The sequence below is a fragment of the Phoxinus phoxinus genome (genome assembly GCF_949152265.1).
Source record: "Phoxinus phoxinus genome assembly, chromosome: 20".
Taxonomy (NCBI): Eukaryota; Metazoa; Chordata; class Actinopteri; order Cypriniformes; family Leuciscidae; genus Phoxinus; species Phoxinus phoxinus.
The window spans coordinates 16,866,479-17,373,978 of record NC_136895.1 but is presented as its reverse complement, the minus strand read 5'-3'; the positions used below and the strand labels follow the sequence as shown (position 1 = coordinate 17,373,978).

The 507,500-nt window shown below is 38.6% G+C and overlaps 17 protein-coding genes and 1 long non-coding RNA gene across 63 annotated transcripts in view; 10 read left to right on the top strand and 8 right to left on the bottom strand.

The window, feature by feature from the left end:
- Positions 1-52,540, bottom strand: part of patj (PATJ crumbs cell polarity complex component) — a 106,124-nt gene extending 53,584 nt beyond the window's left edge. The window contains exons 1-30 of the mRNA XM_079593543.1: positions 52,437-52,540; positions 51,712-51,882; positions 51,204-51,258; positions 50,936-51,114; positions 47,735-47,908; positions 47,338-47,477; positions 46,244-46,424; positions 39,332-39,460; positions 35,456-35,692; positions 33,350-33,452; positions 33,155-33,243; positions 32,746-32,887; positions 31,469-31,600; positions 27,728-27,807; positions 27,304-27,360; positions 26,120-26,254; positions 24,969-25,145; positions 24,086-24,154; positions 23,532-23,747; positions 17,417-17,626; positions 17,005-17,112; positions 14,394-14,681; positions 14,097-14,169; positions 13,919-14,015; positions 12,575-12,652; positions 12,399-12,470; positions 11,182-11,359; positions 10,582-10,692; positions 8,902-8,961; positions 4,949-5,084 (exon numbers count right to left, since the gene is read on the bottom strand). Coding sequence (XP_079449669.1) covers positions 4,949-5,084; positions 8,902-8,961; positions 10,582-10,692; positions 11,182-11,359; positions 12,399-12,470; positions 12,575-12,652; positions 13,919-14,015; positions 14,097-14,169; positions 14,394-14,681; positions 17,005-17,112; positions 17,417-17,626; positions 23,532-23,747; positions 24,086-24,154; positions 24,969-25,145; positions 26,120-26,254; positions 27,304-27,360; positions 27,728-27,807; positions 31,469-31,600; positions 32,746-32,887; positions 33,155-33,243; positions 33,350-33,452; positions 35,456-35,692; positions 39,332-39,460; positions 46,244-46,424; positions 47,338-47,477; positions 47,735-47,908; positions 50,936-51,114; positions 51,204-51,225 — 3,673 coding nt within the window. The 5' untranslated portion in view covers positions 51,226-51,258; positions 51,712-51,882; positions 52,437-52,540. The remainder of the gene's footprint in view (positions 1-4,948; positions 5,085-8,901; positions 8,962-10,581; positions 10,693-11,181; positions 11,360-12,398; positions 12,471-12,574; positions 12,653-13,918; positions 14,016-14,096; positions 14,170-14,393; positions 14,682-17,004; positions 17,113-17,416; positions 17,627-23,531; positions 23,748-24,085; positions 24,155-24,968; positions 25,146-26,119; positions 26,255-27,303; positions 27,361-27,727; positions 27,808-31,468; positions 31,601-32,745; positions 32,888-33,154; positions 33,244-33,349; positions 33,453-35,455; positions 35,693-39,331; positions 39,461-46,243; positions 46,425-47,337; positions 47,478-47,734; positions 47,909-50,935; positions 51,115-51,203; positions 51,259-51,711; positions 51,883-52,436) is intronic.
- On the top strand, positions 52,477-64,847 carry tm2d1 (TM2 domain containing 1). The gene is made up of 7 exons (XM_079593544.1): positions 52,477-52,639; positions 53,194-53,267; positions 54,863-54,971; positions 55,075-55,166; positions 58,807-58,880; positions 62,993-63,112; positions 64,459-64,847. Exons 1-6 carry the CDS (start codon positions 52,506-52,508, stop codon positions 63,101-63,103), a joined length of 594 nt encoding a protein of 197 aa, XP_079449670.1. The 5' UTR covers positions 52,477-52,505; the 3' UTR covers positions 63,104-63,112; positions 64,459-64,847.
- Positions 64,848-94,499: 29,652 nt separating this feature from the next.
- Positions 94,500-246,145, bottom strand: nfia (nuclear factor I/A). Of its 8 annotated transcripts, XM_079592157.1 has the most exons (14): positions 245,993-246,145; positions 241,666-241,795; positions 240,580-240,681; positions 202,692-203,220; positions 139,511-139,576; positions 133,951-134,025; positions 127,511-127,628; positions 125,457-125,584; positions 123,819-123,869; positions 116,398-116,526; positions 109,073-109,251; positions 107,855-108,020; positions 106,525-106,616; positions 94,500-95,704 (listed from the first exon to the last, which is right to left on the bottom strand). In XM_079592157.1, exons 1-14 carry the CDS (start codon positions 246,091-246,093, stop codon positions 95,690-95,692), a joined length of 1,881 nt encoding a protein of 626 aa, XP_079448283.1. In that variant the 5' UTR covers positions 246,094-246,145; the 3' UTR covers positions 94,500-95,689. The 8 variants fall into 8 exon arrangements, with proteins under 8 accessions (XP_079448283.1, XP_079448285.1, XP_079448284.1 ...); XM_079592159.1 differs by lacking the exon at positions 116,398-116,526; XM_079592158.1 differs by lacking the exon at positions 123,819-123,869.
- A 708-nt stretch (positions 246,146-246,853) lies between these two features.
- Positions 246,854-293,302, top strand: frem1b (Fras1 related extracellular matrix 1b). 2 transcript variants are annotated; one of them, XM_079592155.1, is made up of 42 exons: positions 246,854-247,095; positions 260,999-261,201; positions 262,191-262,531; positions 265,550-265,802; positions 266,028-266,185; positions 269,319-269,477; positions 269,580-269,683; positions 270,880-271,189; positions 271,265-271,359; positions 271,510-271,790; positions 272,362-272,561; positions 272,642-272,965; positions 273,610-273,718; positions 273,793-273,924; positions 275,820-276,164; positions 276,262-276,404; positions 276,492-276,688; positions 276,799-276,889; positions 276,983-277,150; positions 277,416-277,624; positions 277,747-277,840; positions 277,928-278,180; positions 279,304-279,498; positions 280,800-280,985; positions 281,457-281,653; positions 281,739-281,964; positions 282,476-282,620; positions 283,119-283,260; positions 283,782-283,977; positions 284,755-285,019; positions 286,349-286,763; positions 288,818-289,019; positions 289,096-289,240; positions 290,206-290,335; positions 290,407-290,479; positions 290,558-290,707; positions 290,801-291,063; positions 291,169-291,216; positions 292,136-292,315; positions 292,493-292,608; positions 292,702-292,787; positions 292,870-293,302. In XM_079592155.1, the coding sequence occupies exons 8-42, from the start codon at positions 270,956-270,958 to the stop codon at positions 293,064-293,066; spliced, it is 6,432 nt and encodes a 2,143-aa protein (XP_079448281.1). In that variant the 5' UTR covers positions 246,854-247,095; positions 260,999-261,201; positions 262,191-262,531; positions 265,550-265,802; positions 266,028-266,185; positions 269,319-269,477; positions 269,580-269,683; positions 270,880-270,955; the 3' UTR covers positions 293,067-293,302. The 2 variants fall into 2 exon arrangements, with proteins under 2 accessions (XP_079448281.1, XP_079448282.1); XM_079592156.1 differs by lacking the exons at positions 246,854-247,095; positions 260,999-261,201; positions 262,191-262,531; ... (2 more) ...; positions 269,319-269,477; positions 269,580-269,683 and adding an exon at positions 269,926-270,043.
- Positions 293,303-293,642: 340 nt separating this feature from the next.
- atpaf1 (ATP synthase mitochondrial F1 complex assembly factor 1) lies at positions 293,643-298,049 on the top strand. Its single transcript, XM_079593682.1, has 9 exons — positions 293,643-293,933; positions 294,022-294,130; positions 294,360-294,407; positions 294,497-294,559; positions 294,683-294,733; positions 294,927-294,974; positions 296,513-296,608; positions 296,686-296,793; positions 296,879-298,049. Exons 1-9 carry the CDS (start codon positions 293,725-293,727, stop codon positions 297,053-297,055), a joined length of 909 nt encoding a protein of 302 aa, XP_079449808.1. The 5' UTR covers positions 293,643-293,724; the 3' UTR covers positions 297,056-298,049.
- Positions 298,050-298,235: 186 nt separating this feature from the next.
- Positions 298,236-304,416, top strand: rab3b (RAB3B, member RAS oncogene family). Its single transcript, XM_079593683.1, has 5 exons — positions 298,236-298,441; positions 299,123-299,347; positions 300,668-300,786; positions 300,873-300,997; positions 302,291-304,416. Exons 2-5 carry the CDS (start codon positions 299,123-299,125, stop codon positions 302,473-302,475), a joined length of 654 nt encoding a protein of 217 aa, XP_079449809.1. The 5' UTR covers positions 298,236-298,441; the 3' UTR covers positions 302,476-304,416.
- Positions 304,417-304,956: 540 nt separating this feature from the next.
- On the top strand, positions 304,957-319,088 carry nrd1b (nardilysin b (N-arginine dibasic convertase)). 5 transcript variants are annotated; one of them, XR_013795366.1, is made up of 32 exons: positions 304,957-305,063; positions 305,255-305,424; positions 306,110-306,296; positions 306,779-306,860; positions 307,306-307,459; positions 307,547-307,620; positions 307,710-307,805; positions 307,894-308,016; positions 308,109-308,166; positions 308,263-308,336; positions 310,572-310,641; positions 310,789-310,866; positions 310,965-311,085; positions 311,165-311,223; positions 311,440-311,494; positions 311,590-311,694; positions 311,776-311,899; positions 313,374-313,460; positions 313,542-313,661; positions 313,745-313,796; positions 313,888-314,038; positions 314,138-314,265; positions 314,342-314,504; positions 315,476-315,507; positions 316,018-316,156; positions 316,246-316,293; positions 316,382-316,434; positions 316,520-316,603; positions 316,697-316,904; positions 317,369-317,458; positions 317,608-318,338; positions 318,383-319,088. XR_013795366.1 is itself a non-coding variant. In XM_079593139.1 (31 exons), the coding sequence occupies exons 2-31, from the start codon at positions 305,270-305,272 to the stop codon at positions 317,830-317,832; spliced, it is 3,195 nt and encodes a 1,064-aa protein (XP_079449265.1). In that variant the 5' UTR covers positions 304,957-305,063; positions 305,255-305,269; the 3' UTR covers positions 317,833-318,455. The 5 variants fall into 5 exon arrangements, 2 of the variants coding, with proteins under 2 accessions (XP_079449265.1, XP_079449266.1); XR_013795367.1 differs by having other exon boundaries at positions 306,110-306,318; positions 306,728-306,860; XR_013795368.1 differs by having other exon boundaries at positions 305,041-305,063; positions 305,201-305,424.
- A 14-nt stretch (positions 319,089-319,102) lies between these two features.
- On the top strand, positions 319,103-327,688 carry axdnd1 (axonemal dynein light chain domain containing 1). Its single transcript, XM_079593141.1, has 25 exons — positions 319,103-319,422; positions 319,919-320,088; positions 320,430-320,533; positions 320,626-320,728; positions 320,811-320,896; positions 320,985-321,041; positions 321,226-321,334; positions 322,039-322,160; positions 322,242-322,382; positions 322,468-322,572; positions 322,689-322,809; positions 322,929-323,030; positions 323,106-323,272; positions 323,355-323,409; positions 323,504-323,738; positions 323,823-324,039; positions 324,234-324,327; positions 324,765-324,964; positions 325,052-325,136; positions 325,234-325,335; positions 325,424-325,567; positions 325,679-325,792; positions 325,873-325,964; positions 326,044-326,174; positions 327,476-327,688. Exons 1-25 carry the CDS (start codon positions 319,323-319,325, stop codon positions 327,604-327,606), a joined length of 3,087 nt encoding a protein of 1,028 aa, XP_079449267.1. The 5' UTR covers positions 319,103-319,322; the 3' UTR covers positions 327,607-327,688.
- Positions 327,689-327,727: 39 nt separating this feature from the next.
- On the bottom strand, positions 327,728-330,463 carry nphs2 (NPHS2 stomatin family member, podocin). 2 transcript variants are annotated; one of them, XM_079593164.1, is made up of 8 exons: positions 330,018-330,463; positions 329,842-329,945; positions 329,654-329,726; positions 329,103-329,185; positions 328,508-328,711; positions 328,378-328,433; positions 328,218-328,296; positions 327,728-328,127 (listed from the first exon to the last, which is right to left on the bottom strand). In XM_079593164.1, exons 1-8 carry the CDS (start codon positions 330,322-330,324, stop codon positions 327,861-327,863), a joined length of 1,173 nt encoding a protein of 390 aa, XP_079449290.1. In that variant the 5' UTR covers positions 330,325-330,463; the 3' UTR covers positions 327,728-327,860. The 2 variants fall into 2 exon arrangements, with proteins under 2 accessions (XP_079449290.1, XP_079449289.1); XM_079593163.1 differs by having other exon boundaries at positions 329,842-330,463.
- A 1,130-nt stretch (positions 330,464-331,593) lies between these two features.
- tdrd5 (tudor domain containing 5) lies at positions 331,594-344,175 on the top strand. 21 transcript variants are annotated; one of them, XM_079593158.1, is made up of 17 exons: positions 331,594-331,736; positions 332,840-333,076; positions 335,217-335,648; positions 335,731-335,888; positions 335,988-336,071; positions 336,152-336,208; positions 336,498-336,666; positions 336,778-336,956; positions 337,848-338,062; positions 338,146-338,355; positions 338,459-338,525; positions 339,100-339,297; positions 339,395-339,532; positions 341,130-341,243; positions 341,311-341,451; positions 343,205-343,349; positions 343,630-344,175. In XM_079593158.1, exons 1-17 carry the CDS (start codon positions 331,733-331,735, stop codon positions 343,818-343,820), a joined length of 2,739 nt encoding a protein of 912 aa, XP_079449284.1. In that variant the 5' UTR covers positions 331,594-331,732; the 3' UTR covers positions 343,821-344,175. The 21 variants fall into 21 exon arrangements, with proteins under 21 accessions (XP_079449284.1, XP_079449278.1, XP_079449272.1 ...); XM_079593152.1 differs by having other exon boundaries at positions 331,655-331,736; positions 341,344-341,451; positions 343,691-344,175; XM_079593146.1 differs by having other exon boundaries at positions 331,655-331,736; positions 341,344-341,451.
- Positions 344,176-347,258: 3,083 nt separating this feature from the next.
- fam163ab (family with sequence similarity 163 member Ab) lies at positions 347,259-358,310 on the top strand. 3 transcript variants are annotated; one of them, XM_079593279.1, is made up of 3 exons: positions 347,259-347,366; positions 355,343-355,457; positions 356,483-357,332. In XM_079593279.1, exons 2-3 carry the CDS (start codon positions 355,365-355,367, stop codon positions 356,840-356,842), a joined length of 453 nt encoding a protein of 150 aa, XP_079449405.1. In that variant the 5' UTR covers positions 347,259-347,366; positions 355,343-355,364; the 3' UTR covers positions 356,843-357,332. The 3 variants fall into 3 exon arrangements, with proteins under 3 accessions (XP_079449405.1, XP_079449403.1, XP_079449404.1); XM_079593277.1 differs by lacking the exon at positions 347,259-347,366 and adding an exon at positions 347,512-347,708 and having other exon boundaries at positions 356,483-358,310; XM_079593278.1 differs by lacking the exon at positions 347,259-347,366 and having other exon boundaries at positions 355,240-355,457.
- A 470-nt stretch (positions 358,311-358,780) lies between these two features.
- On the top strand, positions 358,781-440,051 carry rabgap1l (RAB GTPase activating protein 1-like). Of its 4 annotated transcripts, none has more exons than XM_079593270.1 (26): positions 358,781-358,891; positions 363,226-363,409; positions 363,517-363,673; positions 364,213-364,423; positions 365,958-366,132; positions 366,222-366,382; positions 366,588-366,698; positions 369,512-369,578; positions 370,442-370,544; positions 372,395-372,561; positions 375,642-375,759; positions 380,082-380,175; positions 380,313-380,463; positions 410,367-410,480; positions 411,585-411,659; positions 412,554-412,679; positions 414,644-414,787; positions 420,533-420,574; positions 426,035-426,163; positions 433,690-433,782; positions 436,300-436,410; positions 436,488-436,592; positions 436,669-436,752; positions 436,994-437,065; positions 437,140-437,337; positions 438,596-440,051. In XM_079593270.1, the coding sequence occupies exons 2-26, from the start codon at positions 363,272-363,274 to the stop codon at positions 438,728-438,730; spliced, it is 3,081 nt and encodes a 1,026-aa protein (XP_079449396.1). In that variant the 5' UTR covers positions 358,781-358,891; positions 363,226-363,271; the 3' UTR covers positions 438,731-440,051. The 4 variants fall into 4 exon arrangements, with proteins under 4 accessions (XP_079449396.1, XP_079449397.1, XP_079449398.1 ...); XM_079593271.1 differs by having other exon boundaries at positions 358,787-358,891; positions 364,216-364,423; XM_079593272.1 differs by lacking the exons at positions 436,300-436,410; positions 436,488-436,592; positions 436,669-436,752; ... (1 more) ...; positions 437,140-437,337; positions 438,596-440,051 and adding an exon at positions 433,872-434,385 and having other exon boundaries at positions 358,787-358,891.
- gpr52 (G protein-coupled receptor 52) lies at positions 387,148-391,663 on the top strand. Its single transcript, XM_079593276.1, has one exon. It carries the CDS (start codon positions 388,700-388,702, stop codon positions 389,810-389,812), a length of 1,113 nt encoding a protein of 370 aa, XP_079449402.1. The 5' UTR covers positions 387,148-388,699; the 3' UTR covers positions 389,813-391,663.
- Positions 427,335-428,664, bottom strand: LOC306988342. Its single transcript, XR_013795379.1, has 3 exons — positions 428,517-428,664; positions 427,949-428,384; positions 427,335-427,478 (listed from the first exon to the last, which is right to left on the bottom strand). It is a non-coding gene; the product is annotated as an uncharacterized lncRNA (long non-coding RNA).
- Positions 440,052-440,182: 131 nt separating the features above from the next.
- LOC306988338 (interferon-induced protein 44-like) lies at positions 440,183-447,115 on the bottom strand. 2 transcript variants are annotated; one of them, XM_079593274.1, is made up of 8 exons: positions 446,936-447,115; positions 444,778-445,289; positions 444,609-444,663; positions 442,865-443,060; positions 442,603-442,755; positions 442,347-442,518; positions 442,148-442,248; positions 440,183-442,070 (listed from the first exon to the last, which is right to left on the bottom strand). In XM_079593274.1, the coding sequence occupies exons 2-8, from the start codon at positions 445,286-445,288 to the stop codon at positions 441,873-441,875; spliced, it is 1,386 nt and encodes a 461-aa protein (XP_079449400.1). In that variant the 5' UTR covers position 445,289; positions 446,936-447,115; the 3' UTR covers positions 440,183-441,872. The 2 variants fall into 2 exon arrangements, with proteins under 2 accessions (XP_079449400.1, XP_079449401.1); XM_079593275.1 differs by having other exon boundaries at positions 446,941-447,113.
- Positions 447,116-450,515: 3,400 nt separating this feature from the next.
- On the bottom strand, positions 450,516-456,885 carry LOC306988332 (interferon-induced protein 44-like). Of its 5 annotated transcripts, none has more exons than XM_079593259.1 (10): positions 456,095-456,885; positions 455,187-455,287; positions 454,989-455,029; positions 453,523-454,034; positions 453,337-453,391; positions 452,189-452,384; positions 451,955-452,107; positions 451,706-451,877; positions 451,507-451,607; positions 450,516-451,429 (listed from the first exon to the last, which is right to left on the bottom strand). In XM_079593259.1, the coding sequence occupies exons 3-10, from the start codon at positions 455,009-455,011 to the stop codon at positions 451,244-451,246; spliced, it is 1,398 nt and encodes a 465-aa protein (XP_079449385.1). In that variant the 5' UTR covers positions 455,012-455,029; positions 455,187-455,287; positions 456,095-456,885; the 3' UTR covers positions 450,516-451,243. The 5 variants fall into 5 exon arrangements, with proteins under 5 accessions (XP_079449385.1, XP_079449384.1, XP_079449386.1 ...); XM_079593258.1 differs by lacking the exon at positions 456,095-456,885 and adding an exon at positions 455,409-455,452; XM_079593260.1 differs by lacking the exon at positions 455,187-455,287 and having other exon boundaries at positions 456,095-456,175.
- A 78-nt stretch (positions 456,886-456,963) lies between these two features.
- Positions 456,964-460,846, bottom strand: LOC306988334 (interferon-induced protein 44-like). Of its 2 annotated transcripts, XM_079593264.1 has the most exons (9): positions 460,651-460,770; positions 459,660-459,957; positions 459,447-459,576; positions 459,243-459,297; positions 458,981-459,176; positions 458,736-458,888; positions 458,478-458,649; positions 457,972-458,072; positions 456,964-457,894 (listed from the first exon to the last, which is right to left on the bottom strand). In XM_079593264.1, the coding sequence occupies exons 2-9, from the start codon at positions 459,714-459,716 to the stop codon at positions 457,709-457,711; spliced, it is 1,050 nt and encodes a 349-aa protein (XP_079449390.1). In that variant the 5' UTR covers positions 459,717-459,957; positions 460,651-460,770; the 3' UTR covers positions 456,964-457,708. The 2 variants fall into 2 exon arrangements, with proteins under 2 accessions (XP_079449390.1, XP_079449389.1); XM_079593263.1 differs by having other exon boundaries at positions 459,447-459,957; positions 460,651-460,846.
- A 1,179-nt stretch (positions 460,847-462,025) lies between these two features.
- Positions 462,026-507,500, bottom strand: part of LOC306988333 (interferon-induced protein 44-like) — a 47,739-nt gene continuing 2,264 nt past the window's right edge. The window contains exons 1-8 of one of the 2 annotated variants that reach the window (XM_079593261.1): positions 467,097-467,257; positions 463,774-464,302; positions 463,588-463,651; positions 463,309-463,504; positions 463,047-463,199; positions 462,788-462,959; positions 462,606-462,697; positions 462,143-462,528 (exon numbers count right to left, since the gene is read on the bottom strand). In XM_079593261.1, coding sequence (XP_079449387.1) covers positions 462,343-462,528; positions 462,606-462,697; positions 462,788-462,959; positions 463,047-463,199; positions 463,309-463,504; positions 463,588-463,651; positions 463,774-464,302 — 1,392 coding nt within the window. In that variant the 5' untranslated portion in view covers positions 467,097-467,257 and the 3' untranslated portion in view covers positions 462,143-462,342. Of the gene's footprint in view, positions 462,529-462,605; positions 462,698-462,787; positions 462,960-463,046; positions 463,200-463,308; positions 463,505-463,587; positions 463,652-463,773; positions 464,303-467,096; positions 467,258-507,500 lie in introns of those variants that run through there. The other variant, XM_079593262.1, reaches the window with a different exon arrangement.

Sequence of the window (507,500 nt, the reverse complement as noted above, 5' to 3'; positions counted from 1 at the left end):
TTTTTTGTTAATATTGTCATGACACCTCTTTTGTGTCACGACAGAGATGATTTAAGAAGGTTTTTTAAATGTCAAGAATGATAGTAAATACAAGACAAAAATAACACAACTAGACTTATTTTGTCTTCATTATTGTTGATGAAACATAACCCGGATGAACAATATCAAAGATGAGAAGTGAAAAAAAGATTAACACTGCTTTCAATAACACTATCTTTTAGCACTTTTGTTTTAAATAAAATATCATAAAAAACACCTGCTATCTATATAAACAACAAGGGTGAGAGAGGAAAAAAAAGATTCACTGGCATTAAATGGAGAGTTAGTCTGTTGTATTTTCCTTTGAGCACTGATGGTGAATCTTTCACCCAGTCACTTTTAAAGGAGATGGTATCTCATGAGGTATCTTGGGAGATCATGTCTGCCAAGTTAGAAAGACGCCCTGCAGACACCTCCTGTTTTTCAGCCCAGTAAACGATGTGGACGTGGTCTCACCGTGCCAGAATTTGACAATCAGCACACCGTCTGGTCCACAGTGGAGCTCATTTTGGCTAAGAACTATCTTTTTGCGATATACTAAAATATCAACTTTTACCAATGACCTACTACTACTAAATGCCTCGAAAAATGCAATATGTATTAGATGGCACATGGATGCGAATCACCAATTGTGATGCATCAAGTCCAGATGATGGATGTAGACTAAAGGATCCCAGACCACAAAACAAAACCATTCCTTCAGGGCAACTGTTTAAAGTGATATTGCCAAAGATGGATCTGAACAGAAAATGGGCCTTTTGGCTTCATTGTGGGGTTTCCATTGACCATCTTGCGAGTCTCTTATAATTCATCAGGCTGACTGATGCTCTGAACTGAGATAAATAGCTGCTTCAAGGTCCCTGTTTCAACCTCAAACAATAGACAGCTTTCTCCCCTGCCTTCGCCACAGATTCGAACAGATGGCGGCATTCATTCATTCTTGAACACGTATAAATCTGATGCAGACGCGGCGCTACGTCCAGCATACAACATGCCAGAATATCGTAATTGCATACAGAGATTCTTAGGAGAGCAAATATGAGTTAAGCAATAACCGTTTGGTAATAGTGTGCAATTTAAAATACAAAATGAATGCGCATCAGCAAATCCTGACATAAAAGGTCGTCTTATCGCACGTCCTACATTGCAAGGCAAACGCCCTGTAATCCTATTGCGACAAGTTTTAGGCAAAGTTTTAGATTGTGTTTATTCAACATTCAATAAATCCGACACGATATTACGCTTATCTTAATCCGCGAGCAGACGTTTTCTAATGTCGAGGGATTACGCAAACTGCTGACTAGGTTGTCCTCAACGCGCTGGAGTGGAAAAAGAAAAAACCCCTCAAACTTAAGCAGTTCAGCATGTTGAGGCCTTCAGCAAAGCTCAAGTATTGACTTCCATCAAAAATTCTTTGATTGGACTGACAGAAGCAAGTGCTTTAGATGAGGAACCCTTAAGTAATTTATCACTGACAGATGGGAAGGTAGACAAACATGTGCGCACATCAAAATCACCACACCAGAAGACAAGCTTCACAGGCAGAATGGTTCATGCCACAGATAGAAAGAAGTTATTGAGCTGATCCAAAGTGACTAGAGCCATGAGAGACGTTTATGATCTACAATATTGTCTGAATCGTGGAAAAATAATGAGCAAGTAGCAGCTTAAGAAGTAGTACTTTGTCAAAAAATCCTTGCTAGCTAAATGATAGCTGGTTACATACAAGAAGCTGAGACAACAACAACAAAAACATAAGTGTCTAATTCAAGAGCTCATATTTTAAAGACTTTTAGAAATTTAAAATGACATTATAAGAACAACTGAATTAAAGATGCAGTATTTTGCATAAAATGCAGAAGCTAAACGCTAATAGAAGCTATCAGAAGCTAAATGCTAGTAGTCACAGTGGTTGCCTGCAGCTTTTATGCATGTTCCATCACTTTGCCGTCCGAACTGTGGAGATTGTGGGAAATGAGATGAAACTAGCAAATAGCTGCTTAAGGAGGAGGACTTAACGTTAACCTTTTTGGCTAAATGGTAGCTAGTTATAACCTACACAAAAGTTGGACAGAACAACAAAAACAAAGTGACTAATTCAAGATCCAAGTTCATATGTTAGAGCCTCAGGTTGTTGACTTTCACTTTAAAATCACTATAAGAACAATTGAACTGAAGAACAGAGAAGCTAAATGCTAAAAGGAGCTAAATGCTACACAGCCACAGTGTATGTCTGCAGCTTTGTATGCATTATCCATCACATTGTTGTCTGAATTGTGGAGAATGTGGGAAATGATGAGCTGAAACTAGCAAGCAACAGCTTGAGAAGTAGATTTAGCCAAACTTTTCATTTAGCCTGGCTGACTAAATGGAAGCTGCACACAATAACAAAAGCAAGTGTCTAATTCAAAAGGTTATGTTCCAAGTTCATATTTCATTTCCTCAAGAAGTTGACTTAAATTTAAAAATCACTTTACGAACAATTTCCATGAACTGTAGGAAGATGCAATGTTGCACAAATGGAGAAGCTAAATGCTAACAGAAGCTAATGCTACACTGTCGCATTAGATGTAAACTAGCTATTAGCTAATTTTCTGGTGCAATTACTTTTAATTGTGCATTGTCCCTGTAAAAATAAACAATAAAATGAAATGAATGAAATGTCACAGTATATGCCTGCAGCTTTTTATCACTTTCGTGGCAAAAATATATTAATTTTAAATTTCCTAATACACAAATCCCACTTGTTTTTCATGCTAATCTGTAATTTTTAACATTGACACTTTTACAACACAATGTGAAACGCATCCAAATAGCTAAGAACGATTCAGTATTTATAGCAAGATGCAAAAATACTTGGCAAACTACATCCTGTATGGATTTAATTAGCAATTCTATTTTCCGTTCTATGATTCCGTTATCCGTGAAGGTCGGCAACCCTACCCTAAGTTAACGTGTCTAACTCATGGACACAATACTGAAGGGTCATGTACAGTATTTCTCCTTGTAAGGTTCAAACCCACCTTGTTTCAGTTTCCAATCTTCCAACCACTACACCACTTCAACTGGACCTATCCTCCTCGGCATCTCCTAAACACAGCACACCTCGACACAGACTCAATTTCACACTACAAGATTTTACAAGAAGGGCTCGCCGGATGGCATCTGGGAACACAGCCAGTCAAAGGACCGGTGGCGGACAAGAATGAAAAAGAGATTTTGAGACGCCGATATTGAGGACCATCAAACTGGAAAGAGATTAGAGCGGCGGTGTGACGCTGAGAAAGTCTGCCAGCTCAGTCTCAGGGAATGAGATCTGCTACTGGAATGTTGTGATGAGAACGCCTCATGATGGCTACAGTTTTTTTGAAAAGATAATGTTTCTGCATGCCACATCCTAAGACACTGGCAATGTTCGGAGCAATATATTGAGCAAAATGCGCAATGATGAATGGTTCAAACTGAATATAGTAGCCACATGACCTAGCCATGGTGTAGGTTTAATTCAGCAGGTGCAGCCCAGTTATCATAATGGAAATAAATTTATCCTTGTCATCTATAATACATTGCATTGTGGGATACAGTATCCAGTGAAGTGCTCTGGTTGTATAATGCACAATACATAATTTGTTTTGTAATTAATTGTATGACTGTATAACGTGTAGGGCTGTCAATTGATTTAAAAAAATATAGTAATAAAATTAAAAATAATAAACGCAGCAATTACAGGGGGGTTCACGCACCATTGGTGCTTGGGCCCAAATTACATACGTTTATTAAATAAAATTAATTGATATTTAAAATCACAAATGATGACATTTGTGAATGTGGGCAATTTGAGCAAATATTTGTTTATTATGAATAATTGTATTCAATCCACTATGTATTTATTAAACTATTTATTCTTATTTATTACTATTAATAATGAAAATAATTTAAGAAATATTTATTTAATTAAATTCAATATCCATTTAATTAACCATTATATATATTTTATTTTAATATATTTAATAATAAATATACTATTACTAATAATAATAAAATAATAATTTTGAATAAATAAGCATACTAACATAACATTCAATTTTGTTTGACTGTATTCCATGAATACACATATCTGAACATATTTTCTTTGTAATTGATAGGGCTGTCAATTTAAGCAAATATTTATTTATTATTAATAAAAAGTATTCAATCTAATATGTATTTATTTAATAAACTATTATTTATTTGTATGTATTGCTATTATTAATAATGAACAATTTAAGAAAATATAAATGTATTAACTATTTTATTCAATATCTATTTATTTAACCATTATATTTTTATTTTTAAATAATTATTAGTTTTATTATGCAACTAAGCACATATAGATCAATATCAAACGTTTCGGCAATCAGCCTTCTTCAGTGAATCATCATCTACTACTACTACTACTAAAAAATTATAATAATTTTGATATAATTAAGTATACTAAAATAAATACAAAACCGACAGCCGTAATGCACACTGTATTCCATGAATACACATATCTGAACAACATATTTTCTTTGTAATTCATACGGCTGTCACTTTAAGGAAATATTTATTAATATCCATAATTTTATTCAATTAAATATCTATCTTATTTATTATCTAATTATTCAAGCATTTTTTTACTCTTATTTAAAGTTATTATTAATAATTATCACTTATTAATAATAATAATTATGACAATGATAATTACCGGTACAAAATTAATAAAATAACAGTCCCAATATTAGGTTAATAAGGTATTCCATGCATACAGAAACTCTACTTTTTCTCTAGCATATATATGGAGAGTTAGTAGACTAGTATGGTAGTACGCAATTTCGAACACAGCCATTGAGTTCAGTCGCATTTATTGGTGTGATCAGCAGACTCTCACCTTTAGCCTGCTCTTCATCCTCTCTCTCTTCCTCCTCCTCCTCTTCCTCCTGCTCCTCCTCCTGCACTAGGCTGGGGGGTCTGTAGGGCGGGGGGAGGCGCATGGGCGGAGGGACGCCGGTCTGTCCTGATTTCTGCTTGAAGAGAAAAGCAAAGAGACTGTGTGTGAGAGAGAGTAATGCAACAGACTGTGGAAAGGACACAGGCTAACAAATAAACTGTGACAGATGAAAATGAATGAATGATGCTGGGAAAACTCTGGACGGAGAAAGATGCACTGATTTATAGGTATGGTTTACCAAACACAGAAAAAAAATCCTGAAATCCAGTTCACAAAACCCATCTAATGATTCGTTCACAAATCTTAAATAAGGACTTCAGTTTGGGTCCGTTTCTCCCACAAAGCTACTTCAGAAGACTTTAAATATAGTGCATAAGCCACATGGATCCCTTTAATGCTATTTCTATGAAGCTTTCCTGCTCAATTTTAGTTGAACTATTCCTCAAAAGGCAGAGAAAACCAACTTAGAAACCCCAACAAAGCATGAATAAGAGAGCCAGACGATAAGAGCATGAGGAAAGCTGTAAATGGCAGGGAGTAGAAATTAGGCAACGGGCTATTACAAGAAGTAATCTCATAAAACTGCTATTGTCAGAGAAAAGCCTCAGGAGATGGACATGGGAATAATATGTGGAAAGCCACCGATGAAGTTATCATCAACATCTCAATACGAGGCACTTCAACTAACACTAACATAGATTCTTAAAGGATTAGTTCACTTTTAAAATGAAAATTCTGTCATCATATACTCACCCTTAAGTTGTTTCAAACCTGTATGAATTTCTTTCCTCTGCTGAACACAAAGGAAGATATTTAGAAGAATGTCGGTAACCAGACAGTTTTTGGTTCCCAATGACTGCCATAGTAGGAAAAAAATATACTATGGCAGTCATTGGGAACCAAAAACTGCCTGGTTACCGACATTCTTCTAAATATCTTCCTTTGTGTTCAGCAGAGGAAAGAAATTCATACAGGTTTGAAACAACTTAAGGGTGAGTATATGATGACAGAATTTTCATTTTAAAAGTGAACTAATCCTTTAACAAACGATTTACGGATTGTGGTTCTAATGGACCCCCAAGATTTGAAGGGTTTTGTTATTGTTAAAGCAGTCGCTATGGGATTTGTAGGGTGTTCAGAGAGAAACATGTCTCGATGCGATTTCAAGAACGTTCCGAATGTTTTTTTAGCATTTTTAGCATTTCTTTATGCGATTTATAGGATGTTCTGGGTCATTTTTAGCATGTCAATGCGATTTCAAGAACGTTCTGAGTGTTTTTTTTTAGCATTTTTTAATACGTCTCTATGAGATTAATAGGATGTTCTGAGTCATTTTTAGCATGTCAATGTGATTTCAAGCACGTTTTGAGTGGTTTTTAGCATTTTTAGCATTTCTCGATGAGATTTATAGGATGTTCTGAGTCATTTTTAGCATGTCTCGATGCGGTTTCTAGTATGTTCTGAGTGGTTTTTAGCACGTCACCAATTTCTATTTTTTTTTTTAGCATGTTGCTATGCGATTTCTAGGATGTTCGGAGTCATTTATAGCACTTCTATTAGGTACATCAATTAACATTAATATCCATAATCGATTGTTGTTTACATTACCAATCAATTAATCGATAAATCGTTTAACCTCTTAAATCCGAAGCTAAGTTATGTTACTTAACCACTTGCTTAACCGACACACAAAACGTAGAAGGTTTGCTTTACCATAAATATAGGGAATATGACCATCACTTAACAAGTGGACTAGGTCAAGCGCAACCCATGACATCTTGAGAGGTGGAGCTGGACGTCATTTGGCTCTGCAGTGAGCATCACTTGCAAAAATTGGGCTGTGTGCGGACATCCGTCGACCCTCCTGATATACAAAATGTTGTACATACAGTACATGCAAAATAATAACACACGTACCAGTGACAACAGAGTCTAATCAAGGCTAACCATCTCTCAATAGAGCTGCAGCTATAGCTCACATAAGCCGCCTCTAACAGATCTATTAGCATTAATCAGCTATTAACGGCGCTTGCAGAAGGACGCCATAATGTTTCACTGCTCCTGAGAGCCACGCTTACTGCTGATTAATACCTAATGAATGATGGAAGAATGATATCGTGGGAGAAAGACCGCTAATGTGTACAAGAGCTGTGAATACAGGTATTAGCAACCGAGGCTAATTTTGCTATGTTGGCAAAACACTATTTTGCGCACAATATATGGGAAAATCTTTGTTTATAACATACTATTAAAGGTAATTCTTCTATTTATTCTGTAGCAGTTCCTTTTTGCCCTTTTCAAATCTAAATTTACATTTTCTTATGGAAAATAGCTTTAGAAACAGAAAGCAGCGCGAGTTTTCCTTCAGATATGAGCTGAAAAGTTAATTAAATTTGCAGGGTGTAATTAGAGGGCCCCATATTCTGATTGTGGTGAATAATCACGTAGCCTCGGGAGCCGAATGCAACTAATGGATGAAGGAGCAATTAGGCAAATTACTGTAATTTCAAATTAATTGCTAGAAAAAACAGTTTTAATCAAAACACGGCGACTCCAGAGGTATCTAGAAGATTTCAAATAGGGATTCTTCTGCAGGTCTCCCGGGAAGAGACACCATTTCTCAGAAACATGGGCTTGCTTGCTTGTGCATATTTGTCCTCTTTTCTTCCATTATTTCTCTTGATTCTGGGATGTGGCGAGGGTTATAGCAGATTGTGATGGGTTGTGCTTTGATGTGAGTGGAAACCAGCCTTAGACATTTACATTAGTGGACACAAAGACATCTTGAAACAGACACATAATAAATACAGCATTCAGCTTCTTTGCACAGAGAGTGTGATCATTACAGGGCAGCTGGGACGTAATTACGGATCATTACGGACAATGCAGTTCCAGTGAGAATCATATTGCAGTGAATGCTGCCGATTTGAGCTATGTTCGTATATAAAATCTGAGTCTGAGAACACACTAAAAGGCCCTTGGCTTTTAGTCTTTAGATAAGTATTTTCAATATTCAAGAAAAAAAGAAAAAAAAAAGTACAGCTTTGCCATCACAGAACTAAATTATATTTTTATATCTATTGAAATAGAAAGCAGATATTTAAAATTGTAATAATATTTCACAGTATTACTTTTTTTTTTAAAGTATTTTTATTAAATAAATGCATACATAAAAATAGAATGTATGTATACAGTATAAATATATATATACGTGTGTGTGTGTGCAGTATACATATATATATATATATATATATATATATATATATATATATATATATATATATATATATATATATATATATATATATATATATATGTATGTATTTAATGTTGTGCCTTAAGGTTGATTAGACAGCTGACAATAGTCAGGATAATGCAATTGATTTTTTTTTGTAATGTACAGTAGTAGGTAGTTTTATTTTAATAGGCTATTATATTCATAGGAGTAAGTGACTCTATAACATTTATAAATTTGTATCCTGCTTAAGCATTACCTGTCCAGTCTTGGATAATTTGTCTTTCATTTGTCCCTCAATGTTCTGTTGTTTTGTCATAGCTTATTTTATTTTTTGATTTAAAAAAAAAGAAGAGTAAATTATAATTATCTTTTTTTTTAATCATCATTATCGTGGTTCTGTTTGTTGCGTGAAAAAAAAAAAAACGAAAAAATTTGTAAAAAATAAATAAATACATAAATAATAGGACTAACAAGATTAATTGCATTCATTTTTATCTCGTCACCTCATAATTTTTTAATAATTACATGCACAAAATGTACAGCACTATTTGGAAAATCTGTCAGTAGCATATGTATTTCCGTGCAGGATTTGTTGAAAAGGTGAAAGAGCCACAACTCAGAGGTGAGCTTGTGCAGAGCGCAGGTTTGTACTCACCTGGGTGGCTTTCCTCTTAGCCTTATGCTGTCTAATGCTGGAGGCGGTCACTGAAGCAGGCTGCGAACACACACACACACGAAGAAAGTCAACCTCACGGATAACAAACACGGACACATCAGCTCAAGAGATTTGTGCGTTCCCAGTTTGGGGCTGAGAGAGAACAAAATCAATTATCTCAGACAGAGGAAGACATCATTCACTGACATCCCGTTAGTGTCGCTATTACTGTTGAAATCATCCAATCAGGAGGGATTAGCACATGGCATGGGAACAGCACCACAATGTCCTGTGCTTGTATGGTTGCTAAGGCTGAAGTGCCCAACCTGCAGGGCATTCCAACTAAGGTCATACAAATCATGAAGTTGTACTGTAAGAAACAACAGCTCTGCTCGAGCCTCAGGGTCAACACACACAGGTTCAGGAAGAGCTTCTTCCCTCAAACCGCACAGATCCTCAATAAGGATGCTGCTAGAGGCCCATACGCTGCTCTCTGACCACAATATTGTGATATAAAAAAATCACCCAGTAGGTCTTTAGTAATACACATGTTCCCCCTCACATTTCAACCGCACTTCCTATATCATATTACTTACTATTATTTAAATATTATTTAGAATTAACACATAAACATGTTGGCCAGGCCGGGTAATTTATGAATTTATTAATACATAAATATTACAATCTCTAAATGTTAGTTATATTAATTATAACATCAAATATATACACAATTAGATAGAATATAATTACTACATGTATAACATACATTTTATATTAGAAATATTACATATTTATATATAATTATTACAATATCTTCATATTATTATTTTGATATTTAGAACTCTATTTACACTATTTAGAAAAGTTTAGTTTCACTAATTTGAGTACTTCTATTTATTATAATTATTACATGCATTATTTATAAATGAAAATTGTATTACAATATCTAAATATTACTGTAATATCTGACTGTTATACATTATTATAATATAAACTATAATATAATTATATTGTGCATTATTTCCTGTTATCTCTGCTCTTTCGTTGTTAATAAAAATGGAACCTTGTGTCAAAAAAGCTGCCCCAAAATAATTATAATAATAGAATCATATACATTTGAATACGCATGTTATTACATTTCATATTAAAATGTATATAATTCTATTATATTTTGGGGCAGCTTTTTTGACGAAAGGTTCCATATTTATTAACAACGAAAGAGCAGAGATAACAGGAAATAATGCACATCTGCATGAAGACACAATAGTGATGAGCAGTAATGTGTGTGTGGCCACAACTACAACATTTATTTGTGTTTTCATTGTGCCTTTTTCCCCTTATGCAAAGTAAAGGACACATACGTTACAAAACATGGATGACACAGAAAAAAAGTTTACTTCAAAACAGAGGCACATTATGGAAAAATACAGGGGACTAAAAGCAATCGAAAGAGTGCTAGACCTTTAACAGCAGAGCTGCGGGAGAAAGTGGCCCAAGAGTGCGGCGGCGCTTACCAGTGACTTCAGTAGCGACTGAGTGGAATTATTATTGTTGAACTGGAAATGAATTGGCCCCATTTTCAAAAATGAGAGCACTCAGGCATGAACAGGGGGGGGTCATATCTGAGGTGCACAGTGGCAGGAGAAGATGATGGCATTTGAAATGAAAAGGCAGGTTTACCCGTGGAGTGGAGCACAGGCTCTGAACGACGAAGACTACGGGAGTGGACGCCGCTTTGATAGCCTGTACTGCCTCCTCATGGCTGGCGTTCTGCAAATCCACTCCAGAAACCTATTTATCACACAGGATGACGGAAGGACAAAGGGAGGAGGAGAGATAAGAGAGGATTTTAAAGGGGACATGCATTTGAAAACAGGATTATTTCGCAAAAAAACAGGTTACGATGTCAGAACCATGTGCACATTAACATAAGCCCGCCCACATTTACACATCAACATGTTCATCTTGGAGTGTCAAGATGCTGAAATCTGAATGAAAGTGAATTAAGCCAGTCATTTTTATATGCAAAGACATTAGCCAATAATAAAAGAGGTCATTTATATATTGTCTTAAAGGTATAGTAGCAAAAACAGTAAAACTTTATTGGTGCAGGAATTCTTTATAAGGAGATTCAGGGATGAATAAAACACTACAAAACAAAGAATATGGCCCCTTTAAATTGGTTAGGAAGCAGAAAAGACCATAATATTAATGGGCGTAGTTGTGTACTAATAATCAACAGCAAATGCGTCTGAACATGTATGTGTGTGTCTCTCAGACCTGTAAGATCTTGTCTCCTGTTTTAAGGGCACCCGTGCGTCCAGCTGGGCTTTCTGGCAGCACCTGTTTAATGAAAATGCCCTTCAGCTCCTCTCCATTCTTCAGCCTCTTTATAACGGTGCGTCCGCCCACTATGCTGATACCCAGAGACTCCTGCGTCTCTAGCCACACCTCCACTCTGAGACAAAAAAGTGTGTTTGAAAGACTCTTCTGCTCACCACGGCTGCATTTATTTGATCCAAAGTTCAGTTAAGAAAGTAAGTGTAAAATATTATTACATGTTAAAAAGAACTGTTTTCTATTTGAACATATTTTAAAATGTAGTTTATTCCTGTGATGCAAAGCTGGATTTTTAGCATCATTACTCCAGTGATCCTTCTGATATCTGGATTTAATGCTCAAGAAACATTTCTAATTATTATCAATGTTGAAAACAGTTTTGCAGTGGAACCATTTTTTCCAGGATACTTTGATGAATAAAAAGTGTGATATAGTTTGTAAAATGATAAATGTCTTTACTTTTGACTGGTAGTGTATATATTTAATGATATACTATAGTATACAATAACATAATATAATGTACTTCTTATAAATGAGGCTTGTTAGATTTATTATCTCTGATACAAAAATATTAAATCATCACTTCCTGTCTCTATTACAGTCAACTGAGCTATGTAAACAGAGATATATATTATAGAGTATAGAAGGTGGTTGTCAAAAACAACATTTATCATAATAATAGTATTTGCTTATCTCTCTTTCTTATATATATATATATATATATATATATATATATATATATATATATATATATATATATGTGTGTGTGTGTGTGTGTGTGTGTGTGTGTGTGTGTGTGTATAGAATAAAAATAAAATAATAGAATGTTTGTTACTTGATCTTTATGCATGTTAGATATCTTGCATTTTCTGTTAAGCTGCTTTGAAACTATGTGAAAAGCGCTATACAAATAAATGTGGATTGAATTAAATAATACATTTTATATTTTGGATATATTATTCAAATATATATACTTCTTAACTTTAAATGTATTGTAAATATACAAATTTGTTTTCTTTTAGGAAGGTGTCAATTATTTGTCAGTGCTTTTTCAAAGAAAGACACTTCATTTTCTGTTTAAATTTTTGTTACTTCCACCTTTCTATTGAAATCTCTAGAACCACACACACAGCTTCAGTGTTTTTAGTGTGTTTTACCTGCGTGGGGGACCCCAGTGACTGAACGCAGGCGTCTCCTCACCTTCTCCCTCCTCTCTTTCTGGCAGATCACTGCGGACAATAGATTCACTGTGCAGTTATAATAACCAAAATTCTTAAATTACCATCAAATTCTCAGTATTAATGATCAGTAATGCTGAAAAGTTAACTGCTACCTGTGGCCTCCTCTGATTGGACCGGCAGCGCCCTGGTTTCTTCTCTTTCTGCTGCGAGAGGAAGTCCGCTGCACAGATCTGCAGAGCAAGACAGTAAGTTATAGATGCATAACAGTCACAGAATCATAATAGACTGAATCAAACTCATCAAGTTCATGTAAAATTTATGTAAGATTCGACTTTAATAATCTCAGATCTGTCTTGACAGTTCACAAAAAGCAAGTGACACTATTTTAAAAAATATTTAACCTGATTGAACAGCATGAATTAAACAAATGAACGTCAGTGTAATAGCAGGAAAGCATAAAATATTTTTTTGAATTGGATTAATAACAAATAAAGAATTCAGTCATCCTACAGGCGTGTTTGACTTAAAATCTCTGATACAAAAAATTAAATCAACGCATCACTTCCTGTCTCTATTAAGGTCAACTGAGCTACATACTGTAACAAAGCTAGAATGTTAACAACAATAATGATAGTATAAAATTATTATTTTTAGTAATGATTAATGATGTTGCGTAATATGTTGGTACTATTTTTTTTATCTTTTAAATTTACAAATGAATAATATAATAAAAAATTTTAGTCTAAACATCAATACTGTGAGCATAGTAAATAAATACAATAATGAATTGGCTATTCATTTAAAAAAACATCTTGTACGTGTACACACACACACACACACACACACACACACACACACAATTAACAGCTGGCCGAGTCTCAGCTGCGTTTCACACCAATTTGACACCATTCATCGTGTAGCTCAAAACGGCATTTTATATCCGTTTCTCACTTTTCTTTAATTTCTCTACCACACCTGGGTTATAGCGCAGAGATAGCTCAATTATAAAAATGAGTTAATTGTGATAATCTAAGATAAACATGATCATTTTCTAATACTTGTACCATATCAAAAAGCATAAATCTCTAATTTCTGATTAACACCACACATTTTAGTACTCTCAAAGTACTCTTAAACACTCAAATTAATTTGAGTATCTTATTTTTACATCTTTAAAAATGTAGTCTTTAACTGTCCTATGAATTAAAGCTGCACATTTGTCCAGCAGGTGGCGTTATGGCTCTATTAGAAAACATGGTAATTATAATTACACACAAGGAATCAATCTTTATGAACACAGCTACTATAAATACGTATTTAATGACTTTAAGGTGTGTATTAGCTAGTAGAGATATGTTTTTAAAATGTTATTACCTGCTATCTGCATCTGTAGTCTCAAAAATAAACCAATGACAACATGGTCATTTTGTTTGTAAACAGAAGTTAGTTAGGTGATGGATATAGTTGGGTGTGCATTATTACAGCTGGAGACTTACTCAGTGTCAGTGTCGGTCAAGGTAAGTTCTGAGCCTTCGTTTCTGGAGTCAGAGTCTGCCTCGCTGTCCGCTGCCTCCAACCATGACGCAGGCTGACCTGAGAACAGACGTGTAAATATCAAACTGTCCTGAACTGTACTTATTTAAAATAAACCTTGTTTTAAAGACACACACTCACTGATGGGATTTTGTGAGGGCTGCAGCTGAATCTTCTCAAAGCTTGTGCAAAGATCATCGTTCACCTCAGGGAACTGTGGCAGCAACAACACAAGAGTTTCAATCATGTATTCTTGTGGGATTTGATCTTACATAAAAATATAAGAAATAAAGAAAATCTAATGCTGTGAACTTGATCCAGGTCATTTCAGCCCCCAGTGTTACAGTTATGAAAATGAAAAATGTAAGCCAAAAGGTGTTTGGACACTTTGTATGGTTTAAAACCTATAAAATCATCTTTGGTATCGTTATGCATCACCTGTTCTTGCGAATCAGCTTGAGCATTGAACTGGTAGAGGCTGGATGTCGCTGGTTTTTCCCAGGAACGAGTCTTCTCGCTGAGGTATGAAGGCAGGCTAGCACTCCCTTGATCCTTCATGGTGTCCATCTCCTGCTCTTCATCATCTTCATCCACAGCCATCTCTCGCTCCAGGCCGGGCAGGAGGTCAACAGTGGTGAGGGGAGAGGCATAGCGGGGCTCGGCGTCAAGGATCAGCTCCGGCTCCTCGTCCAGGTCGTCAGATAAGACAGAGTCATTTCCAAAGTCCTACACACAAAGAACATGACTTTCAATTTAAAAGGCCATCTGTTTTTCACACAAAGCTAAGAAAACACAAAGAGCGTCGTATGAACCACTTTTATGGTGCATTTTTCGAGCATTATTAGACAGAAGCAGTGTAAATATTCTGCTAAACATCTGCTTTTGTGATCCACAAAAGGACGACAGGGTTTGGAACGACATGAGGGTGAGTGAATGATGACAGGATTTTAATTTTTGGGTGCACTATAGCTTTTACCACCAATTTTTGTGGGATTTGAACCAACAACCTTCTGGTGACCAATATTTATATTAATAGTGGTAAAAAAAAAAAAAATCTTTAGTCAAAACATTTATTATACAGTTTTACTATACTCAGTCTGACTTTGTAGTGGTTTCTGGGAGGGTCATTTTTGGGTAAAAAAAAATCCCTGTAACAGCACCGTGATAATAGTAGTTTATAAACCGATTTTTGTGGGATTTGAACTTGCAACCTTCTTCCGACCAACCAAAATCTTGAACCACAAGGGCATATTGATCAATTAAAAGCAGAAATGTTCATATTTATATTGCTTAAAAACATAATCTTTAGTCAAAACAAGACCCAAAAGGTTTACTACAAATTCTTGTGGGATTTGAACCTACAACCTTCTGCCAACCAACCTAAATCTTGAACCACAAGGCCATATCAACCAAATACAATTTAAAAAGCTCATATTTACATCGAATTGCTTAAAAAAAGTAATCTGTAGTCAAAACAAGGTCCAAGAGGTTTACTACAAATTCTTATGGGATTTAAACGTACAACCTCCTACCTACCAACCTAAATCTTGAACCACAAGGCCAGATCAATCAAATACAAGCTAAAATGTTAATATCAATAGTGCTCAAAAACATAATCTTTAGTCAAAACAAGGCCCAAGAGTTTCACCAAACTCAGTTCAAACCTATCCGACTTGGTTTCAGTTTCTGAGTTGATTCCCCCATACCGAAACTCATGATAGCGAAACCCTATGCTACTTTATACCCCTTTTAACATTCTTCCCCCCCTAAATCATCTGCTAACAGAAACGTCTGATGTTGGAGGGGGCGTGTAAGGTAGAGACATCTCACCTCCTGTCTGTCTGCCGCATACAAAGCAGCTCTTTCTATCCCTGCAACAGGGTGCCGGAGCTTGTCCTCCTCTCCCTCTTCCCCACACTTACGGATCATAAGAGCTGAAAGCGCACTTTTCCCCCGCGACGCTCCAACAAGCCGACTCAGCTCCTTTCTCACTCGCCCCCCCCCCACCCTTGCGGAGAGCAGAACCAATTTGCCATGAAAAATGTGCAGAGTCTAAAATCTTAATGGCGCAATTAGTCTCGTTTTGAGTAGATTTACGGCAGCACTTGACTCGGCCGCCTCAATTACATCTTTGCTAAAATTCAAGGATAATACGGAACATTTCAAAGGCCCATAGAGGGGGTCATGCATCACCTCCAAAAAGATCCCTCTCAGGAGGCTCGCTCATTTGTTCCTCTTTTTCCTCGCGCTCTTTTTCTTCAATGCATGCTCTCTTTGTTAAATCACAACTGTAGTTGGGTTTCCTTCCTACATATTGATGGATATGAGCTTGTTTACAGATGATTAGAGCAGGGGTCTTAAACTTTTTTCATGCCAGGGACCAACAACAAAACATTTAGTCTAACTTTATTTTATTAACTTCATTAACTTATTACTTGCATTTTTGTTTAAAATATTTTACAATTTTTTTTATTTTTTTTCGGATCAATCTATATTTGGCGAATCTGCATTACAATAAATATGAATATGTTATTTTTTGTTTTTAAAGTTTCTATGCATTTAAGACTGGGATTTTTATAAGGTCTATTATATATGTGAATACAGGATTATACAAGTAGATTCTTATGCTCACCAGGGCTGCATTTTTTTAATTAAAAATACAATAAAAACAGTAATATTGTGCAATATTATACTATTTTAATATATTTTAAAATGCTATATATTCAGCAAAGCTGAATTTTCAACATAATTACTCCAATCTTCAGTGTCACATGATCCCTCAGAAACCAATCTAATATGCTGATTTGCTGCTCAAGAAACATTTCCTATAATTATCATATTCCTTATTATTATCAATGTAGAAAACAGTTGTTTTTCATAATATTTTTGTGGAAACTGTCAGCAATCTTCTGATGATTTGATCAAAAAAACAGCATTTATTCGAAATATAAATCATTACAGACACTTTCAATCAATTTAATGAATCCTTGCTGAAAAAAAATTATTAACTACTTGCAAAATAATTCAAGTAAAGGCATATTCCGAATACCTCTGGCATAGATGGGAGAGTGTGGCTGACAACCTGCTTTGCCACTGGTTCCTCATCGGCGCTCTCTACAGGCCAAGAGGACTGCTGCCCACTACCTCCATCCTCTGTCTGTATAGTTCATAGAAACAAAAGAACACAAAAAATCAATACAAAATAAATAGACATATAACACATAGCCTTCTGCCACTAGTAGGAGTTAGCTATCTAGCTACAAGCCAAACAAGCTTGTTTGGCAGGCTGCATCAAGAAAAAATATAAGTGGATAATTGTGAGAAAGTTTAAAATAAGAAAGTCATATTGTGGTGGAAACGGACACTGTAATGATCCTCAATCCAGAGTAAAACTTGAAATACCCACCCAAATAAAAACCTCTAGCACTGAATGTTAATATTATGGGGCCATAATTACATACCGCCAGGGGTTTCCTGATTCCAAGGTAGACTATCCCAGGTGGAGCAGACTTAAGAACCTCTACAGCCTGGGCCAGAGAGCATGCGTCTAGATAGGTGTCATTGACGAAAACCAGCTGGTCACCCGGGAAAAGCCCGCCGTGATTGTCAGCTACCCCTCCAGGAACCACAGAGCGGATGACGATCACAGAGCGTGCAACATCCAAAGGGTCCTGCAGAGGGCAATGCAGACCATAGCAAACACACAAACAGAAAAAACATGAGCAGAGTGGAGCAATAGTGACCGTGATTTAACCTATACGTCACAATCAAAAAGCAGATCATGACGACTGCCTTTTGAAGTTTCATTTATTTGTTTAAATCTTAACACAAACATTTCAAACTGAACCAATGTAAGTAGAGAATAGAAGATTGCAAACAAGCAGCCTTCATTCCGGTGGTCATTCAAGTTAGGCAGTACCTTATGAACTAATTTGAAATGACTTCATAACAGAAATGACTCGGGGATCCATGCATTAAAATCTACTTACAAAAGAGCATGACAAACTTGCTGGAAGGCTATATGAGGCCAACTTCTCACTCCAACAACCCAAGTGCCACAGTATCAATCACGTCTCTGGGGAGCTCTGCCATAAAACTGCAATTCAACCGATTTGATGTCTCCAACAATATATTTCATGACCCATATGGGCAGCTTTTATGTGGCGTATGACAATATAAAAGTGATTAACAAGTAGTTATTTGAGAGTAAAAACTGAAGCGGGAGCACAGTCATTAGTAATCTCATCTATCTGCCCATGAACATTTACGACCAACCATGTCAAAAGACCGGCCGAACACCCAAATCATTTCAATTTTTCCGATTTTAACATGAATCTGTTCTGCAGTTGACCCCATCTTCGGACAGGGCCACAAAAGACAGGTTCAGATCACAAAGATCACTCAGACCAAGGAGATAACATATTACTGACAAGGATTTTTAACAATGAACTTCAGTGGAGCCCCCGGGCGAAACTGCGGACAGCGGACCAGGAAACTTCACCCAGCCCAAACATAAAAAGTGGGTCAGCAAGCCCAGCAATTACTGCCTCCTGATTACCCAGTGAGCCACTGCTGTACGGTAAGCAGACGAGAAGAGAAAAGCAATTTCAGAGCGAGAGGAACTGAGGCCTGCTAGAAGGGAAAGAATGAGGAAAAAAAAAAAAGACAGGAAAAAGTTGGAGAGAGGATTTGGAGTTCCACTCCAGCTGGCGCTTTAGGAGGACACAGGCTGCATTGTCCGGCTTGCCGGGTTCCAGCCAAGCATGCTTTGCTTTCCAAGCCCTGCTCTCATCCCACATGGCCAGTGATGTCAGTAGAGCAGCTTTTATATGGAAAAAAAAAAGCCAAGAGGAACGAGCCAGCACAGGGGGCTCCTAATACGACAATACGTCACCTTGCTACGGAATAAAGACAGTGATCATATGAATGTTTGCATGAGAGATGGAAAGAAAGAGCAAGGTTGCTCCATTTCTCATTCGTATTTCCATCCGAGTGTTCATATGATTTAGATGGTGTACAGTACATGGCTCATTGGGAGAGTAGCTGTCTTCCATGCTACAGGTGTGAGGAACATCGCAGCATCCAAAGAAATCAAAAATCCCAGAAGTTCCTGGCTGGTGTTGCACATTACAACATTTCCACACAACTATCGGCAGCTAAAAATAGCCAGTCAGAATTGGATTAAATGAGTTTATGGCAACGCTAACAGTTCCATCATGATGTTTTCCTGTGGTCTACATAACCTTAATAATGGTCGAAACTCTCCGCTAGCTAACAGATGGGCATTAGCATTGGCTGCCCGGAATGGATCTCCCATATTTCTTGCTGGCTTAGGTTTACTACCGTCTCCTCCAAGCGTTCCCTTGGCTGGCGCTGCTTGTCGAACGGGTTGAAATTCTTCAGTGTGGTGTCAGGCGGACAGTAAATCTGCTGTTTTGCAGGAATCAACGGCAGGCCAAGTCATCTGTTTCGCTCCTGCGCTCTGACTCACCTTCAATCTTGCTGAACAAAATACCAGGAACTCCAGGACGTCGGTCTCCTGCTTTTTCTCTTTTAATCTTTTTTTTTGGTTGTTCTGACCATTTGAGAGGAATTTGGTTGTTGCGTTGAGAGGAGAAAGGATGCCACTTCCACGGACAAGCAAATTGCACAATCACATCAATTCCTCTAAATTATCCCACTAGAATAGTCTGCTTAAGTATGTTTGCATCGCTTCATGTTGCTTTTGTTAAAAAAAAAAAAAAAAAAACTTTGGTTAGGTATAAGGCCATTTTAAATGACTCGCATCAATGTTTTCCAATGTAAATAATTCTACAAAGTGAAGAGTTAAGCTACAGCATTACCTCAGGTTGCATGGCAAACAAAGGTCAAACACTGTAACATGAGGCTCCAAGTTCAGACAATTTAATCTTTTTGCTGTTCCGATTCACAATATACCATGACATTCAAAGGAAAAAGAAATGCATGGCAAAATGTTCCCACTTTATTTGTTTTGACATTTGTTCACTAACCGTTTTCTCGCTACTAGCTATGACGATAATATTGGGGGGTGCATTGAAGTCTTGACTCTAGTTATGTAAAAAGAGTCACACAAGGAGGAGGAACAATGCATCAGCCGTTGTTTATTATAAAACTTACAGCTGTGGGCAGCTGTTTGACTTAGGAACAGGTGGCATAGACGGTGCAGAAATGACAATGGCAGTAAATCCAAACAAATCTCCCTTGGATCTGCTACAAATCGGATTTTAATATTGGAAGACACCGTTGAGAAACAACATGATGTTACATACATTTTTCATGGCTGAAAATCATAATGCATATTCTTCTTTAACATATTAACATTTAGGATGGTGTCTGCAGTCGATTTGGTAGCTTATTTTCCTGCGAGGGTAATAAAATAGCCCTTGGTCAGTTTCTGCAGCTTCGGGCCACAGAATAAATAAACAACGATAAATAAATAATACCACAACGGGATGATTTATGACTCTCCTTTAAAACATTCACTGGATGAGACTAAATGCTGTATTGATGTGCAGGTTAGGCTCTTTGAACCATCGAAAATGATTCAAAAATGCATTCTCTCAGATCTCTTCTCCTTGGACAGCATGAATTATTGGAGCCAAGCATTCACAACCTACGTAACAAATAAACTTGTTTTGCACAAAGAGAGTTTACAGCCCACTTGCAAAATGGCATTTGCAGACGCAAGACCCTTCTGAGAACATTTTGCAGATCAAATTCTGCATGTTCTTCATGCTACTATTTTGCACTACAAGTTTATTTTTGTGAACAGACATTTTCCTTTTTGAAGCTGGTGTAAGGCCGACATGCTGCCCAAACAGAGGGTTATGTTAAGCTACATTTAGCTTAACATAAGCTACATCTACCCTGAACCCTTTGCAGAAGAGCTGCTCAATCATTCTTCAGTTCAGCCTGGCAGCACCATGACTTCATACACAAATTCAATTGTTAGTCAGAACTTTTAGTAATGACTTTTAAACGGCCATGTTATAATCCCGCTTAAAACAAAACCGTCACAGCTCAATTCTTCAGATCAGTTGACTTTCAAGACTCTTCAGATCTAGATGACCTCCATTAATCTCCATTACCAGGATGGCTAGGACGACCAAGGGGGTCCTTCTCATGTTGCCATGCAGTGCTTCTTACTTCGAGATCCCCTTCTTGTCAGGGCAAAAAACCGAGCCATGACTCCAAATGGTTTTGTCGTCGCCACTTCACGTCACTCACGCAGTCAGGGGTGTCATTTAGGGAAGAAAAACTCCCTGGTTTCCAGCTGTCAGTGTGACCGTGGGCTCCCATTAATCTAGCTGCGGTTACAAGGTCTCCTTGCTTTGGGGGTAATATTAGCTGTTGAGATGAGAAGAGTAGAAAGAGGGCGGTAGAAAGAGGGGGAGACTGAAGGTTCTCGAAGGCTCCAAGCATGTCTGCAGGTCTCGACGTGGCCTTATCAACTTAGGCCTCTTACTAGAGAGAGCGGCAAAATCAATTTCCCCCTTTGCAGACTGGAGAGGCCCAGGCTCGTCTGCCGCGGGAAACAGAAAAGAACTCAAGACGAAAGGTTGAGAGATTCTTCCTCCATTAGAAGGCCGTAGAAGACCATACCCATCATTGCATTGTGGGAGTTCTGCTTTAGTATTTCTGGCAATTCCTTACAGCTCATACATTTATGGACATTTTAACACTTCTTTCACAACTCTGCAAGTGCCTACACCCCCTCCTCCTCTGAATCAATTCCCACCCATCATGCATGAGGCCCTCGGGTTGAAAAGCGTTCGTTTCGGTGCAGATAAGCAAACATACAGGGCTAGGTGGAGGGGGCTCAGCTGGTGCAGAGCACGAAGACGGTGAGTTCGACCGAGGGGAAGCTGCACAGGTCAATATGGCTTCCAATAAACCCCAGGGTGCACCAGCAACTCCTCCAGAAGATCTGCAAAGTAAGCTTTAGCGCTTCAGCCTCTTCATGACAATGATCTATGATTCAAGTTGCGGGACTGTGAATTTCTTCTCTTCTTGCCTTGGTGGGGATGAGATCATCTCAAATTCAGACCATCGATGCGGTATCGATGCAATTCGTTTGTACTCGTTCATGCTGCAAAAAAAAAAAAAAAAAAAAAAACCTGCGTAGCCTCATACAATCTCGTAATGGCGATAAAAAAGAAAACAAAGGACTTTGAGTCAGCAAAACCCTTTTTTTTTCTAGCTCAGAGCCTATGGACACTGTCCCTAGTTCCCTCCTCCCTCCTCCATCTTCATTCCTTCATTTACCAGAGAGATGAAGAGAAAGGAAGAATTTAAAGGATCACTGCTCAGGTTATCGCCATTAAGCAGCAATGTAATTCTGTCCATGTCGCCACGGCCCCCATCATTCACGGCAGCCTCTGACTAGGAAAGAAGCATACCTTACCATTAAAACATGATCCCCGTTCACTTTCGCCATGATGCGGCAGCCATTTATTATAGTCCTGATGAAGTTGCAAAAGAATGGGCATGCTTTTCTCCTGCCAATACCATTTCCCTGCATGAAATCAATTGGAACCCATGGCTGGATAATATAAAACACGAGGCGTCCCACAGGAGCGGTGGAGAGCAGGTCTGCGGGAGAGGTTCTGCATTCTAAGTGGCCTCATTACATGATCACTTCTGATTCAGGATCAACGTGCAGTTATGTACTAACCCTGATTAGAGGGCTAATGAAGGAAGGAGGAAAGCAGCTTTACGTACTAAGTGAGCAGAGCAAAGGGTTTGACGGTTGGCACGAGGCCAGATAAACAGCGGCCCTAGTCAGAAAGGTTTCACTGCTTTCTTTTGTTCAGTGTCCAAAGACTTGTGACATCAGTGCAAGTTTTCCTGTGATCACACTTTAGTAAAGTCAAGGGGGATTCATTGAGTCCGGTCTCCTTTTTCCCCCTGCTTAAAGGAAAGCTGATTTTTTCTTTACTTGGCATTTTACAGAAAATATGGATCAATGGTACTGTTTTTGAACAAAATGTAACATTTTATGGTCTGATATTTGTTATTTATTACAGTTTTCTCAAGGCAGCAGTATTCATTAAACATTATGGCCAGGGTGTTTTATAAACTGCAGACGTATACAACTTCTGCCATTAATTTAGTCTAAACTACTTAACATAAGGTTTCCAAGTAATCAAGAGGTTTCTAAGATATTTTCAGCCTTAATATGTAATCCATTTTTGTTGCTTTTTGCAAATGTTAGAGTTAGTTTAAAAATCTCACTTTTACTTAATTCTTCATGATCCGTTACCTTCTATCAATATGTTAAACATTTAAAATGTAACGGATCATAAAAACATTATCATAATATTTGTAAATTGAGTTGTGATTGAACCTCTTTCTTATATCTGTTTGCATACTGAATTGTGATTAGTCTAGTATTTACTGCATATATTTATTAATTTATAGCCGACTTTACAGTGCATGGTAACCGTGTCGATTCCTACATGCAGTTGACATAAAACAAGACTGAAAGATATTTAATGATAAATATATGGGAGGATGGGGAGGGGGGAAGGAAAAAGAAATGAGGTAATTCCCCACCTGATAGTCTAGTATGCTGAAGCCAAGACCTCGCTCTCCTTTCTCTAGTTCCAGCACCTGCACATTCGGAGACCATAGAGCCATTTCCCCTTCATCCTCTTCCTCTTCTTCTTTTTCTTCATCATCCTTCTCCTCATCCATCTGCTCTCTCTCAGGGCCGCTTGGAGGCTCTTCTTCATCGTCAACCTCTTGCTCCATTGCAAATGCCTGACGGTTCTGAAAAGAAAAGCACAAATCATGTTGAGCTAGCAGGGGTTCTCAATTGGTGGGTCGTGACCCCAAAATGGGTTGCAGGTCTGTTCTGATGAGATCAATTAATCAATCAAATGCTCAAATCAAACAAACTATACAAAACAAGTTGATCATGTTATAAAAAAAATGTATTATATTTTTAACCTAGTTTGATGTAAAAAAAAATATTTTTACTTTTGTATGATAAACAATTTTGGTGCCACATGATATCCAATGTAAATTCTAGATCCTGAAGCAAAAATAATATAGAACTACTGAGCTAAAATAGAGTACTAATGTTTTATTAAAGGATATGGACAAACCTGTAACTCTTCCCTTAGGCTGTTGCGTAGACTTGTATCTTTGGCCAACATGGAGAGGTTATTCTCAATCTGTAAAATTAATACAAAATGAGCAAGCATATATTTTGCAGTTCTATTTAAAGGGGTGGTTGAATATGATTTCACTTTTCTAACTTTAGTTAGTGTTTAATGTTGCTGTTTGAGCATAAACAACATCTGCAAAGTTACAACGCTCAAAGTTCAAAACAAAGGGAGATATTTTATTTTAAAGAAATTGCTTTTTAAGGACTACAACAAACTGCTGGTAGGGACTACACTATATTCCTCCCGGGTTAGTGACATCATGAACCCTAAAATTTACATAAACACCGGAACACGATTTATAGATTGTCAAGACAGAATATGCTAATCAATGACTAGAAGATAACTACACATAAGCTACATGAATTCACCAACTAACCATTTAAAAAATGTTGTCTACATGTTGTCACTTCTTCTTGAGTCTCTCCATCTTTCTGACTTCGGTTTGAACATAAAAGGCTAAAAGTTTTTTAAATTTTCAGTGCATGTCTGTGTGAGGTAAAAGGACACAAGCTGTTGTAGCTCCGCCCCCTGTGCGGGGATCAGCAGCTCATTTGCATTTAAAGGGACACAAAAAGGTGCGTTTTTGCTCAGTGACAACTTTAACATGCTATATAAAAATATCTGTGGGGTATTTTGAGCTAAAACTTCACATAAACACTCTGGGACATCAAAGACTTATTTTACATCTTGTGAAAAGGGCATTATACCACCCCTTTAAAATATTGGCCAATTCCGAGTAACTTCTCAAAGTAAATTTTTACTCGTATTTGGCAGTTGTTGAGTGTTCATTTTGGACCCTGTGCATGTATGCTTCTGTTACCTGCTCCTGTAGGCTGGCTGAGGGGCTGGATGAGTGCCACTCTTCAGATTCAGGGTGGTATTCGCTGCCCTCTTCAACGAGACGTCTGCAGCAAACCAAAGTAAAGGGAGTAGGAACCTCTCTGAGGAACGCAACAGCCTCTCGCCTAGACTTCCCATACAACTGCACGCCATTCACCTGCAAATACAATACACATTTTATTGGGAGAAAATTAACTTGCAAACAAAAAGAATATGTAACACTACACGGTTTCCCAGATCAGTCAGTAGGGGTACTAAAAATTTGGTCACTTATAAACTAAATTCATTTGTGTGATACAGAAATAGTCTCAGTGACATCCACTGGTCATCTTTGATTGGCATTTCATGGAGTGGGCAAGCCTGGAGCTGCTATGGCGAGTGGGAGCGGCACTGTGCCATCTGCCCAAACCAAGGGGAAGCCATAGGCTCCACACATGCTTTCACACACACACACACACACACACACACACACACACACACACACACACACACACACACACACACACACACACACACACACACACACACACACACACACACACACACACACACACACACACACACACACACACACACACACACACACACACACCTAGCAAGACCAAGAGAAGTATATTAGGATACTGGTTACACTGAAATTTGGGATTTTCATAAAAGGTTCCTCAACAAAGGCATTAGCCCCAGGATGGAGCCACATCTTATAAGCCACTTCCCTTGCAGCCCTGCAAATCTCCCCTACTTTAACCATCCATCCGGCCTTCGGCCGCCAGACCAGGTGGGAGGGGGAAGTTTAGAGGGAAGGGGGCAGGAAGCAAGGCCAGTGGGGAGGTTAGGGCAGGGGACAGTCATGCAGATGGCCTCGGTCAGACTCAGGAGCCCTCCTGCCAGAACATCTATGAGCCAGCAGCAGCAGCAGCAGCAAGCCTTCCTGGAGGCTTGGTGCTGGCAGGATGCAAAGGTCAGTGTTATTAAGGCAACTGAGAAGAGGCTCACCAAAGCCAGCCAAAAGCAAAACTGCAGGCTGGCCAAACACTGGGAGCCCACCTAACCATAATGCCAAACAGAGAGGGTGCAGGGAGGACCCACGTCGCCAGTGTAGATGCTGGGTAATGCGCTTTAATATTACTTTACCTCCAGAAGTTCATCCTCTGGACGAAGTAGCCCATGTTTTGCCACAGGGCCCTCAGGAGCCACTGTAGAAATGTAGTGGTGTCCATCAAAAGAGTCTAGTTCCACGCCCAAGCGCATTGTGTGTATTGGGAGAAGCTGTAGAAAAATCATTTCACAATTACGCAAACGTTGCGGGTCACTACGGAGTGTGGTGTAGATTAAATATATATCTTGATATTTCCATTTTCAAAAAGGGCTTGAAATTGTAATTTTTCTTCATTAAAGGGTTAGTTCACCCAAAAAACGAAAATTCTGTCATTAATTACTCACTCCCATGTCATTCCAAACCCGGTTCGTCTTCGGAGCACAAATTAAGATATTTTTGATGAAATCTGAGAGCTTTCTGTCCCTCCATTGACAGCAACGTCATTGCAACTTTCAAGGCCCAGAAAGGTGGTAAAAACATTGTTAAAATAGCTACAGTAGTTCAACCTTAATGTTATGAAACAATGAGAATACTTTTTGTGAGCAAAAAAACCCTAAAATAATTACTTTATTCAACAATCTCAAAAAAGTATTCTCATCACTTGATAATATTAAGGTTGAACTACTGTAGTCACATGGACTATTTTAACAATGTTTTTACCACCTTTCTGAGCCTTGCTGTCGATGGAGGGACAGAAAGCTCTACGATTTCATCGAAAATATCTTCATTTGTGTTCTGAAGATGAACGATAGTCTTACGGGTTTGGAATTAATGACAGAATTTTCATTTTTGGGTTAACTAACCCTTTTAAAGGAATCATCATTACAGCCAAACAGCCATGGTTGTATAGCTGAATTTACCTACGTATATTTTTACTACAACATAAAATATTAAAAGCAAAGTGAGGGCTTCAACAGACCTTTTTGTGTGATCATGCATACAAATTGTTCAGAGTTATGAAAAGATCCATTGAAACAAATTGATTAATGGAAATGAATTGAACTTAACTCGTGAGGAGCTAAAAAAAAAAAAAAAAACCCCATCTAATACCGTAATGCTCTCATGCTTGCAAGTCATGAGACAAAGAAGGATTGCGTGCGACTAACTTGCCTCCATCTCCACTATATATTATGAATATTTGATAGATCGCCCAGCCCTACTATAGTGCTGAATGACCAAATGAATGAATCATAAATTGTGACTGCTATTTCCACGTTACCTTGGAGTACTTCTGTAGCTCAATATCATCTTCTATGACAGGGTCAAGCTGTACAACCTGTAAAAAATAAAATAGAATGCATATAAAACATTAGTATAACAAAATATATATATATATACACAACCTCAAAACAAAACACCAAAAAATCCTACAAACAAAACAACTCCATAGTGGTAACCTGTTGCGGTCAACACACTCCCTTTATGGTAAATAAACCCAAACAACAGTATGTCAGCACATGAACTCAAATCCAGTAGGAGTCAACTGAGGCAATCTACGGCCAGATTTAGCTGGTCGATCGAACATCTCTTATCACAGCATGCGTAAGTGCCGGCAGTTCTTGCTGATGTGCAGTTTGCTTCATGTTTAATTGAGAGCCGCACTTAGCATCTGTTAACATTACTTCCCCTTCGTTTTTGCTTACCATAACATCGTAATGCGGACCAAGCGCCTGCTCCCATTTAGCGCGAAGCTCCATCTCCGTCAGCGGGGCCGGCTCTTGCACTACAACACACACAATAATGAGAGCAGCGTTTAAAGTCAATTACCGCCATTTGGGTGCCCACTGTCCGTGACAGAGTGAGTGGAAACGTATGACATTAATGTCAGGTGCCGCATTCTAGCATGGGATTGATGTCAGGTTGACGAATGAATATAATCAGAGGGCTGAGAGTGCGCCGAGGGCAAGAGTTGAGAGAGGAGTCAGCAGTGATACTGCAGAAAACGACAACGGGACGCCAGGGAACAATATCAGCTGAAAGCCCAAAGGGCAATGGAGGCAAGTAAATGGGTGGAACAGCTTTTATGAGCACTTGTGACCCTTAACTATGATATGGGGTGAGTGTAGTGTGGGATTTCAGAGAAAAATGTGCTCTGGGTAAGAAAACAAAGATGTTACTAAGCTGTAACTTTACCAGGTACTTGCAATGAATCAGGTACAATTTGGTGTCCCACTTTATAAAAAAAAATACAAATAGATAATAGACACAAATTCCATTTTTTTATTTATTTTTTAGACCTATTATATGTTGATAAAACTTAGTTAACATGAAAAGTAGCAAGTTTCAAAAGCATTAATTGTCAGTATACCACCTTAAAATGTTGATTTTGGCCTGTTTTTAATCTTTTTAGTTGTATGCTACAAATTAAAAGCATACATCATAATGATATTCACTAACTGATATTCATTTCATCATAGTAAAAAGAATACTTTAAAATGATTACATTTTATTTACCAAAAACATAATATTTAGCTGTAATTTAAACAATGAAAAAAAAAAAAATACATACCGTATACACTATCGTGCAAATGTTTTGGGTCAGTAAGATTTATTAATGTTTTTGAAAGTCTCTTATGCTCACCAAGGCCGCACTTATTAGATCGAAAACAGTAAAAACGGTAATAATGTGAAATATATTTTTGTAGTCACGGTATTCTATCTGAATATATTTTTTAAATTGTAATTTATTCTGTGATGGCAAATCTACACTTTCAGCGTCATTAATCCAGTCTTCAGTGTCACATGATCCTTCAGAAATCATTCTAATATGTTGATTTGGTGCTCAAGAAACATTTCTTGTTACCATTAATGTTGAAAATAGTTTTTGCTGCTTTTTAGGATTCTTTAAAGGGAAGTAATACAAAAAAAAACAGCGTTTACAAATCTTTCGTAAATATTAAAATTTATTTACGGTCACTTTTGACCAATTTGATGCACCCTTGCTGAATAATAATATAAATTTCTTGTTGAAATTTTTTTTTTACCGACCCCAAATATTTTATTAAAAACAAAAAATGGAAAGCCTTGTATAAAATGTATGAAAAATAAGCTCCTTTTACTGACCACATGTACAAAAAGCAAAAAAAAAAAAAAAAATTCCCCTGTTGTGGACTGGTATTCTAAAGCATGTTACATTAAAAAGTAAAGTCAGTGAGTGAGTGAGAGCAATGGATGCAGACCTGATTAAATTAGCATTTCTAACGCCTCACTTGCAACACCATTCATCACAAATGTTTGAGTACATTAATACAGCAATGCATCGCCTCTACACGTGGGACGTCAAACCCCAGCCAACATCTGCAGCCCAGGTGCGGCACAATGGAAAATATGGAGAACAGGGGAAATGTTGATCACGCCAATGGCTTGTTATGTTTATGTATCAGGAAAAACTCTGCTGACACCGAGAAAGAATGTCCACCGCCTATCCAAACGTCACTCAACATTCAACAGAGGGCATCACATGGGAAAAGTTACTACAGACCCACAAAAGTTGAGTAAATGAGGTTTTACATAGTACTTCCTATGGCTTTTAACTGCTGTGGGCATTTCTGGAGCAAATGTGGACTATAATTATACCAACATGGACCGATTGTCAATCGTCTCTGTGATTGAGTGTTCTCGCTGTCAACTTTCGAATGATTTTAATGGGTCGAAACTGCTGGTGTGACAGAACTTGGAAAAAGTGCAGAAAACCCGGCAGCAACTAGTCCGTGTTGTCCACATTTTTTTTTAATAGTAGGGCTGAAACACATCTGTTTCCAGAGATTTTCAACTTTAGAGGACACAAAAGAAACACGTTTAATGGCACTTCCAGGGTAGTTATCTTTAAAATCGAAGGGTGAAATTTAGCGAAACCTCTCAGTTCGCTCTTATCAAATGACACATCAATGTACCAAAACAGTCAAGCACTATCCATAAAGAAAATATTTAAACATCTACACGCTCACATGGCAGTACAATTTCTAAGACCACAGGGGAAAAAAAGTTGGAGGTGAAAGCATGATTAAAGCGGTGTGTGTTTTGACTTGAGGGCGGCTATCATTTTACACGTGCTATGATTCCAGCTTTGGGAAATGAGTCCCTGACAACCAATCATTGTTATCCCGGGCATACATTGGCCCAGTGCAACAGAACGCTTTATTTAGGAGTTTGGCAGGTACCGGGTCTTGTCCGGATTAATTAGGGCAGAATGTAACTAGAGCTCCGGGCTGCTTCGGCCTCAGCCAAGGCCTGCTCTTCCGCTTCCAGTACACCTATCGCCATATTTATATCTGCCGACTAGAAAGGCTGAAACAATGCCTGCTAAGCTCAGTGTAGAAGCTGTCCTAAATCTGACCCCTATCAGCAGGGGAGCGCAACCGGACCAGATTCTTCAGTCTAAAGCCCAAAGTATACTTAGTTTTTTAGAATACAGCGTACGTGACGTAAAATCCTAGTGGTGTGAACTCTTATATAGAGTTATAGTGAGCACATAACTTTTTTGGTCTGGTTCTCAAGGGAGCACCTGGAGTTGCTGCTGGGTACTCACACTTTACACACTTATCCTACAAGCTGTCGTCATCAATTTCTTCCTGTCTGCTCTCCTTACTATCTTTTTTTCTCTCAAATATGGTAGATGAGGATGTTTTTTAAAAATGTTTCTATTAACATTAATGACACCAGACAAAAGCAGGAATATTATGCTGCTGTCACTTTAAGACCAAATGCACGGACTAAATTTATTGACACACATCCGGTTTCTTTCCCAACTGTTCACTTTTGACATAACCGAGAGACATAATCATAGGGTCTCTCTCTCTCTCTCTCTCTCTCTCTCACAGATAACAGCTTCCAGATTTTCGCCTCTTCTTCTGCGTTTAAAAGCTTTGAATGTGTATAATTGGCAAGACAAAACACATCCAAATGATACACTTTCACTCTATGATGGTTAAATTTAGCAGTTAATCCGCGAATCATGCGTGCCGAACCGCGGGGCCTGGTCCGTACGGATCAACTGCGATCCGTTGCACACCTAATTATTAATGAACACACTTATCGTCATGATTGCTATCTTACCAGAGATGGAGAAAAATCCTACTCCAGTATGTAAAGATGTCCGTGTCCCTGTTTTTGGTGAGCATTGTTTATTTTTACCACGCATGCGCAGCAGTTATGTGCAGCCCTGGTTATTGTTTTCTTTATAGTTATTGTTCTTGGTGTGAACAGGCCTTTAATTAGTGCATGAGCACCCAACATTTCAGTGTAAACCACTAAGCCAATCAAAACAAAGTTAAGGATGCTTTTATGAGAGCGAAACAACTGCTGTCAGGCTGGTCTTATATCGTTTGCCGTCTGCGAGACCGCCCAATATTGTTAAGCACCTGTATGTGTGTGATCGGACTCACTTTTGTCCTGCAGCTGTTGTTTGAACCCACTCAGAGCAGGGTCCATCGACTCCACCACAGAGCCCCTCTGATCCGCACGCGCCTTGATCTCAGACGACCTCTTCAGAGACACACGCGACGACTCTCTCTGGACTGTGTGCGCACAGACATGCAAGTATATAAACATGTACATTTAATTGTGAATCACAATTGTAACCAGACTATTACAGCAATTTATAAAAATTCTAATATATATATAGAATATATCAAATTGTAGAGTCAATCCAAGACTACTGAAGATCATAAAACAGTCAGATTTGACACAGCTAAAGCAATAATGTTAGGTAGGCCTAAAGTTTTATTTTTACAGTAATAAAAGCTCTTTGATGGAAACTTAAACACTCTCACACATGTCAACAGCATGTCTGTCCTGAGCACCACGGGCAGATTTTTCCTGTATCGTGTTCATGAGACGAGCTCCCGTATAACTATTTTACAGGCGTTTACCACACAGGCCTGTGGTTTTCCTGATTAAATATTGTGCAAAATAACCTGTGGAAGATATTTGGACCCGTGGTGCTGTAAGAGTCAAGTAGGCATGCCATTTAAAGAGCTCAATACTTTTTGTAATTTATGAGTGTGTGTGAGAGTGTGTTTGACAGCCCAGTAATAACAAATATTATTTATTTTCCTTACTTAAAAGGAATTAAATGAATAATTTATAAAATAGAAATAAAAAAACATTTATTTTTTATATTTCATATTCTAAATCTCTAAATTAATATTTTATTTTATTTAATATAAAATTGAATATTCATTTTTATTTGTACATTTTTAAAGAACATGAAGGGAAAGTTTTATTATTATTGAATTTATGCAGATTTAAATAAAAATTTCCTATTTTGATGAAATTTGAAAGCCCAATAATTTAACATATTCAGTTTCTTAAAAATTAACGGAATGCATTAAAGTGAAAATTTAATATTTAATATACATATTTGTGTTTGAATTAGCTGTTTTGATGCAATTAGAAAGTCCAATAACTTTACATATTATTTATTTTCTTAAAAATTAACAGAACGTGTTAAAATTTAAATGTAAATATTTTTATATAAAAATTTAAATACAATATAAATATTAGTTTGAACTTCCAGTTTTGATGCAGTTTGAAAGGCCAAAATTTCACATATAATTTGTTTTCTTCAATAAATCACACGTGTTACAATTAAATGTCAAATTTGATCAAATAATGAACTGTATGTACAGATCTGATCCAAATTCCAAACATGTCACTTTACCTTTATCTAGCGATTTCTCTACGCCCGTTCTCTTGGGTGAGATGATCTTCCTAATGAGGGTAAGGTGTACGATATCACCGGTCCGCTTCATTAACTCCAGGACTTCCTGGTTGGTGAATCCCTGAAGGTTCACGCCATCCAACTGTGCACACAGACACAAAGACAATCAAGAAGTCATTGTAGGCCCGGGCTCTCCAATTCGCCTCAACGGGACTGATTAGCCTAGCGTGAGGCTGGGGAGAGCATGACAGCTGACCGCGTCCACGCTCAAACCCGCTCTTATTAAACTGTGAATCGATGCAAGATGAAAGAGACGTCTCGCTTAGTTGGCGTCCTGTTCTGTCAGAGCGCTCGTACGGACACAGGGCTAATTAAGGTAGAGCTCATTAAAAAGTGATTAAGAACCCACTGCTATTATCCTGTCGTGGACATGGATTTTCCCGGTCTGCTCAGCGGCGCTGCCTGGAACCACGTTCTTCACGAAGACCCCCACCGCATCTGACATGCAACAGAGACGAGAGATGTGAGTAAATAATAATTAACAGCAAACTGATTAGTAGTTGGGTTTCTGGGGAGAAAAAACAAGGCAAAATATGTTTCTTACCCTCAGTGGTCAAAGCGTTGTATCCGATTATAGAGATCCCAAGGCTCTGGCCCTCCTTCTTTTTTAACGCAACTTCGTGGATTTCGTAGCCCTCCAAATTCGGCTGCATAAATAACAGATCAGATACTCAATTGCCCTTCAGAGAGTTCCAAAACTTTGGAAGGAAGCCACTGTAGTGCCAGTGCCGAAAACTACACATGCTGCAACATTAAATGACCTTAGGCCGATAGCATTAACATCCCTTATAATGAAATGCTTTGAGAAACTAGTAAAAGAAGAATTAATAGACAAAACTAAGGATTTGTTAGACCCTCTTCAGTTCGCATATAGAACAAAGCGAGGTGTTGAAGATGCAACAGCAACTCTACTAAATATGGTATTGCAGCACCTGGAGGGTAGTAAGACCCATGCAAAGCTCTTATTTATTGACTTCTCATCCGCTTTTAATTCTTTACAACCTCATATTTTAGCAGATAAGTTAATTACTAATTTTAGTCTTGATCTTAATTTGGTAGGTTGGGTCTTAGATTTTTTAACTGAACGAACTCAGAGAGTGAGAGTAAATGGTAGTCTTTCAGCCCCCCGGACAACATCTACAGGTTCTCCTCAGGGATGTGTTTTGTCTCCCTTATTGTACATTTTATATACAAATGATTGTCTAAGCAAACATAAAAATAGGTACTTTTTAAAATTTGCAGACGACACAGTTATTGTAAGTCTTCTAGAAGAAAATGAAACGTGCCATGGTCCAGTGGTTGATGATTTCGTGAAGTGGTGTGATGATGCCTGTTTGCAGATTAATGTATCCAAGACAAAAGACATGCGTATTGATTTTAGAATACAAACACATCCCTCCCAAGACACATTTGTTAAGAACAATAAGGTTGAATGTGTGGATAGTTATAAATATCTCGGAACAATTATTGATACAAAACTGAGGTTTGATTTGAACACAGAGGCCCTGTGTAAAAAGGGACAGCAGCGCCTTTACTGTCTTAGAAAATTAAGATCATTTAACATAGATAAAACTCTGATGGAATTATTCTATAAGTCTTATATAGAGTCAGTGTTGTCCTTTTCCATTATCTGCTGGTTTGGAAATCTTAGTGTGAAATACAAAAATGCACTAAAAACATTAGTTAAAAACAGTGGGAAGATTATAGGTAAAGAGCAAAGAAGCTTGACAGATCTGTTTAACAGAAATGTTTTGAGTCGAGTCCATTCTGTGATTTCAGACAGTGGACACTTTCTATACCCAGAGTTTTCTATGTTGCCCTCAGGTCGTCGCTATAGATTACCAAAGATTAAAAATAATCGATACAAATACTCTTTTGTTCCGAGTGCAATTAGACTATTAAATAAGTCTTAATAGGTATTTTTAAGGTTTTTTATTTTTAATTTTTTGTAATACGTGTTATTTATTACCATAATGTATTGTATGTGTCAGTTTCTTTGTCTGTTTACCTGTGCTCGCAACCAAATTGCCCAAAAGGGATCTTAATAAAGCTTGACTTGAATCTATCTAATGGGATTCTATCTATCCATAAATCCATCAGTTGTCTTTTTTTTTGCACTGTAACATTATTTTCATTAAAAAAAAGCATGTTGTCCTTCAATTTCTCACTGCAGTAATACATCTGGATATTTTACTTGAATATTATTTCAATGATTATTTTACTGAATATTCTACATCTCTTAGATTCTCATATCTCTTAATGATGATTTTTATTATTATAGTACGTTTTCTTTTTAATACATTTTGTAAAAAAAAAGTACATGCGGTAAAACTAATTTAATAAAATGTAATTTAAATACCTGTATATTTATTATGAAATATTTATATCTTATTTGCATTCCAGCAATAAGAATGTAGGTGAAAAGGTGCTTAACTGCAAAAAAAAAATTTGTGATAAAAAAATAAATAAAAAAAAGATTTCAAAACATTATTTTTACTTTTTAAATATATTGGTTATGGGGTAAAATATGATAGTTTTGTGAGAGATTAAAATATTTAGTATAAAGATTGGTATTATGTGACATTGCACGGTAAAGCTAACAATCAATCAACCATTCACTGAATCCTTTTAAAGCTGGTGTATTCTGTACCGTTTTGCTGCCCCTGCGGGATGGCACGGGAGGTGGAGGTGGCAGAGAGGTGATGGGAGCCGTGGCAGGGGCAGGTGGAGGTGGAGGCTGGGCTTCCTCCAGCGGGTCTCGTGCGATCAGCATCCGCACACGACTACCGCAGGACTGCAGCACCTGAACCACCTGCTCACTGGCCAGACCCCGAGTGTGCGTCTCACCGATCCGCAGGATGTAGTCACCTGTTCTCAGCCTCCCGTCCTGGAAGTGAATGAGAGAAAAGAGGAGGAAGTTGAAGCCATCCATCCAAAAAACATAAAATAACTGGGTGCACCCCCTCCCCAAATTACTATCATGTAAAAAAAAAACAATATTGTAAAGCATCCAGATTGTAATTCCCATTATCGCAAATCCCAAAACACCCAAGAACTACACCTCAGACTCTACAAGCCTCAGTTAGCATGTTAAATGTTAAAGTTCATGGCAGTACAATTAGAAAAAGACTATGGTATGTTTGGAAGGGTTGCCAGGAGAAAGCTTCTTCTCTTTAAAAAGAACATGGCAGCACGGCTTAGATTTGCAATGTTGCATCTGAACAAACCTCAAGACTTATGAAACAATGTTCTTTGAACAGATGAGACCAAAGTGGAGATATTTGGCCATAATGCTCAGTGCCACACAGCATAAACACAGCATTTCAGCACAAACACCTCATACCAACTGTCCATCACGCTGATGTAGGGTTGATGATTTCTGGCTTGTTTTGCAGCCACAGGACCCGGGCACCTTGCAGTCATTGAGTGGACCATGAACTCCTCTGTATACCAAAGTATTCTAGAGTTAAATGTGAGGCCATCTGTCTGACAGCTAAAGCTTGGCCGATATTGGGCCATGAAACAGGACAATGATCCCAAGCACACCAGCAAATCTATAACAGAATGGCTGAAAAAGAAAAGAATCAAGGTTTCACTGGCCCAATCAAAGTCCAGACCTCAACCTGACTGAAATGCGGTGGCGGGACTTAAGACAGCTGTGCATGAACAGATTCCAACAAAACTCAACGAACTGAAGCAACGTTGTAAGGAAGAGCGGGCCAAAATTCCTCCACAACGATGTGAGAAACTGATAAAAGTCATACAGAAAATTATCACTTGCTGCTAAAGATGGTTCTACAAGCATTTGAATCATAGGGTGTACTTAGTTTGTCACAAATGGCTTCTCCATTTTGGCATTATTTTTGTTAAATAAATAATAACACGGTGTAATATGTCATGTGTTGTTCTTCACCTTATTTTAAGACCTGCTAAAGACCAGATGATTTTTTATGATGTCCTAATACTGAATCTAAAACCATAGAATTCAACAAGGGTGTACTTTCTATTTCACATGACTGTATATTGTTACAAATTATAATATAAAATTAAATGTCTATATTTAAATTTGATTAAAATGTAATTATATTAAACTAAATTGTATCTAAATGTTTAATAATATAATATGTTTAACAAAGTAATATTTACAGTTCTAACTGTATATTGAATTTTTCTATTGTTAAAATGTGTTTATATTTACATTTTATTCATTCACTTCTACATTAATATTTTTATATTGTTAAACACACACACACACACACACACACACACATAATTATATAGCTACCATTATTATGACACATGTTTGTTTATATTTATACAATTTGTTAGGTACCACCACAGACATAAACCCATTTTACCAGTTAACAATTGCAGCCCATATTATAAGTCATTTTCACTGTCCCCAAAGTATAATTTACCTCCCAAACGCAGGCCTGAGCCAAATCTCACATTTACAACCTAATTTGTTTCCATCATCCACAGGTGCAGGAGCCAAAAGTCTAACATCCACAATAACCGTGTCACTCTTACGTGGCCTTTCCTAACGGCCCTTTCCGGTCCGCTTGAGCTGTGAGACGTATTCTTCTTTCTAGGACTCTGGCAGACGGGCCAAATGAACGGCGAGAGGAAGGGGAGGACTAAAGAGTGATTACACAAAGCGCGGAGAGGAGAACAGCCGTCTTTGTGAAGCGCGAGACATGAAAGGCGTTTGATACATCAACTTGTTCAGGGAAAATCTCGGCAGCTTGTTCCTGCCACTGTGCTGGGGACAGCGGGGGTGCATTGAAGCCCACCGCAGCCATTAAAGGTTGAAATGGGAAACGCCAGGGATAACAAAGCCCTGATTTTGACAGCTTTTTTGGAGCATAAGATCCACTGATGTGTGAAATGCAAGCAATGTGCCTTTTGAACAAGAAGGGGTTTGTTGCCTGAGCTGTGGACACTGGGTGGGAGAGAAGAGGAGGTGTGTGTGTATATGTGTGTGTGAGAGTGTGTGTGTGTGTGTGTGTGTGTGTGTGAGGGGTCTAAACCAGGACAGGTTGTTTTCCAGTCTCTGTCCCTCCTGGCTAAGCAGTGAAGAGAGTAAAGCTGACATCAGTAGGTGTGTATTGAACAATCTGCTTTTCAAGTTCCCACGTCAAAGCCTTTCCAGAAGAAACGGACAGAAAAGAAGTCTTCTAAATGGAATTACTGCAAACACATACTGTACGCATCCTACCTTAAAAAGTTTCACTTTTGTATTGTGTAACTGTTCCCCTAATGTTGACATTTAGTTAAACATTTATAACATACCACACTGACACTGACAAAGAAAAGACGATAAAAGAAAATACACTCAGTTCGGGGTTGGACCCTCTTTTGTCTTCAGGACTGCCCTAATTCTTCATGGCATGCTGGAAAAATATTGGCACAATAGCATCACACAGTTGCTGACGATTTGTCAGCTGCACATCCATGATGTGAATCTCCCGTTCCACCACATCCCAAAGATGCTCTATTGGATTGAGATCTGGCGACTGTGGAGGCCATTTGAGTATGGTCATAGTCCCTTTCAAGAAAGGTCTGTTCACTCAGCGGCCATATTTGCAACGCCTTCGGGAAGCTATTTTGGCATCCGAGACCAAGTCCTATCTATTTGAATGGGGAATCCTGAAATCTCAAAAACTGCTTGCCGAATTCACAATTAAATAACATTTCTAATCAGCAACAAAATCTGACATGAACTTGAACTGTCCCTAAAATTTTATTTTTTAAGCTCAAATAGCATAAAAAAAACTTATATCAGCAATTGGCTCTTTTACTTAGAAGGCAGGATATTTTCCACAATATTACAAGTTGCAGTTTCTCCCATTAATGAACATTTCCAAAAGAGTTGTTTCGCCGAAAACTGATTCGCACTGATTCAGTCAATTTTGTTAACGAATCATTCACCATGATTTATTCAAAACACATCTAAAAGATAACAATTTAGTAAAATCCATGAACAAATTGTTCAGAGAGAATTTTTGTCTTTTTTAACCAATTTAAAACCAATTCATGTTGCTCTGCACAATTAGTTCATGAATCAAATTAGAGTCAAAAGAATGAGTTCAGTAATGAGTCTGTAAGTTGTTGGCTCAGTCCGGTTTTGTAAATTAGTTCACCTGATTCATTAAAAATATTTGACTCGATTAATTCACAAATCAGAAATTGCTATTCTAAAAAAGAACATTCTTAATAGTTAGTAATCAACATGATTTATTCATGATCAAAAGAGGGTTCAATGAGTCAGTGAGAGCCATTCAGTTTGATGTAAGAAGAAATTGCTCAAATCAATATAAATCATTTCTAAGATCTGAGAGGAAAAAAATTAACAGTGCAATGAGTCAATCAGTTTTGTGAATCAGTTCACCTAATACATAAAAAAAACTCTGAATCTGTAACTACTGAATCATAAATATTAACACAACTTAATGGTTCAGAAATTACCCATAATTTCACCCCAAAATGCACAATGAATAAACGCGTAGGACGCGCAAAGACAAACCTTATGGGCCACACTGTCTGGCACCACGGTCCTGACCACCATTCCGGTTCCCTTGGCTCCAACAATACCAAATCCCAGGCCGGTTCCATCGTTCACCAGCTCGATCTCCTCCACGTGTCCCCACTGATCCTGCAAAAGACACACACAGGGGACAGTTTTCAATCCATTGTCTTGTCTGACACATTTAGAGGTCAGTGAGCATCAGTCATAATTTACTTTGAGCCACAAAACCGTCTACTTAAAGAATAAAGATCCATTCAATCACCTTTGATTGTCCAAATATGGAGCGATTGACGACCCAAGACCTGTGACTACATCCTGCGGCGGAGTCGTAATAGGGCACAAAATGCTAATGAACGTGTTAACGGTGTGATCCTGCAGTGGCTGATCAATGTCAGGGTCAGGAAAGCCCACGAGAGTCTTTGTGATCTCACGTCAGCCGTGCTCCTAATCACCCAAGTCTCCTTGGGCTCATATAAAGGACCTGCAATCAGTACATTTCTGTTCTCTTATTACCAGGCCGTTATCTGCCGTCTGACTACCTCTGCAATTTTCTCACAATCTAATGAAACCCCTCCTCTGCCGTTCGCCCAGTCGCTCTTTCGAAACAAATCTTTAGACTAGCGCTCATCCCGCGGTGAAGAGAAAAAAAACCCATTTCAGAGATAAGTCCCTTTCTGACTTTTTAGAGACTTGAACTCACTCTGGTTGAAATTCGGCTCTTTTAAGTTCAGTGGAGAATGGTTTGGAAATAGGTGAACAAATAAACAAGTTTGACCGAATTTGCTTTCTTTATACACATTAGTTCAGGGGAAAAAAATTGTTCAGGGCAATTTCCTAGTAAGTCTCCTGCAGGAGTAAAACAGCACATTTTAATATGTTCCAAGTCAAGGATATTTGTAAAGCTTTGTTTATATAGCGCTTTTAACAATATAGATTGTTTCAAAGCAGCTTTACAGTGATTATAGGAAATTAAAGTAACCGAGATTGTTTTGGCTTTACAGCAGCTCTAGAATAATGTTATTGTCCAGCTAAAGTTAATTTTGATTGATTAACTTCCGTTGCAAAGATCATTAGTTATTAACTTAGGTGCCGCTTACACGACACCGTTCTACAACAAACACTCAACGCGGTCCAGCCCGCTCATCGAGAAAGCAAACCTTGAAACAGGTTCCCAGGTGCAAGCTTTGAAAACTGTAGAAAAACGCTATCTCCGCGCAAACCTCAACAACGCGAATCCGCGAAAATGCTGATGGCGTGCACATGCACACTCTGTGTTTAGTCTATACTAGGCATGTGCGTTTGAATATGTGCGCAGGAGTGTAGTCTTTCTTTTCAAATTGACCTCAACAAATTACTTGTCTGGCCTTAAAAATTCATAATACAGAATTGTTGTCACTTCCGCGTATCCATGTGAACTGGAATCATTTTGACAACGTTTTATCTGTACAGAGGTGAAGGGAAGGGAAGGAGAGAGACTAGTTGACACTTTCAGGACTGCGTTGTTGTCGTGTCCAGGCGCATGTTCTTCATCAGGCCTGAATCCGGCAGACTGCAGTAAACCTCGGTATAAACAGAGAGACTAATAGACGTGAAGGACTATAATGTGTAACGTGCTCGCTCAAGTACTGGGGAGCTAAACCATTTAGTGCTTTGTAAGTAATCAGCGATATTTAAAAATGTATACAATGTTTAATAGGGAGCCAATGCAGTGTTGACAGAACGGGGCTAATATGGTCATACTTCCTGGTTCTGGTAAGAACTCGAGCAGCTGCGTTTTAGACCAGCTGTAGTTTGTTTATTAAGCGTGCAGGGCAACCACCCATAAGAGCATTACAATAATCTAGCCTTAATGTCATGTAGGGCTGTTGGAACGAATTCCGAAATTCGAATATAATTCGAATATTAAAAAAATCAATACTATTCGAATGCTGAAGTTACTATTCGAATATTGCTTCTTTTTTTTTTTTTTTTTTTTATTATATGATATTTTTCCTTTCTCGCCAACTTGGCTCACACAGGCATGTGAAAATGAAATGCTTTTGTTTCGTCTGATAAACAATTAAAAAATTTAATCGTAACACAATTGTGCGCGTTATCCACGCTGCATCGTCATAACAATACTGTCAATAATGGCGGCGAGCAATGTCTCCATGGAAACGGAGATCACCACTCCTGACAATTTGAGAAGCGATGTGTGGAAGGTGTTTGGATTTCAAATCATAAATGAGAAAATTAAATCACAAATAAAGTCTGAATGAAATATCACTCCTCAACTTGCAACCTTACTGTGCGTTCACACCGGACGCGAATAGCGCGTCAAATTCGCGCCTGCCGCGTCTAGTTATACACTTGACCACTTTTGTGTCCATTCGCGCCTGACGCGCTATTCGCGTCCGGTGTGAACGCACCATTAGGGCACATCTGACAACGCTACACCATGACAAGCTATAGGCGATCTGTTCAAGGAACTGCTGCTAAAACAGGCAAGAATTACTTATTTTCTTCTCTTCATCACGGGGCTTACCAGCTGTCTGCTGTCCTAGCCGCGCAACAATCACTGACAGAGTTGTGAAACTCTGACACAACAACAGACAACTGATCAGTGGAAAAATGTCCATTCAAGTTGCCAAATTAAAGTCATTCATTTTGTGCCGCTGTTTTATTGTTAATAAAAAAAACGCGATCACCCGTTTCTAAATGTTTATTGTAATGTTAGCTGTCCCTCTAGTGGACAGAACATGTAACAACAACCAAATGCTATAGTGGCATTGACGATCCATAATGAGCCTGTGTAATGTCGCAAATATTAATAATAGGATGAATTTGAGCATTTAATATTCGAATATTATTCGAATATTAAATAAAATAAGGAATGGAATTCGAATAGTATTATAGAGGAAGATTGACAGCCCTAATGTCATGAACGCATGAACTAATTGTTCCACATTTGTCATTGAAAGCATATCTTGTAATTTAGATATATTTTTAAGATGGAAGAATGCGGTTTTACAGATAATAGAAACGTGACTTTCAAATGAAAGATTGGTATCAAAGAGCACACCCAGGTTCCTAAGCGACGACGAACTGATTCCACACTGATGACCCAAACATAAGAAATACAGCTAAAACAAACAGCCGTATTTCCTTCAGGCAGAAGCTTACGTAACATCTATATGTTAGCTGTACGATCAATGAAGTTGAAAATGGGTATGCACTTTTTTGGGGCAAATCGTATGTTTTCAACCCTTTCTGACCAATGAATGTCCTTCTTCAACTTAAAAGGTTAGTTCACCCAGAAATTAATTCTGTCATCATTTACTCACCCTTACATTGTTCCAACCCTGTATGAAACCAGACAGTTGACGGTACTTCCACAGTAGGGAAAAACAAAAACTATGGAAGTCAATGGCTACCGTCAACTGTCTGGTTACCAGCATTCTTCAAAATATCTTCTTTTGTGTTCAACAGAAGAAAAAACTCATACAAGTTTGGAACAACTTGAGGGTGAGTAAATGATGACAGAATTTTAATTTTTGGGTGAACTATCCCTTTAAATTATACTACTTTGAGTTAACTAGTCCCTAGAACAGACCAGACAATCATATAGTAAATCTATTGCAGAATTAAAACAGCAAATTTGAATATGTTCCCCACTGATGTCCCAAACATAAGAAATACAGCTACATTTCTTTTCACAAACAGCCGTATTTCCTTCAGGCCAAAGCTTACATAAACATCTATACGTTAGAACCTACAATGAGAAAGCCGGAAAACATCTCCTTTGGGAAAAGGCTTGGATGTTATTCCTCCAGGAGTGGGAATCCCAGAGCAGTGTATCACAAGTCTTGCGCCTCCAAGAAACTTTCCAATGGAGTAAAATTAGGATTCAAGATATTTTCAAGGCCTTCGGATGTCTGTGTCTACAGTGAGATAGAAGGGTAGGGGAAGTGAGGAAAAATATACCCCTGCTTCATTTGCTCCCGCTCTCCTCCATTTAAGGAACGGAGCAGTGGTCTCTTGGGGTCTGAGCAATCTTAAACAGATAAATATTTTCTCAGCTTTAAACGATAAGAGAATAGATTGAAATGGAAAGGAAGGTGGGGGTCTGTTTGAGTACGGGGTTAGCGAGAGGACATAATGCATGCTTTCGGAGTGACGTCTTCATTGCTAAGCTTTTAAGCCGACATATGATGATTGACATTAGCAATACCCAAGTTTCAGATTGACAGGTATTTAAACGTAGTAACAAAACACACGTTTGGAGTTGTACTTAACCAGGGTTTAAATTTTACATGATCGAAAAGAGTGAATCTCCTGAAAATGTTCAGGTCACCTAATTTTTTAAAATATATATATATATAATATACTGAATTTAAACAGTACTGTGTAAAAGTTTTAGGCAAGTTAGTATTTTCACAGAATTTTTTTTTAAGCCAGTTACTTTATAACTGTATATATATATACTATATATATAAAAAAATATTAGAATTGTGAATTATTGTGATTTAATGATTCACTGTTTTCATAAGCTGTAAGCCATAATCATCAAAGTTATAACAAATAAAAGGCTTGAAATATCTCACTTTGCATGTAATGAGTCTATATAATATATTAGTTTCACCTTTTAATTTGAATTACTGATAAATGAACTTTTGCACGATATTCAAATTTTTATATATATATATATATATTTTAAAAATATTTTTATTTATATATAAATAACAAAAATCATAAATATATCTTATTTAAATAGTATATAACAAAACTGAAATAAAACAATTAGTTTTAAACAGCATCAATTTAAACGTGGGAAAACTTAGAACAATTCTACAAATATGTATTAATTAGGACTGACAGTTGATTCAAAATCTTAAATGATTAACATAAGACTGTATGAGAATTGTGAATAATACTATGAATATGTATAAATTATATGAATACATTTGGAGTGACAATCAATTCAAAATCTTTACATGATCACAATTATATATATATATATATATATATATATATATATATATATATATATATATATATATGTGTGTGTGTGTGTGTGTGTGTAATATAAATATATGTAAAATGTAAAATAATATATACATGCATACATTTAATTATTATTATTATGAAAAAATAGAGGTTTGTTTCCTTTAAGAAAAAAATAAATAAAAAATTCAGCACCAAAATCACCAATATCACATCTAGGCAATGTTTCCTATACCCTCCATTGCCTTCTGCCTTTACGGTGTCGAGTCATGTTTGTGATAAAGCCTATTTTATTTTTATCGCAACAAACAGCAAACAGACACTCAATCTGACTTATAAACAAGTTCAGCGACACAGACTACTTGTCGACATCTGGTGACAGATGAAAACCAGACTTTTGCTCCATTAAACACAATCCCGAGTGAAACAGCACATGAATTAAACCAAAGTCTGGTTTCGATATGCAGAACATGGCCTTGAATTAAGGATATTAAACATTTCAAATTGAAAAAATAAGCATCGACAGAGCAGAAATACACAACCTGGCATGCGACGCAAAGACCAAATCAAAACTAATGTGATTTTTCCAGCAAGAGGAACTCGCTTTGTGTGCATTCGCCGTTAATTTGAGAAGTTTGAGGTACTTAATTAAAGCAGACGAGAGGGAAGCGTTGTGTTTATTGTTGAAGGCTTAGGTTAATGCAGTTCATCTACTGGCTGTTGGTCTTCTCCAGTCTCATTTTCTCCTCTTCCCAGTTTATTCCTTTCAATGATAGAAAGGTCTTTTCGGATGAACCCGAGAAAGTTTATGCAGTTCGTTATTCTTCTGTCTTTGGTTTAGAGACGCTCTGGTTATAACAGGATGTTTTAAGGGCTTTATTTTCCTGAGGATCACATTGTAATAATGGGAACAGGACAAATAAATGGGCTCTTAGCTTAGGCCGAATTTCTGTTTATACCTCAGGCAGGTTAAATCATAATGCTTAACCAATTTGTTATACATTCTGTCGCTGGATTTGATAATCTGTATATGTTAGTGCAACTGGTCGAAATTAAACCATCACCAATATAAACTAAGCTCAGTTTGTTCGGCCTCAGGAAATATTGGGCTTCTTAAATAGGTGACATGAAAACAATGCTAAAGCCAAAAATGATATCTGCACCTCATGAATGCTTTTGAAAATGTGTCTGAAATCTAACCAAAAGAAACTAAATTATTTACTGCTAGTACTTAAAGTATGTTTCTAAGTAAAAGTAGCAAATATAATAACTTAAAGGATAAACTCTCCCAATATTGTTTTTATTTAGTCTCCCTTTTCAAGTCCAAATGCTGTAGATTTTCCAATTCAATGATAGTTTGAAGTGATCACAGGCCACAATTTGAAGTTTTCTAATTAAATATGGTGACAGTTTGACACCATGGTCTTAAGTCATGATAGAACCAATGGCATTTGGTGAGGACATACATCAAGTGTCATAGATGCCATATTCGATTAGAAATTTGTGGAAGCTAATTTCAAAGTAGCTTCCACAACCGCTGAAGAACTATGAAACATACTAGTCAGTGTTTCCCCTACCATTGTTTTGAGGGGGACCCCCCGCCCCCCGAAAAAAAAGACAAAAAAAAGACACGTGAGCTCCATGTAGTAACTTTAGCGCCTATGATTTTCGTGATGCAGAAAACGCGGACGGAATCACGGAGCCCAGTCATAAAAACGGAATTTATAGTTTCATGATTTCAATTAATTAGACATGCTTTTTGATAACTAAAAATTTTACACCACGTATCCATAACGCCCTCTTCGCAACACTAGTAGTTTCGGGGTACTAGTAGTTTTTCACCCCCTCTGAAAAAGTCCCAAGGGAAACACTGCTATAGTTACATATGTGGACATCACAATGCGGTAACACTGAAAACAGCCGTACCGTCTGAACGGGTCCAGATGTGGAGAGAGGGGGTTTGGCCGCAGCGTCTCGGGCCACCACCAGCTCCACTCGGTCTCTCTGTTGCTGGAGGAGAGCGATGGCCTGCTGCTGCGTCACGCTCTGATCCAGAGGAATCCCGTTAATCGCAAGAATCTGATCGTTCTCCTGCAATCTTCCATCCCTGGAGATAACAATTATCACAGTTTAACTTGCCAGTCAAAATACCAGTAATAATAAAACACCACACAATTACTACTTTATTTATTATTTTACATTAACCAATTTATCCAGTAAATAAATAAATATTTTAAAATATTTACATGATGATTATTATTATTAATATAATTGATATTCGTATTATCATCTCCATATTCTAACCATATTTGTATTATTATCTATTATCTTAATTCATTTTAATTAATAAATAAACATCAATAAGGAGAACTGTTTTATTATTTTGTATATTTTTTATATATTATTTTCATCCATTATCCAACTCATCCCGTAAAATAATAAGTATATTATTCTTATTATTTATTAACCCTTTTAAAAAGTTATGATGATGATGATTATTATTATTATAACAACGATTATTATTATTACTATCATCTCCATATTATTACCCATACTGTGATTATTTTCTATTCATTTATTTTATTTGATAAATAAAACAAAAACATCTAAAAGGAGCATTATGTTTGTTTGTTTTTCATCCATTATCCAACTCATCCCGCAAAATAAAAAGAATATTATTATTTTATCCATTATCCAACTAGTCCAGTCAACCAATCAATTAACCAATCAATCCATCTCATCCAAATTAAAATAAGTAAATAAATACATGTATTGTTATCATGCTGATTCATAATTAGGCACAATTTATATTTTATTTGTTTTAAAAAAAGTAATACAAATTTGGAGATTTGGCAGATTTTAGGAAGCATAAGGAAGAATAAAACGATGAGCCTCAGAATACAACATCAAAACATCATTGCAATTGCAAAAAGGAGGAGCCGAAAAAAGAAAATGATCTAAAACAACATAAAAGATATTTGAAGAAAATATGATATATGAATAAAGCAGAGAGGTCTCACCTGTCTGCGACACTCCCTGGCTGCACCTGTCTGACGAACACACCATGGCTGCCCACCCCCTCTGGTCTCAGGCCCACCACACTGAAACCCAGACCTCCAGATAACGGCTTCTGCAGGCTGATGAGCTCCGTCCTGCGGCCCTGCTTTAAAGAGCCCAGAGGCGAAATTAATACAGATGAGAATGCACCATCCATACTAACTGGCGGAAGAAGTAGGTCATCTCATCTGGGGACTTTTTCACCTACTGTTTTTCAAATACTATGTATTCGCACATACTACTGTTTTTCACATACTATATAATAGGGAAGTAGTTGATTTTAGAAGCAGTGCATTTTCAACAAAAACAATGTTTATGCAGAGAAAAATGACACAAAAGATATCCCTGCTGCATGTCCACCTTTGCTGCTGCATGCATCCATCTCTGAAGCTGCTCAGAAGATGCGTTAGTTGAAGCCGTTCCATTGGACACCACGGATCCCAGGCTACTGGACGGACGGCTGGCACTGACGATCAGCTGCCCCTTTCTGGAGAAACTGAACTCACTGCATGTGTCCGGAGGCAAGCTGTTTAACTGCAAAGCAGAGCGGACAGTCAGTTCCAAAGATATATGGAAAAGAAATCGCAGAAATATATATAACAATAATAATTCCACAACTACAACTGTTATTGTTATTCATTAAGTGTTATTATTGGCCATTATTATTAATAATAATACAAATCAAATTTGAAAATGTGTTCTTTAAAAAAATATATATATTTTAATTGTTCCCATTAACGATGGTTTGTTTGAAATATATTTGATATTTCCTATGCGCACAAGGCAGCATAGGAAACCCAGGCTAACCTCTACTAATACTACTGGTAATAAAATAATAATGCAAATATAGTTATGTAGACAAATATAAATATTGCCCATTTATGAATTTGTTTCAAAACATCCATTTAGCGGAGAGGCCCTTAGAAAGAAAGAAAGAAAGAAAGAAAGAAAGAAAGAAAGAAAGAAAGAAAGAAAGAAAGAAAGAAAGGAAGGAAGGAAGGAAAGAAGAAGAAAAAAAGAAAGAAAGAAAAAAAGAAAGAAAGAAAGAAAGAAAGAAAAGAAGAAGAAAAAAAGAAAGAAAAAAAGAAAGAAAGAAAGAAAGAAGAAAAAAAAGAAAAAAAGAAAAAAAGAAAGAAAGAAAAAAAGAAAGAAAGAAGAAAAAAAAGAAAGAAAGAAAAAAGAAAGAAAGAAAATAAAATGTTTTATTATTATAGATATATATTTCAAACAAATTAATAAACAGGCACCATTAAATTACTATTAATATTAATATTAATAATCATTATTTGTATTAATGGATGAGCTGTAATAAATACTAAAATGTTTCATATATACATACATATATATATATATATATTACTGTTCATGCCAAAGATAACAACCCGCAGAGGAGCAACCATGTCCTACAGGCAGAGGAAAGGAAGGAAAAAATAAAAGGTGGAAAAATCAATAGATTCCTCTGCAGTATTCGCTAGTCCCCAACAGGTAATGTATTAATGACCTTTAGACTCTTACTGTGGGAACTTATCAGTCTTGTGCTTATTTAGTCCGGGCTGACAGAGCAGGTTCCAGCCTATTTCATCGATACATCTCCGACAAGGCAGTTACTCAAACTGAGACAGTGGATATTAAGGCTTGATAGAAACTCCGACTGTTGCCCGCCTCCACATACTTGATAGGTTTTTCACCTGACGCATTCATAGGCGCACGTCTGACCTTCCCAGCACTTACAATATGAAGGCGAGCTTCCGTTATTGCCATTATCTTAATTTGGTGTTCGGATTGTTTATTGTAAAGAGGTTTCTTGTGTCAATAAAAACTCAGACTGAATACAAATAGGGACGAGGGACTTTCAGCAAGCTGAGTATGCGGTAAAGAAACACATGGTCACCGGCCTGCACTCTGGGATGGATGCAAAATAAGCATTTAAAAGTAGTTTGAGTCTAACTAAATAATGGGATTTTAGCCTGATTTGGCATCGTGAATACACATTAATACAATAATTTGATCTGATCTTGGAAAATCGTTACAATTTTGATAAACTGAAACATAAGGACTGCATATCACTTTCATCAATAATACTGATGCGCAAAATGAAGAACAAAGACGCAGCAGCTCATTTCCATAATTGACCAAGAGCAGCGGTAAATAGCGTAGGGTCACAAACAAGCAGAGCTGTTTATAATCAGGCGAATGTGATCTACTAACAACACAGACACAGCCAATTTAAAAATAATGTGGCTCGGCAGACGATATGTTCTGAAAACATCTTGTCGCAAGTCCTTTGCTTTATTGAAGTTTCGCAGACAGACGACAACATTGTCACAACGATCACAGTTCACACGGATCCACGAAAACAACTGAGATGCTGTATTCTGCTGCCAGGCCAGTAGTTGGCAATGTCACTAAATAAAGAAACACATGCGCCTATAGCCTGAACACGTAATACACAATTCACGTTTTTGTAGTTTTCACAGAGACGACAACAGTATCGTTTTCAAAAAACGTCACTGAAACACATTTTTAAAAGTTTGTCATGTAAATGAATGGTCAAAACTCGTAAAAAGTTTTCAGTTTTCAAGTTGGAAACGGAGTCGTGTAAAAAACTAAATGAACGCGAGTGGAGAAAATCCGTCCTCTGCGGTGCCTTCTACAGAAACTATCAAAGCATGTCAAGCGCAAAATTAGCGAAGAAATTCTTTTTTGGCGTTAAATAATGGTGCAAATACCCGTAAATAAGACTATCGCAAACCTTAGTAAATCACGTTGCGTCTTGCGTGATTTATTTACATACTCTCCTCCCATCAATTTTGCGTCTGAAAGGTAAACTCTTATGTCCTCATCTCATATATGAAACGCCTGTGATTCACAACAACCTGCTAATGCACTCACATTCGCAAAGTAGCCTTGTTGACAAGTTTGGGTGAGGGCAAAACGCACACGATGTAGTACCTTCAATGCCCTGTAGATGGCGCTTGTTTTGTAATAAACTGCTGCAGAAAAAGTGAAGTGCCATGCAAAATGGACCTAATCGCATTACTCAATTACAAATTGGAGTAAAGAGTACATATACTTATTCAAAAATGTAGTCAAACAGAGAGTTGCTAATATCTTTGATACTCAGTAAAACTACAAAGTAGTCAAAAAGATACTTATGTACAGTTACGAATTCCATTTAGACCCAGTCTCAATTGGTACACTTCATGTGCACTTGCACACTTGTAGGGTGTCCCATTTGTCAATTTAGGTTTCAGAAGGGTGCTCACATGTGCCCTCGATGCACACTTTTGCAAAGCCTGCGAGCTACGGAGTAGACTTCTACCCGACCGCCAAAGCAACATTACGTTACGAAAGTGCGGACTCAGAGGAAGATCACAAGGGCTTAGGGCTCCATTTGGGACAGGGCCTTACTCAAATTGTTTACACCACTGAAATCTTGCCAATAGTTCTTTTAAACGGCAAATATACAGACACAAATATACAAGTAGTTTGTGGCCTTGGAGCTCACAGTAGGAGTGTCTTTGAAGGTTTATTCGCCAATGTATGTTGTGCAAGTCTGACCTGGTCTTTCAGCTGTTTAACGGAGTGTTGCAGGGTGAGGATGTGGCCGAACAGAGGGCTCTGCAGGGCTTCCTTCAGCGTGCCGAGCCTGTCGCTGTGGGTCCACTCTTCTCTCTGCACCAGCTTGGACTGCAGCCTTTCCAAGGCCTGGAGGACCTGCTGCCGCTCGGAAGCAGACACTGAGAACACACGGTCAAGATATTAACCATGCAAAGAAGGATCGAACACAGAACATGCTTGCGTAGATGCAAATTACAATTACTGATACCTGTCGGTAAGTTCTCATACATTGTCGCTCTCTTGATAATTCAGTGCAGATTGATCTGTGAAAGTGGATGAAAATGGATATTTGTACATTTTTGAGCTTTCAGTTTCAATTATCAAATTTGTTATGTAGACAAATATATATTTATATTAGTGCAGTCAAATCTATTAATAACAAGTAATCACATCTAACAAAGATATACTGTATATGAATTTTAATTTTATTTTAAATATTGATATTCATATTTTTCACTTTCTATAACAGTGGGAACCCTAGAATGGTTCTCATTCAAAATGTATGCTGATATCATGTTTATTTTCATATGATCAAAGATCAATCAAGGCATCTTATTACTCTAAGACTCTATAACATATAACAATATCCCTACTATCAGACAGCAGTTTCTGTTCAGACAGCAGTTTCTGTTCAGACAGCAGTTTCTGTTCAGACAGCAGTTTCTGTTCACATGAGCAGCCATCAAAGCAAAAGTGAGAGCATTTATCTTACTTACCTACAATGTCCATATACTGGATACTGCATACACTTGCTCTTGAGGTTCACCTAAATCTCTGCCGACTTAGACTCTCTCATAAAACACAATCCAGCATTTCAAGTGTTGTTTAGGGCTGTTTTGTCTGTAACGTTACGTATGTGTTTAACGTTACACCTGCGCGAGCCTCACCTGAAACCAGGAAGTGCGTGATCATTCAAGTTTCAGTGAACTTTATTTAAGTAAAACACAAGATAACAACGAAACCATTATGTAACTGATGGGTAAAGATGTGTTTATATGTCTACTTTCTAATTAAAGCATTATTTATATTGTGTCATATAATATAAATTGTATAAACGGAATCAAACAGGTGCATACGCGTAAAACACCGAGTCATCACTGAAATCAGTGCTGAAAACTTCATGACAATGTAAATAATACGTTAAAGAGTCATTATATCAATCGAAAAGTGCTTTGTTTTAAAATATTAACCATAACTTGACAAGAATGGCATACAACATAGTACACAAACATACTCCTGCTTCCCAATACAAACCCCCCTTATTGTGACACAGGCTAGCGCAGTTAGCCGGTTATAAAGTTGATTATTAGCATTGAACACCGTGAATAAGTTTAACCGATACTTGGTTTTGCGTGAAAACTTGCTATACCGACCAATCCGGCTTTACTAAGTATATGTATAAAGTTAAAGGCGTTAAATAAAAGATTTCTTAGAGACTTACGTGCTATGTGCGCGGCGAATCTTGTGCACTGTTTCTTTAAGAGCCACAGCAGTCACGTGACCGTTCAACATGGCGTTACACTGGAAGAGTTTGATGCGCTTTCGTTCATCAACACGGCCGCTGATCATCTTCACCTTCTGCCTGACTGTCATCCACAGCCTGGGGAGTGATGTGGACAACTGTGATAAACTGCAGTTGGGACAATATCCTTTCAAAATCCCGTTAATATATTGGGATCGTTGAATTAGTAGCCTGCTAGCTAGCATTGTGGCTGCAATTGATGGTTGTTCATAACATACATGTGCTCATTTTACATTTAAGTCATTATTTTACAGAATTAGGGTACAATTTTCACGATTTGGTGTTTAGATCTGTGATTTAATAGTGTATAGAGTGATATAGATCGTTGTATATGACCTACATAGCATATCTGTTTGCTCTGTTTAGACCTTTTGAATATTTCAGATGTGTTTTTATTGTACATGCGTAAATTACTTACATTCTGTGTCTAAAGTTATATGTTAAACGGACATAATAATGACCGACATGATCGTTCTCGCCCTGTCTATGATGGCTCATGTCACTCATATTCGATCATTGCTGTTTTCCTGTTTATTATTGTGAAGCTGCTTTAAAATAATCTGTATTGTGTAGAGCACTATAGACAAAGGTGACTTGAATTGGCTATTGGAAATCAGCATCACTAATGTTGCTTTTAGATTTAAATACCATTTGATTCCACCTTAACAGTGCTTAGGTATCTGTGTAAAGAACCCAAAATAGATGATGCAACTCAAGAGCCAGAAAACTGCAAAGACCGGTTGGCCTGGGGTGGGTCTGCTTTTATGTTTCACTATTTAAAATGCTTCTACGTTCTTCGACAAATAATAATGAAATATTTATTATGCATAATTTATTGTAATATATACATAATATAATGCATTGATGTTTTATATATATATATATTATATATAACCGAAGTAATATTATGTATATATATTACAATAAATTATGTATAGACTCCATAGCCAGCATTTTGTGAAAATCTGATTAAAAAAACAAAATACAAACAATTTTCATACACATAAAAATAAATAGACTTCACTAATTCATGTTCGACAGTCTAAATGATACCGGTACAAAATAATCTTTGAACCTGTTCCGTTTATAACAGAAAGTTCTGTACCTTCTTCCAGACGGTTGGGGTAGAGTACATGAAATGGGTCACTTAAAATCCTTTTAGCCTAATTTAGAACAATTTATAGTATCTTTGATTCTACAGAAAGATCACCATACCAAGTGGACAAACCATATCTGATCACACTTTCTACAGATATGATAAAAAGGGAACATAATTTTCCTATCAACTCCATAAAACCACAATTATAACCACAATATATATATATATATAACAGTGTAGAGTATAAATATAGTTAGTATGTAAACAAAGTATTAAAAAATGTGTACAAATATTTATTATTCATAATTTATTGAAGCATACATAATATACTGCATATAACAGTGTAGTGTAGAGTATAATATAATGTATAAAGATAATATATAAACAATGTATCATACACATTTGATTTTAATATTTTTAATATATTATATGTAATAATGTTATGTGTTAATATATATTTGATAAATAATATATTATGATTATTATATAATTACATAACACAATATATATTGTATTACAAAAAGTGTATAATATTTTATATATATTAATTTGTATACATTTTATAAATAATATATTAAAATTATATAATTGTATAAAATCATGTATTATAAATAACTTATAATATTAAATTATATACAGTATATATATATATATATATATATATTTAATTTGAATAATGTATAATATATTATACTATATATAGTATTATTATAATAAAAAATAAATGGCTCTATCATTAGCTAAGTTTCCATCCACTTGTCAATCGAATTATCTGAAGTTCGGTAAAAAAAAACTCATGCGAATAAAGCTGGTGAAAGTGTGTTTCCATCCAACGGCTTTAAAGCGAATAAAAACCTGTGCGTAATGACGTCACATGCTGTTTTGCGATCAAATTGGTATTTCAAATTGATTTGAAACATTTTAAGGTGTTTCCATTCATTTTCGCTCTGAATCGCACAACATTAAAACCAACATTTGCGAACAAAGTTTTGCTAGACAAAATGGATTCATTATTTATTTGGCAAATAACGTTTCCATCAGCGTTTATCGCATAAGCCGTATATCGATCAAGATAAAATCTGATGAGACCGAACGTATTTCATTTGAGTCGATATCGTGATTCGATATCACTTAATTCGGATAAAAACGTGTGTATGGAAACATAGCTATTGGCAGAATATGCCTGATACCAGTTATGACTTGTGATGTATTAAATGGGGAATCTAAGGTCGTGTTGTCATTGCAGTGGAATGCCTTCCTGCTCCAAACGTCAGCTGTCGGCTGTCAAATGGAACACAGTTCAAATTCAGCGGTGAAGAGGTTGGGTTCAACAAAAGCGTCCCATGTCGAAATGTGTAAGTCAGACTTTACCTTCATGACATGGCCTTACATTAGGTATGCATTAAAATTTTTGTGTGTAAATAATCTGTTAATATGTATTGTTTTGTCTTACATTAGGAGTGGTTACTCATACAAAGTGGCTGTTGCTCTGTCACTCTTTCTGGGATGGATTGGGGCGGATCGGTTCTACTTGGGATACCCGGCCTTAGGTAAGAAACTACCGTCTTTACTGTTGGCTGAATCGAACTAGGCTAAATGTGTGGGTCACTAGGCTATGGTTCCAACATTGAATTTTTATCTCTTTGGCTGTGTGCCGTTGCCCCGAAATCACCTCTTTCTGGCACCCAGTAACTCATGAAAATAGGAGTGTGCAGCAGAGCTTATATTTTGTATCTGTTCTGTATCAGTAACAATCTCAAAATGATTTACATCTGTATTGTTTATGAATAATATCATGCTTTCCCCTGGCTCACCTGTTATCCAGCAAACAGGAGGAGTGACTGTCAGCCCAATGTTTTTTCTATTATTCTGCAGTTATTCGTTTTGAAGCCATTATAAAAATATGCAAATATCTTGTGCGAGTGCTGCGCTGTAACACAAGAGACCTTCAGAACAGACAGAATCAGTCCTGGATGTTCTGCCGTTGACATCATCTCTTGCCTTCTTTCCAAGGACACACCTTTTCGCCAGATGTTCTCTGAGTGAGAATCACACGGACTGATTTTCTTGCACCGATCTTGATCTTTTTCTTGCACTAAGATTGATTTGAAGAGGCAGATATAGACATGGTCAGCACTGACATGGAAATCTGATTTGATACCAATAATAATAGGAAGATGGTATTTATATCCAGTCGCCAATATGATTACAGATTAGTGGTCGACTATTATGTGTTTTTAAAGGCCGATCCTGGTAATGAAATCTATAGACTAGGGTGGCAGATATAATCTTGAATTATACTTGTTGTTTAATGATACCAAATAAGATGTAGACAAAATTACAGACTTTAAGTTAGCACTTATTTTACAAAATATTTCTTCAGATTTTAATCCGTTTCAATGTTATTTAAGGATTATTCATACAGTATACTATTATAGTTTTTATTAATATTTTGAATTAGCTTTTATATTTTCATTTTTCATTTGAATTTTAGTTCACTTTTTTGTGATTTTGTCATTTTTTTATTAGTATTTGTGTAGCATTTTTATTTTAGTAGTATCTTTATTTTATTTTAGTTAGTAATTTGTGACCCTGGACACAAAACCAGTCATAAGTCGCACGAGTATATTTGTGGCATTAGCCAACAAAACATTGGTAGGGTCAAAATGCAAAAAAAAAATCATTAGGATATTAGGTAAAGATCATGATTTATGAAGATATTTTGTACTACCTTAAATATATAAAAAAATATATTTTTGTGAGTGGATGCAGCACAATCACCAACATAAATGGACAACTTTATAGGCGATTTTTTCAATATTTAGATTTTTTTGCACCCTCAGATTCCAGATTTTCAAATAATTGTATCTCGGCCAAATATTGTCCTATCCTAACAAACCATACATCAATGGAAAGCTTATGTGTTAAACTGAATGTAAAGCTCAAATAAATAAATAAAACCATAAGACTGTTTTGTGGTCCAGGGTCACATTTTAGTACTTATTTCAGTTAGTCGCCAAGGCAACATATCTCATTTTTGTTTATATATATATTCTATTTTATTTCAGTTAACAAAAACGTTTTAATAGTTTTAGTTAACGATTACAACACTGATCTGTTTGGTACACTTAGCAGGACACAGTTATATTATTAAAAATCAATTAGAATTTTACTACAGTGCAATAAATAATTACTACATTTATGAGATTCAGTTTACGGGAAAAAAAACCTAAAGCATCTGGTAATAAATTTAAGGAGAATTTTAGGGGGGAAATGTGATTAATTGTAATGAAATTAATGTCTAAATGCAAAAAAAAAGTGGTTTATATCTTTAAGCAATATAAAAAAGCAATAAAAAAGGCTTATGAATTTAGGAAGACATAGCTTGTTTCCGCCACTGAATATAAAAGATAATTGTGACTTTATTTTAATAACTTTTTTTTTTTCTTGCAATTGTGAGTTTATATCAGAATTGCATGAAGTTATAAAGTTGTGAGTTAATAAAGTCAGAATTGCAAGATTCTGAGGGGAAAAAAGTCTTTATTTTTCCTCGGAATTGGACTTTATAGCTCACAATTGCGAGTTTATATCTCAAAATTCTCAGAAAAGATGTCAGAATTGTGGGTTTATATCTCGCAATTATGACTTTTTTTCTAGTTAATTTCTCGCAATTATGAGAGAGAAAAAAAGTCAGAATTGTGAAATAAAAATGCAATTATCTTTAAAAAAAAAATGATTTAATAGCGGAAACAAGCTTCCATAGACATGTGACCTGGATTTTAACCAATTTTGTGGGAGTCCCTCCATCACACATGGATTAGGCCACAAAATGTTTGTTTAAAGTTTTGATTTTCATCAAAGACTGGTGGTTAAAGTGTTTTTGGGCTTTCTGTCAAAGAAGACCTTCCCCTTTGACCATAAGATAAACCATCCCCAACATATCTATGCCTACTTTGAAAATAAACTCCTGAGACAAAAATCACCACTGACGTTAATGAAAGAGGTTTGGGTCGCTTTTAAGAAAAGGTACATGCTGTTCACAACATTATTGGTCCTTGCATGTTCTGCTTTTCAGAACATGAACATGTGAACCATCAATGACCCTTTTTTGAGCACCGTGCTCTTTCTTTTTTTGGACCAACTGTTTTAACAAAACAAATCTGCATGTGACAGCTAATTAACTAAAACAGTTCTCTTTGCCATCAGATCTCATGGTGTTGGTCTATCTATCCCATGGTGCAATTATTGTCATCGCATGCAGATGAGTTCAAGTCGCACATCTAAATCCCAAGGTTAGGCAGGATACAGCGGGAAGCTCCATCTTTCTGCCTTTCTCCACGTTTTAAGGACTTCCTGATCAATTAAGCACCTGCGTTAGGACAAAAGGCCCAGGGCTTTTGAAGGTCCCCCTTGTTCCTGGCTTCTTTGTGCGAGGAACGCAGGAGTTTGTGAAAGGCAGACTCACACCGCGCTGGAGTCAGTTGTATAGTCTTGTTCATTGAGAGCGTAATAGCCCAGCAGCTCTGGGGTCAGTCCAGACCAGGTGTTGCTCAAAGGAAGCCCTGGACTTGTTGAGAAGACATTCTGCAGGTGGCTTTTTTGATAGCCGTCCTGGAATCAACATGCCTAAACCCCTCAATGACCAATTATAAGTAATATTAGGGATGATTAGCAGCAATTATGTTTGAATCACAGGATGGAAGGTTTTTTTTAATTGACTGCAGATCTCATGGGCTCCTGATGGTGTTTCAAATGATCACTCAATGGACATCCAAAGAACTACTTAAATTTAAACCAAAATTGTTTATTTTGTGGCAATTATGTGTGGGCATTATACATTTTAATTTGGCTCATGAATATTCATTGACAGTCCTACCTATTTACTGGAAGGCAGGTAAGTCTTTAATGCACAAAATGCAGTTCTATGAATTGTCTGATTATTATAATTTGACTGTACAGCGTTGCACAGTGGCTTAAAACCTTCAAAAACAGCCTGCACTAATGCAAGAATGAAAAAAATAAAAATAATTCATAGGTGCACGTTAAATAGCTTTGCCCTCAAAATAGTTTTTCTTTGTGGTCATACAGAGAAGCCAGAGAGAAAGTGTTTTTGGACACAAAGTGGTTATGATGGGAAGCTTTTCAGTATGTTCTTGGTTAACGTGTGGATCACTCTTTGTTTATTCCCAGGCCTGCTGAAATTCTGCACTGTGGGGTTCTGTGGAATTGGAAGCTTAGTGGACTTCATGTTGATATCCATGCAGGTAAGAGACTTTAATTTCCAGGTTTTGGCCCATTTATACTTGTTTACTTTTCCTTCTGTATTGTTTTTGGTTGATTCATTTTATTTATTTTATTTTTGGTTACTTATACCTAATTTAATAGTTATCAGGGTTTTTGTTTTTATTGGCTGTATTTTGCTTTCACTGTGGGCAGAAAAAAAGTATTTAAGGTTTGTAAATGTTGCGTCAGATCTAGTTGGTTCTAACAAAAACTGTCAAGACATGTAAGGTTTATATTTGAAAAAACAAAGTTTATTATTTATATATAATTTATTTTGAATAGCATTATATTTGTCTTAAAGCAACCCTCTACAGACATTGGCTAGTAATTTAAGGCTATTAATCAAGAATACAAATGAAAACGATTCTACGATAATATAAAATATACATTTCAAATACTATTAAAGTCAAGTAAACAATCTTTAAGAAAATTAGATCAAATAATCAAACTACAAGCAATAGCACAAATAAACACAATAGAACAAAGATACAAATTAAATAGTTTTTTTTAGGGTTTTCAGGTAGACCTAACAGTAGTTAGATACAGATTAGGCAGATTATGTACAGAAATTGAATAAAGCAATCAAATGTAAAATAACACTGCATATTCACTGTATAAATATAGATATATAGTATCTTTGTAAAATAATCCGTATATATAGAATCCTTATTAAAGTTATTCAGTCTTTTTGCAGTGAGTCTGTTGTCTGATTAACATTAAAAACAAAGACAGCAGCAGGAATATTATGATGCGGTCACTTTTAAAACATTATGCACAGATCCAATATGCTGATACTGTACGCATTCATTTTTTTTCTTAACAGTTTACGTTCACTTAAGGCGTAACCAACTATGTTTACTAGGATACTCCCCAAGATGGGCATTTTGACATAATATTGTGTGAAATTGACCCTTCGCTAAGCCCAGCCCTCCTTAGTTACTGTTGCTACGCCTGACAAGCTTTCGCTCCTGACACGTCTTTTACAGTATGTATGCACCGGTGTCAGACATTCCCAAGGAGATAATTAGTAATTTTTGGTGAACAGGTGAAATATCTGACCGCAGTATGCATTCAAGGGATATATCCACGACATAATGTGCAACCGATTAGAGAATAATTTAATCAAAATTGAAGCTAAAACCTATAGTCCCAGCGCAAGCAGCAGCTGCCTCATACGCTGACCATTCAAATGGTAAACACACAAATTGAGGAACAGCTATGTTCATGCACAGCAGGGTAAGTGAAATGTGAAAATAAATTATAATCTAATAATTATAAATCAAACAACTTATCCATAAATATTGTGGAATAACGCTAACACCGGGAGAGCCGCGATCGGATTGGGGTAAAGTAGGCCGTCGATTAACAAAATGCTGAAATATATTGTAAAGTATATCAGTGAGCCTCCGTCTTGCCTTTAATCGTCTTATTTTACGTTCAAATAAATGTGCATTAAGAACAAAGAACCATCATTATTTCCAAGCAATAGGTGTTTTTGTTAATCCTGTCAACATTTAGTTGTGAATGGGGCGTCCCACACTGCTTGATCCATGCCCGGCATTTCTCCCCTTGGCTTTTAGGTTTCGGAAAGGGAAAAAATTCCACCCCACCGTCCAAAATTTTTGAATACCGGGTATCAGATTTGCACAATTCATACGCACAATGCTTCGGCATGTTTCCCTCGCTTGAAAGCTTGCCAGACCTCCCGCGCCTAGTTACGGTTTCTAAGCCACGATTGGCCTGTGGCAGTTTTCAGGTGTGGCTTAGCGAAGGGTCAATTGTCTGTTTGAGCGCAAGAAGACGTAAAAGGGAGCTCAATTCTGTATTCACGTCACGTGCTGTCAGATGCGGCTGTCTGGGCGTGTGCTTTGGATGTCAAGTTTGCGCACACAAAACTTCTTACACAGCGTGTGCGAGTTATCTTTTGCGTCTTTTTCTGCTTGAATGTTTAAATTGGCAAGGCTTAAAAGCGTCTGCTAAATGACTGCTACCTTACATTTAGCATATTAGAGCAGTAACCAGGGAAGGCACTTTACCCACAACCCTGTAAATGAGCTGCAGAGACTCAGCACGGACTTGTACTTGAATGCTTGTGTTTGTATTCAGTGGCACCTGTGTCTCTCCTCCGGTGGCTCCAGCACTGTGAAAGGAGCTAATGAGAGCCTCGTTTGTTTTCGCCTCCTCCTCCTCATGTCCCAAGCCGCACACTCCCACAGGACTCCCCTAACCTCCATTAAAGGCCCCCTACACCTGACAGGAGAAAAAAGACGCTCCATTTGTCATCTTGTTAGGCCTAACCTCACCCTCTCCACTCTCATTAGGCCTCAAAGGCCTGAATGAAGCTATACAAGAGAGATGTTTGCTCACCGCTGCCACTTCCACATGCCACCAATGACAGATATTTATGGCAAGCTCTTATGCGTGTTGAAGGATGGCTCCAGGAATAATTATTACACGTACTTTAGAAATCCTCCGGCTGCTGCGTCATATGTTAGAAATGTTTGTGTCCCCTGCTGCTAGTGAAAATAAAAAAAAATTGTGCCTGGACTACTAAACGCTGGGGGAACAATGACTTGATGTTTTCCAACATGTTTCAACAGGACAGGACAGCGTGTTACGATACCTTATGCGAAGTTCATCTGAAGAATGCGATATCTATCAAGACTTGTTGTCATTTGTAAGCTTTAAAAGTTCTGGCCTTTCAATCTCTTGCAAATTTACTGACTTCCATAAACACTGTGTGCCTCAAGTCCTCTGTACCTAGTTTGATTATTCGTAGTCGAATGCAGCGCTTTGCTTTAAAACAATACCTGTCCATTCATTGACAATTTCATGCTCCTGCTGGTTTATCATGACTCCTTCAGTTGTTTTGCGTTCCTCAGAAACGCCCGCTCTTTCCTAGCCGCAGTGGATAAATAAACCCAGCCTTTATTTTTTTAAATGGCCGTGGCGGCTTTGATTAACAGGGCCACTGCAGTGTTTATTGTTCTCTTAATGTCTTATTGAAGGCCCTGGGAGAGCAATGCTTTTAAGAAGTGCCTCTGGCAGCCAAAGCTGTCACGCGCTAACATTCTCAATTAGCTGTCGACTGTCGTGCCTCTTCGTTTTTAAATTGTGACACTTTTGATAAAGAGTATCCCCTTCCCTCGGGACCCCATTTGCGTTCACTTCTCCTTTCTAAAACCCCATATTTTATACACCAAACTACCTTCACTAAGAGCTGTGTCGTTCGGGAAATGCATCTTTGAGAACTAATAAATAAACACCTGGGACATGTTACTGTAATTTATATTCATCAATATTCCTTCCTGCGAGTCGTGCCACAATTCGGCCTATATTGATGCAATATAACGGCACTGTGAAACTCAAGGTTTTAGAGTGGAGGAATCAATCGAGTTTGATGGATCGAATGTTAATGGTATGAGAGAAGATGAACGTGTGTATTCAAGAAACTCTAGTCGACTACCACACCGATCTAGACAACTCTCGACCGATACCATTGCGAGAGGAAATGGCTTGTATTGGGCCACTGCCAGATGAGCACTAATCTTGATATGGTAGAACACAGTGTCTGTGTTTGGTGGGGCTTTTCTCCCTCCACCAGATGTGTGTTCTCATTATCATCCCGTCCCAGAGTGGAGCGGAGCAGAGCCGGCATAGCCAGGTGTTGGGCACGCACGCCTGCAGGAAGCCATTACACTGTCTTTGTACGTCAGTCCAAGCATGTTGCTCGTATAGAAGCTGATCTCAGAACTGGCACGGGCCCCAGTTTGGGCTCTAGGCTCATTGCTGAAACTCTGATCTGGGGACTGTCCTTCGGGACACTCCTCCTCACTAGGACTCAGAAAGCAACCTCAATTACAGCACTGCCTGGGGTTAAACTTAAATTGCTTCCAATTCGGCATTACTGTCTTATAATTCAATTGCATGAGCATGAGCCATCTGAGGAGGACGATAGACCCAACCAGCCCACCTGGTATTCATCATTGTGTAATGTGGAATCATGTAATTGTCTGGTGAAAGATTACATTGTTATGTATGTCTCCCTACGCTGCTCTGACATTCGAGACTCATTTTGTTTGCTCTGGCATAGATTGTGGGTCCATCAGACGGGTCGGATTACATCGTGGACTACTACGGGGCACGCCTCACCCGTCTTTCGATAACAAATGAGACCTACAGAAGAACGCAGCTCTCTCCGTGAAGACACCAGGTGAGGATCTATTTGTCAAAGCTGTAAAAACGTATCTATCCAGGGTTGGACAGGAGGGTTATGAACTTTGTCATACAGCAGTGTCGAGAGAACAGAACAAGGGGCGTACGGGTAAGTGGCATATTTTGAAAGTTCTTCAAAAGATTTCTTAATGCGCTGAGTCAAGGTCAATGGTCATCTCAAGTGACCTCCTGAGGTATCAAAGCAAACTGGCAGACCAAGGACACCTTCAGCTTGATCTAAGCCCACGTCCACCACCCCTCACTCTCTTGTTCCCCAGAAGGGGCTCCCTGCTCTAGGGAGAGAGCGATTAAATGTCAAACGTGCCGAGAGTACGTTGGGAAAACACGGCGAGGTCGTGAGATTGCACTTATTATGGCTGGCACCAGGGCTGCATCTGTTAGAATTTTGTCCTGGTACCCCACACACACGCTCTTGCAGACATCCATGTATCCAAAAGAAAATAGTGGCCGCGTTCTAGACGATTACTTATATCAGTGTCTTTCCCCTATCTGTTTCTGTTTCCTGCCATTTCGGTTCTCTGGTTAACATTAGCTGCAGCAGGGGTAATGGCGGTGACAGGGGTGTTATGTGGAATGGGACCCATGTGGAGACCATTACTTGCTCTCCTGTGTTTACATTGTTCCAGCATAAGCCTCCGAAGATGCAAGGTCTCAGTCCCACATCATTCATTTGCCACATCTCCAAGTCTTTCTCTTTCGGACAGTTTCACGAAGCAAGTCTAGACTGAATGCAGAGGCATTTTCAGTGGAGAACTGTCAGGCCTTACAATTATCAGGCCAGAGAGAGTCAAATGCAGTCCTTGTACACTGAAAAAAAAAAAAATTAAGCTTGTCACTGGGGCAGTACACTTAAAGTACCTTATCTGCCCCTAAAAGGTGCAAAATTAGTACCTTACAGTAGTAATACGAATCATTTAAGTACTACTATGAATTTTTCAGTTGCACAAAAAAGGTACAATGATGTCCCATCAAGGGTAATACCTCAGTGTTGTACCCCTAAAGGTACTTTTTTTTTCTGAAAATCTACAGGGCATGAAAACCTCATATAAATGTCCTAGAACCAACAACTTAATCCTTTTTGTTTTTCTATGTTTCAACCTTATAAATAGTTTCCCATGTTTACATCAGCTCTGGAATGAATCCAGAAACCCAAATGATGTTCTTCCTCGTATAGGAAAAATGATACTGATCCATTTCAGCATTGGAAACGTTCCCTGCCACATGTGTCGTCTTCAGTGTGGGAAGAGACTGATTTATCTTCTGCTTGTGTTGTCCTGGACCTGCTCCCAAACAGAACTAACTCTTTCCATTCTGCTGTTTCAGGTGGATCCCAATGAGATGACCCACCAAATGTACAGGATCGTATTATGTAAATGCCATCTTTTCTTTGGATATGCCTTTGCCGTTTCCAAACACAAAGACACATGGATATGCCAAACTACGCTCTGGGAAAGACTAGTCCGTGCAAATATGGCTCATGTATGTGCTGAGCCGCGTTGGTCCCACTGCTCCAAGCTCTGCTCGGAACCTTGCTCTATCACTCTCTCTCTCCCATCAATCATCAATCTTCCTTTGAGTCATGCTGCAGGAATGTAGTCCATCATTTGTTTCTTTTCATTCCGTGCCCACACTAGCTTCACATCGTTGGACATTGTGTGATGTTTTGATGTTATTTAAACACTGTAAATAAAGTTTTAATATCACTTTCTGTGCATATTTTGTACTTTGCATTGTTAGTAGAGATGCGCAACTTATCGGTTTCCATATTGGAACCGGCCAATATTAGCGGATATTATTTTGTCTTAATTGGCCGATATAAAAACACACTTTATTTATATATGTATTTATTTATTTTAGTGTTAGCCATCATATTTGTATTGGCCATAATATTAAAAAATAATATCTGTATCAGTAAAAATTATTTCTGATTGTTAGGTATCATACAATATTGGGTGGTTACACTTTTCAGTTGTCTTGTAAAAGTGGCCCGTCGTTATCCCTTCTGATCTTCAAACAATCTGTGTCGGACCAATGTCAAGTGCTCCTTCAATTTCACTCGAGTGCGTCTGCTTGTCTGCCCTGCCACAGTCCGTCACATTGCCATTAATACAGACTCCTGTAGAGGCTCTTCATCACACTGAAGTGATTGCGGAGCAGGCCCGACTACGCCAATGTGTGTGCGCGCACGTGCGTATGAGCATGCTTCCTTATGAGCTGCAGTGTCCTTGCTACAACACGTACGACTCTGCTTGGATATGTAAAAACATATTTAGCCCGTTCCCCAGCCTCCGGGATGACGGGTGACCAGTGCTGCTTTGGGACTCTGCCCAAGCTCTCCTGAGCCTGATTTAGGCATCTCTATAAATCTCCATGAAACAATAGTCTGGACAGCAAGGTTTCGCTTGGTTTTAAGATGTTCAGTTGCTTTGAAAAGCAATTGCATGGTTCGATTTGAGGTATCATTCATGTGCGTAGCTCTAACAGTTTGAGTTAAGCCCTGAAGTTTGCTACTTGGGGTTAGGGATTTGAACTAATCCTTGACCTTAAGAATGTGCAATAATAATAATGCACCGATAATTTGTTTAGATTAAGTATAGCATGACATATGGCTGTCAATGTTGTTAAATGTCTCCCTGAAAAGGAGAATAAGATAACTTTGATCCCAGACTTTTTAATATAAAAGAAAAAAGGGATTACTGTGCAAGATGTTTTCCTAACCCCCTCTGTCCCTTTCTTTTACCTCTTTTCTCTTCTCCTCTTGAGGTCTTTTCTTGTTCTCCAGCAGTGCAGGGCTTATCAATAGACCAGCCGGATAAGAGACCAGAGATTTATAGTGCACTTCCCACAAGAGAGAGCAGCAGCTCTGGGACTGCACCCTCCCTCAGTGCGGAGGAGGCCATTCCTCATCCGGCCCTGGTGTTTTATAGGTGCACCCTCCATCTCTCCCTCTCCCGCTTTAGGGCCCTTTGAGATGGAGAAAAATCAAGAGGAGGAAACAGTTTGGGGGAGGCGTGGGGTGCTCCCTTTCATTTACCCTTCCAAAAACAACAAACTCCCAAAGGAGGGGTCAAATAATCCTGCATTGCAGACCACATTGATTCCTTATGCAGCTGCATCAGGTGGGAAATGGGTCCAGAATCACTTACTCCATCAGTAATTTCCTATATGGTGCGTGTCGCTATAAGGATGGAATGAATATGAGTGAGTGAATTTGGTGGCTGATGTAAATGTGCACTGGAAAGTGTTATATATATGTACATTGCTTTGGAAAATAAGGTGATAACCGAATAAACAAAATTATAGTTTATTCTGTCAAATCATTTTGGTTTACAGTAATAATTCCTCAGGAAATTTGTCAAGAAAGATGAACACTTAGGTCCCATTTGTCCCAAATGGCCACTGCTCGATCGTGAAGTCCATGAGACCCTAGGGTGGTCCTGGGCCTGTCCAAATACCCACACTTGCGGTTTTGTCCACTTGAGAGCGCATGCACGTGCGCAAGACTGTCCCAGGTCTTAAAAGCACCAAAGCTCAGTGCCCTTAACGCACACTAAGCATATCCCACACTAAGCATGTCCCATCATGCATCGTGTTCAGAACCTCACGTTTTACTCGCTTAGTAAAACAAAGTGTTGCACATTTTATTGGTGCAAAGATGAGTGTATATTCTGTACATTTGCAACTGCTTTTCATCACTTAATTAGATGCACCACAATTACTAAATAGTGTTGTCTGCAACATAGGGACTACTGAACAGATGGAAGTTTATTTTAAAATGCAAAGTATTGAAAATCAAAATGAAACTCTGTAAACACTTACATTTTTACAACACTATAAAGTTCTACACACACTTTGCAGTCTTCACGCCCACTTAAACACTTCTGAAAAAAAAATACAGTAAATACGTCAATGTAAGTAGACACGTGTGGGTATTTGGACATACCCCCTATTGTCATTATAGGTTTCAGAAGGGTGCTTGTGAGCGCCCCGTTTGCGGCTGATATTCACCGCCCGAACATGAAGCGAGCTCTGCAGCAGACTGCTAGTGAAAGTGAAAAAAGTGGGCAGCCATTTTGCTGTGGCGTCCGGGGAGCAATTGGGGGTTCGGTGCCTTTGCATCTCAGTCATTTCCTACCAGTATTGAGAATCGAACCCGCAACTTTCTGGTTTTCTGGTTTCTGGGTCTGACTCTCTAACCATTAGGCCAAAGTAAAAAAAGTGTAAAGTCCAGGGGTCAGAAAGTAAAAGTCCTGCCATATGTTTATTCCACCCATGAACTCAGCCAGCTGATTTCACCAAATAGTCATATCTCCTGGCTGAAAAACTGTGCTAATTAGCAAATCCAGGTGATTGGAACAAAATATTGAGGAGGACTTTTACTTTCTGAACCTGGACTTTACGCCTCTGCCGAAAACACTATATACACAACTTCAGACATGAGTAAAGTGTTTTTATGAGTGTTGGGCAGATTTGCTTCACATGGATGTCCTTGAAATGTCAATTTCCTTCTGTCCACCTAAAGCGTCTGATATGCAAGACAAGACTAAGCAGTGCTAACAGGAAACAGCTGAGATCATAGGGCCTGTAACGTTTTGTATTAGCCTAATGGTAGGTTGTGAGGTCATTTGACGGCCCCAAAAGGTTTCTAGACACTTTAGCCAAACTTAAGTTAAAAATGACACTGGTTAAATTTAATAATATTCAGACATTTTTAAGTGTGACTTCAGTGTCCAAATATGTTTTGGGGCCACAAGACTTGAGGTTGTGTGTTTGACATGATAAGAAGTGGACAGGTCCACAGCTGCGAAATCCCACAGTGAGAGCAACATCTCTGCTTCCTTCCCAGAATTGATTTCAACAGTCATGAAATTTCTCTCTCTCTCTCTCTCTCTCTCTCTCTCTCTCTCTCTCTCTCTCTCTCTCTCTCTCTCTCTCGTGTTTCTAAAAGTGCGGTGCATTGAAGTGCAGATGCAGTGCAGAAGCGTTCATACACTCGTGATATTGACAAGCATTTCTGGTTGACACTGTGCCAAACAAGCTGTCCTTGTCACTCACGACAGCCTGTAAAGAAAATGATGAACCAGTTCCTTCTGTAACGGAGCTCTGTTACACCGCCAATTTCTGGGCTCCTTGATAAATGCTTTCTGATCAAAGCTTTGCATGTGTTAATACTGAAGTCAAAGCCTGTTTCTGACTCAGAGTTTTTTTTTTTTTTAAACTTTAATTGTTAAAAACTTATTTTTTTAATTGCAACTTTAAATCTCATAAGTACCGGTACACTAAATGTGTGTCATTGCTATTTTTTCCATCACCAATGCGACTTTTTATCTGAAGTTTTCTTTCAAAATTGCAACGGTTTCTATCAGTTGCTACTTTTTCTTGTAGTTTCTATTTTATTTCTCATAATTGCAACTTTATTTCTCAATTGCTACTTTTCTAACAATTTTGACTTTGCGACCCAAAAATAGCAACTACTATATTTCTTTATTTCTCAAAATTGTAACTTCTTCCTCACAACTTTGACTTTATTCTCATAATTGTGAATTTATCTCACATTTGTCACTTTGTCTCAATTCTGACTTCACTTATTTTAAACTTTATCTCAAAATTACAACTATTTATCTCAATTGACACTTTTCCTCATAATTTTGACTTTATTTCTCATAAATGCAACTTAATTGCAACTTTATATCCCAAAATTGCAGCTACTGTAGGCTACTTCTTGTAACTGCTACTTTACTAGTTTCTACAAAATTTCTCGTAATTGTTAATTTATACCTCAAATTTGTGACTTTATATTCCCAATGTGATTTCATTTCTTACTTTAAACTTTATCTCAAAATGAAATGTTTTATTTTTTTTGCTCTAAAGGCGGGAACAGGAATCCATGAAGAAAATGAAAAACATGAGGTGAAATTTCTCATGAGAGCAAAAGCAATCAGTTAAAATGAGTTTCTTCTTCAACGGTGTCAAATTGCGCTCATGACCTCTTGCGTTACGGCGACATCTGCCTCATTTGGACGGCGTGATGGTGTCAAAACAGTCTCAAAACATTGTTTGTTGCTCTTTATTTTACAGTATGTACACTTTCGATGTACTTATAGTGTACTTACCCACAAAAATACAGAGTAATGTAGGGTTTAGGGTTAGTACCTAGTTATTACCAGTTAGTACTATAATAAGTACATAGTATGCTCACGTGAAACAGGACTGTAAAAAAAAGTGCTACCACATTGTTTATTGTGCAAAAACAAGTGCAGGTCACACACACTAACTGGTCGGATTCTCAATCGTCACGGTTTATGAAGTGTGTGTGTTTGTGTGACCTTCAATCCAAGCGTAGTCTTGTAAGCTAATCTGCTTGTGTGTGTGTTTGGGTTAGCCTGCTTGAAACAAATCGAGTACCGTGCCGAGGCTCTCGACGCAGTCTATGACTCAGCAGAAATGCACTCAGTCATCGTCTCCCGTCACCCGCGCAGCCCCACTGCAATGAAGCTGTGGACGCAGCACGTCGACGGGGAAGATTCATGGCGCTGGAGTATCGCGCCGTCTCACCTCAGAGTCAAACACCCCGGCGGCACGGGCAGAGCTCATCCTTGCTGACGGAGACGCCACGGCAGAATAGAGAAATCTTTGTTCGCCAGCTGTCCCTGATTTTGCAAACATTTTATACACCTCCCCCCACCTTTACCCTTTTCTTCTAAAGTACATCCTGTTTTTTTGCAAAGTTCTTGGCTGGGAGATCCCGCGCAAACTGGCCCGGCGCTCACTATAGCTTTTCAGGGTCACGCGTCATGTGTGTTTAATCAAAATTCAATTACTGTGCCGCACCACGCTCCAAAACCCCACAGCCCAGGTTATGAAGTATGATGAAACAGGCCCCGGCCCTAATTGGTTCAGTATGAAGCCAATATCTCCCTAGCATGTTATGATAAATAGCTTCCTGTGCTGGAGGTATGCGAGTCCAGCGTCTCCTTCTTTCTCGTTTTCTATCTTTCCACACGTTTCTAAAATCACTCTGATCAGTCCGGTGGGATGCAGGTCAAGGTCGTGGTGATTTTGGAGCCAGGCGTGTTGTGAGCGCTGTAGCGGTGCTGTCATGTCTCATTGCTGCTAGATTTACATTCAGATTGCTTTTGAGTTTAAGTCATGATCTGATTGTATTAGGTTTCTATGCGTATGAAAAAGTACTAAAAGTAGTTTTTTTTGGGGCACAGAACCAAGGTAGTACTATAGTTCCTTACAAAAAAGAACCAAAAATGTCATAGTATCATAGTATAACCATCTGGTACCATTGCTGAATGGCAATATTACTTTTTCTGTAACTTCTACATAACATTGATATTAAGAACCATTATTAATAATTGAGCACCAATCATAATTGATAATAATTGAGCAGCAATTGTGAATAATTTTCATAGAGACATCAGTAGCTGTATTAATATCAGTGATACTGGCCTTCATTCATAAAAAGATGCCATTAAAGTATTTAAAATATACCATCTTTATGTTGTTTCTACACTAATTTGGAGATTAACTGTGAAATTATTACATTATAAAATATATTCAAAACGTATAAAAACTTAATTGTTTTAATCACAGAATTTTATTTTGGATTAATCTAGTTAATTTTTTTAAAATCAATTGACAGCACTATACACACACACACACACACACACACACATATATATATATATATACCATGGTACCAGCAGTATTTTTTGTAAGACTTATCAGCTTCTAACATTTATTTCAAACTAAACTGTGATGCGAATGCAATCTGATATTTAGAGTAATCTACTTACCCAAGATGAATATCCCGAGACCTCATCCAGACTACATTGGTCATCCCAAAAGTCAATATGAAATCAAAAACGACCCTATTTGTTTTCTTAATTCAGTTCCTGGTCTTATTGTGTATGATTCATCAGTGCACGTTATTCTAGAGAGAAAAATGTTTGCCTTTGTGATCTTTTATCAAAGTGTAATCAATGTCATGTGACTAATCTCTCTATGTCCGCAGGAAAAAGCCGTCATGACAATGCTGATTGGCTGATGGCACCACAAGAACACACAATATAAGTCCATAAAGTCTTGCCTTACAGTATATATTTTTCTCCTGAATATACTGTTACACTCAGATTATGACAGTTAAATGGTTTCATGTAGGCTTTAAAACCTTTGAAACGACTAAAAGTTGACACATTTTTTTAATTGAAAAACACTCATGTTGTCGTCACGAACGCGTGTTAGTGAAAGTGATGCCCACTCACTATGATATTGGCAGAGGAAGACCTTCTTTCACAAGCACACCCACCTCCACCATCCCAGCATGCCCACCTAGGTTACATGAGCCCATGAAATTACAGTTGTGTCGCTTGGAACCGAAAGTGTCAAGAGGAATTAATGATAAGGTGACAGGCTTCATGAAATGGTGTTTGAGAAATAAATAAATATGGAGGCCAGACCTTTCCAACCCCCCTCCTCTAATCCTTTATTTTAATTTTCACGTTTGGTGCTGGCGTGTCACCCGATAAGCCTGTCCAATATTCTCACGCTGGCTCAGCCCAGCCGTGAGTTTCTCAGCTGATGCTCGGCTTCCCTGCCAGGATGGACGGGCACCGGCTGGCATTTGGAGAGCTTGTGTGTTCCAGAAGGTTTGAGTGTGTGTGTGTGTGTGTGTGTGTATTTGATTTGACATTTTTTATCTTAAAAATATATCAAAAATGGGTTAAAATGACCTAAAACTGATAAATGCTTGAAGTATTGTTCACTGTTAGTGTGTTAACTAATGTAGTTAACTAATGTTAAAAAATTCAACCTTATTGTAAAGTGTTACCAATTTATTAAACGATTTCTTAGTGGAAAAAAAAGGGTTAGCTTTTATATATATATATATATATATATATTCTATTATATATATATATTTTTTTTGTGTGCTTTTGTTAATTTACTGCAACCTGACAAATATTGTTTATTACCGGTATATATCATAATAAAGTATTTACATAATTTTGCTAATATTTTAAATCTTCAGTTAAATAAAATATGCAATATTTTTTTTATTATAATTTGTATAATTATCATATTACTATTTTTTTATATTTAAATAAAATATTATACAACAATTAGAACACTAAACATAAAAATAAAGGGTTTGTGTGAGGGAATAGTATAAATATTCAATGTCTTCTTTTGACTGGAGCACATTACAAATGTCATAGAAATTCCCCTAGCATCATGCCGGCATCTTTTACATGTGCAAAAAAAATGTAAATATCTACTCATTTTATGTGTAAAACTGTGTTATATGGTGACACCGCAGCTCACTGCTGTCATTGTGGTGATATGTCATGTGAACTGCCTGTATCTTGGCTGTACAGTCTCAGAATAATGTCTGAGCATAATCAGCCATAACCGTAATGGCTCAGCACGAGGACTCCGTACACGCACACAGAGAAAGCCCACATGTAAGACCCTGACTCAACTCAACGACGAAAGAGTCTTATCGGGCTGTTGGATGTAATCCGCTCCGTGTCTGCCAATCCACTTAAAACAGGGCAGTCTGCATGAAATGAACAGGACCTGTTCAGCAACACCTCTTCCTCTCGCTGCCCAGCCAGTCAGTGAGTTTCCATGCAGGTTTCAAGTTTGTGAGTTTGTATGTGTGGTAATCGCTCTCATATATCCGTCCTCATGGATGCAACTCACACTGAGGCCAGTGAGTCACTATCCTGGATCATTTCAAACACTAATGGTTTGTGCATTACAGCATTTGGCATCCATCTGATGAAATGCAATGAAGAGACAAGAAACAATGAATAAGGCTGAAGAGATGTGAATGGCTCCTGTTAACAAGATAAATGCTCAAATGTGTCCCGGGGATCACAGTAGGCTCACTGCGAAGATCGCTTGGCCGGTGAAGAGGCGCTAAACACAGGTTTGTGCGCGTCCAACAAAGCTATCAGGAAACAGTTGGAGACCACTCATAAACCAGTTCACTCTTATTATAGCATCAGAATCATTTCATGAGATTTGTTGATGAGAAAAGCAGTTTTTTCTACTATTTTCTGAATAGTTCTTGTGTAAAAGATGCCTTGCTATACTTGCCCAAGTCAAAAGAGCCCACAAATGTATCTCTATGATATTTTGGCCTCTAAATATGGCTCAGTTTCTATCTTTCAAAGTAAATCTTGGGAATTTTCATCAGTTTGATTGTCTGCCAGTCGAAAAATCGTGTGTCTAAATGCTTAGAAAAGGATAAAAGAAAAGAAAATAATGTTTTGAGCCATCATTCATCATATATAAAATATGATCAATAAGTTATGACAACATGTTTTTACATTGCTTTAACTGATCAAAATAAGTTAAGCAATTAAAAAATTTTTTATCTTATACACGATTCAACTAAGTCTGTTTAATGTAATTTAAGTTGAAATGACTTAAACATCCAAGTTGATTGTACTTAAAAATTTAAGGCAGCAACTTTTTTACAGTGATATATATATATATTTTTCATTTAATTACATGTAATTTGTCGTAACAGAATGCTTTATCGACCCTCTTTAGATAATTTATATCTTTATATAATATCTAATTTATTATATTTTCATGTATTTGCATCATTTTTTTTATTGCTATAACAGCATTGTCACAAGATGCTTGAGCAGGCTGAAGTACTGCTATTCACTTGACCTATAGGAGGCGGTGTTTCTACACTTTGTCAAAAGTAAGAGGTCTCTTGGCCGCAGTCCTGCTTTGTTCCAGCGTCCCGTCGTATGTCACCTAAAAAGGATTTATGGAGGAAGACAAGTCCAATATGAGACACCCCATATAACAACATCCTCCATTTGAACAATTAAGGGTACAATGGCAAAAGCCTACGGACTAAAAAGGATGCACTTGGTATACGACAACCACGCTCACACACGCTGCCACTATCTCTAACTGGAATGATACTCCACAAAAGCGGCGAACACTGACTCTATTGACTGCTCATCGGTGGCGTAACTCAATCGGGCTAAGAATGCAAACGGGTGGTGGGATGGGGGCGAGATATGGAGAGACGGGTAGGGCTCTCATTTGTCAGGCCACAGTGCATCAGTGGAGCGTGAACGGCACACACAAACCATGAGGGCTCAGCCCCGACACCATGCACCCGCTGTCAGGGTGCCGTCACAGTCCTGGCCCCAGGCATGGGGGAGGGTTAAGAGCCAAGGCCACTGGGAGAGTTAATGATGCCTGACCGGAGGGACACGCGCGCGCGCGCACACACACACACACACACACCTGCTTGGTGTCCTCCACCGCTGTGCGTCGCTCCCTCAGATAGGAAGATCCTGTTCGGGATACTGCTGATGTGGACTGTGCTGAGTTTTGGGATTTTGCTGCAATGTCTCAGGTTTTGTTCACTGAGAGGGATCCGTGAGACTGCAAAAAAAAAAAAAAAAAGAGAGGACAGGAAGTTTAGCAGACAGCTAAAATCACCTAAATTTCGTTAAGTGACAGAAAGCAAAACTTGCTGATTTTGGAATTGCATGCATACTATTCCTGCCATTGAAAGATATAAGAGTAGTAAGCTACACTGTAAAAAAATATCTATAAGTTATGACAACATATGTTTTGACTTTTGACATTGTTTTAACTCGTCAAAATAACTTTTTTATGAGTTATTCAAGATTCAAATAATTTTTTAAGTCAGTTTATGGTAAATGGACTATTTATATAGCGCTTTTAACAGACCCATGGCCACCAAAGCGCTTTACATATTGCCTCACATTCACCCATTCATTCACTCACTCATACACCGACAGCGGTGTCAGCCATGCAAGGTGCCATCCAGCTCATCGGGAGCAGCTGGGGTTAGGTGTCTTGCTCATGGACACCTCGACACTTGGTCAGGTGGAACCGGGGATAGAACCACCAACCTGCCGGTTTGTAGACAAACTACAGTACATAAACCACTGAGCCACTGCCGCCCAAAGTTTAATGTAATTTAAGTCGAAATGACAAACATCCAAGTTGATTGCACTTAATTAAGGCAGCAACTGTTTTTTACAAGCTTTTTAATCTCACAATTCTGACTTTTTTTGCAAGATAAAGATGCAGTTACCTTTTTTTTATTCCGTGATGGAAAATACCTTCCATTAAATAATACAAAAAGGTAAAGAATAAAGCCTCTTTCATGTTAGCGGTGCGGCTGCAGTGCAATTATCTGTAAACTTATGAACACAATATTTTTAATTATACTGGCTTTTGTGAAATAACATACAAAAATGAAGTGAACTGCTAACCCTTTGTTTTAAAAAAGACATCATTCAGGCTCGATGCAAGTGGATGCAGGCTCGATCATGGGGCCGGTTGCATAAACTGCTAAGAAAGACTAGTCTTAGAAGTTAGTCATCACATTTTTTTCTTTAAGACTGTAACTTTTTTAAGGTAGTTAATGCGGTCTATATCACTGAAGCAAGCTATCTGTTAGCATCCCCATTCATCTCAATAGGAGTTGCTTGGCTATATCTAACATCCATATTATACACAACTAGCCTACTTCTGAATGGACAAATATGTTTTTCACGGCTGTTTAGTTACATTACCAACTAGCAGGGGCGAACAGAGTCATGCTAACATGTCAAACCTTGACTTTTTGTTCTACATAGACAGGTTTATTTTCTCAGAAGATTGCATATATATCTCAGATAGCAGGCATATTTTGTGTGTTATCCTTTAATCTAGCTCAAGATATAGTGTATGAGAGTAGACAGAGAGATGTCTCTGCTCTTCTGCTGTGTTTACAGTGGACTGGATTCAGGTTGGATCCAGGCTGACCGCAGCAGGGATCCCTTCTCACCAAAGTCGACATAATTACCGGCCAGCTGGGTTGGGGTTTTAAAAGCATGCGTAAATATACAGCGCTTCAGAGAAATTGACGTTGTGTGGGTCATCCACCTATAAATCAAGGAAAACACACATACACAAACCGTCAGATGTACGCTGGACTGAGGCTGGTTCGAGTTTTTTGAGGGATTCTGTTGTGTTCAGTTGTCCATCGTTAGCATGAAACATGTCGAAACGCATTTAGCACAGGCAACGCAGTTCAATTATAGTGAAAGAATGTCTATGGCTGAATTGTTTTTAAAAGTAAATACTAACGTATCCTGCAAGCAAATGCAGTTGAACATGTTTTTAAAATTGGCATTAAACTAAATTTGTGCTAGTTTTTTCTTCCCTATTTTGATGTATAAGTAAACGGCTTCTCGAACAAGAAAATAAATGTAGGGCGGAACTTGATTTTGTCCTTTGAGAATTTATTGGATGGTTGGATCATTGGGGTTTTTCTATTGGTCGATCTCATGTGAGTGACAGGATGTCCCGCCTTCGTGCCAGTAAACACGTCATCAGAGAAGAGATGCCGTTGCAACAGGGTAACTTCTTCTGATTAAACATTACATGGGAACATCAATTTAAAAGAAATTATGATGTGCATGAATAGCCTATATCATTTAGAATAAATACTACAATATTCCATACATTATGACTTGACTTTAAACTGTGGTCACCGATGTTTGGTGAATTTTGCAGTCGAAATCTGGTCATTTCAATAGGAATTCATGCAATCGGGATGAAATATTTCCCCATGCTTATTTCACAAAGTTGGTCATGCGTTTAACCAGCAGAAAGTTGGTCACTTCTGTGTGAGCTGTGCTTTACACATCTCTACACTATTGACAATAAACAAAGGACCATTTTTACCTGTGAAATTTCACCACAATTTTGTTCAAATGACTGCACATTTAATCATTGCTGTGTTGATTCATAACACAGATGCTAAAACATGCCAACAAACGTGGACGGAAATCACCACATGGATTACCATCACCAATGGGTTTACATAAGGACACTTTGAAGGGACTTTTCAGCATGTCGACTTACAGATGTATTTTGTTACGTGCCAAAAGTAAGCATGAGACAGAATAATAATCACTGAAAGGTTCCAGCCAAGGTCAGGCCTCAAATATAAACTTCACGCAAATAACCGACCACATTATTCACCAAACGCACAGCACATGGAGAGCTGAGTGAGATCATGTTTCCCCGAAGTCCGTTCGCTGGGCCTCAGCACCTGCCAGCATTCACACTTTCCCCTTTCTCGCCATCCCAGCCCCATTAAGCAATGGGAAGCCATTGATTGTCGCCCCGGTTCTAAAACACTGGTGGCAATTAAAGGGTCTCGTGCTGCGTCCGTGCCTTAGGCAACTCATTGCCATTCAGTGTCCAGCAGGACCATCAGACCCCGGTGTGACCAATACTTCTCTCCTCCTGACCAACTCTTTGATTAATGCTAATTTCTCAGTGGACGGCAGGGCTGTAATCCCGCTCGCTAATTACCCGCTCGTTATGGGGCCAGGCGTGGTTTGGGCCCTCCATCACCCTGGGCTTTGTTACCTCCGCTTTAGCTGTGGCCAGGGGAGGTGTGGATGCCTCCATGCCTATTCATGTATCACATTAGAGGGCTGGACTCGATATGGACTCCTCTGAGGGGTATTATTCAAGTAATGTGTGATACATTGACCAGAAACTGGGTAATTTATCCAATGAGAGACTTAGAAATCCAAAAGCCAGCCATTTGGCAAAGGACTATGGGCCTGTGTGATATTCCGCTAGTCATTATTATATTAAATAAAGTACCGCAACATGAATAGCAGATATATAAAAAAAAATATATGTAATATCGATTTGAGGTTGAAGTGTTATCTGAGAAGAAAATAAAAGTTTGATTCTGCTAAACATTCTTTGACATGCATTCTTCTGGACATCATACCAAAATGCTTTGGCATAGGCCTAGTTTTCTTCCTCTATTCGTTCAGCAAAACTCTTTTTAGGGTGAATAAAAACATACAGCGCAAGCAGCGTAGCGTGATTCCAAACAAATGACTCTAATGAGCCAGTTCTCGAATGACTCTAATGAATTGTTTCTTTAGTGTTGAATTAACAACAAACTCTGAACTGATTATTTTTGCAATGAATCAAAAACATACAGCGCGACCAGTGTAGCGTTATTCCAGAACGAATGAGACTATTCTTTTGTGCATTCACTCAACAACAGTGCAAACAGTTTAATCCAATTCTTGAACGACTCTAATGAGCATTCTTGAATGATTCTAATGAATCGGTTATTTTGTGTTGAATTAAAAACAAACTCTGAACTGGTTCTTTTTGCAATTAATCAAAAATGTACAGCGTGACCAGTGTAGCGTTATTTCAGAACGAATGAGTCTAATATTTTTGCATTCAATCGACAACAAACAGTGCAAACAGTTTAAAATTCTTGAACGACTCTAATGAATTGTTTTTTTTGTGTGTTGAATTAACAACAAACTCTGAAATTGTTCTTTTTGCAATAAATCAAGAACATACAGCGCGACCAGTTTAGCGTTATTCCAAGACGAATGAGTCTATTCTTTTTGCAATCATCCAACAACAAACAGTCCAAACAGTTTAATCCAATTCTCGAACGACTCTAATGAATCAAAAACATACAGCGTAAAACAGTGCAGTTCAAACTTGAATGAATGATTTGAATAAGCCAGTTCTATTTAAAAAATCAAGAACATGCAGCACAACCAATTAAAAATAAAGATTTTAAAGACCAAAAGGCTTTTTTTTTCTTAATGTGAAGAACAAAGAACGTTTTGTAAAAATAAATAAATCATTAATTATCGTTTATCATTGATGCCAATTAGGAATGTTTTTATTTAAAAGCAGTTTAGTGCGATTCCCAAACAAATTACTCTAATGAGCCAGTTCTTCTTAGTGAATCAAACACCTACAACTAACTGTGAGATTCAAAATCAGTCACTGACTTTTATTCATTTAGTCAGTAGAGTATTTTGTAAAAATTAATCAATAAAATATGTTACCTCGTAGCGTAAGTTAATTCAGTTATTGTGCACTTTTCGGTTGAGGGTTTACTGCTTTTGACTTGAATACGAGAGAGTTGGAGAGACTGTAATGGCAGAAGCACTGATTTATATTAGGATTTGGCCAGACCGCTGACCCGATGTTATGCCAGACAGCACATCTAATTCTTCCAATTGACAGAACTGACACGGACCGAAGACACTGACGTTGAGAGTTAAAAAAAAAAAAAAGAGACACAGCAAAAATCCAAAATCAAAAACAGTCAAACCAAGCGACGGCAAAGCAGAGAAGGAGTAGACAAAACAGAGGAAATCGTGGACAAGAGAGGCCTGAAGTGGCTACAAGCTGTTCCACTGATCTCCACATGAATGTCCCTTTTTTTAAAAACCCTGGTCTGCAATTTCCAGTTTAATAGCAGTGCCTGAGGCGATAATATGATAATAGGCTTGCTATCACCCAGGGCGAACTTTTCTCTGCCACGGAGAGGCCTGCCCCGTCCTGCCGGGAGCCCTTTGATTAACGAGCCACGGTAATCCCGGACACGCAGTACGGACTTGGGACAGGAGCTTTCATTTGTGTGCTGAACACAAAAGGCACAGGTGTAATTGTTGCTTTGCCGCCAATGATAAATACTTTTTAGACACCACATCCCACACGACTGAAATTAACTTAACCATCTTATATAATGGCATAGTGAAATTTAAACAAACAAATTAAGAAAAATAAGCTTGGACTGCCTTTGACTCCCTTCGAATTAGCTTTTTTTGCCAAATCTCAAACTCCCCCTTTTCCTGATGTATTTATTTAAACTTCAGAACTGTGAGAAAAATGTACTTGTTTGAACATGTTTGGGTCGCTATTGCTATAAACAGTTCATCCAGTCCTGAGGTGACATCTGTTTTGGATTTCAGGATGACGACACACTGGAGTTCACGCGGATGGTTTGTGGAAACGCAAACATCAAGTGTCCCTCTTTTCTGATTACATGTGCAATCAGAACTTCGGTTATCACATGTTCTATCAGAACATCCAAGGAATGAGTATTTGTGTCGTCAATAGGCTACTAAACTGAGACCAGATTTTTAATGCCACACCCAAAGAGATAGACTAGGCTATTATTGTGTGTTGGAATTTATTTTAAAGTATTAAAAGTACATTGACTTCCGAGATTTTACATGACATAATTGTGCACTTTAATGATATGAAAATAAATGATCATTTCTTTTAACCAGCTAAGCAACAAAATATTTTGTTGACCTGAGGCAGATAGTCCCGCCCATACTGCAATCTCATTGGTCCTGTTAAACATATTCTGACTGGCTGTGACTGTTTTCGCTTTTTCACAAACAAAATAAGTCGCTGGATCTGTTACATCATGCCCGGTTAGGATGAAAAAAAAAAACTACTATGGAACAAGACTAAATTAATTTATATTAAAAATATGTTTTCTAAAAACACATAGCCCACTACGTTATGCTAATTTTGCTTCTTAATGTAACTATTTAAAAGTAATGAGTTACAATTGCATTACTCCCTAAAGAAAACTTGTAATGGGATATATTGTGCTATTGTGTTACTTTTCTCCAGGGCTGTGCTCACTTGTTGGTCTTTTAATTTGTTGTTGGTCTTAACAAAAAAAGCAAAAGTATTATTTTTGGCAAATGAAAAGGCACTTTCTCACCGAAAGTGACATGAATAAGGCTCAGGCTGAAGGAACACACAAACCTTTCAACTGTGCTGTCATTCTGGATCGCAGAAGAATAGGGCGCAGGAGAAGAAAGTTCTTCAGAAATGAAAAAAAAGAAACATATTTGATGTTTATCTAAAGTCATTTTTGCTTTTTAATATGGTTGAATTGGAGGTCAGCAGCAAAGACATTGGTTAATAAAGTGAGATTAAATACATTAAGTATATTTTTGTTATTTAGCATTTCATTATTGCAGGTTTGCGTAATATTTCGAGTTTTCATTTCACTGTTTTTATTCATTTTGAAGAATACCAAATCTGTTTTTGAGCAAGTGAGATGAGTAAATGCATATCACATTAGTCTAGAACTACAATAAGCATCATTTTCACACACAAAGCCTCAGCACTTACTCGCAATTTCTCTTATTCTCTCAACATGGAGACAAGAGAGCTGTCAGTCAATACATGCGAGAAAAAAGTCAAACAAAAAAAGTAACTCAGATATTTTTTGTTAATTTAAAGTAGTGCAATACTTAACTCGTACTTGAAAAAAGTAATCTGATTACTTTACCCACTTATAAAAAAATAACGCAATTGACGCAGCACTTTTTTTGCCTCGTTTTAATGACTTCCTGTTGCGGCTGCTATTGTGCGTGTGCCGAACCAAGTCACCCTGTCATGATGGAGAAGGACAAGCATAGAGTTTCAGGAGGAATGTTTGCATTTAAAAAGTTGCCTGATGGCGCGTTTGACAATAAGATCCTGTGTACAATTAGCAAATCTGAATTCAAATACCATAGAAGCTGGATGCACCGAATTTTCGGCCGCTGAAAATTATCGGCCAAAAATGGCATTTTCGGTTTTTGGCTGAAAGAAAAAAAAGGCTGAAAAATATAAGCCGAAAATATGCCGCCCCGCCCCTCCGTGTTTGGCGATCAGGTTTCACGAGCGGGTCTTTTACGCTCCGTTTGTGCACCGCGTTCTGTTGGGTTCAGGTCTGGAGACTGGCTAGCCCACTCCAGGACCTTGAGATGCTTCTTCCGGAGCCACTCCTTAGTTGCCCTGGCTGTGTGTTTTGGGTCGTTGTCATGCTGTAAGACCCAGCTACGACCAATCTTCAATGCTCTTACTGAGGGAAGGAGGTTGTTGGCCAAGATCTCGCGATACATGGCCCCATCCATCCTCCCCTCAATACGGTGCAGTCGTCCTGTCCCCTTTGCAGAAAAGCATCCCCAAAGAATGACGTTTCCACCTCCATGCTTCATGGTTGGGATGGTGTTCTTGTGGTTGTACTCATCCTTCTTCTTCCTCCAAACACGGCGAGTGGAGTTTAGACCAAAAAGCTCTATTTTTGTCTCATCAGACCACATGACCTTCTCCCATTCCTCCTCTGGATCATCCAGATGGTCATTGGCAAACTTCAGACGGGCCTGGACATGCGCTGGCTTGAACAGGGGGACCTTGCGTGCGCTGCAGGATTTTAATCCATGACAGCGTAGTGTGTTACTAATGGTTTTCTTTGAGACTGTGGTCCCAGCTCTCTTTAGGTCATTGACCAGGTCCTGCCGTGTAATTCTGGGCTGATCCCTCACCTTTTCTCATGATCATTGATGCCCCACGAGGTGAGATCTTGCATGGTGCCCCAGACCGATGGAGATTGGCCGTCATCTTGAACTTCTTCCATTTTCTAATAATTGCGCCGAACAGTTGTTGCCTTCTCACCAAGCTGCTTGCCTATTGTCCTGTAGCCCATCCTAGCCTTGTGCAGGTCTACAATTTTATCCCTGATGTCCTTACACAGCTCTCTGGTCTTGGCCATTGTGGAGAGGTTGGAGTCTGTTTGATTGAGTGTGTGGACAGGTGTCTTTTATACAGGTAACAAGTTCAAACAGGTGCAGTTAATACAGGTAATGAGTAGAGAACAGGAGGGCTTCTTAAAGAAAAACGAACAGGTCTGTGAGAGCCGGAATTCTTACTGGTTGGTAGGTGATCAAATACTTATGTCATGCAATAAAATGCAAATTAATTATTTAAAAATAATACAATGTGATTTTCTGGATTTTTGTTTTAGATTCCGTCTCTCACAGTTGAAGTGTACCTATGATAAAAATGACAGACCTCTGCTTTGGAAGTAGGAAAACCTGCAAAATCGGCAGTGTATCAAATACGTGTTCTCCCCACTGTATATATATATACATAATAAAATATTCATTTCTTACAAAATATCTGCAAACAGTAAGTGTCGGCACTCATCATCCCTCAGATTCCTTAAGAATATAGTGCCATAAAAGTCAAAATTATATGACTGTATGATTTCGCATTGTTGCAAAATGATATGTTTTTGACCTGTTCCATCACATTTTGTTCATTGTTGCTATAAATGCTATAATCAGTGTTTTTCCCCCTACCAGTGTGCTCACTGAAAACATTGCTGCTTGTTCATGATTGTTACGGATGTAGTTTCAGCTTAGCATGGGGCAGTAGATTGTTATTTTTTTCAGAATTCCTCTTTTACGTTGCGTTCAGTTCCTTCACTGCATTAATGTGTGTGAAGCGGTCCTGCTCGGAGGCCGCAGTCAACCATGTCAACAACACCGTTCCTAAAGTCATTTTGCACGGGATTACCTAGAACTTTCTAAAGACTTGCTCTAATTCATGTGCATCTTCACTAAGCTCTTCGCCCAGTATGTGGTCGACGAATGTGAGTGAAATTAATTATCTTTTTTCACTGAATGGCTTCTAAATCCCAGATTAGCCCCTCTAAGTCAGTGTTCAATTTATGATCTATGGTTTTAATGAGGCGCTGGGCTGCACACACCCTGCAAAATATGAGAGGAGGAGAGCGGAAAGGAAACATAGTAAATTCATTCATAAAGTTAATATATACAATATTCATTTTTATTTTGTAAAAAAATTATAATAATTCATCATTGCAAAAAGTTTTTAAATAAAAAAAATGTGTCATTAATTTAATAACTAATTAACATTTATACAATTATTAATTAAGAATATAATTTCGGTTTATTGCAGGGTTTTTTTAACCTTCGTAAACTCATGGACTCCATGCTAGATTTTATCATTAATACTTTACATTACTAATTACATAATGCTTAACAAATTCTAACTAGGTCTAATATATAATATTTATATTATATAAAATTTATATCATAATCCCTTTTATCTCCAAGCTACACAAAGGGGTGGTGTTTTTCGGTCATGATTGAATCAATGCTTTTGGATGAATCGGTTGAGTGAATGATTCAATTACTCATTCATAAAGACTGACACTTGTATCTTTTCTGATTGAATCAATGTTTTTGAACAAATTGTTTGATTAATGATTCGAATAATCACTCCTAACAAAGCCAATGTGATTGTTCCTCACTAAATTAGTATTTTGAACAAATAATTTGATGAATGATTCAATGACTCACTGATAAAGACAGAAACTGGTTTCATTTCTAAATGAATGTTTTGAACGAATCGGTTGAATTAATGATTCTTTGAGTCATGTTCATTACCACAGTATGCACCTCACTGACACAGCTGCCATTTCAACAATATCTTTTAAAAATTCATTAGTTAGGTAGGGTCGGCTCTGGCTTGTTTTATTGCATTATAGCCATGCAGTGTTGTAATGTAACGGAGTACAAATACTTCGTTACTGTACTTAAGTAGAAATTTCACGTATCTGTACTTTACTTCGCTATTTAAATTTATGTCAACTTTTACTTTTACTTCACTACATTTCCTAGATAAAATGTATACTTTTACTCCGCTACATTTCCACTAAGCATCTTCGTTACTCGTTACTACAAAATAAAATCAAAAGAAATGTGGGTTTGAGGTTTGGCGAATCACTGCTCCTAGATTACATGACGCACGCTCTATTTCAGCGTAAAGCTTGTTTGTTGCCATGGAGGAGGATGCACAACTGAACCCGTGGAAGCGCGAGCCGCGGCCGCGCGCGAATCCCAAACGCGACGCTTTACGAGATAAGATGCAAGTGGCTAAACTAAACCGCTGATTTACGATAGAAGTTTTAAACGACCGACATAAATAATCAGTTTGCAAAGCTCATCTTCGGTAAGGGGAGATTTACAGGTAAAGATAAAGAGACTGAGGGAAGAAGAACGAGAGATGGAGATGAGAAAGGAGAGCAGGTAGAGCAATAGCCTTTTGCATACTGTGCCCAGAATGAGAATAACTTTATTACAATGGATTCCTATTTAACACAGATATACATATGTTTTTTGCCAATGACAGTGGAAAAATAATATGCCCCCGAACCCCCTAGTAAGATTACTTTTGGGACCTCTGTATTTATAAAACCCTGTGTACGGCTATTGCACTGAATATAAAATTATATTTTTGAAAAATACAATGAATTATAAGGCTGTACAGAACAGTGCACTATTGCAGACTGATTTTTTCTTAGTAGAGCAGCTAACTTAAAGTAGGCCTACATGCAGTGCGAGATAAACGATAACACAAGTACAGTAGGCTACAGGCTACAAAACACAAACAACAGCAGGTTGTACCAGTTAATAGTATGCCTAGTATAAGAAATCCACAATAAAGTTCACAATCAAAGTTAACCGCTTGCTTTAAAAAAAAAAAAAAAACTTTTTACTTTTACTTAAAATACTTAAGTACATTAAATATCAGAAAATTACTTTTCATACTTAAGTACAGTATAAATCAGATACTTTAAGACTTTTACTTAAGTAATATTCTAAAAGGTAACTTTTACTTCTACCAAAGTCTTTTTCTAGTACCATACTTGTACTATTACTCAGGTATTGCTTTCTAGTACTTTATACAACACTGTAGCCATGCAATCATTTAGATGATGCACATTCTCTTATCAATTTCATTTTCAGTTGGGCGCACAATGTCATCATTAGCTGACCTGCATTCGTTTGAGGAAAACAAGTTTGCTAGAACGGTATTTACAGTTCATAAGTGTGTGTTGATGTAATTTATAGTATGACATAGTAGCTAGTATACAGTATTTCATAGTTCATCACATCATGGTAAAACATCATAAAAAAAAAAGTCAGTGATACTGATACATTCACTTAGTTGAGGCGTCTGTCTGGCCTGTCAAAGTGTAATTCAAGTATGCATGCTAGAAAGTGATTACGTACATGTGTGTGTTCACCTGAGGTGTTCATGTAGCAGTGACTTTCTCACCGAAAGTCTTGACCTCCTAACCTTTGGCCCCTTGGGAGATTAGGTGTGTGCGCGTCTCGCACGGCGGGCAGGACGAATGCAGACGGGCCGATCCCGGCGAGGAAACCCGAAGCCCCGTGTTGCTTGTGCATTATTCACGGGGCCTCTTGCGGTTTCGTCTCGGGATTGTCTCTCGCCCTGTAACCCAATCCTTCGCTTGCACCGTTCCCCTGAGGGAATCCAAGTTCACTGTCACACCACTTCTCAGGGAAAGCGAGAGAGAGGTAGAGGAACGGTCAGCAGCTCTGCTGAGGTGTGAGTCTGCCGGGGTAAACCTGCATTGATCAAGGCGCTCGTGACCGCAAACCAAAGTCACGTCAGTCATGCGTCAGCTGTAAAAGAGCGGGAAACTCTCCTCAGGTGCCATATATTTCGTTCTCACATAGGCTACAGTGTGTTTTTAAAACAGATACAGTGCTTGATATTAGTGGTGTTTGCTAATGATATTATCATCACTATTATTAAACTTTTTGGATAACTTATAATAATCCATTTGTAGCCTACAGACATGAATGAAACCATGCGACTCGTTGAGAAGTAGCCTATTACATTTCTGGCTTGCAATGGATAATGAACCAGGAAAGAAAAGCCCTACACCTACTTTGAAGGAGAGATCTGAGCCATGTAGAATAGCATTATTTTTTATCAGATAGGAAGCAAAACTTTTTTTTTTTTTTTTTTTTTTGCCATATCCACTTAAAAATAATTTTTACAAGCCTGATTTGAAACACATTTGTATATGCACTGCAGTGTGTGTGTTTTTTGCAATATTTATTATTTTAGTCAGTTTTATATGAATATGTCCTTTAAAATTAATGAATATTTCATCGTCATTCATTTTAGCCAGTTAAATGGCATAGAATATTAGTTGATAGGCTAGCCTACTAATATTGTAGTTGCAAAATGACAAAAATGTGTTTCATTTGAACCTTTTTGACTCAAATCTGTATTTTATGTTTATTATAAAACCATAATTAAATGCAGTTTAAAAAAATACTAATGTTTTTGACATAAAGCCTACATAAAAGCCTACATAAAATTAATTTTTAAATATTTGAGTATTATTAATTTTATTTATTTGCTAATGTTTTTATTAGTAGCCTATTTAATATTAGTTTTTATTTTACATTTTCCACGTTCATTTACATTTTAATAATTTTGTTATGTGCTTTTGTCATTTTTATTAGTTTTTCTATAAGGCTTTATTTTTTATTTCAGTTTTAGTTTTAATTATAGTACTTCAACCTAAAATAAGTTAGTGGCAAAGGCAACATTTTTAATTTTATTTCAGCGATCGATTTTATTTTTGTCAATCACTAAAAAAATATAGTTTTAGTTAACATTAACAACACTAATAATAATAAATGATATATTAATATAGTAATCAAAATAAATACTGTAAAAAAAGATTTAATCTAATTTAAATTAGATTTTTTTTACCTTTATACCTTTATATGTGTATAGTAATGACCACTAATAGATAACAACATAGTGACAGTTTGTTTTGCACCACACCCATTTGCAAGAGTTCATTTGTGCTGAATGCTCTCAGTATAAACGTTTACATCACTTCCTCGTTAAAACCTCGGGTAATCTGTTGATGTTATTGAGGCATTTATTTCCACACATTCTCGAGGTATCGATGAGCTCCTGTGCTGAGTGTGCTTTCATTCCACTTCCTCGAGCCGTAACCAACTCTCGGAGAGCAGGCCACGGGGCACTTCAACATCAAACGAGGCATGAACACGAGACACCGGCATCTGAGAGAGAACGCCGGCAGTGCGGCCCAGGCCTCCATCTGCGCTCAGACAGCTGGCATCAGCAAACTAACCACAAAGTGCCTGGATTACACACAACATCTCTTAAAGCCTCCCAACACACTGCACACTTTGTACTCATCAAACCATCCACATCAGTAACTCATTCTGGAAACCTCGTATAAGGCGGTTTTGACGACGATGGGTTGGAACCTGTGAAGAAATGAAGCCAGACATGGAGGTGTACAGCATTAGCGTCTTTTATTTCAGTTTTTTTTTTCTTCTCTCATTTGTCGTTGCATAGGAAATGCACATCTTGCTTTTAGTAATTGAGTCGATGGAGGTGGACACTAATGGCTCCAAGAGAAAGAGGCATGGCACTACACACAGAAAACAAGGAGAAAAGTTCAGAGAAAGAACCAGAAAGCAAACAAAATTATTCACAGCTCAAATACAGAAGCTCCATGGAACTAGTTAATGGAGCTGGTACCAATACAACGTGAATTTTTCTTCAGGAAATGTATTAGAGGCACAAGGTTTTATTATTTTTTTACATTTTACTTTAGATTATATCTAAAACGTAGTACGTATACGGTGATTCTGCGGGGTGAGATGGAGCTGTATGAGATATACCAACATTCTCATGGCAGTTTGTAACTAATTTACGCTTTGGCGAATTTGGTGGGTAATTCATGTGTTATTCGTACGTTTTTGTACGATATGCTTACTTCCCACTGGCGTTTAGGTTTAGTTGTGGACCTTCTTAATTGTTCCAAAAATTTTTACATTTTCATACGAAACAAATCATGCGTTTTGTATGAATCAAATCGTATGAATTGATACAACATCGCCACTTCGTAAAGTAGTCACTTTTTTTCTCATGAGGTCGGGTTGGGTATACGAATGATGATGATGATGGACATGGAGATTTGGAGTGGTGGAGCTGGTTGAAGGGATCTGGTAACATCACATCAGTGATTTATGCGTAATCTTTCACGATAACCACCGGGATTGTCTTCTTTACGATTAGGGCCGCAGTGCTGGTTAATTTTGAACAGAATCCGACACGTTCAGAAGCGTTAGTCTTCGGACTATACACACACACAGCACATCCGTTTCCAAAAATGTGGTTCTACAATTCAAAAAGACCTTAAGATATTTGATAATCAATACCAACAAAGAGAAAACACTTTAATCGTTCATAACCATTATTGGCAACTAGAAGACCTCATGTCCTATGGGTTGGATTTGATGGCCCTGGATGTTGTAGATACACAAACTATGCTCACATTTTGTGTTATTTTCAAATCTCAACACTCCCTGAAGTTTGAACCCTACCCTTTAGTTTTCTTCAAGTCTAATGTCTAAGGATCTTCCTAAACTCAATCGGTTCCCGGTAACGGTTCTCGAGCGTGAATTCTTCTGCTGACATACTTGGACAGTTTCTGCACAACTTATTCAGCTCAATACGCAAACCAGGAGTTCTCAACTCTGGCCCTCGAGATCCACTTTCCTGGAGAGTTTTGCTCCAACGCTCATCAAACAAGCGAATCAAGGTCTTCACGATTACTGGAAAGTTGCAGGCAGTTGAGTTTAATCATGGTTGGAGGTGAACTCTCCACGAAAGTGGATCTTGAGGGCCAAAGTGAGTTAGACTGTCAAATGCGTGGTTCTTTACAGCTCAACCACACAATAAAAAGTGATCAGTTGACTTAACTTAAAAAAAGAGAGGAAACTTGTTGCCTTAAAGTTATTAAGTAAATAAAACCATGCGTAATTGAAAAAAATAAGTTTGTGGAATTCTCAAGTTTACATAACTGAATTTTTTCAATTACAATTTAAGTTTACTTAATTTTTTAAGGCAATGGGTTTCCTCACTTTTTTTTTTTAAAGTTAAGTCAACTGATCACTTTTTACAGTGCAGTATAGTCCGATTCCCAAAAGAATGACTGCTCTGATTGTTGAACGAATGACTCTTCGAGTAGATCGAAATCATACATCTCAACGTCAGTGTAGTCCAATTCCCTAAAGAATTCGTCAAATGAAACGGTTATTTTTTTGTGAACCAAAAACATCACAAATAGTGTAGGCTACTCTGATTCGCGAACAAACGATTCAATGAATGAAACATACAGCTTTTACAACTGTGATAATTAAATCGGTAGTTGCTGACTGATTGTTCACGAGATTGTTGTTAAAGATACACATGCATGTTGTCTAAAATTTTATAAAAAAACTAAATTAATGTTTTACCTAATTTTTATTTAGTATTGTTGTGTAGTATGAATGGCAAATATTTTTTACTAAAAGAATCATTAAAGGAACCATTAAGTAGTCGAGATCATTCAATTCTTAACGATTCTCATCCCCACCCAAGAGTCTTTCGTTTTTAACTCCAGAACTTGAGAGACGTTGGGAATTGCACCAACAGCAAGTATCGATTGTCGAGTGTGGGAACCCCAGGAAACACAGACCTTCATGATTGTTGTTGGAGATAATGGATACACTGAGTGCTACAGCAGGACATGGTCCTGGAAAACCTAGAATTTAGGTGGACGCCATATTTTAGTAGGTGCACATCACTTCCTTGACTCCCATTATGCAATAATACTAGAGGACGAACTGGTTTGGAACACGTAAACGGAAGGAAGTTTTGAGAAGACGACTGGTAGCAGAGCTGGGTTAGATCATCGAGTCATGTTTATATCAGTTGGTTATGGAGGCGCATGCAGTTTATAGTGTGTGGTTACTGAACAGCTATAATCAGAAAAGGCTACTGGTGTCGAGAAAACTGAAATGATTACAAACTGTTAACTGGTTTGATATTCAGAGAGCGATATAATAGTTTTTCACAGGCACTACATTTGATCTTTTTAAATACATCAGGTAAAATGCTGGTTTGCTTTAAGTTTCATTATTCCGTTGATTTCGATACAAGTTTTTAAAAAAAGAGGAAGGCAAAGGTGCAAGTACCAGACTCTGATTAGATTAGCGTGTCGTCAGTGCATAGTTCTCATGCGGATTACACTGCTATGCTATCAGAAAGCAGGCTCGTTTCCAGTTAGCCTCCACTTTAGCGAGATTTAGCACCTTGTGATGATACCGTTTGGTGCATGATGGGGTTAAATACATGGTATGATGAAGCTGACAACATGTTTATGTCATCCCAGGCCCTTTAAGGTCCTCATCGGGCCCCGTTCTGCCGACCATTTTTGATTTAATAGGGCCAATCGAACCCCAGAGTGAAATGTGGGTTTGCTAAGAGTTTAAGCATAATAAAAAAGTAGCAGTCTACCTGTAGTCAAACCTGTAGTTTTCCAGAGCAGTGAATGGGCGTAGACTTGATTTAGTTGTGTTTTTGGCTTTTTACATTTTAAAATGTCTCATGATTGAATATTACCCTGATATAAAGCCGTATTCCCGCCTTAAACCATCCAATTCTTTGTTCCCACTTCAAACGAACAAATGAAAGTTAGCGATGCAATGCCCACAAAAATGGGGACATAAAAATGATAAAGGCCTGCGGGACCTTTATTCAACCCTGTTTCAGGACTAGCATTGATGTCATTGAATGGAAAATGTTAACATACCACTAAAAGGGCCATTGATTGTGGAAATGTGGAACGTTTTGTTCATCGCATTGAGTTTCAAAATATTCAGATTAATGATCATGACTATTATTTTACATAATGTGTTTAAACAAAACGTAACAGTATAACCTAAACCAAGTTGAAAAGTGATAAAATGGGATGGAAAATTGTTTGACTCTGAACCTCGTCCATTTATCGTGAACAAAAGTCAAAGTTCTTCTTTTTTTGAGGAATCGTATGTCTTTTTTGTGTGTTTTAAACAACCATCAAGCGATCTTAGTGCGAGTTATGGTCAATGAGAGGGCCAATGTAAAATCGAGCGAGGAATGGCTTTATCGACGCCCCGTTGTGACCAACCTTCCCGTCATGTAACGCCGCTCGAGTGTCTTTGTGTGTGTGTATGTGCGTGCGCTGGTGGGCGGTGGAAGAAAGATGAAGAAGTTGAAAAGAAAAAAGAATCATGTTGCATATCAAGCGGTTTATTTTCCTGCATGGAATGGTGAACACAAAAAGATGCCTAGATGCATTTATAATAGGGGCATCCTTTGGCTGTCTATGTCATTGTCTTCTGCCTAAAACTAATTTTAAAATGCATAAAAACGCTCTCTTCTTACCAACATCCTCAGAATTATCTAGATTTAGCTTCATCAACACTGATGCAACAAATAACCTTCAAAACATACAGCATACTTGTAACATCCATTTACAATGGGGTTTTCACCTCGGCATCCTACACTTTTCAAGTATAGGAGTACTTCTATACCATCGAAAGAAGAAATAAGTCCTTAAATACATACAAAAAGGAAAGCAAAAAGAAAAAAAATAGGAAACAGGAAGTTTTCAACTTAAATCCAGTTCCCCAGACAAACAAAACCAGTTCTATTTATGTGGCCTTAATACAAACAATCAGAAAATTCACAACACTAGTTTTTCCTCATTTAATCAATGTTACAAAAGTCCTGCATTATAAAATAGGGCAGCTTTAAAATCAGTGTAATTAATAAAACTATACAATATACAAACATCAAATCTCCCATACTCAGGTGCGTCCGCCCTAACTCTCGTATCTAATCGATTCGGTTTGTTCGCTTCTCCAACGCTGTACCAAAAAACTAAATTACACACACAACACGAGAACAAAACAGACTGCCCAAACTATTGCTTGAAATTCTTTTTCTCTTTTTTTTTCTTTCTTTAAAAAGGGTGCAATTTTGTCATTATCTTACACACACAGCCAATCTTGCTGATTAGATGCCAGGCTGCTCTAAACAAGGTTTTTGTGACAAAAAAATAATAATATCCGTGCAATCATGTTTCCCTTCGCTCTTTTAAGCCCTGGAAGCTTCTTCTTTTTTTGTAATTTTTTCTGTATTTTTTCTCAATTATCACAATTCTCATTATTTTATATTTAGTGCAGACGATTAAGAAAGTAATGCCCAACTCATTTCTAAAAAGTAGGCAAGAACAATGACAAAAAAAATAAAATAAAAAATTTCACGCTAAAAGAAACAAAAAAAAACAACAACTCACACAAGTGTAACTACTTAACCATCACATCAGATGCCTGGGAAACTCATTCCCATCATTTTCTTTTCTTAAATGATATATGCAATAGAAAATAAACAGGTAAACAATTAATATAACATGGAACTTCGTCAAAATGTACATAAAAACTGGGCATATTTTTTTTTTGTCCTGGACGTGTGTTTGTGTGTTTGTGATGGAAAGGAAGTTTCCTCCTTTTTAAGGCTTGATTATGACCGAAAAAAAGGAAAACGTTTATGAAGTGAGGCTGATCAATGGCGTTTTCTCGTGTCACGGGTATGAAAAGCACACTGACCTGTCAAGTGCTCAATTTGGTGGTAAAAAAAAAGAAAGAAAACAAAAAGAAAAAATGACTGAGTGCAAGCAAGTATTGCATATTCTTTTCCTCATTATTCATCGCTGGGAATGAAAAAACAAAACAGGAAGACTGAAAAGAAAAAGTAGTCGTCGTTTAGAAATTGCAGCAACATCCATAAATATCAATACACTAGTGTTAAATCAGAGAAAAATGGTTCGACGACATCAAAACCTGTTGGTGAATGACTGACTTTCGACTGATCGGAGTGAAAACGATGGGATTTTCGAAGCATTGGACGACCGATAGTGGCGAAATGTAGTTGAATGGAGAGTAATACTGTGTATCATCATTAGCAAACGCCGCTATTAGCGCTAATTTCACTCTCTCCAGGTTACTACACGTGGAAGGTGGGGTGAAAATGTGAAAAAATAGTCTCCACATTACAGCTTGTGCAATAACTCAGAACTAGACCATCGCTCAAGGCACATCGATGTGGAATTGTTCGTGCAGTTTGAAAAGACAATGAAGTGCGTACGTCGCTCTTGAGACATGAAAATGATTGTTCTGACGGGAATAAAGGAGGAAGGGAGACGACAAGCTGAGAAGAGTCAGAGAGATGTTTAGCTGGTTGATTGTGAGAACAGCAGTAAAAATGCCCTTTTTTAAGGGACCAAACAAATAGTTGATCGGCAAGTGCCCGATGTTGGGATTACAATATTTTTCACACTACTTTAACTCTACGTAATCTAAGTAAAAATTTGTCACTAACACTAGAACATGCAGATTATTATTATTATTATTATTTTAAACTTTACTGAGCTTTGATCGACGGTGGATGAGACTGTAAGTGTGTGTGTGTTTATATATATATATATATATATATATATATATATATATATATATTTCGTACAGGAAACGAACAAAAACTCAAAAACAACAAAATCGCATGCGAGGGAAGCTGGATGCATTTTTTGATCTTCACATTTTTGCGCAACACCTTCTGAAGTGTTTGCGAGGAAGTTAGTTCAGTATTTCGCCCCTTGCTTTATACGTGTTTCGTTGCGTTCGTGATTTCGCAAACTGCTAATTTTCTGCGTACGTTATGCGCTTGGATAAATTAATACAATTGCTGTAGCGTTTTGGAAACGAACTAGCAGGAATCCTAAAAAACAGTGATATTTCTTAAAGGGACATTTGTTCTATAATGCTAAGAAAAGATGAACAAACAAACACATAAAAAACAACTAAAGAAAAATCAATTACAGCTCCCCTTATTTCTCACAAGGCTATTTGTTCTATTTTTCCTCTTTACGTGTTTTTTTATTTTTTTTTACCCCGATATTTTAGAGTCCTGGAGGTGTGAACGGACTAGGAAGAAAAATATATATATTTATATATATATACTTTTCAACAATCGCTTCAACGATCTATCTTACAAAGATATTTAACAATCCAACATCTACCCAACAAAATTGCACTTTCCTCAATTCAGTTTTCACTGTTAACCTTTTCTTGAAGTTTATGGAAGATCAAACCTTCACTCGGCCCTTGGTGTGCGACAGACCTTCCTCTGGGGTTTAGTAGAAAGAATCGCAATGATTTTTGTACGAAAAACACAAAATATGAACATGCCTCCAAGTGGGGAGATCTCCCATTAGTATACTGTAAAATGACCTGATATCAAACATCACTGTTCATGACTTCTTCATCGCCTGCCCCAAAATGACACCAAAAAAAAAAACAGAAAAAAATGGGAGCGAGGGGTTCGGTTGAGTCCTTGAAAGGGTTCTTGATCTGACATGGTGTTGATGGTGGTGGTGGTGATGATGGTGGAAGGGGGAGGAAATGGTCCTGGTCAGAAGACGCAATGGAGATTTTAGCTGGTGGTATATCTGACCCAGGCGAAACCTCCAACGTTCACGATACGAAACCGGATTGATCCGTCAAAACACGAGTGATTGAAAGGCAGAGCTCCGACCTCCAGGTGGTTGTGGGTTCGCGACCCTTGGCCGCAGACTGTGTTTGATTCGAAACGCCTCAGACTTCTCTTTAAGACCACAGGCACAGATGCGGGAAGCTCTTTGATTGTGTCATGTTACGTTTTCCTCGTCTATCTGTGAGGGTAAACCGAAAAATACAAAACAAAACAAAACAAACATAAAAAAAAAAAAAACGTGCACGTTTCCGAGAAAACAAAGCTCTTGTTTTTTTTTTCGAGCTCCACCCTCAGAAGAGCTGGACAGCTACTATATATGAATATAGGCATGTAAACCATACATATGGAAGAATACATATGGACTATATAGATATATAGTAAGTGGGTGTAAGCGCGTTGAGTCGGTTCCTCTTGTTCCAGGGCTTGGCGGGGTTCTGCTGGAGCCATGCTGTGGGTCTGTCCAGTACTGGGGCAGCAAGTGGCTTCTCTCTGTTCAGACTGGTGTACATGTTTGCGGGTCGTACTCAGGGGAGACAGAGGGGGTGGTCGTGTGACCTCGGGAGCGGCCGGTCCGTGTCGGGAGTCTTTAGCCCAGGTACCACTGCAACGAGACCGAGAGGAACAACATTGGTGAGGTTTGGTGTGCAAGTTAACCATTCAATGATTTCAATGAACAAGCAGTACCATCAACGCAGAGTGAACTATACAATGACTTCCAATGGTGTTAACTGGCTAATTTCATTCCTTTTTGGGCTGCAATCTGACCTTTTTTTATTACACTATCATTCAAAAGATATCCATTTCAAATAAATGTCTATTCATCAAAATCAGTTTCCACAAAAACATTAAGCAGCACAACAAATCAGCATATTAGAATGATTTCTGAAAGATCATGTGACAATGATGCTGAAAACTCAGCTTTGCATCACAGGAATAGACAACAGTTACTTTAGATTGTAATAATATTTCACAATATTACTGTTTAAACTGTATTTTAACAAGTAAATGCAGCCTTGATGAGCAAAAGAAAAGAAAAGCTTTCTTTCAAAGGCATACAAATGACCCCAAACTTTAAACGCCACTGTGTATTTTATTATTTTGATTAAAATGTAAAAAGCAATTATATTTAAACAAAAATTAAATAATGTTAATGTTTAGCATTTACATTTTTATAATTTTCTTAAGTTAAATAAAGTTCATTTGTGACATACTTTGTGATTTGTAAAGCAATAATGAACAGAAAATGTTACTAAAATGCTGTTTGATAATAAATAGACTAATATAGTTTTTATATATATCTTATTTACTTTCTTAATCCATGTTCCTGGTTTTTCTGTGCAGGATTCACCAGTGCATGTTAATTTAAAACTATTGTATTATAATCAAGTTGTATTTGCAACACCTCCCTTCCAGCCACCTCTCATATACAGTAAAGATCAATTTTCATGATTCTATCCATTCTCAATGGATACAATAGATCCTCGACCTACATTTTCTCTCATTACACACTTTCAAAATGACAGCACACCACAGAAGTAAAATCAGTTGTGAATGCAGTTGTTGTAATGTTGACTAAGATCCCCCAAACCTTTTGTTTTGACTTTCTTTGGCGGGTTTAATGCTTTTTTTAACCTGTAATTCACACCCTGAACATCCGTACCTGTAATACACTGCCAAAAAGAAAATCAGAAAAAGCTTGTTCTTTTCTTATGGGATCGCTTATGTCTCGTGTATCAGGTCTTAAGATGGTGCTTGACTCTGTGAGGGCTCAGCTCAACAACATTTTCTTTTCCTGTTCCTGTCCATCTCTGAATGCCTTTGCAGCACTTTCCGCCACGCGGCGTCTGTCTGTAGACTGGAGTGGTGAGGTTAGCGAGCTGCACCCTGTAATCCTTCAGTGAAATGGGCTTATTGATTGCTGTGCTCCATTGTTCACGTTTCCAGCAAGTGAGCAAGTGTCGTTCGGTGCTCGCCCACTTTTTCACTCCGTTCTCCCCTCCCCTTTCCAACTTCCCTCCTCCCACCAAGTTCAAGTTCATCCTGGTGTTACATCATGTCTGGTTGCCAGGGACAACCAGACAGCCGTATACGTGACTATCATTAGCAAGGCCGGGCCTCGCGCCTCCTTATCCCTCTTTCTTTCTCCCCCTCTCTGATCCCTCTTTCCCTACTCCGTCTTCCTATTCTCTTTCTGGCCGGCGTTCTGTCCGAGCGATCCGCCCCATCCGGCCTCTGCTGCAAATACACACGCTATTGATTCAGTGTTTGCAGTGATTCACATGCTCCCCCCACTGCTCAACTCATAATGCTTACACACTGTCCGCCAATCACCAGCCTTGAGTAATTAAGCCCACTGAGTTCTCAGCCAATCAGAGAGAAGCACTCAAGGACTGCCTTCTAATTACAAAACAAGGCTGCACATCACTGCCCTGCACACAAGACTCAGTTTCTTGTTTTCTGTTATTATTGCTTAACCAACTAATTACAAACTTTTTGTTTCAGACATTATATATATATATATATATATATATATATATATATATATATATATATATGATGGACATACATCACACTGAAGGTGTAATATGTCAATATTTAATTACCGTAAGCATTTTTAAATAATGCTCTTTTAATGCATTATATAAATAGACTTCAAATAAAGTGCATTTATATTTTTGTCTAATACTCAACACTAAAAGCATAAGAAAATATTTCATTATTTTAACTGATGTGCAGTGTGAATATTTAAACAATGCATCATATAAACAGTGTATTTTTAATTTTTGTCATATTATACCTAACACTGAAAAGTGGATATTTTGTTATGTAAAATCATATACTACATAAGATAAAGGTATATGTAAGTATTATTTATTTAATATACGTTTTGAATATTTTATTAATGCATTATACAAACAGACTTCACATAAAGTGTCATTTTTTGGTCTATGGAGTGTATTTAATTTAATATTATATAATATTTACATACCATACTTCCAAATACAGTTTATATATAGTCTGCAAACATATATAGTGCTTTATTAAAACATTCAAAAGACATCAATAAAGATATTAAAATATGCATAAACCTGCATATTCTGTTTTTATAGGTGCATAATATAATATCTATATATTAAAACTGGCTGTTTTTGAACAGATATAACAGATAATAATGTGCAATTTAAATACATTAATATTGCATTATATATACGGTCTAGGCTTTATTGAAAGCTTCAGCAGGCTAATGCGGTAAATGATCCAAAGTAGTTAAGAACAATGAAATGATTTGCGAGATTGAGTGGATTCTATCAGGTTGGAAATGTCCCAGACATCGGCGTGGAAGGCTCAGGCTTACGGCTCGTTTAAATTCTATTGCTCACCGCAAGCGCAGCGGAGAAACTGGAAGGTTAGTTTTTAATCAATAGAAGTTGCTGAGTCTGGACTTCTGCGCTCCGGTGCAGTGCAGCTTCCTTGTGTCTTTGTCTATCGGCTCGACCGCTCTGAAACTTTCCCTCCCCCTCCCTCCCTCCCTCCCCTGTCCTGAGAAGACTTTTGGAGACGGCGTTCTGCAAAGAGAGCAGGAGCGTGTAAGCTTCTCTCCGATACTCCCCGTAACTCTGTGGACAGTGGGCTTATGTTACCACACAGAGGGGTGTGCTGACAGCTAGGATTTAGTCTGCAGATACCCAGCACAGACAGACAGACAATATAGAGTGTAAAATTACAACCTGTCATTCTCACGTTTGCAACATGGGTGGTCTTTCATAACCAGAACAAACGCAACTAAATCAAGAGACAAAACTATGTGCATATCATTTAAAAACTATATTTTGACATGATATGATACAGGTTATTTGACTGGTTAAGCGACCAGTTACCAATAAGCAAAAAAAAACGTAAGACAATTTTAGTAGTAGATTAGTATTACTACAAACAATAACCAATTATGTATAAAAGTGCAAACATCTGTAAAAAACGAAACTCTAGTGCAAAACTTGCCCGAAGCACAAACGGTGTGGGATGAGCTATGGGTTTTTTCAATTCCCAATCCCTAAGTATAATCAATAATAATGATGATTCTTGTCTTAGCAAGCACCACTAATGAATCTTTTCATTAGCTCTCTGCTCAAAAAAAGTTCTCAAAAGTCCTTTGCGGTGATGTGGAACGCTGTGCCAGAAGAATTAAAGTGGTTTCACACACACACATCCATATCCGTTTTATAGACTCTCAACTAATGGATGGTTAGATTTAATTAGGGGTGACGGAACTTAGACTGGTGTAAAAACATACGCGGAATAAAACATCAAGTGTAAAAAAAGGATCGCTTCCTAACAACAATGATGCATTGTGGGATAGCTTATCTTGAACCAGGAAGACCATGTGAGCATTGAGACAGAGCACAACAGCAATCCCAGATCTCAGTATCTCTTCCTTATCTCTTAGGGGACCAAATCGGGAAAAAAGCGAGAGCGGGAGTGAAAAAAGCATGATTCAGCGTAAAAGTGAATGAAACGGTGGTATAAGGGAGAGCCAGACACCTGAGGGGCAAACATGAAATGCGACTGACGACACCTCGGTCTGGTAAAACAACCACACAAACATCATCTCCGATTGGCCTCTTAATGGAGCGTTTCTTGTTCCTAAAGGTTCTGTTTGGATGGAGCTTCAAGCCGCCCACACAGAGTCAACGGGTCTATGTGTTCGCTTTGGCAGAAGGGATATGTACGGGATTAAGTCATTTCCATGCAACTACAATGACGTACTGGCCTGCGGTTAGCATTAGCTATAGAGCCACAAAGGGTTGTTGTGGGGTTTTGAGATGTCCCTTTCCCAAATGAATTGTACTTTTGAACCGTCTCTTTTTAACGATTCAATTAAGAGCTTGTGAGTCAATTAACCTCACTTAAACACAAGAGTATCGGAAACTGCCGTGAATCGCAAGTGTGTAATAGTGACGCATGGATGTCGGCGATGCTCCATTCATTTTTGCAGCTAAAAATTGGTAAAATTTTGAAAACGCAATACACTAAAGTAGGAATTGTAATGCAACATTTAAGACCATTTATATATTTAATTTGGACAAAAATGGTAATTTTTTTTATATATTTTAATATAATACAAGCATTTATATAAAAAAAAAACTTTTAATAACACACACGCAAAGTATAATATTTGTATAAAATATGTTTAAATAAAAAAATATTCTACTTATATTAGAAATAATATTAATATATAAATAATAACAACACAATATGTAATTATATATTGTATATACTATGTGTGACAGATATCACACTGCAGTTTTGCTTGGCTAATGTACTAATTAATAGATAATGTATATTTTTTTATACATGTATAATAACGTTCATTCAGTTTTTCATTAATTACAAATCAGAACACAATATGAACGCAAAGTTGTGCATGAATAACTGTATATATATATATATATATATATATATTAGTACTTGTACATTATTGAAATATCATTTTTAAATGTATAGATATATTTTTAAATAGAATTTGTGAATTATATATATATATTTGATTTCATGAAGTTAATGTATTAGTTAATGTATTGAACTAAGATTAATACATGCTCTAGAAGTATTGTTCATTCTTAGTTCATGTTAACTAAAGTAGATAACTAATGTTAACAAATGGAACCTTATTGTAAAGTGTTACCAAAAAATGATATCATTTTTTGAACCAGCTCATTGAAGCAAACCGCTGCAACATGCTTATTCGCCAAAATGAATTGGACCTCTGAGCGCTATTGGGGTTGGTTTTAAAGGATGTACGTCAGCGGTTGTAATTGACGGATAGATAGCTGTAGTCAACCCATCAATAGCCTTAGTGTCCTGTTTGAAAGCCCTCAAGGTGAAAGCTGTATTAATGTAATGAAAGAGAGGGGGGCGGAGGGGAAGGAACATCATGCAAATAACACACATTGCAGCACATCTGCCAGAGCGATATAAGGTAAGACATGCAGAAAGGAAAAGGAAGGAGAAAGGAAATGAAATGCAACGGTAACGGTTAATAGACTTAGAGACAGACTGCAGCTGAGTTAAAGGGATAGTTCACTGAAAAACTCGGCCTCGTGTCATTCCAAACATGTATGACTTATTTTATATTCGATGCAACACAAAAGACAAGAAATTGGGAGCGAAGCTTTCACGCTTTAAAAAGGAACCCTAAAAGTATCATAAAAGTGATATGTAAGTCTTGTGCTAACTTTGTTCAAGAAACTCATAATTGCGAACCAATCATTCTTTTGAATCAGACCTTTTCATTGAATCAGGTAATTCAGTTCACAAAAACTCTGAATGTTTTGTGAATAAATCATTCTTTTGAATCGAATCGTTTCATTGAACAAACATTTGATTCACTTCACAAACAACTCTGAATGACTTGTGAACAAATTCTCTTGAAACATGAATTTTGGTAGGTTTCTCAAACAAAGTTTGCTTATGATTTCTGAAGACTCGGAATATATCACGTGAGTCATATGGCTCACTTTTATGGTTCTTTTTATTGAATCTGTTGATTCCATTCACTACTGATCCGTTCACAGCTCACTGGAGGTGAAGATTTTCAGTGAATAACAACTTGATTCCTTAAACAAAAGTAATGTTCAGCTTCAGAACACTTGATACAGTATATAGCAGATACGTCATATTTTTTCAAGTTTGAAAGCCTCATGCATTAATGCGCAACCAGCACATTCTCCAAAATGTCTCCTTTAAGTCATACAGGTTTGGAACGACGTGACAGAATTTTTACATTTGGGCAAACTATCCCTTTAAGACCAAAAAGGAGTTAAAAAGTTGGGAAAGGATCGAGAAAGTTGGGCGTAAGAGATTAAGGAAGAAGGATCAGAAGAGATAGAGCGACAGAAACGGGGTGCTGGGAATCTTGGTCTGGTCCTTTAACTGGCTGTCAATGGCAGGAGTAATCTCATCAGGTCGGAGGAGTGCTGAGTCAGCAGCCGCGCTAAAGTGCCTGAGGATGAGTGTCATCTCAGAGGAATTCAGCCTCATGTAATGCAAACCAGCCCGGGCCTGGAGAGCAGTGCTTATAAAAGCCATCTCAAACCCAAACCGCCCAGCCACGTATTACAGCTCCCCACGGGACCCCGCAGACATTTACTACATTATTTATTTACATTTTGCCATCAGACGCTACGGGGAAAAAAAAGAAGAAAACGGAGAGCGGCAGTCCATTAGACGACCCCAAACAAACAGCTCCCACCTGAGGGGGATATAAACATATTCATGTTGTTTATTATTAGAGCGTGGCAGCGGCGATGTTCGCAGGTGTGAGGGAAACGGTCGCTCTTCTCTTTCCCTCTCCAGATTTGTGGAAGCCCGTATGCGTTCCGACAGAAACAGGATCCTGTGATTTTCTGGGGTGTGACACGGAGCATAGAGTTGAAATCAATCTTGGGTAATTAATTTGTGTGTCCGGCAGTCTGGCGCTCTGCCCTCTCCTGGCTTCGGGAAGAAACGCACTGTGAAAATTTGTTTAAACGGCACTATTAAGGAGGCGTCGCTTTCCCTGCAGCCTTTTTCAGGTTTCTTTGTCTCCGGAATGAACGTTGATTATGAATTCGAGTAATAATCGTTAGGCGTGTTTTGCGGGGACATCTCCGCAGATGCTTAACTACGGCAAATTGACGTGGAGGACAAGAGTCAATTACTGATGTTATCTCTCCCGCATGCTAACGTTTATAGGAAGCGAATAAAAGCCAAGGGTGCCGGCGTTCTCATCCCAGCCTCTATGGGGCCGATTTACTGCCTGCGTTTGAGTGTGTGTGTGTGTGTGTGAGTCACACTGCAGTGCCTATCTGCGCTCCCCATCACACTCAGTTCCTCCCAGCACGTTCTGATTAAAAACGCTGTTTATGAATCATTGCTTTATCTGCACCGCTTCGGGACCGGGGTCAGGCTGCAGTCCCCGCACGCGTCACAATTAAACACAGATTACGGGCCTGTGCACGTTTTTGTTTGCAATTTTTATGTGATTTATTGATCATAATTGATTAATTGTTGGTTTCGTCAAGCATGCATGCAGATCTGCCTTCAAATATTATCCTTAACTAAAACCATACAAAAAAATGAAATAAAAATATAAACAAAGCAAAACTGCAGTGTGATTTCGGTCCAACCCAATAAAATTATTGTATACATTATATAACTATATACAAATTATGCATATGCATTATTTACTATATGTTGTATATTATGTGTATGATAATTGTATATTATATTTTTTTATAAATACACAATATATAACTATTATATATATATATATATATATATATATATATACATATAATTCATAATATTTTCAATTATTATAGTTACATAACATTATAATATCACCTAGGGAGGATAATAAATAATTTTTATTACATTTATTAAATAATTAATACATAAAAAGGCAGCATGATTCCTGCCAAAATGTATATAATCTATAATGTTATTATATTATATGTAATGTTATGTTATTATATATTTAGATAATCAAGCAAAACTGCAGACACATGTATGCCTATAATAATCATGCATGGATAATAACCTATATTATACAAATGTTTTGGAAACTAAAAAGTGGCCCCTCAGTTTGAACAGGCGTGACGCTTCTGGTCCCAAATCCTCGTCCGTATATCTCCGCATGTGCTGCCAACCTTTCCATCTGAGAGGGCAAGCGCCAACAGCTCCCATGGCAGCAAACCCCTGAGGGCGCTGCCACCCTCCCACCACCCTTCTCTTTCATTCCCGTCCCCTCCTCCCATGGCAGACCCCTCCATCATACTGTCCCGTCTCTCGCTCTCTGCCTGGTTACCATGGCCGGGCCGCTAGGAATGTTTACAGTTAGGGTCACATCATTCTTGTCTGCCCGTCACTTTCGTTCTCTTTTATACCCCACCCCCCGAAACACGCCGGCCACCGCGGGTAACTTTTGTCCTCCCCGCCCCAGGGTGGTCCGTACCAGCTTATGAGGCCAATGAAATGGTGCGACCGAACCCTGCCGTGGGGTCACAGGCTCGTCAATATGGCCAGTCTGAGACTCATACAGTGCTTTAATATAAACTCACAGTCCAATCACTGTCTGGCTAGACAGAGCCTCAAAGAGTTCACTGACACAGTGGGTGATGGCACTCGGGAGACGTCGCTCGCAGCTGATCTGAGTGTTTCATTGCCCTCGTTTCTATAGGATGACAGAAAGTGGCTTGCAAAAATCCTCATATGGTCTCCATTTCAACTTCAGTCTTGTAGTAAAATGAGAATGTTGCTGTTTTAAATACGTATAATGAATTAAGCAAAGAAGCACAGCTTTACACCTGCCCGCAACAATTAAGGTGTGCAATTATTTGTTCGCTTGCAGTTTTACGATGTTAAAAATGAATCGGCTTGAACATCAAACAAGACAAAAGAGGACTGAAACAAAAGAGTTTGTCTGAGAGAGTGTATTACACACAAACATAGCAATGACCAACATAAAAATCTAAACTCCAGCTTACAAAAATAAATAAAACGAAACTGCAACTATAATGCTCCTTACAAAAACGAAAATTGTTTTTGCCTTCATTTTGAACACATTCAGATTATATAAATGTATTTCTTGCTTGTAATAAATAAATGTACGGATACCAGTACAGAACCTTAGATGTCACCTGAGCAGGGGAGGGAGAGAGGAAAAGGTGATCGAGAGAAGGACAGAGAGAGAGAGAGAGAGAGAGAGAGAGAGAGAGAGAGAGAGAGAGAGAGAGAGAGAGAGAGAGAGAGAGAGAGAGAGAAGGGGTGGCAGAGGCGGGCAGGAGTAATAAATAAATACAAACAATAAATAATAACAACCCCCCGCTCCCCTCCCAGCCGGCCTGACAAACACCTGCCTCCATTCTACTGGGGGATGCGTGTCTTGCGGCCTGCGACACAGTCAATAAATCGATGGGAGGCTGCAGGCCTCCGGACATATCTCACACACACACACACACACACGCACGCACGCACGCACGCACGCACGCACACACACACACACACACACACACACACACACACACACACACACACACACACACACACACACACACACACACACACACACACACACACACACACACACACACACACACACACACACACACACACACACACACACACACACACACACACACACACACACACACACACACACACACACACACACACACACACACACACACACACACACACACACACACACACACACACACACACAATCTCTCTCTCTGATCCAATCCAGTCTTGAGTGCTTCTCTGAGCGTGGTCTCATCTCTGCTCTCTGTCTGTGTGTGTGTGTGTGTGTGTGTGTGTGTGTGTATTATAGCTGCGTTTACAGAGGTAACTGATGCTCTTTTTTCAGTTTGCATGAGTGCAGGTGGCAGTGTAGGCTGCATTTGTCATTGTAGATATGTGTGTGTGACGATTAAGGTTACAGGCGGCATTTCAGTCACATTAGCATTTACATGACTGGAAAAAACAAACACAAGTTCATTTACATTAACAGGGCGATCCTGATGTCCGTTTATGAATATATGAATAGCAGTGGTTTACTGATATGGGTTTTAAATGCCTAATGCACAAACTGATAACTACAGACTAGCATACTATCTATTGTTTTATCATTTGATACAAAAAAAAATTATGTGAAAAGATTTTTTTTTTTTATGTGTAAAATAAATTTTATATCTAATGCAATAACACTTTTCATGTACAGTTTAAGTGACCAAATATTTTTTTTACTTGAAACTCAAACGTTTAAACAACATTTACTCAACATTTAACAGATTAATACACTGACTTAGGTATAAGCATGAGGAGAGCCTAAACTACTAGCTTTTTCCCTTTTACTAGTTGCTAAGTCAGCTCTGTATTATAAACGTTCTTTTGCTCAAGTAAATGTTGAGTAAACGTTGCGTAAATGTTTAATTGCGGATCCTGACAACCTCAAAACAGCCAAACGTCGTAACAATCACGTGAAATATTAATATAATAATATTATTGGTTGATATACTGTATAAATGTTGAGTAAACTGTGTAAATGTTAATTGAAATTGAACAGTTTGTTTTATCAGTTATTGGCTGATCCTGACAACTTCAAAATAGCCAAATGTTGTAACTGCCATGTCAAATTATAAATTGTAACTAATCTGTAGCATGCAGGCGACTGTACGTGTGCAAGGGGTATAAATCAAGGTTGCGGTCACTGTGCTATTGAACCCGAGTCTGAACATGCCACACAATAAATCAGCTATGAGCTCTCACAGTGAGCGAGGGAGTTATATGAGCTGGCATAACTGCTGAAAGCCTATTATGACAGACAACAAGCATTCTTGATGGACTTTCAGGGACTCGGTGGATCTGGGCATATGTACTCACCTGAGGCTGCTGAGGGATATTTACAAAGCTGGGGTCTCTGGGGCCCACGCTGACAAAGCGCTGAGCGGGAGACGTGCTCGGTGTGGAGTAGGCTGTGGTGAGAATTAAACACACACACACACACACAAAATGAATATCAATATTGTATCGGGAGCAGTGCAGCTGTTGAGAGGAAGGCTTGATACGGACACTGCGCATGTTTGATGGGAAATTCTATTCATTACATTTAAAAAAAAACACACTGTAGATAAGCATATCTGAGATCTGAGACACTTCCTCCTGGTTTCAAAGACAAGGCTTAAGCCTAGTCCCAGACTAAAATGCATGTTTGAGCTGTTTTAACTGAAAGCAACTGAGACACTTTCCCCCGGTTTCAGGGTGTTCACACTTGTAGTTCGCTTCGCTTGGTTCGTTTGGTCCGGACCAAAAACAAAACAAAAAAACATTTAGTCCAGGTCCGCTTAGCGTTCAGATTGGCATTTTTATCACCGAACCTAAAGACATAGATATACATTCACAACCTGATTGGTCGGTTTTTATTACATATATTTTGTGACACAACTTACCTTACATCCAAAACAATGCTATGTGCTGGGCTAAATGCGCTCGATGTATGTGCGTAGCGTAGCCTGCATATGATGGTATTTTGACCAGCTGAGAACCCGTGTTCACGTGTTCATGACGGGTAACATCACGATTATGACGAGAAAAAAAACTATATGCGTGAGCATTCTGTCCTTTTTAGGGTCTCATCTTCCTGTTTTTGGTTTGTTTACATGTCTTTGGTCCGTGTTGCGTTCATATTTCATTCAATTTGCAACAGAGTTCGTTTGGAACTCTTTTCAGCGGTCTCGGTCCGCTTGTTTGGTGCGCACCAGGGTTCAGATGGCAGCGTTCACACTTATTCAAATGAACCGAACCGCACAATCAGAGCAATCGCACCAGGGTTTGTTTTAATCGAACCAAACATGCCAAGTGTGAACACACCCTCACAGACAAGGCTTAAGCTAGTCTCAGACTAAAATGCATGTTTGAGCTGGTTTAACTGAAAGCAACTTGCACTGGTATATCTTAAAATATGTCAGTGTCATTGTTTTGTCTCAAGATTCACACAAGTAATGATTTTTTTAAGGCCTAATCCTGGCTTAATCTAAGCCCTGTCTGTGAAACCAGGCTTTTATGTTTGGAATTGAATATTAGGTATGTGTGAGTCAGAGCTTGTTGTTTTGGGATTGTTTAAAATTGATTATATTTAGTTATTTAAACATTTACAATAGATAGATAGATATGTAAATAATAATATTAGATATAAAGGAGGTCGAGTACTCACTTGGCGAGGTGGGGGAGTTGCCCCCTCCCTCAGTGGAGGTCGAGGGAGGTTTGGAGTCTGACACGGGCAGGGGCACAGGGCGTGCCATCGGGGGAGGCGGAGGAGGCGGCAGCATGGGGGTGGGCAGGAACGGGTTGTGCACCTTCCCTTGACTGCTCCCGTTGGGCTGGATAGAAACAGGACATGAAAAACATGAAAACGCACCCCGAGTATCAACTTCCGGACACGTATGACCAGCAGGCACAACAGAAGCATCTCACACGTGCGCGTCAGAAGAATGTGCTCAGCAATTTTTTTGCTGCTCCCAGTCATAAAAATAATTCTGCTGCTGTGCGCACTTCACCGTTCATAATCTATGACCCAAACTGCACGCTGTCTCTCCCCAATCAGGGCCACGTCAGTCTGCCCAGAGCCGGGTCACTCTATCGAACCGGAAAGGGATTTATTAGCTCCACAACCTGCTGAAAACTAAGGCATGGAGAAGGTGGACCTTCCGTATCATGTTTATAATGACATGTAACTTTTAGTTTAAATGGCTAGATGATTTCTATTTGTGTTATGATTGTTTCAAATATATAGTATATGCATGTTGATTTATAACATTAATATTTATTCATAAAGTTATATATATATATATATATATATATATATATATATATATATATATATATATATATATATAGGGTGCATTTATGGACAAATTCAGATTTAGTTCAGGCAAACATTAACTGTAAAGGAAGTACTCAAGGGGGCGCTACAGTTAGCTTCAAATTCTTTGCATTTAGACTAATAGTTTTATTATTACAGTAGCTAGGGCAAAACGTCACCATTTTAACTAACTTTAGCTACTTTGTTCAACTAGGTACTGCCTGCCATGCCAGTAATTGACCTAAAAAAAAAACTAACCATAGAAGAAGACAGTTTATGCAAATGTCTGCTATAGTGCCCCTTGTGGCAATGTTGACAATGTGACACTTATTTTCAAAACATAATGAAATTAATTTATTTTGGATGTGTAGCAAGAAGCATACATAGTTGCATAGTAGAGTATGTTTAAGGTCTAAATCTCTTCAAACTTTTGTCACTGTACTGGCACTGAACAACGGTGCAAGTCACTACGAACAAGACAATGACAGACTAGCCAACTAGTTTACAGGGATACAAAACATGACATGAAATTAGTGGGAGTGTATGTATGTAGAAAATGCGCCTTCTTACATTAAGGAAGCCCACCTGTCCAGCTTGCTGACCACTGTCAGGGCAGACAAGTTGGACAAACTCCTTGAGCGTCTCCTGGGGGTGGTAGCGGATGGCGTGGTGGGAGAAGTACGAGCCGGGCTGCTGGATGATTGGCGACGTCGGGAAATGAAGACTTGACGGCGTGGCGTGAGGACTCGCTGGAAAAGAGACAGAGAGAGGAGCTCGGTCAGAAAAGGATAGAGGGAGAGGAAGGTTGGAGAAGAGGAGCTCCATGAGGAAAGGATGTGGACATTGTGGTGAGTTTGTGCTTGGTTGGATTGCTCATGCAGATGGGGACATACACACAAAGGTGGCGTGTTTTTGTGTGGGCTTGCTTCCCACATTCATGAGGTAACGTCGAGCGACTTTAGTAAGCGTAGATGCTATATTTGATTTAGCATAAAAGAACATGAAGCTAGAAAGTGTTGAATATCTACTTACCCCATGTCTCCAAACCAGTATGACTTTCTTCCACAGAAGACAAAAGAAGATATTTTGAAACTGTTTTGTCTATATAATTAAAGTCAATGGGGTCCAAATCAACAATATTGGAAAAATGTTGACTTTCATTGTAAGGATGAAAAAATATCTTTTGGGTTCTTTGGAAAGTAAGTCATACAACGACATTAGGATGAGTAAATAATGGGCCGTTCACATTTCTGGAGTTCTCGGGAGCGGAGGTGCTCATTGTTGGTATAGTGTTGAATGGAAACTACAATACATATAATTTTTGAAAAAAGAAAAAAGCATTTCTATGATTTAAAATATTGATAGATTACGTTGGTCAGAAGAGGGAAAGATGTCAAATTTGCCACCACTCCCTCACACTCATCCAGCAACGTTAACAATTTTCTGTAATTTCGTGGCAAGGTAATAAAACAAAAAGTAAAACATTACAAATAACATAACATTTAAAAAATATATAAAATATAAAAACTTTGCTAGATAACCATAGAAACACGTCATCACAGTCTGTAAAAAGGGTCCTTGACCGAATTTTCATTTTTGGATTCCTCTAAAAACGTATTACACCTGGCTGTACTTTAATCCCTTACGGCCTTGTTGTTGTTCACATCAAATTAAAGTGGTATCTACCCTGACTCAAAAGGTTTGACAGCACACACTCGCACACAATGCATGCACCTGTTCGTAACAATGGGAAAGCACCGCAATAACCAGCTGTTCAGTCAACAACACTTGAAAAACGCACAGAGCGCGGTACTTGACACCAAAGGGCGCCAGATCCTCATTCTGTGATTCCTTTTTGCATCATTACGACCGATGCAACTAATAAAATGTCTCAGAGACGTATCGTTCCTCGGCTCTCTCGCACCTTTCTGGCAGGCCTTCGGAGCGCTCTGGGACTGACAGTCCTTTAATGGATCGAACCTTATCAAGTATTTAATTGTAACGGCACAATCTAATTAGGCGGCTCTTAATAGAGGTAATATTCAGTTATTGGTTATTAGTATAATGCCTGGGATGTGCGGCAGCTCGGGGTCTTTAAGCCTGTGATGTATCGCAGCAGAGTTAATAAGACTCCGCACTCACCCTCTCCAATCTCTCGCTCTCTTTCAGGAGAGATGGTAAGCTGATACTACATAAACATTGTTAAAACCACAGCCCCCTGCTGCAGTAATTCACTTAGCTCTGGCCTTGATTTATGGCTCTGTCAATAGAGGGTGACTGGAAACTCTGGACGCTGGGGCTGCGATGTAGCCATTGTATTTACAGTAATAATGGAATGGACGACTCTCTTCTGCCCTTCTTTTGGTGTCGTTCTCCGTCTTACCTTTCCAGATGCCGTCTTTTCATGGCCTGGCTCTTTCTGTTGGGGGTAGGACGCAAACTTTTATGAAGGAGATGCGAAGACACGTTCGCTGTCTCTTTACCGTCTCTGGCGTATTGGATTAGCCCGAGGCGCTGCCGCAGCGACCGACCCCCTCTGAGACACACCCTTTACAAGGCTGAGTCAGGATTTGAGTGGACGACACTCTTGTACTTAGCACAAATGCTAACAAACACACACATTCAGCCCCAGTATACACAAAACTGCTAGTCACGTTGCATAGCCCAGTGATAATCTCGTCAACGCAATTGCAGACAAAATGCCCTTAAGATTTTACTTTGTCGACGATAACAAAGACAAGATGAAAAAAAGAGCAAACTAATTTGGATAACTGTGTGTGTGTGTGTATACACACACACTTTAGAATATTTGGTTTCGTTATCGTCAACAATTTTTTTATTTTTGTTGACTAGAATCGGAGTAAAACACTAAAAGTAATGAAAATGAAATGACAAAGTATTCTTTTCAAATATATTATTCATAAAAAGATGATCAATAAAACAAAAATGTAGAAATTATCACACCAAATGTAACCGGAGCAGGACATGGAAACCAACCGTCCCAGAGACTGCATTAAACGGCCTTTTCCATGAAATTCGCAAGTACTATCTGCAATCCAAGAGCTGACTTAATGAAACACTTGAGCAGCATATGGTTTCTGCTCCGTTATTCTAAGAAGTGGATCCAACTGGCATCGCGGCATCTATCTGGAGGCAACATGTTGAGACTGGACCGCTTTCGTGACGTTTCTCCTCGCCAAACAAAACCATTTTTTCAAACGTCGTCAATCACTCGCCCTCACGAGGATAAACGCGTACCTGTTCAGGCTCTAAATCATCACGGGGTCGGTTCTCTAGAGCCAAACGAACTGTAGATCAGTGTTACAGTTTTGGTAACCAGCTTGCGTCAGCTACAGCGAAACCTACCATGTTAATTATGCAAATTGGCACAGTCAATTAGTGCGGAGAAAAAAAACTCTTTTTTTTTCTTCTTCACTCGCTGACAGAATCTAAGTGTTGTGGAACGATAGCCAATTACTTAAATGGCTTGCTCCCATGTCATGTTCCTATTCATTTAATGGTGGTTATTTGGACGGAAAATTGCAAGTAAACAAAGTTTGACCGTGTCTCGAGTTGTCAAGGCTGCTGGACGACATAATTCACTTTCAAGGCTGTCAACTCTTCCGTCTTCAGCGTTCCCCGTTGCACTAAAATGGAGACACCGTCTCCTGTGCCTTACTATTCATGTAGCGCATGTGGAAAACCCCACTGATGTGCAGAAAGAGGCTTGATGAATTAAAAAGGGGTGGTGATGAGACTAATACCAGAACACAAGCGTGAGAAAGAGAATAGCCATGTCTTAACTACAGACACCAGGAGATCATGGGAGCCCCAGGAGAAGAGTCTGATCCTTAGAAATGACTTTGTGCTTTATAAACCAGCGGGTTGTTCTAGCAAGCGTGGCGCCATGGCATTAAATGGTGTTAATGGGTAAAGAGAACCTGGGGTGTAACTCAAGTTAAAACTTAGCTTAGTTGTGGCTAAATGTTTGAGAGTTGCACCATCAAACTTAGTTGAAGCCGTACCCTATGTGTAAACTATAAATGTACAGAAGCCTCCAATCATGAATAATGGTTGAAAAAAATAGTAGACTAACCAAATTAAATCAGTGAGATCTTTAGATGTGTATGATGACATTTACACTCATTTACATTTTATGAGAGAGAATATTATGAGAATAACTGACTTGAACGCTCTTCAGCACGAAACTGTTACTTATGCATTTCAAGTTTCAAAACAAACAAACAAATAAATATAAAGTAGTATTTATTTTATAATTGATAATTTTATTATAGATATGTTTTATTTTATAGTATTTTGTTTCACTATATATTATTCTTTTTTTTAGTTTTTTTAATTATTATTCATTATCAATAATGCATTAATAATACATTTTATTTTAATACCCATTTATTTATTAAAATTATTAATCTATATGTATTCATTTATTTAAATATGACATGAATATTTATATTTATGTAAATATTTACATATTTAAATTTACTAATTATTTTATTATTATTATTTATTTATACAATTTAATTTTACAGTTAACAGTTATGTGAGAAAAAAAATGAAATAAAAATGAATCCAACCGCATCAGTATAAAAATCACAAATTTGGATTTTTTAAAATTATATATTTCTATTATTTATGTATTTATATATTTTTATTATGTATTTATTAATAAATAATAAAATGTGTTTTAAGTACTACTTATATTATTTTTTTTATTATGTATTTATTTGTATTGATACATATTTTGCCTATTTATTAAATTAAATGTATATTCATATTTCCATATTTATATACTTATTTAAATACAGTAATTATTTTATTTCAATTACATGTATTGTTACTGTCAGTTATGTGAGGCAAACAACAACAACAAAAAATTAATTACAACAAGATAAAATTGACATGCACAGCTTTTCAACATAATTTTGGATGCTTCTTATTATATGCAACCAAATTAAGAACAACAATTAGTAGTCACTAATCTCCAAGTTTGAACTTATAAACTCGTTGCAGGTGCAAGTTTGAAGGAAAACAGTACCTGTTTGCCTTATTTCTATCACTGTGTGTTTTCACTGCTGACAAAAGAGGCATAGGCCCGGCAACAGAGGTAGTGGGTGGCCCTAAAAGTTAATCTGAGGGGGGTCCAGCGGACACATACCTCCCAAAGCAAATATGGAAATGATAATGATGAGCTGAAAAGGAGGCAGTCTCCAGCAGCTGGTTGAGCGCGGTTCCTCAGTTGCCATTGTGCCGCCACCCGCGTGTAATAGAAAAGGCTCTGGATTAGTTCCACTTTGCAAATCGTGTTGGTTCACTGATCTTTTTTTCTCGCTTTTCTCAACCTTTTTTCATCGCCGGCCCATTGCTGCCAACTTTCATTGAATGGTGGATTATCAAAATAATAACTAAGGTGATAATAAAAGGCTTTATTTATGCAATAGGCAACAGGTTCCCACTTCACCCAGTTTGAATAACACCGAAAAGGAAGAAAGAGCAAGTGTTGCGTAGTCGCATGGTCAATTGAAAGGGAGGACAGATTTAGGCGGTTTTAAATATTCTTTAATGGTTTTAGAAAAAGAAGTTTTCCGGCCGCCCCGCCTAACCGCATAAACCGGGTTTGACTAACGTCTTGAAAGAGAGGGAGGCACTTTAAATCAATCATAGATTCATGGATTTAGCTTTTAAGAAGTCCTCTTAAAGGGGCGACAAGCCTCGCCGCATATGCATATTAAATCGCGATCTATTTTGCGCCTCACGTCCATGTGGACATAAAATATTCACATGACAGCGATACCACTTCCAAGTGTGATTTAATACTAATAGCCTCACAAATTAAGTTGTGGTTAATACTTCAACAAGTAATTCATGCTGGAAACTGGCCCTTTGGCTCAGTTCTGTGAGCCGTTTGGCTTTATATCCAGCAAAAATAAGAATATTAATGATAGAGAAAAGCAAAAACTGGTAAATTTACACACAAAGCCTGACTTTTGCATCGAGGTCATTGAATACTGTACAAAACAAAGCGCTTTGAAAACTACAAACCAGCCAACAAACCAGAACAATTCAACAATCTTGACTTTATTTTTCTTACTTTAACTCACAACCACGCAAAGACGGCAATGCGTAGCCGCTTTTGGTTTTGATTAAAAACCGTCCTTATCTATGACAAAACCATTCACAGCCAGTGACAATACAGTTGTGATAACCTGATCCAGGCCACGCTCTGATAAAGCCTCGTTCACTGAGAAAACCAACCCGTGTGTAAGTTACACTCAAAGATCCGGTTAAGTGTTTACATTAAACGCATGTAAATCAAGCAGCCGGACGAGGTGATACACACTGTGAGTTGCACTCGCAAAGTGACCGCACTCACGTCCTTAGCGGATTTGTCAACAACTGTCCGATTTTAACAAGCTACATATATAACTCTCCCTCACTTTTACTCACACTGCCTCAAGCCCAGTTCACACTGACAGCAAAATTAATGGCAAGAAAACACGCCTCCTAAAAAAAACAAGAAAACAAACAAAAAAAATCCCAAACTTCTTTTTTTAGTGAATCAAAAACATACAGGACAACTAGCGTAGTAGAGTGCGGATCGGGCCGACTTTTTCAGTCCGAGCCCGGCCCGCGTCCGACAGAGCAGTAACCGAACCCGACCCGAGCCCGACAGGCACAAAGATATTTATGTTCGAGCCCGACCCGAGCCCGACAGTTAAAATCCCATTTTTTTCTCATACTAATGACAATTGTACGTTTGTTTGTGTGGAAAGCCCGCTTTTATTAAGCAACTGTAGGAAGGCAAATCGGAAATGTCAACAGGACAAGCGCATCAGCGCGCGGAGCAACAAGCGCTCTTAACACCTGGCGCGCGCACATTATGCACGCGTTTCGTTGTCACGGCTACATAAACAAATGTCCGCACACAGGAAGACGAACGGTAATATTTTACATGTATTTTAATCACAAAAACGAACGTTTGCATCAAGTGAAAGCATCAGGCACATCGGCTACCTACATAAGCTGTTTTAAATTTAAAATGTTCAATGCCTTATCGCGCTGATGTGACCGAGCCCGACCCGAACCCGAACATCATTTCTAAATATCTGTCCGAACCCGGCCCGGCCCGTCGGGTACCGGCGGGTCCCGTCGGGCTCGGGTCGGGTATCCATCCTCTATAGCGTAGTACGATGCATGAACATCACTTATTAGACGATTATTTTAAGTGAATCAAAACATTAACATCAAGTTATCATTACTTTTACATATATTGATAAAATAACAGTTTCACACAAGGAATGCAATTGAAAGTTTACTTCAGTTGCTTCACTGAATTTTTTTTGGCTGCGTTGATTATAAGATTCCTAAAAAGTATTAATTGAACTGCTTATTTTGTGTCTTGTTGCTAATTATTTATTGTAATGTAACAATTTAGAAGGATTGCTGTATAATTTACAGCATTAGCTGGTCGATATTGTAACCATAATATATTCAAATTAATCGGAATTGAATCCGAATCAAACTGAATGGAGAGTTTGCGAATTGGAATTGAATAAAAACATCCTGGTCCATATCACCATCGTGTCGCAAATTTGCATGAAGTTAAACTGTACACAAATTGGTTGAATCTCCAACTTTCATTGAAATGAAAAATGACGTCCAGATGCTTCGATACAACAAATCTCTGTCAGTGTGAACGCCCCAACTCCGTTCAGACTCTGAAGTTCCTGCTCGTTCAGTCTGATCTTACAAGGGGACACTGTGGGGTGTGAAGGAAACGGGGATTTGAAGGATTGTGGGGGTCCTGCTGGCTGGGATTAGGGGCTTGGGGAAGAAGAGTGGTGCAGTTTGAGGAGGGTGGGGTGTTGGGACCTCACCTCTGGGTCCTGTAATGACAGGTCGATGATGGTGTGTGAATGCCGTTCGGGGGGAAGCGGTCTGCGAAGGCACATGGCTGATGAAACCAGACTTCTCTGACTTCTTTAATGTGGTAGGCGATGGCATCCCTGGCAAGAATGATTGATAAGTGCAGTTTAATAACGCAAGGTCATGGAGATACAGGCTGGCGCAAAGGAAAGAAAGTGGATAGGAGGGGTGGGGTGGTTTTTTTGGGTGAGTGGATGGGATCAAGACAGCAGGGGAGACTGAGAGGCCCAGCGGGGTGTGGCACAGGATACACTACATGGGGCCGAACTGTGAATCTGTCCCAGTACAACGCAAGGTCACGTGAATATATGTAGCGTCTTGATGTATTGACTTTAAAATGTTTAACTGACATGACCATTAGGCATGACCTTGTGACCTTTCTCACAATAAACATATGAGTATGGAGCCCCTAAAGGGACATGGTGATGGGGAGAATATTATAATATAATTGTATTATAATGTGTTGTCTCTCAAAACTTTTGTATTCTTTTGCAAAACGTTTGCGTTTCCCTGAGAAAATGTTGCATTCCCCAAGAAACTTTACATCTGCTCACAAAACGTTTATATTCCCCAAGAAACTTTTTGTTTGCTCACAAAACGTTTGTGTTCCCGATAAACTTTCAGTTTGCACACAAACCTTTTCCATTCCCTGATAAACTCTGTTTGCTCACAAAACTTTTGCGTTCCAGATAAACGTAACATTTGCTCACAAAACTTTTGCGTTCCAGATAAACTTAACGTTTGCTCACAAAACTTTTGCGTTCCAGATAAACTTAACGTTTGCTCACAAAACTTTTGCGTTCCAGATAAACGTAATGTTTGCTCACAAAACTTTTGCGTTCCAGATAAACGTAATGTTTGCTCACAAAACTTTTGCGTTCCAGATAAACTTAAAGGGATAGTTCACTTTAAAATTAAAATTCTGTCATCATTTACTCACCCTCAAGTTGTTTCAAACCTGTATTAATTTATTTCTTCTGCTGAACACAAAGAAAGATATTTTGAAGAATGTCAGTAACCAAACAGTAGTCTGTACCCATTGACTTCCATAGTATTTTTTTTTCCTACTATGGAAGTCAATGGGTACAGACTACTGTTTGGCTACTGACATTCTTCAAAATATCTTTCTTTGTGTTCAGCAAAAGAAATAAATTAATACAGGTTTGAAACAACTTGAGGGTGAGTAAATGATGACAGAATTTTAATTTTAAAGTGAACTATCCCTTTAACGTTTGCTCACAAAACTTTTGCGTTCCAGATAAACGTAACGTTTGCTCACAAAACTTTTGCGTTCCAGATAAACGTAACGTTTGCTCACAAAACTTTTGCGTTCCAGATAAACGTAACGTTTGCTCACAAAACTTTTGCGTTCCAGATAAACGTAACGTTTGCTAACAAAACTTTTGCGTTCCAGATAAACTTAACGTTTGCTCACAAAACGGTTTGCGTTCCCCAAAAAACTTTACGTTTCCTCACAAAACTTTTGCGTTCATCAAGAAACTTTGCATTTGATCGCCACCCCCCCCCCCCTCATATTCGCCTAAGAAACCTTGCGTTTAGTTAAACTTTTAACTAAAGTTTTTAACTTTTACAACTTTTTGTTAAACACAAAACTTTTGTGTTCCCCTGAGAAACTTTGCATTTACTTGCAAAACTTTTGCATTCCCCCAAACTTTGCGCTCGCTCACAAATCTATTGTGTTTCTTACTAATAATAATATTCCCATACTAATAATAAAAAACATATTTCAATGCTTCTGTAAGTGAATGAAAAGTTTCTAAGGGGAACGCAAATACTTTTGCGAGAGAACACAAAGTTTTTCAGTAGAATGCAATTCTTTTGCATTAAAAAAAATGTTTTCCACCTATCTTCTTTTTTTATCACCATGTGCCCTTAGGGCCTGCGTAGTTGGCCGTAGCTTTGAACCCATAATATTTCTTTAAAGGTATATTTTTTCCCATCTCCCAATTACTAAACAGTTGGGTCAAATCAGTACCGATGAGGTATTCCTGATATACAATGACTGTGAGGTTAGTTGTTAATGGTAAAAATGGTGCCTGAAAATGCAAAATCAAAAGGCCGTATTTACAGTATCTTATGCTTTTTACCCATGGGCTAGCGGGATGAAATGACGTAGCGATGAGTGAAACAGGATGTGGTGGAGGAAAAGAAAGAGAAAGCTGAACAGACACGGAGGGAAAAGGAGTTAAGGATGCAAAGCACACAGCATTCACATTCACAGTCTGGCAGGCAGCCTTGCTTTGGCAGGGGTTAATGCGAGCAACAGTTCAGACGCACAGGCTAACATGAGCTAACTGAGAATGACTGAAGTCTGTTAGTGCATGCTCAGCCACGTTAGTTCAACTCCTCCCTCCGGCATTAGCGCTCCCATACTGCCTCACTCTACCTCTCGCTTTGGGGTAAAAATAGACAGACGTGGGGGAAACCCATGGCCGATTAGCCACTTGAGGATAGAAATGCAAATTGATAAGAATGAACTGCAAATAGAAGGGGCAATTAGGAGGCACCGCTGGCCCATTTGTCACCCAGTCAAAGTGTTTAGTCCATTCTTCTGGACTGGGACAGGATATAAGCGCTGGTCTTATGTCTTATTTTTCCCAGAGAGCAGTCCACTCACACACCCACCATCCCCCAGAGGAACAAGTTCATCCAGACGCTAGCAAATGACTTTAACTAGTGCAATTCAATCATGTGGGGTTTAAGTTGTATTAATGGTTTTAGCTGGCCCCCACTCTCCTCGCGCTGTCCACATGTTCTCGTTATATCACAGCACTGGTGTACGGGACGCCCCCACAGACAACCCAATACAGAGACCTGTTGTGAGCCAATTATGGTTAAATTAGTCTATCTAGAGTGATTTTACATCTAATATACCGTGTGTTTATGCAGTGTATTTGATGCCGCAAAGAGGCAGGCTACAGGCATTTACATCTTTAAAAGTTTTAAGAACGGCATTTCTTTCTAGAATTGCAAAAATTCGAATTGTTACGGTCAAATGTTTAGCGAGTGGTTCAAATTTGTAATCTTCAGTGCTGATTCACTTGCTAGTAGTGGCCACAAGATTTACACTTTCTAAATGAAAAATATATAAAAAAAAAAAAAAAAAAAAAAAAAAAAGATTTGTGGGAGAGACGTTCAAAACCAATTATTATTAATATCAATACTATATTTTTATTTAGCATGTTCTGTTATGCAATTTTATTATTACTGTTATTAATATGAACAATAATAACAAATATGAAACCTGTAAAATATTGCATCACAGATTATCCTAAATATTAATGTTAAAATTAATTATAAATAATAATAATAATAAATAGTAAAAATGTATTTTAAGGCAATATTAACGTTAATATCAATAAATATTATTAATATGAATAACATAAATTATAAACACACAGCTCAAGGTGTATTGCCGCGATATGTTGTCGTTTTCTGATTTTTGACTTGTTTTTAGAAATGGGGAGGTAAACTGTGCATGTGCAAGTGTTTTGGTGCATATCTGTGTGCATGTAAGTGATTAGAAGTCATCCTTGGTTTCTCCAGCCCTCGCAGACTCCTTCCCCTTTCAGGCGCAAGAAAGAGAGAGAACACAAGATGGAAAGAAAGAAAGCATCTCTTCCCAGCATCAATGATACGTTAGTGATGGGCTTAAACCCCTTTGAAACTTAAATGGGTCACTTGAGTTCATGGAAAGGTCATCTAAGGGGTCAATGAAACCAGGAAGAGATGATCGCTACTTGAATACGAATATGGTAAAAGATTTAAAGGAAGCACGTTTAGCACAGATTACCAATATTTTCCAGTCTTCATTCATCAAACACATACAAAATTCCCCATTCAGCTGTTCTCATTTTCTCCTCACACTCACACGTTCAGTGCAGAATGCTTCAAAAGATCAATTTCAATGAGTACGCTGACAGCGGTGGAAGACAGAGCGGAGTGGAAACGTACAGTGTCATTGGGACAAACTCTTCAGGTGTTTGTGAAGCCCAATGTAACCAAAACACTACTCACCCGAGACCATGACACAGACGAAAGAGACGTTGATAGAATACAGAAAGTTGTGGAAAAGGGAATGGAGCGAGGGATAAAAGGATGAGAATCACACATATATACAAGCACACACTTTCACAGGCCCCTGCAGAGAATCAGAAGAACATTAGCTATAGCTAATGCTATTTCTTAAGTACATCAACACTTTGGACATCTTATTTACTGACTAATCTATATTTCGCTATCCAAAGTCGCTTTGATTTCCTGTTAATCAATTTGCGTGTTCACACAGCAGTTGAAGCGAACATTTCAAGTTTAGCACCAAATTCGACTTCATTAGCAGTTAGCTTGTTGTGCGAGAATCCTATTTTGTTAGCATTGCTTTTGATGACATGTTGATGGCCTACTGCTGCATCTGTCATTGTAATGTCACTGGCATTATACTCTACTTTTCTGTGGGGTGGGGTTTTGGGAATTAATGTGGTTTGGTGTAAGTTTGAGATGTTTAATGCTGAATTCAGCATCATCAGCAGGTAGCTTGTCGCGCAATAACTCTATTTTGTTAGCACTGCTTCTGACAACTTTGAGATGACGTGTTGCTGGCCACCTGTTTTGGAAAAAGGAACATGTCGGATTCATGTTTTCATGAACAACTCAACGTTTCAATTACGATAATAGCCGGTTTGTTGCTGGTCTACCAAATCTAACTAGCCTGACCAGCATGGTTTAGCAGGTCAAAACAAGGTCCATCAGCTACAGGACCAACTGATGGCCACATTTGGATCAGGTACACAGCATGCAGGAAGCTGTGTTCTTCGATTGAGCTCTGGCAAAGTCCTTAAGGGGATATTTTGGTGCCTGTAGAGTGGGGAAGTCCAAAGAGAAAACAGAATGAAACCTGTGGGTTGGCGGACAGTTCTCTTTTGATTGTGTGTGTGTAAGTGTCTGTGCTTGCGGTGGACTGGGCCTGATGTCTCGGAGTGAGTAATGAACACTTGAAAAGGTTCTGTCAGTTGGAATCAAAGCCCAGCTGTAGTCAGCACTTTCCCTTCCGAGGCGTTATTACACGCTGGTACCGGTCCTGGCCCGATTCTCCTCTTCCCTGGCTTTCTCCCTTCCTCACGGCTGACAAATTGACAGAACCCAGACGGGCGAGGAGGCAATTCTGTATTGAGTGCGTCTCTCTGCTGCTCTCGTCCTGTAGCGCTCGCCGTCCCCTCCGGCACATCAATCAGCGCTGGCCCAAACTAGTCTCAACACACGCGATATAATAATGTAATATCGTTTTTAAATAATGTAATAAGTTTAATTAAAAATTTCTTTATTTTTTAAATGTACATACAACATGTTATGTAAATATGTAATATCTAATAAATGTTTAATAAATATATATTTAATTAAATGTGATAAACTAAAATTTAAATACACAAAGATGAAAATTTGTGAAAAATGTTTAAATTAAATATATATAGATCAATATTAAATATCTAGCTACATTAAAAATATATACAGATCTTTAAATATTAATTTAATATACAGATACAGACGGGAGCATTTGAAAGCAGTGTCTATCAGCGGATACCTAATATATCCGCCGATAGATGTCTGCTTTCAAATGCTCCCGTGTGTATCTGTATATTAAATTAATATTTAATATCTATATATTTTTTAATGTAGCTCAGTGAAGAGCGTCAAAGACGTCTATTTACGACATGTTTTTGAAGCGCTGATCATTGTAGCCAATCACAGACTTATATGTTGAGTGTGTGAACACAATGGCCAATCAGAGACATATATATTGAGTATGTGAACACAATGGCCAATCAGAGGTGTTTAAGAATCTGTTCAACAGCGTTCAAAATGCTAGAGGGAAGTGCTGGTATCGTCACATTTTTTAAATTTCAGTATAACACTAATATATATATATATAGTTTTTAATTTGAATTAAATACACATTTTATACTACTTTGATCATTTTATAATTAAACATTGTATTATTCAATTATTTATTGGATGTTAAATGTTAATATAATTTAGAAATTTTTAGTTTTTGAGTAGGTGGCAAGGACTATGACTGCGCTGACACAAGAAGAATGACAGGTAGACGTCACCCCGTGGTCCCTACACCGCCCTATCACCTGACACCCGCTACCTGAGCAATGACAAACATGCTGCTGCCGCGGACATACTTTCGAAAGGCTGGCTAATTTTAAACACATAGCGAAGGTCTCCGCTATCAAATAAAGATAGGAGAGGCCCGCACACACATACATAAACACAAACACACAACCAACACACTCGGTGTAAATTCATGGAAAGGAATACAAATCAAACAGATGGCAGGCATAACAAGAGCTCGAGATGTCACAGTCTTTTTGATGTTCGACACCACGGCTGAAAAATGGATGCAAGCGGCTGATTGGACGAGAAATGTGATCCTGTCATGGACGAGCGAGTGATCCGGAGGTCAAATCACACTCACTTTTTCTCTCACCCTCTTAGTTTACTCACACATTCCCTCTCACATTCGAGCAAACACACATTGGAACAGACTCTCACTTGCTTGGTGCCGAAGCAACTGTGAAGTCAGACACAGCTCTAAATCAATAGCACCCCTCCATATTTCCCATTTGCATCGTCTTTAGGGATGTGTCAGAAATGTGGACTAGTCAACTGAACGTCCAATAACCAAGTACCGGTAGTCGGTTAGGGAGGTTGACTTGAGCGAGTTAATCTAGATTTGTCTCTTATACTCTTTAGCTTAAATATACAGTGTAACTGGTTTAATGAGGATGGATTTAGAGAGACAACTTTTCAGAAAAGCTGTCTTTTAATTTATTATATAAAAAATAGACTCCCGCCCGACTAGTTTTGAAAACATACTTTTGCACATCCCTAATATAATTATCACAACTTCTTCAGACATCGCGTCCTCAAAAACACAAAGACACGTCACTTTAGCGCAAACGTTTCCAGATGCACCATTTATGGATGTGGATGACATCATGCACAAATACAAATCATAGGTATATCATGAGGCAGGGGGTGCATGTCATTTCAGGGGGACAAAAACATTCTTCAGATTTTTTGTTCTTTTTTTTTTGCGGGTAGATGTGGCTGTGAGGGGGAAAGCTGTTGTGTGTGTGTGTGTGTGTGTGTGTGTGTGTGTGTGTGTGTGTGTGTGTGTGTGTGGGGGGGGGGGGTCATCTGAATAGAACAACACCAAAAAAAAAAAAAAGGTACGAAACAACAACCACGACGACGACAAAACTAGACGGCACAATGGACGAGCTCCTTTTTTTGGTGGGGAGGGAAGGTGAGGTGTGGAAGGGTGACAACATTGATGTAGTTTTACCTTGTCTTGAGATGAACGAACTAGCTAGCGAGCCACGCAGTTTATATCCAGCTTTGAAAGACAAGGAAGGAGGAGAAAGAAACAAGGAGGGACAAAAGAACAAAAAAAGGCAGGGTGAATAAGAGGTGTAGAAGCAAATGTGCAATACCTTAGCAGTTCAACCATTCATGTCAGATATGATGTGTCCAGAACCTGCCAGACAGCCACACACACCCACACACACCCACACACACACACGACTTTGTCTTGTGGTTTCCTTCTCTGGATCTTCCTGACTTCCTTCAATGTCTGACTGTATTCTTAGACAAAATACGACTACAGAGCAACTAAACCCAAAGAATTCACAATGTTTTATTACAATAGTGTTCTCATTATAATGTTATGTAATATGACAGTCCCAATCATCCTTATTAATGTCGTGAATTGATGTTTGAGCTGCGTGTGCAGAAGCTAAAGATGAGCTTAATTATTATTAATATAAAAATGTAAAGAAGTTTTAAATCAGTAAGAAGTGAAATATATTTATGTATACTTAAAATATATACATATATTATTAATATAAAATATAATAAATAATAAGTAGTATAAAATATAATAATATTATCTTATATTAATATCATATTTTATATAATTTATTATGAATTTCATTTTTGCAATAATATATTTATTAAAAACAAAAATATTCTATACTATATAATTTCATACTATGCTGTAATTTGAAAAAATTCTGGGGCTGCGTGTGAGTCCTCAGTTTAATTCAGTGTATATAACTAACTAACAAATGACCTTTTGACCCAGAGAATCACAAGTCATCACTGTCGTTGTGTTCGGCTCGAGAACTGGTACTGCAAAAGTACCACAATAATCAATAAATGAATCATTAATGAACTCGTCTCGAATCTTTACGTGGAATTGGAATCAGAATGATTCAATTTCTTGAATGATTCTCTTAATAACGATCATGCCCTCTAATACCCTGCTTTAGCTCTGTTCTGACCTGGCTATAATATGTGACGCATGTTTTCGCTCTATCTCCGTCCACTATGCGGTGTCTATTTCTAATATGGAGGGAGAGCGAGACTTGATTGAAGACGCTTTGGAGCAGGACAGATTTACAGTCCTCTGCTCTGTGGCAATGAGTTCACAGGACACACGCACGTGGTCCGAGATGAATCAGCACTCAACATTCAAACCCACACACATACGCTGTCTTACGGGACCCTTCATACATTGTTAGCATTATTAGTAGACACATGGGTATGAAGTTAAATGAGTCTGCATCTACAAGCCATCTATGGTTAACTTCTGAGATGGACTGAGGGGGGGGCAGACGCTGTAAATCTTTAAAAAAGAAAAACAAATGAGCTGCCATTTGAGTTTTAGTGTGCCATCTCCTAAATGTCATACCCAGAGAGACGGATCAGAGATGCTGAAACCCCTCCCCCCCCAAAAAAAGAAGAAGAAGAACAGAAATAATCCCCACACAGCTGTTGCCGTCCCACAACCAGCACACCCCACAGGATGCACAAACACACACAGATCGCTCGCTCGCTCTCCACCCGCAACCCCACAGTGTGAGAGTGTGAATATGTGTGTGTGTGTGTGTGTGTGAGGCTGGCTTTCAGGGTGGATGGTTACCTGGCTCCACTTCATGCCAGCTGCTGGCTTGGCTGCCGCTGCCAGGCGAGCGTCCCTGACCTGGGTAGTAGGACTCCTCTCCCGGACTGTCCACCTCATCCTCCATGCATTTGATACGCTTTGCAGAACTGTGCGACAAAAAAAGAGACAAGACAAGAGAGTTTCACATTTCATTCTGATATAGGCAACATTAAAAAGCATTCAGAAAGAATTAAATGTCTCAATGTGATGTATTTCAGGGCCGGGGCTTGATTTCACCCATGTGAGTGGATAATTAAGTGTTATGATATTATTTATTAATATGGTTTTTATCTCGCCCACATTATGCTGTAAATAATACAGCTTTTATTAAAAATATCAATATGTTAAAATGTTTTTTTAAATAAATAAAATTATTTAAAAAAATTGTAAATAAATTAACACGTCAATAAATATAATCTATAAATAAAAATATAAAATAAGCAAAATAAATAAAGCAGGCAAAATAGAAATATTTTTATACAAAATAAAATGGATTTTTAATGTATTAATTAATTAATTAATTGACACGAATGCATTTCAATATTGTAATATTTCATGAAATGTATATTGTCATATATATCTATTACTTATATTAATTTGAAAATTATATAAATATTAATTATCAATATGATCTATTAATACATATATTTATTAATTTGGAACAGTCTTCAAAATAAATGAAAATCATGAAATATGTCAAATAAAAAAATATAAAAAATTGTATATGAATATGGTATGAAATATTAAATCAAATACATTAAAAATTCAATGATTTATCTATAAAGATATTTTCATAAATTCACATGTCTATATACACAGCTCTGTTTACAGTAGAAAGGTTATTTGAGGTGAAGAAAGCTATTATATTTCAATAAAAGATTGAATTTAGTTTAGAATAGATATAATTAATATAGAATATATTTATTCAGGCCAAGAAAATGGACAGCAGAGACATATATGCAAGCTTAATTCACACACACACACACACACACACACACACACACACACACACACACACACACACACACACACACACACACACACACACACACACACACACACACACACACACACACACACACACACACACACACACACACACACACACACACACACACACACACAGAGAGAGAGAGAAGTGAGGAATCACTGGAGGCTGGTGGTCATGTGTGTGTGTGAGTTATCTGCTGTAAGTTGAGCTCTGACATTTATTTGTTAATGTAAGGCCTACTGGTGTTTTTCACTCATAATCGCTTAATTAGTTTCTAGCATGCAGCCACACACAGGGTCCTTATTCCAGATGTTTGCTTTGGCAGGCCTGGCTGAAGAGGCCACTGAAGCATGTGGGCAGACGCACACACACACACACACACACACACACACACAGATGCATGTGAGCGTGCACACATGGGCTCAAAAGCCTGCAAGTTAGTGCTCTAAACTACATTTTTGTGCATCAAAGGCACTTATGATGCCCAAAAACACTGTAACGTCCACTTACTGACGAGTGCATTCTATCATTTTCAACAAATGTACTTCATGGAAATGGCTAAAATGAACGTACACATAATGATTGTTGTGTTTTCAAATGTGCATGTTACATATTAGCACAAATGTTTTTGTACGTTTGTGTTGATTTTAGCTATGCTGCGTTATGTTAAAGTGACAGCGAAATTTGCCCATAAGTGAAATCACAGTGACCGTCTATACGCTGCGTTTCAGCTGTGCACACACACGTGTCCAAACACAACACGCATCTGTCTACACATCCCGTGTGCAGGGGTGCCACGTAGTACGGTTTTACATTGGGGACCAGTGTCTGTGTGTGTGTGTGTGCATGACTGGCCTGTAGGCTGAGCGGGTGGTGGGGGGGAGAAGGTTCCAGGTGGACACACATATGCTGGAAGCTTGTGTAGCTCAGACTCCTGCAGCCTCTTCGAACGCTCAGCCAACACATCAATCTCTGCCTCGGCTGATTAATTAAGACTCAGAGTGAAGGAGAGAGAGTGTGTGCGTGTCTTTTGAGTGTGTACCTGCTAGAAGAAGTGCTGGGTAGGGGGCGCCTCATGGCCCCAGGGCTCATACTGTAGTAGGAAGAGCTGTCCAAGTCTGCCAACGAGAAGTTAGGCCCCGTCCCTGCTGCAATAGGCGCTGCCACACACAAAAAAAGAGAACAAAAGTCAATAACTGTGAACAAAAATAATCTGAGGCATCAGCTTTTGATACTTTTCATCTTCATTTCCACGTCAGAAGTAAAAAATAGTCCTTTTTGGAGCAAGTTGGTTCACTCAGCAGCCATCTTGGCTGTATGAAAAGCTTTAATTTTAATATTTGTTAAATAGAACGATAGATAGAACGATCGATAGATAGATAGATAAGCAGAAAGACAGAACAATATAAAGACAGATAAAACCATAGATAGACAGATATAGACAGACAGACACAACGATAGAACAATATATATATATTTTAAAGAATGTTAACACACCTTTACTCGCATTATTTAACTAGTACTAGTTACAAAACTTTCCTCCCAGAACAAGTCGCCACAAGCTGCAGATATCCCGTGCCCCTTTCTGTAGGTCATCGGTGAGCAGCGCTCTATCAAACGCCTTTGTCATACAGTACATAAAGCCGTGATGCCTCTTTATATTCATGGTGACTGAGACCACTATTTTTTGATGAGGACAGCACGAATGTGTAAGAGAGCAGCCCTGGTCCTGCATACCTAATAGGCCGGGCCCAGGCGTAGAGAGAGAGATGTATGTATATGTGTGTGTGTGGGGGGGGGGGACGGAGTCGGGCGGACGACAGCGTGGAAGACTGTGATAGACACGGTAATGGGCTGCCTAATTAACATTGGAAGAGGACACAGCTAAAGGGGCAAGTTGGACCAAGGGAGGGAGAGAGAGCCGGTGCACTAGCCAACAAGCTAAAAGTTGGATACGTAGGAAGTGAGAAAGGAAGTGCTATAATTTCTGAGTCATCTCTTTATGTTAACTTTTTTTTTTTTTTGGAGGGGGGGTGGGCGGTCCTTTGCTCTAATAGAAGTGGTGGCTCAGATTATTTATGATGAGCAGTAAAGCCGGCTACATTTGCATGGCTAATAGTAGGATGTGAAGTAATTTGTGTGAGAGCTAACCTGGGCACTGGGCTGCAGTAACTCAGCCGGCCCTCAACGCACACACACATACACACAAACGCGCCCTCGCGCCGAGAGCGGCCGGCCCTGCTGCTGCAGTTTGGGTAGAAAAATGACCACACTGCAGTCTGTCTGACTGGAATGGAAATCAATCATAAAGGTAATCCGCAGTCTCTACCTCTTAAAGGCTTTATCAAGTGCTTTCGCTTGGAGGATTCCAAATGAAGCCTGTGGCTATCAGGCCGGCATTGATCTCTCTCTCTTCTCTGCTTTCCCTTCTGTTCTCTCTCTCTCTGATCTTTACTGCTTTACCTTTCAAGTTGCTGGGCGCAAAGTACATTAGCAAAATGTTTCAATCTATTCTATTTACTTAGTGCAGAGGAATGGCATTGCAGTGTGTGGCTTTACTTAGCTATGCATTGGGGACAACAATAAATGAATAATCGGCCACACACGTTAGCTAAACCTGACAAAAACTCTCTTGGTGTCCACAAAGGTACAAATGATCAATGAGGATTTAAGAAAAATCATGTAAAAAAAAAAAAACTTTGTTAGATGACAGTGAAAAAATCTAAATCTAAAAATATTTTTAATTACATTTTTTTTTTACATTTTCAATATCCAACAATATGATGAAATTAAATATCTCCAATATTTACAAATATGTTGCAGATATATCATGCACACCTACTTAAACATGTAGTAAGATTTATAGATAACAAGGTAAACATATAGTAAAAGAGAATCAGGCAAAAAGGTTTCAGACCAAAGGCCGGCAAACTACAGGAAGTTTGTTGTCGGGACAGCAAAGTGACCGAGTCTGCTGGACGTGGCAGAGGTTTTTTAGTGTAGTCTCTTGTCTCAAGAGTTGAAAATCCCTCTTAACATACACACAACAAACAGACATACTCCTCCCCTCCACCCAAACACTGGCCGCTAAAGCATCTACAAAAGCTGGGGAGGCTATTCATTTGAAAAGAGCAGGGGGAGGAGGAAGAGAAAGAGAGAGAAAAAAAATCGGCTTTTGTTCAGGCCGGATTTTCAAATTGAAGCATTTGACAACAAAGGCAGTAGCAATCAACTTCAAAAACCCTGGACGTCTGTTCACCCCGTCTTGCCTCCGCCTTACTCCTCATTGCTTTATTGAGCGAGAGGACTGTAGCGTGATGGGATCTCATCTAGAGCTGGTCTGAAGTTTGTGAGCTTTGACAGGTCTTCAGTGGGGTTTTCTGCTGGATCAGCTCCTGTGTGGATATAGACCTACAGCATAGGTTCAGAGTTCTCAGTCTGGAGAAGAACCTTACACGTCCACCGTATAGTTTACCATCAAATCAAATGAGGAAAGAAAGCAGCAGGAAGCTCGCTGTTGGAGTCTGCAGGTCGGTGTCCAGTTGAGGGAGGTTAAGAAGTAGAAGAGAATGTAGTCCTGGACTCAGCATATTACTACTCCTGTTAAAAACACTCTGAAGAACAGGACTAATAATAAGCAGGTTGCTAGATTGACACCTGCAAAGAGTAATCTATGTGCTATGACCATTGTGCACTACATATCACTTAAATGGATTGTTCATAGTTCTTTCATCAATGATCATCTTTATCCTTATCCATCTTTATTAATGTGAAAATGTAGGACAACTCGCGGCAAGCTAGCGTTTATAAGATTCAATCCCTGTGTGTGTATTTCACTGCAGATGGCACTGCCCACTGGCAGGCTTTGGCCCAGTGTTGGCACAGTGCTGACAAGACTGGTGGGCGTATCCCCACCGGTGCTGCTCGGCAGTGTCTTTGCCGCGGCGGCCCCTCTCCTACTCCATAATTCATCCGCTCCCCCTGTTCGGTCATATGGCTTAATGGTGCGTGCCAGCGCCCGGCCTTCGCCCAGGGATTTCCAGGTGTCCCTGCCCCTGGACCACACTGCCTTGTTGCTTGCCAACATTTCTGCGAGGCTCTTGCAGGCACACTAATAACAATAACCTCATCCTAATCCTGTGTCATCTCCTGTCTCTTTCTGTAGCCCTCGCAATCTCCTCTAGAGAGGCTCTGAGTGGGCGGCAGCAACAGTAAAATTGGCTAACATACAAGTCCTCTTGCTCACCTGAGCTTGACGGTGTGCCAAGCTGTGAAGTGACAGTGTCTGACTTCATACAGAGGCCAGCTGTAGAGAAAAAACAAACTAGGTAATAGAGGCTCTTTCTGGGAACGTTTAAGAACACAGACACTGTAAGATTCAAGAAGGTAGAAGGGAATAGCTGATGAAGGAGGAGCAGGGGGAGGGAGGAGGATATGGAAAGTTGGACCCAATCTCCGAAATTACCCCAGCTTGGTATCGACTGGCCAATTATGTGGAGTTCCATTTACAAAAAACGTAGCTGTAGCGGCTAACTTTATGGAGACTTTCATTTCGCTCTCCCTACTCCCGACCGCCCCTCCTTCTCTCTCGTTCCCTTCCTCTCCTTTTTTGTGTGGTGCTTTAATAGGATATTGATCGACAGAAGCAGATTCGATTGGGCTGCCACTGAATTGTGTAATGGGTGCACAAAGCCAAGGTCATAGTGTATAGTCAGGGAAGAGCTAAGGCAGCCCGTTGTCCATTCAATATCACGACCTTTCATCTTCCGAACGGGCACGAGCCTGCACTCAACCCCTTCCCCGTTCGCTTAAATAAATCTGCCAGACGTTCCCACACAGAAGCCGCGACGGAACTCCTCTGGGCAATTCATACGCCACTTCAGTACACCTCTTCTACCCATCTTCCAATCTGGTGCACTTACCCTCTTCACTTCAATCAACAGCATCATCTCTGTGCCTTCCACAAGAAGCGACCAAAGTCATGAGTGTGCATGCATACAGCACTTTAATTCACAGCCACTCCATCGGGAGCAATCCTGTTAGAGGACTTATGCTAACTGTGGGCTTTGCTGACTGCTGAACTTTTTAGATGGTATTGCCCATTAAAGAAGGAAAGAGGTTGATGCAGGAGGGTGAGACAGTCAACTCTCCCGCCATTCCGCAGAGGGTGGAGTTTTTAAGAATTTCAAGAGGTTGGCCCACAGAAACTTGAATTGGAATTATAATAGAAATGACAGGAAGGGGATTTACAGAATTGAATGAAATTCAAAAAAGGAGATACATTGTGGGAAATTAATATCTATCTATCTATCTATCTATCTATCTATCTATCTATCTATCTATCTATCTATCTATCTATCTATCTATCTATCTATCTATCTATCTATCTATCTATCTATCTATCTATCTATCTCTTTATCTATCTATCTATCTATCTATCTATCTATCCATAAGATTTTAAACGTTTTTTTATTTTTTATTTCAAACAAGCGAACATTCAAGTTTGTGTTGACAACTTTTGTGGTGCATTTCTCAGAATGCATTACCCTGTGTTAAATTTTTTTGAATGGCACTTTACTAAATTCTTTCTGTGGGGCTCAAGAGTAATATGCTCTTTAAGCCAACATTGGCAACCCCCTGCCGACTAAAAGCCACTGGACTGTGTAGAGGAGAGGTGAATAAAGAGAAATGGGGGAAAAAGAGAGCAGAACCCTTTGATTTGAATTGAACATCCAGCATATGCCACCCAGCATTTGCTTTTCTTCTCGGTGTGTCACAGATGTTAGGATAAAAGCCAATCTCTCTGCAGAGCTGGATCAATTATGCATATTCCTTAATCTTGTTACCATCATACTCCAGGAGTTCTGATGCAGCACAGTACTGGCTGAGTTTTAATATCTGTCTTCCTCTCTCTCCTGATACCCTTCATCATTTTCCACATCCTTTTGCACCACCTCACACATGCATGCTGGACTCACGTTGACCCCTGCATTTCCTTCCGCCCGTCTGCTGTCACGCCGCCAGAATGTGGTGGCACCCAAATGTTTGTTCTCTCCAGACGCTGTCTTTGCGTTGGCAGGCACTTTGAGGGTTTTTGAAGGCAGACTGCGAGGTGAGACCACGGTGGGCTCTTTGCCCGGGCCCCATGACACCCTCTTCTTCTCTCCTTCGCCCGGGATTAGGTCACGAAGGAGTGTGATCAATGCACCTTTGATCAGAAGGCTCCAGCGAGTGCTGACAGGCGCTTTGGATCGGCTATTGTTAGCGGGTATCGACAGGCACGTATGGATCGCGCTGCGCTCTGTCACTCTCCACCGTGGACGTCTGCAATTTTTAAAGGTCACGTTTTCTACTCTCTTCCCATCCTCTCTCCTTGCTCCCTGCCTCCTCGGGAAAGCCAGCTTTCCTTCTTCTGCATTCTGTCTTAATCGCTCTATCAATCTGGGAATGACTTGATTGTTTTCTCAGGTTGTGAAAATACTAACCTTTTTGCTTTCTTCACTTTACTAAAATATTTAGCATCCGACAAACTGCATCCTCATAACTGTAGTTTATTTACGGATAACAAAATATGAGCTTTAAAAGAGACATTTAAAAAAGGCTGCACAAAAGAAAAACTTAGTTTGTACTTTAGAGAGTCCAAGTACTGTTGAACCGCACTGCATTGAAGCACTTTCAGCTGACTGCTGCATTTCGCTGGTGTTTCGATTTCTAATGAGTGGAGGGACAGTGGATTCAGCCCATTGTTCAGAAAACAGCATTGAGAAACTGGAGAAGCTTTCCTCCAGCACACTGGTTAATCACCAGCCTCATCCTACCTTTGTGCTGAATTTAAGGTGTTTGAACAAGGGTGCTTCAGATGTTGTGGTTTTAATCTGCGGCTGGCCTCATGTACAGGTGAAACAGAACCTCACATCCCTAAAAAAATTCCAAGCTAAAGGTTGTAACCCTTACACAAAATTTCTAATGAACTAAACTTACTTGACATGTTTAAAAGTTCTATATGAAAACTCAATCAACTGATTTTAATGCTGAAAGTGAAATTACAACTGACATTTAAGGAGTTTTTTTTTTGCAATTAAAATACCAGGAAATCTTGATGTATATTATACATGTATACATGTGGTTCATGTCGCACCACAAGAAAAATTTTATTTTTCCAAAATGATTGTAATTCAGAATTTAAAAACGTTAATCATAAAAGGGATGTATTTAAGTCATTCTATTTACTGCATTTTTATGGATTTTTTTTAACTTCACTGACCCATATTTTGTCTTTTTAAACTTTAAATAGGTCAAATAAAACAAATCCACCTTTGCGAAGACAAAATACACTCGTATTAAAGATATTGTATGAAAACATAGTTTGCAACGTTGCTTTAGTAAATTTATCTTGTTTTAAGGACTTTCAGACATTTTAACTGAAAAATAAGACACAAATAAGATTTTTTTTCAGTGGACAGGGAGTTATGGAGATCTTACTCTGTGAGACTCGCACGAGCTCGGAGACGGTGAAGACACCTGATGTGACGAAACTGTCCTGGAAGCCAAGGTGCCCTAGGAGACAACATGAAAGAGAAGGAAAAACTGTTATTGGAATGAACAGTCTTAAGACAGTCTTATTGTCAGTCACACACACACACACACACACACACACACACACACACACACACACACACACACACACACACACACACACACGCAGTCCCAGTAGGGAAAGGGAATAGGGAGTAGGGAGTGTTTAGAGTGACACTGAGGGTAGAGCACATCTGGATCTGGTCCCATGAGTGTCTCAGTAGAGTGGGGCAGAGGCACGGTGCGATGCAGCACACACACATAAACGGGGAGACGCATAGGATGCCCAAGAAATTACCATTATATGATCTTATATGCGTTTACGTATGATATGTGGTTGTTTCGCAGTCAAACACATTCTTTGTGCGGCTGACAGAAGTTCTTTCAGCAGACAGACCACAATTACTGTGTTCATTGTGCTGACTACGACTGAGCCAGGACCTGCCACACATCCTGCGGGCTGCTGCTCTTCTGGAGGAACCCCTATCAGCCTCAGATTCAACCACAGACAACCAGATGACCCTGAATTTCCTACCATTCAACACCACAGAATCAAAACATGCAGTCAAGTGTGGACTGCATATCCATAATGACCTGCTCTCACATACTGTCAAAAACTGCTGATATGGCAAGGTTAATCATCACAAGTTAGACATAATCTTACAATGCTCTTCATACAGTATTCACTAGATTAGAACTAACTAGATTGCAAAAGAAATGCAGTAGTTGCAAGAGCGAGAACTGTAGGATAAGATTTTAATGTGCAAATTTACCCCCCCCCCCCAAAAAAAAAATACAGGATATATGTATATATAGATATAGTATAACTATATAAGTCGCCCCTGACTATAAGTCAAAAAATGTAAAATAGCGATAAATAAAGTGAAAAGAATTACAAAAATTACAAACAAGTATTTTAGTTTCCCTCACTCACTCAGAACAGAACAGGAATGAAAAATTTAAGTATACAGAAATTACAGTGGTATTCATTATAAACAACATTTATTATAAACATGGGAAATGCATTCTACTAATAAACTTGGCCTAACATACCTCTCTCATTCAGCACAAACACGTTTGCTTGATGTTAATTGCATTATATAAGTCGTTTTAGAATAGTCGCACCACATTTGAGATGATAATCAAATGCGACTTACATCTTATATTCCAGAATATATGTATATATATATATGACACCAACAAGAACTCTGCATAGGATCAAACTCAATGCTGAGTCACATTATGTAAATGAATGCAAAACATAAGAATCTTAAAAGTTTTATTATATACGAGACATCTCCAGATTCTTTCTCCTGTAAAAATAAAAATAAAATATATGTATAGAGTGGGGTGACGAGACGAAACTTGAGTGGAAGTGATGTTAGCTATTAAACAACTTCCTCTGCTCGGTGGCTGGCGAGCTATAAAACCAACAATAGAAATGAGTTTAGTCTTGACTGGCTGGATGAGGAGACATATAGCATGTGGACGGGCAGAATAATAAATAATAAAAACAGAGAAAGAGAGAGAGAGAGAGAGAGAGAGAGAGAGAGAGAGAGAGAGAGAGAGAGAGGGAGGGGTAATATCTACGCCTCATTGCAAGAGAAAGTGCTGACATGAGCTAAAAGACTGCAGACCCGGAGAGCATTCCTGCACAGATGCCCCTGAGATTGAGAAGAAGTGAGATAGAGTTTGTTCAGGGAGGTATCAGAAGGAGAGGAGACGTATGTTAGAGGGCATGTGGCAGGAAGTCAAGGTAGATTACAAAACGACAAAGCGACGAGGACAGTGGGCTACGGGGTCGAGAGCGAGAAAGGCAAAAAGTTTCCACACAGCTGTACATACTGTGAAACAATAATAATACAGGGCAGAAGTGAGGCGCACCATTACTTGGAAAACGGAGGGATGACGCAATGGAGCTGAGGAGGGAGAGAGAGTGGACGAACGAAGGAGCCTTCGTCACTAGAATTCCAGTATAGGGAGCATATGCACCCGGAGTTCACTGAGGGCATTTCCATGAGTGCCTCATATAGGGAGGCAGGGGCGAGGGAAGGGGCAGGGCTTCTATATCTCAACACGGATAATCACTCCCAGCTGTGTCCACTTTAGCGGCGCACACACACATGTAGGGAGGGGCCAGGGTTCGCCTTTCACAGCAGCGCCGAGACCTCAACGAGCCTCCAGTGCAGCAACAAGAGCGCCGAGTGGAACTACACTGGGCCACAAGAGAAGCAAACCTATACTGTATCAGGGTAACTGACAAAAACAAACTTTTTTGTATTCAACATCAAGATTTTAGGTGATTTGGTCGCTATCCCACAACAGTTTAATGAACTTTTAGTTTATTTTACGGTTCGCGACCCATTTTACTTCTGAAAAAAGGGCGGTGAAGCAAGACTTGATCGCGAGTTAATTTCTAAACTGCCATTTGCTTGCCATTATCTAATTGAACGCATGGCCTTGGTGATGTCATCAGTGATGGAAAGTTTTTGAGAAAGAGGCGGGGCTTATTTAATTTTGATTAAGAATTACGAAAAGTGTTTTTTCTGAGAACAAACTGCACTGATCAGGAATGTGATTAAGAAATCAAGAATGAGTAAAATATAAAAAGGGGCGGGGCTTGATTTTTATAAGTATAAAGATTTGATTGGATAGAGAAAAGTGCTCATTACATTTCAGAATGGAGCCAGATGTGGATGCGAGTTAGATAAAACAATGTATTAATTGCATTTTGTTTACATGACCTAATAGCACGGATGGCCTTGATGTCGTTTTACGTCACTCTTTTCTCCAGAGCTGCTTTATAGCTAAATTTAACACATTTCATAATTGCTAAAGTTTTCACAGTTATTGAACCGAATTGAATCAACACAAAGCTGATTTCACCTAAATAATGCCTGCTTACTGTTGTCTTTTTGAGCTGCTTTACAGCAGAATTGAATTCTGTTTGCTTCATTGAAACAATCTGTATTGTATAACGTGCTATAGAAATAAAGGTGACTTGACATGACTTGGAGCATGTTATTTTTTTTATAAAGAATTAAAAAGAATGTTTTTTCTCAGAATAATAGGCACTGATCAGGAATGTGTATTAAGAGATCACAAAACGAGTAAAACAGGATATTCTGGCGTGAAGTGATTATATAGTGAAAAGTGTGCATTACATACTGTACCAAATGAACCCAGGCGTGAATGCGTGTATACATTATCTAATAGCACACATGGTCTTGATGATGTCGTCAGAGACAGAAAGTCATTTTAGAGGTAGATCAAGATATGTGAGGGTCCCTCAATTATGAATAAAAATGTGGATATTTCATCTAAAATACTTTAGATGAAGTATCTACTGCTTGACATTTATCAACTATCCATAAACAGGCCCTGTGAGAGGCAGTGAACAATTGAACTGTTTTTACGGTTTGTTTGTTTTTTAAAATCAAATGTCTCTCTCACACATTCTCTTCCATTTTCTTGAGCTGTCTGTAATGGATTTCTCACCTCCCCTCTCTCTCCTGGGCTTGTAAAGGAGAGGATATCCTCTGGCCTTATCTAATAGTCTGCGGATTGTGCAACGGTTGCCCCGTCCCAGAAAGACAGCAGCAACGCTTTGTGAAAGTGCACGTAGCATGGAGCACAAGGGTCAAGGTTTACCAGCAAAAACAAACCATGGAAAAAAATGTTGGTCATGTTTTCCTGCATCGGGGAGAAGAGGGAGAGAGAATTGAGGGAGAAATAGAGGTGGTGACAGGGAAAGTTGGAAGTGTGTGACGGCTTTAGGCTACGGCTGATGGTGTTTAACAGGCACTGAAAGGAGTTAGTGGATAGTTCACTGAAAAATAAAAATTTGTCATAATTTACTCACCCACATGTCGTTTCAAACCCGTATAACTCTCTTTTTTTTTGGGAACTGAAAATATGATTTTCCATTCTTCAGTAGTTCTCACAAAAAGCTTTCATTTGGCTTCAGGGGAATTTTTTTAAACAAAAGTATATACACATACACAAAATGAATATAATATACTACTGTGTATGAATATAAAATCTAATTCCTTAATTTGATTAAATTATATAATTTATTAAAATATTTTTGACATAGGTTTGGAAAATCATGGGTGTGAATAAATGATGAAGATGATGATATTTGGTCAACTATCCCTTTAAGTGAAAAAAAAGTTAAGAGTTTTTTTACTACAGTTTGGATACTTTTTGGATATCACTTTTGTAAATTAAATTAAAAACAGTTCTCAGATTGTATAGGATGACAGGAATTCTGGATCGAGACGGCCTATACTGCTTCGGATCAAAACTGGAAATAATCCGAAGATCACGGACGACAGAAACAGATACCAGATGGAGCGAGTTTGTACAGGAGAGAAAATATGAAAAAAAGACATTAGCGGAGTGATTATGTGCAGCCTATATCGGCACAACGGGGTGATCTTCAGTTCAACAATGAGAGAGAGAGAGATGAAAAGATAATATCAGCTACATGCAGGATGAGAGAGATGAACACGCTCATCTGTCTGTATCCTCTAATCTGAGTAAACAGGGCAATGTTGGTGTCACACACAAGGGCGTGGAAATAATAGCTCAAGCTTCATGGCGCACATCTGCGATAATCTTTAAGTTTGGAGGAAAATGTGCCTTATAATACAGTATTATGGGACACACACACAGGAGATACAGGGGGGTTGTGGGAGGATAAAGCGGGACTTTTCAACATCATTCTCTGTTTAAACTCAAGCAAACAGGCAACTGTTTCCATTCAATCATCGTGTTTATGTTTTCTCAAACTGTAAATCAGTCGACACAGACTTTCTCATTGTCCGCTAATAATTTGTAAACACACACAAAATCAGCGGAATTGCTGCTCTGTGTTTGTTTTAAAAGAGGCCGTTTAGAACAATTCTCTGCCTGCACTGGAAAGACGCCACTTTTCGCACAAGTTTACGCGAACACAATTCTCTTAAGAGTAATCGCCCACCACTGGCTTTCACAAACAGACTCACGCTGATCTACTCAGAGGAGAGAGCGGGTCTTGGGGTTTTAAACTAGTTCCCACTATAGCTCATCTGGCTAACAAGAACTATGAGGAAAACGGGATATTCAATGAGGAAAAGGGGGAGGGGCTTGATTTGATCAGCCAGGAATTGATTGGATAGTGAAAAGTGCTTGTTACATACCATAATTATGCCAGATGTGAATGCAAGTTAGCTAAAATAATGGCTGAATTGCTATTTGTTTACATGACCTAATAGCACACATGGCCTTGGTGATGTCATCAGAGACACAAAGTCGTTTAAGAGGTGTTATTTAATTTTGATTAAGAATGTTTTTTCTCAGAATAATATGTACTGATCAGGAATGCGTATTAAGTTAGGCCATGGTTCCGTTAACCTGGATATCATTCGGGATATGCGCATGCATTTTTCTGGATATGTTGGAAAACGTGAGCAGATACACTCACCGTTTTCTGGCTGGTCCTTTATGTCGCCATCGCTGGGCTGGTTCGGACTTTCAGACTGCCCTGTTTCTGTAGGGAGACACACAAAGAGAGAGAGAGAGAGTCAGAAAGTGATACTTTTGTTTCACGACCACTTTGAGATCATGCACTTGACAGTCTCTTGAAATCGTGTTTCCAGAATCTCAAGACTTTTATAGTAAACGTCTAGTCCAGAGTACCAAGGAATCACCGATGGCTGTGCTGACCGTGCAGTCTGGCTGCCAAGCGCACACTGGCCGTGCAGGTGAAACCCTACACAGATGTGTGTATGCAGGAGGCCACCGTGTTGCCGGTTCAATAGAGCTGACTGCTGCCACAATAGGCCGACAGACAACTGCACACGTCGCAAAAATACTTTGTCTTTCTAGGCGTTAAACGACAGTGTTAACATGTTAATTAATGAGATTCGTTGCAACATAAAAACTATAATGTGGTAAATAAATAATATTTATATGCGCTATGGTAAATAATAAAGTGATTAAAAAAACTGGATTGAAACTGATCGAACATTAAACTAATTAATTATGATTATATTAATCAATTGACAGACCTAACTATAAGTTTTAGCCTACATTTATTAGCATTCAGACACAAAGGGAAGTTATCGGAAATAAAAAGGTCTGACTGTACTCTAGCCAATGTCCTTTTGGCACGCGGCTCGGTAGGTCAGACCGACAGTGGGGCCTGGGCTGTGAATTCACACTGAGTGTGCTATTTGCAGCCGAGGCACTTATGGAAATAAGTCTAGAGAGAGAAAGCCTTCAGACCTGGGTGTACTGCATAAAAAAGGCCCTATAAATTTGATGGGCTCCGATTTCTCCCAAGAAAGCTCTTTAACGGTGCCATTAGCTGCGATAGCAATGCTTCGTGCCTAGACAGTAAGGGAACTTTTGCAAAGATTCACCCCGTTCACTTTAACTCTTCTACGACAGCCAAAAACGGCAAAGAAACACCCTTTAAGATGATTTAGACGATGGGGTGAGTATTGATTTTGCACTGGAGATAAAATAGTCATGCTGGGAGAAATATTACCTATGTCACGCTAGTGACCAACCAAAACAAAATGGATGGCAAATCTGAATTATTACTTTTCTCACTTCATTTTTCGGTAATGAATGGATCATGGTAAAGGAACTTCGAACATCACTTTAGAGTACAAATGTAACTAAAATTGGTGTAAAAAATTTCTTGGATATCCAGATTTTCAGTTAATGATAAATCATGGAAAAGTAACTTTCGATAAAAGAAGATAAAGCAAAACCCAGACCCTAACCACCACCACAAAAAAGAAGTTTGTCCAGCCCCTTCATCTGCTCCTAGACAAAGTAAACAATTTAGGGCCTTGTTTGCATTCAGCTCAGCGCTGCCGTCTGCATCAACAGTTTAAAACAAAGGCAATCTGAAGAGTGGGCCGAAACAACGCAGCAACACCCCCCGCCCCAGCAACAGCCCAGAGATATGTGAAAGCGCAACGAAGGGGGCCGGGAAACCGGGTGCCGGGTGGGTGAGAGTGTGCGGGGACTTTCACACACTCTCCCAGTTGCCCTCAGTGGACCAAGTGCTCTCTCACACAGCGCCCATTGCTAATTAAATATGCAAATGAGGCGTGAGACCCAGACTCTGTGTGTCACATCTGCATTTACCCCCTGTCGAGGGCCCTCGGAGAGCGAGGGGTGACACAAAAAAACCCTCCCGCTTGAAATAAACAACAAAAAAAAGACACTAAACAACAAACAACTAAATACCGTGCACAAACAGGCCCATTCATCAGGCCTAAATCCTCTATACAAGAGCATAACAAGCCACTCTATGGGCCGCCGACTGAAAGACAGAGGAGGGATGGTTCCTGCCTATCTCTAATTTTGTTCTCACACCATCAAAAAGATGGGAACGCCGCTCGGTGTGGGAGAAGAAAAGCAACCTGGAGTGACTCAGTCAACGTGTTATTCTGCCTCAATACGACAACAGAATTCATTATCGAACTATCGAAAAGGGACGCTGAGGAAAAAAGACGTCGTTTAGCGTCCTATAACAAGCCTGGGCTAATTGAGACGGGCTCAGGTTCCTTCACAGTGTCGAACTGATAGGAAAAGCAACCTGGAGTGATTCAGTCAACGTGTTATTCCGCCGTGTAATTCATTATCGAACAATCAAAAAGCTAAAAAGAAGTCGTTTAGCATCCTATAACAAGCCTGGGCTAGTTGAGACGGGCACAGGTTGCTTCACGGTGTCGAACCGATAGGAACGTGGCTGAATTAGTTGGCGAGGTGATTCCCTAATTAGATCATTAGGACCGGCTTGCGGCAGCAGGCAGGTTGGATAGGAGCATTATACCCCCTGGCCTGCCTCCGACTCTTCCTCTCCCAGGCCATGCTGAGGGTTTTTTTTGGGGGGGGGGGGGGGGGGGGGGGGGGGCGTTCATACACTCTCACACACACACACACACACCGCCTGGTCTGTTTCATTATGCATGCGCTAAACCATCTGTACTTCTCGCAGGTCCGCTAGTCCCAACCCGCCGCTTTCTCACCAAGTGCTTTGCTGTAATCCAATTGTGTGTTAAAACCCCACTTTCAAAAGGCCCTTTACACAGTGGGCTCAGGAACACGAAGGCCCATAAAAGGAGGCAGAAACTTAATTTAGAAATACAAACGGGCCTTTCTGGAGTATCAATGGAAGGTGAAGCTCCAGGGATTGGAGCATTGTTTCCACAAGTATCATCCCCCAGATTTTTTTCTTTTGGGCCGCCACAGACATTATGAGATGGTGGGTGCCGAATTCCTGCATGGTCTCACTTGAGACTATCCGGACTATCCGAGGAACTCAGAAGGAACTTGTTTTAGAACGACCGCTACAGCAATGCATTTTTTTTTTTTTTTTTTGGAAAGCAGCATATTTGGGCCATGATGCAGATTACATAAAAAATACTTGAGGGGGAAAAAATATGAAATAATTTCTGGGAACTGTAATGAGTCACAGATGGAGGACATGATGAAACCTGAAAGTGTGAGTGACATGAGAAAAAAGGGAGGAAAAGCAAAAGAGTAACAGTAAACCAAGTAAAATATGCAATAGTAAACAGTATAGAATAATTTTGTGTTTTCTAATAAATGCTAAATTTTACAAATGTTAATATAAGACAATGTTTGAATATTTGATTAAACGTTCAAAACACATAATTTTATCGTCAAAGTAAAATTATATACATGTTGTTTCACTTAAAATGGACAAAAATTTACTTAAATTAGAGAATATTAACTAACAAAAAAAAAAAAAACATTTATGCCAAGTTTGGGCTTGTTTAGATTTTTTTATTTATTAAAGAAGTCTCTTATGCTCACCAGAGCTGCAATTATTTGAGAAAAATTAAGTAAAAACAGTAATACTGTGAAATATTATTACAAATTAAAGAAACTGTTTTCTGTTTTAATATATTTTAAAATGCAATATATTCCTGTGATGGCAAAGCTGAATTTTCAGCATCATTACTCCAGTCTTTAATGTCACATTGTCCTTCAGAAATCATTCTAATATGCTGACTTGCTGCTCAAGAAACATTTCGTATTATTATCAATATTGAAAACTGTTGTGCTGCTTAATATTTTAAGACATTAAAAATGTATGTACTGTCACTTATGATCAATTTGATGCATCCTTGATTAATAAAAGTTCTTACTACCTACATTTTTTGGAACGCTATGTACTGTACACACACTTCAACACCATTTCATATCAGGACTGGTTGTCATTCTTCTGCGCAGGGAAGAGGAGAAAGCCGTTTGTTTCCGTCAGGCCACTGCCCGTGTGCAGTGTTTGAGTAACCCTGACCTTTCCCCCTGCGCTTTTACGTCACACCGTATTTAATAAGAGGCAGTGTTTAGACAGGACCCTTCTGCTTCTCCTCTATAGATCAGCCCGTTGCTGAGGCCTGTGCTGTTTTTCTTCTCTCGTGGAGCGTCGCTTGTTTACACTGCTGTTTTCGGAGGACCGGGAAGCGAGACGGGAGGGGATAGTGTTACAGGCCGTGTTTACAGATCCTGTCTGGATTTTGAATAGTAATACTGGTGTGTTTTCTTTCGTTCTTCTGTAACTTTTGAGAAATACAGAATGCACAGTTAAGGACAAGGACCAAAGTAGGGAGCCCTAGCAGCTTTGATGTGCTTCAGTCAAGCTCATACACCAGTGCAGGGTGTGCACAAATGAGAAGAAAACACTCTGTGGTCGCCCAGCGATGACATTATGGGATCACTGTGGTACAGTAAACCAACTATTGCATCCCGGCAAAAAGCAATAAAACTTCCTGAGTCTCAATTATTCTTTTGTCAGTGTGACTTGAGCAATTCCCCCCTGCAAATATAAAGCTAAACCAGACTATAACAAAAGCCATCAATAAAGGAATACTAAGTTTCCTTACTTGAACTTGTAAATCAGCTCTTGTGCTAATGCTGTAAGACAAGCTGTCTGGATTGCCAAGCTACCGTTACCAAGACACAAAAGCGGGACATTCCAGGCTTATTCGAACCCTTGTTCCCCCTGGACTGGTGGGGGCATTGGGAACAAGATATCATTATTAGCTGATGCAGGATACGGACGGTGTTTAATAAAAATCTAGCATGGAGCATAGAAAAGTCAATAGCTCTTCTACAAAACTTAGCTAGCTGTCTTGCTGTATTCAAAGGGTAACATCCAAACTCAAATGTAACCTTGTAAGTGACCGAATAGAGAAGTTCATGAGTGCACACCATTTAAATAGCTAACAGCTAAGCTAAGCTAACAGTGCAGCACTCTTACAACCATAAAAATACACAGCATGCACATATACTGAGAAATATAAAAAATATATATATTTGTTTAATTTATATAATGTAATGTTAACTGTAGTTATTTTCATCAAACTTTAGCAAGTTTCTAAGCTAACAAAAGAAGATAATTTATTATTTTAATTAATATAATCCATCATGCACTTTTTAATATTACACACTTTTTTATTATTATTAATATTTAGACTTTTTAATATTAATGAATTACACACTCTTAATGTCACATGCAACTCTTATGCTCTGCAGTTATTTCAGCCAAAGTTTGTGTAGTATCAAGTTGGTGGGCAATGACTATTGGGTGAATTTCCTTCTTCACTTCCTGTGATATATCAATGTCCACCTGTTCTCTGTGCTGTCTGCAGTGCCCTTCGGACCAAACATGTATGCTTCCTAGACTACTAGACAGGGCACTGGAACATAACCTTAGTCTCTCCATCCCTCTCTCTCTCTGGCTGGTCGAACTGTTTCAGAGGGAGAGAAGGAAAAAGTGGACCATCCTCAATTCTAGCAGCTCCTCTTTGGGAAATGCCGTATTCCCCTGGCCTGTAGGCAAACACTTTCTTTCTTCCTGAGCACTGTGCTTCTTGACTCCCCTGATATGAACTACAGTTTCTAGGAAAAGGCAAGCAGAGGAGGAGGAGGAGGAGGAGGAGGAGGAGGAGGAGGAGGAGAAAAAGTTCTTGGCCTTTTCCCAGGAAGGGAGAGAGAATCAGAATCCCAGAATTCCCCTGGGATATGGTGAAATATACAGCCCTGGGGCCACTTTCAATTTACTCTCTGCAGTACTCTTTCACTCTCTCCCTCTCTAAATAGCTGGGCTGTGAGAGAGAAGTCGAAGCTGTCAGGGATCTAATGTGTACCGCGACCTCCTGTAGCCCTGATGTGGAGAAATAGAAAGATCGCGAGTGGGTCAAGTGTCTGTGTGAGCACGGATTCCTCAAAGGGAGTATGAGGAGAGGGGAATATCCGCAACACCAAACAAGAAAAGAACTGAAATACATTAGACTTCAACAGTGAGACTGAATTTAAAGTACCAGAATGTAGTGATTAGGCAAAAATGAGACCTTTGGAAACAGCCAGGCCAAAAGTACTTTAAACAAAAAGCCATTTTGTTGCGATGCCTTCTTCCGCAAGCTGCAGACACATCCTGTCTTTGTCTTCAGAGCGTCTCTTGCTTGTCCTAGTAAAACATACAAGGTGGCACAGGTAGAAGAGTTTGTCCTTGTTTTGACAGTGGAGATCTTTCAACAAATATAGTCTAAAAAATGAACCGGGCTCTCCATGTGGCCCCTGGGGTCCAGGAGAACAACACAATAGGTTGTATTGGCATTGTTATCCCTGTTTCTGAGCACTGTAAGGAGAGAAGAATGCCTGTGTTTGACCTCTGTCAAGCCTGATTTCCTGCCGAAGTGGAGCTGTGTCTGAGGACACGGTACTGAATCGGAAAAAAGTGTTGTCAGTTTGATTGTCATTTGCCAGAGATCTAATCTCAGTGAGTACCGTGAGACCCTCCTTTTGTGACACGGGAGTCTATGTGTGTACGTACGTGCATGCCGTAATTCATCGCTCTCCAAGAGTCCAGCTGACAGGCTCCAGCTGCAGACGTGTGACATACATGCAGAGTGTTCACTGCTGTCAGGATCATGGACACACCTGTCTCGACAACAACTACCGTCTGAAGCCAGGTAGTCCATCTCCAACTGACATGGAGGTGTCAATGCTTGCTACAGTCATTATTCAGACAGGGAGTGTAGCTCCCCAAGACTACACAACAATTCCAAATACAAAGGAGTTACACAAACAGGTTTTCAGAGTCACAAAAAGCAAACTCTACAATAGAAAGAGGCCATATACAATTTTACAAACACAATTTATAATACAATGAAAAGCTTTGGGGAAACCATTTTGATGTACTTTCCATTAAAACAGAAAGTTGGGGTGGGCCTTTTGAAAATCAAAAAATAGCCTTTATTTTACATTACTGTCCAACAAAACAACACTTGACAGCTTGTGCAGAGGAGAAAAGCAATGACAAACAATGCTTTACTACTTACTATTGCTTAAGGCAGGTTGTATTCATGATTTAGAGAGAGAGGACATTCTCATTTTAGAGAGAATTTGATTAGACAAATTTTGCATAGTGCAAGATTGGCCTATTGTTGGTCCAAAAGAAAAAGACTAAATGCTAAATTTAAATGTTTCTTTCACAACTAGCATATAGATGGCATCAAATCTACCAGGCATGGGCTTAAAGCCACAAAATGGCTTCCTCAACTATTATAATACAGATTTTCTTGTATTCATTGGGCCACAAACTGTCAACTTTACCCATAAACACAACCCTAAGTAAATCCACAGAGCATCAATAAATGGCAGGCGACATTTGCACCGTTCATGGCACAGGGGGGTGTGCTTGGCTGGCCACCGATACCAACTATAACGCTGTGGGCAGAGAAGCCTCGTCTCAAACCCCCCTCTTCCCTTCTCCCTCAGAATGAGTGAAAATAGAAAGTCTCCATGATCTTGGCAGTAGGACGTTTGGAGAAAAAAAAAAGATGGTGTGATTCAATTTGGCAGCCAACTTTTTCACTCCCTCTCTTTGGTTGTCTTCCTCTCTTTCCCTATTTGCTTGCTCTCTTCCTTGGAGAGTGGCTGGCCAAAGCCCATGTTTGGAACAGACTGGAAGACACTTGCCAAGGCTGAAGCGTACGCCACCAGGGATGCACTACCCAGCCCGCAACTTCCCCTGCAATGCACTTCTCTCCAGCCGCTTCTCACTGAGGGAAACCCCCCTTGAAGTCTGTCCGCTAGAAAAAGTGGCCACGCAGCACTCCACACATCAAAACAAACAAAACCAAAAAGACTTAATCAAAACATTCACAATAAACTAACAAGGTGTCTGAGTCATGTTGGATTAAGAGTTAGGCTAAACCTTTCATTAAAATAAACAAATAAATAATTAAACCATTATATATATATATATATATATATATATATATATATATATATTGCATGATATTAAAATTGCATATTTAAATTTTTATTAAATCATGTTATATTTCTTGCTGGTTTATAGTGAGGACACAGAACTAAAACAATTCATCCAGCCTACATAAAATAAAGGCAATTTACGTAATTTTCCAAGAAATACATTCCTTATTGATTTTTATTTTATACTGATTTGATTTAATTCATCCGATGAATAAAAATGATAAAAACTAATTTCAAAATGTAGCCGGTCAATACTTCTGGTGCTACAATGTTCTTGTGCACTTTCTAAATTTCATATAAATCACCGCTGTCCATAATTCACATACAGTAAGTGTTGCATAAACAATCCCCCCACAGCCCACAAACAAGGCACTACGTTCAAAGACTTGACACAAGCTCTATATTGTCTAGACGTGCGAAGCGGAGTCATTTTTATTTATGCTGCGCAATTGTCCCATGAATTAGAATTCAAAAGCAATCGTTCCGAGAGGCTGGGGAAGTAAAAGCCTTTGGACAAATGCTCAGTTGTGAACAGCGACTCGGTCCAAGTCCCTGGCGTACACCCGAAGCATTCATGGAGATGCCAGCCAAAGCTCTAGGTTGTCATTTCAACCCTTCCAGGCCCTTAAACTAACAGTGAAATCGGTAGAAGAATAGAGAGGGCGTGAAAAACACATATGTGTTGCCGTCTACAAACAAAACGATCGTGTGCTGTCTCAATCATGGCTGAAGGACAAGAAACCGCTACAGCGTCCAACTCACGTCAAGACAGAGAGGCGAATGAGAACTGACAATATTACGTAGGACGTTGAATTTAATTTTTCACCCTACATGTGGAAATATAATGCCATCACGCTCTGCTCCCACACCGTCGCTCCTCCCCTCCGCCTCCATTTTGTGCCGATCGGTCTGCCACCATTTTAAGACAGTCGCTTCTCAACAGGAACACAAAACCAAACAATCGGGCCTGTCAGGTGAGAAACTCATTGTCTGTTTCCCGCAACTGTACTTCAGACTATTCAAATATAATAGTTCTAATAATTAAAAATGCAATAGCGTATGTAAACAAAAGGAAGGGAAAACGTGCCAAAATCCCCATTTAAAAGCAACTCGTTGGCGCTCTTCATCGTCCTTTTTTTTCCCTCTGCCACACAAGCTTATCCCAACCATAGCTGCTAACTCGTCCTGCCAGGCACAGCAATACTGAGAGAATCACGTTAGCTGCTCCTATTGTTGGATGACACAGAAAACGCTGTTGCCAAGAAGTTTACTGCCAAGTTCAACAACATCCAGATTTGAAAAAAAGGAGGGAAAAAAGACAAAAGTCCGATCCCACACACGCAGCCGCGTATAACCACTACTTTTGGGAGATTCATTAATAACGCAGAGATGCAGATGTTACCATTTATCTCTAATACACCCTCACTCTTAATACTTTACACCCTGGCAGCCATCTTAAAAGCTCTGGCAACCATTTTAAAAGTGCCCTCTCTTTATTTGAGCAACCTGCCATCCCCCAATGCCACCCTTTGCCGAACAATAACCCACTCAGGATTTAGCAACCACGTCGGCCAAATTTACAGTTTGCCATTTTTATGGTGACCAAAAAAATATGACATGGGAAAAAATTATAAATAAAATAAATAATCATAGAGACAATACATTCAAGTGCATGTTGCTGTTCTACCAACAGTGAAACTGAATGAATACAAGGTCAAAATTCCATCCATGTATGAAGAATATGTTCTCAAAAATATGTCTAGATATGTGATTTTTTTTTACAATTTGGTCATTGTTAGAACAATTCTTCGATTATACAAATTGTATAATAATTTTTTTTTAATAAATAACATTATTGGTGAACATAATAGACACATTTTTAAGTTTATTAAAAAAAAATAAACCAATCTACAATACTATAAATTCTAGTTAATCCCAAAAATGAAGCCTAACTATTGAATGGTTCCAAAATGTGTCTTTTGAAGACTTGTGCAAACAGCAGGATGAAGAGTGGTCTGCATAAAGGAGGAATTTTTCCACAGTTCACATTACAAGGCACCGCTGGACAGTAAATGTTTGCTTGACTGCCATAAGACAGAATTCACAACACGAGCTATATAATGTTTCATATTACAGGCTGTTTTACAGCAATGCAAGCGGCTGATGTACTGCAGTGGCGTTTGCATGTGTGTGCACGTGGACCTCTGCCCAGACCTGGAGGCCTGAGTCTCATTTATAATGCCTGTTGTTCTGTTAAGATGCTCAAGGAATCACTCACCCACGGCAATTCCAGCAGCGACGGTGGATCAATTAACGAAAGCATGATTAACATTACAGGAGAGCACTGTGGAATAATGGACGTCTCGGGAAAGTGGATTAGGACGAGAGGAACCTTGACGTGCGGCCGAGATATTGCGCCAGTGAAGGACGCCATCAGCAGTGGCATGACATAAGCCAGACCGAAATAGTTTGGGAATGCAATTGATGAATTGCCATATTGATTCAGTTCTGCCTCACTTACCATAATTATAGCGCTGTAATGGATAGCATTACTGCTGCCGCTTTTTGTTTTATCCTTTCTTTTTTTCTTTTTCATCAACTCTCCACTTCTGAACTTGTTTGGAAACTGTATGAACATACATGCGGTTATGTGCTCTAACAAAAGCACAAGCAATGGGCAAACGGTCACTGTTTGGATTTAATTAGGCAAATGCTTACAAGATCTTGAGCAAAAATGTATGCACCTCCTGATGGAAAAAAATGTTGTGAATCGATGTTATTTCCATCAAGAGTTGCATAAATTTTTGGTCAAGATATTGTATTGCCAATGCATGCAAGAGTCCAGCACTCTGTAAAGTCTACACCAGAACATCCCATTTAAGGTCTGGACTCAGAGGTGCCAATTCATGTGTGAAAATGAATCTTCATGCTCCCTCCCAACCATTCTTTCACAATTTTAGCCTGATGAATCTTGACATTGTCATCCTGGAATATGGCCATGATGTGTCTTCCTACATGGTTGTTTAAGAAATGAAAAGATACACACTCCATCAATTAGGGTTGGAAGAACTGTTGCCAAACACATAACATGCTAGAAACATAATAATCACTGCAATAATGATCCAATCATAGACTTTTACGCATTTGCCAATTTAAATTCAAACAGCGACTTTTTTTTATTTTGGCCGGCCAGTGTAAAAAACAGATAACTGTATAATTATTTTTTTATATACACACACCTGATGACCTGACCCAGCAACCAACTAGATGTCCATCATAGCCCCATCCCTACTACCTTCATGCTTTCTCCATATCAATTTTGTATCGTGACCCTCTGCGGCACGCTGCCTTGCAGGGTCGCTCTGATCTGATGAAGAATGCCAGCATGGGGAGTCAATGTCAGTCCCACATAGACACAAAGTGCCGACTCATAGCAGGAGAGTGGAGACTGCATCCCCCCCCTCCCCCTCTCTGCGTCTCAGTCATTGATAACTAGAAAATGTTACCAGAGAAAGGTTACTATGAGCCACACAATGGGCTTCTTGTATTGTTGCAACCCCCTGGGTCGAGGAGAGAGGGAGAGAGGGGAGTCCTGGCATGTCTCCTTTCAGAAGGCTCTGTTACATACTGAGTCAAACCTTTATAGTACTAGTACGATCATGTTTGCAACTTTGCTTCCATGTGTTACGTCAAATGAAATAGTAAAACACAGTAATATTAAACTGGAAAGTGGAAACATTCCTGGATTCCTTGAACAGTCTTTTTTTGACGGAATATAGAAAACATATATTTTTGGTTGATTGAAATACCAATATAAAACCCGTTAAATTATTTTCAAATAAATTAAGATTTTTTTCAGTAAAAAAAACCCCAATGCTACAGGTACTAGTCAGATAAGGGGAAAAGCGAGAGCAGCGTATGGTAAGGGTGGTGTGGAGAGATCGATGGGGCCGTTAGGGACTGCCGTCTCTCAGGTTACTGTATGTGTTGCACACGAGCCCGTCTGGAGCTCTGCCCCGACCACACACACTTCTCAATAGCTCAGATCCTGCTGTGCCCACTAGTGTTCATTTCGTTCATGAAATCTATGAAAAATGTTTGTTGACGATGGCGAGACAACACCAATGTCATTAAACGATGACTATGAGTATATCAACAATATCGTTGACGTAAAAAACGAGACTAAAATGTAGTTTAGAAATGAAAACATTACCAAAATCTTGCTTTGTTGTTGTCAAAAAATATTACAGACTGTACTCTAAGATCTTTCATTCTTGCGGTTGCTAGATGTCAAGATTTTAAATCCCACAATCAGAGGTTTTCTGTTAAATGGATACATTTTCTGCCCGGTGTTTTACTTAATATTTGCCATCTGGCAACTGCGGAAGAAGCAGCGATGATCTGAAAACACTGAAAACACAGAGAAACAAGTGAGCTGGAGTTCAGTGATGTCCACTTGTGCTGTTTGCTGTGACTAAATTTGCGATCGAACCTTCTCAGTGATGAACTGTAATAAATCCAAGCATGGATCTTGACTATATATTTGCGATATAGCCTATTATAAATCAGACCACTAGATGAGGAAGTCTTTCCAAACATTACCAATTAGCAAAGCTCATATTCATAACTTTAAAAAAAGTTCTACACCTAAAAATATATAGTCATATTACAGTAGCACCAGTAATTGGATTGTAAATGTCACAGTGACTGAATGAACTTGCAGATCTACAGACGTGTGTCTATTGGCTGGTTATGCTTGTTGAGCTGTGGACAATGTCAGCCCAGCCCATCGACCAACATATCGATCTCTGCTGGGGGAAATTGAGACGGAATTTGCAGTAGTGCAGCTAGGATTTCTGGGCAATGCTCGCTGCACACTGCTCTTTTTTTTCCTCCCTCACTGAATTTTTGCACTGCTTTCTGGGACTCCCTCTTTTTTGATGGCGGATTGTGCTCAGTATATCTGAAAGATTAATTGGCTGATTCAGATGCATTACTGTGATAATGTACTGTATCTCCACCAGAAATACCACTTCTTAAAGTGATAGTTCACCCCAAAATGAACATTTCGTCTTCATTTTCTCACCTTTGTGATGTTCCAAACACATTACTTTCTTTCTTTAGTGGGAAACAAAAGGAGATGATTTTCAGCTCTGCAGCTCTGTTTAAACCAATTACTTGGAATATAGCAAATTAGTTTGACCTATTTTTATGGACTTTATTTGGGTCATTTTGGAGGATTATATATGAACATTCATGCTCTGAACAACATGACAGTGAGTAAACGATGACAAAATGTTCGTGTTTGGTGCACATTTTAAGAGTAAAGCTGCAGTGCAAAACCGCTGAATAAAGGCGAGTGCATGTTCACAGACTCCCAGACCCCGTGTAAGGCCACTTTTAGACCTGTCAAATATCTCGACCTGAATTCATGACTAGATCCGACTTCAGCACCCTGTCACCCGTATGGATTACACCCCACGGACCAGGTTGCAAAACAGCAGAGGCAACATCTCAATGTCAGGCCTGTTTCTTTACAATCTTTACTTCTTTCCCTCCCTTTCTTTCGCTCCCTCTCCCCTTTTACCAGCATATCCTCAGTTGGCCTTTGGACAGTGTCTCTGGAGGGAGGCAATGCATCAGGCTATTTATCACCCAGCAGTTCCCGCAGTAATCAATTAGTCTTTCAGTGGGCGTACCTGGCCCCTCCGGCCTGGCACTACCTGTTACAAGCCTGCCTTCCTGGAATTGTGGGGCCTGAACTTCTCTCTTGTTTCTCTTTCTCCCTCCTTTCCTCACCACTATCGCATGGTCGGCACACTGAGCCGGTGCTTGGGTTAAAATGGGTCTGTTGTTAGCAGATGGTAGGGTCAGAGGAGGACCAACATAACCATACATGAATGATCAAATCAAGTGATTTGTTGAGCATAGGTGTGCCATTACTTGTCTAAATACATTGTGGACGAAAAAATGGGCCTAAAAAATAAATAAATATCATAACAAAGGAAGGTCAAGAGTGATTGCAAGAGACCAGAACATCAAAGAGACATTGGCTAAGCAGGCACTAAGCAAAGAGTGTTATTATTGTAAACAGAAACTAAAACAAAAACTGAACCAAACTTTTCCGATGCCTGAAATAAACGGTTGGGAAAAACTGACAAATTCATTCATTATAGTTTGTGATAAATTGAATATAACTTTCAAAACACCTGCACTTAAACTAACATAAAACATAGATCATTTAAATCTAGAAAACACTACATAAAACAACAACTAATCTAAATTGAAGAGATAAATTATAAATAACTAAATAATAAAAATTAGGAACTACATTAACCTTGTCAGCAACTATTAAAATGTAAATAAAAATATAAATGTAAATATATTTAAACTACTATCACCCACACAGAAAACGTTAGCAACCACATAGCAATCCCAAGTACCACCTCACATTTTCTTAATTTTGTGGCAGATTCTATAATGTAATTCCCTTTTCACACGTTCATTTTGTGTGGGAACCAACTGTTTGCGACCCTTCTGAGAAGTCTGAAACGAAACAGGTTTTAATTCTGGATTTACTAACATAAACTAAAATACCACCTAATCCCATTTCCTCTCGCTATCGATTCGGCGCGTACATAATTTGAAAGTGCGCTTCGGTAATTGCAAACGAGCATTTACATAAATCTGCCGCCGCTGACTAAATGTTTGGTGAATAAACGACACAAGTGCGCACTCATTGATATTCAAGCGCAGACAAACAGAACAAAGGCAGAAGCGGGCAGCGGAGCCAGTGTTTGCGGCCCTCGAGTGCCACTCGGAATCACTGGTTCCCAGGGTTGTCAGGGAGCCCATGCCAAGGCTGCGGGCACGGGGGAAGGAGGGGTGCATGCGAGCACAGGCAGCACAAAAACAATATAAAACGCATCGAGCGAGGTGATGTTGAGAAAATATACCACGCCGCCAAGAAAGATCCACCCCACCCCCAAATTGTGCACCAAAACAGCACCAAGTCACACAAAGACGAGTGTATGTGTGCGTTTGGGGGGTGGGGAGGGTACTGAAAGGGGGCACTGTTTACTGTCTGGTCTCCCCCAGCACCGCACAGCCTGTCTCACTTCAAACAAAGCTACTGGCAAGGGAGCGGCAGCAGCCCCTGTTTCCAGGGCCACTGGAGTTTCAAAGAAGTGAAAGAGGGCAGCAGTCTGGAGGCTACAGGGCCCAGGCTGGCATACTTGGCTAGCGTCGTGGCCAGGTGGTCTGGGCACATTGGCAAGACACTGGCACGCCGCCCTATGCAGATGGCTCCCGTCGCCGCCTTTTTAGGTGTCGATCTCTCTCTCTCTCCGTCTCCCTTTCTTTCTCCTAATACGCGCACACGCAAAGTCGGACATATGCCCTCCTGCAAGGTTCGAAGGACGAAATGCATCTGAAAAAAGGCAAGAAAACGCTTGTTGTTTTTTGAATTAACGGTTCAGACCTGTAAAAGCATCACCGAAAAAGCCAGTGGAGATGCCAGCTGTGCCAGGCTGCCTTTATGCATGTGCCCGCCGCCATGCTGGGACACCATCACCATGGCATCCCAAAGTCCCCAGCGTACCCTCTGTTCCGTTCCATAAGCTCGCTCCGTGGAAAAAAAGGATGTGGATATCGATTGCACACACTTACGAGAAAAACTTCAAGTTGTATGCTAAAAACGATCTCTAACAAAAAAAAGGGAAAAAACGAAATCCCCTGCTGTTGTGTTCCAGGTTTATGGGGGCCCGAAATCAGGTTCTGTGGTTGTGTGAAATGCTCCCAGAACATATGGAGGAGGATTCGCCAAGCCCCGCTTCACAGCTGTCTGCACCCAGCGAAGACGTACCCTCCCTTTTCCCTGCTCCATTGATGTACACACACACCAAAGACCTCCAGAAATACACACACACACACACACACACATATATATGCCAGTAAAATCATGAAATCATGCATGATCGTAATAAAATGTTTCAGATTAAAATATGGATTGCACGAGTGGCAGCAAATGATGATGAAAACAAACAATTTTCCTACTGCTTTAAATCTGGAAAATTAGTTATTCGGCCACTACATAACAGCGCTCATTATGTTATTGCTGTAGTAATTCAATACAGTACATTGTAATAGGTTCAAATTGATGTTTTCTGGATGTGCGCATACTACTACTTTGAAATTAATGTTGTAAAAACGTGTAATCAATCGATCACTTTCATAGAAAGATATGTTGGAAATTCATTACAAGGTACGCTCAGGCATACTGTTGATTACGACAAAAATAATTATATTTTGTCCGCCAACTTTAAAAATGTGTGTTACAGTGAGATACTGGAAGTGACTAGGGCTAATCTGCAATGTTAAAATAACGTTAATATACACAATGTTTGCATAGTAAAGCCAAAAGACGTAAACAATATGAGCGTTAGCATGATTTTAGCTGTCTTGTCTTTTAGCTTAACTTGTAATTAACTCAAAATATTCCTTTATCTAACAGATATTTTAACTTTTTAAGGTACCATCAAAGTCCTTTGAAGCACTTCAGATCCGCCGTATGTATTTTTTGCTATATAGGGTGCTTGGGTTGGTTCCTTGGGAAGTAAAAAGTTCTTTAAGACCAGATTACGGAATCTTAAAAATATCAAATTAATTTTTGAATGTATGAATCTCACAAAACAATATGCAATAAAGTCTTCCTCTCCTCACCCTCCTGCGGCCCCACGTGTCTAAGGTCTGTACAATATGCCATCATTACCCAATCATTATCTGGTTTTAGCACTGACGGTGGAATTGTGTGCCCCCTTAAAGCCTCCTTTTTTTATGCTGATGAGCCTCCCGAAACTTCCTCCGGTTCCAGTGACACGGCGCTGATAATTAGAGCACCACTGTGAACCGTACGTGACCACTTTTGACCATACCATCCATAAATGTGGCGAAAGGGCCAAAAAGTCTGGAGACAAGGAGGGATGAGAGGCCCTTTAAAGGGATCAAGCGGCTCCCTAAAATCCTCACAGCGCGACTCTGGGCGACCCAGACGTCCCCCTCCACCCCCGGTGAGCGAGGGGCAGGTTGGCTCTTTCAGCCACGGCTCAATGTTTTGCCATTATCCTTTTGTGGCGAACCCTTCTAGCTGTCTGAGTCCTACAGGCAGAGTCTTACAGCTTGTAAATGGAGCTAATCTCACAGACTTTCGCTGCGAAACTCCACCGTGTGTGTCCGTCTGGACTTCCAGTGCCACTTCCAGTGTCCTCGACAGAAGTTACATGGGAAACTACCTAGATTGTTTCAACTTAGCCATAAATCTGCTGCAAAACAGATGAAAAACAGTTAATTAAGAGGCTTTCAAATCAAATCACAACATGAATCAAAATAGAATTTGCGAAGATCCGCAGATTTGTTTGATTCATCAATCGAAACTGTTCGTTGTGCAGTTTATTTTTGTAAGGAAATTGGAATAAAATTATAAAAGGGAAATTTGGTGAAATTTTAGTACATTTAATGTGAATATATGTGTTCCAGTTTCTTTCTGTCAGCCTACATGAAATGCTGTTTGAATCTGTTTTTCCAGATACAATTTCTAAAACATGTCTTTACAATGTCTGTTTGAGTTAATAATGACTTAAACATCTTCACTTTATCATTTTACACAAACAAACTTCAGTGATTTACGAACAGCTTGCAAATCATTAAAAAGAACGGGGTCGGAAAAAAAACGAATCGTCTTTTGAATGAATCAAAGGATGCTCAAACAAATAGAATCATTTGGCAGATCGACATTTGTGCTCAGTCTGAATAAAGCACTGACGGATGCTCTTTTGATATCTGACGCATGCTTTATTCTACCATATCTCACGCATATAATGCTGTACCACCCGAATGATTCTCCTCTCCATCTTGAGCAGCGTTTATTCCTCTGATCATTCAATCCACTCGAATCTGCTAAATTCCTTCTCTGATCCTCCCAAGGCCCCTCGCACACACTCTCTCTCTCTCATTCGCACACACACATTTCTCTCTAAGGCTTGTATTCGGTATTGTTTCACACACATCCAAATCATCAGCCTCTGTTCTGAAGTTTCTTTGCAATAAACATAGAATAAATAAATAAATAAAAATCACGTTCTGTAAAAAAGTGGAACCACATCAAAAGAGATTTTAATCCTGTCTGGATTCATAGCTGTCCTCTTTACTATTAATAGCGGGTAAGGGGGAAGGAACATTATGGATTGATTTATTTATTGTGTCATGTATTAAGACGCATGTTACTGAGAGGTCCCTCTCGGAAAAAAATTGACAAACAAAATAAAAAGCCGCTATTTCTGATAACCTATTTTGGAGTGTGTGAAGAAAATTTGGCTTTTGCACCCCAATTAACAGCGTGAATAAAAAAGACGCACTAAGCTGGCCGTGTAAAAGTTGATCCTCTTTTGGCTTCTTTTGGCATGTCGTTTTTAATCAAGAATTAAAAGCAACACACGTAATTCTGTCTTCAGTCTATTGCAGAATGCACTGGCTTGAGAGGTGAGCTCAACATGTTAGTTTTTATTTATTTATAAAACCGTGAACTGAGGCGTCTTCTACTCAGTATCCACAGCATTAAGGGTTTTAAAGGAATTTAAAAAATGTATTTAATAAAATTAACTGGCATTCAAGCAATTTTTCCACTCTCCCGATTGTGAGAGGTGTGTGTGTATATATATATATATATATATATATATATATATACATATATATACACACACACACACATATTAGTGCTATCAATCAATAATTTTTTTACCAATTAATCACACATTTTCTGTAATTAATCACACCTAATATTAAAGTTTTTAATAGATTTTTACATTGTCATAATTTCACATTTAATCTCCAACTTAATGTAGAAACTACATAAAAACACTAGACTATATTTTAAATATTTGTTTAATGGCAGTGAGTGATTTTCTCTATTTCTTTTGTTCTTTGAACATCCTTTATGACAGCGGGTTTATTAGGCTGCTGTCACTTTAAGACCTGCCGCACATGACACAAGAACAGCATTTACTTGAGATTTTCATTATGAATATCTTTCAAAAAACAAAATCTGATTGACCCAAAACTTTTGAATGATAATGTAAGTCATTTTAAAACCTGCATCACTTGCCAATCAATTCAGTGTATACCACGTGTCCTATAGTTTGTTCAAACTAATTTCTACACTGAAGACTGAAACAAGCCTTCAAGACAGACACTTTTGCTTTTACCTGAACCCACAAAGTAGCTTTTATAGTCTACTAGAGCTCAGTAGGTGTTGCCGGTGAAGAGCACTGTCTTTCTCTCTCCCTTCCCTGCTGTTTTTGTTTGAAAAGAGTGGTTAAGTTCTCCTGATCTGCGCCGTCCTCTCCTGACCGCAGGCCTCACGGAGCACAGCATTTCATAAACACTCGGGGAGCACGTCTAATCCTCCAGCCCGTATTAATCAGGAAAGCTCTTTTTCAGAGTCCCTCGTCTGTGTTTCCTTCTCCAAGCCTGAGCTAAATGAATTAAAGAGGAGGGTTTAAGGATCTGCGGTTTGGCTTGAAAAAATTAAATAATCAGAGGGGGAAAAAAACAAAAAAACATGACAAACCCTCAAACGGCAGAAAGTCTATTTTGGAAAAGCTGAAATACCAAGGTACATCACTTTGGCTTCACCCAAAACCAAAGATAAACACACGCTATCACTGAGATTGTATATTTATATATTAAAAAAACGCACCCCTCTTGGTGTGATTTGGGACGGCTATTACCAACAAGCGTGTACATGTGTTTCTCATTTACGTGAAGGATTTTAATTCCTTACAGCAGTTTTACAGATCTCTCATTATCCAGCTATGTCGAAAAGGGAAAACGGCAATAGTAAAAGTCGGCAGAATGAAAAGGAATGCCTAGCGGGTTTGAAGCCCACCGCAAAACTTTCACCTCGACACTCCTTAATCCCTCATGAATGAGAGCCGTATTCGTAAGACATACAGGAGGTCAAGCTGTGTTTGTCTAGAGGGGTTAACTGATACCGAACAAGTGTGTGTGGATGAGGTTTGGACCTACAGTATGTGTTGATTAATGCTTACATAGAGGTTTTTATTCCTCAAAAGTTGCTCTTCTATAGCTCAGGACAGTTCTACATTGATTTTAGTATAAATTTTGTCCCAGATGTTTCTCCTCAAGTTCTTTAAGAAAAATAAAACTTGTATACAAATCAGGCTGTTGACAGAGCGTAAAATGAATCTGGATAGTATCGCTCAGATTATTTGGTCTTGGGAGAATTTGATGAGAAACGGTTGAGATGATCAGAAATCTCAGAATTGAAAATAAATCTAAATCTGAATCCGACACTGAGATTTCAATATGAACTCAAACATTTCTCATTAAATCATCCTAGATGAAATTATCTGAGAGATGCTTTTTACAACAGAGATCTCAACAACGTCTCAAACTGTGCTCAGATTTGCTTAGAAACCAAAGTCTGCAGTCAAAATTGTAGATTTCAATATGAACTATATTTTTTGTCATTAGTCTTATAAGACGAAAGTATCTGAGCAATGATGCCAACAACAGAGAAATCTCAACAATGTCTCCAACTTGGCTCAAATTCCCAAGGATACCAAAGTTTGCACTCAAAATCTGAGATTTCAGTATGAACTTTCTCACCAAATTTTCCAAGACTAATTTATCTGAGCAATTCTCTTCACAGTAAAGATCTCAGCAATGTCTCCAAATGTGCTCAAATTCACCAGTATACCAAAGTCTGCTGTGATAAATTTGATGAGAAATATTTGAGCATGATGAAATGTCATATTTTTGATTGTAGCAGTATCTTGGCAAATCTGAGCACAGTTTGTGGCGTTGAGATCCTAAACTCTAAAAAAGACTCAAGAGGTTACCGTTTTTTCTAAGAAGCAGAAAAGGTAATTGATTTCACAAACATCTCATTTTGCTCTGATTGCCACGTAGAAGAAGTCTTGAAGAGATTTTCTTTCTTACGAGTTGGAATGTGTTTTTCAAACTGTGACCAGCATATGTAGCTCGTCTTCTGGAGAGAGTGCGTGTGGTCAATGATAAGGAGAATGTGGGCTGTCTGAGGACCCCAATCAATATCGTACTGAAGAGGCCCAGGGCCTCATTGAAGTCATTACCCTGTCTGCCATTTCACGAATAAATCAGCAAATATGCAGCACCTCCATCCATAATTGGGTCCAGCCCTCCCTCTCATTTGCGCCCAATAATAGCTTTCCACGGTCATTACTCCAACTCTGCTTAAGTGTGTGAGCTTGAGACTCTTAAACTTTTCCCTTTAATTAATATTTTATTTAAGATGCATTGGTTGCAGAGTGGACAAAAATCTATATGTCGCTCAAGATTATTCTACATATAACCCGAAGCTTTTCTCTTTGTCTCATTTCATGTCTGTGGTAAAAAGCATGAAAAAAAAAAACCTTTCGTTTGTCAGGGTTTTTTGGGAGGACGGCTCCGGCGCTTGCCAAAAAAGCTGTGGTTTTTGCCCGCCACCATGTTGCTATTAGACATGGTTATGGATGGAGCTGGGGAAGTAACACAAGCCATCCGCACACGCAGGCGGCATGTTCGTGTTCAGGCTGGCCAGGCCTGGCTTCTGTTTCCACAGTTTTGGCCCCAGCAGCTCAGCCTCTAAACTCAAGAGTTTGGGCATGTTTAGACCACAGATCACTCTCGCGCTCTCCCTCTTTTCCTCACCACCCTCCTCTTTTTAATCCTGGGAACCACATTTTGCGTGGGAATACAGACTGAGAATGGAGCGGTCCAGATGTGAAACGAGAGGAAAGACTGTGGGTAGAACCCATGAGCGGTGTTTTCTGGGAGTTTGAAAATGCCTCCACTGACACATGGCCCAAAGTATAATGCCTTAATGTTAGGGCAGGTAAAAAAATATAGATTTTAATGTTCATTTCAATGGCCCCAATATATAATTTTTATTAAAATCATAGCAGTGTAGACAGCTTGCTGATTTTAATAATTGATTTGTTTTAAACACATATACATTTTTACTATTAGCCTTCAACTATTTTCTTTTGTGGGAAAAAAAAATCAAGTATAAATATGGTTTATAGGCTCATTCAGAACTGTTCTATACTTTCACTTTTTTTAAAAATGAAATTAATATTTTTATTAAATAAATTTTTATATTAGACAGCATTTTCTTTTTAAACACAAGTATACATATGATTTATATACTCGTTCAGTTTTTTATTCAATATTTAAAATAACTTTAAAAAATATTTTTAATTATAATTTACAGCATTAGCTGAGAGAAAATTATTTTCAAATGTTATCAATTTAGACATAACAAATAAAATATATATTCAAATCAAATTAAAATTAACAGAAGGTGGAGTTAGGAATTAGAATCAGAATAAAAACAAATATTCCCAAATTGAACTGAATCAAACCCAATCAAGAGCTCGTGAATCTAAATAAATAATTCGAATAAAATAGAATGAAAGCATGAAAATCAGAATTAATTTGAATCCGATTAACATCAAAAGCTGTATCTTATACTGTACCCAACCCTACTTGATGACACAGTTAATTTGACGGAATATGAGTAGAGGGGTAGAAATACAGGTAGTTCAATACACTGTATTGTAAATCATTTAGCCAATGAGAAATAAAAAAACATATTCATTAATGTTCATTCGTCACATTAAATATTGCATCTAAAGCGATCTATCAGATCTATCAAAAACATTAAATCATAAAAGTCAGCTTATAGCGATTAAATCACTTTATTGTACTACTGCGTTACGGTTATCCGAGGCGCTCCTAGCTGACAGGTGCTCATCACTGGCTTATCCATCAATCCCTGAATTTGATCATATTAATGAGTGGCTTTGTAATCCTCTTAAAGCAGCTCCACGGTTAAAGCGCCTCAGGCATCTGCAGACGGGCCACTCCAACAAACGCAACCCAAGAGGACTCTGGCCATAAGCTCCGAGGTAAAACGAACAGATCAAAGCACATGATCATCCGCTAGCTACTATCAGGCCAGAGCAGGATTGTAGGGATGGTCACTGCAGAGGGCGATTATCCTTCGGAGAGGATCATGGAAGATCATATTGGTATTTCTAGTTAAGCTTTTCTTATAAAGGTAAGCATGGAGGGGAGAGACCAGAGACGCTGCCAAAACCTCATCTGGGGCATCAGATTTGTAATCTCCTCACCTCCGTTTTCTGGCGCCATGAAAAATGGTAGGAAAGCGGTGGGCTTGGAAAAGTTCCCAGTTTGTGTTTTTAGGCAAGTGACGCATTTGGATGTTGAGTTACGAAAAGCCTCTCCTGATGTGCAAAGTGGTATTGGCCAAAAACAAGGACGGTTGGTTTTATTTTCATTTAAAATGCGTGTGCTGTTGCCTGGAGACGGAGCTGGTCGGAAAAAAAAATGTAATACAATTTGACACATAAACAAAAACAACCCTTTGTTGCCATCACTGAAGATCAGCTAAAGAACCGGCGGTCTGCCAGTGGTGTGCAACAATGCAACAGACTCAGAATTGTAAACTGGAAGTAGATGAGAGTAAACTAAAATTGATAAGAGGAAACGCAGAGGAAACGGAGAACAGACAGTTCCACTCCAATCCGATTCTGTACTCCATTAAAAATCAATCCTAATGCCTTTTCGCCACACAATACTTCATTGAACATTAGAGGGAGATTAAAGCAAATTGGACTAGAGATGATCAGATATTGAAGCAAAACATCTGCAGGCCCAGTGTATCGGTTTTCCCTCTCTTTTTTTTTCCGGGGGAATACTAGAGTGCCCCGTCTGACTTCTTAACCCCGTGTTATCTCCACCTCCCAGCCAAAGACAGAGCCAATTTGTTTCCCAAACAATTCCTTAGCCATCCTAGTGATGGGACTTGGCAGGCAAACAAAGAGGAAGAAATAAAGGAAGAAAGTTGAGGAAAAGAGATTGTGTGTTCAACCCTTGGGTTCAGGTGGATGCACGTGCACTTTGAGAAAAATGTTCCTACTTGTTCTGAGTGCATAGTGGCATCCAGACTGGATAGTAATAGTCATTTGAATCTGAATACACTGGTATGTTTTTGATTCACTAAACAGAACTGGCTCATAAAAGTCATTTGTTTGTGAATCGGACTACACTGGTCACGCAGAATGTTTTTGATTCACTAAATAGAACCAGAACTCAGGGTGCATTGGTCATAATTTATTTATTTTATTTACCAAAATGAACTGGATCATATAAGTCAATGGTTTGGGAATCAGACTACACTGATCTAACTGTATGTTTCTGATTCACTAAATAGAACCGGATCATAAGAGTCATGTGTTTGTGAATCGGACTAAACTGCTCACGCTGTATGCGTTTAATTCACTAAAAAGAAACGAATCATAAGAATAATTTATTCGGGAATCGAACTACGCTGATAGTGCTGTAAGCTTTTGATTCACTTAAAATAACTTAGAGTCATTTGTTTGCGAATTGGATGATTCACTGCATGATTTTACTTTTAATTTCTTAAAAATATAAATAGATGGTGTCTCAAGGCCTCTGAAGTTGTCCCAACTGAAGATAACTCGCTCTCTCTCACTCGTCCCTCCACCTCAGCCCCATCCTTTGCTTTCTGGACACAGGCCAGGAAGGGAAATCCATGAAACATGAAGAATGTGAACGGCACAAGAGCTGCGCGACTGCACTGAACTTTTCCACTGAATCACAACGGAACAAAATTTTTGCCAGCCTCACGGGAAGGATCGCTAACAACCTCTAGGCGAAAACTAGCTTATCTAATTGCAATGTGACAAGAGTAATGAGTGGGTTGAGTGTGTTTAAAAGAGAGAAGCAAAGCGAGAGAGAGAGAGAGAGAGAAAGAGAGGAGGGGAGACACACGGGACAGAGCCAAAGTGCTAGATGGAGACTCTCTCTCCATGCTATCGTGGCATATCACATGATCAAGACCATCTCCTATTGGTCAGGAAGCAGAGCAAATTCGTCCGCCATGTAAGGAGGGCTGGAAGCGACATTCTCTCTTCCCTCCCTCCCTTCTCTGCTTCTCTCTTACTCCAATCTTAAAATGGCGGCTGGGGGGAAAAGTCTGCCAAAAAGGGAGCGAACCTGATGCTCTTTTTTCTTTAAAATGCTTCTTTAAGACTTTTTTCTTAATCCAAAAAAAGACGGCAAAGAGGAGAATGGGACAGCTTTGAGTAGAAACAGATGAAGCGGGCTTGTTTTTTTGTCGAGCACTGGCTGGTACAGGCAGTTAAGGGGGAACTTTGACAGTGGGCCAGGAAAAAACATTAACCGTGCTGTGTCCGGCAAGCTGAGGCGCAGTTGCTGAGGGGAAGGAGGACTCTTTCCTTTGGCTGGCATGGCACAGCGCTAGCGTTAACAGGCTTAGTCCCTCTTCAGGGGTGACTTCGGGACGGATGCTGCGTCAACATCTAGACCAAAACACACACACTAACATGCACAAAGACAAAAGAAACTTACTGACAGGTTGCTCTGAAACACGTTCGTGGGGCTAGGTATCGATACAAGATATTGATTCAGTTTGATTTGGGTTTAGTTTCAGAAAGATTCAAGCCGGTAACCTGTCTTTTTGAAATATTCATTAAAGCATTGGTTCATAAGACTTATTTGCTAGGGAATCGGACTTCACCGGTTGGGCTGTATGTTTTTTTATTGAATTAAAAAAAGATTGACTCATAAGAGTCATTGGCTCGTGAAACTGCTGGGGATGCTAAAAGGAGTTGGATCATGAGTCATTTTCTCATAAATCGGACATCACTGCTCGTGCGTGCAGTACGTTTTTGATTCACTAAAAAATAACTGGTTTATGGATATGAAAAGGACTTCTCTGGTCGTGCTGTATGTTTTTGATTCACTAAAAAGAATCAGCTCATAAGAGTCATTTGCTCATAAATCAGGCAACACAGGTGGTGCTTAAAATAACCAGATTGTACATTAATTGAACATATAGTGAATCTTGACACGTTTTTGATTCGCAAAAAAGAAGCGGTTAATAAAAGTAATTTGTTTATAAATCAGACCACATTGACAAACTGCATTAACTGAAATAAACCATTTCAAGAGAGTCATTTGATTGTGAATCGGGCTACATTGGTTGCGGTCTATGTTTTTGATTAGCTAAAAAGAATCGGCTTATGTGGTCATGAATCAGACAACACTGGTTACACGGAGCGTTTTTGATTCACTAAAAATAATCGGCTCGTTACACTCATTTGTTAATGAATCTGACTACATCTGTCACATATTTATGTTTTTGTTTGTCTGTTTGATTTATGCCATCATTTTCAACAGTCTGCAGTCACATTCACAACACTATTGGGAATATATGTGAATAAACATGATTTCTTTTACCATGCCGCTGACCATTACATTCTCACACACACACACACTATCTTGACCTGCACAGGCTCAAGTGCAGCTCAATGCGTGCAAGAATACGAAAAAATATTTGCTTCTTGGCTAAAGTTCTATTGGGAAACAGCAGAACGGGGCGGCTGCCAGGCGATGGAAACAAGACAGAGCAGTAGCGGCTTCTGGCAAACCCACCCGACCCGTGAACGACAGCAACCCACCCGGCTCACTTCGACATGGCAATTATCGTCACAAACCTTTAAGAGACATTCACACCAAGGACGATAACGCTCTGTTTATTGAAATTGTCGTCTGTCGCTTTAAATGCTCAAGACTTTTGAAGTCGGACGGATTCTGATTGGTTGTCAATGTTTTTATCGTTCATCAGATGGAAAAAAGACGTTCTGAAAGCGATTCCAATGAAAGCGTTCCTCTGTGCTGTTTTGGTTATAGTTGTGGTGTGGACTTTGCTATTCTTTTAAACTTTATCTTTATCACTATAATTATAGTTCGTGGTGTGAACGGGCCTTTACTGCAGTTAAACGACGGTGAAATGATTTAGGAAAGCTGATGCATTCTCAAATATCGGATGCACTTCTGAAAGTTTGGAGAGAGCGGAGGTAACACATGCATAGGACGCGTGTCCTTACAAGGTTTCCTAGAAAGTAGACACAATCTACCAGTGGGAAGATTAGGATTGGAAAAGTCTGATTACGTCTTATAGCGACTTAATTTGATTCTCAATCTGTACGGCAACCAGCTGGAGGCATTAGCCCGGGTCAGGTGAGCTGGGCGAGAGACGCCAGCTGGGAGGGTACCTTTTTTGTGTGTGTTTGTTTTGTTGTTGGGGGAGTGGTTCTGGCGTTAAGAGGTGCAGGGGCTAATCGCATCATGTCTTCTGGCTTCCCAGGCATCAGTGACTCATATGAAAGAGGATCACGGTGGAATGTTCTTTTCCCAGAGGCCTTTGCCTGATGGAATTAACCCTGCCATAGATCCCTTCCACCAACCGCAGGGGCCGGGTCAAACTGATTATCTTTCAGAGTGGCCTCGCGACAGGACCGGGGCTATTAAAAGAGATGCTTATGAAACGATCCCGCACTTCTACTCTTTTACTTTTGCCGTATGTCTGAAGACAGCCGTAGGCCAGGTCCGAGAGTGTTGCTCAACGTAAGCTGGTAAACACCTGCTTGAACGTGAATAAAGACACAGATACTGGACCCCCGCTCGGTCTAGTCGGTCCTGTTTCACAGAGGACATCAGTGTCATCTTCCCCTGCGGCAGACGTAATGGCATCTGATCGAGGGATCTGTCTTCCTCATGCCCTCAGTTCAGACGGAATACTCAAAGCGTGACAGAGACGGGATGCAGTCTGTCTCCCTGTCCACAATGCATTCCCTCTGATGAATTTTTCAAGCTATTATGTTTTTTTTTCTCCCTGTTGTTCTTGAGCACTAAGTTCCTAATACACAGTGGCACGCTGTTAATGACCCAAACAATCGCTGTTTCACACATACATATTTCATTACAACAGCTGAACAAATTACATATTTATGCTTTATAAGGGGGAATGCCATTCGGATTCATTAGCTATGCAGGCAGGTACAGGAGTCCCATCTGCAGCCGCATCTGTACAACAGGAGCTGACAATAACAGGCTGTGCCGAGCCGCGACCACCTCTGCTCGTACATACGTGTGAGCAAACAGATAATACAGGTGATGCTGCTGAAGATGTAACTATACATCTGTGGCAAGCAACTATGCACTAGTATAATTTTTTTTATTTTCAGCATTATGATAATCGAGTTACAGTTAGAAGTCAGAACATGAATTAGACCATTTGTAATTTATTAATAAATAGTATTAGGAATAAAGATCATGAAAAATTATTAATCCTATATAATAGTCAAAATATCATCATAAAAACTATATTTAAAAATAACATTATTATTATTAGGATTATATATAATATAATACAAATGATAATTATTAATATATAAGAAGCCAGAAATCATTTGGACTTAAATTATTTATATTTGAATAATAATGAATTAACAATATTTGTATTACTAATAATTTATTAATTACATTTTTAATAAAAATAAAAATAATTAATTACATCCTATACAACCGAGTTGCAGAAAAGTCTGAACATCAATTTGACCTAACAAAGTAATTTAAATAACAAAAGTTATTATTAATAATCATTATTAACAATTATTATAGCAATTGTTATATAATTCTATTGAGTTCCATAGAGAATATCAATCGGAAAAATAAATAAACAAAAGTATTAATAATTATTATTATTAGTTAAAATTATTAATAATACATCATCAAAATCCAGTGAGAAGCCAGGAAAAATGGCTTGACTAAAAATATCTGTAATTTATCACACATTGAATAATCACACATTATTATTAATAATAAATCATTACTTTTTATGCAATTAAAATATTGATAAAATAATTATACATTTTGAAATGTTCACTGACATTCACTGTATTCAAACAATGGAAGCATATGGAGCACAGTGTAAAGTACTCATCCGATTAAACATTACACTCATTCCAAGTTCAAAGTCATTTCAGATTTAATTAATATGACTATTAAGCGCTGAACATAGAGTAATAAAGCACTGTAAATTATCTGTAAAAATTCACAATCAGCATCATTCTGTTCTATACTTTTTTCTCTCCTTCTTCAACCAGCACAAAGCACGTCCGGCTGCCGTATCAGCCCTTAAGCAAGGTTACACTTTTGTCTCTTCTTTTGCCAGTGCACTCCTTTGGGTTAGTGCTAAATCATTATTGCAAACGTATGCTAACTGATGTAGCGGAAAAGTCGACTGTGATATTTGCTCTCTCTCTCTCTCACTGCTTTAAAGGCTTGCTATGTAAGTAGGATTACACAGCTTTTCGTGTTATGGGACAAATACAGCAAATACTTCCCCGGAAACATGTTTATGATGACATGGGAACGACGCAACAAAGTACTATAAATATCAAGTGGCAGCAAGCGACCAGGGTGGAGAACCAAATTTGGAGTGCCTGTTGGACGCAGATGTCAATGACGCAGTACCGCTAGGAAAATTATGGCAATTATCTATTAATTGCAGATATTATGGGGCCTCCTTTATCCATCAAATATCTTACTTAAGAGTAAAGACCTACGACAGAAATACTTTCAATGATTTGTTGAACAGCTGTTCTCCCTTGTAAAGTACTTACAGTGCAGAGAACGACTTGTTCCGGCACGCTAATGACCTTAGCTGGGATAAGGCGGCTGATCCGCCAGTGTTAGGCTCATTATTGTTGGAGGGGATTTGAAACTGCTTTTCCTGTCTGGGCTGAGAATGGAGAGAGTATTCCCTGCGTTCAGCTCACGATACATGCGTTTTCGACAACGTCCAATCGGTTCGGGACTGGAAACGTGAGCGCGAGGGGGGCCGTTTGTTTTTGGGTCTCGTTTAGGCTGCGGTGACGGGGGAAATGTGTGGTCAGAGAGGCAGCCACGAATGGGAAAGGGAAAGTGGGAGACGAGGGAAAACCACAGCTTGTGTTCGACACATTTCCAGAGCCCTTTGTCTCGGCGCTGGCCCGATGCCTTCTACCATGTGCACACACACCAACGCGCTCGAAAACACACACAAACACAAGACCTAATTCAAACCATATCAGAATCTGCCACGTTTCCCCAGCTCCATGGAGCAATTTGCAAAGGCAGAGTGCGCTTTAGTCCAAAGCCTTTTCATTACATAAAAAGTAAACATCAACATTAAACATTGACATCGCACTCTTTGACCCTTAAAAGGCTTTTAATAAAAAAACTAAAGGCAATCTATTATTGAAAACGAAACAATGGCACATGCGCAAAAATATCCAACAGAAACGGGTATTGTTCGAGAAACTTTGCTCTGTCCAGATATCCGTAAAACTATTAATCAAAGGGAGTAAAAGAAAAAGTAGCTAGTCAGCTTCATCTGATCTGGAGAGGAAGGGAGGGAGAGAAAGAGAGAGAGAGGGGAAAAGAGACAAGGCGGTCCAGGCTGTGGGCAGGCTGCTTATTAAGATTCACATGGTGTGGTGACTCAGCCCATTTTGGTAATGGAGAGCCCCGGCCACCTAAAGATGGAAATGGCAATTTTTCAAACCCCACATTTTATATATAAATTATCCCAGGCACTCACACAAGCAACTCTACAAGGTCATTCTCAAATATTTTGGATGCTTTGGGTTTGGAAAGAGCGAGTGCTAAGGATTGTGGGGTGAAGAGAACATTGTAAAAGTGTTCGAGTGGGTGGAAACCGCTGATGTGCACTTCTGAGCCCCGTCGAGTCGACTTGATGTAAGAAAACAGCATCTTGGTGCGATGCTCTTTTGAGAGAGGAAACATCTATGTTGTCTTATGGGACCTGTGAGGAAGTTCAGACTGTTTAGCCAAAGTTTGGCCAATTTTTGGTTTCTGGCATGAAGAGAAAAAAGGCTGAAATCCTTGGCTGAACATTTAAAAAGGTAACCGTTACTTCAAAATCCGATAATAGAAACATGGAGACATTTACACGGAGAGAAAGCTTTCATTTAAAATCATCCTGGTTTAAATTTCATGCAAACAATTTTTTTGTTGCTGGCTCACAATAATAATAATAACAACACAACAATGATATCTGATTATTATATATGAAAAAAATCCAATTTATAAAATTTGTATTATATTAAAAAGTAATATACTAAAATTAGCCCCGAAAAGATAATTTTAAGTTATTATTATGTTCAATGAGAAAAGAAACATTACAAAAAGTAGCTTTAGAAAGAAATATTTTATTGGATTCAACATAGAATTTATTACGAATAAACTTTTTAGGCTACAACAGCCATGCTTTTTTTCCAGAAGCTGCATCTGAACTGGTATTTAGACATATATTGGCGGTAAATGTCTAAACGAGTAAGTTATTTAGATTCATTCATTCGATTTGTCCAATCGGCTGATTCATTCAGGAATAAAGTAAATGGCTCTCTTTATGAATGGGTCACTGAATCATTGGTTCTTCTGATTGATTCGTGCAAAACAGACAATATTGCTTAACTATATATTATCCTATTATTTAAATATGAGACAAAAAAATCATACAGGGGCATTTATGTCCTGATATCTTACGTTTTAGAGGCATTCTATGGGCTACATCACGCAGTGAGTTTTTGCCCTGCATCATGTTTGGCACCAATCAACTGTATGAAATGTAAGATGACTGGTCTGTGGCGGGGCGGGTGCGTTGAATTATTGTTATTTTTTCATAACTAAATTAACATGTTAAATCGACAACATATACATATACACGCATATCTCAACAACTTGCATTAAATTATATTAAAAAATCACATATATTATATTACCATAAAAGTATGATATATACATAATAATACATTATACATATAAAACCAAATAATTAAATCCACATATTAACTAAAATATTTAATCAAAAATATTTATTTATAATATTTAGAATTTGTTTAGTTACCTCAATTTACCAAAAATACTCTTCAGTAAATCTTTCAGTACACTATCAACCATCAAATTCATTGTCGAAGGTATAAGGGAGCACTTCGAGCTTTGAATTTAAAACAAAAGTTACAGCAGGAAAACAGAAGGCCATACTATGAGTGCAAAGAGTTTGATATATTGTTCTGCTTTTTCTGGACTAGGAACTAAGCTCCTTTGAAACAGCAAGAACAAATGGTTCAGCCGAGTGTCATGGCCATGAGACTAGGCTAAAGGTGTTTAAACTGTCTGGAAACTTGACCATGGCACACTTCTGAACTCTGTAAGCCACGCCACTTAACTTTGTCCCCAAGCAACGGAGAGCGAAAGCGAGAGAGAGAGAGAGAGAGAGAGAGAGAGCGAAAGAGAGAGAGTCCCCGACCCGCTCGCCCCCCACGGACAGTCCACTATCTGACATTCCACAAGACCGGCCCTCTTAGAGACAGCTGACCCTCCATTAATCACATGACCGACGGACCATATGATTGAGAACTAATAGGAGGGGGCGCTGCAGGGTAAGAACAATCCGGAGCAAGGGAACGCTGCTTTGTGCCAGCTAATCCAAGTGTGAGCGAGGTCACCGTGCGACCAGATGGGGTCAGGTGAGCCACCCGAGCCGGCCGCCCTTTAGTGCCCCTTCTAGGGTGCGTGTGTGCAGAAGTGTGCGAGGTTAGGGTTGAGGGATTGAGCTGGGCCTCTCCATCTTGTCCTGTCTTGGGAACTCAGGCTAATAGCTTTAATCAGACGGGATTGCTGGATTACCCATGGATTTCCTTTAGTAAATCGCACCTGTGCACTTCCTCACGCTCTTGAAGTAGGCAATCGAGGACAGAGGCAGCAGCAGGACGGGTCCAGCAGCCAGCTGGAAGCCAAACACAAGAAGGACGTGGACGGTGTTTAACTCGGGGATTAATCAAGGGCCGCAGCCTGCCAGAGTTACATCAGGGCTGGTCCTCTGAGGAACGTAATGCAATTAAATGACCAAGTTGATAGCGCAAGGTCTAACGTGCGCCTTTAACCCAGATTTGCTGCACAAAGGGGTCTTTGTCTTGCCTTAAACGTTTGACATGTGTCCTCGACTGAATATGCAGACAGTCGTATCAAACCAACACACTTCAGCGTGGATTTAGTCACAGTTACATTAGTTGAAATTTGTGCATTTAATCCACTAGTTTTCTAGCATTTCTTCTGCAGCTCTTAAATCGTTCAGACAGCGAGTGTGACAGACCACAGTTTTAAGCTGCTCTGTGCTACTTGGGAGACTCAATGTTAATCTCCACCTCCTCCATTCTATTTAAACACTTTTATTCTTCTTCTTCCTTCTCTGCGCTCTCACTCTTAGAAATATCATTAGCACCACACACACAAGCAAAAAGGAAAGCGACCGATGAGGACTTCATGTAGTTGTAAGCAATGCTGTCTGGCATGGCAATGGGCTTCTGATCGCAGCTAGGTGCTACCACAGTAACGCAACAGAAAGCGCTGGGCGCATAGCCTCGGCTGACCTCCGCTCAGTTTGGAAATCAGATCAAAGAGCCATGACAGACAGCAAACGCTTGCGCCGCTCCATCTGGGTATACAGACTTAGCTCGGGCTGCCTGGATTAACGATCGTAGACGTTGGGTGATTTGAGGCTCCACAGGTGATGCAGTTGTCTTCACGTTTCACACTGTGGCCTTTAAAAGAATCACGACCTAGCGGGGTCAATAGTGTCCAAAATAAAGAAAAGGAAACATTGTTTAAAAATCTAATCTATATTCATGTTGGTTCCATATGATTTTGAAAAACATACCCACATTTTCAAGAAAGATTGAAATTTAATGGCTCTAAAAATGTCCTTACATCTTGAATACGTGTGTGTGTATACATCTTAACCATTTGTTTCATAAAAAAGCTTATCAATATAGTGAATTATTCATAAATATCAAATTTCTGAGAGATTATTAAGTGGAAAACCACATGACATTTTACAATCTGAATTAACCTTGTTTGATGTTTTTCTCTTTTGGATATTGGTCGATTTGGTGGGAAAGTTTTTTAAAATATCAATAAATAATATAATAATCATACTACGTGGTGTTTTTCTCTGATGGGAAAAGTTTTCTATGATGGGTACGTTTAGGGGTAGGGTTAGTGTAATGGGATGTAATATACAGATTGTACAGTATAAAAATCATTATGTCTATGGAAAGTCCACATAAAACAAGAAAACACAATGTGTTTGTGTAATTTTGAATAAATGAAATGCAAAAACTGGCTCACATCATTGACTCCAATTGCGGCTCTCTTTTCCAAACCGTATCGATTCGGCATGTGAAGGCGCTGGATATGCCTCTTCCAGTCTCCTCTCGGCAAGAGCGAATGCTTATGTTCACAAGATGTTATTGATTACGTTATCAGAGAAACACGGTGGCGAGGGACATTTTTTGAACGCCGTTGACTTGGCCCTCCCTTCCGCCGTGTCTTATTGTCATGCAAGCTGGAAGCCTCTTTCTTTAATATCTATCTTAAGAGTTGACAATGTTTTGGAGCAATTAAAGCAATCAATACAGGCCTGAGAGGAGCCTCTTATCCACAGTAATAGCTCTCACTGAATAATAAATAACATGCTGGCCGAAAGCTGGGAAGGGGGACGACCTCACATTAACGATCACAGCCTATGGAAAGGGGCTTCCTCACAGCTCAAGAACCTTTCAAATTTTCTCTGCACCAGAATGCAGCTCCATCAGGAAAAGGAAGTAACCGAAACAAAAACTTACAAGACCTCAGATGCCCAGAAGAACCTCCAGCAAGTCTGAGAGGAAAACATAAGCTCTATAAGGACTATGCACACCCACTGTCCCTCTTTCCATACATGACCACCAGTACAAGTTCTTCTCCTACACAGCACCCTGAATGGGTCATTGTTCTGTATCCCTAGTAACAAGCAAAACCAGTCTCAAAAATAAACCTGAGCGTTAAGGGAGAAAAGTGAGTCCATGAAATGGACAAGAGCTCAGGTTTCAGGTGGAAGGAACCAACAGTCTTATTATCCCACAGCAGTGCAAATGAGGTTAATGAGAGTCTATTGACTGATCCTCCGCTGTCAGCCATGACAGGGCCACATCTCTTTCTTACCAAGAGGAGTCTGCCTTCACATTCAGCTTCAAAGTGTGGAGTATGAGGCACATTTGTTAATAAAGATTTAACACATTAAGATTTAACATTGCTTTGAGACTTTGCCAACGATAGAAAAAGATCAAATAAATGACTCTTACGAGCCAGTTCTTTTTAGAGAAGAAAAAACATAGTGCAACCAGTGTAGTGTGGTTCATAAAATAAGAACAGTTATTTAATGAATAGTTCAAAAAGAGTCGTTTGCATGAGTCTGCAACACAGGGCTTTATAATTTGAATAAAGAAATTCGATATGTATGTAAGACTATGTAAGAAAAATTGACATTGTAATTAAAACATACTTACATTGGCTTAAAATCAAAATAGGAATCACAAATTTGTAAATTAGAATTTAGAACATGAAAAATCTGATAAAATTGAGCTTAAGTGAAACAAATCAAATCAGGAAATCTCCATTAATAACCACCCAATTTGAACTGTCAAAACAAAAGCTTGAACTAAATTGAATCAAAGCTAAATAAGACTCAAATTAAACCTAATCAAATCAAGCTTGAGAATCAAACAGAATCAGGACTGATACTCAGCAATACTGAGATAAAATATACCCAAAACAATCAGAATCTAATCATAACTGGAATCAAAAGTTTATGAATCAGAATCAAATCAAACTGAAAGCCTGATAATCTGAATAATATTGAATCTAATCTATAGCCTATGTGAATCAAATTAAATCTAATTGATCAAGCTTGTGAATCGGAATCAAAAAGAATCAGAATTGACGCAGAGCAGAGCATACTGAGATGAAAATACACCAAATTTAAGATTTAGATTTAATAGAGAATAGAATCAAATCAAATCTAAATTGGAATCGAGAGCTTATGAATCGAAATCAAATCGAGCTCTTAAATCTGAATCAAACTGTATCAGGGAATCACCAGGCCATACTGAGCAGTGTACAGAGGAGAAGGTGTGGAGTTTGGTTCACATCACAGTTGCTCCTGAAAACCAACTCTTTCCTTCTCCCTCTCTTTCACTCCCCGTCTCTTTCATACAGGCTTCTTAAGTTCGCTGCCAGTGCCAGGCATGGCTTTCCTCCCAGTCTCCCTATCAAATATTCCACGGCCCGACGTGCAGAGCCAACCACAACTCTTCGCTGCGGACAGTGGCTCGCTCCAAGATTTGGTTTGTTGTTAATCTGCAAGCCAAAGCGGACTCCTGCGAGCATCCCCACCCCCAAACACTTCCCTATACACTCTGATCTCCCTCGGTGAATAATAATAGCTCCAGGCAAAGAGACTAGCTACACAGCTTGTGATAAAGGCTAAACAGCTACATGAGCCCGTCGAGCTAAAGGCCAGACGAGCTGGAAAACGGCTGCGCTGACCTGCTGCTGGATAAAATAGCTGTCCCGAACTGAAGCTTTGTCATAAACTCCAGTTCCCCTGGCCCCGCTCTAAACTGAGCGCGGTGTCAAAGAAGGCCACCTGTTCCTGTGACATACAACCTTTCCGCCTCTTTCCGTCACTGCCGCGCTGACCCAGATTGCTCCACAGCGGGCACGTCTGACCCCCGTGACCTGGGTGTTAAAATCTGACCTGAACACCCGGAAAGCACTTTCACCGGGAGGCCACACATTAAGTCACGTGCGCCGACACACGTGTTTGTGCATAAGTGTCAGGCCTCATGAGATATTTTGGAGTCCACAGACTTTATAGCCTATATAAATAAACCAAGTAGTGAAGATTAGATTTACAGTTTGAATCTTGAAATAATCAAGCTATGAGAAAAATCCTAGGAGACCTCAAGAAAAGGAGGAGTAACGACTAAAGAGACTTTTATATCCAACAGTTTCTAGGTCCTTCAGCTGTATCTGTAAATCATCAAACAAATACAGACAACAGTTCCATTCGGTTATATCAAATTATAATGTAAAGTGGCCGTGATTGATAACGAGTTAGGTAAAATACAGAATTAGCCCACAGGGTGTTGAATTGGAATTAAAAGAAGTTGAATTTACTGAATTACAATTTAGAAAAATTCAACAGGAAAAGCATTCTGGGAAATAGTTAAAGGGGTGGTTGATTATGATTTCACTTTACTAACTTTAGTTAGTGTGTAATGTTGTGGTTTGAGCATAAACAACATCTGCAAAGTTACAATGCTTAAAGTTCAAAGCAAAGGGAGATATTTGCTTTTTAAAAAATTGCTTTTTAAGGACTAAAACAAACTGCTGGTAGGGACTACATGACATTCCTCCCGGGTTAGTGACATCACTAACCCTAAAATTTACATAAACCCCGCCCCCTGAACACGATTTATAGATGATCAAGACATAAAATGCTAATCAATGACTAGAAGATAACTACACATAAGCTACATAAATGTATCAACTAACCATTCAGAAAAGTCCTGTTGCTTCTTCTTGAGTCTCTCCATCTTTCTGACTTCGGTTTGAACATAAAAGGCTAAAAGTTGTTGACATTTTCAGTGCATGTCGGTGTGAGGTAAAAGGACACAAGCTGTTGAAGCTCCGCCCTCTGTGCCGGGAGCAGCAGCTCATTTGCATTTAAAGGAACAGACACACAACTGTGCGTTTTTGCTCACCCTCAAAAAGTGACAATTTTAACATGCTATATAAAAATATCTGTGGGGTATTTTGAGCTAAAACTTCACATACACACTCTGATGACATCAAAGACCTATTTTACATCTTGTGAAATAGGCATTATACCACCCCTTTAAAATTTCTATAAAGGAAGGGGAAAAGTTCTATCAATTTGTTATTAAATAATATAAAAATAATTATATATATATATAAACAATAGTTAAAATAAAATGAATACAATTAAAATGATAAAATATAAAACAAACACTTATTTTAAAAAAATGCAAATAAATACAAATAAAAATGTATATAAATTAAGTTAATTTCTATAGAAGATAATTCAAACAGATGAATGTGTTTATCTATGAACACATTTTAAACTTTTTTTAAACTTCGCAAAATGGCTTTGTCAAACCATAATTCAAAGTTGGTCTTAACAAAGCTTCTTTTTGTACTGAAAAAATACTAATTTATTTATTGAAGTTACATTTAGTACTAAATCGTCCATTATTGAAAGAACGCTAGGAACACCAAATAAGGAGTGTAACAGTGTGAGGAGCTTTACCACGTCTCTTTTGTTCTTTATAAAGGTATGTTTAACGTCTCTAGCCGGTTTGACATATACACTAACATCATCTGAGACAATGATGCCCGCTGTTGTTTTGGATTTCCTCGACTGAACCCTCGCCTCCCCCATCATATCAGAGTGGAGATCACAAGGCACAAACTACACTGAGAAGATCCTAAAGTGGGCTAGGGGCGATACACAGGAGGGGGGAACTTTGGGGGGTCTTCGCTAGGTTTGACTGTGATGTACTTCCTGTGTGGCTGTCAGCCTGTGGCGTATCCTTCATCTTCCCTCAGCGCTGCCCTCGCTCTGACCCCCCTCTCCACCAACACAACACCCCCACAAAAAAAGTGTGTTCCTCTTGTCTGCTCCGCCGCGACCCCTCTGTCCCTGTGGGCCAACAGCAGCCTCTTTCTTTCTCTCTCTCATCCTTTCCCCTTCTTTCTAGGGAGAACAATCCCTGCCCACAGGCTGCATGATCAGGGATGTACTGTACTACTGTAAATCTGACACAACTGCAACAATGGGTCCGTTTTCACCGCCTGGATTAAAGCAGGGAAGAAAAAGTCCAGTGTTTTGCTGCTGCAAAAGGAGCAGTGCGCTAAAGCCTTGGCGTAATTGGAAAGTCCAGAGCGATTAAGCTCTAAGTATCATTAGACAGTAGAAGGCCTCAGAGTGGAAAGAGTTCACTCCGGGACAGCCGACCCACTGACCACGGTGGGAAGTAGGCCACATAAGCAGCCTGGAGCACAAGCTGTGACACACTAACCTGGGCTGCGCTTTCATGTGTGTCCGGAACAGTCCGGTGCCTCTTTGCCTAACAACAAAGGTTTTTGAAGAAGGGTTGTGCGCCATTTGTAATTAAATTGCAAGGTCTTTTAAATACCAGTCCAGTTCCTGAAAATAAACTGAGGTAGAAAACATCATGCCAAACTGCAAATGTATGACTGCAAAAATAGAGTAGAATTCAAATTAAAAGTTTCAAAGAAAGTTTTAAAAGCTTGAAGGTTGATAGGCCTTATGGACAAATATATCAATAGAACGGAAGACAGAAATAGACAGAAAAACAGACAGAACGACAAAGAGAGATGGATAGATGACGGAATGAGAGACAGAACAATTGATAGACAGACAGAGTGATAGAATGATAGATACAATGACAGATAGACAAATGGATAGATATATAAACAGTCAGACAGAGAGAGAGACAGACAGATAGATGGATAGAATGAGACCGATAGACAGACAGACAGATAGAAGGGTAGAGAGAATGATAGACAGACAAATAGATAAAAGGATAAAGAGTACGATAGACAGATAGAAGGATAGAGAGAAGGATAGACAGGCAGGCAGGGAGACAGATAGATAGACAAAACGACACAGAATGAGAGACAAAGGATATAATTCTAGATAGAACGTTAGAAAGATATTTAGGTAGACACAGACAAAAATTTAAATTCCAATTCATCTTCCTGTGGGATGTGGCCAATTAAAACCAAACCTTAGTTTCTTCAAACTGAGAGTCAAGTGTGCTGCACCTTTGCATGAAGCAAACAAACCTGTGTGAGGGAGAGTGAGTCGTCTGATAAAAGCAGCATAGTGACTGTTTAACAAAAAGTTGTACAGTATTTCTCAGGTCTTGTTAGGCTGATGTTGTCAAGGTGTCTGGGGTCAGAGTGAAGGGTCTGTGGGCGACTGAAAGAGCCCCGTAATTACAGGCCAGCGTGTCTCGCCGTGGCCAAAGAATGGGGACCGAAAGTGGCCGCTGTGCAGCTTTTCGCCGAGCACTTGTGCTTGCGACTCGTACCCAATTGTGCATGCTGTGAAACGTGCACAAAGGGAACAGGAGGAGTCCACTTAATCCTGGCACGGCGCAGTCTGTCAGAGTCGCCCTGGCCCTCGCACTTTTCATTTATCTATTTTAGCATTTCATTAGTACCTCACCCTGCCGAACCTTGATTTCTTTGTCTTTATAACCCTGCCGTTGAAAACACATAAGAGGTTGACAAACAATACGTACAACCATAACTTGGACTATTCCAAAAATATAACCTACATTTTTTTTTTTATAAATGTATTTTGGAACACAAAAAAATGCTCAGATAAGGGATGAACCGTTAAAATAATTTTTTAAAATAACAAACCCCTTCAAAAAATGTTGAATTCTTTCTGTCTGATAGAAAAGGGCCCGGCAGGCCTTCTGACTGCTTGAAGCTTAGAGTTGTTATCCTAGCAACTGGAGATAAAATGGTCTCCCGGAGTCCGTGGGAGACTGACTGTGCGAAAGAGCAGATCCCTTAAGCATTTCCTGGTGCAGAGGTCCTCAGCTCCTGACGCTATGGCCCCGGGCTCAGTGCACATAAAGCCTTCTTATTGCTGCAGTCGAGGCGGTGAATACGACCACAGTGATGCAGGGAGGTCAGGGGCACACCTCAAAGGATACTGCTTGCATTTATTTCTATCCTTCTAATCCTCGTTTTTACACAATACCCTGATCCTACTGGAAGTTCTTAAATTACTATACCTCCATTTTGAGCTGTTATTTATTTTTTTTAAATGATATTTGTGCGATTGAGAAAGGAAGAACGGCGTGCACTTGTTGAGCAGGGTGATTTGAAAGATTCATGAGTTGTAATGCAAGCTTAACCTGGCCTCCTCTCGCAGCTCCTTGCTCTCTGCCACCCACCTGCGCTCCGTGTCGGGGCACAGAGGCACGCACACATGCACACACACACACTGCCCGGGCCCTTTGTGCTGGCTTCTGTTTAATTACACATCCCATAGCTTTACTGCCCGTGTGTAACGCTGCTTCAAGCCTTACTAAGACTCTCCACGCACTGACTAAGGCACGCTGGCTTGTAACCAGTAGCCGAGAAGCAGAGAGCCTCTGGTGCTGGAGCTTTACACAACCTCTGACAGTCTATCCGCGAGGTAAAGGTGGTACCGCAAGCCTCCTCAATAATGGAAGGCATGTGACAGTCTCATTTATGAGACGCAGAGGGATGCTGTCATTTCAAAGCAACGCGCAGCGGTATTATTTAAAGACGCAGTGACTGTGTGAGGTCATCGCAGTGGGGCGGCAGTGAAGGGCAGCGCCATTCAGGTTCAATGTGAGGAGCAGGGTTGTGCACTGAGAATGCCTTTTGAACTTAATTCAAACGGAAATTCGAATTTAAACGCATATTTAAATCTAAATTCTAAGAAATTCCCAACTTGTTTTTAAATAGGGAATCTTGACAAAATGTTGTTTGAAAGTTTAAAAAGCTTTGCGATAGATGAATGTGTGATAGACAGCTAGAATTACAGACAGATAGATAGATAGATAGATAGATAGATAGATAGATAGATAGATAGATAGATAGATAGATAGATAGATAGATAGATAGATAAAACGATAGACAGAGATAGATAGATAGATGGATAGATGGATAGATAACGATAGACGGATAGATAGATAGATAGATGGATAGATAGATAACGATAGACAGATAGACAGATAGATAGATAGATAACAATGGACAGACAGAGATAGATAGATAGATAGATAGATAGATAGATAGATAGATAGATAGATAGATAGATAGATAGATAGATAGATAGAGAGAGACAGAAACGATGGACGGACAGACAGATAGATAGACAGATTGTGCGGAGCAGTTAAAAGGAGAGAAGGCCAGCTAGCAGCCCATCTGTGTGCAGAATCAAACCCTGTGATCAAGCAGGTCTGTGACAACAGCAGCAGCAGGTGGGACACACTGATCTGTACGCCACACATCAGAGGTCTCTCTGAAAATCCCCACCGATCGTTACACACACTCAGATATGGGATTTATCACCCGGCCTCAGAGATCCAGATCCAGAGTGGCTTTACGCTGCTACGCCATCCAAACATGGACACGACCGGGCTGATTAAAAATAGTCACCGCAAGACGGGAGCGCAACACAGCTGGACGGGGTTGTAGGTGGGGTTTTTGTGGTCGACGTTGCCTTTGTTTTTCATTTCAGTTGCATTTTTTTAATTGTTTACTCCAGGGCTTTGCTCCTCGTCATTTGTTTGAACGGATGTTGTGATTACGACAAATAAAAAAAGAGGGCCTCCTGTGGAAGCGCCGCATCTCAGCCCGCAATATGTGCACAGCATCTGTTGATGTTTAATGTCACCCAGCAGACGCTGGCAGACTTGTGCTGATCTTTTCTCTCTCTCTCTCGCTCGCTCTCTCTCTCTCGGATGAGGGTCCAGGCTGCCCCTCTCTCTCTACCCCACGTCTCCCTGGATGCGGGAGGCAGAGGGCACTGGAGCAGAATGCGTCCTAATTAAAGAACCCAGATGAGGAGCTCCAACTGTACCATCCTCTGGCTCCAAACGCTCTTAAATATTTATCAGCTTACCGGGTGGATCAGCTACACCCCATCACCACCCCCACCCGCCAGCATGCTGATCCCCAGGCCAATGATAACAAACTATCAAATCAATCGGCTTTGCTTTATTTTCCCTCTTCTCGCTGTGCCCATGTATCATCTCAGACTAACTTGCTGGTCTCACTTCCTGTCCTGTCCACAGAGGTCTTGGAGCTTAAGGTTACAGAACAGACCGGACGGACACTAATCACAGCTGTGAGCGGAGCACTGCTGTGGAAGACAGCAGGGTTTTAATATTGGCTAGCCAGCTGTTGCAGTGCAGGGGCATGGCTTTCACACATGCGCCAAAGCTCCAGAACCCTACCTGTTCCTGCAGGACACAAACTCACACTAGATGTGTAGGATATTATAATAAAAGCCCAATGTCACAGTCACCTTAGGTCTAGCATAAACAAGGGTAAACAAACTGATTCAAATAAATACATCTCTGCAAGTAACTTCTTTTGGCTGTCGTGTGATGTATTGTGACCACATAAGTGGCACCAGATACAATTATTGTTTTTATCAGTTATTTTGCTTTGGTTAAGCAATTATCAATAATAATAATAATAATGCTATATTTAAGACCTTATAAGAGACATAAAACATAAATATATATATGTAGATTTTTACATATACATACATACAGTATGTATTATTAATAAAATAAATAAGTAAATAAAAAGTTGATAAACTATAGAACAAAGATGATCACAAACAAAAACAAATAGCTAGGCCTAAACATATACTAAAAATAACAATTATAAATGAATAAATTTCAAATTGAAAATTTATTTTAAATTTTAAATTAATAAAATAAACAAATTATTGTAGAAGTACTTATATTTTGCAGATTCAAAAAATCTAAATTAAATTAAAAATAATAAATATATATTAAAATAAAATTCCCAGTTGAATAAAAAATAAAACTAGAAAACTAGAAAAAAACAAGGATATACCAAATTAAATAAATACTAAATAAAATAAATAAATGTATTATTATTATGCTAGAGTGAATGTAGTAATAAGATCACGTTGAACTTATAAGTTTGTGACGAGGACTGTTTGTCGGCATTTGAAGTCACTAAGGGGTCATGTCAGGGCACAGGGTTGACCCCGCGCCTCGTCTGGGCTCCCAAGAGCTACTGTGACCGCTGTCTACTGTTACCAGGCAACCCTTCTGTTGCTCCCGCTTTTATGTTTCCACCCCCCACCACGGGCGAGCATTCTTAAAGTGCTTAGGATTTACAGTGAGCGATGGGTGTCTGAGAGTGTGTCTAAAGTGCATCATCTTGACTCCAAATGGCTTGGAAACACGCAGATGACTTCTCATTTCCTAATTGCCGCGTTCGGTCACAACGGTCCAACAAGTGACAAGTCAATAACCTAGTTTATGTAGATGGAGATTTAGCCTTTAATTAACATTCGGAGCTTTAGCGGATAAATAAAACATAAAGTTTAAACATACACATTTAAATGGATGTTTTTAAGTAAAAACAAGACCTTGAAACCATGTTTTTGAATGCAAAGATGTGTCTTACACCACCCCCTCCCCTCCCTCAAAAAAGAATCCAATAAGCCTTAGTTAAACTCAAAAGTCTTGATTTGACTAGACATTCTTCCAAAACATTTACTGTTTGTCAAGTTGTTTTGGAGTGTGTGCAATGATATTTCAGCAAAGACTTTTCTAGTCAAATTTAGCCCGGCATTCATGAATCAACCGTGGCCGTGGGATGCACAGATGAACATATTTTGAAGTGAAGTTAAAAATAATGCAAATGTAAAAGCGAGACCCTGAGACCTTCTTTTGAACACAAGAATGTGTCTTACATAAATACCCCCTAAAAACTTGAATTTGATATGGGTTAGGTTAGGCCAAAGCCAGCCTCCATTCGACTAGGCGTTCTTCCTAAACTTTTACTGTGTGTGAGAAGGTTTTTTTGGAGCATCCAATGATATTTTAGCGAAGTGAAATTTGTCCTGGAATTCACAAATTCACGTGGGATATGTAGACAAACACTTATGGATATTTTTAAGATGGTGCGTCAAGCTAAAAACAACATTACATAAAAATGAAAGACCTTGTTTTTCAATTCAAGAATGTGTCTTACAGAAATACCCCCCTAAAAGTGCCTCCGATAAGGATTAGTTGAGCCCAAAACCAGCATCGATTTGACTCGACATTCTTCCTAAACATTTAATGTGTTTTGCGAAGATTGTTTCAAAAGTGTGCAGTGATATTACACCGAAGACTTTACAAATTACCCGTCGAACATGTATTGATGTTTTTAAAATGGTGTGTAAAGTTAAAAATAGTGAAAGTAAAAACAAGACTCTGAGGAAAATGAATCCGATACGGGTTGAGATAACCTAAAACCAGCCTCGATTTGAATAGATATTCTTCCTAAACATTTACCGGTACTGTGTTTGCGAAGGTTTTTTTGGAGTGTGCACTAAAATTTCAGCAAAGATTCCATCAGAATTACGGCTTTCACGAACTAACTGCAGACTTGCATATATAAACGCACATGCAAAAGGCAACATGTGGCCGAAAAGTCAGCTCCCAGAAGCCCCCAAAAGAGTTGGGCGTCTTCCAGAGGAGTGCATCTGCTTTACCCAGTTTCTGCAAACAAAGGTTCGATGCAGAACGGAGAAGGAAGACACATGGAGAGAGAAAGAGAAGGATGGGAAAAAGCTTTTCCTGGTGGGGCAAGCTAAACTGGTCTGGCTCTCATCAGAGACTTATCCCCTCTTCGGGTGAAAGAGTGCAGGGAAGGAAAAGGAGGGGCGTGAGAGAAGGGGGAAGAAGGTTGGGGGATTTGTCACGTATGCCTCTAAAGTTTCACAGCCCTGCAGGACTCTTCACCGTAGCGTCCACTGGTTCACGCGGCTTTTTTATAGGAATTGCTCGATGATCTGAACTGAATGAGCCTCAAAAGAACAAACACAAGTCAATAAAACAAGACCATAGAAATAACGGCATAAAAACGAGTGCTACATCTGGTTCTCTTTATAAGCTAGCACCTTCACAACCGATTACTGATAAATAAAGCAGAAATATGCTCTAATAAATAGCTGTAACGCTTATTACGGCTATAGAACAGGCTCAGCTGCGTGGAGATACAGTTTAATGGCTTGGCAATGCCAGAAGGCTCAGGACAGAAACACAGAGATAACACTTTGATGCAGATGGGTTAACTTGGCATGGCGTGCCACAAGAACAAAAGTAGCTTGAGCCCCAAGGCAGCGAAAAATTTAACACATGACGGGTATTTCTTGCACCTCACGAAAAGCGTAGAAACGAGACTTGAAGCCAAGAAATGGATCAATGGTTACGTAAAAAAAAAACTTAAAAATGAATACTAATGTTAATACTTACACAGTTACACAATGTCAATATTTTAAATTGGTCAATATTATGTCATGTTCGATTATTTGAATACAATTTGTACCATAAGTTGCACTAAAATGGCATCAGATTTTAGCAAACAAAAATAATATAATATATTATTTATATAATAATTTTGACATGAAACTGTCAACAACGCAAAATTAAACCAATTATTTGTTTATTATTTAAATGCATCAGTATTTGGCAACACCCATAACAGTCTTTGTTGTGAAAACGTGAGCTACTGATGAGCGTTTTCCGTCCTATCTTCGTTATCATTGACAGAATCCATGACTATACAAAAAGCATTTTTTTAAAGCGTTTTAATATGTACAGTTTTTGTTCTAGTCATAGTTTTGATGTATTTTGACACAAATATCTTTTAAATGTAGTCATTAATTTGTAAATTTTCCTTTGATTTTCTCAAATTGTATATTTTATATAGGATTATATAAATTAAAATAATAATAATTCATTTATTTTATATGAAAGTGCAAAATGAAACCAAATGTTCAAACATTTTATACATCTATGTAAAGATGTATCAACACTTAGCAAAAACAACTTGCCCATTTTTCATCTTTTTAGAAAATTCACTATCAAAAATTGTAGTCAGTAATTTCATTGCGGAGATTAATGTCTGAAATATGTAGCTGTCAGAACGGCGATTATAAGTCGTCTAATAGGCATTTACAGCATTTCCCTCGTAATAAGGTAAAAAATCTAGTTACAATCGAAACCTCATTGCTAACAGATGTTCAAATAAACCGTTATAATCTTTCTCTCTCTCTCCCGGATTAAACCGTGAGAATCAAGCTCCATATTTATTTGCACACCGAGTCGCAATGATTCTAATTCCAATCAATTTCAACAAATCAAAAGCTAATCCTTTGAATCCGAACTAAAGCCCGGACTTCAAGAGCCCACCGTCAGCATGTTCTATCAATTTAATCCTGATACAGATTGAGAAACATGTAGCCCGGTGGCTGATAGAGCACTGAAAGGAGGCTCAAGTCATGGGAACGACTACAGCTGAGACGCACATGTAAACTGGTGCGTTCGCATCCATCTCAGGCCGTCGCAGTGATTGCAGGTGAGATACATGACGAGGACAGGGACGGAAACCTAATTCCAGCTGATCGATCTCACATACGCGTCGCTGCTACTTTAACCGAAGCCATTTTAGCTCCAACATATCTTGAGAATGAGAAACCAGGGGATTCCCCTGCCATCCCTCGCTATTGAGAAACGGTAAGCCCAACACAATACGACGCAGCAACGTCAACAAACAAAAACAAAAGCCTCAATCAAACCCCTCCCCTCTTCAGCATCAATAATACATTGCAGGCTGGGAAGGGGGGAGGAGAGAAGCCACAGTGATGCCAACAGGCCATGGTACTGCACTGTTATCAGGCTTTCCCAAGCAAACCCCTACTTAAATTCCCCTCTAATTCCCCTGCACACGGCCCGCTTTCCAGATGGGCCCTGAGCCTCATGGCCTGCCAGCAACAGCTTGCGCCGTGTTTGTTGAAAACAAAGATGACGGATTAAATATCATGTGCTGCACAGGGGGACGGAGGGGGAAAAGGAGATAATTCCATGTTTCCCGAGCAAATAAGGTGAGAGCTGAGAGGATACAGACCTCTGTATAGTGGAAATATTGAGCGGGACAACAGCGGCATCTTCTCAAACATCTTCCTTTACTCCAGAGAGGTGTCTTTCTCTCTCTCTCTCTCTCGCCATTGTTTGTTGCGGATCTGTCCTCTGTGACATCCCCGGCGCGCTCAACTGCTGCACTCGGTTTAATTATGGAGTTTAATCTAATGACATTGCACTGACTCAAATCATGTCCTCATGTTTCACTTTATGGGCTTTCCTATACAACGCTTTTATTTTTAGGCAACTATGAATCGCAAACAGTGTCGAGCACAGTGGGGAACAGCTAGCGAGCTGGTAACACTTTATCTGAAGACTCTGTAGTTGAGAAATAAAGGTTGTCCAACTTTTTTAGATGCGACTACAATAAAAATTGTGGATCACCTAACGTTAGCACCTCAAATTTGGGAGAAACCATTAAGTACCTGAATAATAACAATAATATATTACTAATAATAATAATTATTAGTAGTATTTTTAGTAGTAGTATTATGGCATTAATCATTATATTTCTTTTGTATGTATATATATATATATATATACACACACACAAATTAAATAAAAATGGAAATGACATCCACACAAATCCAATTATTATATTTAAAACATTATATTTGTTTTTATATTAAGAATATATAAATGTAATAGCCTAGGCCTAGCTATAATTATGTAGTTATATATATATATAATAACAACAACACAGTTTTATAATAAATAAAAATATAATTTCATGTTGGTTCTTGTAGTCAATTACAATTAATTTATTTAAAAAAAATATGCCAATCAATTTATGGACCATCTAACAGGTGGAAAGCCACCAAGTATCAGATTTAATAATAATAATATTAATAATTAAATATTTTTTTAAACATAAGAGTACAATTTTTATATATTTATATATAAATATTAAATATATTAAATAAAAATGTAAATATATAACAATAATATAGTTGAATAAAATAAATAAACAAAATCAATTGGTTTTTACTGTCTCTGTATATTAAAAATGGCACACAAAAAAGGATTGCTAAGTCATAAACTAAGTCAGGTCCAAGTGAGAAAATACCAATAACGTTTCAAACAAGCAAAACAATCATCTGTTTGTAAAGCATTCTTTAACACTCCAGGGTGAACCGGTCATCCTGGTGCCACGTCCATCTCTCCAGCCATGCATAAATAGAGTCAAGTCTCAGGCTGGACCCCTGAGGGGGAAGAGAGCATTTGCCTCGGATATTCCCAGTCGAGCTGACGGATATTTACAGTACAATCCTCTCTCGCTAGGACGACCGTCCCGAATCATATAGCCATAAACAGATCAATGACTCATGCTGTTCTGATAACTGAATACATGAATTCACATTACACAAAGACTCAGTCATTCCATTGACCGCTTTGAACAGACCCCACATATCCCATTAATCCAAAAAGAAAGTCTCGTATCGTGGCCTGGCACAGTGGAAGCCATCAAGCTAATGTATCTTATCTTCAAAAGAAAGAGAATCGTACAAAATGTGACTTTAAGACGAATCCTTGAAGCTGACTGAGCTTTATTTCTGTGTGAAGTTGGGACTGAATGAAGTGCCATTGTGAAACACATCACAACATTGAGCTGCTTGTGTTGAGGTTTGATTAGCACTAGAAAAAGGGAGCTGCTGGACTCTAAAAAGGCTTTTGGAGGTTTACGTAAGCCAGTCATGAAAGACGCTGCTTAATTGGTCTTACGGCACCTTAAAGCGTCTTCTGCAACCCTTGAAGCAGACACAGCACACACCGCGGACTGCTTAGCTCAACTTCTAGCGTGCAGTAACTTTCGGTGTCATGAAAGCACGCTGAGGAATCTCTCTAAGGACAAAAACAAACAGGGAGGCAGCTGAATTATGGTTGTCAGGCCTGGTCACGCAGACTCATTGTCTTCCCTCCCTTCCTCGTTCTCCCGTGGACTTCTGTGGCTCGAGAAAATAAACCTGGAGGCCTATCCCAAGCAGAAACTAGAACCAAACTTCGTTCCTTCTCCAAGCGCCCGTATGCTGAATCACTGTGGAAATGTCAGGAGCTGGAGAGGTGGGGGTGGAGAACCGAGCACTTGTCTTCATGTGTTTTGCGGTAGCACAGAGAAGCACAGCGGTCCTCGTGCAGAAGGCCTGTGAAAATATACAGGCCTGACCAGAACACTCCCCACTCATTTCCCTTTCATTTCCAAAACCTCAAGCACCACCAGTCTTTGTGCAACACTCGTAAAGAGAAGCCAGAGGAACAAATGTATCTGCTCCCAGTTTCTGGGGTATAAATATTACTGTGGCATTCGCCCCGGGATAACCGCAATGGTGGGTTAGTGAAAAAAGCAAGCGCAAAATTTCAATGCAACAGAAGACAAACGCGGCAGTTATTTTGTCTAGCGAACTCGAACGGTGCTCTCGGCTTTCTGATTGATGAAACATACACGCACGTACGCTGGAACATGACCTCGAGCACTCAGAGGCCTACGCATCGAGAGATAGCATCCAAAAACAAGAATTAAAGGAGTTTTTTTGAGTATGTGCATCTTGAATTTTTGGAGAAAAGCTGAGGTTTATCTGAACGTCAAGTATAAGGAGCCAGAAGCACTGTGGTCCTGTCGCTTCCTTGCGGGATATGACAACACGCCAGCAACGAAAGGGCTACGCATATGGCTTGAATCACAAGAATACTAAAACTTCTTATGCATTCCATACTTATCGCAGCCAAAGCGGCATTTGGTACTTAATAGACAGAACACGGCTGTTTTTTTATTTTCAGTCTTTTCATGTTTCACACCCAAGATGAGTTTAAATATAGAAGGCAGGGATTTTTGCATTTTTAAGCCTTGTGAACTTCAACATTTGCAAATCCTTCTTGTCAACTCCTAAAACTAAAAATGATTTGCCTTGATAGCATCAGTAAAATTGGGTTGACAATTTTAAACCAATCTGTTACCATTTACTAACAAAAGTTGTTGGGGCCAATGGAAAAAGTTGGCAGGGCATTTAGAAATCTATGTTACTGGCCCAACTGGCAAAAACAAGCTAGGGAAGCATTATAAAATGGTGATTGTCTAGTATTAGAGTCAAGGTAAAGCCTTCCACATCAAGTGCGACATAATCTATTATGAAATTATGTCATGATGTGTAGTTAGTACACATTATGTTACATCTTGTAGAGGAGACGTACGCATCTCAACGCCGTTTTTGATGGGCCGCTTTAATTGCGGAGCAGAAAAGGCTTGTTAAAATTGCAGATTGCTTTTATCTTGACGAGAAACGCTTAGGATTAGGTCTCTTCAGTCAGCCTGCATTGTTTTGGAAAAGTGGTGGGGGGATGCAACAAGTTATGCAAATGAGATGTTAATTAGGCAAACGGTGAATTAGCATATACCAGTACAAACCAGCCCATTGGAATGGGAGTGTGGGAATGGGGAGGCTGGGGGAGCCAGCTGTACCCCTCCCTCTTCAATCACCACTGAACCCCCCCCAGCTTCACTTGTGCCCTGTGCCTCCCTGCAGGGCACTGACATATTGTGGCTTTTTGCCTGAGCGATAGTCTGACGCATAATGTCACCTCGGCCTGACCGATGCTGAAGGGAGAAAAAGGTGTGCACGGAAAAAAGAAGTTTCTTTTCGCTTGACACTAAATCTTTGCCAAAGCTTTAGTGTGCAACTCTCGCTGGGCCGGCCCCATAGAAACGGCCACTCATGAGGTTATAATGGAACATAAATGAATGAATGGCGATTCACATGCTAATGTGAAAAGAGGAGGAAAGGGAAAGTTTTGTTGTTTTTTCTAATTTTTCGATGTTTCTAGCCTGCTCAATCAGCGTTTTGTTCGTCGCAGCTTTCGTTCATGGGAATGCGTAAATGCGGCTAAAGTGCAGAAGAAACACAACAAGGACTCATTCAAATGCTAAAAGAATTCATAATTGGTTAAGGTATACCATTTTTAAGTATGCGTAAATCAATCAAAACTAGGGCTGCAGGTTGGGATGAAAAAAAGTCAATAATGAAAACTGCTGACAACTGTTTTGATTACTATAATGTTTTGCCAGTAGTACTTGCAGTCCCTTATCAAAACAAAACAAAACAAAACAAGTATTTTAAATATCAAGGCATTTAATCAAGTGAAACTTTCTGTAGGTCTGATTGCAGTAATATTATCATATCTGATTTTGTTGTCTTTTTTATCTCTTTTACAGCTGCACTGAGTGTCCAAATAATTCTGGCTGCATCTAGAATAAGAAGAGGGCGATATATCAGGCCTGAACTGAAATACACAACCCTGGCAATTCAGTTTCTACCCCATGTTCCTTTAATACAGTCAACTCAGCTTCTGACTGAAGCAAACACTGATGTTGACATGAAAGTGTGTAAAAGCATATGACATATCGACAGCCCTGCCTCCATGCCTGGCGTAGTATCCAGCACCGCATCCAACCAAGTCAGTCTGGGACTCCATCCAAACTCTGACCAACCAAATTACAGACTTCATCTCGTCGCTTGCTCCCTTACTGGTCACAGGCTTTTTCATTTAAGCCCTTTCGATGACCTCCTCCTGGCTAATCCAGTAGAAAAAAGTTAAAAGGTCCGTTTTCAGCCTGCAAACCAAAATAATCATTTTTTTAAAGCTGGTATTATGCTGGTTTAGCTACAATACAAACCCGTAGACGTCAAATACCAACAATGCCGTACACTGCTGACCACACAAATGCAAGCAAAGGCGTTTCCGACCTCGGCACGTTTTAGAGGACACAGCTTCGTGTGCCGTCTGTTTCTGAATTAAAGCATTTGGAAGACATTAGCTTATACACCCCTCTCCGCTCCCTCTCTTCACTCTCTCCACCCTTGAAAGCATGTGGTGACCCAGGGATGTGTAAAATGGGGTCCAAATGAATTGCTTGGGCACTTGAGCTCCTCTTCCCATTACGGCGTGCTGCCCTACCTGTGTTGAGTCAGCAGCGCGCTCACTCTATCCATCTAATGGACAGCGTTGGAATTTAATTAGCAGGAAGCCGCAGAGCGGCGGGCTGAAGAATCCCCAGGACAGAGGAAACAGCGGAGCAGCACGTGTCCCTGTGTGTGTGTTTGCCACCAGAGAAAGGATACGACAACAGGACGTTCTCTGGCTTGGGGTTTGCACTGCAACTGTGGTGATCAATGTGTTATTCTAAGATAATTGTGGGGGGAAAAAACATTATTATTAACGATGCCAAAATTGGAATTACAGCTGATCATGATTTAAGGATTCTAGGCAATGATTTGTTGCTAACGCCATCATTTATTGTGTTTTTAGCATGTTAGCATGTCACTATGTGAAGATTATTTCACAATCTACACACCAACTGTGGTAGCCAGTGTATTATTCACAAATAATCCTGGAAAACAAAATCGTATTAATATCAAAAGTGGAATTTCAGCTGATAATTTTAACAAACACACTCATTTTGAGTGGTTTAGCATGTTAGCATGTTATTTTGCTCTGTGAACTTTATTATTATCTGTTAAAAAAAAATATCTAGGGCTGCAACAATCAATTATTTTGTTAAACTGAAAACTAACATGTATGACTAAAAAATGTATTTGGTATTACATGCGCATAAACTCTGATGGAATAAAATCTTAGATGATCAAAAAACATCGAAGAAATGTCGAAGTAATGTGACTAAATAATTACCTCAGATTATTTTATTACGTTACTACAATCAAATTACTTTTTAATATTTGTATTTATTTATAGTAATCATGTTAAAATTATTGTCTATTAAAAGAAAATTGAAACCGTAAAAGAAAATATAATTTAAACTAGGGTGAATTTAAACCCAAAAATGTTATGTTGTCTTGCGTTGCATTTGTTGTTCCGTTTTTTTAAATGTTGGTTTCGTCATTCAACTCATTTAACCCGTCTGCTATAAGGAATGAAAGGGCCTTTATTACATTCATGATGTAATACACAAAAGAAATTGCGTTAAGATGCAATTTCAGGTAAAAGCTGAAAAGGTAAAATCAGTGCTTCGGAAAATAATTAATATTTTAAAGTCTATGTTTATAAGATGGAAAGGCAAACAACACAAATACAAGCTAGCTGATGAACCAGCAAATGTCTTAACTGTACATGTTATACAGAGAGAAAAGATGTCATATAAAAAAAGATAAGCAACTAAGGGGAATGGAGTGAAAGACAAGAGCTGGTAAAATCCTAATTTCTCATTTTCGCCTGTGTGGCCACAAAAGGAGCAGTTGGGCTGGTTACAGTACACAGTTCCTCAGTCTGACTGTTGTCTTATCTCGGTGCTCCTGACTTTGAACCGTACATTGGCTCCTCCCAACCCAACAGTGGGGCAAAGCATGGCCTGCAGCAAATGTGAGCTGCAGCTATGAGTGGGAGGCTCATGTCTGGCATCTCCCACAGGAAGTGCTCCATACCTGTACCATTTCTTGGAATATTGACTTTTATCTGCTGAAATGTGTATTTAACGAGTGTGGCAGACAGCGATCGCCTTTACCACAGATAATGCAATCCCAGCGCTGGGTTTGTTATGCACTTTTATGTGTACATGAGGTTGCAGCAAAACTACAATAAATATTAAAAAAGGTAAATAGAGAAAAATATTATATATATATCACGTATATTCACATACACACTGACTTTATGCATTATTGTAAATACATAAAAATAAATAAATAACATTTCAAATATATTTTTAAAATGCTCAATGTAAACAAAGATTTCTAAATCTGAACTAAAAATAATGGCCAAAAAATTCTGACTGAATAATGCGCTCAGATTATTGACAGATTACTATTGAAGTTGCAGCAAACCAACAATAAATATAAAGTGAATAGATAAAAAGGAAATAATATTTATATTTTAAAATATAAAAAATTATATAATAAAATAAATATTAATATATAACATTTAAAATATATTTTTTAAAAGATTTCCAAATTTTAGCTTGAACAATTATTTTAAAAATGCACATTTTTTGAACTATTTTTTGGGGTATAAAAATAACATGCGCATTAAATACTATGGAAACAACTTTACCGAATAAATTCCTAGATGATCAAAAAAAGTAAAAGTAAAAAAATAATTTAAAAAAATGTGTAAATCGCTCAGATTATTAACTAGTATTGACACGATTTGGTTGTCTTTAACACACGTAATGTAAATACTTAATTCTCAAACCGTTTTGGTGATATTCAAATAATTTACATATGAAATTCCCAAATTAGATGGAAACATCTTGTGACTACATACTGTACCAATTGAATTCTGAAACATATCTGTTCATGTCTGCCAAACAGCATCTCTTTTTTTGGTGAAATCATTGTAATGACCACGGCCAACAGGTGGCACTGTGATTTGAGCCCTCCACTTATCAACAGATCACACATTGCATGCCTTCAACTACTGTTGGCTCATTAATAACACCGTCAACTTCGACTAGCACTGACTAAAGAATCTCTAAACAATATTCTATATTTCACAACACAGTGCCACATTCTCCCGCACCAGCTGTTTCCCAACTGTGAAGTAATATAAGCCCCATGAGCGAGAGGTTTCCCAGCGCCGACGCATCAGACTCATCAGAGCTCACAGCTCATCACCGGGAATGTATAACAAAAGTGACGAGGGAGGGGTGAGGAACACAACTTGCAGTTAGGGGGTCTCATTCAAACACGCATGCGACGAGAGGGTCTGTCCCATTCTTTTTCAAATCGAACCAATTAGCTTGGTCACACAGCTTCCCGTTCCCAGATGGTTCACAGCTAATCAAGTGGTGCTTTTGTTTTGTCTGTGAAAACAGTTTTGGAAGTGTGGGTGAAATGCAGCCTCGAAGAATACGAGCTTCGTGATCAATTTAACGAGTCCCGACGATCCCTTGTTGGTGCGAAAACAAAAACTTCTGTGTTAGTGTTATTCAGATGCATGACTAATGGATCGATGCCCCCTAAAACTCTTTCTTAATGAGTGATACTCACTCATACGGCGAGTCCGGGAGCGACTAGACGGAAGGGAATGATTTAGAGTTCCTGCTCTTATCACCGCTAATTAAAGAGTATCTGTAGTTTCCGACTGAATAAATGAAGACAAATCATTTCAAGTACATTATTTATAACACCAAACACATGGTGGGGGCGAAAAATATCCCTTCCCGTGTTGCTGCGCTTGGCCTGGGAGTTGATGGACGGCAGCCTACTGAAAGGGGCAGGTTGGAGGTTAAAATGTTTTACATTCTTTCATTACGACATTTGAATTTCCTCCAAACATGATACTAAAAGGACGATGTTTACGTTCTATCCAAATCCAAAGCAGGCTAATTGGGAGTTGTTGTTTTTTTTTCTGAAGGGGCGCCTCAGAAATAAGGAACAGAGTCGTGCCAGAACTCGGGGTCTCGCTAGAAGTGTGCCATAGCCTTATTATCTTTATTTGCTTATTTATTTATATTTCTGCAAAACAGACAGATGGAGGGACTGAGGGCAGTTCTGGGGATAAATAGTTCAATAATTTAAAGTCAATTCCATACTTAGCCCAACCCCCTCCCCCTGCATTCAATAATTAAAAACAACATCTGATGATATGAACGAACACACACAAAAAAACACATAAAAAAACATAACAAATACCAAACATAACCTTGCTTAGAGAGCATAAGCCTTGTTGGCAAATGTGCTGCAATTCTAAGAAAAATACTAAAACGTTTTGCTATTTATAAATATATATAGACAGATCCACAGATGACAAACTTTTGGTAATACTTAAAAGTACAGATCTTTTTCACAGATATCTCTACGTATTATTTTCAGTGATAATAATAATCATCATCATAATAATATTTTCCAAGTATTCAAAATGTTATTATGCTTTTATTGTTAGAGATTAAGTTACGTTTCTACATATCTGTTATTAGGCGCTGCAAAATAATTGGTATCTGTAAAGCATTATCGTCGATCTTTACTACATTATAGTCCAGATTATTTTCTTAAAGGTGGAAATGGTCCCTTAAATGTGTGTGTTTACTGTAATTGTAAAATGGCTCACATGTTGGAGTGATAGGTCAGAAAGACATCCACCCTCTGTGACAAAAATAGAGAAACACCATGTCTAAACCTAGCCTAATAAAACTTGAATGCAAACTGAAGTCCAATAGTGGCAGGATAACATACTACAATACAGTCTAAAATAAAATTATATTCAGTAATACTGCAAATACTGCTCTAAAAAGCACACTTGACACCTAAAGTTAGGAAATACTCCAGTATATACTCCAGTACTCAAATCCATAACTGTGCTAATATCCCTAATTCAAAAATAATGTAATGAAATTCAGTGAAAACTGAGGGATTTTGCGTGACTAGCACATGTCAGTCACAGACCACGCAAAGCGATAAATCTGTGCATTGCTCAGCAGCAGATGGGCATAACGGGTATTGGGGACAGCCAAGCAATTGTGGTAACATATTCCCTTTAACACAGACACGCATAAAATCCCAGAAACACGCACACAACAACGGCATGAGAGGATCCTGTACGGCAGCACACCCCCAGCCTTTCTTCTATATTTTACCAGCCATACGGTAGTTTATTTTCCACTTCTTTTACCATCTGTAGCAACTTTCCCCCACAGACACTCACAGCTGTCCTGTTTCATGTCTGCGCTCTCCTTTATATTCCGCTGTACAATGCCGCCCCGTGCCTCAATCACTGGGTCTGCATTCTTCTCTTGGCAGTGGGAGTGGGCCTTTCATGATACCACTAGGGCGCCAACTATGGCAAACAGTTAAATATCATGGTGAATTTGTGTTTACAAAACGGTTTACCGACATAAAGTGTGGTGGTTTGTGAGATCCAGACGCACGTTGCTCAACATTGCAAACACACTGATCAATAGGCAGTGACGTACCGATCTGGCACATTAACGCAGATCAATCTTCACATCACGTGACGAGGAAGAGATCCAGTTTGAGCAGAGATTTAGTGATGAAGCAAGCTCAGTCTGTCAGTTTAAACCCAGTTTAAGAGGCTTTTGCTGGCTGGGATTTGTTTTACGACATTCGTTCTGTGCTGAATGGACATTCCTGCCTATCACTTGGGTTCCTATTGGAGCCGATACAGACTGTAAAGGTCTTTCACCTTTGTTAAATTGCTGTTAACGTCTTATTAAACATAAAATCTCAATTCAAATGTGTCACATGCAGCTTAGTTGACAAATTTAGGGTGTTGTTGTGGAATAACACTAAATATAAAACGATGTTTCCTACGCTACTTGAGACACACATGAGCTGTCTGCTCACCATTCAAATGAAGTCTTCATCAAGACCTAATACAATCAAAGTTTCTCCCGGCAAAGGCCTCGCAATGCCTCGTTTGCTGCCGGCTGGGCTTTAAGACAATGGCACTCTTGTTGAATGGCATGCACTCACAAAGGCTCCATTCTCAGAAGTTAGCTAAAGTTGCTGTTCTGTTATGAACGAGATGTCTACTCTAAAACAGTGAGTCTGATCCGTTAGCAGGCGCTGCGTACAGTTCCCTGAACTTTACGGCTAAGCTTGTTGCGAGCCATGCGTTTGCAAAAAACGAGGATGAAAGGAAACGGTAAACGCAATTAGAATTGCAAAAATAAAAGCAGAAACAAAAAAAACCTGATAAACCATTCAAAGCCTTTCCATCGTTTATCCGTACTGCTACCATTAAGCACAAGTACTAAAATGCCGATCAAACTCCAGTGTCGCAAGCTGAACGCTGTGGAGAGATTGCATTTATTCTTTTAAAACTTTGCGAATGGCTCAAACTCTTTGACAACAAAACAAGAAGAGTTTGCATACACGCTCTAACTATTCAAATCGTACAGCTTTGTTAACAAATACCCTCATTACGTACCTTTTCCAGCATTTAACTTTACTTTTCAAGCTGATAAACTGCCAGAGCTCATTTGCTGGTATTGCGACAACAATTCAAGTTCACACATGACCTAACACATTTTACGCGATTTCAATCCAAAATTTCGCAGCATCCGCAAAAAGCTTGTATTCCATAAGGGCCTACTTAACTCATTCTCACACACCAAAGTCATCTGTAGCAACTCCAACACAAGCAGCATTAAATAAATGTGTGAATAAAGGAGGATAAAAATAAAAATAACCGAGCTCCCATCACGGGGCCCATTTCTCTCTCAGTGGCCGAGCGCTGGGACGACTGAGGAGTTAATACAAAACTAATTAGCAAAAATTGACTGGTGCCAACCCCCCCTTACCATTTTCTGCCTCACTACACAGGGGGACAGCAGTAAGCCCAGAGCACAGGTGTACCGCTCACGCCGGCTCTAGATTACTGCCCACTGCCTCCGTTCTCGAAACCCTTCACCGCGCTCCCCAGGCCGCCGTTATGTCAGAGAGGAAATGGAGTGTGATGAGCTGCATTTTAAACGAATTTTGCATCTTTTGCACATTGAAAAAGAAAGAAAGACAATCGTTTTAGAAGCACAACAATAGTCGACACTGAAAGAGATGCATTAGTGCACAGTCGACATTGTTGACATCTAAAAACCCCGCGTTGGGCGCCAACTAACATGGTCCAAATCTGCTAGGAAAGATCGGCACTGACAATGCACATTAAACGGATTACACGAATTTGCCTCGCAATCAGGTTTAGGAGAAATTTACCCACTAAAGGCAAGTGGCTGTGCAACAAACATCTTACAGTATTTCCCGTCCCAGAACCATCTGCTTCGTTTAATCCAATCACATTGCAGCAGGGAAAAAAAAGGTTCAAAAGGAGGTCAAATGCAATGATATTAAAACTGACTGTGCTGAATCCCATCACTGGATCCGAGTTGGTCCTTCATCACCGCGTCTCTGCCAGGGTGGTGGAGGGGGGTTAGTTTGCACAATCCGGGAAGAAAAGTCATAACATGACAATGTATTTTTATGAATGGCCGACAACCTCATTTTTAATGAATGGTACTGTGTGAAAGAGCACAGTGGCATGGTCATTGTTGCAGTAACAGGGCCGGTCGGTGGGATTTAGCGGGCAGAAAGCAGGGGAGGATGGGTGCGAGGGGGTGGGGAGGTCCCAGCCCACAATGTGTACTGCAGTAACCACAACAAAGGCTGTGGTTTATCCCACAATCGCCTTAAATAGATCCAAATTATTGTTATTCCACAGCCTGTGGAAAGGAAGAGAAATATAAAACGGCTGTAACACAAGATGTGCCAAAAGTCAGCCTGAAGATATCAGCGGATTCGGTTACTGGCATAAAAAAAAAATTTCAACGAACCACCGGCTTACTGTAGCCCTTGACCGGCTTTGCCTCGGCCCTTGCAAAAACTTTCAGCCAGAACTTAATACGAATTTACAAAACTTATGACAGGGCGCCTCGAGCATGCGTCATCAGAGCTAACTAGTTTTGAAAGACACACTGTACAGTAAATCTGTTTAAGAGCTCACATGGAAGTGGGTCAGACGTCTTTACAAACATTACACACGCAAACGGTTTGTTCGACGTGGCTCTGGGTCAATTAAGGTAAGTCCAGTATAAATATCTATCAGCCTGGCTGGAAATGTACACACGGGCCTGGTCTCGCGTTTGTTATCTATCTGCTCCAGCGGTATCCTTCCATTGTGTAGTGAGACTGAAAACACTGCAATGAGACACAACTACAGTTCACAACAAGTGACATATATCACGACAATGAATTCAATGAACTCTAATTGAGGTTTTCAGCAAAATAAGCACTTAATGCATCAATTTAATTATCTGACAACACAATATCCTTCTTTTTTTTCCGACGAGGGTAATAATTTAGACCTGAATTTGAACAGGAGCTGAATCTTAATCTCACTAGAAGTTTGTTTCTTTTTTACTTAAAAACGAATTTAAAGTTAACTTGTACATTAAAATGCCAAAAATAATTCAATAATAAACCTTGTGAGGAAAGAATTGTGAACTTATAACTTAATAAATAAATAACATAGAGATCTGAATGTAACATACCTAAGATCAAAGGGTTATACAATTTTGCAAACAAACAATAAAAACGAACTGCCTGATATCCATGTACTTCTAATCAACCAATGCTAAAAGGAAACAATGACTGGTGTAATGCTAGTCTGGGTCTCCACGGCTATTAGCCCCTTTCGGCTGGTTTAAATGGCACACCACTCTGTGGCCCAAACAAAACCACCTGTTTTAACAGGAGGTCAAGAGGGCAACCCAAAACCAAAGCTTGCCCTCCGCTTGACTGGCTGCTAATGGGAGTGGATGTTTATCTAGGGGGTCAAATGCCTTGAAGATAGGGTCACGACCCTAACATCTTAAGCCGTGACCTCGCCCACGTGTGGAGTGCTCCTGCCGTAAATTAGCCATGGTTGCATGTCCTCAGGCCTCAGTGAACACACATTTCTGTCTTTTTCTAGTTCTCATGTTACTTTGTGTACAGAGATTTATGACATCTGACTAAAACAATAAACCACACGGCTATTGAAATTAGAAAGTGTTTTTCAAACACATATCCTAAGGGATATATTGCATAAATATTGCAAAAATTCAGAAACACAAACTCAAACTTACTGTACATTTTTGATTGAAAATCAATCAAATTGAAAATTAATAAACATTTATTATTAGTGCAAAAAATGACAAATATTGAAAGAATTTGAAAAATACAAGCCTAAATTCAATCATTATATAAAGCGATCGAGTATCTACAGAAAATTTGGACTAAACCACTCAATTCATATAGACTTCAAAATCTCTTTATGAACTTTTTAAAGCGTCAAAGTGTCTTATTAACAAAAGTCTTACGGGTTTGGAACGACATGAGGGTGAGTAATTAAATGACAGAATTTACATTTTTGGGTTAACTTACCCTTTAAAATGACATATAGGAAAAACTAAAAAAATATTGCTTTTTTTAACCTACTGAAAGAATTTAGAAATATGAGCTTAAACTTGCATATTATAGGGGAAATATTGAAAAAATATTGAAAGAATCAGAAATACAAACTTAAACTTACATATTAACAGTGAAGAGATTATGGAAGAAATTTTTGAAAGAACTGAGAAGTACAAATTTAAGAACCCGGAAGTTTAATTCGCCACTGGTTCCTTCGAGACTTTCCTATGGGTTTTATCATGGGGGTTTTCAATTTATGTGTAAAATAAAGCCTGTGGTAAACATAACTTACCAATACTTTGATGTTTTGTTCTACAATGTAAATTACACATACCCATAGCGAAAATGTAAATTTTAAAGCAGTTTTGTTAAATTTTGAAAACTTACATTTTTAATAAGTCACTTGGCAGTGTGAGTGTGTTCATTGTACGTTGTAGAAAAAAACGCCAAAGTATCGATTGAATTTAAATGTTCTTTTCCTGCAATGTCCGCTAATATTGATAGGTAGCTCTGTTATTGTCTAGATGAAATGGGTGTGTTTGCTGGCCTGCACCCCTTTGCCCTGGCAAGACTGTGGGATAAATTTAATTACTGACTTTAGCTCCTCTCAGAAGCCCCACTTTCACCATCTGTGTATGAGGTCAGGCTCTCTTCAGATGGCTTTTAATCAAGGGGGCTCCAGCAATGCTCCACTGCTTTAAATAAGACAGAGGAGGAAACCTGATCGGCCTGTGTGCAGGTCAGAGATGAGGAGAGAGAGACTCCCACGTCTTTCTTCCTCTTGTTCTCTCGCTGACGTCTCTTATTCACCATCGAATCAAAAAGAATACCAAACTTCGCAGATTAGGATGTTAGCAGGACGCTCCCTGCTGAATAGGCTTTCAGAACATCAAAACTGAGGATTTCGGCGGGCCGCGGGGAAACGCGTTTCTGTGACTGTGTCGTACTTATCCTCACAAAAAGCTCAAAGGCTCCGGGCCTTTGTGTTCTCACCAAGTCAAAGTGATTCACACGCTCCCGTTTTGCAACCTGCCGTCTGCCAGATACCACGGTTTTCCTACGAAGCGCTAAAGCTCACGTTTTACGGCTTTATCTCCGCCGTCTTCGGGTTACACTGCGTTTTCACTCTTTTTATCGGCACCTCATCAAAGCGCAAGTCGAGTCCGTACGGAACGCAAGGAACGGCGGATGCGCACGCTGCCAACTCTCAGACTTCACTGCCACAATTTGTGCGCGAGAGGAAATGAATGTAATTAAGGTGCTCAGTTTGCCTGGCGAAACAAAGTGCGCTTCTTGTCTTCCAAGAGAAAGCTTGTGTTTGTGCCGCTGTCAGTGCAGGATGGATCCCCTGCCGCCCTCTGCCAATTAACAGTCGCTCAATCAAATATTTGCACCGGACTTTTCCACAGGAATTTTAACTCGACAGGCAGTTGTTCTGTTTTATATTGTGCAGTGACTTTGCAATTAGGATAAAATAGTCACATTATGTTTTTGACATAAACAGAAAATTTACTCTCAAATTAATTACGTATTAACATGTAATGTCTTTTTTTTATTATTATTGAGAAAAATGTGGCAGAATGGAAGCAGAGGATTCAGTTTTGAGTTGCACAGGTCGCACTTATATTATTATAAAAAATGAAATGAAATAAAAAAGCACAATCCATAATTTGCGATATACATTTTGATGCTTGTGGTGTCGTTCGCATCTTTATACATTCAACAGATTTAGTGAATTCAAAACGGGACTTACCTGCATGCACGAAGTAGGCCAAGTAGAGGTCGAGCTCCTTTACGGAAACTCCTATGTGATGCGGCTGCACGCACAACCCTGGGTTCGAGCACTGCGGAGACTTAACCAGCCTTTCGCCATCAGTACTTTCAAGCGGAATACCTTTGAATAAAATCACCATGACCAGGTCCAAGCGCCACACTTTGTCCGCCTGACGCAAGCAGTCAATTCTCCTCATCTTGCCCTTCTGGTCAGGGTTGGAGAGCACACAGCAAGGGGGCTTCTTCCCAGTGACAGTGAGCACAAAATCCTCACGGAACTCCGGCCGGATGTCCTTGCGGAGTTTGGCCAGCAGCCGCGATGCCCACTTCTGCTTGACCTCCGGCTTCTCGCTGAGCAGCTCGTCCTTCACGGCTCGCTCCTCTTCCTTAGACATGCGCTTCTCGTGCTTCTTGAAGTATTTTCTCTTGCGGGCCTGCAAGTTGAACCAAGTGTAGGAAAACGCTCTCACATGGGGCAGCAGTGCTTCAATGAAAGGATGGAATTCATCCTGCGAAAAAGGACAAGGAAGCAGAAATTAGTCCACATGGTCATGGACGCTATAAAACACAGTTCAGGTTTTAGAAAATACTGAAAAATATATATAAAAATATACACTTAAAAATAAAAAGTTATTTACAATTTTCTTTTTCTATTAAGCAACTGTTATAAAAATCAAATAAACCAGGTGAAGTACAAAAATAACAACAGATTTTTCACAGCAGACACCATGAAAGCTAAACGCGTGCATCTACATAAAATTCCATTTGATTATTTTGAAAAACGGCCCTCAACAGCAGGAGTGTTTCTGTGAACCGAGCAGGGCAGTGTGTGTGTGTGTGTGTGTGTGTGTGTGTGTGTGTGTGTGTGTGTGTGTGTGTGTGTGTAGCTCGTCTAGGACATATCTTGGCTCTCTGGCAAGAATGCTGGTCTTTAGGGGTCTGCCAGGGCCGAGAAAAAGCAACAACCGACCAGGAAAATTGGAGTGGCTATTTTTATCTGTTCTCCGTAAAAATGCGCACACTATTCCAAAAAAACGCGCCACTTCATTCGCTATCAGCGAGGAGTGTGTTGTTTTCACACAGGAGTGTGCACGGGACAGATTGTGCCGGGTTTTGGGATCCCTTCACCTGCCGCTGGTGCACAACCTGGCAGAAAATCAATTTTCATAATAAAATGACAAAAAGACCAGCAAAATATCGGCCGCAACATCAACGCATCTCTTTGTACACACTCAAAGTCTAGCAGAGGATATAGTCATGCAGGGATTTTTTTTTTTTTTTTTATCTACAAAAGATAATTTACAGGATATTACTGTATCACCTGATATGAAGTTATTTAGTAAAGCTGCATCATGCAAACTGTAAACTTAAGAAAATATTATTACATAAACTAAGCAATTAAAAACTGTACATATGCTCGACAAAATAATAAATAGCCTATACTGTATGTGCAGTTCTGTATCTGTGGGCTTGCAGGACCACTTCTTTATTGCCTAAAGAAAAAACACTAATAAACACTAATAACTGGGCAAATAAATAACGTGTGGTTTCTAATATGAAATAATTTGGGATTTTACACAGAAAATAACTCAGGGTTTTTATTACATAGAGAGAATAATGGCAGACTGCCAATCACTAGAATAACATTTCCACAAACAGCAATAGCCCTGCATCGTGTCCCAAAACCGACCGTGCGAGTACGAGAGGGCTGCCAGCAAGCAAGCAAAGTGCACTATGTGCTGAGCGCAGATTTCATTTGAATAAGCACAGATATGAATATAGCGCGCTGGGCCTCGGACCAGTGCCTTTAGAAATTTAACAATTAATTCGGAGTAATTTAGGAATGTTAATTAAATTAATTTCTCGGGCCAATTTCAAGCACTGCTGCTAATGTTTGTATCCTAATTAAAAATAATCACAATATACAATCAAGCAAATATAAATAAATATTTAAAAAATGTTGGACGTGTATTAAGCTACAGATTAAAATAAATATGGCACTGTTTGTGTAAGATTACTGCGTGTTAGTCGTAGACTCAACAACAGACTCCATATAGATACATATTGCCATATCTCTTTTGTTACACCACAGGAAATCAAGGATTTGCATAAGCATATATCATTATTATAGTGTACGGAACAATGTCTGTGTGTCTCCTGTGAGACACCAAAGCAAATGTGTATGTTTAATCATATTGTTTCCTTCCTGTCTTGTTCAAGAATCAAACTCCCTTGCCTCCGAGGCATAAAAACTGTATCGTTTCATCCTGCATTTAAACCAGTGAATGAATTTCCTTATCAGCCTTCAACTGACTCTCCAAGTAACTCAATCCAAAGTCTGTGATTAATAACTGATATCATCTATGGTTGTGGCTTTTTATACATATGTGTTTTAATAAAAAATAAAATAAATAAAAAGATCTGTTGCAGACTTGTCTACACTCAGACTTCTTGTGAAAAAATCAATATGGAAAATCTCCAGATGAGAATCAAGCTCTCTACAGTAAAAACATGGTTAGCTTAACTTTCTGCGGTTCTCTGGTGATGTTTCTAAATAAAAGGAACGATTGCTAGAATTATGTGGTGATTGTTACACAACAGAACGTAATTTAACAAGCAAATTATTAATGGTTGAGATCATTATTAGAGCGTTTTCTTCTTGTTATAATCCTAGCAATTTATGAAAACTGAATTGTAGGACGATACTTGCTCATAGTGGCAAAACAAACAGCTCTTTGCGTTTAGGAGCGTGCTTGAGTGTCAGTATAGGGTCTGGTTAGCATGTCAGGGTTTTCCAGACTCCTAAAGTGTTTCAAGCTGAACCTCGCTGTCCTATAGTAAGGCCTCGGCAGGGAACAATAGTGCCTCGTGGCCAAAAGAGACAAGAGAGTGTTAACGCATGTAAAAAATGTTTTTACGAAAAACGGACAACGTGAATGCACAAGTCTCTAAAAAGACAACTAACGTGATGTTAATACTTTGAAAGGCATTCAATAACTAATGCAAGAGATAAACGTATATTTCTGCATCAACTCAAATATAGGAAGGAGTTGAAAAATGTGTTTTGATTTTAAGGATTTTACTATGAAATGAAAGCTATATAAAGACGTGATTTTTTTTGGCACTCGGACTATTAAAGACGACACACACAAACACACACACAGAGAGAGAGAGAGAGAGAGAGAGAGAGAGAGAGAGAGAGAGAGAGAGGGAGGGAGAGAAAGTAGACATCATACTGCCTTAACACCGTAACAGAGAAGAAATCAATGGTCCGTCTCAATTATCTTCAATACAACTATGATTATTAGACATTTAATAATATCACTGTCATATTACTTACATTAGTACTAATTTAAAAGAAAGATAAAAAGATGTGTTCAAATTTTTGTAAGACTGTAAACTACATTATTTAAATAAATACATAAATTTAGCATTTCACTTATTTTTGTTAGTACTGTTAGTAAGTAATGTTAGTAAGAAATATTTATAGTCAAGTAAATAAAATACATGAGCTACACGTGAGTTTTTATGTGAGGTGTCAGTTAGTGATAATGTGTCACATTTATAGTGATTGACAAATTATCAAAAGCTTCCCTACGGTTCTGCATGGATTTATAACAGAAGTAAATAAGCCCTAAAATAACTTTTGCAAACAAATCCAAGTCTTGCATTATCAAATCTATGAAAAGACGACTTAAAAGTTCGAGCTTTCTCAGCTCGTCTTTCTGTGCACATTACACATAATTTGTCTTTTTTCGCATGAATCCTCTCCAGTGTCTCCAAACAGACTGTAACTAACATGGTCAAAAGAACGGCCCTATACGTGACACAATACTGAGGCCTTCTCCTTTGTTTTGTGCATTCAATAAAACGCATTTAACCAAACAGTTTAAAATCACATCAAGTCTACAGTATAACACTACAGCTTTTCCAGACCTGTCACCTCACTTCACCTGCCACCATGATTCAGACGATGACTGGATTTCTTTTTAAACCTCCTTTAACCCTCTCGGTTGCTGTTAAACTTTATTTCACTTTAGTTTTTATTCTGTGCCAATTACAAAAGTATGATAAAGCCACAAACAAACAGCCCTATGCTTTCATAATCTTACTGTTTAGGTTATCAGACATGACAGCACCAAAGCTAAAACAGTCTGAACTTTTAGATTACACTATATATATATATATATATATATATATATATATATATATATATATATATATATATATATATATATATGTGACAGTGAAGTTTGCAAAAATCTCATCAAAGAGTTTCTGATAACTTGAGAAGAAAAAGTCTCATAAAAGATAGCAGAATTATTGCTGGAAGCTGGTTTAAACAAAAGTTAAAACTGTAAACGACATAGTTGTATTGATATTTAATAGTAAAAAGCAACTAAATATGACTTCTGATCTCAAATGTGCTTTAAATGTGTGTGCTGTTTTAAACTTAAATGGTCACACTCATAAAAAATAAAGTTCCTTATTAGAACCAACAAGAAAAACAGTCTGATGTCACAGTAGAACATTTTAAAGTCCTGCAAATAGTTTTTTATTTTGCATTTCTTTAGATGTCTGGTGCTTTAAAGAACTTTAAAGTCCAGTGTACTGGTCTGAAAAGCTTACAAATGTGACATCAAAAACTTTTCCAAAAAAAAGGAAAGACCTAAAGCAACTTATTTACAGAGGTTTTTTTGCTGAAACTGTTAAATAACTTTATTTTTAACAGTGTAACCAAAGCAACTGTGCATAACGTTGACTCTGCAGGATTAGAGTAACGTTTTCTTTCATGCACAGCACTATTTAAAGCTTAACTTGCTACATAAAATCAACGTCTCTCCATACGCAAAAGCGGCTAGAATAAAATACAACTGAATATAAATGTGCATAAGAAACATATATGTGTGTGTGAGGTGGGCGCCATACGCCATGTGGTAGTTCAGTTGGCTCTGTCAGAGCAGAAATGCCTTACTACACACTAAGTAACTTGTCTTAAGCAAAGGTTAGCCCCTATCCGTGCTGTCCCGACCAAAGACACCGCTCAAATACAACAAACAGAGTTAATAATAGACGAAAATGTCACTTACCTGTGTTAGGCATAGCGGAGAATACATATCTGTCGGTTTTAACTCTTGAATAGGCGATGTTGTGTGTGTGCGTGTGTGTGTGATGTGTGTGTGTGTGAGTGAGGGTGTGTATGTGTGAATGTATGGGCTGTGTATGTATATGTGTGTATGAAAAGAGAAAAAAAGAGAGACAGAGAAGAAGGGAGAGAGGGAAAATAAAGCCTTGCTTCTTGCTTTCACATTTCCAACTCTGCGAAGTGCGCGCGACGCTTCAGCGCTCCATAGAGCTGAACTTTAACCCCGCCTCGAGTTACACACATCTACTGTACTGTACTGTTAAAGCCGTATATCCAAACTTTCGGCATTATCATCAACTGCAGCAAAGAGAAAAGTCCCGACGACGGACGGATGGATGGAAGTACAGTACACGGAGATTTCACAGAGCCATGAGTGAAACTGTGGTGATGAACCGCCGAAAGGAGCGATTATTTCATCTTGCGGGCATTTGAATAGAAACAAAAAGATAGAAAAAGTTGTCCGGATGCGTTACAAAAGTCGCGTTTGATTCATTCTTCGCTGTCTCTTATAGCGCCGCGCCGCGCGCTTGCATCCGCCGTGAGGCATGTGGCGGTGCGAAGCAAAACTGAAGCGGATTTACGAGCAGCGAGGAGGGCTCGGCATGCTTAGGAAGATTGTAATATCCTTAAAACCCCCTGTTGCAAAAGCTGCCACTTGTGTCGTGGTTAGTTTCGACCTGAGAGAGAGAGAGAGAGAGAGAAAGAGAGAGAGGGAGGGAAAAAAGTGAAGCGCGCACGATTCGAGTCCGCTGAGACGAAGCTCCCGTTCAAACTCTTGGGCTCTCCCATCAGCACAGCGCCCTCAATATCGGCACGAGAGTCATACACATGCGGGACAGGAGAAATATGCACTCCCAATGCCGCTGCAAGTCGTAAACATCAAGTATTGTAGGCTAATGCAGAAAGTGTGATAATGCATTTAAATTAACTTGCATGTTTTGACATTCTATGCACCGAATTTTTACCGCTTTATTTAAAACACAAAGCCTAAATAAACGAGTAGGCTACTTTACATAAAGAAACGTTTGGAATAATAAGACGTGCATTCACTGTCCTCAGTAGTGTGTCGTCAAATTATAAAATCATTTCAGATTCAACATATCAGCAATACATTAAGCGCAGTAGCCTATGCTGAGTGCAATCCAATAACTGCTTCTACCTGCATATTAAATACATTTTAAAAGCACTAAATGCAGTAAAGTAAAATTTAACAACATTTAATAATAAAAAATGACTGATTATAGCGACATGCTTAATGCGTAAGACGAACAACCAATCTGTAAATTAATGAAGTCTCACGAGCCTTAATTACAGTTCTTGCTTCATTTCGAGACGGGTATGACGAAGGCAATAACTTTAGTTAGTAGGCTACGCGAGATTCATACTTATTGATAATTATTTTGACTCACTAAAAGAATCAGTTCAAAAGAGTCAATCGTCTGGGAATTGCTGTATGTAGTTGATTCACTAAAAAGAATCGGCTCAAATGAGTCATTCATTTGGGAATCGGAATTGTTCGCGCTCAAGTGTTTTTAATCAAGTAAAAATAACTAATTTATTCAGTAGGCTAATCGTACTATACTGACCCCGCAATGTTTATGATTCACTAAAACGAACTGAATAGATCCAATTTCTCAGGACAAATCGCTATTCAACAACAACAAAAAACATTCTGCAATAAACCAATGTTGATTTTTTTCTTCATGCTCACGTAATATGTCTGTTCGACCCCAAGTAGGCTATAGTATTTCTATCTGCACGTGATCAGTATTGTTTTACAATATTTTGAAACGGCCAGTTAAAGCACCAATGTTTTCAGTATCATCTTTCACTTCTGTGAGCCTCGTCATGAACGTATACTGATATGCGGCTGACAGGTTCCTTAACAGCATATGCCTATAATTAATAGGCCTATTTATATCTGGGATTTTGATATTTCAAAGAGCCACAAAATGAAACTGCATGTTTTCAAAAACGTCAAACCTAAACAGGGTCATCATGATTTAAAAACAAGGTGGACACTGATGGACAAGAAAGCGACTGCCAATGCAATGTTATGTTTCTAATCACGTGTGCCGTACGTGCAAACATCATTAATAAGAAAACCTGGTTCGTGTAATTAGTTTGGTTGGCACTCAACTCAACACAGTTTTATTATTAACCATGCAACTACTCTCGCTGTAAGTCAATCGGGCGCCCCCTAGAAAACGGATCCATTTACAGAAAGCGTTTCAGAAATACAGGATGGTATTCTAAACGAGATATCAATCTGTTGGGGAAATAAATAAATAAAAAACACTATATTCCAGAAAGCAAGCATGATGTGCGTACATGGATCGAGATTTATGAGCATTAAACAGTGAAACAAACACCAAGGTGCGTTTTGTCAAATGCAAAATAGGTGATAATTAACATAACACTGTGTGTGATAAAAACTATAGGAAACTGCATATTAATTATGCTCGCAACTCATAGTCACACTAACATGCTGCAGGTGCAGGTCCGTCCCTCTGGTGTTTTCATGAGCTACTCTGTGATTGGGCAAAACACTGAAATTCAAAGCTCACAGTACCGTCGCTATTGGGCAAGTTTCGCACGCACGCATGTGACAGCAACCATTCCTAGACAGACACTCGGGATCTCGGTATACAGCCTCGCGGAACACAAATAAATTAGATTTGGAAAAGAGAGAGAGAGAGAGAGAGAGAGAGAGAGAGAGAGAGAGAGAGAGAGAGAGAGAGAGAGAGAGAGAGAGAGAGAGAGGGAGCGCTTATCTTCATGATATCAGACTTCCGTTTTTTTTTTTTTTTTGACAGCCTGACGAGAATGCAATCTGTGCCACACTGTCAGTCAGACCTGATGTCGACATGTGTCGTTTCATACTTTACGATGTAGGCTACTAAAAAAACTATTTAAATAGGAAAAATAATAGATACAATACTAATTAGCCTATTTATTCTTTCATATATTTCAACATATTGTATTGTTTTGACCTTGAGCAAAAGGGAAGTGATAGCTGAACTATAATCCTGTCAATCTTGTAGACCTATATATTATATAGTTTTCTTCAATTTAACTTGAGGTTGCAATGAAATGTAGCCTAGCACTTAAAGACCTTCTCTGATAGAGTATTTAAAACTAAAGAAATTTGCTTGAAAAATGAACGAATGACCCTTAAACACTTTTTTACCTATAAGAAAAACTGGTTCTTGCTGTTGTCCAAAAAAAAAAAAAAAAAAAAAGATTCTTCACTCCTGGATATTGACAGGTCTGTTCTTAACTGCATTCTGTAGAACAAAAGTTGCAACAATCCTAATTTGAATGGGAACTTTAGAACGTTTCTCGTCGTCTCGCTAGTGAAGTCATGAAAAGGGAGTCGCGTGGCAGCGTTAATTTAAACACATGAACCGCGTGTCGAAAAGGTTAAAGCCACCTGTATTTAATCATGCAGCCTTTACAAAACTTCAACACGGTCTAGAAACGTCAAGAGAACTGAATTAATGAATCCAATAGGCCTAATCAGATTTTCACACTGTAATGTTTTCAGAAATGAAATGTAGCCTAATAAATATCAAATATTTGTTGATGTGTGGAGCATCTTCAAATACCCACTCAGGCCTAAATGTGTTTAGGTCTGAATTCAAAGTTATTACAGCCTTACATTCAGACGTAATTTAATTTAGATTTACGCATTTCAGCACTTATTGGCTGAACAGCGCCTATAGGCCTGATGACGAACTCTAAGTTGGCGGGAAGAGTCAGGTGAGCTGAAAACTATCAAACAAAAAAAGCAGTTTAGTAGGCTATATATTATTATTTTTTATCAGTGACAATATATGTAGATTAGAGAAATTTACGACATTCTGTGTCAAACTTTATATTCACTTTGAAAATGTTTAAATTAATGCCATTGGACGATTATCTAGGTTATCTATTAGATAACACTAAGGTTTAAATATGGCATTTAATTCAGACTCTATATAGACAGTAGTCCTATTTTAAATTGTGGTAGCCTATTATATTTATATAAAAAAGTGAATATATGAACAAAAAATTGTTGTGTTCTAAACAACGAGTTACAAAACCTACACCGTTTATTCAGGTTTATTTTCCATTGATCGTTTATGAGGCAAGACGAATGTTACCAAGCATTCAATCTCGACAAACAAAAAAAACTTTTACGATAAAATAATTACATTTATAATAAAATTCTAAAATGCACATATTTGTCTCGTTTAATTGTGACAGACATTAGAGACGCCTTTATAGCATTTTCTGCCAAGTTCTAGGAGAAGCTACTGAATGCCAAGGCAACTGTGCCAAGGCTTTTGGAGGCAGAGTGGCAAAGACGAGGCAAAAACTGCAGTGTGTAAAGGACAACGGAGCGAACTAGGGATTTAACTCTTCGAACGAAACCAGAATTTGGGTTTTATGGTGCATTTTCAGCTCATTTTTAAGTCACGGGATCAAATCAGGTAGGCTATAAGGCACCTAATCAACATGGATGGACCTTTTCCTCATCTTGAGTGATGGACGTGAGTACAAATCACTTTTTTATAAAATAAAAAAGAAGAAGAAAAAGAAAATAGCCTACATATGCGAGGTCTTATTTAAGAATCCGTTCGGGCGGGTGAGAAAGCACATCGATGCCAGTCTGTATGAGTAAATGTGTGTGTGTGTGTGTGTGTGTGTGTGTGTGTGTGTGTGTGTGTGTGAGAGAGAGAGAGACAGGGAGGGAGAGAGAGAGAGAGAGAGAGAGAGAGAGAGAGAGAGAGAGAGAGAGTGTGTGTGTGTGTGTGTGTGTGTGTGTGTGTGTGTGTGTGTGTGTGTGTGTGTGTAGGGAAAAAAGTGCGCGCTGAAGTTTCGCTGCACATCTCGATAGTCTTCAGGGGTAAAAATGCTTAAAACTCAGCATTAGATCGCCATCTAATGAAAAACCACCCTCAAACTTATTGTGTAAAAAGTGTAGCCTAAATAACGCAGAAGGTTATTTATTTGGCTATCAATGAGTTAATATTGTTTATCACTTTAATATTAGCTAAAAGCAATAAAGTTAGCACATCTAAATTGATAGCCTATAGCTGCGGGAACTTATAAATGACCATTTCCATTATAATTTTTTTTTAAGTGTATATCACGAAAAAATTCGGAAGGTGTCAATATTGCATTTGAAAATGTATATTCGCGTGCACTTTTCATAAAGTACGTGCCTTAATTCATATGCAAATAAATTAAAGCAGCAACTCGAAATATTGACATATTTAAATGATTGTAGTTTGCATAAAGGGATTCTTGTCAAAATCACCCGTAGACACTTTATGCAGGATGCGTCAGTTGAAAACTAATTGTAAAATTATTAGCAGTTCCAGCTCAAATCATACTCAAATATAACAAAACAATAAAACATACATTGCAAATGAGTTAAGGGAAATTATAGCGACATATCCATATAAAGATGAATAAATCTCATGTGAAAAATGTGCTTTCCCTGTAACCATAGTGACCACTAAAAAATGAGCAATAAAGAAAATATGTTTTTGTAAAGGTAAATGTGAAATAATATAACATAGCCTATAAAATAATATAACATCCAAATAGATAGATACAATTATATTACCATAATATATACAGATAGCCTAGATAAAATGATGCTACCATTTAAACCCAAAAGAGTGAAAATATGCATTACAAGTTAAGTAAATAAACAATCATATTATTATCCATTATTATTATTATTAAAATAAAGATTTATCACCATATTACCTCATGCATATAATACCAAAATATTTTGTCATAAAAACCATTATGCATTTTATTATTATTATAATCGTCGTTATTATCATTATAAATATGATTTAGAATATAAATTATTATTTATAATAGACTCGATGCTCATTGATTTAGCCCGACTTCCTCCTCCATTTTATCGGATCAGGCATTAAATATAGGTAGAGACTCCACCTAGAGGTTGTGATCTGAACTGACAGGACTCGAAACAACATCAACATCTATTTGTACCTTAACTAAGTGTGTGTGCACCCATAAGTCAACCTTACATTTTCAGACACATTTGTAAAATATAATTCATAAATTACAATGGGATCACTTTGTCAAAAGCGCTGCTTAGAGCATTTAAATAGTAAATGGATCATATTTTGTGTGGAAAATATGTTTGGTAAGCATAAATAAAAGTACAAAATGGTAAGAATAATATGATAATTCCAGATTATTGTAATAGAACTACTGTATTATTTTATACAAGTAATAATTATAATACATATGATCAACGTTTTTGTTGAACCATGTTCAGAGCAGTTCATCGGTCAAATGAATGGTGTCCAAAATATATAGAATATTTAGTAATATACACTGTTAAAAAAAATTGCTGCCTTAAATTTAAGTACAATCAACTTGAATGTTTAAGTAATTTCAACTTAAATTACATTCAACTGATTTAAAGAAATAAGTTGAATCTTGTCAACATAAAAAAATAAGTTGAAAATTGCTTAACTTATTTTGAGTTAAAGCAATGTTAAAACATATGTTGTCATAGCTTATTGATCATAATTTTTTACAGTGTATGATGAAATAATGAAAAGCCAATGCAGAGCGAAACTATACAGTTCAAACTAATGTTTGGCTTCATTCTGAATAATCTGGAGAGTGAACTGGAGATGTGTAACTAATTCACCTTTTTTTCTTGCATTCCATTAAAAGCCACAAGAGGGTGATCTTTCTATACAGAAGCCCTTTTGATATCCGGTCTGAGCGCCTGTAACCGTGAGCCCTCCTTCCAGTTCAGCAAGAGTGCTTTGTCCATCAATGCTGAACTTAAACCGCTTCTGAATGTTGTCAAATATCACGTGCACTGCAATAAAGAAATGCTGGAAATCAGGACAAACATTTCTCGTTTGTATTTAAAAAGAGGCATTTGTCTCTTTATGTTCACTCAAATGAGGCCGGTGTTTGGGAATGATAAACTCGGTGGCTATCCAAATGTAAGCTCGGGAGTCCCACGCTCAGACGGCACACACCTGGAGCTTCGGCACTGTGGGGCAGGATTTTTGTGGAACGGGGGGTGGATGAGGGGATTGTGTGGAGTCGCTGGATCCGGGGCTACAGTTCTCATTAGGCAGCCGGAGGGTAATAACATTATCCAGCACCATAGCAGCTTGCCTTCGGGGCTTTGCCAAGCCGGCCTTATGAATAAACAACAAGAAACACGACAGAGGATCCCCTTACTCTACCTCTATTGTGCTTTTAAATAGGCTGAAGCTTTAATACACTCAGTTTGCATGTCTACAAAACGACAGGTGACTTTTAAAACGGGACGGAAAACATGTATAAAATGGGAGAAATGTATTAAAGAGAACTATTCTGGGTTCAGTACAAGTTAATGTATACTGTGTATTATGTCCAAAAATGTATTTCAAAATGGAAGTGAATTGCGTATAGTATAGGCAAAAGATGTTAACAATATGAGTGTTTACATATTTTTGAGAGAAAAAAAAATCACCTACTAACCATAAGTGTTGACAGTCTTGATTACCTCCGAAAATTAATTTCTTAAAAGAAAAAAATCTGTTACAGCGAGGCAGATACAATGGAAAATTAACCTGGCCAGTTTGTAAGTGTTAAAATATTCACAGGTTTATTAGTACAGCCACAAAACATAAACAATATGAGTGGTAACATAATTTCAGTGTGATAAAATCCTTTACTGACCTTTTCTGCGCTGCCTTACATTTTTTAAGTACAATCAACATGGATGTTTAAGTCATTTCAACTGAAATTACATTAAACTGACTTTAAATAAAAGGAGTTGAATCTTGTATAACATAAAAAAAGTTGAAAATTGCTTAACTTATTTTGATGAGTTAAAGCAATGTAAAACATGTTATCAAAACTTATTAACTCGCCACAAAAATTCTAAAACAACTGTAAAATTATGGTTTATACAGCTTTACGGCTCAAATAATACAAGTTCCAGCAGAAGAATTGAATCAAAGTACTTTAATGAAATTATAAGATTCATATTTCTGCGTTTAACCCCTCAAAAAATTGGCCCCATGTACTTCCTTTGTAAGTGCCTTGATATTTGTTTTTGTTTTTTTTATAGAAATGAGGGACACAATCATTTTTGAAGTTATCGACATTATGCCAACAGTGTTGTTTTAGTATTATTTAAATACTATTATAGTATTTTTATATATGTTTATTTATAATATTTCTATTAAGATTTAATTTTTATTTCAGTTCTTAGTTTCACTAATTGTAGTACTTCAACTCAAACTTATTTTATTTCAGTCAGTCTTTTTATTTCAGTCAGGCCTATAGTTTTTGAGGATACTTCTCTATTTTTCACGTACGTTTTTAAAGTTTAAGTTCTTCATCGACTGTTTATATTTAATTTCAGCCTTATTTCAATTAATGAAAACAATTTCTTAAAAGTGTTTGTTTTTAGTCAAAAATAACAACACTGCATGTCACAATTGCAGTCAAGTGAGCTTAACTTTTTTGTAAACACTTATATGATCAATAAGTTACGACAACATGTTTTTACATTGCTTTAACTCATCAAAATAAGTTCAGCAATTAAAAAAATTGTAAGTTATACAAAATTCAACTAATTTTTAAAGTCAGTTTAATGTAATTTAAGTTGAAATTACTTAATCATCCAAGTTGATTGTACTTGAAAAATTTATGGCAGCAACTTTTTAATTTCATTGGAATGTTCATTTAATTAATTTTTGTAAAAAAAAATATAATTGAAATAAACCATTTTGTAATTTTTTTAGAACTATACGACTTGAAAATCCCCATTGTTCAGTCAGCGTTGAGAGAATGTGTTTGTGTTGGTAAGGGTGAGACGGGGTGGGGGAGGAGTGCTGGTGCTGGTTTGGAAGCAGTGGGCTCCACCTGCTGCCACTGAGATGCCAGCGCTGGAATATGGCCAGGATTGGCCCACAGTAAACCCCTCTCTCTCTCCCTCACACACATACACACGGGAGATCTGTGAGTCAGGCCTGCACAGCTCCTCATTCACAAACACAAGCTAACAGGCACGACTCGACTCGCATTCGCTGTGTGTTGTTCAATAAATAAAACTGTTTCCTCCAAGCGCCACAAATACTGTGAACAACAGGACTGATGTGGCGTTTAAACGGGCGTAGATTAATGAAGAGTGGTGCTTACGACGGTTCTAATGAGTGCGGTGCGCTGCAGACAGAGGCCTTGATAAGACGAGAGGCAGTTGTGAGAATAAAGAGGAGTGAAAGGAGACAGATGGGCCTTACGACGGTGTGAGAAGACAGGAAACACACACACACACACACACACACACACACACACACACACACACACACACACACACACACACACAGCCATGTAGAGTATCTTGATGACTGTGTGTGTTACAATCGTCTTCTTTTAAAACCACACAGGGATGATGTGACGTCAAGTAGGAAACAAAAACTTAAGTGCAGATTTTTTTTATTAATTTTTTTTTTTTTAAAGGGAAGCAAGATATATTGTTTAATTAAATTTTATTTTTGGCATTTAATTAGGCTGATACCAAAAGTAGGGTCAATTTTGATGAATTGCCTGGAAAAGTATCAATGATTACTGAATATACAAAAGTTTCTGCATATGGATTTTTAGAGAATGCACTCAAAAAGCACAATTTCTTGCTAATACAATAAAAAGAAATTAGGGTCAGTATTTGTTTTTTGAAAGATATTAATACTATTATTTAGCAAGAGCACTTTGAATGGATCAAAATTGGCAGTAAAGACATCTCTACTGTTTATTTGAAATAAATGCCGTTCTTTTGAACTTTCTATTCATCAAAGAATCCTTAAAAATAGTATCACGGTTTCCACAAAAATATTAAGCAGCACAACTGTTTTCAACATTCATAACAATAATAAGAAATGTTTTTTTTTTTTTTAGCAGCTGATCAGTATATTAGAATGCTTTCTGAAGGATCATGTGACACCGAAGAAATTCAGCTTTGAATCACAGGAATAAAATACATTTCAAAATGTATTATAATAGAAAACTGTTATTTGTAATAATATTTTACAATATTACTGTTTTTACTGTATTTTTGATCAAGTAAATGCAGCAAAAGAGATTTCTTGACAACTTTTTGAATGGTGATTTATATTTAAGAGTTAAGTATAATTAGAAAAATTATACTTAACATTAATAACGCATAAGACTTTTCAAGGTATTTATGATAAAGAAAAAAAATTACAGATTGAACTCACAAAGAGTAATTTCTAGCTGATTAAATATTTGAGAGCTGTGCATAATAAATCATATATACCGGTACTTTATATAAAGCATTCAATGACTTTACATTACTAATTTTAAAATAAAATCCAGGCTTGAAAATCATTATTTCAAAACTATTTTTCCAGTTTTCCATGAATGTGGGAACCGTGAGCTATCCACCATTTTCAGATCATTAAAATATTTATGTATCTAGTACCAAAATTAATAACTTTATGACATTTTTGAGATTAATCTTTTAAATTATTTTTCAGGCCTGAATTTATTTATTTAAATTTATTTTTTTCCAGCGACATTTCCAGGTTCCTAGAACCGTGGGAATCCTGCATTTTCCATTATTTGTATGTATATTAAATGTATTTTAATTATTTAAATTGAGGCATGAAAAATTCTCATTTTATAAAAAAAACAAAAAAAAAACAGAATGTTAATAATATTGGCAATTATATTGATTATCAGTCATACTAAAACATACATCAGCAAAAATCAGAGCAACCGTAAACTGAATATGTGGGAATTCCAAAAAAAATCAGTTCTAAGAAATCATGCCACACACATGTCCAGCAACGTCCAGAACTCACGGAGAGTCTTTCTTAAAAACAAGCCTCCAGGCAAGTACGGTCCATATGCAAGCTGTTGAAATAGCCAGGCATATGCTGGGTATATATAACACGTTTTCACCCTCCCCCTCATTCCTTCTGTTTGATCGCAGCACAGACCGCCAGGAGCACACCAGACCGCATGCTCACTGTTCACCGCATACGTGCGTTCATTCAGCACGCATAGAGGACGCCAACATCAATGGAGAGAGTCGCGGTGAGAACGCAAAGGCATCACGAACACAAACAGCCGCACATACACAGACAAACAGATGTGCAAGGCAACCTACCCACCCTAAACACTTTAAAAAACACTACGAGACACCTGACAGCTGTTCTTGGCTGGCGGGGAGGAAGAACGAAGAGGGAAGGATTTGCAGCTCGGAGCACACAGCTGGATATGGAAACAACTCCCTCTCCCAACATACACACGCTCGGCTCTCAGCGTGCAGGAACCGACAGGTGACGGAGATGAAAATTAACTACAAGGATGATCCCAAGAGAATTCCCTTATTACACCACTGAAAATCCTTCCATACAAGCGGACTCTGTTGATCACTACAGTGACAGCGTGTAGACACGAATCATGCCATTCCAAGACTGATCTTTCTCTTCAATCATTTCCTGTCTTTTCCCTTTATATCGTTCTAAAAGTTTATTGTGTGCTTATTTCAGCTTTTTATGTTTGAGATCGCATCATGTGATGTATTTAATAGCAAAGTTTTGAATTTTGACATGTTTTATTTATTCATTTACATTATTTTTTTACATTATTTATTTATCTTTAAAATTCTGTGACTTTTTTTTTTGGTTTCTGTGAAAATGGGAACCATTAATTACCACCATTCTCATTGTAATATTAAATATAACAAAATATAAAAATATATCAATTTACTGCATTATTTAAGTTGAAGCATGCAAAATTCGCATCCAGGCACTTCATTATGGAAAATTCTTGTTCGCCTTGAAATAAAAAGAGAAAATTCTTGTTTTTAGGGAATATTGCAGTATTTATTATAAATGATTTATCCGTGCACATCCTTATTTAATTGTTTTAATTCATATGCCCTCATAATCTTTAATCAAAATAACTTCCCCTCCCTCTTGCAGTGACGCATTTACTGACGCAAGGGCGGGACAACCTGTCACTCACATGAGGTTGACCAATAGCAAACCAAAACTATCCAATTAATTCCCAATGGACGAAATTAAGTTCCCGCCCTACATTTTGTCTTGTTCGAGAAGCCGTTCCACTCGGATATTCGTCACACTAGGGAAAAAAAGACTATCACAACAAAAACAAAAAGAACAAATTATTAATTTAATAAATTAACTTAATAAATCAATCATATTGGAAATCATACACACGCTCTGCTCTCAGCATGCGAATTCCCATATTACGCCAGTGAAAATCCTTCAGTAAAATCTGAATCTACTGATCACTAGCAACGAAGAGTAGATGCAAATTACACCAGTTCAACACTCTCGCTTCAAAAATGTCCTGTCTCTCTTATATCAGTCCAATAAAGCAGCTAAAGTGGATGAAGGAATAATTGATGACAGGCTTTTGAATCATTGAAAATTAATGCACACCCAAGGTGGTAATGTGGCCACAACACAAAGTTTTCACAGTTGCGAACTACTTTATCAAATAATTTGAGTTTCAAGCTTTATCGGAAAAAAAAAAGGTTTCTATGCTCGCGTGTGCATAGAGAGAGAGAGAGAGAGAAAGTATTTTTTTCTTGGTCAGTGTGTTTGTGGGATTTTGTTCACTTGCTTTTGTTGGTTGTAAGGACCCTTGAAATCATTTGGCCGAGTGATATGGAACCATAATGTGGTCGACAGACCTTTTAGTGGTGCGTTTACTGGAAAATAACGGCACACCGTAGAATTTTCATCAACCAATCAAAAGCAAGTATTATGTTAGTGACATAAGTGACGTGAGAATTTCAACTTGACAATCAGCTTAAGCTGCAGACAGAGCATCAACGAGGTGCCGTCAGTCATTTCGATGACGCGCTCCGCAGTCAATGATTTTTAGAGTATCGTGGCTGATGCGCGATCATTAGGCTTTCATGTCTGCGATCAGAGGTATGAGGCCGTGCCAGGCCTATTGTGCCCATCTGCGACAGACAGGCCATTCGGGGCCCTCTCCTGTGGTGTGACTAACTCATGCCGACAGTGCCAGGGATGAAGAGGGTCCCGGCCCTGCCAAGGGAACCACCATTGCTTGCCTCCACTCAGGGCCGCCTTTGTTGTGGCTTCACTATCTTCCCACAACATGTGCTTCTATCAAACCCACACTGGCAATATCCCACTGAAAAAGAGAGAGAACACGTGAAATCCGCTTTTCGCAGCTATGTGTGTTATGTCTTCATTTGCCATGTGGATCTGTCTATCTCTATTTACTGGAGGAGAGGGATTTATTTCTGTTTGATATGTGTGGTTCATACTGTAATGTATTAATACGGTGAAAGAAGGGAAGGGGCAAAAAAGAATATGGATGCTTTTCTGGTGATCTCACATGGGGGGGGGGGGGCACACACAACACACAACACACACACATACAGTATATATACATATATATATATATATATATATATTTTTTTTCTTTTCTTTTTTTATTAATTTCCAAGTTCTTTAATTCTTTAATATTCATTAAAGATACATTCTCAATAAAATGCTTCATTATGACATATATTATTTTAAACAATAATATTATATGTATAAAAACTTGTATCTTACATTTATATAATAAATATTATAGTATAAAACAAAAAACATCCACATGTTCCCCCCCCAAAAAATATTTGGAACCATTAATGTGCTTGTAAGACTTTGACTTCTGTTTTAGAGTAATGTCTCCCTCTAATGGTCAAGGACGGCAATTACACTAAAATAGAGCAATTAAATTGGACTGTTATGCTCTATATAATCTACAAAACACATCAATATTGATATGCAAAAAAGCAAGCCTTTCTATTTATTAAATGTTAATATTAAACTACAGCAAAGACAAACTTTGCAGTATGAACTTGCTCTTTTCTCTGCACAGAGCTCTTTCTAGTTCTCCTTAATACTATTCCTTAGGTCAAGACAGGATTGCATGGCTTCCAGAATAAATCCCATGGATAACACTCCCAGCAACATCTTTGAACGCAGAAGCACTATGATCTGAGAACAGATGTGTTCATATGTAAGGAGGAATTCCAGTATAATGCTCAAACATATCATATATGCTGCCTTTCTCTGGCTCCTTTTATTTATATAAACACACCCTACATGTACTTATATGGAAAAGCAACTATGTGACCCTTGCTGTAAATGTTGGACTATGATATATTAGTGAGAGCAGAACATACAAGTAAATGTAAGCTCATCCACATCCCTTTATGGTCTAGTCTTCGTGTGTAAACGTGTTCCTTTAAAGCCTCCTGAAGAGCAATGACGGGCAAGTAAATGAATGGAGTGCCTTGCCAGAGCAGGAGGAAGATGAACATGGCCAGGGTACAAACCTACAAAGACTTCAGCTGGGGATGAAGAATACAGGTGGAGAATTGGTACAGAGGGACAACATCATTTACTTCACCAGTCCAGTGAGGGGTGCGAGGGGAGCAACAGGGCGAGTGTGTGCGAGTTTCATCAGTCTCACGACAATCTTAGATTAAGTTTCATGCTGTTCTTCGGTACTTTCCGACTCTGAAAAGAGTTTAAATATGGTATTGAAGGATTTGTAGAAAAAGCTTAGTTGCTTCAGACATATTAGAATGATCTGTATGTGTTAAACGGAATGAAAAAGTGGATGTAAGGGAGTTGCACATTTGGGGAGTTGTACTGTACATATAAATATACAATTATATAAAAAGTAAATATAATACCATTATAAATGTAATATATAAAAAATATATATTTTGAGACATACTGGACAGATCTTTAAATAAATGCTGTATTGCACTAACAAATGGTTAATTTGGAAATATTAAATTAAATATTAAATATAATTAGAATAAAATCACATAATATAATTTAATAATAATTAACATTAAACAGAATAAAAATGAGGGACAGATGTAGTTCATTGACCCCCAGCTACAAAATATGCTCTATATGAAATTATATTAAAATGATAAAATGACTAACACCATGAAAGAGGATTTATGGCACACAACTTGCTAAACTCTAAAGTGTAACATGAGCTACACTGTATACGGCAGGAGCGAAAGTGTGACGGTGTAAAAACATGAGGATCTAAACTCAAGGGAGCGAAGGTGACGGGCGAGGAAGACCACACAGACCTTGGACAAATTAGAGAGGAATGCCGTAGGAAGTGTTTAGTTTTCAGCTTCACTTTCAATAAAGCTGACGCACAGCGTGTGTGTTTGATTGCACCCTTGTCCGTTCCTGTACGCGCACGCGGTCCATCTCTTGCTCTGTCTGCTACCTGAGACCTCTCCGTATCTAATTTTCTTCATTGCAGCATAAATGGATGTGCCCTTTTGAAGGAGTGGGTCAGCACTTATTTCCGCACAACTTAATGAAAAGCACATGGCTTGGGTCCTGTATTAGCAAACCTCCTCCTCCCTCTGGTTCACCCATCTCTCCCCAAAGTTACTCCAGCTATCGATGGATGATGAACCAAGCTCAACCCTAGAGCTGCACGATTAATCGTTAAAAGATCGCGATCTCGATTCAAACACTGATGCGATTCTATTCCTAAATGAAAGTGATGTCAGCGTGCTGCTGCTTACCCAGAGAGAGAGGTTGTCATGTATAGGAAACAGCTTCACAAACAATCTTTTCAACACCACAGTATGGTTATTTCTGTTACAAATATTCCGATTATCACAGAAGTGCTAGGATAAAAGTTTACACTTCAGATATAAACACTGATGTCTACAGTAGTGATCAAAATAGAGCAACTCAAGTTTTGAAAGTAACTTGGCGCTTCAAATAACGATTGTATCATTACATTGTTACACCAGTGACTGTTAAAAAATGTGTTGTGTCATTGAATCATTCATTCAAAAGATTGGTTCAAAAACGCTGATTCATCCAGTAATGAAACATTTATGAGTGAGTCATTGAATAATACATTCAAAGTATACTTTGGCCTTTATATTGCTGTCAATACCACTTAAGACGGAAATACCTTTCCTTATAAGTTAAGGCAACAACAGGAGAAAGCGTAACACCAAATATGGAGCCAGATTTACTAAACAGGGCAAATTAGCTTGGGAGCGCAAAAACAACAACAACTGGAATTATAAAAAGCGTTCTGCGCTTGATCTACTGACGATGCTAAAGCGTAAAACTCTTTTACGAGCAAATTAAGGAACACAGACAGAGCCAGATCATTTCCATAATGGACAGCACAATCTTCCAGTTAGTGTCTGGTTAAAGACGGGCAGTAAATAATGGCGCAAACACTAGTAAACCTTAGGAAATCACCTTGCATGATTCATTTAATACTCTCCTCCCATAAATTTTGCAACTAAAAGGGAAACTCCTACAAAAGCATATGCAATAAGTTCAGCTGCAAAAATAAAAAATAACCCTGTCCACACCATTTCAGTGCAAATTTTATACTATGTGTCTTTAGTAAATCCTGACAGTAGTTTTTTGATGCCAAAAGAGGGTTTGAGGGCCCATGGTGTCTATAGTCCGTCTTACAATTAAAAGAGCCGACCAACTGTCTGTTTAACTCCTAAATGCACATTTGCTGGAGTCTGGACCAGCCTTAAAAAAGCAGGTTTGTCGCACAATTTAAAGCTTCAAATCAAATCATATTCCTGATTTTGATCGTAATATTGACCATTTTCGACTAAAAAGAATAAAAACTGCCAATCTAATATTTTTCATTTGATATATTACAAAAACTGCCTTCTTCCACCTCAGAAACATTGCTAAGCTACGGAACATGCTTTCTGTTTCTAATGGAGAAAAGACCTCTAGACTGGATGTTCTACTAAGTGGTTGTCCTGCATCCTCATTAAACATACTACAGTTAGTCCAAAATGCAGCTGCTAGAGTTCTTACTAGGTCAAGAAAATATAATCATATAACCACAATTTTAACAACTTCTACACTGGTTACTATTAATTATCTAACCGAATTTGACTCTGAAACTCTGGTACCTCGTTTCCACCAAAAAAGAACTGGTTCGGAATTGGTGCTGGTTCAAAGTTGGTTCAACTTACGAACCTTCTCAGAACCTGTTTGTTTTTTCACTTACTAGAGAGGTCAGCGAACGACGTCACTGTGTACGTCGCCATACGTCTTAGCTTTCCCAGAATTTTTTAGAATCCATCTTTCTGATCTTTCTTCAATCATTGTACTATCTTTCTACTAGCGCTGTGTTTTTATTTAGCAATGGCAGTCACAACCTTTCCCGTCGTGTTGTTGGTCACAATAATCCAGCCAACGACGTGGTAAAAGAACGGTTCTAGTCCAGCAAAGAGTTGGTGCCGCTTTGGAACCAATTTTCCTGGCCGAGAACCGGTTCTTTGGCTGTCGAAACACAAAGAACTGGTTCGCGAGTAGGCACCGGCTCACCGGCTCTCAAAATGCTTTGGTGGAAAAGGGGTATGGGAAAGCATTCCTGATAATGTTCGGGGCTCAGACACACTCTCCCAGTTTCTAGAGTAAAGACATCTCTATAGCCAAGCATTCACACAATACTCTACATCTCATAACCTTGCACTTCAGTTATATCAGATCAAATGCACGATTATCTATTGCTTTGAATTGTATGAAGAGCAGCTACGCTAATTGTTTTCCATTTGCTTTTCCAACCTCTTACGAAGATTTCAGATAACCCAACACCTGTGAAGAGACGACGCCATCTCCTGTGAGGACTTCAGATGCCAACTCTGAATCAACACGTACAACTGACAAATTTCTATATATTGTAATCATTATGATCACAATTTTTAATTGCTTTAATGAGCTCATTGTTTCTACCTAAATGAACACATGATTGATGTTAGCTAATTACATGATTTGTATTATCTTAGATCTGTACATTTCTGGCATATGGACATTTGACACACGTCAACTCTGATAAGAGATTACACTAAACTGTAATGTAGAAACATGCATTTTCTGTACAGCTGCTTTGAAACGGTATGTATTGTGAAAAGCGCCTTACAAATAAATGTGAATTGGATTGAATATGGCTTGAGCAACCTGACTTGTCTTAAAAGGGACTTTGATTACCTCCAATGATCTACTAATATTGTAAATCAAAGCTAGGAGGACATTGAAATGAGTCCTAGTCCCAGCTGGCACTGAGTCTGTCCCCGGTGAGAGCAGGCATGTACGCGGGCAGGCAAAAGAGGCCAAGTGTATTGCTGGAGGAGTTATGACAGGGCCAGGGAACCTGTGAAGGATGTGGCACATCTGACTACGGCTCCAGCACCATCTGTCAGCCTGGCAAAATCAGTCATAAGCAGGTTACAGCAATGGCCTCCTGCAAGCCCTCGCTGCCTCTTATCTACACCCTGAGTGACCCGGCAGAGGGCAGAGTGGGTATGGAAGGACATGCATGAATCATGATGCAGGGTATTGCGGAGACCACCTTCAGAAACAAGACTTTAGAAGACCCCGCCATCAAGGAGGGGGCATTAAAGGGTTTTTGAGGAACACCAATATTGTGGTAATCTGTTCTTTATGCAAAGCAAAACCTTACACAAATAGCTCGTTAAATCTAAAGATTGCTAAAAGTAGAAAAAAAAAGTGTTCTAAATCATAAAACCAATCTTGGCAATCCAAAAAAGTATTATAAGTGATACAGATCAAGTTCAGGCAGTGGTTTGAGTGGACATTTTTGAAAAATAAAAAAATAAAACAGTGTTTGGGTTGAGTTAGTTTGTATGTGTGTTGGTTGATATCGGGACAGCTGGAGCCAATGGGCCATGGGAATACACTCATCATGAATATTCAGGCCCAGCCTCTGGAAGAAACAGCCGCCAGAGTGATGTCACATGTTCTAACAGTTGTGCGAGGCCACTTTCTGGGTCTGCTGGAGGATTGCATATAAAAAAGAGAGAAGGAAATGACAGAGATATATACTTGCAATGTTCCTCTTTTGTCATTTTCTGTCATTTTGTCACCCCCCTCTCTCTCCCCCTCCCCCTTTTAATGACAAAAGCTACAAAATAAATAAAAAAAAAGTGTATGTTAAATAACACGTATCATGTAGGCTAAATTGTGAAAATAATGTGTGTGTTTTTGGACGCATTTGAAACCGCACATCCTAAAATTCAATAATGCATCACGATATAGTTAACTTTCTTTTCCTTGAATAAACTTTTCCACGTTCCATCTTTATGTCGTGTCGGGGAATGTTGTACTGCGAGCCCCGGAGCAAGTTCCCAAACACTGTTTCAGGGTTAAATAAAGTTCGAAAAACAACTTTTCCCTTAAATATTACAACTATACCATTCACTCCCATTACCAATGGGAATAAAGACAAATCCTCATTTGGCTGACCAGATGTTCCAACAGCCAGAAACAACTGTCTGTGAAACCTGCCGTTTCCTCAAGAGATGCTCAAAGATCACAGATGCATCATCTGTTCTCAACAACAGGAAAACAATAGCATATTTTAAAATTTTACTCAGAATGATCTTTCATCGAAAATCAAAGGATTAAAATAGCATTAGCATGGTATCAGTTTAACAGCAATATAACAAAAATAAAAATGTAATGCTTATGAATACCTCCCTTTGTTTAAAAAATCTTCTTGCAGGACATGTGAAAAATAGAAAAGCATCAGGTTGTGTTTATTTGTAAAGCACATTCAGCTCAATTTTATTTTCCAGTTTTCTTCATGGTGTCCGAGTCATCAACGCAACATGAGCCAAATCTGTTTCGGGAAACTTCTGTGTCATGGAAGTGATGTAGAGCGCAAAGCAGATGGGATAGATTAATTAGCCAATGTATGTTTAAGAAGAAAGGTATTTATTTGCGTGAGTGGCCAGGGGCCGGAATTAAAAGACCTGAAAAGAAATAAGGGACAGGCCAGTTGATCTTTTTTGGGGATCTCTATGAAACCAGCGTTTTCACAAGCTAGGAGCTATCAAGTTGCAACTTAAAGTGGTTTCAGGGAAATCATAAATAAATAAGAATAAAATAGTCAATCTGGAGCAGAGGAAAGCTCTTTGTTTACTGGCTGCTCAGGGGACCTGAAACGGACCCTCCGAATAAATAAATACAACCGCTACAGGAAGTTCAGCTGCTTCCCCTCAGGTCCAGTTTAGTTTTATTAGCTACAGTCCTGTAAAGATACTAAACAGTGACTGGCTCCCCTCCTTTCTCTCTCAGTCCTGCACGTGTACTTGCCCCACCGCATGCTCCAATACGCCATTGCCCCGCTCAATGCACGCCTGTAGAACTCATAAACATCCTCTCTCTGAAGAGATCTTCCAGACATACTTTCTCCAGGTGCGGCTCAACCAACAGCCAACTAATCAGCACTGGAGTATTGCTACCTTCCCTTCCCTGTGCGGGCAGACCTGCTCAAAACGTACAACTCTGTCATCATTTACTCACCCTCATGTCGGTCTAAACCAAAAGTCAAAAGGTGAAGAACATCATGGCCAATCTTAAAGTGAACAAGAACTAGACCTCCAGAAGCTCCAAAATAGCCATCAAATTGGTCCATACAACGTGTGCACTATAGACCCTGTTACACCTGGTGTTAAAATGCGTTTCACAAGTAGATGAGTAAGACACATTCTCGGTTACACAAATCAGTCTCTTTTGTCCACTTTCAATCACTTGTGTCCTGATTTCTTCAAGGTATATGGGTGGGTATCTAATCTAACTTTAGCTGGACAATAACTTTAATCTAGAGCTGCTGTAAAGCCAAAACAAAACAATTACTTTAATTTCCTATTATCACTGTAAAGCTGCTTTGATACAATCTATATTGTTAAAAGTGCTATATAAATGAAGGTGACTTGACTTGTCTAGATGTATGAGCATTTTCAGATATTTCAATCTAATGAATGAAATAAGCTTGTGCAATTTACAGATGAACGCGACCGGAATTTCGGAAAAAAATACAGAGAGCAGCAGCTTTGGTTTCTACTCTGAAACACACGAAACATTGTGACTGCGTCTTAGAAATCAGGAATGGTGAGAACATTGTGCTTGGTACATTTTTCATCTTCAAAACAAACTAAGGTCTTCAGGTCTTCAAGTTTTAACCGTCTCACTAATGCACTTCCTATAATGTTTACGCATTAGGTCAGTAAGCGGAGAGCAGGCGGTCTTTTGTGGCTGTTCGAACGCATTTGACCGCATGAGCGTTTACACTACGAAAGTAATCGGTCGAATCTTTTTTGATGAATTTTCAACTACCTGTATAAGAAGAATAAAAAGTTATAGACCCCTTTTACACCTGTATTTAACATTGTCCATTTGTGATCGGATTGACGAAAACTATTCTTAATATTAAGAGTAAACAGGGCCATATACTACAGTTCAAAGGTTTGGGGTCAAAAAGTATCTTATGCTCACTAAAGATTAATGTATTTGATCAAAATTGTATCAAAATATTACCGCAATTTTAAATTAAATCAATCTTTTTTTAATATATTTTAAAAAGTAATTTGTTCCTGTGATGGTAAAGCTAAATTTTCAGCATCATTACTCCAGTCCAGTCTGTGTCACATGATCCTTCAGAAATCATTATAAGCTGAAATGCTGCTAAAGAAACATTTCTTATTGTCAGTGTTGAAAACAGTTGTGCTGCCTAATATTTTTGTGGAAATACTTTTTTCAGGATTTGTTGATGACTAAAAGGTTCAAAAGAACAGCATTTATTTGAAACATTATATTGTCTTCAGTCACTTTTAATCAATTTAAAGCACCTTATAGGAAACGGTATACATTTCTTTTTTGAAATGTACTATTTTATATATACGACCTGTAATAGGTTTCTACCTATACTATTTTTACAATGTTTACTCTTAAATTGTTCAATAATATGTGTCCATGTACCTTGAATGTGGGGACAGGGAGAGGAACAAGAGGAGGACAGGTGTGTCAGTGCACCAGTGCCTTTTGAAGGAGGGCACTGGGTGAACAGCTTGCTCTCAGCAGGGGTCCTACAGAAGGAGCAGGTGAAAAGCTATCCCCCTGCACCTTTTACAGTGTCTACCTGACACCGCACTGAGCAAGGGGTGAGGAGAACAGGAAATCAGCCGATGGAGTCGTGAGCGAAGACGCCATCTGGCAAAGGTTTCGGTGGCAAAACTCTGCAAGTTGGGAGAGAAGCCATGCCATGGAAAGGTCAGGTGATAATGATGTCACTATCTTAAAGGATAAGGGGCTTATATATACATATGCATAACAGTTTCACTTAAGAAAAGAAGAAAAAGGACAGTTGGACTTGTTTCTAAGTTTCTTCTTTTCTCATCCTCTCCAAAAGTTTTAGGAAACTGAACATGGGCTATTGTTCTCATTTGTACAGCGGGCAAAGTTCATTTATGCACCAGTAGGGGGTACCAAATGCCACAGCATGAAACATTCATATTTATAGACGACAAGGCCCGGACCAACCTGACACACAAATTAGCTCTGGCCAGAGTGAGCAACCGCTCAACCAGAGATCTCCAGCTGGACTGGACGCAGGTCCAGACTGACGTTTACAGGCTTCACTGGCTCTCACGTTTCATTGGTCTATTATTTAACAAACCTTTTCTTTCTTCACAAAAGTTTCTCCTTATGTTAGCTCAAGTCACAGTAATGCAGAGTTTAGATCTTGCTTGAAAATGTCTGATCTGGACAGAGAGGCCAGTTTGCCTCCCACCCCCCACTCTCTGCTGGGACACCTAATCTGGTTCATTAATGCTCCCAGTCGACCATCAGGGCTGGTCTCCCACAGATAGCTCAGATTTCAGCCATCAGAGGCGCACCTGTGCCATCACCTGCTCTGCACACGTTTAGTACCGTTTTAAAACCAGAATGTACAGAAATTATTACTTGAAGTGGGGTATTTTTCAAGGAACTGACGCTCCGTAACGAGGTGAATAGCACACAGCCGAAATAGATACATTCTGAAAAATGTAGCAATTATTTACTGTGTCCAAGCAAACAGTACACATTCAGCAAGAGCCATAGGCGGTGCGGCCGAAAAAGGGGGAACATTTGTTCCGGGGCCTGGTTTGAGGGGAAATTAATCACGATTTAGACTGATCACACCAGTAGGCCTGCGATGATGGTTTTGTACTAGGCCCTGCTATTGGTAAAATATTCCAAGTCAATGGGTAAGAGAGCAAAAGAAGAGGATCTTTGTCAGGGGAAGCAGATTTAGACACGGGAAGATGGAAACAATTAGAGTTAAATGGGACCTGAGTGTGCCAGCGGATGGCTTGGATTTGCAATAAAGAGGATTCCGGCTGGGCTCATTGATTGCAAGAGGATGTCTCCACTTAAGAAGGCAACGCCCTCACCTTCTCCAGACCACACCGCAGCATTCAAACACGGGGATAGTGGGTCACCCACAAGCCGGATCATTGACCGGTCTACAGTGCTACCCAAGTTAGCAGTTACCCATGCAACTTTAAACATGATTAAATCTTTTTTTGAGGAGGAGGAGGATCCATTAGATTTAAGAAATGTTTACACTACAAACAACTGGCCCAGCATCAAAACCTTGTTTGTAAGTGTGCCAGTTAAAGAAAAGGAGATTGTTCAAAGTCGTTACATGACAATCTGTCTTTTTGAGACTGGCATAGCCCAATGTGGCCAAGCTCATCTGGACAGATGGGAATCGTCATTTGCTTTTTGCTATAAAAAAATACCACTCAACTGCATTATGCACATATAGACTCAAACTCTGTGAATGTGTGCAAAACTATACCTCGAAAGGTCCAACCAGGTCCAGTCCAAATGCTGTACTTATGAGTGCCATAACTTCAGCATATTCCAGCTCTCAACCCTGTGCCCTCCAGCGTGGCCCTTGCCAGACAGCAAGAGGACAGTCGGCCCCCTCGCTGGCTTGTCCCTGCAAGCATCCCTCGGCTGCAAAGGGGGCAACAGAGTTCCTGGATGCATCAGGGCTACAGATGTGCTGCCAGCTTTGCCAGGGGTCACCTTGGAGAGGCCCGTGGCAGCTTGTCCCCTGGCTCCAGCTGGCTCTCACTTTAATCTGCCCAAAGAGGGGGAAGAGGGGGAAAAGGGGGAGGGGGGGGGGAATCCAGGCAGGAATATGGCATCTCATACAGGATAACCCATGTGGATATAGTGTTAACCACTATTTAGTTTAGCACAAAAAAAATAACTTAAATGCAAATGGTGTAAACCTAAATGAGACGCTTGCAGGGATGTTGGCCTCCAGAGATGCCCCCACCAGCTGTTAAGCCTCCCCAGAGTCATGGGGTCAGCAGCACCCCCTGTTGGAAGCATGTGTAACATGGCGACAGGCTCAGGGGGGTCATGAGGTGACCTGCACTGGGCAGGCATAAGTAATGGGGCCTCCCTGCTAGGAAGGCACAGCTCTGAATCAATTTAATTAGATGGGCGGAGAGGGGTGAGTGGGACAGGACACACAAAGTTTCAGTTATTTTAACATGCAGGCAGCAAATAACATATGTAATAAGTGTGTTGTTAAGAAAAATGGAAAAGTGAACGCCTAAAAACCCTTAACTGCAGTAAAATCACTAATGTACGTTAGTACTTTAAGCATGTGCTTTATTTCTTTTACAACATCATGGTAATGGTATATATAAAAAATATATATAAAAAATTAATTAAACACATTTTAAAAATGAAAATGATTTTTTTATAACATCAAATTTATTCCACAAAAAAAATACAGTGTCACCTGTGTAAATATCAGGTGGATGAACAGGTAGACTATGTGCAAGTGACATATCTCTGACCTTATGAAAGTAGGCCAATTCTCTCATTATCTGGCAACAAGCAATGTTTTCCAGAGGTGATTGCAGTGGTGGTCTTATCATATTTAATCTCCTGATTTCAGTGACATCTGTCCATACTGCCTCTCTCTCACACACACTCTCTGTCCTCTGCATGTCCTGCCTCCATCAGCATCGTCACCCAACAAACACACTCATCTCTGATCATTCGCTGAACCGTAATCTCGCCTAATCTAACTAGATATTTTTAATGAATTAAGTGGCAATCTAGATTTTATTTTCAGTAACCATCCACTCATCTGATTGATCCTAAAATCAGGCCTACATCAGACAGATGAGTTTTAAATTCCTATAAACACTTCTAACAGGTCATAATTAAACTAGGACACAGGGACATTAAACTACAAAAAAACAAACAATTAGTTTCAGGCTGAATTTTGTTAGCATATACACACTGACACTGTTGTTACACCCAATTTAACCAGATGTGCATACTACATACAGTTCATATTTCAAGGTTTTGCTTGTCTAAGGCCAAACACAGGGAAAGGACCCTCACATGTTTTTGCCACAGCTTAAGTGGGAACATACTGTACTGGGATTTCACAAGCAGAGAAAATGACCAATTCTGTATAGATGACACCAGTATCGCACAATCAGAGCATTATGTGAACACATAGATGAACACATGAGCAACATTTAAATATTAGTTGGATATTACAGCATTAGATAGTATATGAATGAGATTATATATAATTATATTATATTATTATTTTAGATTCATGTTATGTTTATATTATGTGAATGCCATTCCATTAGATTAAATGAGCAAATGCTGCTTGGAATGATCAAATGCAAGTGTGCAAATGCATATGTGGCTTAAGTGACCAAATATGTTTTGGTGCCACTGTTTATTTCAGCATGATTGTTAACATGATAAATGGTGATGGCAGGTACTTGATGACTTATTTTAGTCAATTTCAAGACATTTTAGTCCGACAAGCAAACATCACGAACTGTGACTTCTACAAGGAAGGTGTGGTTCAGTGGCTACAAACTACGGTCATAAATCAAACAACTGAATGTTTGGAGATCACTTCGTCAGATATTTTGGAGCAGGTGAGTGTGGTGGTGTTGTTAGAGACTAGAAGGGATAATAGCTCTGGCCGTGATCCAGTGATACCAGTGAAGCCCCGCACCCACAAATACTACCCATGTTCCCCCTTCAATTGGCGACTTACACCTTTTTTTGGCAGCAAAACGGTGGGTGGCTGGAGACCAAGATGAAGGCTATGGAAAAAAAAAACAGTTCTCACCCCCCTAACACACACACACACGTACACACAGATACAGACGCAAAAATACCCCTCCAAATACCAGATGGTGTTTTTGGAATCTGTTTCCTTGTTTTTTTTTTTCATGACAAAAAAAAAAGACAACTCCCAAAGAACACGCATTCTGCATACTTGGGTACCGAGCCATTCAACTGCCGCTGCGTTCATGGAAAGACGAGTATCAAGTGAGACATGACAGCGAAAACTTTATAAACAAACTGATGATTGCGGCTTGGAGAACAAGAAAAAACAAGAAAAAGAGTGCGCCAAACTGCAAAGATGAGACACTTTGGTTCAGGCCATAATTGGCAAATAAATGGCTGAGTGCCATTGCACAGTCTATACCTGGTTTAGAAACTCCTCAGAGACATCCTCAAGATTTGATATCAACCTTTTGAATACATCAAGCCTGTATTAAGCATATGAAAAAGTCCTAAAAAAGGAGATCGGCACTGGAAAAGTCACTGGATTTAGTTACATCACGCATAATTGGGTATAAATGACATAAAACCAAACAGTTGTCGATCTTTCTACTGGATTAAAACCGATCTTACGCTCTTAAAAATTTTTAAAAAGGAGTTTTTCACAGCGACAAGCTGCTCTTTTTGGTTCCCCAAGAAGTTCTCACCGAACAGTTCTTAAAATATGTATTTTTTTTCTTAGTGTGAAGAACAATTTTTTTACTATAAAGAACCTTTTGTGCAATGGAAAGGTCCTACGGATGTTAAAGGTTCTTCATAGAACCACAGATGCCAGTAAAAAGTCTTTACAGTATTGTTAGAAGTGTACCTAAACTCTTTAAAAGAAGCATCTGAAGGGAGCATCTTCACTCTTATTGTCCCAAACAAGGCAAGAAAAAGGCACCAGACTGGCCCAAAGACCCAGCTGTCTTGGCCAGTAGCCATAGATCTCTAGGGAGAGAAAAAGAGAGGGGCAGATAGAGAGCGAGAGAGTACGAGAAAAGCGAGGGACTTGGGCGAAAGAGCGACAGAGAAGGGGAGGGGGCTGCCCTGCCGAGAGTGGCGTTCCACACAGACCCATGCCAGGAATAGAAAAGGGTCCTTTTTCTCACATAGCGACCCCTAACCCCCACTAGACAGCAGGGATTTCACACGCATCTCTTCCACACAATTGATCCTTTCATTCCACAGCATAGACACACAGACACAGGCTTAGATCGAAAAGAGGGGGAGGTAGGGAAGGTATAAGGGAGACAACAAGATGAACCGTCTCACAAACAGCTTTGATAGCATCAGGTCAGATATAGACGAACACAGACACTTTGCGTGTATGGGGAGGACTGTTTTACGGCAGTTGGCCCAAATCGTCCTTAACGCTCGCTCTACATGCTTAGAAAAGGCCATTTGGCCTTGGCAAGGGTATAGGTGTCACATAGCAGTGACAACCCGGCCACTGGGAGCAGCCATCAACCTGTCTGCGTCGCTATAATGGAGAAATGTGGCACATTACACATTTAATATGCATAATGTGTATAATAGGTTTCAGTGCAAAAGCTTAAACATTTATTCTAATTACTCAAATTACATATATGAGATGAATTAAATTTAATTATATTTATGATAGCATTTATATATAAATACACTGTATATATATATATATATATATATATATATAAGCTGCTCTTAAAATAGGCATTCATGTAATTTCCGCAAAAACTTTGAGAAAGTGTGTCGGTCTCAAAAGGAACAACAGTGGAAATCCAACATGAAGCACCTATTTTTGAAAAACATTGCAAAACGGTCCAGCATATTTGATAAGACACAAAGGTTTCTCAGTTAATATCTTGAACTGACTCCAAATTCAGCTTCCTTTACTTCCTCTGTTGTTTTCGGTTTTTTTTTTTTTTTTGAACCACGGAGCCACATCCAAATCTGATCCACGTTTTTTTCGCATCTCTTGATGGAAAGCCAACAAAACAATCGTGTGCCAAGTGCGAGCTTGAGAGAATGCTAAAATTCACCTGTCAATATTCTCAGAGCCCATCAATGCATTAATTTATTCCAACACGAATTTCACAGCTTCTGGCAGTTGTAATATGGGGGTGGGGGGTGGGGGTGTATATATATATGCATACATGAAAACAAGTAATAAAATGAGCTCTTGGAACTGGGCATGAAACACTAGGCTCATGAAGCAGATATACATCACATTACAAAAGAGGCAAAGACACCCTCAGGCACATTTTCTACAAAAGACATTAAACATATGAACGGATATTAGAGACTTTACTTAAGTCAAGCAGAAAGTCTCCAAAGTAAAAAAAAAACTACTCCGAAATCAGAATTCTTTATAATGCAAGTCTGCCTACTCAGTAGCTAAAAAACATATTATAGTGTTTTGGTCTCTCTCTCTCTCTCTCTCTCTGTGTGTGTGTGTGTGTGTGTGTGTGTGTGTGTGTGTGTGTGTGTGTGTGTGTGTGTGTGTGTGTGTGTGTGTGTGTGTGTGTGTGTGTGTCACATATTAAGTGAAAAAACAAACATTTGCTAGGCCTGAATTGCTTTTTTAAAGGTGCTGCTCTGTCACCCATTGGCAAATTAATTCCGACTCCATCAGGTGGGCGGTGAGTCATTCAGGGCTGGTAACACGAAGCACATTAACAGATTGAGAGTCACTGAACGCTCAGTGTGTGCCCTGAGCACCAGCCCCGCTCTGGAGGTCTGAGCGAGTGGGATAGAGAAGCTGCTCCCTCGCCTCAGGGCTCGGCCTGGAAGTCCCAGAGCAGAGACACTGAGAGAGCATGCGGTGCTCAGGAAGTTCAAGCAGACAATTTTAATCCTCCAATTTCCTCCACTCTAATCATTTCTCCGTAGTCCACGGTGGAGGCCAAATTAGAAACATCTTCCACTCCGACATAACACACACTACCCGGACAACAGGCGGCAAAAATGGGACGTTGTGTAAAACAAAGTGCCACAATAGATTTGTGTCAGGTTTTGCCATGTGGTCTTAGCGCTTTAAAGCATTGTTACATTGAAAGAGTGTGTAATAAAATAAAACTTCTTCAATAAAAAAGTAGGCCTACTTTTAGGTTATTTAGTAAACTACTTTTTAAAATGAACTCCAGCTGTGATTTGTTCTAACAATCTAGGTTGCTTATTTCACTGTTGGATTATTATTCAGCATTATAAAACAGAAGATACAATTTAACATTTTTACCATTTTAAACATCATACAATTTCCAATACTTCAAAATACAGTGACAAAAATGTGCTTGCAGAACATTAAATGATTTATCAGTATATTATTTGAAAAGTCAAAAATATAAAGGCAAAAAGACGCAATTACTAATCATTGAGAGTCCTATAAAAAGATATAATAATCTAAATCCAATATAAGAAATAATCGCAAATTCATGAATAATTTATTTTCCATTATATACACTCAAGGTCGCCTTAAGACCGTAATTAACAAGTTTTACATAAGATGGATGCAATTATATCGCATTATAATTATAAGGTCCTATTCAAAAGCTTCTTCAATATATTGCAATAACCCAGAACCTATTTAAACGGCACGTGTGAAGAGAATTAACACGGAGGGCTTATGAAACCTGACGGTGTTTTTGTCTCTCTTTTAACCTAATTTGATCTGTGACGTTGGCGCTGCGGGCGGCGTTTTCCAGTGGACCCTTACAGCAGCGATCATATAATGATTTTATGCCCTCGCCCTGTTCCCTCCGACTCTCACCCTCAAATTTGGTCCCTCTCGGGGGTGTCTGCTCACTGACAAGCAGATTAGAGACGTGCCAATTGTACAGAGGATAAAATCCCATTAGCCCCTTAGGTGGTAAGGGATCCCATCACAGCAGCATTAGTGCATTGGTGAGTGGACATCACACCCGATCTGGTCCGCTTCTCTGCCCCAAAAGCTCAAGCACCGCAGGAGAACAAGCGGTATTAATTGCAGCGGGTATTTTATAATGTCTACATGCATTAAAGAAGCTTTATAAAGGATATGGATGATTACTATTTTATTTTAAGTGAGGATGTCGGTGTTGCTCGCTCTTCAATTATCCGAATTTTATGAGTAATTGCCACTGAAAAAGTAACATGTTCTGACAATCCAACTGTGACATTGAGCTTATAGATGCACAAATAAATAGCCATGTGAAATTTAATAAAAGTGTACATTTAATATAAATGTAAACTGAGAGCATTGTATTGGTTGTCTGGATGTTTCAGGCATTACTGGTCAAGTAACAGTAGAAAAGGGCAAAGAAAAGGATGGCTGAGGAGGTCACATCATATACAATTCACTTATTTTTTACTTTCAATGTTTGTCATTCAATTACTTTCAACTTTCCTTTTATCCCCCTAAAAAATACATAAAACAACCATGTGAACTAATGAAAAATGTATTACTATACCAAGTATTTATTTCACCAAATCAAAAAGTTGAATGCTAATTTTATAAGTGAGATCAGAAGGGGATTTTTATTTAAAGAAAAATAATAGTTTAAACGAGCTGAGCAACACATTTTTTTTAATAATATTAAATACTATTTGATATAAATATGATTTATTTTTTTTGTGTGTGTGTGCGTGCACACAAATGTTAAATTTAAAAATCAGCATTATTAATTACTGGAAATACAATATGGCAGATACAAACGCATACAAAAAATGTTGATCTAAACTTGGCCACATGTTGCATTAGGAAAACATTCCTTTAACTAATGACAATTTGAATATGTAAATTATTTTTAAAATTCTCACAATATTTTTGCAAAAACATTTATCAAATGTGAATTTAGAATTTGTGGAATTTGATTTCAGAATTTGAAACTATATCAAGTCACATATTTTTAAAAAAAACTGAATATTTTAATATTCTTAACACAATTCAGGTTTTAAACCCTTAATGTGCACTATATTGAGATTTGCAAAGCAACAAATGAATTAAAAAATGTTAAGTTGTCATTAAATTGAACAACATATTAAGACCAGCACAACAGAAGTAAGTAATGTCACGCATCTCTGTTCTCCGTTATCTTTGCAAGCCAAATGAATGATAAAATATTAAAGGAAGTGCAATTTATGACCAACGGAGAAAAACAAAATGCATACAAACTCAGAACTAAAAAAAATCAGAACTAAATCTAACAAATTACAGACAAAAAAAGTCCCCAAGCAGTTGCACAAGCTCACGTTCCCGCGGTGCCTCGACCTAATGTGCATCGCGGAGACGGATTCGTGCACATTACCACCCTCAACTTCACCGATCCCATTAAGCCCTCCACCCAGATACCAGAATATAACATTTCTCTTCCTCTAATCTGGCCGCTCAAGTAGTTTCCCATAAAGAAACATGTACTCCAGTTTCTCTCACACCAACTTTCCTCAGCAGTGTCATACCGAGAGACAAGCTTGTGTGACCCAGCTGAGGGGGGAAGTGGAAGGAGGGGGAGACACAGTTTGAGATCTGAAGTTTATGCTCCCCTAACTGGCAAATAATACAGTTATTGTTCCCGTGCAACACAACTACCTAGTGTTTAAGTTGGCAAAGGAGTGTTTGACAAAAGAACAAGTTCTTCCGGACACCATGAAGGTTTGTTAAAAAAAACAGCAATTATAATAACGAAGGCAATAATGCTGTTTAAGTTCAAGCAGGGCTAATGAATCATTGCCTAATGAACCCTGGACACTCTGAAAAAGCCTTTCATGTACCCGACGCGGCTCATTTGTATAACTGCCGGCCACAATAGACTATTGTGAATCCCTACCCCTCCTCATCTTGCTGCGATCTACAAACCAGACTTTTTTTTTCCTCTCCCACTTTTACCTCTCTTCATTTCTGGTGGAGCGACAGTTATGTCAAAGGTTGTCTGGCCTCACTGACCACAACAAGCAAGTTAATCTGCCCCGGCACAGAGTCCGTCTTGTCCCAGAACACTTTGGAGTTTTTTTTTTCCCTCTCCCCTCTTCATGCTTTAATTGCAGCGACGGAGTGTCATAGCCGAGGAGCGGAGCACCGACTGAGCACTGAGCGACCGACCGCGTGCACCACAAAAACCTCAGTGTAAACAAGGGATTAAAAGAATCGATGCAAGACCTGTCCTGTTTCTCCTTCTTTGGACTCCTGCGCAAAACTTTTCTGTCAAGTGAAAGCGGAACATGCTGAGGAAGAAGAAAAAACAAACACACGAGATGTCTCGTTTGCGGATACGGACTGACAGCAGGAAAGTAATGAATGAATGAGAAATGTCACAAAAGTGACAAAAGAGCTTTTGTTTTCGACGAGGATATATTTTTCCGTACTCAAGTATATAAAAAAAATGGAGTCAATTATCATCTGACATCTTTAACAAAGTGGACAATAAAAGAGGAGTACATTAAAGAGCACACAAAGAAGACAAATGTGACAGGAGCCACAGAGGAGCTATTGTGTGGAACAAAACTACAATAAAAAAAAAAAACGAATTGCCACCAACTGGACATAAAAGGAAGAGAGGAGTTTCAAAAAACAAAGTGTGTTCTGTGTGCATAAAAACGAAGGAGGGAAGTTTTTCTTAAAAAAAAAAAAAAAAAGGTAAAAGAAGAAGAAGAAGAAGAAGAAAAAAAAGGTTTGGTCGCTGCCAACTTACCATCCACCAAGTCCTGGCCGAGATGTCGTAGCAGAGCTGCCATTTGATGGAGCCTTCCGAGGTTTTAGCTGCCATTACGCTGTCAGCAAGCTTCATCTGATGCTAGTGCACTCACCGGAGATAAGACACCTAATTGAGAAAACATTTGCACTGGCATGTTGGGCAACATGTAGCCCACTCCATACCATATGGAATCATGGGTAAAAAAAATCCTTGACAATGAACCAATCTCACGCAGACCCCGTGGCAAGGTGAGCGGCAGTCATCTGCTCACAGAGCGAGCTGTCCTTAAAAAAATACACCACAATGATGAGCCCTTTTTTTCCACATCACTGAGTGCCTGAGGTCATTTTTTCTCCTTAATTAGGGCTCGCGCTTCATCACCGCCACCATCATCACCATCATCATCACTATCACAATTTGGTTGACTTAGGTCTGCTCGAGATCTTTTTCTCTTTCATTCACTTTTTTTTTGGAGGAGTGGAGAGATTTAATAGGACAGAGTCAGGTTGCGGGAGTTAAGGGAACGGACTGATGCGCCACAGGCTATTAGCCTGAAATTCTGCTGGACAGATGGAACTACTTAAAGACTATCATGCAATGTTTTGTTTTGGACTTCTTCCCCCTGTGCCGGAAAAAGTTCTTTTTTGGGGGCAAATTTATTTTCGAATCGTAGTAGAGCAGAAATAATCAGCGCTCATTGACAGTTCTGCTTTTACAATCTTCAAATTATTTGACTGTAAATTATTAACAAAGTTATGGCACTGACCATCCTGATATCATTTACGGCGACACTCGCATATAACAGTTTCTACGGTATTTTCTAATTAAAGACTTTTATTCATTTATTTATATTTAAAATTAAGTATGCGAGTACAACTGGGTTTTTTTTGCTAATTATTTTATTATTAAAACACAGCAACACTATATATATATTTTCACTTTTAAAGCTTGATATATATTTTCTTTTCTTGAAAGCATTTTCTCAAAAGTGATATAGCGACAGAGGTTATGAGAGGTCTGGGTGCTTCAGGTTCCTAAGTAAGGGGAATACCTGAGATATGGGCGAGAGAGGGAGAGACTAACCATCAAACAGTTCTCCCATTGTGACGCTGGCTGAGGAATGTGATTTAGCCGGAGATATTGGGAACATTGTTGGGAAAGGAGAAGTGGAGCACCACAGGTAACCCTTACTCCAGGGTCCGGGTCGGCAAACCTGTAGGCAGATTAAAAAGAGTGGTCATCAACTTTTTCAGTCTATTTTGCTTAGTTAAAAATACACTAAAAACAAACCTCTTGAAAATGCCTTATGTTAATTCAATTATTCCCAGCTTGAAACACAAACAACAATTTTAAATAAAATAAAACTTCAAAATAATGTCCTTAGAATCTATCACATTCAACATGGCAAAATTAACAACTTGCAATAGTTATTCAAACATATTTGAAGAAATTTTAGCTTTATTATTATTCGACTATACAGTAAGTACTTCTATTTTAAGTGCTTTTAGTGTGAACTTTCTGACTCAAAATAAAACTTGCGGCTGCTGAAGCCTGCCGCCGTAACGCTGGGCTCGGAGAGAAATGACGGCAGATAGTCTTGTGAACAGAACGGCAGGGGTCTGGACACTAGCCCTGATTGGGAGCCGTGCCATACAGCCAGCAAGCACTGTTTACTATATACATCTCACAGGTCATCAGAGTTCACACACAGCCAAAGACTGGGCTAACATTGCGCAGGAATGCAATTACAGCCCTCTCACTATGAAAGCTTGGGAGGGAATCATTTCAACAATGCTGTCTGTTTATTAAGTGGTACTGCTTCTGAAGAGTTTCTGTGGAATTATATAAAGAGAGATGCATTTAAATGAAGCAAGTGCGACCACTGGATCAAATATGCGTGTATAAATATGTAAACAACCTATTAAATAAGCTATTTAATTGTCAATATTAAAATGTAATGTTTCCAAATAAATAATAACTTACAGAAAATAAAAAAGATTGCACATGGATGTCAATCAAATCTAGCATTTTAGAATTTCAATGAAAAAAAAATTGTACCTATAAAAAAATAATGGAGATAAAATGAACACCTTCCCCTATGTGCGAAATTCATATCAACACAAATCATTTACTGAAATAGAAAAACTAACACATGAAATGTGTTATCCCACGTTCCTCTGTTGCCCAGTAGAAGGCACTCTTGTACTGATCTGACCTGCTTTGATTAAATTTGCTCTGAAGTTTCATATATAAGACTTTCGGTGACATCTCATCTCATAGAGTATCTTACTTTAATAAACTCTATCCTGGTGAAGAAAATGACATACTTGAATATATAGCGGACTCCCTTTCCATATATATATCAAAAACTAAAAAGGAAGAACAGTTTAAGTATGTTCAATAAACAATGCATATCAAACACTGTGGATAATCAATGACAAAATGAACCTACACAAAAAATAAAAGTGTTTAGATGTTCTAATAACCAATATCTCTGATAAACCATTTGAAAAGTCCCAATCTCAATACATGCAAAAATAGGAATTTCAGTATTTTTTAGATTAAAGACTTTTCTGTCTATTTCTGCTGCACACGAGAGTGGTTAGAGTCTATTTCAATCTATGAGAAAAATCAAACCACACATGCATGTACGGCATCTTCTTGCTAACCTTATTTTACTTCAAATGCCCCAAAACATGATTATCTACATCTGTTTTTCTTTTAATCTGGCACAACTCTGAGATGGAAAAGTACTCCGCCACCTAGCAATGCCAGTTACTTTCTATAACAGGAAACTTAGCAAATCAAAGGCAGGTCTGAATTTTACAAGGTACAGATCTATTCTACAGTATAGCGTACATGTGCTGGAATCAAGATCTGGTTTGCGGGTAACTCCGGAAAAAAATATCACCAGCTGCAGCCGTCAGTCTGCAAACCATGAACGACATGCTCCCGAAATCACGCTACATTGACGTTACTAACTGTTTTCGAATTGTAGATATGACAAATTCATTTTCCAAAATAAATCATTCTCTTCATGCACATTTAGCATTTCCACATGCTGGAGTACATCACATCACACTTTGTTAAGCATTACATGCCTCTTTTTTCTTACCTAAACTAAATGCTTTCTGATAGCCTTCATATTTATTTATTTATTTTTACTTTTTGCCAATGTCAAATTAGTAACAGGCTGAAAACACTGGTTTTATTACCTGGCAATGTTCCCAATTTCTAAAAAAAAAAAAAAAAAAGACAAAGTATGCTGAAGAGTGTCAAGATTCAGAGAAAAAACTGCATTTTGGCACACTATGTTCTCATAGATTTCAACTTGGTCTTTCTGTATGGAGACCATTGCGTATCTATCCTAAACAATTTTAAGGAGAAACATCTGAGAGAGAGACTATGTTGATACTTAACTGAAACTCTAACCTGAGCTATAAAATATCAACAAATGTAACATTAAAGTCACAAAGAAACAGAAGTAGCTATTGATCTTTTCTTCCATATTATGATGTACATTCAAATGAAATCGATAAAATAAATGAAATGGAACGAAACGTAGGACAGGGACTTGTTCTATCCTGTGGTTGTTGATTGGATGGAGCTAAATCTGATTATGAACTTGCAGTCGATTGAAAGAAAGTGTTGGGGTTTAAGCAAAAAAAAAAAAAAAATGTTAAGTGTAATTTCAGGAAGACAGAGTTATGAAATTTTGGTTAAAAAAAAAGAGGTTGTAATTGGATAAAAACTTAACAATATTTGTGCTGTAAAAAAAATGTATCCCAAATTCAAAATCATTGATCTAGCAGATAAAAATGTGTAATTTATTATATTCTTGCAATAAATTAAATTATCTACTAGCACGAATAAAATGCTGTGCATGGCCTAAACAAGTTTTAACATCCTAGGAAGTCTAATTCTATAAGCAAAAAAATGCCCAGCAGAGCAAACTTGAGGCATTTGACAAAACCAGGAAGCACTAGTGTTTATTTCCATGCATTCTCCCTTCTGATTGTTGGCAGATGCCATTATGTTCCAGGTTATTAAACTGTAAAGGGAATTGCATGAAGCCAAATAAACAGTTCCTCGTCATCTGTGGTCATGTTAGCATTGATATTACTCGGCTGTTATGTCTGATACCTCAACGGTGTCTTTGAAATGTCACATGCAGGTCTGCTACACTCCAAGACAAGTATTCAAAAGACATGAGAGCTTAAACTACTGTGGACAAGTGATGACAGAAATACTTCCCAATAAGAGACTAACTTGAGAGAAATAGAAGCCCAATGCCACTGTGGAAAACTTCCGCTTGAATTCGCCTGCTAGACAAACGCTAAACAAAGAAAGTAATAGGGACCTGCTGCAAATGCGCTCCACCAATTAGAAACACACCGCATGGTCGTCTGCCCTAGCGCGGTCCAAAATGTTTCAATTTGCCAGAGGAAGCCAGGGAAAACCATCCAATAATGCACCCATTGTTGGAAAAAACCTGTCTGGAATCAATGAGAATGAAATCCAGAACTATTTACTCGAGCTGCAATGCATGTGTCTGGAAAAACACGGCTGTCGATATTCAAGGCGGACATTTGGTGCGAGTGTTTGAATTTAGATTCAAAAAGGTGTGGAAATAACACAATTAAATTTGACAAAAAGTAAGAATGTGAATCGAATGGGACAGCTGGTCCCAATACGCACATATCTGTGTTTATGGTTGATAAAGCCTGTGTGCGTGAAAATGGAATATTGTGCGTGACGGGTGCCAGAAGCGCACAGCCTGAGACTAAGGGCCTGGCAGAGATAAGAAAGTCGAGTAAAGAGAAGAGGCTTGAGCTATGGCCATGAGGACCATCTGCTTGATGCATCTACATGTGGCCAAGATGTGCTATACCAGCTTCACGTTCATTATAATCACACCCAGGCAACTTTTCCTCTAAATATTGGAGTTGATGAATGCCTTTAAAGCGATGGTCATTTTGTTACCAGGTTGACAAGGAAACAAACTCCAAGACAATTAACCCCACGCAACAGATTAATGACTGGTTGGCAGATAACCTTTCTCTGGAAGTGGTTCAGGAGTGTCCTTCAGTGCTATTTATACCCACAAATCTTTAAAGACATCATAATGGATCATTTGAAGGCATTCATCAATTTTGTTAGTGGAAAGTTGATGGCTGAGTCAAGAAAAACATACAACTTTTGAAGGATTTGCTATGTTGCATGAGTACAAAAACTGGGACACTGGAAGAAAAAAAGCCCTGCAGACATTATGAATGGCGGCCAAATGCTGATAAGGTATGCCAAATGCTACAGTGCTGCATCTCCCCAAAACAAGATGTTGTGCCATTCTGCTATTTAAGGCAATAGGCAGTTTGTGTGGTGCAGGGCTCTTGCCCTACAATATACCCGCCTCAGTGATGTCCATCCTGGCACATCATATTTAATCACATAGAATGGCGATGAATGGCGGCCAAAGCTGTCACTGAGATGTCCCATGTCAGCCAGCAGCATCCTCAGCACTGTTGTCTTGACCTTCACTTCCCACTGATTACCCCCTCTCTTCAGTTCTGAAAAAAAATATTTATAAAATGTAATTTATAAAATATTTTAAATTGATATACAATATTATGAGATACAATACATGTTGACATATGACACAAAACATATATTTACATATCTGCCATACCAAACATATTTGAGTTGCCACATATCTTTACATGTTGAAGTAGGCTACTAAAAATATGGTAAAGGTCCAAAAACAGCTAAGTATGATGATGGTACCTTAAAACACGATACTACTATAATATGTTAGGCAAAGTGTACCCACCAACATTCGTCATACATTTAAAATACGATTTAAATTACATGTAATGCTAGTTCAAATAAGTTTGAGCAATATAAATACTGTTGTGCAAATAAATACATCATACCTCAGATATATAACGTCAATTATGCTTTTTACCTCAGTGTAAGCAGGTGACGCGTCGTAGTTGACAAAACGCGAATTTTCTGTCAGGTCAAATAATCACAATAACTTTAGATAAAAAAGATAGCACCTTAAATATAAAAATACGGTCTTAAGATCAATATTTATCTCGCCTATCTCAGTTAATAAACAGTTAAAATACACATTTAACAACATGTACACACACACACTACACACACACACACACCATACAATATTTGACACAGGTGAAAAGTTGTTCTTCACGCGCGACGCGCTTTGTTGTCGCGGGAAAAAGATGTATCGCGCAGGCGCACAAATCCACAATACACCTTTTTCGTAGAGAATATTCCCTTACAAATGCTGTTTGGCTCGGCGTTCCACTAACATTAGTGATAAATTAACATGAAATGATTCGTGATGGTGTCTTAAATGTCCTAGGGAATTAAAAAATAGGCCTACGCAATTTTTACAATTTACAGCCATAAAAAGAATGATTTCCGTAGCGTCGTTAGCTAAAAAACATATCGTGTTACTTAAGTTCTGTGTCGTCATCTTCAAGAATCAAGGTAAATATCCCTTTACAATATGTTATTGTTGTCAAGTTATGCAAAACGTGTGATGTTTGAACTGTGTATGATACAGTTGTGAAAATGCTCATGATGGGGGAAAAAAGGGATGCATGTATGTTTACTGTTGGAAATTGTTAGTGGACAAATTTAATAAACTACTTAGTTTATTTTTAAAGGTAGCCTACCCATAATAAGAAACACACTAGGCTACTGATATTGTAATGATGACCTATGACCTTTCAGGCTGACGAAATAATAATGAATCTGTAGGCCTTCTTGACATAATTTATTAGATGTGATTGAATGGAAAAGTCCATTAGAGTAAACCGAGCTACTGTATCCCAGGCATCAAAAATCGTAGCACACTGTTCCCTGTAGAATAGGGACATCCAGAATTAGAGCACTGTACAGTGATGAATGGAGGCATTAATTGAAAATCGTCACTATAGGTGCACACTGCACAACATATTGAGATTTTGGCAGAGGGCCTTGTGTGCAAGATAAGGTGTGGAGAGAAAAATGAGAGTGAATTTGGAAAAATGGAGAAAGGTGCTGTAGAAAGGAGGGGACAAGAAGGACAGTGGGCAACTGAAGGTGATCACCTGACACACAACTTAAACAAAGGCAAAAACTTGTCAGATTGAAGTCTTTATTTATTTTAATGAGATCACAAGTGTATGTTGTTTGTAGAGTAATTTACAACGGCTTCGAAGAACTCAACCAATTAGAATCAAGGACCGGAAATATGCATTTTTATAAGTTAATGGGTTAGTTCACCAAAAAATTAAAATTCTGTCAATAATTATTCACCCTCATGTTGGTCCAACCCCGTAAGACTTTCGTTCATCTTTTGAACACAAATTAAGATATTTTTGATTAAATCTCATTCTCTCGGTCCAAAAAATTAGTAAAAACATTGTTACAATAGTCCAAGTGACTACAGTGTCTCAACCTTAAGTTTATCAAGTGCCGAGATTGAATACTTTTTGTGCGCAAAAACAAAACAAAAATAACGACTTTATTCAACTATTCATTTTCTTCTGTGTGGGCCTCTGACGTGAGTTCACGAGAGCGCCACGATGCATGCGCGAGAACTGAGAAGATGACGCTCACGGTCATCTAATGGGAAAGTGTAAAAGGTAAACCATTAATTTTGCGGCATTGGTAAGGCGCTTTTACGTTTTCTCGTTGGTTTCTCACGATTCGGACATGCAGGAAATGCACACTTTAGAACCATTTTAAACACTACATCGAGACCCATCTGCGTCATCTTCTCAGTTCTCGCGCATGCGTCGTGGCGCTCTCGTGAACTCACGGTCAGGCCCACACAGAAAGTTTTTGCACACAAAAATTCTCGTCGCTTGATAAACTTAAGGGTGAGCCACAGTAGTCACTTGGACTATTTTTAACGATGTTTTTACTACCTTTTCTGGACCGGCAGAATGAAATTGCCTAGAAGCCTAAAGTTATATAAGGAGTGAGCCAGCTCTCAGATTTCATTAACAATATCGAACTATACGGTTATCCGGACCACACTGTGTCTTTTAGTCCCGTATAGTCATCCCTGATTGGTCTTAACCCCAGTGGCGGGTAGGTTTAGGGGCGGGGTTAGGGGTAGGCCATCGTATGATTGGTCTTAACCCCAGTGACGGGTAGGTTTAGGGACGGGGTTAGGGATAGGCCATCGTATGATTGGTCTTAACCCCAGTGGCGGGTAGGTTTAGGGGCGGGGTTAGGGGTAGGCCATCGTATGATTGGTCTTAACCCCAGTGACGGGTAGGTTTAGGGACGGGGTTAGGGATAGGCCATCGTATGATTGGTCTTAACCCCAGTGACGGGTAGGTTTAGGGACGGGGTTAGGGATAGGCCATCGTATGATTGGTCTTAACCCCAGTAACGGGTAGGTTTAGGGGCGGGGTTAGGGGTAGGCCATAATGTGGTCCGGATAACCTTATAGTACCAAAATATCCTAATTTGTGTTCTGAATATGAACGAAAGTCTTACGGGGTTGGAACAACATGACGGTGAGTAATTACTGACAGAATTTCATTTTTGGGTGAACTAACGTTAACCACTTAAGGGTTAGTTATGTCGGTAACCAAACAGTAACCAAACATTCTTCAAAATATCTTCTTTTGTGTTCAGGTTTGGAACAACTTGTAAATGATAACAGAATTTTTGGGTGAACTATCCCTTTAAGTTTGAGCTCTTTGACTATTGTTATATATTTAGAGCTTGTATTATGTGTGAAATTACCATTTGTTTATTTGTTTTCCCCTGGTGAACTGGTTAAACTATTTCTCTCCATAAAAGTAAATATATTTTAAATATTTTCAAGTAATTTTAAAACAATTTTTTTATATATACGTATACCACATTCAATATTTGGCTATTTTTATTACGGTGAATGCTTATTTTTGACTTCTTTTACTAATTTCTTTGAGCTAACTGAATACTTTTTTTTTTCTTTTTTTTTTTGCAAGGTCGGTCAATTAGTTTTTACAGGGTTCCAAATAATTTAGGAGATTAAACTTGATGTTCCTTGTCACATATACATTAATATGTTGGTGCTTTTTTACATATTGTGACAACTTACGATTGTAATCACACACTACGATTGTATTCCTTTCCAAGTTCAGCTTCTGCACTGCTTGTCAGTGTGGTTTTGAGCGGCTGGTTTACGGACTAAGCCCTGATCACAGCGAACAATGTAGTTTGGCCTTCTCCCTCTTTTGCTATTTAGCATAATTAATTTGATCAGCCTACAGTAAGGCTCAACGCTTTCATGCCTCCTGCCACAGTTAATCATATCCATGTGCTAACTGGACAAATGACAGACTTCACGCTGGACTGGCTGGGACCAAACAATGCAATTAATTTTGTCGTGGTTGGGATCATAACAATAGCTTGCGCTGTTGATGACGAGTAAAGTATTAGAAATTATTATTATTTTTTTTTTTTATCTAATCTACTGTATATACAATATGTTTGTGTAAAAAATAATAGCTACTTTTAGGTTTCGGTTACATAAAATGTTTGCATTTGAATGAATAAGGCTTTTTGCAACCTGTCCATTAACAACAATTTTAATGTCATTTTTTGTAATATTAAGGCAGAAAAATAAAATGCTAATTAAAAGGCTTGAAGTACAGGTGAATTTCTCTGAAATTGATAATATCCGTTTAGAAAGTCTTTTAAAAGTTGTCAGTGCCTCTCAGAGAAGTTCCCGAAGAGTCACGAAATCAAAATATTAAACTTCAAAAATGACAAAATGTCTTTTGAGCTAGTTAAAAAGGTGTTTGTTTTTTGCATATTTAATTGGACAGACATTATGTTTTTCATTTTGGAAATGGAGCGCTGTGGAAACATATGTTCACCAAGCCCCAGCAGATGTCCATCGCAGTGCTGCGGCACAAACCCAGAAAAAGCATGCGGGCATCACAAGCACTTTGAGCTAGTGTGCCACGGGCATGCTTTGCTCTGGCTGTAACATCACCACCGTGCTCGTTTGAGACATTTGCGCTCGACATTTCAAAAAAACGAAGCGCGTCCGAACCTCGCCGAATGCGAAATTGTCATCCGATAAGCATGGCTCAGCAGGGGGGGAAACCGGCGAAACGGGAAATATAGGGAAAGCGATGATGCTAGTATTCACAACATATCCATGCATATGAATAACAGTGGGTGAGAAGGAGAGTCGGCCAGAAAAGAAACAGAATATGGAAGTGTTGCCATCTGCAATGCGTCTCGTGCTTGGCAGCGCCATTCGCTTGCCCCCCTTTCACAGCGAGCGCAGATTAACAGACAAGCAGAGCTGTCTGGCAGTCACACTGGCCTGGTGTAGCGCCGACCCCCCCAGAGACGGCATTAAAAAAGCCTCTGCGCTTTGTGATACTGCCACTGTTCTGAAATAACACCTTTCACAAACCCAAAGGATGGTAGATTTCCAAAATCACCTTTCTGCTTTGACAACAAAAGTGTATTTTAGCTCTCTGATCTGATGTTCCCTGCCGTCTTTGTTGAGTTATGCAAGTTCCTTCAGTGTCTTAAGTTACATAGTGATATTTTTAGCGCCTAAACAAACCTGCTTTAGTTTGTTTTAAGTCTAGTTGACTGGTTTTAGTTGTCCTGGAGAGCTGCCCTAGCACCTTGTTACCTCTATGCAGGCCTTCAGGTCTGGTGTCAGACTCAGGTGGTGACTGCTGGAACAGTCTTGGACTTGGACATCAGGGCCAAGGCTTAAAGAGTGTCACTGCTGGCTCACTGTAAAGTGATTCTTCTTACATCCAGCCGTCCACTCGGTTTAAATGTTAATAGGTGGCATCACTGTCCAAGATCAGTGTTGAGCTGCAGCCTGAGAAACCTAAGGCCTGAAAAGAAAATGCAGATGAGTTACTAAATATTTAACTGAGCTGTGGCTTAGTGGTTGTTGCATGTTCTGTGGCACATCGAGCCTTGGTGCTTATGTGGGAAATGGAGGTTTGAATCGCGGTTGAGATTCCCTCCCCTCCCTCCTCGTTGATCAGTACTAGGCTAGTCGCATATTCATAATTGCGACCACACAGTCTACACTTAAAAAAATAAGCTGTTGAACGAACTTAATTAAATTAAGGAAAACTTTTCCACGAAATTGAATTACATTTTTCCAACAAAATCTAATTTGTTTGAAATGATTTGTTGTAATCTTGTTGTATGAACTTAAATTAATGTTGTCAATCTTGCTAGATAAAGTTTAGTCAGGTTAGTTTTTGTTCTGCCTAAAATCACCAACATTATAATTTTAGCTAATTTGACTCTACAATCAATCTAGATGTTACTAGTCTAGAATAGACTAGAATAGTGTTAATAGTGGATAGAACTATCTAATTAAAACCACTTTTTACATGGTAATATAAAATATTACTTGTGCAGGTCTTCAAGTGTGGTTAAATGCAAATAAAGTGTATACTGAGTGCCCACATCCTAAACACAGTCGCCACTCTTCTGCATAATGGTAACCACAAAATTCAAAAACATTACAGAAAGTCCTTTTCTAACATAACTGAACATTAAACACTAACAATAACTAACAACATCTTTCCATTTACTGAAAAACACATAAAATAACACTTTAATGCCTAAATGTATGCAGTCCCTTGCAAAGCATGCTGGGAACTACATATCCACTGCCCAGTTAGATGTTAAAATGATGAATGTATTTTTCAATCAAATGAATTTAGTAAACTTCCATTTTAAATATATTATGTTGATTGAACACAATTAAATTAAGTTGTGACAAAATATTAAACAATATTAACAAACAAAATACATTTTTTGAGTGTAGTTACAATGTCTACCATTGTAGTGTGTGTGTGTGTGTGTGTGTGTGTGTGTGGGCCTGTAAATATAATAACTGTAGTACTAGTTATATTGCAATTTTACATTCTGCACATCTCTGGCCTGTATACATTGGATTGATTTCAATAACTTTAATGTACTTTGTATGTACTGTGTGCGTGTACCAAGCACTAAGAAAATACAAGCATCGGATCAAGACTCAAGATATTCAATGATTCGACTCGGATCGGGGGCACAAAAAACATGATCGGCACATCCCTAATTGAAATATAATTTTTCCTCCCATCTCATATTTTTTCCATCACCCTGTCCCATTAAGATTCTCCTGGTAAACATTAAAAATGTAGCCATGAGAAATGAGAGTTCAGAATTTTTTGTATGGAGCTTCTATAGCAATGCCTAATTCTCTTCTGGGTTTTAGAAATATGCCTCAATAGGCTTACAACATGCACTCATCTGGGACCAAAATATATAAAAAAAGTTTGGTGATTACGTTTCAGCGACAAAATCTGGCAACAGTTGTGTAATTAAAAGTTCTTCTTTAGCTCAAATCACGCTAAACACTCTATTTTCAGGCACGTGCCATTGATTTTTATACCACTAATCCATTTCCTACCTTTTATAATGTACTTCCATGCTTGCAATGATGTTCATACCAGAATGAAATAAAAGCATTGTCCAACCACTGTTTTACATAATAACCATCCATTATTATGTAAAACACTGTTGGCTCCATGCTATCATTTATACGTTATAAACTGTGGAAAAAAAGTAGTAGAAACTGGACGGCAGCCACTGAGGGTTGTTTTGTAGTGGTGGTCTATGCCCAGAATGCCCTGCAGTTAACAGTTCAAATCACTTTGGAAAGAGACCGTGTGTACCAGTTTATTTGGCAGTCAGTGCTTCAGTACTGTGCTGAATTATGCCCGGTCTGTGAATGATACTCTTAAAAGCTCTTTTATTTATCATTTTAGTCCAGTTGGACAGTATTACAAGCCAATGTAGGGGTTGAAATGATCCTCCCATTGGCTGGCTGTCACAATATGCTTTGCTGCGTGCCTGAATGTCCCTAACGCACGGCATAGGTGATTATGGAAGATTAATGGCGAGTAATGGTACGGTGGACTGTGACTGTGTCGCAGGAGGGATGGCTTCATTAGTTACTGCTCTTAATTAGCGTAATTACCCCAAGCTTGTCCTCTTTAAATGTTCAATTATGCGTCTAAACCGCTCCCTCTGCTCACATCGCTCAACATAGTCACGAAGCAAAACTGTTTGTATTTGGGTCAAAAGTACCTTTTGAACTTTGTTGCTTTCAGAAATGATTATGCTTGCGTAAGACTTTTGATAAAATTAGGCTACTTAATCATTTTTAACTATTCTCTGGCCATGCTCAAGCACTTAAACTTAATTAATTGTAGAATTATTTGAAATGTCTGTTACAGTACATATCGAAATAGACAAATACTTTTTTATTTTTTATTATTCACCATTGAAATTTAAATTCACACGACCAGAGAATGCATTAAAAGGTTATTTTAATTTAATGTTGACAGCGTTTGAATTAGGGAAAGCAACTGAAATATTTCTTTAAAAAGTGCCATTTTCATTTTAGAAGTGCATTGCCGAATTGATCATTTTACTCACCACTTTCACTTAATTACGATATTATGAAAGTACAGTAAATCTAACTAATATATGATGTTTTTATTAAATATTGCATTGAGTATTTTATGAAATATTAGCATAGTAGGAAGGACGTTTTAAAGGTAATGCAGGCCTATTTTTACGAGCATCAGCTTAATATGAGCCTGATTTATCAAGGAGCACATTTGCATTTAGCCAAGCTGAAGCAACAATGGCTGACGTCAGATATTCTCGTACTAATTTTCCTGCTGTTCCACGTTGCGTTCAGACAGATGCTGGGTAATAAGTGGTTAAATTACACGATTAAGGAGAGCTGTCAGCAGTAATGAGTTAACTTCATTAGTACATGTTCTTAATTGGTTATATATTTTTGTAAAGACTCAAATGTCCGCTTTTCTTTCTCTGTCGGTTGTGTATGAACATAAACGCTAAAACGTTTACTCTATTTTGCTCTTTTATGAAATGTCCTAGTTCCTCCTACGTTGGGGTTTAAAGATCAGGGCCACTGTTGGCCTTTGTGTCCACTCGGTCATTTCAACCACCCCTTGTCCTTTAACCTAGATGTGTGCATGAAATATAGCCAAAGGACTCTTTCATACTGGGCATCACAATTTCAGGCCTGAAATTAGCATAGGCCAGCAGATGCTCTTAGCAAGAGCTCAATGGCCTTTCTGAGGTATTGCCTCAGGAGGAAAAAAATAAATTATATTTCCCCCTTTTTTTGGCAAGAACTCTGGATTTTCAAATTTGCGTTTTTGTCTCAAAAATGTCATTAGGTTTCTTTTCTTGCTTTTATAGTGTCATTGATAGGCTGCTGAAGTTATTTGATATTCAGACTAGACTTGGACATATAATGTCTAGATATACATGTTTATTTTATTTTTTTAAGTTGAAAATTGCTTAACTTTTTTTGATGGGTTAAAGCAATGCAAAATCATATTATTGTTATAGCTTATTGATCATATCATTTTTCTACAGTGTTCTCTTCCAGGTCAAAATGATTGCCAAAAATATATTAAATAATTAAAAAGAATTAGGCTTCATTTACATTACATGGTTCAAGTGACCCAATTCAGATTTTTCCTCCCATGTGGCACAGATCGGACATGACCCGTGGACGTGTAAGAAGAAAAAAAGCACATGGATTGATTCTGATATTCTCCAATCGGTTTCAGGCCTCATTCATATGTGAAAATTAATCTGATATGAATCGGATATGTGCATTTGCATCTGCCGTGTAAGCGGACAGATCGGATATCCCAAGGTTTTTTTCTCCATCCTGTCACCTGATGGAGTTTTGGTTCCTTGCCACTGTTGCCTTTATTCACCTTTGTTGCCATTGGGTTCTGGCTTGCTTAGTAGGGGACATTACATTTAACATTTAATTTAATATTCAACAATAATATTGATCTGCCTGCATTGACAGCATTATATGAGAACTGACCTGAGCTGGACGATGACATCACGGTTTTCTCCAGAGCGGCTTTATATATAGATGAACTAAATTAATAACTTTTTTATAACAAAATGAAACATCACTGAACTTATTTAAGCTGGACTGTGACGCTATTTTCTTCTGAAAACAAACTTTGTTGCGTTTTCCTGTTATCACTGTAAAGCTGCTTTGAAACAAACTGTATTGTAAATGTGACTTGACTTGACTGACCAATGTTTTGCTAACCTAAGATGGTGCGGAAAGCATCCATTGCCACAGTTTTTACTTCCTTTCCGGCCTAAGATTTTCCGGATCAGTTCGTCGACCTTTAGGCGTGTATAGTGCAGATATAGAATATGAGTCACTTTTTTAAAAAAGACAAGCTGCTCGTCAAAAAAATTGGATATAAACAACAAATCGGAATTGGGCATCAAGACCTGCAGTGTAAATGCGGCCTTATAACATTTAGCCTAGTTTATCATTTTATCAAACCCTTTTGACAGACTTCTGTTGACTGCTCTTTTTTATTCAGTGAAAGTGAATGGTGAAAAACGGCAAAACAAATTGTGTGTTATATTAAGTTTTATAAAGTTTTCTGAAGTTATTTGTGTGAGAAACAGACCAGAACTTTTGTTTTTATTTATTTATTAAAATATGTGCTATTTCAAATTTTGTGCATCATCTTGTATTTTCCAGTTTTGGAATGACATGAGGATGAGAATTCTTCCAGCAAGTTCATTTTGAAGAGTAGTTTTGTTAACCACAGTGTACAAAGTACACAACCATATCCATGAATTAATGTGAAGCAGGATTATTGCACAATAATATGACCCATTAGTCAATGAAGATGGGGGCTCATTGACTCCTGCACATGACTGCGTATTCACCACATGCTGTATTTATTCCTTCCTTCTTTTTTTCTGGTTAGTTTCACCCCTTCATCTTAAATGCATGCAGGTCAGGTCAACCATCCAGTAATTCCACCAAGACCAAAAAAAAAATCAGAAAAGAAAAGATGCGTCAACCATATGGACGGAACACTAGGGGCTTCGGGCAATGAAGAGGAAGAACCTTTTGCCGGTTCAGCCAAACGAAGCAAGCAGGGTCTCGCAGAACCCCTCCTTTTCCCCAAAAGCCTTCTCTTCCCCCATGGTATCTCACCCTGAAGTGCTGGAGCTCATGAAGACAGTGCACAGGGAAACAAGGAAGGGGGAGGCAGTGCCTGCCAACAGCAGGTGTTGGTCCATCCTTCAGGGAGCAGGCAGCAGGCTGGGTACTGATGTGTGGCGGAGAGAGGGGGCCTGGCAATCTGGTGCGGAATGGTGGAGCGTCTGGATAGGCAGATAGAAAAAGGATTCAGGTTCAGATGTTTAGACAGTCCAACGCCATCAGAATTAGTGTAATCTTGCATTTTTTAAATTGCAAGAACGTGTTGTCACCTTTGAAGTTTTGTGTCAGGAGAAGGCCAGCGTTTTTTCCCTCTTTTTTTTTTTTGGCCCTGGTCACTCTATGCTGGCTGGAGCGCTATCAGGCTTCAGCAGCTCCACTTGAATGCTGCTTCCAACTGGCCACTGCTGCAATCCCATCATCCTCCTCCTGCCTCTAGGTTTGGCGTTTGAGCTAGAAATCGGCCCTTGGCCCTGGTAAAAATACATGGCTTTGTTCTTGTTGTTTCCCTACTTGCCAAATGTTATGTGATGGATATTTGTTTTAGTTTTACAGCTGTAATTTTTTCCCCAATGTTTTTCTATTCAAATATTTTTCAGAATTTTTTCCATCAAAATACTTTATTTAGTGTATGGAGACAGCTATTAGTAGCTATTCGTAAAGAGGGAATTTTCAGAAAATTCTCTGTGACTGTCGGCACTGCAATATTAAACAATTGCATGATTTGGGGGCGGGGCTATCCGTTTGACTGACCAATGGTACTGTAGATGGGGGAGTGTTTGGGAAACCGGTTTGATAATAGTCATTATTTTAGCATGACTTTTATTATAGTGGCACTGAAAAAATTACGCACTTACACTTTAAATGTTTAAATTAGCTGTTAAATTTATAATCTTAAATGTATAGACTATATTTTGCAACAAGTCTTTTGTAGGGTCTATTTTAATGTGACTATAAATCTGTCAGCATATGAAGTAAATGAAGATGTGTTCTTCATTTCTTCAGCAGATCGGATCCTCTGAATTATTGATTTGTTCATAAAGAGTAATTAGATATCAAGCTTCCTTATAATAATGAGATTATTGCAACAATTTAGATTCACTGCAGGCAAGTCATTTAGACTCTTTAAAGGTTCGCACTGTATTCTTTTGTGATTATGCCGTAATTCTTAAGTCTTAGATGATTATTGTTAGGATAAATAAAAATAGACAAGAATACACTAACTAATAAGAGTATATATAGCTCAGATAATTTGAACTTGCAATAATTTTTTGAGAAACATTTGAGTTCTGCTGAGGATATTTGTCTAACATTTTATATGTTTTTAAATGTATAACATATTTTGTTTAAAAGTTGTGTGTATACACTTCCATCCAAAAGTTTGGGGTCTCTAAAAAATTTTGTTTTAATTTTGATCAAAAATACAGTTAAACAGTAATATTGTGAAATGTTATTACAATTTCTAACCGTTTTCTATTTGAATATATTTTTAATTTTCAGCAGTGCCACATGATCCTTCAGAAATCATTCTCATATGATGATTTGCTGCTCAACATACATTTCTTACTATTAATGTTGAAAATATTTTCTCCTTAATATTTTTATTTCATCTTTTAAATTTGATTAATATTTTATTAAATTGTATAATTATTTTTCATTTAAATTATTTGTAGCTTTTAAACTATTTCATCTTGTTAAAATATACATATAATTTTTTTTTAAATGCTCTTCAATGTTTAAAAAAAAGTCAGTATATATTAAAATCTTTGACTTTTGATCACAGACTGCTCAAAAAAGCAGTTTGAAGCATTTTTGAAAAGAGACGCATGAGATGACTAGGGACATTACTGGATTTTTCTGGGCAACAATATAATACTTTTTTCTTTAGGAGAAACCGCTTATTTTAAGATACTACAAGTGGTCTAATTGTTTTCATTTTCTTTCCTATGGGCCTTAAACTCAAAGTGTGACCGGACCGCACATGGCGAAAATATTATTTCTAAACCATAAGTTACGAAAGAAACAGCTTTGTTCTTTTTGTTGTACGACATCTTTGGCTCCACTCGAGACTCGGTGTCATCAAACATTCAGACAAAGGATCTGCACTCAAGACACTGCATGCTATCTCGAGTCATCAACTGAAGACAAGCCATCCGCTCGTTCCAAAATGGCACAGAGAACTAGCGCGGCGTCTTTGGCTTTAGAGTTGTTGTGGCTGTCATGTTCAGCAAGAACCATGTGCTGTGTGTAAGACTGCCATATGATGGGGAACCTGTCCAGCTTGAGATGGCTCTTGTCCCATGTGGGCAAACCAACCCCCCTTAACGTTCCCACTTTAGGCTTGTACGTTTTTTTGTGTTTATTCTCTTTTTTTTTGGTACAGCACATTGACACAACAAACAGAATGGGTTTTTACAGTGATTGTGGCCAGGCTGGTTGTGAACAGTGGCTGGCAGAGAACTCACAGTCTGGATCTGGCTGAGAAACGCTGTGTTTGAGGAGCGAAATCTGTTTCATGTCCGCACAGCTCACAGCCAGGTCTTCAACTGAGGCCAATATCTCCGTTCCCATACTGTCCGGCCACATTCACTGCTGTTTCTTATCTCATCCCGGGCCTTGTGTCTACCTACCTGGGGTGTTACACATGCATGTCCATTTGCAAGCAATACAAATATGCATGGGCATCCAACGTGTCCTATTTATACAATTCCCCTCGCTAAGACGACAACAAAACTTGCGTCTTTGACAACATCTGCTGTTCGTGCCCAAGTTGGGTTTCATGTATATATAATAGATGTGTTAGCTCTCTAAATGCTCAGTGTGTCAGGCAGCAGCTGACGCCTCAGGTGAACTGTGCAGCAGTCAAATAAAATTACATCCGCTCCACACACCTCTGCAGACCGAGAGCGCAGAGACCGAAGCACTTGGCAGAAGTCCGCAAGATGTCTGTAGTACACAACTAGTGCGTTGGGTCGGGAATGAGTGGAAAAAATGTGAAATGCAAAAAATAATTTTTTGATCAAGTCGTGTCCAATCAAACTCTACGGTATTGTGACATATTTGGTTAAAGCAGCCAAATTTGTCAAATGCCAACAATGACAGGTTGCGTGACATGCCCTAGTCCTTGAAAATTATAAACAAAACTATGAAATGTACAAATAAAGACTCCAATAAAAAAGGAATTTAATATTGTGTCCTGAAGCAACCATAAAAGTGTGGTTCCTCACGAAAATGATGTTGATTAATTTTAAAGGGAGTTCATTTTAACACTCAATATTAATGCCCACACTCCCACAGTTCTTTAGAAATATGTTGTTGTTATATAAAAAATGATGAAATATTAAATAACTACAAGTATTTTTATTTGCTTTAATTATCAGTAGTTGTTTGTAGTAAAATTAAGTTAACTTGATCAGTTTTTAGATATAATTTCAATTATTATATATAAATCATACAATTAATACAATATTGTTAATGCAGTAAATAGATACTGGCATATGGTTTGCCTACATTAAATTAAATAAAACCATGTTTTTGTTGTACATAAAAAAAAAAAAAAACTCTTCTGGCAACCAGCCCACCAGAAATTTGACATTATCATTGATACAGTATATTTGCCTTGTAAAATTAATTCGCTGTAGGCAAGACTTCAGAATTAAATAGTGTAATGCAAGGTGGGGACCTGTGACATAAATTAATATATTAATCGTGCAGATCAAATCAGCGTCCTCGTATTTGCATTTCTGAAATGCTAGCCTACTTTAAGCAGATTTAAATTACAAATACCATGAATCCAAACCTTCATGCATGTTAAAGAACTTGGACGTGAACCGAGTTGCTTTCTTGTTTATTGAATCAGAGTCAGACTATAATAGACGGTCTGAATAAATGAAGCACAATCGCAAGGATTCATTCTGCTGCATTGCCAATGAGGTCCAGCAGAGGGAATCCAAATGCAAAACACCTTAATCGAGGTGTGTTCAGAGACTTTATATCGTCTCTTATATCGTTTTTAACTATTTTAGAAGAAGAAAATCTAAATGGAAGCTGTATTTTTAAACTCAAATCATGATCTTGAATATAGCGTTTAATTAAATGACTGAGTATGCAGTTTTTGACTGACACCCTGTCCATGCACATCCGATCGTATAAGATTGCTGTTGTCTGCCTTGTTTTAGCATCAGTCAAAAGCCTCTTTGCATATGAGACCTCCAGGTTACTTGTATATTTTTTGATGTACAGTCAACATGTAATTGATTAAATTAACAGAAACATTTGCATAATTGAGTGGCTTTTATTCTGTATTTCTTATAGGACTTCAGCTAGGCCCAGAGCACATCCTTGGTGTGCGTCAGTGGCCGGTCAGTCATTCGGGCTGTATCTGCTGTCACCTCGCATCAGACTCACTCACTCTGACAGGCGGTATTCAAAACGGGGCGTTTGGACAATGGCCCGAGCTGTCAGAGTAGATGGCAGCGTTCGCTGGGAGGAAGACAGCGACGGGGGTCACCGAAAATGTATGCAAATTTGACATTTCTTCACTCATTTGCATACATGGCCTTCAAATCAGACTGTTTATTTATTTACTTACCCCGAGTGCTCATAGACGTAATTATAATGATAGGATTTGTACATTGTATACGACATGTAGCCATGAATTACTGACATATTATTTGGAGCACATGTTCGCAGTGGTGACTTATAACGGTTTCTCTGAGTCAAAGTCTCGAGTTCATCCTTTCTAGGTCATTTGAAGACAAATATTTCATAGATTGCAGGAACATAATATAAAGAGAAATCAATCCCAGCTAACAAATTTATCTGCTAAAAATGTGGGAACGTTTTTTAAAAGGGTATGATAATGTTAGAACAGGATTCGCCTAACCTTAAGGTTAACATTAAGATTTATCAAGTACAAATAACATCATAATAATTTAGGTCCGTCCGTTCGTGATCGCCTTCCGCGGGTACAATCAGTCCGTTCAACACTATTGACAATAGACAATGGACCTTTTTTTGACCACACCTTAATGAATTATATACGTACATGACAATTAACAAAGATACCTACATTTTATCTTGGTTATTTTTATACACATGATCAGTCTTTTAAGTGTATCAACTGTATTGTTTTTTTCTTTTTATTTAGGGTGAACATATGCTTGTGCTAAAATATTATATTAGATACAGTATATCCCAAAGAAAAACAAAATGTCAGTGGAGTAATGGCTTTTGATGATCTTGCAATTTTGAGCTTGTGATGTATTCTGGTTGTACTGTCTGTATAACATTGTCCTCGCTGTTTTAAATTAGAATGAGTCAGCCTCCTTTCTTTGCATGGACAGCATAACCTAAGAAGCATTTACATTCTGATTGTACACAAATACTCAAGCCACTTGACACCTTGAGACACCCAGCGTCTGGACAGAGATAGCGACTAGGTCACCCAGGCTTGGCAGGCCCAGGCTTGGCTCTCCCACACAATCTGTGCTTGTGGTTTTGGCAGCTCCTCCCACTCCTCCTCCCCTCCCCACCCAGACCCCCTCTTTGCCAGGGCTATGTGTGCTGATCTGAAGTGCCTACCATCCTCCATCGTCTCCAACTGAAGATTACACACCTGTCTGGCATGCGCGAGCAGCCAGGGACAGAGGCAGAGCCATGCGGATGGCAGCCAGCCCTGCTCCCCTGTCCCAGACCGCTCTGATGTCAGCTGGCTGTGAAAGGGAAAGGGTCTTGTACTGACCAGAGACTGTGATTAAGCTTGAACTGGGGGGTGGCCAGAGCTCTGGACCCACGCCACGCTGCCCTTGTCTGCGCAAACCACCCCGCCAAGATTCTCCAGTTCTGGTGAGACCAAATCTGCAACAATAAGTGAGATTGCATTGGTTTATTTATAAACTGTGGACTCGTAACTTGTGGCTAATTGGTTTCCTTTTTATTGAAATGTCCATAATATTCATGATTTTTAAGTTCAAATTTGACCTATTTGCACACTATAGTGTATTACATCAATAAATCTCATCTATGAAAACAATCCTACTATACAATCTAGATTCTTATAATATGTCTTTGCATACAATTAGTATAAGGCCTCTCTGCCTGTATTTTCACCCAGTTACGGAGACTAAATTTAATGCGCTTTACAGAGACAAAGTTTAATGCGCTTTATCTAAGATTTATTCTAACATGTTCCAAAAAACAAAAGCGGAAGCTTTCATCCTCTTTAGGCGGTAAGTGATGAGGCATGACGCTAGGACAGTGGCCAAGTTTACTCCAGCCATTCTCTCTAATGCAAAGTTACTGTGCTGCTACTTCAGCGCGCACTAGAGGAGACACGCGGCTACCGTAGCCGCTGGTAAATCTGTGCGTGGCTGTCACATCAGACCTCTATTCAGAACACAACACACGACTTATGCCGCATCTTTCGCCAATTCGACGTATAGTTGAATGCAAATCAACCAAGAAAAACACCCTTTCCAAATGAAGAAGTTAGTGCGCCAGTGATAAAAGAAACAAATAACATTCTCCCTTTTTTATATATGATAAAATTTTATTGTAAAAGTCTATGAAATCTTTTGGGTTTTTTTGTAGCGATGTTTAACTGGAAACTGATTTACACTGACACCTTGTGGTGTGGATGCAGAAGATAATGTTTTAAAGCTAGCTTTTTTTTTTACTGATGTCATTATAGAAATACGATATTCACAGTCAGCCATGGTTCATTTAGTCCATGAGCAAAAGAGTCTAATAATATGGTTAACAAGAAGAGAGATTTATTGAGCTGATCATGTGATCTTATAATGTCAGCCCAAATGAGACGACTTACTCCATGTAGAGTAAAATAAAAACGACTTTTATTAGGCTAATATGATTCTTCAATTGTTTTTCCAAAAGTTTTTTTAATGAGGGGGAAAATTACTCCATGCACCTCAATCAAGATATTTTAGTATCCAAGTGATTTCCGTTTATGTTCAATTGAAATTCTTGTGTGAATTTCTTCAAAGTTAAGCGGTCCCAATCTAGAGCCCTGAGGCATCTCGTGGGCTTTGATATAGAACTACAGTGCCAGCAGTCATCTGCTCATGTCTCACTTTAACATATCCTCTCACCTTCCCAAAACGCCCCTCACCCATACTGATTGGCCTGCATACACTATTCATGAGACCCATAACTGAGAAAACTTAATCTCCCTGTACATTAATTACATTTATCCAAATATGAATGTGTCATGGTCACAGAATGGATGTTGGGGGTTGTTGTTATTATCTGGTGGGGTTAGAGTTCATTTCAAATGGAAGAGGTGGATGCAGGGTGGGTACCCCGTCTTAACCCTCAAGCACTGGATGCACCGTCGACCCGCTTTTTCATTTCATGTGGAAAAACAAACTAATTACGTGGAAATATGATAATGTATTGTGCTGGAGGAGTCGCCTATGACTCTCATTAAGAGTCCATGCAATCCTACTTGTTTCCTTGCTCTAATCCACCTATCTCGCTCACTTGCTCTCTCTCTTCATCCACTCAGCTAACATGCGTTATTTCTCCCAGGGAGTGTTGCCCTTTCACGAGCCATGAACATTAGTGACCAGTCTGGGGCACTTTGCATCAAAGTCAGCCTCATTTACATAATCGTGGGATTACTCCCTTTTTACTGCCAGTGATGGTCAACATCTCCCATGATTCCTCAAGACCACTGCCCCCCACTTCCCAAAATTCTCACACAGCTCTTCTAATACACAGCATGAAGCAGAATCCCTTACCTGATACCTCAGGGAAGACTGTGGGCAGCCCTTCTACAGATTTACTCTTCATTTATCCCTGATCCCTCCATCCTTACATGATGAAATCACTTATGATTCATCAGTGCTCATTACATTTGACAAGTCTTCACTGCAGGAGCTTGTCAATTATCTTCTGGTGGCCTGTAGAGTCACTCTCACACTCTAGGCTTGTCTCGGAGCAACCCTGAGAAGATCCAACAATCCCAAGGTGGATGTTGGCATTCAGAGTGATTAGATTTAGTGATAATAGAACAAGTGGTACAAATCTTACAATTAAAGGTTTCAAAAGGGTTTTTTCACAGCAATGAAATAGAATAACCATCTTTGGTTCCCCAAAGATCCTTTCAGTAAACATTTTCACAGAACAACTTTTTTTCTTAGTGTTCCACTATAAAAAGAAAACTTTTGTGCAATGAAAAGGTTCTATGGATGTTAAAGGGTCTTTATGGAACCATAGATTCCAATAAAGAGACTATATTTTCAAGAATCTAATGTGGTTGTAATGGTAATACTATGGTAATTTAAGATACACCACAACTATAATATTACCATGACACCCTACCGTTCAAAAGCTTGGGGTCAGTAAGATTATTATTTTATTTTTAAACAAGTGATTACTTTTATGCATTAAATTGACAGTAAAGACATTTGGAAAAGATTTCCATTTATAATAGGCTGTTCTTTTGAACTTTCTATTTATCAATGATTTTTTTTTTTTTATCACGATTCCACTAAAAAAATGTAGCCAGCAAACCTGAGATAGAATTGTTTTTTGAGCAGCTAATCGGCATATTAGAATGATTTCTGAAGGATCATGTGACACTAAAGATTGAAGTAATGATGCTGAAAATTCAGCTTTGCCATCATAGGAATAAATTACATTTTAAAATATATTTAAATACAGTAGTCAACACTTGAAGTGGATCAACACCTTTCATCAAAGTTATACATGAATTTGAGTATGCTAAATAATCTTAGGCTTTTCCATAATTTCCCATATAAATAAGATGGTACACTTCATAAACTTGTCAATTGAACTTTTTGGTCTTAATTAAGCACCTCTCAATTTGTTTATTACATCTAGCTCCAACAAGAAATATCTCTGACAAGATCTGTAAGGAAGTGAGGAAAAACACAAGACAGCATTCTCTGTTCACAACTGGCAAAGCTGGTGCAGTGAAATGGCTGCCATTGGGCTTTAGGGTCAGATACCATGCCAGCATCACCAATCCTACTACTGTTGATTAGCTCAACGAATACGGAATATCACCTTACTTGATCCTGTGATCGTGAGGCGTTAAATCAACATCCACATCCTCCCAGTCTCCAGTGATGTTGTAAGTATTACCTGTTAATTAAAAAAGTTCTTCCTGCAGTGCGATGCCAACTTCACACTGTTGGTACTTTATTGATCAAACCTCCCTTTAAACACAATAATCATTGCACATTACTATGCTAGTATGGAATGTTGTCCCATATATGTAATGTAAAAAGACATTCATGTAATTTTCATAATAACAATTACCCAGTCGCCTGTAAACTTTCCTTTTATTTTTTTGCAGCTCACTGGGCTTGCCTTTCCCGAATCAACGGTCAAGAAGCTACATTAACTTGGTTCCTGACAAAAAGTCAAGGCCCAAATATGACAGATGCCCAAGGCCAAGGTGGGCACTCGGCCAGTGCCGCTACTGCGAAAGGGTAGCAGTCAGAACATATCAGAGTGAGTGGACACTTCAAATGGCATCAAAACTAAAGCGTATACAAGTTGCTGGCATCCTCTCAACTTCGTGACAGTGTCAAACATATTCGCAAAGATGAGATTGTAAAATAAAGGCGTTGTTTACGCTGCAATAAATACTGCAGAAAGTTAAACTGTTTTTGAAGGGGTTAATACATAATACATAAGCTATTCAAAGCTTTTTAGTTCCAATGCTAATACGAACTACTGTATAGGGTCCACGTTCTATAACTGGGTTCACATTTAATACAATATTTAGCAGATTTGAAATGCCTTCAGTCACAAAATGTTTCACTTGTTCCATAATCCTATTATATCCCATGATATACTTTTATACATAGTATATTATACTGCATTTTCAGTTTGAATTCCTTTTCAATTTTAGCAATTTTATTAGTTTTTAGATTTATATATATATATATATATATATTTTTTTTTTTTTCAGTTACTTCAACTTAAACTAATTTATTTCAGTTTAATTAATCTAATATTTATATTTTATTTTATTTCAGCTTTATTTCAATTACTGAATTAAAAACATATATCATTTTGCAGATTAAATTTGGACCTACAGTAGTTATTAATGTGGGAAAAAGTCTGCAGAACAGTCTAAATTTAGTATTATTATAGTATTTAATCATATTATAATTTAGCTTGTTTTTTTTTTTTAATTTAGTTAAAGTAATTTTATGTGCGTTTGTCTTTTTAAAATATTTTTATATAGCTTTATTTTAGTTTTAGTTTGAGTGATTTAAGTATTTAACTTAAACATATTTATTTCAGTTAGGTGTCAAGGCAACATTTCTTAAATTTTAATTTAAGTTTTTCATGTTATATTTTATTTTATTTCAGCTTTATTTCAATTACCCAAAATTATGTTTAATAATTTTAGTGGTCACACTTTAGATCAGGGTCCAATTCTCACTATTAACTACAACTTTTGCCTCAATAAACTCCTAATGACTGCTTATTAATAGTTAGTAAGGTACTTGTTAAGTTTACGTATTGAGTAGGATTAAGAAATGTAGAATATGGTCATGCAGAATTAGGCATTAATAGGACCTATAATATGTATGCTAATTAGCAACTAGTTAATAGGGAGAATTGGACCCTAAACTAAAGTGTTACAATCTTAGTTTCAGTTAATATTAACAACACAGATTCCAATTGGACCTAGGCCATTGCAATACAAAAGAGCAGCAGTTATCACTTGAACTTTGTAAAACTCAACATAAGAACACGAAACACCTTGAAAGTCTCAGAGCAAAAAGACAGAGGCTAATTTGAGCCAGCAGCTGGAAACAAGCGGCCGTGTTTTTGTGTCATGGTCTCGTTAAACATGCCTCAACACATTCTTGATTGGATGCAGCTTTGGATTAATTAGAACCGACGTGTCGGCGCCATCAGCTCTGTCTGCGTGCGGCCTCAGATCTGTTACTCAACCGCTCACTGAGTCTGAGAGAGTTAGATATTGAAAATCGCCATGTAATTTTCATTTTAAAATCCTCAAAGGATATTTACCAGTTTTTCCAGCCAAAAAGAGCAAAAATTAGGTTCACTCAAAGGGATCCAGCAAGTGAGGGGTGCCATCATTAAGCAGGAAATGCAGAGCTCAAACTAGGGCAGGACGAGTTGTATTTTCATTGCAGCATGTGTTATAATACTTCAGCTCTCTGGAGACTTTTGATATATGAATGAGAATGTTAGCTCTCCTGCAGTCACTGCTGGATCACTTGAACATCTAAAGAAAACAGGAAAAGTAGGGTAAGAACTGATCTTGGTGAAGGAGATATCTGGGAGAAACTCAATGGACAGCATCCTTTAGCTATTTGCCACTTTCTGCTTGTTTTGACTGGTCTTGGTCTTAGTCTTTGAGCAAAATCTAAATAATTGATGTGTACCCAACCAGTAAATAAAATCAAATTAAATTAAAGTTTATTAAAACGTTTGTACGTAGAGAGTAAGAGAATATATGAACAAAATATTGATCTTAATTGATTTTTTTTTATTCTTGAATTTCTGTACATTTTTACAAATATTTAGTTTTTTTGTTGTTGTATTTATTCTAGAATTATTTCCATATTTACACTACCGTTTATTAAAAAAAAGTTCAGTCAGCAAGATTTTTTTAATGAAACAAATGTAATTTTTGCTTATTGCTATGGTTAAATAAAATAATCAAAGGTCAGCAGCAAAGATATTGGTTAAAAAAGTGAGATTAAATACATAAAATATATATTTGTGTCATTTAACAAATAGGTTTGTGTAATAAGTTTGCATTTCATGGTTTTATTCATTTTGATGAACACTGAATCCGTTTTTGTGCAAGTGAGATGAGTAAAAGCATATTCACATTTAGTCTAAAACTACAATAGGCCTAAGCATCATGTTCACAGAACATGGAGACAAGAAACCTGTCGGTCAATAAACGGGAAAACAAAGTAACTTGCGTTATTTATTTGAAAAAGTAACTCTGATATTTTGTTGTAAATTAATCCAGTAATCCATTACTTTACTAGTTACTTTAAAAGTAATCTAATTGCGCAACTCACATTACATGTAAAGGGTTTTCCCCAACACTGATCATTATAAATATTCCATATTATTTAATTATATTTATTTGTTCACATTTTGTTACGCGTTGCGTAACAGGTCTGCAAGTTTTCTTTTGGAATGACTTCCTAAAAAAACTGAGCGAGAGGCATGGCAACAGAGTTTCTCGCCCCCATGCAGACGCGGCGGGGGGTAGACGAGAGTGACCGGCCCACATTTATCAGTCTGGCCTGAACGGAGTTGCACAGCAGGGAAGAGGCATGCCTTTGTCCCGCAGGTCAGCCTGGGGCAAGAGGAAGGTGTATGTGCGGGTAGACTGTGTTTGTGAATCATGTGAGTCGGATGTTTTACAGTTTGTCAAAACACCTTTGTGTTAAGGTTACTTCTGTTCCCTCAGCCAACAAAACGCTACTTCCATTTCCTTTGACGAAGGCTGCAGGGCCGTAAAACATCAAAGCGGACAGGGTTGCTTTTCAGACATTTGATAAATTGAAAACTTACTAGAAGCTGTTACTAATTTCACTCCCTTTTCATCTAACCGTCTTACTCTTTTTGAGAACAGGAGGGTCTTTCCATCTTCAGGGAATCAGAACATCTGGGTTTGTGAGAAGTAGAAACCTTTGGAACTGGTCTGCACGTTTCCTGTGTGAGGAGATTGAACTTTTCCTCCCCTTTTTCAAGTTTTCCTCCGCTCTGCTGGTTTCTGTTGCTCTGCTTCAAGGTAGGACGTGAGAAGCAAAGGCAAACAGTCATGATTCTTGCATCTTTTGTTCTTCTTTCAGGGTCTGTTTGTGTTTTGGTAATGGCTCTTTGTGGTGTTTAGGGGGGCGGTTGAGGGTAAACCTCTGCTGTTTGTGGAGGGCTGAACTGTTCTCTTAGTCTACACACATTGAAGGAACTGCAGGCCAACTGTGGATTCAGCTGTAGGTATGTTAAGAATGCTTCTGTATTGTCTCTCTCCATCTTCGGTTCTGTGTTTTAGACAGTCGAAACATGGCAAAATAGGACTAAACTCAAATGCAAATCTTGCTATCCTTTTTCTTGCAGGTTTATGGTTCTTAACACAAACAATTGCTTTTTATGAGTTAGCAACTTTCTCTTAAAGCCTTTGATTGTCTTCTCAGAAAGAGGTTCAGGCTGTTGATTATTTGTCTGAACACGTTAGCATCTGTGTGCATGAGTCATGTTTAAACAAGCCGATTTAAAACCTCTAGATGGATTATTGATGCTTGAAGCGAAGTCAAAACATTTACAAACCATTTTGAGAGAGCATGTTTGCACCATGAGGTAAGATTGTTAACAACACATGGTGATGAGTTCTGCCCTTGCTTTAGCCCATTTTAAGTTTTTATTGAGTAATGAAATGTTGGATGTGGCTAAATTTGATTAACCATTTTGTTGCCACATAGTTTTAGTATTAGACACCATGTAATCTAAAACTTTACAATTTTGAGGCTTTTAGATGTGTGTTAGCTTTGAGTTAGCTATTTTAGTATTATTTATATACTATAGTGTTCATTAATATTTTGAATTTACTTTTCTTTTTCATTTTAGTTTTGGTAATTTTGCTATGTGCTTTTGTCATTTTTATTAGTTTTTTATTTAAATCTTTAATTTATATTTCCATTTAGCTTTATTAAGTTCAGTAGTTTAAAACGTAAGCTTTTTTTATTTCAGTTAGTTGTCAAGTTTACGTTTTACATCTAATATTTATATTTTTATTGTTATAGTTACATTTTAAATAGTTAAGTTTTAGTTAACAATAACAGCTGCTTTACGCTACCTAATGCTAGTGTTCTCCTACACTGCTAAAATCCTATTGTTAATGAGTATTTTATTTATTTTACGTTTTATATATATCTAATGAAAAAGTCTTTCTTTTCTAAGACTAAAAATGCTGATGACTTATCTTGTACTTGTGGGTGTGTACACATTTTTGTCCAATCAAATGCTTTATTGAATGAAAATGTTCCTCTCCCTATGTCAGGCTTCTCTTAAACAATAGTTTAATAAGTAGTCCACTTTGTAGTCTATCATTGTTCTGAAATATGAATGAATATATGAATTGTTCTATTTAATTCTTATTTGTTAGTTTATTTTCCTCATTCTTTATTTTCATGTAGCACACTATTGGAAATGAGAGCAAGACGGCTGACCTGAAGAAGATAATCTTGGATATCAAGCAACTGACCAAAAGAAATGGGGGTGTTCATTCTTGCTTTGACATTGCTCACCTTGAGTCATCTGTGGTCACATGTCCATGCTTCAAATCTGGTTCGGTTAAACGCCGGTCTTCGGGTAGCCAGAGGCCAGTCTGTGTTTGTCACGGCTGGTGAACTTCAGTTCCACACAGATGGGATATCTGAGGCCTGTAAGGTAGAAGTGGTGCTTACCGAGCCCGTGACGCAAAGAGTGGGGAAGCTGACTCCTCAGGTAACAAAACAAATCCAGATTCAGCACATTGAGCTATTAAATATAAAACAGGAAAATAATTGTATTGTTTTCCAGGTTTTTGACTGCCAGTTTTTACCTGACGAGGTGAAGTATGTTCACAATGGCAGTCCTCTTCTTGAGGAGGACACTGTCATGCTGAGAGTCTACAGGTGAAACATTGTGTGGGCCTTATTCTCGTCCAACATCAACATGTTACGGCTGTTACTTCAATAAGGGCTTTTGAGAGCTGCAAAAAAAATTATTTCCAAGGCCTAATGTAATTTCCATACCAAAGTGCTTTTTTCTATGCCTGTGTTCAGGTTTACAGAAACCCAGACTTTTGTTGAGACTGTGCTACTACAGATACATGTGCTGGAACCTCAGAGGAGCCTCACAGAGCTTGGAAATGTTCCTTTGGTGGTTCCTGAGTTCTACGGCCTTTCCAATGCCATCAATAGCAGTGTCCTTACCTTTAAAACCCAGCCTGATGTGATCTGCACAGTACGTCTTCTCAGCTCTGAGATCAACGTCCCAGTGCTTGGTCAACTGGTCGTTGAGGATCCTGAAACAATCATAGCCACTGAGGCTGGACCAAGAAAAGGTATTACATGTTTTTACATAATAATAAAAAACAAAAAAAACGTGCACGAGCACTCGGCTGTAAACGTATTGGTTGCAATCTGAAACATCACTGCTAGATGCCGCTGAAAACTCCACATAGCCCCTTTAAAAGAAAATATTTTTTTAATTCTATTTTAAAATTGTTTGTAAAAATGTACAAACTCCCCAAAAACTGAAAATGTCTTAAAAAAAATTATCATTTAATAAATCATGTTTTTTTTTTTTTAAATACTTTGTACCATTAAAAAAATATTTTTTATTTATTTATTTAAATAATGACTAAAATGTTTACAAAAGTGTCATGTGGTGTGACACCCTAAAACGTAATTTTGATGAATTAATAATTAATTATATTTGTAAAGAATATATATTTAAATGTTTTTTGAAACTAATGATTAAAATGTTAATAATGGTTATACCACATGACACTTTTAGAATTTTTTTTTTCTTAAAAGTGCATTAAACTTTTCTTTTTTTTAACCACATGAAACCAAAATGAATACAAAGAGTACATTTCTAAGAATTTCTCATCTGTATTCAAACTTTTCAAGGACGTCACACTGGAATTGCGTGCCCTGGAAATAAAGCCTGTGACCACAACACAAGGGAAGTTGAGTTCTTGAAGATGGACTGCACCGAGTTCCTCACTTCAGGTCTGAAGTACCAGCACCACAGTCCTCCATCACCTGAGATTGATTACATCCCAATCAGGGTGGAGTTTAGGGACCAGACATCCCGAGCCGTGTTGGAGGTAGAATGGCATCAGAATCAGGTTTGTATTAAAACATAACGCAGGCCTCTGAATCTTCTCCTTCCCTTCTTCTCTCTTAGACCGAGAGTATCTGGATACCGGTATTGATCCAGGGGGCCATGGAGAACCAACCCCCCCATGCTGCCTTCATGTCTACGTTCATCCTGGAGGTGGATCAGTTCATCCTCACCCCCATGACCACTGCTGCCCTGGATGCCAAAGATGACGAGACCTCTCAGGCCCAGCTCATCTTCAACGTGACCAAACCTCCAGCGGAGGGGTATATAACTCATTTGGACGATCACACTAAAATTGCATCCTCCTTTTCGTGGCAAGACCTGAATGAGATGAAAATCGCTTATCAGCCCCCAAACAGCAGTCATTCAGCCAGGAGGAACTATGAGGTCAGTAAGAGCTGATAAATGTATAAATGTAAAAGGAAAGTTTGAAAGGCAAATTTAAGGGGGGTTTTTTCCTGTCAAATCATGAGATAAAAAAAATTACTAATAGTCTAGCTGAGGGGGTTTTACGCTTCTTAATGCCACAGGCCCCTGAATAGGATGACCCACTTGCGAGGGACTTCAATCCTAAAATTTAAAGGCAGCTATAAAAATTATTATTTTTTGTTATTACAAATATATTATTTCTATAAAGACCCCTTTGTCAGTGTTGTTATTGTTAACTAAAACTATCAAAAATATTTTTTTGTTCATTGAAATTAAAATAAAATATAAATATTAGAGGAAAAACTTGTTCAACAATTTAATATGTTGCCTTGGCAGCTAACTAAAATAAAGTTGAAGTACTAAAATGTAAAAAAAAAAATCAGAGCTAAATAGAAATGAAAAAATTGTCTGTAAAATATTTAATTTACAATGTCTTGTTGACAATGTATTTTGTTGTTGTGGTAGTTTGCATCTTATCTGTCAAAATAATTAAATAATTCATATTTAATATTACTTCTAACCAGTGTTCTCAGAACGAAAACGAAATGTCAAATTTGACTGTTATATTTTATTTTTGTTTTTTTACTTAATTTGTTGTCTAGGTTGAGTTTCAGGCCATCGATGGCTCATTTGTGCCGAGTCTTCCGATCCTGATGCACATCTCTATCCGCACTGCAGAGACCAACTCCCCTCGAGTCTCGTGGAATATGGGTACTCAAGCACATTTGCTCAAATAAATCATCTTCTAAATGAGAGAATGAGGCTAAACATCTTTATCCTTACAGGATTGGATTTGTTGGAAGGTCAATCCAGACCAATCACATGGGAGCACCTACAGGTTGTTGATAACGACAACATCGATGCCGTCACCCTGATAGCTATGGATGGCCCTCTTAATGGACACTTAAGTGTTAGAGGTAAAGGAATCTGTCACCTCTCTGAAAGTATAAACAAATCCAAATGCAATTCCCAAGACCTTTGTCTCACTGATTTGTCATAGTAAGTGTATACCCACTCTTTTATTCCTTCTCCATCCATGTGGTAACCATTCATCATGTGGGCATCATTCAAGAAACATATGTCTGGGTGGCCTGCATGGGTTTGCTAATCAGGTGTAAAATGCTTCGGCGACACTTTGCCAGGGGCCGCAGACGAAAGATGTCTTTAGAGCCGTAGCGGCTGTCCTTCCACTCCAGCAGACTTTTGTTTGCACAGACCCTGAACGAAGCAGATTGTAAAGACTTATGGCATTTCATGCCAGATGTCCAACACAAGGTCATTTCTCTTCCATCAGACCATTATCTTAGCAAGCTTTGAGAACTGGTGACAATCATGTGTCAATCTGAAAAGCTTTATTCATGGGAATGTTCTAGAGTTTCAAAAGCACTGAATGAAGGGATAGTTCACCCAAAAAGGTATTTTGAACTCAATTTTTCCATACAATGAAAGTCAATGGGGTATAAACAACATTTCGATTATATGGACAAAAAAAAAATTCATAAACCTCTTCTTTTGTGTTCCACAGAAGAAAAAAGAGAGGCATGCAGGTTTGAAATGACATGACGTGAGTAATTGATTTTTGGGTGAACTATTTCTCTAAATCTTTGGTATGTTGGAAAGAACATGCCATATTGCGATTCCATGTATTGAATGGGATGTTTTGCTGCATGCGTTCTCCCATGAAAGCTGCGGTAGATTGTTTTTGTGTTTCCTGGTTTGGAGGATTTCCAGGCCCATGGCCCCGTTCCCTGTGTCATTCCCTGACAGAAGACCACCTGATCAGCAGAAGCCTCCAGCCTACTTAAACAACAGCTCCCGCTTTAAGCCAAACCCTTCATTTAATTGGTGTTTACGTTTTTAGGGTTGATGTGTCACTTTGTGATCCCTCTGGCTGAGAATAGAAGCGTCCCATAACGTTGGCTTCAAATCCGCTTCAAATCCACTCCAAAAGCACCTCATTTTACTACAAGAAGTTCTGATCCAGAATGGACCGGTCTCTCTTGAGAACCTAAATGCGGATTGGGAATTGCTCACGTAGACCTCGAACTCAGGGACTCCGACCCTTGGGAAAGTCCTCCGTCAGCCTTCGGCCAAATGGAAAGCTGCCGCCCAATGTCCTCTTGCGTCAGGTATCTATATGGAGACTGTTTTTTTGGGCCTGATGCCCACAGCCACCTTTGGGCCCAATTACTTACTTGTTTCTCCATTGGACTTGTGGCCGTTTCCCCCTGATAAAGTTACTAATTAGGTTTGCTGTGCAACCAGTCATCATTCAATCTGTCTGGTGACCTTGCCCTTCTGTCTCCCTGGCAAGCAAGAGAAACTCAGCTTCACGGTGGGCAGCAGCCATTGCCTGGGAAGGACGCCATCTTTCTTTTTATTTTTTCGCAATTGGAAGAAGCCAGAGCCAACATTTGTGCCTTCAGGCGAAAAACAAAACTTTCACAATTGCATCGAGCCAAATGAATGAAATTGCAAATGATAGCATGGGTTTAAAAACTATTTTAGATTATATTGACTACTTGTCAACATTATTGTCCACCCCAACAACTATTTGTGTCCATAAAATGAAACAAAAACATGATTCATCCCCATTTAGTTTAATTTTATGGAACAAAATGTCTTTCGAAACATCCTTTGTGTTTTACAGAAGAAATAATGTCAAACAGCTTTGGAACGACCTGAGTAAATGATGCTGAGTTGTAATTTTTGGGTGAACTATACCTTTAAGTTGACCTGGAATTAAATTTATCAAACATTCCCATGGGCCCAAACCATATTTCGTAACCAGTCCTTTCTTATTCATCCAAAGGTGGAAAAGGCTTCATGTTTAAGGTCAAGGATCTCAGAGAAGGCGTTGTGGTCTATCATCATTCGGACAGCGACACCACAAGGGATTACGTCGTCTTCCGAATCACAGATGGCCGCCACAGCATCAGACACAAATTCCCCATCTATGTTCTTCCGAAAGACGACACCCCTCCTTTTTTAATCAATAATGTGGCCTTTGAGGTCCAAGAAGGTGGCACGGTTAGGGTGGAGGAGTACATGCTGATGGCCTCAGACTTGGACTCCAGCGACGACTACATTCAGTATCAGCTGATTACTTTTCCCAGAGCGGGACAGCTGGTAAAGAAGTCTTCTCCACATGAACCAGGTCACTTGGATTTAATGCAATGGGTTTAATGGGTTATATTTCAGTAAGTTTCAACTTATCTGACGTGACTTACATTAGATGATGTCACATCAACCAGGTGTCCCAGTGAAGAGCTTCCTGCAGAGGGACCTTTTTCAAGGTCTAATCTACTACAAGCACTCAGGGGAGGAAGTGTTTGAGGATTCGTTTGATTTCATCCTGTCAGATGTCCACCAGCCTCCGAATCTATCGGACAGACATGTAACTTGGTATCTGTTTTCTTATTGAATTCCATTTCAGTGTGAATATTTATAACTGGAATGTTTGCTTTGTACATCTTCAAATTAGACTGTGGTGATCCACGTGTTTCCAGTGAAGGACCAGTTGCCTGAGGAAGTTTCCGGAACGGTTCGCTCCATCACGGTGAAGGAAACTGAAGTAGTTTACATTACTCAGAGCCAACTGCACTTCAGAGATACAGAGCATTCGGATACTGACCTTATGTATGTTATCACTCATCCCTGCTTTAGACTGGGAAACACCAGGTATGCTTATGCATTTCCTCCCTATGACAGTGATAATGTATATATATTATATAATATTAAGAATATGGGTCCTTTCTTTCTGTTCATTTGACTTCTGTTGTAAATCGCAGGTTATCAGATGCAGGCAGGCTGTTTTATACTGACACCACAAACTCCATGAAAAAAGATGCAATGGTTCCAGTGCTTAAGTCCTTTACCCAGGTCTGAAACATGCACACAATTTAGTTCCCTAAATGTTCCATACTATTGTAATGCATGTGTTCAGTAAGATGTTATCACTGTTGTCTTCTGCAGCATGCAGTGAACCACCACAAAGTGGCTTACATGCCTCCTATAGAGGATATTGGCCCTGAGCCTCTTTTCGTGCAGTTTGTGTTTTCTGTGAGTGACCAGCAGGGCGGCGCTCTCACAGGACTTGTCTTCAATATCACAGTCACACCTGTTGACAACCAGGCCCCAGAAGTGAGTTGCTCACTCCTCATTTTATTAAGGGAAGCGTTTGGGAAACCCAACAGTTGAGAACCACTGTATTAGAGTATAATGTTAAATCTCGGTGAGTATATTTGTAGTAGATATAGATTTAATATTTCACACTTCATTGAAGGGTACAGTATATCTACAATCCAAGTCTAAAAGTCAATATTTATTCCACAACAAGCTTCATGTAATCAGTTTTTCAAATATAAATCTAAATAATTGTATAAATCTCCCAAACCTTCATTCATAGATGTTCACTAACTTGCTGAGGGTCGAGGAAGGTGGTGGTAGTTTCTTGATGGAGGAGCACCTGTTGGTGCAGGATGTGGACAGTCCAGAAGATCAGCTCAGGGTACATGTGAAGACTCAACCTCAACATGGGAGACTGGAGCTGCAGGGCACGACACTGCTAGAAGGAGACAGCTACAGACTGCAGGACCTCAAAGCATTGAGGGTCAGGTATAAGTTGAAAAAATGCAACTAGAAATGACATTTGTAAGGTTAAAAAGTCATGTCCTAAGAATTGATGGGGGGGATTTTATGATCTGTTGAATATCACAATACTCTCTCTATGGAGATAGATACATTCATGATGACTCTGAGACCCTGCAGGATAGCATTGGTCTTACTATCACAGATGGAATCAACTCTGCACATGGAAAGCTTTTAGTTCAGGTAATTTTCTTGATGTTTGACACATTTTATTGTACTTGCATTGTGTTTCCATGCAGCATTCCTTTATTAAAATGCATATTTTATTAGATCATGCCCGTGAACGACGAGCCCCCACAGTTAGACTCCAACTTGAGGGCTGAACTGTCCTGCAAAGAGGGGGGTCAGGTCCAAATTACGGTTGAGTACCTCTCTGCTACAGATGTTGACAGCGAGGACACTCGGCTAACATACATGCTTGCCAGAACACCTGCACGTGGGGCGCTACAGCGAAATGGGGTCACCGTGGACAAGTTCTCCCAGCTGGATGTGCTCAATGGACTCATCTTCTACCTGCACACAGGTTATAACCAAGCCAGGAGGCTAGTTAGTGATACTTAGGTGTCACCTACTGTAGGCCTGTTTCACACATCGTGCAGGTGTGCTGCGCATAGTCTTATAAATAAAAAATATAATGAAAATGCACAATAAATTAGTTTATGAAGATGGTCTTTTGTGATACAGACTTTTATGTCATATTAAAAAATGTAGCGAAATATTCACCCATTGTTTGATAAGTGCTGATAAGCCCAGTTATTTAAATATTTCTTCTTCTTTTTTTTGACGGAGGAGGCGGGAACCCGCAAACGTTCACCGACTTTAATAAAATAAATAAACAAAAACAAAAACGAAAGTAAAGACGGCAGCCCCTCACAGTCGACTGCCGCCACACATAATAAAACAACATCAGGTAAAATAGTCCAGGCCTGGCCTCTCTCGTCCTTCACTGTCGTTGCTGCTCCTTTTATCATTCCGCTCCTCCGTGAGAGATACGAGATTGGTGCGCCGCGCAGGTGTCGCTCATCAACAAGCACGCCACCGGCCTCGCGTCGCTCTTTCACGGCCCTCTGCCTTGTTCTGCTCGCCACAATTTTTAAAAATATATAAATATATTTTTAATATTAAATTATTTTATATGGTCAATAACAATACATTTTGGATATTATAAATCTATATTATATTGTCTAATTTAAATAAATAAATATATATATATACAGTATTATCCATGCAAATATTTCTTAAATAATATATACATGCATGTGTGTGTATTTATATATACAAAATAATTAACCCTAACCCTACACAGTACACACACATTATGTAAACACAAACTTTTATTTTGGATGCGTTTAATATATGTATATATTTATATATATATATATATATATATATATATATATATATATATATATATATATATATATATATATATATACATACATACACACACAAATAGTAACATTGGCTAATAATCAATATGGTATCATGCATGATCAATAAGATCATGCATCCCAAAAAATGTTCGTTGATGCAGGATGTTTGAAAAGGGCTAATAGTGATTGTCTAATGAATGATAGTAAATTTTATGTAATTTTTTTAAATTAAATTAACATGAAAATATATATATACACTTCCTCGTTCACTAGGGGGTGAGATTGGACCTGATCCTGTCTCGGACACTGTCACTCTCATTGTGTCAGATGGAGAGGCTGGAACAATGGATGGCTGCTGCCAGGAGGATGCTGTCCCCCCGCCTGTCCCCCTGCATGGCACGCTTCCGGTCTATGACCTCAACATCACTGTGATGCCTGTCAACAACCAGGTCCCAACCATAACGCTGGGTAAACATCTACCACAGGGCCTGTAGTAAATCTCTTACTGGACAAAAGACGTTTCACACACTGGCGCTGCTTTGTGTTGAGGGACCGAATGGATTAAAACAGATGCTCTCTAATCTAGATTTATTCGCCAGAGCATTTGGCTAAGGTGTAATTAATTCACTGTAATGACAATCCGCTTAAATCAAGCAACCAGGAATTTTCGAGGCAGGTGATGGACCACAGATTGGTAAATGAATCACTTAATCGCGGTCTCACACACCCAGCTCAGGGATTGTCACTAATGCAAGCGTTTTATTCCCCTGTACATACGTTTCGAGGCAGGGGGCTGGAGACGTCTCGCCAAGATGGGGATTTCACTCTTAATGCCAGAAACTTTGCAGTTATCAATGGAGAACAGTGACCAGAGCAAGACAATGAGCAAAAGACGGTAGCTAGGTGCCGGTGGGACGTTCACAGGAAATCCTTGCATGCTTGTCGTCAGTGCATGTGGGGCGGCAGACGTACACACAGCTGGTTGGGATTATAGAGAGAAAGCAGAGCATGTGTGGCGAAAAAGCACAGTAGAAAGAGATACATGTTCCTGTGAGAATAATTGGACAATAGGGACACTGAGGAAAAGACAATGGACAGTCCCGCATTTGGAATAAACGACAAGTCCATTGTGTCTTCTATCCCTTTTCTCATTCAATCATAATTATAATCTCCTAATTCGGTTAATCCCCGTCAGAAAAAAGGAGGATTTTCCAATCTTGCCTCCATGTAGTAGATATAGACTGGTTTGTGAGGAAAAAGTAGTCATTTAATTAATTTGCATTGAATAAAGACTGGGTTGGCATAAGAGCTTTAAGCAAAGGAACGCAAGGAAAATCCAGCTCTTGCCTTGCTATGGGACGAGTTTTATCACTTTTACTCCAGACTGGCGGTCATTAATTCCTCCCCTTGTTTCCGAGCTCTATCCAAGCACAACCTCATCAGTGCCCATTCTCCATTCATTATTTATCAGTGCAGTAAATGGAAGCAGATGCCAGTAAGCATTGGCATGATGGCTTTATCAACACCCAGGTGGCAGCGGGCTGGCCGAGAGCCGAGCGAGAATGCAGGGGAAGAGAGGGAGCGTTAGTGAGGTGGCATTGTAGGCGTGAGGAAAGTGGGAGCGAGGGGAGCTGCCTGTAAATTAGAGGAAGAAGAAGAAGAAAAATATAAGCATGCTTCAATGAAGGCGCTTTCAGCTCACTAAAATGAGATCTTGATGATTAATGCTAATATTACTACTTCCTTTGTGCTGTATATTGTTCCGTCAGGTAACATGTTTGTGGTAGATGAGGGTGCCAGTGCATGTCTGTGTGGTGGGGTGTTGGAGGCCGCCGATCCTGATAGTCATCCAAACCAGCTCATGTTTCACTTGGTGACCCCTCCACAATATGGGTTCCTGGAGAACACCCTTCCATCCCCTGGATTTGAGAAAAGCAACGCTGGACTCCGAGTGGGTCAGTAGTATTCCTGAGGCTCTGTAAACATACCCAATGACTGTGACTTATGCCAAGCAAGACGTGTTTGTGGATTAACATCTTTTGTTGGTCATGGAACAACATTCCTGTCAAAGAAACATTGTCCTCTATTTCTGACTTCAAACCTCACACTAATCAGTGACCTTGTTCTCACTTGTTTCAAGCCCATTTGACTTTCTTTTTTCTGTAAACCACACACACAAAAAATCTTAAAAAAAATATTATTATTATTTTTTGTCTTCTATACAATGAAAGTCATTGGGGTACAATATTGTTTTGAAACTGTTGAAATGGCATTTCATCTGCCCTGAGCCACTATCCCTAACTCTATTCATATAATCCAAGAACATGTCCTACTTGGCAAAATCATAATTGATATTTTGTTGTGTCATTTTTAAATGGTATAAGACCTTATCTTTCAGACCACTAAGTCATATTGTATAAATAAAGTTTCTTTCAGCCAGCTCCACCTCAGTTTGGGTTTCATCAACTATGTTCAGTCGGTGCACCAGGGTGTGGAGCCTACAGCAGACTTCTTTACCATCAGTGTCAGTGATGGGATTCAGAGATCAGCACCATTGCCCTTCTACGTCATCATCAACCCTACCAACGATGAGTCCCCATCACTGCTACTTAGCAACTTCACAGTAAGAAATATAATTTTTTAGAGACAAAATGATCTGATAATCAAGCTGTCTGCTAACATTTGTCTTGCCCCTCACCTCTCGATAGGTCATGGAGGGAGGGATGAAAGACATGAGTCCTGATATTCTAAACTCAGTGGACATTGATATTCCAGCAGAAACTCTTACTATGTCCATCCTGGTTCCCCCAGCCCATGGCACACTGCTCAATGGCATATATGGTGTTGAGATGAATCGTTACAAAAACATGAACCCAGAAGTCCTCCAACGAACTTTAGCAATACAGTCTTTCACTTTACAGGAACTACAACAAGGTCAGTTCTGGAATCCATGTGATCTGTAGTACCACAAACTTTTCCTCCACTAACTTCCGGGGTACCACTATATGCTTCTTGAGGAAGGTTGTAAGGACAGGTTCACTTCCCTGGTCCAGCCACCCCTTGGTGCCTTCACTGTGGGTATCCAGGCTTGCAGAACAGATGTTGCAGTAGACAAAGGTCAATGTGTGCCTGTGGTGCTTCTGCTTCATCTGCAAAGTCTTTCCAACTGCTCTCTGCACAATTATGTCACCGTGCATGAGGTACTTGGTGACTGCACAGCTTTGCTTGTTAGCGAGTGATAAAGAGCCATTGAAACGAAGGTGAGCAGGTCATTGACAAAATGGGACGTGTAAACTGGTGTCCTTCTTGGTAGTAGTGGTAGAACTAGCTGTATCAGTCAAAGGAAGCAACCAGGAAGTAAATGGCTAGTGACTGTTATATCCTAAATGTCACTAAATGCTTAATCTACTAAAATATTATTTTTCTCTCTTGTGCTGATCCATAGGAATGAAGATCATGTATATGCATGACGACACAGAAACCCTCAAGGACGCTTTCACCATACAGTTGACAGATGGTGGGCACACAGTCCAGGGGACTGCGTGTGTCCGCATCATACCAGTCAATGATGAAAAGCCATGGCTACTAAAGTAAGGACGCCCTGGGATAAATTCAGAGCCAAAAAGGCGGATGAAAGCGGGAACGGGGGAGGGATTTTAGTGGTGGAGACTGGACAGGAACAGAAGGGGGAGGTCAATCCTGGTTGGGGTTTATGGAAGGGGGGTCAAACACAACCTGTACTGCACATGTGGCTGGGGAATCTGTCTCCCTGACTGAGTAACTAGGAATTAACTTAACATCCTTGAGTAAATTGCTAATTTTTATTCCATCTTCTTCCTCTAAGATCAGCAAGATCTGAGGGTGTGCATGTAAACTCCACAACAGCAGAAGTAATGTGTCTTTTTGGCAGATGCCTTCATCCTTGTTTCAAAGTCCTCATGGATTAGGATAACCGGCCGGTTCTGCTTGTGTTCCTTCCTTTCAGAAGCAGCTGTTTGTGTATTTATTTATTTAGGATTCTGGATTTTAGCATGCAGGCTTGGCACCAGTGCATTTAGTGTCCAAAGCGTCTCGATCTTTGTTCTCAGAAATGCAGGTGTTGAGGTCGAGGCCCTGGAGAAGAGAGTCATCTCCAGTGTTGTGCTGGAGGCAGAGGATCGAGACACTCCCAACAATCATATTCTCTACATCCTCAATGCAGGTCCCAGATTTGGCATCCTTCAACTCAGGGTTAGCAAGGAAAATATAGTCCATTACATTATTCCTTAAGCCTGGAATGCACTACATGACTTCTGAATCTGAACAGATTAAAACACCAGGCATCACGCACTTGCCCACTTAGTAAATGTTTACAGAGGGCATCATACACTCTTCTAGTTACAAAGTAACACAGAAACATGCACCTCATTGCTAGGGCAAGTGAAAACAATTTATGTTCTACAATCAGCACAAATATAAAACATGTTTGATATCCTTTGACTGGATGGAATCATAGTCTGAAACTAAAAAAAACTAAGAGTCTGTGCCTATCATACACTACAAAATCTTGCTACTGCTAAAAATCTGAAGACATTTTGCAGCTAGTGAATTCGTCTCTGACATTTTGACATTTTGCAACTAGTGCCGACCCCTCCAGAATTCAAATCAGTTCAAACACCTGGGCAAAAGTCATGTAGTGTATTCCATTGCCAGCCTTTAGTGTGGCATACTATATACTTTAAGATTGTATGAAATAATGTGATTTTCTGCAGACAGAAGCTGGATGGAGTGATCTGAGTCCAGGTCAGAATTTCAGCCAGGAGGATGTGGAGATGAATCGCCTATGGTACACTCACACTACAGTTAACGGTTTCAAAGGCCATGACAGGTTTCACTTTGTTCTCAGTGATGGGGAAAACAGAACACCTCCACAGAGTTTCTTCATCTCTGTCCGCACTGTTCAAAAGGGTAAGTTTTATTGTGAACAAAATAAAATAACTATACATCTAGTAGGAACTCAGCATGGCTCAAAACCAACACTTTAACATAGGCTCACACCTTACATTTATTTTTCAGTCTTGAAGCTCCAGGGTTATGAAGTTCGGCAGACTGCATTGACATATTATGACTGTCCAAATCCTGTGACATTATAGCATTGGCATAGTGACAGACCGATTAAAATTTTTTTGTGACTCAGTGATCGCTGCTTTTGTTTTTCCCTCAATCAAAGTCCAAGAAAAACAACTTTGTTGACAGATTAAATCTGTGCATGTATAATTAAAAACATTGGCTTTCCCTATGGCCAAAATGACTTTGCCAGTTGGGTGAACATGGAAGCATGGCAGCCATTGTCCTCTTGGCTCCGTTCTGGCTTATCCTGGAGGAACAGAGGTGAGAATGTTCTGCCGCAAAGGATGAGCCACCTTTAAACGCCCAGCATGAATAATTAACAGAGCTGGGGCCAAACATCTGTAGTCCAGGCCCTAGTTCCCAGTACTGTCCCTGCTGTCACAAACAAATCTTACACAACATCAATAAGCTTACTTGCACACAACTTCCTTTAGACTTAACACGCTTAAATTTTTCAAAGCTTTACACACACTATATATATATATATATATATATATATATATATATATATATATATATATATATATATATATATATGTATATGTGTGTGTGTGAATGTGTATTTATCTACAGTATATGCCGTTTTAACACCGTTGACCTACTTGGCACGTACAGGTGACATTGCTCTAATCACTAAGCCTGTGACCTTGATGGAAGGAGAGCGAGTCATTCTGACCACTGACATTCTGATGGCCACAGACCAAGGAAGCAAGCCAGAAGAGCTCATGTACAGTGTATCAGTTCCACCTGAACATGGTCACCTGCACATGGTCCAAAGTCCTGGGGTTCCAGTGCTGTCCTTCTCCCAGATGGATGTGGCTGCCAACCGGATATGCTACACTCATGACAACAGCCGTTCTGCTGACCGTGATTCTTTCAGGTCAGTGGTTTTCATTGTTATTTTTAAATTTGTCTATCTATCTGTGTCTGTCTGTCTATTGTGCAATCTGGTCTAGCCCATAGACAGCAAAACCTCAATACGAAATTAGAAATGATGTAAAAGCAAGAGACTGAAAAAAAAAAAAAAAGAATAATTTTTGCTTCGTTTGCATGGGTTTCCAGCCAATTTGGCAGAAAGCTGACTTCAGTCAGAGCGTACAGTTGACCTGTGCTGCCTTTCTCGTGTGAATCTTTGACACCCAAAACTCTGGCTTGGTTTCATCGTTGGGTCATCTGGGAGCAAACAAACCTTCCTGAGCCAAGCCTGACGAGGGGCGAGTGGCCCTTCGGAGAGGGTACGGAGCAGTCTGTGCCAATGTGTTCAGTCAGCACAGCATGGGGTGGTATGGGGTCCAATCACAGCACATGGACACTACAGCGTTATTCATGTGGGCCCTGAGTACTTTCAATTAGCAATTCCGACACAATCACAAGAGACTAGGGAAAAAAACTTGGTCATAATATCTAAAAGACTTATTGTTTGAAACGGTTTTTGGGTCTTCACAGCTTGTATTTGTGTTAATCTGAGGCAAAAGATGCAGCATGCGACAGCCGGTCTCCCTGATCGGGAGAGACACCTGAGCAAACACCTGTGTGTCAAACTCTAGGCCGACAGCAGGGGCCAAAAGAGACGGGAAGACTGTTTTTTTCTGGGAGCCTTGTGTCTCCCTCTGCTCTTCCGTGACAGCTGATGATAAATGGCCATTATTAAGAGAGTAATAACTCAGCCTGGAATTGGTTATACGGCTCTAAGAGATGTAGTCAGAGACAGGGATCCCTGGGCACAATTACCGAGCAAATATGGGACAATGGCAATGCCAGATGTTGCACCAGTTTGGCTGTGAGTGGACCTGCGTGTTCTTTGCGAGTCTAGAGCGAGGTGGCAGTCGTGTTGTTTACCATGGCTGGCAATTATCAGCTTCAGGGCAATATGTGTTGGGAGGCAGATTGGCTTGGCAGAGGGTGGAATGGGGACTCGCCTCGCACCCCTCCCTGTCCTGTCTTTCTGCTCCAACACATCAACCGTGTTGGGTGAGGATAGCAGCTCAGAACATGCTGTAACACTGACAAGACCTTAGAAATAAAGCGATAAGGCATGACGCCAGTGTGTTACAGTGATTTTTACTATGGTTTAAGGTTATGGTTAGATCCGAGTGGCTTAGAATGGTTTTAATAACACTGCACTATAAGCAATGTGACCAATGGATTTTACCCTCAATAAACTGTGCAGTATCAGAACTTTTATGACGCAAAATGTTCTCTCATGCAGCTTTGTAGTTACCAACAGTGTGACGTCCAGAAGCGGTACTATTCTTTTCACTGTGGAACACAGTGACCGTATCCCACCAACCCTGAGTATCAACAAAGGCCTTGAACTCACAGAGAACTCTATGAAGACCATTTCCACTAGTGACCTGAAACTGACTGATCCAGACACAGCTCTAGGGAATCTCACCTACATCGTTATTCAAAGCCCACAATATGGAAAGTTGCTCTTGAAAGGTTTACCCCTCTCTAAGCCTCATTTCACGCAACTGGACATCAACAACATGGATCTAGCTTACCATCATCTAAATGGACGAGCCAAGATCGACAGGTTCGCCTTTCAGCCTACTGATGGAACTAACGCAGGTTATTTGGAGTATGGACAGCTGAAGAGTGAACCTGCCGTTTTTAACATACAGGTAGGCTGTTTATTATTTGGGGAAATTCACCCAAAACCAATCAAAACTGGGTAATGCTCTAAAATACTGTATGTAAATAGGTAGACCTACAACAACTTACTTCATAAAATACAGATGTTTACTGTAATCTCTTACAAAAATGACATGCATGCATACAAAAAAAAAAAACATACTTCAAAATACCAGTGATTGCTGGTGGCATTAAGGAGAGGAGCGTTCTCTTTCTCGGGATCATCTGATTGGACAAAAAAATCTGTGTAGTGCAGCATGATAAAATTCATATTTAAAAAAAAAAATCACATAAAACGGGTATGTTTTATTTGTGTATGTGTTTAAAAAAAAACGCTGGCGGGGAAAGAGTTAACATTGCTGTCAAATAAACGGCTTGCACACAAACCACTGAGTGCAAGAGAGCAACGGGTTAACAATGAGTTCCCTGTTGTATTGCATGTTAAACGGAGAGGCTTTGCTGGCCAGGTGCTCGTGCGGGTCCGGTGCCATTCACTGTGTCACAGCGTCGCTCTCTCGAGGCCCGCGCCACAATTTAATATTCCGTTGAAGCGGTCAGCGAGGCGGCAAACGCGCTGGCCAGCACATCCAGCTCTGTGCTACCGAGAGAAAAACTCCCAACTGCACAGGTGAAGCGGCCCAAAACTCTGTTCGCACCCCACGGGAGCGCGCACATCGTCACTTGGCTGAAGTCGCTGCCGCGCATTGCTTAAATGCAGCGCGTGCTTGTCTAACCGCACGACCCCTGAGACCAGGATGGTCATAAATAATATAAAGGCCTATTCCTCCCCTCACTTGAATTTACTTGTGATAATACCACACAACAATAGCACACGTTGTGTTTTAAGGTGCATTAAGTTGAGTTACGATTTTTCTGCTAAACAATAAATATAGTAGGCTAGGCTATGGAGCCATTTTTTAAACATTCATATTTTTGAATAATTTTTAAATAAAACGTAGAGGGAGATAGAGAGAGTTGTCACATGAGGAAAAGGTTGTGAGTCAATTATACAAATGTGGTTTTGATGGCAGTGGTTTTAAACCATAAGAATATATTCTGTGAATTATTTGTGCAAACTGTCATCATATTTAGCTTTTTTGGTAAACAAGTGAAGGAATGTTTTAATTGAATGTAATTTATTGAATTGTAAATGAATGTTTTAATTGTGTTCTTAAAACAAGTGTTTTTTTTATGTCAAAACAGTCCTTTTTATTTGGGCAAGTTGTCACATAGTCTATTTTGATGTTATACATATATGCAGTTTATTGGTCAGTGTTTGTGGACATGCATGCATACATTCTCTCTCTCTCTCTCTCTCTCTCTCTCTCTCACTCACACACACACACAGCATACTGTATATGCTCTCTCTCTCACACACACACACATATATTACGTCACAACATTCATTTTAAAAGTAAAACTAAGTCTATGCATGTGCTTTGTTAGTTTATTTTATTTTATACAAATCTCACTTAAACCGATATTTTTCATCGTGGAATTTTGTATTAATGTTAATATAATAAAACAAAAAATAAATGTAATAAATAAATAAATAAAAATATTTAATTTAACAATTCAAAAATCAGTATGGCAAGGACAAAACAGTTACACATCACAACATTACAAGATTTAAACAACAGTGACTTAAATTAACCTGAGAAATATATATTCTGGTAAAAGTTATTCCTGTTCTCCCTTAAATAATATATTATATAGTAATTATATTTAATTTATTAATTTATAATAAGCTTTTTTTACGAATCTTATTTAGAAAAGTAGATTGTTTCTTATTAATTATTAAAATAAACATAATAAATAATGAAGAAATAAATATTTAAATAACCTATGTATTTAAAAAAAATCAATACATAAGCAAAACACAAATGCGCTTGACAACATTTTACAGTTTTTAAACTACTAAAGTGAGCAATGGCTATGAAATGGTTGCTTGCATTCGCTAATGCTTCCCTCTAGTGGTAGTGCAGCATGAATGCAGTTTAAATGGCCGCTCTCTGTAGATCGTACTGAACTTATATCTTCACAGATAGAGATATTGGACAAGACACCACCCAGTATTGTAAACAAAGGGATTCCAAGTACTGTGGAGAATCTTCCAGATGGCAAACAGGGCATCTACATCACCTTCAAAGAACTGAAAGCCTCCGATCCAGACAGTCCCGACGACACACTCGAGTTCACAATCACAAGGCCTCCACACTTCGGTTACCTTGAAAACGCCCTCACAGGCAGGTGCACGGGTCACTTGTTAATATTCACAGATCGTGTCCAGATTTTGTAATGAATTTTCTTCCTTTTATATAGGTGCCTATATCAAAGGACGCTTTACCCAGAAGGATCTGGACCAGAAAGCAGTGCGCTATGTCATTCCTGCAGATATGGAAGTGACCGCAGACAGCTTTGAGTTCCAAGTCACAGACCCTGCCGGAAACACCATGCTTCCTGAAGTGTACATATATCCTCTTTTGTGGATCATTTGTTTAGATATCTTGCAAAACTTTTATTAGCTTGTGCACAGTGCAGTTACTGAATGTTAAAGGTGCACAAGTACACTTCCAATGTAAAAAAAAAAAGAGAGAGATTTTTGTATTCTGTATGTTCTTAAATTAGAATATACATATATATAACTTTTTTATATATATCTTTTTTTATATTTACATTGGGCAGGTCCAAGACACAATATTACACATGAGCACCTTTAAAAAAGATATTAATTTTACCAAATGACTCACTGAATTCTTTTTATAATAAATAAATAAATAAAAATGTATTTACACACATATATATATATATATATATGTGTGTGTGTGTGTGTGTGTGTGTGTGTGTGTGTGTGTGTGTGTGTGTGTGTGTGTGTGTGTGTGTGTGTGTGTGTGTGTGTGTGTGTGTGTGTGTGTGTGTGTGTGTGTGTGTGTGTGTGTGTGTGTGTGTGTGTGCACGCATGCAATAATATAAAATATATTTATGTATATTATATTATATTCTATTTGATATTAGTTCTGTCAAATTAGGAATTCAGTGATTAATTTGGTAAAATGATCAGCATTGTATACAATATACATATATAAAATAATGTATTAAAATGTATAATAAAACAGATTATGAAAACCTTTTCACAATATTTTAATTTTGAATTTGGGGTTTTCATGAGCTGTAAGCCATAATCATCAAAATTATAACAAATAAAGGCTTGAAATATCTTACTTTGCATGTAATGAGTCTATATAATATATTAGTTTCACCTTTTAAGTTGAATTACTGAAATAAATGAACTTTATTCGCAAATTTTTCGAGTTTCACCTGTAGATTAGGACAGTTGACAAAACTGATCAGGAATTTATCTTTTCTCAGGAATTCTAGACTAAATAATTTCTGTCCCACTGTAATTTTTGTCTTTTCCGTCTGCCGACACAGGATGGAATTGAGGTGGTCTCGTGTGGAGCTGTCTGCTTCCTGTTATCGTGTCTGTGAGAATGCAGGAACTCTAGCTGTGCAGGTGCTGCGCAGTGGGAACAGCAAAGATCCGGCGTACGTCGCTATACAGGTGCGCTAAACTATCGTCTAAACTTACTATCCTACATAGATGGAGTTTGATCGAATGCTTTTATCTTCCAGGTGGAAGAGGGCACAGCTAAAGTCAGGAAAGACTTCACTCACAGTTCTGCCAGTCTCGTACAGTTTGATCCAGGTGGTTATCTTCAAACTTCTGTTTACGTTTACTTTTTACTTAGAATATGCTGAATCTGTGCTTTATGTGTGTGTTTAGGTGTACGTGTCAAAACGTGGAACATTTACCTCAAAGATGATGGACTAGAAGAAAACCATGAGAAATTTGATGTGGTTCTGAAGGCTCCAAAAAATGCTGTTTTGGGACAGAGGAACAAGGCCACAGTTGAGATTGTGGACACTAGAAATGGTAGAAAGAAGTCTTCTTCTAATATATTGTTCTTACAAGCCCACATTCTGCTCTTTTATATATATATAGCCTGAGAATATTTCCATCTTCCAGGTAAGTGTAATCCAGATGACCTTGTTGTTGAAGAAGATGAGAAACAACGTCCTTTCGTCCAAGAGCCTGAGCCACCTCTACTTGAGGAATACACCCCAGACCCAAGGAGCGGAATCTTTTGGGAGAACTATCCGCCAAGAGGGGACGTCCCAGATCGCGCTCACTTCAGCCGTTTCAGCGTGGGAGAACCTCAGGACCACTTCCACAGTCAAGGCCAAAGACAGCTGAGGATCCTGGGTAGAAGCAGACACAGAGCCAGCCAGGTCACCTCAGCTACAACATTTACTTCATCTAATATCTAGTGTGGGATTCAAATAATGATATTACCATTATTATTAGTTCATATTAACATCTGAGCGTGGTTTTAGGCACATCTGTCAGAGGTGGACGACAGAAATCAAGAAAGAGTTTGGAGAGTAAGTTTTATATTTTTTGGTTCTACCTTTAATTTTATTCTTTATAAACTTCAGAGTTTATTAATTAGTTTAGAAAGTAGTTATTAATTTAGTTGTTGTTTGTTTAGTATTATTTATTTATTTATTTTTGGGGGGGGGGCTGGTTCTTATTTTTTTAGAATAAGCAGTAGTATTTATTTATTAGTTTTAAATATTTAATATTATTTTTATTTCTGTGTTTATTTGTTTATTTAATTCTTAGTAGGCTATTTATTTATTTATTCGCCCATTGCTTATTTTTTAGTCATATTTATTTATTTGTAGTAGTAGTATTTATTCATTTATTTATTTTGGTTGGTTGTAGTACTATTTAATTATAGTAGTGGTATTGTGTTTTTTTTTATTTATTTTTTTATTATTAATATCTATATTTTGCTATTAGTAGTGTTTATATTTATTTGGTATTGTTATTTATTTAATATTATTTAATATTTTGTATTATATGTGTGTTTGTTTGTTTATTTATGTATTAGTACTTTTTATTTATTTATTTGGTTGTCGTATTATTTATGCATTAGTAGTATTATGCATTTAGTGTTAATTTAATTTATTTGTTCATATTTATTGATATATTTATTGGTTTTAGTATTGAGAACATGATTAATACTATTGTATGTATATATATTTTTTTTTATATATTTTTTATTATTTATTTATATAATTTAATTAATTTAGCATTTTGCATTAGTTTTATTTATGTGATTATTGGTTTTATTTATTTATTAATACTATTATATCAATTTTTTTCAATATTTAGAATATTATCTATAACATTTAATATTTTCATATAATTGAACCTTTTATTTATTTACATGCATGCATACATCATAAAGTGCCGTGTGCAGGACTCAAAATGTGTGCTAACTCGGTCATCCATTAGTTCCATGGACTGATCCCAGTGAGAATAGAGGAAAAGGCGGCAGCTCCTCGTGTCCACTCTGAACTGGAGATCACTCCCATCTGGACCTGGCCGGGATATGCCGCTGACGCTGAATCAGTCGAAACTCCCCAGCGGGACTCAGCCTCTTTCGTCATTGATTCAGGAGTGCGACAACACAAGGTATTATATCAAAACGAGAACATCACATGGCAATGTATATTACGTATTGTTTTGACTTTGTGTCCTACTGTATGTTTTATCCATCAATATAGATTTCAAGTTTCTATTGAACTTTCCTTCATACTTTCTCAAATGTTATGAGCTTTCATTACATAATTATTTCCTCTCTTTTTAAAGTCTCAGAAGTCTGTTAGTATAGGTTGTCCTAAAGACTGGACTCACTACAGGAGGAACTGTTATATTTTGGGGCCTGGTATTGCTAGCTGGAGCAGCGCACAACACGCTTGCATGCTGTATGTTATACCTCTATATATGCATGCATTCATACTACATAAGCATTTGCCTTTTCCACTACTAAATAGTAATGTTGTGACTCCAACATTTAGGCTTGAAAGTCAATTGTCAAGTATCCACTCAAAGACTGATATGAAGTGGATGTGGAAGTTTGCTGGAAGGCAATCATTCTGGATCGGTAAGCAAACGAGACGTTTATTCTGTGCGGAATTTTTTGTTGTTGTAAGGACTTCATGTAAACGTTCCCTTTGATTGTGCAGGGCTCATGGGGGGTCCAAAGCAGTGGTCCTGGACGGATGGAAAACCACTGAAATTCTCCAAATTCAGGAAGGATCATGAGATCCACACGAGCTCTGCGTGTGTTTTAGCTCAGAACCAGAAGATATGGATTCCTAAAAGTTGCACTGATGGATCCGAGCACAGATACGTTTGTTCAGCACCTGCAGAAATCAGTTAAAACACATATTTATTTTATAATGGGGTTTTTATCTTAATGATTTCAAATACATTTTAAGTCAGCTCGTGATGACATGCTTAATGTGTTATTAAAATAAATACAATTGTTATCAAATAAATTTGATAAAAAGAGGAACCTTTTATGGAGTTGTTTATTTGTGGACTGTATTTCTGGACATGTTTTATAATTTGACTTGTGAATTAATTGTTACTACAATAAAACTGTAAAGGAGAGCTAAATATATTTATTTAGGTGTGTGTGCGTGTGAGTGCGTGTATATAATTGTATTATTGATATCAAATAATCAATTCCTTTAGGTAGAAACCAAAATATTTTATTAATTATTTTTTAATTAAATGTTTCTTTTCTTTTTTATATAATATTCCTGATTCTCATATTTTGGTTTCAACATCACACAGGACATATTACATTACAATAATAAGGAAAGAACCAATATCTTTTATTCATATATATTTATTGGTTCTTGGTTTTTGTATAATATAATTAAACATAAATAATATATAATAACTATTAATTGTATTACCGGTATATGGTTATAACGGTATAATAATATGTACTATAGAAATAAAGTAATCTAGGGTAGGACCTGATATATTTTGTGCATATTGTAAACGTGGTTCCGCCCGGACACTCATAGATGTTGGACGGGGAAAAGATGGCGGCGGCCATGGTACAAATGTCATGTTTGTACCGTGGTATGTTGGCGGTCAGGGCCACTGGCATCCGACCGCTGATTCCAGGACTTGTACCATCTCACTTCAGGGCGTTTTCCATAAGGAAAGAACCGGAGTTAGAGGAAAATCCGTATTATAATAAATATGAAGAGAAGATCAGGAAACTGCGCAGGTGAGGAGCTGTCAAATGCTGCTGATGTCGTTTCTATATAATACAATAATGTCAAGCATAAATCTGTTTTTTACTCCTGTAACATCAGTTCAAAACCTCAAGAATATAACGCCCGACTAGAGAAACGCACTGAGAAGAAGACAGAGCCGCTCGGACAGTCCAGACAAGCAGAGTTCGTGAAGTACATGGAGAAAGAGGTGATGAGCACAGTTCATTCTAGAAATGTATTCATTCTAATTTAGTACAAATTAAAATAGTTATGATTTAAATGCATATTATATTTAAATAACTTTAATAAATGGTTATATATATATATATATATATATATATATATATATATATATATATATATATGTATATATTAAAGAACACCATAGACCTAATAATGTACAAAGACATAATTTGCTCATGTTGTCTTATCTGTAGTTGGACAACCGTGGTAAAGCAGGAACTGGGGGCTTCACCAAAGATATGGTAAGAAATCAAACCTAAGTATTGAATTCCATATTGTGATTTTGAGACTTGCATTTTATTATTTGCAACCTTGTTTTGTTATTTTATAGACATTAGGATCTCTTCTTAACCTTGATCTGGTTCAGGAGAAATCTGCATCTGAAATTGCAGAGGTAAGATAAATATTCATAGAACACCACATATTTTCAGTCAGCACTGAACTGTAAAATCATTTGTTGAAAGATTAAATAGACCGCCGCCGCACAAAAAGTCAAACCCTTTTCTTTGTTGTGCAGATTTGGATGCAGCACTTCTCGAAGAAAGACACAATTAGTGCCGTCATACCAGTGAGTTCTGTTTTAAATGTTCTCTTATCAGTCCATTAACTTCTGTAACAATTCTAATAGAATAAACTGTTTTTGCTTTATTTTAATGCAATTCAATCTATTGTGATGAGAAGTCAAATTTTAGATCTGATTTTGTCATCAGATCTAGAATGTTTTCACCAGAGATGAATAACCTTGTAATTCTCCATTATAGGGCTCAACATTTGATATTATTTTTGGCCGTGCCAAATCTTGCCCAACGGTAAGAATTTTAATACTCTGAAACAGAAAAGGTGAAGTATATTTTTTTAAATGGTCAAGTAAAATGTCATACCACCAATTTCCAAACAATAAACTCTGCAAAATTCTAAATGGCCACTTAGTGGCAGTAGATGCTTTCAATAGTGGTTTTAAGATTGCGGATTTTCAGTGTCTTTTGAATATCAAAGAGAATATCAGAATTATGTGATATTCGGTTCCAGTAATGGTTGCCACCACCGATGGTAAAAAAAAAAAAAGAATGACGTCTCTACTTCCTTCCACTGTAGAAAAATGAGGCCAAAATATCCCAGTAGCAGTCGTTGACGATTGCGTCATTTGGAGCCTGAGTCTGCGCAGTACTGATCCTTAGATGTGTGATCCCACTCACACCAGACTCAATCGCAAACACAGCTGTCAATCATAATGTAACACCACCCATTTTTATAGCATCAAATAACTGGGATAACTATCTAAAACCCAGCTTATTGGAAAAAAATGAACACTTGAACATGTCAGCGTGATAAGAACTACCTAAAATGACACAACCCATCTTTGAAAAAAAAATTGGGGGGGATTTTATATTTTGCCTCATGTCTCATTTGATTATTAAATGAGACGTGGGGGGGTGGAAATGTTTTGGCTTCACTTTTCAGGACGTGTGCGGCACACATGGTTCTCACGCTTTCGTTCATCGACTGAACACAGACTGTGTTTGAAATCGCCCCCTTATTCGCTATTCCCTACATTACTCCACTAATATAGTTCACTTGAAGGAGTGATTGAAAACGAGTGAGTGACTTGAATAGTGTGTGCCTGCTGTTCATGATTATTTAAAGCTTAGCAAACGGGCAGCTCCAGCAGTAATGAAAAGATTTATCTTGAACTGTCATGGAACCTATGTATAAACCTTATTTAAACAATTTAATAATCAATTAAAAAGGAATTAATTCCTGTATGATATTACACTGTAGCCACATTTGACAAGCGGTAAAGATGGATGATTCAGCTGTGAACGCCATCTTCTGGTCAGGCAAGGGAATTTATACACTCGCTCAACGGCTAGAAAATACCCATAATGCACTGTGATATGAATGAGTGCACTCGATAACATCCATTAGGGTTTCGGAAACCACTACAAATGTCTGTTCCCTCCAATAGTGCCCTATTTAACGGTATAGTTTCTAGCACACATTATTCAGTGAATGAAAAACATACTTACTAATTTAGTTTGATTAACTCTTTTTAGTTAATCAAACGTACAATGTAACCAGTTATGAGTCGTTTTTGTTTTCTGTGTGTGAAATAAAAACTCGCAGGAGAACTAGTCATTCAATTCTCAAATTAATTACAACAGTAGTCTGATAATGAGTATTTTAATACGTAATATATCATCGCATTACAAGTACTTAATTTTTTGAATCTGATTACATAATACAGATGACATGTAGTCAGTTACTACCCAGCACTGCTCACCAGCATTTATATTGCCTTAAACTGAAATCCACTCAGTACTTATGAGTTTTGTCAATCTTTGTGCAGTTTCTGTATGCTCTACCCCAGAAGGAGGGCTATGAGTTTTTTGTCGGCCAGTGGGCTGGTCATGAGATGCACTTCACATCTTTAATCAATGTTCAGGTATTATATTTTAAAATCTTTTAATATAAATTCCACAGTGTTTTCAGGTTAGGTACTAAAAATGCCTTCTATTTCAGACTATGGGAGAAAATGCACCCAGCCAGCTTATTTTATACCACTATACAGACCTGCAGAAGGACAAGGGCATCGTGCTGATGACCGCTGAGATGGATATCAAATTTGTGGTAAGTTCAATTAAGTTACCAAGTAAAACAAAAAGCAAACTATGTAAATTTTAATTCTTTCTTTTGTTTTGTAAACCTCTTTCAGACTGTCCACCAGGCACAGTGCTTGGCCAATCAGGTGCAGCTGTTTTACGGATCGCAGCGGCTTGAGACTTTCCGATTGGTCGAGAACTTCAACCACCAACCAAAAGAGTTTAAACACATGTCTGTGATCGCAGAGCTCGAACAGAGTGGTATTGAACCAGCAGTCACTACAAACTAATCCTAAGGCATTAAATATGGTGTTGCCTAATGTGGACTGCCGCCTTGGGAAAGAAACGCTCTGTAACTGTGTATGGAGTCCCGTGAGAGTCTCTGCAGCCAGATAAGAAGATAATGTGTGTTGCCTCTCAGCATTTGTGAGATCAACAGACAAAATATTGACACAAAATACTGTACTGTTCTCTTGTGGTTTTATGATTATTTTGTTCCTGAAATACAAAAAGAAAGCTTATTATTAGGATGCAATTAAGATGCCATAGATATTGTATGTCTCCCACAAAAATAAGTAATCTTGACTACTACATATTTATGGATCCTCTTCCAGTGTGGTGTTATTCATAATAAAACACTTATGGCACACATAAAAATCAGAAAACAAAATATAAAAGTGACATGTAGTGAAATGATGCTTCATTTTGTCTTTTAATTTGCTGATGACTTTTAACCAAATTACCGTAAGGTGATTTTTAGTTAATTTAAGAAGTTCGCAATAATGTTTGTAAAAGGTTTTGACTTTGAACTGTTTAAGAAAGTGTACTAAAGGCTGTGCTAAATTATTAATAAGCTTGCCGTGCTTTACATTGATTGCTCTTTAATCTGTATTCACAATACGTCAAGCGCTTTTTTGCTTTTATAATACGTTTATTTATTGCCTATACTGAGGACACACATTTTTTATAAACAAGTTAGTTCATGAAATGTCATCCTTCCGCTAGAAGATATAGTTCCTGACAGAACGTCGCTGTGAGTGCTGCGCATTGATATGGCGCACAACTTTCTCGTTTTTTGGTGTCATAAAGGTTGTTTTTTTTCGCAGGTGAAATCCGGTCATTTCAATAAGATTACACACGATCTGGGATCATTTCACGTGAAGGCGAAAATAATTTGCTCATGTTTAATTTCCTCTAACAAACTTCGCAAAAGAAGCAGCGTGAATTCCGCGACAACCAAAAAAAAAAAAAGCTCATTGTTTTGAAAGTGATATTTATCATTTTTAAACTTTTTGGGGAAAAGTGTGCTATTACCTTCTTATAATTAATTTTGCTGTTGCCGGGGTTTTATATTTTTTTGTCTAATGTAGTGACATTAAAAGTGTCACTGTAAGCTGATTTGAATCGTTTAGCCTACATTCAGCGTTGTCAACACAGGTTAATTGTCGCCAATGCCCCACCCTACTGTAGGCTACCCATCGCCCTTTCAAATAAACCTGATAAATATCCATATAACCACTTACATTCGCTACTATACGCGTTAACACGGGCGTTAAGCAGGCGTTTTGTGCGCGTTAACAGGCGAGTCAGTGAAGACGCGTCGTCAGGTGCTGCAGCGTCCATAAACGCCCACCTAGAACAGCACCAGACGAGATAGAGCAGCGCTTACATCCGAGGTGAGCATCTCCATCATTCATATGCCATTGATTCATTGACGGGTGCTTGTCTTTTATAGATGTTTGTCGATGAATGTCGTCCGTCAAGATGTCGTTATTGTCTCAATGACAGTTGTGAATGAGCTAGTGTGATCACAGTGATCCTCTGATTATGCAATGATATGTATGCTTGTGAATGGCTATAGCTGCAAAATGTCACTTGTATTTGGACCTGTTATGTTGATTCTGTGATGCTTTAACGATGTTCTTGCCAAACAAACAAGTGTAAAATGAAATGAAGGCTCGAAATTATGCATTGGCTTATGCATCATCAAGACTTGTTTTGATGATACATAGACCACACAGCTGGTGGTCGTGTTTTTTAAATGTTGTGTGTGTGTTACATTTTGCTTATTTAAATGTATTTTATTTTTTAGAAGATGCTACTGCATCTCAGTAACAGGGCTGGCACCAGTCTTTATTCTAATCTTGTCTACACACACATAGGCTAGGCATGATTTGTTTTGCTCACACCATTTTCAGTATTATTCACTATTAGAAACAGGGTTGACACCAGTCTTTATTCTTGCCTTGATAACTATATTATTTAAATACCTGCTCAATACAAGTAACAGGGTTGATGCCAGTCTCGACTCCTGGTTAAACCTGAACCTGTATTTACACTTTTGTCCGTGTTCACAGATGGCAAAAGCAGACCAACGCTTTGGGCAGAGAGATGGATCTGATCAGAACTTTGACTACATGTTCAAACTCCTGATCATTGGCAACAGCAGTGTAGGAAAAACCAGCTTTTTATTCAGATATGCAGATGACTCCTTTAGCAACTCTTTTGTCAGCACGGTCGGCATCGACTTTAAGGTGAAGACCGTTTACAGGAACGAAAAGAGAGTGAAGCTCCAAATATGGGTGAGTGCTGTAGCAGTTTTATTGGTGAATCGTGCAATATGTGAATGAAAATTATGATATTTTTAGCTCCTGATTGTTTGTTGTTCTAATGTGATTGGCTGGCATTGTTAAACTCAAACTGCATCCAGCTGCATCCATCCTCTTCCTTCCACATCCACCTTCCATCAGCCTGTGATTGAGAGCCATCTTTTTCTGGAGGAAAAGAAAGCAAGCGCCTTCTCCCCCCCACATGCATCATCGATGCTGGTTGTCATGGAAGCAGCACTCCATACTGCTCCCTGGCATAGAGAGAGCCTCATAGCCAATTAAAGCGGCCCCTGAGGGTAAGGGGGTGGGCAGACAGTTCGAAAGCACACGAGCGCCGGGGTGACAAGTATGACACAGCCACAATGTGTGATCATTCATAATCTGGGCGTATTGATCACAAGGTCTTAAAAATAGGCTCTCATTCAAAACAGCTGCAGGGAAACTGGTGCCAGGTCGAACCAAACAAAACGGGCTTTGAATAATCAAGGGCCCAAAATAGAGAAATTACAACCTTTCATTTAGTTTGTCCTCCACATGCTTGATAGCTATTGCATTCATGGAGCATTGAAGGTCATGATACGTCACACTGTTATAAATAAAAAATGCCACCAAGGTTTATATTGGGAAAGTCTGTAGTGAGATAAAATTAATAATTGAATAAAAATAAATAACTTACCATTTATTTTTATATATTTGTAGATTTTAAAAAAAAGGTAATAATCACAATAATACATTGAGATTCGTTTGTAATGAGATAGGCTACAATTATCTAAATAAATAAAAAATAATGAAAATAATTGGAAGGATTTAAAAAAAAAATGTTTTACGCACATTTAATATATTGAGATTCCACACAATTTAAGGGTTTTGTAGGTGGTTGTCAGGGTGTTGCTATATGATATTCTGGTCTCTAAAGGGACACAAAGGATATCACAATGATAGCTATAATGATGAAATTTGAATAATTGTACTAAATCTTTGAATATTTGAAACCTTCTACAAGAAGTACACACCACAACTACAATGATAACGACACATTTGAAATTTGAACATTTGAAAAAAAAAATACATAAAAAATACAGCTGATGAATGATAAAAACATTGACAGCCAATCAGAATCAACCTGTCTTTAAAGAGCTCGAGCATTTAAAGCAGCTGAAGACAGAATGACAGAAGTATTCTAATATAGTTATTGTTATAGTTATCTTTACAGTTATAGTTATTTGTGTGAATGGCCTTAAATCTATGTGATTTTTCCAAAGCATGTTATTTTGTGTGTTGTCTATACTATAGGATACAGCTGGGCAGGAGCGGTATAGAACTATTACTACAGCTTACTACAGAGGAGCCATGGGATTCATCCTTATGTACGACATCACAAATGAAGAGTCCTTCAATGCAGTGCAGGACTGGTGAGCAGTTTTAATCCTGAATCCATAGGTTTTTGTCCATAATGCACTGATAAAGTTAGATGCCATAAATGACCATTTCCTTTCAGGGCAACACAGATTAAGACCTATTCATGGGATAACGCTCAGGTTATATTAGTGGGGAACAAATGTGACATGGATGAAGAGAGGGTGGTGCCTTCTGAGAAGGGGAAACACTTGGCCGACCAGTTAGGTAAGTTATGTGCCCAATCTTTAAAATTATTTCATTTTTCAAAGTCTTGATTTTTTTGGGGGGGTCGGCTAGAATAGGTTTACATGCTTCAATATTCAAAAAATCATTATTTTTCACATATTTTATGTCGTTGCAGCACCTCTTTTCACAGTCTGTCACACTGTAAAAAAAAGTTGCTACGTTTAATTAACTTAAACGTTTGAGTCATTTCAACTTAAATTACATTAAACTGACTTTAAAAATGAGTGGAATCTTGTATAACCTAAATATAAAAAAGTTTAAAATTGTTAAAAGCAATGTAAAAAACATATGTTGTCATAACTTATTGATCATATAATTTTTCACAGTGCAGGAACGCTCTGTTTAGTTCCTGTCCCTACTTCTGAAAAGCGCAGTGTGCTCTGATTGGTCGACTGTAGCTGTGTGTTGTGATTGGTCATCCGCTTCAAGCGTGTTTGGGAAATATCACGGCCCTTACCATAACCGCGGGTTTCAACCATAGACATGTATAGAAAGGCTAGATGGCTCAAGGCGGAGTCAGCTGTGTCGTCACTTGGCGGCCATCTTAGGTCAGGAGACTGCGCTGCTGCTCCCTGCTGCTGTGGACGGAAGGTGAGTGACATACGCCAACTAAAATGCTCGTAACTTGCTAAATTCTTGACGGATTTACAAACGGTTTGGTTTATTACAAACCTTATTAACGTGGCTATGATTTGTGCTGATGCCGATGTTTAATAAACTCCGTGGCTATAATTTTTCACAAGTATGCAGTTAAATAGCCGCATCCCTGACGTTTATGACACACCAAGCCGTTTGAAAATCGGTTGAAAATTGAGCAAAATATAGTTATTTCAGCACTACATGCACAATAGACTTTAATGTTATAACTGGACGAGCGGTCCTGTCCTAAGATGGCCGCCGTGTGCCGTCGTCGGGTCCCATTGGCTCTCAGCGCCGGTAAGCCATCTAGCCTTTCTATACATGTCTATGGTTTCAACACACTACTAATGCAACTCAGCCAGGCCTCGCCCCCTTAATTTTGCATATGCCTTGAGCGAGAATTACTTAAATGTGGAAAATTGCGACTTGTCCGTTCCCAGAAGAAAACTCAAGACTACAGTCGACTACAATACTGATGTTGAGAATAACTGGAGTGACTTATGCTTTGTAACTTTGCAGACCTTTTTATGCTCAAACAGCAACGTTACACACTAAAGAAAGTTGAAAATGTTAGAAAAGCATAATAGGACCCCTTTAATCTGATTCATTTTGTATTTGCATTCTTTCTCGCAGGGTTTGAGTACTACGAAGCCAGCGCCAAGGAGAACATCAACGTCAGACAAGTATTTGAGCGCTTAGTCGACATTATCTGCGTGAAGATGTCCGAGAGAGTCGATACGGATCCACCCATAGTCACCGGTGCCAAAACCACCCGACTAACCGATAAACCTCCCCAGCTACCTCAGAATTGTTGCTGATTCCTCCCTCTACTCATATGCCAACCTATCAGCAGCGGATCCGATGTCGTTTGGTTTAACGTTCTGTTGTATGCCGATCGGAACCGACCTGGGGTGCGTTTCCTGCGCAAACAACGTAACTCACTGCGTAACCACCATAGTATGATGCATCGTTAGAGAAATTAACTAGTTACATTTTCCTGAAATCATTGAAACATGGTTGCACTTCCATTGTTGAGTCATGTTGGGTCAACAATATAGGAAATGTACTGTGTTAATGACGTCACACACAGGTAGTGGAGAAATAACTTCTGCTAATGAATTGATTTAACATCGCTATTGATGTCAGATTATCATAAACACAATTTTGTAATTGCCGTACATTTCATTCACTCAGGAACTTTCCCGCAACGTCATTTTTCTCAGAGATGCTACACTGTAAAAAATAAAATAAAATAAAAGTTGCTGACTTTAACATTTTTAAGCACAATCAACTTGGATGTTTAAGTCATTTCAACTTAAATTACATTAAACTGACTTTAAAAAACGAGTTGAATCTTGTATAACTTAAAAATTGCTTAAATTGAGGTAAATAAATGTAAAAACATATGTTGTAATAACATTGATCATATAATTATTCTTTTTTTTTACAGTGTACAAACATGGCATCCGAGGACCCCTTAAATATTTTTGTTCCCTTTCATTTGATGTTTGATTCATCGCGGGTTCCCTCTTCATAATCCAAGGCTCCCTTACGCGTTTATGCACATGTACACTTCAAAAACAGCGTTAAATACATCCATTTAAATCTACTTGCATTTAAATTTCATACTAACAAGAAACTATGCTTCAATCCGCAAGTCAAGAGCTGTAGTTTTAAACTCACAAAGTTGAGTTGCTTCGTTAAACTATTGGTAAACGATGGAACTTGCGACTACGGTTGGCTAACGATTGCGTTCGGGAAACACACCCCTGTTTGTTTGTAGCTGTCAAACATGTGAAGTAGTTCAGTAATAATAGTACACTTCTACCCTAATCAGTCCATAGGAAACTTAATAACGCAGGGACTAGAGCAAAGCACAAAAACTACTACTTGGCTCTCAGAACTTCAGTGTTCACTGCCGAAACTAGATTTAAAACTCGATCTGTGGTGGCACAATCTCGCTAATTTTATGAATTATATATTTAATGTAGTACTTTAATGGAGGTAAAATGGTGGATAATCTGTTAAAAGGCACAAAAATAAACTCAGACTTTTGCAAAATGGCCATTATGCAAAATTGAGTTTTCAGGGTGGTTTCGATGCTCTGATCTGATTGGATCAGAAGCAGATGCACATTGTATGTTGGACTCCATCTATTAACTGCTGGCACAGTATGTTTTGAGAATATAAGCACTTGTTTAGGCTATCTTCATGTCGACAGGAAAAAAATGATTAGATACACAAAATAAAATTCACGTCTTGCACAAAACTACGACAATAAATTCATGTTAAACTTAGTATTGTCAGAAACTACATGTTACTGTTGTGTGTAATAATAGACTGAACACAATCAGCACATTTCATAGTCAGGCGTTATTTCAAAAGATATGATTCTTCACTCAAATCCTCAAGAAGAAAGTCGAGATTTATCGTGAACTCGTGCCAGGATGTTTATATTTCAGAAACCTGTAGCAAATCCTTGTGGGTTCGTGTATGTATTATCTACCTTGGTTTTTTATCAAGTGATGTATGAGTGTTTTATGTAATTATAGTCGAAATGATTCCAAATGAGATATTTCCCGCCCCCGAGTAGATATTTATTTTTATGCTGCTGGAATATATAGTTGTACCTTTGCTGTCAGTGTATTTTGATTTGTAGACAATTTGCACTGGGGCGTACAGTGATTGTACAGTTGTGAATGTTACTTTTAGATGCAATTTGTAACAATAAAAGCACAAATCACATATAATAATGCTAATATTTATGCACTGCGTCTGTCATTGTATGTGAAGCTGATGGCCAGTATATTGAGGATACTATAGTATATAGACTATATATGATAGCAAACAAAAATTGCTGGAATGAAACTTATTTGACACTATATTTACTTAAGTCACAAAAGACACTTTACTTATCTTTATTTTTCACATAGTGTTAAAAGGTTAAACAACCTTAAATTCATGGTCTTATATTAAACAACAAATATATCTATTAGTTATTTTGTTATTCAAATTTCTCTAGCAGTGTTATTAGTATTTATTAATATTGCACTGTATTTTTATATTTACATTTTAGTTTAAATTTTAGTAATTTTATGTACTTCTCATTTTTTATTCTTATTTTTTATTTCTTTAGCTTTATTTCCCTTTCAATTTTAGTATTTCAATGCTAAAGTAAATGTAAGTTTTTATCTTATATTCATATTTTGTTTTAATTCAATGATTTTTAGGTTTACGTTTAGTCAACAACAACAGCTCTGTCTCGGCCAATCACATTGGTTCTTGTTTTTTATGCCAGTGTATCAGCCAATGAGATTTCAGTGTATTAGGTGTGCTCAACATGAGCGTTAACCTCTTATATACTGTCGGCGCAACATCCGTAATCCATTCGACAACAGAAAGGAAGGTATGTTACTTAATTGAATGCAGAAGTTTATTATTAAAACGTTTTTTAATGTTGTGTTGTCTTGACGCAATCCTGAAAGGGATTAGAAGCTAATGGAGTTTTGATACAGAAGATGACGTAAAGTGTGTTCGTGACAGGTGTCAATCATAGTCTGCGTTTGGACACTAACAGGTGTGGTTTGTCACACGCAGCGTGTTTGAGTGAAAATGCCCCGAGCTTCCAGTTCCAGTGGACCTGCGGCGGCCTGTGAAGTGTCCGGTCCAGAGAGCGGAGAACCTCCACCAGCTCGAGCTGAACCACCAGAGTCTGATCAAAGTGACCCGAGAATAATCAAATCACCAAACGACCCGAAAGAATACAGGTAACATTTATAAATATATTGTTATTGTTCACGTATACATTGTATCATTATTATTAGTAAATATGATATAAATAAAATATATATATAAAAAAAAATTAAACCATCATTTATTATGGTTATTATTAGTTTATTTTATTAATATTTGTATTATATTATCTAATTTATATGTACATTTTGAAAAAAATATACGATTATTTATTTATTTATAATTTAATCGTTAAATAATAATAATATTATATTATTCATAATGTAAGCAAATAATATACAATATTGTTTTATTAATTTTAATTTATATTAAATTATATCAAGTGTATTTTTTAGAACAAATGTATGAAATTGTTGTCATTTTCTTTTATTATTATTAATAAAAAAATCTATTAAATATTATAAAATAAATAACAATTTAAATGAAAACAATTGTATTTAAAAAAAATAAAATATAAAAAATATTATTAACTGTATTTTGATACAATTTTAAAAAATAGTTTTGTTATTATTCGTTTTTATTTATTGTATTTATTCATATTATCAAATGTATTTTTAGAATTAAAATGTATTTAAATGTTTTTTTTTGTCATTAAAAAAATATTTTTTTATTTTAATAATACATTTCTAATTTATAAATGTATGTTTTTTTTTTTTTAATGGTTCTTTTTCTGACTAGAAGTAATTAAACCTTTTCCAGGTACATTGAGCTGAGCAATGGACTCAAAGTGCTACTCATATCAGACCTCACCCAATCAGAGAGTAGCAAAGAGCCGGCTGACGAAGAAGAGGAAGAGAGTGTTGACAGTGAGAGTGCTGATGAAGACAGGAATGACGTGAATAAATGCAGTGAAGGGAAGAAGAAGAATTGCCGTTCAGAGAAACAGGTGACTGTCACTTCTTCAGGCCGTGTGTCCACCAAAGCGTTTTTTCATGTGGCTGGCGTGTTTTTTCAATTGTTTTCAATGGGAACGCCATGTTTTTAGAACGCCAGGAGCGTAACGAGGCGCTGAGCGAGTATTTAACAGCGTTCAGCGTTTTTTACAGGTCGCCGAGAGTTAAAGAATGTTCAACTTTGGGAAAAACACAGTGCTCATCACTGTCACTTTTTAGCCAACCGTCCAATCACAGTGGAGGAGGGGCGGGACTTATACCACACGGACCATGGATATTCTGTAGCATAGCAACGATGTGTCTCAACTGAAAAAAAAACTGCGCTGCCAAAACGCTCTCAAGCGCCCGCAGCTCGGCGTTTTCAGCAGAGAGCCTAGCGTTTTCAGCTGGCTAAAAACGCTTTGGTGGACACACGGCCTTACAGTTACTTCATTTATAAATAGATCTAATACCCAATATCTTCTATCTTCCCTAGTCCGCAGCTGCGCTCTGTATCAGCGTGGGAAGCTTCAGTGACCCTGCGGATCTACCCGGTCTCGCTCATTTCCTCGAACACAGTGCGTTGATTGACAGCAAAGGGCTCATTTACTTCATTCTTACTAGGGCTGTAACGATTAATCGCGATTAATCAAAATTCTAAATAAAAGTTTGTGTTTACATAATAAATGTGTGTGTATTGTGTATAATTATTTTGTATATATAAATACACACACATGCATGTATATATTTAATAAAAATGTGTTATTTATATATAAAATAGTTCTATTTATATATAATATAAATCATATAAAAATATATATGCAGTATATAAATGCAAATATTTCTCAAATATATACATGCATGTGTATGTATTTATATATACAAAATAATTATACACAATACACACACATATATTATGTAAACACAAACTTTTATTTTGAATTTTGATTAATCGCGATTAATCGTTACAGCCCTAATTCTTACCTTTTTATTTCCTTTATATTCACATTGTTATTTTTCCAGTGGTCTTCATGGGCAGTGAGAAGTATCCGGACGAAAATGGCTTTGATGCTTTCCTGAAAAAACACGGAGGAAGTGACAACGCCTCCACGGACTGCGAGCGGACCATCTTCCAATTTGATGTTCAGAGGAAATGCTTCAAAGAAGCACTGGATCGGTGAGCTAAATATTCAATTATCGATCACACTTTATTTTAGGGTGTCCTGCCCCTTTAAAAACCTGCACTTGCATTATTTGTCCACAGGTGGGCGCAGTTTTTCATCTGCCCCCTGATGATTCCTGATGCAGTTGACCGGGAGGTGGAGGCCGTAGACAGCGGTCAGTAAAAACACGTCACAAAAACTGCACTGGTGACGCGTGTCAAAGTTAATAATGAAATGTAATGTAGCTAAATTCTTTTTTAACAGAGTACCAGATGGGCCGACCATTAGACTCTAACCGCAAAGAGATGCTGTTTGGAAGTTTAGCAAAAGCCAGTCATCCAATGAGCAAGTTCTTCTGGGGTCAGTCGCATGTTCATAATGTTCTTTGATTATGCCAAACAAGAGAATGATGGTCATGATATTTGTCCATCCCTTGATATTTCCCCAGGAAATGCTCAAACACTGAAAGACGAACCCAGAGAGAAGAATATCAACACTTATGAGCGTCTGAGAGAGTTCTGGAGGAGATTTTACTCTGCTCATTACATGACGCTCACTGTGCAGTCCAGAGGCAATGAGAATAAATCATTTGTCTCGGAATTAATACAGTACTGTCCTCATACTTGCATCAAGGGTCTAATTTTGGACACTTTATCCTCATAGACACACTTGATACCCTGGAAGAATGGGTGCGAGAGATCTTTATTCAGATCCCAAACAAGTACGTATGCTAAAGTCATATTTCTTGCCAATTATGTCACCCAGGATTTATTTTAATGTTTTTTTTTTCTTTTTCTTTTTTCTTTTTTTCCCACAGTGGCCAGCCACGGGTGAATTTTTCAGACCTTCAGGATCCATTTGATACCCCAGATTTCAACAAGCTTTACCGAGGTAGCGTTGGATTTCACATTGTATAGCTTGTGTCAGTTAGGTTACCTAGAATCTTTTTACAAAGCTACATTTAACTTTAAAGGGCACCTATTATGACATTTAAAATGTTCCTAATGTTGTTTAGGGAGTCCCCAACAACAGTTTTACATGCATGCAATGTCAAAAAACACTTTTGTTTTCGTATAATATGCATTTATTTTTACCTGATTTGCTCACCGACTCCCAAATGATTCGTTCAACGACTCATTTTTTCAAACCCCTCCTCTGCGCGACGCTAATCTGCGGTGATTGGTCAATGACCCAGCAGTGTTTACAGAGATAATACTTATTGTTTAACACGGAGTACAATGATGCTTTTATCAATTAAATCGTGTTATAATAATGATTATATTCCACTGCTTTGTAGTTTGTAGTAAAAAATTAAAAATAAGATAAAGAATTTAATGTTATGTTAGCGAGCAACCCAGAGTTCATATTGTAAAAGCACAATCAGTCTTTGTTTGCATTAGCCCGATGCATAAACATAACGTTTTTACAAAAAAAAAATGCAGTTACGTTACTACGAGGTATTACTCTGTTTAAGACAACTCCGAAAACAACGACAAACACTTCACATATCTCAATACAATTGCCATTGAAGACCTAGAAGCTAAACGGTGCTTACACAACAAACAAAATCATTATTAAGCATGCTACATAAAACATAAAAGCAACAATTATTAATAACACTTACAGGTTGTGATACGGAGGAGGAAGCTGATGCAAATACACTTGGAACTGAACCTTCCTTCAATATCAGCGGCTCGCGAATCCAAGTTTGATTGCATTTAAAAAGCAATCGTCTTCAAAATGGCGCGAACAAAGCACAAGGCTCGGACTATAATTCTGTGGTATAGTTGTATATATGAATTGTAGCCACTTAGTCTTCAAATGCTCCTCCTTGGGCAGATTAAAAAAGTTTGCTTTTGAGTCGCACTTCAGAACACAGCGTCTCGTCGCCATGAAGTTTTCCCTGCTGGCCTTGGAGCGCAATAAGTGGGCGTATCGTATTCAAATAACTTGACAAGTTGACGTCATCTAGTCAGAGAAAAAGCTTCGGTCTTCTAACGATTCATAAAAATGACTCTGAGTCGACTCTTACTTTTGAAAGACAATAACTTTATATACGGTGCACTTTCATATTTCAAACTTTGCAGGATGTTTTTGTTCACTTAGATCTATGTTACACACTACATGAAAGGTAAATTTCAAAATTCCATAATAGGTGCCCTTTAATTTAATGTAATATTTTATGTTTTAATTTAGTATGTAATTTAACGTAATATTTAATTTAAATATGAAATATTTATTTACATTTCAAAAAACATGTAATAATACTAAATTAAATATTAAATATAAATATGGCATTTTAATACATTTTTGTTTATAATTATATTAATTAAAATGACATGATTTATATTTAATATTTAATTTAGTTTTATTACATATTTTTTTTAATGTAAATAAATATTTCATATTAGTTTTTTATTTGAAAATAAAATTAAATAGATAAAATAAATTACTATTGTTGTTATTTTTATTATTATTTTTATTATTAGTAGTAGTAATAAAAGCATATTGATATACATTTCATAAAGTAAATAATTTGTTATTATTTTTATGTTGTTTATATTTAATGATATCAAAGGTATATTTGAAAATAAAATAACATTTATAAATTGTTGTTTTTATTTAGTTATTTTAATAATAATAAGTGGAATATAATAAAAGCATATTTTAATACATTTAATAAATAATTTTTAAATAAAATTTCTTTCACTTATTAAATTTAGATTTTTTTAATATTTAAAATTAAATTAAAATAAAGAAATTATATAATATAATATTATTTACTGGTATATTATTATTATATTAAATAATATTATATAATAGTTTTATAAAAAAGTGTTATTAAAACTTAATTAAATATTTTTAAAAATATATTTACAATTACATTTTAATAGAATAGTATATTTATATACATTTATTTAAATAATACAATTAAACAATTTATTTTTATCACTTGGGTTTCATTTTATGCTAACTGTTGAACAACATACGGAGTTGATAATGAATATCATTATTTATGATTAAGTGCCTCCCAAATCTAGGCCTACTCATGAGTTGGTGAATTAAGTGAGCATTTGGAATGTATGAATAATATAACTATACGATAACTATATGTGTCGTTTTCAGTGGTGCCAGTGAGAAAAGTTCATGCGCTGACCATCAGCTGGGCTCTTCCACCTCAGGGCAAACATTACAGGTCAGTAACACATCCTGACAGCTGTCAAAATCTATCCACCATGTAAAAGTGTGGCCAACAAGCTTCTTAACCAGGACATAATGGCATAATAGTACAAGTTTGCATTAGGCTGAAGGCAATAAAGAGTGTTTGTGTTTGTACATATAGAGTGAAACCCCTGCATTACATTTCCTGGCTGATTGGTCATGAAGGAGCTGGAAGTGTATTGTCTTTACTCAGAAAGAAGTGAGTTTGACTTTCTGTCCATACTTGTATCATTAAACTGATCTCTAATGAATCAGTTTGAATCCAATGAGATGAAATGAAATGCTCTGCATCTGAAGGTGCTGGGCTATCGGTCTGTTCGGAGGAAACAGCGAGACGGGTTTCGATCAGAACACCACCTACTCCATCTTCAGCGTTTCAGTCACCCTGAGCGACGAGGGCTTCCAGAACTTCTTCCAGGTCTCAAAAACTCCTCAGTTGTTTTTATGTGGTGTGAATCATTATATCTTAATAATGAAATGTTTTATTGTGGTTGTAGGTCATTCATACAATCTTCCAGTATCTGAAGATGCTTCAGTCTATTGGACCTCAGCAGAGGTGGGCAGAAGATCATTGAAACCTTCTGCTTTTTATAAAAAATGCATTCAATTAGAAAAGGATTTCAACGGCTGATGCTGAATATGAAATCCTTTTTACAGTAAATATGGTTATTGAGAAGAAAATAGTCTCTGAAGAACCTTTATTTTTAAGAGTTGGTTTTGTTAAATACAAAAACGAAAACCTCAATATTCTCTTGGTTATGCCTCTTCTCAGAATCTATGAGGAAATCCAAAGGATTGAAGCCAATGAGTTTCACTATCAGGAGCAGGTGACCTGTTTTTCCCTCGTTCTCTTGAGTGAAATCATCTAAATTCATAACAGTCGCAGGTCTTCAACTCTCATATTTATGTTTTTTTGTTCCAGACGGAACCAATTGAGTTTGTGGCGAACATTTGTGAGAACATGCAACTTTTCCCAAAAGAGGACTTCCTGTGTGGAGACCAGCTTATGTTTGAATACAACCCAGAGGCATGGCATTGTCTTTTGTACTAAACTAGTAATGCTAAATATTTTATGACTGCTGTTCTGATGTTTAATCTGTCATTGAAGGTCATCTCAGCTGCTTTGAGACTCTTGACCCCAGTGACGGCCAACATATTACTGCTGTCACCCAAACATGATGGTCTCTGTCCGCTAAACGAGAAGTGGTTTGGGACGCAGTACAGTGTTGAAGGTAAACCACAACAATAGATCCGGGAAAGGTTTGGCTCTATTTTTAGGGATGCACAGACGTTACAATTCTGGTAGATGCTGTTAAATGATAACCAATATTGTTAAAAGATATTAATTTCTTGATTAAAATTTTTAATATCAAAGTTCAACATAGTTTTGGCTGAAATAAATGAAAAATAATACACTGAAAAATAAACTTGGACGAAGATATTCTCAGAATAAAAATAACCTCAAATAATGCAGAATAAATAAGTTGGCTGCTTTTTATATTCTTTAGATATGATATGACATAATATAAGTAGAACTAAAATTCTTGTTGATGTAGATAATTTTATCACCAATAATTGATAAATGGACAAAGTGTATTTTAAATGCTACAAGAATTTAGTGATGAATGATAAGATAGTTGATGGATGGTTGGTTGGATGGATGATAGTTGATGATTGGATGGATGATAGATAGTTGGATGGGTGGATGGATGATATATTATTTTGATGGATAGCTTATGAAGTTATGATAGATAGTTTATTTTGTTTAAATAAAAAATAAAACGCTTAAAAAAGTCATTTTAAATGCTACAAGAATTTAGCGATGGATGGATGATAGATAGTTTTTGGGTGGATGATAGGTAGTTGATGGATGGACAGGAGATAGATAGATAGATAGATAGATAGATAGATAGATAGATAGATAGATAGATAGATAGATAGACTTACAAAAATAGTTGGTTATGTGTCATAAATATATAAATGAAATTAATTAATTAATAAATAAACCAATAAATGTTAAAAATAACAAAGAAAATTTTCATGATCTGGCATGAATAAATAAATCTACAGTATATGAATGCTAACAACGTTTTTTTTTATGTGGCACAAATAAATAAAAAATAATTCATCTATTTCTATACCTTGGTGGTCTAAATAAATTGAAAATAAACACTAAAAACAAAAATTAATAATTTTAAACTCTGCATGTGAATTGAGGCACCACAGCATTATATATGTACGCTAAGAAAAATGGATATTCATTTAGAGGTTTGGTGAAGATAACATTAAACGTGTTATGAAATTAATAGGGATTTTAAGAAAGAACTTTGAGTGAGTGTTGGATGACAGCAAAGATAATCTAAATGTGAAAATAGAGGAAATTATCATGTACAATTACATACAATAATAAAAAATAAAATAAATTACCACCTCGTGAGAAGAGTCACAGTTTATACTCAAGACTTAAATTAAAGCTTTGAGAACAAATGGAGAACACAATGGTCAGCTTTTTCTTCTGCAGGATAGTTATTTTTCTCATTTATGTTACATGTTTTTTTTCTCTTGTGTTCCTAACAAAAAACAAATAAGTAGCAAAATATATATATATTTTTTTATAATATCGGCTGATAACCAATATGGCACCGATATATCACGCATCAGTTTATTATGTTTGACACTTAATCATGAAGTGTTATACCTACACAGATATTCCGCAAGAATACAGTGACCTTTGGGCTGGAGATTTCCCGCTGAACCCTGACCTCCACCTCCCAGTTGAGAACAAGTTTATAGGTCAGTTCCCATTCCATTCACTGGAGGTTCACTCCTTTCTTTACGTCAGTTTTCACCTCAGTTCTTCTTCCCCATCCACAGCCTCAGATTTCACCCTCAGAACATCAGACTGCCCTGACACGGATTTCCCCGTCAAAATAATCGACAACGAGAGAGCCCGTCTGTGGTTCAGAAAGGACAACAAGTTTAAAATACCCAAAGGTACCTTAATAATGAGAGAAACTCAATGAGATAAACCCAATAAATATTTCCGAAATTATGTCATTATGTCTGTTTTCCGATAGCTTTTGCACGCTTCCAGCTGCTCACTCCAATCATACTTGAATCTCCTAAAAAGTGAGTTGTTCCTCAACAAATTGAATTCATAATTCTCTACCAATCCTGTAATAAGGCTCAAATTATACATGGACACTTTTTCCTCTCCCAGTCTGGTCCTGTTGGATCTTTTTGTGAATATTCTGGCTCATAATCTGGCGGAGCCGGCGTACGATGCAGTTGTGGCTCAGCTGGAGTATACGCTAATTCCTGGAGACCACGGCCTGTTCCTCAGACTCAAAGGATTCAACCACAAACTGCCTGTGAGTTCAATAGTTTCTCTGATTCTTTTTGAATCTGTCACTCAAATGAAATTGATTCATTTGAACAAACTAATTCTGCCAGTTTCGTTCATTCTTCAGTTGCTTCTGAACCTGATCGTAGACCACCTGGCCGACTTCAGCACCGCTCCAGATGTGTTCAGCATGTTCACTGAGCAGCTGAAGAAAACCTACTACACCATCCTCATTAAACCAGATCAACTTGGAAGGTGGGTAATCGCAGATTTGAAACCACCAGCGATGTCCGTTGGCGTCAGTCGGTCTCATTACTTTGTATTATTTCAGAGATGTTCGACTGCAGATTCTTGAGCACCGACGTTTCTCTGTGATGCAGAGGTATGAAGCCATCATGGCGGACATCAGCGTGGCTGATCTCATGGACTTTGTGAATCGTTTCAAGGCCGAATTACACATAGAAGGACTCATACAAGGAAACTTCACAAGTACCGTGAGTCTAATGCTTCATCTCTTCCGTGAGCACTTGACATAAAAAAACATTTTCCTTTAATCCTCCCTTGTTTGGCTTATGCTACTCTGAGCAATGCCTGAACTTTGTATTTTGAGCACTTCTTGCGTTATTTTTGCCTCTTCACGATGACTCGCTTGCTGTAGTCCTCAGTTGTAAGTCGCTTTGGATAAAAGCGTCTGCTAAATGACTAAATGTAATGCTGCGTTCACACCGAACACGAATTGAGCGTCAAATTTGCTTCTATCGCGTCTAGTTGAACGCTTGAACACTTTGAATCCACTCGGGCCTCCAAAGCGAATTGGACGCGCGTATAAAGCGAGCGTTTAAAGCGAAATAGACGCGCGTTCGAGGCGAAATCCGCTTCTCTTGTGGGAGGGGCAAGTGCTAGGCAGTTGTCTGTTTGCAAGATGGATGATGTTGATTGAGCATTAATCGAGAGACTCACCGCTCTATATTTGCTCTGGAGAGCAGAACAGCGGCGTAGGGGTCATCGTCGCCATACTTGGGTCCACCAGACCCTCCGGAGGCGCACCCAGTTTGGTGAGTTTCACCACTTGCTCCAGGAACTGCGCCTGGATGAGGGCCGCTTTCAGCGTTACTTCCGCCTGTCCTGTGCCCAGTTTGATGACCTGTTGTCCCGCATCGGAGCGAGTTTATCATGCCACTTCACCACGTGACAGCAGCAAGCAAGCTCCTGATTGGTTAACGCGGCGTGAGCAGACGCCAAAGTTCAGATTTTTGAACTCGGGCATCAGACGCGAATCCGCTTCAAACGCGTGTATGCACAAAAAGCACCAAATAAAATCACTCGCGCGTATCTTGACTTAACATGGAAATCACTCGCTCAATTCGCGTTCGGTGTGAATGCCGCATTACTGATGATTTATGTCATTTTGAGCAAGTATTTACACTATAATCACAATTTTTTTGTACAATTTCTGCACCAACAGGAATCCAAGGAATTTCTGCAGTATTTTATAGAGTAAGTGGGCTGCTTTTTAAATTTGTTAGATGTAAATATGAAAGAAGTAGAGTATAATTGAATTATTTAAGTTATATAATGTTGATAATAATGGTTACATGTAATGCAAGTTACATTACTTGGTTACTTTTTGGACATAAAATAACTAAATTAAATCACTTTTTATTTATTCAGAATACTTACAAAATTCTACTTAAAAATAGTTAATTTTATATATTTTATAAAATTTTGAGGTAGCACGTTACATGTAATCTGCATTACATTTATTAGGTTACTTTTTGGAAGTAAAATAACAAAATAAAATCACTTTTTAGAAAAATGTTTATGTATTTAAATTATATATTTAAGAGTGACATTATGGGGGATGAGCTGCAAACGGAAGTGCGAAAAAAATGTTGAGAACCTCTGGGTTAATTACATGTAGAATTTATAGAATAATCTCTTTTTAAATTAAGTAACATTTTTGTTTATTTATTTACTGACAAATACAACATCCTTGGTGTTTAACAGCAAACTCCAGTACAAAGCTCCTCCAGCTGCACTTCCTGTCCTGTTCAGAGTGGTGGAGTTACCACAGACGCACCACTTATGTAAAGTCCAGTCCCTCAACACGGCAGACGCCAACTCAGAAGTCACAGTATACCATCAGGTACTAGTCCATGTGACTTTCAGATCTTCTCAAATCCTTTCATAGCTTTATGTAAGGAACATACTAAAACATTGTTGTTGTTTATCCAGACAGGACTGAAAAACCTGCGAGAACATACGCTGATGGAGCTGCTTGTGGTGATTTGGGCCGTCGCTTAAACTGAAAGTATATGTATCGTCCTTCTTTTTTTAATACCTAAATGCACTTTTTTTGTGTGTTTGCCAGATGCACATGGAAGAACCCTGCTTTGATTTCTTGAGGACAAAGGAAACTCTAGGGTCAGTTCTAAGCGCCGTCCTTCAGACTGTGTTTCCTTGTGTGAATCTTTCTTCTTCAACGGATCTTATTTGACTCTTCCTTCAGGTATCAGGTGTATCCCGCCTGCAGAAACACCTCCTGTGTCCTTGGCTTCTCAGTGACCGTCGAGACTCAGGCGAGCAAGTTCAGGCAAGCTTCACGTGGAAAACTAGATGTTTATCTTCTAGTTCTTTTTTTCAATGAATATCAATAACATTTTATTTTTGCCATGTACTCTCGTAGCACTGACTTTGTGGAAGATAAAATTGAAGCGTTTCTAGTCAGCTTTGGGGAGAAGATGAATAACTTATCGGACGAGGCTTTTCAAACTCAAGTGAGCGCTCTGATCAAGCTGAAGGAGTGTGAAGACACGCAGCTCGGGGACGAAGTGGACAGGAACTGGTTTGAAGTGGTCACACAGCAGTATGTCTTCGAGAGGCTCAATAAAGAAGTGAGAAATCAGTCCATATATTCTTGTTTTTTTATATTATTAATGGCACCATAGCGGTTGTCGTCCAGTGTTACAGATTATGGCATCAGCCCATACTGGATAATTGGTCAAGCTAATTTCCTCTATTTTTTTATTTATTTATATTTGCTGTCACGAAGTTAATCTTAAAAAAAAAAGTCTTTAAAAACACTAATTTATTATATTTTTCATACTGCACATTATAATGTGATGCCTTAACTCACGCATTGAAAATTACTGATTTTAGTTTTCATTGTTCATTGTTTCAACTTTTGTTTTTAGTTTTTAAAGTTTTATTCACTTATTTGAATACATTTTTAAAACTGTCCATTTATTGTTTGGTTGTCATTTTAATGTTGGTGCATTTATATTCTTATTCAATCTCCTGCATTATTTGAGAAGTTTTGTATTCTGTGAGAATATCACATTGTTACTCTACCCGACAGATTGAAGTCCTGAAAGATGTCACCAAAGATGAACTGGTGTCTTTTTTCATGGAGCACAGGCATGGAAACAGTAGAAAACTAAGTATACATGTATGTTATTTATTTGTTTCTATTATAATCTATTTAAAAAATGGGCCTTTTGAATTTTTAAAGGGTCATTGAGACGGTAGAAAATGGTCATGAATGTTGAAACTGTTGATCATGTTAACATCTACCAAATGACTCTATGATCCATGCAGGTGGTTGGATTTGGAGAGAAAGAGAAGGAAACCCACGGAGATGATCAATCCTGTTCTGCCCCAGAGACTCGGGATGCAGAAATAAAGACGTCCTCATATGGGAATGTGTCGGAGCTGATCTTCCTCCCCGCCTCGCCCGTTCTTGCCAAAGCCACCATGATAACAGACATCCGCGTGTTCACGTCTTCCCTCAATCTGCACCCCTACCATAAAATCCTCCTGTAGACTGAAACCTGCTCAGAATGACCCACAGCTACCTCTATGAAAACTGTGGAAAAATACTTTCTGTCTGTCGTAATCGATGTTAAAGGAATAGAATACTGTAGTTCACCCCAAAAATCTAGGTGTATGACTTTCTTCTGTCAGCCGAACACAATAGGAGTTATATTAAAAAAATATCCTGGCTCTTCCCAGCTCTGTAATGGCATTTAATAGTGCCCGAGTTTTTGAACCTCCAAAAAGTGCATCCATCCATCATAGAGGTAATCCATACGACTCCAGTTGGTTATTAAAAGCCTTCTGAAGCAAGGCCATGGGTTTTTGTAAGAAACATATCCATATTTAAAACTTTGCATTTAATCAAGTGACACATAAGAACTCTGTTGTTGGAGTTATCCAGTTTTTCCATGTATTTTAGAGGATTAAAAAAAATTCAAATAGCATATATACATGTATTAGATTATCAGGGATAAATGTGCATATCATTAATATTACAGTCTTACTTTTTTAAAGTAATAAAAACTGTGAATAAAAAAGTGGAGATGTGGACACAAAGCCTTATGTCAAATTTGGATGATGTGGTATTTAGTATGTTTTATTCAGCAGTCTAACAATTAAATGTTCATTTTAAAAATACAAAGTTTTCACGACTTTTTGTTTAAAAAAAGGTAACAGGCTAACTGTTTGGTATTTTTTGTATACTACTGTAGTATTTATTCATATTTTTAATTATTTAAGTTTAACTTTTAGTAATTTTCTCTTTTTTAATGTTTTTTTTTTTGGGGGGGGGGGGGGGGGTGGATTCTAAATTTATTTTATCAGTTTTAGGTATTTATATTTTTATATAGCTTTTTATAAAAAAAAATTAGGGGGTTTATATTTTATTAATTTATTTAGATTTGTAATGTTTCTATAGCTTTACATTTTATTTTATTTTTGTACTTCAACCTAATTTTATTTCAGTTAGTTGCCAAAGCAACATTTCTAATCTTCGTTCCAGTTTTAGTTTTTCATGTAATAATTATGTTTTATTTTATTTCAGCTTTATTTCAATTACCAAAAAATATTTTGTAGTAGTTTTCTCTTTAGTAACAACGCCGGTGGCCAGCAACCAGTTTGTGCTTTGTTTGGCTACCATGGCATCAATTACCCGCTAAAATATTCATGAAACATCTTATGAATATTTAAAAGGCTTAATTTTATTACAGGAAAGAACATATGTTAGCAAGAGAATAAAAACTATCTTATTAAAGTATTATCTTCAGATTAGTCTCTCGAGTGTGATTTAGTTACTGTGGAAAGTTATGTAGACACGCGACGCGTCCATGGCAACAAACTTTTATTAGCTGCTCGAGTGGGAGCTCGTGCACAGTAGCGAGCGTCTGTGCGCATTCTAGCATGGATAACGGTAGAAAGTGTAATGCTTTCGCGCATTTACGTCTTTTCTGCGGTTATTCGAGTGTAAATAGTGTCCTGCTAGTTTAGACAGCCTCAATATGTCGGTGTCTGTCAAGAGCAGCCCGTCTCCTCCGGATCGGGCAAAACCAGAGAGTCGCAGGACGAAGAGATCGACTAACGTTACTGCTGTCAATAACAGTGAGGAAACTCTTATCCGTGATCAATAATTACAGATTCCACTTTACATAATATTTGTTTGACTTAATATTTATTTGTTTGTGTGTTTATTTATTTGAATGGCCACATCATTAACTTTAATCTTAAAGGGATATGATAGCTCACCCATATACAGGTCATTATTTAATTACTCACCTTCAAGTTGTTCCAAACCTGTATGAGTTTCTGTCTTCTGATGGACATGAAAGAAGATATTTTAAAGAATGTTGGCAACCAGACATTTGACGTAGCCATTTACTTCTATAGTATTTTTTTCCTTCTATAGAAGTCAAAGGGTGCTGTCAACTTTCTGGTTACCAACACTTTTTTTCTTAATAGCCTATTCTAAATGTATTCATGTAATTTCACCAAATAAGTTTTTTTTATTATTCCTAATATTCATTTAGCACATGTGCCACATCACAAACCTTTTCTGTTATTCTTATTTATTTACTTATGTTATTATTCATCTGTCTAGTGGCCACAGAGCTTCCTCAGTTGAGGGAGAGGACACCTATAAAAGACGGAAGCCTGCAAGTGCGTGACGATTTAATCCCAGACGAGCTCCTCGCAACTTTAACGTCCACCACATGTCCTCAAGACAGACTCGGACCCCTCAGATTAACCAAAACTCCTAAGGACTTCAAGGTTTGTGGCACTTGAGTATCTTTCACCTTGATTTTGCCAATATCAACATTGATCTGGGAACAACATTACTGTCTGCAAATTTAGTCCTAATCCTATCCCTACCCCTATCCATAAGTCATCCCTAAAATCAGAGGGAAATGATAGGTGTATAACACTGATGTAGAAGTACCTAACCCTAAACTTGATATAAACTGTAAATGTGTCCCTCAATCTGATTGGTTGATTGGAATGTTGTTCCAGGATCGAGAAAGACATTGATCCAGGAACATGTACTTGGTAAAATAGCGTTCACCAAAATTGTTTCTAGTAACTGAATCAGCTCTTTTGACCTCTTTCACCAGGTATGTTTCATGCACCGCCCTGATGCAGTGTGGCACCATCCCACTAGACGCAAGAAATACCAATACTTTCTCAACCAGCCAACCTCTCTGACTGGAGCTGGAAGGTTGGAGTGATTCATTACACATAACGCATACATTTATCCATAATACACTGAAGACATTTTCTAGCTCACTGTGTTTGTTTGAATCTGAACAGAGACATATCCTTTCTCTGTGATGCTCTGGTGTCTCAGAGGGACCGAGTGTCTCTCCCACAAATGGACGAAAGAAGCTCTGCTCAGTTTCAAGGAGATTACAATGCAAGTGACAGGAGAATAAACTGAATTTGATGCAGTGTCTTTGTATATGTTGTAACTTCATGTTGTTGTTTTTGGGTCGAAGGACTCAAGTTCACTGGAAACTTTAATCCCAGAAGAATATCACATCATACAAAACAAAGGCCTTAAGGGACTGCAGTGCTATGAAGAGTAAGTGAGTCTGCTTTGGTCAGTGACAACAGCTCTCTTTTTGTACTACAGCTAAATGTTTGCCTTATTTATTTATTTATTTATTTAGCAAATTCACAGTTCTCCTAGAAGATGACAAGAAGAAGCTAAGAGTCTTTCCATCATTGTAAGTTGCTCCAACATATTTATTTAAGATTCGTTCATTTATTTAAAAATGATCAATATTTTAAATATTTATAATATTTTCTAAACAAAAACTAGGAAGACATGTCATATGTATGTCTACTTTTGCTTTATTTATTTGAAATTATTGATATTAATATTTATAATATTTTCTACACAACCACTAGGAAACCAAGCGGTCGTCTTGAGGTGATTCAGTTAATGAAGGTGATGGACAATATGTTGGAAAAAGCAGGTGTCAATCAAGAGTTTCACGAGCTAACCGAAATCTCACAGGTTAGTTTTTTCATTGGTTTTTAAAAGGCTCATGACATTAGAAATCAAATTTGTCTTTGTGCCACTAAAACATCCTGCAGGTTTTATAGCTCCTTATTACAAATAAAGCATTTAAAGGCTCGTTTTGATATTGCGGAATTTGTGACGTCACACAGGCAAAACATTGCATACTTGCTCCAGTGCAAGAATCGACGAATAGTTTGAGATCAACGCACCATAGGCCCCGCCCACTGGCATTCAGTCGCTTAACGGCTAACATTTGCCTATACTGGATGTGAGCGTCACGTCAGAAGTTAATATAACCCATTATAATCACTGATGCTTTCTACACTGGATACAGTATACAGATGTGCGTTCAGTTTCTGACATTCAGTACTCCATGCGCTTGAGTCTGCAGACAACAGGACAAATGGAAGAGTGAATGAACGTTAGCTTTGACAGTTTAAACAGCTAGTTTGTGTCTCTGTACAGACTTCACATGTTCCCAGCGTTGGAAACAAGCAGATGGTTGATTTTATTGGTGTCGCGGATCGCGTTGAAGGATTATATGTTTGTTCAGAGGATTTGGTTTTGTAAACGAGGCGCTGTGTAATGGAGAGTTCGCAAAGAAACTTTTGTTGAAAGATGAAGCAGCCAGCTGGATTGGATCTTACAGCAGCTGCATCACAAATCGTAAATTATTTAATAATGCTTTGTCTGTTCAGATTGAAAATTTACTGGAGCTGGTTAGAATTGAGCAGAACATCTACAACATAGTATTCCACGAGCTAATCCGCCAGGTCAGCGTTGAATGTGCCGAGAGGGGTCAGCTCCTCGCCAAGCTCAGGTCTCCATCACTGTTTTACCACTTCTTTTCCTTCTCTATTTTCATTAGAGAGTGACTTCACTTCCTCTTTCACTTGTCTAGGGAGAGGTATGTGTCTCTACTCGACCGAATCCCACGGCAGGTGAAGGGTCTGCACACAGAAACCTTAGCGCAGAAGGCTCTAGACCGCCGGCTCACTGAAGACATCATTCACTTCAAAAGCTCCATTGCAAAGCTTAATATGTAAGCTTAACACAACTTAAAAATTGACAATTGAGTGATTTTTTTGTGTGTTTTTTTTACCGTATGTATATTTAATCTCTAAAAGGGACCTGAGTTCTTTGAAACAACATGATGAGAGTGTGTCCAAAGAGGCAGAGGAAACCAAAGAGGAGCTTGCCAAAGCCATGGAGGAGTCACAACGCAATGCAAAGTGCGTGAATGAATCATTAAACCAGTTTATTAGTGTGAACGGAGTGTTTGCTACGGATTCATATTGATTTATTGAAATTTTATATCTGTCTGGTTGAAATAACATTCATTCTGCAGTATTGTGGCAGAATACCATGAGCTTTATGAGCTGCAGAGGAGGAGACTTGAAGGACAGATGTCCCAGCTATACGATGAAAGAGACCTCTGGAGAAAAGCCACCTACAGTCTTGCAGTCAAGGTGATCTTTTGTCACATTCCCCTTGACCTGTTAGATAACAAGCTCAATTCACTAATTTGGACTTCGTATTGAAATAATTTATAATATTTGAGTCTAACTGTATCACATTTTTCTTTCAGGTAGTAAAGATAAATAAACTTCATCTGGTCAGACGGCTAAATATTAGTGAGCAGACCTGGGCTAAGACTGCAGATCGTTTCACTGGTTTCCTAACAACGAAGGTACACTTACAATACCTCTTACCTCAGTCTGTCAAGACTATAACTTGTATATATCCATGTTATTTTTATTCACAGGACTCGGAGGATGTATCCCATATCATGGAATTGACTGACCGATGGAAAGATAAACTGACCGACTTCATGAAGAATCTCAGAAAGGCTGAAAGCAACCAACGCGAGACCATCAAATCTGTCAACGCTAATTTTGCCAAGTGGCTCAAATTTTATGAAGATAAATCAAGGTCAGTGAAGAAAATGTTGCCTTTTTTCTTTGTATGTGTATGATTTTTATTGACTTTTATTGGCTCTCTTATGGTTCGTTAGGAACCGTAATATGAAAGTTGACGAGCTGTCTGAAGACCTGAAGCAATGGTCAAAGGTTAGCAATCCTTTTTTATTTCTTACTCTATTATCTTTGTAAAACTGTTTAACTTTAAATGTAAAAATTATAGCTATCTATGTTCCAACTATAGGAGTTGATGCAGCAGTGTGAGCGTTATGGAGGGGAGGACCTAGTGTCTGGTCAAGAAACACTTGAAATGTTAACTAACCTACAAGAGTCCTTGGTTGAGGTTTGCCTCCAGCTCTTTAGGAGACACCCTGGTCTAGATGGAGTGCCACCTAAAGGCCAGGAGGCCATGAGAGAGCTGGCAAAGACCATCACTGAGCTCCAGAATCAACTGGGAATCCGTATCAATGGAGAAAGTGGTAAGAACCAAGGCCTTTGGTTCCTGACATAAGTCTTTTTTTTCTCCAATGGATATCAATGTCTGCTCTTGATTGTTAATGCAGGTATTCACGCAATGCAAATGTTGCTTATTGAAACTATGGAGTTCTGGTCGAGAAGGTTAAAAGCCTTGAGTGGACTTCCAGAGGAGCAGTCTTCGGGTGATTCGCTTATGTTGGAAGAAGCTCTTGGCAACATGATGAATATGTCTGAGGAGGCTCTGCTGCTAGTGGACAGCACACAGTTAGAACGTGACAGGGCTAAAAAGAAACCCCACACCAAGTAAGAGAGATCTTGACAAACCTAGTAAGTACCTTTCTATGTACTGTCTAAATTAGCGGCTACTTAGGCAGCATCGTAACTGAAATGGAGCCTCATAAGTGACTGATTTGGAACAATCTACATGGACAGAAACAAGACTTGATTCATGTTTCTGGTTGAACCATGTCCAATTTCCCTGTTTGTGTCTGTGACAGGATTGAATTGGATGATGTCTTCAAGACAATGAAGGAATTCCTGTTCTCTCAAGAAAACTTTTTCCACTGTGAAAATATGAGGCTTCGTGACGAGGTACAGCACAGACCCGTGTAACGTTTCTTTCATTCCCTAAGTCAGGGGTGTTCATACCTGTTCCTGGAAGTCACCTTCCTGCAGAGTTCAACTGACCTGGGCTGCGTTTCCCAAAAGCATCGTAAGCCTTAATTGATTGTAGAATAATTCCCACTAATGGTCTCTACGATCAACTTAGACGTACAATGCTTTTGGGAAACGCTGCCCTGGGTTTGACAAGACAAGCATCACCACTCATTGCTTAGAGAAGGATTTTAAGCCAATGGTCTCTATGATCTACTTATGCTTTTGTGAAATGCAGCCCTGGACATTAAGAGTAATTAGCTGTTTCTGGTGTGTTATCTAGGACTCGAGTGAAACTCTGCAGTAAGGTGGACTTCCAGGAGCAGGACTGGACGCCCTAAGCCATGAGTAATGATCTCATCTTGTGTTGGCAGGTAGCTTCACTTCACACAAAGGTGATTCGCTGGATGGTGGACCTTCTGCTACTAATGGTGCCAGTCCATTCGCATGACCAGGAACCGCATCTTCCAATGCCCGAATTGAACGTCATTGTGGACGTGTCTGTTGAGAAGCTAGAGGAGGATGCTAGGAACCTCTCGGGGAAGCTTGACTACTTTTCTAAGTATATCACAAGGTAACCTCACTAAACTCAACATCTTGAGAGGATTCACCGTAGCTAGTTATGGTTAAGTTGAAATTCATTACACAACTTGTCGTGCAGCTCTTGTCAGGCTGTTGTGGAGGAGGTGATCCGGAAGAACACAACTGACACAGAGAATGAGTTGTATCAACTAGCCAAACTTCAGGTGCTTAGCAATTAAGATCTCTTTCTTGAGTAGCTAGCAATATAGATTGACATCCTGCCTGAAATGCCACTGCGTCTTGTGCACTGTGTTTGTTCAGAAAGAGTGTGGTGAGTGGGTGGAGACCTGCCGGATACTACTGTCAGATGTGAAGGGAAACATGGTAGAACTGCAGTTGTCTGGAAAAAATGTAACACAGCCTGTGAGTGACATCTGTATTGACTCTGTGGTAGAATACAGCTATGTCAACTAGAACAAAATGTGAATAACTTCCTTGTACATCTTCTTAGGTCGAGCAACAACCAGAGGAACCTACCGAAGAAGAAGGAGGAGAAGAAGAAGAAGGAGAAGAAGAAGAAGAAGGAGAAGAAGAAGATGAACCAGCCATGAAAGATTCCATTGGACCTTATTCTTTCCAAAGAGCTGATGAATATGTAACTAACACCTTTTCACATAAGCTTTTTGCTTGATAACCTTATAGCTAGCTTGGTCCAATGGATTAGCACCCAATAACACTATTAAATGCCACCAAATCGCCTGCACAGGGGGATGAAACAGCCAGCAGACATGACAAAGATGGCTCAGTCATCAAGCTAGTTGGTTATGATGGCAATATCACGGAGAAGAACTTAGGAGAGTACACCGCCCAACTTAGAGGGGTGAGTATATCGTATCTTCTCCATGTGATCAGCTTGCCATCTACAGAGTGTAAAGCATTAATCATCAAAATCTTTTCTAGACTGAAGAACTTGTGCTGTCTCCTCACACTGAAAATGCCCAGGATGCCTTCAATGCATTAGAAACAGTGAGAACTCTTCAGCAAGAGCTTCTGTAAGTATTAGCATTGTGAACTTAAATTTCTCTTTAATGAGATCCCATAGTTCTTTTCTACATAAGCTATATTTTCCAGAGAGGTAGAAAGGCGGGCTATAAGTGCGGAGGAACGAGCGTTAAAGGCAGAGGAAGACCTACAGGCAGCTCTGGACAAGATACAAGATCTGGAGAGGCAGTTACAGGCTCGTCCCAGTGTGGAGACCAAGTGTAAGTGTGTCAGGGTCTAACATTACTGATACTGAACAAGATGGGTAAAGGTGCAGTCACATATGTTGTGTGCACAAAGGTCCATTGTCTTTTGTCTATTGTCAAAGATGTAACAAAATATGAAGCACTGGTCACACAGAAGTAACTTTCAAATCAAACAGCTTTCTGTTGTTCAATGTGGCAAATTTTTTGTGTGGAAATCTGTCGATTCCTATTGAAATTTGGATTTTGCCTCTGAAAATTTGCTAAACAGCGGTAAATGTGACCGCACCTTAATTTGTGTTGGAGATCTTTTTAGTTTTATTCTTAGGCCTTAAATGGGCTTTGAAGTAGTTTCTTGCTATTTTAACCCTCTGGTTTTCGTAAACTTGGTAAAGGTTTTGGCACTTGCTGTGAACACACAAAAAAAACCATAGACGTGATTCGAAAAGGTTTTAATGGTCCTGAAAAAAATAGTCACAATTTTATTGTTCGTGGTCAAAAATGGCCGTATTGGAAATGAATGGGAGATTAATTTCATCTATTGGAAATGTTTGGTACTGCAACCAAAAATGTTTTTACTGAAAGCTAATTTTTTAAGATATCAACTTCAAATGTGTAACACAGCTTGTTTAGATTTATGGATTTTCTTTTTTTTCTTTCATAGTTTTAGAGAAAAACGTGTTTTGGAAAATATATATTTCATAAAAAAACTGAAAATTGTATTTTTGTGCATTTTCTTAACAATAAATATAAAATGATATAACTTTTTTCAAGTTCACTTTTTTAAACTTTAACTTCAGCAATAATCTGCCATGTGTCATCTTAAAAAATAATTTAAAAAAAAAGAGGCCAAACTTAAATCTGTGCTCCAAATTCAAGATTTATGACTTAAGTTGGAAATGTATTTTTCAGGTCCATTCTCAAAAAGTGAATAAATGAATTTTTTCACTATTTAAGTACTGCATAAATATAATTTAGTACCATAAAATCCCCTAAAAATATTAAATTAAAAACATTATCAAACTAAAATAATGTACAATCATTTTATTAAAATAAAAAAATCTAATTTTTGACTGACATGTGAACAATAGTAGAGGGTTAACAACATTTTACCCCTGAAAATGATATGTTACAATTAACAATTGCCGTGTTGAAGCCATATGTATTTTAATGTTGCATCCACACCACTAGGTGTCGGTATATAGTTTAAGTTGGTCAAATAAGTAAACAAAACCAATAAGAGTGTCTTTGTTATTAATGTAAATAGTGTATAGTATATGATATGAACTGATCTATTTCTATTTTCTGACTATTTTTAGTGAGCAAGAAGAAGGTTCCACCAGCACCCAAGACATCCAGCACCCCTGTCGCAACTTCTGAAGCTCAGAAGACAAGAAGTCAGAAATCTGAAGCCAGCTCAAAACTGTCCAGAGACACCAAGAAACACTAAATGCGAATAAAAACCATACTAGGGCTCATGTGGGGCAAAGTAATAAAGTATTTAATAGACACATCTGTATTTAAAGTGTGCTTGTATTGCACATATCATTAATGATTAAGATTACATTTAACAGTGTTATTAAATTTTATTAGCTTTCAGTGAGTACCAATATATTTTGCATACCTACGTAAAATTAGTAGTATGAAGCTTCTCACGTCTTCACAAGATTTTCCACAAGACAAACACTGACAAACACGTTGTCTTTACATCATGGGTGAGTCTTTGGGAGCATCTTCGGGGCCGTCAGCTGCGGTCAGGCTTTGATTGGCAGGTCGGGTCAAACTGGCGAGGTCGATGGATTGGGTCAGGACATCAGGAGGTATGTTGAGGACCACAGCGGGCTGCTCCGAGCGCAGATTGTGGAGGAGCTGCAGGAGTCGAAGGTGCACGACCAGCGGAGAACCAGAGAGAGACTCCACCGAGGCCTTCAAAGCTTCACAAGCTGCCTTTTCTCCCTCCGCCGCGATCACCTGTCATACAGCGAAGCGCAGCGGTTATAGAGCTGGGTTGGTAACTAAAGGGTTGTAGGTTTGAATCCCCTTTTGCACCGTTGGCCTTACTTTGACTTGTGCCTGGCGTCTCGCTTCGGCCTCCACAGCGAAGTTGTGTTGAAGTGCAGGTGGAAGACTGATTTCTTCTCTGCAACAGTGGACATATGTTATGAGTAACTTCATGCAACGTCCTTTGGAGTTTAATCTGTTATTTACATTATGTACTTACATTTCCGCTCTTTCCACTTTGATTCCCCACCTGCAGGTTACCGAATCTAAAGTGACCTGTCCGACAAATGAAAACTTTGTTAATACTTCTTATGTCAAGCCCTCATGGGGTGTCGTGTCTGTTGAGGTACCTGAACCTCCTGGGCTATCCGTTTCCTGTCCAGCAAAATATCAGTGAAGGCATGATGGGCCAGTATCTCTCTAATGGAGACCTGGGTCAGAGCCTGCAGCACATCTGGGACGCCGGCGAGGGATGAATAAGACACGGACACATTCTCGATACGATAGTAACACACCACGCTCACTTCGGTACACACTAGATCTTTGGTCACCACCTGAGGATGTAAGGACATTCAAATCATACGGTGTTCATTCTTTTTTAGGCTTGTAATTTTCTGGGCGGAAGATAAAATTGTATCTTTAGCAGATGCTTTTATGTTCCTAAACGACTCAATGTACATATACATTTTATCAGTTGTTTTCTCTGGAATCGAACCCATGACCTTGGTGTTGCAAGTACCATGATCTACTGTTTGAGTAACAGTCTAGAGACTTACGGGCGACCAACTGCCTCCCTCATGTTTACATACGTGCGTCAGTGGGATGCTATTTGTCGTTGTCAGCTTTTTAGTGCACTTCATTTGATGACTCGGAGGTCGTCTCAGAAAAAACAACGCAAACTTACACATGCAGAAAATATGGAGGCTTTTTTTTTCTTCACATTACCGTGTGAGGAGGGATCTTCAGTATTTTCAGACGAATGTCCACTAAATGGCACACATCCAAAAATGGGAGATAAAACATCAGCCCTGCAGCAAAATTAAACATGCATGTAATAAAATGCTAAAATAATAAATTATTAAAAATAATGTTTAAATGATTTGTAAATTTATATTAACATCAAAATAATAATAAATTAACGTAATACAATTATTGATATTAACACTGAAATATTAAGTTCACACAACTTAATTTTTTTCAATTACAGAAGTTATTTACTTAATTTTAAGTTGCCAACTGTTGACTTAACTTTAAAAATGTATATACATTTATATATACACACACATATATTGTTATATATTTACAAACTTTTATGTTAGATGCCATTCATCAATTTGACAGCACTAATTATTAATAAGTAAATATTTTAAAATTAGATGTAGGCTATTGTAAAAAATTATTATAATTTTTTTAGAATAAATTTCTACATTTTCACATAAAAAATGCAAATATACTATATGTAATATGTAAGTGTTAATATGTAAATGAAAACGTACCAGGGCCCCTGGGTCTCTTCTGCAATAAATGCCCCAACCGAAATATCACAGCTCTCTCATGTTCTCTCACAATCTACATAAACCATTTTATATATAATAACGGTTATAAATGATAGTTATTGGAAATTAAAAGAGTTATCAAATATATCTTGATTTGTAATATTTAGTCTCAAAAACTGAAAGCATACCTTCACACAGAACCAGATTAAAATAGGAAAGAAGATCATCACCACAGACAGAACCAAAACGATGAGAAGCTGCTCACAAACTCCAAGGTATCTCTTCTTCAAGCCTTTCGAGAAAAATAAGTGATGAGTGACAGAAGAACTCAGGTTCTCCCTCATGTTTTCTTGTCTAAACTTACCTTCTCCAGGCCCCTCAGTCTCCAATAACCCCAGTAACTCCTCTCGATCTTCTTTCATTCGCTCCCTCACGCTGTCTACATTTACAACAGTGCTGCTGGAGATCATCTGAGGCTCTCTGGATTCACCGCTTTCTTCTTCTTCAGTCACTTCTGCTTTTTCTTTTCTTTTGTGGGGCTCTTGGAGCTTGACGGATTTGGGTGCTTTGGTTTTTCTCTCTTTAGGAGAAGGTGACGGCTCCCTCTTTGTCCGTCCAGATCTTGAAGAATGAGATGTTTCTGCTCTTTTGTCCATCTCTGCGAGAAGCATGCGGTGTTCAGTGAGAGGAGCTTCTGCTGTGAGGTTTCATCTGGTGTCTGCTCGGCTCCTGTGTTCTGAAGGGGAGGATCTCTGTAGGCCTGATGATGGGGGAGTGTTGGACCTCTTCTAATGAATGTTTCACAATGGTGGCCTCCTACACAGTTTTGTTAGATGCACTAAATGTAAAATAACGTGCTACAAAAAGCCGAATTTTTATGTTCTCTGAATGTCCTCTAAATGTTTATTTATGATAACGATGAACATTTTGAATTATTTTTAAGGTTTAGATTGAACATTGGCTGTCTGTCTATCCATATATCTATCTATGTCTATCTGTCTGTCGTTCTATCTATCGTAACCCTAGTTGTTGTGTCAGTAAGTTGGCCAATGGCACCAAAATAAAAGGTGTTTTTGTCACCGTGTGAGCCACACTGGTCAAAATTTACCATGGAAATATTTATATACAAATACATTTTTTTTAATTTTGTGTTTAATTCTCAGTTGATTGTTCACTTTGACACACTCTATTATGTCTTTCTCTAAACACATACAGTATCTTCTCAGTTACATATCTTTCTATTGCTCTTCCATGACAAGAATTTTTAGTTTACATGTAACACATTTTGTAGAAATAAATGTACTGTAAAAATACAAATGTGTTGATAAGTTGGTTGATTGGTAACATTGTGATTGCTATTCCATTACAACTGCAGGCCATTTGCCAATTTAGCAAACATTCCATGTCATAAATATTTATGGAACATCACATGTCTGACAGATTTTCATCACTGAATGGATCATTTTGCATGTGATTGCTCACATGATGAAAGAATGTTTAGAAGTTGTGAAGAGTTTGACAATTTCACTGAGATTCAACTCATCAGTTTTGATCAACAAGCCATGTGCATTTAGTCATTGTGCAAATTGTAGACAATTGTACTTACTATTTTGCACACGTGCCAACAATTTGCTTAAATCAATGAGCCAACAATTTTGCTTAAATTCAAATCTGATATGAACAAGAAACTGTTCAGAAATCTGAACTTATTGTTTTGAGAAAAAAAGTCTAATTTGAGAATTGAGCCAAAGCGATTGAGGAACATTTTAATATCAAGGTCGTGTGTGTGTATAGTATATAAACAAATTAAACAACAAGCAACTAAAACAATTAATCTCTAGTTCTGTCATGAAACAAGAAGGCACAGGCTGATTGGTCCTTAACGCAGCTGATGATATATTTACAACGTAATACTTGCCACAAGCTGATTGGTTCATGCCGCATCTGCAGCCAATGAGCTTGCTGCTCAACATTTAAATGGCTGGTTAGTGGTTAACATTCACTACAGCAGTTTGCAGCATGCTTTCAGAATTCGTCTAAAACCCTCCACCTCCCCAGCTCCACCTGTATAGATCTGCTATGGGTAATTGATAAATGCTATTTGTGCAGCAGTATATTATCTTACATGCTCACAACAGTGTATCGGCATATATTTGGCAGTAGCAAGTTAGATTTTTTACACTATTATCGCCTATATCAATCTGCAGCGGTTATGTGGTACAAGTATAGGATCTCTCAGAAAAGTCCCATTTTACAAGCTGTATTTACGTGCTCTATAAGGACGTGGATGCTTTTCACATGTTGAAACCTTAAAATTATGGTAATTTTCAACATGTGAATGTTTCTTTCTTTTCTTTTTTTTGCAAAACGCTTCAGTTTATATTTATATATACATTTTCAAATAATATAATTTTAATAATATATATATATATATTTTTTTAAATATGTAAAAATACTTTTTGAATAAAACAAAACAAACATTACATGGATGTAACAACATGTTTTTAGCACCTGGCTGGTTCCCGTAATTTTTGTAGCACATTTTGTATATTTTTTATTTAATTTAAGAGAAATGGAAAACTACACTATCTGGTAAAAAAAAAAAAAAAAGTGAAATAAAGAAGTAGGCTTGGCCTATACAACAGAAACATTGAAGCTATGTGTAAATTCGGAATGTCGCTGGCTGCACGAGCAGCTTGACTCATGCATGCTGATAAAGCACGTGTCTCACGGAGTCTGCTGCATCTGCCCACAGAGACGCTAATGAAATACTACACTTTCACCTGCACTCTTAAAAGTTCATCTTTGAGGATATTTTTGACATACTCTTCGCTCTATTGACGTCATTGCGCTGCACCTGTGTGATACAAAATTCTAATTTTTTAAGAAACGCGCGCGGCCTGCCGCGTGATCTCCAACGAACGAGATAACGAGTTTATCTTGCACATAAGGTAATCACTTGTCCATAAACCGCAATAATATACATAATAAATGTATATGTTTTAAAGCCTTTGCGTTAAAGAAATGTTGTCAATAGGCTAAAATACCAATGAACAGTTTTTTTTTTTTTGGTCTGTTATTATTTCGCAGTTGGTTAACTCGTGTGTTGACATCATGATGAACTAATATTTACTTTTAAAACTGTTCTGTTTCTGTCGGCGGTTAGTAAGTACATTCTGTTTTTAGCTGTCAGAATGACCCAAGATCAGCTCCTCGCGGGTTTGAAGAAGGACGTCCGGTCTCTCTTGATCTCAGCTAAGCGTGGCTTGACCCCTGAACAGCTAAAGAGAGACTACCAGACCATGCTGGGCTTCCCCATTCCCCTCAGGTTACTGGGATTCAGAAACGTTTTGGATATGGTCAAGGAAATGCCGGATGTTGTGCACTTAGAGTACCACCTTGATGGCAGCATTATTTTAAAAGGTGATTTCAGTATTGTATCCTTTTTGTTAGCTGGTAAATCATTGTTTATGGCCAAGAGAATGTCTGTACTGTGTATATTAACCCGTTTAATCCCACCGGTCACAATTGTGACCGCATATTTTTTCTTATTTCTGGAAGCTCTAAAAGTGTTGTTATTGGCTTTGGGCAAGAAATTCAACTTTTAAAAGAAAAAATAGATTGTTTTGATTAAAATTTATAAATGTCATGTGACTGGTGTGAAAGGTCACATGACTAGATCAGTTTATTTCCTGCTTGCACATCTAGAAGAAGATGTCTTCCTCACACTACTACAAAAAGTAGTATATAAAACACCTTAATTAACAGATAGAACTATCAAATTGTGTACATATATTCTTTAAAGGGTCTACTACTGATATATTTTGAGAATTATACTCCTGCATATATATTTTGCTCGTAAGACATGTAAATTTGTTAACGGTCACAATTGTGACCGGTAGTATAACACAGTGTTTCAGCTGAAAACACAGGTTTTGGCTGTTAATCCTAGTTATCAATTGTTTATTATTACACAGTTTAAAACTATCAGATGTGTTGGACCTTCTAGACGTACGTGACCCCCCCAAGGGCTGTGTGCAGCAAACAGAGGCATTTAAAAGTGATTGATAGTGATGGATCAGATAGGGAGTAACAGGGTGAAACGGCCTATTTGCCAGGTAGATTATTGAATGGCAATGCAGAGGTGAAACATCTGGAGGATGAGGCAGATGTTCATGAGAACCAATTGGTGTGCGCCACACATCACCACAAACAACCCTTTCTACAACGTACGGCCCATCTTCAGTGCACTGAATGAGTGCACACACATCTCCCTGAAACTGGCCTATAGGCAGGGGCCAAGTGTAGTCTTTGGTCTACTCTAGCCCATAGAGGTTTAGCCGAACAAGCGGAAGTTCATCCAGGGTGTAACTTTGTCCATGACAACCTTTTCATCTCACTAAACCTCCTTCATGAAATGAAAAAGCGAGGTTATGGATGTCTTGGAATGTGTTGCGTAAATAGGCCTAATTGAAGAATTTGTATGAATTCTGACTATGTTGTTTCCCACCGGTCACTATTGTGACCGAGTATAAAACCTAATATTTCACTAACTTAACCAACATAAAATCAAAAAGGGCATACAGTTTGTGTGTTAGGGAGGTCTAAGGAGTAAAATGCATGTATTCAAATTGCAAGAAAAAATTTGGGATTAAACGGGTTAATGCTAAAACTTCTTGAAGACTTAATTTGTATGATTTACGACCTGCTATTGATACTGTAGTCAGAAGCTCTTGGTATTAGGGGAGGGGCTTTCTCAGTCTAGCGAGCATTTGATTGGACAAACATTTGAATACACCTTTAAGTGCAAGATGAGTCATCAATACTTTTGCCGTTTTGACTGGATGTCTGTGAAAGGATACTCCACCCAAGAAATTAAAATGCTCTAATCATTTACTCACCCTCATCCCGTTGCCGTCTCAGATGTATATGACTTTAGTTCCTCTCTGGGACTATTGTTTATAGTTTAATAAGTTTAAAATAGGAGTATTTTTCTCACAAAAAATCAGTTTGTGTTCCAGAGAGGAACTAAAGTCATATACATCTGAGACGGCAACGGCATGAGGGTGAGTAAATGATTAGCATTTACTTCAGGCCAACTGTCAAATGTGTATTCGCTGGACATAAACGCTAGTATGGTGTTAAGCGTGATGTAAACGTGTTGTGAAACTCGTGCAAGAAGTGACGTAGACTTTAACAATACGCTTCCACAACGTGCTGACGTTTACATCAAGCAAACACATGTATGACAGTTAGCCATAACTGATTTGCATTTTTTCCACACACACACACCCCTATTGTTTTGCTTCATAAGACATTGATTCATCAACTGGGGTTGTATGGATTAGTCATTCATTTCAAAGTGTCAACTTTGAAGGACCCATCCACTTGCATTATATGAATTTACAGAGATGGATTATTTTTCTAATAATCTCAGTTTGTGTTCCACAGATGAAATATTTATATACGTCTTTTTTGTTTTGTACTGAGAACATAACGAACTGTCACTTGAAAACTGAGGTCATTTTTGTGTAATGTAGTTAAACGGTATTTCCATTTGCAGCTATTGGAGATGAGAGCACTAAAGGCATTCAAGAGCTAGTGTCCAAGCAACGGGACCACAAACCCAAAGTCAACAATCGGAGGGGAAATCTGGTCAACTTCCACACCTCTTTCCCACGGCATCAGCCCGTTATTCTCCCTCGGCGTGGCCCAGCAAAGCCCGCCCTGCCTGCTCAACTGCGCAGCCAACTAAAACAATTACTATCTCACGGGCCAGTCAGATTATCGGAGCTGGAATACAGGTATATGGCGCAGTTCGGAAAGCCGCTCCAGATCACTCAATACGGCTTCTACTCCATATCCGAGATGCTGGCGGCGGCCACGGATTTCATAATCATGCAGCAGAGTCGCACTGGCTCGCAACTACTTCTGAAAAGCTCCGTAGTGCCACTAAATCAGACCGAGAATAGGATCCAGAGTCTTTCCAAGAAGTGTATGTATATGATATTGGAATCTATTGAAAGCCTAATTTGATGATCTTTTGCATGATGATTGCTCTTGATTTTATTTTGCAGTGGCTTCTCCTTTGGTGGTAAAACAGAAGCCGGTGGGATTCAGTCCTAAAGCAACTTCACCGCCAAAAAGGGACCAGCAAAGTTCGCCCTTGTCCCCTGCTGTTCCTAAACCAGAACCTGTGAAGAAAGAGCACTCTTTTGAAGAAACCATTTTTAAGGTTTGGATATTGTCTAAGCGCTTGTATGAAATAAGTGCAATATTTTGCTATAATCGTGCTATAAATAAATCAATACTGTCGGGGTAAATCTTGTTCCAGCTTGAGGAGGAGCTCAGACAGCAGATTCTCGAGAAGGGCACCGCTGGCACCGTCAGCCGCGAGCTGAAAGATAAGCTACGGAAGGTCAGACATAACTGCTTAAAAACTTTCCTTTCTTGTCTCATGTTCTCACCTTGGCTTATGAGATATGGATCTTATTTCAGGTTGTAGCTGAAAATGGCAATGGGATCTCCATTCACAATCTACCCACAGAATACAAGGTATTATCACAAAGCCCGTCCAGAACATTATCTGAGTTAATATCTGAAGAAGAAATTAAGAAATTGTATTTTGCATACAGAAAAGGAAGTCTATTTTTTTGGGGAGGCATTAACATTTTATGTTTTTTCTTTTGTATAAGGTATAATATGTGGTCAGCCAGAAGTTTTTGCTAAATAAACCATGACATGATGGTCAGAATCTTGTATCACTCTGTGAAAACTACAACATCTTATCTTTGAGTTGCTAGATGGTACTATTCTAACTTACTATTCTGTTTTTTGCTGTTAGCGAATGTATGGTGAGGAGTTGCCGGTGAGCCAGTGTGGCTTTCTGAGCGTGACTGAGATGGTTGGTGCTTTAAGTGATACATTTTCAATCCAAAGAGGTGCTGACGAGAGTGAAAACCACTGGATGGTCGTGGAGTTCAAACCAAATGACACACAACCCAGTAAATCTGGTACTCCCCTTTCTTACTTGTGTCGTATGGATTGGAAGAAAACAAACGAGTGCTTCAGATTCATTGATCACCTTTAATGAGACTTTGATTGTGATGTATTCCTTTTGCAAGAATTATCCCCGGGTCACGGCACCACTTCCAGTCCGACGGACGAATCACAGAATCCCTCCAGCAAGGCCTATTACTTGAGCTATGCAGAGTCTGCCTGGGAGCGCAAAGAGATGGAGCAATCCACAGACCCTCAAGAGTCTGACGCTGAGCTTAGAGTCACCAATAAAACCATCCATCAGGTTAAGAGCCATTAGTGATAATCCATTATCTTTCCTTCTCAGATTAATCATCCCCTACAGTAAACTCTTAGTTGCACTTTTGTAATGTCGATATTTAATTACATAATTTAATTGCATAAAATTGGTGTTAGTGCTGTTAATCGATTAATTGCATCTAACAAAAGTTTGTGTATATATATATATATATATATATATATATATATATATATATATATATATATATATATATATATATATATATGTATGTATGTATGAAGACTTATGTATGTGCAAAAACCTCTGACATTTTTCTTTTAAATTAGCATTTTCATCAGGCTCCTATGTTGGGTTCAGAAATTTCACTTTAATGTCAATAAAAAGGTTCAGTTAGTAAGTGACATTTTTTTAAATGAGTGTTAAATTAAAAACATGAAAATGCTAATTTAAAAGAAAAATGTCGGATGGACTTAGAGGTTTTTGCATCTGAAGTATATATACACTGTACATTTACAAACTTTTATGTTAGATGCGATTTGTCGATTTGACCGCACTACTAACTACGTAGTATGCATGAATACTTTATTTATTTAAAATATATATTTTGACATTATATAACCTAATGTGTATATCTGGCATTATATGTTGTATTCTATTATAAACCAAAATATACAATCTAATATTGTTATTTGTATATAAACAGAGATATCTGTAAATATCATGTAAAACTTATATTCATATTATAAACTAAGGTATATAACATATGTTACATAATAAAATATGATATGTATTATATAAATAAAAATTATATACTGTATATAGATGGATTTCTGTGTATATACTAAAACTAAAATGTATAGATAGATATCTCTATATGCTAAAACATAAATGTGTGTGTGTGGCTGTTTGTTGTAGATGGGGGATCTTTTCCCAGAGTTGATGGTGAGTCACGTCTCCACGGTTCCTCCAGATGCGGTGCGCTGCCAGAAGCTGAAGCCGCCCAATCGCAGGAGAGAGAGAGAGCTGGTGCCAGTCCTGGTGGAGCAGACAGAGTCACCCAGCCACTTCTACATCCGCTTCAGCCAAAACAAGGAGGCCAGAGCCCTGGAGAACATGATGATTGAAATGAGGTATCTCCCTGACTAATTTCATCAGTATTTGGGCTGGGATTGCATAGCGTGTCATTCAGATCATGCCCAATTCCTGTTTCCAGGAGCTGTTACTCCTACCCAGATGTGGCGGAGAGATACAGGCTGCCCGATGCCTATGTGCGGCCAGGTCAGGTGTGCTGTGTGGCCCCAAGAGACATGTGGTTCTACCGTGTGGTGATCCACGAGGTGTTCAGTGATACTGAAGTAAAGGTGTACTACGTCGACTTCGGAGACATCACAAAAGTGGAACGAAACAGCCTCAGATTTCTCAAGTAAATTCATAATTTGTTTAAATCAAATTTGTAGTAGTATAATTTAAAGTTGGACATATGTTTGTATCTCTGCTGCTCTGTATAATCCGAAAATCTTTCCCAGAGCTTGTTACGCTGACCTCCCGGCTCAGGCTGTCCCAGCAATGTTAGCTGGAGTTCGGCCCATCACGGTAAGAAGTGTTGTTATTGTTAACTAAAACTATAAAAATCGTTTTTGTTCATTGAAATCAAGCTCAAATAAAATCTAAATATTACTCAAAAAATAAAACTGAAATAAAAATAAATTAAAGCTAAAATAATAATATATTACAAAGTGACAAATGACATAAGCGCATGATAAATTACCAAACCTGAAGTAAAAAACTGAAAATAACCTACAGCATCTGTTCACTTCACTGACATTCATAAATCCCCTCCCGTGGTCTCATGGGACAGTAAGGGTCCATTGTATGCGCAGTTCAGAATCTCTGTGGAAGTAGTTGGTCATCAGGGGACTTTTCACCAACTGTTTTTCTAATACAATGTATTCACACATACTTCTATTTTTTTGTATACTGCATAGTAGGGAAATATTTAACTTTGGATGTGTCTTTTTGAACGATTCATTAAAAGACCTGCCTCATAAGAGTCATTTATTTTTTAATCTGAATACAATTGTTATTGTATGTTTTTGTTTTTTCATGCAGTAGTGTTTCTAGTGTTTGTTTAAATGCAGACTGGATCATGTCTTGGCTTTCTTCTCAGAGCATTTGGACTCAGAGTGCTATCAGCTCTTTCCAGAGGATGTGTTGTGAGCGCACTCTGGTGGCGGCCATTCACAGCTACCAGAACAACTTCCTGTTGCTCTTCCTGTGCGACACCAGCACGGAGGAGGACGTTTACGTTCACTCCGCCCTACAGAAAGAGGGCCACGCCCTTCCCTGCATTACCGCTTACGGATTGGTCTGGACACAAATCTTCATTTATACCCACTTACCATAAAACCTGAGTAAAATCTGATCTCCAGTGGTTGCTTGTTTCTTCTCGTTTGGCTTTTTAGGGGCAGTTTAATCCTTTGACGTCTTACCTCGGAGATGATCAGATCGGTGATGTAAAGGGGTCTCTCACACCCTCCACATGTTCTCCGGATATAGAGATCCGCTCTCAGGGAAATGGCTCTCCATGCTCCTTTCAAACGGTACCTTTAATCAAGCTTCCAGTGTCATGATACAGCACCCATGGGCCGTAAGCTCTCTGTGAATTACAGTGCCCTTCAACTGTGCCGATGGAGGGCAGGTCTGTCTGCTGAGGCTGTAAATGGAGGAATATTATGGGTCCTATGGGTGCTGTTGAAGGGACGTACATCAGTCTTTACTCAAGTAGTGCGAGTTATGTAATCGGATTACTTTTTTCAAGTAACTAGTAAAGTAATGAATTACTTTTAAATTTACAACAAAATATCTTGGTTACTTTTTCAAATAAGTAACAAGTTATTTGTTTTCCCATTTATTGACTGACCTCTTCTAACCCCATGTTGAGAGAAATCGGAGTAAGTTGTGTGCACTGTGTGAACATGATGCTTATAGTTAAATAAGCTTATTGTTAATGTACTTTACATGTGGGCATGCATTTACTCATCTTACTTGCACAAAAAATGGATTCAAGCGATTGACTAATATCCTAGACGGCCGTACTCCACTTTGCTCATTCTAGATAGAATATATTATTTAGTCCTCATAGATCCGAAAACTTAATAAAGGTAAGATTTTATCTAACCAGAGACCACAACTATTACCATAGAACCAAGCTGACCAACTTAACTACTTCTAATGGTAACTTTGTATAATTATGCTGTGGTTTCCCACGTACACTTAGTTAGAATAATGCTATACAATAATCAGAGGTTGAGACTCACCCCTATTTAGGTTGGTCTAACAACACTCTGTTGTTCTAAACGGAAAACCCATTATTAGCCTCTACAGTTCTATGTATACATTGTGTTAGTCGATCTCAGAAATTTCAGTCGGTGTGCTCTGCTCCACCTAAGTTCGATTCTAGTCCGTTTACTAACCTGATCGTAGAATTTAGGTGTTATGGACTTTAACGTAATCTACTAGAGTTAATCATTTCAGAGTACCGGTAAGTCAGAATAAATTCAAATGTAACAATTTATTATTAGTCAGGTAAATGTATCATGCCAATTACATATCAATTCAAAGATAATCAATACAATAACATCAAATGCTCAGAGATCAAGAGAAAATATGTATGTTACCTGACATTAGAAAAATGCATGATGCTGAGTGTCTTGAGGTAGTTTGGATGAAGGACCCTGGGCAAAAGTGCACACCCAATAAGCAAAGTATCTCTAATCCTTATTACCATTTGGTTTACTTCTGTGGAGATGAAACCCTTGTACCTGTTGCACTGAGACATTTTAAATATCAAACATGACTGTTAATTCACTTCTATTGACATACCGGTAGAAAGATTATATAAAAATTCTAATGTTCTAAGTGAAGAGAAGAATGTGTAAAGTGAAGGAAGTGGGGGAGAAAGAACAAGTGTCAAGGAAGGACAGGAGGGAAAGAACTTACCGCAACATCACTCTGTGGGGTGTGGAGACAAGTCTTATGATGTTATGTGTTTGTGAGGCAATGTGAGGCAAGCAGTTGTCACCATTTAATTAAAACAATCTATTACTAATATTACAGTAACTTTCTAATAAAAGTTTGTGGCCAAATGACCAAGTAATATGAGAGTCTTCATTTTGAACTCTGGTTCGTTCTTTCCAGGGTTCCAGCTCTGAAAATGGAGAAACCAACTTCTCCTCCATTGATGTAGAACCAAGCTTGGACCTTCCTGCCCTCGAGTGTATACATGTTCCTGACGTCAACACTGAGGCTGAAGTGAGTCTTATTCCACATATGTACAATAATATTTTGGATTTGTTTCTTTAAACCTCATATCTTTCAGAGTGCGAATGTAAATTCTTCTGAGGCTCTGCAGGGTAAAACCCCATTATGCTGCAGTCAATGGGATCAAGGGTGGACAGCAGAGGACAAAACGGATAAGACGAAACATGAACCTGACGTCAAGACAGAAGACAAATCGAAAGTAAGAACGCCGTCTCGTACACAACAGGCATGACACGACAGCTTTTGAGTGTCAAATGTTTTTTGAGGTAAAATCTGCTCATGAAAGGATTCAGCCTTTCATTCCACGCAGTCACAGCGCTTAGCACACAGTCGTCGCTCACAATGACATGAGGTGCTGTGCTGTGCGTCTGGAGATTTAATCTCCTGACGTATTGTTCCCCATTACAGCCGCGTTCTCCCGCTGAGCCCTCTGGGAGGCAGTTGATCTTAATTGTGCGCTGATTAGATGAGAATGTTAATTAGCCTCTCCGCAGAGGTTCATCTGCTTAATCATTCAACTGAACGGTTCATCGGAAAAGGCAAGTTTCTACAAGACACGTGCAATAGTCATTTTCAGCTATTTGCAGGATGAAATTTCAGAATCTAGCTTATTTACGCAGTTGCCATTTCTTTATTAAAATAAGTGCTAAAATACTTTATATTAATTTCCAATAGTCTTCTTGTATTGTTATTATTGAAAATGTTGAAATATTTAATACTTGCTATAATACTTTTTTTTTTTTTTAATTAAATGAAGACTTGGTCACACTTACGTTTTATTCTACGACATAAAATACATCATTAGGGATGCACCGATATGATATTTTTGAAAGCTGATAACTGATGTATTGGCCGATTAATCTAAATCCACATCTTTATAAACATTTTGAGAGCCTGATTAAAAAAAACAAAAGTCTGACCATTAAAACCATGTCCAAAGCGCACAATTATAATGTTCTCATTATAATTTTATGTAACCTATGACAGACTTGTGCTGTGTATGTAACAATCATGTGATGCCATGTGAAGTGATTCCAATCATATTTCAAGCAATTTAAAACCATCATGGCGAGCAGTGCACATCTGAAGTGTCTCAGCTGAAGGAAATAATCCGTTATTAATCTGCTTCTAAATTGGCAGTAAGAGTGACATCACAGACCAAAACAAAACCAACATTACGACACGGAACTCAACCATTTTTGATGTTATCAACCATCAAAAATGGTTGAGTTCCGTGTCGGAATGTCGGTTTTGTTTTGGTCTGTGATATCACGCCTACTGCCAATTTGCCCAATTGTATTTCGACACCCTGCGTTGCCAGTTGGCGGAAAACAGTGTATTGCAGTCATGGAAGCCAGCAAACAAACTAAGTCAGAGACCACAGATTCTACTCAAACTAAAAAGCCTTGCATCCATCTAAACGGGATATGAACGGGAGCATTTTCAGCGGATCAGTCAACTCGCAGTGAAAGTCTCATCATCGCCTTCCATTGTCAATTACGCTCGCCCCTGTGTCTCAGTCAATTGTTCCCGTGTCCTCAATCTTGCAACCCGCGTGAGTGTTGAGTCTGAGGAGAGGAGGGGGGGAAACAACCCTCTCCTATATTTTACATTTGGACTGCAGTACCCAGTTCAACTGCTAGCTGTCAATATATATTGCACCTTTAAATTGAGGTGGTCCTATCGGTCTACACCACAACAGCTTTAAGCTGTCCACACTTGACACAACAAAGCGACTGTTGCAAATCCATTTCTTCAAGTAGCACAAGCGTTTGAAGTACGTCTGAAATGGAACGGGGCGTCAGTTTACAGTCGGGAATTTGTCGCGTCGCACAGCATCACTGATTACAATTGGTTCGATTTTCTTTAGTCACGTCGTGCTGCTCGCGTCTGTTGTAGACATTGTGTTAGTGTAATAGTATTCATGTTTTTTTTTTTTTTTTTTAACATAGTCTGAGATTGTGTCTCCTCCACCTGTTCAAGAAACAGTGAGTGAACTGCAGATGTCTGCGTCTCCAGCTAAACCACAGCCCGTCTCAACCACATACACCAGCCCCCACACCTCTGGCCCGGTCCAGATCAACTGCATCTATCCAGGTAAAGCACATCACTACAAAGCAAATATATATATATATATATATTAGGGCTATCTATTTAACATGTTATATATAGTAAAAACTATGTATTTGTTTGATTTATATATTGTTTAGTAATATTTTGGGGATTTTGTCATTTATTTTGGGCATTGGACATACATTTTTTTTTAAGAGAGGACAGAACATAATGGGTTAAAATGTGTTTACATTTGAAATTACAATCAACTCTGTTTGCTTTGAATTTGATACAATTCACTGCTCAGTTTTCCTAGTTTTTCCAGGTGTACCGGTCTATCCGGTCCAGCCCCCGCTTTCCAACTTCATGATGCATTTCTTAAGCAGTCCAGGTCCTGTGGGACAGGGTCCAAACACCCAGTTCCGGCAGCACACATCTCCGTTAGCCCTGACACCAGCTGCGCGCCTGTCTGCCGGAGCCAACGTCCTACACTGGCGCTCCAACCACACAGCCTGACCGGCCAGAAGCGGTGCGTGCCGGCTTCAGAACCTATTTTGGACTTCCGTTATGTTCAGTAACTTCTGTTCTTTCATTTCTTTGGCTGCAACATCCTAGAAATATATCAAATGATATAACAAAAGCAGCGGAGGACACGTAAGGACAAGTCAGAGCAGATATATCTTGTTCGTTTTATCGTAATGCCTCTCCAGCACCAGATTGTTCTTTATTTTTATATATTTGCACTATGAACCAAATTGGACATTTGTTTGTTTTATTTGTTAAGTTGCTTGTTCAGTGTTCAGAATTTTTCTTTTATCAATGTTTTATAAAGAAGAAAATGTGATATAAAAAAAGGGAGGATACACTTAAATTTGTGTCCGTTTATTTTGTGATAATTGATTTTGCATTTAATAACATTTTAGGTGCGACAAGTGTACATTTTTGGAGCTATTGTATTTGTTTGAGTGCAGTTTACAGGCAAATTTACTGCTTTTCTGGGACCGTTCGCAGAAACGTAGCCGTTCCAGACCTGGAAAGACATTGTCAAACTTTCTATTTCGAAACGATCGCATACACATGTGGAAATTCTTCCAATGTGCTGTTCATCTTACCCTGACCGACGATGTCTAGTTTCACTGGGTCGTTTAGAGAAACGGTCAATGTTGTATACAATCAGTGATTTTCCAACACCCCTGCTCTGTTTTACTTTACATACCTTCATTCAATTCCGCCCACTCTTGCAACTTGTTTGGCATATTTAGTCTGACCCAACATTCTCCGTGGGAGGATCCTTGCTCCACTGAACATGTTGAAATATTAAATTACTCAAACAGGATGTCGTGTAACCAAGTGCATCCATAACATGCCGCATAAACAGCGGCCAAGGAAAGGGTGCAGGTTAACACCACTCCGTCGGTCCTGAATCTTCCTTGTTTGGTCCAATTACTGTTAATGGCATCTTAACGAGCTTTCTTTGAGATGCCTGGTATCGTAACAAGACCAGCTGGAGAAGCGAAGAATATTACCTCATTTAAACGGGAGGGGGAAAAAACGCTGAATGTTGCAGAAACCAAATTAGCATTGGACGCTAAGCTAATGAAGTTTAATTGTAGAAACGCACTTTTCTGAGAATGGAAGCCCATTTTTGCCACGTAAGAAAAAGAAATGTTTTGGTCAATTGAGTTTTTGTGTCCATTTCAGACACATTTGCCACAAGAAAATAAATCGTGCTTTAGTAAATTGTAGTAGTGACATACGTCTCAGTTATGGCATTTAAAAAAGTCATGACAAAAAGTTTTAGTAATTAGTCAAAATAGTATGGCGTCATAATTGACTATCTCATAATTAGTGTCAATTTTGTCATGACTTGTCACAATCTGTCCGAGTGAGTGGAGGGGGCGTGGCTTAGCCATAGGTCAATTGACTTTATGCTGTGATTTTGACTTTCTCATAATTACAACTTAGTATGTCATAATTTCTACTTTTTATTTAGAAAAAACGTATCAATCTCAATGTTGTCCATGTATTAATTTCATTATTCATAATTTACTTTATGCCATGATTTGGGCTTTCTCATAATTACAACTTAGTATGCCACCCTTTCTACTTTTTATTTCATAGTTATGACTTATGTCATGATATGTCAAGTCATAATTATGAGAGTCTATTAAATAGACTATCTCATAATTATGACTTGGCATATAGTTTTGACCTTCATAATTATGACTTATGTCATGACTTGAGTCATTATTTAATAATTCATTACATTTATATAGCGCTTTTTCTGGACACTCAAAGCGCTTTACATGGAAGGGGGGAAAGATAAGGTGTGTTATAAATCTCCCTAAATATGGCTTAGGATCCTTCTTCTGTCTGTCAGATTTTTTTCAGTAATTTTAAATGATTCACGAACAAAGGAACAGGTGATTACTTTCATGAATACTCTGATTGCATTTCCATTAACTGGTTAGTGTTATGAAATGTAATGCATGTCAGCATTTTTCACTATTTTACTGAATACTGAGCATAAAATCAAATCACACGCAGTCAAAAAGCAGTCTAGGCCTTTCCGCTCCCTGTTCCTTCAAGCTTATAATACGCTTTGCCACAGCTGATGAATTCTAATATATTTTGCTAACCTCTGCCAGCTCCAATAATGGAAGATGAACCCGATAAGCAAAACAAGGCAGTGAGTCACTTTTGGTGGTGACACTTGTTTGTTGGAGCATTGCTAGTATGCCTATATCCATGTGACAAACCATAAAATTACACAAGGACTTTTCATTTCACATCATATCTCAGTATTCTGCCACTATGAAGCATCAAAACAAACATTTATGTGCAATTAGCATGATCAAACGGATTGTTTTATGATGTCTTTGTGTGAAGCTTGAAAGCTGTTTACTGATACATCATACAGAGCATTTGGATATGTACTTCTCTCATGAGCCGGATGACGCAGTGATTTTATGCCATTATAAAAGGGTCTTTTTACAAATGCAAGAGGGAAGGGAGCTCTGATAGGGATCGAATTAAAGCACACTGCTGCATGGCAAATCATATTACTCTCTGGTTAACTGACCCACACAGACCTTTTCCCTGCCAAGATGCCGCTGGTTACCATAGAGATGTTGTCCGACCTCCTGGATTTCCTGGTGTACTTTCCTGGTATAAGAGTCGATATGTGGCCTATCTATCTAAGACTAGTTATTCACATGGTCTATAGACCTTATTTAGAGCAGCGCCACGAATAAGCAATGAACCTGATCGTGTTTTCAATGGCATCTGCTGTAAAAAGCTGTATAAAGCTCCTAGATAACTTATAGTTTTCCACAGCTCATGTTGTCTGGAGTTTTTTGTCTACTGACATTTTTGGGGAAGATATTTTTGCAGTGTTTTGTCAGCAGAACAATCCAGATACACATTAAATAACAGTAGTACAACCCGAACCCAGAGACGCAACCCTCTCATGAAAGCGAGGCTTTCATTCCCGTTAAAAATCAAAGATGGCGCTGTGAATGAGGTCCGTTTTCAGTGAAATTAAATTGATTGTGAATGTTAAATCTTGATTTAGCCTAAAGAATAAACTATTTGACTACGAATTATTAAATTTATTATAAGACAAATACATATTTATTTGGCGCATCTGTGGGCACTTGCCCATATGGTTCATTCGCCTATGGCTCTACAACCCATGTTTATGATTAAGATAATAAATTGAAACAATATAACAAATACCAATTTGCAAACTGGAAGCGAATGACACGGGAAGCGCTTACATTAAATATAAAGGTGGATACAATTAATGGTTATATACGTAAACCCCGGACTGGATCTAGACCTGGAGTGGTTATGGAACACTTTGAGTGGAGGGGAAATCGCTCCGTTCCACATTCACATGCATTCCATTCAGGCTTTCAATGTGTGCATTGCTTTTGCTTGCCCTGGGAGCGCGCAAAACTTGACGATTTGGCTTCTTTTGGAGATTGGCAGAGAAGAAATACAATCAAACTAACCAATATTTGTCTCTAAAAGAAGTGGAACTTGTCTTAGGCTTTAATGGTACGTTTGATACTTTCCAATAACAACATAGATCATCTGCCTGACATATGATCGCTTCTGACCTTTAGAGTAGGCTAACTATCCATCATCTGATGGTTCATCTGAGTGCGCGCGCGTCTCCTCCAGTCTCTCTCTCCACGCGCAGGGAGTAACTCCTCCTTTCGCTGTTTCTGTTGTACTTGCATGGGCATTAGCGCAAGCTTGGGAAATCTAAACATGTAGCCCGACAGATGTCAGGTCTGGAGAACAAGTTTATAGCGCCTTTGTGTGGAAATAATCGGATGAGAGATGGTGTGATCGAGCGTTTGTCTCCAGACCTCTCTCACACATACATTCAGTGAGGTAGGATTGGGTTTGTCTTTTCAGATCCTTCTTGTTCATTTGTGTTTTATGTGTATTTTTCTTTTAAAATATATATATATAGAATGGAATACTCGATAAAAACTGTTTCTTCGGAATTAATTTAATGGCATAATTTTGTATTGACCATATAATGATTTGTGTGAATTTGTATTAATTTATAGACTATTATTATTAGCCTACTTTATTTAAAAAGTCTAATTGCACACACGTGTTTTCTATGGTATCTGGTCTTGTATGGTTGTAGGTTCCAAATTTAAAGACACGGCGATATATTTAGACTAAAATCAACTTTATAACGTTAAGGGAAAAAACATTTTTTTTTCATGTCGTCATGGAGCACGTTTTATCATGATGTTATAAGCTATGACGTTAGAAAAAGGAAATGGGCTATTTTGTTGTCAAGACTTGTGCCCATAGAGAAAATGACTTGCAAACTAGTAAAAAGCGTGAAAACTTTGGAACTGATAGTGGTTTAACCTTTATTATTAGCCTTGTTATTGTAAGATAAACTTCTGAGCAAATATTTAGCTTGTGGTTTAAAAAGTGATGATAGCGTGGTTTTACAGGACATGATCGTGGAACATCATCTTTTGTTGAACATCAGAGGGAAAAGACAAAGATGATATTCATAAAACGGATAGTTCCGGTCCTCGATTCTGATTGGTTGAGCCGCTCTACAAACATACACCTGTGACCGCATTACATCAGTATTACTGCGCCACTGCGTCCTGTGTGTTGCTTTGCAATCATTCCGCTTCTGAAGATCTACAATGCTTGGCGGAAGAATAATATTTTTTAATCAATAGCATTACATTTTTGTGTCTGTGTGTTTATTTTATGAAACCTTGACAGATATATGGAATAACCGTTTTTAAGCTACGCGAAGCCGTGGTTTAGAGTGAGTTTAGATACACGTTTTGCTCCACATTGTGCCTAAAAACGCCCCTTAGCTGTTCTAAATTCACTGTAAACCACGGCTTCTTGCAGCTTATGGTTTTATTCTACCCCCTGATGTATAACTCAGACCCTAAACCTAATCCTAAATCTGATAGAAATGTTATTTCAGGGTCATCATGTCCAATTGGAAAACAGTGGGGTTTAATCCCTATTTAGATCCATATGCTATATTATTTTATGATTACATTTTTATAATTTACATGGATGTACATCCCTCTTTCCACTAATCTCAAAGGAGACATTTTCTAAAAGAGATGCTGATTGCATCGGGGCTTTGTGGCCAACCAAAATACAAATGCATTCTGTCAGATAACACACCGAAATAAGAGCTTTTCCAGAGGGTGTCGCGTGAGCTTATATATACATGAGCAGAACTGCCTGGTGATGGAAGAATATTGTTGGTGGAGCACTTTTGAATTATTGAGAAGATGTGATTCTTCAAAGACAGTGACTGTCTCATTTGAAAATGCTAGCTATAACCACTACTTGTTGAAATCTAAGTTGATCGCTTTACAAGATGACCTCACTCATTTAAAACATAATAACATGGGTAATAAATCATTATTTAGTTACAGACTGTTTAAAAATAATAATAAAATCAATTATTAAAAATAAAAATAACTTATTTTTGTTAAATTATTAAGTAATTAATAGAATAATGAATAATAAAAGACGTTTTAAAAAATATATATTTCTCTAGAATGGCCTTTTTTTTGTTGCTGTATTATTCTACTAGACTGCACACTTATTGTGTAAAATGCTATGTAAAAAGTGAGGAGTTCATATTCCATTCACTGAGTTACATGTGTTGTAACAAGATATCAGTCTTACAAAGGTCATTGTGCTGGCATACACACACTGTGAGTTGGTTTATGGACTCTAGAGGCTGGAAATTGGTTAATGCAGTGAGCTGCGTCCCAGCCCTCTGCAGACCGTGTAGGAAAAGGGAATTAAAGCCAGTTCGTAATAGAGACGACAACTTATATTGGGAGCCATAGATTATACCACCAAATAACTATAACTGTTTTGAGACCATCTTGCCCATAAAATGTGCCTTTTCTTATCCCTTATTATATTATATTAATATATATATTATATTATTTCATTATTAGAATGTTAACACAATTATTTTTTGATGCAATAATTCTGAAAATTTTTCAGTACATTTTTTTTGTGAAAGAATGATTTCCCCCTTTTCTCTTTTTTTCATGATTTTTCAAACCTACACCCACATGATCATGTCCTCAGCCTGTACATCACTAACATCGGCCTACGCCTGGTTTGTCGGCGTGTGAAACGAAATGCACTTCTGAATGGCACTGTCCCTTATTAAATGCTGAATAAGAGGTCAGTAGTTCGAACCCGTCTGAAATTGGAGCTGCTCTCTAATACAGTTGGGATTGACCTTGGAATGGGACTCTCATATTAAACCTCTATAAATCCTGGAGTTACAGGCTACAAGCAGAGGCATGATGGGATAGAAGAGGACGTATAGACTCACACAGTATGTGTTCTGACTGTTGAGCACGGCTTTGAGAGCGAGAGCAAAATATGGATCGTTCCATTATCGGTACTGTTGAATTTCAACAGTTTATTCTTTAAGTGCAACAACATACAGTACATGCAGAGCGGGGCAGATGTGTGACGCATACACACGAGGAGGATCCAGATGTCTTTGTCAAAGACCATTGAGTTTTAGTTATCTGATGATACAGTTTCCATGTACACACAGTATATGATTCACATAAACACATACTGTACATTTGGAGAGGTGCATAGCCAGCTGGAAATAACGATAACAGAATTACATACTTATATTACATTACTTAGTCTGCGAATCACATGGTTCCTTCAGCTCGGCTACACTACTTAAAACTTTATAAACTATAATAACTGGCTGAAATGCGGAAGTGCAGAGAATAGAGTAAAATTATGGGATAATTATTGGGTGAACTATCCCTTTAAGAAGGAGCAGCAGTTGGTTATATGAAAAATGTTCATGAAAGTCAATGATACCCGTTTGTGAAGTTGCACTATATTAGATTTATTTGATATTTACTTTGCTCTTTAATCTTTTAAAACCATGAACGCTTTCCAAAATATCTATTACAGAAAGCCAAATGAGGTAAATGCCATAAAAACACCAGGTGAAAAATCTGAGATTGGACAGTTTCTTGAAAAGGGAAGCAGCCCAAGCCTTTGACCAACCCTGCAGAGACACAAGTATGAACGTTTGAGAGGGAAGACAAAGTATGGATGGGGAAAAATATAATTTTTGGAGTTTGGACATTTAGTTTGGACATTAGAGTTCTATGTAGTATGTCCTCTTCAAAGTATTGAGATGTAGTCCACAACAACTGACAATACATTCTTTAAAAGTAATAAGTATTAAATGAATCAATACAATGACTACTACTACTAATAGCATGTAGTGCATAATAATAATAATTATGAAGCTTGACTGCTTGTGGTCACTATATGCTTTCTTTATATGGAAAAGAACAGCGTTAACATTCTTCAAAATATCTCTTTTCCTGCTGCACGGAAGAAAATGTCTTATAGGTTCAGTAGAACATAAATGTGAATAAATGATGACAGAATATAATTTTTCCAATTCGGGCACATTTTGAAGAATGAACTTCCTTTTGTGAGAAAGTTCACTGGCAGCAAGAAAAAACATTTCCATAGTCTTTGTTGGCTGTAATTCAACTAACCGTTATCACTTCTCAACAAGACATCCAAAATAAAATCCCTGTTTCTATTGAATATGCTGGGATTGTGAGGTATTCTATTGAATATGCTGGGAATGGATTGTGATATATTCTATTCTATTCTATTGAATATGCTGACTGCTGACGGCAAATGCCATCATACAAAAAAAACAAAAAAAAAAAACGACAGGAAAACGGGTTAGTGATAGAAAAGAAAAGAAAGGGTTGTGGAATAATTAAGGAGGACAGCAATGAATGAGATTTAGACTGGAAGTGAACATGGAGATTATTGCATGTTTATGCATATATACAGTTATGTATATATTGTACAGGCCATTCATAAGTCAATCATGTCTTCATAAAAAAGTGCAATATTGATAAGGTTACTTAAAAATGTATTGTAACCTCATTATTATTATTATTATTATCTTTATTTTGTTATTTTAAATATTATTTTTAAATAGACTTTTTAAACATGCAACCAAGGTCAAAAACATTATTTTCTCATAATATTCATTGCAGCATCACCTCTTTTCTTGCAGTGTCTGAAACGGTTCGATAAAGGATTTAGTCTCTCTAAACCCATCCTTTACTCAGCTCTGCTCTGATTGGTCAGATGGTCCAGTCTGTTCTGATTGGTCTACTCTGTTCTGATTGGTCCGATAATGACACAGTCTGTTGTGATTGATCTACTCTGCTCTGATTGGTCAGATGACCCAGTATGTTATGATTGGTCTACTCTGCTCTGATTGGTCAGATGTCCCAGTCTGTTGTGATTGATCTACTCTACTCTGATTGGTCAGATGGCCCAGTCTGTTGTGATTGGTCTACTCTGCTCTGATTGGTCAGATGGCCCAGTCTGTTGTGATTGGTCTACTCTGCTCTGATTGGTCAGATGGCCCAGTCTGTTGTGATTGGTCTACTCTGCTCTGATTGGTCAGATGGCCCAGTTTGTTGTGATCGGTCTACTCTACTGTGATTGGTCAGATGGTCCAGTTTGTTGTGATCGGTCTACTCTGCTCTGATTGGTCAGATGGCCCAGTCTGTTGTGAAAGGTCTATTCTGCTCTGATTGGTCAGATGGCCCAGTCTGTTGTGATTGGTCTACTCTGCTCTGATTGGTCAGATGGCCCAGTCTGTTGTGATTGGTCTACTCTGCTCTGATTGGTCAGATGGCCCAGTCTGTTGTGAAAGGTCTATTCTGCTCTGATTGGTCAGATGGTCCAGTTTGTTGTGATCGGTCTACTCTGCTCTGATTGGTCAGATGGTCCAGTTTGTTGTGATTGGTCTACTCTGCTCTGATTGGTCAGATGGTCCAGTTTGTTGTGATTGGTCTACTCTGCTCTGATTGGTCAGATGGCCCAGTCTGTTGTGAAAGGTCTACTCTGCTCTGATTGGTCAGATGGCACAGTCTGTTGTGATTGGTCTACTCTGCTCTGATTGGTCAGATGGCCCAGTCTGTTGTGATTGGTCTACTCTGCTCTGATTGGTCAGATGGCCCAGTCTGTTGTGATTGGTCTACTCTGCTCTGATTGGTCAGATGGCCCAGTCTGTTGTGATCGGTCTACTCTGCTCTGATTGGTCAGATGGCCCAGTCTGTTGTGATCGGTCTACTCTGCTCTGATTGGTCAGATGGCCCAGTCTGTTGTGATTGGTCTACTCTGCTCTGATTGGTCAGATGGCCCAGTCTGTTGTGATTGGTCTACTCTGCTCTGATTGGTCAGATGGACCAGTCTGTTGTGATTGGTCTACCGCTTACAGTGTCAGAAACAAAATGGCCATTACCATATCTGAATTTCAGCTCCGGATTTTCCTCCGCACTTTAAACACTGTGATACGAACAGTTTTTCCGTATCAATTTCAGCGTGAGTCCTCATCCTTTGGAAGCGCATGTAAAGTGGATTTGGAGCACTGATAACAGCATCTTCTCAACATGTTGACACAATAACCAACACTTCCTGTTTGAGGGCGGGTCAAAGTTGATTTTGTTTGCGGGCAGCCAATGAAGACCATAGGCTGGCATTATGCTAATTTGTTACATTGTTACATAGGTCTGTAACGGGAAGTGAGACTGGAATTGCTGGAATCGCCATTTCAGAATCGATTATTTCTTTTAGGAGAAAAGAACAAAAAATGTTGTGCAAGTTGATCTTTGAAACTTTGCAGACCTTTTACATTTGCAAAAAACTCTATTACACTCTACATGAAAGGTAATATTCACTGGTGCAAGAGCAAACCGTCTTTTGACTGTGCATGAGCGGCCTTTACATTTTTTGTTTTATGTTGTGATTCATCCTTATTTTGATTTAATAGACTTCAGTTATTGTTTGAAACATCAACGGGCCTCTCTAGATCTATAAAAGCAACCTTGCACACACCAGGATTATGCGTCAACATCTCCCACAGTGGCTAAGAAACAAGAGAAAAAAATTGGAAACATTGAAAACGTGTATAACAATGGATGTTTTTTTCAGATAGTTTTTTTTCAGGTCAAGTGGACCAGTGCATCTCTAAACTCATATGCAGGCACTTTAAAAAAAATTATACTTATCCCTATAAAAAAATGTTTTTTTTTCCCTTCGTATTATTAATATGAATAATGACACACACTGTAGCCTTTCCACTGGCGTTTCTACATTCATCCTTGGCTTCTCCAAATGAATTGCACTACTAAACTGTCAAGCTACATTTCATTTTAAGCACTATATGTCCCTGTAAAAATGCACAGAAGTGCAGCAGTGTATAATAATTCATAAAGTGCTCATTAATAGTTTAGTGTCTTTGCAGGTGGGTCTGAATATGGATGTGTGTCAGCTAGCCCGCATGTTCTTGTACTGTTGCTGTATAATCTGAGCCGAAGCGTCCCGTGCGGTATGTGAGTGGAATGGCTAGAAGACGCAGCTCATATGTGTCTTCTAGGCATGATTGGAGCTGGATTTATGGGCTGGAGGTCAGAGTTACTCACTGCCATCATCATTATTTGCACGAGGCTGATGAAAGATCTACTTTTACACTTTTTCATTTTGCAGATGCTTTTATCCAAAGTGATTTACAAACGGAGGATATTAAAACTTGATTGAAAATTGCGAAGAGAACTGCAGAACAGGGAAGTAGGTTTGAGAATGGTTTTATTGTACTATTATTTTTGCTTTATTTAGATTTTAATACTTGATAATTGATTTTAGAAAAGATTTCTGAGATGTTTTTTTATTGCTTAAAAAAACGTACTAAAATCATTGTATAGATTTAAATGTATTTGTGTGTGTGTGTGTGTGTGTGTTTTCTCCGACAAAATATAATGTTATGTTTTATTTTATTTTATTTATAACAACAGTATAGGGGGAAGGAATTTTATTTTTTAGATGTTGTAGATGTTATTTTGTTTTTTTGCTTTATTTTGAGAGAAATTATTTTAGGAAACATTTTTTTTTGTATCTTTTTTATTGTCATCGTTTACATTTATTAATTTAGGAGCTTTTATCAAAAATTACTTAACTTAAAATGATTGTATTTTTTTGGCTTTGTTGTGAATTCTGAATTTTTTAAATTTATTTATGGGTGGGGTTGGGTTAGGGGGAGCAGGTGTCTCTCTCTCTCTCTCTCTCTCTCTCTCTCTCTCTCTCTCTCTCTCTCTCTCTCTCTCTGTCATTTCTCTCCTCCGACTGCATGTCATCAGTGCTTCTCCTTAATCAAATCCGCAGTGCTGGTCAAACTCAATCCTGCCGACACTTCCTCTGTCAGCACGTGCATAATGAAACGGACTGAACACTGATGATGTGTCTGTCTCAAGTGACATGGCGTTCCATACACTTAAGTTGGCTCTATGAATGAATTTCTTATTATGCAGCGCCATCTTGCGGTCAATCTGGCATTGCACCCGAAGTGGTCGCCTGGCCTCTTTCCTTGTACAGGTGGTCTGAAAGTCACTCTGTCTGTTCGCTTCTAGAGTTTCATGGAGATCCGGTCGGATGACAGCTGGAACTGTGGTTATAACTGGAGGAATTCTCGCCACGGTGATACTCCTGTGTATCATTGTTGTGCTGTGTTACTGTCGCCTTCAGGTGAGCGCCATTGACACCTGTGGTTTCCACTCACGAAGAAAAAAATAAATACAGTTAGCCTATTAGATTTATATAAATATCACTGAAAATCATTTGATTGTTTTACATTTCTTTACATTACATTTTATATTATTATTTTACTTTTGTTTGTTTACATTTTAATGAGTAAATTGTTTTATTTAAAAGAAACATCAGATTTTAATGTTTTCTAATTTGATACACTATAATGATAACAATAGTGAAACAGTACGATGTAGATTTTTGTAATTTAAATTATATGTCAATTGCTATTATATTATATTTTTTTGTTTTGATAGATTTGAAAGAATTTACTTTTTTTTCTTTTTTTTCTTTTTTTGTGTGAAATTATTTATAAAATCAGTGAATCATTAGTTTTTATACTTTAATATTTATGCATAATGATAAATACGGAAACAGTAGGATGCAGAATTTTTCATTGAATATTTTTTGCTTTGCTTTGATAGATTTGAAAGATTTTTTTTCATTTTATTTATAAACTATTACTTTTATTTCTATTTCTATGATACATTAGTGCAACAGTATGATGCAGATTTTTACATTGAATTAAATTTATAAATGCTCATTTCGAGCGTGCATTTGTTTTATTGATAAAAACAGTGAATTAGTTGGAATTTATTTTGATAGATTTTAATGAATTTCTTATTTATAAATTATTTCTTTTTTATTTATAACAATAACAATAATAAAAGAGTAGGATGTAGAATCTTGATCAACTTGATTTCATTTTTATTTATAACAATAACACTTGTGGAGCAGTATAGTATATTTTAATTACATTTTATATTATTCTTTTTTACTTTTGATAGATTTCAATGAATTCAGTCAATTATTTTATTTTATTTATTTAAATGAATTATATGTTTCTCTGGTTTTGGTGACACTGAATGGAAAAGTCTGTGCTCTTATAATAAACCAGCAATTAACAAATAATTGAGATGTATTTTCTGCGCACCTGACTCTCTCACTACTCTGTCTACTTCTAGTATTATTGCTGTAAGAAGAATGGCTCGGATCCAGATGTTGTTTGCCCACAACCCCAGTTCGCCTGCAACGCATGCAGCACGTCCCGGGTGGACGGGGCCTCCTCCACCCCTCTCTCCCTGTCCCCGGAGCCCACGCCACCGCAGAGCTTCTGCCCCACCTGCTCCCCATACGGCTCTCCGTTTTACATCCACACCGTGGACGAAACGCGGAACGGGGGCGAACGCATCGCTTACGTGCCGTCCCACTACAACAGCCCGCCCCTGTCCCTCACCCTTCCCTCGTTACACAGCGCGTCGCTGAGCTCTCGGAGCCGACCGGACCTCTACTCTAACACACGTGCCATAAGCACTGATGTCTGATCAGTGACGTCCACCTCAGTCACACACAGAACAGAGTGAATGGGGACCAAGGACAGCGACTACTCCGTTTTTACATCTGTCTAGCAGTTCATTGAAATCAATAATCCTATATAATGTTTTATAGAAATTGATACAAATGCGTTCTTCCTGAATTTATTTGAATCTTAATTAAAGGGCGAATCATCATTTACTCACCCTCCCAAACCTGTATGGGTTTCTAAAAGCAAACAGTTTTTGGTCCCCAATTTGACTTCCATGGAAAATAATACTATGGAAGTCAATGGAGCCCATCAACCGTTTGCTTTCAAACATTCTTAAAAATCTTCTTTTGTGTTCAACAGAAGAAAGAAATTCTCAACTTGAGGGTGAGTAAATGATGACAAAATGACAATTTTGGGGTGAAACATCCTTTTAAAAATCTATATTTTCGTCTCGTTTTCAAATAAAAACATTAAGCGTTCTTAAAACAAGATAAATGTACTTAAGAAGCATGATTTGAGTTTTATTTTATTTGATTGTTTTAGTAGACTTCACTAAACTGAGTTTAGATTAAAGTCGAATGAGACAAAACAATCTGGAGCTTTTTCAAAAACAATGAACAAAAATAAACATTAAAATCAACAAAGAGGATAAATAAAGGAATCAAATGAAAACAAACATAAGTAAACAAAATAATAAAATAAACATTTTGAAAAACAAACATTAAATAAACAAATACTCTCTGAAGATACGTTTGGAAATACCTTTTAATGGTGTTTAAATGTTTTTACTGGAAAACAAAAGTATTGTTTTGCAGTGGAAGGTAAGGGCTCTTAGTTTTCTATCGTTTGATTTTAAGGCCTTTCAGAAATGTTGATATTTTGGGCTTCCTGTAATGGGCTATGAGGGCTATCCTACACAAGAACTTACATATTTTGGCCATTTTCTTATTGTGCCACAATTAAACATTATTTTACAAACATTTAAATTATTTATTTTATTTGACCACTTGGTGGCGCTAGAGGTGCAGAGATATCACCTTTAATTCATTTTCTTAGCGGTCTCTATGCAAGTTGAATTTAATAACGTACAGAAGAGGGATTTGAGTGTCTGTTTAGTCCATGACGAGATGTTTGACGCCATTTTTTTAATGTATTTATGATACACTTTTCTTTTTATTACATGCAAAAGTTGAATTATGTCAAATAGTCTATATAACCTATTATGTATTTATTTGTGAACTTTCACCAAACTTTTATTTAGTCAAACAATGTATTCCAGTTTGAGTTTGTCAATTTGTGATGCTAGCTTGATCATAATTTTATCTGTCAATGGGTTTGGGTGTGATGCTAAAAATTGGTAGCGATGTTGATTTCTATGTTTAGGCAAATATTTTTTACTGTAATGTCTTTAGATTGTTTAGAACATAAGCAATGTTTTAAAGATGAACCAGTGAGCAAATAAAGAAATAAAGAATATACATAATACTATGTGCAGTGCAAAGAAACAAAACAGTTATAATAACTGAAAGATTTCATATTATAATAATATCTTGGCTGTTCCAAGACTAGACTTTATTGTTCTTTTTTGTATTTTTCACAGAAAGGAGTTTGTTAGAATTTATTATTTTGACATCATATCACAACAACTTGATATAATTTTCCCTTACGTTTTTTGTATTTTTACTAGGCCTATTTGTAATTTTAAATGTAATGCAATAGTATTACACGCACGCACGCACGCACGCACGCACGCACACACACACACACACACACACACACACACACACACACACACACACACACACACACACACACACACACACACACACACACACACACACACACACACACACACACACACACACACACACACACACACACACACACACAGGTGCTCCCGTCACCTGATTCGCTGCTGACTCACCTATTTGGAGAGGTGGGCGTGGCTCTTTCCAGCGGCGGTGATGACGTCGCCTGCGCCATGTGAATGCGGCGCGCGAGCTCTGATGAGGTTTGCGGATGTTTCTGCGTGTGCACGCGCGTCGCTCAGCTGACAGACTCACAGCAAGTAAGTTGATTTTTTACCCTCTCAGGAAACTCACAACAAACACAAAAATGACAGAAAACGTCCACGTTGACATAGCACACGCTCTCGGGTTTCATTTATATTCAGCGTGAGCGTGTTTAAAAGCTTGTGAGGGTCCTAAGCGAATGTTTTAAAGTTAAAGTGGCAGAAAATGAGCTAATTGTTGATTAGCAGTGGCTAGCTGGCTAAAGGACTAGCCTCAGTTTAGTTGGACTGTTAGGATGCGTTTTGTGTGTCTGTGTGTGTATGTGGCATGAAAAACATTGTAAATTGAACGAAACGGTTGTTAATCACCCTAATGTTGTGTTGTTTAAGGCGTTTCCTGTCTGTTATTTTGAATCCCTGTTTTGTCAGCTGGCTGATATTTGAACAGTTTTTGCTGTCATTTTCGCGTTTATTTATGTTATCTGTCCTAAACAGCTGGATATGTCAGCTGGCTAAAACTGGTTTTGTTTTGTTGTACTGTATACTGACACTAAATTGCTTAATACAAATGCTATTTCATGTGCATTTATGATATAAGTTTAAGAGTTAAACTTATGCATATATACATCTATACACACACACATAGCTCAAAACCTGTTTAACAAGTCATTTAGATGACTATAAGGAACAAGTACGATGTAAAATACTTTGATTTACATATTGCAAAGGAATTTTATATCAGTATGTCAGGCTTTCTGGTTTGTGTGGCTAATGTTTGAAAGGGTTCGAGATGGTTAAGCAAATATGTCAGTTTGTTTAACAACAGTGTGGAGCCAGTGCTAGCCATGAACTGTTCATCTGTTTTTTAAACATTTAAAAGCCATCACTAATCAAAAGCTAAAGAAGAATAACGGATAATAATAGTCTAAATTTGTCTTATTGAAAATTAGTTAATTTTTACCACAGAAAATAAATCATTGCGAAAGCAGGGCACCATTGGGGATGGTGATTGACACTGGCTTCTGATTGGTCAATACAGCATTCCAGCGGTGTGATAATATAGCCGATTATTTAGAAATGTCTTATATATATCTATAATACTTAAAATACAAACTTATTACTAATTTAATTTACTATTAGTTGATGATCTAAATATCAGGTTAAAAATATTTATAGGGATGTAGGCTACCAATATGAAAATATTGTTCGATACCGATAATTCTTTATATTTGAAAGCCGATAACCGATATATTGGCCGATAAATCTAAATCCAAATTTTTATAGCCTGATTACTAAAATAAAATTTTCACCATTGAAAGCCATGTCCCAAGCACACAATTATAATGTTTTTTTTTATGTAGCCTATATGACATAACTATTTTACTTTTTAAGTGATTCCAATCATATTTCAAGGAGTTCAAAACCAATCCATTATTAATTTTCTTAACGGGCTGATAAAGATAAGGCTACATTAAAATTAACATATACTATCGGGCGATACTGATATGGTGGATGATATATCGTGCATTCCTACTTATTTATTATCATTTCATAATGTTATTAACATTTTAGGGACTATAATGAAATTGCGTAATAAAAAGAATTTGTTAATTTAAGTTTGATCTTATATATTTTATATATATATAGATAGATAGATATAGATCAAAGTTTTATTTGATATATTATTATTATATGATTTTATAATGACTGCTTTATAAAAGCAATAAGGCTAGGCCTATATGTTTTCTAAATTGTGAATAGATGTATTATTTTTTTCATGTACACCAGAGAAAAACATGCTATCATTTTAGTTTAAGAAAAAAGGCAAACCCTTATTTAAACATTTATTTAAAAATCTTTAATTAAAATAAATAAATGAATAAAATAAAATCTTTCAATCTGATATTGAAAATGTTAATATTTTTATCAAATATGATAATCATAATGGTTAGGCTAGAATTTCAAAATTAAAAACTAAAAAGAAAAAAATGAGCCTTGGTTATATACTGCACAGTTTCATACCTTATTGCTTAATTGAATCGTTCCTCTGTTTGCTCCAAGCACTCTCCTCTTCCTCCTCTGCTGGGTGATGTCATGAAGCAGATTTTCTTGTATTACATCATGGCTGGCCCTGAAGGAGAACTCAGGAGTGCACATCAGACCATTTTGAACTTTAAACGCTGTGTTGAACAGCCGGAAAAACGTGGCTCTTTCTCAGTAGTTCAGTGTGTGGATGGTGGCATCATGTGACTTATGCCGTGTAGTAACGCAGTCATTGGCAACCTGTTCTAATACAGTATCTGTTTTTTGTCCTTTAATGATAGGCGTGAGTAATACAGAAAGCACAGAAGAAAAACCATTGTTTCTAGAGCCTGTTTCTCCTGCTGCGGCCTGCAGTGTGTGTGTGTGTAGCTCATGCACGCCCAGAATAAGTGAGCTGCACCAGTTTTATCTTGGTTGAACATCTGAGACGTAGGCTCTGTTTAACAGAACTGGGTGGTGTTTAATACTGATCACTACAGCTAAAGGAGCATGACGTCAGTTGTGTGAATGTTTGTTTTTTTGTCTTATTGGAATATTTTTTTACTGATTTTATAGAACACAATTATAACATCAAGACGTGCATCGATTTTTTTTTTGCTCAAGATCTTATAGACAATGCAAGAGTCCAGGACTCTGTAAAGTCTATTCCAGAACATCCCAGAAAGTTTCAATGAATTTCAGGTCTGGACACATGATTGCTCATGCTCCCTCCCAACAAGTTGAGCCTGATGAATAGCTGGCTAATTCCAAAATAATGACCATGAGTTTGTAATTGCTTCAATTGTGTGTCTTTCTGCTGTATAATTCAATTTGAATGACTAACTGGAGCATTTTGGCGAATGTCTAAAAGTGCGTTCTCTATTTATGTTGAGCATGGAACTGGTACATAATGAAAACGAGGGGCGCACAGAGACCTTCTGTTAGCGTTGGGTTTTCTCCTGTGTGTTTTTCAATGGCTGTAATTGACGGCCACATGACTGCTCCGTGTGTGAATGTGAAGACCCTTTCACCCACCGTGGCGTGACCCCATGACCTGAGCTCAAGGAACCCACTGTAATGTCACTGCAGGTTGCTTTATCGGCTCGCCGCTTGTTAGAGTTCATCACGGTCATCACTGCTGTTACTGTATGTGAATAGTTATGCTCGGTGTCATTTCTGTGATAATGTGTGATGTGACTTGTGAAAATGAGCCGTGCGCTGGGTGTGAACATCTCTGGTGGTTTGGTTGAGAGCCTTTGCTCGAGCTACTTTAGGCTGTGAAGATGACACCTCGGTAAATGTGAGCTTGCTCGTTGAATCAGCAAAAACGTGCGGGATGGTTGATATCGGTTTCAGACGACACAGCTGTAATTCTTCGAGAGGAACTGGTGCTTTAGCACAGATTGATTGTTAGATCTGCTTTTTATTTTTATTTTAGCTCCTGCTTGACATGACTAGTATTTGAAGCTAAGATGTCATGTCATAATTGACCCTTTTTAACACATTGATTTTCCCATGTCTTATTGCACACAATTCTGTTCCCTGTTCTAAGAAAAACATGTTTTTTACAATTTCATTTGAAGTATAATACATTTTTCCACTTCTGAAGGGACTTTTCTTTTCTCCTGATGTCATCAATGCCTTGTGGTCATGGGGAAATTATAGCCTCATCGTTACAATATTAGGATGTTTTTGTTGTGGTTGTAGATTTCGAATAAAAATAGATCTGTGCATCAGTCTTAAAGTCTTAAAGTGGTATAGAGACATGCCACTTGTTCTGCCACCTGTAATGTGTTTCTTTTCATTTGATGTTTTTAACGCAGTGTTTATTTAACTGAACAATATTTGAAGACTTATTTAACAAAGTTATTTAACATATTTTAAGTTTTCAACTAGTATTTCATAAATTGATATAATTGATAAATAATATATAAAAAATCGTATATTATAATTCTCTATATGTGTGTGTGTGTGTGTGTGTGTATATATTAATTAATAAAGCAAATAAAATAGTATTTTCTTTCTTTCTTTCTTTCTTTCTTTCTTTCTTTCTTTCTTTCTTTCTTTCTTTCTTTCTTTCTTTCTTTCTTTCTTTCTTTCTTTCTTTCTTTCTTTCTTTCTTTCTATCTATCTATCTATACCTTATATATTACTGTTGTAAGCGGTCAGTGCTAAAAGCGCCTTGAGCAATTTCCTGAATACTGATATAGATTTAGCAGATCTAATAGAGTTACGAATTATTTAGTTCAATGGAGTTATTTAGTTACAAATGTAATATTTGAAGTTACTGATGTTAAAGTGCCCTGATAGTCGGCCTTAATGATGTAATCCAGCATGTACCCAGTGTAACCAGTCTGTCTTGTTGGTAGGGTTGCAGCAGCAGCGGGCCAAGTGGGTGGACTGTCCCAGGCTATCATGGATGACAGCTCCTCTCTGGGCAGAGTGAGCGGCTCAACTGAATCTGTGTCAACCGTCACCAGTGAGGAGTTTGTTCTTGTGCTGCCCACAGCTGGGGGTTCCCCCTCCAGCTCAGAGGGGAGGCCCAGACTCAAGGTATCTCTTTCCACAGCCTGCTCAGCATGCATTACCCATTTGTTTTAATGTGATAGTATCCTGGCAATAAGAAGGAAGTTCTGAGAATAATAATCTCTTTGTCTCAGATGTCGTGGAATGGGAGTGAGCAGTTGGAGCGGGCGATGGAGGAGGTGTTAGATGATGTAGGTGATGGGCCAAAAGCTGCAGAAGAGAAAGAAAGTCCTATAGCGCTCGGCTCTCAGAACAGACCGCCCAGCCTGACCGGGGACACAGCCCCCAATGGTACATCCTGCTCGCAGTGACTAACTAAATTACAAACATTCTGTTTTATTATTATTATTATTACAAAGCAGTCAATATGGTGTTGATTTATAATATTTTAAAGTGATGGTAAGCAGGTTTAAGATGCAAGGAAATCATATGCAGATGTAGGAAAGCTATTTGAGGAGATATTTGTGAGCGCACACTGGGGTTTCAGCAGATGCCATCTAAACTCACTCTCTGCTTCCTGTTGCCAATTGCTGTAATCGGGGTGGGGGGGCTCTGAACACACTTCCTCTCTACCTTGCGCACACTTCCTCATTCAGTCACTCTTGACAATGACCCTTAGATAAAACAGGTTTTTGCAAGCACAAGTTTATTGTTTGAGGATTGCAGTATGATATCGACAAAAGAATCTAAAGAAATAGTTACCATAAAACACATTTGCTCCACCTCTAAAATCTGATCTGATGTGCCACTTGATTTGCATTACATCTTAAAAGTAAAAAAAGACATGTTTCTGCAACCTTGTAATGACACTCTGTTGTCTGTATCCACAGAAGTATCAGCAACTGTTTTGGAGAGTGTGACAGGACAGGAGGAAGAAGACAGTGTGCAGTTCAGTAAACTGTCCTATCTCGGCTGCACCTGGGTGAAAGCCCCTCGTAACGAGACGGAGGCCCTGAAAGCCATGGCCACCCTGCGGGCAGAGAGCGCCATCCCCATCCCCATCACCCTCCATGTGCCCAACGGCCCAGACGGTTGTGTCCGGTCAGTTATTTGCCAAAAATTATAATCCTAACTCAGATTTAAACGTACTTTTTGAATCCTAGATTAGTGAAAATCTTTTTTTTTTTCTTTACATTTAAATCCTGAATGCAGTTTCTAGATTTAATTCATTCAATTTATTCCACATTTATTCGGCATTTAAAAAGAAATAATGCTATCAGTCAAATAGAAATGAAAAAGAAATTATATTATTTTATAGTATCATATACAGTGATAAAGGCCATGTCATTTGGCATTGCATTATAAATATACATTATTCCTATGAAAATACCCGAGATGGCTTGAAGAACATAGATAAACCATAATACTGTAGCAATGGTGGGTTAATTCTCTTTATGTTTAATCAGTCAAAATGTCTCTATCTGTGTTTATTGAACTACAGTGATCACTGGATGTTTTTGTCCATATTAGGGATTTCCTAGAACTTCTCCTGCTAGAACCGCCCTCAAGTATGAAACATAATTTACATGTGAGATTTTAGCGCTCCATAATGCTCACATTGTCCTATTTTGGGTACAAAAAACAAAAACAAAAAACAGATAGAAGTAAACCTATGATAATCCATAAGTTTTTATCCGAATGTGCACACTTTTGGAATAAAGGCCAGAGGGATGTAAATATAATAAAACACAGAAAGATTTATTTTGCGTTTTGATAATTTCGTACTATATTATTAAGCTTTTACTTTGATTAGCAGATTTATGTTCATATTTGAATCCCAGATTTTCAGTGTTTTCTCAGACTTTTGTACTCCACTGGACTCCATATTACATCAGATGCATCTCACAACCAGTTCTAATGTGTTTATTTGCACGCGTTTCCCCTGGGGCTTCATAAAAGCTTTTAAGATTGAGCACATTTAGAGACGAACCACATTCAACATTTGGGGGTGTAAAATGTGACTTCTCTTTAGTTTCTGAGTCCTTATGATCTTCACGGTGTGTGTTTGTCTGTCAAAAGCTAACACAACTGTCTCCTGAGCTGCTTTCAGGTTCGTAAGCGTGGTGTAGCACTTCTGTTTTCTCACCCTGTGCGTTTTTTCTTTTTCTCAGGAACTGGTGTAACCTCAGATCGATCACCTCACTGTTTCTCCTCTGTAAACCTCAGAAAGGACTCTTAAGCTAGCTAAACAAACTTTTGATGCACATGTGGAAAGTGCTGCTCTAATTCTAGTGACATTTTTACACTGTAACATTATTCATTGTAGTACTACTAAATTTAAAATACCCTCACTACTTATTTAGACTATATCTAAATGTAAATATCCCATTTAGTGTTAGTGATGGCACTATTAAAAGTGTGTTGACCTATTAAGCTGACTCCAGAAACGTTTCGCTTTTTGATATATATAAGTCTGGACTAAAGTTGATGAATACCATAAAATATTTCCGATTATGTGATGCATACTGCTTTGGGTTTTTCTTGCGATCTTATCAGGGTCGTATCGCAAAATGGACTGAACAAAAAGCACTCGACTTTAGTTATGACTTGTTTTTTATGTTTCTAATCACTCTAGGATCGTCGACCAGGCCACCGGAACAGAAATCGCATCTTTTCCCATCTACAAGGTGTTGTTCTGTGCACGAGGACACGAGGGATCTGACGAGAGCGACTGCTTTTCCTTCACCGAGAGCTACCGCAGCTCAGAGGACTTTCAAATCCACGTCTTCTCCTGCCACATCAAAGAGGCTGTGAGTTCAGTAATGTTTAATGTTCAAAGAGTCGGTCTTGATCTTGAAATGTAGAAATCAACTAAGCTCAACCTCCTTTCCTTATTTAGGTTAGTCGCATCCTCTATAGCTTCTCAACGGCCTTCAAGCGATCTTCAAAAGCTGCCACAGACATGCGAGACTCAGCGTTGCCACTTTCCCCCGATAGCGACGTCTTCACCTTCACCGTTTCTCTAGAAGTGAGAGAAGATGACGGCAAAGGAAACTTCAGGTCTGTCATTACTCACTTCTGGAGAAGCTTCAGTTCTGCCTACGTCTTGCTCTTTGTGTGTTTTATACTGTTGCTATTCATGAATTGTTGAATAATTTTTTGGTTTGTGTTGTTTAAAAAAAATCAAAATAGAAGTGTAATCTTCTCTCTCTTACTTTTGCTTTCCCTCTCTCTTGCTCTATATCTCTTGCTCTATATCTTGCAGTCCAGTTCCCAAGGACAGAGATAAATATTACTTCAAGCTGCGGCAGGGTGTACATAAAAAAGTGTCTGTTACTGTCCAGCAGATGTCCAACCAGGAGCTGGTAATAGAGAGGTGGGTTCTGGGATGTGGCCACTAGAGTTCAGAAATTCAGATGTTTTGTCATTTCCTTTTATTTTGCTTTATAATGACTGCCAGGGCCTTGCCTTTAAAGAAAAAAAAAAAAGTCATATGATTTACAAAATTTTTTAACTGAAAGTGGTGGAACACATTTAAGTTTTTTTCTATAGATTGGCAATAGGCTGTAGTTTGTCACAGGCACAGCCATGAACCACGATTAGTTACTTGCTATTGCTAGTCAAAAGCAGACAGTAGGACACATTCTTGTTCTAGGCTTTTTTTTGCAATATATTTAAATTGAAATGAGTTAAAAGGAAACAAAAAAAGTCTTTATGCTGTATTGTTCTTGTATAGTAATTTATTATATCTTTTACATTTTTTATGGCAACTATTACATGAAATATCATGCAACATCATATATACCGGTATATGATATATATTTGTGTTTGTGTACAGTGTGATATATATGTATGTATGTATATATATATATATATATATATATATATATATATATATATATATATATAATACACACAAATATATATGTATAATATCTATATATATGTGTGTGTGTGTGTGTGTGTGTATATATATATATATATATATATATATATATATACACAGTCGAGCTCAGAATTAATCATACCCCTGGTAAATATGATAAAAAATGGCTGTAAAAAATAAATCTGCATCGTTTATCCTTTTGATCTTTCATTAAAAAAAATTGGCAAAAGTCTAACCTTTCATTGAAGTAAAAGAATTGAAAGTGGGGGGGAAGTCACATTGTTAAATAAATGTTTTTCTCCAAAACATGTCGGCCACAATTATTCATACCCTTTTATTAAATACCCTTTTGCAATCTCCTTTTGCCAAGATAACAGCTGTGAGTCTTCTCCTATAATGCCTGATGAGTTTGGAGAACAACTGACAAGAAATCAGAGCCCATTCCTCCATACAGAATCTCTCCAGATCCTGCAGATTCCCCCAGATCCATGTTGCTGCTACTCTTCTTCAGTTCACTCCACTCGTCAGGTCAGGGAACTGGGACGGTCATGGCAGAAGCTTCATTTTGTGCTCCTTAACACATTTTTGTGTTGATTTTGATGTTTGTTTTGGATCGTGGTCCTGATGGAAGATCCAACCACGGGCCATTATTAGATTTATAGCAGAAGCCGTCAGGTTTAGATTTTTTAATCTGTTGATATTTGATAGAATCCACGATGCCATGTATCTGAACAAGAAGTCCAGGGCCTCCAGCAGAAAAATATGCCCACAACATTAAAGATCCAACGGTATATTAAATTGTACACATGGGGCACTTTTTATCCTTGTGTGCTCCAAACCCATCTAGCGTGTTTGCTGCCAAAAAGCTCTTTTTTTAGTTTGATCTGACCACAGAACCTGTGCCGTGTGAAGACCCAGTCGTGTCTGACAACTGAACATGCTGGAGTTTGTTTTTGGATGAGCGAGGAGCATTTTTCCTCAAACCCTCCCAAACAACATGTGGTGTTGTAGGGGTCGTTTGATTTTTTTTAAATAGGCTTTCTGACCCCAAGACTCAACTAATCTCTGCAATTCTCCATCTGTGATCCTTGAAGAGTCTTTGGCCACTCAAACCGTCCTCCTCACCGTCCATTAAGGCAAAATAGACACACGTCCTCTTCCTGGCAGATTCGTGACATCTTCAGTTGATTATAACTTCTTAATTATTGCCCTGATGGTCAAAATGAGGATTTTCAATTCTTTAGCTATTTATTACAGCCACTTTCCATTTTGTGATGCTCAACAATCTTTTGCTGCACATCAGAACTATATTATTTGGTTTTACTCATTGTTATGGATGATTAAGGGAATTTGGCCTTTGTGTTTCCTCATATTCAAACTCCTGTGAACAAGAAGTCATAGCTAGACAATTTCATGTTCCTAGTCACCCTGGTGTGCTAAAAAAAAGTGAATATTAATGGGAATATAGTTCAGAGATACTTTACTCATAAAAAATTCTAGGGGTATGAATAATTGTGGCCAACGTGTTTTGGAGAAAAACATTTATTTAATAATGTGATTTCCCCCCCACTTTCAATTCTTTTACTTAAAAGAAAAGGTTAGACTTTTGCCAATTTTTTTAATCAAAGATCAAAAGGATAAACGATGCAGATTTATTTTTTACAGCCATTTTTGATCATATTTACCAGGGGTATGATTAATTCTGATATATATATACTGTACACACACACACATACATATTGTTTGTATATATCGTGTTACAAGTATAAAGTTGATCATATATATATATTTGTGTGTGTGTACAGTGTAATATATATATATATATATATATATATATATATATATATATATATATATATATATAATACACACACAAATATATATGTATAATATCTATCTATATATGTGTGTGTGTGTATATACATATATATATATATATATATATATATATCTATACACTGTACACACACATATTGTTTGTATATATCGTGTTACAAGTATAAAGCTGATCTATAATTGTGTTTTGGAGTTGAAATATATGTGATTCGTTGTGCAACCACTAGATGTTGCTCTAGTTACAGTAGAGACAACCCTCTTCACTTTGAGACTTGCTATGAAAATGAGCCCATCACAAATGTTGCCACACCTCACAGTGACATCAGTTCCTGTCTGTTAAAACTAGTGCTGCTATTTCATATAGTGTATTACTTGATGAAAGAAGCTTCAAATCACAATGTCAAAATGTTATGTACATAATAAATAATACTTTTCCTCACAATCAAAACCATTTGCTTGCTGTCCAGGTGCTTTGGGATGCTGCTGAGTCCTGGTCAGAAAGTTCGTAACAGCGACATGCACCTCCTCGACATGGTGAGACACATTTCTGGAGTTTTCCCCCAGTAATCTCGCAATGCGACTGCTCGGGGTTGAGCTGTTATAGCTGTACCTCAGGCTCAATATGAAATGTTAACCTTTCTGTTGCCAATTTTAGAAACACTTAATGGAAATATAGGCTTTTTATTATTCATTAAAAACATCATTTTACAAAGGCCCTTGAGCGAGTTAAGCAATGGCGATTTGCACATCAAGACTAAAAACAATTAGCAGTTCAATCACGCGTAATTGGGTTCACAGGGATTCCTGAATCAAACATCCTACAAGGCTTAATGTCACACTTTTCCTCAAGAAGCTTGTTGCCATCTGGATGGTGTAGACAAATGTCATCAATTGATACTTTGCCCAAAAGTGTCTATATAAGAGCCATCAATAGATCAAAAATAATCATGATGAATCCCTTTTTTAAATTGTTTTATTCGTTAATGCAATTAATCTCAAGTCTGCTTTTTCCTTTTAATGTGTACTGCATGCTGTTTCAGTTCCTCTTCTAAAGAAACAAACCAATTATGTATAAAAAATATCTTATTAATGCTGTAGCAGGTGTTTTTCATTTGATAATGTCATATTTGTGGAGTTTATCCAATGAAATTCTGCCCCGCAAAGACTGCAAATGACTCATATGGGTTTGATTTATAGATATTTAATTAGCTTTAATTTAATTTAATTTAATTTCCTTCAACCAGTTTTTAGAAATCACACACTCAAATGAATAAACGCTTGTCCTATTAGATAAATGCACTTGCTATCTTAAATTTACCACCGTTAAACTTATTTAATGAATCTTTAGTCTTTATAGAAGTAGGAAAACTTGACTTTTTGTGTGGTTGTGTTTGAAGGAGTCAATGGGCAAGAGTGCCGATGGGAAGGCGTATGTGATCACTGGCACCTGGAATCCCAACACTCCGGCTTTCCAGGCACTGAACGAGGACACGCCGAAAGGTGAAAGCTAATACACAAACTCGTTCACTTCTCAAGTGTCTCTAGTTCTTTTCATTGCACATCAAGCTGTGGCCAAGTTTACAGGTTTCACTGAAATTCACACTCCTTCCTGCCATCTTTTGTGTCCTTCTCACATTACTTGCAAGCCATACAGTTTTCAACACTTTGAGCATGCTGAGTTTCTGTTCCAGCAGCTTTTCTTATCATGGACAAAATGTGTGCCATCTCTCACTGACAGCAATATAGTTTGAATTAATTTTCATCTCAATTTGGCCTGAACTAGAGGATGACTAATAAGGGGTTCATTAATGGATCATTATTACCAATATGTAGATTATTAATGTACCGGTATGTCTGTATGTGTCTATATGTATGTTTTAATTTTTAAAAATTAAGGAAATAATCATAGAAAATTTAAATTATTTTAAAGTATAACTCTAGTAGTTCTTTACTAATAAATTACAGAATATAATATGTGTGTTAAAAATACATTATATAATGCATACATTATATATATATATATATATATATCATATATATATAAACATATAATTTAATATATTTAATTAATACATTTTATATTAATACCATATACAATTTAATTATAGTAAATTAAATATATATATAGGTTATTTTTTATTTATTGACAAATTCTTGTTTAATTTTATATCATTTATATTGTTTAATTCAAAATGATGATTTATAAATGCTAATGTTTAACTTTGTACATTTTAAGTCATGAAATATAATATATATTATATTTAATATATAAATCTATTATGTATAGCATTTATTTCTATAAATACATTTCTATAAATTCCATATAAAAATTGTGATTGTAGTGTATGAAATATGCATAAACTTTATATATATACATTAAAGTTTATGCATATTATATATATCAAATTATTCCAAATTCACTCTAAAATATTTGAATATTCATTGACAAGGCTGTTTGTAAATTTAATGACAAGAAAACATATTGATTAAAAAAATGTCAGGATGACTTGAGTGGTCCAACTTGGAAACAGGAAGCAGTATTGGCCTCGAGTACCTGTAATCCTCATCACAGTATACTGTATGTATAGTTGATTTGGTATGAGGCCAAACTGCAGCTTTAATGTTTTTTTGTGAAATTATATGGAATTTACTTAGAAATTAAATTCCAGTCTGGTTGATTCAGAAAGCCACCTCAGTTTTAATAACGTTCAATTCCGCGACCTGAATGAACCTGAGTTTGTCATTTCAGGTCTACACTTTATTACTCTCTAACATTCCACGGACCTCGTTGTGGTTTTGTGTCCGTTTGTAAGTCTCAATCGAGACCCACCACAGATCTTCTATTATTTACCTTCCCATCTTTCTCCCCACCACCTTTTCTGACCTGACTCTATCGTAATTGGAATCTATTTTCAGCGATTCCCTCATAAATCTGTAGCTATTGTCGTTCTTGTTTCCTGTTAATTGAAATAATAAAAACCCCTTAGTCTGAAACAGGCTGGTTTTCACTGATTTGTGGTTTCGTAATCTGAGAGAGAATAGCTGTTCCCAGAATGCTACATTCTGCCACACTTGACTAGAGATTTTAGTTTTAGAAATGTTACTTTTTTGCTGTATGTCTGATTCGACTCTTAGTTTGTGATTAAACGAGATGAAACGTTACGTGACTGAAACTTTTACACTTCCGTTAAAAGAATATGTAATGGGGAAATAATGTGGGCGGGGCTTGGTTTGATCTGTTTTCAGTTTGATTGGATGATGAAAAGTGGGTTTGTGAAATTACTGGTTAATATTCTCCCTGCCCACATCGAGGCAGTTTTGTCTTTAATTGTGAACTTTTGCCCCTCCAGATAAGCAGGTTTACATGACGGTGGCAGTGGACCTGGTGGTGACTGAGGTTGTAGAACCTGTTCGGTTCCTCATGGAGGCGCTAGTGCGGGTCTATCCGGCTAATGAGAGGTTCTGGTATTTCAGCAGGAAGGCCTTCTCTGAAACCTTTTACCTCAAGCTCAAACAGGTACACTCCTAAAACACACACACACACACACACACACACACACACACACACACACACACACACACACACACACACACACACACACACACACTTACATATTATTCATATATGCTGAATCCTAAACTCTAGTGCTTTACACACAAATATTTTGGATAAAATTAGGTTATTTCATTATTGTCATTACAATTAAAGGTGATAACGTCAATTAAATAATTGGTAAAAATTAAAGCAAGAAAGAAAAAAAATATTTCACCCTATTTCACCCCCAAAATTTTTGTTTTATTATTATTATTTTTTAAATAAGTAATAAGTAGTTTTTTAATGTATTATTTTCTTAACAATTAAAGGTGATAATATTTTATTAAATAAAGTAATTGGTGATTAAAGGTGTATCATTTAAAAAATAAAACTTACTCTGAAGCCGGTACCTTTCTTATTCTTCTTTATTTCATTATAATTAATTGCGTTAATCAGTGAAATAAAAGTTGTATAAAAAAAAAAAATTTGATCTTAAATTAGGTGTCAAAAAAAATACACATCTATATCAATATCTATATTGGTGAAATATATATATATATATATATATATATATATATATATATATATATATATATATATATATATATATAAAAATATATATATATATAAAAATATATATATATATATATAATCACCTTTAATTGTTATGAAAATATTGTGATGGTGCCAAAAGTCTTTTAGTTATCAGGGTTTTAAAATAAAATAGATTTGTTTCCAGGTCATATTTCAACCCCTGAAAATATCTTGACAGGCTCTGTAATGGCCCGTTTCCACTGAGCGGTACGGTACGGTACAGTTCGGTACGCAATTATTTGCGTTTCCACTGTCAAAAGCTGTGAATGGTACCAAAAAGCCGAACCGTACCGTACCACTTTTTAGGTACCCTTCCATTGGGGTACCTAGCACAGTGGAACGGTACTAAAAGGTGGAGCTAGATCACTGCAGGACGTTGATTGGTTGACAGAGAATCGTCACTTGCGCGTGCTACAAGAGGAATGACAACATAAGAAGCGCCATTTTTTAATATAGTTTAATATAATACTACTGTTACTGTATCACGAAATGTAATTTTAAGAGTTTTTCAGGCGAAAATGTAGTTGTTTAAAGCTCAAATCTGTGGTTTATTTATAAAGATGATTATTTTTTTCCCCGGTTGTGAGATCCATGTGTTCAGCGGGCGCTCGGCGCTCATGTTTCCCGGCTGGATGAGCCTTTCCTCGGCTAGTTCGTCGCTGACTCCGACGGTAGTGGTTAAACATAAGATATAATTCGTTTTGTGTAGACCTAACGGGCGATCTTTGGTCTCGTGAATATATAATGAGTTCCCTGTCAATCGTTTTGGCTGAGGGCTAAGTTTAGTTTCATATTAACGTTATTTGTGTTTACTTGTAAAGACTAGAGCGCTGCATTTGGATATTTGACTGAATTGTTTGCTTTATTTATTATTGTATAGCTTCTTGTACTTTACTTAAAGTTTTATGTAGGCTATTATTGATAAAACTGAAATTTTACAAAAAGAAATATGGTTTATTGTCATTTTTTATTACAAGATTATCACTGATGTTTATTGCAACATTTGTACAAATGCATATATTGCCTGGAATATGTTTATTTTATTTATTTTTTTAAACGAAAAGAGGTAACGTTAGGGTTGTGTTTTAAATTTCGTTTTGTTATAAATAGAATAACGTATAACGTGCAGTGAATAATCAATATGCGTTGCGCATGAACCACATTTGTGTCCCTATATGTTTAATTTATTTAAATGAAAACGAAAAGAGGCAGAGTGGTGTTTTATAACATATTTCGTTTTATTGTTGCTTAAAATGTACATACCGAGTGACAGAGATAACCGGAGTAGCAGCGCGAGCTGAGTGACGCTTTTAAGAACGCGCTGTAGCCTACCATTTGCATGTAGGAGTCGCACATGGCAAGTACAAACTTTGCGTACTTGATATTGAGAAAATCCTAATGTCGGCGCTTGTCTTCTTGTGACAAACATCATACATGTCGAGGAGCAAGAACTAGATCTGCTGTATGTCATCCATTGTAGTTTACTATGTTCTTCTTCGCGCGAAAATGACGTAGATCGAAACACCACGCCTATCAGGTAAGGGTACTGTTGGCAGTGGAAACGCTAGCCAGATCATGGTTAACAGACCCGAACCGTACCGTACTGTCCCGTACCGTACCGTACTGCTCAGTGGAAACGAGGCATAAGATTCACTCATTTCTCACGAAGCCTGTGAACCGCCTATGAACAGTTCTAGACTGCCATATAGTGGCTGCGCAGATGGAGAACAAACCTTGAGGAAGGAAGTGAGCTTTTGTGAAGGGTGAATAGGGGCAGTAACTCCTGGAAGCTGTGAAGCGGCAAATGGAGGCTTTGTATAATTCGTAGCTTAATAAGAGGCCCGGCGCTCATTATCATGCTCAAGTAATTAGAGCTTGCAGCCTGCATCTCTGCCTGATTGCCTCTGTAGCTATCTTATCGCAGAGAGAAAGAATGCCTGGGCTGTAGTTAAAAGCTAATTAAAAGATAATATTATGGCGTTAGCGATAGACCCAGCCCATTCTCCACGTTATTTTATTATTCCGTATTTGTTTGCGCTGCTCATTAGGTGCGAGGAATTAGCGTATAATTATTCTGGCTGTAAACATCATTCTTCGCCTGTAGTACAGTTCCACTTTGCAATTAAAAATGGAAACGACGGTTTACATAAGAGCCACATGGCGCGAGGGAAGCAGTGTCAATAGAAATGTTTGTAAGAGTTACTTGAAGCGGAGTAGTACGGGTGTAATCTCTGCAAACCTCTTTTTCTATCGCCACTTGCTTTAATTGTGTGCAATTATGTATTTGTTGTTTCCACTGAAGCAGTAGCGAAGGTGAAGCTAACTTTCAATGCTACGCTCTCGCTGCACGCTCGCCTCTTAAAGGAACAGTTCATCTATAAATTAAAATTCCTACTATATATATATATACATATACATACATAAACACATATTTATATATTGCATGTTTTTGCTCTATATGTTTGCAGGGCACCGGGAAGGGCAGCCAGGGAGATGCCATTTATGAAGTGGTCAGCCTGCAGAAACACACCGAATGTGCGGCTGGCCTCCTGCAGTCTTCCACGGAGGAAGAGGAACCAGAGGAAGGTATGTCACCGTCTAGTTTATCTGAGTGCTTTCCTGTGTTTTATGTTTGTTGCCATTTCGAGGCCTCCATTTTAAGGTGAAGTCTTTTAAAGGAACCCTACACTTTTGTAGTCTGCTGAAGTCCACTTACAATGTTAGTCATTTAAATGTATTTGACCATTTTACACACTATCTCTGACTTTAAAGTCGCCATGAAATCAAAATGGACATTTCTTAATTTATTTACGGAATTATTCGATTTTTTTAATACGATTGGATCGGCTTGTGATTGAACATTGATGCCTTAAAGTAATTTAATTTCCATGAGAGTTTGCTGACTTGTCCAGTCTCACAAATACAGGGGAAAATGACCAACTCTAAACTTAGTCAGACGGCTGTTCAGAGTGAGAGAGGGAGCGAACTTATGTGTGTACATGCGGACTAAAAAGAACAGATTGCCTTGGCAGCAAAGCTTCAGCAGGTCCATTTGTTTTGCTATTTTTTTATTTTTATATGTCAATGCTAAAACATTAAGTGAATGAGATCATCCGTCCAGATCCCCCCCCCAAATTTTAACATGATCAACGTTCGCGGCCCTTACTTTTTCCTGCCTGCGGTTTGGCAGCACGAATCCATCGCCAGCTTTAATTTAGTCTCGGCCCGTAGCTCGAGGTGAAGTGTATCAGCCGTCTGTCTTTTTCGCCAAGCGGAGACGGCCTATGTTTTTGACAGGGTGCCACAAGCCGGAGATGTGAAACCCTGGCGTCTTTCAAGTGGTTATCAGCGCCCATTTCAGAAGAATGGATTCCAATTTGGTTAAGTGGTATTGGCTCTCTGTCTCTGTGTGTCATCTGACCACCTGGAACTGGCCGCGTTTTCTTTTTTCTTCTGTTGTCTTGGGTTCTGCTCAATTGGTCTTTTCACACAACATGGAGTAATGATTACATGGGTTTGAGTAGCATGTTAAATATCACTTATAGGGCCGTTCTGCACTATTCACTACCTAATGTCCGTGAACAGTGTGATAGTTGCATATTTTTTATGTTTATTTGCGGTGCTCTCCGCTCGCTAGGTGTCCATTATAAGATAAATGCTGTCTGAATATTCCTAGAACGTTTTGTATAGTATACTTGGAGCTGAGAAGAATGCAAGACTGTTTACATAATATAAGTAAAGTTGAAGGTTGCCAGATTTGGAGATTGTTAGTATTTTAGAAAGCATTAATACAGGGACTCCATATGTTGGTAAAACAGAGGTGGAGTTAAATGCGAATATGTCTTGTTACAGATAGATTTCCATAGGCTAAGCAAATTCTTTTCCCACATGGTCGGGTCTCAGATTTGATAACATGTAGAACTAAATTAACTCTTGTAACTCATAAATCATTTGAAAAATATATGAATATATGAACATTTAAAGAGAACGGATGTATCCAGAGTAAATTTTGGCACACTTTTAAATGTTTTATTTATTTATTTAGTCAACGACTAGCTGACCAATCGACCTTAAGAGCCGCATTTGTATAATCAGGCCAGTTTTACCCAATCGACTGGCAGTTAAAAACGATTTGAACAGTGGAACAGAATGCACAAGCATTTTTTTTTAGTGTCTTTAACCAAAAATTGTGGCAGAAAAAAAAGGACCAGAGATGCAATACAAAAGCAAATATGTCTGTAAAATTAAAAAACAAAAACAAATTATATATATATATTGTGTGTTTATATGTACCGTATATATATTTATACAAACATACATGCATGTATATTAATGGCCACTTGACCAATGCCAAATTTGTATTTATTTATTTTTACATTTTACAATCATTATGTGCCAGTGCTAAAGCATTCTGGGTGGTCTCTGGGTTATGGATTTATTTTAACAAACCACCTTAGAGTATGAGCACTATTGATAAAATTAACTGAAATGGTCACAGATATATTGTCATGCATAAATTATTTAGCACCCGCATATTTTCCACCCACTATTGCATTTAATCAATCGCAACTTCTCTTGCGTAGCATCCCTCTTCTTTTACGAAATAAATGAAAGCTTTATTTTTATTCATCTTTTGATTTGTGCAATTTATTCTGGTCTGTACAAGAAAATCTTTGTTGTTTTTGTAAGTGTTCGTCCTCGCCATCTTTCTCTACCATTTTTGAGCTCTGTTGGGGAGCCAGATGGAAAAGTAGATTCATCCGCCTACATCTGCTGCCGAACCGCCATGTCACCTTGCGACAGAGGCTCTGCTCAAGGCTGGTCTGTCTTTCGCTCTCTCTCTTTCTCACTCTCTCCCTATCTCTATCTCTCACTTCTTGCAACGTTGCCAAGGCACTTGTGCAGTAAATGTAAAAAGAAGCCCTTTAAAAGCATTTCAAAAGAAACCACTGTGTTCCAGACCTCACATCGGGGATTGTAAAACGTACAGCATTTGAGGCTATTGCTGGAGGTCGTGAACATTGTAAATGGGCTCAAAAAGCAGTGCCTTGCGCGTCCTTTATTCGATGACCCGTAAATTCATCCCTGCTTTCAGCACTACAACCGTTATAGTTTTTTATTCGAAGATCTTTACATTAAAACTCACTTCTTCTTGCCATAATTACCATATATTTAATCACAGCACTCCCAGTGTTTTTTGGTCTTACATGGTTATCACCACCAGATGCATTACCATTCATTCCCTCTGCAAACATCTTTACGGGCGGCCATTTTGCGGACACAGACCTTGAGATATGGGCAGAGAGTCTGCTGGTCGGCTCTTAATGACCTTTGCAGACATTAAGTCCAAGACATTTTCTTTATCACCTCAAGGCGTGACAGTAATCTTGGCACTCCGAGGCCCTGACTAATGCAGGTGTGTATGGCGTATAACTCAACTCGGTCTTCTGGATGCTGCAAGGACGATTCTGTAATTTGTAAGTCGTGCAGCATCCTAACATGTCCGAATTGTGTCATTCGAAGTGATGCCAAGCAAGGAGTTTAGAGTGATGTTTGCCTACAACATGCATATCTTGTACTTTCGTAGACTCTCACCAAAGGGTCACGACTTGAGCTTAACCGAAAGTAGACTTCCCTAGTTCTCATTTCGCTCCGGCACATGGACCGTCTGTGGGATGTAGTTTTAGAAATCACATCCGAAATCGCATACTTCCCTAATATATGAAACCGTATGTGAAAAGAGTAGTAGGTCCTAATTCACAGTGCACATAAAAGAGGAAGCTAAAAGTACGGATGACTTCCTGCTTCCACTGAGATTCTGAAGTGTGCATACAGTGGGCACTTTACTCTCCCATGAGGTCCACGGGAGGGGATTTGTGAATGGAAGTGAAGCAACGCAATTGACACTGGTAGTTCTCATGATAATGACAACATGTCAGAATTACATTCATACTATAGTATGCGATTTTGGATGCAGCCTTTGTAATCATATCGTCGGGAATGATTTTAGCGCTTGAAAAGAAAGGTCTACTAGTGTGCACATGCTGAACGCTGAAAGGCTTGCACGTTTAACTCCGCAAGAGATGGAAATAGTTCTTAATAATGATTGGTTACATTTAAGTATCTCTTTCAGTCACATTCCCCCATGGCGAAATCCAGTCGTTTCAATTGGAATCCACGCGATCTAGAATTTTGCGAATTTCATTAAGGCGAAATTTTTTCTCAAGCTGATTTTGCTACTGGTTAACAAACAGAAAGCTGCTTGGTTTCAAAGTGACTTTTGTGTGAGTGGTGTTTCATACATCACTACACTATTGTCAATGAATGGATCTTTTTTAGCCCAAAAATAACCTAAAAATGTTGTTAATGTGACCTCACCTTTTAGTCATAGTTTGTGTCTATTGAAAACAATATATTACCTTTATTAATATAGTAACTGCCTTCAGATTTTAGTCAGTGGAAATACTTAGGTTGATGATTAAAGTCCAAAATGAGCCCATGTATTTTAGCATTTAAACAAAACAAGTACACTATTGTAAGAGTATTGTGAATTATTTATGCTTTAGGTCACTGTCTATGATTACTTGCACATTTACTAGTGCGTAACTCTGTTCAAGTTCACTTATGCATTTGCAATATTATTACACAACATTGTTTATGTTGTCTACACATCTTATCAATCTCATATGTATAGGTTGCGTTTCAGTGAGTTCATTAACCCTCAGGCAAAGCGCTTCAGTTTACTGCTACATATCGAATCAATCCACAACTAATCTTGTGTTCTTTTTTTATTGTTATATTTTTGTCTACAGTATGTTTTAATTAAAACATGTCGTGCATTTTTCTTCTTGTAATTATTGGCAAAACAAAACGGTAACGAACATTTGTTTTTGTCCCCCGCTGTACAGATAGCGACAGTGAGATCTATAGTGGGACAGGAGACGTATCAAAGGACTGTCCCGAGATGATTCTGGAATCCTGGGCAGGGATCCTCAAGAGATGGTAAGACTTTTGGCTTGACTTAAAACATTTAAGTTGGTAGTATGGCCAGATTTGGAGTGCGCAGTCTATATTGAACACAACTGCAGAAAACGAACTCGGTTGTGCTGCATTGACACCGTCTGTCTTCCACATGTCAGGCAAGGAAACCTGTTGGTGCGACCAAAGGGTCTGTCTGCTCTGGTGAAGCCTGGGATCCCGGAGGCCTTACGAGCTGAAGTATGGCAGCTCCTGTCTGGCTGCCACAACGATCAGGCTTTGCTAGAGCAATACCGCATCCTCATCACCAAGGTAAGATTGGAGAACCATTACAGCTGTTTTTTTTTGTTTTCGAAAAGCCCATTTTTATCCAACTAGCGTATGCGTTTCTCAACAATGCAGTCGCAAATCCACATTTAGGGTCTTTTTATTTTTTGATCATTGCTATTTTAGGAAATCTAGCAAACGCTCAACAGCAAAGTGTACCATGGGAGGTTGTACGCGTTGGTTGGTTTTGAAGTGAAATTGAAAATTGCTTTAGACCTGCTTTAGTCTTTCAAAGTGCTTTCGGCGAGGAAAGGCAGCAAGTCTGAAGAACAGAAGAACTGTGTTTTCAAGGGTAAAATTGATGATCTTTACTTACTAGTTTCCGTTTTGTCAGCGGGATGAGCCTTTATAGTATAGCAGGCTGTTTATTTACAAAACATATTTTCTACCCATATTGATGCTTCGCTCAGATGTTCGTTTAACCCTGTGAACTCATGGAAACGGAGCTAGTGGAATGTTTAGCAGTGCTGAGAGCGCATCTAATTGCCTTTTCCAAAAGCAATGTCACAGCAAATTCTAGTGATTCCAGCAGAACTACAGATCTAAGAAAACTGATAATCTGGGATAGGACTGTGCTTTTTTTTTTGCAAGCTACAGATTTTTTACATGTTTGAAACGCTATTCCTTTAATGTTGTTCTTGTGGTCCGACTGGTTCTCATGCCAAGCATGGTCAGTGACTGGAACGTTCCCACACTGAACCAACAACTGTAGACTCAGTCCGAAAAGTGGATTAGAGTTGGATTGTGGTTTTAGCCACTATTTTAGCAAGAAATGTTTTCAGTAATCCAGCTCAGCTCTGATGCTTGTTTTTGTCCACTTTTGTTTATTTGTTATTTTATTTTTATATATTTATATGATGAAGAATAGTAAAATAAAGTCACCATGAAATGTAATATTGAGGTCTACATTTTTGTCTTGTTTGAGAAGCCGGATATACGACACTAATAGGGAAGAAAAGGCTATCGCAACTTCTGTTTCATGCCTTTTATAAATGTACATTGACTAATCACCATACATATATTTGCATTTTACTTTGAGTGAAGAGATGGATGGATGGATAGATGGGGGGAGAGAGAGAGAAGGATGGAGAGATGAATAGATTATTATTAGTAAAAAACAAATTATGAAATTGTGGTGTGCCAGGTGGAAAATTGATCAGCAAACGAAAAACCACTCCTTCAGGTCATTTTCTGAAGCCCAAGCAGGTTTTTCTGCATTCAGCAGCTAGAGCAATTCTACTTTCAAGCCTCTGATTTCCTAGGATTTATTTCCAAATTGACTAAAATTAATGTCAAAATACAAAATGACTTTCTAGCAGTGTAATGACGGTGACCAGAGGTCAGCTGGAGGTGAGGATACTCCAGAACATCCCTGCATGACCTCATTCTGACCTGCCACAATCAATTTACTGTTTGGTCCGTGGTAGAAGACCCCCCCCCCCCACACACACACACACCCCCAGCCAAAACACACAACGCTCACCATGGCTTTTCGCATGCAACTTTTCATATAAACCCCCATGGCGTCGAGTTTTATTTTAAAACTGCATCAACAACAACATTGTAGTGAGCAAAATGCTCCTTTGTATGCTGATGGAGATATTTTTTCGTTATCTTGGGTTTTTCTTTATGTGCAAAGCTAGTAATCATTGCTTTAGGAGCAACTCCTGAAATACAGCGCAATAGTCAATGCCAAGCAACGAGAATGATGATGAAAGGAAAGATTTCCTTGTAGCGTGAATCCTACAGTTTCTCCCGCAGCCGTTCTAGTCTGGCCTTTAACCATGCACTGTACTGACTTGGGCGTTATGGGGCATGGAGAGTATAATTGAATAATTCATTCAATTTTATGTATTCTTCAACTGTTGTAGTGCTATTTCCGTCTATCTACTTTTGGTTGGCTTTCCCCAGCAAATGCTGATATATGTGATTTTAATTGCATTTGTAAATGATTAATTGCAAATGTCATTGATTTGAAATGAATTGATATTGAAATTAAGTTCTGATTTTATTTTGGAGTTCACATCATTCAGGTTCGTCTATCTTGTCTAATGCTTTTTTTTTTCTCATCAAAAACATGATCCTCTTCTTTCTAGCCTGTCTGTAATGGTGTCTGACCATACAGTGCTTTAACACTGTCTTGAGTGTGCATTGTCCTTGCTGTGGATCAATGAAAATGCAACCCGTGTGGTGTTTCCAAGAGCGTGAAACTGACATTTCCACAACCTTTACTTCTCTGATGCATGAGGGATCTACCAAAGGTGCTATTCTCAGCTTGAATCTGACCATTTTTTTTATTTACAGACAAGAAAAGAAACTTTTGATGACATTATTGAAAAGAAATATTCATACTCTTCCCTAAAAGAAGGCTTAATTTTATTTTATTCAAAATATGCACTTTTCTTAATAAGTCTACAAGATTGATTTGTTATGTATGATACTTTTAAGAATAAAAAAAGAAAGTAAAATTAAGTGTTTTTCTCATTTAATCACTTACCATTGTGCTTTCACATGCCTCTTCAAATTGTAAGTCATTGTACTCAGCTGAGGCACACGGATCCTTAGGCTGGAGTAAATTGTTTGATTACAAGATTGTAACGGAGCATGAAACATCCCGACTGTCTCATGCCAAGAAGGATCCTTTCAGCCATTTAGACAAATCGCTGGGCTGCGTCCAGCATTTCGTATTAATATGAATTTTTCGACACGACTGTTGTACCACCTTCTATTTCAAATGGTTGGTGGGATTGATTATGTAGTCTTCACAAGCCTCCTTAAGTAGATTACAGTCTTTATGGAGCATGTAATGAAATCTTTGATGGAGGATCATTTCAATACAATGTTTTTTGCATATTCTGGAATTGCAAGAGTAGTTTTTGTTTGTTGAGTGCGGGTGGGTTTGTGCAGTGTTGTCTAGTTGAATGAAAGACGTTGAATGAAAGACCTCAGGGAGGTCACATTTTTTTTCTTCAGAAAATGTAAAAATGTAGCTAACTGATTTCCCATCACAAAGATAAAGGACCGTTCACATTAACCCTTGCTTAACTCGAAATCCAGTCATTCCAGTAGGAATCCACACGATCAAGAGTTTCACTCGAATGCGGAAAGGTTCACCATGCAGGTTTCGCTGATATTTAAGTTGGTCGTGTGAATTCGCCACACTGACCAATAGAAAGCTGCTTTGTTTGAAAGTTACTGCTGTGTTTGCTATGCTTCATACATCGCTATGCTATGGGCAAAAATGTGAAATTCGAAACTTTGCTAATGTGACGGCACCTTATTTTTAATCGCAAGCCATCTTTGCCTTTTCGTTCAATGCTAGTCTATGGGATTACATTTTTTTTTTTTTTTTACAGTGTACTCAACGATTTGCCTTTGGACCAGTAAGTGAGCTGCCATTTTCCCAGTATATGAGATGTTTGAGACTTGCCCACAATGCCATCCCAGTTTCCTCCGACCAGCTGCCCCTCCCTCACAATAGACCCCTGTTCCCAGCACAGCCCGACATGTATCTTAATGCAGTCTACATCTAGTGACTGAGCTGCCATTCACTCTGGACTATAAGGCTTCTATTAGTGGCCTCCTCATACGCCCGTTCCACCTCCCTGAGAATCAATAACCCTCAAACAACATCATTTCATTCTCGCAACGACACAACAGTCGCCAATGAGAAAGCATTTTGGGTTTGTTTTTTACACGTCTCGCTTTATGGCACTGTAAATGTTGGAATGGAATTTGGCCCCTATCTGCGCTGTAGAGTAGATGGGGTAGGCCCCCCTCATAGCGTGTGTTATCAGACTGTGTCGCCGGGGTCAGCTCACTGCTGACACAGAAATGACAGTTTGCATTACTGAGAGACACACTTCATACACTCGTCTCCTCTGGTCATGTGTGCAAAGGTTTGAATCACTGCTACACGCATGCCTCCGGACTGACTGCAAGTTGTTTGTTCAACATTTTAAACATGAAAACTTTTGAATGCGATTATAAGGCGTAAGTGAACTTTTCGTGTCAGGTTTATGGTGATATTTTTATGTCTGTTTAGACTGCATCTTTAGCAAAAATCTTTTTTGTCTAAAAACAACATGAAAACGGCGTTCAAAGCATATACATATTTTTATTTATATGCAGGTTTATTTCATTTTCCAGAGTTTACGGGATGTTTTTTTTAACTTTATTTTATTCATTCAGATTGATTGGATTGTGTATATTTTGAATTGCCTTTTATTTGTCTTTTTTCCCCCCATTATTATTAGAATTTTTTTATATAATTTTGTGCTTTTTATATATTTTTTTATTTAGCTTTCTTTTTATTTCAGTGAAAGTTTTTGAAATTTTTGTACTTAAGTTAAAATTATACATATTTTATTACTGTTAGTTCCCAAGGAAACGTTTACAATTTAAGTATTTACGTCTTAGTTTTTATATTATATTTATGTCTATATTTTAATTAACAACAAATATTTTAAGATTTTTTTAGTTATTAATAACAGCACTGGAAAAGTGGACTATTACATTATTGGTGAAAATTGTTATTCTCCACCCATGCAGGTGAAAAAGGCTTTTCAGTGAAAGCTGTCATAATTAAAAAAAAAAAGACCAGGGGCATTTATTAAAATTAAATTATGATGTAAAGTGTCCAGTTTAATTTAATTACTATTGCTGTAAATTATGCCAAATCAAGTCCATCTGTCATATTGACCTGTACTTGTTCAGCCAGTGTGGTGATGAGAGCCAGAGTGCCCTTCCTGTCCCTGTACAGTCAGAGTCACTTGGATCAAAAGCTCAGATGAAGAGGATTATGGTCATTGTTTTCTCTAGCCTTTTCTCTTCCTTTGTGATGAATCATTTATACAGGCCTCTACCTGCCACTTTTGTTCAGTAGTATCTTGTACCACAAATTATGGATCATCGTATGTATACATTTTGCCAGAATGTGCCATTGTTTACTGCAGAATTCTGTATTTTAATTTGACCTAAAATCATGTTAAATAATAACTAGGGCTATTTTTGTTGAATAAAAACAGCAAAGCTCAGTTGTCTGTAACATTAACTACATAATTGTCATTAGCTGCGTTTCCATTACTCTTCAAATTGCATTAATTGAAATTGCGTATTAAAAATGCACCCAATGTAAACATGTCAATTTCGCACATATATCGTAAAAAAGTTTGTACGCTCGCATGAGGTGTTTTTTCAGGCAATTCTAAAAAGGAATATTTAGCAAAACTGCAATGGAAACGTTTTTTCCCCCGCATTTACAGGTCACCTGCCGTCATTCTTCACATGATCCTTCTTTACAGAAGGCGCGGTATGTTTAGACAGAAGATGAGACAGAGTTATTTATTAAACTCATAAAAGACAAAAGAATTATGGGAATACTGGATTCTAAACATCAAAGAAGTGCCACAATTTATCAAGACCTCGAAGCAGATCTTACACCCAGAAGCATCTTATAGGTAGCCGCTCCCATGTATAAGGGGCTTTCTTTGCCATTAATGCTTAGATAATACGCCTACGTCTCCTTCGTTTAAAAATAATGTCTAGTGCGGGGGCTACGATATAAGTAAACCTACTAACATCCGTTGCCATGATTTTTGGAATAACTAATCGTGAGACGAAAAAATGTAGTTTTAGTCACATGGCATTAGTTAATGGAAACACCGTCCTTTTGCAATAGTTTATTATCGACGTTACAAATTTGCGCAAAACTTTTGCTATATTTTCTAAATGGAAACCTGGTCATTGTCAATTATAGGCAACCATTTAGTCATTTAGGTTTAATGAATTTGGAACCCTGTTTCTGTTTCCGCAACCCCCATTGAGATGAATAGGGATGCTAAAGGATTGCTTTCTCTGGGAATTATAGACCTCACTGAGTGCAGTCTGTAAGGACAAAGTTGCGTAAGTGTTGTCTATTTATTTTCTTTTTTCCAGCCACAATTTTTTGTCATCACGTTCAGTTCAGGACTGCAAGCTCACAACTCTGCTCGGATATGAAATTGTTTTGCCACGGGGCTTGAACATTTAGCAGCAGTGCAGCTGTGCAGGAAACATTGACTGTCATTCTCGTAATCCCTTTGTATTTTATGAGCTCCTCTTGTTGTAATTATGTCTAGCAAACTTGTCAGTAAATCTGCTGAAGATCTGAATTTGTGATTGTGTTAGAGAAGACTCGGGCGATAATATCCTTCCAGGGGAATGAAATCCCCCCCCCCCCCCCCCCCCCCCCCTCAGAGTCTCTTAATTTGTTTGTTGCACCATGTCAGCTGCTGTGAGGGAGGGTCCTGGCTAACTGAAATGCCTGGCAACTGTAACCAAGGGGCAGGCATTGCTGCGCTTGGGCACTGGTCTGTGTAAGTGACTTGAAGCAGGAAGGAAAATGAGAACGAGGGATAATAAAACGGGGAGCTGTAGGAGATAAAAAGGGAGATATGGGAGTCTGTGATTATTTTTGAATGGGGAAACCTCTTCAGGGTGTGCAGGAAGAGGAGGATAATGAGAAAAGAGGGAGAACATTGGAAAGAAGGTAAGAGAGAGAGCAGTGTGCTGTGAGGTGTTGTGTGAGAAAGAAGACCTCAGGTGCCGTCAAAAGGGGAGGGAGGAGAGTTGGAGAGATGGTGAGAGGGGAAAGGAGGGAGGGAGCGAATGTGATCGAGAGGCACAGTGGAAGAGAGAGCGAGACTGCGAAGGGGGAGAGGAAACTGTGAGCCACTCAGCATCTCTGAGCACTGGCAGTGAGGGGCTGCTCTGTTTTCTTCAGCTCATTTCTGCTTTGCTGCACGGTTTGGAATAGATCTGTTCAAATTATTATTGTTCTCACCTTTTTGCTGGCCTCAATTTTTAATTCTTTATTTCAAAGTGCGTTCTGTACTCCGTACGCTCGGCGGGAACTGCTGTCAACCTGCTTTGCCTCGCAGGTCGCAGAGAGCTGACAAGGACAGGAGCGGTACGCAGATTTTCCACTTTTGTTGAAGGACTGAATATTTCAAAGGAGACTTTCTTACGGAATGTGTCGCAGGGAAGTTGGCGAAGAGACGACGAGGTCTACCTCAGAAAGAAAAAAGCTGGGCATGTACAACTAATCAGATGCAGAGACTGGCATGCCAAGTGATGTGCAAAGCTTTGAACGGAACCGTGGATGGAAACTGAGAACATGTGGAATGCAGACAGGATGCCCAGTGCATGCTGTCCTGACGCTATCTGAGGAGACATCTTCATGTAAGCAGCTATATACCTCTTTCGGAAAACACAGGTCTCTCTTTTTTAAACGTGCCCTGCTTTTATCCGATATGCATAGTAAAGTTCATGAAAAGTAATTGGATTGGGAGCAAAGAAGACCAAAGGCTTCGCTGTGGCCCCCCAGAACCTGATCTTGAAATTTTGATTAGTTCCGTTTTGCCTCGCTCAGACTCCTGCAGGCTATGAGCAGCGCTCTGTGCAGTGATAGCTCTGGCAACTCTCATATGCTGTCCTGTGTTTGTCTAGAGTGTCTGTGTTTTCATTCGGACTATAGAAAGGGGGTCGGTTCAGTGGCCAAGAGGTGCCTATTCCAAAAGCAAAACCGGGTGCATGTTATTGTTCTGTGACAAACTAATATGATTGGAATTTTTTTGAGACATTTGCAATTCTTGAAATACAAGTTTTGTGGGACTCAGGAGTAGATATGACCCAAGGACTTTCTTGATATTTTTTTGGTTACATTTATCTTATAATATGCTTAATCCTTCTTATATTGTCTTCACTGGTCACAGGAAACCGTTTGATCTTCATTTCCTTATCCAACAATCCTGCACATTTTACCCTTAAGAGGACAACTTAAGGAATTGGTTGACTTCATTGCAATGCTGTGGACAATTTTGCCATCCGGCCTTCAGCACAGACATGCAACCCTTTTGTGATTGTTCCTGTTTCCAGCAGCTTTAGTTTGTGGAGGAAATATCTCTGTCTGACAATTACTGAACTGCTCCCAAGCATGACTGATTTCAGAGGAGCGCTGGGCACCTTTTTTTCTTCTCCTTACGGACTATATTGATTTTTGCCAATGCTCATTTCATTGAGATCCAGCCATGTGAAAGATCGAGGTAAAGGGGAAAAGACAGAAGATTGAGTTCTGCTGGAAGAGATTACTGAGAAGGCACAGACACAGGATCACTTTGCAGGCCATCTGCACTGCGTTTAGGACAACGGAACCTTATCCAAGTGGACAAGGTCCGAGACAATGAACCGATCGGGGCTGATCGAACCGGTCCCCACTGCGAACGGCAGCCTTAGCAGTCAATTTAGCATGTCCCTAAACCACTCCTGCCCTCTAAGCTGGGCACAGAATAAGGCTGTGGAGGCTTGCGTCTTAGAGACTGCGGTCATTGTGTTGCTGACTGTACTCATCATCGCTGGGAATTTGACTGTGATCTTTGTGTTTCATTGTGCCCCATTGTTACACCACTACACCACCAGCTACTTCATCCAGACTATGGCCTATGCGGATCTGTTGGTGGGGCTAAGTTGCCTGGTTCCCACCCTTTCGCTGCTCCATTACCCAGCTGGTATCCAAGAGCCAATCACCTGTCAGGTGTTCAGCTACGTCATCTCTGTGCTCAAGAGTGTTTCAATGGCTTGTTTGGCTTGCATTAGCATGGACCGCTATCTGGCTATTACCAAACCCCTATCCTACAACCAACTGGTAACACCCTGCCGTCTTCGATGCTGCATCATACTCATATGGATCTACTCTTGCATGGTGTTTCTCCCTTCTTTTTTTGGCTGGGGTAAGCCGGGGTACCATGGGGATATCTTTGAATGGTGTGCCCACTCTTGGCCAACATCTGCACTCTTCACTGGCTTTGTTGTTTGCCTGCTGTACGCTCCTGCAGCCCTAGTAGTCTGTTTCACCTACTTCCACATCTTCCGCATCTGCCAGCAGCACAATCGAGAGATCAGCGAGCGTCGAGCACGCTTTCCCAGTCAAGAGATGGAAACTGCCGAAGGCGGCAACCAAGCAGGTCACGGTCCAGACCGACGGTATGCTATGGTGCTTTTTCGCATCACCAGTGTCTTCTACATGTTGTGGCTCCCCTACATTTTCTATTTCCTTCTGGAGAGCTCCCATGTGCTGAACAGCCCTGCCCTTTCCTTTGTGACCACCTGGTTAGCAATTAGCAACAGCTTCTGCAACTGCGTCATTTATAGCCTGTCCAACAGTGTATTCCGGCTGGGGATGCGTAGACTCTCGCAGACGCTCTGCTCCTCCTGCTCTTTCAGCCCCTGCACTCATGATGACAAGGACTTTAGCGAGCCAAAGCCGAGGAAGAGAGCCAACTCCTGCTCCATCTGAAGATCTGCAGAGGGTTGCTTGGATCAGTCTTAAGCTGCTAAATGTTGTTGCAAAGGATTTAGCCCAGATTTTAATGTAATTGTAACTTGTATTGAAACTTGGTAGGTTCTTATATAGAGATTGAAGAAATTATCCACAGTGAGGATGAAGTTGTCTAGTAGTCATGTGATCTACATTTCTTGTAAATATTAAGATGACACCTGCCTTGGTCCTGTAAATACCACTGAATGGTCACGGGCCACAACCTGCTTGACAACCTAGAGATTATGCAGTTTAGAGCGTTTTGGAGCAAAATATTAACAAGACAAAGCCAGGGGGTGGGTTCAAAGCTCTTGCTTGTGCTAGCTCTTTCTAAATATTGAGCACACTTTTTAGGCACATTACCCATGTTGCTGGTTTGGTTGTTTTGATATTTGTTGAGTTTTGAGTTTTGTGTAGCAGCTGTAACTATAAAAACAGTTGCTTTTCAAAAGAATGAGAGCTTAAAGACCTTGTTAACTAGTTCATTTTAGCAAAGGTCTTCTCCTAGTGGCTTTTATGGTACAGTGTGTCTTGAATCTAAAATAAACACAGGCAAATCATGTCAAAAGCGATGTAGCAAAGGACAAACAGCTTGGTCTGTCTTTATTTTTTCAAACTCTTCTTTCTAGATCTGATCTTTTTGTAGGAAATCTTGAAATACCACATGCGCACAATATCAACAAATGCCTGGAATAGTTGTGGACTGTAGTTTAGCTCCCCAGTGGTGTAAAGCCTTAGCTGTTTGTAATTAGACCTATTTGCCTGCAGTGACCCTTTGAGAAACATGCAACTCAGCATGTTTTATTTTTTAATTTCATATTTTTGCCAGATCAGCTTTAATTTAACTTGACGTTCACATTACCTTGAGCAGAGGATTCTTTCCACTCACTTTAATGTATGAATGTCCAAAACATATTTTCTTTGTCTTAAGTCTATTGATTTATTTTTCATTCAATATTTTTAATTACGTTCTTAGTTTTATCTCTTTCTAATAGTTATGTTAAGCACATTTTTTTTAAAGAGTTTCAAATGGGTGATGGGACTGGGAGAATATAATTGTTTTTCACATTCAAATACTTGTACATTTCACAGCTATTTTTGGCATGTGATCTGCAGAAAAACATGCATACACAAATTGTGTAGTTTTGTTTTTACTTAAGATTATTTTATATATTCCAATTTTTTTTTACGTTCCAATTATTTTACGCAGTTATGTGGCTGTCTCTGAAGCATAATACTTACTGTCATATTAGTTTCTGCAATGAATAATGGTGGTTTAATAAAAAAAACTGCTCCTGCTTTTTTTGTGTGCATATTTCTGTTTGTTTATGCCTGTAAACATTTATTTGCTGGTTGATGTTACAGCCCTGTACTGGCTAAACTTCCCAGCTCTAAAAAAAAAAAAAAAAAATACAACTAGGCTAGTTGATGTGCAGTAGATGAAATGAAGAAATGAAAAAGATAATAAGAATAGAAATTAAATGGTGAGGGTGTTATTTTTTAATTAAAAACTTAGAGTAAATTGACTATTTATTTATTTTTCAACATCCAATGGATGTGAAACTGATGAACTAGCAGTATATTCCTGTATTTATTTTGCTGATGAACCTATGATGTCTCTGTCCAATTTTTTTTCTGATTATGAAACAAAAGAATAAAAATACAATATATATATTTTTTTAGTTCAGAGATTTTTGTTTTTGTGAGGCACTTTGGTTTTGCTGTCGCTGCCAGTACAATAAACTTGAACAGTGAACACTGATTTGCGATGACTGCATCTTTTGGCTGTAGTTAATCTGGATTTCACGTCAATAAATTACAATTTTATCACTTCTCATTCTCTTTCTAATTTCTCTCTAATGCAACAACTTTCTTGATTTCAGCATGGTAAAGATCCTGATTCCTTCTGCATCTCAATGTATGTCGACCAAATGTATGTCGAATGTTTCCAGAGCTGTCCGTAGAGGCTGGTCAGAGTTTAAGTTGGCCATGTCCTCTAAGGCTTCAGGGCAAACTGATCCCAGCGCAGCGGCCCCAGACTGCACACGCAGCAGGGTTGGCACTCGGCGGCTGCCTCTAAAAAGGTTACAGCTCCCTTCAGAAGGGAAATTACACATGTGCAGTTAGAGCGAGGGGGGAAAATGAAGTGACCTTTTTGAAATCTAATGAGCACATCAAATGTTTCCATGATCATGGGAGGCTTTGGACCTTGGCACCAGCATGAATAAAACATGAGTGCTCTCAGCGGTCACTAACAGTACGTCTCATTCCGCTTGCTTACACTTGTTATGTGACCTTAAAATGCGTACAACATCCTTCTTGTATCTTTATTGTAACTCAACCCAAATACCTTTTCCCTTTTGATTTGAAGTGACAATTTCATATCTGTGGATACCAGGCTAAGGTCTCATTTAAAAGCAGTGTCAGTCTTGCTATGGGAGATTTGAGAGTCTAGCGCATCTTAATGGCCGTGTGAATTGATGTTTGGCCGGCACAGCTGCTCCGGGGCACTGGCCTTTGCCGACATTGAAGGTAATGTATGCCTTGTCACAGACACTGACAAAAAAAGGCTTGTGTTTTTTTGGCAAATGTATTAGTATAGGTTGTTTCAGGTCTTTTCGTAGCTTTATTTTTGGCCTGACACAAAATAGCAGACTGTTATAAGTTAATTATTGGCATTTTTTGTACTGTCGCTTGGTTTCCATTCTCTGCTGTCAGCTTACACAACAGTTGTTTTTAAATGTATTTAATTCTAGCACATTTATGGTAAAATACATTTTCTTGCAGCTAACGCTGTAGATTATATATATTGGCTTAATAGTCAACTGTTTGTGTATTGGACTACGCTGAATGAGTTGTATGTTCATTTGTGCAAATTGGACTACACTGCTCATGCTCAGTGCGTGCAGCCTGCGAGAAGGACACCGTTCTTGGCGATATTTTATTGTACACACACTTTTTGTCTTGTACACAGTTTATCTCATTGATGCAGAAAAATGTGTACTTTTATACCAATGCAATTTGTACACCTATTTGAAATGAGGCAGGACCAAGTTGGTTTGGTGTTGTGTGGTTCTTCATGTTTCAGGGTCTCATTATGGCTCCTCTCTTTTCGAGACTCTTGCTGATGCAGCCTGCACAAGAAAGCCTAATGTCAGCGAGATGCTGGCGCAGGTTGAGCTGAGGATAACAGTGCTGGTCCCTGTAATGTATTTTTAGACTGCACTCCGGTCATGCTTCTGTCATGCCCCTGACCTTTTTTATTGTACTTCTAAAAGAAGATTTGAGGTTAGGTGCTAAAAGCAAAACAGGCTTTACAGTACACTATCCTCATGATGTGCAAAAGTGTTATATTTACATATATAGACATAGCACATATTTACAAAATGCTGTACACTGTTCCTTTTGTGTTAATCTATCGTGTTACTTTTAAGACTTTGTGTCTTAAACGTATATAAAAAATATATATATATTTTACTAACAGGTTAAGTAAATATAATGAATAGGCTAATATAGTGCTTATACGAAATGCTTCTCGAGTTAATTTCTCTAGCGAATTAACCTGCTGTTGACACTAAATGCCTAAGGTAAATGTAATGCTACATGCGATATTATTCTCAAGCTGTTTTATTGATATCTTTCTGCAGTTGAAACTGGTTGAGAGATGTAAACATATCGATCGTCTTTTCTTCTTCTGCGCTTTTTACTGGTAGCAAACAGCATTACATTACCGCACGCTCCCCCCTCTGGATTGGAGTGTGGCTCGCCTGTGACAATGTATTTGTCGTGCGACTGCATGCACCGAACAGGGAAATCCGTACTGTACTGTTCGGAATCGGGATGAATGCATGTACCGTTACAGACCTAACAGTATGTATATACTGTTATATTAGGACCCCCTCGAAAATGAGATGGTGCATCTCAAGGGGTTTATCCTAATAAATACATTTGAATATATATATATCTCAGGGGCGTGTATTTGAACGTAATTAAATTGCATTGTATTTGATTTGCATGATTTCAACTTTTTTTTTTTTAAGAATACGTTTACTTTTATTCTTGCCTATATTTATTAAAATTTTTAATTGTATGTGTATTTTATTTATAGGCTACTAATATTTATCATATGATACTTTTTAAAATTCTTAATAAAAAAAGAATACTTCCGGCAGACATTTAAATTGCCACCTGTCATGGTGTTTCTTATTTGTCGTCTCTGATTTAGACCTTTTATGGTGCTGTTTTACCGATTTAGACCTTTTGTGATCCCGCCATACTGTTTAAAGGTAAACTATGTATTTTCTGCGAGACTACTGGCAATATAATGTAATGTACATATTAAATATGCAGTTACTGTTGTTTAAAATCACATCTATCACACTTGTTTGCTGTGGAGTCTTAGCATTTGCCTCTAAGAGTGAACAATTTTGTGATTTCTCTTGATGTTGCTTCTTTTCTCATATACTTGAAGACATTTGTTCACCCTGCCAGTCTTTCATCCATATTCATGGACACAACTGAGTGGAGCTTACCGTCCAGGCCTGTGAATATTTATGAAAATCCTTTGCGTGCCATATTATGAATTCCTTTTAATATTAATCTGTGCTGCCACACAGCTTCAAGAGGCATTCTCCTCCATCAAAAGGATCTGAGTTGCACGACCATGAGCTGGAGGAACACCTGGCCCTTTCTGTGGCTAATCAAAGGTGAAGCACTCGCGCATCCTCATTGGACACAATGCGAATCCCCATTGTCTCTGGACCTAATGGCTGTTTATTAGGGCTTCGCTCTCTTCACATTCTCTAAGTGGGATATTGGTACTTGTGGTGTAAAGTGAGTGTTTAAAAGGATACCTAACCCACCCAGGCACTCTTCACGCTGTTATCTGTGGGTGGTATAGGTTAGTGGTTAGATCTGTTGTAGTAACTGAATGGTTGTGGGTTATAACCCCACAAGGGACAGTCTATGAAAGTTTGTCATTGTGCTTTTGGGCAAGGAACTTTGTTTAATGTAGTGTTACACTGCATTGAAAATTGAATATTTCTCTACTATACCCTATGCGAAATACAGTACAGCAAAGTTGTATGTCCGAATACATAGTATTAAAAAAAAGTAGGCAACATGAGGGTGAGTAATTAATTACAGGAATTTCATTTTTGGGTAAACTATCCCTTTAAACTGACAGCGCTATAGCCATTCCTGGTCCTCACATATTAGTTTGCTCTCGGGTCTGTTCCCAGTTGCATTAACCTAAGAAAATCTCTTCCCTTCGTTAACCCTACCCAGATTAATCTGTACATCTGTAATGAAGCTGCCTAATGGTTTTTGATGTATTATGCAATACAGCGCAAAGATCCCACACTTAGCAGATGATTAGCGATATAGCCGTGAGGTCTGAGGATTCTCCGACTCTGTACTGCCGGCCCTGACCCACTCATGAGCAGCTGAATGGCCCGCGGTCTGTTGATGCTAACATTCACGGACAGCTGTCCACTCCTCACTATTAGGCTGGTCGCATGCCCATCCGAGAATACTGCCATCTGTCCTTTTGTACATGCTGGAGCTGAGGAATTTTGGGAGGTTGGGGAATAAGCCTTTTTTGGGGGGGTGGATCATGACCATGGTCTCCAAAGCTGTGATGATTTTCCATCAGTAAGTATAATCTTGATAAGTATACATTTTATAGCAGCTATCCAAAAATTTCAATGCATTCATCACAGATTGAAAACTTGGTAAAGGTTACAGAATTGGAAAAGCAAAAGTCCATTTTTGACCTTTTTTATTTGGGGCGAGGACCAAAGATATAAAGCGTTTTTAATATAGGGATGAATGGGATCTTATTGGATGAAGAACATAATAGTATTCTTCATCTACATGCATTCTGAATTTCGGTAAGTCAGATAAGGATATTGTCATTGCATTTGATAAAATGGAATTGGCAATTTATTGTAAGTCACGCAATCATGTATCCACCGCTGATTTTTTTAAATGAAATTATTTGATTTTTAGTCCTGGATTTGGGCACAAGTTTGCATCTGTGTCCCCAGTGATCTCTGTTTGGTCACATTTTTTTGTGTTAACAGGACTTAACAATAAGGATGGAAAATATTAGAATATTATTTGTGTAAGGGAAAAAAATGTTTTATGCCAAATTTTCACCAAGATAATACTATCTAGCTGGCTAATGTAGATGTTAGTAAGTATGAAAATGCATAGCTAAATGAATGATAATTACCTTCTGGTAAAAAAAAGAGAAAAAGTTGGCAGGGCAAATAAAATCTGAACTAGCAGAAAAATTATTGTCGAGCCCTGTTTTATAGGGCTAATATATATTTAGCTCATACCCACTGGCTTGATGCCAGTGCCATTGCAGCTCCCGCAGGAGTGAACCCAGCTGTTGAGTCCTGGCAGCTCATGCAGACCTGCCATCCCCAGCATGCAGGATCCAAACTTGGCATGTCTTCACACTTACTTCCTCCATTCTCTCAGGTGAGACCCCACCTCTGCTGGGATGCTAAACCACGTTGCTTTCCAAGGGATTTCAGATATCTCGCTCTAAATGAAATGCCACGAGACATCCGTTCCGTCTCCAGCAGCGTTCTTGGAGTATCACCAGACTTCATTTGGCTGCACCATAGCGGCCGCCCATGCGGCTAAGCAGCCTTCCCAAGGGAACATAGATGGACCCCCTCCTGCTCTGGACTTGCTTTGAGACGTGTATTAATTATAACTGAAAATGAGTGCCTAGACATTGTTCTCACGTGCAGCGCCCTTTCCTCTCCCATCTCTTTGGATATGGGACTTTCGGGTGGTTGTTGCTTGACTATTACGACATCTGGTGCCACAGTGGAGGGAAGAGAGCTCCGGATGTTCCTGTGAATGATAAGGGAGAGGAAGAAAGGAGGTGGTGGAGTTGGAGGGTAATGGAAGAGCATCTATTTTAGGCAAGGAGATTCTGTGCTGCACACTTGTGAATCAATGATGTGATTGTACATCGCAAATGTACACATTGCGATATGCATATATCTAAGTCTTGCAATGTCTGAATGGTTTTAATAGGGTACCTCAAAACGTTGCGAAAAGTCACTTTTAGGTCAACGCATACAGCAGAGAATAGACTGGGCATGCGACTTACTTGCGGTTGACTTGCTTGATGTTAAAAAGAGTTATTAAAGGAGAACTCCGGGCAATTTTTTAAGTTAATCTTGATCGTTATACCTTTGTGAGTACTGTCTATAGAAAAAACCCCGAACCGGATTGGTGCTTGCAACACGGAGCTGCTACAGCTAATGCCCAGAGCTCCCACTCAGCTAAAACGGCAGTTATAGGGGCATATACATAAAGAGTGGTTTTGTGCCTCTTAACAGACACAAAATGCAATTAAAATGTCTGTCCAACATGAACAGGGCCCTTACACGACAACAAGATGCGTTTAGCAACTTAGCCATTGTTTAAATTCACCTACCGTAAATAGTGTTTTAGACGGCTAGCTGTAGTCTCGCGCTGAAGTCCCATGGGAACTCAGTTGTAGCCGGAAAAAGGTAAATAGCAGTGTGCAGGTGGGAGTACATGTATTACTGCACATCTCTCCTCAAGCCGTGTGTGCCCAAATGGAAGGATAAATAAAGTTTACATTACCTCCACAGCGGTTGCACCCGTCTTCGTCCGCGGAATGGCATTTTTCTTCAACCGGCCCCGCTGTGTTGTGTCTGTGTAGTCATCCTTGTCAAAGTGTTCGCTGCAAATGCGGTAATCTTTAGCGCGTAGTACTCTTATGGGAGTTTGCACATCAAGTTGAAGTACAACTAGCCACAACTGCAGAATCTTGAGGTCATGGAAAGGAAAACGATGAAAATGTAAATTCTTGTATTTTCGCATTCTGTTGCCACAATTCGGAACGGCACAAATGCGAACCATTTCTTCTTCCCTTGTGAGCAACTCCGATCATCACTCTTCACACACACAACGCTCCTCCCACTTGCACACTGCTATTTACCTTTTTCCGGCTACAACTGAGTTCCCACGAGACTACAGCTATCCGTCTAAAACACTATTTAGGTGAATTTAAACAATGGCTAAGTTGCTAAACGCATCTTGTTGTCATGTAAGGGCCCTGTTCATGTTGCACAGACATTTTAATTGCATTTTGTGTCTGTTAAGAGGCACAAAGACACTATGTATTTGCCCCCATAACTGATGTTTTAGCTGAGTGGGAGCTCTGGGCATTAGCTGTAGCAGCTCCGTGTTGCAAGCACCAACCCGGTTCGTTTTTTTTTTCTATAGACAGTACTCACAAAGGTATAACGATCAAGATTAACTTAAAAATTGCCCGGAGTTCTCCTTTAAAGCTACACTGTGTGATTTTTACCCCCATCTAGCGGTGAAAAGGTATATGACCATCCAGTGAATATTAGTTTCTGTTCCTCTCAATTCCGATTTCGTTTTAACTCCTACGGTGGCCAATGTAGTCCAAGATTAACATGGCTTCCAGTTCGACCTCGTCCATGAGTATTCCTTCAAGTGATGAGGTTACTTTAGAAAACTATTATAATTTGCAGTAATTTAATTTAATTTAATTTGTCTGTTAACATATAGGTTATGACATCTATGTAAAATGAATAATAGTTTTATGTTTTCGTTATTTTTTTACCATTTCATTGCTAACATCAGCTATCAGGTTTCCAGACGAATGCAAGCTAATCTTAGTAAAGTAACTTTTATCAGTGCTATCGTTATTCTGTATATTGTACGACATCACTAGCGTAAGGCAAAGTTTACATTGTAGGCTATATCATTTTCTCCGTGAGCAGAGATCAGTTGATGTGACGGAGGTGTGAGGGAGAGGTAGAGGTAGAGGGAAAGCAAAAAGTAAAAACAGGGCCGCTGCTAGTGAATTGCGGAGACGAAAGGCAAAGCTTGAATTAACGGGTATGTCCCTCTTTGGCTAATGTACTTTCAAGATGGAGGGGCAACATGGCGACCGACATTCGAACCCCTCACCCGTATGTATTTTCAATGGCATATTATACACTCCCGAGAATACTTTATTACTTGAACGAAGTAAATATACATTAATGAGCACATATATTTTTGAAAGAACTAAGTGTTTTTAGCTAAGAATAAACTAAAAAAGTTACACAGTGTAGCTTTAAGTGCAATAAGCTGCGGACAACAACTTATTGCGGTTCTCGCGCGTTGACACCCCCCCCAAGCTCCTCTCAGATCCCGAATTCAGTTCACTTTTGCAGCTTATTACACTCGAACGGTCAAATACACACTCCGTTATATCAAAATGCCTGTCTTGCAGAGTATTCATGTAAACACTGTCGGTTATGTTTTAACTTAAGTGAACAAACAGTTGGGAAAGAAATCGGATATGTGTCAATCCGTGCATTAGGTCTTAAAGTGACAACAGCCTAATACAGTAAACCTGCTGTCTGTCAAACAACAAAAGAAAACTCACTGCTTTTGACTTTTGTAGCTTTAATATGAATCAAATGTATATTTATTTTATGTGAAGACTGCAGTGTTTTAGTTTTACATTTGATTATTCGGTTTCTGTATTGTTTCTTTCTTGAATCCTACTGTTAAATCGATTTAATGTAGGCCTACCTGATAAAACTATATATTGCCAAGTTGAGCAAAGAGTTGTTGGTATTTAAATAGTTTATTTTATTTTTTATTGTTTGTTTAAATAGTTTTTTGTTTAAATTGACATTACTTTTTATGTAATGCTAAAACACTGCTTTTCAGTTTCAGTTGTAGTGATGCTTTCTTTTCCCAGAAAGAATGTGAAACATATATTGGTTACATAAGTTTTTTAATGTATATTTAAATATGATTTAAATGGATTTTACTCACTAATTATCTAATTATTTAACAAGCCCTAATCATTATAGGCTATGATTCAATTAATTTTATGTATAGATTGCAATTCAAATCAATTTAATTCAAATGAATTTATAATATATTTCAATTGTAACTCATAATAGACTAAGATTATTTTTAGACTACAAAAATGGACTTTATATATTTAAATACACTTTTCAAAGTAAAAATATAAAGAAATATGTTGTTAAATTACATTTTTAGTATGACCCATGTGTGAGCTTAGCCTAAAACGGAAACTGTTTCCACGTCTCCGTTGAATGGATTGGTTGGAGAGCGCTTGCAGAATCCTGGCGCTTGAATATCAAAACTCTTGTTCTGTGCCAGTCTATTTTTGGATATATTTGAATATTAATAATTCCGGGTTGCAAATTCTTCAAATAAATCCTGTGTGGAGGGGAGAACACAGTCGTCTTGCATTGTCATGGAAACCACGAGGAAATTTTTACCCCATCGATGTTTCACTTTTGATCATGAGAAATTAATTAAAATCATCGAGAGCGGGACGACGCGCATCCACAGGCCTGTTTCCGTCCCTTAGCACCACATCTCTCCCTATTGTTTTCCATGCAAAACCACCAAGGGATCATGTGCCTGAGCCTGAAATGGCAGCTAATGTCATTAGCGGGTGAACAAACGGGTTATGAAAACGCACAAGGGGAGGGAGTGAGAAGGACAGAGAGAGAGTGTACCGTGTGTCCCAGAGGAATTGTTCTAGCACTCTTGAGATCTTCATGACTTAATGACAGAACAAGTGTCACTTTTGGAGAGCGTGTTTTCACATGTTCTCTCGGGGGTTGCTGTGCTGGCGTGTTGCGGAGAGATCAGACCGGAGCTAATGACCCTGATGGTAATGAGACAGCATTCGCTCTCTGCAGGTCTCCGCAGACAAACCAGACGAGGCCCCGACCTGTCTTTTTTCTTTTTCTTTATCCCCTTGAATTTTCTCTCATTTGCGCAAACCTTTGCTCTCTATCTCTCGTTCTCCACCTTTCTCTCTGGACTCGTCTCCTGCCACGCTCTGGCAGGCTGCCTCTGAACAGACTTCACTGCATGCCAAGCCATTTACAAATGCCTTCACTTTCCAAGCACTTTTTTGCCGCTCATCCAACCTGCCATTGCAGTGCAGCTATGTGCGTCTTCTGCAAGCTCACATTGAGATGAAATTGGCATTGGTTTACATATTACTTGTCGTCTTATGATTTTTCAACAAAAAAGGTCACCTTTTTTGTTTTATATTTACACTATTTCGTCATGCCATAATCATCAACACACACACACACACACACACACACACACACACACACACACACACACACACACACACACACACACACAAACAAACAAACGTAATTGTTATAAAATACTTATGTTATTTCTGGCAACTAAAATTAATTCAATTTAATTCAATTACCGGTATCATTCAATTTAAATGAATTAAATGACCTTAATTTTAGTCAGATTGACATTGACAAAAATAATGTTAGTGATGTAATTTAACATATTTGTATTTAATATAACATTTATTTAGTGTATTTATCAGATTAATCTTATATCTGGATAGGATGCGTTTGAATGAGCTAATTAACCTGCTAGCAAATTGCTTTGGTTTATCAAGGCCAACCTCCAAGATTATTGCCTATGATCGGATTATTTGCAAACATTGCTACTTTGCGCCAGTTGCTGTGCAGTATGTTTAAATTCAAATCTCTTAATTATTACCATGATGCACTATTTTCGTCTAGTCTTTATTACTGTTGACGAAAAACCTGTCAATAATTTTTATCTGTAATTTTGTTCACAAAATGTTATTCCATAGAAAAAATACATTGTAGTCTTTCATCAAAATGTAATAATTTGTTCCATCCCTTGCTTGACTTCCCTTTTCAATATTTCCTGATTTCTTACACTTTGAATGTCCTGTTTAATTCGGAAACAGGTCACATTAGAGAAGTAAATGTGAATGTTTCAACAGTTGAAGCTTTTCCACTCAAAAAGAAAAATGTAATTTACTCATCAGCCATGTGGAACACAAAAGAAAATATTTAGATTTTTTCCCCCATACAATGAAAGTCAATGGGCTCCAAACTATGTTGTTTTGGACCCCATTGACTGTCATTGTATGGATAAAAACAGTTAAAACATTCTTCAAAATACCCTTTTTTATGTTTCATACAGTCATACAGGTTTGGAATATCAACATTTCTAATTTTCAAGGGCTGAACTGGCCCTATAAGCCTTAGTACTGGTAGCCAGAAGGTTACTGGTCCGAACCGTGCAAGGAGTGAGTGAAATTGGTCGTGTGGAGAGAAATAAAGATTGTCGTTTGTGCCTTTTCCCTAAAGGTTGCCCCTTTGTCACACAGGTTTGGGTTGAAGGAGCGAGACCGATTGAGTCAAATCATGGACTTGACACCTTGTGAGGAAAAGCAGGTCACCAAGAACAATGAAGGATCGCTTCGACACCACTGTTCCCTTATCAGCCAGGCTCCACTCACAGCCCTTTAATTCATCACCGACTGTATGAAAAGCCCTATTCCCCTCTGAGACGACGCTCTTATTTCCAATCATCTCTGTGGGTTCGGCCAGATCTGTCATAGTTTAATCTACTTGACCTGAGGTGAATCTTTTGGGTCCGTACTTTCCCCATGGAAACAGATTCTACCTTTGCTTCTTTGTGTAAACGTGGGATTAGTTGTTCATTTGAATGAAGTATCGACAAGACGAGAGTTCCTGTCATTAGCTCTCATGGTTTTTTTTCCCCTCGAATCTCCCAAGACTTCAAGTCTTGTAGCTATGGCAACTTAATTCAGGAAGACTTTTGAGAGTATCCTTTTTTAGGCTGAAAAATAATAGCCATTAAAATAGAAATTTCTCTGCTTATTATGTCCATATGCCATCTTGAGGAGTTGAGATGCTGCTTTCGATCGGATTCTTGCGGTTCTCTAAATTCCCAGGCGTCTGGAGCCTGTACTTCTGAGGTCCTGTCTCAAATGTCACCCTTAGCTCTTGTGGTCCTTATTTGGCGTTCATTGACGGTCCATAGCATCCTTATGAAACCTAAAGTGTCAAACTCGTGGCCATCGGAAGACCACAAGTACACATCAAGCATGCCGTTTGGGACACATCCTGTATCTAAGTGTGTCCTCTCAAGTTGTCGGTTCCTCAAAGGTCATCTGGGTTAGTTTCACATCCACTACATGTTCGCTACATTTCCCATGTGTGAAGTGCTGCCTGCATTCACCTACTTCAGTTTCTCAGACTGCTTTGGGATGTCTTGAAGGGTCATGCGTTAGTTGCCGTCGCCCCTTTTTCGCTGGTCTGTGAACTGTGTGGCCTTTTTCTTCCATAATAGTGTAGTCTAAGTTTTCTAAAGAGGAAACTGGCCCAAGGCATAAAGGGCACCTTCCATCTAGGCACTCACATCACAAATGGATAGGTAAAGAACATCCGCTGTCCCCAGGTGAAAAGACGAATATAGCCACCATTCAGCAAGGCTCCACAACCGAAAACCTGCATGGCGGCGGTTAGAGATGTTGAAAATATTAAGTCCATACTAAAATAAAAAAGCATTAACCTTTTTTTGCAGTATCTGTAATACAGAGTATCACTACGCCGTTGAGTAAACAAGCATTCTGTGCATTAGGCAGTCCATTGTCTATTTATTTTTGGTGAAATTAATCAAACAAAAGTATTGCAAAGAAAAGAGATCTTCAATTTTTTCCCTTTTATTTTGTTAACCTTTTCTTTAAAAATACTCGATATATCTGTTGTCATATCGGTATCAACCAATAAATGACTTTATAATGTTATCGATTTTGGTCTTATAAGAAATATATATTGTAGATTGATGTCTAATATCAGCCAATATAACAGTTATCGGTTAAATATCTGTTATCGGTATTGGTCCAAATTTCAGTGGATCCCTAGTTTATTAAATAATTACTTATTTAGTATACTATTAGTATTTAGTACTGTTTTCAATTATGTCTTTGATAAAATGCTAGTTTTTCCTGTGATATTTAAATTAGTATCTATAATCTTAAAATCTCACTGGTATCGATATATCAATTTTGGTTTTGTGACAATTGTAGTCGATGTGTCCGTAGCTATCGAATTGATCGAATTCTTTCGAATTAGATCATTAGCGTGCCCAATGAATTAGCATTCAACACAGTACTGGCAATTAAAAGAGCAGTGACGCCACGCTGACAGACGAGTTAACAGTCTGTCCTGAAGACCAGATGTTGCAGGCCCTCGGGAGACCGAGAAATCCTCGAAGAGCCATCACAGAACCGAGCTCCGTGGGCTCTCTGCTTTTTAATGAACTTGGGTGACAGTCTCAACATTTGATGGAAGTTGTGAAACTCGTAATCCAGAACATGTTTACATATCATCATATAGGGGTATCATCAGATTTGCATCTTCAAGTATACACTGCAGTTTTAAACTCAAGTTAGCATACGCCTCGAGCTGTAATCTGTGAGTCCCATGCTTTCCATGATTACAGTTTTTTTTTTTTATCGCCTTTTGCACAGTCTTCGGTCTTTTGCAGTAGTTTAGCCGTGTATTGTATATGCATGTGAGGTCTGTTGATTCGGGTGTGTTTTCGCACTGTGACACAGTTAATAACCGGCCGTCAATGCGATCACACACCGCGCTGGCATGCATTATGCATGAACAAGATTAATCTGTCTTGGTGCTCGCGAAGCAGAGAACACTTCAGCCCTCCTTTCCTCGCTCTCTTTTCTTCCTTTCTCTTCCTCCTCTCAGGCACCTTTTATTTTGCTGCTGCAAGGTTGGCTGTTGTGATCAGGCTAATGCTGCAGTTTGTCAATTTCAATTACGGCCCCCTTTGAACTGCGCCGATTCCAGCCAGGGGAGGAATAGAGGAGGTAATATTCCTACTGTCAATCACCTGCGATTATTCTGCCTCGCCTTTTCCTTCACTTGTAATTTTAACCTCCAGCACTCCGAGGTTTATTGCAGGAAGGTTAAAGGGGTCATGGGGATTTGCTTTATCATACAAAAGAGGATTCTCTCTTTGTAGACATATAACGTTCTCATCGCGAAGCTACTTTTTATGTCCTCCTAAAACATTTATAGAAACTAAACTGTAAAAGTCATCTTGGCTGACATTACAAGACGTTATAACATGGCTTGGTTAAATTCTAATGTAGAATGCGGTTGTTATTTCTTGATAACAGACCGCTGCGGAGTATAACACACCGTTGCCATGAATAACAGAGCGTTGTCATGGACACGGTGTTCTTTAACGGAAGCAATACAATCGTTTTAAAATCAATAAACTCCTTTTTAAATTAATATTTTGTGTCAAATTATTGATTTATTTGGTAGGTAGCCATGTAATAACCGAGATATATAGCGAGCCGGTTGTTATAGCGAATACAACCCCTTCAGGCTGATTCAAGACCCTGACGCGAATGTCCGGGTTGTATTCGCTATAACAACTGCCTCGCTATAGATTATCCCTTTCGTATATACCATATATCTGTATCATGGCGGTTATTTGCCGATATTAGTTATTTTTAGGAAATGTATAATTTTGTATACTGTACATTTATAATGTTGTGATGCTTGAATTCAATTTAGCTTTTAAAAAGATTGATTTCTTTAGTGGGTTTTTTTGTTAATTAATTTTATAGAATAGAATTTTAGTATCAACCATTTATCGGTTTATTAGCCATAACATGTCTAATGTGTCAGCTAGAGTTTTAATATGGGTGCACCCCGATTTCATAATCATCAATTTTTCATACAGAACGTGAAATGAATTTATGATTTTTGTCATTTAAATTGATTTAAATGTTTTGATATCTGCAATTATAAGGGAACAAAATTGTGGTATTATTGGCATTTAAGACTTAAATGCCAATTAGTTTCCTGTTTATGTTGCTATGCAGGTTATTTCATGTTCTATTCAGCACAACAACAACGGTCAGCATCTTTATTTCATCTTCTGCAGCTGAACAGCATGAGATCTTGTAATCGTTTTCCACAGACCCCGGCTTGACCTATAATGTTGCATATTACGGCATCGTGAGTTGACGGAGCAGATTCGGATCCCCGTAGTAACATCTACAGCTCCACTTGGAGCAGATTGTGCTTTTGATAGTGCATCACGCCACTTGTGTACTCTCTTCTCCTGGTGTCACTTCCGAGAAATAGGTCAGCTCGCCCCGGGTGGGGCTCTGGTGACAGCCGCTTTGTTGTCAGACCCGCACAAGATCGGCGCTGACTGGCTTAGAACCCAGTGGGAGGCCCGGCACAAACTTCAGAGGCTCTTTCGCACTGTGTGCCCACCACGGAAAGTTCTAGAGTGACTGAGCGAGCCTGACGGCAGCTTCTCGGAGACAGCGCGCCTGTCTCACTCACTGTGCCTCCACACCAGCTTGTCATGCTGCATCTCTCAGTCCAGCTTGCACTAATGTTGTTTGCTGTCATCTCGGATTTCAGAGCGACTCGCTCTGTTCTTGCGGGAGACTCTGCTTGGAGCTTTTAGCCCCGGCGTTGCTGTGACCCAACCGACCGGCTTTCACCGTTCTAGGACGTTGTGAGGTGCAGTGCTGCCTGTCATTTCGGGGCGTTAACAAGATGAGCGGAGGCCCTGTGAGCTTCAGAGTGAAGTGCACTGTGGAAAGAACGCATCTGTTGATGCCCTTTTGTGGCAGCTCATTTGTTGGGCCCAGTACACACAAGGCAGCATGTCAAACTGTACTGAGCATATGTGAAGGAAGCGCCATTTTTTTTTAGTTCCCCTCATTTTTATTAGTGTGGTACTAGGTGCTACACCATCTTTAATCTTTCCAGAGCTGCTTTTACTTTCAGAGCAGTTTTTTTCATTTAGTTCTTATTTATATGTAGTATATAATCGTAATATCCATTTTTCAAACTATACATTAGAGGGGTGGTATAATGCGCTCTTCACAAGATGTAAATAAGTCTTTGATGTCATCAGAGTGTGTATGTGAAGTTTTAGCTCAAAATACCCCACAGATATTTTTATATAGCATGTTAAAATTGTCACTTTTTGAGGGTGAGCAAAACGCACCTTTTTTGTGTCTGTCCCTTTAAATGCAAATGAGCTGCTGCTCCCGGCAAAGAGGGCGGAGCTACAACAAGTTGGGATGCCTAAATTAACTGTATTTAAAACCATTGATTTTACTTTTAGTTTTCACAAAAAATAGTTGATTTAACAATGAACCCATAACCTTGTGTTGCTAGCTAGCGCCTGGCTCTACTGGTTCAGTTTCGTCCTTCTAATAAACTCCCACCCATGTTGAAGATCCCTCAGATCAATGTCCCTGAAGGTCAGTGGTTTTATCTTTCTTCAGGAGCCTGGACAAATCTGACTGGCCTTCTGTTATTTGTGACCGCGCATCCCATCAACCCAAACCTGTCGGGAGGCCGGCCGTGAGTTCACTCCAGCTTTTGCCGTGGATGTAATCAGATTGCATCCCTTTGTTTATCCCCTCCCTGGGTCTCTGGTCTGGGTGGTTTCGCTATTGCTGAGCCTCACAGATGTTTAGTGGCCACATTACCATTCGCAGCCTGTATCTCTGGCTTTATTTATGAATACCATTTGTCACTAACTCGCAGTTTATGAGGCAGCATTTCATTTTCATGCACACTGCGAGAAGCGAGAGTGATGGGGGTGAGCGGGAGGGATGCAAAGAGAGGAAGGGAGCAACAGTGAAACAGTCCGCTGAACTCAATCATACACCGTGGTGTGATTAACCCCATACTGTGACAAAATTACAGCTTGGAGTCTTTTTGTTGCCGTTGCAAAACACGGCAAAATGGCACTCGCTGTAAAAATGCAGATTTGATGCATTCCCCTCTAAAGGTCATGGCTGAGCAAAGGTCAAAGGTCTTTGATGAATAGAAAGTTCTATTTCATTAATTCGAAATGGAATCTTTTGTAACATCATTAATGTCTTTACTGTAACTTTTGATCAATTTAATGCATCCTTGGCTGAATAAAAGTATTGATTTCTTTTATTTCTCCACACAAAAAAAGAAATTCTTACTGACCCCAAACTTTTGAACGGTAGTGTATAATGTTCCAAAAGCTTTCTATTTCAGATAAGTGCTGTTCTTTTGAACTTTCTATTCATCAAAGAATCCAGATTTTTTTTTTTTTTTTTTTTTACATAACCGTTTCCAACATTGATGATAATAATAATAAACGTTTCTTGAGCAGCAAATCATCATATTAGAATGATTCCTGAAGGATCATGTGACACTGAATACTGGAGTAATGATGCTGAAAATGAAATTGTAATAATATTTCACAATATTACTGTATATATTTATTCAGTAATGATGCTGAAAATGAAATTGTAATAATATTTCACAATATTACTGTATATATTTACACAATATATTTTTAATCAAATAAATTCAGCCTTGGTGAGCATGAGACTTATTTTAAAAGCAAAAAATCTTACCTATATATATATATATATATATATATATATATATATATATATATATACATATACATATACATACATATACATACATATACATATATACACACTGCTCTATACAGTATGGTTCTGTTTGGGCTTGTTCTTGTTTATCCATCAAGAAAAAAAGCACAATGTTATACTTGCACATAATGTGGTAACCTTCATTGGAAATGGCCTTTATGACCTCGTTTTTCCTCTGCATAAACGTAAACTCATGAAGTAAGTTACACAAATGGGTGCGCTGTGCTCCGTACTGTCATCAAGAATTTATCCGGATCATGTATATGGAGAAATGGCAGGAAAAAAAGATGCATTATTCATAGCATGCATGTTGAAGAGAAAAGGGAAGGTAACATTAATCAGGATGTACAAGAGTAAGTCAACTTCAGCTGTTGATGGATGGATGGATAGACCGACATACAGACAGATAAAAGACCCATATACATGCAAATAAGACCCATGCTTATAAGATTTGCTTCATCCGTCAGGCTTTATTCTGCAAACTCTCAGACGCAGTGTAAACAGGTGAGGGGAGGTGGAAACCTGTCCTTCCCTCTCTCGCATTAGTTGACTAATGATGCCTTTAATTAGCCCTGACACACGCTGTTAATGGAATGGACCTTATTACAACTCAGCCTGTCAGAGACATTTCCGCAGTCACCGTCTGATGTTGCCACGGCGTGAATTCCACCGATCTGTTCACTCAAGAGTTGATAGGAAGGACAACTGATTAATATTCTGCTCGTTTAGCCGGTTTCTGACAGGCTTGTGCAGCAAAACTACATTTCCCATAATTCTAAACTCTCGTTCTGAAGTCAGTTTGGTCCAGAGTAGATGCTTTTAAGTGTCTCTCTTGGCTCTGGTCCTGAGTTGCAGCCCTGCTTTGCATGTCAGAGTCTGTTCATGTTCTCCATCATTTGACTGGAACGCCGTCTGCATTTGACTTGTTAATTCGATTTGTGTCCCGCTTTGAAGAGTGTGCTGTGCTGAGCAAGACACTTTCCTGCGCTTCTTAATCTATCTCAAGTCTGTAAACACTTCACACAAGGTTATTTCTTCACTCAAGGAATCCTCTTTGTGTCTTCTTGACAGAATCCACATTATACGTGCTACTTCACTGTCCTCAGTCAAGCTCGGCCTTGTTTGTATTGGAGCTTAAAGGAACATGGATGGAGATCAAAGACTGTAGAGAAAATGACCATCACATTGTTAGTAATTGAGCTTTTCCAGTGCAGGCTGCATGTGTGTTAGGACCTCATCTGCACACTTATCTGGTTCGGATCACACACTTGTTTCCCTATTCGCTGTTGTGTCTGTCATTGTTCCTAAAAAAAAAAAAAGCATTAGATTTAAAATCCATAAAGTCTAGAATCTGACTTGGGTTATTTTCCAAAAAATAACTATAAAATTGCATTTCATTTATTGTGGGGCATTATTGTTGTTGTTGTTGTTAAATAACCATGACTAATTAAATATTAGTAACAAATTAAATGTTATAATACAGTGTTTTATTAAAACTATTATTTATTATTTAATGGTAAATTGAATGTTAAATTATTTAATGGTACATTTAATTACATTTTTATTATTTAATGGTAAACAATAAGTAAATAATAAATAAAACCATGCAAAATGATTGATTATTATTCAATATTTATTTAAATAAGTTTAATAATTAATAATACTTAAACATTAAAACTTAAAACATTTGATTATACAACCATTTGATTTATATATGTATTAAAATAATAAAATATAATTCATAAACACAAATATAATACAAAATCATCATTATTATACATCAGTTTTATATATTATATATTAACAATAATAATACAATGGTAAAAATGCATAATAGAATTACTCATATTAAATACTTTATTAATTTACTGATACAAATCATTATAAATAATAATAATAAATAGTTGTAATACAAATATTTATATAAATATAATAATAAAATAGTGTTTATGTATTAATAAAATAATAATTGAATAATAATAAATACAATAAAAAGTTCAATAATTTATATTGTTATGTTATAAGTTCTATAATAATAATCAAAATAATTATAAAATAATACAAATATTTTTTGATAAAATACAAAGGCTCCTATAAATGCCTGATTGTAACTGTTTATTGGACCCACAGGACTCTGCCCAGGAAGGCGTCATCACCAAAGACATCCATCGCACCTTCCCCGCTCACGACTACTTCAAAGACTCGGGAGGCGATGGCCAAGATTCTCTATACAAGATCTGCAAGGTGAGGTGAAAGCTGCACATCCTCCAGGCATGACTCACTCCTGCCGTCTGCTAACAAGCATCACGACACGCTGCAACATCTCTTTCCACTGACCTTTTGTTTTGCTGTAACGGCCTTGGTAGATATCCAACCACATGTGCTGTACTGCCTCCATGCATCTGTTGCAAATCTACGTCCCTGAGATGGGTGAAACCTATCCAAAATACTAGTTTACACATCATAGATCTGTTGTTATATTTAGAAGTGAAGCTTGAGTAATAACTACTGCAGTTATTATCTAACAAGCAATTATCCAGCAAACATCTATGATTAATCGGATGGTTCTGGCTCTAATCTGAATGAATGAGCCATGTAAGAAGCATTTTAAAACGTCGACACCTTTGACCAGAAATTCAGTATAGTGTATTAAGTAACGTTGCTTGACAATCATAATTCAGTAATAAACTATACTTCTTGCCAGAATAATAATTACATATATATGAATGTATGTTAAATGATGTATTCTAGAAAAACAGGAGAAAAGTGTTGTGGAGGAGAAAAGGAGTGCAGTCGTCCTGTTCTCTGTTAAATCTCTTTTGTGAGGAGTCTTAAGAGGTTCTCCATCAGCTGATTGGCACCGACAGATTAAAAGGCTCCTAAATTGTGCAAAAGACCTTCAATCCAGCTAATCCTGGCAGCGGCATATGTTGCCAAGAAAGTTTATCTGTTTCCAGTCGTTTACATATGACGAAGCAGAATCATAACTGCTTGTGATTTAAAGACAGCATGAAGCAGCATTTACAACACTTTAAATTGAATTATTTATTCATTTAAAAAGATTTAATGCTAATCAATGTAGGGCAGAACCAGATGTTACACATCTAACATACTGTTTTTGTTGTTGTTGTATACATTATTTTCAATATCAAATATTTTTTCTCTAAATAACATACTTTTTTAAATTATATTATTTTGTATTATTATTGATAACGTCAAAAATGTTTCAGAATATTAAGTAATAGCATTACATAAAATAAAAACAGACAAACAAGATTTATTCCTTGATATTAGTTTCAGAAAGATTTGTTTCTGTGCACAATATCTAAACTGATGTTTTTTCCACAGGCTTACTCTGTGTATGATGAGGAGATTGGTTATTGCCAAGGTCAATCATTTTTGGCCGCCGTATTACTTTTACATGTAAGTATTTACCCCGAATTTACCTCAAATAATCTGTTTAGTTGAGGAGAGGTGATTTTTGTTAATTGTTTTGTTTTATTTTTGTGTTATTGTTTTCTTTTTCTTTTTTGTATTCTGTGTTTTTGTTTTGCTTTTTGTTGTGTGTTTTGTTTTTGGTTTGTGTTTTGTTTGACAATCTGTCCGAATTTATACCGCAACGGAAGTATATTACTTTCTCTTACTGGGCATTATGTAAATATCCTTTTAGGTCAGTTTTATCTTTCAGCTCATCTCAACTGTTTTTGAGACCGAGTTCTCTACACTTTTGACATGTTCATTACTAGCTACAGTAGCTAGCTAAATAATAACACTAATAATAGTGTAAATAAAAACCTTCCTCATCATGCTTTATCTTTGACTTTTTGAGGACCTACATTAAATAGTAGGAAGCGAGGGAAGGACATTGATGAAACGGTTAATCCCATATTTAATTAAAGTGAGGGCTGAATAAGATGCCGTTTTTTGTTTCTCTGGAACAGCGGCCCGTATGAGGCTTGATATTAGAGTGTGTTTGGGGATTTCTATAATATAGTGTAAGTGTCTTTCTCGTGGCCTTGCCCAGGAAGCTCAGGAGCTGTCAGGAATATTAATGACAGAGCCCGAATACCTGCAGGAGCCCATTGAGCTCGGGACACACACGCTGTCTGTGTGATTTAATACCCAGCTCTCTGTCTATATCACTCTCCGTCTCACAAACACAAACAAACTCTGATTTCATCACTGTAGACACTGCAGCTGACACATTTAAACGTCATGGGTTGGTTGTGTTTATCACAGCATATTCGTGCAGAAATCATTAGCATTTGAAATCATGTAAAAAATATTGTGCCGATATCGTTCACTTTTTCCCCTTAGATGCCCGAGGAGCAAGCTTTCTGCGTGCTGGTGAAGATCATGTACAACTATGGTCTCCGAGAGCTCTACAAAAACTACTTTGAAGATCTTCACTGCAAGTTCTACCAGCTGGAGCGTCTGCTGCAGGTTTGGCCTTTGAGTGTTAGTTGAGAGATTGTGTGACACACACACTCGAGGCGCTCATGAGAGCTGAATGAGTCTAAGCGGTGGCCCTCGTGTGAGCTATTAGACCCAGTGCGCTGGAAAATGGGTTTTAATTTTGTGCTGAAATGCAATTAGGCCTGAAGTAGCCTCTTTCGGCGCTAAACCCAACCTGGTTAGTATCGACTAGCTCTGCTACTGGAAGAGTGTTAGCATCGATCATGTAAAACGTGCCATACGTGCCAGTCTCTGGAGGAATCTCTTCCTCTGTTGTCATTTACTTTGCATGTGTTAACACAACGCTCCCACCTCTCTGATCTGACAATGCAATTTACCCCAGAAAAATATTCAGTCTTCCCGCTCCGGAAGATCCTATCCAGCTCCTATCTCTCTTTTTGAGATGCTAATTTAAGATGTGCCTTTGTAGATGTCGGTTACATCTTTGATTTATTTCTCTGCTTGGTCTCTGAATACATAGAGCAACACGCTTTTTTGAGGCAAGCAAGCATCACTGTTGCCGTTTCTCATACCTAGGGTTATTGATCTAAACAAACCCCTAACTTTGGCATGTACTTTTTCTGCTATAGACTGAATGGAACCTCAAATTGTGAAGCTTGATGAGAATTTTTTTTTCCCGATATTTAATCATTTAAAAAAAAATAGATTTTTTTTTTTTGAGGTGAGGGAAATGACTTTTTAAAGAGATCCAGAAGTGATTCAAACATTCATTGATGTGAATTAACTGTGGTTCAGTGTATCTTAGGAAAGAAAAAGAAGTGCTCCCTTATTGTTGGGTTTTCCCATTGTTACTTCATTTTTATGTTCCTTCATTGTCCCCTCAGGAAAACAATGAGCATTTTCTGTATTGATACTCCTGATAACCTCAGAAGAAGTCACTTATGGTTTGCAAACAGAAAACAAACACAGAGCTCAAAGCACGTGTAGGTCTTTGATTTAGATGCTGTGTGTGTAAGGTGCTTTATTACTGCACTCTTGACCCTGTGCGGTAATTCTTACACTCCTAAAAGAAATGCTTTAAAGGTGCATTGTGTAATATTTAGGAGGATCTGTAGACAGAAATGCAATATCATTTACATAACTATGTTTTCAGTGGTGTATAAAGACCTTACATACTGAACCGTTAGAATGAGCCATTTCTATCTACGTACACCGCGGGTCCCCTTACATTGAAGTAGCCATTTTGCGCCACCATGTTAGTAGCCCTAAACGGACAAACGCGTTTTGTCGCTATGTTGTTCTTCGTGGAAAGAAGCTAGCTAAAGTCAGCGAATAAAACACTGACACAATGATGAACAAGTAACAATAATATTCTCAATAACGTATTGTTTTACTGAATAATTAAGTAAACCTGATTTCTTAATTTATCTTTGTAAAGAAACCTCATTGCTTAACTGGCTACTCTCTACTGTCTCAGACGACGACATCTTTTCCTGTCGGCCACCGTAACTTCGGTTGGTTGCAATTTGCAACCTCACCACTAAAAATGACACAGTGCACCTTTAAAAGCTGGTGGAAAGAAAATGGTCAGTCTCTCTGACATTCTATATATCATGTCTCTTGTTCTACTGTAGCTATTGTTATGTCTGTCTGTCTGTCTGTCTGTCATATATCTATCTGTCTGTTTGTCTCTATCATTTTGTTGTTCTACATATCTGTCTGTCTGTCTAACACTGTCATTGTATCATTTATCTGTCTGTCTATTTTCTATAATTTTGTTGTCTGTCTATTTACATATCTGTCTATCGTTCTATATTTAGCATTCTATCAGTTTTTCTATTGTTGGTTTTTCTTTTTGTTTTGACGTACTTCCAAGCTCCACCCCCTTTAGCTTAAAAAAATAAATATAATTACTTTGTCATCCTAATTAAAACATGCTTGTTAATTTCCCTTGCGCTAACCACTCCTGTTTCTCTACTTCCTCTTTCCAGGAGCAGTTGCCGGACCTTTGGTCTCACTTCCAGGACCTGAACCTGGAAGCCCATATGTATGCGTCCCAGTGGTTCTTAACACTGTTTACCGCCAAGTTCCCTCTCTGCATGGTCTTCCATATCACCGACCTGCTTCTGAGCGAGGTGATAAATCCTTTTCCAGTCACACAATTACAGCAACCATGTCCTAACCAAGTCATTTAACCAATAAGATGTCACTGTGGGTTAGACTAACTAGCGCAACACAACATAATAGAAATCGAGCCACCGACATTGGGTCTCTTTCTCTAACCATCTCTATTCTACACTTTAGTGGGTATTTTTGGTACATTTGGACATAATACACATTTGTCACAGTTTGTTTGCATACTATATATTTTAGGGAAGTGGGAATATTTAGATGCAGGACTGGATTTATCAACAATAAAATGAGAGTAAGAACAAATTGATACGTGTTTGTACCCGTTATACGCACCTGTATTTTTGTCCTAGTAAGCAACTTGCAATTATTAGTAAATTGGACCGATATGTCTGGTCAGGGCAAAAGCATAATATTTGGATACTGCACTGATTTATCGCAGGACTTGGGTGCACAAGTTTCATGATTTTAATACATTTAGTAGGCTAATTGTTAGTGTTACACTGTAAAAAAATATTGTTGGTTTAACTTAAAAAGTAAGTAACCTACCATAAAATTTCAAAGAGTTCATTGAAATTAAAAATTTGAGTTAATGTAATAAAGGAGATTTGTTTAATCAACAGGAACTCAAAATATTATGTTATCTGAACCACACGGATTATCTAAGTTGATTTGACCAAAGAAAAAATGTTGTGATAACAAATCATGAAAATATTACGGTGTAGTTTCTAAATATACTGTGTATTGTTCATTGTTATTTTATGTTTGTTCATTTTGTATTAGTCAATCTATACAACTTAAAATGTTAAAAATGTGATATGTAGAAATTAAGATAAACCTAGATTAATGAATGCTATTATTGATTCTTTCTTAGGTCATAATTATAATGCTGTATATAGGGCGTAATGCTAAACCGATAAATTAATAAAATCAGGGACATTTAATAAAAACCTTGTGACGGTGGTAATTATGGAATTAACCTATCACCCGTTACAGAACTGTACACAGTTACCCAACCATTTTAACATCAAAACTAAAAGAGTTATGCAATAAGACTTAAATAAATCATTTTATTTTGATGTTAAAATGGTTGGGTAACTGTGTACAGTTCTGTAACGGGTGATTGGTTAATTCCAAAATTACCACCGTCACAGAAAATGGCGGCCGAAACAGGGACTTGAAATTGTGTAATTTAATTGTGTACTGACCACCCTCAGATCGCTTATTTTTGTGTTATTTAATAATAAATAACTATTTTTGTGCTTTAAACATGAAAACTATACTTAATCTGGGGGACTGAACTGAAGTACCACTCAAAGTAAAAGTAAATGTGGAGCATGAAAGTGATTTTTTTGACTGATATAAATCACTTGATTTAATGAGTGCGTTAACCAGATTATGTAAAATTGAAGTAACTGACTCTTGTCTTTTGAACTTTGAGGTGTTGAGGTTGTAATCAGTGCGGGGGTAATTGAGTTTTACTACTTTTCAGTTATCAATTACCACAAGTATTTATGAGAGACTGGTAATATAAAAAATTCTATGAAGTGAGTACCGTAATCCTATTTACTACATTTTTTTTCCCACACTACTGACAATATACAAACACCTCTGTAAAAAGTAATCAAAATTAATTTAGTTATGCTCAAGTGTAAATTATTTAATTGGCTAGAAATTGGTCTTTGTGCGTGTGATCTCTTCAAAATTGTTATTAAAAATGACAGGAGAAGTTATGGAAATGAATCAAATCTGTAAAGTATGCTCCGATTTAAAATACTGGCTTCTTTGTGATTTAAATTATTATAGCAGTTACTTGTATTATTATCTATACCATTTTAATAGCTAAAAATGTAAGAGTATATGTCAAAATGTACAATAAACTAGATTAATGAATGCTGTTAAAGATAAATTGTTAACGGATTGAATCATTTTTTACTTCCAGGTTTTTAAAATGTATTTATTTTCTGTCTAAATAAATAGTGTAGTTGTGTTGGGTTTTTGAATAGCACATGGAACTGATGGAAAGTTCAGTAGTTTCTAAACTTCTTGAACTCCGTTAGATTTCCCAAAGCAAGCATCTTTGACTTCTTAGAAATGGGCTTTGTGTCTTTCCAAAAGTAACGCTTCGACCTTTCTGCTCCCCTGAGAGCTTTTCCTTTTATTTTTTTTCCCATCGCTTTTCTCCCCTTTTCCTTTCATTCAGCGTCTGTGGTAGCCCGAGGCAAGACAATTAAAAGTTTCCTCAGCCTGTCTCAGTCAATGAATCGCATGATGAGAATCTGTTAGATGCTATACCTCTCTCTCTTCTTATCCATCTATCAGTTCATCTCTAATTCATTTAATGTTCTGCCTTCTTTTAGAGGCTCTTCCTCTACTTTTGAGTAATAAATGTATGCAATCTTTCCCTAATCATATTTACATTTCAGTTTATTTGTATTCTGTTTAGTCCCAAAATACTAATCCAAAGAAAATCGTTCACTGATCATCTAATGCTATCGCACACAAAACCGGAAAGCTCTTTCTCACTTTGGTAAGCTCTAATCTGATTGGCTGCCTTTCAATATCTCCTGGGACCAAGGGCTCACATGATTTGTTATCAGTCCATTGGTAAAAACAAAGTCAGGTTGACTCATCGAGTGCTATTGAGAATTAAATAACAATTGGACTCTCCAAAATTTGTAAGGTTACATGCATAAAATCTTTGAAATAACTTTTTTAACTAGATATCTGCAAGTAGGTCTTATATTTAAATGTATATATGGTTTTTTTGTTTATCTTATTTTTAACCTGAGAGACGCTGTTCCACTAGTGCCAACTTGTGTGCCGATTCACCTTAACAGGTTCAAATGCACACTCTTCTGTTTCACACTTTCTAGGAATCTCTCATTTATTTTAGGCTTGAAATATCTCACTTTACATGTGATGAGTCTATATAATATATTAGTTTCACCTTTTAAGTTGAATTACTGAAATAAATGAACTTTTGCACAATATTCTAATTTTTCGAGTTTCACCTGTATATTTTTTTAGGTCGCACTTTAGATTAGGGTCCAATTCTCCTGATTAACTATGACTTTTGCCTCAATAAACTCCTAATTACTGATTATTAATAGTAAGTAAGGTAGTTGTTAAATTTAGGTAGGGAAGGATTAAGAATGTAGAATATAGTCATGCAGAATAAGTTATTAATATGTGCTTTATAAGTACTAATAAACAGCCAACATCCTAGTAATATGCATCCTAATAAGCAACTACTTAATAGTAAGAATTGGACCCTAAATTAAAGTGTTACCGTTTTTTATTATTATATTATACATATTAAAATGTATATATATTTATTATTTTTAACTTGACACGCTGTTCCACTAGTGCCAACGTGTGCCAGTTGGGACAATTTCTCAGGTTGTTGTTTTGCATAATTTCCTTTAAATGTAAATACTGATAGTTTTGCTAGTACCGATTATATCAAGCAATCGTAGTATATCAACTTGGCTTTGAAAATCATATTCCTTGCATAACCAAAGTGTACAGCACCAAAGCCAAAGAGAAAAGTGTTATCCCTCCCTCAACAAACACACACAATTATCCCCCCTGCAATTTCCATTTAGCCCCCTAGCGCCATCTAGAGCCTGTCGGGAAGAGATACTTTCTGCCGTCTGTTATTAATAGAGAACATGGGGTATTTTTAGCTCTGTGTTGCCATGTGAACGGGTCCTCTAAGCGATGCTCGAGACGGGTGTTTCCATGCGGAGCTGACTTCAGCATTGCTTCTCGGCTCGCTACTGCGATGCCACCTGCTCCCCTCTGACACACACACACACACACACACACACACACAGGGGTGCCGCCAGGAATTTTGGGCCCCATGACAAAAAAATAACATTGGGCCCCCCCCTGCACAGCTGTTGTCACCAGATCTCTAGGACGTACCTGTCCCATCAGATGCTTTACATAACTCTAATCAAATACTTGCAACTGTCTTGCTTCTTGTAGTTCAATACTAGTACTAGCACAATATTTACTGCTGGTGATTTGTAAATGCAAGTCTGCATACAGTATGCAATTCATTATTTGATGCAAGATTAAAAGCCACCATAAAAATGTCCTTAAAGCAATCCTTTACAGTCTCAATGTATTTTTATTGTAAAATTAATGACAGATTTAAAATAAAATAAAATGAAAAAACATAAATATATATTAACTTTTTAATCAAAATAAATGAACATCATCATCTCAAAAGAATAAAAACATCAGATTTTTTAACTTAACTGCAAATATATGCCAACAACAAAATAAAGTTGACGTGTAAAACGGAATTTCCACATCATGGTTATTATAGTGCTACAAAACTGTGTAAGCTTCTAAAAATAAATTGAAATACACCAGTATTCCTGTAATTCTTTTGTCTTATGAATTTAATAAACAACTCGTCTCGTAGGCCTATTCTGTCCGAACACACCGCGCCTTCTACATCATGTGAGTGTAAATGCGCAAAAAACGTTTCCATTCAAAATTGCCTGAAAAACCACCTCATTTTAATTTGCGCAATTTGAAGGGTAATTGAAACACGGATGACGGTGTTTAGTTGCCAGAAACACCAGAAACCACAAAGTTGCATAGTAAAAGAAAATCTGGTTTTCACAAAAACGAAAGAGAGAAAATAGAGAGAGGAAAGACAAAAGGGTGTCAATCTGTTAACGAATTACAGGAATACTGGATTATAAACCTCAAAGAAATGCCACAATCAAGACCTCGAAGCAGAAATGAGGGAGAAACGCCCAGCAACTCCTCATCTGCCGCTCACAGTATAATAGTCTTTCCTTGTCATTGATGCTTGAATAACACACACACGTCTCCTTCCGTTAATAATAATAATGTCTAGTGCGGTGGCTGCGATATATAAACCTACCAACGTCCGTTGCCATGATTTTTTAAATGACTATTCGCGAGAGGAAAATTAAGTTTTAGTCGCATAACATCAGTTAATCGAAACGGCGTCATTTCGCAATAGTTTTGTATTGATATTTACAAAATAAATCGCAAAAGTTCTGCGCAAATCTGTAATAGAAACGCGCCTACTGATGAGTGCGCAGGTGAAGGCAGGACCAAACCATTTCATGCAGATACAGGGGGGTGGATGTTTACTTTTTGGTCAATGGGGATATTTAACTTTTATTGCCAAAATAAGTACAATCAAAGACATCTTTAATTTTATTTTTATTTGAAATATACTCAATGATGATGGTTTATATAGTGTAGGCCTATAATATAATAAAAATAAAATGTTAAATTACTTTTCACATATTTGTTGGGGCCCCTGTCAGTCAGGGGCCCTTGGAATCGTCCTAACTTTTCCCCCCTATACGGCGCCCCTGCACACACACCGGCTCCCGCCCGTCCTTCACTGTGCCTGTGCACATCAACCTGCCTGTCAGTCCACCTGAGCGTGTGCGAGCGAGATTGTTTGCCTCTTCCTTCAGCTCCTGTCACTCCCACACATTTGAGCTCTTTGTATGAGTCGAGCTATTTTAGGAAATGCAAATGCATTCGACATCGCACTTCCCATTGCTAGTAGAGCGCAAAGACAGCATTGCAGCCCTTCCGAACCATTTATTCCAAATTGTATCGTCTTTATTACAATAAAACGCCTTTGTATGCGGCCCCTTTTGTAGTTCCAGGCAGTTTGATGTTCAAATAAATTCTTCTGTGTGTTTGTTTTTGTGTAATTTTTTCCCCCAATGTCTTTACAGGGGTTGAACATCATCTTCAATGTGGCGCTGGCTCTTCTGAAGGTACTGCACATCACTACACTTACATTTCTTTGTTTTAAATTGTTTGGAAAAGTGAGGGAAAGTAATCAAATCGGTTTAAAGTCATGCAAATGTGTCTAGTTATGCTTGGGTTTAAAATATTTCATTGATTAGAAATAGCTTTTTGTGAGTGCAGTCTTCTTTAAAATGATTACTGTTATAATTTTAAAAAACATATTCTTATGAAAAACTGGAAAGCTTATGTAAGTGAATAAAATCAATAAAAAGTGAGGCTAGTTTAAGATTTAAACTTTTAGCTACAAATTGTTCTTTGTTATCTTAGTTTAATTATTTCAGTTTATATATAGCTTTACTTTATTTTTATTCCCGTTTTTCTTTGTCATTTTAGTACTTCAACATTAACTAATTTCAGATAGTTGCCAAGGTGACATTTCTCATTTTCATTTAACAATGACAACACTGTTTGTGAGTGCAATATTTTTTTTATCCAATAACGAGTCCTAGAAATTCATGGTTAAAAAGTGTGGGGAACCTGGTTGAAGAATTGATGCTTTTAGTTGAATATACAGCAGGAATAAAAACATTGAGTGTGTCTCCCTCTGCCGGGCAGAAGAAATATTGCCTTGATTTGTTTTTAAACCCAAATGTTTGCTGTTCACAGACCTGTCTGTTAGTTTTTAAGGTACACATGCGAGACTAAAATGATCAAGTAATGTCTTTCTGATACTTTAGGTTTTGCTATGAGCGATATTACTGAAACACTTCTTATATCATGATATAATACCATAATCTAATCATATGTATCACAGTCGATATATATGTCAAATATATTATGATAGTATTTTCATTACTGTAATCAAATATTTATTTATAATCAAGTCCATTTATTATGCATATATACATTGCTGTGTAGATTACTTACATATTTTAGTTGGTTACTGATTATAAATGAAATAATGTTACTGACAATTTTGTGTGCAATTCCTCAAACCCAGAAGATATTATTAACGTATATAAGCAGTAGGTGTTTTTACAAAGGAAAAATAAAGTAGTAGTAACGAGAAACAATGCATTATAAATAGTTTACTGACATTGTGAGAATAACATGTAATCAATAAAAAAGTAACTGTAGTCCGATTACGGAGTATTTTAAAACATAATATAATCTATATATACACACACTTTATAATATATACATATAATAAATAACTTAATAATATATGCACTTAATTATATATATATATATATATTCAATCATTTTAATATAATACAAAAACGACACATGAAAACAGGTTAAGAATTGATGTGTAAACAGGAAATAACCTCAGTTTAGCACGTTTCGTGCAGTCTTTTCTAACTGCAAATGGCATTTTTCCTTTCATACGATACATTGGCTCGTTCACACAACATAACAAATTTGATCCGAACCGCATGGCCGCTGTCGGAGTGATCTATGCGTGCATTTGGTTTTGTTGTTGTGGCATTATTGATCATCAGCGACACTATGGATGACACCGTATGCAGCTGTGGGTCATTAGCCCAGTAATGCCACTATGGCTCTATTGATACAGCACTATTTGTGGTGCATTACTTCTATACACGGTGCTTTTTAGAGATTGACAAGCAAAGCTCAGTCAAAATTGATCACTTTTAGATGGTAAGAACAGAGTGTGTTATGCTTTTTGGAACAAAATCCACTTATAAACTGCACATTTTTTCATAGTCAGTTATAGTGGTTGTGAATAAAGTGTATATTCAGTTTCCACTGCGATTTAAAGGGCGGTGTGTCATTATCGGTTAGCCAATGCTGTCTGCTGCAAAGCTTTTTAACGGTGTTCTCAGCACAAATACATTAGCTTCATCCACAAAGCCACACCTTTGTGTAAGCTGCAATGACAGAATGACAAATGGAGCTATTGCAAGAGCGGGCTGCGCTGCCCTGAATGTGTCTGAGCAAACCTATAGAGGAGACCAGGATATATCCGCTGATTTAATGTTGAGAAATAGACTCCACTGCCCTGTTCTGTAATTACAGCAGATGTGGGAACCAGAATAGGATTCTCTGGTTTCTTTTTAAGGCTCTTTAAAATCCAGGTGTTCATTAAAGAGGAACTATGAGAATATTTGTAAATAATCATCAAAAGCTATGGTTCTAGAATTACACAAGCCTGGTGATATAATTTGTCATGTTGAAGACAAACCATGTCTTTTGTGTAATTAGTCATGACAAATGTTCTCTCATGTCATATATAACTATAACACGTCATGATTTTCTGTAAAGCTGCTTTAAAACAATGTGTATTGTAAAAACAGTTTTTTTTTACATTAGGTGCATATTTAAACACAGGTGTGTTTTTTAAAAACACATTAAAAAAAAGTATTCAATATTTTTTCCTATTGTCATAATTTAAATGTTGTATTTTAAGTCTAATATATATATACATACATATATGATATTCTCTTTTTTCATTGTAATATGCATCTTAATTTTTGTGTGTATATATATATATATATATATATATATATATATATATATTCTCTTTTTTCATTGTAATATGCATCTTAATTTTTGTGTGTATATATATATATATATATATATATATATATATATACACATATGATATTCTCTTTTTTCATTGTAATATGCATCTTAATTTTTATATATGAAACCAAAAATATAATAAAACATTTATTTACTTGATTAAATTATTCATTCACTTGGTCATAATGCATTGGAATGTTTTCTAGTTCACATTTTTCTCTGTAGAGATTCTAAGTATAATTTTATAACTGTAATCCAGTATTTTCGGGCCAAATATTTATTATTAATTCATATATTATTATTTGAGTTGTTTCCTTGAAGCGTATTCTTGACAGGCTTTGTCAATGTATGCTTATTGTCATTTCCTCACTGATTCAATTATAATGTTTCCTGTAATATAGGTTCAAAAAATATTGTTAGTATGCTATTTTCCCGCTATGTTTAAATGGAAACATAAGAAACCGTGAAGGCGGGTGGACAGAAGCAGAGCGTTGAATGATGTGAATGTGCGTGCAAGGAAGCAAGAGATGTGCATTAATAGAGAGCGAGCATGAAGGTAGCTAGAGGGGGTTGCACTGCCTCGCTCCTATTGGCTAACCATTACGACATTCTCCCCAAAGGCTCCTAAACCCTCTCCTCCTCCTTTCTCTCTCTCTCTGTCCCTCCTGCTCCACCCCCCCCCCCCCCCCACACACACACACTCTGTTTCTCCACATGTCCCCCTGCCTGTCCGCCTCTTCCTTTAGCAAGCATACAGCAGCAATTAGCATTTAGCATGAGTTGCATTGGATCCTCGACCATGTCCACTGTCCATTCGTCCACGGTCTCCCATTCCCTCGCAATGCCCCTCCTATCCTCCTCTCCTCCTCCCTTTCCACCACCCCGCCGCCTTTTCTAGCATCGACAGCATCTCTGTGCGCGTCTCTCCCTCCCCGTTTTCCTCTCATGCGCTTGTTGACTTTCCCTACCGACGCTCTGACTGGCTCGATCAGGAAAGCGAAACAGAGAAGCCGCTGAAGCTGGAGTAACGAAGGCCTGAAGACGACAACCACACAGTCTCACATCTCGCCACCTTCATCCCACAGTTAGGGATTCTGGATGGACCACTCGGCCACTTCTTGCCCACGACAGGATGGCAGAAGACGTGTTGTCCATGTACTCTTACCCGCAGGCTCGATTGGACGAGAATGAGGATTTCGCTCTCTCTCTATGCACCTTGACAGAGAGCAGAATCTACCTGACAACGACTCTGATGCACTTAACTTGGTCTGGTTTCCGCCTCGTAGTGCCTCGTAAGACCCAGGACTGAAATCCTTTGAAGACTAGCAAAACACGGAAGACGTGCTGTCTCGACGGCACCACGCGACTCTCCTCCTGCCCTGTTGCCAGGCAACAGATTGCAAATTTGGGAATTCGGGAGGAGCCGGCCAATGATAAACCAGGATCGTAGCTTTATGTCTCTTGCAACATGTAAAGCCACTTTTGGTTCGGCTTGGTTCTGGCGTCTTTTAAACTAGGCGTGGTCTCCAATAGTGTTTACATTGCAGACCCAAAATGGATCATTATAAGTGTGAATCTCCCCTCCGGTTTTTGACTCCACATGCTCACGCTCGTCGAATCATGATCGAATGACACCGACGCACTTGCCGAGACTGCTTTAGTGCCACCAAATCAACCGCTTGGACTAAACTTTTCCAAGATTGGGCTCCGTCTCAGGACATCAACGTGGCTGACTCCAAGTCAGCCCCAGTGCCTCTGTGGGAGGACGATGCTGGGGATTCTGGAGGAGCCCAAGAAGCTCTTTCACCTCTGACCCCAGAACGAGATTTGCCTTCACCGTCTCTATGGGCTCAGATCCCACCCGCCATGAGGAGGCTTGAGGAAGGGGCCGCTGGAGAGGACAAGGCTGGGCCGGTCAATGACTCTTCTGATAGAGTCATGGGGCTGCTAGGCATGGGTCACCGCCTGTTTGTGCCCCGACTGCTGGCGGTGAGGGGCCGCTGCTGCAAATAGAAGTCATCTTCATCTTTGTTTACATCTTTCGTATGAGATGTGACTCTTATCAGGCTGCTTGTGTGACCTTTGTATGCGTTTATGTAGGAAAGGGCTTTTATTTGTCATCCTGTTGAAGGCAATTGTTTTACAATGTCTTTTTTGATGTAATTATATCAGCAACATATTTGATTAATAATGCATTGCCTTAAGTTTACGTGCAGTATACAAACATTGTTTTAATGTTTTAATGACTTATTCAATTTATGCATTTTAGTATTCAAGTATTTAATGCTTAAGTTCACTTGCACCATACTAACTGTTATGTTTATTTTAAAGCTTTTTTATTATTATTATTGTATTAATAACACATGCCTTAATTTCACTTGGAGCATATAAACACTTTTTATTTATTTATTATTATTTATTTATTTAATGCCTTGAAGTCACTTACAACATTCTATTATTTTTATGCATATTTATTTTTTCATAATGCTTTAATGCTTCAATGCAATACATTCACTTGCAGCACACAAACATTTTATTTTTTTATGTTTCTTTTTTGTTAGGAAAGTTTATATTTATGGTTTGGCCAAATATCGCTTGTCGGCCATAAAATAAAAACGATTATTGGTTTATCACTATAGGCCAGGCTTTTAATATTGGTACTTCCCTAGTCATGATGTTGTAACTGTGCAAGTCTCCTTACTCTTTTTGTCATTGGATAGATAGACATGTTTAATAGCTTCAAATAGGTTGAAATATCAGATTTGGCAAATTATGACACAAACACCGGCCTTTTGAATTCTGTTTAATGTTGTGTGGTTGTCAGGTTGACATCATAAAAGGGCGACGTGAGCACCAGGCTAAGTTCCTTTTCAGGCTGCTTATCAGGTTGATTTCCTGAAATGACCCTTAACCAGTTCTGTTTTTCTGTCTGCATGTAGACCTCCAAAGAAGATCTGCTGCAGGCCGACTTTGAGGGTGCGCTGAAATTTTTCCGGGTCCAGCTCCCGAAACGCTACAGGGCGGCAGAGAACGCTCGGCGCCTTATGGAGCAAGCCTGCAATATCAAGGTAAAAAATAGCAACTCAAAACATCTTTAAAGCACTTTACTATCGGAAACTATGTGCATTTATTAATCATTTATTTTATTTGATAATTTGCTATCATTTTAGTGCCAGTATTAGTTGATTTCTATTGATTTGAGCAAACCCACAGCCATAAATATTATAGTGAAGCATTTACTTGTTTATGCTTTGAACATGAATGATATTTAAAATGGTGTTGTTTATAGTGAAGAGGTGTGCCATTAGTTGTCTAGGTGGTCAGATTGTGGCCAGAAAACGTATGGACTTGTATTGAAGGAGTTAATTATGCAATTCCAGGTCGCTTTTGCATTGTTTGAGAAATTTGAGGCGCTACAGAGCTAGCATGCAGTTATTCAGAGAATGCAGAGACCTTGTCTGCGTTTCAAGGCTCCATTGAGGCAAGGTGGCGTTAGGACTCAAGGATAAACACAACACAATTCTCTGCCTCAAAACCATTCCACATGACTTCTATACACTCTAACCCACTTTCTTCTGGAGTTAGTGCTTCTTCCATAGATGACATTTTATTTGGGGCAGGGGTGTGTTGTTGAGTGTGCGTGTTCAGGAAGGAAGGAGGAGTAGAGATCGAGATGATACTGAGTTCATCCGCTCCCTTGTATTTTTCTCTCTCTCTCTCTCCTCTCTGTAAATGCACTAGCAGCAGGATTTCCTGTGCCCCCAGTCACTCACTGCTGTGCTTCAGTAATGCAGTAATTGTATAATGCAGTGTTTAACTAGGGATGTCTGTTTGAACACTGCAATTAATTCAGACATCATTGAGAATGTTTTTGTCCAAACAGTGTTGCTAAAGGGATATTTTCTTGGATGCGGCCACAAAGTATATATATAAACATTACAATATAATTTATTGTTTTATTTCAATTTAATTAGTTATTTAAATAATTATTTCATTAATTAAAAAAAATTCTAAATAAAAATATATAGAAATATACAGAAAATTTAAAGAAAGCCTGTTTTTATTTACATTTTCTGTATATTTCTATATATTTTTATTTAGAATATTTTTTATTAATTAAATAATTATTTAAATAACTAATTAAATTGAAATAAAACAATCAATTATATTGTAATGTTACTGTAAGTGCAGGAAATGTTTGTCTTTTATTTTGTATTTCCGTGTAGGTGGGTATTTTACCTGGTAGTGTTTACTGTTTATATACGCCGTGTAGAGAGGGGGTGAGTAGCCAGCAACACTCACTTTCTGTTGACCATTTCCACCGTTTCTAATAGTTTCCGATCGTCAAGTGTGAAGAGTCTGTGGCCTCTCAGCGGCTATAGGCTGTAATATAATATTTTGTGCTTTTAATTTTTACTGATTTTAACATACATTTTCTGTAATATTTTTAAATATTTTTTTATCATGAGAATTTAAGAAAAAAATATAAAAAGTTAAAAATCGTATACATTTTTCAGTCAAAATATACTTGCGTCATAATAATGTCACAATGCAACAAAAAAACAAACTTACTGGTCCTATAAATATTACTTTTATGTAAAATATTACTTTTACATATGATTGACTCATGTATATGTACATGCATACATACATACATGCATACATGCATAAAGTAAATCAGTATCTCATGTGCTGTGCTATATTTACTATTCCCTGAGATTGGACAGAGAACCATGTATTTGGTAGAATTTAGGACAAAGCGAGAGAGAAATGAGAAACCAGAGAGTCAGATGCACTCTGTGGGAAACCAGCATCTGAGTGAGGTGATGTAACAGGTGCATTCATCAGCTTACATATGATTCAGCAAAGAGAGACCAGCTTCGTTTTACACCCGAGTCTTTAGGATTACTATCCTTTGTTTCCCTTGCATGGCACTTTCAACTCCCTAAAGTCCACACCCACCTACATGCACCCTTGAGCCATGTCTCTTCCACTCCCTAACTAGAAGGATGGGTTTACACCTGAAACATTTACACCATGCACTCTGTTTGGACTACTTGCAATTTGCTCAAGTCTGTTGCTTTTGTTTCTTCCGAGAGAAGACCATAAGCACAAGCCGTTTGATCCCTCTTATTTTGCAACTGGATTTTCTCGTCATCATGGCAAGTGGCGTTTTTCCCACGTAAAGGAGTTTGCACCGTCATTGCTCCCAGCGCCTGCGCTGACCACGCCTCATTGGCACCCGTGTGTGTGCAAATGTGTACTTAGTCACACTTTCCTCTTTATCTTCTGCAAACAAAAGTGAAAGGCAAGCAGGAGAGCAGATCAATGAGGTGTTTCATCCAAAATCAGCGCTGGAGTGGGCGAATAAGCGACGTTTAGACTGCCATTCCACCTCAAAACTGTTATTTTTATACTCACCGTCCCCCTTTTTACACTGATCTTGTTGTTTTCTGGAAGATTCTGCCACTGGGATGTCGTCTGGATGTTTTTTATGATACGGCTAGGAGGGAGGAGATTATGTGGCAAGGACAGGAAGCCTTGTGAAGCCTGTTATCTCCATATCAGACCTGGACACCAGACACTGCACACACATAAACTACGAGGCTGTGCACAGATTACTTCTACCACCCGTGATCACGACCATTTCCAATCACGAGTGTAAGAAGAGGAAATGCAATGCGGTCGTTTCTGTTTGAAGTGGTGTGAATTTAAAGAGGATCAAGTCGCCGGGTAATACGCTTACAGAGTGATGGAATTCAAAGGCACCTGCTCCCGTCGAAAGCACAAGCTGTATGAACTTCCCCCTCCGCGGATTACCAGCCAATTTCCAAATTTCACATCCTCTTGATATTGAAAGGGGACTTAATCGGAAGGAGACTGGAAACGGCTTAGAGGAATCAGCTTTGGAGAACTCCGGTACATGCCATCTTGAGTCTTTGGCTTGTAGATGTTTGCGTTTGGATACTTATTAAACCAGGAACAGACCGGCTTCAGTTCTTCTTGGGAGAATAAACGAGACCCGATAGACGGTTAGATGAGAAGATAAAGCGAGAACACCCAGGGGAGTTAGAAGACCCCGTTGTGGTTTGTCTGACAAACCCAAATTCCCCCTTCCTCTCAACCTTTTCCGCTTGCCTCGCTCTTCATATTTCCAGTGGTAACCACCGCTGCCCATGAGACCGTGGCGGTATGAGTCGTCACTGCACAACTTTCAATTTCAAGTCTGCGGACGAGCACGGAGCTTCATCGCTTTGAAGGAACTGAGCGAAATACACAATCCTTGGAAGACAAGACCAGGTGTGTTTGTGAGTGTGTGTTCCTCTATGGTTCACCCCCCCTGCATTTATTTCCCGCCTCAAGGGGCCGGCTTTCACCCGTAAAAAACTTGTCAACTGGTCCCGGTCTCGGCAGACTTGTCAGTTCTCTCCTCCTCCTTCCTTCCTCCCTCCCTCCCTCCTCCGTTTCTTGAAGCTCACCTGTCTCGCTCAGTGCTCCTCGCAGAAACTTTGCCAAAATGATGCAGGAAGTGTCAATAACGGTGGCTTACGACGCTCACGTTATCAATCAGATTAATGAAGAGGATTTATTTGCCAGTCTGGTGGCCAACTCCAAACCTAAACCGGTGGTAAGTCTCACTCAAATGGCTTTTTAATGTTTTTTCTTTCTTTTCTTTAAAACAAAATTTGATTTGGCAGCAAGAATGTCATCTAGTTTTGTTGTACAAGCCCTTTTCTTTTAGAGCTGATACTGTCTCAAGCTTTCCGCTCTGTGAGAAATGTCCTGTAATGAAGTTACAAGGCTGTACAATTTTCCCCATTATCTTCTTATTCAAAGGAATGCCAACTTGGAGTTGAAAATACTGTGCGTGTGTGTGTTGGTAATAAGAAGAACATGGCTGTGTTCAGTAGCAAGCGAATGTCTGTCGACCTAATGCAATTTTTGCATGTTGTGACTTTTTTTTTTTTTTCTCTCAAGTAGATGTTTTGAATACTCAGATGAGCCTAGTGACCTGAATATTCAAACATTGTCCAGGCAAATGCACTGGTTTAACAAATTCCAGTCAACCAAAATTAAGCTTTGCAGTTCTTGCTTTGTTTGTAACAACAAGAACTTCTACTAAAAACTGCCACAGCAACTGTTCTACACTATGTACTGGTGGGAAATCACTAACATGTGCTGTTAATGTCAACTTGAATGGAAAATGGAGATCAGCTACTCATTCATACCTGTGTAGGTGTTTTGTGTATGTATAAACTTGTCATTTACACCGACCACGTTTGTTGAGGTGAAATCTCCCTGGCAAACTTTCCGTATGTATAAGTCTGTGAGTGTTAAACCGAATGAACGTTTGTGCTGAGAACTTGACTTCCATGTTGGTTGTGCCATTTCAACATGTCATTCTGTGGTCTGTGGCTGTACACGGCACATCCGGACTGCGTGTTCTTCTAACATCTCTTCATCTAATGATGCCTAGTCTCTTATCTGACTGTCATATTAACAGGCTGCTGCTTGTTTCTTTTTACTCCTCTCTTTCTCTAAGGTCTCTAAGGCAAGCATCACTAAGCCTAACCATAAGTATTAAACTTTGGCACATACCTTGTGTATTTCATATTTTTGTTAAAATAGAGAGAAAACGAGTTTACGAGATATCTAGACACCATAATATCATTGAGATTTGGAGATGGGCTCTTTAGACTTGGACTACTAGCAAAACTCCTTAGAAAACACATTGTGAGGCCCAAGAAACCAGCCAGAATGACCCAGTAATGGGCTAGCAATAACCCAGTTCCCTAGAGCATCCACCCAAAACCCCTCCTTTCTCTTTTTCTGTCTCTTCTCCTTAGCTGTCCTGATATTATGAATCAATTGTTTGCTTATCCTCCTAGTTGACTCTGTTCTGGAGAGTTTGTATCATGTTCACATTCCTCCGAACAGTACAACGGACACTTTGTGCTGGAGTAGAAAGGCAAAGGTGGCTCTTGGAAACCTTTTTTTTCTCCCCAAAAGGAGAAGTCAGCTTACTCGAGCGCAAGCTTTTGACTTGTCATCGTTACGACTGCTTGATAACACAAGTGGTGCAACGGTTTCTTGCTCCAGCGACCCTCATCCTGAGGTCAGAGGTCAAACACACTGTATGGTATCACGGATGACGGTCAACAATGAGCTGCTGTTCAGAAGAAGTGATGCAGATAGAGATAAGAGAAAAAGAAGGCTCCTTTTGTGTTTTTTGGACCTGAATGAAGCGGAAACATGGAGATTCAAAATGACTTTCCCAAGTGCGAACTCTGTTGATATGCTACACGTTTTGCAAGCATGTTTTGTGGAAACCCCAAACGTCTGTTTGTTTGCCCTCCAAATGCTGTTGTGGTGGCAGTACACATTTCTGCTTTGTGTGTGAGCAGTTTCAAACTCAAATGAAGTAGCCAATTATGAAAGGCTTTATGAAAACTGATCCCAGATCAAAGTCCCCTGCAGTAAAGCAGCGAGTAAACCCGGATGAAGAGATCCCCTCAGGACTGGCTTCACTGAGCGCGCTCCACCCTCAGAGACTCCATGCTAACTCCGGCTATGCTGCCATAGCAACAGACAGGAGCGCTGCGCTTTTAAAGGCTCCTGAGATGGTTTTGCTTTTTAAGGAAGTGTAGAATAAGCATCATTTTGTTTTTGAAGCTCATCATGCTGCAAGTTGTTTGTCGGTTAGTGTCTTACCAAATACTGTATGTGGAAAAATTTTATATTAGCCATTACTCCAGAAATAAGTGTCGCATGATCCTTCAAAAATCATTCTAATATGCTGATTTGGTGCTCAATTATTAACTAATGGTTCCTATTATTAGTGTTTTTGCTGCTGCTTCAAAGAAGTCTTTGATTATAAATTTCAAAAGGGAATCATTTATTTGAAATAGATATATTTTTGTAACATCATAAATGTCTTTACTGTCACTTTTGATAAATTTAATCCACCCTGGCTGAATAAAATTTCTTTAAAAAGAAAAGAAATGTAGTTTATCACAGTTTCCACAAAATATTAAGCAGCACTAATGTTTGCAACATTGATAATAATGAGACATATATATGTGTGTGTGCGTGTGTGTGTGTGTATATATATATATATATATATATATATATATATATATATGTATGTATGTATGTATGTATATATAATTGCTTTATCATGTAAGTTTGACCTCCCTCCCTTTTATTTAGTACTCTTTATATTTTAAGGAATGTCCTACCCAGTCAATAATAATAATATCTATAATGATTTTTACTTAGAATTTTGCTTTCTTTATAGTAGTGAATAGTCTTTATATATTTTGTACATTGTGATATATTATTTATATTTTTTAAGTTACGTTGTAACATTTCATGAATAAAGAATGGTTTATTTTGTTTATAATATAGTAAAACGTATTTTGTTTTTACATATTTTGAAAATTATATCATGTTGCGTTTTAATGTTCTCACTGTTCATTAAATATAAGTAAGGAATAATTGACGACGGGCCGTTGTATAAGAGAGATTAAGCATCTGAGAATTACCCGAGTGTGTGCGTCTCTACTAATAGTGAAACTGTACGTTTATCTGCTCCAAAAACAGCGCAGTTTTCGCATTACTAGCGAGAAATGTCATGTAGTCTGTACTGTATGTGTGTGCGTTTGAGAGAGCGGGAGAAAGAGAGTATGCGCTTTCCGTATATAATAAAATGTAATTTTGTAGCAAAAAACATGGAAATATTTCGTTGTTTTTACCCTATTGCTTACTATATTTATTTGCTCGATCAGTGTCGTTGTGGGTTTTGGTTCTGGAAGCTGTAAAGACCTTTGAAATAACTGCCATTATTTGGCGAAGTGTTATTGGTCTGCAATGCGGCCAAGACCTGCCTGCAACTACTTTAGCTGTGCGTTTCCCTGAAAATGTAAAAAGTGCACACCTTAAACGTTCGTCAACCAATCAGAGCCAAGCATTCAAAAGCCCTGTAGTATAATTAATTAAAATAAAATGTAATATAATTTATATAAATATATTAAAGGCATAGTTCACCCAAAAATGAAAATTCTGTCATTAATTATTCATCCTCATGTCGTTCCAAACCTGTAAGACTTTCGTACATCTTTGGAAAACAAATGAAGATCTTTTTCATTAAATATGAGCGATTTCTGTCCCTCCATTGACAGCCTACGCAACTACACCACTGTACCACTTTCAAGCCCCAAAAGATAAAGACATCATAAAAGTAATCCATGTGACTCCAGTTGTGACTCCAGTTTTATGAAGCGACGCAAGTGCTTCGTGCAAAAAAACAAACTTTACCAATTTACCGTGCGTGACGCATGCTCATGTTGTGTTGACTCGAGAGCAGACATTGTTGCATGAGCGCACATTGGAGATAAATACTTTTTTGCATAAACCGAGCACTTTTTTGAGTGAACTATCCCTTTAATGGTAAATGCGTATGTAATTGTGTATACATTCTTTGGTGGGGGAAGCTTTGACTTACTTAAAAGGTATTAAACAACATATTTATGTATGTTTTTTTGTGAGATATTGTACCTTTTACAAACCCGATCTGATTTCTTGTCTTTCTTAGGTGCCGACAAAGAAGCTGAAGAAGTTTGAGAAGGAGTATCAGTCTCTGAAAGAGAGCCAGCTGCAGCAGGAAGACCCAATAGACAGATACCAGGTAAGCAGGAACCTGATTTAGTCTCCCCTCCTCCAGTCCTCATCCTCACCTCCTACGTTCATCTTCATCTTCGTCTCACTCTGTCTCAGTTCAGGACTGTGTAGCGGGCTGCACTGGAAACCACAGACGCTGTACGTCGCAGGGAAAGAGCTAAACACTCGCCAAACATTCGTATTGTAGATGCTAGTTTTGTACACCAAATATTTTAATTTATTTTTTGAGCATTTAAATGAAGGAAAAAGTGACACATTTTTTATTTAAGTGCCTTGTTTATTTTTTTATCATACATTTTTTTAAAAAAGCTGTCACATAGCTTTTATGTTTTTGTTGGCACATTTAAGTCTCATGTTTACATTAACTGAAATGTTTAAAAGGCAAAAAAATGCTTTTTTTATTTAAATTGATCGCATTTAATTGAATGTATTACTTTTTTAAGCTTATATTCTTCACATGAAAAGAAATAAAATGTGTAATCCCAAGCAATATGTATAACTTCTTCACATTTTTTTAAATATTTGTATGAATGTGTGCTTTCACAAGCAACGTGCAGTGTTGAAAAGCCAAGCATGCTATTAAAGGAAGCTCCATTACTCAGTGCTTGCTGTCACTTCCTGTTTACCCTCTCACTCACTCGCCCATCTAACCAATAAGATTCCCTCACTCACCCATTTAACCAATGATCTGTGGCGGGGGGTGGAGCATGGACAGGCGGTGTTGTATGTTTCCAGCGGTGCTGGAAGGGGAAGGCCTCTGCGGTTCTTGTTCTAGTGGGTGTAGTGTTCACTGTGTTGGGGTCGACGGTGCAGGTAAGCCTTCAGCCCACCAGCGCTCATCGGCTACTAACATCTGCCTGCCTGCGTGTGTGTTTGTTTCTCTGATCCATTTGAAATGATGACCTCAAGCCTTCCATGTTACATTAACTGCTGTGCACGACCTAACCAGCAATGTGTGTGTGTTTGTGTGTGTTTGTAAATGGAAGTCAGATGACAGCTTTCCCCTTCCTGATAAGGAAATGTGTGTCATGTGAGGCAGTGGGAGACTCCCTGTGACAATGCCAGCTCTCTAATCAGGCAATGCAGAAGTCACACTGTGGTCACTTAGGGTGATTTCTCAAGACTGGATGTGAAAAACTGTTCCTAGATCAGCATGTGATCCAAGTTTCTTTACATATGGCTCTTAGTCTCCTATAGTGTCTCCTATAGTTTTGTAGTCAATGTGCAGCTTTTTGTGTTTCCTGCTGTTATTTGGGAGGGACAGTCTACTGAATTATGAGTTATGTGGAATATAATTCAAATTAAATAATTTTTGGAACATTTAATATACAAACATGCATGAATGCATTCAGTTTCTGACGAAATTACAACTGGCGATTCTATGTGAGCAGTTTCATTTACCATTTTATATTTTTTAATTATAATTTTTGTAATCTTTCTATTATTATCTTAATTAATTACTTGTTGATCATCTTAGTACTATTATTATAATCCCAAATTTTTTTGTATTATTTGCAGTTACCTTAACTTGTATATAATTTTTTACTATTGCAATTTTTTTCTATTGTTATCTTTATTTGCCATTATTATACTATTTGTCTATCTATACTGTTTTATAATTATTAATTATTTAATAATTACAAAAAATTAAATAATTACAAAAAAATTTGCAATTTTTTTTTTTTTTTTACTATTAATTACTTGATTTGATTTATTGATTTATTACCATCTTATTTTTTACTATTATTATATAGTCTTTTAGTAAATTATATATTTGTGCTACTATCCATTTATTTGCTATTATTAATATTACTTTTTTTTATAATAATGATAATCCTTTATAATTTTATATAATTTATCTATTTATTTAGTTATGTTACTTTATTTACTCTATATGTAATGTGTATTTATATATATTTTTACTGTTATTACAATATTTTATGTTATTTTAGAAGATTTTTTATTTTACTGTTTTTATACTTCTTTATTTCCTGTAATTATCTCAATTTATTACCCATCTATAATTTTTAATGATATTATAATATTTAATTTTACTATTATATTTTTTTTACTGTATATAAGATAATAATAGGAAATAAAGAATAAAAACAGTAAAAAAAAATATTCTAAAATCGTAAAAGATTGTAATAACAGTAACAAATTATATATATAAATATATATTATAATAATATATAATATTAATTTATATAGCAATTAAAAAATTTTTTTGTAATAAAATAAAATGCTCCATGCTGACAAAAAAATACTGTGAAAAATATTGAAATAGGTTATGTATGCATGTCAAAATTAGTATGTCCTTTTAATTTGTTGCATTCATGTATTGAAAAACGGTGCAGTTTACACAATCATGTACTTTCACACACCTTTGTAATGCTTACATGTGAGTGCTTGGGAAATTTGAGTCTGTAGCTTGTGCAAAGCTAGCCTCGCAGTCTTTTCAGTCTCCGTCTGCACGAGTTCTCCTCCATAAAGTAATAAACGCACTGCGTGTGTGTCCCTGCAGAGAGAAAACCGGCGACTGCAGGAGGCCAGCATGCGTCTGGAGCAGGAGAACGATGATCTCGCCCATGAACTGGTGACCAGCAAGATAGCACTGAGGAATGACCTGGACCAGGTATTTCTACACTAGTTAACACACTTATATTTGGCTTTTGTTTAGATCATGTGTGTTTAAAAGTGCTGCGTTCTCAGGCCGAGGACAAAGCTGATGTTTTGAACAAAGAACTGCTCAACACTAAACAGCGTCTGGTCGAGACCGAGGAGGAGAAGAGAAGACAAGAGGAGGAGACGGCACAGGTACGAGGATCGAGGACTCGGTGTAGTATTAAACGTGACCGCTAAAGACATGAGCCAGACTGTTTTTGCTTTTCAGCTGAAGGAAGTGTTCAGGAGAGAGCTGGAGAAAGCAGAGTTGGAGATCAAGAAGACCACAGCTATCATAGCAGAGTATAAACAGGTATGCTTGAGTGTCCCATACATATCTAGAAATCCCATGATCCTCTAAATTCATCCCACAATAAACACAAAGGGGACACTAATAATACAGCCAAAATGAAAATCGAAATTGGAAAATATAACAAAAAACGAATCTCAATGATACTAAAATAACATCTTCAGGACCTTACATCTCTTTTTTTAGTATTCATTGTGCTGGTTAGAGTATAAGATCTGAAATATGGTCTTTTTGTTTCTGTTAGATATGTTCCCAGTTGAGCACGAGGCTGGAGAAACAGCAGGCGTCCACAAAAGAAGAACTGGATATAGTTAAGGTGGGTAACTAGTCTTTGAGTGCTCTAATGTGGTCTGTCGAGTGCGTGACGGTCAGTGTCTCTTCTTCTTCCAGGCTAAAGTGATGGCGTGCGAGCGCTGTAGGGAAGTGTTCAGCAAAGACGGACCCCTGCAGATCCCTGCGGTGAGTCAGGACAACCGGGACACGGACATGGACGAGGAGAAGGACTCGCTCAAGGCCCAGCTGAGAGAGCTAGAGCTAGAGCTGGCGCAAACCAAACTCCAGCTGGTGGAGGCCAAGTGCAAGATCCAGGTCAGTCGTCACGGCATGTATAACACACAGCGGTGGAGAGAGATTTATACGTTTAAAGGGAGATTTGTGATTAGCTACTTAGTTTACAATAAACATTTGAAATCAGTGTTTTATAGATATAGTTGTATCTCACTACATTTTAGTGCCAGGTTAACCGTAATAAAGTCATAAAATTACTATTTGTAACATTTTGAGAATAGCTGTGTTTTAAATGCGTCACTTTAATATTGATTTTCTTATGACTTCTCATATTCCAACTTTGTAGTTCTGACTTTATGCTCAAAATTAAAGCTTTGTTTTCAAAGTATTACTACTAAAATTTCATAGTGTTACGTCTTGATTTTCCAATTTATTTTCAGGATTTTGACTAACCTGTGATTTTAAAACGTAATTTTGACTTAAATCTAATGTTACGACTTTGTTCATGTAATTTTGACTTAAATCTCATGATACGACTTTGTTCACCTAATCTGGATTTTCAACTTTGTTCAAATAATTTTGACTCAAATCTCATAATGTTACGACTTTGTTCACATCATTTTGACTCAAATCTCATAATGTTACGACTTTGTTCACATCATTTTGACTTAAATCTCATAATGTTACGACTTTTTTCACATAATTTTGATTTAAATATCATAATGTTACGACTTTATTCACATAATTTTGACTTAAATATCATAATGTTACGATTTTGTTCACGTAATTTTACCTTAAATCTCATAATGTTACGACTTTATTCACATAATTTTGACTTAAATATCATAATGTTACAACTTTGTTCACGTAATTTTTACTTAAAATCTCATATTTTTACGACTGTGTTCACATAATTTTGACCTAAATCTCATAATGTTACAACTTTGTTCATGTAATTTTTCTTTGCTTTTGTCATTTTGACACTTCTCATAATTTTTACTTTATTCTTGCAATTTTTACTTAAATCTTGTAATTTTATGACTTTGTTGTTCACATAATTTAGCTTTAATCTCATAATTTTTTACTTCCATCTTTTTTACTTCATTTTCAAACTGTTACTAATTTAATCTTGTACTGTTAAGACTTTATTCTCAAAACTTTATCCTTGTCTACTTACAGTAGATTTTTTTGTGGCACTAAAACGCTGCTGCCGTATCTTACCAAAGAAACTCGGCTAACAAATGTTGTAAATATTACTTAGCAGTTTACAGCCATGTCAGTTTACAGTAACTTTAAATATGATAAAATAACAATATTATTTGTTAATGTTATGTACCAGGAGCTGGAGCATCAGAGGGGCGTTTTGATGACTGAGGTTCAAGCTGCCAAAAACTCCTGGTTCAGTAAAACACTGGGCAACCTCAAGACATCCTCCGGCAACCAGTCACCCTCCTCACCCAAAGAGGGCCAGTAGGACTCGCCAAGGGCTTAACCAAAGGGTAGAGGAGCGTGACCCTTTCGCTTGGCCAATCGGAAAACAAGCTCTCTAATGAACACTACTAGCAACACAACATGGCAATGCAGTATTCCCTCGCATGGACTAATGAAGGACTTGAACAAACCTCTCCACCCAGATGCACTTACTACTGTTACTTTTTTCTTTGCTTGCGATGCCACCTAGTGGATATTAATTATTAGTGATAATTATTACTTTTACCCATGTTCACCCCGTTATCCACTTCTGTGGACTGAGTTTGTGTTAGCAAACTGTCACTTCTAGCATGCAAGTACATAAACTATGACCTTTAGGCCGTCAGTTCAAAGAGTTTAATTGTTTTGTTTTGCTTTTCTCAGAGGGAATACTGCATTCTGCTTACCGTTAAAAGTAAAATAAAAAAAATTGTTTGTTTTTCTATATAGAAATAATAAATGTAACCGTTTTGTCATATAAATATGTATAACTAAATGTTGATTTTTATTTTAATCTTGTACAGCTCTGAAAGGAAAGTGTTCCATTATTTTTTACGATTTTGAATATGAATGTCCTCTTTATAAATGTCAAATACCGAAAAGCACAGAAAATATAGACCATGGAAACAAGCACCCCGTGACATTCCCTCTCCGTCCATTCTCGTAGTTTTCCATTGCTGTAGACGGATTCGCAGTGAGCACGTAATTCACCAGGCGACGCGTTGCGGTGGCCACACGATATTCATGCCAAGCTGCACATATAGTTTATTTTATGTTATTTAACAGGTATACATGAGCGATTCAGTGACAGATGCCAAGATGTCAAGATGTCCGAGCGTCTTAAAAGCCATACGGAGTGAAAGTGTACACCTGCAATCAGTGTCAACTGCTATTTGTCAGGATGTCCATATGAATAATTTTCCTATACGTGTTGTATTTCTCCAAGCGGATTTGAATAATCTGCATGGCTCTTAATCACGCTAACAAGTCACCATATTTACACTGATATAGAAAAAGTTATTGTCTTCTATTTTGTCATTTTTGAAACTGTGATTTAAAAATGCCAAACTAATTATACAAATTAAGAAAGAGATGTCAGTTTAATATGAATTGAGTTTCTGCAGATGGTTACAGGTGTTTTTATATTGTAATCTACAGGACGGAAGACTTTGCGTCTGGTTTATTGTTGGTTCATCTGTTCCACTGTTCCAGCCTGCTGGTGTCGTCTGTCTATTAACTCTCTGACAGTAAACATATGGTTCTTGGTCCATGCTTCATTTGATTCACACCTTTCGTTGTTTCAATAAACAGTAACGCTAATTCAGCTTTTGTCTGTATATTTATCTTTGCTGGTAGTTATCTCAGCTTCACTTACCTTATTGCTTATAATTTTTTTAAGTTATATTTTAGACTCTTGCCTTCATTTTATAGGACAGTACAAGGGTAGACATTATTTGTATAATGAAATTGTTTATTATTTTTGTAACATAATTTTATGTAAACATTAAAGAAATACACCTCATATGACGAAGCGTCCAATGCGTGGTATCGCAATACTACTTGGTATCATGATACTTACACACACACATCAGGTCGCAGCGCCAGCAGTTTCACGTCAGGTTCTTCAGACTCCATTTGTATGTGTAACGTATTGTTGTATGTATGCAGTGCAAAAGCAGCACGGGTATGGTATGGGTATTCGCCTTTCATAACACGTTATCCATGCGTTAACACAAGTCTCACACGTTTTGGCCCGAATAGCCTTCCATACACATATTGTGCTGTCACACAGGCTATATATGACGCGTCGCATATATATCCACAGCTGTATTCCACAAACATAATGTTTATTCATTATTTTTTATTTTAAATCCAAATGTTGTTAGTGACATTTTTTTTTCAGCATTGTGATTCTCTTTGTACACAGTAAAGTTAGGTACAATATTTCATAGACATATTCACTTTTAAATGCACTGCATCACCATAAAGACTTTGAGACCTCACAGTTTACAAGATAAAAAGCTGATATTTTCCATTTAACTTCATATTTGTTGTATTAAGGAGATATAAATGAACTACAAGCTGACAATGTATGAGCAAACCACTATATGTCCACCCTATCATGAACAAATTCAAAATATATTTTCATTGCATAGTGATTAAAATTAAAAATTTGAGATAGTTACACTTTCTTTTCTAAATAACATCTAGGAAAGATATCTGATCAAACTTTCGGGTTAAACTTTATTTTAAGGTGACAGTTACATTGTACTTAAATACTGAGTAATATTAATTTACTACATGTACTTACTGTAGAGAGTTACGATTAGGGTTTAGTTTAGTTGCAATATTAACATTATTATAATAACAATATTAACTGCACCTCAATTCTTTATAAATAAATCACACAAATGGTTTTGCAAACTTGTTAAAATAATTTGCTTATTTTCATAAAAAAAATCAAGATGACAGGGTTGACCTTGGCATGACACTGGACAAATGCTTTAATGGGTGAAGAGAACAGGAACAAGAAGAAACCCTCAAGCAATATATGATACTCGAAATATTCCACTAAAACCACTCATTTGTTAAAAAAAGTGGATTCATTCAGTAACGAAACATCCGGCGTGTTGCATGTTGGTCTATGAAAGATTGTACCTAACTACTGTGTGCAGAGATAATCACAATGCTGGAAAAACAGTCAGTAACATTTGGATTTAAAAAAAAAGAAGAATAAACCTTGAGTTTGTGGAATACAGCTGTGGATCATTTGCTTTCTGTAAACGTGTCATATATAGCCGATGTGAAAGCACCATCCAGCTTTTTTATGTGATATCCCAAAATTCACATAATATAGGTGAATGGCAACATGTGACTGAACTGTTATGTGACAGGAATACAGAACACTCACACTAACACACAACGTAATTGTTTTTGTGCTAAATTTAAAGTCCTGAAATGCAATACAATGTTTGTGTTACTTTAAATTGTTCACTTAGTTCAAAACAGATTATTCTTTGTTCTTTAATAACATTCTTGCATAAGTATGTGGATCTTATTACAGCAAATGTTACATCTAAATCTATCCCCAGCTAGTTTTTGTTCCAGACAAATTCTATATTTTAGTCTCAAACACAAATCTGGCCTCAGCGTAGTTGAGGCTTGGGGTGGCTCTCTGTGTGACCAACATCATCCAGATAGTCGTCTGCAAAGTTGAGCATCTGCTGTATAGCGGTGAGAAGCAGGACGTCACAGTTGAGCTCCAGCTCCAGCTCCTGACTGTAGTTCTTCACCGGTAACACACAAGACACCGGCACACCCAACCGAGAGCTCACCTCCTGCACCTGCAGAGACAAAACAACATCTCAGTCACTCTGAGTCCTGTGGGAACAGCTCATGTGATCATGTGACCATGTCTCACCTTCATCTTGATGTAGGAACTGACATAAAGGCTTTGAAGATCTTCCTCCACTAGAGGACATGCTTCATCTACTTTTGTCATCAAGACGATCTGAGCGATGCCTGAAAATGATGAGGTGTGTCACATGCAACTATCAGGTAGCTCAATGTACACCCTACTTTGGATTACTCACATGATTGGCATAAACATGTTCACTTACCCAGTGTGTTCACTTTTTTGCGTATGGCAGTGAGTTTTTCCTCTAGTTTACTGGACATGAGGGAGATTTTGGTGGCGTCGATCACATACACCACACAGTGGATCTTCTCCTGTAGAGATGCAGGTCTGGAGGCCTTTTGCTCATCCGGTTGAAATGATGCCATGGGGTTGAACTGAATTGTGAGGATTTAGCATAAAACAAACATTTTATCATGCATACTTCAACCTTCATTCATTCTAGAGAATAGTGCACTTACTTTATAGCGGTCTGGTACGTGGCCTTGAAGAATGCTGCTGATGTCATCAATGTCCAGTCCTGCACCAGATTGCTCCTCGAGTCCCATGGTGTCACACAACACAAATGGCAACGGCTTTCCTTCACGGCCGTCTTTCACTGGGTATGTGCGAAACTACCAACCAAGAAGAGAAACACATCAAGACCTGAAGTCATCAAGAGCGGTTCCTCGACCTGAAGAGAGACTTCTGTAGGAAACACTCTGAATCCTGTTGAATCTGTACCTGTGTGGTGAGACTAGTGCCTGCAGATCCTGACATGGCTTTACTGGTTATGCGGCCCATGAAGACGGAGTTGATGGAGTTGAAGAAACTGGATTTTCCAGCACCTACAGGACCGATCATGAGGATTCTGATCCGACTCACAGACGTCAACAGGGGTTTATAATTCCTGATCGATTCCATGAGCTTGTCTCTTCGTCTATAACATAAACACATTTTAATAGCTGTATATCAAATTACAATAGAAAAATATAGCTGCACGCAGTGATGATGGGTCAAAACCCTGATGCCAACGCCTTTAGGACAACTGTGCATGACGGGCAATGTGCTTTTAAAGCGGGTAAATGTAAAATAACTGTAAAAATCGTTTGAATATGCCACAATTACTGCAGCCAGCTGGTGCCACTATGACCATGAACCACAACAGCCACTTCCATGAGATCAATACAATTTAGATGAATATAATGTCATAGAATATTATAGGTCACTTTCAAATGACTGTGAATTTATCATTTGCAACTCAAAATTTTGTAAGTCCATAAGCATTTATCTTAAGGATTTTTTTATATTTTTATTAATCTTATTATTAAACTAACTATGTTGTCAGTGTGTCGTCACACACAGAGGTAGAGTAAGATCAGTGGATTAACTGTTTCCCAGTTAGTTGAACCAGAAGATTCAACAACATTTTAAACAAAAATAAATCAATCTAAACTGTGACAGAAAGTAGATTTTGATGATGTCTAATATATATCCAAAAGCAATACCTAATAAAAGCAAGTCATTCTGAAAACACTGTTCTCAGCAACTTTTCAAAAGACTGTGAAATTATCATTTGCAGCTCAAAATTAAGTCCAGACATATTTATCTTAAGGTCTTTTTTTATAATTTTATTAACCTAATTATTAAACTAATGATATAAAACCTAGTCATTACAGGTGAACTGGATCTATGTCTTTATTGTGTTATTCAAATTTATATAAAAAGACAAGAGCTAAGAGATTTCTTATCCATTAATGCAGGCAAAAGTACAGCAATGAATGAGTTAAACTCTAAACAATCAAAAGTATAAAATAGACTGTTACACACACATACACACACAGAGAGAGAGAGAGAGAGAGAGACAGAGTGAGATAAAAGGATAAGTTGGAGACTGTTTTACCAGATAGTTGAGCAAGAAAATACATTTCCAAAAAAATACAAATCTAAACAGTGATAGAAACTATTCTTTGATTATGTCTAAATATAAAATTTTAGGATAACTAATATAATAACTAATAAAAGTTATTAATTATGACTAAAATACATTCGAGATATCAAAAATGTGCTGGCAATTTAGCATCCTCATCAATGTCTTAGCTTCATGCTGACCGTCTAGAATCGCAAATTTCAGAGCATGTGTTTTTAAACAACCCATAATAGTTAACTTCCTGTTGGGCTGGAGTATGCCAGAGTGTGAAAGTTGTTTGGCCTGATGAGATCTGTAAGTGTATGAGGTTTGGTTACTGTAGGTGAAAAGGGGTGCGCGACAGAGCCCTTCAAATACAACCATATAAAAGAGTCAGCTGCAGATAGCCAACGATTCCAATGTGTGTGCAAAGTTTCAAGAGTTTTTTGAGCATGTTAAGGGACTAAAAAGTGCCTGAAAAGTAGGAAAAAAAAAAGTCTACCTAAAGAAAACAACAGGGCCCTTCGCCCCTTAGGGCTTGAGTGAACAAAATATCTCAAAACCTGAGCGGAAACATACTCAGCTGTCCACAGAACGTTCCTCCATGGTTTCTCCTCAACACTGATTTGAGAGCCTGGCACAATAAAGTAAAATGTTAACAATAAAAAAAACAATGTTATTTTAAAGGACTAAAAAACTTATTGTACATGACTACATATAAAACTCTTTTTTCTGATGATTGACTTACTCTGCTCCACTTTGTACACCTCACATTCAGTCAATTGAGCGTCGTTCCCATACATTGTTGTCGTATTAACAGTAAATGTACTCCCTCCTTGATTTAACAAAACTGGTTGGTTGTTGTAGCAAAAGTACAACTGTTGGCCGAAGTTGGGTGCTCCAGCATCATCAAGACGGGCATTATATCCAGTGTTAATTTTGATGCACACAGGGATCTTGCCTTGAAAGCTAAATATGAATATGTCTGGATCAGCAATCTGCTGCCCGCTTTGAGCATAATCTACACTGGTGTATCCACCAAAGATGTAGCCTGTACGGTTATAGGCTACAAGTAAAGTGGGACCCTGACGGTCACATCGCTGATGAAAGGCAGAAGCATCATATCCATGAACAGAAGCTTTGTAGAGAAGAGTCAGTTCAACATTCCCCAGCAGGCCACAGAGCTGCTTTCTTTGCTCTTCTGGTAAATCAGAAGTGAGGGAGTCCGTGGTAACATTTCTGACTTGTCTTTTATGCATCCTTGAAGACAAAGACATGCAAATAATACAATATAATCTTGAGCTTCATGAATTAATATTTTCAGTCAGCACATTCCACTAACAGGGTAAATTTTTAGGTCCTATTTTATTTGATTTACTTTTACATCATGATTAGATGTGCTCACTGTATTCATAAAGCGTAACCATTTGACCCTGTTACCAAATTTATTGCAAAAAAAAAAGACCAAATCAGTATCTTTCTTTAATTTATTGGAAATATAAGGTATGATAAACTATTGTAAACTTTTTCTTCGTCGAAGCGGAGATCAGGAGACGTTGGAATATCTTTCAAGCAGAAGTTACTCTTTATTGAGAACTGGCTGTGCGTCGCTGTAGTCATCCAAGTCTAACTATAGCTCAGCACAGTATAGTGTATACCTTTCAGAAAACCTTACACAGAGGTGGAGACAATAAAAAGGCAGTTCACACATCACTGCTCTCCTGCTGGTTATACTACAACACGTTCATAATATGATGATTTATTATGAAACAAAATCAACAACTTCACCATTTTTAGAAAAATTGTCATGCAGTGTAATGCCATCAAATTCAGTAGGCTAAGCAATTATCATGCAAAAGCTATGGCTGTAACTATGTTAGCTGCGTACCAACATCATTTGTGTAAAGAATAGGCCTATATTTTTTATGTGCTATTACTTGCCAAACTAAGTGTTGTATAACCAGCAGAAGAGATGTGTAAACTGAATTTGGTGTGTTACAGTGAAGTAATTGAATATTTTTTGTTATATAAAATGTGCAAAAAGAAGCATCATCATACAGGCCTCCCTCCAGGGTGAGGAGATGTGCATATAATGTGCGGTTTAATAACTCAGTGTCATAATATTTAATTGTGATCAGGAAGCCATACATTTTGATTCAGACAGTTTTTGCTTTTAAATATAAGCTTGCTTTCTTTGCTCTTCTGGTAAAGTAGAAGTGAGTGGAGCGTTTCGAGTAGACTAAAGGTCGCTCCGAAACCGGATGTATAAGAAGAAAAAGGATGATTCGAGTTATTTATAACTGCACACTACGCAGTCAAATAACCTGTGTTGTTAAAGCCCTTATTTGTCTGAACTTTTAAACTTGAACAGCACAGTGGTCAACTATTGTTGTGTTTATTTGTGCTTTATAAATAAATGAAATGATAGCTTAGGGAAGAGTTGCGATTGCGAGATTTGCGACTCGAGGCTTTTCGCAAATGCTCCCCTCTTCACGTTACGCGTTCGGCTGCACGGATGTAAGGTAGCCTGGCTATATCATTGATTATTTTTTCAGAGAGAAATGTGACGGTAAAATATAAGATAGGCTACATATTTGCTATGAATGTTATAAAAGCAATAAATATAGTGCACAAATAAACAATATTAATAGACAATATAGGCCTAATATAATATCTTATTCGATCATATATTTTGCTTAGGTTTCGGTTTCGATTCGAAAACAAACAGCAATATTCAGGGGCGCGGGAAGATATTTTAGGGGTCCTATGTTTTTTTTATTGGGGGTTGGTTCACCACCTTTGAATAAGAAACTATATCAATTCTATAAAACTCATCAAAACTCATATTTTAGCTAAATAAATGTTGACTGCACATCAAATTTTTGACAGGAAAAAAACCTGCCTACCTTACACAGCACTGGTGGACTTGCGTTTAGGACAGGAGTAGAGCGGACGAATTCTTTCAACGCAACTGCAACGGAGAGGGGATTCAGCCAGAGACAGTAGGCTATATCAGCCAGCGAGCGAAAATAAACAGGTGTCCTGACATTTAATTCTACCCGTTAGATTACCAGGGTTTACTGCGCATGCGCACATGAATATTGCTTCATAAAAAAGAATTTAAAAAAATCCAAAAGTATGCGGTAGCCTACCTGTCGCTTGTAGCCAGCAGCAGCAAGGCAAATAATAACGAGAGTGATCGTATGAATAATACTCATAATTGTGTTCATAAAATGTAAAGGATTAAATTAGCCTAAATCATACAATAGTATAGGCTATTTTTATATACTAAGTAGCCTATATCGTTCATTATTGTCATAAAAAAACATTTATTTATCAAAAGAGTAAAAAGTAGATAAAAACAAACAGCATTTCTCTTGATATTATTTACCTCTTTGTTATTTATCTTTATCTTTATAGTATTTGTATATATATATATATATATAATGTAGACCTATTTATACATGTATACGCACATAGCCTTCATGCAATAGCCTAAATATCATTCTCTCATTAATATTTAAATTGTAATGTTTTTCTGTATCATATGAACATTTCAATGTCAGTTTAATGCTGTATAGCCTAATTTAAAATAGGCCTACAGTGCTGATAATTATTTGCCCCCTTGGTAAATATGATCAAAGATGACTGTAAAAAATAAATCTGCATTGTAAATCTTTTTGATATTATATCTTATTTAATTTTTTGTAAAAATCTAACCTTTCATTGAAGTAAAATAATTGAAACTGGGGGGGAAATCATGAAATAAATGTTTTTCTCCAAAACACGTTGGGAACAATTATTTGCCCCCTTTTATTAAATGTTTGCAACCTCCTTTTCCCAAGATAACAGCTCTGAGTTTTCTCCTATAATGCCTGATGAGTTTGGAGAACACCTGACAAGAGATCAGAGATTATTCCTCCACACAGAATCTCTCCAGATCCTTCAGATTCCCAGATCCATGTTGGCGCTTCTTCTCTTCAGTTCAGTCCACTCATTTTCTAATAGGTTCAGGCCAGGGACTGGGTTGGCCATTGCAGATGCTTGGTTTTGTGCTCAGTGACCCATTTTTGTTTTTATTTTGATATTGGTTTTTGGATCACTGTCCTGTTGGAAGATCCAAACATGGCCCGTTATAAGATTTCTAGCAGAGGTTGTCATGTTTTGATTTTTTATCTGCTGGTATTTGATCCAATCCATGATGCCATTTATCTGAACAAGATGTCCAGGACCTCTGGCAGAAAATTAGGCCACAGCATAGCAAGATATTTCATTTTACACATGGGGTACTTTTTTATCCCTGTGTGCACCAAATCCATCTTAAGTGTTTGCTGCCAAAAAAAAGCTTTTTTTTGTTTTGTTTCATCTGACCAAAGAACGTTTAAAAAGTACCTGACACTACTGGCACTTCAAACGGGAAACACCAGTAGGCCTACCGCAGCACATCGCCGCGATGTAAAAGTTAAGACAACTAAACAACCAAGAGAAATATATGTCTACCTCAAATGTAACATTTGTTCTGTACATCAGCGTTGGGGGAATAACATTATAATCTTGTTCGGTAGAGAAAGATGCATGTAGGCTACACAGGGACAGTGAAGACACTGAATTAAACATAAAAACAGCCCTCATAATAATCACAAATACACTTACATTTCTATAAATCAGTTTTTATGAATGAATGAATGGCTTGTTCTAACTGTTGCTCTGGTCTTCGTCAACAACACGCGCTTGCACCCCCTTGCTGGTGAGGTCGACAAACAGCAGATGGAGATTAGGCTCGGTAATCTACTGCTTTTCCTGCAGTTCCTGGATGTCAATGTTGAATTTACTGTTGAATTTGAACCACTGAATTTGTGGAAGCGAATTTATAAAGCGAAATAAAGTGGACCGAAAATTGCCTGTTGAATATTATAGGTTGTATTTTTAAACAGTTTAAATATTTTGGAAGTGACATATGAAAGGTGAATATGGATTATTTAATTTGTATTAATGTAAATGTGTTTGAAATGTTTTGAATTGAAATATTCACTGCTTAAATATACAACCATGTTGAATTTCAGCCGATAAAAATGCAAGCCCTAAAAATACAATGCATTAAAATGCAAGCATGGTTAATGCAATGCATATTTTTTTTCAAGTAGTGCAATTCAAGAGGCTTTTTTATTTCAAAAACATTTGCCATTATTTTACTTCCATAGTAATAGTCTTAGAAATGTGTATCGTTATTTTTTATTTTAATCTTGCACAGGTTTAAAATAAATTTTCAAGCGTAAAGGAACCGTATGTAAGAAATGTATTTCAATTAATCATAAAATGGCCCTGATATGTCAGTAGACATTAAGAAATCATGTTCATTTCAAATAGCCTACTTATACCACTGACAACAGTAGTCCGTCCAGGATATTGTCATTTAAAACTTAAAAGTGAAGTTGCAGCCCTCAACTGATGTTGATGTTGGCCCTGTCCCAATTGGCACACTCCGGACTTGTGGACTTCCTCAGAGTCCACACTTTGGTGACGTCATGTAGTGCAGACCTATAGGGCCTTTTGCGCGAGTCCACTAGGGCGCATTGAGAGGTATTTTTGGGACAGACTCGATCGCCACGCCGGAAATTGGAAGACGGTCCGGTTGTTGTTTAAATATTATATTTCTACATTTACATATGATTCAGTAAAGCCCTGACATTCGGTTATATTTATTTAATGAATCATAATGCGATCGTAGCCTATTATTCAGTGCACTATTTATGTTTATATTAAATATAAATATATATTTATGTTTGAGACATCAACCACTGGTTGATGACCATATGTTTGTATAAACTGTAGGTAATAACTGGTAAAATGTACACATAGGTCATAAAAACCATAATGATATTTACACTTAAATATTTTTTTCATTCCCATTCGTTGTCTGATTGGCCTTTCGCAAATTCGCAAGGATTTCTGGGTAGTTAAAGTGTGTGAAGCCTGCATCCATGCGGGCTTCGAGGAAGACCGCTTCAAGGGTACAAAGGGGGCGCTGCTGAGCACACTTCAGATCGTTAAAATGATGAATGGGACGGTCTACGGACTCGCAGACTCAGCGAGCACACGCAATTTAAGTCCACGAGACCGAAAGTCCACATGAAGTGCGTCATTTGGGACAGGGCCGTTGTCATGTTGTGTGTTGGCCTGATGCACCACCTTCCACCTATCTACCAATCACGAAGTCAGCAGTGTTTTGGCATCCGGGTTGCCAGCTCTGCTCTAGTTTTGCCATTGGATCCTTGTAGCAGCCTACATTCCTGCTGGATCCTGCAGCCTATCTGGCTAACCCTAACCCTAACTCAGGGGGGAGGGGGGAGGGGATACACCGCTCTACAGTAATTTGAAAGTGATTGCAGTACCAGTTTGGGCCACAATCTTACATACGGTTCCTTTAAAGCACAAAATAAAGAAAGATACATCAAAAGAAGCATGTTTTTTAATATATTTTTTATTGAGTTTTAGCATATTGAATTCTCTGGTAATTTGCAGTCCTAACACATCATTCTAGAATTATAACCCATAAATCTGACCGTGTAACAACAGTTTAACAAGCAAAAACATGAAACTGATAACCTTGTTTGCATTTTCTTTAATGCATTTTCTATGACTACAAAAAGAACTAGAACAGGCAAATAGAACCGAATAACAATCTTCTAACTTAAAGGTGAACTATGCAGGTTTTTTACCTTAACTGAACAGCTTAGAGAGTCATTGGAATGGTTATATTAATTTTTTCGGGTTGAATGGTGGTCGTCTTGCACCCCCCTATCGCCTGTGAGCGAAAAAACCACCCTTGCAACTTTGGGCCTCAGGAAGTATCGCGTGATATCAGGTCTTGCGATCTGATAAAAAAAAAATCTGCTAAAATTATTTAATTATTGCGCTCCCTCACGCTGTTCGAACCCGAATGGAGAAGACGTTGTAAAGAATGTCCCATCTGCTTTGATGTCGTTGATCTAGCCTCTGGTATCTGAGAGTCGCCAACGAGTTTTTCGACAGTGTTGTCAAATATCTATTCTGAAGCTGTAGGGGAGCTCTATAGAGAAACCTGCGAGCAAAAAGCGAGAATACAGCAAATTCCAAAAAGCGAGAAAAAGAAATTCCCGAAACTGCATAGCCCTGCTTTAAAACTTATTGTGCTAATCAAGAAGTCTATATCCCGATCTATAATACACAGCACTTTATTTGGGTTTGTCCTCCACGGGACCAACATCATCCAGATAGTCGTCTGCAAAGTTGAGCATCTGCTGTATAGCGGTGAGAAGCAGGACGTCACAGTTGAGCTCCAGCTCCAGCTCCTGACTGTAGTTCTTCACCGGTAACACACAAGACACCGGCACACCCAACCGAGAGCTCACCTCCTGCACCTGCAGAGACAAAACAACATCTCAGTCACTCCGAGTCCTGTGGGAACAGCTCATGTGATCATGTGACCATGTCTCACCTTCGTCTTGATGTAGGAACTGACATAAAGGCTTTGAAGATCTTCCTCCACTAGAGGACATGCTTCATCTACTTTTGTCATCAAGACGATCTGAGCGATGCCTGAAAATGATGAGGTGTGTCACATGCAACTATCAGGTAGCTCAATGTACACCCTACTTTGGATTACTCACATGATTGGCATAAACATGTTCACTTACCCAGTGTGTTCACTTTTTTGCGTATGGCAGTGAGTTTTTCCTCTAGTTTGCTGGACATGAGGGAGATTTTGGTGGCGTCGATCACATACACCACACAGTGGATCTTCTCCTGTAGAGATGCAGGTCTGGAGGCCTTTTGCTCATCCGGTTGAAATGGTGTTGTGGGGTTGAACTGAGGATTTAACATGAAACAAACATTTTATCATTCATACTTCAACCTTCATTCATTCTGGAGAACAGTCCACTTACTTTATAGCGGTCTGGTACGTGGCCTTTAAGAATAATGCTGATGTCATCAATGTCCAGTCCTGCACCTGATTGCTCCTCGAGTCCCATGGTGTCACACAACACAAATGGTAACGGCATTCCCTCACGACCGTCATTCACTGGGTATGTGCGAAACTACCAACCAAGAAGAGAAACACATTAAGACCTGAAAAGAGACTTCTGTAGGAAACACTCTGAATACTGTTGAATCTGTACCTGTGTGGTGAGACTAGTGCCTGCAGATCCTGACATGGCTTTACTGGTTATGCGGCCCATGAAGACGGAGTTGATGGAGTTGAAGAAACTGGATTTTCCAGCACCTACAGGACCGATCATTAGGATTCTGATCCGACTCACAGACGTCAACAGGGGTTTATAATTCCTGATCGATTCCATGAGCTTGTCTCTTCGTCTACAACATAAACACATTTTTATAGCTGTATATCAAATTACAATAGAAAAATATAGCTGCACGCAGTGATGATGGGTCCAAATCCCGACACCACCTGTGTCTGTGGCTTTAGGACAACTGTGCATGACGGGCAATGTGCATTTAAAGCGGGTAAATGTAAATTAACTGTAAAAATCTTACATATATACCCAAAAGCAATACCTAATAAAAAGCAAGTCATTCTGAAAACACTGTTCTCAGCAACTTTTCAAAAGACTGTGAAGTTATCATTTGCAGCTCAAAATTAAGTCCAGAAGTATTTATCTTAAAGTCTTTTTATAATTGTATTAACCTAATTATTAAACTAATTATATAAAACCTAGTCACTACAGGTGAACTGGATCTATACTGCTTTACCAGTTGGTTGAGCCAAAAAATACTTTTCCAACAAAACTAAACTGTGACAGAAATTAGTCTTTGATCGGGTCTAAATATATATACAAATGCAAAAGCTAATAAAAAGTTATTAATTGTGTATGAAATCCATTTGAGATATCAAAAATCTGCTGGCAATTTAGCATCCTCAGTGTTTTAGCTTCATCCTGACTGAGTTTGGTCATAATAGTTAACTTCCTGTTGGGCTGGCGTATGACTTAGTGTGTGAAAGTTGTTTGGGCTGATGAGAGCTATAAGTGTTTGAAGTTTGGTTACTGTAGGTGAAAAGGGGTGCGACAGAGCCCTTCAAATACAACCATATAAAAAGGTCCGCTGTAGAGCCCCCCACAACCCCCATGTCCACTTGTGCGACCCTGATTGCCGACGATTCCAATGTGTTTGCAAACTTTCAAGAGCTTTTGATCATGTTAATGCACGAAAATGTGAAGAAAAAAATGTATCTAAAGAAAATAGCAGGGCCCTTCGCCCCTTAGGGCTTGAGTGAACAAAATATCTCAAAACCTGAGCGGAAACATACTCAGCTGTCCACAGAACGTTCCTCCATGGTTTCTCCTCAACACTGATTTGAGAGCCTGGCACAATAAAAGTAAAATGTTAACAATAATAAAAAAAACGTTATTTAAAAAGACTGAAACTTATTGTACATGACTACATGTGCATATAAAACTCTTTTAAAACTATTTTTTTCTGATGATTGACTTACTCTGCTCCACTTTGTACACCTCACATTCAGTCAATTGAGCGTCGTTCCCATACATTGTTGCCGTATCAACAGTAAATGCACTCCCTCCTTGATTTAACAAAACTGGTTGGTTGTTGCAGCAAAAGTACAACTGTTGGCCGAAGTTGGGTGCTCCAGCATCATCAAGACGTGCATTATGTCCACTGTTAATTTTGATGCACACAGGGATCTTGCCCTGAAAGCTAAATATGAATATGTCTGGATCAGTAATATGCTGCCCGCTTTGAGCATAATCTACACTAGTGTATCCACCAAAGATGTAGCCTGGACTGTTGTAGGCTACAAGTAAAGTGGGACCCTGACAGTCACATCGCTGATGGAAGGCAGAAGCATCATATCCATGAACAGAAGCTTTGTAGAGAAGAGTCAGTTCAACATTCCCCAGCAGGCCACAGAGCTGATTGATTTTCTCCTCTGTTAAATCAGAAGTGAGGGAGTCCGTGGTAACATTTCTGACTTGTCTTTTATGCATCCTTGAAGACAAAGATATGCAAATGATACAATATAAATTGAGCTTAATGAATTAACATTTTCAGTCAGCACATTCCACTAACAGGGTGCACTTTTGGGTCCTATTTTATTCATTCATTTATTTTTACATCATGATTAGATGTAGGCTACTCACTGCATTCATAAAGCTTATAACCATTCAATCCTGTTACCAAATACAATTAACATTTAAAAAAGACCAAATCAGTATCTTTCTTTAATTTATTGGAAATATAAGGTATAATATATAGGGGACATTCGTTCTCAAACTAAACTGTATTTAGAAGGGCCATTTGCATGACAGCATTTTCAACTAAAAACGTATGCGTTTTGGCCGTTCATTTACACAACAGCAGCGTTTTGGGGGCGTGAAATAGCAAACTTTTGGAAACAGTTTCCAAACAGGTTCCAAAGTGCAAGTTTTTGAAAACGACACCATTAACGTCTCTGTATAAACTACGTGAGGTGACGTCACGCGCATTCAGTCTCTTTACAAAGTGACGTTGGTGTGAACAGTGATGTTGTCCTTTGTGCGCGAAAAGGAAATCGCAAAGGAAAAACTTTGACGTTTTTAGTATGGTTGTCGTTTAAACATACCCCAAATTTTGCTGGGTTGAAAAGCTGTTCAAATAAAATGAATAGAATGTAAAATTAATGTTCTACTGTTATAAAACACACATGTATACAAATTTGTCTATTTTGTTTATTTAAATGTAGCCTACTATATTTTGTTTATATTACAACAGCTAAAAAACAGCTCATATTTAGTTTGATGCCCTGCTGATGATCCACATTTTCTGAAGGTCAAGTAGGACTACCTTCTTTGAGTGGCCATTTTTGGAAAAAGTTAATAAAAGTCACTCTTCCCCTGTGACTTGTGTATTAATTTGTTTGTTTGATGTACTAATGCACAATTCAATTTTATTTTTCGTACTTACTTTCCTTTAAACTTGCTGTTCATTGCTTCTGTGAATTGCCACTGTACAAAGAGTTATGGGAATTAGCAGACCAAAATAAAATCATTTTTAACAGCATATTTTCCAAACACTAATCAATAAAAAACAATTAAAAACAATTTAGAATATATGTATGTAATATTTTATACTCTTATAATATGTACTGTACGTGTAACTTACCTTTCGTAGAGCACTTGCTGTGTGAAAAGCAACACTGAAATGCTTCAACTTGTTCTTAGGATGTTACACCCAAGTCAAACCTGTTCCAAGTTCATTAATTCCTGTGGTACAGGAACGTTTTTTTTTTGCATTGAAATGTATCAATAAACAATTAATTAATTCTCAGGTCTCTCTAAAACAATGTGTATTGAGGGAGATAAAAGTTTGAGCAAACAGAAGTACCTGTGGTGTCAACCGCCCAATATTCCTCACCTGACTTTGTGTCTGAGCAAACAGGTTCTCATTTCTCAAACAGTAGTAACAGTGAACACCGGAGGTTTCCATGTCTGTCGCATTTACTTTTCAGTGGTGTATTGTTTCCAGTTTCAATTAAAAAGTTCTAATATACATATATTAGTATTTGTTACTGCAAAAAGAAGCATCATACAGGCCTCCAGGCGCATTAACTCAGTGTCATAATATTTAATTGTGATCAGGAAGCTATACATAAAGTTTTTGCTTATGCCAATATAAGGAATAGCTCTTTCCAAACTGGACTTTACTCATGGAAAGTTGCATTTCTTTTAGAAATATATTATACTGTAAACTTGATAAGATACTGATCTTACACCATTCTTGCATTAAATAAGCCACAATAAATAAATGTAACTCAAGTAATACACCAATTGTCTGGCTTAAAAATACATTATGGCAACTAAGCCACCTATAAGGCATGATGTCACATGATTTGGCATTAATTACCCAGAGAGTTCACTTTTTTTGCGTATGGCAGCGAGTTACATGCACAGATGACTTGTGTTGTGTGTATATAATAGACAAATATAGTCTTATATATTGCATATAAATATTGTGTATTTGTGCACTATATTTATTGCTTTTATAACATTCATAGCAACTATGTATCTTACCTTTTACAGTCCCCTTTCTCTCTGAAGAAAGCCTGCCTACGCCTTTCATAGTAGCCTCTTACATCCACAGCCGAAGGCGTAACGTGAAGAGGAGAGCTTCTGGAAAAGACATCATCTCGAGTCACAATCGCAACTACCCTCTAAGCAAACAAACAGTAATATTTTAAATTCAACTCTATAACGCATGGCGGCACTGGCAATCAATTAAGAGTCATTAAAATTGGAGTGATATGTTCTCGTTTACGAAGCCCAGATAAAAATCTGGCTGCAGCATCGTTTGATGTAGAAAACTTACTATTTCCAGGGTTAAAATCAGTTTTTTCTTTACCCACAGAGGGCCTGCTTGCATTTAAATGTAAAAACATTAAGGACATCCAGGATATCCTTTCTTGACATTATGCTTCAAATGCAGGTAGATTTGATGGTCATCTGCATAAAAATGAGAAGACACTCCATGCCTCATAAGAATAAAGCCTAATGAAAGCATGTATAGAGAAAACAAAGTTGGACCCAAAATGGAGCCTTGGGGAACACCACAGGTAAGAGTAGCTATGGATGAAACAGAGCCTCCAATGCCTACTGAAAAGGTTCTGTTACTAAGAAAAGATTTAAAACATATAAGGGCACTTCCTCGGATGCCCACACACTGTACAAGGCGTGACAATAGAATGCCATGGTCAATAGTGTTGAACGCTGCACTCAAATCTAAAAGCACTAAAACTACTGAGTCCCCAAAGATAATATTCTATGTTGTAGTTGTTTGAAAATTATCATTGACTTTTTCATGTTATAGACTTGAAACTGAGAGTTGAAAATTAATAGCACCATAACGGGCTGTTATCGTACAGCTTAAATAACTGGAAGCGGATGACACCAGACGCCTCGCACATTTAATTTAGTTAATTGACTAATCACACAATCTGTGCTACATTTTTGTCTCAAAATATCTAGTAGACATTAATGCCAAATACATAGTAGGCCTACAAAATAGTCAATCTTTATTAGTCCTCATACAGAGTGTAAGGTCACAATAGTCCACAAATCAAAACAAAAGTGAAGAATTATAGAAAATCAGTCTTGAATATCAAGCGTAAAAAGTACAGCGAAATTACACAAATTGAGTTAAAGTAAAAAAAAAAAAAAGACTAAAAAGAAAAGTGTACTCACTTAACTGTACACTTATTTAATATTAAAAATTAAAATAAAAAAAGTAAACTTTTTCATAGCTAAATGAAATATGAGTATAAAAGTACTGAATGTTTCGGCATAAAAGCAAATAATGAGTGGCCAGAGTGTGATCACAGACCTGCAAACTCACAAAAGGTAAAGAGGGTGGCATGTTTATGAACCGCGAAAAGTTATTTTAATCTACGGAAAAGTAGAGAATGATTCTGATTGGCCAAAAGACACATTTCCGATTCTTTTGAGGTTTATTGTGCCTGCAATTTCACCCTGAAAAAAAATATCTACACGATTCACATAAATGCATATTTTGAATAAAAATGCCAAATTTCGCTAGTTTGGAGGTATAGTGATCCGCTTTCCTTAAGCTATGTAAATGATTCGCAGAGCTTTTGATTTGGCCATTTTCTAATCTAAACCCTAGAAAAAACCTTATATAGGTTTGTCCTCCACAGGACGTATATCATCAAAATAGTCGTCTGCAAAGCGAAGCATCTGCTGTAGCGCCGTGAGAAGCAGGACGTCACAGTTGAGCTCCAGCTCCAGCTCCTGACTGTAGTTCTTCACCGGTAACACACAAGACACCGGCACACCCAACCGAGAGCTCACCTCCTGCACCTGCAGAGACAAAACAACATCTCAGTCACTCCGAGTCCTGTGGGAACAGCTCATGTGATCATGTGACCATGTCTCACCTTCGTCTTGATGTAGGAACTGACGTAAAGGCTTTGAAGATCTTCCTCCACTAGAGGACATGCTTCATCTACTTTTGTCATCAAGACGATCTGAGCGATGCCTAAAAAATGATGAGGTGTGTCACATGCAACTATCAGGTAGCTCAATGTACACCCTACTTTGGATTACTCACATGATTGGCATAAATATCAGTGTTTCCCTTAGGATTTTTTTTCAGGGGGGGGTGGTAGATCCCGCGAAAATAGTGTCGCTGAGTGGCATGTATGGATACGTGGTGTAAAATAAATTGTAATCTAAAATCATGTCTAATTAATTGAAATCATGAAACTTTTATTATAAACAAATATTAAACTTATACCATTTTTTTTTTTTTTATTCTATGATTTTTTTTTTTTTCACACAAATTCAATGTTGCGTTTTTTCTGGTAATCAAATGAAGACATAAAACCTGAATTAAATTTATTTTAATCATATGAAATGAAACAAACTAAACATGTTCACTTACCCAGTGAGTTCACTTTTCTGCGTATGGCAGTGAGTTTTTCCTCTAGTTGGTCAGACATGAGGGAGATTTTGGTGGCGTCGATCACATACACCACACAGTGGATCTTCTCCTGTAGAGATGCAGGTCTGGAGGCCTTTTGCTCATCTGGTTGAAATGGTGCCATGGGGTTGAACTGAATTGAAAGTAATGGAAATGAAAGATAAATTTGACTCCTAAATATACATTTCTAAGCCCAGAAAAATTAACCCATGCACTTACTTTATAGCGGTCTGGTATGTGGCCTTGAAGAATGCTGCTAATGTCATCAGTATCCAGTCCTGCACCTGATTGTTCCTCGAGTCCCATGGTGTCACACAACACAAATGGCAACGGCTTTCCCTCACGACCGTCATTCACTGGGTATGTGCGAAACTACCAACAAACAGGAATCATTATTCGTTGTGGAACAATTGTCGTTTTATGTCACAAGCCAGCCTTGTCCTGAAGTCCTGTTGAATCTGTACCTGTACGGTCAGACTAGTGCCTGCAGATCCTGACATTGCTTTATTGGTCACATGACCAGTGAAGATAGAGTTGATGGAGTTGAAGAAACTGGATTTTCCAGCACCTACAGGACCGATCATTAGGATTCGAACACGGCTGATAGACGTCATCAGGGGTTTATGATTCCTGATCAATCCCATGACCTCGTCTCTTCGTCTACAACAGATATTATTTCAGATTTCCATAGGAAATTAGCAAAATAGAGATTAAGAAGAAACATACTCAGCTGTCCACTCAACATTCCTCCATGGTTTCTCCTCAACACTGACTTGAGGCTCTGGGAATTGTTGAATAAAGATAGAACATTTTGTTGGAGTAATGTTAAAAGACACCAAATAAGTTATTATATAAAAGAGACAGAAATTAATTTGTACTTGATTTTGTGTGTAGAATATAGGATGGTAATAAAGCTGATGATTGACTTACCCTGTTCCACTTTGTACACCTCACATTCACTCAGTTGAGTTTCATTCCCATACATTGATGAGGTATTAATGTTGAATGCATTCCCTCCTTGATGATACACAGCTGGTTGGTTGTTGTAGCAAAAGAACAACTGTTGGCCAAAATTGGGCCATTTAGCATCATCGTAACGTGCATTATATCCACTGTTAACTTTCATGTAGCTACAGGTTCCACCTTGAAAGCTGAACAGGAAAGCTTCCTCATCTGTAATTTGCTGTCCACTTCGAGCATAATCTACACTAGTGTATCCACCAAAGATGTAGCCTGGACTGTTGTAGGCTACAAGTAACGTAGGACCCTGACGGTCACATCGCTGATGGAAGGCAGAAGCATTATATCCATGAACAGAAGCTTTGTAGAGAAGAGTCAGTTCAACATTCCCTAGTGAAGCACAGAGCTGTTCTTTTCGCTCTTGGGGTAAATTAGAAGTGAGGCGATCTGTGCTGACTTTTCTAACTTTGGCTTTTTGCATCTGTAACAAAAGAACATACAAGTTACAAAACAAATCTCCACACAATCTTTGAAACGTAGTCTTCAGCCTTCTTAGGAGAAAGTGCCATTTGTGTCCACAGATCTTAATACTGATAACAGGAATTACAGGATAATAGTTTGAGAAACTTCACTCTGTTTAGTGTGTTATGTTAACTAAATTTAAGCAATTTAATTTTTAAATGTTCATATTTGCTTTATTTATTGAATGAGTTAGAACCAAGTTGGATTCTAACTTAGGCTATGTTTGCTTTTATTAACTGAAATGTGCTTTCATTGTCACTATGTAGTTTATATAAAATGTTTTACATTTCAGATAAATACAGAATTCTTGATTCGTCTGATCATTTTGTTCAAACAGAAGTACAGTTTTACTTAAAATTGTAAATAAAATAACTTTCTAACAAATAAAAATGGACTTGTCCGTCGACTGCATGTTTACACAGAAAACCAAAAACAGTGCACGTGTGGAACACAAAAAAAAAGTGAAACTGAATAAACAATGAAAAGCTTCAAAATAAAGAAAGACAAACGATTAATTGATATTCAACCGTTTGCTGTTGGAAGATTACATTGATTTTATATCAGATAAATAACTTAGTTTTGAAACCTGAATATCAGTTATTGGGTGCATAATATGCAGTGTGTTTTTTCGATAAAAAAAAACAAAACTTACGTTTCGTAGAACACTCGCTATTTGCTAGAAACCTCGAAATGCTGCTTCTTTTGTGGACTTTGACTTTAGGCGAAACGCTCTAACTGCACTGATATTTGCATTGGCTGTGTTACTGCGGGTGATATTAATGTTATAAAACGTCTCTATAAAAGCTCTATCTCTTGGATCTCTTGGAGATTTTTTTTTTTGCAATAGTGACGTTGACACTGAACCTCAAAGGATTTAAAGGTGCAGTACACATAAAAAAAGGAATAGTTGGGGAGAACAGACGTTGCAACACTTTGTGCTTTATACCGTGATCAAAGTAATAATCCACATCTTTCTGTAATCTGACAATTATATTTAAGAAAAATGTCCAAATTAAACTTCAATGAATCTTGTTAGCATAGCAAAGGAAAATACTTCAATGCATCATACATGCCTTTGGTAAAAAGACAGTAACACAATCATTCATTAACACTGAGGAAATTTAAAACCATTAGCCCCAAAAGAAAAATCTTTACCAGCAGCGATTTATTAGGAAGGTGTTTCCCACGTGACAAACATCATCCAGATCAGTCATCTGCAAAGTTGAGCAGTGAGAAGCAGGACGTCACAGTTAAAAGTGAAAGTGACATGTGAATACCAAGTATAGTAACCCATACTCAGAATTTGTCCTCTGCATTTAACCCATCCAAGTTACGAGTATAACACACACACACTGCAAACCGTGGACACACACACCCAGAGCAGTGCAGGCATTCACAGACGCACCCAGCGAGCGATTGGGGGTTAGGTGCCTTGCTCATGGGCACCTCAGTCATTTCCTGCTGGTATTGAGAATTGAACCCACAACCATTGGGTTACCATCTGACTCTCTAACCATTAGGCCATGACTGCCCCAAGTTAAGTTCCAGTTCTAGCTCCTGACTGTAGTTCTTCACCGGTAACACACAAGACAATGGCACACCTAACCGAGAGCTCACCTCCTGCACCTGCAGAGACAAAACAACATCTCAGTCTCATCATGCAAACGCAGCCGTCCGTTTTCGCTGGAGGAAAACAACTGTGGTGTGATGAGGGGTGAACGCAGCAAAAACTTTTGCAGTGGATGAGAAACTACCGTAATTTTGTTTGGGAAAAAAACAAAAATAAAACCTCCTCGTCTAACCCAAGACACATAGACACCTAAAGAGACATAGTAGTACTACAGCAGAGATAAAAATTTACTACATTTGTCAATGTAATTTTTTTCCAGCTTATTCCGTTCTGTGATTGGGTTTCTGTAAAGTGTAAAAAAAAAAAAAAAAAAAACTTAATTCGAAATTTTCAAATGTTTCACTAATATATATTTTTTATACATAGTAGACATAATAAAGTCTTTGAAATATGTATTATTAATTTTTATTTTACACAGGTGTACATTTTCAAGCTTAAAGCACAAAATAAAGAAAGATTCATTTATCAAAAGAAATTAATTTTTATATATATATTCTTTATATTATTCAGTTTTAGCATATTGAATTCTCCATGTTTTTTTCTGGTAATTTGTAGTCAAGTAGGCCTACCTTATTTGCATTTTATTTAATGCATTTTCTATTACTAAAAAAATAACTATAACAGGCAAACAGAACAGAATAACAATCTTCTAACTTAAGATTTCTTATTGTGCTGATCAAGAAGTCTATATCCCGATCTATAATACACAGCACTTTATTTGGGTTTGTCCTTCACGGGACCAACATCATCCAGATAGTCGTCTGCAAAGTTGAGCATCTGCTGTATAGCGTTGAGAAGCAGAACGTCACAGTTGAGCTCCAGCTCCAGCTCCTGACTGTAGTTCTTCACCGGTAACACACAAGACACTGGCACACCCAACCGAGAGCTCACCTCCTGCACCTGCAGAGACAAAACAACATCTCAGTCACTCTGAGTCCAGTGGGAACAGCTCATGTGATCATGTGACCATGTCTCACCTTCGTCTTGATGTAGGAACTGACATAAAGGCTTTGAAGATCTAGAGGACATGCTTCATCTACTTTTGTCATCAAGATGATCTGGGGAATGCCTGTGAAATTAAGATATGTCACATGGAGGTAGCTCAATGTACAACCTACTTTGGATTACTCACATGATTGGCATAAATATGTTCACTTACCCAGTGAGTTCACTTTTCTGCGTATGGCAATGAGTTTTTCCTCTAGTTTGCTGGACATGAGGGAGATTTTGGTGGCGTCGATCACATACACCACACAGTGGATCTTCTCCTGTAGAGATGCAGGTCTGGAGGCCTTTTGCTCATCCGGTTGAAATGGTGCCATGGGGTTGAACTGAATTGAAAGTAATGGAAATGAAAGATCGATTTTTACTAATAAATATACATTTCTAAGCCCAAAAACATGAAACTATGCACTTACTTTATAGCGGTCTGGTACGTGGCCTTGAAGAATGCTGCTGATGTCATCAATGTCCAGTCCTGCACCAGATTGCTCCTCGAGTCCCATGGTGTCACACAACACAAATGGCAACGGCTTTCCTTCACGACCGTCTTTCACTGGGTATGTGCGAAACTACCAACCAAGAAGAGAAACACATCAAGACCTGAAGTCATCAAAAGCGGTTCCTCGACCTGAAGAGAGACTTCTGTAGGAAACACTCTGAATCCTGTTGAATCTGTACCTGTGTGGTGAGACTAGTGCCTGCAGATCCTGACATGGCTTTACTGGTCATGCGGCCCATGAAGACGGAGTTGATGGAGTTGAAGAAACTGGATTTTCCAGCACCTACAGGACCGATCATTAGGATTCGAACACGGCTTATAGACGTCATCATGGGTTTATAATTCCTGATCAATTCCATGAGCTCGTCTCTTCGTCTACAAACCAAATCACAAATATGATTTAATCAAAATTACATTTTATTTTATTAATGAATGATTTCAGCAACAGAAAAACATACTCAGCTGTCCACAGAACATTCCTCCATGGTTTCTCCTTGACCTGAGGCTCTGACAGTATACTTCCTGTTGGAGTAAAGTAAAAAAATTATATATTAAATTAGTAATTATTGAAAGAGACTAGATTTTATAACATAATTTTACTGTACATAAGACATAACTATATTTTTTTCTGATAGTCGACTTACTCTGTTCCACTTTGTACACCTCACATTCAATTAGTTGAGTGTCATTCCCATATAGTGTGGCAGGACTAAAACTGAACGCATTAACCCTCGCTGGATTAAATCCTTCCCGTCCTTGATGATACACAACTGGTTGGTTTTTGTAGCAAAAGAACAACTGTTGGCCAAAGTTGGGCCCTTGAGCATCATCAAGACGTGCATAATGTCCACTGTTAACTTTGATGCAGAGAGGTGCTACACATTGAACTCTGAACAGGAAAGCTTTCTCATCTGTAATTTCTCGTCCACTTTGAGCATAATCTACACTGGTGTATCCACCAAAGATGTAGCCTGAAAGGTTGTAGGCTACAAGTAACGTAGGACCCTGACGGTCACATCGCTGATGGAAGGCAGAAGCATTATATCCATGAACAGAAGCTTTGTAGAGAAGAGTCAGTTCAACATTCCCCAGCAGGCCACAGAGCTGCTTTCTTTGCTCTTCTGATAAACTAGAAGTGAGTGGAGCTCTGAAACTGAATGCCAACGAATCCATCTAAAAAGAAAAAGGATACAGCCTATATGATTTGAGTTCTTTGTAATAGGCACACATAGACACAAGCAGTCAGATGATTTGTGTTGTGAAAGCCCTATACGAACTAACCGAAACTGATCGAAATTGAAACCTAAGCAAAGTATGATCATATAAAATACAATCTTTTATATTGTATATAAATATTGAGTATTTGTTCACGATATTTATTGCTTTTATAACATTCATAGCAACTAGGGTATGTATGTTACCTTTTACAGTAATAATGATAAACGCCTTTTCGTAGTATCTTAGATCCACAGGCGAGCGTCAAGCTCCCCTCTTCCCTCTTTTAAAACAACACAGCCCTCAAAGATACTATTTCATTTTTTTTAATAAAAAACAATTTTCCACTGTGCTGTTCAATGAATAAGTCTAATATACGTACATACATACATACACAGAGAGAGAGAGAGAGATAGAGAGAGAGAGAGAGAGAGAGAGAGAATTAAAATAAATACATAAGCCTAGTTTATGATGAGTTAAATGTCCGGGTAGAAAGAAAAGACTTTAACTTAGGTTTAAACTCGAGTATGGAGGATAGGGATCTTAGAGGTAAAGGAAGACTAAGTCCAGCAACTGAAACACACGGTCACCTCTCGACTTCAAACTTGATCTTTGGATGGGACAGAGTATTATTGTTTTTGGACCACAAGCATCTGACTGAAGTATTCAAGTTTAAAAGTTCAGACAACAAAGAAGGCGCCAGACCATTTTAGAGATTTAAAAGCAAACAGCAATATTTTAAGTTCAACTCTATAACGCACTTGCAACCAATTAAGAGTCATTAAATTTGGAGTGATACATTCTCGTTTATGAAGCCCAGTTAAAAATCTGGCAGCAGCATTTCGAACCATTTGAAGCCGTGACACTGTGACATTCCAAAATATAGGGAATCACAATAATCCAAACGAGTTAGGACGAAACCATGTATAACTCTTTCAAGGTAGATCAAGGATAGGAAGGACTTTACTCTGGACAGAAGTTTTAACTAAAAAAAAAGCTTGATTTAACTACTGGATTGTGTAGGTCAAACTTCAGGGAGGAATTAAAAATAACTCCCTAATTTTTCACAGCCGGTTTGATGTAGGATTTTAACTCTGGAAATTCAAATTTCCTGAGTTAAAATATATTTTTTCTTGAGCCACAGAGGGCCTGGAAACAATTGGTTCTGTTTTAAGCATTTAAATGTAAAAAGGACATCCAGGATCTTATGTCGGCTAAACATACAAGCAAGGTCTTTAAACCTTTCTTGTCATTATGCTTTAAAGGCAGGTTGATTTGATTGTCATATGCATAAAAATTAAAAGAAACGCCATGTCTAATGAAAGCATGTATAGAGAAAACAAAGTTGGACCCAAAATGGAGCCTTGGGGAACACCACAGAATAGTAGCTACGAATGAAACCGAGCCTCCAATGCCTAATGAAAAGGTACTGCTCCTAAAAACAGATTTAAAACAGATAAGGGCACTTCCTCGGAGTGATAAGAGATAAAAGATAATATTTTATGTTGTAGTTATTTGAAACGTATCATTGACCTTTTCATGTTATAGTCTTAAAACTGAGAGTTGAAAAAGAATAGCACCATAACGGGCTGTTATCGTACAGCTTAAATAACTGGAAGCGGATGGCACCAGACGCCTCATACATTCAATTGACTAATCGCACCGTTTTTTCCCGTTAAAATGAAGGTGGGTAACAGATTTTCACCCATCTCGGAGGCAACTAGTCAATCAAAATTGTTTGTGTCTCAAAATATCTAGTAGACATTAATGCAAAATACATAGTAGGCCAACAAAATATTCAAACTTTATTAGCCCTCAAACATAAAGTCACAATAGCCCGCAAATCATAAAAGTGAAGAATTATAGAACTTCAGTCTTGAAGATCAAGTGTAAAAAAAAAAAAAATTCTAGAACATTTTTGTTATTTTAACATGATGAACATTTTAACATGCAATCATTCTGATGCACTCTGACAAGAAAATAAAGGGAAAAGACAAACCAAAAAAAACTTATTTTAAAAATAAATAAATACTGTGACAGTGAGAAACTGTGCTGGAATCCCCTCACCTCTGCTTTTTGTCTCAACCTTAGCCAGGACCAGCTACATCAGCACCTCAGCCCTGATTCAACTTTACATAACTTTACATAACAAAGCCTGTGTTTCTTTTTAAAGCTAAGACTCCAGCGCGCGTGCTGATTGGAAAATACTAGAGACATCCTCTGACCCACATGACACCTACTGTGGCGGCAGCTTATTACATGATATATGAGCAAGGTGAAGGTCATATGCAAATACCCAATTGTTTTGTGACTTTGAAATATAAAACTGAAGAAAGAATGTTTAAAAACTTATTTTACATATCTAAATTGAATACATTAGCAAACAACTCTGATCATGTTAACACGTAACCATTCTCAACACGATCACTCATTAAAACACTCATAGACCCGCTGTCTTGTTTCCGTGTTCGTTTTTATTTTCCTTGTAACTTTTGACAATGACGGAGGTTAAAATAGTTAGAAATACAGATGCAGTGGGAGTTAGCATTCAATTTAACAAAAGTATTTTGATTCATTCTGAACTGAAGTTGTTATACACTGACGTTAGCTTACTTGCTAACAAGCTTACCAACAGGTTGGGACAACATTAGGAAAAATGTATGATTAACAAAACTTGATTAGATTTATTGTAGCAACTAGTTACCTTTAGCAAGTTAGTTAAAAAGCATTTCATCATTATCAGCAAACTTACCTCAAAATTGTTGTAGTACCGTGGAAAGTTGTTTTAATCCAGTGAATAGAAGCCCATGATTCTGATTGGACAAAAGACTGAGAGGCTGCTCACTCCAGAGCCAATGTGTGGAGCTTGACATCCAGCTGGATGACTAGATGGTCCAACCACACCCTACCCACCATGTTTCTTACACAATGAGGTTCTAATATTTACAAAACTGATGCTGGTTAAGCTACATCACATATTGAATACTTTTTTTATCTTTTAAGATACTGCATCAAAATCTCTCATCATGGGGGTGGGGGACCTTATTCCGACAGATCGGTTGTTTGCCGTCAGATTCTGTTCCCCCGATGTTTCTTACATGTGAGGTTCTAATATTTACAAAACTGATGTTGGCATTGCACGTGCAGATAGCCTAATGGGCATCACACTGACAAGTAGTTCTATTGTTCCTTGGGTGACCTGCTTTTGAGTTTGAGTCCCGGCTCGCAGACTTTTCCTGATCCCGTACCCCTCTTTCGCTCTCTCAAACTTCGCTTCATGTCTACATATTGTCCAATAATTATAAAAGGCAAAAACGCCAAATATTTATTCTTTAAATTGATGCCAATTAGGCTCCATCCACAAAAAATGGAATCAGCATTTCTTAAGCCTCTACATCAACATCTCTCTCTTTCGACAGCTGGATTGTTTGCCGTTAGATTCTGTTCCCCCCATGGTTCTTTCACAATGAGGTTCTAATATTTATCAAACTGAGGAAGAAAAGGTGCTGTTGATAGCCTAGTGGTCAGTACACTGACATTTAGTGCTTTTGGTTTTTTGGCGAACCAAGTTCAAGTCGAGGCTCATGGACTTTTCTGGGTCCCATACTGTCCAATCATATTACAAAGCTTAAAAAGTTTTTGAATGACTGACATTTGTAGGTGATTTCTCTTCTGAATGTCCATAATGTCAATAAAGGTAAGTTTGTGTTCCATTGTTACTCCAAGATATTTGAAACTGTCCACTATTTCAACTGTTTGATTATGAATAACAATAGGATGCCGTGGTGAAGAGGGACTGGCTATCAGCTCTTTTGTCTTGCTAATGTTAAGATTCAGATAGTTATCCTCACACCACTGGGCAAAGTTCATAACAGTTGTGTGATAATCCATAACGGAGTTGTTATCTCTAAGCAGGGCAAGAATGGCTGTGTCACCTGAATATTTTAAATATTTGATGCTGGGTAATGGACTGATGTTGTCGTTTGTGTAAAGTGTATACAAAAAAAGACTTGTTAACACACAGCCCTGCGGTGCTCCAGTGTTGATGATGAGTGCAGGAGGTGTAATTGAGCACATCCGTATACTACTTGCCTGTTGCTAAGGAAATTGTGTATAAAATGAATCAGCCGAGTAGAGATGTTGAGGTGATACAACTTTTGAATCATCAGGTGTCTTTGGATGGAATTAAAAGCAGAGCTGAAGTCCACAAAAAGTATCTAGGAAAAATTGATGGGGTCCAGGTGCTGAAGGAGGAGATGCAACAACCAGGCTACAGCGTCCTCTGTGTCCCTTTTAGCCTTATAGGCAAATTGAAGGGGTTCCAGTTGTGGGTTAACAGCTGGTAAGATGGTTTTCAGCAGCAGCCTTTCCAGGCATTTCATAATTATCATTTTTTAATTAAAAAGCAAAGACAGCAAAACATTATTCTTTAAATTGGTGCCGGATAAGCTCCATCCACACAAAGAATAGAATAAGCATCTTTTAAGCAACTACGTCAACATCCCTCATATTGGGGGTGGGGGAACGGATTTCGACAGGTGGATTTTTTGCTGTCGGATTCTGTCCCCCCGTGGTTCTGACACAATGAGGATCTAATTTTTATCAAACTGAGGCAGAAAGAGTGCCGTCGATAGCCTAGTGGTCAGTACACTGATATTGAGTGCTTTTGTTTTTTTTAGCGAACCAAATTTAAGTCCAGGCTCATGGACTTTTTGGATCCCATACAATCCTATCATACTAAAAAGCAAAGATTTCCAAAAAATATTCTTTAAATTGGTTCCGGATAAGCTCCATCCACACAAAGAATCGAATAAGCATCTTTAACCCACTACATCAACAGCAAAAAATCCACCTGTCAAAAAGGTGGATTTTTTGCTGTCGGATTCTGTCCCCCCATGGTTCTTACACAATGCGGATCTAATTTTTATCAAACTTAGGCTGAAAGAGTGCCGTCGATAGCCTAGTGGTCAACTGATTCCGACAGCTGTTTTTTGCCGTCGGATTCTGTCCCCCCTGTATTCCTCAAACAAGGATGATCTTCTAATATCTATCAAAGTGATGCTGATTTGTTGACCCCCATAGCCTATAGGTCAATGCACTGACAGTACAGTAAGAGTTGATGATTTTTAGGTGACACAAGTTCAAGGCCCGTCTCTTGGACTTTTTTTATCTCATATTTTCCTATCATAATAAAAGCCAAAAACTCCAATATATATATATTTAAACTGGTGCCAGGTAAGCTCCGTCCACACACAAAAAAGGATGATGTGAGTGTTGGATAGAGGATCAGGATACAATACAAAATGCATGGTCAGAGGATGTAGGGGGGCAAATGTTGAAGGAAACTGAACTGGAAAATGCTGGAGAGACTGAGAAAGAAAATGAAGGGAACAAAGAGACTAATGTGGAGAATCAGGAGGAAATGGAGGAGGATGAAGAGGAAGGAGAAAGGGAAGAAGGAATAGAGACATCATTGGAAATAACCCCCTTCGCAAAGTTACCTCCAGATGACGTAGTTTCAACGCTGTGCTTGTCCGTCCTATGTCGGTATCAGGAGGGTGCAGACTGTGACGCCAGACAACGTATTTTTTCGACATCTACCGCACATCTAATGTTGACATCCGTGGGACCTCCGTGTAAGGGATATTTATAGTCCAAATGTGGTCGTTTGTGGACGTCTTTTCAACATCAAATTTAGACAAATTTTACGTTGTTTTATACAACTTCTACAACTGTAGTCCCATGTTTCAAAAGGGTGGAAGACATGTTTTCTGTACCATTGTATTTACGTTTATGCATTTGGCAGATGCTTTTTATCCAAAGTAACTTATATTGTATTACACATTTATATTCCCATTAGTTCTTGCTTTCCCTGGGAATTGAACCCATCATCTTGCGTTGCAAGCACCAATGCTCTGCTGTATGAGCTACAGGAAAACTATAATAAACTGCGTCTCCAGATATTAGCTGGTGCTGAGACAATCAAATGGAGTTTTTGGAAAACAATCTTAAATAATTATTAATAATCTGTATGCATATGTATTAATCATGTTGATAACAACAATGTTGATATTTGTAAATAAAAAATATTATATATTAATCATGTAAATTTCCTGCACCTGCCATAGACGTCCAAATGACGTCCAAAAAATTACCCATTTCAAAGGTCAAATGTTGAATGTCAATATGACGTCCAAGTTGGGTCATGGTTGGACGTCCAAATTGTGAACCTAGTTTGGACGTTGAATAGATGTCCAGAATTGGTCATGGACCGACAGACCCAATATAGACATGATCTGCACGTCTATCTGACATCCAATGTTTAGTGGGCTAGATCATGTCAATTTCCTCCACCTGTCTTAGACGTCCACATGGCATCACAGTCTGCACCTTCAGGGAACCCAAATCTGACTTCCAAACATGACGTAGAAAAGACCTCATTTGGAGGTAACTTTACAAACCTAGATCATGTCAATTTCCTGCACCTGTCTTAGACGTCCACATAACATCCAGAAAATTACCTATCTTTCAAATATTGAACATTATATTGACGTCCAGGTGGGGTCATGGTTAGATGTCCAAATAGCAGACCTAGATTGCACGTTGCATAAAGGTCAAAAATTGGTCTTGGACTGACTGACGCAATATAGACATGATCTGCCTGTCCAATAGACGTCCGATGTTTAGTGGGAACACAAGGAACATTGAAGGAAATGAATGGTAAACCTGAAATGAATGAAAAAATGACACATGAACTGGGTATGGAAATATTGCATGAAACTGAGAAAATATGAAGTAAAGATCAGGGAGAGAACTCATTGTTCGATGCTGATTTCGACCAAGTGAAGGTAGTAGATGCTTCTACTATAAGATCCAGAAGCAAAGAAAAAGAAGTCAAAAATAAACTGAAAAACCAGAGTATAGGAGGACATGTGCTAAAATATAAGAAAATTCAGAATTTAAAGCTTGTGTTAAAAAAAATATTTATGACAAATTTATGTTTTTTAGCAGTGAGGTTAAATTTTTTTTTGCAATTTGCAATATGGTATTTGTAATTTTCCCCTATAGCCAAGTGGTCTAAGAACTGTCATTTAACACTTTTGGGATTTTGATGACTAGTTCAAGTCCCGGGTCATCGATTTTTATTTTTTATTTTTTATCCCATACTGTCCTATCATGATTAAAAGGCAAAAATATATTCTTTAAACTGATGGCAGTTAAGCTCCATCCACAAAAAAATTGAATCAGCCTTTTTTTAAGCCACTTCATCAAAACCTCTCATAATGAGGGTGGGGGAACGGATTCAAACAGCTAGTTTTTTGCCGTCGGATTCTGTTCCCCCCCTCTCATTTTTCATAGCAGTGAGGTTCAAATACTCAACAAACTTTTGTTTTACGCTTGTCCTCTATAGCCTAGTGGTCTAAGCACTGACATTTAACACTTTTGGGATTTTGACGACCAGAGTTCAAGTCCCGGGTCATCGTTTTTTTTCATTTTTTTTCCCATACTTTTGGGATTTTGACGACAGGTCCCGGGTCATCGTTTTATTTTTAAATTTTTTTTTCATACTTTCCTATCATGGTTAAAAGGCAAAAGATATTCGTTAAACTGATGGCAGTTAAGCTCCATCCACAAAAAAATTGAATCAGCCTTTTTTTAAGCCACTTCATCAAAACCTCTCATAATGAGGGTGGGGGAACGGATTCCGACAGCTAGTTTTTTGCCGTCGAATTCTGTTCCCCCCCCCCTCTCATTTTTCATAGCAGTGAGGTTCAAATACTCAACAAACTTTTGCTTTGCACTTGTCCCCTATTCACCTTATTCCGGAAGTAGCACTGGGTGGCGCCATCCGCGTAATCTCACTTCCTGTTTTAGCTACTTAGCGCTTTGTTTGCCCTGGTCAAATCTGTTATCAGTCTTAGTTTAATTTAATTGCCTTCTAATTTATTTAAAGAAATTAGAGATGGCCAGTGTTAACTGTGCAGTCCGTGGCTGCCATAACAGCTGGAGAAAAAGAAATTTGACGCTGTCTCAGCTTTGTTATGAGCATCAAAAGAAGATACCTGAATGTTGTGGGCCAGCATTTACTCTGCACCGACCCCCGGTCAAGGAAGAGGACAGGCGTGCGTGGCTTAAGGCGCTGAATTTAAAGAACCCGCCGAAGTTTCCTTTTGTCTGTTCCTATCACTTTGTAGACGGTAAACCTACTCCTGAACATCCATACCCCGAGAAATGGTTAGGCTACGTCGCGCCTCTGAAGAGACCTCGCCGGGTGCTAGTAAGAAACACAAGTAAGTTGACATGATGAATAAGTTGTTTGACAAGACTCTCCGCCTGATCCTGTTTGTGTATGTTTAGTGCAATAGACATTATTTATTGGGCTATCAAGACATTTAACAAAGATCATGTCATGTTCTTTAATTTGTTAAAATATGTAAAGTAATGTGATTGGTTCTATGTAACACTTTGTGAAATTATGAAAACCAGAGGTGTGCAGTACTGCGTTAGCTAGCTATATTTACAAAGTTTCTTTACTTTTAATGTAATTGAGTATTTTTAACAGTCTGTTATAAACGTTTTTGTTTAACTAAAAGCTTTATTTTAACAATATGAAACATTTCTTCTTCCAAAATTATTTAATTATTTCTTAGTTTTGTAAATTTAAGATCAGACTTTTCATTTGAATTGCATGATTTTTTTTGTACAAATTGTCAAACGGATGTAGCGTTCACAATTTCTCTAATTTGAGTACATTATATTTACTTGAACCCCTACTGTTGTATTGAAGTAACTTTAACTTTACTTAAATATATAGATGTCACCAATGTTGTACTATTTTTGTTTCCTCAGCTGCATCTGCCACCTGTGCTGTGGAAGACAATAATCATGAGGAAGAAACCCCTTGGCTTCCTCCTGACCACGACTACGCAGGGAGTCCTACCCCATTATTAGACCAGCCACTTAAGCACGATAAGGCAACACAGTGCTCGGGTCCCCCCGAACTGAACAAACAACTTCTCCGCTCTGATCACCTCAGCCTTCTGTACACAGGCTTGAATTTGTCAAACCTTTTCTTTTTTAGCTGATCAGCTGACAAAGGATTACATAAATGCTTTTCAGATGGATGCTCGTGATCAGGTGTTTATGTCACTGATGAAGCTGCGGCTGAATTTGCTGCAGGATCACCTTGCTGAAATATTTCATGTCTCACAGTCACAAGTCAGCAAGATTACATCATTGTGGTACGACATCATGGAGGAGAAGATGAGGACTTACATCCCATGGCTGCCCAGGGAGACCATTCAAGCTACAATGCCACAATGTTTTAAAGATCACTATCCAACAACAACCTGTGTCATTGACTGCTCTGAAACCCCCCTCCAGAAACCCCACAACCTTGACTCAAGAGGCGAGTCTTATAGTCATTATTACGGCCAAAATACAATCAAATACCTGGTGGCGATTGCTCCCTGTGGTCTAATAATGTTTGTGTCTGCTGCATATGGAGGACGGTGCAGTGACAAATTTATTACAGCAGATAGTGGCTTTTTGGACTACCTACGTGCAGGAGATGTAGTCATGGCGGACAGAGGCTTCATCATTTCAGACCTCCTCCGTGAACGAAAAGTTAAGCTCATCTTGCCAGCGTTCACAAAAAAGGGGCTGCAACTGTCAGAAGAGGACACAACCAACACCAGACGCATTGCTAATGTCCGTGTCCATGTTGAACGGGTCATCCGTCGTCTAAAAAACTTCAGACTCATTTCACAGACTGTTCTGATTAATCTGGCCCCCAAATTGGACAAAATCTTGAGAATCTGTGCAGCTTTATCTAACCTGCGTGGGGATATCATTCATGAAGAGGAAGATTAGTTGTAAATTAATAATTGTAAATACTTAAGTTAAGCTTTTCTTTAACAGTGTTTCCTCTACTCAATTGTCTTTAGTGATTCCTGCGTGCTTGTGTACTTTTTTTTTATTTTTACATAATGCACGTTTTAAAGAAACATGAAATTGATACATGTAGAGTTATAAAATGTTGATAGAAACAATCACTGCTTGTTACAATGAAAGCTGTTTATTTGTACATTAAACAGAACATGGAACAAAAATAGCCTGACTTGGGCTCACGCTTGCTTTCAGAAACGCATACTCCTCCTCCAGGTGAACCAACACACGGCCGACTTTACCACTGTGGAGGTATTGGTATGCCTCAGTACTTTTAAAGTTCCGCATAGCAGAACCATCAACCCCAAGAGACAAAACAAAATAATTAAAAATGTCGCCATATGTAATATGTGGCCATTGCTTCATGTCATCACCCCACTCAGACACATCCCTTGGGTGAGGCAAACATATCCCCCCTGAGCTCTTCAGTGTGTGTATTGTTTCCTCCCATGTACTTTTCTCCATTGTTGACATCTGTGAAAGATAAAAGTAATTAGTATAGTCAGAAACACTTAAAATTTTAATGTAACAGACTAATGATGCAGCAGACAGTGTGAAATAAGAGAGCGCTGTAGCTACATTTGTTTTTACATTTATGCTTTACTGTTCTCAGTATGATATTGATATAAGTAGATAGGCTATAATTTTATAGCCAAATGCGTTGGCCTATGGTTATTAATAACTGCTGCAATATACTAAAGTACATTTCACTTGAAGCTTTTGAAACAATGCCACCATCAAATTATTTAATAGCTGTGTCTTTCTAATAGCTATTACTTAGTTATGAATATGTGCACAAACACTACTACATGTAAAGTTTGAAACATTATTACACCACAGTTTGTTTGTTTAATCACCAGATACATTTGCAGTGTATAGCTAACAGATGAGAAAAAAATAGCCACGAACTGGTGTTACAACTTTAGATGTTTGTGGCTAATGTAGGCTAAACACTACACATCGGCCGGGCTGCGATCAGACAGGCAGACGGGTCATATAAACACCTAAAAGTCGTTAAAAAATTACCTAGAGAAACATTGCATTGCATTGCTGTGCTGTTGGTACACACGTACAGAGCACATTTGGCACAAATTAGCTTACCTTATGTGACATTTTATCAGTGAGACTTCTCTGCAGTTCTCCTCGAAATTGAATGAGAGTCCGCTAAACCGGAAGTTCGTTTACAACGGAAGTACTGGACAGAAGTAAAAGTGGGCGGGGCGGAATCTAAGCACTGACATTTAACACTTTTGGGATTTTGACGACCAGAGTTCAAGTCCCGGGTCATCGTTTTTTTACTTTTTTTTTCATACTTTTGGGATTTTGACGACAGGTCCCGGGTCATCGTTTTTTTTTTTCTTTTTTTTTTTCATACTTTCCTATCATGGTTAAAAGGCAAAAGATATTCTTTAAACTGATGGCAGTTAAGCTCCATCCACAAAAAAATTGAATCAGCCTTTTTTTAAGCCACTTCATCAAAACCTCTCATTATGAGGGTGGGGGAACGGATTCCGACAGCTAGTTTTTTGCCGTCGAATTCTGTTCCCCCCCCTTCTCATTTTTCATAGCAGTGAGGTTCAAATACTCAAAAACTTTTGTTTTGCACTTGTCCTCTATAGCCTAGTGGTCTAAGCACTAACATTTAACACTTTTGGGATTTTGACGACCAGAGTTCAAGTCCCGGGTCAAGTTTTTTTTTTTTTTTTTTTTTCATACTTTTGGGATTTTGACGACAGGTCCCCCGGGTCATCGTTTTTTTTTTTTTTTTTTTTTTTCATACTTTCCTATCATGGTTAAAAGGCAAAAGATATTCTTTAAACTGATGGCAGTTAAGGTCCATCCACAAAAAAATTGAATCAGCCTTTTTTTAAGCCACTTCATCAAAACCTCTCATAATGAGGGTGGGGGAACGGATTCCGACAGCTAGTTTTTTGCCGTCGAATTCTGTTCCCCCCCCCTCTCATTTTAGCAGCGAGGTTCAAATACTCAACAAACTTTTGTTTTGCACTTGTCCCCTATAGCCTAGTGGTCTAAGCACTGACATTTAACACTTTTGGGATTTTGACGACCAGAGTTCAAGTCCCGGGTCAAGTTTTTTTTTTTTTTTTTTTTTCATACTTTTGGGATTTTGACGACAGGTCCCGGGTCATCGTTTTTTTTTTTTTTTTTTTTTTCATACTTTCCTATCATGGTTAAAAGGCAAAAGATATTCTTTAAACTGATGGCAGTTAAGGTCCATCCACAAAAAAATTGAATCAGCCTTTTTTTAAGCCACTTCATCAAAACCTCTCATTATGAGGGTGGGGGAACGGATTCCGACAGCTAGTTTTTTGCCGTCGAATTCTGTTCCCCCCCCTCTCATTTTTCATAGCAGCGAGGTTCAAATACTCAACAAACTTTTGTTTTGCACTTGTCCCCTATAGCCTAGTTGTCTAAGCACTGACATTTAACACTTTTGGGATTTTGACGACCAGAGTTCAAGTCCCGGGTCATCGTTTTTTTTCATTTTTTTTTCCATACTTTTGGGATTTTGACGACAGGTCCCGGGTCATCGTTTTATTTTTAATTTTTTTTTTCATACTTTCCTATCATGGTTAAAAGGCAAAAGATATTCGTTAAACTGATGGCAGTTGAGCTCCATCCACAAAAAAATTGAATCAGCCTTTTTTTAAGCCACTTCATCAAAACCTCTCATAATGAGGGTGGGGGAACGGATTCCGACAGCTAGTTTTTTGCCGTCGAATTCTGTTCCCCCCCCCCTCTCATTTTTCATAGCAGCGAGGTTCAAATACTCAACAAACTTTGGTTTTGCACTTGTCCCCTATAGCCTAGTGGTCTAAGCACTGACATGTAACACTTTTGGGATTTTGACGACCAGAGTTCAAGTCCCGGGTCATCGTTTTTTTTTGTTTTGTTTTTTTTTTCATACTTTTCTATCATGGTTAAAAGACAAAAGATATTCTTTAAACTGATGGCAGTTAAGCTCCATCCACAAAAAAATTGAATCAGCCTTATTTTAAGCCACTTCATCAAAACCTCTCATTATGAGGGTGGGGGAACGGATTCCGACAGCTATTTTTTTGCCGTCGAATTCTGTTCCCCCCCCCTCTCATTTTTCATAGCAGTGAGGTTCAAATACTCAACAAACTTTTGTTTTGCACTTGTCCCCTATAGTCTAGTGGTCTAAGCACTGACATTTAACACTTTTGGGATTTTGACGACCAGAGTTCAAGTCCCGGGTCATCGTTTTTTTTCTTTCTTTTTTTTTCATACTTTTGGGATTTTGACGACAGGTCCCGGGTCATCGTTTTTTTTTTTTTTTTTTTTATACTTTTCTATCATGGTTAAAAGGCAAAAGATATTCTTTAAACTGATGGCAGTTAAGCTCCATCCACAAAAAAATTGAATCAGCCTTATTTTAAGCCACTTCATCAAAACCTCTCATTATGAGGGTGGGGGAACGGATTCCGACAGCTAGTTTTTTTCCCGTCGAATTCTGTTCCCCCCCCCCTCTCATTTTTCATAGCAGTGAGGTTCAAATACTCAACAAACTTTTGTTTTTCACTTGTCCCCTATAGCCTAGTGGTCTAAGCACTGACATTTAACACTTTTGGCATTTTGACGACCAGAGTTCAAGTCCCGGGTCATGTTTTTTTTTTTTTTTTTTTTCATACTTTTGGGATTTTGACGACAGGTCCCGGGTCATCGGTTTTTTTTTTTTTTTTTTTTTCATACTTTCCTATCATGGTTAAAAGGCAAAAGATATTCTTTAAACTGATGGCAAATAAGCTCCATCCACAAAAAAATTGAATCAGCCTTTTTTTAAGCCACTTCATCAAAACCTCTCATTATGAGGGTGGGGGAACGGATTCCGACAGCTAGTTTTTTGCCGTCTAATTCTGTTCCCCCCCCCCCCCCTCTCATTTTTCATAGCACTGAGGTTCAAATACTCAACAAACTTTTGCTTTGCACTTGTCCCCTATAGTCTAGTGGTCTAAGCATGATATTTAACACTTTTGGGATTTTGACGACCAGAGTTCAAGTCCCGGGTCATGTTTTTTTTTTTTTTTTTTTTCATACTTTTGGGATTTTGACGACAGGTCCCGGGTCATCGTTTTTTTTTTTCTTTTTTTTTTTCATACTTTCCTATCATGGTTAAAAGGCAAAAGATATTCTTTAAACTGATGGCAGTTAAGCTCCATCCACAAAAAAATTGAATCAGCCTTTTTTTAAGCCACTTCATCAAAACCTCTCATTATGAGGGTGGGGGAACGGATTCCGACAGCTAGTTTTTTGCCGTCGAATTCTGTTCCCCCCCCTTCTCATTTTTCATAGCAGTGAGGTTCAAATACTCAAAAACTTTTGCTTTGCACTTGTCCTCTATAGCCTAGTGGTCTAAGCACTAACATTTAACACTTTTGGGATTTTTACGACCAGAGTTCAAGTCCCGGGTCAAGGTTTTTTTTTTTTTTTTTTTTTCATAATGTAGCGACTGTCAAAGGCTGTTATCTGCTATGTGTAACCCCGGGCGTGCTGTTGGTTGGTGGTCTGGGGAAAGGGGGCGGACCCCCTGGGGATATAGTGTTTGAGTTGAGGAAGTTCTCTCTCTTTGCTGTTCTGGGCGAGACACAGCCCTGTGTTCGAATGCCTGCACGTTGTGCTTCTGTTCAATAAACCAGTTAACTGAACTCTGGCCTCCTGTGAGATGCTACACTGGTGTCAGAAGTAAAAATAAAATAAAATAAAAAATAGAAAGATCGAGGGTGCACCCCGCACTACTAGTTAGGGACCAGTTTAGTAAGTTAACAGTTAGATAATTTAGCGTTAGCGAGACCGCGTCGCCACAGTGTGCGTGAGGAGATGAGTGACGGAGAAGGAGCCAGAGCCGCAGAATGGACGTTTGGTGACTTACAAAGGGAGCTGCGACGGCTGGAGGACAGCAGAGGACATCTTAGGGGCACGATGGAAGCGATGGCATCCGAGGCTGGCTTTGACAGACGAGGACATGCGGGCTTCGCGACCCGCAAGCCAAAAGCGGAGAGGGGCGCAGACACCAACGTCATCTCCGGCGCGGGAAAGTCAGATGTAAACAACAATGGCGGCGCCCAGTCCACAATAACAGCGGTAGCGGCTAGCTCCGTGAAAACTCCAAAGTACAATGGGAAGGTGAGCTGGGAAGCTTTTCATGCGCAATTCGAACTGCTTGCTAAATCACAGAACTGGTCACAAGAGACCAAAGCGCTACAATTGGCGATGTGCCTTACGGACGATGCTTTAGCATGCTTGCTACTCTTAGATGTAGATGACAGAGAGAACTACGTCGCACTGGTGGGGGCTCTCCAGCGACGGTTCGGGAACTTTACAGGAGCGGAGCTGCTACGCAATGAACTGAATAACAGATACCGAAGACACGGCGAGCCGCTACGGCAACTAGCCAATGACATTGAGAGCCTTACCCGCAGAGCATATAGCAGCATGCCCACGATGGTACAAAGTGAGTTAGCCCGCGACCGGTTCATGCAAGCCCTCTCGCCGCCCGAACTGCGTGTGGAGGTACAGCTGACACACCCACAGTCCCTGCAGGAGGCGTTGGAGAGGGCATCAGAGAGGGAGACGGCCCGTGCCTGCATCACAATGCCCACACAGGAACACAACAGTCCCCAGGTTAGAGCAGCAGCGGAGGTTCAGCAAACACCAGCATGGGCAGCGGAGCTGACAGAGCTGGTGCGGGCAGCTTCCCTGGGCACTCAACGGCGCTCTGACCGCACTACTAGACTGTGCTGGGGCTGCGGGGAACCCGGCCACTTGGTACGCTCGTGCCCGAAAGCACCCAGACACCGGGGAAACGACTTCGGGTCCGCATAGAGGGGGCAACGCGGACCACGAACCCCAGCCCCCCACATACACCCTCAGACATGACCGGCCCGATGGCGGTGGCGGTAGTGGGCCGGACTTCAATTGGGGACCTCTGCCACATTCCAGTCACTGTGGAGGGAGTAACGTGCGTGGCGCTGGTCGACACCGGCTCTACAGTGACATTAGTACGGCCCGACGTGCTCCCCAGGCAAACGGTGGTGGAGCCAACAGCAGTCCACCTGCGGACGGTGACTGGGGAATTGTCACCCATGAAAGGCAAGGGGACACTGACATTCGTGGTGGGGGGTAAAACAGTGCGCCACCTGGCGTGGGTGGCGTCAGTCCAGGACCCCTGCATTCTCGGACTGGACTTTTTGAAGAACACGGGCTGTCGGCTGGACCTGGCGGAGGCCACCCTGTGCTTTCCAGGGGAACGTCCGGTCAACATGGCTCCACCCCCCCTGGGCACCAACTCTACAACACCACAGGTAACCACTGTGTCAGCAAACACCGCTGAAGCCAACAGCGACCCCATTGTAGGGACCGACAGGCCCAACCCTCGTCGAGACCCCCGTAGCCCCCCACCCCCCCAATCACAGCCGAGCAGAGGCACTTTACAGCCCTCGCTGCTCGGAACATGCCAGCCGCCACCCCCACTACCCCCCTCACACCATCTAGCCGCCCCACCTGCGCCACAGCCAACACACACCACACAGATTCCTAAGAGTGGGGCCTCTGACCCATTAGCAGCCCGGCTTCCCCAAACGGAGGAGGGAAGCGTTGTGTCGGCAGTACGAGGCATATGGCAACAGAACTGTTCTCATCTAGACCCCCAACAGGGTGAAGAATTGTGGCAACTATTGCTACAGTACAAGGACATTTTTGCATTTAATGAAGGTGATGTGGGGCGTACACACCTAATACAGCATGACATAGATACGGGTGACAGCCCGCCTATCAAGTTACGCCCACGTCGCCTCCCACTGGCACGCCAGGAAGCAGCAGACAAGGTGTTGTGGGAAATGCAGCAGGCGGGCATCGTGGAACCGTCTGACAGCCCGTGGGCCGCCCCTGTGGTCATGGTCCCAAAGAGGAACGGTCAGTGGAGGTTCTGTGTGGACTACAGACGGCTCAATGGGGTTACAAGAAAGGACTCCTACCCCCTGCCACGGGTTGATGAAGCCCTAGACCAGGTAGCGGGGTCAGCCTGGTTCACGTCGCTGGACCTGAGGTCCGGATACTGGCAGGTGCCTCTCTCTCCCGCTGCCAAACCAAAGACAGCGTTCTGCACAAGCCGGGGCCTCTGGCAGTTCAAAGTCCTCCCATTTGGCCTTTGCAATTCACCAGCCTCATTTGAAAGACTGATGGATAAAGTGCTGTCAGGAGTCCCTCGGTGTGAGTGTGTGGTGTACCTGGATGACATTCTCGCCCACGGCCCCACTTTCCAGGCAGCTCTCCAGTCCCTGCGGCATGTGTTGAAGCGTATAGCAACAGCGGGTCTCAAACTCCACCCGGAAAAGTGCCACTTCATGCAGAGAGAGGTGTCATTCCTTGGGCACAGGCTGGGCAGAGATGGCATCGGCACAATGGAGGAAAAGGTACGAGCGGTCAGAGACTGGCCCACACCAATGGACCAGCAACAGCTGAAAAGCTTCCTGGGCTTAGCCTCCTATTACAGGAGGTTTGTGAGGGGGTTCTCCTGTGTGGCGGCACCGCTGTTCAGGCTACTACACAAAGACCAAGACTTTGTGTGGACCAGTGAGTGTCAAACAGCATTCACCTCGCTACAGAAGGCGCTGGGGGAGGCTCCTGTGTTGGCTCCGGCTGACCCCTCCCTCCCGTTCATCTTGGACTGTGACGCGAGTGGTCAGGGAGTGGGCGGGGTCCTAGCACAGCTAAGCACAGAGGGTGAGAGAGTGGTGGCGTATTACAGTAAGACTTTTAATAAGCACGAACGCCGCTACTGTGTCACACGCAGAGAACTCCTAGCTGTGTTATCGTCCATTCGACATTTCAAATATTACCTCTGTGGGCTACCGTTCACCGTCAGGACGGACCACTCTGCCCTCCAGTGGCTCATGTCCTTTAAAGAGCCGGAGGGCCAGGTAGCACGCTGGATGGAGGAGCTACAGTCCTATGACTTTAAAGTGGTGCATAGAGCGGGAGCCCGCCACTCCAACGCCGACGCCCTGTCCCGCAGACCCTGTGCGAAGGGAGGATGCCGCCACTGCGATCGGAAGGAAACACGAGACAGGGAGTTACAGGGTCAGGAGGCAGCCACCGTCAGCTGGGCCGCGGTGGCCGAGTGCTGCGAGCTCACGGAAATTTCAACAATGCAGTGGAGACAACAGCAGGAGGCCGATATGGATATACAGCCAGTGCTCCAGTGGGTGGAGATGCGGACACGGCCACCATGGGAGGAGGTGGCCCCGCTCTCCACAGCGACAAAAGGGATGTGGGCAAAGTTCCAGGCCCTGCGGCTCACTGATGGGGTGCTACAGCGGGCCTGGAAGGACCCAGCGACGGGAGAGCTGAGGTGGCAGTTGGTGGTCCCCAGAGCAGAGAGACTGACTGTGCTGAAGGCCGTGCATGGGGCCACGGGGGCCGGTCACTTCGGAGTCACCAAAACTCTCCGTCGCCTACGACAGAGCTTCTACTGGGGGCAGTTCAGGAGGGACGTAGAGGACTTCTGCAGGCGGTGTGACAGCTGCACGGCAAAGAAGGGCCCCCCTGAACAGTCACACGCCCAGCTCCAACAGTTCCCTGTCGGCGCACCCATGGAAAGAGTTGGGGTAGACATAGTTGGTCCACTCCCGGTCACTGACAACGGGAACAGGTACGTGCTGTCAGTCATGGACTATTTCACCAAGTGGCCCGAGGCTTATGCCCTCCCTGACCAGGAGGCAGAGACAGTGGCTGAAGCCTTACTGGAGGGCATGGTCTGCCGTTTTGGGACGCCCCAAACCATACACAGTGACCAGGGGCGAAACTTTGAGTCACGAGTATTCACCGACCTGTGTCACAGACTGGGCATAAACAAAACTCGCACCACCCCTCTACACCCGCAGAGCGATGGCTTAGTAGAACGCTTCAACAGGACCCTGATCCAGCAGCTGGCCATCGTCACCGCCAAACACCAACGCGACTGGGACAAGCACCTCCCGCTGGTGCTGATGGCCTGTCGGTCCGCTGTCCAGGAGTCTACAGCCTGCACGCCAGCTCTGCTCATGCTGGGTAGAGAGCTCCGCACCCCGCCAGCAATGGCCTTTGGCCTCCCCCCTGACACCCCAGCTGTGCCCCCAGGACGAGAGTATGCCAGGAGACTACAGGACCGCCTAGAGACAGCCCACGACTTTGCACGTGTGCAGCTGCAGAGCGCAGGTGCGAGACAGCGTAGAAACTACGATCTACATTACAAGGGCCGCCATCTGGAACCGGGAGAGCTGGTGTGGGTCCACAGCCCGCAGAGAAAAAAAGGCCGTTGCCCTAAGCTGGACAGTGACTGGGTAGGCCCTTGTAGAGTGTTAGAGCGACTAGGGGAGGTGGTATACAGAGTACAGCTACCCCCACGTGGCAGACGAGTGGCCATACATAGAGATAGGTTGGCCCCCTATCACGGAGACGCTACCCCCCAGCTCCCACACAGGCCCTCACAGACCCCCCCTAACAGCCCCCACCCGGACACAACTCACCCTGCACTCACTCACACAGACACACACCCAGACACACATCCAGACATTTCCACCACACCCCCCTCCCCAGGGCCACTCTCTCCAGCTCATGATATTACAGCACCTGCACGGCCCCGGAGGCAGACAAGACCGCCGGCCCACCTGAGAGACTTTGTGTAAAGTTGTTGCTGTGTTGTGTGTAGTTGCTGTTCCCTCTGGGTCGAGGAACTTTGACGCGGGGGGGTAATGTAGCGACTGTCAAAGGCTGTTATCTGCTATGTGTAACCCCGGGCGTGCTGTTGGTTGGTGGTCTGGGGAAAGGGGGCGGACCCCCTGGGGATATAGTGTTTGAGTTGAGGAAGTTCTCTCTCTTTGCTGTTCTGGGCGAGACACAGCCCTGTGTTCGAATGCCTGCACGTTGTGCTTCTGTTCAATAAACCAGTTAACTGAACTCTGGCCTCCTGTGAGATGCTACAATACTTTTGGGATTTTGACGACAGGTCCCGGGTCATCGTTTTTTTTTTTTTTTTTTTTTTCATACTTTCCCTTTCATGGTTAAAAGGCAAAAGATATTCTTTAAACTGATGGCAGTTAAGGTCCATCCACAAAAAAATTTAATCAGCCTTTTTTTAAGCCACTTCATCAAAACCTCTCATTATGAGGGTGGGGGAACGGATTCCGACAGCTAGTTTTTTGCCGTCGAATTCTGTTCCCCCCCCTCTCATTAGCAGCGAGGTTCAAATGCTCAACAAACTTTTGTTTTGCACTTGTCCCCTATAGCCTAGTGGTCTAAGCACTGACATTTAACACTTTTGGGATTTTGACGACCAGAGTTCAAGTCCCGGGTCATCGTTTTTTTTCTTTTTTTTTCATACTTTTGGGATTTTGACGACAGGTCCCGGGTCATCGTTTTTTTTTTTTTTTTTTTTTTTCATACTTTCCTATCATGGTTAAAAGGCAAAAGATATTCTTTAAACTGATGGCAGTTAAGCTCCATCCACAAAAAAATTGAATCAGCCTTTTTTTAAGCCACTTCATCAAAACCTCTCATTATGAGGGTGGGGGAACGGATTCCGACAGCTAGTTTTTTGCCGTCGAATTCTGTTCCCCCCCCTTCTCATTTTTCATAGCAGTGAGGTTCAAATACTCAACAAACTTTTGTTTTGCACTTGTCCCCTATAGCCTAGTGGTGTAAGCACTGACATTTAACACTTTTGGGATTTTGACGACCAGAGTTCAAGTCCCGGGTCAAGGTTTTTTTTTTCATTTTTTTTTCATACTTTTGGGATTTTGACGACAGGTCCCGGGTCATCGTTTTTTTTTTTTTTTTTTTTTTCATACTTTCCTATCATGGTTAAAAGGCAAAAGATATTCTTTAAACTGATGGCAGTTAAGCTCCATCCACAAAAAAATTGAATCAGCCTTTTTTTAAGCCACTTCATCAAAACCTCTCATTATGAGGGTGGGGGAACGGATTCCGACAGCTAGTTTTTTGCCGTCGAATTCTGTTCCCCCCCCTCTCATTTTTCATAGCAGCGAGGTTCAAATACTCAACAAACTTTTGTTTTGAACTTGTCCCCTATAGCCTAGTGGTCTAAGCACTGACATTTAACACTTTTGGGATTTTGACGACCAGAGTTCAAGTCCCGGGTCATCGTTTTTTTTCATTTTTTTTTCCATACTTTTGGGATTTTGACGACAGGTCCCGGGTCATCGTTTTATTTTTAAATTTTTTTTTCATACTTTCCTATCATGGTTAAAAGGCAAAAGATATTCGTTAAACTGATGGCAGTTAAGCTCCATCCACAAAAAAATTGAATCAGCCTTTTTTTAAGCCACTTCATCAAAACCTCTCATTATGAGGGTGGGGGAACGGATTCCGACAGCTAGTTTTTTGCCGTCGAATTCTGTCCCCCCCCCCCCCTCTCATTTTTCATAGCAGTGAGGTTCAAATACTCAACAAACTTTTGCTTTGCACTTGTCCCCTATAGCCTAGTGGTATAAGCACTGACATTTAACACTTTTGGGATTTTGACGACCAGAGTTCAAGTCCCGGGTCATCGTTTTTTTTCTTTTTTTTCAATACTTTTGGGATTTTGACGACAGGTCCCGGGTCATCGTTTTTTTTTTTTTTTTTTTTTTCATACTTTCCTATCATGGTTAAAAGGCAAAAGATATTCTTTAAACTGATGGCAGTTAAGCTCCATCCACAAAAAAATTGAATCAGCCTTTTTTTAAGCCACTTCATCAAAACCTCTCATTATGAGGGTGGGGGAACGGATTCCGACAGCTAGTTTTTTGCCGTCGAATTCTGTTCCCCCCCCTTCTCATTTTTCATAGCAGTGAGGTTCAAATACTCAAAAACTTTTGTTTTGCACTTGTCCTCTATAGACTAGTGGTCTAAGCACTGACATTTAACACTTTTGGGATTTTGACGACCAGAGTTCAAGTCCCGGGTCATCTTTTTTTTTCTTTCTTTTTTTTTCATACTTTTGGGATTTTGACGACAGGTCCCGGGTCATCGTTTTTTTTTTGTTTTTTTTTCATACTTTCCTATCATGGTTAAAAGGCAAAAGATATTCGTTAAACTGATGGCAGTTAAGCTCCATCCACAAAAAAATTGAATCAGCCTTTTTTTAAGCCACTTCATCAAAACCTCTCATAATGAGGGTGGGGGAACGGATTCCGACAGCTAGTTTTTTGCCGTCGAATTCTGTTCCCCCCCCTTCTCATTTTTCATAGCAGTGAGGTTCAAATACTCAAAAACTTTTGTTTTGCACTTGTCCTCTATAGCCTAGTGGTCTAAGCACTAACATTTAACACTTTTGGGATTTTGACGACCAGAGTTCAAGTCCCGGGTCAAGGTTTTTTTTGTTGTTGTTTTTTTCATACTTTTGGGATTTTGACGACAGGTCCCGGGGCATCGTTTTATTTTTAAAAATTTTTTTCATACTTTCCTATCATGGTTAAAAGGCAAAAGATATTCTTTAAACTGATGGCAGTTAAGGTCCATCCACAAAAAAATTGAATCAGCCTTTTTTTAAGCCACTTCATCAAAACCTCTCATAATGAGGGTGGGGGAACGGATTCCGACAGCTAGTTTTTTACCGTCGAATTCTGTTCCCCCCCCCTCTCATTTTTCATAGCAGTGAGGTTCAAATACTCAACAAACTTTTGTTTTGCACTTGTCCCCTATAGCCTAGTGGTCTAAGCACTGACATTTAACACTTTTGGGATTTTGACGACCAGAGTTCAAGTCCCGGGTCATCGTTTTTTTTCTTTTTTTTTCATACTTTTGGGATTTTGACGACAGGTCCCGGGTCATCGTTTTTTTTTTCCATTTTTTTTTTCATACTTTCCTATCATGGTTAAAAGGCAAAATATATTCTTTAAACTGATGGCAGTTAAGCTCCATCCACAAAAAAATTGAATCAGCCTTTTTTTAAGCCACTTCATCAAAACCTCTCATTATGAGGGTGGGGGAACGGATTCCGACAGCTAGTTTTTTACCGTCGAATTCTGTTCCCCCCCCCTTCTCATTTTTCATAGCAGTGAGGTTCAAATACTCAAAAACTTTTGTTTTGCACTTGTCCCCTATAGCCTAGTGGTCTAAGCACTAACATTTAACACTTTTGGGATTTTGACGACCAGAGTTCAAGTCCCGGGTCAAGGTTTTTTTTTTTTTTTTTTTTTCATACTTTTGGGATTTTGACGACAGGTCCCGGGTCATCGTTTTTTTTTTTTTTTTTTTTTCATACTTTCCTATCATGGTTAAAAGGCAAAAGATATTCTTTAAACTGATGGCAGTTAATGTCCATCCACAAAAAAATTGAATAAGCCTTTTTTGAAGCCACTTCATCAAAACCTCTCATTATGAGGGTGGGGGAACGGATTCCGACAGCTAGTTTTTTGCCGTCGAATTCTGTTCCCCCCCCTCTCATTAGCAGCGAGGTTCAAATACTCAACAAACTTTTGTTTTGCACTTGTCCCCTATAGCCTAGTGGTCTAAGCACTGACATTTAACACATTTGGGATTTTGACGACCAGGGTTCAAGTCCCGGGTCAAGTTTTTTTTTTTTTTTTTTTTCATACTTTTGGGATTTTGACGACAGGTCCCGGGTCATCGTTTTTTTTTTTTTTTTTTTTTTTCATACTTTCCTATCATGGTTAAAAGGCAAAAGATATTCTTTAAACTGATGGCAGTTAAGCTCCATCCACAAAAAAATTGAATCAGCCTTTTTTTAAGCCACTTCATCAAAACCTCTCATTATGAGGGTGGGGGAACGGATTCCGACAGCTAGTTTTTTGCCGTCGAATTCTGTTCCCCCCCCCTCTCATTTTTCATAGCAGTGAGGTTCAAATACTCAACAAACTTTTGCTTTGCACTTGTCCCCTATAGCCTAGTGGTCTAAGCACTGACATTTAACACTTTTGGGATTTTGACGACCAGAGTTCAAGTCCCGGGTCATCGTTTTTTTTTTTTTTTTTTTTTTTTTCATACTTTTCTATCATGGTTAAAAGACAAAAGATATTCTTTAAACTGATGGCAGTTAAGCTCCATCCACAAAAAAATTGAATCAGCCTTATTTTAAGCCACTTCATCAAAACCTCTCATTATGAGGGTGGGGGAACGGATTCCGACAGCTAGTTTTTTGCCGTCGAATTCTGTTCCCCCCCCTTCTCATTTTTCATAGCAGTGAGGTTCAAATACTCAAAAACTTTTGTTTTGCACTTGTCCTCTATAGCCTAGTGGTCTAAGCACTAACATTTAACACTTTTGGGATTTTGACGACCAGAGTTCAAGTCCCGGGTCAAGGTTTTTTTTTTTTTTTTTTTTCATACTTTTGGGATTTTGACGACAGGTCCCGGGTCATCGTTTTTTTTTTTTTTTTTTTTTTTCATACTTTCCTATCATGGTTAAAAGGCAAAAGATATTCTTTAAACTGATGGCAGTTAAGGTCCATCCACAAAAAAATTGAATCAGCCTTTTTTTAAGCCACTTCATCAAAACCTCTCATTATGAGGGTGGGGGAACGGATTCCGACAGCTAGTTTTTTGCCGTCGAATTCTGTTCCCCCCCCTTCTCATTTTTCATAGCAGTGAGGTTCAAATGCTCAAAAACTTTTGTTTTGCACTTGTCCTCTATAGCCTAGTGGTCTAAGCACTGACATTTAACACTTTTGGGATTTTGACGACCAGGGTTCAAGTCCCGGGTCAAGTTTTTTTTTTTTTTTTTTTTCATACTTTTGGGATTTTGACGACAGGTCCCGGGTCATCGTTTTTTTTTTTTTTTTTTTTTTTCATACTTTCCTATCATGGTTAAAAGGCAAAAGATATTCTTTAAACTGATGGCAGTTAAGGTCCATCCACAAAAAAATTGAATCAGCCTTTTTTTAAGCCACTTCATCAAAACCTCTCATTATGAGGGTGGGGGAACGGATTCCGACAGCTAGTTTTTTGCCGTCGAATTCTGTTCCCCCCCCTCTCATTTTTCATAGCAGCGAGGTTCAAATACTCAACAAACTTTTGTTTTGCACTTGTCCCCTATAGCCTAGTGGTCTAAGCACTGACATTTAACACTTTTGGGATTTTGACGACCAGAGTTCAAGTCCCGGGTCATCGTTTTTTTTCATTTTTTTTTCCATACTTTTGGGATTTTGACGACAGGTCCCGGGTCATCGTTTTATTTTTAAATTTTTTTTTCATACTTTCCTATCATGGTTAAAAGGCAAAAGATATTCGTTAAACTGATGGCAGTTAAGCTCCATCCACAAAAAAATTGAATCAGCCTTTTTTTAAGCCACTTCATCAAAACCTCTCATAATGAGGGTGGGGGAACGGATTCCGACAGCTAGTTTTTTGCCGTCGAATTCTGTTCCCCCCCCTCTCATTTTTCATAGCAGTGAGGTTCAAATACTCAACAAACTTTTGCTTTGCACTTGTCCCCTATTCACCTTATTCCGGAAGTAGCACTGGGTGGCGCCATCCGCGTAATCTCACTTCCTGTTTTAGCTACTTAGCGCTTTGTTTGCCCTGGTCAAATCTGTTATCAGTCTTAGTTTAATTTAATTGCCTTCTAATTTATTTAAAGAAATTAGAGATGGCCAGTGTTAACTGTGCAGTCCGTGGCTGCCATAACAGCTGGAGAAAAAGAAATTTGACGCTGTCTCAGCTTTGTTATGAGCATCAAAAGAAGATACCTGAATGTTGTGGGCCAGCATTTACTCTGCACCGACCCCCGGTCAAGGAAGAGGACAGGCGTGCGTGGCTTAAGGCGCTGAATTTAAAGAACCCGCCGAAGTTTCCTTTTGTCTGTTCCTATCACTTTGTAGACGGTAAACCTACTCCTGAACATCCATACCCCGAGAAATGGTTAGGCTACGTCGCGCCTCTGAAGAGACCTCGCCGGGTGCTAGTAAGAAACACAAGTAAGTTGACATGATGAATAAGTTGTTTGACAAGACTCTCCGCCTGATCCTGTTTGTGTATGTTTAGTGCAATAGACATTATTTATTGGGCTATCAAGACATTTAACAAAGATCATGTCATGTTCTTTAATTTGTTAAAATATGTAAAGTAATGTGATTGGTTCTATGTAACACTTTGTGAAATTATGAAAACCAGAGGTGTGCAGTACTGCGTTAGCTAGCTATATTTACAAAGTTTCTTTACTTTTAATGTAATTGAGTATTTTTAACAGTCTGTTATAAACGTTTTTGTTTAACTAAAAGCTTTATTTTAACAATATGAAACATTTCTTCTTCCAAAATTATTTAATTATTTCTTAGTTTTGTAAATTTAAGATCAGACTTTTCATTTGAATTGCATGATTTTTTTTGTACAAATTGTCAAACGGATGTAGCGTTCACAATTTCTCTAATTTGAGTACATTATATTTACTTGAACCCCTACTGTTGTATTGAAGTAACTTTAACTTTACTTAAATATATAGATGTCACCAATGTTGTACTATTTTTGTTTCCTCAGCTGCATCTGCCACCTGTGCTGTGGAAGACAATAATCATGAGGAAGAAACCCCTTGGCTTCCTCCTGACCACGACTACGCAGGGAGTCCTACCCCATTATTAGACCAGCCACTTAAGCACGATAAGGCAACACAGTGCTCGGGTCCCCCCGAACTGAACAAACAACTTCTCCGCTCTGATCACCTCAGCCTTCTGTACACAGGCTTGAATTTGTCAAACCTTTTCTTTTTTAGCTGATCAGCTGACAAAGGATTACATAAATGCTTTTCAGATGGATGCTCGTGATCAGGTGTTTATGTCACTGATGAAGCTGCGGCTGAATTTGCTGCAGGATCACCTTGCTGAAATATTTCATGTCTCACAGTCACAAGTCAGCAAGATTACATCATTGTGGTACGACATCATGGAGGAGAAGATGAGGACTTACATCCCATGGCTGCCCAGGGAGACCATTCAAGCTACAATGCCACAATGTTTTAAAGATCACTATCCAACAACAACCTGTGTCATTGACTGCTCTGAAACCCCCCTCCAGAAACCCCACAACCTTGACTCAAGAGGCGAGTCTTATAGTCATTATTACGGCCAAAATACAATCAAATACCTGGTGGCGATTGCTCCCTGTGGTCTAATAATGTTTGTGTCTGCTGCATATGGAGGACGGTGCAGTGACAAATTTATTACAGCAGATAGTGGCTTTTTGGACTACCTACGTGCAGGAGATGTAGTCATGGCGGACAGAGGCTTCATCATTTCAGACCTCCTCCGTGAACGAAAAGTTAAGCTCATCTTGCCAGCGTTCACAAAAAAGGGGCTGCAACTGTCAGAAGAGGACACAACCAACACCAGACGCATTGCTAATGTCCGTGTCCATGTTGAACGGGTCATCCGTCGTCTAAAAAACTTCAGACTCATTTCACAGACTGTTCTGATTAATCTGGCCCCCAAATTGGACAAAATCTTGAGAATCTGTGCAGCTTTATCTAACCTGCGTGGGGATATCATTCATGAAGAGGAAGATTAGTTGTAAATTAATAATTGTAAATACTTAAGTTAAGCTTTTCTTTAACAGTGTTTCCTCTACTCAATTGTCTTTAGTGATTCCTGCGTGCTTGTGTACTTTTTTTTTATTTTTACATAATGCACGTTTTAAAGAAACATGAAATTGATACATGTAGAGTTATAAAATGTTGATAGAAACAATCACTGCTTGTTACAATGAAAGCTGTTTATTTGTACATTAAACAGAACATGGAACAAAAATAGCCTGACTTGGGCTCACGCTTGCTTTCAGAAACGCATACTCCTCCTCCAGGTGAACCAACACACGGCCGACTTTACCACTGTGGAGGTATTGGTATGCCTCAGTACTTTTAAAGTTCTGCATAGCAGAACCATCAACCCCAAGAGACAAAACAAAATAATTAAAAATGTCGCCATATGTAATATGTGGCCATTGCTTCATGTCATCACCCCACTCAGACACATCCCTTGGGTGAGGCAAACATATCCCCCCTGAGCTCTTCAGTGTGTGTATTGTTTCCTCCCATGTACTTTTCTCCATTGTTGACATCTGTGAAAGATAAAAGTAATTAGTATAGTCAGAAACACTTAAAATTTTAATGTAACAGACTAATGATGCAGCAGACAGTGTGAAATAAGAGAGCGCTGTAGCTACATTTGTTTTTACATTTATGCTTTACTGTTCTCAGTATGATATTGATATAAGTAGATAGGCTATAATTTTATAGCCAAATGCGTTGGCCTATGGTTATTAATAACTGCTGCAATATACTAAAGTACATTTCACTTGAAGCTTTTGAAACAATGCCACCATCAAATTATTTAATAGCTGTGTCTTTCTAATAGCTATTACTTAGTTATGAATATGTGCACAAACACTACTACATGTAAAGTTTGAAACATTATTACACCACAGTTTGTTTGTTTAATCACCAGATACATTTGCAGTGTATAGCTAACAGATGAGAAAAAAATAGCCACGAACTGGTGTTACAACTTTAGATGTTTGTGGCTAATGTAGGCTAAACACTACACATCGGCCGGGCTGCGATCAGACAGGCAGACGGGTCATATAAACACCTAAAAGTCGTTAAAAAATTACCTAGAGAAACATTGCATTGCATTGCTGTGCTGTTGCTACACACGTACAGAGCACATTTGGCACAAATTAGCTTACCTTATGTGACATTTTATCAGTGAGACTTCTCTGCAGTTCTCCTCGAAATTGAATGAGAGTCCGCTAAACCGGAAGTTCGTTTACAACGGAAGTACTGGACAGAAGTAAAAGTGGGCGGGGCGGAATCTAAGCACTGACATTTAACACTTTTGGGATTTTGACGACCAGAGTTCAAGTCCCGGGTCATCGTTTTTTTACTTTTTTTTTCATACTTTTGGGATTTTGACGACAGGTCCCGGGTCATCGTTTTTTTTTTTCTTTTTTTTTTTCATACTTTCCTATCATGGTTAAAAGGCAAAAGATATTCTTTAAACTGATGGCAGTTAAGCTCCATCCACAAAAAAATTGAATCAGCCTTTTTTTAAGCCACTTCATCAAAACCTCTCATTATGAGGGTGGGGGAACGGATTCCGACAGCTAGTTTTTTGCCGTCGAATTCTGTTCCCCCCCCTTCTCATTTTTCATAGCAGTGAGGTTCAAATACTCAAAAACTTTTGTTTTGCACTTGTCCTCTATAGCCTAGTGGTCTAAGCACTAACATTTAACACTTTTGGGATTTTGACGACCAGAGTTCAAGTCCCGGGTCAAGTTTTTTTTTTTTTTTTTTTTTCATACTTTTGGGATTTTGACGACAGGTCCCCCGGGTCATCGTTTTTTTTTTTTTTTTTTTTTTTCATACTTTCCTATCATGGTTAAAAGGCAAAAGATATTCTTTAAACTGATGGCAGTTAAGGTCCATCCACAAAAAAATTGAATCAGCCTTTTTTTAAGCCACTTCATCAAAACCTCTCATAATGAGGGTGGGGGAACGGATTCCGACAGCTAGTTTTTTGCCGTCGAATTCTGTTCCCCCCCCCTCTCATTTTAGCAGCGAGGTTCAAATACTCAACAAACTTTTGTTTTGCACTTGTCCCCTATAGCCTAGTGGTCTAAGCACTGACATTTAACACTTTTGGGATTTTGACGACCAGAGTTCAAGTCCCGGGTCAAGTTTTTTTTTTTTTTTTTTTTTCATACTTTTGGGATTTTGACGACAGGTCCCGGGTCATCGTTTTTTTTTTTTTTTTTTTTTTCATACTTTCCTATCATGGTTAAAAGGCAAAAGATATTCTTTAAACTGATGGCAGTTAAGGTCCATCCACAAAAAAATTGAATCAGCCTTTTTTTAAGCCACTTCATCAAAACCTCTCATTATGAGGGTGGGGGAACGGATTCCGACAGCTAGTTTTTTGCCGTCGAATTCTGTTCCCCCCCCTCTCATTTTTCATAGCAGCGAGGTTCAAATACTCAACAAACTTTTGTTTTGCACTTGTCCCCTATAGCCTAGTTGTCTAAGCACTGACATTTAACACTTTTGGGATTTTGACGACCAGAGTTCAAGTCCCGGGTCATCGTTTTTTTTCATTTTTTTTTCCATACTTTTGGGATTTTGACGACAGGTCCCGGGTCATCGTTTTATTTTTAATTTTTTTTTTCATACTTTCCTATCATGGTTAAAAGGCAAAAGATATTCGTTAAACTGATGGCAGTTGAGCTCCATCCACAAAAAAATTGAATCAGCCTTTTTTTAAGCCACTTCATCAAAACCTCTCATAATGAGGGTGGGGGAACGGATTCCGACAGCTAGTTTTTTGCCGTCGAATTCTGTTCCCCCCCCCCCTCTCATTTTTCATAGCAGCGAGGTTCAAATACTCAACAAACTTTGGTTTTGCACTTGTCCCCTATAGCCTAGTGGTCTAAGCACTGACATGTAACACTTTTGGGATTTTGACGACCAGAGTTCAAGTCCCGGGTCATCGTTTTTTTTTGTTTTGTTTTTTTTTTCATACTTTTCTATCATGGTTAAAAGACAAAAGATATTCTTTAAACTGATGGCAGTTAAGCTCCATCCACAAAAAAATTGAATCAGCCTTATTTTAAGCCACTTCATCAAAACCTCTCATTATGAGGGTGGGGGAACGGATTCCGACAGCTATTTTTTTGCCGTCGAATTCTGTTCCCCCCCCCTCTCATTTTTCATAGCAGTGAGGTTCAAATACTCAACAAACTTTTGTTTTGCACTTGTCCCCTATAGTCTAGTGGTCTAAGCACTGACATTTAACACTTTTGGGATTTTGACGACCAGAGTTCAAGTCCCGGGTCATCGTTTTTTTTCTTTCTTTTTTTTTCATACTTTTGGGATTTTGACGACAGGTCCCGGGTCATCGTTTTTTTTTTTTTTTTTTTTATACTTTTCTATCATGGTTAAAAGGCAAAAGATATTCTTTAAACTGATGGCAGTTAAGCTCCATCCACAAAAAAATTGAATCAGCCTTATTTTAAGCCACTTCATCAAAACCTCTCATTATGAGGGTGGGGGAACGGATTCCGACAGCTAGTTTTTTTCCCGTCGAATTCTGTTCCCCCCCCCCTCTCATTTTTCATAGCAGTGAGGTTCAAATACTCAACAAACTTTTGTTTTTCACTTGTCCCCTATAGCCTAGTGGTCTAAGCACTGACATTTAACACTTTTGGCATTTTGACGACCAGAGTTCAAGTCCCGGGTCATGTTTTTTTTTTTTTTTTTTTTCATACTTTTGGGATTTTGACGACAGGTCCCGGGTCATCGGTTTTTTTTTTTTTTTTTTTTTCATACTTTCCTATCATGGTTAAAAGGCAAAAGATATTCTTTAAACTGATGGCAAATAAGCTCCATCCACAAAAAAATTGAATCAGCCTTTTTTTAAGCCACTTCATCAAAACCTCTCATTATGAGGGTGGGGGAACGGATTCCGACAGCTAGTTTTTTGCCGTCTAATTCTGTTCCCCCCCCCCCCCTCTCATTTTTCATAGCACTGAGGTTCAAATACTCAACAAACTTTTGCTTTGCACTTGTCCCCTATAGTCTAGTGGTCTAAGCATGATATTTAACACTTTTGGGATTTTGACGACCAGAGTTCAAGTCCCGGGTCATGTTTTTTTTTTTTTTTTTTTTCATACTTTTGGGATTTTGACGACAGGTCCCGGGTCATCGTTTTTTTTTTTCATTTTTTTTTTCATACTTTCCTATCATGGTTAAAAGGCAAAAGATATTCTTTAAACTGATGGCAGTTAAGCTCCATCCACAAAAAAATTGAATCAGCCTTTTTTTAAGCCACTTCATCAAAACCTCTCATTATGAGGGTGGGGGAACGGATTCCGACAGCTAGTTTTTTGCCGTCGAATTCTGTTCCCCCCCCTTCTCATTTTTCATAGCAGTGAGGTTCAAATACTCAAAAACTTTTGCTTTGCACTTGTCCTCTATAGCCTAGTGGTCTAAGCACTAACATTTAACACTTTTGGGATTTTTACGACCAGAGTTCAAGTCCCGGGTCAAGGTTTTTTTTTTTTTTTTTTTTTCATAATGTAGCGACTGTCAAAGGCTGTTATCTGCTATGTGTAACCCCGGGCGTGCTGTTGGTTGGTGGTCTGGGGAAAGGGGGCGGACCCCCTGGGGATATAGTGTTTGAGTTGAGGAAGTTCTCTCTCTTTGCTGTTCTGGGCGAGACACAGCCCTGTGTTCGAATGCCTGCACGTTGTGCTTCTGTTCAATAAACCAGTTAACTGAACTCTGGCCTCCTGTGAGATGCTACACTGGTGTCAGAAGTAAAAATAAAATAAAATAAAAAATAGAAAGATCGAGGGTGCACCCCGCACTACTAGTTAGGGACCAGTTTAGTAAGTTAACAGTTAGATAATTTAGCGTTAGCGAGACCGCGTCGCCACAGTGTGCGTGAGGAGATGAGTGACGGAGAAGGAGCCAGAGCCGCAGAATGGACGTTTGGTGACTTACAAAGGGAGCTGCGACGGCTGGAGGACAGCAGAGGACATCTTAGGGGCACGATGGAAGCGATGGCATCCGAGGCTGGCTTTGACAGACGAGGACATGCGGGCTTCGCGACCCGCAAGCCAAAAGCGGAGAGGGGCGCAGACACCAACGTCATCTCCGGCGCGGGAAAGTCAGATGTAAACAACAATGGCGGCGCCCAGTCCACAATAACAGCGGTAGCGGCTAGCTCCGTGAAAACTCCAAAGTACAATGGGAAGGTGAGCTGGGAAGCTTTTCATGCGCAATTCGAACTGCTTGCTAAATCACAGAACTGGTCACAAGAGACCAAAGCGCTACAATTGGCGATGTGCCTTACGGACGATGCTTTAGCATGCTTGCTACTCTTAGATGTAGATGACAGAGAGAACTACGTCGCACTGGTGGGGGCTCTCCAGCGACGGTTCGGGAACTTTACAGGAGCGGAGCTGCTACGCAATGAACTGAATAACAGATACCGAAGACACGGCGAGCCGCTACGGCAACTAGCCAATGACATTGAGAGCCTTACCCGCAGAGCATATAGCAGCATGCCCACGATGGTACAAAGTGAGTTAGCCCGCGACCGGTTCATGCAAGCCCTCTCGCCGCCCGAACTGCGTGTGGAGGTACAGCTGACACACCCACAGTCCCTGCAGGAGGCGTTGGAGAGGGCATCAGAGAGGGAGACGGCCCGTGCCTGCATCACAATGCCCACACAGGAACACAACAGTCCCCAGGTTAGAGCAGCAGCGGAGGTTCAGCAAACACCAGCATGGGCAGCGGAGCTGACAGAGCTGGTGCGGGCAGCTTCCCTGGGCACTCAACGGCGCTCTGACCGCACTACTAGACTGTGCTGGGGCTGCGGGGAACCCGGCCACTTGGTACGCTCGTGCCCGAAAGCACCCAGACACCGGGGAAACGACTTCGGGTCCGCATAGAGGGGGCAACGCGGACCACGAACCCCAGCCCCCCACATACACCCTCAGACATGACCGGCCCGATGGCGGTGGCGGTAGTGGGCCGGACTTCAATTGGGGACCTCTGCCACATTCCAGTCACTGTGGAGGGAGTAACGTGCGTGGCGCTGGTCGACACCGGCTCTACAGTGACATTAGTACGGCCCGACGTGCTCCCCAGGCAAACGGTGGTGGAGCCAACAGCAGTCCACCTGCGGACGGTGACTGGGGAATTGTCACCCATGAAAGGCAAGGGGACACTGACATTCGTGGTGGGGGGTAAAACAGTGCGCCACCTGGCGTGGGTGGCGTCAGTCCAGGACCCCTGCATTCTCGGACTGGACTTTTTGAAGAACACGGGCTGTCGGCTGGACCTGGCGGAGGCCACCCTGTGCTTTCCAGGGGAACGTCCGGTCAACATGGCTCCACCCCCCCTGGGCACCAACTCTACAACACCACAGGTAACCACTGTGTCAGCAAACACCGCTGAAGCCAACAGCGACCCCATTGTAGGGACCGACAGGCCCAACCCTCGTCGAGACCCCCGTAGCCCCCCACCCCCCCAATCACAGCCGAGCAGAGGCACTTTACAGCCCTCGCTGCTCGGAACATGCCAGCCGCCACCCCCACTACCCCCCTCACACCATCTAGCCGCCCCACCTGCGCCACAGCCAACACACACCACACAGATTCCTAAGAGTGGGGCCTCTGACCCATTAGCAGCCCGGCTTCCCCAAACGGAGGAGGGAAGCGTTGTGTCGGCAGTACGAGGCATATGGCAACAGAACTGTTCTCATCTAGACCCCCAACAGGGTGAAGAATTGTGGCAACTATTGCTACAGTACAAGGACATTTTTGCATTTAATGAAGGTGATGTGGGGCGTACACACCTAATACAGCATGACATAGATACGGGTGACAGCCCGCCTATCAAGTTACGCCCACGTCGCCTCCCACTGGCACGCCAGGAAGCAGCAGACAAGGTGTTGTGGGAAATGCAGCAGGCGGGCATCGTGGAACCGTCTGACAGCCCGTGGGCCGCCCCTGTGGTCATGGTCCCAAAGAGGAACGGTCAGTGGAGGTTCTGTGTGGACTACAGACGGCTCAATGGGGTTACAAGAAAGGACTCCTACCCCCTGCCACGGGTTGATGAAGCCCTAGACCAGGTAGCGGGGTCAGCCTGGTTCACGTCGCTGGACCTGAGGTCCGGATACTGGCAGGTGCCTCTCTCTCCCGCTGCCAAACCAAAGACAGCGTTCTGCACAAGCCGGGGCCTCTGGCAGTTCAAAGTCCTCCCATTTGGCCTTTGCAATTCACCAGCCTCATTTGAAAGACTGATGGATAAAGTGCTGTCAGGAGTCCCTCGGTGTGAGTGTGTGGTGTACCTGGATGACATTCTCGCCCACGGCCCCACTTTCCAGGCAGCTCTCCAGTCCCTGCGGCATGTGTTGAAGCGTATAGCAACAGCGGGTCTCAAACTCCACCCGGAAAAGTGCCACTTCATGCAGAGAGAGGTGTCATTCCTTGGGCACAGGCTGGGCAGAGATGGCATCGGCACAATGGAGGAAAAGGTACGAGCGGTCAGAGACTGGCCCACACCAATGGACCAGCAACAGCTGAAAAGCTTCCTGGGCTTAGCCTCCTATTACAGGAGGTTTGTGAGGGGGTTCTCCTGTGTGGCGGCACCGCTGTTCAGGCTACTACACAAAGACCAAGACTTTGTGTGGACCAGTGAGTGTCAAACAGCATTCACCTCGCTACAGAAGGCGCTGGGGGAGGCTCCTGTGTTGGCTCCGGCTGACCCCTCCCTCCCGTTCATCTTGGACTGTGACGCGAGTGGTCAGGGAGTGGGCGGGGTCCTAGCACAGCTAAGCACAGAGGGTGAGAGAGTGGTGGCGTATTACAGTAAGACTTTTAATAAGCACGAACGCCGCTACTGTGTCACACGCAGAGAACTCCTAGCTGTGTTATCGTCCATTCGACATTTCAAATATTACCTCTGTGGGCTACCGTTCACCGTCAGGACGGACCACTCTGCCCTCCAGTGGCTCATGTCCTTTAAAGAGCCGGAGGGCCAGGTAGCACGCTGGATGGAGGAGCTACAGTCCTATGACTTTAAAGTGGTGCATAGAGCGGGAGCCCGCCACTCCAACGCCGACGCCCTGTCCCGCAGACCCTGTGCGAAGGGAGGATGCCGCCACTGCGATCGGAAGGAAACACGAGACAGGGAGTTACAGGGTCAGGAGGCAGCCACCGTCAGCTGGGCCGCGGTGGCCGAGTGCTGCGAGCTCACGGAAATTTCAACAATGCAGTGGAGACAACAGCAGGAGGCCGATATGGATATACAGCCAGTGCTCCAGTGGGTGGAGATGCGGACACGGCCACCATGGGAGGAGGTGGCCCCGCTCTCCACAGCGACAAAAGGGATGTGGGCAAAGTTCCAGGCCCTGCGGCTCACTGATGGGGTGCTACAGCGGGCCTGGAAGGACCCAGCGACGGGAGAGCTGAGGTGGCAGTTGGTGGTCCCCAGAGCAGAGAGACTGACTGTGCTGAAGGCCGTGCATGGGGCCACGGGGGCCGGTCACTTCGGAGTCACCAAAACTCTCCGTCGCCTACGACAGAGCTTCTACTGGGGGCAGTTCAGGAGGGACGTAGAGGACTTCTGCAGGCGGTGTGACAGCTGCACGGCAAAGAAGGGCCCCCCTGAACAGTCACACGCCCAGCTCCAACAGTTCCCTGTCGGCGCACCCATGGAAAGAGTTGGGGTAGACATAGTTGGTCCACTCCCGGTCACTGACAACGGGAACAGGTACGTGCTGTCAGTCATGGACTATTTCACCAAGTGGCCCGAGGCTTATGCCCTCCCTGACCAGGAGGCAGAGACAGTGGCTGAAGCCTTACTGGAGGGCATGGTCTGCCGTTTTGGGACGCCCCAAACCATACACAGTGACCAGGGGCGAAACTTTGAGTCACGAGTATTCACCGACCTGTGTCACAGACTGGGCATAAACAAAACTCGCACCACCCCTCTACACCCGCAGAGCGATGGCTTAGTAGAACGCTTCAACAGGACCCTGATCCAGCAGCTGGCCATCGTCACCGCCAAACACCAACGCGACTGGGACAAGCACCTCCCGCTGGTGCTGATGGCCTGTCGGTCCGCTGTCCAGGAGTCTACAGCCTGCACGCCAGCTCTGCTCATGCTGGGTAGAGAGCTCCGCACCCCGCCAGCAATGGCCTTTGGCCTCCCCCCTGACACCCCAGCTGTGCCCCCAGGACGAGAGTATGCCAGGAGACTACAGGACCGCCTAGAGACAGCCCACGACTTTGCACGTGTGCAGCTGCAGAGCGCAGGTGCGAGACAGCGTAGAAACTACGATCTACATTACAAGGGCCGCCATCTGGAACCGGGAGAGCTGGTGTGGGTCCACAGCCCGCAGAGAAAAAAAGGCCGTTGCCCTAAGCTGGACAGTGACTGGGTAGGCCCTTGTAGAGTGTTAGAGCGACTAGGGGAGGTGGTATACAGAGTACAGCTACCCCCACGTGGCAGACGAGTGGCCATACATAGAGATAGGTTGGCCCCCTATCACGGAGACGCTACCCCCCAGCTCCCACACAGGCCCTCACAGACCCCCCCTAACAGCCCCCACCCGGACACAACTCACCCTGCACTCACTCACACAGACACACACCCAGACACACATCCAGACATTTCCACCACACCCCCCTCCCCAGGGCCACTCTCTCCAGCTCATGATATTACAGCACCTGCACGGCCCCGGAGGCAGACAAGACCGCCGGCCCACCTGAGAGACTTTGTGTAAAGTTGTTGCTGTGTTGTGTGTAGTTGCTGTTCCCTCTGGGTCGAGGAACTTTGACGCGGGGGGGTAATGTAGCGACTGTCAAAGGCTGTTATCTGCTATGTGTAACCCCGGGCGTGCTGTTGGTTGGTGGTCTGGGGAAAGGGGGCGGACCCCCTGGGGATATAGTGTTTGAGTTGAGGAAGTTCTCTCTCTTTGCTGTTCTGGGCGAGACACAGCCCTGTGTTCGAATGCCTGCACGTTGTGCTTCTGTTCAATAAACCAGTTAACTGAACTCTGGCCTCCTGTGAGATGCTACAATACTTTTGGGATTTTGACGACAGGTCCCGGGTCATCGTTTTTTTTTTTTTTTTTTTTTTCATACTTTCCCTTTCATGGTTAAAAGGCAAAAGATATTCTTTAAACTGATGGCAGTTAAGGTCCATCCACAAAAAAATTTAATCAGCCTTTTTTTAAGCCACTTCATCAAAACCTCTCATTATGAGGGTGGGGGAACGGATTCCGACAGCTAGTTTTTTGCCGTCGAATTCTGTTCCCCCCCCTCTCATTAGCAGCGAGGTTCAAATGCTCAACAAACTTTTGTTTTGCACTTGTCCCCTATAGCCTAGTGGTCTAAGCACTGACATTTAACACTTTTGGGATTTTGACGACCAGAGTTCAAGTCCCGGGTCATCGTTTTTTTTCTTTTTTTTTCATACTTTTGGGATTTTGACGACAGGTCCCGGGTCATCGTTTTTTTTTTTTTTTTTTTTTTTCATACTTTCCTATCATGGTTAAAAGGCAAAAGATATTCTTTAAACTGATGGCAGTTAAGCTCCATCCACAAAAAAATTGAATCAGCCTTTTTTTAAGCCACTTCATCAAAACCTCTCATTATGAGGGTGGGGGAACGGATTCCGACAGCTAGTTTTTTGCCGTCGAATTCTGTTCCCCCCCCTTCTCATTTTTCATAGCAGTGAGGTTCAAATACTCAACAAACTTTTGTTTTGCACTTGTCCCCTATAGCCTAGTGGTGTAAGCACTGACATTTAACACTTTTGGGATTTTGACGACCAGAGTTCAAGTCCCGGGTCAAGGTTTTTTTTTTCATTTTTTTTTCATACTTTTGGGATTTTGACGACAGGTCCCGGGTCATCGTTTTTTTTTTTTTTTTTTTTTTCATACTTTCCTATCATGGTTAAAAGGCAAAAGATATTCTTTAAACTGATGGCAGTTAAGCTCCATCCACAAAAAAATTGAATCAGCCTTTTTTTAAGCCACTTCATCAAAACCTCTCATTATGAGGGTGGGGGAACGGATTCCGACAGCTAGTTTTTTGCCGTCGAATTCTGTTCCCCCCCCTCTCATTTTTCATAGCAGCGAGGTTCAAATACTCAACAAACTTTTGTTTTGAACTTGTCCCCTATAGCCTAGTGGTCTAAGCACTGACATTTAACACTTTTGGGATTTTGACGACCAGAGTTCAAGTCCCGGGTCATCGTTTTTTTTCATTTTTTTTTCCATACTTTTGGGATTTTGACGACAGGTCCCGGGTCATCGTTTTATTTTTAAATTTTTTTTTCATACTTTCCTATCATGGTTAAAAGGCAAAAGATATTCGTTAAACTGATGGCAGTTAAGCTCCATCCACAAAAAAATTGAATCAGCCTTTTTTTAAGCCACTTCATCAAAACCTCTCATTATGAGGGTGGGGGAACGGATTCCGACAGCTAGTTTTTTGCCGTCGAATTCTGTCCCCCCCCCCCCCTCTCATTTTTCATAGCAGTGAGGTTCAAATACTCAACAAACTTTTGCTTTGCACTTGTCCCCTATAGCCTAGTGGTATAAGCACTGACATTTAACACTTTTGGGATTTTGACGACCAGAGTTCAAGTCCCGGGTCATCGTTTTTTTTCTTTTTTTTCAATACTTTTGGGATTTTGACGACAGGTCCCGGGTCATCGTTTTTTTTTTTTTTTTTTTTTTCATACTTTCCTATCATGGTTAAAAGGCAAAAGATATTCTTTAAACTGATGGCAGTTAAGCTCCATCCACAAAAAAATTGAATCAGCCTTTTTTTAAGCCACTTCATCAAAACCTCTCATTATGAGGGTGGGGGAACGGATTCCGACAGCTAGTTTTTTGCCGTCGAATTCTGTTCCCCCCCCTTCTCATTTTTCATAGCAGTGAGGTTCAAATACTCAAAAACTTTTGTTTTGCACTTGTCCTCTATAGACTAGTGGTCTAAGCACTGACATTTAACACTTTTGGGATTTTGACGACCAGAGTTCAAGTCCCGGGTCATCTTTTTTTTTCTTTCTTTTTTTTTCATACTTTTGGGATTTTGACGACAGGTCCCGGGTCATCGTTTTTTTTTTGTTTTTTTTTCATACTTTCCTATCATGGTTAAAAGGCAAAAGATATTCGTTAAACTGATGGCAGTTAAGCTCCATCCACAAAAAAATTGAATCAGCCTTTTTTTAAGCCACTTCATCAAAACCTCTCATAATGAGGGTGGGGGAACGGATTCCGACAGCTAGTTTTTTGCCGTCGAATTCTGTTCCCCCCCCTTCTCATTTTTCATAGCAGTGAGGTTCAAATACTCAAAAACTTTTGTTTTGCACTTGTCCTCTATAGCCTAGTGGTCTAAGCACTAACATTTAACACTTTTGGGATTTTGACGACCAGAGTTCAAGTCCCGGGTCAAGGTTTTTTTTGTTGTTGTTTTTTTCATACTTTTGGGATTTTGACGACAGGTCCCGGGGCATCGTTTTATTTTTAAAATTTTTTTTCATACTTTCCTATCATGGTTAAAAGGCAAAAGATATTCTTTAAACTGATGGCAGTTAAGGTCCATCCACAAAAAAATTGAATCAGCCTTTTTTTAAGCCACTTCATCAAAACCTCTCATAATGAGGGTGGGGGAACGGATTCCGACAGCTAGTTTTTTACCGTCGAATTCTGTTCCCCCCCCCTCTCATTTTTCATAGCAGTGAGGTTCAAATACTCAACAAACTTTTGCTTTGCACTTGTCCCCTATAGCCTAGTGGTCTAAGCACTGACATTTAACACTTTTGGGATTTTGACGACCAGAGTTCAAGTCCCGGGTCATCGTTTTTTTTCTTTTTTTTTCATACTTTTGGGATTTTGACGACAGGTCCCGGGTCATCGTTTTTTTTTTCCATTTTTTTTTTCATACTTTCCTATCATGGTTAAAAGGCAAAATATATTCTTTAAACTGATGGCAGTTAAGCTCCATCCACAAAAAAATTGAATCAGCCTTTTTTTAAGCCACTTCATCAAAACCTCTCATTATGAGGGTGGGGGAACGGATTCCGACAGCTAGTTTTTTACCGTCGAATTCTGTTCCCCCCCCCTTCTCATTTTTCATAGCAGTGAGGTTCAAATACTCAAAAACTTTTGTTTTGCACTTGTCCCCTATAGCCTAGTGGTCTAAGCACTAACATTTAACACTTTTGGGATTTTGACGACCAGAGTTCAAGTCCCGGGTCAAGGTTTTTTTTTTTTTTTTTTTTTCATACTTTTGGGATTTTGACGACAGGTCCCGGGTCATCGTTTTTTTTTTTTTTTTTTTTTCATACTTTCCTATCATGGTTAAAAGGCAAAAGATATTCTTTAAACTGATGGCAGTTAATGTCCATCCACAAAAAAATTGAATAAGCCTTTTTTGAAGCCACTTCATCAAAACCTCTCATTATGAGGGTGGGGGAACGGATTCCGACAGCTAGTTTTTTGCCGTCGAATTCTGTTCCCCCCCCTCTCATTAGCAGCGAGGTTCAAATACTCAACAAACTTTTGTTTTGCACTTGTCCCCTATAGCCTAGTGGTCTAAGCACTGACATTTAACACATTTGGGATTTTGACGACCAGGGTTCAAGTCCCGGGTCAAGTTTTTTTTTTTTTTTTTTTTCATACTTTTGGGATTTTGACGACAGGTCCCGGGTCATCGTTTTTTTTTTTTTTTTTTTTTTTCATACTTTCCTATCATGGTTAAAAGGCAAAAGATATTCTTTAAACTGATGGCAGTTAAGCTCCATCCACAAAAAAATTGAATCAGCCTTTTTTTAAGCCACTTCATCAAAACCTCTCATTATGAGGGTGGGGGAACGGATTCCGACAGCTAGTTTTTTGCCGTCGAATTCTGTTCCCCCCCCTTCTCATTTTTCATAGCAGTGAGGTTCAAATACTCAAAAACTTTTGTTTTGCACTTGTCCTCTATAGCCTAGTGGTCTAAGCACTAACATTTAACACTTTTGGGATTTTGACGACCAGAGTTCAAGTCCCGGGTCAAGGTTTTTTTTTTTTTTTTTTTTCATACTTTTGGGATTTTGACGACAGGTCCCGGGTCATCGTTTTTTTTTTTTTTTTTTTTTTTCATACTTTCCTATCATGGTTAAAAGGCAAAAGATATTCTTTAAACTGATGGCAGTTAAGGTCCATCCACAAAAAAATTGAATCAGCCTTTTTTTAAGCCACTTCATCAAAACCTCTCATTATGAGGGTGGGGGAACGGATTCCGACAGCTAGTTTTTTGCCGTCGAATTCTGTTCCCCCCCCTTCTCATTTTTCATAGCAGTGAGGTTCAAATGCTCAAAAACTTTTGTTTTGCACTTGTCCTCTATAGCCTAGTGGTCTAAGCACTGACATTTAACACTTTTGGGATTTTGACGACCAGGGTTCAAGTCCCGGGTCAAGTTTTTTTTTTTTTTTTTTTTCATACTTTTGGGATTTTGACGACAGGTCCCGGGTCATCGTTTTTTTTTTTTTTTTTTTTTTTTCATACTTTCCTATCATGGTTAAAAGGCAAAAGATATTCTTTAAACTGATGGCAGTTAAGGTCCATCCACAAAAAAATTGAATCAGCCTTTTTTTAAGCCACTTCATCAAAACCTCTCATTATGAGGGTGGGGGAACGGATTCCGACAGCTAGTTTTTTGCCGTCGAATTCTGTTCCCCCCCCTCTCATTTTTCATAGCAGCGAGGTTCAAATACTCAACAAACTTTTGTTTTGCACTTGTCCCCTATAGCCTAGTGGTCTAAGCACTGACATTTAACACTTTTGGGATTTTGACGACCAGAGTTCAAGTCCCGGGTCATCGTTTTTTTTCATTTTTTTTTCCATACTTTTGGGATTTTGACGACAGGTCCCGGGTCATCGTTTTATTTTTAAATTTTTTTTTCATACTTTCCTATCATGGTTAAAAGGCAAAAGATATTCGTTAAACTGATGGCAGTTAAGCTCCATCCACAAAAAAATTGAATCAGCCTTTTTTTAAGCCACTTCATCAAAACCTCTCATAATGAGGGTGGGGGAACGGATTCCGACAGCTAGTTTTTTGCCGTCGAATTCTGTTCCCCCCCCTCTCATTTTTCATAGCAGTGAGGTTCAAATACTCAACAAACTTTTGCTTTGCACTTGTCCCCTATTCACCTTATTCCGGAAGTAGCACTGGGTGGCGCCATCCGCGTAATCTCACTTCCTGTTTTAGCTACTTAGCGCTTTGTTTGCCCTGGTCAAATCTGTTATCAGTCTTAGTTTAATTTAATTGCCTTCTAATTTATTTAAAGAAATTAGAGATGGCCAGTGTTAACTGTGCAGTCCGTGGCTGCCATAACAGCTGGAGAAAAAGAAATTTGACGCTGTCTCAGCTTTGTTATGAGCATCAAAAGAAGATACCTGAATGTTGTGGGCCAGCATTTACTCTGCACCGACCCCCGGTCAAGGAAGAGGACAGGCGTGCGTGGCTTAAGGCGCTGAATTTAAAGAACCCGCCGAAGTTTCCTTTTGTCTGTTCCTATCACTTTGTAGACGGTAAACCTACTCCTGAACATCCATACCCCGAGAAATGGTTAGGCTACGTCGCGCCTCTGAAGAGACCTCGCCGGGTGCTA

Coding starts and splice junctions, on each gene's coding strand:
- tdrd5 (XM_079593142.1), top strand. Junction 333,077..335,216: donor TGGCAGCATTATTTTAAAAG/GTGATTTCAGTA, acceptor TTCCATTTGCAG/CTATTGGAGATGAGAGCACT. Junction 336,209..336,497: donor ATCTACCCACAGAATACAAG/GTATTATCACAA, acceptor TTTTGCTGTTAG/CGAATGTATGGTGAGGAGTT.
- LOC306988334 (XM_079593263.1), bottom strand. CDS start 459,957: ATGCAAAAAGCCAAAGTTAGAAAAGTCAGCACAGATCGCCTCACTTCT. Junction 459,177..459,242: donor AATGTTGAGTGGACAGCTGA/GTATGTTTCTTC, acceptor TATCTGTTGTAG/ACGAAGAGACGAGGTCATGG. Junction 458,650..458,735: donor ACATACCAGACCGCTATAAA/GTAAGTGCATGG, acceptor CTTTCAATTCAG/TTCAACCCCATGGCACCATT.
- frem1b (XM_079592155.1), top strand. CDS start 270,956: ATGGGGGTGTTCATTCTTGCTTTGACATTGCTCACCTTGAGTCATCTG. Junction 276,165..276,261: donor GTCTTCTCCACATGAACCAG/GTCACTTGGATT, acceptor CACATCAACCAG/GTGTCCCAGTGAAGAGCTTC. Junction 283,978..284,754: donor TGTCCGCACTGTTCAAAAGG/GTAAGTTTTATT, acceptor TGGCACGTACAG/GTGACATTGCTCTAATCACT.
- rabgap1l (XM_079593270.1), top strand. CDS start 363,272: ATGGATGACAGCTCCTCTCTGGGCAGAGTGAGCGGCTCAACTGAATCT. Junction 369,579..370,441: donor ACATGCACCTCCTCGACATG/GTGAGACACATT, acceptor TTGTGTTTGAAG/GAGTCAATGGGCAAGAGTGC. Junction 372,562..375,641: donor TTTACCTCAAGCTCAAACAG/GTACACTCCTAA, acceptor ATATGTTTGCAG/GGCACCGGGAAGGGCAGCCA.
- nphs2 (XM_079593163.1), bottom strand. CDS start 330,324: ATGCTTCTCGCAGAGATGGACAAAAGAGCAGAAACATCTCATTCTTCA. Junction 328,712..329,102: donor TGAAGATCCCTCCTCACACG/GTAATGTGAAGA, acceptor TTACATCCTCAG/GTGGTGACCAAAGATCTAGT. Junction 328,128..328,217: donor GACGCCAGGCACAAGTCAAA/GTAAGGCCAACG, acceptor GCTGTATGACAG/GTGATCGCGGCGGAGGGAGA.
- LOC306988338 (XM_079593274.1), bottom strand. CDS start 445,288: ATGCATAAAAGACAAGTCAGAAATGTTACCACGGACTCCCTCACTTCT. Junction 442,756..442,864: donor GCACTAGTCTCACCACACAG/GTACAGATTCAA, acceptor CTTGGTTGGTAG/TTTCGCACATACCCAGTGAA. Junction 442,071..442,147: donor GTTCCTACATCAAGATGAAG/GTGAGACATGGT, acceptor TTGTCTCTGCAG/GTGCAGGAGGTGAGCTCTCG.
- axdnd1 (XM_079593141.1), top strand. CDS start 319,323: ATGTCGGTGTCTGTCAAGAGCAGCCCGTCTCCTCCGGATCGGGCAAAA. Junction 322,161..322,241: donor CAGCTCCTCGCCAAGCTCAG/GTCTCCATCACT, acceptor TCACTTGTCTAG/GGAGAGGTATGTGTCTCTAC. Junction 325,336..325,423: donor GAAAAAATGTAACACAGCCT/GTGAGTGACATC, acceptor ACATCTTCTTAG/GTCGAGCAACAACCAGAGGA.
- fam163ab (XM_079593277.1), top strand. CDS start 355,365: ATGACAGCTGGAACTGTGGTTATAACTGGAGGAATTCTCGCCACGGTG. Junction 355,458..356,482: donor TGTGTTACTGTCGCCTTCAG/GTGAGCGCCATT, acceptor GTCTACTTCTAG/TATTATTGCTGTAAGAAGAA.
- gpr52 (XM_079593276.1), top strand. CDS start 388,700: ATGAACCGATCGGGGCTGATCGAACCGGTCCCCACTGCGAACGGCAGC.
- LOC306988332 (XM_079593256.1), bottom strand. CDS start 455,510: ATGGAAACCTCCGGTGTTCACTGTTACTACTGTTTGAGAAATGAGAAC. Junction 454,035..454,988: donor AACAGCAAGTTTAAAGGAAA/GTAAGTACGAAA, acceptor TTTGTCTTCAAG/GATGCATAAAAGACAAGTCA. Junction 451,608..451,705: donor CAAAAAAGTGAACACACTGG/GTAAGTGAACAT, acceptor CATCATTTTCAG/GCATCGCTCAGATCGTCTTG.
- nfia (XM_079592157.1), bottom strand. CDS start 246,093: ATGCTGCTGGCTGACATGGGACATCTCAGTGACAGCTTTGGCCGCCAT. Junction 203,221..240,579: donor CGGCCAGGACTTGGTGGATG/GTAAGTTGGCAG, acceptor CCTTTTTCGCAG/GATGAATTCCATCCTTTCAT. Junction 108,021..109,072: donor GACAGGTGGGCTTCCTTAAT/GTAAGAAGGCGC, acceptor GTTTCTATCCAG/CCCAACGGGAGCAGTCAAGG.
- atpaf1 (XM_079593682.1), top strand. CDS start 293,725: ATGTTGGACGGGGAAAAGATGGCGGCGGCCATGGTACAAATGTCATGT. Junction 294,408..294,496: donor GGGGCTTCACCAAAGATATG/GTAAGAAATCAA, acceptor GTTATTTTATAG/ACATTAGGATCTCTTCTTAA. Junction 296,794..296,878: donor AGATGGATATCAAATTTGTG/GTAAGTTCAATT, acceptor AACCTCTTTCAG/ACTGTCCACCAGGCACAGTG.
- rab3b (XM_079593683.1), top strand. CDS start 299,123: ATGGCAAAAGCAGACCAACGCTTTGGGCAGAGAGATGGATCTGATCAG. Junction 299,348..300,667: donor GAGTGAAGCTCCAAATATGG/GTGAGTGCTGTA, acceptor TCTATACTATAG/GATACAGCTGGGCAGGAGCG. Junction 300,787..300,872: donor TTCAATGCAGTGCAGGACTG/GTGAGCAGTTTT, acceptor ATTTCCTTTCAG/GGCAACACAGATTAAGACCT.
- nrd1b (XM_079593139.1), top strand. CDS start 305,270: ATGCCCCGAGCTTCCAGTTCCAGTGGACCTGCGGCGGCCTGTGAAGTG. Junction 313,461..313,541: donor AGTTGAGAACAAGTTTATAG/GTCAGTTCCCAT, acceptor CCCCATCCACAG/CCTCAGATTTCACCCTCAGA. Junction 315,508..316,017: donor TTTCTGCAGTATTTTATAGA/GTAAGTGGGCTG, acceptor GGTGTTTAACAG/CAAACTCCAGTACAAAGCTC.
- tm2d1 (XM_079593544.1), top strand. CDS start 52,506: ATGGCGTTACACTGGAAGAGTTTGATGCGCTTTCGTTCATCAACACGG. Junction 54,972..55,074: donor AGCGTCCCATGTCGAAATGT/GTAAGTCAGACT, acceptor GTCTTACATTAG/GAGTGGTTACTCATACAAAG. Junction 58,881..62,992: donor TCATGTTGATATCCATGCAG/GTAAGAGACTTT, acceptor GCTCTGGCATAG/ATTGTGGGTCCATCAGACGG.